This window comes from Sminthopsis crassicaudata, chromosome 3, assembly GCF_048593235.1.
Source record: "Sminthopsis crassicaudata isolate SCR6 chromosome 3, ASM4859323v1, whole genome shotgun sequence".
Classification (NCBI taxonomy): Eukaryota; Metazoa; Chordata; class Mammalia; order Dasyuromorphia; family Dasyuridae; genus Sminthopsis; species Sminthopsis crassicaudata.
In genome coordinates, this window is record NC_133619.1 from 521,559,114 (window position 1) to 522,120,115 (window position 561,002).

Consider the following 561,002-nt stretch of genomic DNA (forward strand, 5'->3'; position numbering starts at 1 on the left):
AAGTAAATAGAATAAGGAGAACAAGCAATATTTAAAAGATAATCAGTTTTGAAAGACAGTAATTGATCAACACAACAACCAACCACAATTTAAAAAGATTAATGACAAAAACATATTATCCACTGGTTGAATTGATTGGCTAACTGTTCTTCATGGTCCAAGAGAACCAAAATGACATCACTATGTTGGAGGTCAAGGTACAGTGTGTACTGTGTCTGAAAAGACCAGTGCTAGTTTGGAAGGCTCTACAACAGCTGGGCAACTTATAGTCCACGTGAAATTTGGAGTGGGGATGTCTCTAAATTTGTGCATCTCATGTTTCTTTTGAGATACTGCAATTCTGCTTTACTCATAGGACACAGTGCATTCTTTGAAGCAGACATGCCATTCTGGGTGGTCCTGTGCCAGTATCTTCAATGTTTCATATTCAATTCAAAAATTCTTCAGAGGCTTTGAGAGGTGTTATTCTATTGCTTCTTCTGACTTCCATGTGAACACTTGCCTTTCTGAGTTCTCTGTAAAACAGTCTTTCAGGCAAACATATGTTTGGCATTCAAACAATATGGCTAGCCCAGGAGGGTTGCCCTTTCTGCAACAGAATTTGAATATTTAGCAGTTCATCTTGGAAAAAGGACCTTATATGGTACCTTAACTTGCCAGGTGATCTTCAGAATCTTCTTAAGATAATTCAATTGGAAATGATTCGGTTTCCTGGTATGGCACTGGGACACTATCCAGACTTCACAGGCATACAACAATGAGCACAAGGGCTCTGTATAATCCTCAGTTTTGTAGGCAATGTCTAATGCCTCTTATTTCTCATACTTTCCTTGAGAGCCTCCCAAACACTGAACATCTGGCAGCGCATGCATCAACCTCATCATCGAGGTGTCCATCTCTGGAAAGTATATGTCAAGGTAACTGAACTTATCCACAACATTCAAATCAAATCAAATCAAATACATCAAATGCAACTTTGTCGCATCTCAGCCTCAGAGGTTTCACTGAGTGCACAATGAATTAAAAAGTGCACCAACTCTCTCTCCACTTTAGTCTTTGACTTGTAGCCTTTTCAAGTTAAATAATTTTCCATCGATGTGGTAGCTGACTTTGATTCCATTTTTATCCTCGTTGAAGATGTCCAACAACATCCTTGAAAAGCATCATGCTAAAAAAGCACAGGAGCAAGTACACAGCCCTGCTTCACTCCATTGGTGACTAGTAAAGTGCAAGAGCATTGTTTATCATCCAGAACTTATGCAAGGATGCTATCATGAAACTGACATGCAATACTGATAAATTTCTTCAGGCAACCAATTTTGTCATTTTTTTTCAAGCTTTCTCAACTGACAGTGTCATATGCCTTGGTTAGATTAAGCAACATTGTTTACAATTCTTTTCTACTCTTGGCATTTCTCCTGAAGGTATTGAGCAGTAAATATTGAGCAGCACTTTCTGAAGCCACATTGGCTCTTTGAGTTGATGGCCATCTTCCAGGTGAAGGAACAGCTCATTACAAAGAATCTCTCTGGCAATTACTAAGAGGACCACTCTCATACCTACCCCCATGATTGTCACAGGATAAATGTTTCCTTTTCAAACTAGAGAGAGACAATAAAAGCATTCTTGAATTCCTGAGGGATGACATCCTTTTGCCACATAACCTGGAAGACTTCAGTCAGGTTTGAATGAACAGTGGATGCCCCATCTTGTAAATCTCAGCTGTAAATCGGCACTAGACACTTTGTCACACAAGAGGAATCTAATGGCATTCAAATTCTCTTCTTTGGCTGGAAATTTGGCTAGCGAGGGATTGCTTTCAACCTAAGGAATATGGTCAGTGGCTTCAGAGTTGGTTGCTTGTGCTTTGTTGAGAAAACTATGGACTGAACGTGTTCAGCTCAACTCTCTTGGATCACGTCCTTATCCCTAATCAATGTGGTTCTATCAGTAATGAATAGTTGAGATGCAACATAGGTCTTTGGCCCATAAATAGCCTTCAGAGTATCATAAAAATTCTTTGGATTGTTACTATCAGCATAAAACCGAATTTTATCTGTCTTCTTACTGAGCTAAGAATCCTGCATCTCTCTAAGCTTCATTTGAACCTTCTTTTTGATAGAGTTAAATGCTGCCTTCTTAGAGATGGATGAACTATCCTGCTGGTAAACCCTGTGGCATTCTCATTTTTCATTTAAAAGCTTCTGAATTTCCCCATCATTTTTATCAAAACAACATTGATGTTTGTGAGTGTTCTGGCCCAGATGAATAAATGTGATACTGTACACCACGTCTCTGAAAGCTGCTCATTCCTTTTCTGTCCCACTATTGTCAATCATATGTTGGCTCTGCTTTCCATTCAAGTTAGTAGTGAACAGAGAAACTCGCTAATGTTAAATCTTCTAGTAGTCATCTTGCCTTGGGATCACAACTTATGTTAAATGGATATGTTTAACCTGAAAATCAGTCCAACCCTCAGCACCACATATCACCTTCATCATTCTCACATCTCTTTACTAATGTTTGCTATGAAGATATACCCACAAAGCTCTATTGTGTTTAGGTAAATAGAAGACAATGGTGGTGGTGAGAAAGTCAGGAAATGCACAACTCTTCAATAGTAATTGCTATTTCCAACTCCATTCCTCCCAAGGACTTCCTGCCATGTCTGGTAGTCTATACTTACTCTGGCATTAAAGCCACCCAAAATTATAAACTTGTCTTCTTTTGGCACACTGATGATGAGAGTGTTCAGGTCTTCATAAAATTTTTCCTTGACTTCATCATGGTTCATCACTGTAGGAGCATATCCACTGATGATGGTGGTAAAGTATTGTCTTGCAAATGGCAATTACATTGTCATGAGTCTATTATTCATTCCTTTTGGTAGTCATACAAGCATTGTTGACTAGATTAATTTTTCCCCAGAAGTATTTTATTTTTTCCAATTATATGTAAAAATAGTTTTCAACATTCACTTTTGTAAGATTTTAAGTTCCAATTTTTTTCTCTCTCCTCTTCCCTCTCCTTTCCCCAAGATAGCAAGCCATCTGATATAGGTTATACATGTGCAACCATATCAAACATATTTCCACATTAGTCATGGGGTAAAAGAAGAATCAGAACAAAAGGGAAAAACCATGAGAAAGGAAAAAAAAATAGTATGGCTCCATCTATATTAAAAAAAAAATAAAAGTGGTATGGCTCTATCCGTAGTTCTTTTTCTGGATGTAGATAACATTTTCTACCATATGTCCTTTGGAATTATTTCAAATCATTGTATTGTTGAGAAGAGCTAAGTTACTCACAATTGATTATCATACAGTATTGCTATTTCTATGTACAGTGTTTTTTTGGTTCTGTTCACTTTATTTTTAATCAACTCATTTAAGTCCTTTTTTATCTTTTTAGGATATAGAATTAGTGGTAGTTTTGCTGGATCAAAGGGTGGGCACAGTTTGGTTGTTTTTTCAGGCATAATTCCAAATTGCTCTCCAGAATGATTGGATCAATTTGAAACTCTATCAACACTATTGGTATTCCAATTTTTCCACATCCTCTCCAACATTTATCATTTTGTTTTCCTGTCACATTAACCAATCTGATAGGTGTGAAGTGGTACCTCAGACTTGTTTTAATTTGCATTTTTTAATCACAATGATTTAGATCATCTTTATATGACCATAGCTAGTTTTAATTTCTTCATTTGAAAACTGTCTTTGGCCATTTATCAAATGAGGAATGACTTGTATTCTTATAAATTTGATTCCGTTCTCTATATAATTTAGAAATGAAGCCTTTATCAGAAACATTGGCAGTTAAAAAGTTATTTCTCAGTTTTCTGCTTTCCTTATAACCTTGGTTGTATTTATTTTTAATCCAAAAATTTTTATTTTAATTTAATCAAAATTATCCATTTTGCATTTCATACTATTCATCTATCTAATTTGTTTTGTTATAATTTCTTCCCTTCTTCATATATCTGACAAGTAAACTATTCCTTGCTCTCCTAATTTGCTTAAGTATCATCACTCTTTATGTCTAAATTATGCATCCATTTCTTTTTTATTTCAATAGTATTATATTTTTCCAATTACATGTAAAGATAGTTTTCAGCATTCATGTCAATAAGATTTTGAATTCCAAATTTTTTCTCCTTTACTCCCCTTCCCTCTCCTCAAAACAGCAAGCAATTTGATGTAGATTATACATCTACAATCATTTTAAACTTATTTCCATGTTTGTCATGCTATGAAAGAAAAATCAGAATATAAAGGAAAAAAACCATAAGAAAGAAAAATCAAACAAAAAAGATGAAATAATATTCTTTGATCTGAATATAGATGTCATTTTCCATTCCATGTCTATTGAAATTGTCTTAGATCACCACATTGTTTTTTTATTATTATTAGCTTTTTATTTACAAGATACATATGCATAGGTTATTTTTTAGCATTCACAATTGCAGAACCTTTTGTTCCAACTTTTCCCCTCCTTCCCCCCACCTCTTCCCCCAGATGGCAGCTTGACTGATACATGTTAAATATATTAAAGTATAAGTTAAATACAATATGTGTATACATGTCCATAGTTATTTTGCTATACAAAAGAACCGGACTTTGAAATAGTGTACAATTAGCCTGTGAAGGAAATCCAAAATGCAGGCAGACAAAATTAGAAGGATTGGGAATTCTATGTAGTGGTTCATAGTCAACTCTCAGGGTTCTTTTGCTGGGTGTAGCTGGTTCAGTTCATTACTGCTCTATTGGAACTGATTTGGTTCATCTCATTGTTGAAGAGGGCCACATCCATCAGAATTGATCATCATATAGAATTGTTGTTGAAGTATATAATGATCTCCTGGTCCTGCTCATTTCACTCAGCATCAAGTTCATGTAAGTCTCTCCAGGCCTTTCTGAAATCATTGTGTTGGTCATTTCTTACAGAACAATAATATTCCATAATATTCATATACCACAATTTAGTCAGCCATTCTCCAATTGATGGGCATCCACTCAGTTTCCAGTTTCTGGCCACTATAAAGAGGGTTGCCACAAACATTCTTGCACATACAGGTCTCTTTCCCTTCTTTAAAATCTCTTTGGGATATAAGCTCAGTAGTAACACTGCTGGATCAAAGGGTATATGCACAATTTGGTAACTTTTTGAGAATAGTTCCAAATCGTTCTCCAGAATGGCTGGATGCATTCATAATTCTACCAACAATGTATCAGTGTCCATTTTCCCACACCCCCTCCAACATTGCGCATTATCTTTCCCTGTCATTCTAGCCAATTTCACAGGTGTGTAGTGGTATCTCAGAGTTGTCTTAATTTGCATTTCTCTGATTAATAATGACTTGGAGCATCTTTTCATATGGCTATAAAAAGTTTCAATTTCTTCGTCTGAGAATTGTCTGTTCATATCCTTTGACCATTTATCAATTGGAGAATGGCTTGATTTCTTATAAATTAGAATCAATTCCTATAAATTTTCGAAATTAGGCCTTTATCAGAACCTTTGACTGTAAAAATGTTTTCCTAGTTTATTGGTTCCCTTCTAATCTTGTCTGCATTAGTTTTATTTGTACAAAAACTTTTCAATTTGATATAATCAAAATTTTCTATTTTGTGATCAATAATTATCTCTAGTTCTTCTTTGGTCATAAATTCCTTCCTCTTCTGAGGAAGTCTGAGAGGTAAACTATCCTATGTTCCTCTAATTTATTTATAATCTCATTCTTTATGCCTAGGTCATGAACTCATTTTAGCCTTATCTTGATGTACAGTATTAAGTGTGGGTCAATGCCTAGTTTCTGCCATACTAATTTCCAATTTTCCATCAATTTTTGTCAAACAATGAGTTCTTATCTCAAAAGCTGGGGTCTTTGGGTTTATCAAACACTAGATTATTAAAGTTATTGACTATTTTGTCCTTTGACCCTAAGCTATTCCACTGATCAACTAGTCTATTTCTTAGCTAATAACAAATGGTTTTGGTAACTGCTGCTTTACCATATAATTTTAGATCTGGTACAGCTAGGCCACCTTCATTTGATTTTTTTAATTAATTTCCTTGAAATTCTTGACCTTTTGTTCTTCCATATAAACATTGTTGTTATTTTTTTCTAGGCCTTTAATATAGTTTTTTGGGAGTCTGAGTGGTATAGCGTTAAATAAATAAGATCACCACATTGTTAAGAAGAACTAAATCTATCATACTTGATCATCACAAAACCTTGCTGTTACTGTGTATATATAATGTTCTCCTGGTTCTGCTTCACTTTTGCTCAGCATCAGGTCATATAAGTCTTTTCAGGCTTTTCTGAAATCAGCCTCATTGTTTCTTATAGAATAATAAATTTTAGTATATTCATATATCATAACTTATTCACCCATCCCCCAATTAATGGACATCCACTTGATTTTTAATTCCTTGCCACCACAAAAAGAGCTGCTACAAACATTTTTACATATGTAGTCCTTTTCCCTCTTTTATGATTTCCTTGGACCCAGTAACAGTGTCAGATCAAATGCTATATATAGTTTAATAGCCCTTTGGGCATTGCTCCAAATTGCTTTCCAAAATGACTAGATCAATTCACAACTCCACCAACAATGCATTAATTAATATCCCAGTTTTCCCACATGCCCTCCAACATTTATCATTATCTTTTTCTGTCATCTTAACCAATCTAATGGGTGTGAGGTGGTACTTCAGAGATGTTTTAATTTGCATTTCTCTAATCAACAGTGATTTAGAATATTTTATATGATTATAAATGGCTTTAATTTCTTCAACTGAAAATTGTCTGTTTATATCCTTTGACCATTTGTTAATTGGGGAATGACTTATATGCTTATAAATTTAACTCAGTTCTCTATATATTTCAGAGATGACACCTTTATCAGAAACTCTGGCTATAAAAATTGTTTCCCAACTTTCTGCTTTTCTTCTAATCTTGGCTACTTTGGTTTTGTTTGTGCAAAACCCATTTAATTTAATGTAATTGAAATTATCCATTTTATATTTCTTAATATTCTCTAGTTATTTTTTTAGTCATAAATTCTTCCCTTCTCCAAAAATCTGCTCTCCTAATACACTTAATAGTATCACCCTTTATGTCTAAATCACAAACCCATTTTGACCTTATCTTTGTATAAGATATGAAATGTTGGTCTGTGCCTAGTTTCTGCCATACTATTTTCCAATTTTCCAAAAAAATTTTGTCAGTGAGTTGTTATCCTAGTAGCTGGAATCTGGGTTTATCAAATAGGAGATTACTAGAATCATTGACTACTGCATTTTATGTACTCTACCCTATTCCAGTGATCCACCACTCTGTTTCTTAGCCAATATCAAATAGTTTTGATGATTGCTACTTTATAATGCAGTTTTAGATCTCGCACAGCTAAGTCATCTTCCTTTGTACTTTTTTTCATCACTTTCCTTGATATTCTTGACACTAGATTAGTTTTGGCTGTAAAACTTCATGGTATTCCATATCATTGCAGCCATTCTAGAAAAATGCATATCCAGATCCAACTTCAGTATGCCAACTTTGTTTCACCCAGGAATGCTATTTGAATATGTTACCTGCTGAGTTCTCTCACAAGAGCTATTTGTTTTTCAGGTCTACTGGATTCTATAGCAAGTGGGCCAGGGTTGGTCAAAGAAGAAAATTTTAGTGCACCTTTTTCTGGTTCCTTCTTCATGCCAGGAGGTAAGCAGTATAGTCCTTAAAAATTCTGCTCAGATACCCAAGAGCTTTCTGAATCCCACTGCTACTTCAATCCAATGAGAAAATGACTCCTCGGCCTGAGCACCTGTGTGCAGGGTTAAGACTACAGCTCCCAATGTAGCCACACCTGTTGCTTCATTACTTCCCTGTAGCTACAGGACTTTGAAGTAAGTAAAAATGATAAGATGGTATGGATGTTTTGACTCATAAATAGTATTTAAGTGAGGCAAAGTTGTTTGAAGTTGTCAGTTTCCTTTTCTGTTCCAGAATCATCAGAATACAGTGACAAGACAAAAATCAAGACAACTGGCAATAATTTAGGATGCAATGGAAGACTTGGATGCCTAGGCAAACTCTAAGAACTCTCTGCAATGCCTGCTTCAATCATTATCATGTACCACTTCATACCTATCAGATTGGTTAAGATGACAGGAAATTATTCTCATCTGCCCATTTCACCAGGGAAAGTCTTCACATATTTGGGGTAGACACCCCCTAATTCATTGACCAGTTTGAAACCCCTCAGTTATCTTCAATTTAGTTTATCCTTTTGCAAAAATGCTTTAGTGAGCTATGGTTACTTTGCATGCTATAGCACCCTGGAGCCATATTTGAGAATTGGATAATCAGGTGGACACCAAAGGTGGGTGAATAGTCCTAAAAAGGACTTGGAAACTCTTAAACCAGAGTTACTAGTTTTCTTTAAATACCCTATACAACCCAAAAGGGGCTAGCAACTTGAAGAGCATTATCTGAACAATTTTTTCTTGAAATAAAATTGTATTTATACCTTTTGTTTTTTACATCACCCCAAATTCTCCCTGCATCCCATTCTCCAAGAGATCCATTCACTTATGACAATGATTTTTTTTTAATAAAAGAGGGGAGAAATAGTAAAATTTAAATGTTGAAAAATCTAATACTATCTACAATGTTCCACCTCTCTAGATTAACTCTTAAATAAAGGAACTTCTCATATCTTTTCTTTGTTCTTTGTAATTTTACAACATTCATCTTCAAATATCTTTTCTTTTTTCTGTTCATTCTTTTAAAAATTATTTAAACATTTATAGGTAGTTTTGAGTGCCAAATTCTATTCCTCCCATCCCTGAGATGGTAATTAATATAAGTTGTGCATGTACAATTATATAATTTTTTCATATTTTGTATAAAAAGACTCAAATAAAAGAAAAAATGAAAGAAAGTGAAAAATAGTAATTTTCAGTGTACATTCAATCAATATCAATTGTCGGAGCTGAATAGGATGTTTCTTCATTAGCCTTTTGGGACTATCTTGATCATTATATTGCTAAGAATAGATAAATCAGGCATAGATCTTTATCAGACAATATTGTTGTTACCGTGTACATTATTCTCTGGCTCTTCTATTCATTTCCATATATATATATATATATATATATATATATATATATATATATATATATATATATATATATATATATATATATATATATATATATATATACATATATATATATTTATTTATCAGTTCATATAAATCTTTCATGTAAATATTCAATGGTAGTGCAATGGATAGAGCACTGGAACCAGAGTCAGGAAGACACAAGTTCAAATCTCACCTTAGACACTTAACGAGCTGTGTGACTCTGGGCAAATCATTTAGCCTCTATTTGCATGATTTTCTCTATCTGTAAAATGAAAATATTAGCACTTCCCAGGGTTGTGGTGAAAATCAAAGGAATAATTATAAAACACTTAACACAGTACCTGGCAATAACAAGGACTATACAAAAGTTAACAATTGTTATTATTATCATTATAACCTAACTTTAAAGGCAAATTCAGTTAAGTGAGAGAAAACTAAACCTCAAGACACAAGGCAGACACTATAAAATCTTATGAGGTTTTCGTGAGGAAGAGATCACAAAATGTGTCCAGAGTGATAAAGAGTAATAATAGCATTTTAAAATCAGTTTTAAAGAGAAATTCAGTTGGAGGAATGAGGAAAAAGAGCTTGAGGACAGATAATGGACCTTAAAATGCAAGATTTTAGATTTGGGATTAGTTGTTGCCCTTCATGCTCAAAGAGTACTAAAATGGCCTCACTATGTTGGAGTCCAGGTACAGTGTGTCCAACTATGGCTGATCAGATCGATACAAGCTTGGAATACTCTACCACAGGCAGTCCACATGAATATTTGGAGTGGAGATGTTTCTAAATTTGGGCATCTTACACTTTTTTGAGCTATTGCAATTCTGCTTTGCTTACGGGGGACAGCAGTTCCCCTGATGAGGGAATGCCATGCTGGATGGTCCTTTGCCAGCATCTCTCATTCTCACATGATCAGTTCCAGAGTTTTTCAGAGACCTTGAGAGTATCCTTGTATCACTTCTGACCTCCTTGTGAGTGTTTGCTTTGTCTGAATTCTCTGTAAAATAGTCTTTTAGGCAAACATACATTTGGAATTGAAACAAGGTGGGTAGCAGAAGGTTTTGTTAATTTGAGCTTTTGATGCTGTCAGTCATGAGGACTTGAGGAAAATTAAAGCAAAATGTGTTTGCTGGGAGAAGTTCATCAGTTTTGTACATCACTTTCATGGCAGCATCTTAGCATAGGTTCTGGATAACGGATGGCGTTCCTGGGCTTTCCCATTCACCAGAGTGAAGCTAGGGTGTATGCTTGCTCCCATGCTTTTCAGCAGGATGTTTTCATCAATGTTGTCAGCTGCCTTCAAAAGGACAAAAACATCATCAAGGTCAGCTACTGTGCTGACAGGATGATGATGGACCACTGAGCTTGCCCACCAAGAGCAGAATCCCCAGACATCACAGAACCTAGGAAGAAGCTGATGGGAGCAACAGGGGCAAGAGAAAGAACACCATATGGTTACTTAATTTAACTAAGAACTATAGTTAAATAGATGCTATTTCTAAGTATTGGGGCCCTCTAAATTTTGGTATTCTGGAAAAAAAGCTTTCATCTTCCTGTCTTTATTATGTCTTTGCTTTGGAAATCCTACTAGAGCAGTACATAACATACAAATTCAGAAAGGGTTATCAGTCTCCTGAAGTCACTGACTAGTAACTGATCAAAAGAAGTCTAAGAAGTCCCTCTCGTGGGTGGGGGAGATACAGTGAGAAAAGTAGCTTTGGCAAACTAATTATTGAAAAGAGATAAAACTTGAATCTGGGAAGTGAGAGTGGGCTGGGCTAGAACTTCTTGGGAGAGCATTAGAACAGAGGAAATCAATCCCTCTTTGTAATACTTCAAAAAACAAATTAAAAGGCAGAATTCTATAGTAGTAGGTCAGGCATGGGGAATGTTTGTTCTGCCAAGGGCCATTTGAATAGTGTCATTCATGGGTCATACAAAACCATCAATGTAGAACTTAAGCAGTAGAAGATTGTTATACCTAGCCTTCAGCTCATCATTGTCTGCAGGTGCTTAGCAAATATTTTGTGGACCTTATATATGGGCCAGATGTTTCCCACTTCTGGTCTAGAGGTTCAAGCATTACAAGGAAAATGAACAAGTGAAGAGTAGCAGAGTAGGACTGATCCCAGAACCAGGAGTTTTAGTCTTCAAAGGCCAAAGGGAACTCAAAGAACACACAGCAAAAGAAATTGAAGTAACTTGTTCAATACCATAGAGAAAGGAGAGTAAGGATTCGAATCCAGATCTTCTGACTCTAAATCCAGTGTTAAATAACTTCAACTTACATTAACCTAGAACTTTAAGATGTTCATCACATCATTTTCTATAAGAGGAGTTATTAAAAGTCTCTATTTTATTTTGTTCTGTCATATTTGATCCTTCCTGACCCCATTTGGGTTGGGGTTGGGGTTTTGTTTGTTGAGGTTTTTTGGTCAAAAATGCTAGAAAAGTTTATTATTTCCTTTTCCTGCTAATTTTACAAATGAAGAAAGCAAGGTAGATAAAGTTAAATGACTTGGCCAGGATCACATAAGCTAATAAATGTCTGATGCTGGATTTGAATCCAGTAAGATGAGTATCCACTGCACCATAAGGTTGCCATTTCCACTTCCACTTCCATTTTTTTGAGGAATGAGGAAATTGAGTTTTTTCATGAGGAAACTGAGTTTCAAAATATATAATCCAGGATTATTTTTTTTTCATACACTCTTTCATATTAAGCACTTATCACCCTGCTAGTTGGCCTCCCTTTCTCAAATTTCTCCCCACTCCAGTCCATCTTCCATTCAGCTGTCAAGTTGATTTTCCTAAGGCACAGATCTGCCATTGTCATTCCTCACCCCACATCCCAGTCAAAAACATCAATGGTTCCCTATTACCTCCATGCTTTCAAAGTCCATCATAATCTGGCCTCTTTCCAATCTATTCCCCTCTATGCACTCTAGTTGCTATTTCTCCAGGATTGCCCTCCCAACTTAAAATTCACAGGTCGGGGTCCCCTGAGGGAAAAATATTCCAGGTTCAGGTTACTCTATTAGGTCTACACTCCTAAACCAATAGCTCATGAGCTTTCATCAGTTCATTGACTTTTAATAGCCAGAAAACACAATAAGCTCAAAGTAAAATAATTTACTGAGATGGAATTATAAATGTAGCTATAAAATAATTTCCCCCATAAATCTGGGCCGCACAGAAATATACATGGTATCACTGAGAAGGGTAACATACACAGAAGACCAAGTAGAAAGGCATACATGAGGAGAATGTTTATGGCCAAACAATTCACACACCATCCAATGAACTTTCTCTTCTCATGATATCCTTAACCAGTGTGTCTTCTAGGTAGATCATTCAGTTGGGCTCTCTGGGCCTGTTCAATTCCAAATGATTAGGGCTAGCTCACAAAGCTCTCCCTATTTTGTGCTTTGTCTCCTAGCTCCAACGTGTGTTTTGCTTTTCAAAGTGAGTGGGTGATAGTGAAGGGGTCACTGAACTTACAGCCAGCTAATGAATTGCCAGCTGCCCTCAAATTAAATCAAGTGTAATCCAAATAAATTTTTCATACCCTGAACAAGGTTCAAATGCTTATTTAAACTTCATTTAAGACCTGGACAGCTCTTGTTTTTGTGTCCTGTCCATTTGTAAAAATCTCTGTTCTAGAACCTGAAACAGATAAAAGTTTAAAGAAGACACAGTCCCTATTCTTCTGGTGTCTATAGCCTAGGAAAGTGGTATTTTTAAAAGTGTTATATGAGAGCTGAGGAAGTAGGTTGTCACCAATCTAGAGAAGAAGGGAAGATTTCATGGAGAAGTTGGCATATGAGATGGGTTTTAAAAGATCTATGGGAATTCAGCAGGTATATGGATAGAAAGAGAGGGCATTCTAAAAATAGGGATCAATGTGAGCAAAGTCATGAGGGCAGGAATACACTGGATAAATTTTGGGAAAAATAAGAAAATGATGCAGTTAAAGAATAGCCAGAATCAGATTCTTATAGTTTTTATCCTCCTTCTTTCCTATTGCTCTTCAATCCCCTCTTTCCAATGTCCAGTATGAGAAAACATTTGGATATACAGCCAGAAGCAGTGAATAACCTAGCTAGATTCAAGTCTCATCCCAGACATTTACTAGTTCTTGATCAAGGAGTAATGTACTATGCTTTTATGGGCTGTTGCTGAATTAAGTCCTGCTCAGAATTCTAAAAGAAATATTTACTCTAAGTTCCAGTTGCTATAGCTATTGTTCTGAGAATTTGGTAACAGTTGTATTGAATATGACATATGGGAAGAAATATGGACAACAAATTGTGGGACATTGTATGTCCCACATTGTATGACTGGGGGACAACTAATGTTTGTTTGAACTAAGAAAGAGAAAAGAAGAAAGATGAAAAGAGATATTTCAAAACTATATCCACTAAGCTGGGAATGATGTATTCTATAGTTATTTTCAGAGGTAAGGTGGCTGAAGAGGGCAACAGATTGGAAGCAAGATAATCATAGGAGCAACTCAATAGATCAACTCCATACACACATTTAAGTTTGAAATAGAAGTATCTAATCCATGGAGAAGTTACATTCATCAAGGAATATTGTGGACAATTTCTGAGACAGAAAGAGGACACTATAGTCTAGAGCTATGAATTACTCTGAACATGTGGGTTTTACTCATGTACTACTTGGCAGATTTCTGTAAATGTGTATCACTCTTTCTCAAAAATATTGAGTGCATTGGTAGAAGAGTGTCATATAGGTTTCTATGTGAAGTGTGATGGGTTTATTATTTATGCATTCGCTTTGCAGTATTATTATTACTTTTGATTTAGTATTAGATGGTTATTTTGATATTTTAAGTGTCATTGTGAGTATCTGGCTATGTAAGTTGAAATGCATCACTCAAGACTGAATAACTAGAATTGTAAGTAGGAGAAGCGGATTTTCCCTCAACAGAGTTACTTTGTGGAACCTAAAAGATTTTGAGGTTGTCTTTCTCTGGAAATTTAAATTTGCCACTGCATAAGCCCTGTGTCCCCATATAGTTTTGGGGGGGGTTTTGTTTGTTTTGCTGAGGCAATTGGGGTTAAGTGACTTGCCCAGGGTCACAAAGCTAGGAAATGTTAAGTATCTGAGGCCAGATTTGAAATCAGGTCCTCCTGACTTCAGGGCTGGTGCTCTATCCACTGAGCTACGTAGTTGCCCCTCACACATATTCTTAATGGACAAGTCACTTACGCTCCCTATATCTTTTTCCTTACTTGTAAAATGGAGGTAATTAAAACAACTATTTCAGAGTTGTTTTCAAGATCCAATTACATATAGTAGAATTGCATCATACACATATTTACTTTACCAATGCATTTGGCAAAAGAGAGAAGATCTGAAGCCAGAAAGAATAGCAATTTTCAGAGATTCTAACCATTCCACTCAAAGAACACATACACTGGAACAAATGGGAAGAGTGAATAATCATATTTATAAGAGTATTCTTATATTCTATATTCAAGAGTATTCACCCTTCTAATCACCAGTCTTCTGCTAGTTAATTCATGTTTTGTTTCTATGCTTTATTTCTCTCCTACAAGTCCTAGTTCTACTTCTTTCCTGATCAGAAGCTTAGTTGAGTTGGTGAAAAATAAAATGCACATTTAATTGTTTCCATAGCAACCATCTCAGTTCCATCTGCTCTCTGACACAGATTGTCTTCTTTTAAAAGGATCATAACCCCTTTCTGGCTATAACAATTTAAACATATTAGCCATACTTTGTGGCCAATTTAAGGGATTTTCAGGAGTAATTTCCCATATTATTATTATTGTTCAAGGCTACATGATGATCTTGAAAGATTCTTGTGCCCAATTTACTGTCTATAAGAAAAGTTTAAAAAAGCCTTATGATGTCGCAGTTGGGACAGCCTGACCAGTAGCTTGGTCATATAATGTATGATAGCACTAGCTAACACTCACTGGTCAATTAGTTGCACAAAGGCAGAACACACTTGGAAAGGTAGAAATTCATGAAACGCTGTGAGGGCTGAGAGTTGTCTACTCACTCATTAGCTACTTGGAATTTGATTTTTCACAGGCAGGGAACAGGTGTATCTTTGACTTGTATTATCTGTCTGGATAATCACTTCATCTCTTGCCATTTCTTTCTCAGAACTTCCTCTTGTGTCCTTCCCCAAACCTATAAACTTATATCTCCTAGCCACCTACTATGTTCCAGAACTTAACATTTCATTATAATTTGGTTCTAGATGATCTGAGTTGAAATTCCTACCAAAGATATGCTACTTGTGTGATCTTGGGCAAATTAACCTTTGCCCTCTGGCTTCCTCATCTGTAAAATGAAATCCTTTCCAGCTTTGAATTTATGATGAATCATGGATAGATGACCTCTGAACCTTTTTCAGCACTAAATATAATCATGTGATTGTAAGTTCTAGAATGTATTTAGCCGTGTCTGGCCTCTGGACAAGAAGGTGGATAAATCATTAAGTTAAGGCAGTGGCCAGACTCACTGGGGGAGCTGAAACATTTTTTGATCCTGGCACCCTGAGTTTGCAGGGGACCTTGAGGCATGAAGAATGAATCCCTGTCCTTTCAGGGACTTAGGTTTCTATAACATCCACTTCTCTTGGAAACCTCATTTAGGTAAAAGCAAGAAAGGAAATTTGTCCCCATGCATAAGAGGCAATTCCACTAGGGTCTATGGGAATGAAAACATGAAATAAGCTTAGGTTTTCCCACCCTCATTCCAACCCAAAAGGACTAAAGAAGAAATGTATCATTTTTTGAGAGTTTTGTTCAGACCCTTAAATTCTGCTACAAATACAGCTATCCCTTCCACATTGCAGGAGTTAGGAGTACAGTGCCCCAGACTCTGGAAAATTCATATAAAATTTTTAGCCCCTCTTTTGTACCAGAGGAGAAATCTGAATTTTTTTTTCTTTTTCCTATATGTGTTGTTTAGAATATTTTATTATAAAATTTGGTGGTTGTTATATAATAATATGCATATTTTTTGTGTATTTCTGAGTTTCTAAACTTTTTCTATGTCATCTGTGGCTTCCATAAAACTCCCCCAAAATTTCCATTTAACTTCTTATGCCAACCAATGATACATCAAAACCATGATAGAGAAAGTCACGATGTAAAAGATGTAACTAAACATGGCCAGAGCAGTTTTGTCTTGTTTGTCCAAAGACTTAAGACTTCTCCTGTGTCTGGGCTCCAGATCTCTTATTTTGGATGCCAACTTGTCAGTGTTTTTTCCTCCCAAAATAGCACCCAGAACTGAGCAACATAATCCAGATGGAGCTGAGAAATTTGAGTCCTAAACCAAAGACTCAAAACCCCAATACCTGAAGCAAATATGACAGTGTAGAATGTCTATTTGAATAAGAAGCCATCACCAAGGTCCTAGAGGATTCTCTCAAAATTGAAATATGCTCAACCTTCCATGACCTCAGATTCTGCCTGATCGATGAAGTCAAATCACAATGTCATTTGGATGTCAGGTTTTTTAGACTACTCTCTGCCTGACTAGAAATCCCCATTAAAACATCTTCAGTCAGTGTTCAGTCTTTGTTTCAAAGATTCCAGGGAAATATAGAATATTTCCAATTCATTCTACTATCCCTCATGTCAGGAATTCCTTCATTCCTTATCTCTGTCTCTTAGAATTCATAGTCTCCTTCGAAATTCATTATTTTCTATATGAAATATTTCCTAATTTTCCCAAACTTTGGGGACAATATTGATCAAGTTGCACAGGTTGAGTAGGCCTGGATACTTCATTGGAGGGATCGCTCAAATTTATAAGCTCAAAGATCCATTTAGAATCATGAAGATCTGAGTTTAAATTTTATCCCATATACTTACTAGCTGTAGGACAATCACTTAACCTCAGTTTCCTCACCTGTAAAATGAGGATAATAAAAGCATCTACTTTACAAGGATTGTTGAAAGAATCAAATGAGGTAATATAGCTCTTTGTAAATTTTAAAGTACTATACAAATTCTAATTTTAATGTCATAATTTTGTCTATATATAATATTTTGTATATGTATATATATATACATAGTCTCTTCCAATATAATACGAATTCTTTGAAGGCACAGACTATTTTTGCTTCTCTCATTGTATCCCTCATATCTGGCATATAATAGACACTTAATAAATCTCCAATGAGTTGATTAATATTATAGTATACTAGACTGAATGTTAGATCTCAGTTAACAGCACTGGTTAACTGTATGATCTTTCATGACTCATATAATCACTTGGAGTTTCAATTTAGTCATCCTTAAAATAATGATAATGGGCTCAATGATCTATATAAGATTCCTCTTAGCTCTAACATCCTATGATTCTAAATGAGAGGTTGCATTGCTACTCAGTGTTTTCTTCAGGAGCATTGGGAACTGAGTTTCTAGTTATGAAGAACAAGAGAAAAAAAAGAAGACATGAGACATAAATGGGAAATTAGTTCATTACCTCAACAGAAGTGCAATTTTATTAAGGGAATTGATACTTTTGGTAATACAGATCCAAAATCTTTTGCAATTTTTACCCAATATTCTGGGGCATTTCCTTTAATTCTCTTGCTACTATATGGATGCTAATACATTTTCTTTTCCTTTCTAGAGATCCTCCTTCTCCCCAGTTCTCTCTCAGGCTTATTATAAGTACCTTACACTTCCCTTCCTTCATTCATGTACTTTAGAAGTTAGGCTTCAAAAACCGGATCTTCACATATTAAACTATGGAATGTAATGCACCAAATTCTGAACTCTAAGCTTTACACTAATAACCATGATTTCTGAGTGAGCATATTTCATTTGAAGCTGTAGCAAACAGCAGTGAGTAGAGACCTCCAGGTTTAGGTTTCCCACTAAGAATCATTCCCCTCAGAAGAAAGCATATTCAAGGTGAATCCACAGAAATGACCCACACATCTAGAAATATGGTTTTGGAGTAGCTGTACACAGTTTAAAAAGATGCTAAAATGCATGTGTAAAAGCTCGTGGGAGCTGTCCATGGCCCTGGAACTTTGTGCATTACTGCTTTTTGCCACAGAGTGACACTAGAAGCTCACATTAGACCAAAAGAAACTACCCTATTGAATATGAAGATTATTCTTAATTCTGAAAGATAGATAGAAACACACAAGTGAATGTACATATGTGTGTGTGTGTGTGTGTGTGTGTGTAGATTCAAAGACAATAGAGAGAAAAAGAAAGCAGAAAGATATAGAGGTAGAAACAAAACAGAGAGACAGAAAGACAGAGACACACACAGAGAGAACTAGACAGAGAGAGGGGGAACACAGGGAGGAAGAGAAAGAGGGAGGGAGAAAGAGGAAAAGAGAGGGAAAGGGACAAACAGAGGCAGAGAGAGTCAGAGAGATACAGAGACAGAAAAAAACAGCGACACAGAGAGATAGAATCAAAGAGACAGAGACAGAGAGACAAATAGAGGTAGAGGCAGACAGAGAGAAAGACAGAGACAGAGAAAGGAAGAAATATAGAGATAGAAAGATAGAGAAAAAGATACAGAGAGACAGAGACAGAGAGACAGAAATAGAGACAGAGAGACAGAGGCAGAGACACACACAGAGAGACAGAGAGATCCAGAGATACTAACAGAGACAGAAAGAGCGACAAAGAGATAGAACCAGAGACAGAGACAGACACAGAGATAAGAGAGACAGACAGTGGCAGAGACAGAGAGAAAGTGAGGAGGGGTAATTGGGGAGATAATGAGCAAGGTCCCTTCTAAAGCATGGGACATTCTCCAGAACCTAGAAGAACTGAGTGATAAATCAAGCTGAAAGATAAATTCTGGGAGGAGCATTTAATATTGTCATGGAGTCATGGTTCACAGACTTCTCTACTGGGCACTTCTGTCTATAGGGAGGAAATCCTTAATAACTTTTAGAGAAGAGTCCCACCAGCCTGGTGCACCTAAGATCCTTGCAGGCTCATTTATGCCCTAAACTAAAAACTGTCCAATTCCTTTATCTCTTTAGCCATTTATCTCCAGTACCCCACACAGCTCAATATCTAAGCCTGGGATAACTACTTGTCCAAGAACTCGTACTCAATCCCTTTCAATCTCCTTCAAAACAGGAACACTAGGGACAAAAATGTAAGAAAAGGAGGGGTAATAGAAGATAAAGTAGTGGGTAGGGTGGCTTTAAAAATACCCTGTTCTTTGAAAATTGTATTTTTTCTTCTAGTTTTATATTTTTTACTTATCATTTTTGGAGAGATTCTCTGTTGTGTGTTCTAAGATGTTGACTACACTGGTTTTCTTTTTTTCTAAACATATTTCCACATTTATCATGTTGCACAAGAAAAATCAGATCAAAAAGAAAAAAAATTGAGAAAGAAAAAAAGCAAGCAAACAACAACAAAAAGGTAAAAATAAGATGTTGTGATCTACATTCAATCCCCATGGTCCTCTTTGTGGATGCAGATGGCTCTCTCCGTCACAAGTCTATTGGAATTGGCCCAAATCACCTCATGATTGAAAAGAGCCAAGTTCATCATCAGAGATGATAATCTTCTTGTTGCTGTATGTTCTTTTGTTTGTGCTCATTTTATTTAGCATCAGTTCACATAAGTTTCTCTAGGCCTTTCTGAAATCATCTGCTAACTGTTTCTTATAAAACAGTAATATTCCATTACATTCTATCTCTTCCCAGCAGTGTAGTCAACTCCCAGGGAAACAAGCAATAACAAAACAAAACAACAAAAACACTGTCTTTGTTGAGATGATAGTCCTCTCTAGATTGAGTGAGTAGGTTGGGAGATCCAGAACATCAGTGTAAAGGAAGGAAGCTAAAATAGACTGTCTCAGAATTCCTCAATTGAGTAGGGTTTTCCAACTTTCTCTTCAATTGTCTGGTTCACTACTGATTTTAATTTCAATATATTAAAACATTGGGGTGAATTTAATGAGATGAACTAATACATTTAAATGAAATACTAAATTCAAAAAATAAAATTCACAAGTATAATAAGATGGAGCGATATGTTTAGGCAACAATTTGCCTGAAAAGGCTCAGAGTAGATTAGTGGACTACAAATTGAATATAAATCCACAGAGTGTATGGTAGCCAAAAAGGGAGAAAGATTTGCCCACTGTATTTTGAGACTAGAAAGAATCTGACTGGAATGTCATTTTAGTTCTGTGAACTACATTTTAGGAGAGTGTCTAGAGGAGGGAGTCCAAGATGCTGAAGAACTTGAAGTTAATACAACATGGGGATCATTTTGAAAGAAGCGGACCTTTGATGAAGCATGCTTTTTACTTCCAGAGAAAGAACTAATATTGTCTGAATACATACCGAAACATAGTTTTCCACTTCCTTTTTTCCTTCCTTCTTCATTCCTTTCATCCCTCCTTCCCTCTTCCATCCCTCCTTCCCTTTCTCTTTACCCTCCTTCCTTCAATCCTTCCTTCCATTTCTCCCTCCCTCTCTCCTTCCTACCCTTTCTTTCTTATTGCCACTTTCCTTCCTTTCTTCTTTCCTTTTTACCTTCTCCCTCTTTTCTTCCTTCCATCTTTTCTTCTTTCTCTTTTCTTCTCCCTCTTCTCTCTCCATCTTTTCTTATTTATTTCTTTTCTTTTCCTTTCCTTCTTCCCCCTCTCTTTTCCTCCCTTTTTCCTTCCATCATTCCCTGATTTCCTCTTTCTTTTCTCTCTCCTTTCTATTTCTCTGTTTTCTCTCTCTTTCCCCTCCTTTTTATTTAAGTTTTCTTATACAAAATGATTAATATGGAAATGTTATACGTGATTGCACATGTATAATCTATATAGCATTGCTTACCATCTCAGGGAGGAAGAGAGAAAGAGATAGAATTTGGGACTCAGAATTTTTTTAAATGTTTTAAAAATATTTTAAACATGTGATTGAGGGAAATAAAATGATTCTTTTTTAAGTGAAGGAAAATGAAGCTTTGCCTGAAAACAAGATGACTTGGGGGGGCAATAACATTTGAAAAACTCAGTATTTCATGGATCATCAGGTGCACACATCACAGCATTCTAGGTCTTCAAGAACTGGCTGATAGTAAGGAAAATCTGGGTTCAAATTACTCTGGCTGATACAAACTGGCAAGTCATTTACTTGTAACATCCTCAAAGATTTTAAGTTGCAAAGCAGGTATTGATCTGCTTTGGGATTTCTCCATACTAATAAAATCACAGGTCTAATCCAAAAGCAAAACAAAAAATCAAGTTATGTGAAAGAGGGATTACGAGAGTGAAAAGAGAATTGCAAGCAATGGGCAGAAGTTACAAACAGGCACATCTGGACATGAAGTAGGCAACTTTCCTAACAATCAGAGCTATCCAAAAGTGGAAAAGGGAAATTAAACATTACATATCTGTAAGCAAAGGCTGAATGATTATTTGTTAAGTAGGTCATAAAAGGCATTTTTGCATGGAGATGTTGAACTAGATGGTTATTAGGATCCCTTCTAATTCTGAAATTCTGGGATTCCATAAAGTCTTGAAATCTAATAGTACTGGACCACATTCTCCCCTCTACAAATGTTCTACATCCCCCCCCTAGAGACCAAAGGCTTAGAGTATCCTAATTATCAGATTTTATTTTATCAGATAGGAGTCCATATGGGACAGTTCCACCTTCTGGGTTAATTCCATAGCCGCTATGATGGGGAGGGGATGGAGAAGAGATGGTATGGCCCCTGCTGATGCAGTTCCCAAGGTTGGACAGTTCCCACTAGGTGGCGATGGTACACTAAAGATGGTTCTCAGAGCCTTGACTGTCCTTGTCCCTGCTGCCCAGGGCTTTCTAGTCTCAAACTGCAACTCTGAAAACATGAGACTCACCAGGTTCCTTGTTACTTTGCACAGGGTCCTGCTGAGGTCGCCATTGGACTACTGGAAACAAGGGTCCCAACTAAAATCCTATGTACGATAAACCTTCCCTAATTCCTCTTAATTCCAGCACTTTCTTTCTGTTAATTTCTCATTTATCCTGTATAGCTTGCTTTGTATATATTTATTTGCAAGTTATCTTCCATCCTCATTAGCTTCTTGAGAACAAGGGGCATCTATTGCCTCTTCTTGTATTAGTACTTGTGCTTGGCACATAGTAGGTGCTTAATAAATATTATTACCCAGGACCCTCTGTGTAAATGCCACTGTAAACTTGCTTGCAAGATGGAGTCCCTACCTGCACCACTGGCCCGGTTCCAAATGCAAGGGATAGGGCCTGAGAGGGCTTGGTGAAAAGGAATGTCTTTTCGAGTCAAGCTGGGGTCAGCTTCAAGAACTGAAACCCTGTATGGCTCAGGGTTATGAAAGATGGCTGTCCAGGATGGAGGTGCAAAGAATACTACAAACTTCAGTTTGCCTTCAGCCCAGTGGCTGGGCTGAAAGAAGTCTGGAGACACTGGCTGCGCTTCCAGTTTCCCTGTTGAGCTCAAGGAGAGCATGGGGCAGAATGGAGGGGCTTGGAGATGGGAAATAAGAGTCAGATGGAGGAAAGAACTACTCTGAAAGGAGAGGAAGCTGCAGGAATGCAAAGCTGATGGAGCCTTGGAAGCTTAGGGCCATTCCCTTCTCTGTAGGGCTCTCAGAACAGGAGACAGAGCCTTGCTTGTTTGGGCAAAGGGGTGGACAAAGTGACCCCTTAAGGTTACAGAGAGCCTTAGGAGAGCCTAGCATTCAACGGATTTTCCAAGCCAGGCTTGTTGGGTTCTGAAAATAGAGGTGCGTGAGCCTTGGAGGCCAGAGGGCAAATTCTGCAGATAGCAGACCTCAGTCCTTTCTGGGGATGGAAATGGGGTGCAGTGTTCAGTTAGAAAGTACAGGCTTAGCTATTAATGTAGTCAGTAAATAAATAAAGGAGGGCTTAAGCTTAGTGTACAGCAATCAGTTTAGAACTACAGGATAATTAACACAGCAGGAGGCTGCAGTACTGTGGAGTCAGGTTTAAATGAGGGAGTTCACTTTCACTGAGGCAAACTTGTTCTAGCCCCTTGGGAGCCAAAAATACCACCAGGAGAGGAACCCACAAGAGAAAGGAGCAAACTGTAGGGCTGTTCACCCACCCTGGGGCCCAGGGCCTCAGCCAGGCAGGGAGGAGTGGGTCCAAACAGGAGAAGGCAGAGGTGTGAGAAGCCCACCCAGAGATGGGTAGCAGCAAGGTCTGTAAATGGGCACACAAGGACTCCCAGAAATCCTGGCACCATGTCTGTATCACCGGACCCCATATACGGTTTCATTACATGGCATCCCTTTGGAGCAGGTGCATTTGTGTACACATATCTCACATATACCCCAGCTTCCCCGGGGGCCAATTTTAGACCATTCTTTCAGGATAGGGGTCAGATAATATTTAAGCACATCTCCCATACCTATCTCTTTTAAATTTTTCTCACTTTTAGTATTCAATAGAATGGCTTGGGGGTTCAAGGCAGGAGGAGAAGTCTGTAAAATAGGAGTCAAGTCATTTCATCTCTCCCTCTGTTTTCAGTGGAAATAACAATGTCCATGGAGTTGCTCTGATGGTCAGTGTAGCATGTGTTAATCAGTTTTGAAAATAGCTTTGCATTCTACAAATGAAGAAACTTAAACTTTGGACAGATCAGTTATAGCAAACGGGAGAAATTGAGCCTGAGCAAGAGAATACTGAGTTTGAAAGTAAGTACCTCTGGCTTTGGAGTCTAGCTCCACCTTAACTGTTTTTCTCCTGTCTTACTCCAGTGTTAAGTGATTTCAAGGGGGTCATCATCCCTGTCTCTTCTCCTCTTAACCATCTTCCTCATTTTTTCCCTATCCCCAATAAAATAAACCACCGGAGAAGTGGGACAATCCCTTCCCTTCTTGGGACAATCTCTCAGGTATTGTGAAAAGAAGGTGCTACATGGTCCTTCAGGGATAGAGAATATCATTAGGTTATTTGTTGACCTAATTCCGTATTTCTTAGTCATGAAGTTACAGAGAAGTGTGTGTGTGTGTGTGTGTGTGTGTGTGTGTGTGTGTGTGTGTGTGTGTGTGTGTGAAAGAGAGGGAGGGAGGGAGAAGGAAGGGAGAGACAGACACAAAAAGAGGAAGAGAGAGAGAGAGAGGAAGAGAGACAGAGACAGAGGGAGAGAGAGACAGAGACAGAGGGACAGACACAGAGACAGAGAAAGAGAGACAAAGAGACAGAAACAGAGAGACAGACAGGAGAGGGAGAAGAAAAGAGAAAGAGACAGGTGGATACAGAAAGACAGACAGAGGAGAGAGAGAGAAAGAGAGGTTGGGGAAACTTGGGAGGAAAAAAACTCATGAAAAATCCTTAAAGGTTATGGGAACAGGAGGAAGAGGATTTCCAAACTCATCAGAAGCTCCCCCCCCCCCAGCCCCTTCCCCCCGGCCTGTCCAGAGGCGGGGACTAGGCCCTGTCGGGGAGTGTCCAGAATGGCCCTCCCTGCACTCCGGGTGGAGGGCCAGTGCGTGGCTCTGGACTGGGCCAGGCTGAGCACCGGGCGGCCCCCTGCTGACCAGGCCCGGCCGGCCTGCCTGTGCGGGGGAGGGGTACAGCTGAGGCTGTCAGCACAGGGGGTGAGGGATTGAGTGAGGCAGGCCACAAAGTGTTCTCAGGCTCGCCAGCCCGGGGCCCCTTTCTCTCCATGAGATCATATCTGGGTCAAAGAGCATGTAAAGCCGGGAGACCCCAGCGGTCACACAAAGCCCATTCAGGCCGGCCCCTATTCACTCCCCTCCGCTCCCCCCGGTCCTGCACGGCCACCTTGGACCCCAGCGCAGCGCCTAAGCCCTGGCTTTGATGTGCTCCAACAGAAAACGGCGATTAAATGTTGTTTTAAAGAGGGAGAGCTCGCTGCCCTCCCATCTGTCAAGAGAAATCTGAGGCAGGAGGGAGGGAGGCTGGGGGAGGGGCAGCGCTGGCCCGAAGGAGTGTGTGACTGTGTGTGTGTTGGGGGGTGAGGGGGGCCCAGAGTGCGTGGGCCTGTGCCTGGAGGAAGCAAGCAAAAGGGGGGGTCACTGATATAGAACTACATTTTTGAGAAAGACATGATTTTTTCCCCCAAAGTGAGAATAAAACAGACAGAAACACTAAGAAACTTCCATGGGAAAAGGCACCAACAGAGAAATGTCATATCCATTTAGAGGGGGAAAATGCTGAAAAGGAGGGGGCATAGCACAAGTAGATGGAGAGAGAGCTGTTTACCCCCTTCCTAGGCCTCAGCTATCCGTCTGTGAAATGGGTTTCTGCCCAAGTCTTCTTGAGGAAACATCTGGAAGATGATTGTTCCAGTTGGCTCCCAGATCCGTTCTGGTGGGTCAGAGTAAATTCTTTTGTATGGCACCCACAAACATTCACTCCACCCCGGGAGAACAGAACTTGGGGCTGTCTGAATTTAGATTGAGTCCTCAGTAACTAAGGGAGTCAGAAAACCAGAGTCTCCCCTGAAGAAGAAAGGGAGGCCTTTGTTTCCCCCCCAACAGAAAGTGTTTTCAGGTGATCTGGAACACTCTGGAGTCAGGGTGAGGAAGGTAAGGGTAACATGTTAAAACGCTCCTTCCCTGACCCAACCCAGGTTTTTCAAATACACTTTACCGTTGTTACTCTGACATTTGAGAAGTCCGGCAAAACAGCATCTGCATATAAAACTGTTTCTTATTTACAAAGGTCAAATCCTGTCCATGAGCCAGAACAGCAAGCAAATATAATGAAATTTCTCTGCAGAAGATGGAAATCTTCGTCCCCAACATTTGGGGCATGAAAGGATTGGTTCCTTCCAATACTGACAACCTAGGGGGAACTGCAGTCCAGGTTTTATGCAAAGAGGGGAAGGCTTAACAGGAGAGATGTCCGTCTACGTGGTCTGCAGGAGAACCATCCCTCCTGAGAGGCAGAGTTGTGTAATGTGGCTCGCAGGTAGGACCCTAATGATATGTTGGGTTATTTCAGTGCTGACTTTCTGTGACCCCCTAACAGTATAAGAGAAAAAGTTAAGTGAGAGTGGAAGAGGGAAGAGGGTACATGGGATGTTTACAAGCGTGGAAAGGGAGGGAGAGCTCAGGAATTAGCTTTGGCCTGAACCCCATCCCTCTGGAAAGACAGGAAACCTTATTCATTGATCTTTCTGGAAATCTTTCATATTGAGTAATGAGGAGGCTAGGCTTAAGGTCCTGTTGCTTGATTTGCCTGACTATGGCTCCTGTCTTTCCCAAGAGCTTCCCCCCCATCCCCCACACCCTCAAATCCTCAGTCACCCCAAAACAGCCACCTCTTCCCATGTTTATTTTTTATCTTTTGTATTCAGCTCAAAAGACTATTTAATTTTTTTTTAAGTTTATTCCCACCAAGTCTGCTACTAGGAAAAAAAGAACTCGGAACATCAAGACTATGTGAGAGTTTGGAAATAAATTAGTTCAGGTCTCTCTTCCCACCCCCTCCCTCTACATCCCAGCTAGGGAGAGAGGCCCTCCTAGTCCCTCAGCTACAAACTGCAGAAAAGGACAATTTCTTTCTTTCTTTCTTTCTTTCTTTCTTTTTTTTTTAAGGCAAAGAATTAGAAAATAAAACAAACAACAAGTAACAACCCAGCCAGAGACAACTGAATTAACTTTATTCTTTTTTCTAACTGCAGATTCAAGGTATACAACTGAACATTGCTATTTTTCTTATGAGACTTATAAATAAAAATACAAAAAATGTTCACTACAAAAAAATCTACTGTTAGTAGGATGTAAAAAATATTCTCTTTGCTATAGAAGGCACAAACTTCACTTAGTGACACATGGAGAGAGAAAAAACCTGCAGCAGTAAATTCATTTTTTTCTTTTTTCTTTTTTTTTTTTTTCTCTTGTCAGAAACACTGAAGTTACAAAGAAACGCGTCAATCTACACGGAACGAAGGCAGATGCGGAAAGCTGCAACCAGGACTGCACAACTTTGAGCAAACTGCTTCTGTACTCGGACAGAGAGGACTGGCAAGCATGACTGACTGTGGGGGGCAGGGGAGGAGGTGAAGGTGAGAGGAGGGGAAAAAAAGAAGGAAGGGGAAGGCAGAGAAAGAAAGAGAAAGAGAGGAAAAGAGGGAGGAGGAAAGAGAAAGAGGGAAATGGGAGAAAGACAGATTTGTACAAAAAAAAAGGAACCAGTAAAATTGAAGAAACAAAATTGGGCAACCTCCTAAAATTAGGCTAAGAGGAGGTGCTGAGGTAGACATTAACTAGAACATCAATTAATTAAAAACACTATTTTGTAATACAGACCAATCGGACTGGCACTTGTGCTGTCACGACATAAGACAAGCCATGAAAACGAAAATGAAAACAACAAAATGAAAACAAAACAAAATACATCCAAACCAAAAGGCTTAGTTTTGCTTGGTCCAGCAGGGCAGTGGGCCCTCAGTGCTATAATTTACATATATATTTATATTTATATATATATATATATATGGATAGGATTCCACAGTGTTTTACCATGGATTCTTAACCTTAAAAAGATCATGCATAACACTATGTGAACAAACACTATGATAGACACCAAGAGGTTGGTACCCTGTCTGCACAGTGGGATGGCCCAGGTGGCCTGGGAGGGAGGCAGTGTCATGCTAGCTGGCCTAGTAGCCATTTTCTTCCCGCCCCCTTCCCCCTCGTCCCACCTTCCAGTTTCTCTTTCTGTCCCCCTTTTCTGGCTCGCTCAAGATTTCTTCACCACCACCATTCACACCAAAGCAGAGTTTGTCCATGTGTGTTGTTGTTGTTGTTTTTCCTGAAATATCCAGAGAAGTACCTCCATTCTGCCACTGGGCACCCTGTGCCTGGAAGCTTCAGGGCAGGAGGAGGTGCATGAGGGAGGAAGGAAAGGAGGAAGAAGTAGGGAAGTAGGGAGACAAAAATGGATCAGGGAAAAGAGACCCCAACGTTCCCAACGGATCTGACACCTTTTCCCTCTGGGGCACAGTTTGGTCTTTTATTATCATTTTTTCTATTTTTTTTTGTCCCAGATCACTCACATCCTGGTTCCTTTGGGTCTTCCTACATCAGGGCTTCAGAATAGAGTTCCAATCTTCCCAAGGATGGAGCTCAACAAAGGCCACCTCTCACTCCCCAAACCGGGAACAAGCCATGGTCCTCCTCCCCTCTCCTGGGACATCCCTGCAGCTGGTTGTACCAATCAATGGATTCTAGAAAGGTACCATACACTTGTGAGGAATTGCAGTTTTTTTTCCTTTTCTTCTAAACATTGAAAAAAAAACTGTTCAGGCACAAAGATTAAACAAGCCTATGTTACATCCTTGGATTGTACTGAAATCAGGGGGTCCACAGTGCCCCCTGGTAACCCAACAACTATTTTCCCACCTTTTAATTTTTTTTAAAACACCAAATCCTTGACAACACAAAGCAGCAGGGGTTTGACTTGTTTATATCTCTCTCCATATATATAGATAGATCTATATATACATATATATAGATAGATATATTTTATATATGTCTATCCTATATGTACATAGGATATTAATGCTTCAAATGATTGAGGGAGCAAACAGGAAAGGCAGCACACGAATGTGAGGGGAATGCCACAAGTAATAGAGGAGGACCAAGAGAATCACAATCTGAGGCTAGAGACAACTTTCCGACTTTCCAGCTAGAAGTTTCACTACAAAGGTGTAAGGCAGTAGCCAGCAGGGGCTGGCTGTCAGCTGTACCAAAGCTGAGGGGATTCTGGGGGGAGGAGGACAATGGGAAGGGGATCAGGACGGACAGAGAGAAGGAGACTGGGAGAAAAGGGAGGAGACAATGAAGAAGCACAGAGGGAGAGCAGAGAAAGGAGGAGGGAGGGGAAACACTAATTGGGAGAATAGGGAAACAAAACTCTGAGACCCAACTGGAAAGAGAGACAAGTCTCTCTTCACCTCCCAGCCCCAAATCCTTCCTCCACTCCAAGAAATTCCCAGGCCCAGGTTCATATGTCCTCCTAACTGTACAAACAGGTGGAAAATTCAGAATGCTATATTCCATCCCCGCAGCTAACTGGGCCATGGAAAATTCAGATCTTCTCTCTTTTTAGTTAGGGTCCTGGGGAAAAAATAGGAAGGGGAAGGAAAAAAATAGGTTCCACCTATCCTACAAACTCCAGTTGTGAGTGACTGGATCTCCACAGGGAGGCGAGTACAGTGCCAGTCCTACACAATCCTGTTTGTGAAACCCCACAGCTCACCCTGACCTCTTTCTGGCTAACCCCTGAATCTGAGAGCCCTGGGGGCATCAGGGAGGCAGCTGGCTCTGATTTAGTACCATCCAATTCTGTAACACCAGATTACTACAATACTGCATGATTTCAAGACACAACTGCAACACACAAAAAGCACCCACATTCAGCAGCACGCGCACACACGCATTCTTTTTTTTTTTTTTTTTTTTAATTTTTCCCCATTCACATTGCAAAAGGAAAGGGCAGGGTTCTGTGAGAACTGATAAAGGAATTAACAATTATTACAAAAATATTACACTTTGTAAATATCACCTCAACCCTCTCAGCTTTTATGAATTGGAAAGGGTGACCCAGATTTAGATAGGGAGAGTCTAGAGATAATGCAGGTGGGGGAGAAGAGGAGGAAAGCTGGCTAATTCTATGAAATAGTTTGATTATTTTCCCACAAAACTGTGTGGTATCCTTATTTCTGGGACTTGTAGGGCTAGGTGGTCAGTTAGTGCTTCCCTTCCCCCCAGGGAGAGGGGAGGGGCTCAGGTTGAGGAGCCTATAGTGCATAATGAATTTTCTACTATCTGCCCCTCCCCAAAATACCACTCTTTTCACATTATAAACAAAACAACTGTCCTAGTCACATATTTCAAGTTGAACTTTTTTTTTCCTTTCCAAAGAACTAAGTCTTTAAGATAAACAGCAAAACTGCACCCTCCCTTGACCCCCATCCCCTGCCCCTGACCACTGGTCTTATCATGTGATTATTGCTCCCCCACCCTCCAAATCCTGTCCCCCTAGTTTTAAGGCCTTCAGATTTGGTGGACGAGGTTGAATGGGGTGGTAGGAGGCATAAAAGCAGGGGGATGGGAGGGTTACAGCAGCACCCCATCCCTCCAACTTCCCTTTAGTCTTCATGATCCTCCCTATCACATACAGCTTCCTTAAAAATCACTTTTTAAAACAGATAAAATGCAGCCACAACTTTCCCAGAGAAAGACAAATACACACACACACACACATACACATGCACACACAATCATTGCAAATAAAGCCTGAGATGAAACAGCAGCCCATCCCAAAGCAAACACAAATATTGCCAATGTGCTTTCAAAAGTGGGAGAGGGGAGCAGAAAGATGGGATGGGGTAGATGGGAAAAGGAACAGAAAGAATTAGACAAACATAAGAGGTAGCTTTCAGAAAAAAAAAAAATTCCTCCCCCACCAGAAACAAAACAGAACAAAATAAAACCCCCAATAACAAAATCTTAGTCTCCCACCAGACTGGCCTAGGGAAAAAAATACCAATTTTGGTAATGATAATGCACACCAAGGGCTAGGGCCACAGAGCTATAATAATCTAAATAATCCAGCCCTGGAAGCTTGAATAACTGTAAGTGTGGGAAAGGTGGGCTTTTTATAGGGGAGTTTGGGGCCTGATTTAACATATGGATTTTGCAAATGGCCCAGTTTCACTACTGGGTAGCTCTACCACACTCACTCTACCACAAAGGCCGGGCTGGCAAGTGACTATTTTAAGCCCCTGGTGGTTCCTATCTGAGAACTCCCACTCTCCCCTGCACTAAGAGGATTTTACTCTCCCATCCTGAGCACTGTATCCCTTGGCCCCTCCAAGGGCTGGGGGTGAGGTGGGGGTAGGGAGTGGGCAGGGGACAAGTAGTAGGTACTCTGGGGATGGAAGATCGCAACCTAAGTTTATAAAAACAATTACAACTTTACACAAGAAAAAGACCACCCCCTCTCTTTTAAAAAAACACCCATAACAATAAAAACATCCACACATACATGGGGGGAAAGCTCATGAGGTCACAAAAAACTGAGGTAATTCAAGTACAACGTGCTAAACGCAGAGAGAAAGAAAATGGGGGGGGGTTGTCATGAAAAGAAGCAAAATGCGACGAGACTAAAAAGCCTCCTCCTCTTCCATTCCTTGGCAGATTCAGGGATGCAGCAAGTGGGGGAAGGGGGCCGTGGGTGGTATAAAGATGAGCCCCAGGGCTTATGGACCCCAGTGATGTCCTTTCTGGAGGATTTTGAGAACTGATCCCACAGCGGGACTGGGGAGCTTTCCTCTGCCTTCCTGCAGACCCTAAGACTATGAGACCCACCCATTATCTTCCTCACACCAGGCTTGGGGGTGCAATGGGGATGTCCTCTAAATATTTCTGCTAAGAAATCAGCCCCTTTGGGGTATAGATTGTAAGCTCCTTAAAACAGGGATTGTTCTTCTTTTTTTTTTTAAATCTTTGTTCTACCTAGCACCTAGCACTGTCATGCACATAGTAGGTGCTTAATAAATATTTATTCTTGAACTGAGTTGTATGTATGTTCTCCCCAAAAATTTGACTGTGGATTGTGTGTGTGTGTAAGTGTGCATTTTCCTTTTTTCAATTTCTAGGGGCAGTCCTGCCCAAATTAGGCAAAGGAGAGTTGGATGGAGAGGCTGATGCTACTTCTTCACCCCTAGAAGGCTCAGAATATAAGGGGATTTCTAGAGACTGAGTACTGGAACCCAGGAAAGGCAGTGTGGGTGGGAAAGTAGGAGACAGGATCCTACCATGGCCTGCTAGATATAGGGAGAGAGAGAAGAAAGCAGGTAACGTGTGTGAGTGAGTGTGTGTGTGTGTGTGTGTGTGTGTGTGTGTGTGTGTGTGTGTGTGTGTATGTGTGAGAGAGAGTGATGGGGGAGATGGGCAGGACCCAGCCAGCGCTGTCATTCTACAGCAGATGACAAACTTCACTGATCCCTCTCATCTCCTGCGCCAGACTGGAAGCTCCCCACTCCTCTCTGAGGAAAGCCTGCCTGAGTTAAGTGGAGATCCATAAGCCTGCCTCCGCTTCCCTAAGCCTGGCTCCCAGTCAGAGGAAGAAGGGCATGGCGAGAAGGGCAGGGAAGAGCAGGAGAACAGGACCCAAGCAGAACAAAACAAAGCCCCTCCCCAAACAAAAAGCGTGTCTTCTGTCCGGCACGGCCCACCCAGGGCCCGTGCAGTCCGCTTCTCTTCTGTGTGTGTGAGTGTGAGTGTGTGCGGCCCCTGTGATCCCGTCTCTCCCTCGAGCTGTCCTCTTCCGCTTCCTGCCCTCCTCCTCCCGCAGCCCCTCACACGTAACACAGGTAGAGATACGTCTTCTCGATCCTCCAGTCGGGCGGGATCTCCTCGGGTTTGTGGCCCTTCATGTGCTTCTGCATGGACGAGAGGCTGGGGCAGTACTCGGTGCAGATGGTGCACTGATAAGGGGAGGCGCCATTGTGGGTTCTCAGGTGCTTGATCATGGCCGAGTAGTCCCGGGACCGCTGGTGACAGAGCTTACACTCGAAGGGCTTCTCACCTGGGAGGGACGAGAACAAGGGGGTCAGACCTCTAGGAGATCCCTGTCTCTACATTTTCCATTTCCCAGAAACCTTCACTTCCCTCCACAGACTCTAAGACCCACCGCCATCTTCCTCACGCAAGACTTGGAATGGAGATGTGCTCTAAACATTTCCCTTAAAAATTAGCCCACTGAAAGGAAGGAAAAATCAAGAAATGGACCAAAAAGAAGGCAAGGATCTAAGATTACCTGCTTCCCAGACCAAAAATCGGTGGGCTAGGGGATGATGGGAATGAGGGAGTGAGAGGATGACAGGGGTAAAGGTCATGGCTATTCAATGAGTTTAGACTCCGAGCAGATCCCCCACATTTCTTCTGGAATTATCTGAAGTCAGAGAGATTTGGATACTCAATATATCCAGGAGACATAAAGGATGGGGACCTGCCTAGACAATGTTAAGCCTTAGCCCAGATTCCCCTATTTTTTCCCTCTGCTATAGCCCCCTGGAGCTGAGCTGAGGATCAGAGGGAAACTTGCTTCAATACAGTAATTAACTGGCCAGACGTCTGGATATTGATACTCACTCTGTGCAGAGGACCCACAAATAATGAAGTAATGAACAGCCAAAGTGATCTAAATATCGATCTGCTATTTACAATAGTTACCACCAATGCATTTAATGATCTGCCAGCCCCAGCCACATCCTGAGCAAAGGGCTGTGGGAGCCTTGGGACTCCAATGGCCTTTGGGATGCTGGGAGCACCAGCAGTGAGGATTTTCTACCATCCTCCCCAAGTATCAGGAGGCTCTGTATAGTTAGAGCTGCAAAAGAGAATGAGCTGTGGACATGGCCTCCTCCTCCTTTTCTGGGTCTTTCCACAGATAGACTCCCTTAACCCAGCAGGACTGTCCAGAGGCTACTGAATCCCACACCCCCTGCTTCTGGACAAGTCAGTCAGATCTTCCCATTCCAATGACAGATAAAAGGTCTCTCCCATCCAGAAGAGGAGATGACAAAAGACTTTCTAGCTTACTATAGTGTAATGTTTCTTACCTCTGGAAGAATTAAATAAATAATACACATACATACCTACATATTTATATATATATATATATATATGTGTGTGTGTGTATGTGTGTACATACACATGCATATATATACACACATACATAATATATGATACATATTATATAATATTTTATATATGTACTTATTTATTTATATATAAAATATAAAAATTCCACCTCTCTCCAATCTTCCTGATGAAATATGAATTGTTTCTACTTGTTTTTTCCCTCCAAAGTAAAAGCTGTTGATCCTTCTGTACACAAGTCTTATTTTTATCTCAATGTGTCCTGTTCTCAACCTAACCTTTAGCTATCTTAGCCTTAGTCAAACTAATCTATCTGGACCCTTAACTTCAACCTTCAGGATAACCTCCAAACTACTATTCAGGACAGCCTTAATTCACTTTAACCATTCACTGTATAAAACCTATACTGCCCTTTCCTGCACCTCTCTCAAGAGGCCCCTCTCCTGCCAAGACCTACCCAACCCCTCCACTGTGCTCTCTGGAATGCCTCCTCCATAAGAACAAAAACCTCCTTTCATCTTGACCTTCTTTAATTAGTTGTTCCAACTTCTTGCATTTGCTGAGAACTCCCTTCCTCCTGGTACTACTGGTCAACCTTTCTAGCACTTGTACTGCCTTTAATCTATACCACCCTCCTCCACTACTGACAACTCAATGGGGAATACTCCTTGTTCCATACTTCCTGCCCTCAAATCTCCAGGCTCTTCCTCTACCATCATCACTCAGCAACTTCTTTCTTTGAGCTCTGTTCAATTTGTATTTATCACCCAAACAAGATTCTAGTAGCCATTATCTACTGATCTTTGGGATTCTTTTCTTCCTCAGGAAGTTCAATAGCAACCTCACAGTCTCTCTCTCTCTCCCCTGAAACTCCTATCCTCACACAGTAACACAGATAGATAGGGAAAGAGACAGATGAGAGATAAGAGAGAGGGAGGGGATGAGAGAGGGAGAGGGAGGGAGGGAAGGAGAGTAGAAAAGGGAGAAGGAAAAAAGGAAGAGAGAAGGAGAGAGGGAAGGAGAGAGAGAATAGATAGATGGAAGGATGGGCAGATGGGTGACAGACCAAGAGATAGTAGATAGGTAGGTAGATGGATGGATAGGCAAGACACATGAATAAACACAGACACACAGATAAATAGATAAGACAGATGGACGATAGATGAACAGATAGATAAAGACAGGATAAATAGAAGATAAACAAAGAAATGGATGGATGGATATATTTTTCCTTCTTTTACTTAATTTCTATGATACTTTTTTATCCCACCTCAGTTGCATATAAAAGTAGTCCTATCCTTACTCTTGCCATAACACGTCTTCCACTTCCATATTCACAAATTTTGAAATTCTTTTATCTGATAATAATTTTTTATCTTTCCATATTTTTTTCTTCTTATATTCTCTAACCCTGCTCTTCATCCTCTAAATGACTTTCAATTTATCCCCCTCTTAACTTATTTCCAGGGACATCATCTTATTCCCTTCCCCATCTTAATCACCTGAAGAGCCAGTTCAATTCTATTCTATCTTCTAGTCAAAAGACCTTTGGCCCTTCATCTCATCACCTATCTCACCTGACTAAGCACCCAGCCTTAGATTATACCCATCATCTACTGCTTTTTCTCCCATTCACAGGTTGCCAAATGGAGCTGGAGAAAATCAGGAGACTCTACTGACCGGTCCATTACAAATTTATGTTACACCGTCTCAGATGGGTCTTCCCTTTTACACCTCCGGAATCCATTCACTCTCCCAATTTCGGTTCTCAATGGTCAGAGGAAGTACTCAATGCAAGGGTAATTGGGAAGAGCACAAGAACACTTTATATTATCAGAACAGAATAAAATTAATCCTCCAAAGAAAAAGAGCTAGAGTACATCCACAACCTGAGGTACTTAGCTTCGGTGGCTTTCCAGATCTCTTAAACCCTCCTCAAACCCCCCCCCCATTGATCTTTTTCCTATCCTTCTCAGCTAAAAAAGCTTAAGCCATTGGCTGAGTCTCCCTTTTCTACCCTCCTACTCATCACACATCACTCTGACATGATTTCCTCCTCCACCTCTCTCTTATAGAAGAAGGTGGCCCTTCTCCTTCTACATGTACAAGTGACCCCACTGCACCCTGTCTTCTCGGGCACTCTCTATTCTTCCCTCTGTCAGTAATCCTCAATCTCCCATCTACTCACTACTTCCTTGCTTCCTACAATCACACCTATGCTTCCCTCATCATCATACAATCATGTTTCTTACAATCCCACCATCGCTGTATCTCTCTTTCATAAACTTGTAGAGAAGTTCATTTTCTCAAGGGGTCTCTAGTTCCTTCCTTTCAGATTTCTACAATCTGTCTTCATCATTCAACTGAAATTCCTCTCTCCAAAGTTACCAATAAGCTCTTAAAACTCCTAAATCTAGTGGCCCTTTCTCACTCCCATCCTTCTGGATCCCTCAGTGGCTTCTGACGCTATCCTTCTCCCTCCTCCTCCTCAAGACTCTTCTCTCCAGATTTTTATAGCACTGCCTTCTCCTGGTCCATTTTCTACCTATCCAGTTGCTCATTTTCTGTCTTCTTGACTGGATCTTTATCCTACATGGTCCTGGATCCTGTTCTTTTTCAGCTCCCACTGATTCAATGATCATCTCTTAGATCAATTTATCTAGTGCCAACCTCTCTCCTGAATCCCAATCTTGCATTTCCAACTCAAATTCAATATATCTGAACTGAACTTTCCCCTCTTCTCATCCTCTCTATTACTACTTACTATTACTTACAAGGTTTCAAGCAATTATCATCTTTTTTATTTTGTCACACACGCCTCATCCACATTAATTATCTTTTTTCCTGCATCTCTTAGATATCCCCTTTTTCTTCTGATATTGCCATCACACTGGAGCAGGACCTTCATCACCTCACCCCTGGACTTCTGTGATAGATTATCCTATCCTATCCTCCACTCAACTATCAAAATATCTTCCTCTACATAAATCTGACCATCTCCATGAACTTCATTCAATAAGGTCCAGTGGCTCCCTGACACCTTGTGGATTAAATATAAAGTCCAGGATTTGTCTTTTAAAGTCCTTTATAATCTGGCACCTTTATATTTTCCCATTCTCTGTGCACCTGACTCCCTTCCCCAATCTCTGAGACACAGGTATCTCAGACATTTTCCTTATATAGGACATTCCATCTTTCAAAATCCTACCTTCTTCAAAAAGCTTTACCCAGGCCTCCTCAATCTTAGTGAGATTATCTTCAATTTACCCTGAATATTGTTTGTATACAGCTGTCTGAGTTTTGTCTTCCCCATTAGAATGGACACTGTTTCAGTCTACAATTTCAATAACAAGACCCTCTGTCTAGTCTCAAGCTGCTGACTACCTATTTCCTACCACTCATTACCACCCAAACAGGGGCTTAAGTCCTTTGCATCTCTCCCCAGCCTTCCTATCTCCCCCTTATCTAGAGGACCCTCAGTACCTGTATGGACCCTGTAGTGGGTCTCCAGCTGGTGCTTGAGGCTAAACTTCTTTCCACAGCCGTTGCACTCATAGGGCTTTTCCCCTGTGTGGATACGCTTATGGCTCTTGAGTGTGCTCTCGTCCCGGAAACAGCTGCCACAGAATTCGCATTCATATGGGTGGTCACCTGTAGGGTACAAAGGGTTGTGGTCCAGTCATTTCAGTGGTGTTCAACTCTTGGTGACCCCATTTGGGATTTCCTTGGTAAAGACACTGGAGTGGTTGGCCATTTTCTTTTCCAGCTCATTTTAGAGAGAAACTGAGGCAAGCAGAGTGAAGTGATGGCCCAGCTGAGGGCCCAGCTAATGAGTATTTGAGGTCAAATTTGAATTTCAGGCCTTGTGCTCTATCCACTACATTCCCCACTCTATCTATCTAGATGCCTTACAGTAACAAAAACAATTCCTTGTCTTGATTCTTTTAGGGCAGGAGGAAGGAGAACAGAAGGGAGAAGTTAGTTTATAATCTTCACTGTTCTTGAATACTTCTTGAGTACTTATGGTACCAGTTATTCTCTGAGTCCCTAACTGTAGAATAGACCTTTTCCCCAGAATTGCTGGAAGGCTACATGAAGGAAAAAAACAAGATAAGTTCAAAAGGTGACCAGAAAAATGGCCTTTAGAGTAAGGTGCCAAGTTATCTATATGATAAAATATTACAATAACATTTCCATAGCACTTTAACATTTATAAAGCACTTGCCTAGAGATGGTATATTAATCCCCATTTTTACAAATGAGGAAACTGATGTTTATGAAGATTAAGTGACTTGCCCATATTGATAAAGCAGGAGTTGAGACTGTAATCCAGATCTTGTGATTCCATAAGAGTCCTTGTCCCTTTGCCCTTTGTCCCTTTAGTTAGGTAACTCAATGTATTTGTTGAGCTCATATTCTGCCTCAGACTTCCTGGCTGAATGACCACTGCCATAAGCCTTAGTTTCTTCATCAAAATAGCAATTAATAATAGTATTTCCTTTATAGAGCTGTTGTGAGGATCACGTGAGATAAAATTCAAAGCTAGCTAGCTATCTCATTTATCCACTCTCCCATGCCAACAATCAAACTTGGGTTATGAGTTCAGAATTAAGGATTCTGCAATTTCTCTCAACCTCATGATAAACCTCCTCAGACCATGAGCAAGAATTCAAATATCATAGCTTAGAACTGAAAGTTCTCCAAAATCTGGTTGCAACTTAGTTTTACAGGCTTAATACAAATCATTTTTTACACGTGGTCTACATTTCTGTCTACTAAGCTACTGCCCAAACTCAACATTCCACTCTTTGTTTCCATGTTATTAGTCCTTGCTCACCTCTACCTCTTAGAATCCTAACCTTCTTTCTAGTTATATCTAAGGTGCTGCCTCCAATAGCATCCCAGGGCTGCCCCAGTTAATATTTTCTCACTCCTCAAACTATCTGTATACAGTAAAATCCCTCAGAAAAATGGAAGATCTGGAGGGCAGGGGTTATTTTATTTTTGTTTTTGAACTCCCCTAGGGCCTTGTAAGTAACAGGTGCTCAAAAACCATTTGTCCAATTATAGCTTCCCTACCAATCCCATCAGCACCTTTCTCGTGCCCGGGGGCCCTTGGCCATATTTAGTACCCTATATGGTAAGAAGAGAAGGGGTGGGGTCCAATGAACTTGGGACTTCATCCCAGCAGTGGGACCCTCTCAAGATGAAAGGTGAGAATTCCAGCTACTTACTTATTACGGGAGTGAAGGAGCGGACAATAAAGATAGATTGATCACCTCAGACTTTGTTCATGAATATTTAAATATCGCTGATTCGTCTTGTCACTGTAATTACAATTTCTCTGGGCTGCATCTCCAACAACCACAGTTTATGGTAAAGAATGGCCCTCTGTATTTCACTTGTCCCTCTGCAGATGTGCGGGGCTGCCAACCGTGTAATGTCCTCTGCATTTCATACATTTTCTTCAGCTGCTGAAGGTTTAAGTCATCCACAATGACCTACGTTTTTTCATTATTCCCATGTCAAACTGCACTCGTGCTTGGGCATAAATTGTCCTTCTCGTTATAGACTCACATGCTTATGCCTTCACTTCCTCTTTAAAATGATATTTTACTCTCATTCTCTCTCCAATGTTCGCCCCCCCCACCTCGGGCCTCTAACCAAACCTCCCCCTCCCAAATTAAGGCTCCCCTGTCCACATAAATCCTCATCCCTCTGATGACTCCAAAGAGTTTTTAAAGCTCTGTGGGGAGCGGATGCTGAAGCTCGCTCGTTCTCGGGCTGGCTCTGGTTTGTGGGAGATGTCACGCAAACAGTGCTGAAGACTTAGGAAAGGGAGAGAGTATTCTATCCATGAGTAGTAAAGGGAGCACAGAGAGCCTTCCCTTTGTCCTCTTTAACTCTGGCCAGGTAGACATTGATGGGAAGGTCCTGGGAAGTAAATGACGCCTGAGTGAATCCTTCACATAGAGATTTGAGAACTGACTTAGGCCTAGACAGAGGGTTGGTTCTTAACCATTTTGTACATCATAGATTCCACCTCTTTGATAGTCTGGTGGAATCTATGGAGAGATCTATTCTCAATCTTTTGTTTAAATAAAATATTTTTTAAAAATTTATTTTAAATAAAAATAAAATGCTAAATTTCAGCCAGAAATTAGTGAAAGGAATGATATTAATTTTCCCCCAGACTTCTGAATTCAGTCTATGGGATCCAAGTTTTTAAGAACCCTTGATCTAAACAATGAAACCTCCACCCCCTTCAACTTCTTCTCTTGCTAGGGTTTTTGGTAACAAGAACCCTTGACTTATTTAAATTTAAAGAGAATTTAGACCAATTCAGTCTTTGGCATTAACCAGCTGGATGTGTATGTGTACGTATGTGTCTAAAGGCAATGTGTGTCCGCGTGACACTGCCTCTCTGTCTCTGCCTGTGAGGCTATGTATGCTGCTGTCTCAAATCTAACTCCAATATTCCATGATTCTGCAGCCATTATAGCTTTAATCAAGGATTTGGTATCCTCATTAAGATATAAATAAATAAATTAAATAAGGACCATGAAGAATCCCAATCAGGCCAGTAATTAAAAGTCATTGGGGGACTCTCAGCAAAGACCTGCTAACATATATTTTTTCCTCTGGAGGCAATGATAGTTTAAAAAGAACTCCGGGGGAGGTGTTAAAACTGAGTTGTGCATCTGTTTGGATTTTAGTGAATTTAATTTTGAATTAGGTCACGTATTAAATGACTTTAAATATGGAATCTCCAGTTTAGGGAAAGAAAAAGGTGGGCATAGAGAGAGAGGAAAGCACAGGCAAAAAAGGATGGGGGAAACGAGAGAGAGAGATGTGGAAGAGAATGGAGAGAGATTTCAAGGCACCAAGAGCACCTGGCCTGAAATCCTCTCTCCCTGAGAGTTAATCATGTCCGAGTCTCCATAATGTACACAAAACTGGCTGCAGAACTAAAAATCCAATTTGTGGTATGTTGATTAACTCCGTAGCCTTCTTAATGAGCTTGACATTAAGTGCAGGACAAACGAGACTAATTAGAGCCCCCTCTGGCCCGAGCAGTGCACCTGTGACCCCCTGCTCTCAGATCTCGTTACCTGATGGTCTCCCTAGCAGGGTCAGTCCCCCTTCCCGTCCTCCCTGCCCCCACCCCTTCCATTTCCCTGGCCCTTCCCTCCCACCCCCTCCTTATGCACAGCTGAGAGTTTATTATATGATGAGCCGTGTGAATCAGGGATCCATCAATGCCAAGAGCTCTGCTGGACTAACCTACCAAACACAGCTGCGGACGCTAAACACACAGCCCCAGCAGCAAATGGGCCGGGAACAACAGAATATTAATGAGGCATTGTGAGTGCGAGTGTGTCCCTAGGAATAAACACGCCATACAAATGGGGTCTTGATTGTGTACTTGTTTACCTGCGCCGTGCTTTTGGGGGGATCAGCAGACTGCTTTTTTAAAGACAGTGAGACATCCAGACTTTTTTGAGACCCTTGATCTAGGAAAGTTCCTCAGATTACACAAAATGAAAGCTCTTCCTTTCCCAAACCTTTGTCTGAGGGCCTAGGACCGAGTCTGCCCAAGTTGAAGAACGACAAATATAAAAACTGAAGCGATAACTCAGAAATCCAAAGCTTCTGCCTGGTCTAGGGAATATGGGATTACCTGTCCTTTTGCACCTAGGTTTGTGTCTGAGCATGGCAGATGGAAGCTCTCCTGCCCAACATCTGGGCCCAGAGGGGAGAGCAGGCCGCTTCTGGTCTCTGGTACCCGCCCCAGAGATGCCCTCTCCCCCCAGGGTGATTTAGGGCCGGTGCCATGAGCAGAACTTGTGTCACCTGACAGAGCTAGGTTGTCTGAGCTTGCAGTCCTGGTTCTCCACTTCGTCCTCTGCCCCTGGCTTACACAGCTGGACCCCAGCAATACCAATGCACTGATCCAGCCTTAAGGTCTGATGTCTGCAGTTGGGAGGAAGCTAAGTGTGACATCTCAAGCACACCCCAAGCTGAAGCAAGGTGATGGCAAAGGCCAAGAAACAAAAATAATGGTTTCCAGAGTCATCCAGAACTTGGCTTCTTCTCCAATAGCACCAATTTCCCACAACGTCCCACAGATGTCCTTATCCTACAAACCTTATGACCATTCACACTGGCCCGCCCATCCCATACTTTGAGAACTGGTACTTTTCTTGTGCCTCCACCCCGCTATGTGGGGGACAGGCCTTGTGACTTAATTGGTTAAAAAATTTACCAATGAGGAAACTCCCTCCACTATTCAATCCAGGGTCTCTATAGCATCACTAGGGTGCAATTTCCCTGGGTCACAATGCTTTTCTAAGTTGTCAACCTAGAAGAATGATGATATCTCAAAAGAAAATCAGAAATTCAGAAGAAGAGTTGCTTCAAGGAAAAAGTAAGTTCTGTTTTGGACACATTGGATTTAATGTGCTTATAGGACATATAGTTCAAACTCTATCCCAACCCCTTGCCTTCTGATATTTGGGTACATCAATAATCATGGGCCCTCAAACATCTTGATCTTCCAGTTCATCAACTCTCACAAACTTCATGGATACCTGGATATTTTCTTTTCCTTCCTTTTTCTACTTCAGCCTTCCATAGGAACTGACCTACCTCAGACCTCCCGCATCTGGTTCAAACCTAGTTCATATATATGACATATATCAGTCTAGTTTTCTAGACATATCACAGTATTTCTCTTCACACATTCTATCTTCCAGGCAAACTTTGTGGTTACTGTTCAGTTGTGTCTGACACTTTGCGACTCCATTCAAAAGTTTTCTTGACAAAGATACTGGAGTAGTTTGCCAGTTCCTTCTCCAGCTCATGTTACAGATGAGGAAACTGAAGCAAACAGCATTAAGTGACTTGCCCAGGGTCACACAGTTGGTAAGTTCATGAGGCCATATTTAAACTCACAAACAGGAGTCTTCCTGACCCCAGGCCTGGCACCGTATGCACTGCACCACTTAGCTTCCTGACTTCAGGCCAATTAGATTTAGGCTGGATTTAAAGCCAGAAGACACCTTTTAGAGAATCGAATAAAAAGATCATTTTTCAGATGGGGAAACTGAAGCCCAGAGAAATTAAATAACTTGTTTAAGTTTTCACAAGTACAAATAGCAGAGCTAGGATGCGAGTTCAGGCTTTTGGACGCCAATCCAGGGCCATACCTCCTCTCACACACATTTCGTACCTCTGTGGATTCACATGAGCTGTCCCCCACAACCACAGAGCATCTCTGCCTGTGTATATTCCCTTCATCTTCCCTTCAAAACTCCGTTCAGATGCCATCCCCTCCACATAACCATCCCTGATCCCCCACCCTCACTTCAGTCATTCAGGTCTTCTCAAAGTTCTTCAAACACTGCCTTACTGTGGGCAGTGATTGTGATGAGCACTGTGCCTGGGTGAAGACTGCCTTTGTTGCCCTTTTCTCAGCACCAACCGAGGTGTCTCACACTGAGGAGGCACTTCATCTATGTCTGCTGAGTTAAACTGAAAAACAGAAGGAGAAAAGCTGGGTCCCAGCAAAGGAAAAGCTCAGCCGCCACAAATGGAAAACATCTACGCTGTGCTCCTATCCTAGCCACCAGTGAGTCTCTGAGAGGTAGTCAGCACACATGCACGGCCTCCTTCCACATATGCGCCCAAAGGCACAGACCTCTCTCTGTCCCCCTCCCTCCCTTTCCCCTCTTTCTCTCTGTCTTTCTCCCTTCCCCTCTGCCCCTTCCCTCTCCCCTCTCTTTCTTTCCCCCTCCCTCCCTTTCCCCTCCCCCCTCTCTCTTCTCTCTCTGTCCCCTCCTCTCTCTGCCCCCAAACCTGAGGCCCTAGGACCCCCTCATATCCACACCCGCCCATACATAAGTATATAATTTGTTGTTCCTTCATAATGCATCCACATTATACACATTCAATAGCTTGTTCACATGCATAAGATCATATTTATTCATTAATTCATATATCTACATGTATCTCTCTCTCTCTCTCTGTCTCTCTCTCTCTCTCCCTCTCTCCCTCTCTCCCTCTCTCTCTGTCTCTCTCTCTCCTTCCCCACCCCGACTCAGAAACAGAATCAGAACCACAGAATCTCATCACTGGAAGGGACCTCAGAGATCATCTAGTCTAAGCCGTGCCTCTAAAATATACAGGAAAGATATGGGCTCATCCAACCTTTGCTTGAAGGCTTCCATTGAGGAAGAATGCACCGCCTCCTGAGGCAGCTCATTTTGCTTTTGTAGGAATGGGTTCTAATTGTTAGGAATTAGAGCTAGGGCACCTGCTCTCTTTCACATATATAGCCAAACCTATTTCTCCCTTCTTTCTCATTCTTTCTTTCCATCCCAGTCTTATCTAACCCACCAATTCATCCTGATGGTAAGTTAAAATCTATCCCATACCAACTTCTGCCCATTGATCCTAATTTGGCCCCCTTCTTTTACTTCACTTAACATGAAGATAGCTAATCTAACACTCATATATCATCTTTTTTTTTCTTCAGGTGAAACACCCCCAGTCCCTTCAAATAACATAATATCAAGATCTTTGTCATCTTGATCATCTCTTCTGTGTTATCTGTAGCTTATCAGCTGTCATTTCTAAAACACAGCCCCAAATGGAATGATACTTAAAATAGGCTCTGAGTATGGCACAGTACAGCAAGACTATTCACTTCCATATTAGTGGTCACTATGCCTCTTGTAATACATTTTAAAATTATTAGCTTTCTTGAGTACCATATCACACAGATGACTCCTACTGACTTTGCTAAAATCCTCACCTCTTTCAAATGAACTCCTATCTAGAACAGCCTCCCTCAACTTGTAGTTGATTTGTTTTTGAAACCCAGTATAATACTTTGCCTTGATCCTTATTAAATTTCATCTTATTAGATCCAGTTCAGTGTTCTAGCCTATTAAACCCTGATCTGTCATTCAGTGTTAGCTATCCCTCCCAGCTTTGTATCATGCACAAACTTGTCAAGTAGGCTCTGTTGTTTTATCCAAGTTATTGGCAAAGGGCCCAGCAAAGCTTCTTAGATTACTACACTGAAGACTTCCTTCTAAACTGATCATGAGATAAACTGTTAATTAATGACGACTTTTGGGTTCTTCCTATTATACCAATTCTAAATCTATCTATGTTTCAGCCTACATCTCTCCATTTTCCCACAATACCAGCTTGAGAGACGATATTGAAAATTTCCTTAATGATTCATGTAACCTCTACTAAATCTTCTGATCTAGTAACCCTATCAAAAAAAAAAAAAAAGAAAGGAGGTCAAACTGGCATGAGGAAACCATACTGGTTCATTGGGGACACTTGGTCTTTTTCAAGATGTTCACCAAGAATCCCTTTAACAATGACCTTCTTCCTTCTGGTTAGGATTTGAAGTCAAGCCCTCCAAGCCTTAAAGTCTCAGGGTTCTATTCCCTCTCCTTGCCCCTCACTCTTTTTTAAGGGGAAATTTGCTCTTCTCTAAATCTATGCTACCTATTTCCAATACCAATTCCAATTGGAATTGATTAAGTGACATGGGAGATTGACAGAGAACCACCCACCATGGTATGCTCTGTGAGAAAAGCAGAATTATAGTAGCTCAAAGGGATCACGGGAGGTACAAATTTAGAGACATTTCCAACCCAAATGTTCACATGGACAATTTGTGCCTAACCTGTGGGAGAGTCTTCCAAGCTCCTATTGGTCTGATTAGCCAGGCAGATACACTGTACCTTGATTATTCCAACACAATGATGTCATTTTTGGTCCTCTTTGACAAAGGAGGACCATTACCAGCTACCTGTGCTTGTTCAAAACAATTTTTTTAAGATTATTAATAGGCTCAGTCATCACATCTTCCACTTATTTGATTATTTGAGGATAATCAGTTATTCTATTCCTTCTTTGATCCTCCTCTTTCTTCCAAAATAATTGTAAAATCCTTCCTCTTGTTTTTAGCTTTCCTCATCAGCCTCAGTTCATTCTTGGCTTTAGCAATCCTGATACTATTCATCCAAGAATGTGTAAAGCTTTTGTATCTATCTTGTTACCTGTCCTGATTTCCATTTCCTCTATAAATCTGTTAAAAATCTAAGTAAGCTGACAAGACTTCCTTTGTATTCAAATTGGTCTCGGCAGACAATGCCCCCTTTTTCCTATTCATAAGAATTGTTACTCTTGTGCCTTGACAAGCAGAGATCCTTCTCTCCCTTCTAGATTGAGTTTCCATGTAGATTTTAGAAACTACCATGTTATCATCCTTAGATCACAGGATCATTCCCACTCTCCAGAGTAAAGCATACTTTTTTTTTTAACTTTGCTTTTTTTTTTTCTTGAAGGTTGTTTTTTTTTTTTTTTTTGGGGGGGGAGATCTGTTTTCTTTTGTAACATGACTTTTATAGAAATGTTTTGCACAACTTCACATATGGGGAGGAAGGGGGTAGAGTGTGGAACTTGAAATTTTAAAAACAAATGTAAAAGACACTGTTTTACATATAACCACGGAAAATAAAAATATATTTTTAAAAAAAAGGAACTTTGCTTTCCCAAATCTAAGTGCATATCACAATACACCAAGATTTCCTAGTTTTATCACAGATTTTAATATGAAGTAGTCATTTTCCCAGTAATTTCTCATAATTTCCACTATAGCAACAAGTTTTTTCTTGGTGAAAATAAGATACAGAACAAACTTTTGCTTTATATTTTAAAAGGATAGAATTTTCATCAAGAAATCATTAGTTGCTGAGAAAGAGAAGAGCGGGGAGAAAAAGAGAGAGAGCGCCTTTTCCAGAATCTTACATCACTCATAGGTTCCATCCCACCAAACCTCAGTACAACATTGAATATCCAATTCTTATTTTATTTGGATCTTCAGTTTATTGAATTACTCATACTCTGTGGCTACATGTACAGATATCTGAGATAATAATGCTGGCTCCTTTTTTAGATTTTTATCTCCTGTGAATTTCTGGGCATCTCAAAGATTAATATTTTCTTACATTATAACTATTGACATCTCAAATGATATTCTTTTTTTTTTTTTCCAAATCTGGCTTCAGATTCTTTTTTTTGTTTGTTTGTTTGTTTATTTAATTTTTATTTTATTTTATAATTATAACTTTTTTTGACAGTACATATGCCAATGATATTCTTTTTACAGTGTAATTACTGGCATATAGGTTGCTGAATATACTATAAACAATCAGTTTTCCTCCTTCCGTTGTCCTCTTTTAAAAGTTCTTAAACTCTATCTCTCACCAGGAGTCTATCATTCCTATATTTTAAGTCATGGTCCAGAAAGCAAAGTCCTCCCCTCAGAATCATCTTTATCTACAACTATTTACTTATCAAATCTGCATTTCCCCTCCCAAATCCCTTTCCTTGCTTGGTAGCAGTGATGAAAAACACCACCTATGTCCCAAAGGTCTTCAGTTTCTTGCATAAGACTTTGTAATCTTTAAAAAATGCTTTCTACTCAACTGTGAATGACTTTATTCCCAACATTTCGATGATCCAAGAAGGACTTATGATGAAAAATGCTATCCATCTCCAGAGAAAGAAATTATGGATTCTGAATGTTGATTAAGCATATTTTTTCTTTCTTTTTCTTGGAGATTTTTTGGTCTGTGTTTTTTCATAACATGACTAACACGGAAATCTGTTTGCATGACTGTACATGTACAATCTATATCAAATTGCTTGCCTTCTCAATTCAGGGTGGGGAGGGGAGGAAGGGATGGAGAGAATTTAGAAATCAAAAATTTTTTAAAACAAATGTTAAACATTTTTACATGGAATTGGAGAAAAATTAAATATTAAAATTTTTTAAAATGCTTTCTAGAGTTCTTCTGACAGGATCATTTGTACCCAATTGAATCACAAGATATGTGAAGCAGTTAGTCATCTGGCTTAATAAATCTTGAAAAGTTCTCTGTGCCATTTTGAATACACATCCAGTGAAAACTGCAGACTTCCCTTTTTATCATACATAGGAAAATAACTGATCAACACACACACATAGACAAATGTACCCAAGTCAGATAGGGTGAGGCATATATTTGTACAGCCTCAAAACCATTGACACAAATGGCACATGGCAATGTTTTATTTTGTTTTTTATTTTCTTTTTTTTTGTCTTTCTTTTTCTATTTTTTACTTATTTTGTATTTATTTTTAAATAAATAAATATACAATAAATAAATTCAAAAAAAGATTCAAGGGTCGATATAAGAGATAAACATGTTCAGATATTGCTAAATTTATTGGTCTTCAGCAGCTAAATTCAATGAGAAGATCTAGATGTTAATATTATTTTTTTATATTTGAGCATAAAAAAGGAATTGATTAACTCCTTACCAAAGTAAATGACACAGGGAAAAAGAAAAATAGGCTAATGCTGATTAAGTTTCTCAGGCTGAAAAATCTGGGTTAATCTCATCCTGCCTCTACTCCTCTAACCTTCCTATTACCCCAAACTTCACTGACTCATTCAGGAGCCTGTTGTACCCCAGCTCCCCCTCCACCCCACTTTCTCCTCTTTATTGTGCTGGTGTAACTGTTTGCAGCAGAGAAATTTCCACTCCTCAATGTTTAAATGTACACATACACATGCACACACACACTCTCTTCAAAAAAGCAAACCTTTTTCTTCCTGTCTTTTTATCCCAACAGTTAAACAGGACTAACTGAAAAGGATCCAACTTTAGGGGCTGGAAGTTGTGTAAATATATGAGTATTGAGCTAAGATTGTCTAGGAAAAACAAGGAAATGGGGCAGAGCAAGGAAGAAGCAAAAACTCCATCTCTTCATTCTGAATCTGGCCTCTTCCTTATAAAATATCTGACTTTCCTCAAGATTGTTGAGTGACTTGGCCCTGTGGCATGGGCCCAGGGATACCTGTATTGAAGAGTGAAGAGAGTCTGCCACAATCTAAGCACCAAATCCAGAAGGCACCTGTCTAATGTTCATCAACCCCTCTCCCTCTTCTCACCTGAACCTTAAGATGATGTCACTTAAATCCCAGATGCTGGCCTTCACACCTGTCCTGCCCCTCTAGAGATCTGGCTGTATCCTTACAACTTGAGGGATTAGGACACTGGTGTACTCTTGTCCCTTCTTCCTTTGTTGGTCCTTTCACCAAACCACCATGCTTTATGCTTACTCTATTAGTTTCCCTCATATGTTATCTTTCCCTCCATTAGAAAGGAAACTTCCTTGAGTTAATCTTGCTTGCTTTTATTTATATTTCCACAGCTTCACACAGAGTCTGACATATGGTCTAAGTGCTTAATAAATAGAGATTTTTTTTGCTCATTGATTCATTCATCTTTCTTGTGTGGAGTAAAATATTCTTATAATAAAGACCTACTGCTTGTAGCATTATTAGCTGGTTTGCTTCTTTTACATAAAAGAAATAGCTACAATGCACTAAGACAGTGGTGTCAAACTCATGGAAATGGGATCCTAAGGTCTGAATGCTGACTTAGAAAACCAAAAGTTCACATTCTCTATAATTTTTGTTTATTTTTGCTTTGTTTATTTTTATTTATTATTTATTTTGTTAAATAATTCTTAATTATATTTTAATTTGGTTCAGATAGTCCTCAGGAGTTTCACTGCTGAGTCTGACACTTCCAGAATGGAATACCTAGCCAAATCACATATCCTTCTATCAGTTTTAGTGTCCTCATCTGCAAAATGAGAATAATTTACCAATGGTATCTAGCTCATGGGGTCATTGTGAGGCTTAAATAAAATAATGTATGTAAAACCCTTTTCATATTTTGAAACAACATATGTTCATTACCATTATCATTTTTGCATTTTGTTGTTTCATCATTTCAATCATGCCCAACTCTTCATGATCCCTTTTAGGATTTTCTTGGCAAAGATCCTTGAGTGGTTGCATTTCCTTGCCCAGCTCATTTCACAGATGAGGAAACTGAGACAAACAAGATTAAATGACTTATCCAGAGTCACACATCTAGGATGTTTCTGAGGCCAGACTTGAACTCAGATCTTCCAGATTTAGGTTCTAACACTCTTATCCACAGAGCCACCTAACTGTGCCTTATTATTGCAGTCTTTCACAAAACTAGCATCCTGGGAAATTGAAACCCTGCTCTTTTCTCTCCACTCTTCAGAAGAAGCCTGAGTGCCACACTCTGTGGTCCTACAGCATTGAAAACAAATGGTTTGTGATGCTGCCTAGGGCATAAAATGACTCAATGAGAGGTTTCTTGACCCTCATTTTCCTTAGAAATTTTATGCACAATCATATTGCCCAGTCTTCCCATGCTGAATGACCCCTGACATGAAGGATCTTCAAAGCCTATGCCTTCAGAGCAAGGAAGGCTCCTATTCCCAAGCCCCATCCCTCCTGAACTTACCTGTATGCGAGCGAAGGTGGCGCTTAAGAGCCGTGTGGCTGGGGAAGGTGCGGTTGCACTCACTGCAGATGTAGCTGCGAACACCTGCATGGACCTCCATGTGCTGCTGGAGTGCACTCTGAGTCTGGAAGCGTTTTCCGCACAGTAGACAGAAGACGGCCATGTCAGTGCCTGTATTAGAGAGGGAAAGCAGGTCAGGAACTCTATCCATGGATCCATCCCATACTCGACCAAGCTCAAAGCAGACAAGAGAGAACCCTTGTCCTCATTTATAGAAAGATAAAGGCTCAGGAACATCAAGAGAGTCAAGGATCCTAGTTCATATCCAGTTTCAGACATTGCCTGGTTGTGTAACCCTGGATAAAAGTTTGCCTCAGTTTTATCATCTGTAAAATGAGCTGGAGAAGGAAATGGCAAACCACTCCAGTATTTTTGCTAAGGTCACAAAGAGTTTGACATGACTGTAACATGAGAACAATCACCACTCTCTCTTCAGAAGAATATAAACTTCTAGCTTTGTTTTTTTGTTTGTTTGTTTTTTGTGTGATCCTAGGACGATTTTTTTCTTTTTGAATAGTATTTTATTTTTCCAAATACATATATAGATAATTTTCAACATTCATTTTTGTATAACTTTGTGTTCTAAATTTTTCTCCCTCCCTCCCCAAGACAGCAAACAATATGAGATAGGTTAAATATGTGCAATTCTTTTAAACATATTTCCATATTTGTCATATGATACCAAAAAAATCAGACCAAAGAGGAAAAAACCCCACAAAACAAGCAAACAACAACAACAACAACAAAAACAAAAACTATGCTTTGATCCACATAATATGTTCTATATCTCTCTTTCTGGATACAGATGGCTCTCTACATCCCAAGTCTATTAGAATGGCCTTGGATCATGGTATTTTTGAAAAGAGACAAATCCATCATCCATTGATTACATAATTTTGTTGTTACTGTGTACAATGTTCTCTCTTGGTTCTGCTTACTTCACTCAGCATCAGTTCATATAAGTCTTCCAAGGCTTTTCTGAAATCAGTCTGCTTATCATTTCTTATAGAACAATAACGTTCCATTACATTCATATACCATAACATGTTCAACCATTCCCCAACTGATGGGCATCCACTCAATTCCTGGGACTATCATTTAAAAAATACGTTATTCTCTTTCAATACTGATTCCTTCTCCAAGCTCATTATTCCTTTTGTGAAATATGCTGAGAGGGATGTCTGGGACTAGGGACCATAGTTTGGAGCAAAAGCAGAATGATGCCTTATTAAGACCATGGATGTCCTTAGGAGTATCTGGTACTATGCTTAATTTTTTTGTGGCTGCAATGGCTCATCTCTTTAAGCTGGTGTCTAAGCAGTCCCAGGCCCTTTTCCTGAATCATACATAACTCATAGCTCTTACAAGTCTGGATTCATTTTCTTATGTGCATTCACTTACATTTGTCCACCTGCACAATTTCTCCTACAAAGGCTCTGGGAAACTCTATGCTTTACCACTTTCCAACCCCTATACATAATCAAACAATGAACCAAAGCCCAGTGTAGTCTAAACCAAGCCAAATTACAGAGACCATCTGAAAAGGGAGGGACCTCCTAATGCTTTCTTGGCTGCTGGACTTACTGAACCACAGGATGAAAAATCTCAGATTTAGAGTCCCCCCTCTTTCACACTTTTCTCTTTCCAAAGTTCCAGGTCTTTAATTTTGTTGGAACTTTCTTTCCCAACATGCCTTGTATTTAATGATTATATGTCTATGTACAGTGTATAAAGATTCCTATGTGCAGGTATATATACATACATATATCAAATAAGCAATCTGTATTTCTTTCCTTTATATTTATTCTCTCTATATTGATATGGGCATTTATAGTATCTCTTGTTAAAATGTAAGTTCAATGAGAAAAAGAATATTTTATTCTTCATACTTGTATTTCTAGCACCTAGTAGAATATTTAGCATAAGTTAAACATTATTAATTATTAACAATCAAGTATTAGCAAATACTTGCTTGATTGAATCTGAATTCCATTTCCTTTTGATTCCCACAAAAAGTTTTCATTCATTCATTTGGAAACATGAACTAATCACTATTATGGGCAGAATGAAATGTTAATTGCATGGGGTAGACAAGACAGTGCCTTTGTCATCACAGAATGCATGATGTAGTAAGGGGGAAATTCATGGTCTAGTCCAGGATACTTCTTACAAGACATCTACAGTGGTCCAAATGGATAGTAGTCTGTACTAGGACAGTGGTCACAGGAATAAGAAGAAGGAAAAAGCAAGAGCCTTTTACTCCATCCTACAAGTGATAGGACATGACACCTAACTGGACATGAAAGGTTTGCTCTGAGAGTCAAAGAGAATGCAAGGTCCTGTAGACTGTTACAACACATAATATCAATAATAAACACATAAAACCGAGGCTACTGGTGGCACAGATGATAGAGTATCAACTCTGGAGGACCTGAGGTCCAACCTGGTCTCAGACACTTAACTAGCTAGATATCACGTATTCTTTGTCTTAGCTTCTTCATCTGTAATATGAGGATAATAACAGCATCCACCTCCCAGGGGTCATTTTGAATATCAAATGAGATAATTGTAAAATGCTTAGAAAATGCCCGATGCATAGAAACCATAGAGAGCTTATGATGATGATGATGGCTGCATAAAGTCTGAGGTGGACAAGGATAATTAACCCAATAATCCCAGAAGGTTTGGAGGAGAAGGCAGCATTTGGGTTGGGCTTTAACAATCAGAAGGCAGTGAGATAGATCAAGAAGAAGGAGGAAGAACATTCCAGGGATAGAGAACATTGTGAACAAAGGCATGGAAATGAGAGCATATAACACAAACATGTGCAGCAGAGAGGTTCAATTTGGCTAGCATGGCAAGTGGAGGAGAATACTGATGGATCTATGATCTCATCCATGTGGCTATTTCTGCCAATACAGATTGGTAGTTTTGCCAATACAGGCTGGCATAGGTCTGCACATGCAGTGAAGCCTCCATGTTTATCTCCATGAAGCAAGAGGAAATTAGCAGAGAAGAGTAAAATAAGATTGTGGAGACCCTTGAATGTCAGGCAGAAGGCTCTGAATTCTACTTTACAGACATGAAAGACACTTGAGCAGAAAAAAATCAGGATTGAATTGATGTCTGAGGATGAATTTGAGGAAGGAAAATGTAAAGACCAGGGAGTCTTGTTACGAGACATCTATGGTGGTTCAGGTTGATAATAAAAAGGGACTATACTAGGGCAATGGTCGAAGGAACAGGGGAAAGGGGAAAGACAAGAGCATTGTTAAGGTACTCCTGATAGGATGTAACACCTAATTGGTGGATGTTTGTCTTTTGTTCTCAAAGAGACCATGATATCAGGGAGGTGACCCTATATCATGCAAGTGAATTGAATTTAAGGGAGGGAGGCTGGGCAAGGTCCCCTGCCTCACTTTCCCCTCCAGAGCCATCAGGGTCAAGTGGCCAGATATGGATCAAGATGAATGGAGATGGTCCTGGATGCAATGGGAGACCTCAGCCTTTGTAAGCTAAGGTCTTCAATAAGTATCAGTCTGACTGTGGCAAACATTCAATAATTCAGTGACAGGTGTCAGAATGCAAAAATTTGAGGAGACTGGGTGAATGGTCTATGGAAATCATGAAATCAATGAGGAAAAGATTTTGTAGGAAAGAGGGTAAATCCAGTTTTGGATATACCAAGGCAGTATTCAGATATCAAGGTGAAAATGTTCTTTGGGACACAGAGATCTGGAGCCCAGGAGAAATCTAGAGTCAGGGATATAGATCAGTTCTTTAGAGATAACAGCTGATGCTGAGGAATGGGTGAGATTACCAAACAAGGATTGAGAAAAGGGGGCTGAAGATAGTCTTTGGGAACACTCATAATAAAAGGTTAGAGAAAGGGGAAGAACCAGCAGAATGTGATAGAACTGAGCCCAATATAGTAGGAGAAATGGTGAAGAATGTGAAAAGCTACAGAGAGATCCCCAAGAATAAGAACTAAAGAAAGAGGTCACTGATTGAGTGATTAGGCTGTCAGTACTAACCTCCAAGAGAAGAGCTTCAATAGAAATGGTGGAAACTGATTGCAATCAGGAGAGAGGACAACAGATAATGAGTAAATAAAAGAAGGCAGCAAAGAAACTGGATCCAACCTCACTGACACTCTCCTATCAGCAGTCATTCGCTTCTCATGATCAGGGTTCCCCACATTCTAGGATAGACTTTCTTCTCTTGTCCAATAATTAATGGGTTACAGTCTTGCCTAGACTTAAGTTTCCATAATGACTCATAGGGCAGATAGGCAGAACAATGGACAGAGCATTAGGGCTAGAGTCAAGAAGACTCATTTATCTGACTTCAAATCTAGCTTCATATATTTGCTAGCTAAGTAACCCTGAGCAAGTCACTTAAATGCCACTTATTATATTATAGATAGATAGATAGATATAGATATAGATATTATATTAAATGCTTTTGTTGGTTTAACAAAAGAGGGAGATGAAAGCTGAGGTGCCAGTTCCCCAGACTTCCACTCCATTCATCACCATCAACAACTTTCAGGAACAAAATTTGCCAGCAATGGGACCTAGGCGTCAGAGTGGATAGAGTACTGACTCTGGAGACAGGAGGATCTGAGTTTAAATTTGGCTTCAGGTACTTGATTCTTAGTAGCTGTTTGATCCTGCACAATCATTTAACCTAAATGCCTCACAACCCCTCTTCCCCCCCAAAAAAAACTTGTCAGCAATTCTTTTCAAAGGTGTGAGATAGCATGGGAGAGAAAAGGGAAAAAGCATTTACTTACTATGTACAAAGTACTGTACTAATAAGCATTTTACAATTATTATCTCATCTGACCCTCACAAATACATAAGTATTTGTGATCAGATTTTGAACTTAGAATTATTATCTCATCTGACCCTCATAAAAACCCCTCTGAGAGTACAGCACCATTTTACAAATGCAGAAACTAAAAAAAAGAATTTAAGTGACTCACCCAGGATCACACATTTAGTATCTGTGATCAGATTTTGAACACAGCTTCTTCCTGCCTCCAGGCCTAGTGCCTTGTCCACTGAACACCAGGGGACTCAAGCTTGTAGGGAGGTAAGGCTGTAGGCAGGGTGTCACCACTACCTCCCTAAAAAAAAGGCCCCTAAATCAAAACCATTTTAAAAGAATATTGCAAAAGGTGGAGGAGCATTTTTAAAGATAACTTATGCCACAGATGACCAATTCAGAGATGAGTTTTCTGAAAAGACCAATGATTTAGGGATTTCTCTGCACCCGTCACAATAAAGGAAAATTATAGCTAGAAGGAACCCAGTGATCACCTAGTCAAGCTCTCTAGTCTTACAGAGAAGAAAACTGAAGCCTGACTTAAGAAAAACAGGAATCACTTTGTAGCAAGTCGGGCCCATGTGTAAGGCAACAAGTAACTCCAGTCCTGTTACCCTAGCCTCAGGCTTTCAACTCTTCCTTCCTGGGGCCTCTTGAGTAGGGAATGAACAGCTTGTTTTGAGAGCCCATTTTTTCCCCCATTCCATTTATCCTCACTCCAGTTGATCAATCCTATGCTAAAGCTTTGTAGGTAGTTTACAAATGCTCATTTGTTGCAGAAAAACATATGCCCTATCCCCCACATGTTCCTTAGCATTCTTTATTCTTACCCCATCTCTGCCTTTTGGCCACATCTTTTTCTTCCTGATCTCCTTCTTACTTGGTTCAGAGGGAGGATGAGATATTGTGAACACTGCTGGATTTCAGTTAGAAGACCAGAGTTTAAATTTAAATATACTATTTACTATTGAACTTGGCTGAGCTTAATGTAGGGGAGAAAATGAACTAAGATATAAGGTTCCTTACAGTTTTTTAAATTTTATTTTTAATTCATGGAATAAAACAAGCATTTCTATAACATAACAGAATAAAATGATAACTGCACATGAAATTGAAAATCTATTATGTACAATTTGCTATTCCTTTTAAATATATAATAGTTACTGTGCAAATTTCTTTTTTCTTCCTTACTTGAGATGGCTATAATATGACATAAATGTGTAGGTGTTTATGTGTGTGTATATAAGTATGCATATATCTAACATACGTGTCTGTGTATATATACATATGTATATAAATATATATGTGTGTGTTTAAATCATTCTCCATATACTTCTATTTAATCAATTCTTTCTCTAGATGCAGAGAGTGTCTTTTCTCATAAGTCCTTTGTAGTTAATTTGGGTATTTATAAAAGTCAAAATGATTTAGTCTTTCAAAGTTTTCCTTAAAACAACACTGTTGTGACTGTATACAACATTCCCTTGGTTCTGCTCATTTGGCTCTTCATTATTTCATGCAAGTCTATCCATGTTTTTCTAAGATCATCATGCTCTCCATTTCTTAAAGCACAATAACATTCCATCACAATCATGTATTACAACTTGCATTCTTACAGATTTAAATCCCATTCAATCCCACAGTGTACACACACACACACACACACACACACACACCTTTAATCTGGATAACAAGCACAAAGACCTTCCCCTACCTACCAAATGAAATCGGTTAACAGGCTTGATTAAAACAAAATTGGGAAAGAGTGAAAGAGACAACTGTTTTCTTTTTGTCCATGAGACAATAAAAAAGAGAGTAAAATCATTTTAAAATACAGACGTAGGGGATAGGGGGTGGGTAGAGAAGAAAAGCTACCAGCAGATGTAAGTTAAAAATCAAGAGAATAGACTTGAGTTATTAAACAATTTGCTGTAGTTTCTGCTTAGCTGATTGTTCCGCATCTATGATGAGTCAGGGCAGATCATATTACGCTGGGAGATTAAGCAAATAAATGCTAGCTTTTTGGAAACACATTAAAATGTGGGACTATGGAAATAAAATTATCTAGAAAATTGTATTAGCAATTCATTAGTTTCAGTAGATGTGCAGAGGGGCTAACAGAACTTAATGGTCTTGGGAAAATGTAGTTGCAAATTTTTCCCTTCTTCTCCACTACCCCTATTCCTTTGGATCCTTCGAATGATTTAACAGAAGGAAGTGAGAAATATTTAGCCCATTTTATATATGGAGAAACTGAGGTTTGAGAGCCTGGACCAGAACCAGCAGAGGGAGGTGTTGTCACAGCCAAAATTGGATCTCTGACTACTCTCAACTTTCCATACGAAAATGGTCTCTTCCCTCTAAAGAGTTAGTTCTTGGAGCTACGTGAGCAAAGCAAATCATCTCACTTCTATGGACCTATATTTTCTCTTGTATAAAAAGGTTTTGAACCAACTGATCTTGAAAAGTCCTTCTTCCTTTCTAGTTGCAAAGTCCCATAATATCTAACATTTATATAGAACCCAATAGCAGCTGATGATTCATAAGAATAGCTGTGTGAAGTCTCATGGTTTAAACTTAAAACTTCTTGAAGCCTTTTGGGACACCCTGCAAGTATTATTCCATCAATCTACCAAAATCATTTATTATTTGTTATGAGTCAGGTACAGGACTAGTTTCAAAAATGAAACAGTCCCTGCCCTCAAGGAGGGTGAGTTCCTTCAATAATCAGTGACACATACACTTGCAAAATACATACAGATATAATACAAGGTCATTTCAGGAGAGAGGCTGGGGCATCAGGAAAGAGCTGGGCTCTGAAGGCAGGGAAGAATTCTAGGAGGCAGAGAGGAGGAAGGAGGGCCTGTGAGATGCATAGAGATGGAAGCCAGCCAGAGGCTAAAGCCAGCTAGGTAGTCCCAGTGAACAGATAGTTGGATCTGAAGTCAGCAAGATCTGAGCTCAAATACCACTTCAGGCATTCACTACTTATGTGATTCTAGGTAAATCACTTCACCTGTCTGCCTCAGTTTTTTCATGTATAAAATGGGTGCTATAAATAGCTACATCCTAGAGTTGTTATGAGGATCAAATGAGATAATATCTGTAAAGCAATCTTGCAAAGATTAAACAGCTATATAAATGCTTGTATATTATGAGATTGAATCACTGAGGTAGAAGAGGATTAATTTGTAACAAGGCTGGAAATAAATGTTGGAGCTAGGCTGTAAAGGGCTTTGCATATCAAATAGTAGAGTTTGGTCCTAGGGGTAATAAGAGTGAATAGGGAAGTGACATGCATTTTGGGAATGTGACTTTGGCCTTGGTGGAGATGTTGTTTGGGTGAGATGGGTGATTGGGAAGTAAGACTAATTAGGAAGCCATTATAATATTCCAGGAGGATATAAACTAGGATAGTAGTTGTATGAGTGGAGAGAAGGGGACAGATGAGAAAAATGTTGAGAAGATAGGAACAATAACATCCTCATCCTCACAGGAAGTAGATAGTAAAGATATTATTATCTCCATTATGCAGAAGAAAACTAAGGTTTAAAAAGGTTAATTAACTTGTCCTCCTCCTCACACAGTGTAGTTTCTGAATGGGATGGGGTGCCTTGATGAGAGCCAGAGAAGGGGCAGTAGGTGAGAATGAGAAATATGTGTGGAGTCCATGCAAATGGAGCTGGCCAATGAAAATGTTTACAGGCCCCAGGATGTCCTGAGCCTGTCTGCATAGCAGTTTCAAGTGTTTAAAAGGCTGTCAAATTTGATCTATTTGACCCTAGAATGTAGAAGTAATCAATGGAAGTTTCAGAAATGCAGATTTAAGGTTGATGGAAGGGAAAACTTGCTAATAATGAGAGGCGTGTAAAAATAGAAATAAGCAACCTTTCTTTAGAAGGCACTGAGTTCCCTGTCACTAGAGATTGTGCAAGAGAAGGTGGATGACTACTTGGTAAAATACACTCCCTTCTAACTTTCCTTCAAACCTCAATTCCCTTTCTACAGAGAGCCTTTCCCTCCCCTCCTCCTCCTACACTTTTCCCTCCCCACCCAATTACCTTGATACAATTTGCAAAGTACTTTTATGTTGTTGTAGTCTCCTCTGATAAGTGCCTTGAAGGGAAGCCCTATTTCCTTTTTATCTTTGAACTCCCAACACTTAGCATAGTACCTGGAATGAACTTGCTGATTGATTGGAAAGACACTAATGGGTAGAAGGGGATAGGTTTAGAATTGGGAATACTAGAATCAAATCTCACTTCTGACCCCACTAATAACTAGTGAAATCATTTAGCCTCTCTAGAACTCAGTTTTCTCATCTATAAAATGGATATCAAACTCACAGGATTGCTGTGAAGCTTAGTGAGTTAATGCATGGAAAATCTTTCATCTCTAACACACTATGATTCTTTGACCTAAAATTTACACACACACACACACACACACACACACACACACACATTAATATAAATATGTATATATGTAACTTGCTAACAGCAGCGTCCATTTGTAGAGCTCCTGACGGTTTACCCAGTGTGTTCCTCTACAACAAGCCTGTGGGGCAGGAGGCGACCCTTCCTCTCAGAGTATCTAGGACCTTGTCTGAACCAAGATGCAGCTCCACCAGTTTGGGCTGCCAGGCAGGCAGGGTTCATTTACACAGACACATTCCTATTTAAAAGAAGTTTAATTTTAGCAAGAAGGAGAGGGAGGGGCAGCCAGGGTGTGTTTTGGGGGGAGAGGGGGTGTTTACTTCACCCAGGTGACGACTGGATCCAAAATTATGAGACACAAAAACCCTCATGTTTACACCTGTGCCATTTCCATACCAATTAGCTTTTTAATAGAAAAGAAGGGAGCAGGATCCGAGTGGTACACAGCTGGAGAAGATGCTCAGGTGCTACACCTTCTCTGAGCAAGGCTCTTATTATCTCCTGGTATAAGCATTTCCTTAATCAAAAGAGCAGAGGGATCTAAATATATTTGAGCTTTTTTTGGTAAGTGGGTTGTGATTGCTTTATGTGTATGTGTGCTACCACATGGAAAGCTGCTCTTCAGGCCCTCCCTCTGCCCTGGGTCAAGAAGAGGGACCTCTTCAAGCAGGCCTAGGCTTCTCTGCCCGACCCCCTCCTCGACCTTCCCTCTGCCATTTCTCCTGCCTGAGGCCCACTGCGACCACCACCTCCCACCCCAAGCCCAACGTCTCTGCTGCTCTCTCCTGCTGTTCTCTGTAACAGTTGTGCTAGGATGCAGCAGAGATGCATTATGGAGGGGGGGTGGGAAAAAAAAGAGAAAGAAAGGGATAAGGGAAGAGGAGGGGAGGGAGGAGGGGGGAGAAGGGAAAAGAGAAGGAGAGAGGAGAAGGGAAAAGAGGAGGGAGAGGGGAAGGGAAGAGGGAGGGGAAGGAAGGAGAGAGAAGGGAGGTAGAAGGAGAAGAGAGAGGGAAGGGGAAGGGAGGAAGGAAAGGAGGGGGAAGGGAGAGGGAGGAAGAAGGAAGGAGAGGGGAGAGGAGAGAAGGGGAAAAGGAAAGGGAAGGGAAGGGAAGGAAAGGGGAGGGAGGAGATGGAGAAGGAGAGAGAAGAGAGGGGAGATGGAGAAAGAAGAGGGGAGGGGAAAGGAAGAAAATGGAGGGGAGGAGAGGGGAGGGAAGGAGAAGGGAGAAAGTGGAGGGGAGAGGAAGGAAGCTGAGAAGAAGAGAGAAGGGAAGGGGAGAGAAAGAAAAGAGAGGGAAAGAAAGAAGAAGAGAGGGAGAGGCTATACAGGATTGACTTACAGCAAGATAACTAGAAGACTGTCTGAATCTTAAGATGATGGGGGAAGGAGGGGGGGAGAAGACAAAAATTTTTAAAAACCTCTTAACTATTTCTCCATTCTCACCAATACCTTTAACATGCATCAGAGGAATAGAGAGATTGAGTTAGGACACCACAAATGGAACTCCAAACCAATGCCGGGACCATCACCAAGTTAGCCCTGGCCTGGATAGGTCTATATCTATTCATGTCTCAAAATAAATGATGTGAGCAAATGGGACATCATTCCCACAATTTTCTTTTTACTTTTGGTCTCTCTTAGCGCACAGACAATGCAAGTTAGGAAAATATTTTTGGTAGGGTAATTAAGATCAAAATTATCTGCAGCATTCCTATTTAGGTACCTTTAACCTTGTGGCCTGGATAGTGGGCAAGCTAAAGAAATGAGTACCAAGCTCTCTTGTAATTCTGATCTCATCATTTCCAGTCTCTTAGGGTCCTCTTTTTTTTTTTTTTCTGATAATCTTGAAAGTCTTCCTAGAACATTATAGCTATATCATCTTCAATTGCAATGAAGAAAAGGAGAGTTGACTTTATTATTATTTTTGTAATAATTATTTTAATAATTATTATTAATAAAAGGTGAGTCAATTAAAATTTATCTTATAACTAAGTAGGGATACTTTAAACAATTTTTCAAGGTCTTGGGGTTTGTGGCAGCAGCTGAGCAAAGTAGAACAGATCTGGCTTCTGGAAAACCATGCATTTGTTTAGCAGGGAGCAGCAGACACAAGTGCATTTCATTACTCGGCACCTCCAGCTACAGTAAACAAATTTGTCAGCTCACTAGCTCATTAAGGTGTGCCTTGGACATGGGGGATTTATTGAGGCTCACACAATAAAAGTAACATGAATGGATTTACTAATTTTGTCAATCACTCCAACAAATAGATAGGAGAGGAAAGAAAAAAAGAGAGACAGAAAAAGAGAAGAGAGGAGGGAGAGAGAAAAAGAAACCGAGAGAGGGGAGAAAGAGTAGGGGAAGAGAGAGAAAGGGGAGGGAGAGAGACAGACAGACAGACAGCAGATAGAGAGACAAAGAGAAGGAGAGAGAGACAGAGGAAGAGATGAGGAGAAGAGAGAGACAGAGAGACAGCAGACAGAGACAAAGAGAAAGAGAGAGAGAGAGAGAGAGAGAGAGAGAGAGAGAGAGAGAGAGAGAGAGAGAGAGAGAGAGAGAGAGAGAGAAAGGAAAGAGATGAGAAAAAGAGACAGCAGAAGACAGAAGGAGACAGGAAGAGAGAGAAGGGAAGGAAGGAGAGAGACAAAGGAAGAGAATAAGAGAAAGGATAAGAGAGAAGCAGAAAGTGGGAAAGATTCACACACAGAGAGAGAGGTGGGAAGGAGAGAGAGAGAAGAGAGACAGAGACAGAGATAAACACACAGACATAAAAGGGAAAAGGGGGGGTGAGAGAGAAACAGAGACAGAGACATGGAGGGAAAGAAGAAGAGAAAGTTTACCTTGGCTTCAAGGACTGAGAAACAACAAAATAAAAGAGAAAGTACAGCCCGAAAAAACTGGGCCTGATGAGACCTGAATTTATACATCAGATTACGCACACCACCACCTTCCATGGGAATGTTGCATTTGGAGGAGACTGTATTTAGGGCGCTCGGTGCTGAGGACTGTCCTGTGGGTCAGTAAAGGCTCCAGATCAGAGTCCCAGGCTTGGGAACACGTCTGGCCTCACCTGAGTATGGAGCTGCCCTCCTGACCCCCGCTTCCTCCTCTCTAAAGGAGGGAGTGCTCCAGGTGGCTTTGCGTGGTGCTCCTGAGCTCTGAAGCTCATGCGGTAAGAAGACTTTACGGAGGCTCTGGCGGAGGACGCTCTGAGCAGCCCCAGGTGAGCACTGAGGCCCTCAGACAGCTGGATTCACCCGCCATTCATCCTCATTATCACATGGAGATAGAACTAATGAAGGAGAGGCTTTCCACTTTCATCAGCTGAAGAAGCCTCCTTCATCAAGTTACAAGGAGACCATAGCTGTCCACTCATCAAGCGCATAAAGACACCTAAAGAAAAAAGTCCCTTTCTTCAGCTTTCCTGCCCTATCCTGGGGACAAAACTCGGCACCGCGAGGGGGAGAGAGGGGGAGGGAGAGAAAGGGAGCAGGGGTGTCTATGTATATGGGGCTGGGGGTTGGGAGGCGAGGGTGTAAAGTAAATCCGGAGAGGTATGCAGCCCTCTGGTCTGTAACTTTCAAAATGACAGCAGGATTGGGGCAAAGGTCACTGGGTCCGAGGCCTTAAGCACCTCAGCCAGCTGTGTCTGTGAAGCCTGCAGCCGGCAGGATGCCTGCCTGTATAAATCAGCAATAAGCAGCCCCCGCTGGGGGTGAGGACAATGGCCTCTCCCGGGGGTGGGAGGCAGGACAATGCCGCCGGGCCAGTGCTCAGGCCTGGAACAAATGCGCCCTGGCACCGCAGGGCCCCCATTTGTGAAACTAATTGGCCCTCGATTGAAAAATTGGACTAACTTCAACAGCCCTGAGTGGCAGTGAGGAGCTGCCTTCGGCTTGGCCCAGCCCAGGGGGACTGGGGCCGGATCCCTAAGGAAGCGAGTCCCGAGGCGTCCCTGATGGGAGATGCCTCCATAGGGAGACAGGGCGGTGGGAAACGGGTGAGAGAGGAGCTCTACAAAATTCTGAGGATGTCCTGGGGGAGGGTGCTGGGGGCCATCCAGGACAAAGAAAAAGGAGGCTCCCCCTCAGGGAAGCAGACCCGGACCTGGGACAAATAAAGTCTTACAACAAGGTGGCCGTCACCGTGGGGCATCTCTCTGGTACTCAAATTCCTCCCAATGTTTTCCTTAATAACTGAGATAACATTGAAAAGCATCATTCTGGCACACAGTAGGCCTTTAATATATGCTCATTCCCTTCCTCCCTCCTCCCTTTAGACTATGCAGTAAAGTGAGAGAGATATCATAAGCAGTTGTACAAATGAATTTTCTTCCTGAATTCGGCAAACCTTGCAGATAAGAACAAAGGATTTACTAGCCTGTGTTTGCAATGTGTAACTAGCCTGAGACTGAGGGTTCCTCCACCTGCACAGCACAAAGAATGAAATCAATTCAACCCATGTTGATTACTCCTTCCTGTTCCTACTGTGGATTGTTAGCTGACCCAAAGCACTGATGATCTTGTATCTGTCTGCAAGGCAGTATCATTATGTCAATATTTGAGCTGAGATCATTCAGCAGCTCTAGAGGCCCTGGGTTCAGTACCCCTAGAGAAAGAGAGAAGAAAACTCAAGGGAGGTATGAAAAGATTTAGATATTAATTAGCCCTAGATGTCACCCGAGTCTCTGATCCCCTGACCTTTACACTGACCCAATTTTCCTAGTTTTGAAAATCTGTAGAGAGGTATTGATAAGCAAGAACTGTCATCCTTATTTCCACAATATATTTATTAAGCTATTTATCCTATGGGGTCCAACCTTGTAGAAGGGGAGGAAAAAAATCATTTCTTTTTTATGGGGGCAAAACTTTTTCTGATGTGACAGAAAGTAAAGGGAGAGATCGGAAGAGCTTACCCCCTTACAGACCCTTTTAGCTGCCGGCTTAGCATCCACTAGAACTGACCAGGACCGTGAAATGGGGATTCCAGAGCCAGTTCCATGAGTCTGTTAAGATTGAATGAAGAGCTACCAAAGACAAAGAGATTCATTCAAAAACCTGGTGATGAAGAAAACCATAAGTAGTCTCAGAATGGCAGGATTAAATCTTTCCAGGTAAATCCTTCACTTCTAGAAATGTGGAAGCTCCAAATATGTACAAGAACTCAGTTTCTTCATCTATGAAATGAAGGAATTCTGTAAAGAATTCTAATGGAGATGATCTCTAAGATCCTTTCTCAGTTGTAGCATTTTATGATTTGTTACAGGAAAACCATCTCATCCAGGATCAAGTATCCCCAAGGAGTCCACCACAGGGAAGAGTCAGTGAACACACAATTAGTACTGTTTTTAAAATTTCATTTGGTTTAAAATTTAGGACTTTTGAATACTTTGAGCTTGATGGATTATTTAATTGAGACAGAGAAAGAGAAACAGAGAGCTTGAGAGAGATAAGTGTGTGTGTGTGTGAGAGAGAGAGAGACAGAGTGAGAGAGACAGAGACAGACAGAGAGAGACAGAGACAGACAGAGAGAGAGAGACAGAGAGAGAGACAGAGACAGAGAGACAGAGACAGAGAGAGAGAGGAGAGAGAGACAGAGAGAAAGAGAGAAAGAGAGAGAGAAGGAGGAAGGTAGAAAGGGGAAGTGAGAGAGAGGAGGAGGGAGGGAGGGAGGAATGGAGGCATGGGGGGGGGAGACATGAGCCTGAAAAGGGACTGATCAAACCACTATTCAACAGAGAAAAGCTGAAAGACAGACAGACAAAGCCAAAGACAGAGAGAAGAAACTAGAGGGGTGGGAGATGGAGAGGGAAGAGACAGCGACAGAGAGACAAATCCAAAATAAAATGAAATAGTGATTGTTTCAGAGCCACTTAAATATCTGACAATGCTGGGCACTGAAAAGAAAAATCACCTTCAGATAAATAAACAAAACAAAAAAAGAGAAGGATGTATTCATTTTGCTGACATTTTAATGGTCCCTCTCCTTTTTTCCCCTAGAAGATGATTACAAATTAAGCAGCATTTAAATGCTTTTTACTGTCAACAATTAAAAGGAGAGAATATGGGACTGACAGTGTAGTGGCCATTCATTCCCACGGTAACCAGGCTATCAGAGACACCAAGAGGCTTTCCCGTACTGTACTGCACACAATGGTCCCCAAAGAAAAAAAGTGTGTAAACCATTAATTTTGCAGGACATTCAAAAGCAAATTAAAATATAAAAGGCACCCGACACAAAGATAGATATCTAAGAATGTGGGCAGGATAGGTCAAGCCTGGACAGTGGCAGTCTTAGCAGAGTCCTGCTACATGTACCTCCATTCATAAGCTGCTTCTCTCTCTTTCTTCTTAAAAAAAATTACTCTGTGAAAGGGAAGAAAAGAGAAGGATATAGGGAAGGACAGAAGTTGTTTTTCTGAGCCAAAGGAATAAGCAATTAACACAGACTGAGAGTACTGAGACAGAAGACCCCAGGATGGTGAGAGGGAGCCAGGTCAGTGGGATTCTCAGCTCTGAGTTAAGTGACAGCCATTCTCCTCTGCCTCAGACTGCTTGGCCCTACCACGTCTAGCTTGCTCAATGACAAAATGCTGAAGGCATTCTCTGGGATTACCCTGTATCAGTCCTTCATTTTACAGAAAAGGATCTGAAGTCCCGAGTGGGATGGGAGGATAGATTTCATTTGATTTTGACAAGGACCGACTCCTTCTGTAACTCCCTACCTCTTCCTCCTCTTCTGCCCTTCCCCCACATTCTCTGAGATGAATTTCCAACCTTTTCCTCTCTAAACCTAGGCTGGGCCAGGCCAGGTTGAGTTCTCTAAGTCCTAGATATATTAGTTCTTGTTTAATAAATTCAGCTGGGTTTTGGAGAACCTGTTCTGCCTTCCCTTAAGGCACTGCTAACACCTTTGAGGGCAGTGAAGGAAAATAAAAAGTATACCACCACCACCACCCCCCAGGATCAGAAGAGAGAGGATAAAAAAAAAAAAAAAAGGGCTTGGGGTAGGAAGATGGAGGGAAGGACCATGACATGTAACTTCCAATTTCCTTTCCAATTCTTCAGAAAGGGAGAAGGAAAAGCAATGGAAGCAAGTTGGCTAATAGACAGCGGGCGAGGGGCTGGATCTGAAAGCAGCCGGGTACATTTCTGTCCCGTAAAGTTTAATATGCAGGAGGGACGCCAGAGAAATAAAAGAGACACGTCCCCTTTAAAAGGAAATATAATTTACAGTGTGCAGCCAGGCGGCCCATAGTTTCAATCTCGTTTACTATAGAGAAAACTCTGCTAGCTGTTCTCTATCCCACAAATCCGATTTAATCAGACAAGCCAGCCAGCGTGGCTTGGAGTAAAAACGGATAATTAGTAAACAGAGAACTACTCCAGTGCTTCATTGGCATTCGAGTTGGGCTACTGTGTCGCATTTAAAATGCAGTCTGATGAAGTTTACAAAATCAAACCATTTGTTACTCCTATTGAAGAGGCTTCAGGCCACTTGCAATTAAATTGGAATTAGTGCTCAGAATGAGACACAGCAAATTCATACTAAAAAGGGATCTGACTTTGAGACGTTTGACTTCACTTCAACAGTTTTGTGTGTGTGTGTGTGTGTGTGTGTGTGTGTGTGTGTGTAGGGGGGCACTGTCACTGAAATATTTCTTGCTCACCCCAACTCTACCAGGGTTCAATGAGTGTGCTCCTTTTCTCTCCCCCTTCTGGGGACCCTGGAGGGCACACCCTGCTTACAGAGTGCCCTGAGACAAGGCAGGCTGGTTTCCTGGGAGGGAGGGAGGGAAGGGACAGCTGATGCTGGGGATCCAGGCCCTCAGCCTCACAATGAGGAGATACTGTACTGGGAAGACTGTATCTGCTCACAAAGGGCCATATGGTCCCCTTCTGTACCCAGGCTCGGGGACTCCACGGAGGAGGGGCTCTCTGCCAGAAGGCACACTTCCTAGGGGCACTGGCCCCACCCACCCAGAGAGCAGAGCGGGCAGGGAACGAGGCTCACAGAATGTGAGACTTGGAAGGGTCCCAACACAGGCTCCAGTCCAACTCTTTTTATTTCACAGGGGAGGAAAAGGAAGGCCAGAAAACTGTCCCTGTGGCTGGACCACAATGGGCTTCAAGGCTTCTAGCTGGAGGATCCCTCCCTTCTCCAGGGATGTCCTGGGGGAGCAGCACCCCTGCACAGATCCCTGTTCTCAGGTAAAATGGTGTGGCAAGCGTTGCTCTCAAGCCACCTGTCCCCTGCTCCCCAACCTTCCTCCTAGCCTCTGAGATTTCCTGGCATCTGGGAATTAGCATAATCCTGGCCAGTGAAGATCCCTGGGTCTCCACCAGCAAGCAGACACTGATCAGCTCCCCCATTTCTTTTAGGCCGTACTTCATTCTTTCCCAGCAGCCTGCTTTTGTACCAGATGGGAGAACTCGCTTTTCAGTGTCCCAGGAGGCTGGTGCTCTGGGGTGGGACCCTGCTCCGGTCCTCTGGAGCCCAAGGCTGGTGCCATTTGGGTTTGAACAGGAACCGTTCTTCCATGGAGGGAGGAGGCTAGGGGCTCATCTGAGCTTGTTCCCAAGCCAGACAGAGAGAAAAGGGGGGTGGGGAGAGAGAGGAGGGAGGACATTAAATTTATAGGCTTCTAAGAGCAACAGAAGCCCCCAGGAAAGGAGCATTTTATGTGTTGTGAGGCAGCCTATAATGGGTTTCAAGGCTGGGGGGGGAGGGAGAGTTAGAGATGGGGAGGAACCTTTTGTTATTCAGGGGGAAAAGGGAAAAAAAGCAGCAGGTGAGGATGTGTGAAGGATTTGCTGTGGTGTGGGAAAAGGACATGGGCCATTCATATCATTTCACCATCAGTCCCACAAGCCACAAAGCTAGCATTTCCTGTCCATCCATCTATGTTCCTCCAAACAAACATCCTTCCTTCACTGACAAATCCTTTCTCTGGAAAACAGGACAGAGGCCCTGAACCTGAAGGCTCAGCATTGGACTGATGTATACACCTGGTGTGTGTGTGTGTGTGTGTGTGTGTGTGTGTGTATACATATATATAGATTTATATCTGGTTCAGTGATGGTTCAGATATTTTACATATATGTGTGTATGTATGTATGTGGGTGTATATATATGTATATGTGTGTATAAATATATATATATGCATATATATATCTCACAGTCCTGCCCTATTAAATGCTCACTTCAATTTCACCTCATGATACTCATCAAGGAAAAACTGGGGAGAAATCCCAACTCAGGTACAAAGAGAACTATGATGATAAATGTCACTCAGTGATATGGGGCTCTTTTCTCCCTATTTTATTTTCTAGGAATGCCCGTCCTCGATACTTCTCTCAGGCTGCTCCCTAACATGATATGTCTTGTGTAGGAGTCCTGGAAGGTAAGGAAGTTGAAACAACAAGACTATTCGTACCCAGACTAACAGACTGGGAGGTAGGGTACATGGTTTCTAGCTTTAGCTCTGCTAATTATCAATCTAGGCGATTCTGGGTAAATCCGTGAACCTGACCCAGCCTCAGTCTCCCACTCTGCAAGGTGGATCTGGAGCCAGAAAAGGCTAGGTTCAAATTGTACATCTGACACTTACAGCAGTATGGTGCTGAACAAGCCATTTAATTTCTCTGTAACTCAATATTTTGTTTTTATCTAGGAGTGGGGTGGGCTTGACAGCCTCTAAAGTTCCTTCTAGCTCTGTGAGCTCATACTTCCGTGATCCTAAAGGCAAAGCACAGGATTTAGTTATCCCCAACAACCACGGTCGTTACGTGATGTAGTACTGTACACAAAGATTTGTGTACATGTTTACCTGTATCCAAACATCAGTGTCCACATGAATGCCAATTCATGTGCTCTTAGCCAAAATTATGGATTCTGATTAGATTTCTATCTTCAGAAGCTCCTAAGGGCTTAGATTATGTCTATTCTAATTCTTTTTTGTTGTTGAGTGCTGTCTGACACTGGAGTGGTTTGCCATTTCCTTCTCCAGCTTGTTTTACAGAAACAGTAAGTGACTTGTGCAGGGTCACAAAGCTAATAATAATGGTCTGAAGCTGGATTTGAACTCAGGACAACCACTCTATCCACTGCACCACCGAGCTCCACTACTCTAATTCCTTAGTATACCCAGAAGAGAACCTGGAAATGTTGAGTGCTGAATTTATTTTATAGATAAGGAATCCTGGGTATACAGAGATAAAGTGACTTTCCTGAAGGTCATAAAAATAATTATTTCCTAGCTCCTGGGCCTATCTCCTTTCCACTATACTAGAAAAGTGAAGTCCAGGAGTTATTCCCAGTTGTGGGAATAATGGTCACATCAAATGTAGATAATGATTAGACTTAATAATAATACTTGACATTCATAAATCACTTTGCAAACATTATTTCGTTTGATCCTTACAATTATCCTGTGATAAAGAGTTTTATTATTCCCATTTCATAAATGAGGAAGCTGGGGCTACAAGCAAATAAACACTTGCCATAATCCCATTGTTTCTAAATTGAAGATTTCAACCGAAATCCTTCTTAAAGGAGTGATCCTTCTACTATCCCGGGGCTGCCTCCCCATAGATCTGTCCCTGCTTTCCCTAAATATGATTTGACCCATGTGCTGGTTTCTTTCTTAGCCTTCCTCTCTCCCTTAGATCAGAGCAGAATTAATGCAAAGCATTCCCCCTGCAACCATCCTACTTCAGGACCACATCAAATGCTGGTTGAAATAATGCAATAATATCTTAACTGGTCTTCCTGCTTCCATTTTGAACATAATCCACAATCACTCAAGTGCTTGCTTTAGAAATAATGAATTTTCCATTATTGTAGGACTTCAAAGAGAAGCTAGATATTAACTTGGTAAGTTCAGCCAATCAACAAGCATTTATTAAGTACCTACTATGTGCTGCGTAGACTTTCCAACAGCAAGTGTTGGACTATAAGTGAACTCTTTTTTGAGCTGATACTTCAATAATTCTATTATTCAATGGCAAAAGTCCGTGTATAAAAATCTAATTTGATCACAATTTTCCAGAAACACACGCATTAATCTTTATGTCTACATATAGATTTTTAAAAGTGTGTGTGGGGGGGGTAGCTATGTTTCAATGAATCTATGACCTTACTGGTATGGTACTACTTCTAGTGGTACAGGTCAGAACTGATCCACATTTTTTGACTCTTTTCAGTTCTTGCTTATTTCCCATTGATAATCCAACTAGTGCACATTCAGGCTTTTTTTCTTGGTCTTGTAACAATCCATGGATCAAATGAGATATTAGCTGTAAAACATTTGGACAATGTCTGACACAAAGCAGGTACTTATTAACTATTCCTTTCTCTCCCCCACATCCCTTCCATCCCTTCCCTGACCATGTGCTTTCCCTACACAGCTGTTTGATGCTTTATTTTCTGACCATTCATTGCTGAGGTGCCGTCCCTTATTATCCACCATGGTGCTCTAATGCCTCCTTATGGCATGACAGTGACTTGAGACCTTCAAGAGCTCTATCAGCAGAATATAAACATTGCCAGGCTATTCCTAGAGTCTTCTGGCCAAGCTGGCTACAAGATGACCAGTTTTGTTGGGCAAAACAACTCTTAAATGACCACTGATTAAGAAAAATGATATTATCTGCACTGATGGAGGAAATACCCAATCAATAAATATTCAGATCCTGCAATATTACTTTAGGATGTTTCTTGCATCTATATAATAAACTGCTGTTTTCTTATACTTAATAGAGTTCTGTCTTTTGGATTATCCACATTTACCATTTGAAGATAACACTCTACTGACTGAATAAGGCTAAAGAGATCCTCTGTAAGACCAATGGATCTTAAGAGTTTGACCTAATATGTCATAGAAAAAAAAAGTAGACAAAGAAAGGCTATTGCCCAGACTATGAAATAGAATCAAATGAAGAGTCAATCAGAACATATTATATATATTACATATTGCTCAGATGTGCATGCCATATAATATACATTCAATATGTCATGTTATATGTACATAATTCTACTTATTGTGCATATATTATATGCCATTGCCTAATTTTCCTGGCAAATAGTTCCAATCAGGTTGCCTCACTACCTAGAAACCTTAAAATGGTTTTTGGTTACTGTTGGTGGGGATATAAATCTCTATTACATAGCAACAAACTCTAAAATCTTTAGATTGATATTCAAAAGCCCTTCATAATCTGGTTCTAACCAATTTTTTCCCCAATCTTATTTGACTCTATTTTCTCCACTTTCTACATTCCAGTCAAATTAAATTATTTGTCGTTTTTCCAAAGACACCCTGTTCCTTCTCACCTCTCTTGTACCTTTACTCACTGTTCCTAGTCTATCAATTCTTATTCACTCTCTAGCTCAATCTACTGAAAACCCAACTCATCTTTCAACACTATACCACTTGCAATCTTCCTTGATCCTCTCAGTAAAAATTACTTCCACCCTACCTTAAATTCTTATAGGATTTATGTCTCTAGTACACTTAGGTTATATTTCATGTTATAGTTATTTATGTACATATCAGGACATCTGGGTGGTGCTAGTCTGAAATCAGGGGAGACATTTTCCTGAGTCCAAATAGGTCTCAGATACTTGCTAGCGGGGTGACCCTGGGCAACGTACTTAACCCTGTTTGCCTCAGTTTTCTTACCAGTAAAATAAGATGGAGAAGAAAATGGCAAACAACTTCCATATTTTTTGCCAAGAAAACCCCCAATGAGGCCATGGAGAGTTGGATATGACTGAAAACAACTGAACAACAAATCTCCCCTACTAGACTGTAAGCACCCAGAGGGCAGGATTTCTTATGTAACTTTGCTCTGCCCCCAGCACCTAGCAGAGTTCCCAAGAGATAAAAGGCACTAAATAAACATGAATGAAAAAGGGAGTGACTTCAAGAGAGCTTCCCCTGATGGGTACTTTCCCCAGCTCCCCAACCCTTGCCTAACACAGCAAGCACTCCCAGGCCAGACAGAGACTGTTCTTGTGGCCTGTTCTCAGGGTGTCTGAGCCCAATTTGTTACTCCTGGGATTCGATTTCCATGACAGACCTAAAACCCCTAAAATAGAGCCACTAATGGAAATGCCAAAAAATGTGTCACTAACATACACATAAATCGCAACCTCCAATACCATCCTGCTAGCAAAATAAAGATTGATTTTCTTTTCTTTTTTTTTCTTTCTTTCTTTCTTTTTTTTTTTTAAAGCAGCAGGGCTCTTTTTGACTCCGAGTCTAAGTAAACAGAACCCATTGCTCAAAGGGGGGAAAAGATGCTCTTAGATTAGCAAAGTTTAGGCAGGAAGGAGGAGCATGATGTGCCTGAGTCTATATAGCCTTGTGGGTCACTTTCTGGGCCTCAAGTACCAGCTCACCTCCCTCACATTATCAAGTAGGTATTGTGAACATTTTGTATCTTCTCATTAAAATTTAAGCTCCTTGAGACTTAAGGCTATTTTTTTAAAAATTCCATCTTCCTATCTCCTTGGCACTTAGCTTTTTGGTTAAATATAAACCAAATAACATGAGCTCTTTCCATATACCTAGCCAAATTACAGACCCCACTTTCATGGACTTTCTGTCTTTTCTAATCAGTCCAATGTCTTCATTTTCAGTCATTTCACCAAAAAATATTCACTGAGGGCATTCAAAGTCCATCATAACCTAGCTCCCCCCCCATACCCCTACCTCTTCAGTCTTCTCAAACTTTTCTCCTTGCCAAATATTCTTAGATCCTCCTGGCTATTCTACCAAAAAGATACTCCATTTCCTTTCTCTCAAAATATTCTCTGGCTGTCTTCCAAGCATGGAATATTATTCCTTCCTCATTTCTGCCTATTAGTTTTCCCTAATTTCTTTAAAATTCCAGCAAAATCTGCAGAAAAATCTTTCCCAACCCCTCTTAATTCTAGGGCCTTCCCTCTCTTAATTATTTCCTATTTATCCTGTTTGTAACTTGTCCGTACATTTTTATTTGCTTACTGTCTCTCCCCTATGAGGTCTTCATAGGACAAACTGATTTTTGCTTCTTTTTGTATCTCCAATACTTAGCACTGTCCCTGATTCATAGTAGTTATTCATCAGTCATTTCAGTCCTGTTTGACCTTCTGTGTCTCCATTTGGGGTTTTCTTGGCAAAAACACTAGAGTGGTTTGGCATTTCCTTCTCCAACTCATTTGACAGATGAGGAAACTGAGTAAAATAGAGTTAAGTGATTCGTCCAGGGTCACACAGCTGACCCATAGGTGTTAGGGATATTATCAAGTTTAAATAAGCTATGATCTCTGTTCTCATGGAGTTTGAAGTCCAATTCAGGGAATAAGCCTAAGACAACTATCATAAATATTACATGGTAAATACATTATATGAGATCATTATCAACAGGCAGGTGAGTATCAAAGAAGAAAAAAGCATTTGATTTTCCAGTTCTTTTCTGTTAGCAAAGGGATCAGAGGACACAGGAGGCTTGGGAACGGCCTGGGCTAAAGCGTGAAGACCTCTGCAGGGAGTCTGAAAGCAGTCCAGTTTGGCTGGAGTAGAAAGTGGACTGAGAATGTAAGAATGAAACCAAATAGGGTAGCATGGCCCCAGATTGGAGAAGATTCTAAAAGCCAGGTTAAGGGCTTTAATTTAGAATACTATGTGGAATCAATGCATATATAATAATCTTCTTCCTATCTCTCCAGTCTTAAACAGTTTATTAATTCTCATGTGGGCCTTCTTTCTGGAAGAACTTTTTGTAAAAACAGAAATAGCCTGGGAATGTAAGTAATTGTTGTTAGTAACAGTAACAACAATAGGACTGCTAACATTAAAAATAATTGCTGATGTGTATATATAGAACTTCATGGTTTCCAAAGTGCCATATGCATATTATCTCACTTGATCTTTACCATTAACCCCGTGAGATAGGTGCTTTTATTTTTTTCCATTTTACAGATGAGAAAACTTAACCAAGTTATATAGTTGGTAAGTTTTCAAGGCAGCATTTGAACTTGTCTCCTTGACTCCAAGCAAAGCATTTGTTCAATTATGACAAGTTGCCTCCCCAAAATATTGATTTTTCCCAGAACTTGGTACAGAGAATTTGGATAGAACATATTAACAAGGATAGATTTGAGATCTCATTTGAATCAGGAGGCTTGGAATTCTGGGACTCAATAGGAAGAGAATTAGACTAGTTCCTCCAGATATGTCAACCCTGTCCCTGAGTGTATTAACTCTGTTTTGACATTATTTCCCATGAACAGACCTAGTAGAAAGAGGAAACAAGGTACATGTGTAACTAAGGGAGCTTATTTATTTATTTATTTATTTATTTGTTTGTTTTTACAGGTAGAATGAAAATCAACTCTCTGAGTAAAGAAAAATGTAGGAGAAATGGTGGTTTTCCTTTTGGGGAGGTATAGGAGAAAAATCATCTTATTTTTTAATATGCTCCTCTTTCAGCATTATCCCAAATTTCTTTTCCCCTCAAAACATCCATCCTTCTTTTCTGTATCCCCTCTTTCTGTCTTTCAATTGGACTCCTGTGATCCTTTGAGGGATGACTGCCATTTCCTATTCATACCAGCACAGTCCCCAAGTGCTAAAATCCTAGCTCATCTTAGACCAGATAACACCTGAGATCCATCCATGAGAGGCTGAGGCGACAGTAGAAGAGAAAACATTTAGGAAATCTAAATTGGCTGCCCTAGGTTTAGGGTGATTTATTGTCCAAATTGGCCAAAAGGAAGAGAAAGGATACATACTTGGGGATAAAAGAACTGAATCCCAGGTTGGCCACACTATTCCTGCTACTTTTTCATATTAATAGAAGAGTTTAACATTATCACAGAATCATAACTTTAGGGAAAGAAGAGTCTATTCAGAGAAATGGTGTCAAATTCAAACACAAAAGAGGTCCACTTAAATCATACATGATGATCCTTGTGGGCTGCATGTTGACTCAGAAAACCACATATTAGCATTATCTATGTTTTATTGTTTTTATTTATTTAGTTAAATATTTCCTAATTCCATTTCAATCTGGCTCAGGCTACACTTCAGGATATTGTGATCCACACTGAAGAGCGGCTTTGTGGAAACTGAAATTTTACAGATGAGGAAACTGAGGCTTATAATTTGCTCAGAATCACATAGCTGTAGTCAGGGGCAGGATTTGAATCAAGATTTTCCTGACTCCTTTAGGCCAGACATTTACATGCCTTACATCTTAATACCTCTAAATCTGTAAAGAAGTTAACATGTAATATCTTATTTAAGCTCTATAAGAACCCTGTGAACTAAGTAATAAGCCTACCAGTATATCCAATCTTCTCCCACAGGTTGTTATGAGAATTGAATGAGAAAGTAGTTTGTAGCTTGCAAAGAGCATTATTATTATCTCCATTTGACAAGGAAATTTGAGTCAATAAAAGGTTAGTTATTAAACAACTTACTCCTGATCTCACAGCTAATAATTTTTAGAGGTGGGATTTGAACCCGGGGCTTACTAGATTCCCATACTCTGTCCCCTGTGTTAAACTGCCTCTCTTATAGCTTCATAACCCTAGATAACTCACAGTATTGGAGGACTTTCTCTTGCAGAGATAGACCATCAGGTCCATCCTCCACATTTTACAAATAAGGAAACTGAGACCCACTGAAATGAGGGACTTGCCCAAGATGAAAAGTAGAACAGTAAAGATTTGAAGCCAGTTTCCTTGACCCCAAATTCTGTGGTTTTTACTCTAAACCAAAATTCTCTCTTTACATCTCTTGTCTGAATTTCTGCATGTACAAAATAGAGATACGATTTCCAGCCTGCCCTACCTACTCCCGGAAGGTGACTCTGAGGCTCCAAGGTGATCCTGGGTCAGGAAAGTGGCTTGAGAACTGTAAATTGCTGTATACAAACGAGGAAGTGGGTTAGCTGGACTCAGAGGCCGCCAGAGTCTTCCCTCACTGCGCGGCTGTCATTTATTTAATATACACTTAATTTTGCACAAAGCAACTTATTTAATGTCTGAACGAGCAGGAACACAGCTCGATTCCCTGAAGGAGCTCGGGGAGAGGAGCCAAGATGAAGACCCCAATGATACAATTTACTCGAGGTGGGGATCAGCAGTCATCCACAGCCTGCTTGGAAAGGCTGCCTCCGGAGTCGAGGACATGGCGTTCATATTAATTAACATCTTCATAGAAGGAAAATTCTCTCCAGGGAGTGTCTGTTTGATTATTCTTATTTACTCAGTGATATTCCAGCTCAGTTATTTCCCAACTCTTCTCTCCCCACCCCACTCCTGCTTTCTTCCTCATTTCAACTTTAAGCTGCAAGCCTCCCCCCCCCCCAAATGAATTCTTTCCCAATAAATAAATAAATAATGAATTTAAAAGCTAAGATGTTTTTGGCTACTGCCCAGTAGATGAGAGAGGGCAAGGTCAAGATTCTGGGGACAGACTGTTCTTAAGTGCTGGATTGAAGGCTTTAATAAACCCCACCCTGGTCAAAGAATTACAGGATTTAGAAGGGATCATCTAGTCAAAAGTTTACAACTCATTTTACAGATGAGAAAAGTGATATTCATAAATTATTAATTCAGTGCCTGACACAAAGTAGGTGCTATATAAATGTTAACTATTATTATTATTGTTACTAGTATCATTGTAATTATGTAACTAACCTAGTTAGGCTGCACTGGGCTTGGAATCAGAAAGATCCATCTTCATGAGTTCGAATGCAGCCTTTGACATTTACAAATTGTGTGGCTCTGAACAAGTCGCCTAACCCTGTTTGTCCATCTGTAAGATGAGCTGAAGAAGGAAATGGCAAACCATTCCACTATCTTTGCCAAGAAAACTCGAATGGAGTCACAGAAAACTGAACAGAAAGGAAAATGACTAAACAGTTACAACAGATTCACCTAAAGTTACCTAGATAGTAAACAGAATTTGAACTCTGACTTGAAATCCAGTAGTTTTAGGGCCACCTCCTTCCTTCGGGATCTTTAGAAATAACAAAGGTCAAACTCTGCTGAACTACTGGGCCAAACTATGATCTGAGTCAGAGGAATGGACAAGATAAAATAAGGTGGGGGCACTGGATGGTAGATTTATAGCGGAAAGAAAATGTAAGAGGTTATCTAATCCAACCCATTCATTTCACAGATGGGGAAAGTGAGGCTCAGCGCAATTAAGTGACAAGGTCATATATCATCATATGGCCAAGCTAGGATTTGAACCCCGGTCTTCCGAGTCCAGATCCAAAGCTCTTTCTGCTGTATCATGCCGCTGGGGATACCCTCACTTCTCTTCCTCTCTTCTGAGAGCGGCCAAGTAGTACAGTGGATAGAGCAGAGGGCCTGATATCAGGAAGATGCCACTTAAATCCAGCTTCAGACACTTAGTAGTTATGGCTCAGGGCAAGTCACTTATCTCAGTTTCCTCATCTGTAAAATTATATAATTATATATACATATAATATACAATGACATTATACTGTTATATTATAACAACAGCAGTATCTACCTCACAGGGTTGTAGTGAGGATTAAATGAGGTAATATCCATAAAGTGATTAACACAGTACGTGGCATATAATAGTATATATTAATGCTTATTCCCTCCTCCCCTATCCCCACACTGGTTAAAGAAATAGGGGCCATGTGAAAAACACCTGTTGGGGAGGGCTAGTATTTGTGAAGAGAGTGATGGAGATGAATAGGGCAGTGATGAATGCTAAGGGAACCCCAGCCCTCTCTCCATATAACGTGGCTTGAATTTGGTGCTGGGGGAGGGGTGAGAGTAACAAGCTCTAGGGTTCCTTCCTTCTGCTCTCAGAGTTCATCCCTTCCTTCCCCCTTCTCCTCCTCCCCTCCCTAAATGTTTGTTTTTTAAAAGCACACTCACACAAATCACCTCTTGGTGCATCCACTCTGGGGCTGTAAATAATTCAGGGATAAGGGAAGAGGTTCCATCATTATTGGATAGCAAGCCAGCAAACAGTTGAACAAACTTTCTTGTAGTGGAAAGTCTGCCTCCGCCTGAACTGATTTATTCCAAGGACCATCTGGACCCAGAGAACAATGTGCTCTCCTATCTGAATGACCGGCCGTATTAGTCATACCCTCTTAACTCGACCCCTCCGTCCCTAATCTTCACACTCTCCCTCATTCTCTTTGACTGGGGCCAAGTCTCTGGCTCCCTTTTCTCACCTCTCCCCAGGCTGGAGAAATTCAGCTGAGACAAAGGACCCTGCCTGCTTGCTTGTGGGTCCAGCAGTCAAACTCCGACAGGCTACATAAAAAGTGACCCGTGTGTCCCCTCCTGCCTCCCAGCCCCCCAAGTCCCTCTCCCTCGCTGGGGGCAGCTCTCCACACCTGCTCTCCAGTCTCCTCCACTCTACTGGCCTACCGGGCTCCAGGTTATCAGCAGCCAGAACTCAGGGCTCTCTGGCACTCTGACCAGTCCCCACTCCAGGGGGATCATTCCCTTACAAGCACCTGCTTCAGTTTCCTCCCCATTCAGTACAGCTGATGCTGTCCACCTCTGCACTGGCTTCTATTTGCCTTGAGCTTGTTCTCCAGTTCTCATGTACTGGTATCTTCTCACCACAAGTAGGATATCAGATCCCCAAAGGCAGGGAGCCAGCCATCCCTTTGCTGATCTGGATTTTTTCCTTTTTAACTGCCATTATATCTAGCACAGTACTAGGCCAGCAGGGAATGTTCCACTGTGCCTTAACATAACTCAATAAATGTTTACAGAATTGAATCAACATTTGCTGAATGAATAAATGAATGGATTCACCATAGAATCACTGACTCTTCAGGCAATAAAATGACCTAAGGAATCATCTTCTAACACTAATGATGAAGAATATGACAACTCCTGACCCAGAAGGGTCTAATATGCAGAATGAAAGTTATTTTTACACATGGGAATTCATGTCGCTTGGATAGCTGAGTTTTGTTTTCTCTTTATTTTTAATAGGTCAGAGTAAGAGGTAAAAAAAATAAATTCTTGCTAATTTAAAAAAATACAATTTAATTTTTAAAAAAGAAGTCATTTCATCCCTCAGCATCTTAACAAGATGTCATTCAAAGAGGTCTTGTCTTCCACATTTTGATAGGTTGCCAAGGAAGGTGGTCCCATCCATTTAGTTCCCTTATCTTAGAAGGATGTTTGTTTTTTATGCTCTATCTCAGAACCAAAAGCAGTTGTATAAGTTTGTAGATCAGGTGTCTCCATGCTTAACCAGGAAAAAAAAAGAAAAAAAGGAAAGTTCTCATTCAGAGAGAGAATCCTAAGTATTTTCTTTGCATTCATCGCCTTCTACCATTTGCCTCTCTGCCCGAAGTTAAGCAATTTTAATGCACCTGCCCTGAGAGCCCCCAACCATGCTGCTCTGATTTTATGTCTTGCCAGTCCTATGCCAAGGGAGAATTGATGGTAATGAGGGGTGGGTAGGGGAGAGAAACTCAGAAAGACAATTAGCAGGGGTGGGTTTATGGCAACAGGCAGCAAACTCATTCATTTCATGTTTTGCAGAATATAAAAGCACTGAAACATTTTAATTTTAAATTCTTATCATTGAATTTACTGCTTTTCTCTCGCAATGATTTGTGTTGCTTTTTAATTTTTACAGTCTCTACAGAAGCCAGATGCTACCGCCTAAGGACAAAATAATAAAAACCTACTGCAGTCATGAGTTACAGAACCAAAAAGAAACAAGCAGTTGACAGAAGTTAATATCTCAATTTAACAGTGCTGCTTTGCTAATGATCCTTTGATATGTGTTTATTTAGAAAGGTCTGATCTTGACCTTGAAGGCAAACTCAACCACAAAGTCTTTATGAGAAAAGAAAAAGACTTTATTTATAGATTGGCTTTGTGTCAATCACTGTGGCAGCTGGGCCCAAAGTGCCAAGTCACCAGGGGGGTCACTCTCAAATAAAGTGTTAATTTAGGGATCAGTGTGGGGAGACGGAAAAAGAAGGAGGAGGGTTCAGGAAATTACATTCCAAATCAGGACAGGGCCCATGGGCCAGGATCTCCAATTGCCTTTTCCATTGGAATGGGGCTTCTGGCTTGATCTCTTGGGAGCTCTCTGGACTACTGGGAGTGAGATGGGGCCTAGAAGTTCACCAAGGAGGGAGGATTCAGAGGGCTGGGTGAGCATTGGGCTGGATGCATCATTACTTTTGTGCTCATACATCCAGCTCACTGCTATCTCTTTGCCAAAAAATTTGGGAGATTTTGGGGGGAAGGATTAGAATCCCATGGAGTGATCAAGTGCTTATGTTAAGTAATCCTGAGGCCTTGGAGGGACAACAGGAAATCAAGGAGGGAGAGTTGGAATCACCAAATCTCAAGAGTTGGAAGGCATTCGGTCCCATCAAAACCTGAAAGGCCATCTCAAATTCCTCAACCACTCAGCCTACATTTGAAGGCATTCAGAAATGGGGAAGTGTCTCCTGAAGGAGCACAATCCCCATTCGGATAGTTCTAATTATAAGGAAATTCTTCTTTGTATCAAGCCAAAATTTGTCTCCCTGCAGAGAGAGCAGAATTCATCTTCTGCTAGATAGTACTCTAAAATGGTGCCCCCAACCCCACGTCTAGCCTTACACAGGTTAAACTTCCTCAGCTCCTTCAATCCTCTAGTGGAAGGGTTTCTGGTCCATTCGCCATACTGATTTCCCTCTTCTAGATAGCGCATTTAGCAGGCTCTAAGTAGGGTCCCCAGACAAGTGCTGTTCTTTCTTTCCCTAGCTCACACTTGAATCTTTCCAAAGCCAAAGAAAAATGGTGAAATTGGGGAAAGAGTGAGCTTTCCAGTCTCCTAATTCCCAGCAAATTTTCATCTAGAAGAATAAGCCAGTGGCTTTAAACTCAAAGAGAAATAATACCTATAAGCCGAATATTGACTCAAGAAAGCCACAAATTAACATTATTTATATTGTATTACATTTTAGCTTATTTTGTTTAACATTTTCCAATTACATTTTGATCTGGTTTGGGCCTCACTCACTCAGGAGATTTCTGGGCCAACAAGTAAATGTGACCCCTCTGGAGTAAGTGACAGCAGCTTTAAGAGCTGAAAAGGATTTCCGAGGCCTTCTATTCCAAGGCCTTCATTTTATGGATAAGGTTTGCTCAAAGTCACAAAGATGGTGAGAAACAAGTTAGGATTCTGGTTGCAAATAGGAGACTTAAGGCTAAGGCTCAGTTCATTCACGTGTTCATAGACAACACAGTCCAGTATTATCTCTCTAGAGAATGAATGAATACAAGGATATATGTCAAGGGCTAGGCTGTTTTAGGAAGTCAAGTTCTGGGTAAATTGGAAGTCAGAAAAACATTTTTCATTAACTGAAAATAGCATTTCTTTTGATAACAATTTAAAAAAAAGATACACTAGCACATTATTCTGACAGACTCCATGGATTTCTTCAGTTCATGGCACTTAAAAAAACATTAAAAACTCCTGTTCTAGAGCATGGATATTCTTAGGCAAATGCTGCCAGGTGTTTCTTGGCTTAAAAGGAAACAAAATCCCTAAATAGGTTAGAAAGCACAATTGGTGAAGACAACAGCTACAAATCTGATCTTCCAAGTCACTTGTGTGGATGCCCATGGTATTGTCTTCCTCCCACCTGTTATATTTAACAAATTCTATGTTAGTGGCCCATGTATGTTCAGAGAAAAACCTGAATGAAAATGACTGAGCAATAAAAGCATGTATATTATCTAGAGTTTTTCTCCCTTTGGAACTCTCTTTAAAAAAAGAAAAATGGTAGGATAATGTATAGAGCAACTAAGTCTCAGGTTCCACTAATTCCTTCTCAATTTTAATTTATATGAGCCAAGGAAATATAATTATTCAGCTTATTCGATAAACAAAAATACCTACTAGGTTTCAGGCACTGTACTTAGAACTGGAATAAAACAAAAATGAGATCGCTTTAACATCTCTGCCTGGATCATTTTTAGAACTTCTGGACATTTCATGATAGTAAACATTGTTTTCTCTTGTAGTTTTGCCTGCTATTCCAAGACCAAAGTGAATACTATGATTTGCAAAAGAGAAGGGGGGGGGAAGGGATTGTATATAATAGCATCCTAAGGTGGAAGATGAAATGGTTCTGAAGATAAAAGACGTGGGTTAAAATGCCACCTCTGATAAGTGCTTGCTTACTTAGGTGACATGCTTAACAAATCAAGTCACTTCAGTTCTTTGGACCTTATCCTAATCTATAAAACAAGGGGGTTGGACTAGATGATCCCCGGGGTCCTTTCCAGACCTTATGTTTTGCTAAGATGTTATGTTCTTCTAGGGGAGAACATGTAACTTTAAGTAAATAAAACATACACACCAAGTAATTTTTGTTTGGGGCTGGGGTTTGTATGACAACAGAGGAATCCACTTTGGTTTATCAATGTGAACCAGTATCCCAGTCTGCTTCTGCATCCTTCCCACCCCCTCCCAGAAGCATCTCTCCACATTACCCCACAGCCCCACTGGGCCCCCTACGGAGAGAGTAAAGAAAGGGGGGAGGAGAGAGTTGAGTGCCCTTAATTCTATTCTGTTCACAACTCAGCAACCCTACAAGGAAGTCCTGGGAGATGTCACTCTGTTCCCAGTGGAGATAAAACAGGAAGGGGAGCTGGTAACAAATCTAAACCACAACCCTCATCTCTACCTTTTATCAGCTATCAGGTCTAGACTCTGGCTTAGCAGAGTGTGCCCTTCCTGGACCTACCACTGCTCCCTGAGCCCCCCACCCACCCAGCTCTGTTTCCAAGGCTTCCCCCTCCATAGGGAACCCTCTCATTTGTTTCTACATCAAGATGCATAACCCCCAATCTTTGTCAACCGGGCAATGGACAAAGAATGAAAGAACCCCCAGATTTGGAAGTGGTTTAATAAATACACAGAGAAGGAAGACACAGTGTCTTACGATTTTATAATTTCTTCCCAGTATAGTTCTATGAATTAGGAAAACTACACATAATTTTCAGACTTTTTTAATGTGTTGATTGTTTTTTTCCTTTCTTATTTCCTCTTTGACCTGTTTTTTTTTTTCCAAACATTTTTTTGTTATGACGGACGCTCCATAGGAGGGAGGAGGAGGAAGGATCCTGGGAGAGATTTCTCTGATATAAAAATTAAAGATATCAATATTTACTTCTGTCCTTAAAAAAATCTTTCCCAGTATAAATCCCCCCCTGCTGCCTTTTAATCTCATTTCCTCTAGCCCCATTATAATTCATTCATTCAAAATACATTTATGAAGACCATATTTTGTGCTAAAGAATGCTTTACTTCCTTCAAGATTCCACTCAAGTCTTATATGCTATAATGAACCTTTGCTGATCCCAGCTAGTAATTCACACCCCCCAAGGTACCTTGCATTTATTCTGAACATATTTATTCAGCATAATTTGTATGTATATTCTATACAAGCAGGTTGTCTCTTTCAATAGGATATAAGATCCCTGAGAACAGAAACTGTTTCATGGGGAGGGGAGTTTTATCCCCAAATCATCCATTCAATGACTATCACATAGTAAGTACTTAATAAAGCTTGCAGATTGCTTGATTGCAATAAAAATGTCTGCATGGTAATCGTGTGTGTGTGTGTGTGTGTGTGTGTGTGTGTGTGTGTAAAAAGTATGTTCAACCTTTAGTAAATGGTTGTCAAGTTTTCTGTGAGTTGGAGGAAAATGCTTTCTTCTGTCCCATATAAGAACCTCTAAATATACACAGCTGCAAACATCTGGGTGAAATCACAACTCCCAAACAGATCAAAGTTAGGATGAATGATCTGACTACACATTCTCAATGTAATTTCTTACAAATTCCCAAAGTCTGCAAAAGCAGGCTCCCCCAGATAAGCTCTGCAAAGGCCTTGGGCCGGCAGACCTGGGATAACCCCCAAACTTCTGGCATCGGGCCTAGTCAACAAGAGGAAAGAGTGAACAGCCCAACCTCAGGACTGATCAGGCAGCAAACACCGGACTGAATTTTAATCAAGTTGTTGTTGTTGTTGCTGTTGTTGAATCCATCCCATCCCAGGCTGAATTTATGTGTCTTTTGCATAGGACAATTGCTGGTTATCAGGTAAAGTAATAAAAGATCATTCATAAAATTAGAATCACCACTTGTTTTTATAGCTCTCATTAGAGGGCATAAAAGGCAATTCTTTTCAGTATTTTGATGCTTAAAATATAAATTAAAGTTAACTGGACGCTGTTAACCTCAGAGATCCACTTAAAGTAGAGGGGTAACTCCACACCGTCCACACCAAATCAGGTTTAAACTGCTCAGCCTGGCACTTAAGGCTTTCCAACAACTGGTCCCAACTAATCTCCACATCATACTCAGTTCCCCCAGGCCTGGGAAAAACACAGGACTGACAGTCATTCCCTGAAGGTTGCTGGCTGAGCTCCACAGTCTCAGGCAAATCACAAACTTTAGGGGGGGTCTTAGTTTCCTCACAAGATACACTAGCTAAGTGACTCAGAGGTAGGAAACCTAGTTTTTTTTTTTTTTTTTTTTAGTACAAAAGCCAAAGAAGGTTAAAAGTTTCAAGCTTTCCTCTACAGAAAAAAAAAAAAATATATATATATATATATATATATATATATAGTCCTATAGTTCACCTACAAATGTGTATGTGTGTAGAGAGACAGGCAGAGACAAAAAGAGAGAGACAGAGACAGAAGGGGGGAGGGAGACACAGTTAGAGAGAAGCTTTATGGAGTGGGCATAAAAAAAACAGGAAACTAAAGAGATGTTCATAAACTGAAGAAGGGATGAATAAGTCATAGTATAAGAGGGTGGTAATGAAATATTATTATGCTTTAAAAAGTGAGGAAATATATTTTTAAATGGCAATTTTCATATGACCTGATGTAGAATAAAAATAAGAAAACACAATTTATATGGGAACATCAATAAAAATAAAAGAAACAATTCTGAGGGTTTTTAAAAATTGAAGGAAAATGAAATAAACAGAACTAAGAGAACAACTTAGATAACAACACTGCAAAGATAAACAACTCAAAGTTCTAAGAACTATGACCAATACAATAACTATCCATGTTTTCAGAAAACTTAGCATTATTCACTTCTTGACAGAAAAGTGATAGATCCAGAGAAGCCAAAGGAGACTTTTTAAAAAATAGTCATTGAATTTTTTTTACTTGACTATGCATACTTTATTACATGAAATTTGTTTTTCATTTCTTACAATGGGGTGAGAGGCAGAGAAAATTCATTTCTGATAATTAAAAAAAAAAAAAGCTTTTAAAAAGGTAGGAACTGCTAACAGTTGTAAAATATTGCATGCAGTTTCTGAGGAGGTCAAATTTATTCAATTATTTTTACTTTGTTATAAGAGATATCTTAAAGAACACAGACAATTCTACAGAATATGTAATGTTAAAAAAAAAATCAGTATTTTTTTTAAAAGAGGGAGAACAACTCAGTCTACTTTCTTCCAACCCATGTGGGCTTGGAATTAGCTCAATGGAAAGGAACTTATTTGAGGAAAACTTTAAAAGATGTCAAAGAGTAGGAGAAGGATAAAAACAACAAAACCTTTATACTAGGAGTTGTGTATTGTCTTTTTTTTTTTTAAGGCACTCCTAGTATCTCAGGACATTAAAGTGACTGTTAAGGTAAGTTAAACCTTCTCAAGATGAATTTTCCTGCTACTTTTAATTAAAAGTTCTTTAGAATTAAAAGGACACTATTCAGAAAAGGCTAGAAAAAAATTTCATTGACACTAACCCCCACTCCCCTCCCCTTTTTCCCAAGGAAAAGAAAAAGCTATTTTGTGCACGGCTCACCCGGACCACACTGTACAAAGGGAGGTGGATTGGCGGCAAGACACATGAGATGACCCTTTGACCCCAAACCGCTGACAAGTCCTCAATGGCATAAATACCAGATAATCAATCACAAGCCAGGAGGGCGAGTCCCCCTGCCCTTGCCCAGCGTTGGAGTTTATGAGAGATACACTGTAAATAGACACTGGTTTCTTAAGAGGGCCCCTCGGCATTCCAGGGGCAAGCTATAATCCTGAACCGGGGTATGGCCAGATCCTTGACCATCTAGTTTTACAGCTTTCATCACCAGCTTATAAAGGGCTTTTCCCTCCCAATTTCCCACTGCAATCTGGGCTCACTGATAGATTCTCCACTGACTTACTGATTCTTCTGAAGAGAAACTGACCCAAACCAAATAGGGAAAGCCCCAGGAATGAACAGGGAAGAAGGTTCCAAATTAAGAAGGAAAAGGAGAAAATGGAGCCAGTGGTTGCAATGGACCACCTGTGGATGGGAGTGGGAAGGCAGGGGAGGAGAGAGGAGGCTGGGACTTAATCCGAGGTTCACAACTCCCAGCCTCAATGGATCTGGGAATCCAAGGGTCCAGCTTCCGATATTTTTCCACAAGTTATTCAACTTATCAAGACAGTTTCCTCTCTCATAAGATGAAGATGATTGAATAGATGGTCAACACAGTGGTTCTGACCGCTAAGTCAGGTACTCCAGTCATGGCTCTGCTTCTGATAAGCTTTGTGATTGAGGACAAATGACTGTGTCTCTCCGGGGCTCTTTGTCTTCATCTATAAGAAAAGGGGTGATACTAGATGTAGGTCTCCATTGATCTCTTCCAATTCTGTGGAAAGGCAAGGGGCTCTTTCTAAGTCACACCAAGGCTGGTGCACCAGCTTCTGCATGAAGCCTTTCCTGCTCCCTCCAGATTCTGGTGACCTCCCTCCCAAAGTTACTTTATATTTATATTATATTAGATGCAATAAAATATACAATATATGATACAATTATATATAATATGCATGATATTGTATATTTATATTTATCCTATACATCTATTTATGTAAATTTACAATATACAATTATTGTGTCCCTCAATAGAATCTAAGTAGAGCCGGCTCATTCTTTGCATTTGCATTTCTAGCACTGGCAGACAGTAAGTCCTTTTTAAATACTTGTTAATAGGTAAGTGTATACAAATAAGGCAGAAATGCAGATATCTTTTTTTCTGAGCTGACAGAGCCATTAAAGGTCCTGATAAAAAGGGAAAAAAACAAAATATTTACCCACACCAGAGATACATTTTTGCAACAACTGAGATTATGGGTAAATTTAGAAGCTTACATTGTAAATTGTCCTAACTCTTTGTGAGCCATTTGGGATTTTCTTGGCATGGACAATGGAATGGTTTTGTGATTTCCTTCTCCTTATTTTACAGATGAGGAAACTGAGGCAAACAGAGTTAAGTGACTTGCCCAGGCTCTTACAGCTAATAAGTGTCTGATGTCAGATTGGAACCCAGGAAGATGAGTGTTTTTGACATGAGGTCCCTATCGTTCTATTCACTGCATCACCTAGCTGTTCTTAGAAATTTAGAAAACCTTAAAAAGCAAATACCCTCAAAATTACAAGAAAAAATCTTGTACACTGTATAGGATCGATGGGGTGCTCATCTGTCTCTTCATCCAGGACTCAGAAAGCTGGCTAACTCCACACTTAGAATGTCTCCAAAACCAATCCTGAATATCCAAAGAATTTTACCAAGATTCAAAACTAGAACAATAAATAGAATGGGTGAGGGAACAGGGGGGAAGGGAGAGCTTCTTGGTAACTAAATTTGATAATGCTTTTGTGTTGAGGTCAGAGGTTAAATATGGCCACACTAATCCGCTTCATCCAGTATTAAAGCACAAGGGAGATTTTTCTGTAGCTTAGCAAGAGGGCTTTTCTCCTCACTGAAGAAATAGTATTTACTCAGGAAAATTGAATGTGAACACTGGGCGCTGGAGACCCAGGCCTGAGTTCATTTGACCAGTACACCTCAGTTGCTGGCAGCTGGCTTTGGATACTTTATTGTTAAGTCTGAAGGACAGGGAATATACAGTGGCACTTAAAAAAAATTTTTTTTCAAGGACTAACCTTCCATCTCTTTTTCCCTTCATCCAAAATTGAAGTTTACATTTTTTTTAATTTCTTTTTTTAAAGAATAGTAACTGACCAGGCAGTGTTACATAGGAGCAAACAGAAGAAGCAGCTCAGGTAACTTTGTTATCCATGAACTCAAAACATTAATTGTACATACATTAACCCCAGAGCAGAGAAGAAAGCAAAGAAAGTCTCCCAAAAACTACTCCAGGAGGCGGTTGCAGACATACAAGAACCTCAGAAGCAAAGAGAGTCTCCAGAGTTATCTGCCACTATGGGGAGGGAATGCCTTTGAACTGGGAGTAAACTATCTATTCTTAACTGGAAGATAGGAAAGGGTTAAGTGGTAAGAGCTGAAATTACCTTACTACCAAGAGTATCTATACTTTTCCCCACTTTAAAAGGCAGGGGTTGGATTTTTTCCCCTCTTCCCGGGTAAGCTACTCTTTGCTCATCTCCGCCTTAGTGCCAGGTCTTCCGTTTAAGGAAAAGTTTACACCCCAATAAAAAGGGGAGCCACTGAGCAAAGCAGAGTTGCCTTTCTAGGGCTGATGGTCCAAATGTCAACAATAGCCGGTTAGCCTCTGCCTGGGGGTCAAAGTGCAAACAGGGAAACAATAGGCTTTCTCCCAGGGGCTGGGTCCAAAGAGAGGCCCCTCTAGGCTGCTGGAAATGCAAAAGGTTCTTTGGACCACAGTTAGCCGGGGTTTCTGTTTTGTTTCCATACATATCTCCAAAAATTCTGGATACCAGTGATTCTCATTTGGGGAAGCAAAAAAAAAAAAAAAAGAGGGAAATAAAGATAATAATAGCTGGCATTTATACAGACTAAATGTATTTTACATGCATTATCTCATTTAAGCCTCACAACCCCAGTGGTTAGTGCTTTTATTTTTTCATTTTACAGATTATGAGTCTCCAAGACATTAAATGATTTGCCCAGGTTCACAAGCTAATTGTAATAATAAAATCACAATAATTGATAATAATAATAATAAATCTAGTATACTATCCACTGAACTAAAGAGGAATAGGATAACATACATATATATATATATATATATATTTACCATTTGAGAAGCCGTTGCAATAGGCCAGGTGAAAAGTAATAAGGCCCATTGGTTGTGCCTTTGTGAATGGAAAGTGATAGTTAATAAAGATCTTCCAGATGGGGAAAGGACAAGATTTGGCAACTGATTAGACATCCAAGGTAAGGGAGAATAAGAACTGAGAATACTGCCAGCAATTCAAACCTGGAGGATGGCAGTATGTGCTGGAAAGATGTAGTACCATCAGCAGAAACAGGGAAGGGTGCCCAAGAGAGGTGGATTTGGGGAGCAAAGAGGGGTGTTTAAAAGCCTCTATTTTGGACAAAATGAGTTTCCTATGTCTCTGGGTCACCTACTTTGAAATGTCCTATAGACAGAGGTTGATTTAGGATTAGAGTTCAGGAAAGACTATAGCTAGATCAGATCTGGGACTTTTCCACAAAGCATTAGCAACTAAACTCAGGGGAAGCCATGAGATCACCAAGTGAGAGCATGGAGAAGGAAGAAAGCCCACAACAGAGTCTAAAAATGAATCCTCAGTTCTACTGGACAAGGACCCACGTGGCTCCCTTTGTGGGACAGATTACCAAAGGGCTGGAGAAGCTGAGGGCAAGGAGGTTGGCCAATGTCCCTGAAGGGGAGGCCTGGGAGCTTCAACCATCCATGTGATCAGACTGAGAAGAAATGGAAGAGCCATATGGCCTCATCTTCCCCAACACTCCTCAAACCACTTCAAACTCAAAAGCACTTACCACCTGCTCCCTCAGAACAATCTGAGTGTTTTTCCTCAGGGAAATGGAGCCAGTGTTAACCTGGCCCTCTGGGCCCAGTGGGCCCAGTTCTGATGCAAAGTTTCCCTTTTCAATTCCTGTAACTAAAATGAATATGGAAAAGATAATTACCTTTAAAACATACTTAATACTTGGGCACATTATCTCTATCTGCAGAAAAAGAATGCTATCTGATGGGATCTTCCCCATAAGCTTAATCAAATTGCTATCTTAAAACTCTCTGGAGTCCTGTGAAACAGTAATAGAAAATTGGCGGCAGAGGCTGGAAACATTTTATATTTGTTTGGTTGGGGGAAACGTGCATCCTATCTGACAACGGGCACTGGGAGACAAAGTCATTTCCAATCTGAAATGGATCTTCACATATGGGGGAGGGGCTGCAGGGAAAGAAGTATATTGGGTTTGACCCAAATCTATAGACTTTATGCTCCATGTAACTTCTTGTGCTGTTAAGAAAAAGAAATTCTAAAGCTTTCAAACAAAAGCAACAACCACCACCTACATCCTTTTCTTACTTCTTCCCAGATCCACTTTTACCAAGAAGTCTTTCTTGGTTCTGCAAGTCTCAACTTAATCCAGGTAAATGCTTCCACCTTTAATTAATTTTAAGTTTCAATTGTGACACTATATATCCGATCCCAAGAAAGGCCTATACTGTCCAAATTAATCCAATGTATCTTCTCTGCTATTATTTTTCCCAAATACCATCTAAAAGGTAAGTGATGGGAAGGCTGCTTTTTAAAAATCAGAGGGATGAAGCATTTGAGGGAAGTGAATGCATGTTGTAGTTCAGCATTCCTTCACCTCAAATAAAAGCCCACCTACTGAAGAGCTGCCTACTCCTGCCCAGTTGGCCCTATTTATCTTGTTGACAGATCATGTCAGAGTTAAGTGATAATGGGATGAGTCTCAGTGAACTGGCTTTATTCAGTCCCCAGATTTTTCTGTTAATAGACAGAGACTTCTTCTGACAGTATTTTTAAATGTCTTCAATAAAACATATAGAATTACACAGGAAAACAATGATGCTGAAATATAGTCATAAAATTATTTTTAAACAAATTCTTGGACCCCAGGTTTAAGAGTTCCTGTTCTTAGAAGGACCCCTAACATGGCAACCTGGAAGATAATAGCCAAGGGTGGAAGGAGGTATTTATTCACATACAAACATGTACAGTACTATACTTTTATGAAGGCAAACTCAAATGAAAGAACCATATATTCTCGTTCCCATCCATCGAGTAACCTTCTCTACAGTGAGGACCTCACTGCACTGAGCTGGGATGGTTCTTGACTCAGGATAACTGTCTCTCTGAATCTAGGTGAAGGCTGACCAGGCTGTTACCAAGAGCTCTGAGGAAGCCCATTCCATAACTTCTCTGTAAACTGTTCCTATTAGTGTCTCTGAGTCTGCAAATTCTCCTTGATATCAGAACCATTTCACTTTTTCACAATATACATTTATTTCCTGTCCGTGGACAATATCCATGAGCCGGAATGAAGGCAACAGGTCCCCATTCTCTTTTGTTCACTGGATCTGGAAATGAGTTTTCTTCTGGGGCAATTCTCTATAAGTCAAAAGGGGGGACGGGATAGTGACCCAGGAGCCACAAAACCTCTGCCTCAAAAGTCTATACAAGAGAAGTAGAGGCTTAAAGTCGGGTGATATCTAAAGTGAGAATACTCCAAGTGTCAGATTGATGGGAATTAGGAATATATCATTCCCAACCACTGGGAAATAGGATGTTTGGTTAGTTATCCTACCTGAATAATTAATAATAATAATAAATAATAATCAGCCTACCTGGGTGAGAGTTCCTATATATTTCCAACCAGGAAATAGAAGTTTTCAAACAATCACAAATATGATCAAAGAAAATATACTACTGGAGGCATAATAAGATGAATTTCATCTTTTTGTGTTGAATTTCAGGAGCATTAATTCTTATTATTTGTTTCTGGGATTGTAGGCTTTCATCTTATCTTGGCCAGAAGTAGGATACCATGTTGTAGTTGAGCATTCCTTCACCTCAAACAGAAGCTCACCTGTATAATCCTACTAAAGAGCTGCCTACGCTCCTGGCCCTATTTATCTTGTTGACAGATGTCAGAGTTAAGTGATGGGATGTCTCAATGAACTGGCTTTAACTTCCAGAAGTAGGCCAGTTCCAAACCATGCAACATCTAGGTCTTCCTTCCCACCTCTTTTAACTTCCCCTTCGTCTGCTATCTTTCTCCATAAAAATGTAAGCTCCTGGAGGGCAGAAACTGTTTGGGTTGCATGTATTTGTATGGCCAAAACTTAGTACAGCACCTGAAACAAACTTTTGCTGCTATTCAGTTGTTTCAGTTCTGCCCAACTCTCTATTACCTTACTTTCTTGGCAGAGATACTGGAATGCTTTGCCATCTCCTACTCCAATTTATTTTTACAGATGAGGAAATTGAGGCAAGTAGAGTTAAATGACTTGCTCAGGGTCACACAGTAAGTATCTGAAGCCATATCTCAACCCAAACCTCCCTGACTCCAGCCCCATTGTTCTATATATTTATTGTACCACCTAGCCACTTGGTAATAGAAAGCCCTTAATCAATGTTTTTTCATTCATTCATTCATTGACAAATAAATGAATGAATAATCCTGTCCTATAACTGTAGAAGATAATAGGAGACTGTGCTGAATCAATACTGGCTTATAGCATCTTCTGAAAGTTGCTTTTTAAAACAAATCTCTCATGTCAGCTTGTTTACTTATAATTAGTCTCTTTTCTTATAATAACTTAGAATGTGCCAAAACAGGAGAAAATACTTTCAGAATTTTTTAGCTGTTTGAGTTTTAGATAAAGGAAACTTTACTTCCTTCCACAGTCATTCTCCTAGACATCCTCTAAGTATTCCTTCTCCCATCGTTAGAGCTTAGGACCCCTCTGTGGGTCTCAACAACACAACTAAAACTCTAAGCTAGGGATATGCACTGCTCTGTATAAAATATTTAAGTTGCTTTTCTAAATATATACATTATTTAGCCTACAGTCTATAAAATATTTATATTGTTTGTCATCGTCCCCCCCACCCTGAATATGCATTATTTACAGTACAGTCAGAGAAATCTTAACCCCATGATTTTAGAATTATTCACAGCTTCCATTCCCTTAGACCATAGGGCTATATGCCCACTGCACCCACAGAGCTGCCCCTGATGAAGATGGAGAAAAATCAGGCTCTTCATTTTCTACTCAGTCTAATTAAAGCAAAGGGACAGACCTGTGGTAAAAAGCAGGCTAGCTTGAGGGTGGCTCAGGAGGACCAGGTACATGGGAAGGTAAGATGTAGCAGAGATTCAAAATGAGGGACCACCTTAAAAATCTACTCATTTTACATATGAGGAAACTGAGGTTGAGAAAGTTAAGTGATCTGTCCAACATCTTATAAATAAGAAATATCAGAGCTGAGACAGGACCCCATCTCTGTAAGAGGGAGATAACGGAGACAGAGACAGAAACAGAGAGAAAGGAAGGGCAGGCAGGGAGGGAGGGAGAAACTGAGAAAGGGAAAGGGGGCAGAAAAATAAAGAGGGAAATTGAGAGAGGGAAAAGGAGAGAAGAAAAAAGAGAAGGAGAAAGAGAGAGGGAGAGAGATTGAGATAAAGAGTAAGAGAGAGAGAGAAAAGAGAGGGGAGGAAGGGACAAGGTGTGGGTGTGAGACATACAGAGAGAAAGAGAGACAGAGATATAGAGAGACAGAGAGAGAGAGGGAAGAAGGAAAGGAGGGAGAGGGTGAGAAAAAAGGAAGGGGAGGGAGAGGGAGAGAGAGAGGGAGAAGGGAAGAAAGGAGAGACATCAAAGTTAATCTCCAAGACAGGAGGTACTAGCAGGCAGGGGAACTGGGCAAGAATGTCTGCAGAAGAGATGAGCAGAGTTTTGAAAAAAGCCCAGGAAGCTCTGAAGTGGACCTGAAGAGGAAAAGCATTCTGAGGAATGGGGGGCTGCCATGTAAAATCAGAGGGAGATAATGGAGTGTGGTGGTCCAGGAAAAAAAGAAGTCACAAGGTAAGCCTAAGAAGAACAGGACATTAGGAAGAGGTCAGGTTATAAAGAGCTTCAGATGCCAGAGCAGTTTATCCAGTCCTAGAAGTCACAAGCTGGGAGCCATTAGCAGTTATTGGAGAGGGAGTGATATGGTAAAACCTGCTCTTTAGAAAAATTACTTTGGTAGCTGAGAGGATGGAATGGAGTAGAAGGAGACCCACTAGATGTTATAAAGGTGATAAAGAAGCCCCTTTGTTTTAGGGACTGTCTCTGTGTCCTTAGCAAAGATCCTCATATATAAGTAAATGTTGGTTGATAAATTCTTGTTGAATGAATTGTTGAATTTGATTGTTGAAACTCCCCAGAAAAAGAGGTTAGACTTGGACAGAATGAGGTAAAAAGTGTAATTTTTGTGAAATACCATGACATTTAGTATCTACCACTCTCTCTGGAACTCTTCCTGTCTCTGTGAGATTCCTAAGTCATGTCCCAGCCTGGAGACTTGTGGCCCTCCATGTCTGTCTAATTAAAATCTGCCTTGCTGACCATTTCCCCTTTCTCTATCCCTGGTGGAGAAAGATTGCTCCAACCTCTGTACAATGTCAAATCACAACCTGAGGGCAGTTCTTGATTCCATAAGCTCTTTAATGGACATGTGATTACTTTGAGGGTTGTGAACTGAGTCATCTGTGTTTGTGAGAATTTACACTCCTCTTCCTCTCCTTTCCTCCCCTCTCCTCCCCCCTCTCCCTTTTTCTGTCCCCCCTCCTCTCCTTGGATCACAGATCCAATGATTCAGCCATGGAAGGGACCCCTCTAAGTATTCCAGTCTAATTTACAGATTTACAGATGAGGAAATGGAAGCTTAGAGACAGTCAAGTTTCTTGACTAAGGCTACCCAGTTACAGTGAACGGCACTGTCAGAATCTGAATCCAAGTCTTTTGGTTCTAAGTCTGTCATCCTCTCAAGTCTCATCTTAAAATGTCCTGCAACTTTTTTTCAAAAAAACAAAACAAAACAAAACAAAAACAAAAACAAAAAAAACCTTACATGACAGGGTTGGATTAGGGTCATATGGTAAGTAGATAGATGATCTCTATTCAACTTGAACATTCTGCAGCAGATCTGGCTTTGTGGCCATGATTCAGTGATTCAATTTCCTTAGCTATGAAATGAAAGGTTTAAGTAAGATGCCCTTTAACTTCCTTCCAGATGGTCACTTGAGGAAGAGAAAAAGCAAGTGCTATCAAGGATTTCCTTATCAATGTAATATCGATACCTATACACCCCCAGACACACAGATCCTTCATTCAAAGAGTGAACAGCAGACATAGGGACTAGAGATCTGATCTTTTCAGGCCTGGCTCCTCACCCCAAAGAGAATATCACCCCTAGGTCACCTTCATCAGATAGTTCTTGGAAGGCCTGGGGATGCGGCTGTAACCATGTGTCCCCCAGAAAGTCAGACACTGGAGGGATTAAATCAGCTGCTTCTCTTCTCATTGCAGAATTGGGGACAGAGGTAGGTAGGGGTGTGTGTGTGTGTGTGTGTGTGTGTGTGTGTGTAAGCGCACATTTTTCCCCTTTCCGGTACCTCTACTTACCCTGGTACTGTTTTGAATCTCTAAAATAATGTGACAAGTTAATGATGGTACAATTATCTAAATGTTTAACAGACATGTTATCTAAGTGAGTCGGATTGAGATTCCATCCCGCTGACAATAAACATCAATGGTAGAGCAGAAAGCGATAGGCAAATTATAACAAACCCTGCAATTTCAACGCTATTAAATTTGGAGGAATAACAGCCTTGAGGCCTGTAAACTCTGAATAAAATAGGCCCTTGTGTTTGTCCAACTATTAAATCAAAATGCTACCAACATCCTAGAAAAAACAAGGCGATTTATGGCTTTGCAAGTTTCAGTTACACATTGGTTTTTATTAACTCCTTTCTTGTCATCAAGGGCAGCAGGGGTGGGTGTTAATGTGGGGGAGGAGGAAGAAGATGGGGTAAAAGAATGGGGGATGGACAAGGAGCAAGGAATCCCAGCTAAGGTGATGGGGGAATTGAAAAGAAAGCATAAAATGGGAGTCAGGAAGGTAGCTGGAGATAGGGAAGATGGGGATAGAATGCAGATGGGATGGGAGTTGTCAACTGGGATTAAGAAAATAAGGAAGATGAGGCAGCAGTAAGAAACTGAAAATGAAGAGCCAAGAGAGGGATTAAGGGAATGGAGGGGAGATGGGGAAGTATTTGGAAATAAAGAAATCAAGGCAAGGACATAGTGAGTTTAGGGAACAGCAAATAACATATTTTGATTAGAATGTAAAGTATATGAAGGTAGGCTACAGCCAGATTATGAAGGGCATTCAATGACACACTGAAGAATCTGTAATTTATCTTAGAGGCAATATGGAACACCTCAAGATTTTTGAGTAAAGGAGTAGGTTAAAGCAATTAATCAACAAGCACTTATGAAAAACCTATTGTGTGTGGGCAAAAAAATAAAAAAGAAAGAGTCCCTGCCCTCAAGAAATATACATTCTATCAGGGAAAACTATGTACATGCATAAGAATATAGAAACATATGAAAAGCAAATAGAAATTAAGGGGGGACAATAGCAGATGGGTGAGGGTCTGGAAAAGACTCCTATAGGAGATAACAAAAGCTGGGCTTTGAAGAAAGCTAAGGCTCCAAGGGTTGACAAGTGGCACACTGGATGGAATACCAGACCAGTTCAAATCCAGCTTCAAACACTCACTAGTCTGGACAAGTCACGCTGTCTGCCTCAGTTTCCTCATCTGTAAAATGAACTGAGAAGGAAATGGCAAACCACTCCAGTGTCTTTGCCAAGAAAACCCTTAAAGGGGTCACGAAGAGTTGGGTACAGCTCTAAACAACTGAATAATAAGGCTCCTAAGGACTGTAGGTGAATGAATTTCATTTAAATATGTATTTTAGGATTATTAGCCTGATAACTGTATGGAAAATAAGTTAGAGAAGGGAGGGGACAGAATGAGGGAAATTAAATAAGAAGCTATGCAATAGAAGAGAGGGTGGCAGGCAGCATTCAAAGCCACTAAGAGGTCAAGGTAGCTGAGGACTGAGAAAAGAACACTTAAGAAGGCTCTGATAACCTTGGAGATTTAGAGGCAGTGGGAGAGGTAGAAGCTCAACTATGCTCTCTACCCTAAGGAAAGAGAAATGGAGGTAAGGGACAAGAAGCAACCAGTAATAGCTGACTCTTTTTAAAAGCATAACTGGGAAAGGAAGAAGAGATATAAGCCTAAAAGCTTGAGGGAATGGTTGGATCAAAGGAAGGATTTTGTGGGTTGAGAGTAATAGGAGATGAATGATTGAGGGGGGCAGACTCGATGAGATGAGAAGAGATCAAGGGTCCTCTTTCTACTACAAAACTACAAACTACAAAAAGGAGGAGAGAAAGAAAAAGTGATTATATATAAAAGTTTTAAGGAAGGAAGGAGTTCACGGTGTATGGCTTCTATTTTGTCAGAAAACTATTTTTTGAGAAATAAGAATGGTCTAAGGCAGGGGTTCTCAAACTACGGCCCGCAGGCCAGATGTGCCCGCTAAGGACATTTATGCGGCCCTGCCAGGTTATGAAAAATAGGCTGAGGGGCGGAGACAGAGTGTGAGCTTTTGTTTTTACTATAGTCCGGCCCTCCCACAGTCTGAGGGACAGTGAACTGGCCCCCTATTTAAAAAGTTTGAGGACCACTTGTCTAAGGTCTTCAGAAAAGAAGCTTTGAATAGCTGCTTCAAATCTTGTGATAAGAGTATAGACCATCATCCAGGGGGGAAAGTATTCTATGTATTCTAATTCTAATTATTCTAGGAATTCTACAGAGAAGTGAAGGCCTAAATGAGAATAATATAAATTTATAGTAAGGCAGATGGTGGAGCCAACTCAACTCCTTTGGCTCCTTCCTCTTGTTTCCTGCCTTGGTTTTCTGAAAGAAGTCCTACTCTTCTTTCTCATTCTCTGAGACTCCAGGGTGAACACTGAGAAAGCATGGGGGAAGATAGTGATGACAGGAATAAATACCTTCTTGTTCTTCTGTGAGCAAGAACCACTCTGTTCCTGCATCTACTTTTAAGAAGTTTGGATATCTATAAGAACATAAATGTCCATAGATTTCAACCCTCAGTGTTTGCTATTATTTTTGAACACCATATTCCGTTGCTTAAAAACAAGCATCTTGAAGATAGGATGACTTACTCTTCATGTAATCTCTCTTGGTCTATGTAATTTACCTATGAAATGGAAAAGGTAGGATAATGGGTTGAGCAATGGACTTCACATCAGGAAGACCTGAGATTGGATAAGGGGTTTCTTTTGACCTCATTTTTATCATCTGTCAGATGTCCCTTTCAACTCTAAATCTATGATTCTTTCTCCAGGTAGAGAAGGGAAGAGGACACCAAACACTATAAAGAAAAACAACCCAGAAACCACAAACTTTGCCTAGAAATTAGAATGAATGTGCTAGAAGAAACTTCAGAGATCTTTGTCCAAACCCTTCATTTTATACATTGGAAATTGAGAAATCCAAAAAAAGTGAAATGCCTGGCTCAATGTAAGACAGAGAATGAAGAGCTGAGCTGATGCTAGATTCACTGCTTCAGACTTAAAAGAGATCTCAGAAATCACAAACTCCAACTTCCTTATCTTACAGATGAGAAAAATGAGAGCTGGCTCAGTACTTGCTCAGATTACACAGTAGCAAAGCCAAGACTAGACTCAAATATTGTCACAATTCAAAGGGCCCTTAGAAGACTGCTTATTCTGGGTCAATCCTTTTACTGTTCCAATGGTACTATAGTCTAAAGAAGTTAATGACTAGACCAGGATCACAAAGCTAGTTAGTAACAAGTCAAGAGTAGGGTCTAGAACCCAGGTTCCCTCAATTCCAGCCCTGGGTTCTTCTCACCGAGCCTTACTGCCTAGAAACATCTAGGAATCTATTTTGAATTTCTTCTATATAAGTCTGTGACAACAAACATTATTGAGTTCCTTTAGCAGGCAAGTCAACAGTGAAGTTTAATCTGTTCTTTCTCCCCACCTCTTGAGCCACTTAAGATCCCCTCCCAAGCACCTCCAAAAGGGAATAATGGCAGGTTTGGGATCTCTGAAATTAGGCTAAAAAGTAGGGAACCTAGAAATTTAGCTTTGAAAGGGAAGGAGAGAAGGAGAGAGAGGGAGCAGGGATTTTCCAGGTGGTTCATAATGGAAAAAGGTGACTCCCCTGGCATAGCAGGTAACAGCTGAGCTGACCCTTCCCAATTCTCAACAAGCTGCCCCAACAGAGCTGCAAAACATGTGCTAGGAAAATAAAATTCTATATTAGGCTTCAAACATGCCTTTATAGTAACAGCATGAAATTAGGTCAGGAGTAAAGCTATGCTAGTGAATCGACTGTACAAATATCAGCACATGATTCTGTTTCCCAAGAGTCTATGACGTTTTTCAACATTTCTCCATCTCAAGCTTTCTCATGTTAAATTCCTTGGCACATCAAGAGAAATCCTAGACAAATCACCTCTGATATTTATAAAAAGTCAAAGGCTATTATGTTTTAAATGGCCAGGTCACTCCAACCTATACAGAATCCATTTGTCTAGGCTACTGGTCTACCCGTTGCCCCTTTCTCCCTCTCTAGCCCTTCCCACTCTCCCACTCCATTACACCCTTCGGACAGGCCCTCAAGGATCCTTTACTTTTCTTGTATGATTTTAAGACCGTTAAGTTATTTCCTTTCTCCCTGCTCCTACCCCCTCCAGGATCAGGCACCAGGCAGCCAGTGTGGGAAGATGAGCCAAAACAGTTGCTGAGTTTCCTATTGCTGTAGGACCCAGGCCAACTCAGCAGAACACCCTTTCCAATTCATCCTCCTCTGCAAGGCCTCCAAGCTGCAGGACCCATGGGCAGCCCTCGGGGTGCACTGTTCTCCAACTGATGTTCCCCTCTCCTAGCACCCCCATCCCAGGGAGAATCACAAGGGCTTCAGCTTCCCATCCCAAGTTCATTTCCAAAGACTTTTTTTTCAAGCGCCATTAACATCTCTAAAAAGTGAGAAGGGCCAACAGTGGGAGGAAGGCTATGGGAGCTGTTATTAACACTCCACTCCTTCAGAGAATAAATGCATCACTGTGTGGGTACGTGCTGAAGGTAGGAAGCGCCAGGCTGGACCGATGCACCCAGCGTGACCTCCAATCCTCAATTAGGATGGACAGAGAGGGGTGTGGGGTGGCCCTCGGCCACTGCAGGACAGAGGAACCCCAACACGGTCACCATCCTCAGACAAGGGTCCATCCAATGTAGAACCAATAAGAACCTTAATTGCATGGAATGACTCCCTCTGCAACACTGGAATTTGGAAACAAAACAACCTCTTCTCAGGTCACTGAAAAAAATCTGGTTTTGTGATAAGGTACAAAGATGGAATGGTGGGCCAGAAGAAAACCGATGTATCCCAGGCCAAGTCCTCTCATTTTACGTAAGAGGAAGGAAGCTGCGTGGGTCCTAGTAAGAAAGTTCTAATCCAAAAAGCAAAACCGGTGGATTCTAGTTCCAGATCTTTTAGTGACAAACAAGCCAATTACTCTCTCTGGGCCCAATCTGCAAAATGGAGACTTCATCCAAGAAACCCAAGTCTAAGGAGAATCCCATTGACTACAGAATTAACTTCTTTCCCCCATGAGGCACTAAAAGCTGATTGTTTTAGGCTGGGGCAGGGGGAAGGACAAGGCATGAAGCATTAACTATGTAGGACTGTAGTGTCTGTGTTTGTGGACAAAGCCCTGGGCTGCCCTAATCTATATCAGCCTTCTATCTTATTGATCTACACGTTCCTGGACTGACCATGATCATATCTGGGAGGGCTAGATCATGGGCACTCTTGGGCAAATCTCCACCTACTCTGGCCTCTACCCGCCCAGAGCCATTAGTCCTGGAGAGGACATAGTACTTGGACTTAGACCCTTCCAGGTCACCTTAGTCTGGGCTTCAGCCACAAGGCTGAGAGAAATGACATTTGTCAGGATACCAGTGTTGTTTTTTAGAACACTCATCAATCAATCGATCAATTAACAAGCATTCATTAAGTGCCTATAAAGTCAGGCATGTACTAGGAATAATGAGACAAAAGAGTAAACAGTCCCTCCCACCACCATCACCCAAAAAGGGGAAAAAACATGCAACATATAAGTTGATTTAAAATATTTACAAATTTGGAGAAGAGGCAATAGCAGCTGGGTTGGGTAAGGCTAGGTGAGAATAGGAAAAGTCCTGGTTTTAATTAAAAATACTTACAAATCAATACAAATTTGGAGAAGAGGCAATAGTAGCTGGGGTGGAGTAAGGTAAGATGAGACTAGGAAAGGCCCCAGTTTTAATTAAAATATTTACAAATTAATACAAATTTAGAGAAGAGTCAATAGCAGCTGGGTGGGGTAGGGTGAGGTGAGAATGGAAAAAGTCCCTGTTTTTGCCTTCCTTTGTATGCCTGGCACATAATAAGTGCTTAATAAATGCTGCTTGATTTAACTTGGTTTGAAAGCTGATGCAGGAACCAGTCTCCAGTCTATGGCAGCAGCAGTACAGGTGAGCTGAAGCCCTGGCAGGAAACTATCAATTTCTCAGCTCACCAGGGTTCACTCTTGATGCTTAACTGAAAAGCCCAAGCCTGATGCTCGAGGCGCAGACAAAAACCTGATTAACTCCCAGCCTGCTACCCCACCCATCTTTTCTGCCTCCTGAGCCCAGGCTGGCTCTAGAGCTTGGCAGGAGAGCAGCTTCTCTCTGGTGTCCTCAGACATTCTGGGCCCTGAGCTTTCAAACAAACATACTAACCCTGCTCTGAGAGATTTTTTCCAAGGTCATCAGTGATATTCAGAGGGCCTTATTTTTTTCTTGTTTTGTATTTCTTGATTCTGTCTCCTCCACAAGGGCCTTATTTGGCCCATACCTACAAGATCTTAGGTATGTTTGGATCCTCTACCTTATGAGAGAGCACAGTTTCCATAGGGACTCTGCCTTGAGAACCCCATGCTGTAACCACCCTAACAACTGGAAGAAAAAGAAGCAGCTGGGCATTTCACTTGTGATTTATTCCCTTTCATTCTCAGGAACTGACAGCAGGGGGTAGGGAATGCTCCCTACTCAGTAGGGGGAATGGGTCTCACTGAAAGTCAATGATGCAATCCTTCAAGGAAATATTGGGGAGTCTGAATTTCACCCTCTGACCCTTGGTCTGTAGGATCAGTATTATTACTATTCCTGTAAATCCACATGCCAAATATGTCTTTCAAATCACCCCATTCCTCCCTTTTCCCCCACAATTGACAAAATCCTCTAATGCAGGGGTTTTTAACCTAAATATTTTAAATCACCCCATTCCTCCCTCTTTCCCCACAACTGAGAACATCCTCTAATGCAGGGATTCTTAATCTAGAGTCTGTAAATACATTAAAAATATCTTGACAACTGTATTTCAGCTTAATTATTTTTCTTTGCAATCCTATATATTTTATTTTATGCAATTAAAAACCTCTTTCTCAGAAGGGGTCCATGACAGAAAAGGTTAAGAACACCTAGAGGTCCTCTTCCTCTCCTATCTAATCCCTTGCTGATCCTGGGAGGAAGCAAAGAAGCAAGGGAGGAAGGGTAAAAGCAGAAAAAAAAATGAAGTTTTTACTGAGCACCATCTATGTGCTAGGCACTGTACTAAATGGCCCCCAAAAAAACAGATATTACCTCATTTGATCCTCACAACAATCCTGGGGTGGAGGTATTACTATCATACCCATTTATAGTTGAAGAAACCAAGGCAGACAAAACTTAAGTGACCTACCTACAGTCACTAAATTTGAACTTAAGTTAAAATTTTATCTTCTTATAAGGTGATAGGCTTTGAACTTAGGAATTCTGACTCCAGGCCCAGTGCTCCACCTGGATGCTTTCAGGAAGAAGATTAGGGGTTCTCCAGGGAAAAAATATCCCATGCACAGCCTCTAAAAGTGGCCTAATTTCATATACCAATATTGTCCCTTCAACCAGGAGACCCATCACCCCAAAACCAACAGGAAGCGGCGTGTTCTATACATGTTCACAAGTCAAAAACAGCAGCCAAAGGGTCTTACAGGCCCTTCGGGAGATCCTCCAAAATGCACTAGTTCCCTACTCCCTCCCCATGGTCAGGCTGAATCCTCCCTCCCCTCCCCCTCAGCCACCAGGCTGCCCTCTAATTAACGTCCCCCAATCTGCTCTGTTGTCTGGGGGCCTGATCTCTTGCCTGGGTCCCAAATGGCACCGTACAGTGGTTCGAACAACATTATGATTTGTAAAACCTACTCCTAATTAGTTTGACTTTGAATAAAGGGGGTAATTATTTTAAAATTTATTAACTGCTGCCTGGCCAGAGAAGTTTCCAGATCAAATGACACAGAGAAGCTATTTCTGTTCAGTGATGCAGCAATTTATATTACTGATCGGTCATTAAAACCTCTGGCACACAACCAGTTATGTTTCCTGAGCCAAGATAGTGTCCATGTGTCAAATTTCAAGCTCAGAGTATAAATTAAGCCATTAATGGTATTTATCAGTTTATCAGGACTAAAAGAACTACTTACTAATTTAAGACACTCCTGATATAGAACACAAGGAGTGTGCTGGGAAAGAAGGGGGGGACGGGAAGAAGGGGATATGCAAGATTTTTTTTTCCCTTCTTCTCAGTTTTATTTTACTGAATAGTGCAAAAAAAATTCTGATGTGTAAATGAAGTACATGCTTCTGAGGGAGCTGCATAGCTGTTAATTCCTCGCCACTCTGCAACACAAACATTTGGGAAGCGGCAATGTTTCGCAATATGTATTTGTCATAATAGAAAAGGTGTAAAATGATCTCTGTTTATCTCCTCAAAGTCTTTGCTGTACCAAAACAGAAAAACCGAGTGCAGCAACAAAACTCAAACGCAGCCCAACAACAAACAGCTTCTGAGAGTGCCAGCCTGCAGCCTGGGGCCGGGCCCGGCTCACACTGACCTGGCTCACCAGAGCTGGTGAGAAGGCATGAGATGGGGGGGCACAAGGGCGAGATTCTGAACCTTTAGTCTGGCTACACAGAAACCGGGGACATTTTTCACCCTGACATGTCTCAGTCTCAACAAAGCATGTAATAAACCATAATGACCCACCGTGCTGGTCAGCATAACTAATAATGATCATAGCTAACAAACATTACATGGCACTTACTATGCGCCAGGCTAAGTATTTAAAAAAAAAATTCGATGTCATCTGTTCTTCACAACAACCCTAGAAAGTAGGTGCTGTTATATTATCTCTATTTTACAGATGAGGAAACTGAGGCAGCAAATAGTCAGATGACTTATCCAGCTACATCACACAGCTAGGAGGTCTTTCTGATTCCAGCCTCCCTGCACATCCTAGCTGCTGCTAAACTCCCTAACCTGGCAGCATTTGCCCAGAATAGGAGGAGAAATGATTTAAAATGGAGTATTAAAGATTTATTAGCTACATGCAACACATAGTAGGTGTTTTATAAAGGTTAATAGAAAAGGATTTTTCTTGGAGAGGGGGTAGATGGAAAAAATGACCTTTAGAGAGCCCTTCTTTATGACCCTCTCAGTAGCTTTGCTAGTTACTCCACAGACCACAGAGAAGCCAATGTTCCCATGGGGACCTTAGAGATCATCAAATCCAATTCCCCAGTCCAATAAACTGAGATCCAAATTAGTGACATGATCTGTCAAAAGCCATAATGCTAATAAAGTAGCAGAGCTGAGACTAGAAACCAGATGCAACTGCAATGCCAGAACTCCAGCCCAAAGGGGTCAAACTCAAGGCTCACACTAACTCACAAAACAACAAATCAACATTCTCTATGTTGCACTGAGTTTTTCTTTGTTTTGTTTGCTGCTACTTCAGTAGCTTTACAGTCATGTCTGACTCTCTGTGACCCCATTTGGGGTTTTCTTGCAAAGATACTGGAGTGGTTGGCCATTTCCTTGTTTGGCTCACCTTACAGAGGAGGAAACTGAGGCAAACAGGATAACGTGACTTGTCCAGGGTCACGCAGCTAGCAAGTATCTAAGGGGAGATTTGAACTCAGGTCTTCCTGACTCCAGGCCTGGCATTCTGTCAATTGGGCTACCTAGCTGCTCTCATTTATTTTATTAAATATTTCCAAACTTATTTGGACTGTGCCTTCAGGAGCTCTGCCAGCACTGGTTGGCTGCAAATTTGACACCTCTGTTCAGATATACCATTTATTCATTTAAACACCTCTAAACTATAAGATACTCCACTTGGTATTGGGAAATATAAAGAAAAAACCAGGTCCTTATTGCCTTCAGGGAGATTAGAGTCTACTGGGAGAGTAAATACAAATGCAGAAAAATATAAAACAAAGTAACATGAGAAGAGAGAGAGAGGAGAGATAGACACAGAGACACAGAGAAGGGAGGGAGGGAAGTAGAGAGATAAGAGAAGAGATAGGGAGAAGAAAAGAGAGGGGGAGGAAGAGAGGAGGGAAGGAGAGAGACACAGACACAGAGAGACTGACACAGAGAGAGAATGATAGAAGAGGAGAGAGAGGGAAAGAGAAAAAGGAGAGAGGAAAAAAGAGGGAGGGAAAAGGGAAAGAGAGAGAAAGAGAGAGAAGCAGAGAGGGAGGGAGAAAAAGAGAGGAAGGGAAGAAGGGAAAGAGGGAGAGAATGAGAATGATGTATGTGCTGGGAAATGTTTAACAATCAGCTCTCCAGGGGGGGAAATTATGTATTATACACTTTTAAGTTGAATCTGTATTATTAACATTTTCTCCATCACTTTCTTAAGTCTAGATAATCAACAAATTGAGTCTTGATATGTAGCATATGTTGATTTCCAAAGTGTAAATGCTCACACTGAAAATTTAACAATCTGCTCTGGAGTTGGTTCAGCTGGTTCCAGCATATGCCTGGAGAGAAGACTGACAATTATTAGGGAGGGAGGTCAAAGAAGGTTTCCTGGAAAAGAAAGAATTTGAGTTCAGTCTTGAAGAAATCTGGGATCCTGGTAGACAGAGAGTACATCCCAGGCACGGGGAATATCCTGTGGAGGGCTGCAAATGTCGAAGATAGGTGTTGAGGGAAACTAGTAATCTAGTCTGTTTGGAAAAGAGGATGGAAGAAGGCTAGAAAAGGAGGCAGGGATCAGATTATGGAGGGCCTGAAATGCTGATCCGAGAGGCTCTGTGTTTTATCTTAGAAACCCTTAACATGTGCTCACTTGTGTTAGTAAAAACCTGTGCCTCCCACAGATGATTCTGGCAGATGAGTGGATGATCAATCAATCCACAAAGAGTTAGTCAATGCCTACTATGTTCCAGGCACTGTGCTAGGTGTTAGAGACACAAATAAAAAGAACAAAAACAATCCCTACTCTCATGAAGGTCAGAGAGGGAAAAATCTGAAAGCAGGAAGACCAACGTGGGGATTATTAAAATCATTCAGACATCAAACACATGGCTTGTAGATTGTCTCTCAAATGGGTATGATCCAGATTAAATTGTAATTGGCAAATATTTTATTTAGCAAAATAAAAATGGAATAAAACAAATATTAGATTTTAAAACTAATTCACTATGCCACCCATGGAGATCATTATGTATGTATTATTTCTACTTGGGTTCTGCTTTACTAGCCTTATAAATCTTTTGTTGTTGTGCAATTAGTTCAGTCATGCCGTACTCTTCATGACCCTATTTGGGATTTTCTTGGCAAAGATATGGAGTGTTTGCTTTTTTCTTCTACAGCTCTTTTTACAGATGAGGAAACTGAGGTAAACTGGGTTAAGTGATGTGGTTCAGGGTCACATAGCTAGTCAGTGTCTGAGGCCAAACTGGAACTCAGTTCTGACTACTTAGGGCACTCTATCCACTAAGTCTCCATGTTGCTCCTATAAATCTTCTAAACTTGGGCATTAGTGGTACCTTTATCTGTCACTCTATGGCTATGTAGTCACATAATAATTTCCCTCCTCCTTTGCCTCCCCAAGTCTTAACAGCTGACGTCAACATAGTGTTTTATAATTAGAAAATGTTTTACAGACACCTCTAAGAGATAACACAAGTGTTATCCCCATTTTTACAAAAGGAAGTAGAGGGCAAAAATCTTGTGTAAGGTTATGTAGTTTATAGACGACAGAACCCGATTTGAGCTCAGGTGTGCTAATTTTAAGTCTATTACTCTTTCTAATGTATCACACATCCTCTCACGGACAGCTCACCTTCTTCAAGCTTTACTTCCTTTTGAACGAACCAGATTAAGCCTACTTGGTGGAATGGGGCTCACAATTCAGCAGGCTGGCTTCCCTAGGGGAAGGGCTTGGGATTCTCCTACTTGCATGGACAGCCTGGTGTTAATGATTCTGACCACTCAGTTTCTTTCTCCCATGCAGCCTGTTCTATAGAATGGTGCTAATGCCAGGAAAGCACTTGGGCTACAAAAGCTCTTTCCTTCCAAATGGCAGGCACCTCAGGCCTGGGGGAGGCACTGGGGAAAAAAAACCAGGCAGCGTTAGGGCAAGTGGTCATCTCCTCCCTGTTTGAGTCAAACATCTATTTTATCCACGCTGCCTCGCACATAGTATGTGCTTATAAATGCTTCCTGAATGATCGATTTTAGGCCTTGATCCATTTCATTCATTCCCAAGACTTGACCTACAATATTGTGTGAGGTCCTCAGAGGGTTTAAGGGTTTAGACAAATTCAGAGATAAGGGCAAGTAAAGAAAATTAGGGCAGCTGAAAGAAAGCTAGATATGAAGGGAGAAGACCTGAGTTCAAATTCTAGCTCTGATTTCCTGTCTTTGTGACCAAAGGCAATTCATTTAACCACTCCATGTTCTCACCTATAAAATGAGGAGATCGGATTAGATGACATCTAAGGGTTTTTTCCAGTTCCCAATCAATGCTCCCTAGAATCTCTATCTTTCTGAAATCTCTGCCATGTAAACACTGCCACGTGCTTCCACATGACCTCTGCATAGCCCTGTCAGCATCACAAAATTAGAAAGGTAAGTCAAGGGTATTCCCAAGATGCGAGGGGACCAAGGCAAAGTCAAGGCCAAAGTGGGGGAAGACAAGAGACATCATTCCCTACTCTCTGAAGTCACACTTGTTGGACTGGATGCTGGGAAGATCCACCAAGGCCGTCCCTGCAGAAGCGCAGAGATGTCAACTCACCTGTGTGTGTCTGTCTGTGTGTCTCCAGCGCATCCTCCTTGGAGAATTGGGCCCCACACTGATCACAGACGAAGGCTTTGGCACCAGCTGCAAAGAAAGGGAAAGTGAATTACAGCAGACACCACCGGGAATCCAGGGCCCATTGACAGGGTCAGCAAGGAGAAGCACAGAATGGTACTGCTGACCACTTCCTGTAGCAGGAGTAGCTTCTGAAAATGGGGTACCAGTATCTTGGATGAATTAAGGAACCCATATCTACCTTAAATTCTTATGGTGTGCCATTTTAAAAAAATTTATGAAGGCTTTTTATTTTCAAAACATATTCATGGATAATTTTCAACATTCATCCTTAAGGAACCAATATTTACCTTAAATTCATATGATGCACCATTTAAAATATTTTCATTAAGGCTTTTTATTTTCAAAATATATGCATGGATAATTTTCAACATATATAACACCTTGTATTCCAAATTTTTTCCCTTCCTTCCCCCCACTCCCTTTTCTAGATGGCAAGTAACTCAATATATGTCAAACATGTACAATTCTTCTACACATATTTCCACAAATATCATGTTGCACAAGAAATACCAGATAAAAAAGGAAAAAAATTGAGAAAGAAAATAAAATGCAAGCAAACAACAACAACAAAAATGAAAATACTATATTGTGGTCCACATTCAGTTCCCACTGTGCTCTCTCTGGATGCAAATGGCTCTCTTCATCATAAGATCATCTCATTGTTGAGAAGAGCCATGTCATGATGCACTATTTTTAATTCCCATGTCTACTTGGTTAAATGGGGCTCACAGTTCAGCAGACTGAATCTCTACGAAGAATCTCAGAATTGGAGTTATTTAGTTTTTATTTTCTCTTTTTTCTAAATTACTGGTAATTTAGTTCTGGACCTAAAGTCAGAAAAACCTGAATTGGCTGAGTGACTCTTGGAAAGTCAATTGGTCTGTGTGCCTCAGTTTCCTCATCATTAAATGGAAATTTAAAAAAGCACCTATCTCATAGAGCCATGGTGAGGATAAAATAAGATAATATTAATAAAGTGTTTTGTAAACTTTAAAGCAAAACAAACAAATAAAAAATAAATGCTAATTACTACCACTACCATCATTACTATTATTTAACTATTATTGAAGGTTAAAGCTGAAAAAAAGATTTCAAGGATCACTTAGTCCAACTCCTTCATTCTGTAAATGAGAAAACAGGGCCAGTGAAATTAAATGACTTGCTGATGAAGTCACAGAGTCAGGCAATGGCAAAACTGAGAAAAAAGCCAATTTTTCTAACTTAGTTCAGTGTAGTGACTACCATATCTTAATACCTAATAATAGTAAAATCTTTCAGCAATCTTTTTTAAAGATCTAAAATCATTGTAAATCTTTCAGTATAATGAACATAATAAGCATTTAACAATTATTTATCAAATGAATGAGTGCATGGGACCACAGGGACAAGCTGCACATGGCTCTGATGTGCTGACAGACATTTTAAGCTTATTTTAGTCCTTATTAAAGCTCTCTCTCAGGACCTATCTCTAGAAGGGACTCAGAAATCTATCTGCATCTTAACCTTTCATCCAGAATAATAAGACACTTGTCCAGATGGGTAACCAAGAAAGAACAAAGGAACAAGAAGGCCCTTCAATAGGTATATGGGGGCAAGGCTTAGAGTTGTATCCAATTCTTCATGACCCCATTTGGAGTTTTCTTGGCAAAGATAATGCAGTGATTTTGCTATTTCCTTCTTCAGCTTCTTTTACAGATGAGGAAAATGAGGCAGAGTTAAATAACTTTCCCAGAATCACACAGTTATTAAGTGACTGAGGTCAGATCTGAACTCAGAAGGTGAGTTTTCCCGACTCCAGACCTGTTGCTCTAGCCACTGCACCACCCAGCTGCCTTAGAGGAAAGGAGTGCACAAGGAGGAAACTTCCTCCTTCCCCTCCAAATATCCTCAAATTATAACTCAGAAAACCAGGAGCTACTGACAGGAGGGCATCTAACAACATTATCACATGGGCGTGGCCAATGTCCCCTGTGCTATTTGATTAATAGTCTTCAAATCTATAACAGGCCATCAGATACGTCATCTGTCCAAACATGGCTTTTCTTCAAATGTCCCCCAGATTCATTCCCTTCTTTTCTACTCCTATGGTCCCTACAGTGGTCCCTTGGTTCTTACTGTTACTCCAGCTGCCTCCCTAACCCCAGGCTCTTTTCTTTAAGATCCTAGACATTGAATGGCCTCATGTCATAGATTTCTATATGTCCTACAGTGCCTAGCATAGGGTTAAAATGTGTAATAAATATGTGCTGGCCAACTGTTCCACAAAATAAAACCAATGTATTTACATGGCCACTCCCAAACAGAGATTTTATTTCAACTTTATCAGTTGGTTGTTTTTCAGTCCTGTCCAGCTCTCCGTCACCCCATTTGGGGTTTTCTTGGCAAAAATGCTGGAGCGGTTTGCCATTTCCTTCTCCATCAAGTCCTGTAAATTCCAACTTCATAACATCTCTCCCTTTGGCCTCCTCCCTTCTCCATTGCCATTACTTTAACATATTGCCATCTATACTGCAACAACCTCCTAACAAAGTCTGTCCGCTTCCAGTCTCTGCCCACTGCTATCAATCACACGGCCAATAGACTCATAGAATCAATTATGTCACTACCCTGCTTAACGATCCCCTATCCAAACCAAACTGGTCATTCCTCTATGGACTCCCGGCATTGTCTTAGCTCTGGACTTTTGTCCAACACCACTGGCTGTGACTAGAGGCATCTTTCTCTTCCTCTTCTTTAAATCTTAATCTGTCCTTTAAAATCCAAACCAAATGTTACCTCCTTCATGAAACTGTTCTTAATCTCCTGTCAATGACAACCACATACCACAGTTCTCACAAAGTATTTTATTTTGAACCCTCTGACTTAATTAATATCCTTTCTAGGCCCAAATCCTATGATTTACCATGTGTTACCTTTTAAGGGACAATGATTTAGACCTCATTCCTCTACTAAATTGAATACCTAAGCACAGGGCTGTGCAAACAGCAAGTGATTTATCAATATTAATTGACTTGTTGTAGTTAACAGATTAAGCATTTGATATAGGTGAGGCAATAAATATCATGATAACGATAACCATAATAATAACAATAATGATCGTTAATATTTATGTAGGCATCCAGAGTGCTGGGCCTGGAATCAGGAACCCTGATCTTCCTGAGTTCAAACCCAGCTTCAGACACTTACTAGCTGTGTGACCCTGAGCAAGTCACTTAATCAACTTTGTCTCAATTTCCTCTTCCGTAAAATAAGCTGGAGAAGAAAATGGCAAACTACTCTGTCTTGGTAAAAACAAACAAACAAAAAAAACCAAACAAATGTGGTCACCAAGAGTCAGATATTAATAAAAGGACTCACCAACAAATATTTATGCAGTGGTTTAAGGTTCACAAAGAATAAAATAAGAGCCCTTGCCCCCAAAGGCATCTTACCTCTAGCAAATAAGCTACTAAAGTTAGAAAACTTAAGTGAACAAAAAAGGTCGGTGTATTCAGAGAGACTCATAGAATGAAAAATATTGCCAGCTAAGGGGGATGAGGAAAGTATCATGGAAGAGGTAGTACTCCTGAGAGTGGAGGAAAAAGGACATCAATTGGAAAAAAAGATAGAAGGCAGAAGTCATTCTTGGCAGGGAGTATAGCATGTATTAAAATACAGAGGCCTGGAGAAGAAGAAACAAGATTAAATTCCATTCAGCAGATACCATGTACCTCAATTAGCAAGGAAAAATGGCAGACATTGGGTATAAAATCCCTGTTCTCATGATGTTTACAATCTAGCAAGAGATTTAAGAATGATTGATAGATAGATAGATAGATAGATAGATAGATAGATAGATAGATAGATAGCAATGAATATAATAAAACATGATCAGTGCAAAGATTGAAGGTAAATGTAAGCCCCTTGAGGGTAGTGGCTATGTCTCAAGTCTTTTCATCTCCTGCAGTAGCAAGTGCTCAATAAATGTTTACTGAATTGAACAGAAACTAGCTTAAATTATAAGATAACCAGAATTAGGTGTAAAAGGTTTGCTAAGACATTAGTCTGGTCATTCCAGAAAACCTGGAAATCTCTTTTTTTTTTTAATGGAGAAATGTAAGTAAAAATAAGATTCTTAATAAGTAAGAAATAAGATTTTATAAATAAGAAAGATTTTGACTTTTGGGGGTAGTTGAGCCTAATTTCTACCTGGAGGCAAGGGGTTTGAACCCTATGACCTCCTAGAATTCTATATATAAAGCTACAAGTAAATTGCTATATGTAAGATAACAAGAATTATCTTTAATTATCAAAATCCATTCTGAAACTAGGGGCTCAATGCTTGGTGTGCAAAGCTCTTATATTGACAACTAGAAAAAAGCCAAGAAACTTTCCACAGAATGGGAAATGCCAAAGCAGTTCCAATTCATGTTTATATATAGACCTGAGCCAAGGCTATTTTTCATCAGTTTGCAATAGAAATCCCAAGTGACCCAATAAGTGGGGCTGCTTAAACAGGGGAAAAAAAAATCAGAGCTAGCCTCTGAGAAAAGCTGGATGAAATGATTGCTCTACTACAGAAAGAAGGTGTCCCCTGTCTCATTAGCTGTCAATGGCTTTCAACAGATTTGGAATGGAGTAGCTTTTAACAATACTCTTTTCTTCTGTTTTTCAAGTTCTCACTATGTCTTTTAGAAAGATGGCAGAGTAGGAAGGAGGGTGGTCAGATAATATCCACTACAACTCATGCCCCCAAACTGAACGATAGGAACCAATATTACAGTATGGATCAGAGAGATGTGGGCAGCAAGGATCAGGGAATGAGTTCTTGGAAAACAGCCATTATAGTAGATTTCTAATTGAAATGACAAAGGTAGAGAAAGAATGAGAAAAGCAGGAAATAAAGGTTGGGATGTGCCCTATTACTGCACCTGGCTAGATTCAGACAAGAAATCTAGATGGGTGTATGAAGGTGTTGTCTGCTTACTCAATGCTACTGGTCCCTCATTTACCAGAATTTCTTCTCCTCCCCACCCATCCCCATATCAAGACTCTGGTAGGAGCTTTGCTGTATACTCCTGCATGTGGAAATTATAGTTTCCTCTCCCCCAGTCCAGGGGTCAACCAAAATGCAAGAGAGGGGCAGTCAGAAACAAAAGGAGCCGAAGAGCTAGAGATGGAGTTCCATCTTCTCTCAGAAAGGATCTATTCGCCTTTAAATTGTCTTCTTAACGGCTGGCTCAGAGGCAGAAATATTTGGCAGCCCTGAAATTAAAAGTGATAAATTTTCTCGCCAAGCTTTGATCGATAATAGAGGTCTCATCTGTTAATCAATAAGACAGTCTCTGCCTGTTTACTGTGCATATGTTGTTCACTGCTGCCTTCAGTATGATGTCAGGTTTGCATTCAAAACAACTCAAGTGTGTATAAACCACATGGCTATTCCCAAAATGCATTACGGTGACATCATTCAGCTGCTAATACATTTATAAAACATCAATGGGGAAAGGAAGGAGGGAGGGGAGGAGGGAGGTCCTGACAGCTGAACAGAATTGTACATATGGACATGGAGGCAGCCTCCCACCTCCCCCTCCGCCCATGTAGGGCTTTCATACTCCCATCCTGGGGCCGGCAGAGATCCAAGGACATAACTCAGAGAGATATCTCTATGTCCTTCCTATCCCACCAAGGGACATCATCCAAATGTTGGGGTGGAGCAGAGGGAAACTCTCTCCAACATCATTCCCCAATTCTAATTTCAATCATAAGCCTGATTTTCTCAGGCTAAGGGACACAAGAGGTCTGTTTTTTTCTGTGGTCAAAGCAGGCAGGAAGAGGTTGAATGCTCTGGAAGAAAATGTATCAAAAATTCTAAATGACAAAAAACTCCAACCTGGGTAGTGTAGCAAATGAAGTAATATTTGTGATTTGACAAATGTCAGTGCCTGACAAAGCAGGTGCTTAATAAATGCTTATTCCCTTCACTTCCCTCTGTATGGATGGGCAAAGGGTATGGGCAATGAGTTTTGCATCATCGCCCCTTTCTAAACTATAGCTCTCTCCTTTCTCTGCCATTTCTAGAACTCAGGAGTAGTGAACTAAATGCATCTTTTTCCCCAGAATTGTTACCTTTTTCCTTCTCAGAGATCTCCTCCCTATCAGGGCACTACATGTTGTCTATATAAAATGTTACTTCCATTTGTCTTGGGAAACACTCTTGCCAGAGCTTGTCAGTTCCAATAAAATAAACTAGTGGGTCTGGGGATGTCACAATTGGACTGGCAATACCTGGCCAGCTCTATTAGATGACAGGGCAGGTCCCTACTAGATACCATCTTCATAGAGACTGGGAGAAAGGAAGTTATCACCTCATCTAGATAGAAATATCTATTCTTTGGAGAGAGCTGCACAGAACTGCTGGATATGAATCAGGGGAAGCCTCAACCTTTTCTCAAAGATCTCCCAGGAGAAACCATTACCGGGCAACTCACTGCATTTTTGGACAATTCTGGTTATTAGTTATTAAACATTCTGGCACTTCTTACCATTTCTCCATCTACATTCTGAGGACAAATGAAACAAACTAATTTCCTCTTTATTCTTCTTCCAAGTAAGAGCCCTTCAAATTTTTGATGATAGAGATAAGATGCTCATTAAATATTGCTTGATATTTCGAATGATGTTCAGATGGAAGTCTCGAGGCCTTATTGTCCTGACTGACCTTTTCTGGATGTTCTACAAATTATCAATGTCCCGCAAGGAAAGAAAAAAAATATGGAACTATTATCTAATAACCTCACCCATACCATACACAAGTCATTTTCCAACGAGGAGTCTTCCTTTGCCGATTTTGAAGGGAAAGAAAGGAAAAGACATTTATCTTTCCAAAACTGTTTAAGCATGGAACAGCCAAGATTTATGAAAGTCTTTTTCTGTCTCTAGATTCTAACCTATGGAATCTTGAGAGTTAGAAGGAGTCTTACAGGTTGTCCAGTCAAACCCTATCCAAGTCATGAATGTCATCAGTCTCCCTCTTACCTGTAGACCTCCAGTGATGGTGAAGTTGTCGTCGTCATCATCATCATCATCAAAAACAACAACTACCACCATCACAACAATAATAAGAGAAAGTTCCTGAATCTGCCAACTGGACTGCTGGACCCCTTTAATTTAATTAAATAAAAACTTCCTAATGTTGAACTAAAATCTGCCTATTGATAATTTCCATTCATTGCTCACAATATTTTTCCTTCTGGGGTAGCACAGAACATACCTAATCCCACTTATCAAAAAAAATCCAGAGTATTATCATACCTCACTATATTATATATACACATATATGCACACACACATATATAATATACACACATACCACATACACATAGACATGTGCAAGAAAGATATTTTACAGATTGAATATTACCATTTCCTTATACAAAGACCAAAGAAAAGGAAATTAGAATGTTTAGCCCCTATGAAATAAAATTAAGAAAATCATATAACTAAAAATGTGAATTTCCTCATAGTAAGCAAGGGATAAGCTTTACCTTACTTGTAAAGTATTCTTTCTGGTAAAAAAAAAAAAAAAAAAAAAAAAGATTCATCTCAGGCATCCTTTTTGTATACTTGAAATGTGATTCAAATAACTAAGATTCAATTTATTTGGAGACTTCTGTGTGGCTAAGTAGCTTCTGAGATTCCTTCTAACTTGGGTTGATGAGTCCACCCAGTTGTGCAAAGTGAAGTACACCAGCAGATACCTTTCAATAAGTCTCCCAATGTGAGCAGTGAGAAGTCAACTATAGCCACAAAGCCAACCCAAACATCTATATAGGTTTATTCAGCCAATTAGCCTGGGATAAGGAAGACAATCCCTACTACTCAGAGCACTGCCCAAATGACCCCTAGGGGGTGTTAGAGTCTCTCCTTTGTCCAGTTCAAGGCCTTCCACTGCCCTTTAAAAAAATGGCCTGGTCCTTGGCTAGAACCCAAGACAGCTTCTAAAGTATGATAAGGAAGGGGGAATTGGGAACCGGGGCTATCTCCCTCTCCCTTGAACCAAGCAGGGTTCTCTTAGTAGTTCATCTCCCCAGCCCTTCCCTGATATGGCTAACAATTACTCATCAAGCATTTAATGTTCCTTCCATGTGACCCTGTAAATTGACTCTAGTGGGGAGGTCACTGGCCCAGTTCTGGCTCCATCACTGACTGACCACAGGACCCCATGCTAATCACCACTGGTCTGCATGTCAACATCCACATTGATAAAAGGAGACAGAAGATTCCTTCTCTCTCCACTGAATAAGGGAATGCCTAGCTGAATGAAGTCATGGAAGTTTCTTTTCCATAAAACCAACTATAGAGATCTCTAGAAAGTGATTCCCATCCACCTAAAATGCTCTGATTCCAAAACCTGATCTCATGGATGTGTGGGCCTAGCACACCCTGTCCCCATTCCATCAATCCCTATACTTCTGTGGATAGAATGGATGGAGGACACAGGATGAGAAAGTTCGATAAGAGTGCTAGATTCGAAGTCCGGTTTGAATCTACGCGTGGCCCTAGGCAGCTCAGTTTCCTCATTTGAAAACTAAGAGGGTTAGATTGACCTATAGGGTCCCTTCAAACTTTAAATCTATGATCTCAAATCATTTGGTTTTTATATCCAAATAATGGGAATTACGTTACTATAGTGCCTGTCTTACAAGTATTATTATTGAGAGATTAAAATTATATATATAATATATATACACACACACGTATGTATAGATTGTATATGTACATTGCACAGTGTATGAGTGTACATGAACACAGAGAATTAAATGCTTTGGAAACTTGGAAGGCATCAGTTATGAGAATAAAATATAAGGATCTATAGAAATCCATGATGATTCAGAAAGTGAAATCCATTTTTAGCAGAGCTGGTGAGCGCAATGGCTAGCACTCCCCATTCCTTTGCTGATGCCTCCCAATACAAAAGGAGAACTGGACTCTCCCAGCTGGACCAGATGCACAAACAAGCCAATTTACCTGAGTGAGCTTCAGTGTTTTCATTTCTAAAATGAAGAATACTGGATCAGAACATTGAGATCTCAGCTAGATCGGAAGTCATAATTAGTCATTTCTACCTGTCTCCCTTATTCAGGAACAGGGAGGGGCAACAACAGGGAGGCATAGCTAGGCTGGAGGGGTGTCTGACGCCCAGTGAGGAGAGGCAGCCCCTCTGAAGCAATTCAAACAAAAGCTAAAGAAGTGTCTCAAGCCAACCTCCCCAGAAAAAAAAAAATCTGACCTCTGCTAGCATCTAATGCTGGGTGATTGTGTGTGTGTGTGTGTGTGTGTGTGTGTGTGTGTGTGTGTGTGTGTGTGTGTGTGTGTGTGTATGTTTAATTCCTTGAGATTTTAAAATAAACATCTTGAATGTTCTGATGAGATATGCATGCCTGCTTACATAAGGAAGTACAGCGTGTACCAAAACAGCAGACCCAAAAAAAGCATGAGCTCTCAGAACAATGAGTACAGACACGGGGCATTTTACAACAGGCCACGGTGTACAGTTTTATTTACAGTACCTCTTATCAGACAGAGAACAGTATGCTGCCTGCCAATTTCAAAGGCCAGCACTGCGTGTTCTTTCACTCAAGTAGATATGTGCTAGAGGAGAGGAGGAAGGAGGGAACAGAAGAGGAGGGAGAGGGAGAAGGGGTCCATTCAGAGGCTTACCTGGCTGTTCTCTCTCCCTGCTTCCCTCTTCCCTCTGTGTATATGTCTCTGTGTCTCTCGTTTATCTATCTCTCCATCTCTGGTTGGGTCGCTGTCTCTCTCTGTGTCTCTCTCGACTCTGTCTCTGAGTCTCTCTCTCCTTTGTATCTCTGTCCTGTGTGTCTCTCCATGTTTCTTTCTGTCTTTCTTCCCCTTCCCTCTCCCTCCCTCCCTCCCCCCCCCCCCCCTCTCTCTCTCTCTCTCTCTCTCTCTCTCTCTCTTTCTCTGTCTCTCTCCCCCCCCATCTCTCTCCCCCCCCATCTCTCTCTCTCCCTCTCTCTCTCTCTCTCTCTCTCTCTCTCTCTCTCTCTCTCTCTCTCTCTCTCTCTCTCTCTCTCTCTCTCTCCTCCTTCCCTCCCTCCCTTCCTCTCCCGCTCTCGCTCTCGCTCTCCCTCCCTGGCTCCCCTTCTTTTCTCCCTCCCTCCCTTTTTCTCTCTCCTTTCCTCCCTCTATCTCTCCCTTCCTTTCTTCTTCCTTCTTCCCTCCCTCTCTTTCTCCATTCCTCTGTCTGTCTCTCTTTCCTTCTTTATACACACACACACACACACACACACACACACACACACACACACAATTAAACGCTTTGGAAACTTGAAGACATCAGTTATGGGAACAGACATAAGGATCTCTCTGTAACATAAACATATTCCCAGCAGAAGGAAAAAAAGAAAAGTTAGGAGGGAGTATGAAGAAGATGTTATTAAGCCTAAAGGTGAACTGATTGATTGTGTAAATGGTACAAAGTCACTCTTCTCCAATAAGTCGCACAGGAGGAGGGAGGGATGGCTCTGAGTCTGGTTTTGGTAGCAGACACAGGTAAAGCTGAGAGGCATTTGCTGATGAGTGTTTAGGATCCTGTCCTGGAGAGGCCCAGAGTCACTGAAGTCTCAGCCCTGGACCGGGGGCAAGAGGGCTGTCAGGAGCTTGCACTGGGGCATCTAAATGCTTTGCAGGGGAGCTCAGTCCCCACCATGGCCTGGATAAGGGCTGAGGCCCTGATGTCTGGCAAGATGTCAGCTGTGTTGGAGAGGGAGGCTTGGAGGCGTCGGTGTTTATGAGAGCTGGTTCCTCGTCCCTGCCTTATAAAGGTCACGCTGAGCCGGCTCGTTGGTCCTGGCAGGGTGGGCTCAGTTTTTCCACTTGGTGGGATTCTGCAGAGTCACTGCTGCCCTCGGTCCTCCTCCTTCAGCTCCTCTCTATTTTGCTGGAGGGGGAACTAGGCGGGGGAGCCCTCTCCCCAGCTTGGGACTTCTTACCGGACAGCTCGAGATACAAGAAGGGTTGGGAAAGGTTGCCTGCTCGAGCGTGAGTGCATTAGAGACACAAACACACACACACACCCAACACAACCACTCCTCACTGTCAACACACAAGCCCTAGGTGACCAGTAAAAGCACGATCAAAGTTCTCCCCCCATGGAGGAATGATCGGTGCTCCCTGCCAGCACAGAGCTGAGACACCCTTGGCGAGGGGAAGGAGCACTTTAAGGAGGCTCCCGGGAAGGGGGGACGGGCTCAGAATCCCCAAACCTGGAAGGATATAAAATCTGATGCAGGAACCCCCACTATAACACATCAACAAATAATGGTCCAACATCTGCTTGGAAGTCTCCAAGTAGGGAAGCCGCCCTAATTGTTAGGAAGCTTCACTCCCCTCCCCCCCCAGATAGCAAACCTAAACTGAGCTCTTTACAACTTCCAGTGTGGCTGCCTTCTGGGGCCAAGCAAGACAAATTTAATCTCTCCTAGGATCTCTCCTCAAGTATTTGGGGACAACTGTCATATCCTCTTTAACCTTCTCTTCTCTGGGCTAAGCACACCGGATTTCTTCAACCTACCAAATCTAGAGAATAGCCATGTGGTTGGCCATCTGGCATTAGGACCTCCAGCTCCTTTTTTGTTGAGACCATGATTTTTATTTCTGGCTCCTCTCTTGGATCTTGTCTCCTGTGAATCTCTTGAGTATCTTCATTTTTCTTCCTTTTTTTTTGTTGTCATTCTTTCTGGTATTATAACTTGGGGTATGCACATTGGCAATCTTCCTCCACAACCTCAAACCAGATTCTTTTTTTTTTTTTTAAACAAATTCCACTTACCCACTAATCCACCCTAAAAGCTTGCTTTATTCTCTAATTGTTTCACTTTTCTTTTCTTACTTTCCTTATTTCATCTTGCCAACTACCTTCTTCTTTTCCTTCTGGACTTAATCCTTTGAGTTCTATTCTTTAATCATCTTAGTTCCAAATCATTCTTGATCCCACTTTTTTTCTACTCAAAAGTAAAATGTGAATTTAGGCCTGGAGATTTCAAATTTTTCCTTAAAATTTTCCTCAATTTCTCCTAAATTTAACTTCTGATCAATTTCACCAGTTCAAATCTTTCCAAGATACATCTTTCTTCATACTGGCTCAAGCCCTTCTCTTTCTCCTGTTATGTCTCTTACAGTAGCTAGAAGTAGAAAGGAATCATAACTATTTTATGTTCAATAAAGACATTATATACACCAACAATTAACAAAGTTACTAATTACTTTCTACATGCCAGGCACTGTCCTAGGCACTAAGAGACAATGAAAGTCTCTACTCTTAAAAAGTTCTTCAGGAGAGACAACATACAAACACGTGTGTATATGTATATACATCTGTGCGTGTGCAGCCATATGCATGAGTATGTGCATGTTTGGAATTCCCTCTTTATTTCTACCTCACACAGTCCTTACCTTCCTTTCAAGATACAACTCAGCAATGTCTAAGGCAGAGCAGGCTACCATTAATCCTCCCATAAATATCTCTGAATTCAACAAACTGACTAGGGAGAGAAAAATGACCACTCTTCGTTTGAGACACAATTAAGTCACAATTATTCACAGCTAATTTTCAGTCCCATGCTGTCAAGTCTCTGTCACCCAGGCAGTGAGTGATCAGTAAATGCAAACTCATCTTGGGGCAAATTATTTCAAACAAATGCAATTAGAAAGGTAAACTTTCTGGCCAGGAGAGAGGGAAAAGAAACATATATGATACATTCCAAAGCTAAACAAATGGTTTTTGAATTATCCATATCAATTCCCCTCTTTTCTAGTTTGAATTATTAATGCTTAACCAAAATCAGCACATCTCTCTCTCCCTCTTTCACCTCATTTATTTCATTCACATTTCAAATTAACAAATTCAACAAACATTTATTCAGTAGCTATTATATAGAAGAAGCAGTGTGGAAGGAGGATACAAGGTGATATCAAATTTCAAATGACTATAAAAATACAAATTATAGGACCATGAGGGATGCAATGATAATCCAAACATTTTTTTCCTCCTTTGGGGGAGGGAGAAATAGGCTGGGAAAATATTTCCAGGCAACACAAATCCCATTGGCCTGCATAGAAAGAGGGACTATCATGCAGGAGAATGAATGAAATGACCTCAGAAGATTAAAACAGACTCAAGCCCCTATGCATTCAAAAAGGCTTTCCAAGTAAACAACATGACACGGCAGACACAACATTGGCTTATAAACAAAGAGACCTGAGTTTGAATTTAAGCTGTCATTAATTTGCCAAGGATAATCCTCAAAAAATTATTTTATCTCCTGAGGCCTCAGTTTTATCACCTGTAAAATAAGGAACTAACCCTAGACTTGTTTTTATGATTTTTCTAGTTCAAAATGTAAAGAAAGGTTGCTTGCTACTCTTCCAATAGATGGAGAGGGATGGGGAACTTTCAAAACCACAAAAAAAAAATGTACAGATGCAACAAGCAAAGCCAAGCCAAGGCCATATTTCACTCAAGAGCTGAGAAAGCTGGAGTTTGAGCAATCCCTGGGCAATAAGGAATAATCAAAAGGTAAGAACAGACAATTTTCTGAAGAGGAAACAAATTGTAAATAATGACTTGAAAAACATTCGGTCTCAATAATGAATAATGAAAATCAAAACAATATTAAGGTGTCAACTCAGACCAATCAAACTGGCAAGAATAATCAAAAGCAAAGAAACTTATTGCTAGTAGGGTTGTAGAGAAATGGGTCTAGTCATTCACTATTGGGGGAAACTGCAAACTTGAAGGAAAAAATGTCCTTGTGTTGGGATTACTAGGTGAGAACTGAGGTTGTCTGGATGGTGACAAGGTGAGAATTCAGGTTTTCTGGACAATTACAAGGTGAGAACTCAGGTTTCCTTGATAGAGGGGGCAAGCTCATTGGCTGGGGTGGTTCTTCCCAGAAGCCCTTGCATTATCCCACGCCCATTCTCTGGGAGGATAAAAAGAGACAGCAATGGGCGCAGAGAGCAGATCGGCCTGGAGAAGGATAAGAGCTGGAGGAGATTCAGAGCCAGGATTCAAGAGAAGACTCTGAATTGCATCAGGCTTGACGGGGCTCTCTGCAGGAAGGGAAGTCACTTCTTTGGACAAGAGTTAACAGCAACTGCCTGGAGACAACGGTTCGTTACAGGAAGAAGAATCTGTCTGAGAGATTTGAGTAGACACAGCAGATCTCTTCCCAGAAAGCGATCCAGCAGCTTCTAGAGACAACAGCTCGTTACATCCTTGGAAAGCAATAACAAAAAGAAACTATATAATCAAAGGATCTTTATAGCAGCATTACCTGTAATTGCAAAAACCTGGCAGTAACCTAAATGTTCAAGAACAAGGGAATGGCTGGAATACTATAACTAAGACTGACAAGCATGAGGAATAAAAAGAGAAAAACATTTTATTAAATAACACAAAGCAAAAAAGAAAGGAAGAAAAGAAAAAAGAAAAAAGAACAAAGCAAATATGACCATTTGAAAGAAAAAATAAAGATAAATGGAGGCTTACAAAGCTAAACTAAACACAGTTACAAAATTAATTTTCTTAAATGTACATTATATAATTGAAAACATGTTGAATTATATATAGTGATGTTTAATATTACAGTGATGTTACATTACTGTTATATTCTAAACATAGTTATAATGATGCTTAAGTATTAAGTTTGTAATAAATCTTTTTTTTTAAATAGAATTTAGATCTCTCATCTCATGCAAAAGTACCATCGAAGTAGTAAACACTTTATTCCATGTGGAAAGCAAAATGCTATGGAAATTCTAGGCTCTCTAGAAGATCAAAAGTCAGAACCAAAGGAAATTAAAATGATAATGACTAAAATCTTGGTATTGAAGCATGGCAGAGTAAGAGTATTTTTCATCAATGTTGAAAAAACTTTAAGAATACAGGTTGATGCAAAAAGACTTGTTTTCTTCAAAGGACAATTTCCTTAGACTCATAAGATTTAAGTAAAGGAGATTGATAGAGATTTACACCCATAAATCTGTAAAATTACTAAATTGTGTAATATAGTCCTTAACAGACTATAATCTTGCATCCTTAACAATGGTTGGTTCTTTGGTAAGAGAGAAGATGAAAATAATGATGGTTGTGGGACAACTAATTTGCCTAAAAGTCCTGGTTCTTTGACCTCTTCTTCCTACTGAACTCCAATTCTATCAAACGATCTGGTGAATTTTATTAATTCCTCAAATTTACATTGGCCCTTTATTTCAAAGCACTTTCAATGTCAAGATAATTAGAGACACTAAACCTAAATTTTGGAGAAATTCTTTCATTTTCCAGCTGCAGACACTGATATAGAATATAGGAGACATTAAATCATGCTATTTAGACTTCTCAGAGCTACCTTATGTAAAGATCTGATAGGTGAATTTGGGCTATAGACCAAGTTAATCCATGTCAAGTTGGGATTCTAATTATAACCTTCTGTCCAGTCTCCTTGCTAGTGGTCCAAGCTTTCCCAAATCCATCACTCACATTTGCTAAAATAATCTTCCTAATACACACCTGTGACTATATCTCCTTCCCAGCACAAGAACACCACCTAGCCTTTCACTTTGGCTCAACCTCCCTTTTTAGATATAGATATGTAGATATGTGTAGATATGTTTGTATAAAATACAAACAGATACATACATATGATATATGGATGTGAATCCACATACATATAGGTATGAATATGTATGTATAAACTAATCCCTTTCATCCCAAACAAACCAGACTACCCACATCTCTTCCTGTTCTTCCCTTTGACCAGGGCTTTGTGTATGTCCATTTTGCCTGGGATGGACTCCAACTCATCTCTGCTGAAATCTTATCCTTTCTTCAAGCTTTCCCTTTCAAGTGCCATCTCTTCCATAGGGACTTTTCTGATTTCCCCAGTTACATGTGCTTTTGTTTTCTTTAATTTCTCATAACATGCTCTTGCTTGGAATCTCTCTAAGCTACTTTTATTAAATATTGTGTTATACTGTGTTACAATGTTACAAAATCCTATCTTCTATAGTCTTTTCTAATCTGTCTTGATTCTAATGCCTTCCATCTTCCACTTATTTCTTATTTATGCTGTATATACTTTGTATATACTTAATATATGTTGTTTCCTATGTTAGATTGTAAGTCCCATGAAAGCAGGAATTGTCATTTTCCTCTTTCTGTTCCCAGTGCTTAGGACAATATCCAGCATATAGTAGGTGATTAATATTTATTGATTGACCTGTATAATAATAACATCTGCTCTGGCCTCTTATTATCCCAGGTAGAATAAAAGTTCCTTGAGGGAAGCAACTAAGTCATTTTCATAATTGTATTTACTTGCACAAAGCAGGAAAGGAAAGTTTGCCGAACTGATCTATAACTTAATTGGCATGTATCTCCAATCTCCCTCTCTCCCTCCCTCTCCCTCTCTCCCTCTCTCACTCCCTCTTTCTCTCTCACTCCCTCTCCCTCTCCCACTCCCTCTCCCTCTCTCCCTCTCTCACTCCCTCTTTCTCTCTCACTCCCTCTCCCTCTTTCACTCCCTCTCCTACTCCCTCTCCCTCTCCCTCTCCCTCTCTCTCTCTCACTCCCTCTCCCTCTCCCTCTCCCTCTCTCTCAGTTGGCAGGAAAATAGCTTCAATAGCAATGCCCCTGAATAGTGACATTAGCTTCTCTTTTTCCTATTTCTTTCTTCTCAATCCCACCCTCACATTGTCCCAGTAATCTCAAAGCTTTGGAGAAAGAAAAATAGCTCCTACATATAACAACACTAGGAACCCCTCATTCCTCCATCCCAGCCCAAGCTATTCCTAATGTCTTTGGAGTTATCTTTCTCCAGTTTATCCCTAGTTTGGAAAAGATTTATGCAGAATGAGAATCCCTCTCATTTCCGACTTGCCCACCAATCACTATTCTTACATTTTGCATATTTTCAAGAGTCAGAATTAGGTCCTTGATGAATATTACCCGAATGCCCTCCTGGCTCACTTCTCCTGCTTCCTCCCCAAAGAACAATGATGTTGGGTCAAGAGAAGAAAACATTTAGAGAAGTTACAACTGCTAGCCTAAGTACCTGAAGGAATGCCATGTGAAATAAATGTTTGTTCTGCACTGTTCCCAGGGAGGAAAACCTAGAAACAACAGGTAGGAACTGCTGACAGATAGGTTATAGCTCAACATAAAGAAGGAAAAAAAACTCTTTCAATTAGAGCTGACCAAAATTAGAATAAGTGAGGTCCCATCACTAGAGACCTCTTAGGTAAGGTTAGGAAAGCTACAGAGGGAATTTCTTATCAGTTTAAGAGACTAAACAAGATGAGTCGCTTACATTAGTTGTGAGGTTCTAGGATTAACTTTTCTTCCTTTTTATTTTTCTTTTATTGACAGAAAGTAAAGACCAAATGTCACTAAGAGATCACACTTGAATCAAGGAGCAGAAAACTACTCAGAGCTCCAAACTGGTGATCAACAACACAACTGCTATATACCTCATGAGAACAGCCAGCTGATGGCATCTGCTTCCTTCTCCCTAACCCCCAAAATGGAGCATCTCTTATTCCAAAAGGAAATACTCTCACAGGCCATGGAAACATAAGAGCAAAGAAATCCCCAGCACACATCAATTCTAGTCCCCAGGGCTGGAGACTGGTCATTCTGTATGTGGCTAATGCTTGGTGGTGACCCTGTCCAGTAGCGTAATTACTAACCAGTGCCCCATATGGGGCAGCAGAAGACAAATTGTGAATACTAAGAACAGTGGACAACCAGGGCCAGAGCGCCTTAAGGCAACATGCTCATTAGTGGTTAGACAACTCTCAAAGGCAGTTCAGATTCCATGTTCCGCCATATGCTATATAGTTCAGTTGTTTCCGTCATGTTAGACTTGTATGACCCCATTTGGGATTTTCTTAGCAAAGATACCAGAATGATTTGCCATTTCCTTCTCTGGTTCAATTTTACAGAAAAGGAAACTGAGGCAAACAGGTTGACTTGCCCAGGATAGCACAGCTACAAGTATCTCAGGCTGGATTTGAATTCATGAAAATGAGTCTCCCTAGCTCCAAACCCAGTGTTCTATTTTATCACTTAGCTGCCCATTCAATCATTTATCCAATATTGAATGAAAAGATTTGGGTTCAAATCCTGGCAATGCTACTTACCAAGAATATGATTCTGGGAATATCAAGGAATCCCTCTGAGTCTTTCCCACCCTCATCATCTCTAAAATATTATAATAACATTTATGCTCTCTAGGCTGCCTGAGGAAAGGGCTTTATAATCTTAAAAGTGTTATATAAATATGAGTTATTATTATTATTACTAGATGGAATTCATTACGCTAGTCACTAGAGAAGAAGAAAAGATAAATAAGACAGCATGTGCCCTCGAGGTACTTACAACACAAGCAGGTAAAATATAGGCAGATGCATAATAGTAAGAAAAATGAGACCATGATCACTGAATAGAATGAATAGAGCATGTAAGAAACTAGGAGAAAGAGAAATAGGGTTCCTAGGAACCTATTCCCATCTATGCTGAGGACCTACTTTTAGCAGACAACATTACGAGCGAGGAAAGAAAAATATTCCATCTCCATATCAAGGAGACATGGGTTCAGAAATGTAAAGTTCAACAGAGGAAACAATGCTGCTAAAATTAAAGTTGGTAAACCCCCAAATTAACCTGAAACCAGCTAGATGACACAGTGGATTGAGAATCAGGATTAGAACCAGGAAGATTTGTCTACATGAGTCCAAATCTGGCCTTCTACACTTTTATCAGTGTTGTGACTCTCAGCACTCACTTAATCCTGCTTGCCTCAGTTTGCTCATCTCATAATACAAGCTAGAGAAGGAAATGGCAAACCACTCCACTATCTCTGCCAAGAAAATTCTAAAATGGGGTCACAATGAAAAGGACATGACTAAAACAACTCAACAACATATTTATATTAGTCCTTTCATTTTCCTTAGATTTAAAAAATACATATTTATTATAGTTTTTTTTTTTATTAACAACAGAGAGGTAAACAAAAAGAATTATGAACTGTTTTGGTAAAATAAAATGACTAATATTTACTTGTTGAGTAAACAAAGATTTATTAAACAGTTTCTATGTGCCCTACACTGTGGGAAAACAACAAAAAAGACAAAATAAAGTCAACTTCCACATAGATTTTAAGTCCTTGAGCTCATAACTCATCTAGCTATAAAACTTATGTCCTATAGCATAACCAGTCTTTAGAATGATGACTTACCTGCAGGGACAGCAGAATTATTGGTCAAAGCAAGGCACATTTTTAAAAAGGATTTGGAAAATGGATTGATGTGTTTTGAGAGAAATTTTAAGGATAAAAACTAAGAGTCCTTGACTATTAACCAGAAAGAATTGTTAACTATCATAATAACGAAGACTATTTTTCAACATGTAATCTACTACAACATAAGTAGGAAGGCAAAGCTTTGGAGTCTGCTGACCTAAGTGATCTTATTAATAATAATAATTAATATTAATCACTTTGTAGGGACACCATTTCTTCATCTTTAAAATAAAATAAAACAAAAGGTTTAAACATAATAATCTCTAGGGTTCCTATCGGTTGAAATCCTTCAACCTCAGGAGAATTATGAAAGGAGAGGATCATAGGGTCATAGATTTAGAACTAGTAGAGATCCTAGAAGTCAACTTATGGCAACTCCTGCATTTGAGATAAAGTTATTTACCCATTTACTTGGGCATCAAGGTGGCACAGTGGATAGGGGGCTAGGCCAGGAAGATCTGAGTTCAAATCTACCTTCAGATGCTGAATAGCAATATGACCTTGGGCAAGTCACTTAATCTTGTTTGCCTCAGTTTCCTCATCTGTAAAATGAACTGGAGAAGAAAATGGCACCATTCTAGTATCTTTGCCAAGAAAACCCCAGATGGGATCAGGAAGAGTTTAACTCACTTTCCCCCCCCCCAAGTGACAAGCATTTATTAAGCATGAACTGTATTCTAGGCACTGTGCTGAGTGATGAACATACAAAGAAAGACAAAAACATGATCCCTGCCCTCAAGGGGTTCCCACTTTAATGGAGGAGAGGACATTCCAATAACCAGGGACATAAGACTAGAAGGGAGGAAAACTAGCAGCTGAAGGGACCAAGGAAAGCCTTCTGTAGAAGGAACTCTTTATTTTTTTTATTTTTTCAAACTTTTTTTTTCAAATAAATGACTGAAGGAGAACAAATATTTGCCTAGTGCTACAGAGCTCATTAGTGGTGGGGACAGAATTTGAACCCAGGTCTGCTGGCTTCCAATTTAACACCTTTTGCAGATTCTCTGATCCACTCTATCATTACCATATTAACAAAGAACATCTAACATTTACATAGTGCTTTAAAATTTTCAAAGTACTTCCCACAAACTATTTCTTTGCTTCTCACAACCATGCTGGAATAAATGCTATTATTGGTTCCATTTTACAAATAAGCAAACAGAGGTTAATAATGACTTCCCCAGCTACTAAGTATCTAGGGCAGGACTCGATCTTGGAGTCCATCATTCCCTCCTACCACAGCAGCAAGCACCAAAAAAAAAGGAAGGTTCTTCCTAAGTGACCTCCCTACAACAACCTACCTCTACTCATCCACGGGAAAGGCTTCCCAGGCTGGAGCTGTGAAATATATAGCCCTCTCACCCACCAGTGAGCACTCTCAAACACTTCAAACTCATTTCAAAAGGAAGATACCAGGTATGTGTCATTTGTGTAGGATAGACAGCAGAGGGAGAAGAAAGATGAAATAGGAAGGGGCCCGATTTGCTGGACTATATCACCAATAAGAAAATCCTTAAATCTATTTGATGGACAGCTCCACCTCCCCCTTCCTTCCCCCCTTTTCTCCCTCTTCTCTCCTCCCACCCCCAGCTCAATGGCACCTCAAGGCTTCCAGTCCCCTTTGGGACTGCCAGGGTTTTCAGAAAACAAGAGCATTTCTATTTTTAGCCCCTCTCCACCTAATAATACTCCCCAACACCCATTCAGTTTAATCACTTTATTGAGGACTGAGCGCTTCTGATGTTAGGAAGTAGTAAAATGTTCTAACTGGTTAAAAATGACACTCATTGGCTTTTGCCTTTGGTGTTTCTGAAACCTTAATTGTGGCTCTGGCTGTGGGGCTTAAAGAACCTTACAGGGGTTTCCGAGCCTTGCTTTCTTACCCCCTACACCATAATTGAGGTGTTATATTACAAGTACAGCACTGACATTTTCAGACTCAAAATTCAGAAACCTTAATTTAAGACTCTTCATTTACAAAGCAGAAAAGAGAGCCCTACAGACTGAACACCCCTTCCTAGCACTCATTCCCCTGTTTCCTCCCCAACCCTCAGCTCTAAACCTTTTGTCTTTTAATTTTTTTCCAGCTCACCCCAGGCCCGCAGTCTGTCAGAGAACTGTTTCTTTGCATTACGGCTCCAGCATTATTAAAGTATATCTGACAACTAAAATGACATTCAAATTGCAGCTTGGAAACAGAAAGGTTTGTTTGCTATAATTAGAAGACCTGAGAATTTGGTGTGTATAGAAAATACACTGTTGGTTACTCTTCTCCCACATAAACCTTTCAGAATGTTGGTTCGGAATGGGCATTTGCAAACAGACCTTCCTCAGAGTGATGAGGGTAGTGGGAGGGCCAGTAGACTTCTTGGAGAGTCTAATACTCTCTTGGACTTTGAATCCTGCCCAAATACCCAAGGAAGCCAGCATTTCAGAGTACACAGGAGAAGGTATCGGCCCAAAATTCAAAATCAAGTGTTGTTTTTTAATATGAGTTTACATAAAGGCACATATGTTTAAAATATAAGAACGTCCATTCTTCAGGGTATATTTTATTATTGTTCAGTTATGTCTGACTCTATGTGACCCCTGGCAAAGATCATGGAATGGTTTACCATTTCTTCCTCCAGTTCATTTTACAGATGAAGAAACTGAGGCAGTTAAAGTCAAACAGCTAATAAGTGTCTGAGATCAGATTTGAACTCAAGTTTTCCTGCCTAGCCCTAGCACTTTCTCTGCTGTTACTACCTAGCAAATAGATATTTATTTTGAGGGATTATATGGAAGGGAAAACTGGATTGGAGGTCAGCAGAAATCTGAGTTCAAATCTCACCTCTGACATTTACTAGATGCACAGTTTAGAGTAAATCTGTTAACCTTTCTAGACCTCAATATGCTTGGGGTTGTTGACTAGCATCTGGAATTAGTGTAAACAATTGCACTAGTGTAGAAATTAGTACAGAAATTCCCTTCACCAATGCAAATCAGCATCTGCTCAGCAATTGAGAGATGCCTGAGGTTTGCATTAGTTAAATAATTTGTCCAGAGACACAAAGCCAATATGTGTCAAGAGGTCTAACTTGAACCCCAGTTTTCTCAGAGGCCAGTGCTCTCTTCTATCCATGTCTGGGCCTTTATCTGAAATGCTAATAACAGCTGCATAACTACCTAGTTGGATGCTGGGAAGGTTGCAGGATGATGTATGTAAAATGCTTTGGAAAGTTAAAAGCATGACTATCCATGTAAATATGTTAGTCTGCTGTCTATATAATAGATGGGAAGATTCAAAACCATGCTAACAAGGGAAAAGACTATTTTCATATACAACCAAGAGCAATGTTCAAGTGCTGGGAAGAATATAGAAATAACTGGTCCTCGCTCTGACCACTGCTCTCCATCAAAAAGCTTGTATTACAACATGAGAAATTTAGGTTAGTTCTCTAGAAAAAATGATCAGCAGTGAAAGATGAGTTAAGATTTGTAATAGTGATGGTGGAAAGTGATAAATTTCTCCTTCCCAAGTCAACTTTAAACATAAGATAAGATCTAATTGCAGTTAATTCAATAATTCAATTTCACAAGAATTTATTAAGTTACTACTATATGTCAGGTACTCAGCCAGATAGAAAGGTAGATAGAGTGCTTAGGCCCCAAGTTAGGAAGACCTAAATTCAAATCTAATTTTGGACACTTATTAGAGGTGTGATCCTGGGCAAGGCACTTAACCTATTTGCCTCATCTATAAAATGGGAATGATAATAGCATCTATTTCCCAAGGTTACTGAGGATCCAAAATGAAATAATTATTCTAAAGTATTTAGCACATGCATGACACATAGCACTAAATAAATATTAGCTATTATTATATAAATACAAAAATAAAACAGTCCTTGCCTGCTATCATATCCAAAGATCATAGCATCACAGATTGAGAGCTGTGAGAGTCCTCAGAGATCACACATTTTATCAACAAAAAAAACCAAGGACTAAGGACATTAAGTAAGTTACCCACAATGGCCTTACTGTTATTGAGTTGTTAAAGTTGTGGGTCACTCTTCCTGACCCCATTTGGGATTTTGCACACAAGTAGTATCAGAACTAGGATTTAAACCTCAGTCCTCAAATTCCAGAGCCAATATTTTGTTTTATCTATTTAACCATACCTGACTTCCTCTTTTAAACATAGTTTATATCAACCTAAGACATATCCTTTCCAGACTAAGAGATCTTTGACTATATTCCAAACTATACATCAATTCCTCCTATAGTACCTGTCTGCCTTTAACTATTCCCCCTTTCTCCCTCATTTATTTCTTTTATCTCACCCTCTATTTTATCTTCTTTCTTCTCTCTTCTTTTCTACTTTCATCCCTCCCTTCTTTTTTCCCTCCATTCCTCCTTCTTTCTCTTCTTTTTTCTTTCCTTCCTTCTACCTCCTATCCTACTTTCACCCAATTCTTCTCTTCCTTCCCTCCCTTCTTTCCTGTGTTCTTTTTCCTTTCTTTTCTTCCTCCTTTGTATAGGTCCTTGTAGCACCTTCATAAACTCACTCCCCATTCTTTGGAAGGCAGCAGACAAGAAATGCCTCATTAACTTCCCAAGCTAATTTCACAATTTAACCAAACACTGAATTCCTGCATCTACTCAGCCAACCCTGTGATAAACTTTTATAATTTTGGAGGAGGAAGGAATAAGGGAACAACAGAACTGGAGGGTCAGATTCGTGCGAGGAGTGCCCTGAGAAATGAAGGGAACAGAGGCTGTGGTGACTTATGAAAATAAAAACACAATACTTTAAAAAAAATTTCTACACACTCTCTTGGTGCTGGCCTTCAAGGCAGCAAGGCAGGAGGTGGGACAAATGAAGCTGTACCAGGCCTGCCATGCAACCAGACCAAAGTGCCCTGGATGACAATGTATCTTCCTGTCACTCCAGGGGCCTGATGGCCTATATCGGGAAGCACAGTTACATGCTGTCCTTCACAGGGTATGAGTCAATGCAGCTGGGCCGGGTGCCAGAGTCAGGGAGGGGGGCCTGCGGAGAACAAGTTCACTTCTGCCTAACCCTGCCAGTCCCTCCAAAGGGTACTCAGAGGTCTTGGCCAATTCACCAGGCCCAGGGCACAGGTAGAGCCGAGTGGAAAAAACAAGACCAGATCCCAACTCTACTAGGAGTCAAGGTCAAATCAGACTCACTGTCAGAGGAGTTGTTTTGTCACAGAGGCTCTCCTGGCCTGTAGGATGCTCAGAGATCAGCGGGACAATGATTCTGTGGAGTCATACCATCCATCGATTTTCTATTGGGGTCCATGCTCAAAGCAGCCAAGATAAATGGATGTGGGGAGCACAAGAAGGACAGAGGTCAAAAGGAGGTATCTTCTGTTCTTTGTGGTCCCCAGGGTGTATATTGTATGTACATATAATGCCCTAGTGACTTGCCAGCATTTCCCCTTTGGGGTTTTAGTCCCCTCAAGGGTAAAGAAACTGTTATTGAAACCCAGCACTAGCAAACAGCGCTAAAGTCACCAAGGACAATACCACCTTCTGAGTCTCCTGCCTTGCTTCCCCCAAATCAGAACTTACCCTGCCTCCCACCTCTTATTCCTACAATTTAGGGAACAAGGCCCTGCTTTTCCCAAAGTAGAATTCAAGTCCTCTTAGAGCCCCTGCCTCAGTCCCCAGGAAGAACAGAATTTCAGGCCCCAGTCCTTGAGACTTTACTGATCTGGTTTTGTGTTCACCAACATGACTTCAAGGGAAATTCAAGCACATCAAAGTTTCTGGGAATTCTCTCCTCAGCCAGAGTTACCTTGTTACTGAAAACGACTGTGGCCTTCTATAATTACTCCAACAAAATGCAGCCGCCAATGAACTCACTGTGCTCAATTAGTTTATAATAGTCAGAGGTATAACTACAAAGGTTTAATCCAACTACCCCTGAAGCCTGCTTAATCCCAACTATCTAATGAAAAGTTTAGAACTCCCTCTTCCCCCCCCTTCTTTGTAAGTAGAGTTCTAATTAGTGCAGCTAAGGGGGGGAGACGGAGGGAAGTTGGAATAGGGTATGTGCAAGGATTATGCTAGGAGAAAATCGGGTTTCTTCTTTCAGGTAAGTCTGGGACACAGAGTGGGAGACCTTCTGGCTGGACAGATGCCTCCTAGATAGGCCCTATCTCCCAAATAATCTCATGGCTTTGAGTCAACTCGTCTTTTTATCTAAAATCTGAGAGTGGGGGCTTTAGATTTTTTTTTTATGTTGTTCTAGGAGAAAGACAGGTCCTAAGGTATCATGATTTAGATTGAGATGACTGGGATTCAGATTCCTAAGAAGACCTAGGATGAGCTGACCACCTGAAATCTCCTCACCATGTTGAATGACTCAGCTTTGGATGCTCAATACCACCTCAAGAGTCTTGGACTCCTCTCTCCTCTGTCTAGAGGGGTGGAGAACTGAACATGTCCCAAAGCCTTCCTTTAGAGAGAACTCCTTCCATGCAATCTGTCTGCACTAGGTCAGATAAATTCAATAGGCATATAATAAGTGCCTATTGTATGCTAGCAATTCATGACATACTATAAAGATCTTCACAAAGAAAGGAATAGTCCCTGCTGTTATTAGCCATGAGATATCTAGCTAGAGAGAACAAACATCTCAACATCAGGATTAGGACATAAGTCATCAAAATCCTAACCAAGGGATTATTTCAACCCTTCTATATGTAAAGCATTTCCTTATCTCTTATCTTTACATATCTCTATATGTAAAGCTTTTCTCTGATCTCATATGGCATTTTATTATCTATATTACTAATTTACAATTTAATATAGCCCTAATAAAAAATAAAAGGAAAACTGAACCATTATTCAACAACTCCAACTTGCCCCTCAACACAAAAAACTCTCTTTTCAACATAAATATCACCTTGTTGATGCTGTATGGTTGCCAATCCTAGAATGGCATAACCTCTAAGGAATCAAAGTTTCAAGTGGCTGAAAGGCCAATGAAGAAAAACTCAATGAGACCCAGTTAGTTACATCATGTTTCCAACAACTGAATGACCTACTTGCCAGAAGGAATATAGGAAATATCACCAAGGCAACAAAGGATCTATCCTTTGGATCATACATAGAGTTCCAGATCCAGATCTGAAGGAACCAGATCTCACAGAGATTGATCCAAATTTTCACTTTACAGATTGCATGGAAGGAGTAGTCTCTAAAGGAAGGCTTTGGGATATGTTCAGTACTCCACGTCACTTTACACTTTTAGAGAACTTAAATGATTTGCTCAAGATCACACAAGTAGTAAGGAAGGATCCTGAAGCCAGGTCCTCTGATTCCACAATTAATGTTCTTTCCATTCTTCCATGCAAGCTATGCCATAAAATCAAAGGATAACAAGTAGAGAATCTAACTGTTCTGGTTTCTGTTTTCCTAAGAAGCATGAAAGCAGAGGTTTATGAACTTTTTGAATATCATAGATCCCCTCTCTGGCAGTCCAATGGAGCCTAAGGACCCTTTCTTAGCATCATGTTGTTTTTAATGAATAAATATGGTTACAAAGGAAAGATGAAACAAATTATATTACAAAAGTTATGAAGGATTTTTTTTTTTAATTCTCAGGCTTGAGTTAGTAACTCCTGTATTTGGAAGATAGTTTCATCACACTGGCTAGAACCAATGGTGAGACCTATCAAGGTCACAAACAAGAAATGCACCAGAAGAGAAAACAAGGATAGGTAGCAATTTGCATTAATGGAGCAGATAACCACATCACTCACCTCACACATTAAAGTAGTGAGAGACAGACTGCGGTTCATTTTCACTTTCTCCAATTAGACTACAAACTTCTTGAAGGTAAGATACATTTTGGAGGTCTTGGAATCTTGGAGCTGCATTACCTGGCAAGTCATCTAATCTCTCTCAACCTTTCATTTCTCTCAGCTTTCACATGGAGATAATAACAATCTTTCAGAGCTGTAAGGATGTTAAAGCCCTCTGTCAAACTTAAATGACTATATAACTGTTAGTTGTTATCATTATTATTATTTTTTGCACTCTCCACAGTATCTTACATACCATCAATATAATTAAATATATATTATAAATAATACAATATAATAAAAAAATAAAAAACATATTAACAAATTGATAGTTCTTCCCAATTCATGCATTTATACAATGCTCTAGGATTTGCAAAATATTGTACAACAGCCCTGAGAGGCAGGCAATATAAGTAGTATTATCTCCTATTTTACAGGTGAGCAAACCTGTGATGCCATCTAAGACATCTAAGGCAGGATTCAAGGCAAGGATTCAGTTAAGTCGAACTTAATTCTCTTGCCCTCTCCTTTTTACTGCACTACTGGAGAAAATAGTAAGGGTTCAAGGAAGCTGAACCTTCTCTGCTTTGCTGCCCACAGCACATGAGTGACTCAACCTGGGAGAGCTTTTCTCAACGATATACTTCATCAGAATGATGTGGAAGAAATGGATATATCCAGTCTATTGCCAATTGGTGAAGCTGTACTGGGCAGAGTTGGTTCCATGGTTCAGGAGGCTCCCAGTGTTCTACTGCCCACCAGCATTTTGAGGAAGCCTTTCTGGAGGTGTAGGAATGACCACATGCTCCCACCAGGACCATCTTATAAAAGCACTGGGAATCCCACATCAAGAACAAAGTTCTCCCCATTGTGCTGATTTTCTGGTCAAGGAAAGAGATCTCAGAATCATTTATCAATAGGGTCGGAGAGGAATTCTGAGATGATCCAGGCCTGTTTAGTATCAATGTAAGCTGAGGCACCATGGCGCATAGAGTGCAGGGTCTGAAGTGAGAAAGACTCATATTTCCGAGTTCAAATACAACCTACGGGGTGACCCCAAACAAGTTACTTCATCCTGTCTGCCTCGATTTCCCCCTCTGTAAAACAAACCAGAAAAGAAAATGGCAAACTCCTCCAGTGTCTTTGCCAAGAAAACCCCAAAATGGGATCATGAAGAGTTGAAAATAACTGAAAAACAGCAAAATCTGAGGCAAGTTGTTTTAACCTTTTTGATCTCAATTTCTTTCTATGTAAAATGAGGTAGTTGGACAAGACAGATCTCCCAGTCCCTTATATACTAAATCAGCTATTCTGTTCCAACCCACTCACTTTACAAAGAGATGAGGGTCCAAAGTAAAGAGATCTTGCCTAAAATAAAAGGAATTAAGTAACAGAATTATAATTCAAACCCAGATCTGCCTCCTACTGTACATTCAAGAGCTTTCCTTGAAAGTATGGTACTGAAAATTAAGGGAGAAGAAGGTGAGAACAGTCCCTCAAAGGATAGGTCCTCCAGCACCACTCCCAGTCTGTCCTATCATGCCCCAGTGCCCCAGGGGGAGAGGGAGAAGTAATGGCTACACTGGCATCCACAACCAAGCACATGCTCCTCTGGCAGAGCCAGGGGAAGCCTAATAATCCTCACACCTGCTCCTGGTGGCACAAAGCAGCAGCTAATTATTGCCCTGCACCCTCAGGGACACAGGCTTCCCTAACCCGAGGCCCCGGGGTTCGGCAACCCATCTAAACAGGGCAGAGTTTACATCCAGAACTTGGGATAGTGCATTCTAAGACTATTCTTGGCTTTCTCATCCAGACAACTATTCAGATTAAAACCACCAAACTTTAGTGCTAAAGGGCACCTCAGTCAAGATTTCTCTTTTAGAAACTGAGGCTACATCATTTAGTCACTCTCCTTACCTCCAAACAAAAGCTAATAAATTTGTCTGGACATGTGAAGGCTTTATCTGCTTATTTTAAAAGGGAAGAGAAGGAAGAACAAATTACTTGTCAGGTATTGCTCTTAGCTCATAGGCTGGGCAACATGTTTGTAAAACAAGATACAGTTTGCATCCTTTTCTGGCAATTTCCAAAACTCTTACTATCCAAGAGCAATAGCATTGATCAATATTATAAAAATCCTACAGATTAAAAAAAAACTATAACAAAAACCCAATTATTTGCCTAGATGATTAAAAAGAATCTTGATGTTCATATGTAGAGAAGTGTTGAGAGAGGGGGAAGAGAGGAAGAGAAGAGAAGTGAAGGAGGAAGAGAAGGAGAGGAGAAGAGAAGGGAAGGAGAAGGGGAAGGAGAGTAAAGAAAAAGAGAGGAGTCAGGGAGGGGAGGGAAAGGGACAGAAAGAGAGGGACAGGGACAGAGAAAGGGAAAGGAGGTAATGCAGGTAAGAGAGAATAAGAAAGAGAGGGAGGGGAAAAGAGAGAGGAAGGGAGGGAGGGACAAAATGAGAGAGACAGAGAGATAGAGAGACAGAAAGAGGGGAGGAAGGAGAGAGGAGGAGAGAAAGAGGTAGGGAAGCAGAGAGAGGGAAGAGAGAAGGAGAGAGGAAAAGGGAAAAAGGGGAAACAGAGGAAGAGAAAAGAGTGAAAGGAGGGAGGGAAAAAAGGAGAGAGAGAAAAATGAAGAAGAGAAGAGAAGAAAGGAGAGGAAAAAGAAGAAAGGAGGGAAGGAAGGAAGAGAATGAGAAAGGGAGAGAAAGAGACAGAATGAAAGAAAGAAAGAATAAGAGAGAAAGAGAGATTTTAAGGGGAAAAATATGGAAGCTCATGCCCCACAAATATGGATCAGGGGGATAAAAAAACCAAGTGGCAAAAGGGATTTATGCATTGTAGCTGCTTTACTACCTAATTAATTCAGTAATTTCAAAAACAATTTTATTTATGTTCCATTTACCACATCAAAAGTGCAAAAAAAAAAAAAAAAAAACCACTGATGCTAAAATAATACCTCAAGGCATCTATTTTTAATCAGTTTTAAAAAAAGAGAGAGAGGTTTAAAAAAAAAAAAAAAAAAAAAACACCCACCACCCAGCCCTGGTTTCTATACAATCTCTCTCGGGCAGACCACCAACCCTCGGAGAGAGAGAGAAAACAGCCAAGCCCTCTGTGAGAGCCTTCCTGGCTGCTGAAAACGGAGCTTGTCAAAAAAAACAAATCCATAATGGCCCGAGGCTCCTCTCCAATCTATTTTCTGCTCAGCTGGTTTTAAATGAAGTTATTATGAGTCATTAAAACACCCGCAAGCCAGTGGAAGTCAGCCAATTACAATTTTAAATTTAGCCTGTTCTCTGCCCCATTCTCTTGTTTTCTTCCTGGGCCCACAGAACGCTGCGGCTGTTATTTTTTTCCTTCTCTTCCTTCCTTCACCCAAAGTGGATGAGACAGTTATGAAAATGCATAGTACTGCAAAGGAACTCAGAGCCATTCATATAAAACTCAAATTATTTAAAACAACCCACCACCACCAGTGAGGAAAAAAAAAAAAAAAGTAAACTCATATTCCTCCAAAACTAGCTTATTCTCTACACCCACCGGAAACTTCCCAAGCTCCAGTTTCTGAATCTTGACTGGGGTCATAGACCTGCTTCGGAAAGGGGAACATTCTTCAATGGAGTCTTGGGAAAACACACACACAATCAGGGAGGGACACAGGGAGGAACCTTGTATTAATAAGAAATAACAAAGCTGAAATCCAAAGGTGAAGCTGGGCTTTCTCAATCAAGCCTGAATGTCATCCTAAGTCACCAGATAGGATAGGCTACTTTCATTTTTAGAAGTGAAAGGTAAATGGTCTGTGTGGAGCCATTAGAGCAAGGACAGAATTTTAAGCATTTCTCATACATTCTTCTCTCATTCAACTATGGGTTCATGTATTATCTAGCACTCAATAGGTTCTCCAGAAGACTTATTGATGACTTTGGTTTCCAGAGGCACAGGAGCAGCTTCCTTCCCAATTTCAGCACAATGTTGCTCAGCATCCTACAAGCTCCACCAGGTCCTTCTTCCTTTAGCAGAGCAATATCTGATCTCCAAAGTAACCCTGAGGGTCTTCCCCTCCCAGACTGATTTTTTTTTTTGGGGGGGGGTGACTAGGTAAAAGAGGCCTTTCTTCCTCCTTCATTCTCTGCCTCATTTCTTACCTCGCCTTAATCACTGACTGGGAATTGCCTCAGTCAAACTGTTAAAGATCTTCCCTTAAAAAGGCCAAGGTCTCCCACTTCACCCAGGGCCATCTTCAGTCATCCTGATCTATATCCAGATGGCTCTGGAGGACAAAGTGAGGCAAGTGACCTTGCCCAGCCCTCCCTCACTTAAATCTAATTCACGTGCAAGTCACAGCATCATCTCCCTGATGTCATGGGCCTCTTAGAGAATGACAGATTAAAAACAACCTGATTCTACCAAACATAACTCTTTAGGATCATCTATTCCTTAGCCTAGTATCAATATTTCCAGGGGCTTCTTGTCTCCACCACTTCCAATCTCTCCCTCTCACCACCAATCCCACCTCCCCAAAATATTCCATATTTTATGTCCTTTTCTTGCTCCATCAAGCTTGCAATTACAGTGTTAGGTTATAAGATCAATGATTATGGACCTAGGGCAAATAACTGGTAAATGCAGAGAAGCACCTACTATGTGCCAGGAATTGTTGTTCTAAGTGCTAAGATCAAAAAGAAAAGTGAAAGGCATTCTCTTCCCTTAAGGAGTTTACAATATAATAGAGGAGAGACAGTATGGAAATAATTCTGCACAAGCAAGCTATATACAAGACAATATACAGTCAAGTCAGGAGGAGGAGGCCAGGCTGATTAAAATGGGGTGTCTGTGGCTGGCACGTAATACAGGGCTGCTCTAAGTAACAAAGGTACAAGAGCATCTCTGTTCCTCATACATGCTACTACACTCTGTGTCTTCTCCACCATTACTGGGATGCAATCTTTCATCTTAAATCTGCAGACTCTCTCTTCTCCTTTAAGACACAGGTCAAATATCAACTCTTATAAGGAATCTTTCCTGCTTCTCCCAACAACTTCACTCTCAAATTACCTTGCTAGTTTATTTGTTCTCTGTATAGTATTATATATGTCCTTGATGTCTCCTCCACCAGAATGCAAGGTCTCTGCAAGTAGTGATCATTTCATTTAGTGTATTTGTAAACACAGTGCTGGGCACATAGTAGATGCTTCATAAATGCTTTTTGATTGATTAATAGGATCAAGCCCGACCCAACTATCCAGTCCCTTCTGGCAATATCTCCTCCTTCTATACTCCAAAGGGCCTTGAACATAAGTGAGACTTACAGGTAGTGTCATTTATTATCAGAAGACAGAGAGAAGAGCAATCTCCCTGGAACTATGTGGGATCCAAATTTGAGGCTAGAGAATGCCCATCTTATGGGTAAGAGCCCTCAGATGAGAAGGGATGGCCTCCTACCTCCTACTTCCATCCTCACTTTCCAGCATCTGGTCTCCTGACTCAGATATCCTACAGTGCAGAGCTCCTTGCACACAAATGACTTAGCCTTCAGATCCTGGACACAAAGATGTTTGATGTCCATTTGGGTATCAAGATCCATAAAGGATCTTGTGGAACCTGAAGATCTTCAGAAAGGTATCACCCTCTGCTGAAATGCTACATAAAAGTCCCAAACATATCCTGGGAAGCAATGAACTTGGGAGGGCACACTTCTACAGTGGCCCCTGAAATTCTGGCCACAAAGGTCCCAGGAGCCGCAAGGCCTAAGATTCAAGAGAATCTTTCAGAGAAGAAGGGCCTTGACTCATGACTATCCCCAGAGTTACCTAACCAACAAGGATACCCGATCTCTTCTTAGCCACCAGAAACTCCCTCTGTCCCTCCCTCCTGTCCATGCAGGCACTCACTCTCTTTCTCTTTCTCTTTGAGTGTGTGTGTGTGTGTGTGTGTGTGTGTGTGTGTGTGTGTACCCACACAGGTATAAGTGTATGGGTATGATTATTTATGTATATACATGTATATATACATATCATAAATATATATACATATACATATATAAATTTGGGAGCCAGAGCAAGATGCTAATAAGAGTGAAATGGCATAACACAGAGACATTGGGACACATGGAAGAGAAAGAGAGAAGGAGGAAAAGGAAAAATAAGAAAGAACAGAGAAAAGGGGAGAGGAAAGAGGTATACACAAAAGCATCAAGACTAATGCAGGGAAATTGGAATAAAGAAAGTCAGGGAGAAATAAAGGGAAACAGGAGGTAGAAAAAGACTAGGAAAAAAGAAAGAAGGAAAAAGAAAATCACATACCATCAGTAGTATGCTAACAGTGAAAGGACTTTAAAGGGGATCCCCATAAAAGATACATGGGGGGGGGGGGACACAGTGCCTGTCCTCCCATGCTTCTCTCCCATGTGTCTTTAGATACTAGCCCAGGCCATTAGAGGGTTCTTGCCACAGAAAACCTCATGGTGGATGAACCAGAGGAAGATCACAGACCTGAGGAAAGTGGTACGATTCTCCTTTTGTGAGGTCCAGGTCCAGAAATCCTTGGAAGGCAATGATATAGGATATTAAGTAAAGAGGGAAAGAGTGAAGGACTTCTAATATACCCCATAGTCTGTCTGTTCCATACTACTACCCATCACCCACTCAGCCAACCCAGTCCTTCATGAAAACAGCAATCAGCAAAGCAGCCTGAATCAAGGTCGGTAAATAAATAGAGAAATAAATAAATAAAATGTCATAGCATTCTCTCTAAGGCAGGAACAACATTCCTATCATAATCGGAACTTCATTAGCCAGTTCAACAAAATCATGTGCCATCATGGAGAAGGAACGTGAGGAAAAGGGGGGAAGAGAAAGGGAAAAAAGGAAACTACATACACTATTTTGGGATTGAAAAATCAGAGAGAGAGAGAAAAGAGAGAGAGAGAGAAAAAAGAGAGAGAGAGAGAGAGAGAGAGAGAGAGAGAGAGAAAAGAGAGAGAGAGAAAAAAAAGAGAGAGAGAGAGAGAGAGAGAGAGAGAGAGAGAGAGAGAGAGAGAGAGAGAGAGAAATTATTAACATAATTTCCACTTTCTTTTCTCCACCCTTAAAGTAATGTTCTATCTGACAGCCTCCTCTCCAAGGGGGGAAAAATGACAAACCGAATCCAAAATTCAACAGCCTGTGTTCTGTTCGGAGAGCACACAGTGTACTGTACAGCCCATAAAACTCCAAACAGCCTCCAGACACTGCTGCAATCGTCCTCCATCAAAACACTTTGTCTTGCATACAAAAATAAGATACAGCTCTGAACGGAATACCAAATCAGCCCATTACAGTACAGGGAGGCTGCTACTTAGCAACGAGGGGGCTTTAAAGCTGCGATGCTCTACAGGAAGCAAAATCTGTCGAGCCTGTTGGGCAAATGATAAACATTAGCAGTATTAAAAAACACAAAAGCCATGTAAATGGATAGGACATAATGTGGAAACAAATTTATAGAATAAACCGGGGCAGGGGGATGGGAGTTGTGGGTGCAATAAGCTGCCCAACCCTTGTTAGGGCACCATATGGAGTGACAGACATGTGCCTTTTTTTCGGGGAGAGTCATGAACCCCCTTTTTCGCACTAGGGTCGGAGGTGGCAGGGAAGGAAAGGGAAGGAAAAAAACAACAGAAACATTGTTTAAATACAATGAACTTTCCAAACTGTCTCTGTCCTGCCTGCATGATGTGAAACCTATCAGAAATAGGGTCTAGAACCCTGATCACATGTATTTAGCAGCATTAAGGTGGGCAGATGTGCAGAAAATTTATCAGCTCCCAGGCGGGTGGTGCTACAGTGGGACCCAGCAACACAGCTAGTGTCTAAGCTGCACACTGAGACTGACACCTTCAGGAACAAATATCTAGACCAAAAAAAAAAAAAAAGATAAATAAACTAAAACCAAAACCTACCCTATCCAGGCTGGGGGGAAAAGTATATTTCATCAGGTAAAGGGGAAAAATACTCTGGCTGTGAATCAGCAGCAGGGTTTAGGATCCTAGCCAAAACAGGAGCTAAAAAGCAAAACCATATTCTTCTGGTCTCAGCTTAGGCTCTTGAGGCAGAGAGAAGTGGGGGGGTGGGAGGGGGATGATCGGAGGGAGGAAAAACAACAACCACCCCCCAAAAAAGAAATGTATTTTTCATCAGCCAGTGTATAATTTATAAACAGCATTAAACAGTTTTTGTTTTCTTTTTTTTCCTCTCTCCTGTGTATGAGGCTTGGACAGCAGTCAAGCCTGCATTAATTTCTGCTTTGGGTACAGCGTGTTCTTGGATGCACATCTGCAAGCGATCATAAACTCTCTGGAATGCTGGCAGAACATCCAGACCTGCCGGCAGGCCAGTGACGACATCACTCGGGGAAAAAATTCGGGATGCTGGCCAAATTTAGAGGAGAGAGAGAGAAAACAGAGGGGGGAGGAAGTGTGCTCCAGAAAGCTGGTGGAGAGAGGGATGCATCTCTCTGCTCTCCTTTCTTTTTTTCCACATTGAACCCATCATGGACAAATAAAAAAATTAAATGGGGGGGTTGGCCCTCTGGATCACCCCTCCCCTACATCCTAATCTCCCTTTAGATCTCATGGTATTTTGAAGGGTTTTAAGTAAAAGGAGGTGAAGAGGGAAGTATCAAGTTTCTCCTTTTCTGCTTATCTCCGGGTTTTGCCCTGGTGATACAAATAGGAAAAGAAGAGAGAAAAAGTTTACATTCATTAAAAAGAGTAGGAGGATAAAGAGTGAATGAATTAGCTACAGGTTTCAGATCTTAGCTAGATAACCCTCAATCTCTTGCTCTTAGTGGATATCTGATCTACAAAGGGAGAAAGGGAAAGATAAAGTGGAGGAACCTTTAGGGTCAGAAGACAGAGCCCAAAATTGGTAGTCTCCAGACCTGAGCACGTGCAATTCTCTCTTGATTTTAATTGTTGGCCATTTTTTGGATCATTCTTCAGTTGGGGGTAGTTAGGAGATGCCGTGTCCCTCCACATCTGCCCTGACATTATTCCATGGACAGAGGGAAAGGATTACCTCCACAAAAGCTCCACTCTTAGAGCTATGAGTGAGAGACAGACAGACACAGATACAAAGAGACAAATAGAAACATGAAGATACACCTAAGACAGAAACACCATAATGGCAACACAGTAACAAGAAGAATGATTCTTGAAACCTTATCAACTCCCACTGTCTCTCCTATCCAGTCATACATGGCAGAAACATGACCACATCTATGATATATAAACTATAATGTGCCCTCTACTTTTAATGACATAATAGCCAAGTTTTGTGTCTCAAGCCAAATCCCTATGGACATCAGAAATGAAACTCTAAATCCTGGACTCTGAACATAAAATAATGTAAAAATGAGTCTCTTCCAGGGCTTTGGGTTGGATCTAATATGAGGAGCACTTTCTCACTAGGCTCAAGGTGTTCGCCTGGACAGACAGTATTTGTGTGAATTGGGGATGAGGAGATATATCTACCTGGCCACGTACAGGCTATTGGCCTTTCCCCATCAGGCTGCATCCCAATCACAAGGGCCAACAGGATCTGGTTCCTAAAGTTCTAAAATCCTTATTGTTCTATATCAAGTCATTTAGGAGCCATTCTACCTTCAATATGACATGACTTCCCTCCTTAAAAATTTGGAATAACTCTCCACTGCCTATAGAAAAAAAATCCAAACTTCCTGATTTGGCAACCAAATCTCTTCATAATTTGGTTTTGACTTAACTTTCCAACAATGTTTCTCATAAAAATCTGCTACTCTAACCTTAGAACTCTGAGACACTGGATTTCCCTGTGCCAGAAAACATCCTTTGAGGCTACCCATTTCCACATCATTTCTTATAATATCCCTTCTATATATGTAATGCCTTCTCCAATTTTTACCTGTAGAAGTCCTATTCAGATTTCAAGGGCCAACTCAAATGAAAATTCTCCATGGAGGTTTTTTCCAGTTTCCCCATGATCTTTCCTTCTTCTAGCCATAATAATACAATGAAGGAGAGTGCTATTTATGGAATCAAAGAGTGTAGGTTCAAATCTCAGCTTTCTCACTTACACTCCTAGGAAGTTTTTTGTGTTACTCTTACAGCATTTTAACTACAAAACAAGTTAGCATGTGATATTTAAGAACATGTTTTTATCTTCTCTTACTAAATTATTAACTTTTTGAAGTCTGCAGCCTTGGATTATTCATCTCAGAATACCTACAGTTCTTACTTAGTTCAATGCTCTGCAATGAAAGCATTATAAACCCAACCTACTCTTTTCCAGCAGGATGATACATAAGTCAGCCCCTTGCACAAAATCTTCTGATGCAGCCAAAAATTCTCAGAATAGGGTGAACAAGTATTTGTTGAATGAATGAATTAATAACATACTTAAAATAGAAGGAAGTCACCCAATCCACCCCCACCTGTCAAAAAGCCATGCAAATGCCATCAAGAATATGAAGGAAACATTGCAAGGCTCTTCTAAACCTGTAATGAATGCCATCAGCATAGCAAGCTGAGTTGTGGGAAATTCACTATTGATGGGGGATCATATATAGCAACAATTTCAGAATCAGCTTGAGTGTAACTAAGCTCTAGACTCCCTATAAACATCCTAGAACTAGTAATAATTTTTCTACAGTGGGGTTTGAGATAATAACAAGGAAAAGCAAGTCTCTAGAAATTCTTTACCCCATTCCCCCAACCCCCTTCACAGAAATAACTTCAGATAAATACTTATTTTGCATATATTTTTCTCCCTCTGCTCATCTAGTAATTTAAAAGTCTTATCTAGAAACCCAAGATCTCAGATTTTCTTTTTTTTTTTTTTTTTTTTTTTTTAGCAAAGGACAGCTTTAGAATAGACCTGAGATCTTTCTTGACAACTCTGTCCCTAATTTACAACCTTGAGGAAGCTGAAATCCAGGGGTGCATTTCCCCATTCATTAGGATGGGAGAGGGAGAATGTCTCTAAATATGGACATAAACATCAATTTTTAAATTTCTTAGTTGGCCTTTCACCCTTGCCCCCAACACTGGCCTTGTCTCTTTGTCCTTGACCTAGAGAAAATCTGAGAACTGAATGCTGGGTCAGATTAATCTCATTGGTTAATGAGTTAATTTATTGTTTGTTAACTTAAACTTATTGTTATCATCAGGTATAGCTCCTTGATTAGTTAATTTGCTGGAAACAAAATGCAAACTTCAATTACATTAAATGTCCACTACTATCATTTAGAAAAGGAGAGAGACAGAGGCAAAGAGGGAGAGAAAGGGAGAGAGGGAGACAGAGAGACAGAGAGAGACAGAGAGGGAGAGAAAGGGAAAGAAAGGGAGAGAGAGGGAGACAGAGAGACAGAGACAGAGAGGGAGAGACAGAGAGGGAGATAGAGAGACAGAGAGACAGAGACAGAGAAGGAGAGAAAGGGAGAGAGAGGGAGACAGAGAGAGAGACAGAGAGGGAGAGACAGAGAGGGAGATAGAGAGACAGAGAGACAGAGACAGAGAGGGAGAGAAAGGGAGAGAGAGGGAGACAGAGAGACAGAGAGAGACAGAGAGGGAGAGAAAGGGAGAGAGAGGGAGACAGAGAGACAGAGACAGAGAGGGAGAGACAGAGAGGGAGATAGAGAGAAAGAGAGACAGAGAGGGAGAGAAAGGGAGAGAGAGGGAAACAGACAAAGAGAGAGGGAGAGGGAGAGAGACAGAGACAGAGAAGGAGAGAAAGGGAGAGAGAGGGAGACAGACAGAGAGACAGAGAGGGAGAGAGACAGAGACAGAGAGGAGAGAGAAGAGAGAAAGAGGAGAGGGGGAGGGAGGGAGAGAGAGGAGAGAAGACAGACAGAGAGGCAAAGACAGAGAGGGAGAAGGAGGGAGAGAGACAGAGAGACAGAGACAGAGAACACATATCTCTAAAAGGGGCCTCCTACAGGGCAAACTTCTAATTAAACAAATTGTCAATTTCAACCCAATGAAAACTGATTTAGGAGTGTAAATTTAATATGCTAGTCACTGAAAATAAGACTTCACATTGTCAATCTCATACAAACTGATTTCATCTGAAGGGGGAAGAAAAAGGAGAAAGAGAGAGACAGAAAGGAGAAAGAGAGAAACAGACAGAAACAAAGAGACAGAGAGAGGCAGAGCCAAACAGAGACACACACGGAGACAGAGAGAGAGAGAGAGAGAGAGAGAGAGAGAGAGAGAGAGAGAGAGAGAGAGAGAGAGAGAGAGAGAGAGAGAGAGAGAGAGAGAGAGAGAGAGAGAGAGACAAAGAGACAAAGATACAGAGAGAGACAGAGATAGAGACAGAGACAGAAAGACAAATAAAGAAAGAGACAGAGAGAGATAGAGACATAGGGAGAGAGAGACAAAGAGAGAGACAGAAAGACAAAGAGAGAGACACACAGAGAGAGACAAAGAGACATAGAGACAGAGATAGAGACAGAGACAGAGAGACATAGAGAGAAAGAGAGAGAGAGAGAGGAGAGACAAGCTTAGGGGGTCTTACTCCTTTCATAAATAACACTGCCCTGGAATTCACTGTGGTCTATTTTCAAGGATCAGAGCAACCCTCTTCTTGCCTCCTCCTTCACCCCACCCTGCCAGATTAGAAAAAAAAATTAATCTTGTATGATGACAAACTTGGCTCAGCATTCACTGTACATACTGTACCCACAAGCCTGGCGTTCAGCCAGGGCTGGCGCTTTGCCAAAACTACAATAACAAACAGAGGGAGGGCTCGCCAAAAAGGAGGGGAGGGGCAGGAGGGAAGGAATGGGGGAAGGGAAGGAGAGCTAACATGCAAACAAGATGCACTAGGAGCTTGGAGGAACAGAGGTAACACTGTACCAGGGAGTGCCCAGGATGTGCCGGGGAGCAGCATTTTGGGGTGAAAAAGAGCACTCACTCCAGCCCAAGGGCAGCATCAGATTACCACTATGGGCAAACCCCCCAGCCCCAAACCAAACCCCCTCAGCCCTGAAAATTGGGGCAATACTGCTCTCTAACTCTGTTTCCACTGCTGGAAAATGGGTAGGGTCATGTTGGGCGCTCCTCCCCTGTCCATTCATTCTAACAAGGTGAAAATCAGCTCCTAAGCTGAATGAGTGCTCTGCGTGAAGCCTTTCTGCTGAAATAAATAAATTCTGTTTCAGCAGCATGAAAACATGTCCTATCACCAATAGACTTAGACCTTGATTCCATATTTTAAAAAGTTCTGGCATCAAACGTTAAGAGAAGGGAGGAGGAACAAGTAAAATTCAATTTCTGCTGCTAAAATTTGGGGCTGACCATCATTGATTATTCCTCTTCTATGACCATCAACTGTCAGGGCAGACTTGGATAGCAGCACACTTAAGACTGCTTCATAAGAGAAGGCATTCTCTTGTTAAATAAGAATTCATTTATCCCTTCACATGAGACCCAAAGCTTGCCAAACACGTTTTCTTAGGCTCGCTGGCCTTCAGACCTAAATTTTATTTCCAAAACTTTACATGTAAGAAGGAAATATTTAACAAAATAAACAAATAAATAAATGTGTGTTAGAGATAAGAGAAGGGAGAAATCAGTATAAAATTACTAAGACCCACAGTAAATTCGACATTATCTGTCATCACAAACTGGACCACAATCTTTGCAGTCACTTTTCTATGAGCACATGTCCAGGTTATTTTATGTTCCCTCTAAATTCTCCAAAGTTCAGACACTAATGATGTGCTATCAATATTAACTGGTAGATGAGTCTAGCATGAAAAGATGGGTAACAAATTCCAGCTTACCATTAGTGACCTACTCAGAATGGCCTAAACTGAGAATTATAAAAAATCTAACTTAGAATGAGAGAATTCCAGAGCTGGAAAAGCCTTATGTCCCACATCTGACATCTATGCTTTGGAGTACAAGTTCCTTCTATGACATTCTGACAAGGACTTGTCCCATCACCATTTAAATCCCTGAAGTGATGGAGAATTTATTCCCTTTTGATGTCAACTATTTTTGAAGAGGTCTAATTATTAGGAAATTTTTCCATATACAAAACTGAAATAGGACCTCTGTATTGCTCAAATATACTAATACTCCTCCTCCTTGAAGCCAAGCAGAATTAATCTTATGAATCCCTTTTTTCTTCAAGATGACCCCTCAAATGTTTGAATATTAAGACTGAATCTCTTAAAGTGGTCTTCCTAGAGCATGGTAGTTCTAACCCCCTCACCATCCTACTTGTCCTACTTTGAACAAGAGATATAATACAATGGAAAGAGCAATGGATTGGAGGCCAGAAGAAATTTAGCTCTAACCATTCATTATCTGTACAATATTGGGTAGCTAATTTATTAATCCCTTGGGTTCAAGACCTCCAATAAGGAGGTTGAATTTGATTATCTCGAAGGCCCCTGTCAGCTTCAGGTATATAATTTCATATGTAGGAGGACTATTAGAAAGACTATAAGAGTAATCAGAATTGTTCTCCTACTCTACAATTCCTCCAAGACCTTCTGAAATACTGACACGCAGAACTGAATCTTATATGACAGCTATGGTCTGACCAAAGAAGAAAATAATGGAACTACTGAAAATCTCTCATTATAAACAATGTATTTATAAGCCTAAGGCTATAACAGGGTTCTTATGTCTATTGCATCAATGTATTCAACCAAAAACTCCAGTTCCTTTTCATATGAAAAAGTGACATGTATATAACATGTTTGAATTTTGAAAAACACTTTACATAATCTCATTTGAGCCTAAAAAACAATCCTAGGAAATAAACACTTATTTATTATTACTGTCATTCTATAGATGAGGAAACTGAAGCTAAATCAATGTCAGAGGTCACTCAGTTAGCAACTAAAGCAGAGTGTTAACCACATGTCCTAACTAAAAATCCAGGACTCTTTTTTAAAAATATCATATTGATATCTGTCCTCAGACACTTATACTATTTACATGTGCATGTGTATACATGCACATATATAAGCACAGAGACATATGCATACATGCACACACTTATACTAGCTATACAGCCCTAGGTAAGTCACTTACTGCCTACCTCAGTTTCCTCATCTGCAAAAAAAAGGTTTTATAAAAATAGCCCCTTCTTCCAGTGTTGGTTTGAGGTTCAAATGAGATAAATGGAAAGCACTTCAGAAGTTTTTAAGTACTATATAAATGTTAGCTATATCGATCATCATCATCATCATCAATCATTATCATTATGACTGTTTGGTCCAAATGTTAAGCCTTTAAATTTGCCCCTCTTAAATCTCATCTTAGGAAATCTGGTCTCTTGTTCTAACTTGTCTAGATCTTTTTAAGATTACAATTCCATTGCTGAATTTATTAGCTATCTTTCACAGCTTCATATCATCTGAAAAGTTGGTAAACATGTCATTTCATAAGATATTTTCTAGAAATGCCTTCATCCAAATCTTTGATTAAAAATATTGAATAAAAAGGGAAAGGATAAAACTCTGGGGTACTTATTCCCCTAGGGATCTCCTCTGTTGACAATGATCCACTAATAAAAACTAAGACTCCCAGGATTAATCTACTTACTTGTATTAACATCTAAGCCACCCTTTTCTATCTTTTTTTCATAAAGATATCACAACAAACTATCAAATGCTTCACTGAAATCCAACTACACATATCTTTAGTAATTCTTTAATCCTCCAGTTTTATTTTTTATTTTCCTTTTAGACAGAGTTACAATTCATACAAGAATAACACAACAAATTCATTATGACTCATTGGGAACACCATTTTCCCTTTCTAAGTGTTCACAAACCACCCCTTTAATAATCCATTCTAGAATTTTTTTTCTAGGAATTGAAGTCAAGTTCACTAGCATAGAGTTTAAGTATCTATCTTCCTGCCTTCTTCAAAATCAGGGTATTTTGGTCAGAGGGTGCTCTCTGCATGTTTGCTTTAAGATATAAAATAATGGTTCACCAATTACATCTGCACATTTCCACCCCCCCACCCCCACCCCCGCCAATATCCAGAGATATTTGTGTCATCTGAACTAGGAGATCTGAACTCATTAATGATAGCTAAGAGCTCTCTTACTATTTTGTCACTTTATCCCAGCTTTCAATTTTCTCAACTCTTGCAACTCTCTCTGTTCTACCCTCTCTAGTTTGAAGATCTTTCCCATTTTCTCCTTGAAAAAGACAGAGCTAAAATATGAGATTCTATTTTTAGATTCTCAGATGCTACTTCCTTCATGAAACTTTCTTTCCCTGACCTATCCTTCCACTCTTCCTGAATATGAAAACAATTGTTCCCTCCACAAATTTCATATTGCAACTGGTTTGTCTTTTCACTTATGATATCCTCCCTTTTAAGATGGTTAACTATGTACTTTTCCATAATCTCCTCTTCTACCTCTAGACTGGAAAATCTATACTGCTCATCTATATTTGTGTGCTTAGTGTTTTCACACAGTAGGCACTTAAGGGACTCTTGCTGAATTCAATGGATTTTCTTCTGTCCTCCAGTTACTATTATTCCATTCATCCTGATTGGTTTGATGTAGATGAGCAGCCTTGGATTCAGGAGATAGGGGTTTATATATATATATATATATATATATATATATATATATATATATATATATATATATATATATATATTGACTACATAATCAGGAATGCGTCAACTCTCACCCTTTTGTGCCCAAGAAACTCTAAGGCTATAAATTCCAGACCCCTAGACCTGCTTTCAATCTGGCCATCACCTCAAGAAGCAACTATTAGGGAGATGCAACTGGAGCAATAGTTTCTATTGGTGCTCCCAGAAAAGTCCTTGCTATTGTGTCAGGAGGTTCAAAATCAGAAATATAAAATATTATCAGTAGAAACAAAAGATGCAGTTTCATCTGCTTTGCTAATGTACCCTAAGATCCACACGACATTTGCATTTGCCTCCTGAATCCTTCTATATTATAGATTATTTAGAATGTAAGTTCCTTGAGAAAAGGGGCTGCCTCCATTTTTCTATTTGCATCCTTAGCATGGAGCACAGTGCTCTGCACATAAGTAAGTGCTTAATCAATGATTTTTCCTTCCTTTATTCACTGTTATAGAAATGTCTTTAGCAATCACCCCACACTGATGAAATCAAAGATCCAAAACAACATCTTCATCTTATTGCCAACAAGTTTTTGTTTTAAGCTAATCTTAGAGGTTCATAACTCTCTTTTTTTAATCAATCCTTTGTTACTTGTATTTGCTTTAGTCTTTTGATTGGGCAGTTAGGTTGGTGGTGCTATAGAGAGAATATACACCTTGGAATCAGAAAAACTCCTCTTTCTGAGTTCAAATCTGGTCTAAAACACTGGCTGTGTGACCCGGAGCAAAATTACTCAACTCGTTTGCCTCAGTTTCCTCATCTGTAAAATAAGCTGAAGAAGGAAATGGCTAAACCGCTCCAAAAATTTTTGCCAAGAAAAGTTCAAAAGGGGTCATGATTGAAAAACAGTAACAATTTTTTGAAAATAAAATTATGTATAAAATGAGGGGTTTGGACTGGATGATTTCTAAGGTTCATTGTAGCCTTAAATCCTATGAGCCTGTGAAATCTGAACTCTTCAGAGAAACCCTAGTGTGGCTACATCAATCTTTTTTGATAATGCTTCCTTTTCATTTATTTTTTACTTCATAATCAGAATTCTTCTCTTGGGAACCTTCCTGTTACAGCTGATCTTCCTTCTAAAATCTCTCATCATAGAACCTTATCTCTTTTCTTTGACCTTTCTGCATTTTTCTAAAGCCAAGGACTCCTTTTATTATCTGTCATGAACTCTAAGAAAACATGGGTTGCTTTTTCCTAAGGTTCCTATTATTTCCACATCCAATCCTTTTTTGTTGGCCAAAATCAGATCTGGAAAGGTGGTTCCCTAAGTAACTTTTCTCAGTCTTCTGAAAGACAAAATTATTAAGAAGTCAGAAGCATAGTAGTTACTTTTTTTTTTTCTAAAGCAAAAAGTCTGAAGTTTTCTTGCAGATATTCATATAGTTGAGGAGACCCACCAAAACAGCATTCAGCTTCTATTCTCATTTGGTCATTTATGTCAAGCACACATTATTAATATTTTCCAACTAGCCAGGTACTCAGGAATAGATTCCTATCGTGACTTCTATTTCTGTTATTTTTTGACCTTTGATCAGATATTCTTCATCCTGCATCATTCTTTCAGGTTAATGAAATTTTTTAACCTACAGTGTTGTATCAGTGTGTTATAAGATCTGTATTTGGTGTTGTTTTATTTTGTTTTGTTTTTTAATAAGGGATATACGTGAGATTGAACTATTAATTATCTATCATGGTTCTTTCAGTCAACCAATGGCCATATGCTCAATGTCCAGTAATCTACTACAAATCACAAGTGTGGCAGAAGGAATGGGCAGTTATAAAGTCAGTGGGGAAATTACCCCTCCTGTCTTTTCTGGTTTTAATACCATGCCTCAGTTTCCATGAAGTGCTTATAGAATTTCATCCTTCTACCAGACTGTCTTCCTTTTCCTACTATTAAGCTGTTCCTTTTGGTCTTCATTTTTTATTTTGCTTTTATTGATGTAATAAGACTTCTTCTAACAGGGGGAGTGTTGACACTTTTTCTGCAACTCTTAGAGAGTAGCCTTGACTACAAAGATAAGAAATAATTTTGCCTATGGTCCCACAGCTGGTATGTGTCAGAGGCGGGGATCACTGATCTTCCTAGCTCCAAAACCATCTCTCTGTCTGAAAAGTACTTTGTAAATTGTAAATAGCTATAACAGTATGCAATATTATTATGGGAAAAAAGTTTGGGACAACTGGTGAAAGGCCTTGAAGTAGAAGTTAAACTGTTTTATTTAAAAATGGAAAGGCCCTATCAATTCTTTAATAGGTTACCAACACTGGAAAGGGTGTCTGGAAAATTCAATTCAATTCAATCAACATTTATTAAGCACCTATTCTCTATATACTCAGGAGACTGAAATGTGGTCTTTCAAGGACCCAAATTCAAATCCAGCCTCAGACACTTAGTAGCTGTGTGATGCTGGACAAATCACTTACTCTGCCTGCCTCAGTTTCTTGACCTATATAATGGAGATGACAAAAGTATCAACCTCCAGAGGTAGCTGTGAGGACCAAATGAGTCAATACTTATAAAGTGCTTTGCAAATCTCAAAGCTCTACAATGTTGGCTGTTATTATTACTATATAACTTAAAATATAAGCACATAGAAAAAGCTAAACTGAGGCCTAAGAGATCCCTTCCAGCTGTAAGAATCAAGGAAGATTTGAAAAAAGAAGATCATATGAACAGTCTGGACAGACTAGAGGGGGGAAAAGAGTGAGTGAGGTTGTTTCAGCAAAGGAAAAGTAATGTGCATTGGAGAGCAGGGATAAAGAGGTCTATGAGGCATTATGGAAGGGGGGGAAATGGAACGTTTTAGTAATGAAGTAGATGTGGGAGCAAAGAAGGAAAAAAAAGATTTCAGCATTGTAAACTTGGATTGGGTAAGGAGAAAACAATAGGTAAGGCAGATGAATTAAGTTTACTCTGTAAATTCTCATTCTAACCAAGAAAAATGTACATTCCTACTAGGTAATAAGTATCTATCTACTTCTCCTCTCTTTTCTTTCTGGTACAGAACAACCCTCTTTCCAAATACCTTAACAAACAATACAGCCAATATCAGGCCTGCATTGCTCACAACTGGAAGCAGACAAAATTAACTTGTAAAAGGCAACACCATAAGTAGTTTAGTACTCAACTTTTCTCTATCCATTTAATGAAAGGTCCCCATAAAACCTGAACCAAATAGCCAGATTCATTAAAGAGTAAACACCTAATTCTTTAACTGTTTTGCTAATGAAACTGCAGTGGACCCCCAGAAGATAGGGCAGGCAGGTCCAAGGCATCCCCAGCCCCACAGGGAGGAGAAATGAATTGGCGGAGGGTGCTCTTTGTCAAGCAGGAGGAGGGAGAATGTCATTAGGTGCTTGCCTGGTAACTTGGCACAGGCAGGAAAAGGCCAGGGTTCCTTCTCCCTAAAAAGGGGCCACAATCCATGCTGGCATTTCACATGTTAAGAACTAAGGTTCTAACGAGGCACGTGGGACTGAACTGCAAACCGGGACAGAGGCAGTTCTGGTCCAAGAGCCTGTAGCTGCTCAAACCAGGGCCAGACAGCAGGAGAAGCAGCCAGAGGCTGACCAACCAGGTATCACACCTACCTGAGTGAGCCAGTAAGTGCATTCTCAGTCGTAAACTATCAAGGAACCGCTTCCCACACAGCTCACACCCATACGTCTTCATTCCGCTGTGGAGCTTCCTGCAAGGGAAAAATGGACATAAATTAATGCTGGGGAAGTCCAAGCCCAAGATCCTAGTCCCATCACTGGCCATCATGAGGCATTCATAATTGGGGTCTTGGGAAGAGCAGGAAGTGAAGGTTTTGGTGGAAATATAGCCAGACAGGGTCCCCAAATTATACAAGTGACCCCAAAGTAATTCGAGATTGCACTCAGTAGTTTATATGAGGATCAACCTGTGCCTTTCCTGACCAGGGGAAATGGGAGAAAGAATGGAGCTAAATCAGGACATCAATGAAGCTGAGAGGGAAAAAAGCCATTTCAGTTGAATGGGAAAAAGGGGCACAAATACAGGACAGACAGACTTGATGCTTGATGGGCTTCAGCTCTCTTTGCAAACCAGAAATTAAAGCTGCTTATCTGTGGACACTGAAATTCTCCTTCATCTTGTGGACTGTCCAGAAGTTTCAATGGTATTATTTCCTTTTCTATACCCCTCCCCCAAGCGGCTTTCTCTTTACCTTGTGCCAGATTTTAAACTTTGACAGAAGGAGGTATGAGAACTGAAACATAATAAGTAACAATACCCTGTACATTTACAGAATACTTTTACCTTTTAGAAAATACTTTTCATCTGTAACAATGAAAAAAAAATGCTGATTTTAACTCAGGAAACCTGTGATGAAATCCCAGCCTGATCATGAGCAAATGATTGTATTTCTTCAGGCAAAAGTTTCTCATCCATTAAATAAGGGTCTAAGACACTTAACACTTCCTAGCTGTGTGACTTTTGTCTCAGCAAAAAAAGTGGGGTTAATAAGATGACCTTTGAAGTCATTTCTTGACTCTAAACCTAGGATATTAAAGATTTATCTTATTTTATCTTCACAACACTCATGCAAGGTTGATATATTCCCTGTGCTTTTAGAAGCAGACACACAAAGAAGGGGATAATAAAACCAAGTGGTACCAACTCTGCACTTAGCTACACTGGTTCTGTGTTAGAACCTGACAGCTATACAAATGGATAATATACAGGAAAAGAAATCCAAACAATTGGCAAAAGTCCTTTTTTATTGTTTGCTAGCCATTTTAACCTGTTTGTTTTCTGTTTTCTTTTTTTCCTTTAAAAAAAAAAACAATAGCTTATTTTCAAAGATAGTTTTCAACATTCACCCCTGAAAAATTTCACATTCCAAATTTTTCTTCCTTCTTTCCCCTTATCCCCTCCCCTAGACAGCAAGCAATCCAATATGTGTTAAATGTGTGCAATTCTAGACATCCTTTAAGTATAAAGTATGGTAAATGTGGATATTTATATGTATGTATATATAATATGAAGCTGTTTTTTTTTTACTAATAAATAAATATTAAATAAATTACTAAATAAAGTAAGGATATGACAAAAACAGCAGAGATCAACAAGATGTAATCTCTGACTTCACAACTATAATGGAAAAAAAAACTCTAGTCTCTTGCTTGTCCCAATCATAGGCTTCTTTATTTCTCACGATCACACTGTTCCACCAAAAGTCAGTATTATGAAAGCTGATGAGAAGCAGGCTGGGAAACAGCCATGTTGCCAACAGGGAGTTGGGAGGAAGGGCCAAGAAGTGTAGGCTTGTTCAAACTCTGGAACCACAAACTACAAGGCTCACAGAAGCCTATTTGGACCATCTGGCCCAGAACACTGATTCCCCTCCCACCAGTCCTCCTGTTCTTAGGCCTTTCTGTGCTATTGCAGGATCTCCTCCAGGCCCTATGCCACTCAGGCCTTATGTGGTAACTTCTATTGGAGTCCTAGTTCCCAAATTTATAGGATTGGAGCTAGAAATATGAATAAAGAACCCCCTCCCAGAGAATGGCGAGTCTGGAAAGATCTTGTAATCAGAAAGGGAACAAGATTTGGGGACTGTTACGCTGTGGCCCATAAAACAAGGCTGAGGTATAAGGGCAGCTGGTTCTGAGAGTATATATTTATTTTTTTATTGTTTATTTACTCCTTTATTATTTTATTTAATTATTGTTGCTTGGGGGAGGATTTGTTTTTAGAGAAGGAGAACTCCATAATCAGGAGGCAGAGTTCAGCTCAAATCAGCTTCCCTACGCCCAAATGAAATGTAACACCCAACCGGCCGTGATGTTCCCACTTCCTTCTCAGAGCCTGTAATTACAAGTCATGTCAGAGCCCTGTGGACCTCAAGGTAAATAAAAGCCTTGTAGGTGTCCAGTTTGGGGACTCTCGCTCTGCAGAGAAGATCCAGTATCTGGGGCTCAACAAGACATAGGCCAGCAATCTCATACTGTTCTGTTCACAGAACTCTTTCCCAATCATACTGTTTTCTTTTGCTCACTTGGACTCTCTACTCCTAGCCCTAGCTAAAGGCAAATGATTTCCCAATCAGAAATGCATACGTACATACACACACAATCTCTCACAGAAGCTTTGCAAAGCCATATCCTCATGTTATCTAATGTCTGGCCACTGTTGATACAGCTAAATTGAGAAATATTTGTGGGACAGAACATTTTAACTGAACGTTCTTGATGTGGATGACTTCAGAATATTTTTAAAAATTATTTATTTATATTTCAAAAAACAATAAGAAAAAAAAAACAGAAAAGGAATACAAAACAAAAGAGAAAACTGTCATGTGCCCAGATCAAGAAGGATTCAAAATGTATAACAACAAATTACCAAATAAAGAAAGTGTATATATTAGAAGAAATTATATTCATGAATGTCCACTTTTTTCTTTACTTCCTTGTAAGTTGATCTTTGGTTCTCTGCTACATATCTTATTAACTTTATTCTTTTTTTCCCCTTTTGTCCCCTCCACCACTAAGCAAGCTACAGTTAAGAAAAGATATATTTATATAAACATATGTACATATATACATATATACACACTCCATACATATGTCTTTCCTATCCCTGCTGTCTCTTTAAATTTTGCTCCACAACTTGCCTTATTACTTAACCTTTCCCCACCCAAGGATCCCTTCCTTGTTTTCTTTCTTTTTTTTTTTTAGTAAACAAACTAGAGATATAAGATAACTAGAGACTTATTCATCCTACATCAGATTTTCTACATTTTCCCCATATTTAGTTAATTTTTTCCTAAATTACACATTAGAGATGCCTCCTAAAAGGGGCCTTTTACAATTTACCCTGGGTAACCAATGAAGCAAATGTCCGTAGGCAGATAGCTCTTCTGGGGACAGGGATGAGATGAGACAGAAAGACATTGTAGGAAGAGTGGACACTGGACAGACAGCAGCAGCTCAGACCAGAAGAATGAGGGACCAATTAAGAGGTTTTTAGTGGAAAGGGTCCCTCATGGACTGGAAAGGGAGGACTGCCCATTGCTCCCTCTTCTCTCTACCCCCAAATGTCAGGCTTTAAAAACAACATTAAGATTTTTGGGGATACCCAGCATATAGCATTTACCCTTTTTAATTTCCTCCAAAGCTGCCTCTACCTGAGTCAGACAATATATATGTTGAGTTTTAAGCACTCTAAGGAGGATCTTAGTAAGTTGGAGAGCATCAAAATGGGCAGTGACCATGATGTGAAAGACTTTACGTGTCCTGCCATAAGATTTGGCTGAATTTTCAAAAAGATAAATCTTAGATAAGAAGTCTTCACCTTTTTACTGAGTTATGGATCCCTCTGGCAATCAGTTTGGAAAAGTCTATAACCTCCCTTCTCAGAATGTTTCTAAATGCATAAAACACTTTGGAAAACAATTATTTTGAAATAGTTATCTATCAGTCTCCAAGTTAAAAACCTCTGAATCTTGCAGGGGACATGATAATTGCTTTCAAGGACCATCATGTCAAACAGAAATCAGACATTTTCTGACTGACCCCTCTCCAAGAAAAGAATCAAAAAAAATGGATGAAAAATTGCAAAAAGGCAAATTCAGGAGTCGCAATAGAAGGAAATCTCAGCAATTAAGAGATAGAGGAACTGGCTGCCCTTGTGAGGTGGTGGGTTCCATCTCTCTGGCAGCCAGATGGCCATCTGCTAGGTATGGAATGAAGGGCATCTTTGCTCAGGTACATGTTAAGCTAGATGGTCTCTAGTCACAATCATCTCTGAGTTTCTGAGACGTGCAAGGGAGTCAGGATGACTGGAACAACCAGACAGAGAGCCTAGGTGATATTCCAGAATCCCAGCCTGGAAGCTTCTCCAACCCAGATTGCATCAGTTTCCTCCTTTATCCACTTGGTTTCCATTCCTTACTTAGTTTTCCCTTTTATTTACCCAAAAGAACAGTAGGAAATTTTTCTATGACACCATCAGTTTTTTCTCCACTCCTCTTTCCTTATCAAACATTAAAACTGGAAAAAGGCATTAATGAACACTTAAAGGGGGTGAACAAAGCACTGCTGGAACTGCAATCAGGAAGAACTGAATTCAATCCAGATTCATACATTTCTTAAATGTGGAACCCTAGGCAAGTCACTTAACCTCTGTGTTTCAGTTTACAAATGAGAATAATATATCATCTACCTCTCATGGTTATTGTGAGGATCAAATGAGATTAACATTTATAAAGTTTTCTGGAAACCACAAAATACTATATAAATACTAGCTGAAAATCCTACCATTAATTCTATACTACTACCACATGTCCAGGGCTACAGATTGAGCATCATATATGGTACTAGCCCACTGGAAGCTCTGAGTATTCATTGTATGTAACACATGCAACTTTGTCATCACAAAACACATGGTTATGTGCCATAAAGAGCAGAATTTCTGGCATTAAAAAAGTTCTTTTTAAAAGACACACTAAAAACATTGCTCTTTGCATCTTGTGCCTTGCATCCTCAGAAATTTGCATTGCCTACCTCAAGTTCTTCGTGAATTTTCTAGTGTCTGGAGAAATAGGTGTCTGAAACTATCAAATAACCAAGCCAAGGATTTAACACTGGGGTGAAAATTCCATCCTTAATCCTGGACATTCAGAGAAACACACAAAGACAACGAATGAGTTTCCTATCACATAGCAGAAAAACAAAGGTCCCCGTCTTCACTTAAGAAGCTTGAGCCAGGCTGGGAGGAGAACTGGATGGCAGAGGGAAAAATGTTTTTTCTGAAAATTTAGGATTAAAATCAAGACCACAGGCTTTTCCTATCCCAAAAGAGGAGTTATTCAAATGGTGGAAGCTGTAGGGCACAATCTAACAACTAACCAACATGAACTCATATGGACAGCTTGGCAGATATCTACATTAGATGTATTCATGATATCTCTTTCTCAACAGAATCTTCTTTTTCCAATTACATATAAAGATAGTTTTCAATATTCATTTTTCTCCAAATTGTAATTTTTGATTAATAGTCTTTTATTTTCAAAATACATCCAAAGATAGTTTTCAACATTCACCCTTACAAAACCCAACATTTGAGTTTCAATTTTTCCCCTCTCTCCCTTTCTTACCATCCCAAGGCAGCAAGCAATTTTCTATAAGGACTCATGAACTTTTAAAAAATCAGTCCACTCCTTAAAAATTCAGGCTGCAGAAAGCAGTAACTTAAGTAAAAGTAGAAAAATACATCAACTATCTCCTTTCTGCTCTCTCATCCACATTTCCAGTTCTCATTCTGTACTCCTACAAGTCTGGAGGTTCCCCAATCTTCTGATGTCACTCTGAGGCTATGGTACGATGCAGAGAAAGGCTAGCTGGGCAGGCTACACATGTTTCTACCCAATTTTGTAAAGCTGACACAGTAAAATATGTTCTCATGCTCTCTTTTTATCTCAAGGAAGCCACACTGATGAAGAGGGCTTTGAAGCTAACCCAGTTCTAGCATGGAACAATCATGTTTGGGGGCTTCCCCGATCTCACCCCCTCCCTTTGCACCTTATACCATCACTGTCCCTCTGATTTCTGCCTCCATCAGGTGTCCTACCACAGAAACCAGGTTTGTACTATTTAGCAGATGCAACTAAGTAGAGCCAAAGGTCAAAATGAGCATCATCTTTCTGGGAAGACCTATTATTCATCTCTTCCCATTTTGCAAATGTTGCAAAATTCATTAAATTTTGCAGTGTTAAATAAATTTAACAATTCATTAAATTTTAATTTAATGAAAATTAAACATGATATATATAACTTTTATCTGATTGCGTGCTGTCTTGGGAAGGAGTAGAGGGGTAAGAGAAAGTGGGAGAAAAAATTTGGAACTCAAAATCTTGCAGAAATGAATGTTGAAATCTATCTTTATAGGTAATTGGAAAAATAAAATATTAAGTAAATTAGAAAAAGAAAATTAAATATGATATTTTGGTGGGGTTTTTTGGTTAATTTTGAGTAAGAGCCTAAAAGCAAGTCAAAGTCCTAACTGTACTCAGAAGGTTCAACTAACTAGAATTATGACTTAGTTCTAACATGTTCTTTAGTATGTAATTATTCAACAACACCAAACAAGATGCAGGTCCTACACCTGTTCAGAATATAGAAAACTGTTCAATTTATGTCCAATCAATTTTTTTTTGAAGATATACATTGTCTATTTCTCTATATGTGTGTGTTTATCTGTGTCTTGCCATGCATCGCATAGTGCTGGTGACAGAAGGACAGGAGATACATAGACACCCAGCCCAATTCAACACCCTGTTCCTTCCATTGGGAAACGATAGCTATTCCTTAAGTGGCACTTTTTACATTTATTCTATCCTATTACAACACATTTTTCACATGGTGATAATGAATTAGGAAGACTATTTGTCATTAATTCATTTAACAAACATTTATTAAGTACTCATATAAGCCACTAATATTAAGTGCTTAGGGAAGGACAAACCTACTAAATGAAACAGTTTCTACCCTCGAGAAAGATAAAACACATAAACAATATAGTTGTTCTATATAAATGCATTATCTAAATTATACTTATCAGAAGAGATAATATATATATATATATATAACAGGCTTTAAAACTTTAAAGTGCTATGTAAATATTAATTATTTACTGTTACTAGTTATTTTTCACTATTACAATATTATTTACTATTTACTACTAAAGCACATTATTATCTCTTTGAGCTTTAAGCTTCACAAAGTACTGTTCTTATGTAAAACAGAATTGTAAATATTTTTCACATGAGGAAACTGAGTTAGAAAGATATGGTCATAGAATCCTAATCTTAAACTGAAAAAGACATCAAGGGCCATCTAATCCAACACTCCTCATCTGATGATTTAAAAGCTAATTTTCTAATTTATCTCCCTTTCACACAACAAACATTACAGTTAGGATTTGAACTGACTTAGGAACTACTTATGATAAAGGCCTCATTTCTAAACTAATTAGAGAATTGACTAAATTTAAAAGAATTCAAGCCATTCTCCAATTGACAAATAATCAAAGGATATAAACATTTTCAGATGAAGAAATTAAAACCATTTCTAGTCATGTGAAAAGGAGCTCTAAATCACTATTGATCAGAGAAATGTGAATTAAGACAACTCTAAGGTACCACTACACACCTCTCATATTGGCTAAGATAATAGGAAAAGATAACGATGAATGCTGGAGGGGATGTAGGAAAACTGGGACACTGATACATTGTTGGTGGAATTGTGAACTGATCCAGCCATTCTGGAGAGCAATTGGGAACTATGCTCAAAACTGTGAATACCCTTTGATCCAGCAATGTTTCTACTGGGCTTATATCTCAAAGAGATCTTAAAGGAGGGAAAGGAACCCACATGTGCAGAAATGTTTGTGGTAGCCCTTTTCATAGTGGCCAGAAACTAGAAACTGAGTGGATGCCCATCAGATAAAGAATGGCTGAATAAATTGTGGTATACGAATGTTATGGAATATTATTGTTCTGTAAGAAATGACCAGCAGGATGATTTCAGAGAGACCTGGAGAGACTTATATGAAGTGATGCTGAGTGAAATGAGCAGGACCAGGAGATCATTATATATTTCAACAACAATACTACATGATGATCAATTCTAATGGATGTGGCCCTCTTCAACAATGAGGTGATTCAAACCAGTTCTAATTGTTCAGTAATGAAGCTAGCTAAATATCAAAAGTTCAAGGTCCTGGTTTAAGGTCAGTACTCAATGCCCTCCATAATATAATTCATGCTTCCATATTAGATGAGGTCCCTTCTAACACTCAGATCCTAAAAGACTGCACTGTTCCCTCACTGGAGGAAAAAAAAATTGGTCTCACTGCAGCCCACCAAAAACAGAAAGCTTTCCTCATTTCCCAATATGTTCCTCTTCTGATCTAAAGGAGATACTGCCCAGTCCAGATCTCTTAGCAGGAATACCTCCCTAATCTTGGGAGATTCTCCATAGAATAAACACATTCTAAAATCTGTTTTAAATTATAGCAATATGACAAATAACCTTGTAAACTCAATCAGCCATCACTGCTTTTCTAACTTATTGTCACATATGCATAGTGTATACAGCAGCACTCAGAATTCAGGACCAAAGACTAATTTTTAGTCAAAGCAGATAAAAAGGAGGTAGGAGAGCCTGTGAGCATGAGACTAGAAGCCACAAATTCTAGTCACAGCTCTAGCTGGTTGACCTTGGGAAAGCCAGTCCCCTATAGTACCTATTATATCCGGTACTTTGCTAAACTCTATTCAGCTGCAACATGGCAGAGAGTTTCAACTCAACACCTCTCAAGTTCCTCCTAGTTCTGAAAGTTTGTGCCCAACAAATACACAATTTATAGCAAATGCCTGAGTGAGAAAGGTGTGGAACTGTTCGGCCAAGTAACACTGAGGCGCTAAAATGTCTCCTCCATCAAACCAGAGGAAGGTCTTTACAAGGCCCTTCTGAACATGACTAGTGTGGGAAAAACATTCAATAAACTCAAATTCTCAAGTACCATGGGGCAAGGGCCATCCTCACGGCTCATCCAGTTTCCCAAGCCTAAAGGGAGGTAGACAGGGAATTATTTCACAAAGGCATTATTTCACAAAGATATTCACTCTCCTGAAATTTCCTCTGGTTTAAAAAAAAAAAAAAAAAAAAAAAAAAAAAAAAAAACCAAATAAACAAAAAATATGCTATTTATCTAGACTCTAGTATCACTAGAAAGCTCAAATATCCAGATTTGGAAGGGGGTCATATTTAGCATTATATTTTTTAATAGAATGAATTTCATGACAAACAGATTATATCAGATTTACTCTTTCAAGGTCATGTCCTAGAGTCTACCCAGTGGCAAATTGGGAGCAGAGAGAAAATGCTGTTGTTGCTGGATGTTAGGATGCCCCAAAAATCTAGCCCTGGCTCTGTTCCTCACTGGCTAGTTATTGTGTTACTTTAAACATGTTCCTTCTTCCATAAAGTGAGAGGGCTATAATCGAATGATCTCTAAAGTTCTTTTTATTTTCTGATCGTGTGATTGCTATGGCTTTTATAGAAGATTCCCGAATATAACCCTCTAAAAGAACCGGTACGAATGAAAAGGAGACAACCCAGAGTCAACCTCATTCTCTATAAAAACATGAGCCTCCAGTGGGGAGATGCAGGGCATGGGATGAAGAAGGAAGGGCTACAGCCCCATGCCCTTTCCTAAGTCGGGCAACCCAATAAGGATTTAAGTTTAGTTTATCACACTTTCCCATGGTACAAGCTAGTAAACAAGTAGGAGTTGAAGAGTCTCACATTTGTCAGTCATGGAATCCTGGGGTGGACAGACCATTAATCTGACCCAGTAGGGCATGTGTTATATTTGGAGGATGGCCAGTTCAAGGTCGAAAGGGAGCACCTACTTGCTCCTTTAGACTGGAAGCTCTTGGTGGATAGAGATACTGTCTCTCTACCTTATTGACTGCCAAAAGCTCAGGATAGCATCTCCATGCACTCTTTTTCCTTTGTCCTCAAAGTGGTTACTCAAAAAATAGCTGTTGGTGATACACCTCCCTTAGAATACCAATTACCCCAAGACACAAGAGAAGGGAAAGCCTGTTCTCAGAATCGAGGGTATCACTTGGGATTGGCTGGACACCAGGAAGAGAAATGGAATCCCCAGGAATACAGAAAGGCTAGCTCATGAGTCTAAGACCTCTCTTCAAAAGGAAAATTAGTCCCCCGCCCCACTACCACCATACCCCCTTTTAATGTAGGCACTGACTAGAGATTAGACAGAGTCATTTGACAAGCTGTGAATGCTTAGCTGGTATTACCACAAATTACCCTTCTAGCAATAGAGTTCGCTGCTCCCCGACTAGTCAATATTAATAAACATTACCGAATGCTTTTACAACACAATTTATTTTTTAATACAGCGCTTTATGTATGCCATAAAGTAAATATACCAATAAAAGCCGCGGATTTCAAACAACAGATTAAAAAAGAAAAATAACCAAGAAAAGGAAGATGCCCTGTGGAAGACTTATTAACCCCTTCCATGCTTTTAAAGATAGGATAGCCAGTATCGCTGTAGCTTGCAATAGTCATTTTTTCTGGGGTGCTGATTTACAGAGGAGGGAGGTAGTTAAAGGGAAGATTATTCTATTAGGTGGTAGACTACAGGTGCAGAATTTACATATTATTTATTAGAGCTGCTTTTGATTAACTGGTTTTCTTTTGTTGTTGGAGAGAGAGGTATATAGAGAAATGGTGTCAAAAACAAATACAATATTAATAACACTAAAAACAAAAATAAAAGGAAAGGATTACAAATGACAAAGGAATCATGTATTCTGGAGAGTGAACCGAAGATGTCATGATGAATGTGGTAGAAAAGGCTACAAGCCAAGAGAGCCGGTTCCATTAAGCAGCCTTATGATCTCGGGCACATTTATCCCTCCCGGGCCCTCAGGTTTTTTACTTTGTACAAAAGAAAGGCCAGACTCTGCTCAAAACACTTATAAGAATAATTCCAGCAGGGCTGTGGAAACATTTTCCCCACAGCAACATCTATGACATAGTGAGCCCAGGTATTATTGCCATTTTACAGGTGAGGAAACTGATTCTCGGGAAGGCAAAAGACCTGCCCACAGTTTCCCAGCTGCAAGAGTCTAAAGCTGCTTTGCAAAACCAAAGGGATGCCAGCCAACAGGAACATTATGAGTTGGGTGGGGTGGCAAGGAATTAATTTGCAAGCCTCAGGCTCTTTCACTCCTATTAACTTACCTCTACCCAGAGAAAGAAAGGAACGTGCATCCCTTGGGAGGGGAGCAAGTAAAACTCTGGCTGAGCCGTGGAGTGGCTGTCCTCCCACTAACTCTTAGGCTAACAGCTAGAAGCAGAGAACAGGACCTTCAGATAAAGCAGTGTGAGAACACCTAGTCTGATCCGACCACAGGCCCAGTTCATCTGCCCACGGGCAACCGCTCAGGAGAGATCTTCACGGGAGGGGGAGGAAAGGGGGGGGGGGGAGAGGACTGACACCCCGAGGCCGTTATGCAACCAGCCCATTGTTTTAAAATGATCAAATTCTCCTAAGTCATTTATGTGAAATATCTCTATCAACAAATTTCACCAAGAACAAAAGTTTTTCATTTGTGTGCCGGGCTATAGGATGATCTTATCACAAGCAATCTTATACAGTCTCTTTCAACAAGGTCTTAGAGCGCTTATCTTCAAGGCTCCTGCTAGCCAAATATGATTGAAATGTTCTATTTATGCTCACTGGATTAAGGAGATGTTGCAAAACTGCACAAAACCCTGGCAGATGTAAGCAAGGTATTACAGCCTGGGCAGTTAAGATCTGAGGGGAAGAGATCAATACACACTTTTGTAGTTTGGTGCAGGGTTTTTATTTTTTTTTTTTTAAGAAACCTGAAAGTTCTGCTTTTATTTTTTAAAAAAGGAAGGAAAAACAATCAGTAAAGTACATTAAGATGTATGGCTTCTCATTGCTATTGTCCCTCTCTGATTAGGGACTCTGTCACTTGTATTCAATTATATCAACTGGATGATTAAAAAAAAAAAAATCCAAATATTTTCTCCAAGTCCTAGAAGGCTCTAGATGAATAGGTATCAAACTATGGGGAGATGCCAAATGAGGAACAGATTCTGCCCTCCCCATCAAAAGGACATGGATGGTTTTCTTAGAGATATATGGTATAATATCATTTCCCAAAAAAGCTAGTTACATTAAAAATCTCTTTCCTCTTTTCTGATTTCACCAAAGGTGTATGTTGGGAAGAAGAATCTCATTTTTTACTAGACTCAAACTCAGGTCTATAATCTAGCAAAGAACTCAATCTAACCTTCCATGCCTAATTCCTATTCCCTACTGCTGCTCCTGACCAGGAAAGCACTTCTTATGTTCTAGAGAAAACCTTGTGTCTTTCCATTATCCCATCTAGACCCCCCACAATTTAGCTCTGCCCAAAAACATACAGATGCTCCTTTCAACTAAAGTCAGACTTCTTGTTTTTTCAACATAACTCTATATCCCACTCTACTCATAACATAGTTAAAAAAAAAAAAAAAACTTTCTAAAGTAAGATGTTTAGGGTGCAATAATTAATTTACTTGTCTGCTTAAATAGAGGATTTAACAAAAAAAAAAAAAATCTAAAAATATGTGTTCCAATGAGGTGATTCAGGACAATTCCAATGGACTTGTGAAGGAGAGAGCCATCTCCATCAAGAAAGAAGACATGGGGAATGAATGTGGATCCCGACATAGTATTTGCACCTTTTTTGTTGCTCTTTCCTTGCTTTTTTTCTCTCTTTTTTTCCCCTTTTTGATCTAATTATTTTTGTGCATCATAATAAATGTGGAAAGATGTATAGAAGAATTGCATGTTTAACATATATTGAATTTTTTGCTGTCTGGGGAGGAGGGTGAGGGGAAGGGGGTTAACTTGGAACACAGGATTTTGCAAGGGTAAAAATTGAAAATTATCTTTGCAGGTAGTTTGAAAATAAAAAGCTATTATTAAAAAAAAGTATTGGTTTCAATTTCTGTTGTTGAAATCATTCAAGTCAACAAATGTTTTATCTTTCATTTACATAACGTTATACTAGGTACTGAACATATAATAGTAACTGAAATTAAAAAAAAAAAGTAACTTTTATTCTAGAGAATGATTTCAGGATGTTATGAGGTTTGGGGACCACCATTCTGATATACAGTCTTGGGCTAGAGAAGATCTAAAAGAACCTTCTTGAAATTTCAAGAAGAGAATTTGTAGGAAGATCATTAAGTGCCCACTTAATTATTCCCTCCTATCCAACTAAATTTCAAATACCATCTTATTCTCTCACCCTTAACTCTCTTACAAGAGTGGGCTTACTTTAAACAGAATTTTTAAAATCATTTCAAAATCCTGATTAATGGAGATTTTACAAGTATAGTGATCATGATAGTATCTCTCACTTAGATCAAACTTCCCTCTTTAAAGAGATTTCATTAAATCCTTACAATAATCCGATCAGGAAGTTATAGCAGGGATTGTCCCCATTCTGCAGACAGACAAATAATGCCCTGAAATGGTTAAAGGACTTTTCTAAAGTTGCACAAGTAATTAAATTACAAACCAAATATCATAGCTCCTAAACCAAGGCTCTTTCCCCCGGCCCACTCTGAGGAGACTTTAGCTCTAATAGAGAGGAGGCCATATGTCTATGACCCAGCACTTGGAATTCTGAGTTAAAAAAGAGATTTCTGTTGAATTCACTTTATGTCACTGACACTGACTGAGTTGGGGTGCTGGAGACCTTCTTTAAGAAGGGAGGGGCTTCAGTCTCAGAATCCTGATTTAATATGGTTGCTATCTGAGTTCCCATTGTGAACTCTTAGGAACCTCTCTGGATCTCTATGAGTAGGGATGGGGAAGGGAAAGTAGGAAGAAAAGGAGGGGAGGGAGGTGTCAAGTGATGACAGAAAAAGGCTTTTCAGTCCTACCGTCCATCTGTGCTATGTCGGAATGTTTATTTTGTAGCCGACTCCCCAGCCTGGAGGGGCCCCTGTGTTTTCAGTGGGCAGAAGCTTAGGAGGAAAAGACCAATCTCCACCCAAATGGCCCCCTGCTTCCTTTGCAAGATGATAATGTTGATAAGAAATAAAATAGTTCATACCACACCTTAGTCTACAAAAGTAATTCCTAGACATTAGGCACAGCAACTCTGTAAAGTATATATAGAAATTGAATGTCAGGGATAAAACTACCTACCTATGGTCATAAAAACTGTGCCCAAGATGAGATTTGAATCTGGGTCTCTCTTGGCTCCAAATCCAGCCCTCTCTCCACTCTGCCCCACAGCTTTCACCATCTATCCTCCTTAATTAGCCCATTTTCTATGTTGGCTAACACCCAAGAAGTTGTGCTTTATAGGAAACTTTGAAACCTCTGGTTGAAAAGGACCATAAGGGGTCACCTTATCCATTCCTTGAGTCTTCCAAACTATGTCAATTAAACAAGAATCATTCCTGCTTTTAAAGGCCAAAATGGAGGAGAACCCTCTGTTTCACTTGATAATCCAATATAATTAATCTACAGGAGGTGTTCTCAGCCTCAGGTCATAAACATATGTTTATACCTTCCATGAACAAAGCACTGTACTAATGACAAAAATCAAACAGCCCCAGTCCTCAAGCAACTTAAATTCTACTAGAAGATGATTCAGAATATTTTTTGGCAGACAATAAAATGATATATTTAGAAAATCCCAATAAAGTTGAAACAAATCATTTTAACAAAGTAGCAAGATATAAGATAAATCCACATAAATCAGCAGCATTCCTATATGTGAACTTGATTTTTTAAATATTTTATACCTATATCTCAATATAATGGTTTTTCCACCATAATTTCATGTATTTTATGGCATGCATGTACAAAAGTGAGGGGGTGTACTGGCTTGCCCACAGGGGTCCATCTCACATATAAGCATGTGTGCATGTACATACATACTCCCTATATGTATGCATACATATGAGTATTTTATTTATATAATAATTATATTTATATGTAGGGATACATCTATATGTGCATGTATACATATGGATATGAGCATTTATATGTAACCATAAGTATATATATATATATATACATATATAGATATAGATATATGTATAAATGTTTAATTGAAATCTCTCAGATTCTAGAGGGATATAGGGAGAGACAATCATATATAGTTGGATGCACACACACACATATATAATTTTAATCAAAATCTCTCAGATTCTAGAGGGATACAGACAGAGACATATATAGATGAATGCACATATACACAAACATATATATATATATATAATTTTAATCGAAATCTCTCAGATATAAATTCTAGAGGGATATAAGGAGACATATGTGCACACACACATACATATTTACTCAAAATCCCTCGGACACAGATTCTAGAGGGACACAAAGAGAGGGGGAAATCCAAATATTAGGTAGAGAAAGGGGGAGGAAAAAACTGAAATGATAGGCAGAGAAGGTGTGTCTCCTTCTGATGTCATTTCACAAACCTTTTGCAACATAACTAACATCCTTAGCCATCAGACTCCCCTGTGCCCAGGGATGCAAATCACAGAAGAAATAGCTGTACTGAGTGCCTTGATTTCTCCAAAGATGTCTCTGTGTGTGTGTGTGTGTGTGTGTGTGTGTGTGTGTGTGTGTGTGTGTGCCTCCTCCAAAACTTAAGAACAAGGAACAAGCCTCAAGGAGGAAGAGAACAGCAGGTCTTTCGTGATCCTTCTAGGTTCTAGGCCAAAAGAAAAAGGTCCTCCGCTGTTCCTAGGAACTTGTGAGAGAAGAATTCCCTAAGCAGATTCTAGGGAAGCAGTGCCATCAGAGCTGCCCAAACTTTTTTTTTCTTTTTTTTTTCTTTTAAGGGCACAGTCTTGTTCCTTTCTGCACAGGCCCCTGGTAAAGAACAAACAAACAAAAGCTGGGGCTGAGCGAGGCCCCTCTCAAGCTGCGGGTAATTAAAAAGGCCTATAAATGCCCCGCAAAAAGCACTTCAAAGAGACAGTAATTCCAGCAATGGCCAGTCAAGACGGTGTGGTGTAAAAATTATGAGTTTTCCCGACGGGGTGCAGTGTGTGAAAAGGACAGGGGCTGGTGGCAAAGGGAGGGTGAGCCCCACAGAGGGGCTTTAGCAGTCTGTGTCCATGCCCAATGCGTGTGAGTGCGTGAGGGCTGGAACGAGCCAGGGCTACGGCTTTCTGGGCACACTCACATTCATCAACGTGGACACCGAAGGAGCGTGTGGGCATGAGGATAAAAGGAAAAATTAAATAAAGGCAACAAATACGCATTCCCTCCCCCTGCTGGGCTTGACTGTTCAAGGGGAGAGCCGGACAACTCTCAGTCTCCAATGCCCCCAACTTCTCGCCTGGCACTCGGGAAGGGATGCAAAGCAATGGGAATGCTCGGCTCAATGCAAGAGTAGGTAGTTGCATTAGCTTACTGCACAATACATTGTGATATACACACTGGAGCCAGAACATCCCGCATGTCGGGTTATGTTACTGTGCATGTCAAATAAAATACTGCTAAACTTCCTTTTGGCTTAATTTACTATATCCGCTATGGGTATACTGTGCTTGTTTCATGTTTTTAAACACGGTGACATTATATGCTGAACATGAATATTTCGATCATTAATTGGCACTCTAACTCACATTCAACATATAATACAAAATGCGTACAATTCATGGTGGGGCAAACAAATGGAAAAGGAAAGAATCTGAAGTCTATACAAAAGCAGTTCCCACAGAGGCGTGCTAGAATGTTCAATTCACATTGTATATAATAGCACATTAAATGCACAATTCATTACAGTCATATCTCCATAATACCATGCAAGACAACACTCAGTATAAATAGTGATGGTCCATTTAAAAGAAACTGAGGCCTGCAAATAAAATGCTTTTTCCCCTGTGACATCAAAGTGCCACTGATTTTTAGGGACCCTAGAGCTGAGGTAACTAGGTAAGATGATCCAGTATTTATTCTAGCAGGGCATAAAGCAAGCAGCCTCTGCCCATGTGGTGAGCAGTCAATCAGTGAGGCTGGCCCTGGGTGCAGGATCTTATTTGTACCACTCCATTCTGAGAAGCCCAGACTCCACTGCTTCCTGACCCTGCACTGGTCAATCATTCATTTGGCCCATAATGAAAACCCTAGCCCAGGTTGAGGGGCAGCAATGGCAAGTCTATGCTCCCCAAACCGTAAGAGAAACAAACATGTTGGCCAGCAGCTTAATTTCTCCATAAACAGAAACCTGCTCTGCTCAGTTTACAGCCCCACTTCACTAACTCCTCCCTGACACTGCTGGCTTTAAGCCCACACATAAAAATGTCCTTTACTATTTTTATTTAATGAGCTTTCATTTTCCTCCCCCTCTTCTTAAATGAGAAAGGAAAGCCCACCTCTTAATGTGTGTGTGTTGGGGGGGGGGGAAGAGTAGCCCAAAGGAATATTTTTAAAACGAATCATAACTTCATGAGACACTCACTTGCACCAGCCCACTTTCCCAATTTGTTTCCATCCGTGAACCCTTAAGCCTACACACACACACACACATACACACACACATAAGATGTATGGATTTTGGACATTTGATTACTTTTAAGTATATATTTTTCCTCAAATAGACTGAATACGATGGTTAGGAAATTTGACAGAAAACTATTGTGAGCCATTTATTGTCTTAATACGCACCTTTGTCCAACAGGCAGTTTTGACAACAGCGATAAATTCCAAATTTATGTCAACAGAGCATATGTTGAACACCTCATTTCTGAGCTAAAGCAGCATGCTGCCCTATAAATCACCGTTCTGTTTGAAATGAAAGTAGATTACAGGCCTGTGTTATTGAGCAGTTAGAACCGTAGTCATATAAATCAGAACTTTTAACTCTAGGCGATCCGTTGTGCAATTAACTAAAGGGTACTTTGTCATTTCAAGGCTTGCGCACAGACTTGGCAGGGCACAGAGCTACTGGGGAAAAGGGGGGGATGTTGAGAGAAGGAAAAAGTTATTTGGCAACTAGAAGGGACTGTGCTACAGAATCTCCCCCTCCCCACTCTCAGCACACATGCACACGACACACATTCACATACACCCTCTCAATACCTGTTGAACCAGCACATTGGCTGAAAGCAGAGACTCTAATGAGTATTTGCCATAGAAACTAAATGCCTTTCTTGTTCATTCAACAAGTTTTTACTGGGTATTTACTATTTATTTGTCACTGTGCTGGGCAATGTAGAGGTACAAGAGAACTATAAGCTATAGTCTCTGACCTCCAAGAGGTCAAGAGATCTCCAAGATTAATAGGGCAAAAGGGAAGCTGGCAGAAGTCAAATGAGGGAAATGCACAAAAAATAAACTCAGGCAGCATAGGATGCCATGCTTAGATGCATGGAATGCTCAGTGAGGGCACAGACTAGGAAGATCAATACAAAGAACAATGAGGGATGATCAGATACAATCTTGGGGAAGAGATGAAAACAGTTATGGCTTTATTTTTGTCTTTTCATCCCCAATTGCTGCCACAATGTTTGGCACAGAGTGGACCCTCAACGATTGCCAAAATGAACTGATTTACAATCAAAGCCAGAGGCAAGAATGAATATGACACATTTAGAGATTAACAAGAAGATCTGTCCACAGCAGTCAAAGGCCCATGGAGTTAAGGTACCTCTGATGGCATGAATAAATTAGTTGAGAGGTTTAGTTGGACTTCAATCAAAAGTATTAAACCCTTACTGTGTGCAGAGCTCTGTGCTAGAGGTTAAGAGATACAGAATTTGGATGAGTGTGGAAAGACAGTAATATGCTTATTCTCTATTGGGGCATGAGGATCCTTCCAACAGCAAAAGTCAGACCACCATAATAAACTGCAAACACAGCCTTCTTACTCAAAATACCAGTAAGACTGCTCTGATGTTACTGCTTCCCAAAGCATACAGGAATAAGCCTTCTCCAGCTCTTGGCTAGCAGAGATTATGGATCCTCTGTGGGTCTCTGCAGGCTGTACTAGCAGGACCTCCAGAAGTGACTGCATCTCCCAACTTGTGTCCATCTAACTGAACAAGCCATCTCCTCCTCATCAGGACGCAGCCTGAGGCAAGGAGGCACCACCAGCAGAGTTGTGCAGCTTGACTCCTGAAGCCTGGGACAATGCCTCAAAATAGACAGAAACCAAGAGGCTCAGCTTCCCTTTCTTCCTCACCAGAATCAAGCCCTAAGGTAATCTCCAAGTCCAAAGACAAAAATAAGACCACAATTAACCAATCAATCATAACTGGGTGCTACGCAGGCACCAGGAGGTGAGCTCCAGCAGGGAGCTCTCCAGGAGCTTAGAAGCTGGATTTAGTTTGGAGAGAGCAATGTGTGATCCGAGGCTAAGTCCTTCAGTACTAACCATAAATATACTCAAAAAAGAGCGGGATCAATAGGGGTCAGGGTCAAAATAATCAGAGAAAGCAGCCCCTTATCCTGCATGGGAAATGGGCTGGGTCTTTTAGGACAATTCAAGACAACTAATATTTATTAAGCACTCTGCTAGGAGGAGTGCATAAAAATTGAAAAATTACACAGGTCTGCCCCCAAGGAGCTTAAAACCTGACCAAGGGTTTTATGCCACAAATATGGATATGCATGTTATTGAGCATAATAAAGGCAAAAGAGAGCTTCAAAGCATGAGAAGAAAATCTGAGGAAGAAGAAACCAATATTCAACTTGGGGAGGAAAGATCAGGGATGGTTTCAAAGAAGTGGAATGGAAGATGGATCTGTATTTTCATTAGCTGAAATTTAGTATTTCATTTATTTGTGAATTTAAGTAATAATATGGAAAGGGCAACAGATTTCACCAGATTGCCAATAGAGTCCAGGATACAAAAAAAGGCTATGAATATGTCGTTTAGAAGAACTACTCTGTCTACCATTATAAATCTTTACCTTATTTTTCTCTTGTCCCCAACATGTGGCTCCTTAGAAGAGCTAATCAAAGAAAGCTGGCCAATTGGTTCTGTTCATCATCTACCCAGAGATATTTCATCAAAAAGAAAATGGATTCCTCTCAGGAGGTAGGACTTTCTTACTAATAACTCTTCACTGATGTGTTTCCTAATAACTATTATTTTGCTTCCAAGTTTGATGCCAGTAAGCTAATAGGAACACTAGAGAGTGCCCCCTGCAAGAGACTATACCCACATTCTACATCCTACCATGTGACTGAGCAAATTGTTGGTCTCTGTGAAAAGGGAATCTCTTATAGATATCAGTCTAATATCTGAAAAGTGGGAGAACAGATGAAGTATCTAAGTTTCATTTTAAAAATCATTAAGGAGCTATTATAGTAAAATGATGCTTCCAATTTCCAAATAAAGCAGAAACAATCACATTGAACAAATGGCCAGAGATGGCTAATGAAGGTGTTATCAAGGAGAGGGAGGGAAGGAAATACAATAAAAATTATTACTTAGGGGAAAAAAAAGATTAAAACAAAAGAACCATACTCAGCCCTTTCCCAGTTCAGGATCTCATCCTATTTCCATTGGAATAAAAGTCTATCTGCAAAATCGGCTTTTTTTTTTCTTTTAAAAAAGCTAATAATTAGGAAGCATCCAAATCTATTTGCCACTAGATAAAGAAATGGCAAAGTGTTCTGGTGTCTTTGCCAAGGAAATCTCAAGGACAGTATTGGAATGTTATGATAGTCCCCTGAGTCGAGAATGACCAAATAACCAAAAAACACCATGGGGTCTCTGCCTCGGATGGACTGCCTTGGATGGACCACCTCTGGAACTATTTGTTCGGTCCTAGGCAGCACAATATAAGAATGAAAATGATAAACTGGGGAGCATTAAGAGGAAGGCCATCAGAATGGTGAAGGGTCTCAAGTTTACATCATAATAGGATTAATTGAAGGAAATGGTAGTGTATGGTCTGAAAAAAAACTTGGGGAGGAGAAGGGAAGAGGTTAGAAAGGAGGGAAGAAGACATGATACATGTCTTCAAGTATGTTAAATATGGAACAGAGATAAGGCAGCATTAGGACCAGTGGATAAAAGTTACAGAGAGGGAAATTTAGGTTTAGGTTTAAAAAAAAAACAAAAAACAAAAAAAAAAAAAAAACCCAAAACATTCCCAAACGTCTGTATTATCCAAAAGTGAAACTACAAAATTGGGCTGCTTTAATAGATAATAAATCCCTCTTTCTTAGAGATCTTTAGGTAAAGGCTAGATAGTGAGTTTGGTTCTTATAGTCTAATTGTCCCGACTTTCATGTTTGCAATCAAGATTCCATTTCATAGGAGAGAATGAGGATTTAGCATCAGTTTTTCCATTTTACAAAAATCAAATATGAAAACTAAGGAAGCTAAGTGACTTTGCCTAGAATCCCACAGAGTAGTAGTAGAATAATTCACTTAAATCCAATTAATAAAGGCCCTCCTACCCAAATTACCTTGTACTTAATTACTTCCTCTCTCTTTGTATGTATTCTCATTAGTCAATATGAACTTATGTATGTACTTTAAAATCAGCCCCTTGAAAGCAGGGATTGGCTCATTTGTTTGTTTGTCTTTATTACTAAGCATAGTACCTAGCATAGAGAAGGTACTTAGTAATTATTTTTTAAATGATCGACAAACACAAATATATGTGACAAATTACACATGTCCAATCATGTGTTAGTCTCTGCAGAAGATACAAAAGAGACAGAACATATAGTCCCATTTATCCAAATGTTTATAGTCTATCCACATTTACAAACAGAAAGGATCCAAGAGTTAGATAACAATATGTCTTTTGGTTTGCTTTCCAGGGGAATTTCTGTTTTTGGTCTGGTTCTGTGGTTTCATCAGTGTAAAGAGCTCCCAAGATCTACCAATTAAAGTCAACACCCACTCTGCAGAGCTTAAATCTCATATCCAGGATGTGCTAGAACCCTCCCTTGTATGGCCACCTCACTGACCTTTCCCAAAGAGCTTATCCTTGTTGTCCTGGCCCAAAAAGGAGAGATGTGGCTGGCGTAAAAGGAATAAACTGAACAGAGTGGGCAGAGATGCACCCTTCCCTTCCAGGAGACACAATCTAATTTGTATACTAATTGTCACGCTGGAAGCCTCTAGGACTCTCTCTGTAAGTGAGCTAGAAGGACTTGGAGGAGTTGCCAACCTAGAAATCCTCAGGTCTAGTCGCATAAATGTTTAATTGCCATGTAAACATCCAAATTATGTCACTTCTGCATTCCTAGCAAGTAACTGGCTGGGGGTAGGCAGAAAAGATGGAATATGTACAATGTCAGAATCCCTATCCCAGTCCCTATTCCCCTTTCCATCCCATTCTAAAAAAGAAAAGTAACATTAGCAGAGATGAACTTGAAGTAGAAAAAACAGGTAGATTTCTTAAGTGGCCAGGTGCTACAGCTTTAATCAGAATGATACATTTGATAGTTTCAGGAGTAGGGGAAGTAACTGGAAATGAGAGAATGAGCTACTTCCAACCTCAGTGCAATCCCAGGCTTCTGGCCCACATGTTCATTATTACATCCTTTCTGCTAGCATGTGGATACCATGGCTCTCTCTATATCTATAAAGAATTTTCTACTCAAGAATCTTCTGACAGGCTAGGGCTCATGGTTAGGAAGATAAGAATGAAGAAAGGGGGACAGAAAGCCAACAAGAGAGTATTTGAGTATATAAAAAGATGCCACAAAGGTCAAGGCTCATCTGGAACTAGAAGAGACCTCAGAACCATGTTACATAAGCCCTTCATTTTATATATGAGAAAACTTAAACCTAGGCAAATTAAGTGACTTGTGCAAGGTGAATGGGTAATAGTGCCAGAGGTGAGATTTTAATCTAAATCCTTTAATATCAGAGCTGATGTTTTCTGACAATACCTTAAATTTGAGGTCAATATCTACTATATGATACCATTCTACATTATTACAAGATGGCTTTTTCACAACTACTTGGGTCATCCTCCAAATATCACCTTCCTTTTGAGCAAAACAACCTTATCAGAGGTTGAATCAGTCTTAGGGTTTCTCTATCTTGTCATGATATCCACTAATCAATGTTACTTCTAAACCACTTCCACACACCTGCCAAATTGATATTCTTAAAGCATAGTTCTGATCATGTCAGTCCTGTACTCAGGAAATTTCAGTGGTTACCCTTCCTCTCCAGGAAAAAAAAATACGGCCTTTTCTGTTGGGTACTTAAGCTCTTCACAAAATGGCCCCAGGTTGCATTTTCTGTCTGATTATATATTATCCCCACTCAGCCTAAATCTTGGCCAAACTGGTGGACACTCTGCTGTCCACCACATGACATTTCATCTTCTATCTTTGTGAGTTTGTATATGTGTTGCTCCATGTTTGAAATTCAACTTCAATTTTTGAAATCCCAACTCCGTTGATGATTCAGCTCAAGTGAGATCTCTTTCAAGAGGCTTTCCTTGAAATCCTCATTTGTGAATATGTCATATATGCCAGTAGAATGTAAGCTCTTTGAAAGCAAAGAATGGTGTTGATTTTTGTCTTTGTATTCATACCACAGTACTTGATTATAGCAAGCATTTAATAAATGTTTGTTCACTAATAGATTGATTAAAGCAATTATGACCTGCATAAAGGATGAAGGGAAAAATGACAATCTTTTTTTCCCTCTTAGGTTCAGCTTTCCCTATCCATAAAATGAGGAAGTAGGGCTAAATGAATTCTAAAATTTCTTCTAATTCTAACTCTTACAATCCTACAGAGCCACAAAGATAATTAATGTCACAATTATCAACTCAAATTCCCTTCTGTCCAAATCTAGGGCTTCTTTCCAAGAAGCCACAAAGAAATGAAATCTAAAGCTTCCCCTGAGTTGTCCACTCCCCATCTTCCCTTCAGTCATGTCAGTGTACTGTATCCAGCTTCCTCTCCCAGTCTCCAAAATTCATAAACTACCATCACCTCCAGTCCTGTGAGAAGAATTGGGGGTAGCAGAGAAGACAGGAAACAAGAGAAGCAAAGAAAAGGGGAAGTATTCTTAATTAGCAGGTTTAGAAAAAGATCAGAGACCTTGGTCTTTCTAGAACAAAAGGATGGGTCAAAATGATCTCTGAAGGTTACTTCTAATTCAATTCATTTTAATCTAGATCCTCTAACATCAGAGCTGATTTTCTATGACAATTTCTTATATTTGAAGTCATTATCTGTGTCCCTCTTGTGGAAAGAAGACTATCTATACAATATACCACCATTCCACACTATCACAAGATGTCATTTTCACAATGACTTGGATCATCCTCCAAATCTTTCCCTAGAGAAAAAGAGCATCAGAAGCTGAATCAGTCTTAGGATTTCTTTAATCAATGTTATTTCTAAGCTACTAAAAACTTAAACACAAATATGCCATAGATCTTGTTCTTAAGGAATTTAGAGTCAGTAAGAATAAAAATAGCTGATACAAAATAAGAGAAATTGAGGTTAACTACGCAAAGTGCTATTAGAAATTTAAGGAGAAATCATGCACTCTCACTTGAAGGAATGAGAGTTCAAGAAAGATTTCATAGAGGAGGTGATATACAAGTTAAATCTTGATGAAAGGTATGGAGTAGGAGAGGAAAGTTCATTCCAAAAATAAAGCTCACATTATTATTAACAAGTTTGAGTCAAAACAATGAGAAAGGAGAAAGAAAGAAAAGAGAGCAGGAAGTGAATGGTGAATGGAAATAATAAAGGGCATAATGAAAAGCAGTAAGTCTTGAATGCTGAAGGCAACAATGATGCATCTATTAGCTTTAGCTGAAGTGATATCTGAGGAAGACTACACAAGTAGCAGTACAAGGAAGGGTGGTTTGGAGAGACAAGAGAATGGAAACAAGAATATCTATTAAGTTTCCTAACAATGAGCTGACCAAGGAGAGATACACTGTAGTAAAACACAATCCAACCATAGGCTCCCCCACAGTTGGAGCATCTTATTTCTCCTCCAGCTGCCATCTCTGGTTCGCAAGGCTTCATTCAGTTCTCACCTTTTATTTGAAACAGAGAAACTGCCCAACTTTTCCAAAAGGGTTTTTGGATCACAATTTATGATGGAGAGTTCTCTGGGAAAAAGCAAAGGGTCTCTAAATCTCTTCAAGTTTAATCATTTTTTCTCCCATTTCCTCTTTGAAATTTCTCATCAGAACAGTCTCCTTCCTTTAAAGAAGAACCAATGGAATATATATTATTCATTGAATATGTAGTATATATCCCTTTATAATATAATTTCTTTTTTTACATGTGTATGCCATTCCTCACCTAGACTAGACATGCTTTTAGTATAGAATCCTTGACTAATCCTTCTCTGAATAACCTCACAGCACCTGGCCCATTACCAGCAATAGAGAATAGGTATTCAATGTTTCCTGACTGGCTGATTCTGAATCAATGATCTTGTTTGTGGACTGTCAAGGACCTGTGATTCCTCCTCTTTCCTTTGGTCTTCCCTTTGGTCTTCTTTTGCTTGTTTTCCCTGAACACCAGCTCATTAGCACCTTCACTCACCCTTGAAAGGCAGATGAGGAAAGGAAAAGGAAAAATCCAATCTGTCAAAAGCTGTTATGATCAGCAGAACAGGTGGGGAAAAGAGTTTAATAAGAGAGGTTCAAATTCAATTTTTAGATCATTTATGTGTTTTAATAACTCTGAACTATTCCTGGGTCATTCCTCCTACCCATTCACATTAGCCTTGAATGATTGAGAACTGGCTACAACTCACTCTTGCTGGTATGTTGACCCTAAAATTCAGCATTCAGAAACACCCCAACTGTGTGGTCGATCCTAAGGCTAGAAAGCTGCACTCCATTTCTCCCTGTGAGCCATCAATCTGGCGTGCCCATGTTTATTAAAAATAAGTTTCCTGAACTCCATCCATCACCCCTGCAGCCAAAAGGTAAAATCAGATTCAAAGTCTAAGATGCTAGCAATTTCTTCTACTGCATTCAATTCGACGATCCAAAAGCAGAAAGTGGGGGGGGGGGGGGGAGAAGGAAGGGGAAGAGAAAAAAAACTAAGCTGACCCAGAACATGACTCTAGTGTGAAAATATACAGTTTTACTTGGCTGTAATGCAATCTGGAGTTGAGAGATCAAAAACCAAAGCTGCCGGAGGTTTGCAAATCACTTTTCTCCCCATACCTATTTTGGCAGCCAACACAAACACAGGGAGGAAAGCAGACGGTGGATACAATCAAACTGGGCTCCAAGAGTCCTAATAAATTAGATGTAAAACACTGAATTCAGATCATATTAAGCATCTCCCACAGACCCTCTTCCACTACAAAATGCTATGAAATTGCCTGGAATCAGTGTCAAGGAACCACTGACTTCACCACCATCATCACCCTTCCACCCTCCCTACTCTGTACCTTGGAATCTAGATGATCTGTTCCTCCCTGGGAGTGTCTGAGTCCTGGTATAAAGATTTAGGCCACTTAACCCATGCTCTACAGGTGAAATAAATATTTTACCAGCACTGTAGAAAGCCTCCAGGGAAGGCCACATGTGCTAACATAACTGGTATGGGATGTTGTTTGACACAATAATCCAACTCTAAAACAGGTCTGTGGTTGTAGCTGTCATTAACAGCACTGGGACAGAGATTAAAATGGAATTCTGGGGAGTGGAAGGAAAGAATTTGGCTGGACACTGGTACCGAGACAGAAACCTGATTTTAGGCATGGAAGTGGATTTTAATGGTGTTGATGCTCTAGTTCCTCACTTTGTCCAATATAAGAAGGGCATGACTCATTTGGGCTCCTCTTTTTCCTCCTCCTGCACCCTATCCCCCCAACCTCATAACACATTTTGATCACCTGTCTCTACAGAGATGTTATATTACTAAATGGCCAATGGCAGGAAGGAGGTCTAGAGAACAAAAAAAAAAAAAAATACTATCACCACATCCAGAAAAAAAAAAAGATTTTGTTTCTAGGAGATGGGAATTGTGTGGCAAAGGAAAAGTCTCACCTATACAAGTTCTTGAGTAACAATAAGGTAAAATCTGGATATAAAGTTAGAAAGATATAGGAATTACACAGATGGCAGAAGGAACAAGTCAGTTTTCTAATAGCCCTTAGCAGCTAACACAGAGTTAATAATTATTGTTCTAGGAAAAGAGAAAAAAATGTCCAAGGCTTAAATTCAGTTTTGGTTTCCTACTTAAAGACCTTATTTTAATGTCTTTAAAAATTCTTCCTTCAGTTATATCCTTAGTCTTGCAGGCTAGAAGTCTATTCTTTAAGTGACCATAGTACAAATTATCAATCAGGGATTCTTAAGCTTGCTTTTATCACAGATCCCTTTTCTAAATTGGGAAAAGCTAATAGACCCTATCTCAGAATTTTAAAAACAAAATAAAATACACATGATTACAAAGGAAACCAATTATATTGAATGCAATTATAAACAAAATTAAAAAGAAGTTTAAAGACCCCCCCCCACATTAAGAATTCTGATCTCACCAAATCTTTTACTCTAAGTTACATAGAAGTGCTGACTTTCACTAGCAGAGGGAGTTTTCTTTACCAGGGAACTCTCTGTACCAATTAAATCACAGGTCCAATCCCTATCATTATCCAAATATTCTACCCAGCACATTTAAAGACTTACTCAATATTATTTTTTAAAAAATTAAGCATCATGAATTTTCTGTTTGATTTCTAGACATGCTGAACTTGCAACAATAACTTTTCTTGAAGAATATAGCTACATAAATAAATTTAGTCTAGGGACCTGAGAATGGAAAAAAAAACAACTGGCATTTTTTAAGACCAAAAAAAACCTGAATAAAAATGGAAAAGGTAAATTCTTCCCTGCTACTTGGTCTAATCCTTTTGGATATTTGTGCCACCAGATTCAAAAGGGTCCTTTATAATGATGCTAAGAGACTGGAAAGGAATAAAGAAGATGTTGTGGCTGGTTAAATTCAGGAAGAATCCAGGTTCTTCTCTTTCACCTATATACTCAAGGGGAATGTTTAAGGTGAAGAGTTATGCTTAAAATGAAAAATCTACAATCAGAATGGTAGGTGTCAAACTGATTTAAATACTCAGAGACTCTAAGAAGGAAAGAATGAAATCAATTAAAAGAGAATTAATTTTTTTAAAAGCAAGAGATGCTCCAAAAAGGCAAGGAACTACCAACATCTAACAACCCATTGCTCTGCCATCACACCCATATCTGTTCTATCCCAAGATCATCATCTAAATTCCTATAAGAGAAAAACCTCCTAAGGTTCTGAAAGGGAATCCCCTAAAACTCTGAGGATTCAAGAGACAAAGGAAGAAGGTCTTATCCCCCAGATATCCCAATGCTGCAGAACAATTGCTGATATATACTAAGTACCTAAGATTCAGTGGGAAGTCCAGGTGAACAACTTACATCATCAACTTTCCTTTCTTTTTCCCTTACCCCTACTATCCCAGGGTACAAAATTCCTCATCAGTGGTAGGAGAGTAATAAGGAAACTGGTTAAGATTACAAGGTGCTAAAAAGGAAGTTATCACATCCTTCCACTCTGAAGGGCTACAGTATCAAATCAGAAAAAGGAAAAATTGTCCAGTTTACAGTCTAAACTCAATAGTTTTATAACCATAGTCTTTATTGAGAATAACAATTTGGAAGGAAGGAAGGAAGGAAGGAAGGAAGGAAGGAAGGAAGGAAGGAAGGAAGGAAGGAAGGAAGGAAGGAAGGAAGGAAGGACATCTCAAAGATCATGCTTCTACAGGTTTAAAGAGAGAGAGAGAGAGAGAGAGAGAGAGAGAGAGAGAGAGAGAGAGAGAGAGAGAGAGAGAGAGAGAGAGAGAGAGAGAGAGAGAGAGAGAGAGAGAGAGAAACATGGACAGAGAGAGAGAAACATGGACAGACAGGGACAGGCACTGATTTTGATTTTGGTGAGATCTGGAAGGTTACCAGCCCTATGAGTAGCTACACTATAAAAAGAAAGAGTCAGACACTAAGTATTTCCTTTCCTATAAAATATTCATTGCAGCATGGGAGAGCCAAGAAGCCCAAACCTCAAGCATTTCTAACTTTGCACTGGAGTAATAACAGAGTTTTATAGGAACCTTCTGATTTTATTTATACCAGGCTATAAATACATTGTTCCACCCTAGATTCAGGAAGAAAGGCACGTCTCACCCCTTTACAGGGTATACAGTATACAAGAAGACCCCAAGTACATTCACAGCAGTTTTGAATTTTGCTTATAAAGGAACAACTTCTGAGATAATGGTTCTTGAAGAATTGCTTAACAATGCATTGGAGTATCTCAAAATAATTGTCAGTTCTAGATAATGTTCAACAGAAGGGAAAAGTCCAACATTAGCCAGGGTACTACCTTTTATTGTATGCCCAATGTAAATTAAAAGCACTAGAACACATATACTTGAGAGCCTTTTAATTATATGACTGTCTTTCTGTAATGACTTAAGTCAATTAAACTTTTCAAAATTAAGGATGTAGGATGATTTTCTTGGTTCACTTTAAATGACAAAGCATCTTTATGATGAAGTTGAACATTAGCTAGCTAATGTTGAACATGACCCCATTCCCCAAGATTACTGATAACTCCAAATGCACATTGGAATGTTAAGCTGCATATTATACAGTAACATATCTGAATAATATTAGAAAGAATATGCAATGATTACAAAACATATCCTGGACATTTAATAATCTAAATTCCAAATACTAGCTTATTTTATTATCATGTACTTTTTTCCTCAAACCAAATTTTTAAAAATCCATTTGAGCAAGATTTTCAGTGAGTTGTGTTCCAGATAAAATTATATATTTTTACTGAGTGTACACATGTATCATTATGTATTTATACTGTCATCTACAGATATCAAAATGATGTCTCTATATAGAAAGGAAGCAGAGAACCAGAGTCACATGCAAAAACATTCCTATTTACAGATAAACATCCTTATCGAAAAAACAGTCATATGGGTCCTGCCCAAGTGCAAATAATCATTTAGGAGCCTTCAAAACCAATATCATAAACCTATTTAAAAAGAGCACAAAAACTAAATTCTCTGATTTGAGCAAAGGAGAGTCAATCAAAGATTAAACTCACCAAATAACAAGGAGACAGAATATTTTGCAGGACTGGGGTTTGGGTAACAATGAAAGAGAATGGTACCATGAACTAGTTCCCACCCATACAGCTTTCTACTCAGCTCAGTCATATCAAATAGAATTAATAGTTTTTAAATAGCCCTAAATGGTTCTCTTATTTAGGCATGGACTAACTGTTAATTTGCAGAAGTATATCCAACTGCATATTGGCATTTTTCCACAACTGATCCATTTTCAATAAAAATTCAATTAATCAAAACTTTCAATTACACAATTTCTCCCCAAGCCTTCAATATTAAGAGTAATGAACTAACAAACAATAAAACAAGCTGAACATAGAATTTTATTTTTTAAATCCCCCTACCCCCCCCCAAAAAAAAGCTTCTTAATATTTTAGGATTTAAAGCTGAAATGGCTCTCAAAGGTCCAATTAATGCAACATCTTCATTTTACAAACAAGAAAAACAAAACCCTAGATAAATTAGGTCAAACTGGAAATGTACAGCAAAGTCAGAATCTGAATCCACATCATCTTGCTCCAAATCTAGACTTTTTCTCTATTACTTCCATGTCTCCTGATTGCTCTTCATTCGGATGCCTTCCTTTGGTTAATTATTTCCTATTCAGCCTATAAATAGTGTATACAAATCTGTTTGCTTGTTACAGGGACTATCTTTGGTTTTCTTCCTACAATGCTTGGTACATAGTAGGCACTTAATAAATGCTTCCTGACTGACACTGAGTTTATTACCAAGAAGGATGCAGATATATGTCAAAATTGACATTCATTTTTGACATTTGCTGTATTAACTTAAACAAGTTACTCAATCTCAAAGCCTCAGTTTCCTATAATCTGTAAACTAAGGAGGGTGAAGTTTGCACAATCTCGGAGCTTTAATTTCCTAGTGTGCACAACAAGCAGGATGATATTTGCACAATAAGCCTCATAAAGCAGTTGGTGAAGTTGATCTAGCATTGGGCCTGAAGCCTGAAAGCCCTAAATTCAAATCCAGCTTCAGATACTTACTAGCTGTGATTCTGGACAAGCCATTTACTTTGCAAGGCTCTCTGTGCATCACTTCTTATCTGTAAATGGAGACAATAATCAAAGGAGATAACAACTGTACATGCTTAGTATGGCACCTAGTAAACACTCTATAAGGTTACCATCAGCATGATCACAGTTATTATTATTATATTATTATATTATATATATATATTATTATATTATATTATTCACAGACTTGTGAGAAGGTTCTTGTAAACCTTAAAGCACAATGCAAAACTAATATATCATTATTATTATTATGCAGCAACTGCTTCCAGGGGTACTCATTCAGCACACCCTCCAGCTCAATCTATATATCTACAGGACAATTAAGTCATAAGTGATGCTCTATATCGTTGTCTTATGGAACTGCATGATCTTGGATAATCAAAGAGATTTTCAATTAAGAACTCTAAAACAGGAAAATAGACGGGCCCCATTTTTGAAAGAAGCTTGACATATGTTAAAAACCATAATGATGTTCTGGTTAAACTTCAAGTAAGAAGGATATTCAGTGACCGATTATAGAATCTTTCCTGAACTTCCCAGGTAACTAAGGTTAGTCTCCCCATAGGTATTTAGATGCATACCTAGAATCTCCAAGAGTTAAGTGTATCTCACATCATAAAATGATTATGCCAGTTGGCTCACTGAATTGAATACCGACTCAAAAGTATCTATTTATTTAGGAGGCTTTAGAAGAAGGAACTGGGAAAGCAGTTGCAGAGTAGAGAAAATGAAATTTTGATCACCTCACTGGATAGTGTCCTTTCAGAAGCCCAATTCCTGTTGGTAAAAGCCAATGCAAGTCAAGAAGCCGTTTCTTCCTCAGACACATGTAGCACTCATACACTCCCATAAATATTTAAACAAAACCCACATGCTCCAACGTGCCCGTGTGCATATAGAGGGAAATGCTCCCACAATGACACATGCTCCCAAACACCCACCTTTAAGGCCTCCTGTCAAAATAGTGCTCAAAAATGCTACACTTCTTTAAAAAAATCATCCTAACAGAGGGTTAGGTGATTGGGGTGAGGAGGGGAAACTACTATGTGTATGTGTTTATATATATATAGTATATGTACCATACATAATATGTATATATTATATGTATATGTGTATAGTATATATTATATTGTGTCTAATATATGTACATTTGTGTATGTGTATATATTATATATGTTATGTGCATAGTGCATATTATGTGTATATACATATATATATATGTATATACACACACACACACACACACACACACACACACACACACACACAAACACAGCCCCTCAGTGTTTCAGACTGCTCCTAAGCATATCTTTGGTGAATTTATAGAGATTTTTCCACTGAAATGGGTTGAGTTCATATGTCCATTAGCTGCCCCAAACCCTTATGACTCTGTGAAATAACACTTTTCCAGGACTGAGAAACCCCCCTTAGAAAAATTACCTGACTCTTTTTTATAAGTGATCCAACAATCTGAATCTGAACAGTTCAGCACACAAAACAAAAAACTCCAGAAATAAGAAACTTTTCAGAAGAGAGGAGGAGGAAGGCAGGGAAGAAAACAACCAAACCAAAGCAACAGAATTCTGCTTTTCCCAGGCCTCCTGACTTTCCCTAAGACTATCATTAAGAGATACTTGATTTCCACACACCTTGCTCGCCCAAGGAAATCAATATGAAAATCAATTCATCTACTGATATATTTTATCAAGATACATGTGGCAATGCCACATCTCATTTACAGTGCGACTCTCATGGACGCCAAGGTCATTGGATAGAAATCAGACTACAGGAGGAAGGAGGCTAAAAAACACACATTCTGTGCTGGCTGCAAATAGAAAAGTGAATGAAATAGGAAAAGAGATAGAAAAAGGAGCCTGGGGATGCAACAATTACTGTATGTAGGAGGCTCGTTATTGGTCCTGCTTGCCACCTTGTTTAAATGTGAAATAGTTGGTAGATGTAGAATCTCAAGTATTTTTCTCCTAACTGAAGCTCAGAAGAAATGGTTTCACTAAGCTCCCAAGGCTGGCAGGATGTAAAAGCATTTCTGAGCAGCAAAGGGAAGAAGAAGGAGAAAAATAAATAAGCAAAAAAGGAAGGGACTGGGGAACAGTCAGCATGAATAGAAAGGAGGGGAAAAGACAAAGAATGAAACAGGAAAGCTGAGGAGGGAAAAGACAGAGAGAGCAAGAGAGACAGAGAAAGACAGAGACAGAGATAGAAAGAGAGACAGAGAGAGACAGAGATAGAAAGAGAGACAGAGAGAGACAGAGATAGAAAGAGAGAGAGAGAGAGAGAGAGAGAGAGAGAGAGAGAGAGAGAACGAACACACAAGCAAAGAGGATCACAGCATACGCCCTTAGCAGGAAAATTATGATATCTCTGTGGCTGCAAAGGGGCATATTTTAGTAAATTTGAAAGTGATTTGCTACACACGGCTACATCAAACTCAGAGGGCTCTCTGACGGCTCCAGTGGCTGTGCTGAGGATCAAATGTACTTGGTAATTGCAGAGTCACTGCTACCCTCTCACCTCTAAACAGAGCAGATTAAAATAGCATGAACAGCTATAATAATAGGTTTGGGATTCAGCTTTTTACAGCCAGAAAATGCTTATGGAAATAAGGATTTTGCTGACTATTTTCAAAGTGAAGAGAGGGGGAGAAAAGTAGCCACTCGAGCTGAATAGCAAACTGTATCTGGTGACTAATGAGGCCTGGTCCACATCGTGCTTCCACAGCTTTATATATAAGGTTAAAAATAAAAACTGCCAAACAAATTTCCTAACACCTGATTACACACAGCGATGAGCCCGTTCTACTCATCTCCATCACTACAAAAAACACAAAAATTAATAATTTCCCTCTGGCCTTTAGGGTTGGAACATGCCCTTTTGAGGGTCTAGAAAAGAACTGGTCACACAGAGTTCACTGCATTCATAGGCGTTTAATAAATGCATTGGAGTGAATCAATATGGCATCTGAATCCAAAAATAATTCAGTAGCATGTCTTGTTTCCTGTTAAGGCTAAAAGGAATCTTGACCTAGAAACCTCTTCTCCCTCTCCTCTCCCTCCCCTGACACAATTCCATGATACAATGAAGGTTGGAAGGCAAGGGAAAGAACTCTCTGCTGGCTAGTTTCAAAGGCAGAGAGATGAATAGGGGAAAGGAAGGGAAAGGATACCTGGCTTTGGGAATGATCAAAGGTATCAGTGATCATCATCCCCCTTAGGCTGGAAGTTCTCAATTTGGGATCCATAGAAAGGATCTATGAGCTTGGATTGGGGGGGGGGAATCACTATTTTGGCTAATCTCTAATTGAAATATGTTATTTTCTTCAGTGATGATTTTTAAAAATTATTCTGAGATTAAATCTATAGCTTCTACCTGACTGCCAATGAGGTCCATGACATAAAAGCTATCCTACGTCCTTCTACCAAGAGACCCTGAATGCCAATTATAAGGTGTATCCTTCACTCAATCACCTACCTGCTATTTGCCCAGCCCAGTGTCAGAAACTGAGGAGTGCGCAAAAAGGAAATATAAATCATGATTCCTGCTTTCAAGGAGCTTCCAAATGCAGTTGAGAAGAACACAGTAATTTAGATTTAGAGAGAAGAGATCAAAATGGCAGTATCTCATGAATATGGGGAACAAAAAGAGAACTATTATACCCTCAGTAAATAGGAGTCCCTGGTTCACTTCAGCCACTCTTCACCTTCAGTTAAGAAAATACCTAAACCTGGCAGGACAAGGAATTACTCCCATTTTTACAAGCCACCACAGAACAAGATTTCACAACCACTCTTAGGAAGGCTCTTTCTGACGGCTAATTTCTAACCTAAAATTTTTCCCACTTTCCTTTCAGTGCATTTTCCTTACTCTGTGCTTTTTTGAAAGCGAACACTAATATCTTCTCCTCCAGTCCCTGCACCCCAGCAATCTTTTCCTCCCTAGACTACATGGTCCCAATGCTTTCCCAAAGACTTCCCCCCATGCCCTACAAAGAGGTGACTGCCCCAGCTCAATCACACAAAATCTGCCCAATTCTTCACTGCAGGTGTTTTCACAGATGGAGGAGCCTTAGCCTCAAGGTCCAACTCACAGTTTCTCCAACAAAGCTAAACTCTTTGTCAATATGTAAGCCAGGAGGATAAAACAAGAGAGAGAGAAGGTTGGGGGGAGAAAGCTGTTTCTGTGCTTCCCCTCTGGATAGTCCAACATTCCACCTGGAAGTGAGACTGAGATGGTACCATTCAACAGCATTTTATCTAGCCAACCTGGAACAGATATTTGGGAATGAGAGATTAGCAACATCCAATAAACTAAATCTTGTTCTTTGTGCTCTCTCATGGAAAAAGAGATGTTTGTGGGGTGATAAAACCAAACCCAACACTTAGTAGGGAAATTAAAAAAGGCTTGAATTAGCAGTAAACAGAAGAAAAAGTGTGAATCCCACTGCCAGTCTTGGAGTCAGCCAGATCCCCCTGGCTCTTGCCAGCATGCGTTGTTTCCTACAGGGAGAATGGAATTAGGCAGAAAGAGAACTTAATCGATTGTGAGAGGAGACCTACCCCACTTTACTAGATTTTTCTAGATTCACGGCCACCCCCAGAAGGAAATGGATGTGGTGAAAACCTTTGGGGAAGGAAAAAGGTTTTATTCAGAAAAGGATGAGGAAAAAAGGCTCAAGGAGCTGGAGGTAATAGTTACATATTGCCTGGAGTGTAAAAGCATGAGACAGTTCTTAAGTTTTTCTCTATACAGAAATAGTGGTCCGTATCCATTCTGGCTGCTTGCTTTAGAAATAGAATAAAAGAAAAAGGACTTAAATTGAGGTGGGATAAATTTAGCTTAGTTTTACATGCTTAATAAATTATTAATAAGCACCTACTATGTGCAATATGCCACAGGAGAGGGTTAAGCTACATAGATAACTAAGGCAGAAGACTGAGGAGTCTAAAATCCTAAGCTCCCTCCTCCGTTCATCTTCCCTGCTCCATATTCCATGATGGCTAGGTGGCAGAATGATTAAAGTACAGGACTTGGGAGTCCTGTCTCAGGCACTTACTATCTCTGAGTCAGAGCAAGTCACTCAATCTCTCAACCTCAGTTTCCTCATTTGTAAAAATGAGTATAATAACACCCCCTACTCTCCCTGGGTTCTTAAAAGAGTTGAATAACATATGCAAAGTGCTTTACAAACTTTAAGGCACTATGCAACCACTAACATTAATCTTATTATTCATCCCTTTATTCATTTATGAAAGCATTTATTAAAGTGTCTACTATATGCAGAGCAGTGTGCTAGGCAGTCTGCATGCAAAAATATCCAAATAATAGTCCTTGCTTTCAAAGAACTCATGCTATTCTCAAGCAACAATAAACAAGCATTAATTAAGAGCCTACTACATACAAAAAAAAGGCAAAAACAAATCCTTACTTTCAAGGACCTGCTCCCCACCAGTCCACATTTCCTCTTTAAAAATCAGCTCAAAATTCGTTTCCTAAAGGAAACTTTGCCCCAAATGACCCAAACCCATTTTTTCTCAACTATGATCCTGACTGTCTGAATCATATTCACAGGTGTAGGAAGAGAATTTCCTTTTCATTCTCCTGGATCCATTGATAACTCCAAAAAGCAAATAGCTGCAGAAACCCAAGAGATGGCAAACTCCCAGATGACAACTCTGATCAGGGAACTTTTTTAGTACTTTCCCCCACTCCCTCTAGTACACTGTATGTGCTCTCTCAGTAGGCGCTCTTGACTGACGCAGGAGTGCCCAAGAGAAGCCATCCAATCTCTCCTGTAAACCTGTAAGAACTGGAAAGATTCTCATCAATCCAAGTCGCCTTAGATGTCTCCTGGGAACTGCAGCTGTGAAGACAACACTGATCTTTCCAAGGCCAAAGAGGTAAGCGACAGACTTGTGTGCAAGGGTTAATGATGCATCCATCTCCCATCATCTCCTGCCTAAATACAGTCACTAATCTATCTCAGGGCTTAAACTCCACGCTGGGGACACCTTTGCTCAGGTCTTACCCAGGATAGGGAGAAGGAAGAAAGTGAAATGCACAATGATGAGGGGGACAGCCGAGTAAATCTGGTGTCTCTGTTGAGAGCTACTGCTTTTTTAATCATTCCAAGCATTAATTAAGTACCTACTACATACCAGGTACATAACAACCCCTAGAGATACAAAGAAAGGCTTTCAAGGATCCTCTCCCCATCAGTCTGGCCTAATAAAGCCACCCAAACCCCATCTCCTTCCTGCATTGTCTAGGCAATAGTGACACTGACATATTAAAAAATAAAGGCAGCTGCTTGCTTCCATGAGTTACCCTGACCCTGCGGGGATGTGCCCAGCATAATACTTTGTTTTGACTAGTGAATTGAGCAAACATGACACAGATATCCTAGGTGTCAGAAAGAGAATAAATGGGACCCTTCTCTCTTTCCTCTCTCTGGCCCCCCACCCAAAGCATTTCTCCAAAGCAAAGTGACCTTAAAAGCAGAATACATCTGCTGGAGCATGATGAGATTATTCATATGTTTTGATTCCTAATTCAGAAATAATAAGTGGTTCATGGGTTCCAAGTTTAAAAATATATTCATCATCTGGTCTCCTTAGCAGCATGTATTCCATTGAAGTGGCAGTACATGCCACAAACCGGGCTGCAGCATGAGGCTGGTGCACATTTATTCACTTAGCCATAGGTGTCAGGAGTGCAGGGACCCATCCCACCTTCTTTTATTTTATTAAAACCCCTATTTTAAGCCCAACTAGACAAAGGATCTTTATGCCTCTGGAACAAGACACTATCAAAACATAAATCTGATTTCTCTTCTTAAAAGAAGGAGATAGAGTTAAATAGAGAGCAGTGATGGGGCAAATGAGTAAAAAAATGACTGTCAATCCTCGAAATTTGAACCCTGTGTCTACTACTGTCTGGTTAAGCAGATTATTATAGTATGTTTCTAATAAGTAAGAAAGAAACCACGCCAATTCCAAAGTCCACCTATTTTGGGAAAACTTATCTGACAAAAGGCAATGCATTGTGTTACACTGGAAAAAGGAATGACTCAGTGTTGGAGGATGCAATTTCAAATTCCACCTCTTAAGTCTCAGTGACCTCTGATTGCTTACATTCTGGGGCTCAGTTTCCTCATCTGTAAAAGTAACAGTTTGAACTAGATGGCCTCAGAGATCCTTTGCAGGTCTAGAGCTATGATTTATCCAGCTGGCCAAAATATTTCTCATGAAGACCATGCATCTGTGCATTGAGTATATACAGAATTCTGCAGATTCCGAATTTAATAAGCAGTGCCAATTAGTGCAATGTTAGATTAGCCAAGACATGATACTCAATAAATACTTATTGATTCAATGGCCCTCAAGGAACTTCCAATTCAAACTAGGCCCTAGGATCATTGAGAATTTGCACAATAGTGTATTTTTCCATGTTGTCATTCAATTCAACAAATATTTATCAAGCAGTTACTATGTACAAACCAATATTCTGAACACTAGGGAGATAAAAGCTCAACATAACTTGCTTTCAGGGAAGTTATCTAATGGAGTTCAGGGAGGATGGGGATATAGTCCAGACATCAATAACTAAGAAAATAGAAAGGTTATAGGTTAATAGGTTCAAAAGAAAGATCCAGAACAAATAGGGATAGGAAAGGGGTAGACCTAGTATTTCCTTAAGTAGGAAAAAAGCATTTATAAAGTGCCTATTGTGTGCTGGACACTAGACTAAATGCTTTTCACATTATTATCTCATCTGGTTCTCACAACCACCCTGGAAGGATTACAATTTGTAATCTAAGTGAGTTCCCTAGGAATGCCTGGGGTTATATAGAGAGGTTATGGACTTTGAAGCTATAATAGTAGAAAAACCAGCCCTGGAAAGAAAGTCTCGGCTCTGCCACTTGCTAGCTATGTAACTTTTGGGCAAATTATCTGATTTCTCTGAACCTTGGTTTCCTTAATTATAAAATGAGCATGATAATACTTGCACAGACTACTTCTTGGGGCTGCTGTAAGGAACTCCCTTTGCAAGCTGTAATGCACTATACACATGTGAGCTACTAATTATCGAACAGTGGGTATAGACATGGGCAGGATAGCAAAAGGATCTGGGTTTAAATGCTCAGTGCTACCTAAGCACTCTGCAAGTCACTTAATTTATGAGTCTAAGTTCCCTCATGACTAAAATGAGGAGAAAGAAGAAAAATTGTACCAATTGATCTCTGAGAGATCCCTTTCTAGCTCAAAATACTATGATTCTAAGAGAAAACTCTAAGAGAGATAACAATAAGAGGAAAGTTTTCCTTAGAAAAGTCAGAAATTAGTTTTAGAAGAAGGAAAACTTCATTATAAAAGGTTGAGAGTGTAAGCGGCTCCCTTGTTTTTGGTGACAACCCTCTGAGTAAGATTGGGGAAGGAACTCTCACTGAAATACTGCAAGAAAGACACAAAACTAGTGAGTCTCATCTTCAAGTGGCTCCAAAATCCCCTGTGGTCCCCAAGTCAAGAAAAGAAAAGCTCAATTCCAATGGACTCGTGATGGAGAGAGCCATCTACACCCAGTTCAGAGGGAGGAATGATTGTGGATCACAGCATAGTATTTTCACTTTTGTTGTTGTTTGCTTGCATTTTCTTTTCTCTCTCATTTTTTTCCCCTTCTTGATCAGATTTTTCTTGTGCAGCATGATAATTATGGAAATATGTATAGTAGAATTGCACATGTTTGACATATTACTGAAGGGAGGGAGGGAAAAGAGGGTGAAAAAATTTTGGAATACAAGATTTTGCAAGGGGGAATGTTGAAAACGATGCATATATTTTGAAAATAAAAAGCTTTTTAAAAGAAAAGAAAAAGGCCCGAAATGTCCATTTAAGAGCCTTGGCCTGGAGTCCTTAAGATCTGAATTCCTATCTTGCCTCAGGCATTTACTAGCTTTGTGATCCAGAGCAGGAGACTAAACCTGTCTGCCTCAGTTGCCTCAACAGGGGATAAAGTAGAGATAATAATAGCACTTAATAGGCAAATGATTAATGTTTATCTCCTTCCTTCCTTCCTAGCTAAGTACAACGTCTCATTTCCTATTCCTTTCTACTCTATTTCTAACTTTACTCATCAGGTTCATGTGCCCTCCAGAGAGGCCCTTGTCTTTCTTGGAAATCTCTGGAGAAGTCTCTGCAGCCTTTCTTCTGAGAAATAAAGTAGGTCCTCTGAAGAAAGGGGCTTTCATGTCCAAATGAGACATGGTGACAAAAGGTAATCACACTTTGAAGAAACAACTGATACCTAGGGCCTCCCACATTTGTTACTCAGTTGTGTTTAATTCTTCATGACTTCAGGGAGTTTGTCCAGGAGGCTTTCTTGGCAAAGATAGTAGAATAATTTCCCATTTCTTTCTATACTCCCACCAATGGGAACTGAGGCAAATAGGGATTAAGGGATTTGAATTTACATCTTCCAGATTCTTCCTTATCATCTAGCTGCCCCTCCCCACCCCGGGCACATTGTATGCATTTAATAAACACCTATTTACTTGACTTTGTGTCCTAATATATGCAATTATTATTAGGTGGAAAAAGGAAATAGATTGGTTCTATATCATTCCAGAGGCCAGAACTAGTCCCAGTGAAAAGTCATAATGAGGCAGGTTTTGATTCGATAAGTAGAAGATCTTGTTGACAAAGAAGTGGTGGTGAAGGTGGTACAGCAGAAGGAGGAGAAAGAAAAAAAGGAGTAAAAGGAGGAGTAGAATAATAGATGAAGGGGGAGAAGAAGAAAGAAAAGGAGAAAGAGAAAGTAGTAGAAGGAAGAGCAGGACTGAGTTCCTACCAGTTCTCAATAGAGGTAGTATATGTAAACCACTCTGTAAATTTAAAAGCATTATATAAAGATTAGCTGGTATTATTAATTTTTTGGAGGTAGTAAGGATTAAGTGACTTGTCTAGAGCCACACAGCTATCATTATTGTTATTGATGATGATGATGATGATGATAAAGAAAGAGGAGGAGGAAGATGGTGATGATGATAGAGTAGAAGGGTTTATGATATTTGTCAGGAGGTCAAACAAGATGAGGTTCTTTGCACATCTAAGACTTTATCATTTATATTCCTATTCCTATAGTTTTGATAGTAGGTATTTTTTTTAAAATGTGACCAGAGATACCTCATCTTGCCGCTCCCTTCTCCTACCTCATGTATTCTTTCATCCTACCAACTCACTGTGCGAATGAACCTCTAGGGTTAACTCCATTAGTGGGATGTGCTCCTCCCTTAAAGCTTCCTCTGGTCATTTTGGGCTCTGTACATCATGGGAGTACGTTCCTCATCAGCACAGAGATTTTCTTCCTAACCCATCAATAATGATTATTTTCTTTGATTGTTTGATTTATATTCCCAGGTCGATTACAAAATATAAACTAATATGAAGAGCTATAGTTCTTCCTTCTAGGATTTTGCTCAAGTGAACCAGGAATGGAGAAAAAAGCTGAGTGGAGATTCTGGAAAGTCTGGGAGTTAAGGGAACTGCTTCTAAGTCTCGTTCTGCCCTTAATTCATGATATGACTTTGGGCAAGTCACTTCATTTATGAAGATGTGAAGCAGACTCCTAAAAGACTCTCTAAGCTCTCTAAGATCCTATGAAATATTTAAAAATTGTTAAAATATATTTTTTAAAATTTCTTTCCTCTCCAACCAAAAAAAAAATATAAACCCTAAACTTATTCTATAAAGTAATCAAATATGCAGTCGATTCAACAAACTTAATTTCAAGCCCACACCTGGGGTCCTGTGATAATGTCAGTCGTGTCTTTACAGTGCAAGGATTAAATTTTCATAGAGTCATGATTTCATCAGTCACTAAACTACAAAGGATTAATTAGCAGCCAGGGAAGAACTCATGGCTTGAGAATCCAGACTTAAGGAAAATATCTATCTCTGCTCTCCAGATGCCAGCACACATATGAATAAAGTACTTTGATAAAAACACTTCTTTTTATTATTCAGGGAACTCCAAAAATACTGTTTTCTGCCACTGGAATTAAGACATGACTGGTATTGGTGTGTTCTAAAATGCTATCGGGAATCTAAGAATACAATTGAATTAGCGCATCAGTATTAAAATAAAATTGGAAGGAAAAAAGGGAAGTAGATAAGAGAAGAGCAGCCTCCTACAGAGCCTGCTCCTCCACTCTTCCCTCATCAATCCCTCCCTCCTGGAGGTTCCAAGAGTATAAGGTTAAAGAACATGAAATTCTACAACCTTCCCCTACATACACAGGCATATTCTTGCTGGAAAATGAGTGCAGAGCTCTAAGGGAGAAAATTTACTGTACTAGTTGGAGAGTGCTCCAGATATAGCTGAGTGCTCATTAAGATGGGGTGCAGGCGATCTACAGGACTGAGGACTGTTAACAAGGAGGAGTGGAAGAACACAGCTGGCTTGCAGAAAGTCTGAAAAGGCCGAAATGAATTAAGCCAGTTTCCTCTCCCTGCCACCTATAAATTTTAAAGACAGAACCTGTTATAGATATAAGAACTAAAGATTTCAAAATGATTAAAGGTGGCAAGGTGGGTGGGTGGGTCAGATGATTAATAATAGCAGTGGTGATAAATGAGGAAGAGGAGGAAGAGAAGAAGGAGCAAACATTTATATGGTGGTTTTTTTATGCACTAGGCATTGTGCTAAAAAGAGCTTTATAATAATTTTCATTTGATTCTCATAATGACCCTGGCAGGTAGGGGCTTTTACTATCCATATTTTACAGATAAAGAAACTAGGGGAAGCTAGGTGGGGCAGTGGCAAGAACACCAGCCCTGAAGTCAGGAGGACCTGAGTTCAAATCTGACCTCAGACACTTAACACGTCCTAGCTGTGTAACCCTGGGCAAGTCACTTAACCCTAATTGCCAAGAAGGAAAGAAAGAAAGAAACTGGGACTGAGATTTTATTTCCCTAGGTCACATAAGTAGTGTTTGAGACCAAATTTGAACTTAGATCCAACAGACACCCACTGTGCCATCTAGCTTTCTCATTATAAGTACATATTATTATTTTTAATAAAGTATTACTTATTATTATAATAATAAAAAGTACACCTTTTCTACGGTGGTAGAAAAGGGGGCAGAGGATGCAAAGTATCATAGATTTTTTCCCCTCTATCGAAAACATTAAAGGCAGGCATTCTAAATGAAAGATCTTTAATCAATGACAAACAAAATCAATATACTTTTGGAACTGAATCCCACAAACACTGACCTGCTCATGATAACCAAATCCAGAAAAGGAAAGGAAACCGGAGCTAACTGTAGCTAACTGGAGCTTAGTTCTACTTAGATGGGCAAAGGACTCAGTGTCATCATGCACCCAAAGCTAATAAATCCTTTCATGAGATACCTGGCCAGTCAGTCCTTTCAGTACATGGCACACAAACAAAAGGAGAACCATAAAGATAATGGAAGCTTATTCTACATCAGCAACTGCTGTGAGAGGTGGAACAGAATGTATTTGAAAAATGGAATCTACTCCTCCTAGATTTATTTATCTATCTTTCTATCTATCTATTTATTAACGACCATCGGCACTAGGATACCCCTTCTTCCTTGCCTTTCTTCCCTGTGCCCCATAGACTACCCAGAACCCATTCAGGCTGCGTTACTGATCACATATTTGGATGATGAAAGTCACCAATTTTTTTTTATTCCTTTTTGTAATGAGACAGAGGCCCATGAGATCTATTATGTTCCACCACTACATCTTAAACCTCTTAAGACTTCATCATCTGACTTGCTTCTGTACTATTCAGAAACCTTGATACTCTTCTCACTGATGCAACCCAGAGACCCTCTGGAATTTTCCATCCACTCCACTGCCATACCCTTAGGACTCTGTACTGACCTTACAACTGAATTTACATTTATCTGACATCTCCCCAAATTACAGAGTAAACTCCTTGAAAGCAAGGACTGTCTCCACTGTTCTATTTGTATCTCCCAAGGCTTATTTATTAGCATATTATTTGGCATACAGAAGGCACTCAATAAATGTTTCATTTAATGAAAAAGGGAAAAGATAGAGTATGTAGGAAAATAGGGATCAGAAGTGAAAGAGGTTTCCAAAACTATTCCAAAGCCTCACATGTATGTAGCAAATATTTTCCTCCAAAACAAAGTTGAAAGGTGCTAGACTTGGCAAGCATCAAACATCCAAAAAATACAATTGATCATATTTTAATAGACAGGAAATGACTAATCAGATCAGAATCATCTGTCTGTATGTAGTCAGACCATTGACTAAATTTAATAAAAGTCAAAATAAACATCAAATTAGAAGAAAGATAATGAGAAAAAAGGCAAAAATATCAACATTGGTTAATACCATTTCCTTTAAAATTTTATTCAATACAATACATAGAGCAAAAGAGCTGAGAAACCAACTTAGTCATCAAATATTTGATCTCTTTGTCAAGTGAAGATGGAAGTCAAGGGAAATTCCATTCTAGAATGCAATCCTCATTTGTATAATACTACAAAATTAAAGTAATCCTAGAATTACAGATCTAGAGGACCCCAGGGGCCATCTAATCCAATCTACTCAATGACAGAATATTATGAATAGTAAGTACTGTGTCATAAAACACCAAAAATCAGTGGAAGCAAAAACCAGGACAAATTCCCAGAAAACTTGGCTTGAGAACCATCTGAGCCATATCATATTAAGATGATGAAGTTAGCAGGGGAACAACAATTATAAAGAAAATGGAACAGATCTGTCGATTTCCAGAATGCTTTACATTCACAATCAATGAGAATGGAACCACCATACTTAAACCATCATAACACCATTCTACTGATTTGCTGTATGAGGAAAGAACTTGTACCTCAGAAGATGAAATTGGGGGAAATTGGACCATAAATGGAAGCAGAAGAGGTAATGTAGAAGGACCTTGAGTTTGCTCAGAATTGAAAAATTGATTGAAATCCTATGTTTGGTTAGAGGAGGAGGGAGAAAGTGTAGTATTCAGTAGCAGCTTATAATTTAGTCCTAAGGTGCTACCTTTAAAATGTAAAAATAAACAAACAAACAAAAAAAGCTTTAGAAAGATTTAAAACACACTGAGGAGACCCTTTGTTAAGGATCTATGGGACAAGGTGGACCGGAATCCACAAGAAAAAGATGGTGGGGACAAATGGAGGGGTTGCAATTTGCATCAATGAAAGAACTATCCAGAATGATGAAATCTATCTATGGAAGTATTTGGTCTTTCCAACAATATTGGGATGTGAGTACTATGATTTATAGCCTTAAGAGAGTTTCTAGTTAGCACGCTAAGAGCTTAAGTAACTTGCTGAAGGTTAAAGTAGCCAGAACAAGAACTCAGGTTCCCCTGACTCTGAGGTCAATTCTCCCACTTACTCTCATGGGTATCATTAGCTGGAAGAAGAATCTGAGTTTACAAGGTTAAATGAGAAATGTACTAAGTGTCAGGGACAAAATACTAACTGATTTTAAAATTAGTACTAATTTTTAGAAGAGATTGAGAGGCTAGGGGAAAGTGTTATAGAGTCACCTTTCCAGGGCAAAGTAGAGTTTGGAGAAAGGTAGTCTAACTGAAGAAAAAAGGCAACAGAAAGCAGGAAAGTGCTGAAAATGAGAGAAGGTCAACTTCCTCCAATGTTCCTCTCTTCCTCCAAAGTCTTCAGACTTTTCAGAAAGGATGTACTCAGTAGAAACACTAGATGGAGATTTGGGACAGCAGCAAGAAAGTCTAAGTTGAACCCACAGGTATCATGTCTTAGAGTACATCTAAACAAATCCATTTTATTCATTAGATACCTTCAGGTGCAGACACAGATAGCTTCGTAATCCCTTCCTCCATGTTCCCCTACACACACACACACACACACACACACACACACACACACACACACACATCTCCTCCACCTGCCTAGTCACCAGTTATGGATAACCATTTCTTTCTGTTTACAATCTCCCCATCCCACTTTGACAAGAGTCACGGCAATGCTTGGAAGGCAGGAAAAGTGGAGGGATACAACACTTTGGCCATAAGAAAAGAACTTTGGGGGAGCATGTATAAAGACATAAGTCTCTAAAATGTTGAGTTTGTGAGCTGGAGTTCTTCTAGGCCAGGATTCCTAAAATGTTGCATATATGAACTGGGTGTTCCATCAAAGATATCTCCAGCCAGACATCTCCACCTAAATGACATTTCCCTTTAGGCATCTCAAACTCAAAATGTTCAAAATAAAATTCATTTTCTTCCCCAATCCTTCTCATTTTCCTAATTTGTCAAGGGCAATTACCAAACTTCTAGTTACTCAGGCCTGAAAACAATCCTCCTCAGTTCTTAGAAAGTTCCTTAAGTTTTCTCCTCCTCCAATCAGTTACTAAGTTCTGCAAGGTCTACCTCCACAATCTCTTTCACATTCAAGCATTCTTTAGTTCACCGGATAATCCAATCTCTACTCTTTCTCTCTTCCAATTCATCCTCCACACATCTACAAAACCGGTATTTCTCAACTACAGGTCTTCCCACACTGTGGCCCTGATCAAGAAGCTTCAATGACTTTCCATTAGCTCTAGAATACTAGGTTTAGCTCTACAGAGTGTATGAGCTTTGTCTTCCAGTCCCCAGTATACAACAGTTCAAACTCAATAAGTGATCAATGAAGTGAACTGAACTGAACTGAAGGATGAGTTTTTCACTGGTATTGTAAAGCAGGTGGGGATAGGGTAGGCTGGTGGGAAATGGATTAACCAAAGTCAAGGGACCACTCAGATAGAGATCTACCTAAAAATGAGATGCAGCCTGGCCCAACAAAGGCTTCCAAATAGCCATCTTCTGTCCAAATGGGCAATGTTTATATCTCAGAATATATAGGAAAACCAGGAAAAAAACCCTGAAAAAATAGCTATAGAGCTTTAGTCAGTGATTATTAAGGCATCATCAACTCTGTTTGTCAATTTAAAAAAAATTTGGAGGAGAGGGGAAACAATTCTTATTGTCAATATTGGGTAGCACCTGAATCCAGAACTTCCTGCTTCTGAAGCTATCTAATATCACACTGCTTCACAGGACTTCCAATTAAATAAATATTTATTAAACAAATAAAAAATAAAACCATAGGATTGAAGACAGAGTTGGGAGAGCCTCATAGACCATCTGATGTAACCCCGCGCTTCTATAGATAAGAAAACTGAGATCCAAGAATTCTATGTGACTTGAACAAGATATATAAAGTAGCATACTTTATTGAACTTCCTAGCTCCCACCTTCCCATAAATCCTAGGGAGAAAAAAAAAGATGGTGGACAATGTACAGGAAAAGAGAATACCACTACACACACATAGCCACCATATTATTTCTTCTTTTAAAAATGTTTTGATAACTTTTGTATTTTCATCATCTGCATCTCCCCATGTAGTCCTCTCCTCTCCCTCTCCAGAGAGCCATCTCATATAACAAAGGAAAAAAAAATTCAGCAAATCTATCAACTAACTCCAATTATTTATTTTCTTTTAGAAGACATCTTATTTTCCTTTTTAAAAAATATTTTATGGATGCCTTTTGTTTTTACATCACTTATATTTCCCAAAGTATCCTACCCTTGAACCTCTCCCAAAGAACTACCCATCCAGCTAAGAACATGAATGGAGCAACAACAGAAAGTTCAGCAAAACTAACCAACCCATCCAATCCCATTGTCTACATGTGATGATTTGGATTTCTTGCAGGAGGGAAGGGGGAGAAAGGGGACCAATAGTAGCTGCTCCTTCTAATGATTAAATGGGAGCTGAGGTCGTCTGAAACCAACATGTGCACACAGGTGAGAGGGAGCCAGCAGGCAGCCACCACCTTTCTGCAGAACAAGTGGGCATCCTCTGCCTCTCTCACTCTTTCCCTCCTCCCCCACCTTCTCCGGGAAGATAAATTAGCAGGCTGTCAGCAGTGGACAGCCAAAGCAGTTGTGTTTCTGTAAAGGGGCAGTGGAAGTGTCTTTGATTAATGAAACCTTAATACGCGGCTGTTAGACAACCACTCTTCAGCAGATCGGAAGGAAGACAGATCCCTCCAGACAGCTTTTAAAGGAGGAAGAAAATCCTAATCACACCAAACAACCAGGAGAGCTGCCTAAGGATCTCCTGAAAAGGAGATCACTGCTCCCTCTATAATATAGAGGCATGCAGTGTGTGTCCATTTGTCTCTCCCTCTTTGTCTCTCTCTGTCTCCCTCTGTCTCTCTGTCTTTGTCTGTCTGACTCTCTTTGTCTTTCTCCTTCTCCATCTCCCCCCTGTTTGTCTGTCTGTCTCTCTCTTTTTCTCCCTCTCCAACTTCCCCCCTGTCTCTCTCTCTCTTTCTCCTTCTCCTTCTCTCCCCCTGTCTCTCTCTGTTTCTGTCTCTCTGTCTCTGTCTCTCTATCTCTCTCTCTGTCTCTCTTTCTCCCTCTCCATCTTCCCCCTCTGTCTGTCTGTCTGTCTGTCTCTCTCTCCCTTTCCATTTCCCCCCCCCCGTCTCTCTGTGTCTCTGTCTCTCTCCCTCTCCATCTCCCCCCTTTGTCTCTCTCTCTCTCTCTCTGTCTCTCTTTCTCCCTCTCTCTCTCCCCCACCCCGGTCTCTCTCTCTCCCTCCCTCCCCCTTCTTGCAAAGTTGCCCATGAGGACTTCTTGGTGGGAAGAACAAATAGAAAGAATGTTCCTCCCTAGAAGAATAATTCACTAAAAGCAACACCTGCCAACAAGTTGAGTCCTCTTGAAGACCTAACAATAGACATCAAAGACAAAGTTTGGAAGTTGAGATAACAAGAGGGGAAGGAGTATAAAAGGTAGATGGAGAGGGAGGGAGCCTAGAAACAACACCAACAAAAAATCCAGCTCACCTTTCACCTCTGAAGAAGCTAAAAACCTTTCCCATACACAATTTAAGCTACAACTCAAGGCACCCAATTCTTTGTTCTGGTCACATTAAGTTAATAAAATAAATGCCTCATTTCCCTGGAAGGTTCTCAGAAAAAGGCAGAACAGACTTTAGATGTTTTCTCCAATACCAGGTGAGAATCCCAAAAATAAAATGCTCTGCAGGTTTTCCAATTCTCCCCAAAAGAAAAAAAGATTCATGACACTGAGATTTTATGTCCATGCCCATAAAATCCATCAGCATAGGATGATCTGCCTGATACAATCAGCTGGAGGCTGAAAAATTCCAGGGGATCCATTAACTTAACATTCCTAACTTCTGTCCCATGCCCTGAAATGTAACATATGTGCTACTCCTTGTAAGAACTTTGACCAGGGTTGAAACGAACTTTTTCACAAATAAACACTATAGCCAAAAACCTCCCAGTCCCCCAGGTTCTTAGTAGTCAATGTGGACATCAGAAAGCCCCCTTCCCTGGATGGGGGGCTGCAGTGGGGAACTGAGTTTGGAGTTAGAAATGGTAAATTTAGTACCAGCTTGGCCATCCACTAACAAGGTGAGTATAAACTCTCAGCCCTGAATATGTGGCTCAGGGGAAGATGGAGGACTAGGGATGTGTTTGGGAGCAAGTTATTGTTTTCCTTAGGACCTCCATTTCTTCTGACCCCCAAGTATTGTCCAGTGCTAAAAGCTCTATACAAACTGAGGTCCAGAGAAATCAAATAACTTACTCATGAATGTGCAAAAGGGCTCAGTATCAGAGCAGGATTTAATTCTTTGATCCTAATCTAAATTAAGCGGGATAATGTAACACTAGTATTACCTACCATAGGGTTACTATGTAAAGTACTTTATAACTATAAAGTACTATATAAACACCAGGCATTATTCTCCCCCTACCTCTTTCCTCTGTCTGCTGTCTCAGCTTCCTTCAGTCTCATAAACTTGGGAATTAACCAAAGGTTCTACCTTTGGTGAGGGCAAACAGGTGGTACAGTAAATAAGAGTCCCTTCCCAAGTTCAAATCTGGCCTTAGACACTTACTAGTTGGGTGACCCAGGGCAAGTCAATTAAACAAGTCACTTGTTTGCCTCAGTTTCCCCATCTGTAAAATGAGCTGGAGAAGAAGAGACTAGTGTCTTTGCCAAGAAAATCCCAAATGAGGTCATGAAGAGTGGGGCAGGACTGAAAAACACTAACCCCCCCCTTTGGTCCTTTTCTCTTTTCTTGCTACTTTCATTCCCTCTGAAAGTTCATCTATTCCCATGAGTTCAATTATCACCTCGATCGGCCATGTGATGGCAATGACAACTCCAACTTTTATCCAATCTTGTATTTCCAAATGCTTACTGGAAATATCTAACCAGATGGCCTATCAGTGTGTCAAACTCAACACAGCAAAAACCAAGCTCAACCTCTTCTGCCCCCAGTTTAGCCTTATGCCCAGAGCTACTTTTGTTTCTTTGAGTGATCCAGGCTCAAAACCTTAGAATCACTTTATAAATGGGGCTCTCAGTCAAGTGCCCAGTCATACACATTCTAACGCCCCAGTCCATCTCACACATTGCCCCCCTTTCCTTTCCAATCACTCTAGTTTCAGGTCATCTCCCCCCATATTCAGGTTTACAGCCTCTGCACCGAGTCCCACCTCCAGTCTGTCTCTTCTCAAATCCACCTTTTGTACCAATGGCCACGGTCACCTTTCCAATGCACTCTTCTCACCATACTGCTCTTCTGTTCAGAATCCACAGTGAGAGAGCTATCATCATCTCCCTCCTGGACCGTTACATTGGTTGGTTTCCTTGCTGCAATCCATCCTCCACTCTGCTGTCAAATTGATTTTTTGTCTATCCGTGTATCACACCACCCCCATTCGATACACTAGTGACTCCCTATTGCCAAAATCAAAAATAAACACCTCTGTTGGGGTTTAAAGCCCTCCATAACCCGATCACTTTTTACCTTTCCACTCTCCTCCCCTTCGTGGGCTCTGGGACTCAGTGATGGGGTCTTTGTTCAACTCCTCATACAAGATACTCCTCTTTTCTCTGGCCTACTTTAAGTCTCAGTTAAAGCCCCCTGTTCCAAGCCCTCCTTAATCTCTGTGCCTTCCTTCTAAGGCTATCCCCAATTTTTCCTTTTCCTGTTGTCTGCCCAAACCTCCTGAACACAGTCTGTTTTTGGATTGTGCTTGTCTCCCCCATACTTAGCACAGTGGATGGCTTTTTCATAGGCACTTAATAATGAACAGTAGGAATTTGGTCAGCCATTGAAGACCCCTCACAATCTTGTTTTGATCTTCCTTTCCAACCTTATCTTGCTGGAAAGGTGGTAGGGACATGACTGGCGGGGCATAGTGACAGGACCCCTAGATTTGGAGTCAGAGGACTTAGTTATTAATATCCTTTGTTCTCAAAGAGACCAGAATGACATCACTATGTCAGAGTCAAGTTGCAATGTGTCGGACTATGGCTAATCAAATCAGTACGAGATCAGAATATTCTACCACAAGACGGACACAAAACACCCCATGTGCACATTTGGAACGGATTCTCTGAATTTGTGCATCTCCAGTTTCCTTTGAGCTACTTCAATTCAGTTTGACTCATAGAGCACACCATGCTGGATAGTCCTGTGCCAGAGTCTCCCATGTCATGCAATCAATTCTAAAGCTTGTAAAAGAGACTTTCAGTGTCCTCCTATCACTTTTTCTTGCCCTGCGTGAGTTCTCCATAAAATAGTCTTTTTGGCAAGGCTACGTTTGGCATTCAAACAATACAGCCAGCCCAACACAGATGCAGAGTGGAGTCCAACTCAAATAGAAGGTGGAACTTGGAAAACCACAAATTCACATTATCTATGTTGGACTGTATTTGTGCTTATTTTGTCAAGCATTTCCCAATTCCATCTTATTTGGTGCTCCACCTGGGAGCTGTAGGCAGAGTGTTTGCTGAAGTTGCAGGCTGGTGCTGGAATTCGGGGCCCAGACCTTAACCTTGTGGAAGTGAAGAAGTCAGACTGGGGAGGAGATATCAGGGTACCAGGACCAGCAGGGCAGGAAGGCTGAAGCTGCTAAGGCAAGGCCTCCTATAGGGAACAAGGCTACCCACCCTCTCCTCCATCTCATGGCCAAGTCCAAGAACACAGCTCCTCCTACAAGCAGTGGAATAATACCAAAAGATATCCAAATATCTTGATGTGGAAAAACATCCTGTTTCATGTTTCCACATTTCTCATTTAAAAACCTCTTTCTCAAACTCTCTGAATGCCATTTTAAGAAAGGCAACCACAAAAGCCCTGGTGAACCTCCAAGTCCACAGAGCTCCCTCTTCATCTGCTTTTCCTCTGCAGAAGTAAAATCTGGCAAATGGGAACAACAGAGGAATCCTTTCTTCATAAAAACACGATTGCAAGACTCAAAGGAATTGGGGGATGGGATGGACCCAGAGGAGAGGGGGGCAACAGCTCCCCACAGTAGTCAATGAAAACACTGGAGATAAATAAATTAGGTTCTTTGGCATTTGTGTGGGCGGGGGGGGGGGGGGACTAGACTCCAAATTAAATCCTCTAGGAAATCCCTGTGATACAAATAAGGGCATAGCAATGGAGAAGAGAGAGAGGAGGATTGAAAGGGTTGAAATGCTGTCAAAACAGAGGTGTCAAAATAGCTTGTGTAAAATAACCCCCCCGGGGATTTTCAATACTTCATGGTACACGGTGGTCTCTGTATCTCATTCATAATGTTTGACTTGGCTCTGGTTCCAAACCACAAAAACATCTGTACAAAAGGAAGCAACTGATTTCAGTGAAATCATTCTGGAAACTTTTAACATATTTAGAGAGTAATTTCATGAAAGAACAATACAGTTAATGTTACTCACTGGAAGAACACTGTGCTTAGCGGAGCTGGCCAGTTCCTTTCACTTCCATACCAACAGGGAAGGAGAAGAGGAGGAGGGGGTGGGGATGTGGGGGTGTGGGGAAGAGAAAAACAATTTCAGGAGCACAGGCAATTATATAGGTTGGCTTTAATTTTGAAACTGGTGCTTAAATACCAATGGTATTGCCTTTAGCTCTCTGGAAACTACAGTGTAATTAGGTTCACTCAACTTAACTTAAAACATGTCCAGTCATTAAAATTTTTCATGATCTAGCCAAGTTATTACACATACACACACTCACACACACACATATCCACAAACCCAGACCTCCAGCCAAAAAGAACATAGCGTCCCCCCAAAACAGCAAAAACATATAATCACTTTTCAGAACAGTATCCCTGTTTCATGACCTTCCTTAAAGATAATGTTCTCACGATTAATTAATTTATGAATAGTTTTTCCCCCCAACACGCACAACAGGTTCCATGCAAATTCTTGAGCTTTTAAATTATACTGTTAATGAAGGCAAATAAAGGCAGTTAAAAGGCAATTTGCTCAATTGGTGTTAATATTTAAGCACAGCATGTGTAAAAACAAGATCACAGAATTCAGTTTTTTACCAAGAAAACTTTAACCCAACTTCATTTCTAAGAGATCAGACCCGTTACCAAGAATTTTTTTTTTGCAAATATATATATATATGTACCCTTCAGCATCAGGTAATGAGGCTTTTTATTAAGTAAATATTTCACATTAACTTCATCAGTTTCTATCACTTAGAAATTCTAATCTATAAAATCAAATCAGCTTAATCATGTTTAGATTAGATTCCCGCATCCTGAAGGCAAACTAAATTGTTTACATCTTCCCTCTCTTCTCAATCCACTCATGCTCCAGGTTTAACAGACCTGGGGTATAAAAAGGTTCCCATCATCATTCTATTCTTGTGTTCTCTCTCCCCTGGATGCCTGAACCTGCTTCCCTGAGATTGTATTAGTAAAGCCTACATATCCCCATTCTAGCACCTCAGCAAATCCTTTTAAACCAGCCTTGCATTAAAGCACTAATACTGAACCAGGCTACCCTAACCTGTGACTTGCTCTTCCTCGGATGCTCCACAGAGAGCAAGCCTGTAAAAAAAGCATCCTTTTCTCTCAGCTCATGCCCTCCTGTTGTTCCCAGGTCTGGGACAATTTGGGCTAGCCACAAGGTTAATTTTACCCTCATCAATTTTGTCCAGGGTGAGCAAAGCAAAGCTGGTGCTAATTCTGCCTCTAACTCTAAGGCTGGTTTTTCCTCATCCTCTTGAACCATTTTCTTTCTTTCTCCAATTTCTATATTCTTTGAAACAGAACTTCCAGATATCCTTACCTGAGTTTATTGTGAAATGGTTCTAATCTCTTTCCAACTGGAAAGGCTCTCCAGAAATCACCTTGTTCATCTCCAACTCCTGAGAGCTCACAAATTCTTATGGATGTCTAGATATGGAGACATCTAAGTCAGTGCAACTGAAAGAGCTCGCTGGATTTGCAAACGGGAAATCCTATGTTCAAATCCTGACTCTAACACTTATCTCAAATGAGATAATAATATGTGTCAAGTTCTTCGCAAACTTTCAAGTTCTGTATAATTGGTATTTATTATTATTTCAATTTCCTAATCCAAATATTTATTAATTAAACTCAATTTACATATTTTTCCTAAACATCTCACACTGAATACTGGGAACCATACATCCCTAAGGGCCTGGTCAGCACATAAGTACATGCCCTACCACAATGCTGACTCTGTCTTCCTAAGCCATAACCACCGAGAATCCATTTGGGGAGGTTACTTTCAGACACCCCCTCCCTTCCCATCACACACACTTCCCTGTCACCCCATACCCAAACCATTTATATTCGATTAAGGGGAATGGCCAGCAGAAAGGATGTTTACATTAGGCTCATTTCCAGGCCATAACCCATCCTGAGGGAACACATTCCTGATCAGAGCAATGGCAAAAGGTATGCAAAACATCTGGACCTGCCAAGAGTAAGTGGGGGAAGGGGAAGAAGGGAAAGGCTGTCTTTTCTCTCTCTGCTCCCCCCCACCTCAACCCTCCCACTCCCCACTCCATCAAACTCTAAGACTGTTCCAAGCAGGGAAGAAAGAAGTAGATCTGCCTCGGAAGAGTCTGAGGAACACGGCAGTCATTGAATGTAAGTTTGCAGGGCAAACTCAACCAGAAGCCCAAGCTACAGAACTCCAAAATATACAGGGATATTTTCTTTCAACCTGTTATCTTACATGGAATCAGATTCCCGAGTCCAGCAAGGAAGATCAGGCCAATTTGGAGGCTGGTAATCCCCAAGCTCCTAGCATCAGGGCCAACCTTTGTTGGGCACCTCTTTTTGACACGAGCTGAAACAGACTCATTTCATCCTAAGCATCGCATGCTCATGGGGAAAACCCCATTTCTGTATTTTTCATTCAGCTAATAAATGCCTCAAGCATTCAGGCTTTTCCCAACTCTAGTCCCTGCCTTTGAAATGTAAGCAAACTGAACTGAAACCCACACGTGAGAAAATCACGAAAGGCCCAAGGTCTGGTCCAGTTTCTTCCTTTAATTAATTAGAGGACTTTTAATTGGTTTAACGAAATGTTAATAAATAAATTAATCTGAACAGATGCAGGAATTTTGGTTCATCACTTAATGACAAAGGAGGCTCTATTTCCTGATCTCTGAGACTACTTGTAACTGTACTAATGGCATTCCACTGACTATTTTAAGCCAGCATCGGGAGAATGGGTAGGCTATTCTCCTAGTGTGATTTTTTGCCATACTGGGCAAAGGGGCCATCATTCTCTCAAAATTTCCTACCCCCCAAATCAACTACTGTCTCTTGACAGCTAAACACAAGAAGGGTTCAGAACAGAACTCAAAGTCTTCAAGAAAGGTCATACATACAAACCAAAGTATTTAGAGCAGCACTTTTTGTAGCAGCAAAACAGATGTTCATCAAATGGACAATGACTAAACAAACCGTGGGACATGAAGATGACAGCAAAAGAGAGTAAAATTTAAATGACCTGATGCAAAGGGATGTAAGCAGAACAAGGAGAGCAATATACCTCATGATTTACAACCATGTAAATGGAAAGAACAATAACATTAAAACAATTAAAACCTAGAATACACAGAATGCTAAAGTATTGTGTTAACATGTAAGTAGGGAAAACAAAATGTTATTTTAAAAAATAAAAATTAGTAAATGTGATGCTGTTTTAAGAAGATGACAACGACGACAATGGCACAGGAAAATGTACCTCATACTATACCCTAATTTTTGTAGGGAACTATGGGCATAGAATATTTCATACATCAGACTTTTTTGGCATTTTGATTCTTTTTTTGTTCTTTTTAAATTCTTTATGATAAAGTATAGCTTTCCAGGAAGAGAAGGAAGGATACACTGAGAAATATAGGTATTATAAAACAGAAACAACAAAAGTATCGCCCAAAAATTATTTTAATTCAAAATGTCTTTGTTATATGGGATGGTTCCTTGAGAAGAGGATGGAGAAAGCACGCAGGGGGTGAGATAATGACAATGTGAAAACAAAAATATGGCAATAAAAACTTATGTTTTTAAAATTCAAAGACTAAACAGAACTTTAAAGGAAGAATAAAGACTAAGATGTATAACAACAATACTGTTGAAATCCATAAGCCAGCCTAAGGAAAGAAATTGACATCTTAGAAGTAAAGCCTTTGCTAAAAATCAGATCTTATAAATGTTTATCTGTCAAGAACAGATTCCATATAAATGGAAAATAAATGATCTCCCAAAGTCCAATCAAAGACTAAAGTCCAAACTCTAGCTTTTCATTTCTAACTTCCTCAAGGCCTTATAAATTGAATCCCCATACTATGCTACAACTTCAACAACTACTAAATAGCACTCTTCACTTTTTATTTTCTACTAAGCATCCAACATTGAGCAAACTCAGTAACTGAGACTTTGGTGGTCAAAATTCAAGCCCCTCCTCATTCCCCACCCTCTTTCACTTTGGGCTTATTTGAAAATTAAAGAAGTCTAAGATGTTCAATATGATGACAGCTCTTGCTCCTGAGCTCTGAGACCCAGAAACAGCTTTCCAATGGTTGGAAATATTTTGTACACTCGGCTGCTCTCCCTGTTCGCCTTTGTCAGGGCCTGGGGTCTCAGAGCTAAAGCTGGCACCAAAAGACCATCTGTGGCTGCCGACTTACATAGAGAAGTTTAAATAGCTCAATGAATGAACCTAAGAATTAATGAATGATAAAACCGTATGGTCCCCATCAGCCTCTCTCCCTCACATACTGCATTCAAACCCTTCCAGCCATCTTGCCTTCTACAATGAGCTTTCTAAACTACAAATAAAATAAAATAACTAAAATAAAGGGGGGAGAATTTTTGTACAGCGAGGATACTTCTCTCTGAGACAGACAGATTTTTTAAAAAGGTAAACTAGACCTAAAGTTTTCTCCAAAATTTGATGTCTCAGGTTAATTTAAAAAGATGTTTCTTTGCACAGGAGAAAAATAAAATTTGTGTGCTACATACCCCCGTTCAAAAGACATATTTCCTGAATTTTCTTTTAAAACAAACAAAGCAAAAAACGCTGTTCCCTGGGAATCATTTATTTTCTTTTATGTTTTAGGAAATCAGAAGGCTCCTCAAAATGTCATAAGTATAAATTTTAAGCTACCTAGAAAGGAAATGTTCTCTCCTGTATGAGTACAGGTATTGACATATACATACACTCAACACATCCTACCAGTGTTAGTGTCAGAATAAAGTCTGGGCTACCTACTCAAACATCCATTAAAAGGAAAGAAAGCCTTTTAAAATCTCTCTCCATCTACTCCACACAGCTGTTTTTTATGGGGGGGGGGAATGATTAAGGGGCTTTCTGGAAAAGAGGGGAAGATGTTCTTTCCAATAGGACTTTAGAACAGAAACCACAAAATAATAATGTTGAATAAAGATCATTTTTTCTTTGAAGAAGAGAAGGGATGTGGAGGGAACTTTCTTCCCTATTAAAATATTTTGATTCTGACTCACCAAAAATGAAATCTGTACCCAGCTGAGAAAGACCCTTTGCATTTACCTGTTCACCAGATTTCTGAGATCAAGGGCAATTCAATTACTCCTTCTCTAGCATTAGCAGCAAAAACAGATTGGGTCCATGTTACCAGACAGAAGACTGAAGGGAGACTAAAGAGCAGTTTCTTTTGGAGAAGACTTATAAATAACATTATGGGAAAGACTTCAACCTGCTCCAAGGCAGAGAAGCAGAGCAGAGCAGATAATGGTCCTTTTTGAGACAAGTATAAGAGCTTTGCTTTCTTTGTTATTTTTCAGTCATCACCACATTTGGGGTTTTCTTGGGGGGAAAAGTGTTTAAAAATCCTTTACCTATTTTCTCATTTTACCTTCACAACAAACATGGGAAGTAGGTATGTCCCATTTTACAGATGAGTAAACTGAGGCAGAGAGAGGTTAAATATTTTATCCAGGGTCAAACAAGCTAGTGAATGACTGGGCCAAGGATTTGTACTCAGGTCTTTCCTGATCAATAGTAAACTAGAAGAAAAGACTCCTTTGCCAGCTCGTTCTCTCCTCCAAGAAATGAATAGGAAACTTAACGACAATAATTTACTTTTCTCCTTTTTCTCTCCATTGTACCCTCTCTAACAGTAAAAGATAAGAGAATTGGAAGGAGATTGAAGTCTGCATGAGACAGAACCAGGGGAAAGGGAAAAGAAGGAAAGGACAAGTTTAGGGGGTACAACATCAGCCAGGAGAATCAACACTTAAAACCTTTCATGAGGAGCTGACTGGGTAGACCTCTATTATAAATAAAAGTCTGCATCTTGGTAATTACATAAATAGTCACTTGGGGTAAAAGATTTAAGTTTCTTTTTTAAAAAATACAAACTTATTTCCTCCACCCCCACCCCTTTATCACAGGTCCAGGTATATGGGACTGAGATAAAACTATACAAGTCTCTCAATCTCTCAGTTTCCTCATCTGTAAAATAAAGGGACAGAGTCAGAGACTCCCCTAGGTCCCTTCTGGGTATGAATTCTACTGAAGCAATCAGATGAAGCCTTTTAAAAATCTTAGTGTAAGAAAGATGGAAGAAGGAGGACAGGATCACTAAATAGATCCATGCATCAAAAAGGGAAAAGGACCTACATGGGCAAGAGTGCTTAAACTGGCAAGGCCTGGAAACTGGAGACTGGCTGAACAAGTTATGTGCATGTGGGTTACAGAATATTGTTGTTTTATGAGAAATGACCAGAGAGGCTTGGAGAGACTGACACGAACTGATGCTGAGTGAAATGAGCAGGACCAGGAGATCATTTTACCGGGCAACAACAAGATTATCTGATGATCTATTCTGATGGACGTGACTCTCTTCAACAATGAGATGAATCAGACCAGTTCCAATGATCTTGTGATGGAAAGAGCTGTTTACACTGAGAGAGAGGACTGTGGGAGCTGACTGTGGACCACAACTTAGAATTCTCACTCTTTTTCTTCTTGTTCGCTTACATTTTGTTTTCTTTCTCATTTTTTTCCTTTTTGATCTGATTTTTCATGTGCAGCATGATTGTTGTGGAGATATGTGTAGAAGAACTGCACATGTTTAACATGTACTGGATTATTTGCCATGGAGAGGAGACGGTGAGGGGAAGGGAGGAAGAGAAAATACTTGAAACACGAAGTTTGGTGCTGGAAGTTCTAGGCCTTTTAATTTTGTCCACAAAGACCTACCAAGCAAGGAGAAGGCTTTAAGAACACTGGGGAGATTCTGGTGGAGGGATGGTAGAGGAACTGGCTGGACAAAGTGAGGACGAAAGTGGAGAAATGGGCAATCAGGGAGTGGATCTTCCTTCTGCTGAGAGATCTGAAGCCTTCCAGGCCAGACTGCATCCTTCCAGTCTTTCTCTTTCCTAGAAGCAAAGGGGTGGCTGACAGTGGGGGAGGGGAAAGGCTGGCTTTCCTTCTCTCCAACAATCCTCTGCTGTTAAAGGTTAATGCTGACTTGGGGGTGGGGGGTAGGAGGAGTGAGGGGGTAGAAAAACATTATGCAATATTAGAATGCTACTTTTATTTTAAAAGCTATCATGTGTAAAGCATTAGTGTTTTTGAAATTGCATTCTTGAGTTAATTAAATGGACAATCTTTTATACATAAAAGTGAAAGAAAGCAATTAAACGCTAAATGAAGAAAAACTGCTTTCTCCTGGTGATGTGGGCTACCCCAATCCTTCCGTATTAACTCCTAGCAAAGACAAGGATCTCCACAAGCAGTACTGTCCAAATGTCTCTTTTACTGCACCCTCGGTGATGGTTTGAACAGTATTTGTCTGCCTGTTAAGTTTACCTATGAGACTGCTAACATAGCGGAAGGGAATGGGGGGGTGTAGGAAAAAACGGGGGTGGCCTTCATTTGGGCTAAGTTTATAAACAAATAAGAGACGTCATCAGGGAGAGGCTTCAGAATAAAAAATGTCAGATGACTGCCCCCCCCAAAAAAAATTTCACTTATCCAAGGGCCATAACCAAAAAAATAAAAATTAAAAAAAATTCAGAGCTACAAACAGTGAGGAGAGCCTTAATTCACATCCTTTGTGCAAGAATCAGGGAAACGTTTGGACTGCAACGAGAGAAATAGGATGGGTGTAGGCAAGGACATATCCAGGAAAGCACAGAAAGACCCACTGCCCAAAACTTGAGAGAGAGAAGGGAAAAAGAGAGACAGACAGGGACTGAGAGAGAAAGAAAAGGGGGAAAAACACATCAGAAATAAGCTAGACTATCAAAAATTCCTTATCTAACATAGAATGCTAATAACTCCTCTGGTGCAGCTCGGAACCCAGAAAATGTGCTTTTTGCACAGTTTAGGTGCATAATAAATGCTGATTTTATTGAACTGAATTGCAAAGGGAGGATGGAAGGTATGATCTCCCTTCCAAAAACTTCTCCTCCTCCCCACTAGGAAAAACAAAGCCCAACTATCTCACACCTATGCAAATACAAGTCTGATCCCATTTCTCAAAGGAGAAAAAGTTGATGCAGTCACCTTTTTCCCTAGTGTCAACAAGAAGAAAGACCCCCATCCATCTTAACTTAGAAAGCTTATTTTCTTCTGGATTCCAATGTCCATCTAATGATCTCCGAATCTAAAGTACTTCTCTCTAAAAACACAAAAACATAGGACTATTGTTTAAAAGGAGAATGGACGGGAGATACTGAGGTGACTTCCCACGGAGGTCCCAGGATAAATCAGTAGAATGGGCTGGGGTCTCCAGCTTTCAGTATAAGCACCAACTCCCAAAGCTGTTTTCCTGGAACCCATGTTCCTAGTTTCACAGGTTCTTCAATGAATCACGACAGTGATTCCCAGAGAGAATTCAGAGAACACATTATAAGCTACAGCAAAATGGTGTGTGAAAAGAATGCTCCATTTGGAGTCAGAAGACCTGACTAAGGATTTGAATGGAAAAGAGTTGGTTAAAGTAACTTTCCTTGGGATCTGGTGACCAAATACAGCAAAATCTCCATGGAGAGCCTTCCTTCCTACCTATATATGACATGGATAAGTCACTTCACTACTCAGCCTCAATCTGTTTGGAAAATGAGGGGATTGGATAAAATGCTTTTTAAGATCTCCTTCATGACTGCGATCGTCAAAATGGACACAATCTTCCCTTTGCACTCACTCCCAAAAGCCCTGATTCCATGAGCAGTCTTCAGAAACCTCAAAGTACAGGCTGCTGATGGCATTCCTAGGCTCATGGTCCCCCTCCTGGGCTGGCAAGCTATGTCTATAGGCTTGCACAGACTGAAAATTTATTTTTGAAGCAATTTTAACTCACTCTCTGGGTTACATACACATGCACACACACGTTTCTCTCTTTCTGTCTCATTCTCTCTATCTCTTTCTCTCTGTATTTCTGTCTGTCTGTGTGTATCTCTCTTTGTGTATTTCTGTATCTGTATCTTTCTCTTTGTATATCTCTCTGTATCTCTGTGTGTATGTCTCTCTCTGTATCTGTTTCTCTGTCTCTATCTCTCACCCTCTCTGTCTCTCTTTTTTCTCTGTCTCTCTTTCTCCATATCTCTCTCTTTGTGTATCTCTCTTTCTTTGTCTCTGTCTCTCATTTTCTGTGTGTGTCTCTATCTGTTTCTCTGTCTCTCTCTCTCTGTCTCTCTCTCTCTCTCCTTCTCTCTCTCTCTCTCTCTCCTTCTCTCTCTCTCTCTTCTTCTTCTTCTTCTTCTTCTTCTTCTTCTTCTTCTTCTTCTTCTTCTTCTTCTTCTTCTTCTTCTTCTTCTTCTTCTTCTTCTTCTTCTTCTTCTTCTTCTTCTTCTTCTTCTTCTTCTTCTTCTGTCTCTCTTTTTTTTTCTCTCTCTCCATATCTCTCTCTTTGTGTATCTCTTTCTCTGTCTCTGTATCTCTGTCTCTGGTTTTCTCTGTCTCTCTCTCTGTGTATCTTTTTTCTGTATGTATCTCTCTGTATCTTTCTCTTTGTATCTCTCTGTGTGTCTCTCTCTATCTCTGTTTCTCTGTCTCTGTTTCTCTGTCTCTCTTTTTCTGTCTCTTCATTTCTCTGTATGTATCTCTCTCTGTCTTTCTCTTTGTATCTCTCTCTGTATCTCTGTCTTTGTATGTATCTCTCTGTGTGTATCTCTCTTTCTTTGTCTCTGTGTCTCTGTCTCTCATTTTCTGTGTCTCTCTCTATCTGTTTCTCTGTCTCTCTCTCTCTGTCTCTCTCTCTCCTTCTGTCTCTCTTTCTCTCTCTCTTTCTGTCTCTCTCCTTCTTTCTCTCTCTCTCTCTCTTCTTCTTCTGTCTCTCTTTTTCTCTCTCTCTCTCCGTATCTCTCTCTTTGTGTATCTCTCTTTCTCTGTCTCTCTCTATCTGTATCTTTTTTCTGTATGTATCTCTCTGTATCTTTCTCTTTGTATCTCTCTGTGTGTCTCTCTCTATCTCTGTTTCTCTGTCTCTATCTTTCTCTGTCTCTCTTTTTCTGTCTCTTCATTTCTCTGTATGTATCTCTCTCTGTCTTTCTCTTTGTATCTCTCTCTGTATCTCTGTCTTTGTATGTATCTCTCTGTGTGTATCTCTCTGTCTCTGCCTCTCTCTTAATCTAGGTAGTCATGAGTTACACAAGAAAATGGTCTCATAGCCCCACAGCACTCCTAAATGTGGCCAAATGAGAATAAAGTGTAGTTAGGAAATATATGATGAACAAATAAAACTACAATAATGCACAGACACTAGCATATCTTAAAACCCAGCCCACACACAGCCAGTTCTTCCTCACATATGGATTACTGGCCTATGTTTCCATTTGAGTTTGACACTCTAGTTTGACACCTTAGCCCACAGGTCTAACAGACTGAAAGATAGTTCAGTAAATGGAAAGGTGGTCAGAGAAACCCTATCCTGAGGAAATCACGGGGTCAGATTGAAAACAAGTAAAACAGAGAGATTCCGATGCCTCATAAAGCCGGTGATCTCCGGCCTCCTCTCCGGCCAAACCTTTCAGACAACGGCTCAGAAAGGTCTCCAATCTGCCTCACAGGCCTTCCCACGCTGGAGCTGCAGGTAAGCACCGAGCTAGGAAGCCAGACCCAGCCGAGTCCAGATAACCTGTAAGATTACTTCCACCCCCAACAAACTCCTCTCTGACTCCCACCTATATAGGGCCAGGTAAGCTGCTGGATTTCACCCCTCCCTGCTACCCACAACCACCCCCACACCCTGAGAAGACTCCCGCTGGGCCTCCTGCTCATAAAAGGAATTCAGGAGGGGTTAAGCGTTGCCTCTATCTCCAGCCCACATCTCCTAAACCATCTGATAAGCTCGAGAGAAAACATCCTGTTTTCCGAAGTTGGGGGGGGTCGGCAAATGACAACTGGGACCACAAGGAGTTAATCCCCTGAGAGGTCTGGGGCCCCCCTCTGGAGAAAGCAGAGAGAATTTAAAAAGGTAACAATGGGTGCTGCATCTGATCACCAAAGGCGACCACCCCCAAACCTTGCCTTGGTTCTAGTAAGAACACAAAAGAAAAGAAATGGGAAAAAAAAAGTGCATTTAAAGCAAAATGTTCAGCAGACTTGCTGCTGCAGTCCACTTCCCTCTGTGCCCATTACAGAGATAAATAACCAAAGCATCTTTAAGTAAGCTGGGGGTTTTCAAGGGGAGGACATGCCTTCTGAACTCTAAGCACTGATTTAATTACCTCTCTACACAACCCACGTCCTTCTCCCAACATGTACTCATCAGTGGCAGAGGGATGGATGAAATGACCTTTCCATCTGCCCCCATTTCAACCTCAGAGATCATAGTGCCATGGTACCAAGTTGGAGTAATTATGGGTGCAATGAGCTTCAGTTTTCCTGAGCTATGGTTTTCAGGGGCACTGATGCAGCAAAGTTCATTTTCAAATGAGATCTTTTAATGTTCTCAGCAGTAAAGAGGAACAAGAATTAAGAGAGTGTGGGGCAGAGGAGGCCACCCATGGAGATTTTACTGGATTTGACAGCTAGGACCCAAAGGGATCAATATTCACCAACTCTCTCCTACAAGTCCTAGGTCAGGAATAGCAGGAAAGACTATCAATGATACAGAGAGCCCAAAGACATGAGAAAGTGAAATGAGGGGGACCCCAAACCCCAGATTATCCTTTTCCTTCTTTTTATTTATTCTTTTTTTGGGGGAGGTGCTTTTACTTTCAACTTGCCTTTGGAATTCTCCAGGCCAGTCAACAGAAATGCCAGCTGACTGTCCATCTGTAGCCAGTCACTTAATAAGTTTCTATTAAGCAGATGTTATATTAAAGACTGAAAATAAAAAAGAGAAGCCAAAAACAAACAAGCAAATCTAGTCCTTGCCCTCAAGGAGCTTACAATCCAATGCAAGAAATGAGGTGCAATGATATAAACTGGATGTCATCCATTGAGAGAAAGCTAGAATTAAGGGGAGTCAGGAAAGGCTTCCTGTACAAGATGGGATTTTAGTTGAGACTTTAAAGGAAGCCAGGAAGCAGAGATGAACAAAGTGAATTCCAGGCATGGAGGGCAGGCCATGAAAATGCCTGGAGAGAAGAGATGGAGTTTTTTGTTCCTGAAAAATCCAAGAAGCCAGTGTGAATGGATGGAGGAATATTGTTGGGAAGAAGAAATGAGAAGACTGGGAAGCTAGGAGGGGCCAGATTAGGAAGGGCTTTGAATGCCAAACAGCATTTTGTACCTGAGTCTGGAGTCGAGAGGGAACCACTGGAGTTTACTGAAGAAGGCCTGGCCTTTAGGGAGATCCCTTTGACAGCTAAGTGGGAGAGAACTGTGAAGGAGACTGAAGAGCTGCTATTGCAATATTTCAGGTATGAGGTGATAAGGGCACTTGTAACATGTCAGAGGCACAACCCAAGGAACCTGGCAACGACTAAATGGGAGGGAGGGGAGAAGGCTGAGACTGAGTGGAGTTAAGGATTATACCTAAATTGTAAGCATGAGATAATGGGGGTATCCACTAAGTATCCAAGGCAGGTAGGAATTGAACTGTCATTCCATAAATTTAGGCTCTAACAATTCCTGAAAACCCCTGAAAATCACTCTTAAAAACTTCTCTTTTAGAGATCTGTTTTATTTTTAAGTGAGATACTCCTCTCAGAAGTCTAATTTCAGATCTGCTGAAGGCTGGTCTTTAAAATCTGCAAACAAAGACAAATCAACCATGGCTGGTTCCGTCAGCACCAAAGACCACACAACAGAGCTGCAATGAGACCACCAAACCAGCAAAGGGAGGACCCAGCTGCCTCAGGCAGGAAAGGGTTTAATATCCTGCTAACATAAATCCCTGCTTGTGCAGAGCGGAGCCTTCCAATCCTTCCCCCTTCACCCCAACATCACCCCCATCATACCTTTCACTGAACAAACCAGGACAAATCCACAAACATGTTCTGAGCAACTGTATATCAGGCAGGAAAAAGGCATGGGCCTAGGTAAGGAGCCCCACAAATCATTTAGAATCTAGCACATATTCTAAAAAGAAATCTGGCATCTATCTAACACTATTGATTAGAGAAATGTGAATTAAAACAACTCAGACTGGCTAAGATAACAGGAAAAAATAATGACATGTTAGAGGGGATATGGGAAAACTGGGACATGATACATTGTTGGTGGAATTGTGAACAGATTCCAGCAATTTGGAACTATGCTCAAAGGGCTATCAAACTGTGTATACCCTTTGACCCAGCAGTGTTTCTGGGGGGCCTGTATTTCAAAGAAATCTTAAAGGAGGGAAAGGGACCCATATGTGCAAGAGTGTTTGTGGCAGCTCAAGGAATTGGAAAGCGAGTGGATGCCCATCAGTTGGGGAATGGCTAATAAGTTATGATATATGAATGTTATGGAATATTATTGTTCTGTAAGAAATGATGAGAAGGTTGATTTCAGAAAAACCTGGAAAGACTTAAATGAACTGATGCTGAGTGAAATGAGCAGAACCAGGAGATCATTGTGCACAGTAACAATAAGATTGTATGATTATCAACTATGATAGACTTAGTTCTTTTCAGAATTATAATGATCCATGCCTATTTCAATAGGCTTGGCTTGGAAAATGCCACTTGCATCCAGAGAAAGAATTATGAAGACTGAATGAGGATGAAAATAATAATTTAAAAAATAATACACTTTTTTGCTTGCTTTTTCTTTCTCATGATTTTGTTCCTTTTGGTCTGGTTTTTCTTTTACAAAATGATTAATGGAAATACCCTTAAAATGACTGTACATGTATAACCTATATTAGATTGCTTGTTGTCTTGGGGAGGGGAAAGGTAAGGGAAGGAGGAAGAAAAAAAAATCTAGAATATAAAATCTTATAAAAATGAATGCGGAAAATTAAATAAATAAAATTTAAAGAAAAGAAATCTGGCATTTATAGGAAATTCAGTATTTCTATATAGAATTCAGCATAGGAAATTGAGCATTGAGATAGCTTTCTTGTTCCTCTTCAGGCTCCTGACACTCCCTATTATCAATAGAGACATCTTTAGTAAGCTAGGTAAGCATGAGCAAAGGGTTAGAGCAGCTTTCCTTGTTTTTTTTTTTAAATCCACCTAGAGACATGGCTTTACCAGCAATTTGGGGTATCCTGACACAAGAGGATTTCTCCCTTGAGGCACAACCCCAACATCACAAGCTCTCAAGGGGCCAGATCAGAGGGATTTATGGGGGGGTGCCATCCCAAAGAATCTCAACAGGTCCCAAGACCATTTGACCACTCCAAGTTTTACTCCCATAAATACTGGATCTCCAGCCGTGGGAAGGCAGGATGTCTTGCTATTTATTGATTGTCCTCGACACAATCAGCTCACAATTACCCCAAACTAGTACTAGGTCAACAATTTCATAAAGTTGGGCAGTCAATTGCCATCTTTCACAAACATATTGGTCAGAAAAGTCAGTACTTGGTTTTGAAAATTGTTCCATAATGAAAAAACGCTCCCTAAGAACTAGAGATTGTAGGGATCTTTGTTTGAATTGCCTCCTTTTCATTCATTCCCAGGATTCAAAGCAAAGAGCAAGCAGAAAGATTAAAATATAAGGAGATCAAATTTTCAACATCCCTCATTTCTCTGTATCCTTAAATCAGGAGTGTTTTTGTTGGAAAATGGAGTAAAATAAATCTTTTCTTTAATTCAATTCAACAAGTAATTGTTAAGCGACTATTATGTGTAAGGCCTTGAGTGGAGTATATAAAATCAAAAAAAAAAAAAAAAAAAAAGAGCTTTTGCTCTCAAAGAGTTTACACTCTAATATGGAGAAAAAATAGCCATACACATAAGCAAAAAAAAAATACATTTTTTGTAAGGTAAGAACAAAATAATGTCAGGGTGTTTCTTTTGCTCAATTCAGAATAGATCTAGGCAAATCAGGAAGGTAACAAGACAACTGTCAATATTTGCTTCTCTGGCTTCCTGTTCTCCTTTTACCCCCTTTCTCCCCCAGAAAAAAAATATAATGCATATTGTATTATAGAGGTGGGAGGAAATATTTTGGTTTGAATGGCCAGAGCATTCCCCTTCTCAGATAACTGCTAAGCCTCTAGTTCAGCATTAACTATGGATCTAGTAGCTACAACTCCTTTGAATATGGGCAGATATCTCCTAAGAATGGAAAGATCACTGGATATGAGAAAGAACTAAAGGTGATCTGGGTCTGAATCCAAATTCTGATGTTTACTAACTGTGTAACTTGGGCTATTCAACCAACCTCTCAGCCCATTTCCTCATCTGTAAAAATGAGCCTAACAACATTTACACTACTTCCCTCACAAGTCTGCCGAGAGGAATGTGTTTTGTAAGTCTCAAAGCACTAAATAAATGCTCACTTGTGGGGTTTTTATTACCAATCATTTCCTCAATGCTATCACTATTTGGTGTGAGGGTCACACTTTTTGCTCTGGACAGAACCTCCTTCCTAATTCCTCAGAAAACAGAAACAGACCCGTTTGCCACATGGGCAAAGGGGATTAAAAAAAAGGGGGGGGTTCAGAGAATTCATTGTCTTTTAAGAGATCATCTCCATTAGCCCGAGGGCAGCTCCTAGAAGAGTAAAAGCAGTTCAAACTTGCTAGGAACTTCTGTTAAAAGATCCGCTTATGGTTCTTTAACCACTTTGGCCAACACTGAAAACAAAACAAAAAGCATAACCCAATTAAAAGCCACTGGATGAAAATGGGTACATGACACAGATCTTACAATTTTTCCTAGAAGCACTGGGTGGAAGGGAAATACATATAATGTATCACATCACAAGACACGGATACAAACATGCGGCCATATTCACAGTTAAAATGGGCGGACGCCCATTAGGAGGTCACTCATTTGTGAGTGGGTCCGGTCAGAACCACTCTGCTCTAACAGCGGATTGGCCATCCCTGCTCTTCATCATGATCCCTCCTCACTTCTGATGCTGAATTTACCTGTCTCACTTTTCCCCACACTGCAAACCTGTGGGTGGAAATTTTTTACTGACTAGCACTGTCACTATGTGGCCTTAAGAACCACTGACTCACCAGCATCCTGGTCACAAGACAGCAGTATCTTCCACTAGATAAAATAAAACCCCCAGTTGTGGCCTGAGCTTTACTGCTGCTTGCTTGCAGACACGATTCTTCTTAACCTTTTACTTTTGGGGTTGGGTTTTTTAATTGTAAAATTGGGTCAAAAAGGAATGGACAGAGGTGAAAAGAGCAGACAATAAGACGTCCAAACTAAAACAAACGAGATCCGAGAGAAGACCAAGAAGACAAAATGGCGCTCCCTTTCTCACTGTGTCCCACTGACTGCCCTTCATCTAAATAAGCACAGAAGATGCGGATATAATAGGTGGGAGGGTGTGACACGGCCCCTTCTCCCCAGGGAGAAGTGTCAGGGCTCTGAGACACTGGTGTCCAGAAGTGTGGTTCCATACTTGGAAAAACTAAAATCAATAACTGCTGCAGCGCCTCTCTCTCTTCCTCTGTAAGATTATGGCTCCGTTTTAGGAGGACACGAGCTTCTGAAAAGCAGCCTTAACAAACAGAACATTGCTCAACTGTTCTAGAGGCAGGTGTCATAAACAAGCAGCCACATGGCAAACATATTGATTTCCCGGCCCTTATCTCGCAGCAACCGGTGCTCAGTTACCAGGCTCCTTTAATATGTAATTTACTGCAGGAGAAGAGAACAGGGCTGAGGAGGTCTGAGATATTTACTGGAGAATTCAACGGGGGCACCAACTTCTTACAGGTGGCTGGGGGAGAGAAATGCCTGGCTTCTGGATGCTAAGTCTGCAAACTGCGGGGAAGGAGCCGCCTTAGCCCCTCTGCTGGAGGGGACCGGGGCTTTCAGACGGGGATTATCCAACTCATTCCTGGGGACACGGAGAGACTTGCCAAGATGACCCTGTAGGGGCAAGTGAGAAGCCAAGGTGGGATGTGAACCCCCCCCCCCCACCTCTCACACTCAGAAGCTTCAAACTGGACAGCATTCCCACTCCTCCGCTAACGTCTACAACTATATAAACTTGTCATAGCAATGTGAATCTCTCTAGATCGCCTTAATTTAAATGAAGGTGTGTAATTTCTGCCAAAATAACCTCCGGAAACTATCTTCATCTTTTTCTTAAATTAATTGGCCACTCGCCTTCACTCAACTCCATAAACTCTTGTTTCGGATATAAAAATAAAGGAAAGAAGGAGGTCAGCATTTCAAAGATTACCTCTTTTTACAGAGAATGTCAAGGGTGGGGAGAGAAATAGAAGTCAGAATTATATATATATCTATGTATGTATTTATGGACATGTGCGTATGGACATGTATTGCACACGCATGTATTGTATGTCGGGAGTGCATCTCTATAGACATATAGATAGATAGATACAGATATAGTCTGACTCCTCTCCTTTATCTACCAAACCCTGACATTCCTTTACAAATTCTGCAAAAACAGGCAACCTTTGAAAAACATGTGTATATATGTATATATGGAACTCACTTAAAAAAACACAACAATAAAGCATTCAATGTAGAGTTACATTAAGTAGAAAAGAAACTATGTATGTACAAGCATCAAAGATTATAAATTTAAAATCAAAAACTAGAAATGCCAAAGTAAAGCTTTCACAAATCAATATTAATCCATTCATATCACATGCACTAATATATATATAATATGTACACACACATACATATGTGTATATATGTATACATATTGTGTGTGCATCTCTGTGTGTATGTATACATGTGTGTATGCTTACATGCAAATGTGTGTATAGAGGTGAAGTGCACACATACAATAAAATGCTACCTATGAAGTCCACAGGAACTTATGCACCAGGCTACTGTCTTAGTACTGCTAAAAAAAAAAAAAAAAAAAAAAAAAAAAAAGGTGGGGGAGGTTAGCATTTGTAGAATTTATCAATCTGAGATTTTAATCTCCCAGAAATCAAGGTTTTCATTTTGTTATTTCCTTAGGAGTTTCTGATCCAGATCTTTAAGAAAAAATGATAGAGAAAAGTAGAGGAAAGAAAGAAGAGCAGTATCTACACTTTGCATGTGTAAGACACTTAAACAAATAAAAGTGCTTAACTTTCCTCCCTTAATTTCCAAGCTGAGAGAATATGAGTATGAAAGACTACATATACCATTAGATTACCAATGTATTGGTTACACAAAATTATTTTCTCTTTTTAAATCTTTGTTATAAAAACTAACTTGCCAAGTAGAGTGGGGAGGGATACATTTAGAAATGCCTTTTGTCCTTATATCACATTCATCAGTTAAATTTTTTTTTTCCTGAATTAAAATTCTATCCAATCACACTACAATTTAGATTATATCTGTGACTGGTAGAAAAGAGTTTCTAAAACTTGACCACAGAAGCACTAATCTACAAACATAACCAGCTTTACTTATAATGCTCAGAAATCTCGTGAACCTAGATTTAATCTCTTTTTTCATTAAAACCTCCCCACGGGTCAAATTTAGAGGCTTTTTAAGTATTTAAATGAAAAAGTAAATATATCAAATAATGCTACATTTTTCTCAGATTTCTCTCTGTGAAAAGCGGTCAACTATAGAAAGTCACTGGGCAAAAATTAGGGAAGCTATTACAGAAATTGGAGGAATTCAATGAAACAATTGGGGATTTTAAAAAGGGGTTAATAAAAAGCCTGCCAAATCATCTAGCCATCTCCAACTACAGGATGCTGAATTGGCATCTGAAGTTCTTAAAGCCGTAAAGTCGGAGATTTTCTTAAAACCTAATTTTCTAATTCTATCTTTTGGGTTTAACAACCAGTGACTGCGGTGAAAACTGAAAACACCACTTTGGTTTCTTTACCAAGGAGCCATCATTCCAAATCTGCTGCCCTGCTGGTCATCTCGTCTGTACTGTATTCATCCAGCACCAAAAAGGAAATGCACAGTAATGTATTTGGTCAGGTTAGGAAAATGAAGTCCACAAATATCCAGGACAGAGTTACAAGACTGCTTGTTCACCTCCCTCCTGATCTGAAACCCTTCCCCTACAGCCCAGAGTTCATTTGAGTTCAGCATCTAAAGCGGACTCTTATAAAGGATTTGTAGGGTACCAGAAATGTGGCTAAGCAGTTTAATGAAAAAAATTTACATGTATAACTGCATAACACTTTTAGGAGACAACATAGAGAGAAGGAGAGCTGTCATTCCTCTGCTCAGCACTGCTGGGAACATGGTAGCATTTTAGGACAAGTAAACATACTTCAGGCTGTGTTGCCCAACTCTGAGATCTCTGGAAAGGTCAATAACTTTAAAAAGCCCAAAATGATTTTTTTAAAAATCCCTTGTACTTATTAAGTGGGTGCCTATCTTAAAAGTGAGCATTTTAAAATCTTCTGATGAATAAGAAATAATAATCTAGCTCTGCAAATTTTAATAAAATAGTAAAAACCAGGTATCTGAAACCTGGCAACAGACTTCAGAAGCTCAGCTGCAGATAAAGAATGGCTACAGAAAAGAGACAATCTTAGACTCAGGATATTTTTAAGTTTTAATATTTAAGTGTCCCTGAGTTGTTCAAACCACTAAGAATTTACATTTTCACGGGACAAACTTTTTTAGAAGTTCTTTTTTATTTTTTTTATACAGTGACTTAAGTAGATCTTTTGGAATTTACAAGATAAATACTGGTAATTTGATTCTTATCTTCTCTAAATCCAATTCTAAGCCAATTCTGTGTAAAGGACACTAATTATAGCCTACAGGGAGAGAAAGAGTAACCTATCAGGGAGAATATACTTGAAATGTTTAAAAGGCTATGGGACACTGAAAAGTTAAATAGATTTCAAATCTATTGGAGTAAGAATAATAATTAGTTAAATGGGAATTATTTTCCAAATCCTTTCTACTTACTATAGGCATTTGACAATAGTATCTATCTACACAGTGACCAAATATGCTCAGGCCAAGGGTATATTGAATTTATTCTCTCTTGGTTTGAGAGACTGGTCCTATTTAGGTACATGAGACTAAGAAAAGAAAGGAAAAGCAGAAGCAGATAGATACTCCAGCAAAGAGCAGAGTTCTGCATTGTTAATAGGTCCTTCTTTCCTCAATCCTAACCAGAAGAGAAGATAGGAGACTTTTTACAAGGAACTTTCCAAATCAAACCCTGAAGTTAGGGAGTTACCAGAGGGTATGTATATATATTTTTTCTACTCTCATCTCTCAGGGATTTTCACCACTCCCACCCCAAAAGCTTCTCCCCATTTTTTTCTTCAGGACAATTTTAAGAAAAGATTCATCCAAAAATATTCAAATAGATTGAAATATATCAAGTAGTCCCTCCATCTTTACAAATTCTCCATGTCTGATCATTCTTTGAAACTCCTGACCACATCCTCTCAATATGTTTACCACTGGGCCTACTCAATAAGCAGGGGCCCCTCCATGCTTTCTCAATAATCTGAGGACATCAAAGGGTCATTGAGACTCCCCATCTACTTTCCCCATTCTCATCAGGAGAGCAGCTCATTTCATTTTTGATTCATTTTTTTCTTCCATGATCTCTGTAACTCCATCTGTCCTTTGCGATTCCTTGCTGGCAATGTGTTATTCCCTATTCTCGTTCCTCATGAGCTTCTCTATCATGATACTCTGGGTGACCCTCACTTTCAAACCTTCAGACTGTTGTATCCTAAGACTTTGCCATGGAATACATCACTAGAATACTGGTATTAAAAAGACTGGCCTACAGGCCCAAGAATTAATTATAGTTCACATGCTGCAATGTCTAAGAGATTAAAGGACTTGAAAGCATTCCACTCTTGCTCTAGGGACCTAGTGGACCATGGGCCAATCCCCTGGAAAGCAAGAATCATAGGATCTTTGAATTTGAAACTCTTTTGTCCTCATTCTCCACGAGATGACCATCTACTCAAAACACTTCTCAGGAAGATTGTTTTTTTTCATTTTTTAATATTATTTTATTTTTCCAAATACATGCAAAGATAGTGTTCAACATTCAACTTTGCAAAACCTTGTGTTCGAACTTTTTCTTCCTCTCTCTCCCTCTCCCCTCCCCAAGACAGCAAACAGTCAGATATAGGTTAAATATATGAAATTCTTCTAAACATATTTCCGTATTTGTTATGTTGCACAAGAAAAATCAGATCAAAAGAAAAAAAAAATAAGCAAACAAATAACAATCAAAAAAAGGTACAAATCCTATGCTTTAATCCACATTCAGTCTCCACAGTTCTCTCTCCCCATGTGGCTAGCACTTTCCATCACAAGTCTGTTGGATTTGTCTTGGATCACCCGATTGTTGAAAAGAGCAACATCTGTCCCATTTGATCATCACATAACCTTGTTGTTATGTGCAATGATCTCCTAGTTCTGCTCACTTCATTCAGCATCAGTTCCTACAAGCCCTTCTAGGCTTTTCTGAAATCATCCTGCTCATCATTTCTTATAGAACAATAATATTTAAGGAAGGCTTAGAGAAAGCAACTTACTATGTTTCCCTGGCAACCATATACAGACTTCCCAAACTGGCAGTTTCTCTTAGAGGTTATCTGTTCCTCTCATCTCCAAGGAGGGATGCTTTGAACCCAGCAATAAAATAGAGACTTGCCTCCTCTCTTCATTAAAACCTACAAAGATGAAGTTCCTATAACCTTACTCACTTAGCCCTGAATATTTCCTGAATGTAGGTAAACTTTAGCTTATTTCTTCCTCCACCTCCAGGCAATGTGGAGAGGTGTTCACCAGCCCACGTACAAAATGCCCAATAAAAAACTGACCACTCCTGAGACTTCTCTGTCCCAGACTGAATAGCCAAAATTGCTTTGGGTTTTACTTTAAAAACTAAAAGGTTTGCCAATACAAACAACCCATGAAACAGGAAAAGACAAAGGCATGGGACTATAAAGGTCATAACATTGTCAGGAAGTACCACAAGGATTTCAGAGCAAGGGTGGGGTATTAGGACAACTTCCAAATATTCTTTTCTAGCTCTATGGGTATGATTAGTATTCCTCAACCCCATCACTCTGCAAGTAACAAGTATGGCCTTCACTAGCTAAGGTAATATTTAGGGAATTTTATGACACAAGGAGTAGAGTTACCCTCACCATTCTTGAGTCACACCTGTAATAGGTACTAGAGGTTCAATTCTGAGCAAATCACTTAACTTCTCAGTGTTCTTGTCAATTCTTTAAGACTACTGTTGGAGAAAAAATACCAACCTGTCATTGGTCAAAGAAGTTCCCTAGATCAGCAGTCCTTAAAATGTATTTTGAAGATTTTTGGAGATCCTAAAGACACTTTCAGGTGGTCTTTGAAGTCAAAATTATTTTAATAATAACATTAGGATATTATTTACCTTTTAAAATATCCTTTATCTGTGTGAGGTCAGACTTTCTTTGTATCATTGAATAAAAACAATATATTGAAATAGACTGAATGTAGAAATAGATGTAAGAATATACTTATGTTATATTAAACTAGACATTAAAGATTTGTAAAATTTTATTTTATTTTGGAAAATATAATTTTTATAAAATTAGGTTAATTATTGTGTGATATTTATTATTGGTATTTTTAACAAATTAACAAATATTTAAATTTTTTACCTGTTAATTTTTTTCTTTTCTTTTTTTTCTTTTTTTGGAGAGACAATTTGGGGTTAAGTGCCTTACTCAGGATCACACAGCTAGTGTCAAGTGTCTGAGACAGGATTTGAATTTACTCCAGGGCCTGTCTTCTTGTCCATTATATCACCTCGCTGCCCTGCTATTAATTTCTAACATGTTAAATATCAATAGCTAAAATGCGCATTAAAAAAATCTCTTTGGGGCCTTCCATAATTTTTAAGAGTATCCTAAAATCAAAAAGTTTAAGAACCAAAATTTTATACTAATAAAATCACATATCCAGTTCCTATCCCTTTATTTTCCTCAGTATCTCTTCAGCCCATAATCCAAGACTTAAGACAAACAGGATCCCAAGACCAAACACCATGTGCGTCACTAGTTTTAAATGTACTTTCTTCCTTTATCAAAAAACCCAAAACTATTTCAAAAAGGAAAACAAAATCAGGTCTTTCTGGATAAGATTACCAAGGACAGGGGCTCAAAAATGGGTCAAAACTAAGAGAATTATTGATTTATACTCTTTAATGTTTGCGCGCACGTGCACACACACACACACACACACACACACACATACAGTTTCTTGAATATTCAATGTAGTTTCATCCAGAAGAGATCTCAATCCCTAATAAGGTCTCACCTCATTCAGACACAGAAAAAATGGTCCCTCCCAATGAATGTGGCCTTCCTTCAGACTGTCGCATCCAGTCTCTCTACTGTCACAGAGCCATCCCCCACCAAAGTGCAGATTAGGACACAGATTTAAGGCTAGGACATCACAATCCGTCCCGATATTTTATGAGGAAAGAGAAAGCCAGAGAAATGACTGGTTCTAGATCACACAAAGGAACAGTGGCTCAAGTAAGGGAAAAAAATTATCTAAAATCAATTTTGGAGTATTACCTTAGAGAAAATCAGACTGTAAGGAAATTAGAACATTTGCTAAAAGAGAAAATCATTGGTCCAGTCCTTTGTCAGGCTGGAGCTGCCTTTGGCAACTGGGAATTTAATCATTGGGCCATGAGAAAAGGCTGATGAGTAAGTATAAGAGGAGACCTTTTTCTTGAGTTATTTCTCAACTAACTATTTAGTAAGAAGGAGAGATAAGGGAGGGACTGTCCAAGTGTTGCTTTGGAATCCAATTAACATTAAAAACAATGAGAGAGTTCTAAGGAAGTTAGGTAGAGTAGAATTCCATAAGGATATAAATAAGAACCACACAGAGCAAGGAAACAAGGATGGGTTAGTTAGGAAGGAGAAGGACAGAGGACACATTCCAACCAATGTGAACCTAAATCCAGATTATTTCTTAGCTATCTCAAGAATATTCTCCTTATCCCTTCTGAGGTCTTTCGCCTTCTGGTTCTGTTAATGCTTATAAGTAATTTTCTGTGAAAATAACCAAGGAAGGGAGAAAGGGTGGAACCAAACCAATCCTATCTTCTTCTTGTGGGCAGCTCTGGTGGTCAAGAATGAATATGAGCCAAATTAGGAGACCAAAATCAGTCTGGAATTGGCAGCGGACAGTGGTCGATTCGATTCTGCTATTCTGTGTCTTCCTCCCCAACCTCTTCTAGGTGCTTGAGTTGCACGTTTGAAAAATACATTAAACAGGTCTAAGAATTTGTCTCGCAGAATATTAGGAGGCACCGACATGCTGACCCACACACTCTCGATCATAAATTAGCCCTAAGGAGAAGATGGGAGGTGTCTAAACACGCACACACACATGCACATGCACAAAACCTTTCCAAGGCTCCCTTGCACTCTGCCCCCCATTCTCCCTGGAGCAGGGCTTCCATTGACAATAAGCCCCTTCAGTCCACTGTGGTGCCCCCACCTTTTGTAGCAGGCCTGGGGAAGGCCTGAATGCACAAACACAGTACCCTTTCACCGTGGCCTCTCGGGGCTCCTGTTTCACTGGGGCCATGAAAGAGAGTACTGTAAATAAAAGAGGCCTGTTTGACCTGCCCATTGTGGCCCCCCAGACCTCTGCATCCACTCTACTGTAACAGAGCCGCTCCCCCAACAAAGCCCTCACTGAGGCCCTCCTCAGCATCCCAGGGCAGCATCCACGGAGACAGATCCAGAAGGAGGAAGAAGGAGGGGAAAAGATGGTGGCCCTGGACTGGGTTAGGGGGACAGCTCACAGTGAAAGGGGGGAGGTTCTATAGGAGGCCCACACGTTAACTTTCAAGTGGTCTCTTGTTTATATATTCCTAAGCAAGATCATTGCCAACGGTCTTTTTTGTTGTTTCCTTCATCTTGTGATGAACAGCTCACACATAAAGATGGAAAGTCCAGTGGGACAAGGATTTTCTCTATCCATTCCCCCCTCCCTCCCTCTCTCTCTTTCCTTTTTCTTCTCTTTTTCTATAATCTCTTCCTTTCCTTTCTCTCTCTCTCTCTCTCTCTCTCTCTCTCTCTCTCTCTCTCTCTCTCTCTCTCTCTCTCTCTCTCACACACACACACACACACACACACAACACCATACACTACACTTAGATATACTATATAGAATCTCCCAAAAGCCTTAGTGCAATTTTAAGCTTTAACATCTTGTAACTACATCAAGACTTTGGGGTCTCTCTCTCTCTCTCTCTCTGTATATATATATGTATGTATATTTAGATTTGGATAAGTACATACGTATTTATTTGTCCATTTAGCTAGCCATCTTATTAGATATCTATGTGTTCATCCAACAAGCCATCCATTAATCCATCCATCCATCTGTCCATTTATCATCTATGTATCATCTAAGTATATTTTACATATATAATATTTAGTGCTTCATAAATTATAAATGCACATCCATATGTATGTGTCCCCCAATTTACAAAGCACTTTAACCTGTATCATGTCATTTGATCTTCTCAGCGATCCATTTTACAAAAAGAGAAAAGGAAGCTGAGATAATGTACCTAAGAGAACAGTTATCGGCACAGCTGGGATGTTGACCAAAAGTCTTCCAATTCCAAGACCAATGTTCTTCCCACTGCACGGAGGGGCTGCCTCTCTACATTAACTCCCTCTAGGTTTGGGTTCACTAATCCCACATTTCCCAAACTGCATGTCATAAAAGACTTGTGTTTGGTTCAATGTAAAAAAAAAAAAAAAAGTTTCATAACCTAATCCTAGCCAAATCAGGAATACAGCATAGAGGTAGAGTTAAAATGCAAACAAGTCTAATGCTAAGAGACCCACGACACAGATATGAGAGGGAATCTTGAGCACCGGGCTTTCTTCACTCTGCTCTGGGCCCGAGTGGGATGTTTGCACTGCACAATATAGGCCCATCTCCCTCACACTACAAATCAGTCTCATACCACACACGTGTCTCTTCCCTGATTACCCCCAACCAGGTCCCACCCTCCCATCCAGCATTCACCCCATCATCACCTTCCTTCATATTGTCCTAATCTTTCTTCTTACTTACTGTCCTGTCCCACATTATCCATACTTCTTCGGATTCAGAATAAAGTGAACACACACATATCAGTTTTCTCCTAATCCCCTGAAACCAGAATTTATGAACTCTATCAACATACTCCTAGACCAAAAATAATTTATGGTCACATTATAATCTACTTTTTGCTATTTGCTACCAATCTTAAAGACTACTAAACCCACTCAACTCAGGTCAGGGAGTTACTTCAAATAAGAAAACCAGGCCAGAGACCTTATCAGAATTCCCAGGAGACTTTCATTTCCTTCCCCCCAAAAAAAGAAATAACAAAGGTTTCTGGTTCCCTAACAATCTCTTCTCAGAAGGTTGAACCTGTGAAATTGGTGAGAAGGGAGGTAAATATCTGATTAGTTTAATATAAACATTTCATCTGGTTCTTTTTAAGGAAAGGAGGGAGAAATAGGAGAGCGTGTGCAATCACATTCAGAGACAAAACCACCAGCCCATACCAGCATTTATGGAAAACGTCTGATACATGCTTATTCACTCCCAACATACCGGGACCCACCAGCTAACTGGCCTTGGGTCTCAGCGTTGTATGACCAAGGCAAAGGTAACATTAAAAGCAGAGCAATTGTATAAACTGCCTCACTGTACACTCCTAGCACTCAACATTCTCCCCACATTCAGAGATGCTGAGCACACACACACACACAACTGGGAGAACCAAAATAAAAAAAAAAAATTTTAAAAGGAAACAAATTCAACTTTCAGTGACACTGAAGAGGTATTGTTTTAGAAAGTTGCAAGAATCAAAGTGGAGAATTGTGTCCTGAAAAGACCAGGAGGGGAAAAGCCTAAGTAAATCCTACTCAAGAGGATTCTGAACTCTTTGGTCAGAATTACCAACATACCATCTATGATACTAAGGGTCATTTGAGCAAGCAAACATCCCAGAGAAGTCCAAAAGTCCAGGAAAGTATTTCTGTCTTGATTCTCCCTTCCTGACCAAGGCCTCAGTAATGGAACAAGTGGATTTAACCCCCATCATTATCTCCTAGGTCCCAAAGGACAGGACCAAAGGTCAGCAGATTAAGAGCTGAGAAGTATCTTCAAAGACCATTTACTACCACTTTCTCATCTTACAGATGGGGAAACTTGGGACCAGAGAAGTTAAGTGATTTGCCTGAATTCATACAGGGTATGTGTAGGAGTTTGGGGGTAACAGAGCCAAGATTTGAAGCCCAAATATTGATCTATTCATGTCTATGTATCTGTCCACTCATCTATCTATCCCTCTACCTATCTGTCCATTTATATATCCATTGGTTTAGCTATCTGTCCATCTGTCTATCCAACAATCTATCTTTCCATCTATCATCTGTCCCTCTATCTCTGTCCATCCATCCATCTGTCTGAATATGTCTGACCATATATCTTTCCGTCTATACATCTATCTGTCCATCTATCTATCCATCTGTCTAGCAATCTCTATCTACCCATCCAACAATCCACCTATCCATCCATCTGTCCATCTACCTGTCCATCTATCTTTCTGTCCATCCATCCATCTATCCATCTGTATAGCTATCTCTGTCTATCCATCCAACAATCCACCCATCCATCCTCCTTTCTGTCCATCCACTTGTCCATCTTTCTATCTGTCCAACCATCCATCTATCCATCTGTCTAGCTATCTCTATCCATCCATCCATCTACCTGTCCATCTATCTTTCTGTCCATCCATCCATCTATCCATCTGTCTAGCTATCTCTGTCTATCCATCCAACAATCCACCCATCCATCCTCCTTTCTGTCCATCCACTTGTCCATCTTTCTATCTGTCCAACCATCCATCTATCCATCTGTCTAGCTATCTCTATCCATCCATCCTTCTATCTGTCCATCCATCTATCTGTCCAACCATCCATCTATCCATCTGTCTAGCTATCTCTATCCATCCATCCTTCTGTCTGCCCATCCATCTATCTATCTGTTCCTCCATCTATTCATCTGTCTAGCTGTCTCTATCTACCTATCCAACAATCCACCCATCCATCTGACAGAGCTAAGATCTGAGCCAAGTCCATACCCAGCTCTGCACTGAGATATGATGTGGACCTCCCCAAGTAGCTCGAATAAGTTTCTAGTCCCACCCCCTTCACCCAAGTCTATCTCAGCCAGGTCAAGGTGAGAGTAAGAAACACTCAGGACTTTAAAGTGAGCTTGGGGTGGTGAGAAGGCAGTGTTAGACAAAGGAACAGGAAAAAACAGCAGAAAACAAAGCGAGAAACCAGTTTTTCAGGCACAGGAGACCAAGGTCTCAGTCCCTCTGCCTACCAAGTAATATTAAGTACTAATTATGTGAACTTGTGCTAGTTATAATCTCTCTGGGTATTTTCATCTATAAAATGAGAATAATGCTCTCCAACAAGAGGTAGGTAGGTCAGAGAGACCCGAGTTCAAATATGGCCTCATACACTTACTAGCTGTGTGACCCTAGCCAAATCACTTAATCTGTCTGCCTCAGTTTCCTCAACTGTAAAATGGGGATAAGAATAGCACTTACTTCCCTGGGGCTGTTGGAAGGATCAAACAAGATAATATTTGCAAAGTAGTGAGCACAATTCTCGACACATAGTAAATTCTTAATAAATGTTCATTTCCTTCCTTTGCTAAAGGCAACAAAGCCAGATGTCCTGAGAGCCCCTTATACTTCTAAGATCTAGAGTTCTAAGATTCTGCAAATAATCTCTGACAGAGCAGATAAGGAGGAAGGGGAAGGAAAGTTGTTCCAGTGTCTTGGGTATTTCTAGTACCTGGGCTTTGTCAGGCCACTGAGAATACACATCCACCATCCAGCTCCATAGAGAGCCCTTGTAGCAGCAATAAGAGACTGAGAAACAAAAATCACTGACCTTAAAGTCAGAAGATTTAGGTCTAAGTCATAGTTCTAATACCACCTGTATATATCTGGGGATAAATCACTTACTCTCTGCCAACTTCAGTTTCCTTATCTAAAAAATGGGGACTTTAATGCTTACTCCTCCTCCTCCGCTTCTTCATTTTGAAAATCCTTAAATGGTCAATGGACAATTTATATGTGATTTATGATTAGTAGAAGAAGGAGCAGGCATTGTAGACACAGGTAACAGTCCTGCTGTAATCTAATTCAAACTGGAATTAAGGAAAGGGAACTTAACCTCACTCTCTCCAGACTGTTCTCAAAGTTACAAATGAGTTGTTAGTCTGCATCAGTGGAGGTAATTTCCACTTCAGGAGTGCCTTATACTGATGAATTTAAGGATCCAAACAAAAAAAAAAATTAATACAAGCAAAGCTACAAGGAGCCACCAGGAGATGGAAGAGCCAATATGGATTAAAAGCATATTAAAACTGGAATAATTTTTTAAATTATATTCATGTTATTAAAACTATATAACTATATTTTTTAAAAATAGGACTTAGAATCAGAAAGATATAAATTTAGAGTATCTGCTTCTTCTAAGGCATCTCTGTCCTGTGTCACAGGGTCTTGCTTCCCCACAGCTCCAAGGAACAACCAAATTTTTTTTCACCTTTCAACCTCCAGATACAAAAACTATTTTGTTCCAGCTAACAGAAAAAGCATCAACTTCTCTAAAAGAATTTTCTAGGTAGATCTGAGTGCAACCAGATGGCCTCTGTCCTTTCAGCTGTAAAATGGGAAAATCACAGTAAATCTCTAAAATCTCTTGCATTTCTAAATATATTTTTCTACTTTGGCCAAAGTTGAAGATGATACTTCTAGGCAGACAGATTCTCTACCTGGCCGTTGTAGCCTCACCTAACTTTTTCCTACCCAAAAGCTCAACATAGTTTTCGGTTTTAAATCTGAGAGCCACATGCTTACACAGCAGTAACTCCTTTTTTCTACCTATGCAATCTTAGATAAATCACTTCCCCCTCCCTGGGCCTCAGTCCTTTCATCTATAAAATGGGAAGATAAAAGTAAACCTCTAAAATCCCTTGCAGTTCTAAATATATTTTGCTATTTTGGACAAAGTTGTAGAAGGTGATTCTAGGCAGACATTGAGGAAGAATTCAGACTTTTTTGTTGTTTCTCTGGTTTGGATGCAAAGACCATCATAAAGGGGGTCCAAACAAAAAAAAAAGGAGGGGGGATAGGAGGGAGGAAAAAAGAGAGGGAGAAGAGGGAGGGAGAGGGGAAGAGAGGGAGAGAAGAAGGAGAGAGGGAGGGAGGGAGGGAGGGAGAAGAAAAACATAGCAACTACCATAAAAAATTTGATACTGGTCATGGAATAGAAAAATGAACATTTTCCTGTTCTGAAGATCTGCCTAACATAACATCTCTCAAACCAAGAGAGAGTTCCCTACAAAGAGACTAAAGAATCTAAAATTCATGATACCCCAGATTTATCTTTTATTTTTCTTATTTGCTTTTTTCCCTTTTTTTCTCAATCACATTTTAAAAAAATTTTAACAATTGTGTTTTAAAATTTTGAGTTCCAAATTTTCTCTCTCTTGCTCCCTCCTCACCTTGAGATGAGGAATTTGACATAGATTATATATGTGAAATCATGCAAAAAATTTCCATTTTAGCCATGTTGCAAAAAAAAAACCACAGACCAAAAAAAGGAAAAAAAAGTTGTAAAAGTATAATTCAACCAGCATTGAGAATCCTTTCAGTTCTTTCTGTAGAGGTGGACAGAATTTATCATCCTAAGTCTTCTGGAATTGTCTTAAATAATTACCTTGATACAATTGGTCATTTTACAATAGTGCTGTTAATATGTACAATGTTCTCCTGGTTCTGCTCACTTCACTTTGCCTCAGTTCATTCTAGTCTTCCCACATTTTTCTACAACTATCATGCTCATCATTTCTCATAGCATAATAGTATTTCATCACAATCACATACTACAACTTTTTCAGGACATCTCAATTTTTAATTCTTTGCCACCAAAAACAGCTGCTATACATCTTTTTTGTACATAGCAATTTCTCTTCTTTTTATCTCTTTGGGGTTCAGACCTGGATCAAACAGTATTCAGTTTGATAGCCCTTTGGGCACAGGTTCAAATTGCTCTCCAGAATGGTTGGATCCATTCACAATCCCACCATTAGTGCATTAGTACCGGACCTGTCTTCTTACATAAGGTTCTCTCTACAACTATCTCCATTAGTGTTTCTTTGGATTTTCTTCTCTCAGAAATACTCTGACACACTGTTCTCTACCAAGAGAAGAGGGAAACCACGACACCCCATCACCTCTCAATGGAGTGGACAACAGACTGAGCCCATGACAGCTGAGGTGAGAAACGAGAAAGTTGTGATTCTGAAGTCACAAGAGGTGGATTGCAATCTCAGCTTTGCCACTTGTCCTTAGGCCCTTTCCTCATCTGTAAAATAAAGGGATTGGCTCCAATGGCATCTGAAGACCCTCCCTCTACATAGACATTTTGTCCTTGTACCTTCTTGGTCCAGTAAGAGACTCATATGTGAGCCCAGGAAGACAAACTGAAGCTGATGCAGAAAATAAGCGCCAGAAATGTGACTGAGACTTACTGAGACCCAGAAGTTAAAGAGGGGCTCTCTCTGGTAGGTTGATACTGAGCCCACTCCCAATAAAACACTGCAGGTACCATCTGTTTGACCTTCTCCCTACATACAGACTGCTGCCCACCATCCACTTTGGTTACTTCCCTGACTAATCAATCACGCCACAACAAAGAAGCTATTTAGAACACTGAGACCCAGTAAATGAGAGAACAAATCTATTTAACACATATTTATTAAGTACCTACTATATGTACAGCATCTTTTAGGTACTAGATAGAGGAGAAGGGAAGAATGCATGACATCTAAGGAAATCAGCATTGTTCTAGGAATGAGAACATAGATCCTCAGCAATTGATGGTTACCTTTGAGCAAAGCATTCCATTTCTGAGGCTGTTTTTTTTTTCATCTATAAAGGAATGGATGTGGGCCAATGATCTCTAAAGACCTTTTCCAGATCAAAGATTCTCTGAGTCTAGATAAAACACAATTGCTGCTCTCATGTACATCACATTCTATTACATTCAATTGGATCCTCCCCAGCTTCACAAAAAAAATTGCCCCACACAATCCTGACAAACAAGTCTGTCTGAAGCCCAGTCTGGGGGAAGGCGGATGTTCAGTCAGTCCAGCATTTTATGATATCTTGAAACATGGCCAACACCATGTTAGACACAGTGAGCCAAAAAAGGGAAGCATAAAACAAGATCCTTTTTTTTTTTTTTTCTGAGGCAATAGGGATTACGTGACTTGCCTAGGGTCACACAGCTAGGAAGAGGATCCCTAATTCTTAAAGCACTTATGATATCACTGGATAAGCATGGGGATCACACAAGATTGCATAATCACATAAAATAAGCATGGGTAAAGTTAAACAAGACAGCATAAGTAACATGCAGCATTGTGTAGTTCAAAATCTAAGTTCTGGAGCTCTTAAGAGAACAGAATTTTGAGAACTTGGAATAGCCAGTAGATAGCAGAATGTAAGAAATGAGAGAAGGTAGGCCCTAAAGGGAAAGACATACTGATTAAGAGAAAATATAAACAAAAGGCACTTTTTTTTTTCAAATTTTTACTAAGCCAAATGAACTTATTTTTCTCAGGGGAACCTAGCCCTAAATTTATTTCCAAAGGGATGAAATCATCCTGTGGAAGGGAGAAAATATAGACATGTGAGCTGAAGGACACATGGCCACAAAAAGTCATAAGTAGCACAGCTAAATCCAAATCCAGCATTCTTCACACAGCTTCTTGCTGTATTGCAGTATTCACCACAGGGCTTAGATTGCAAGATCCTTGTCTTTATATTTTGTGTATCCCCAGAGTTTAGCCCAGTGCTAAATGTTGATTAAACTGGGCAAATAGTTCTAGAAAAAACCTGACTTTTGAAATATATTGTGAGTTAGGGCTGATGAGGGTGACTCTGGAATAGAGGGAGGACTATGGAAAGACAAGAAGCTTTCTACTACCTCCTTGATGACATCTGAGGGACATGGGGAACCAGTCACATAGGGATTATTCTGCCAATCTGGACAAGTCCATATGGCCCAAGTCTCATTAGCTCTTGTGTCCACAGTATTCCTTACCATCCTAAATCTCAATTAATTAAAACCCAACCAGTCAGATCCTTAGAATAACCCCATTCTCCATTCAAATTCACATTGCTCACAGAACTTTTTTTTTTGGGGGGTGCACTCCTTTGCATTCAATTACATTCTATTTTCTGTCAGTTATTCATGTGCATATATTATCTCCCATGACTGATCCTGAGTTCCTTCAGAGCAGCAATTAGATCTTCCTCCATTATTTTATTCTCTAACCCTTAACACTGTCCCAATAAAGTTCTGCCACTCAAATTGGAGAAAGAAGAAAAGAACAAAACAAGCTAAGGTAAAAAATTTGTCTAAACACATATGCTCATCTTTCAGGTGTGTGTTGAGGTTGCCACCTATTCAGTCCAATTTCCTGTACTTTATATAATTGTAGGACTGTCCAGTCATAACTGATCTTCCAAATTATGATAACCTGAGATACTTCAAAAGGCCTCAAAACTCGGGTTCTCTATGTGCTCCTCAATAATAATCACTTCCATTTACATAGTACTTTATAAAGACTGAAAAGAGACACATATACATTTATATACAAATATATATTTTGTATATATTTATATACAAAGAGATTTATATATAAATTTGTATATAAAATGTGTGTTTAAACCTCACAATAGCCTCTAGAAGGTAGATGCTTGCTATGTGGATCTCCATTTTGCAGATGAGGAAACTGAGGCTCACAGAGGATTAGGAGACCTCTGCTGCTGTTGATCAGCTGCTTCCTTTGTGTCTGATTCCTTGTGACCCCATCTGGGGATACTACACTGGTTTGTCATTTCCTTCTCCAGCTCATTTTACAGATGAGGAACTGAAGCAAACAGAACTAAGTGACTTGCTACTAAGTATCTAAGGCCAGTTTTGATCTCAGGAAGGTGAATCTATGTTACTCCAGACCTAATGCCTTTATCCACTGTAGTATCTTGCTATCCCTTCAGATTTTTCCTAGGTCATAAAAGCTAGTAAATGTTGCAGGTAACATTTGAACTCAAGTCTTCCTAAGTCCAAGTCTAGGACTCCCTCTATCCTGTTATCCTTTCTCCTTGCTAAGATAGGAAGGCAAACTATATTTGAGAAAGATTTTCAACCAGGACTAAAATAAAACAAGGAGGTGAAGGGGAAGAATTGTTATGGTGTCTAATCTTCAATTAACCAGGAAAAAAGCATGCTAGTTCATATTCCAAACATCCTGGTTAACTGAAGTTTGCAACCATGAACACAGAAAACAACATTTACAGAAAATCCTTCGAAGGAAAGCCTCCACCCAAGAATCCCACAGAAGCCATGATCGGCAGCCGCCAAGAAAAGTATATTTGAGTCAGTTTGGGGTACCCAAAGCTGCTCACGTGAGACTCTTTCCCCCACTGACTTGCCTCTCCCTGAGGGTCTCTCAAATCACCCACTATTCCCCAAATGCTAGCTACCTGGGAAATCACCCTTCTCAACAACAGATCTCTAAATTAGTCCAAAAGGCCCTCTTCCTCAGCTGCTCTCACCCCTCTAAATAATGCATTTCCCATCCCTAATTAATGCAAGAAAAGGGGATGATATACATTTCTCTGTTGCTTTAAGTTACAGCTGGTTAGACACTTTGAGGGAAGAGCAGCCTCTAGCTAAAGGGTCAGATAAGCTAAAATCAATATAAGCCACTGTGCAGAATCCTTTAAATTACCAGCCTCCCTACCCCGACCATCCAAGAGTCTGGCTACTAGAGGAAGAATCCAGGAATGCTCCCAGGCCTTGGGGATGCTAGTCTGGAGCCAGGTAACTGAAGGTAGCAGCTTATAGCCTGCCTTCTTCTGCCTCTCCAAGGGGGGGTACCTGTGCTAGGAAGACCTTGGAAGGGGCCCAGACAACCTGTGGCTATACGAACTATTGAGGAGAAAAGGAGAGGCTGGAGGTCTGAGCCCGGACTTTACTCTGGAGAATCAGCCCTGTCCTAGGAACCTTTTTAGGGGAGACTATGAGTAGGTGGAGAACGGAGATTTCTGCTGAGATATCAGAAACATCAAGTTAGCCTGTTCTCAAGGCTAAGTGAGGAAGCTCCTAAAATCAGTTGCTCATCACTGATCTTTAGGATCAAATGAGGTTAGAAAGACAACTACTAGAATCGCCTTCAGTTAGCCAATCAATCAGGTTATCTCTCAGGTCTAGATTTTGTAGTTTTCTCTTCTTTAAATAAAAAGGAGATGCTGAGCAAGATTCGTTCTCCTTAAAAAAAAGAAAAAAGAAAAAAAAAAAAAATACAGCCCGTAGGCCAGGCCAGCCTGATGTCTGCACTGTGGGCGGCCTGTGCGAGCTTCCTTTATCCAACCACAAAAAGACATCAGTGGAACGAGTGAGGGGCCGGGAGCAGCGATTCCAAACCGTGTTTACAGGCAAGTAACCAGGGCTAAGCCGAGCTGGTTCCTCCGTTGAGGTTAGCAGTTAACAAGGGGCCAGGAGCCACTCTGGCAAACAGACAATGCCCCTCGTTACACAAGCCGGGGGCCTTATCTCTCCTGTGCGATTGTCGGTTTGCATGTATTGCGTAGCTGTACAACCACAGCCAATACCCAAGGGCAGATAGCTGTCTCGGGGTTTGCTATCTAGGAGGCAGGAGGGGAGACCAGGACGGTTAGGGCTGCACTCAGACCACTTGGGTTGCTATTAAAAGAGTAATAGAAACGGGTAGCAGCCCCGCTCTCCTGCTTCAATGTCAGCTCCTTTGATCCCGACTGCTGAAACCCACCAGCCCATCTCCCCGGGCCCTTTGGGGCAGATTGACAAAGGCCACGAGGGATATTCATTATATCCCTACTCTGTGGGTTTGTGATTCGGGCAAGTTATCACCTAATCTCTGAAAGAAGGGAGATAGACATAAGATATTTAAACTCAAAATTTTATCATCCAGAGAGAGGGGGAGGCTCTCTAAAGAAATGATTTTCTTCTGGAAATCATATTCTTCCCAGGATAGCTCGTTAAAGGCACTATAATGAAGCCAGAAGATTTAGGTTTGAATCACAATTCTGATAAGTATTAGCTGGGTGAATCTGAAGCCAAATTACTTAATCTCTGTGAATGTCAGTTTGCTGATCTAAAAAATGGGGACATGAATACTTACTATACCATACTTTACAGAGGTGCTGTAAAGAAATCACTGTGGAAATTTTAAGTGCTAAATACACGTGAAACAGGAACAGAAGTAGCACGTATAGTGTGTCTGTATATATGCATATACACACATATACATATGTACAAACACACATATCTATATGATTAATATGAGTACTAGAAAGCTTAAATACACATTCTGTCTTTATTCCATTCAATCTGTAACTATAGGCAAAACATCTGAAATCTTGTTTTAGACAACTCTTTAATGCTAAGTTACAAATGAGTTGCAGCAGTTTTTATCAGTAGAGGTTGTTTCTATCAGAAGTTCCCTATATTGAGGAACTCGTGGGTACAGATTGAGGGCAGGGGGAGAACTGATTCTAAAGAAAATATAGGGAGCCATAGGGCTAGGTAAATATAAGAAAAAGAGCTCATTTGGATTAAAGAAAAATTAAAATCAAAGTATATTAATTAAGTATATTAAAAAAAGAATATTGATCTTAGAGTCAGACAGAATGGATATACGCTAGAATGTCTACTACTTACTATGTATATGACCTTGGCCAAATGAGAAAACTTCTCCCGGCCTCAATTTCTTCATCTGTAAAATAGGGATAATAATGCTTGCATTTCTTATCTTTAAGAGTTGTTCTAAAGAGCAAGTATAAGAATGATACAATACTCTAAACACTACACATATATAAGCTGACTAGTAACAGTAGCCTTACTAATACAGCTCTCCTTTCTCCCCTGACATTCCAATGAGCTAAATGAATATGCTGAGACTATTATTATTACATCTACTCCCAAAATTTAGAAATTCTTCCAAGTTGATTCAACCACCTGTCTAATAAAGAAGGAAAAGATCCACAGGATACTCAAGACCCTTCGAAATGTAGTCCTGTAGTGATGGTCTAGGATACTGAGAGCATGAGTAGAAGGGGGGAAAAAAGGCAGAGGCATTTAAGAAGGAAACCCAAAGTAAACATCTCATCATTTACCCCTTAGTTGCTCATTTGGACTTCTCCATTGTCTCTAGAAACTCATCTTCCTGAAAGGTCAAATCAACTCTGAAATTCATACCTCTTCAATGGCCCCAGGCCCTTGGATCCCTCCCTCTCTCTGACGGTTGGAGAAAGTGAAAGGTGGGCAGCAGAGAGCTCTTCCTAGAGCTTTTCTTTAAGGAGGGGACCAGGGCAGATACCTTATTTTCCACCTGTCTATAGGAGGGCTCTCCCTGCTCCCTCCCCTTTTCAGCTTCCTTTTATAAACTGTCTTCCTTTATTAGATTATGAGCTTCTTTTAAAAATATTTTAACAATAACTTTTTATTTTCAAAATACATGCAAAAGTAGTTTTCAACATTCACTCTTGTAAAACCTTGTGTTCCAATTTTTTTCACCCTCCCTTCCCTTCCCCCCAGCTCAGACAGCAAGTAATCCAATATAAGTTAATAAACATGTGCAATTCCTCTCTACACATTTCCGACTGGAGCTTCTCATGGGCAGAATTATTGTATCCCCAGAGTTTAAGATGGTGTTTGCCACACTCCAGAATGACACAACGGCTGTATGAATTGGGAGAGGCAGCATCCCTGCAATCTTCTATCACCATTCCCCAACACATATAAATAACACGTGATAGACATAAACAAAAACTACACTGAAAATCCATGATATATCTGTCAGTGTGGGAGTGGTCGCCAAAGTATACAATCAATAAAGAATTTGATTTTGACTTAAAAATAAACCAAAGGCGAAAAGACAGTTATACTGAACTGTCAAAGCACATTTCACCTCATGTTTAAATTTGATTTTTTCCCCTAATAGTTACTGCTCACAGATTTAGTTTAGGAGTGTTCAAATTAGCACAACCTGTGCTTAAATACTGTATAAAACACATAGTAAGCATTTTGCTTTCTTTTATGTCATCAATGGTTTCAATGGGGATGATTCATCCTTCCTCTTTAACACTCAGTTCTAATATGGTTTACTATAAATAATGCAGAGAGAGTGAGAGAAACACACACACACACACACACACACACACACACACACACACTGCAGTGCCAGGCCCCTACAAATACAGGTGCTCATGAAACATACTCACTCCACTATACTTTTTGGCCAAACCTTAGAAGCCATCATACGATGAATATGTGAATCTTGTAGAGATGCATGATGGCTGACCAATCTGGTGAAAAATAAAACTCTATTCTATTCTCCACAATCCAAATAATCAAGAAAGAGCAAGATTATGGGGTTTGGGAAGTCTGAATTCTGAGTGAAAATATGTTTTAAGATAATTCCACATATTTATACTTGCTGTCTTGAGAAGTGAAGATGGGAGGGAGGGAGGGAAAAACTTTAGAAAGCAAAGGTTTACAAAAAACAAATATTGTCAACTACCTTTAAATGTATTTGGAAAACTAAAATACTATCAAAAATTTTCACTATATTATATATAAATATATGTATGAAATATATATATATATATGTATATGTACATATATGAATATGGGGTTTGGGCCCAAAGCCTCTGAAAAACTGGACACACACATATAGTACTAGTAACAGACTCTTCACCTATCAGAAAATCAAATTAATGCTAGCCATCCACAGGGACACACAGAATGGAATCCAAACTCAGTCAGTGCAGAAACACAGCACTGAGGAACACAAGATGTAGGTTTGGACTGCCATAGGCCCCCTTCCCTATTTCTAATTTAAACCTCCTGGCCTCCCAAATGAATTCTAGTAGATCCCCTTGGTCATCTGTCTTACTATGGTAGCTCTCTTCTTTAAGACCACAGGTAAAGGCAATGTAGTGCAAAAGAAAGGCTACTACAGAAGACCTTATTAAATTCTGGTTCCACAATGACTTTAGTAAAATCACAACTTCTCTGATCCTCAGTCTACTCAACAATAATAAGACAGCTGACTTTTGATCCTACAGCAGGAGTCCTATTGAACCTGGGATCTATGAACTCATTTTTAATAATATCTTAATAAATGTTTGGTGTTCAGTCGTTTTCAGTCATGTCCGACTCTTCATGATCCTATTTGAGATTTTCTTGAAAAGATGCTGGAGTGGTTTCCCATTTCCTTCTCTAGCTCATTTTACAATAAGGCAAAAAGGTTCAAGTGACTTACTCAGAATCACACAGCAAGTCTAAAGCCAGGAAGATGAGTTTTCCTGATTCTAATTCTGGTACTTAAATTTTTTATTCTTAATTGAAATGTTTTTTAAAATGCATATATGTAATCTATATCATATTACTTGCTGTCTTGAGAAGTGGGGATGTAAGGGAGGGAAAAAATTTAGAAAGCAAAGGCTTACAAAAACAAATGTTGCCAATTATTTTTATATGTATTTGGAAAAATAAAATGCTATCGAAAATTTTATATATTTTACATATTATTTATATATTTTAATATATTATATAAATATATATGCAATATACACATATATGTTATATATATAAATATATTTGAAATATATATCTATTATTCTGAGAAAGCTTCACCAGATTGCCCCAGGGGTCCAAGTCACAAAAAAAAGTTAAGAACCTCTGTTCTGCAGAGATGAGAATCTCTTCTGCCTTTTCCTTCTTTTCTGACACAGGTCTCAATCACCTCTCTCTATGGCTGATGACATTCTTGTTCCACTTTTGTTTTCCCTTCACTGGAGCGCTGGACAGATCTCACAAACCTCTTTGGGGGATGATTTCCAGAGCCATTTGATTAACCACATGTGAATCATGAGAACATGAAACCAAAGCCATCATCACCCAGCTTGTTCATCCACCTTTATTCACCAGATTCTTATGACTTCTGACTGTTTCCAAGAATCAAAACCTCTCTCTAGAACATGAAGATTTCCCTGTACTGAGGATAATCAAAAAGATGTGCAAAGGGCTCTGAGGGAAGTTTCAGAAGAAAAATTTGTCTAGAGAAGTAGAATAAAGGGTAGTTTTCCAAGACAATATTAATTTAGATGTATTTCTTTTTTATTATTTATATTCTTATTTTAACTTCTTTTTATTGTTTACCACAAATCCAAATTACACTATTCATGCTTTAATCTCATCTGTTTCATAAATCCTTTGGATTTAGAGCTGAATGGAAATTTAGAGATAGACCATCTAAGCCAGTTCTTTCACTTTACAGACAAAAGAAACTGAGGACTAAAAAGGAGATGTGAGTTGCAGAGAGTTAAACATGTTGGCTGCTATCATATTGTTTCCAGTACCCTCACTGACCAAGCCCTCTATGACTACCCCAAGAACAAAGGGTTACTGTGGTGGTTTCTTTTCTTTTCTTTTCTTTTAGGCCTAGTTATAGCATTTTTAATAATAGTTTTTTTTTATTTTTTTTCAAATACATGCCAAGATAATTTTCAATATTCACCTTTGCAAAACTTTGTGTTCCAAATTTTTCTCTCTTCCTCTCCCCTTCCTTAGACAGACAGCAAGCAATCCAATATAGTAAGTTAAACATATGCAACTTTTCTAAATATATTTCCATATTCGTCATGCTACACAAGAAAAATCAGATCAAAAGAGAGAAAAGAAAATATGAGAAAGAAAGAAAAAATAAGTAAACATCAACGAAGGTGCAAATACTCTGCTTTGATCCATATTTAGTCTCCCCAGTCCTCTCTGGATGCAGATGGCTCTTTCCATCATAAATCTATTGAAACTGGTCAGAATCAACTCATTATTGAAAACAGCCAAGTCCAGCACAGTTAATCATCACATAATCTTGTTTCTGTGTACAATGTTCTCTTGGTTCTACTCCATTTAGTTAGCATCAGTTCATGGAAATCTTTCCAAGATTTTCTGAAATAATACTGATGATCATTTCTTATAGAACAATAATACTCCATAACATTCATATACCATGACTTATTGACCTATTCTCCAGTTGATGAGCATCCACTCAATTTCCAGCTCCTAGCCATTGCAGAAAGGGCTTCCTGGTCATACTATTTTAAACTATATTTTTATATGTAGTTTTAGAAAAGAAAGCCACTCTTCATTTCCCCCTTCCAATAAAGTGTCTCTAAATTGCTTCCAAATAAGGGGCAATGAGACCCTTTCTCTCCTCATCTCCCCACCCTCCCCCCTTTCTTAGGCTCTCTGGGGTTATCTCTAGCATCTCTGGAAACTCGGACTTTGTGCTGTTTTTCCTTTACTCCCCAGGAAGATTATCCCAAGTAGATGCCCAGAGCTCTAAATAGCACCCTACCTAATGTGCAAACACTACAAGGACACTAAAACAAAGCTATCAGCCGGGTCTCTAACTTTTAACAGCCAGCCCCAACTCCTTTGTTTGATTCTCAGACAGCTTACTGGCCAGGTGATGAGTTGGAGTTTTTCTGCTCACCCAGCCCTTCCTAGAATGAGGATCTCTGCTCCAAACCTCCAAAGAAAAAAGGGACCGCTTATTCAAAGGTCCATGTTCTCAGGAAACCAGAAGTTAGTCACTTGGAGACATCTTGGAGGGGAAGAGGAAGGGAGAAAGGGCTGGAGGGTGGGGGTGGGGAAGGACCACTCTGCTCTCTCAGATGAAATGCCTTTGGAGCTTTTGCATGTCTCTCTGAGGTTGGAAGCAGAGGAAGCTGATAAACTGTGATAAAACGCAACTGCTGTTTTTACAAGATACCTGTTTTCTCCCATCAGGTGCTTCACACATCTCTCGCCAATCTGAAAGAGGGTCCATCAGTCTCCCCACCTGGCCCCCTCCTCCCTAGCACATTACTCCTCACCCTCACCCACAGTTTATCTTTACATATTGGAGAAACCAGCATTTATCAAGTCATCTCCTCCTCCTGGATTGTTAAACAGACCGCAGGGGTTATCAGAGGAGCTGATATAAGAAGATAAACAGCAACCTCTTATGCAAATAGGAGTAAGAATGTAGGGCTGGCCACAAGTCAGAAACTGAATTTAGGAGAGCATGAATTTTAACACGTTTTCTAAACCCAAACCTGAAAACCTGTGGACCTTGGAGAGGCTTCTGTGGGCTGGTTTTTGTTTTTTCTTTTTCGATAGGGAGAGGAGCATGTAGTTTTTATCTCACCTGTGGATATCTATCACCATCCCTAAATTCTTCTTTTCTCTACCCTCCCCCACCCCCACACATAGCCACCACATTTCCCCAGCACTTTAAGTCTCTAAATGTCCTTTGTCCACTGTTCGGGACTTGTTTTGAGAAAGAGGGAGATTAGGGCTGTTCTCCTCCAAGGGGGTGGAGTGGGGTGGGGGGCCTCTGGGGGAAGGCCCAGAGTTCTGGGCTCTCAGGCACAATTCCAGGATCAGGAATTTAGCACCCTCCTGGACTCCAAAGATGCAAGGAAAGCACCCAGAGTTTGGGTGGCACTTTCTTGAACTCTTATTATTATCTTAAGTGCAGACAGCCTGTGAAGGACGAGGGGTAACTCATCCTAAATGACAAATGAAAGCTACCGTGTGGGACTGAGCTGTCTCTAACACCAGGCCATGGGTGAGGAGGGGGAAAATTGTAAGCAGAATGACAGAATCCAGGGCTGCCCAGAATGAAAGACTGAATGGAATAGGCTAATTTACACAGGAAGTAAGCACTTACCAGGCCCTTCATCCCAACACACAAAACCCTCTGCCATATCTGGAAGCAATTACATCCAGTTAACATGATCTGCTTGCCACTAAAATTAACTGCAAACAGAAATATTTTTCACTTTTGCAATAGGAGATGCCAAGGTTTGCCCTATCCACTGCCCCTTACCCCCTAGATCTGGCTGCTGGAGAATATTTAGCAGCTACTCAGTTTTTAAATAAATAAATAAATAAATAAAGACCTCTTGAACCTGTCAAGACAGAAAAAAGAAAAATAGGAGATAATTAGGGGGAGGGTAGGAGGGGCAAAGGTGGCAATGGAAAATGCTATGCTGAGAAATTAAGGAAAGAGTCTATGCTTGCTAGAGTTAAATCAGTCTTTATCACCCACAAAATCATCCTGATTTTCTAAAGGAAAATATTCTTACAACTATTCCCTTTAACATCACCTCTAGAATCACCAAAAAATCCTCAGACACCATCTTCTCCCTTCCTGTAATTCTAGGGTTGGGGGGAGGGTGAGAGAGAAATAAACCAACACACAGATATTAGTTTATCTTAATTCAGGGAGGCATTTGGAGGCCATTATGTAACTTTTTCGTCAGACATCCACTATCCCAATTTCAGGAGACCTTCAAACCCCTAGTGTCCTCTAAAGTAGAAAGAGCCCCTTTTACGGTAAGAACTTACTTGCTGGTTTGCTTGTAATAAGACAAAGCAATGACTAACAAGAGGTGATAAGTACCTTCATGAAGTGCCCTAGTACTTAGAAATCAACCATTCTCATTTTCTGTGAAATCACAATCAAGAGAGCCTGAGAAGAAATTTGAACAGCTGACCCTCTTCTCCCCCTTATCATTCTTGATCCTTTTCCTCTTCACAGGTATATTTTATTTTTTATTTTCCATCAATGAGCTTCAACACAACAGACCTATGTCCCCTACTTTCACCCAAGAAACAATTGAGTTTCTCTTTAAATTCCTCCTGGACAGGTCATCTCCCAACACCCTCCTCAGTTTCCAGGTGACTCAGGGAGCTCCGTCAAGAGTGGGCTGCAGTTCACAGTTTTGTCACCAGGGGCCTACAAAACAGCAGCCTTTACTGCAACTGTCAGAACTCAGAAACATCTCCCCTCCCCTCCAAAAAAAGCAAAAGTTGTCTCCAAAAAAAATGAGGTCAAACATTACTTGCTGTTCTCTGCAAAATCAGGTCAAGAAAAAGCTCATCTCCCCGAGGGAGAAGTTAGTAACAAATAAGGAAAGAAAGAGAAAATGGAAAGAAAAAAGATTTTGCTTAGAAAAAGTCAATTTTAAAAATAGGGAGGAAAAATAATCACTATTTCATCTTGATTCAGTAGCCTAAATATGGAAATGGTTAAGTCCTCCTTACTTTGAATAAATCAAAAATTCAAGGCTTCAGCATACCACAGTGATTCCCTTTTTACATATGACAAGAAACAGAGTGGACCTGAAATCCCAAGCATCCTGAGCAGGGTCTCCCCCCGGCCCGCACAGGTTACCCCATCAGGGTCAGGGCCGTGGACCTTTAGCGGCAACATTCATTTCCTGAACAGGACAAGTCCTCTTGACTATAAAACTAATAGGAACTTCCTCGCATGGCAAAGTCAGGCGGACAGGGCTACTTGTCACTGGCCACGCAGGAGGAGAATGCTGGTTCCCATTAGTGGGTTATGATGCCAGGTGCTACTAATAAGGTCCATCAGCCAGAAACAAGAGCCTGCTAAGTTGTCCTTCTAGCTCTGGAAGTAATCACAACTCTGGGCTTGGCTGGGGGAGGGAATTTATCTGGAAGGAGGGGGCCAGAGGGAAGAGTGGTCTGAGCCACAGAGATGCTACACTAGCATCTAAATGGCCAAATTAAAATGTTTTCATATATACAGATTTAAAACAACACTGCATGCCCCCCCCCTACTGAAAGAGGCTCCCCAAATTAACATTAATAATGTTTCTCTAAAACACTCAAGGCCTGATAGATCACATAGAGGAGCTCTAATGATCGGCTGCATCTGTTTCTCACTATGACAATGGAGATCTGTGCCAGTGGATCTAATGCCATTCCTAACACAGCATTCAGTTCATCCATTTGGAGATAAATGCAGAGGAAGGTGGCAAAAAGGTTTCCTACCCCCAAAACCCTCTAAAGCTTCAAACTTCGAATGACTCTACCACTAAAAGCTGCAACTACATTAAGGATATCGGTGGGAAAAGGTCACTCAAGTGCAAAGCACATTTTGTTTAGCATAATGCTGCTATTTTGAATGAGAGATATAGGTATATTTATTGTTTGAGAGTGTTTGAACAAAACTATCATGTCCAATCCAGTCCAGGAGTTCTTTTTGAACAAAACATCCACTGATTAAAAACTCCAACAACTCCCCTTGATCTCTTTCAAGGTCCCAGAAAGTGCTTTTTTGTGTCTCACTTGATCCCTCTGAGTGTAATCCAAAGCAGAATCTGTTCAAATTGAGAAAACAAGTCCTCTACGTCTTCCCAGGGATTCTTCACTAAGGGGATGTTTGGATAGATTTCAGGTGCTTTTATGAACTTGGAGAGAAAAAAATATATCTTTATTTTCACAACCTTGGTTTTTCTTTGTAATCCTACATATTTTATTTTATACATTTAAAAATATTATTCTGAGAAGGGGTGCATGAGTGCGAATTAGCTGGGGAGTTAGCAGTGAATCTGCTGTGGCTGCTGAGCATTTCCCAGAACTGCCAAGTTCCAGCCCCAGTCCAAAAACAAGTTTCTGTGGTTTGAAAGTAAAACAAAACAAAACAAAACAAAAGAGGTACCCACTCACCTCCTCTCTATCACCCCTGAGAAAAGATACACATGGGCAAAACTGACATCAATCTTTTAGGCTAAATTTGTTCACCAGGAGTTCAAGGGTTTTAAGGAGAAACAATCAGAGGGGAATTTCTAGGTACGATGCCTTGAAATTTATCACTTGAAAATTTTAATGTTTAAAATATATAGCAATCTCTTCCTTAATTTCTCTCTCCTGCTTTTCTTCTCTTTATCTGTCTGTCTGTCTGTCTTTCACACACACAGTAGAACTACATCCTCAGACATACTGACCTTTCTCCTATAGGACCACCCAAACTCTGCCTGAAACTCACCTGAAACCTTGGATTTCTTCAACCAGGCCTTTTCCCCAATTCTCTAAAATCAAGTATCACTTACCTTCCCACAGTGGATAAGGATTATTTTCAGACTTTTCATGATAGGGAAATTGCGACTTGGTAATATTAAGATTTGCCTCTAGACCATTAGGTTGACTCCTCAATCCCTAAAGTCACACTCCTTGACAGGAAAGAATCAGCCAGCATCGAGCCCTCCTCCATCAGGACCTAATAGTCACTCATGCTAATTGCCTCTTCCTCTGTGATTCAGTCTGCGTTGTAACAGACACTCGTCAAGCTTTCTTGGGATTTAGGAACTAGGAGGATGAGGGAAAGATCAGCCTGCTCAGAATTCTCCAAAGCACAGCCACAGCATATGACACCCATGTCTGCCTCAGTTTACCCATCTATTGTGCAGGTGCAGACACATTCACAGAACAACAGTCAGTTGATAGTCTGACAATCTGAAGGGGGATAAGAGAGCGGTGTCAGTGGAGAGATAGGTCCTGGATAATTTTAAACCAGAACTGGAACAATGCTCCCAGGTCAATGGGACAAAGCATTCGCTGGATGACGCTAAATAAGAGATCAGAAAGATGGCAGGGTTTGCTCTGTGGGTACTGACCTTAAAATTGCAGCTCAGAAGGCAGTGGCTTGAAGATACAATTAACCTCCCCTCTGATTTAGGAGAACAACCTCCGGACAGGAATGAATGAATGATCCTCCACACCCTGATTTGTCCTAAGATCCCGGCTTTAGAGTCCATAGGGAATGGACCTCAGAGGCCCATCCAGGGCCAGACCCAGAGAGATTTAATTGTGATTTGTCCCGGGACACCGGAAATGAGGAAAAGTTAGAATCTGAACTGAGATCCTCTGCCTCCAAAGACACAACATTTGGCTGTCTTCCCTTCTACCACACCAATTTCCCTTTGTGTTACCCAGTATTTTGGTGAACAGAGGCTTTTACCACACAAATTCTCCATCTATCTACAGAATTGTCTCAGTTTATAAAATTCCAATATAAAAAAATCCAAATGTATTATGTTTAGAAGAATTGCACATGTTTGACCTATATTGGATTACTTGCTATCTAGGGGAGATGATGAGGAAAGAAGAAAAAAATTTGGAATACAAGGTTTTACACAGATAAATGTTGAATATTATCTTTACATGTATTTTGGAAAATAAAAAAACTATTATAAAAATCAAAATTTATAAAAGATCATATAAAGGGAAGTTATTTGCATCTTTAAAAAGATTCTCTATCTTAAGGATTTGCCACAGAATACATTTATTAATTTATCCTAGAACATTTTAAATGGGATACAGTGTATGAAAAAAAGTCAATTTATGGAGGAAAAAAAGTGTGTAAAATGAAGGACACCTGGATTCATTTACAAGGCATTTAAGACTTGCACCTTTAATTTTCATTGGTCTTGTTTTAAAGGTCGTTAATAAAACAACCACACACACACACCCAAAAAAAAAATGAAAGTGATTGGAAATGTTTTCCTCCAATCTTCACAAGAAGTCAAGAAGCTGTGAATGGAATTTGATTTAACAGTTTGTGATAATCACTATTTTAAAGATTCATAAATAGTTTTCCTAGAACAAGCAAGAGAAAAAGTGTTGCTGAACGATAGCTTTTTTTTTTCCTTCTTCAGCAATTAGCAGCTACATCCAATAGCTGCAGCAAATTAAAACGGGGCTTCTCACTGAGCCAAAATACAACTTTCATAAAGTAAGAAAAATAAGTCATCTATCTATAAGTGTTTTCCAAAATCTCCAAAACTGGGTAAAAATGAAGTCCGACAAATGAAAAGTTAAAATCAAACTATCTAATAACCTCCTGGGTGGACAGCAGTTTGGCTTCAGGATACTCCTCCTCTTGAGTTCAAATTCGACCTTAGACTTTGAGTAACTGTATGATCCTGGGCAGTTACCTCAGTTTCCCCATGTGTAAAATAAGCTGGAGAAGGGTATGAATGGTAAACTATTCTAGTATCTCTGCCAAGAAAACCCCAAATGGGGTCACAAAGAATGAGACATGACTAAAAAAATGATTGAAAACCCCCTGTATTAATTAAATTTTGTAAATCTAATTAAAAGGATCAAAACTAATCACCAAAAAAAGAGGGGAGGAAGGGACAAATAACATTCTAATTCAATACAAAATACAAAGAAAATAATGAAAAAGTCTTTCTCAAGGCCATTACATCCTATGGGGACAATACAACATATAAGCAGATAAATAATGTGATAATTTTGGGAATCAAAGAACAGTAGATTTCTCATAGGAGATGGCCAATGAGTGAGCCATGAAGGATTCGGGGGGGATTTCAAATAGACAAGGGCAACATGAATTTGTGAATGAGCTATATATAAAAGAACTTTGATTCATTTGGTTGTCGGTAGCCTCATCCCACAGAAAAATCCCTCAGAAAAGCTTATATAACATGGCCCACAACACTATGGTTTTCTTTTGAACCCAGGGTCTTTCCATCTCATCTGCTCTAGGAGCCACTCATGGGCCCAAACCTAACACTGATAGGTGGCCTGGGGTTCCATCACCAGGAGTTCACTGTATTAATGCTGGATTTAATACAAATACTTAATTGGCTTTAGTTTAGAACAATCCACCAATCTTCATCTTTCCCCCAGGAGCAAGATTTACAGGCGTGATCCAACCTGCCCAGCTCCAAATCTTTTCTAAGAAAGTCAGGGATCTAATGTTTGCAGAAGGAACAAGATAAGAAATGAGCCTGAGATCACCCCCAGATATCCAAGAGAAGGGCAATGTAGTGTAAGGGAAAGAGCACTGATCTAAGAGTCAAAAAATAGGGCTGGTGCTTTTCAAGTAATGAAGCCCTTTGCTCAGAGCAACCTGGGAGCATTCAGGATTAAAAGTGAGGTTCAGAAAAGTGGCAATCATATTGATTTAGATCTAGGAAGGCCCGTAGCAGTGGTCATTTTTTTCAACTTTTTCATTTACAGAGAAAGAAACAAGTCCAAAGGGTTTGGTGCAATGATGGTTAAGATGGAATCAGTGAAGGAGAGAGTGAGATAAGTCTGTTGAGCACTGTCCATATGTCACAGAAATGCCAAAAAGCAAAGTTAGGATTTAAATATTGCTCCTCTGACTTCATATTTCCTCCACTATATCAGTGGGGATCTATGACTAGCTATCTGTGTGATTCTGGGCAAATAATTTCTCTTTTCTGGACCTCAGTTTCCTGATTTACAAAATTAAAGGGATGAACTAAAGCAGTGATGAAAGAAAGATTTTTCTTTCTTCTGAAAGAGAAGCAGAGTCATTAAAAGATATCTAAAAATCCCTGCTGGCTGCATATTAACTTAGAAAACCACGAATTGACATTATCTGTGTTTTGTTGTATTTTGATTTATTTTGTTAAATATTTCCCCATTACATTTTAATCTGGTTCTGGCTACATGCCACTGAGCTGCAGTCTGATAAATCTGGATTAAAGGATATTTAACAGCCTTTAAAAAAAATAATTCTTCCATCTATCTACTTGATGGGGACAATTCAAGGCACGAAATCTTATTGTCCAAGACAGACTTGTGAACATTTTATCTATTGAAGAGATAGATAAGATTTCTCATTTTGAAACAATCTTTCTGCAGGAGATGAAGGGAGGGATAGTGTATGACGTAGCCTGATAAAATGACTGATGTTATGCCTTAGAAGACATAGAGGCCCCTACCTAAATCTCCTGCTAAAGGTGTTCTCCCTACTGCATCTTAAGAAATAAGATCCAATATTCAGAAGTTGGCAAAGTTCATACAAACTACCTGTTGCACCCACACACCATTCTCATATACCACCCCAGCTCCAGAACAAGTTGCAGAAAAACTTGTCAGTTCAATTGCCTAAGACTAATCTCTCCCTCTCTTTCACTAATTCCACCCCAACCAACACCCAGGCAAAGCTTAATTGCAGGTGACTTTCCCACACCGACACTGTATTGGCTTTCTCAAGCCCCTGTAGCCTGTTATTACAACCAGTTATTTTGAGCAAACACAGTCAATTCTTCAACCTCCTGACATCAAATTCTCCAATTTCTTAGTTTGTTTGACAACTGTTGTTGGTTTGGGGGAAAGGAGGAGGCATTTTTCTCATCATTTAGGTTTCCTAGGGCAGAGTATTAAAGCTGGAGCTTGAGGGATGAGCTACTGTATTTAACGTGCATTGGACTACCTGCCATCTAGGGGAGGGGTGGAAGGGAGAAGGAGGGGAAAATTTGGAACAAGGGACAGTGTTGAAAAAATTACCCATGCATATGTTTTGTAAATAAAAAGCTATAATAAAAAAAGAAAAAAAAACAAAATAAAAGATTTATTAAATTAAATGCATTCAGTCACTATTTTGGAACAGCTTGGGCCACGTGGCCCAAAGTTCCCCTGAAATGAAACAGGCCCCCCTCTCTTAGTTTAGACACCGTTTCCCCAAGCTCCTGAGAAGCTAGGGGTGCACTGAGAAGATGGCGGCCTAGCCACCACTCATCTAGACTAGAGTCTTTTCTAGTCTAGACATCTCATCTAGACTAGAGATTTGTAACCACAATAAGCACCCAATACATCCATGGATAGATTTCAGGCGAGTCTATGGATTTGGATGGGGAAAAAAAAATCACATCTTTGTTTCAATCTAAGTGGCTTCCTTAGTAATCCAATGCATTTTAGAGGTTTAAAAATATTTATTCTGAGAAAAGGTTTATAAGCTTCACCAGACAGCCCAAGGGATCCATGACACACAAAAAGAAGCCCTGACCTAGACTACTTTAATGGCCTCATGACTATTTTTCCTGCCTCCACTCTGTCTCCTCCCCAATCCAAACTTCCTTTAGCTGCCAAAATAATCTCCCCTGTGTGCTATTATGATCCATCATTACAACCCTGCTTAGAAATCTTCAGGGGATCAACACTTTCAAAATACATGATCTTCTCCCCCTCTTCCCAAAACATCCCTCCTCCTCACCTCATGAGATACCACCATTCTTCTGGTCTGCTTCCCTCCATTCCCTTCACATAGCCAATCTCTTGCCAAATACTAGCCTCCATGTATTTCTTGCATCCATTCTCTCTCTCCACTCCCACAGCCACTACCCAATTTCAAACTGTTACCACTGCCCTCCTAGACTTTGCCATAGCTCCCTCACTAGCCTCCTGGTCCTTCTTCTTTTCTCTCTCCAATCGATTCCCCATACAATTGTGGAGAGAGATTTTTAAAGCACAGATCTCCACCATGCTACCATCCTGAGCAAGAGATTTCAGTTGGTTCCCTATTACTAACCACTGGGATCCGACACAAACTCTGGCGTGACAGTCAAAGCCCTTTGATTTACCTGTATCATTTTATTGCATATTACTCACTTTCCAGCACCCTTTGGTTTAGCCATTCTTCTTCCTATTCCTCCATATGACCCATCTCCATCATTCTGTACAGGCTCTCCCCCAGGCAAAGCTTATACTCCACTTTGTTTACAGAGTCCTGAATCCTTCCTCCTTTCCTGACCATCCTCCCCAAAATATCCTTTATTTACTCTTGTATATCCTTATATGTCTCAGTGGACAAAATGTAAGGTACTTGAGGGCAGAATCTACTTCATTTCTCTTTCTGTATCTCCATTGCTTAGAAAATAATAGTCACTTTAAAATGTTTGTTGATTTGCTGAATCCCACTGCCTACCAAAATAAAAAAAAAACTTCCATCCTAACATTCTAGAGTCCCGACCATCTTTCCAGTCACCTCATGCTATACCCCTCCTTTACAAGTTCCATGTTCAAATTAACCTTATAATCCTGGGCTCTACCGTGTTCTAATTAAATTTGTAATCCTGGGCTTCCCTTGGACTATGCCCCTCAGAATGAGGTCCGAACTCCCTACCGCCTCCCAGCTCTGGCACCTAGTTGAATAGACCTTCCACACTGCCAGGAACTCCACAAGTGTTCATTGATGTGATTCTATAACGAAATGCAGGGGAAGGGTGAGGCAGCTGACTGGATGAGGCCTTGATCTCTGCTCCATCCCTCTCTAGAAAATTCTGTTCTATCTTGCAGTCCAATGGTAGCATGAGAGTCTGAAACACAAATGGCAGAGTTATCAAGCAGGATGAGGAAGGAACTAGAACCAAGGCCATAAGGAAACTGGCTGAAGGAAGTAAGGACATTCAGCCTGGAGAATACAGGACACAAGTGCCATCCTCAGCTCATGAGGGATTATTTAAAAAAGGATTAAACTTGTTCCCCTTAGCTTTATTACTAGATGCAATGAGAAGTGGGAGGTAATCAGTTTGGGCTCCACGTCCAGAAAATGAGAATTGTTCCACCTTGTGCCTGAGCATTGAGTACATTGATGACTACCTCTAGGAAATAGCATGCAGAGGATTTCTGCATTATATGAGAAATCAGGCAATAGGAGCTCTTAGATAACTGTTTAATTGGGTATTGCCCACCTTCTAATCCTGGATCTTACATTTTTATTGTCTTTTTCTTCAAACCCTTCAAGAAGCCTGAATGAATTCCCCCTCCCCAATACATTCCCCTACCTTCAAGAGTGAGCTGTCGCCTCCTCCAAAACCTTTCTTTAGCCAGCATAACTAAAAACGATCTCTCCCTTCTCAAATTCCTTATAACCTAGATCCCTCTCCATTAAACTTAGCATATTCTCACCCAGTACAATTCAAATAAACCTTCCCCATAGCACCCCACCCATCCCTTTAGACTGTAAGCTTTATGAATATAAGGAATTCATCTTATCAATTTTTGTATCCTCACTGCCTAGCAGGTGTCTTGCACTTAATACCTCAACAAACATTTACTGAATTGAATGCCATGTCTTTCCATGGGGAGCACTTATCATCAGAAAGGAAGTGGGAGAAAAACTCAAGCTGAGGGCAGAATTTGGTATTACTGCACCTGTGTTTGTCACAAATTTACTTCTTACCACCTATGTGACATGGACAAGAAACTTAATATCCCTGGATCTCAGTTTCCCCATCTATAAAATAAAGGAGGTGGACCAAATGACCTTTTTTTTAACTTAAGTGTAATATCATGGTCAACTCAAATACGACTGTGGCTCCCATGTAGTGATCCATTCTCTATTCCAAATAAGAGAGAACCCTTAGCATGCAGCACCAGCAAGAAGAGCTCCCAAAGACTCCACTCTCTTATACAAACACCAAACACATAGCAACATACAATGGGGCAATGCACATAAGCCACACGACTAAGTCTCCAGCAAATTTTAGTCTACCCAATGAAGAAATCAATGACATAAGTCAAGATGAAAAGACAAAGAAGGCTGGCTTCCAATGGGGAGACATACATAGGTTGATTTTTACTTGATATAAGGAAAAACTTTCTAACAAAGATGGGATGACTGAAGGGGATAGGGAATAAGCTCTCCCTATCTGGGATCCCTTCTTCTTTGTCATCAGACAAAATCCAAATGCCCATCTGTTGGCTATCTTGGAGGAGATTCCCATGAGATATTAATTGATCTAGATGATCGATGAAGTTCCTTCTAAAACTGAGATTCTGCGACTGACTGTTTACACTCATTTCTGGTGATACAAAAAACAGCATCAGAGCAGCAAAAACCAAGGACATTCTATTGGGTATTATGGGAGCACTCCATAGTGTGCAAGCTGGTTTGCAGTTAAGGGAGAACAGCCTCCTAGAGTCAGTATACCTTTAACTACTCTGTTCACAATACAGGACCTTTCCTTTTCTGTAAACTAAAGACTAGAAAGCTGAGAAAATATTTCTGCCATGCCTTCATTTTCCATAACGTTTAACATTAAATATCAATATACAATAAAAGATGACAAAATTATTTGGTAAGGGTCATTTTTAGAACATAGTGGGGAAAGTGATAAATGTGCCAAAAAAACACACTTTTGTATTGGTTGTCATTTGTACCTCCGGAAAGAGCTACTACTTTTAACCTGAGCTCAGCTGCATGTTCCATATCTTACTTGGTGGGGCTCAGGCTTACCCATTGGGCAATATCAGAACAGATTCCGGCTGGGCTGAGATTAGATCAGGTGTGGTACACAGTCCTAGGGTGAGAAGGGTGGAGATGATTCCAATCCACCCCCACACCGGACACACAAAGCCGCAATGACATTCATTGCTAAAAACCTGTATGAGCAGAACAGGTTTTATAAGCAATTTTTCATGTCTGTGGTAGAGGCTGGGATAGAGAGGGGTGGAGGGGGTGGGTGACAAGAAGTGGGGACACCACCACCAAAACCCCAGAAAATGAAAAAAGAATGGGGGCAGGAGTTTGGAGAAAACTTCACATGGCAAGTTTAAAACAAAAGAAAATTAAACTTCTCAACTTTATAAAATTAGATTAGCATCACAAAAATAAAATTTTACATGCATATTTCAATTAAAGCAAGATAAAAATAATACTATTCATCCCATCTGTAATTATTCATCACCTATTGGTGATAAGTTCAAAAGCCCTTTGAAGATATGCTCTCCTTTCAAGGACAAGAGCCCATTATGAATAAAAATAAACTGAGGTCCCAACAGAGACTGTCAGGCCCAGTTTATCAAATCCATCCATCAGAACATGGGTTCTTCCCCACTTAACTCAAAAAGGTTCAAAGGAAAAAGTCCACAAGCTAAACTAGAACTAAGGACAGAGTTCAGAACCTGAGGCTATACCAGCCACCACCACCAAAAAAAAGGTTGTGGCTAAGATAAAAAACTCTTTGCAACATTCTAACCTATATTGCTCTTACCTCTGCAGGTACTACTGGTTGAGAACCAGAGAATGTGAGACTGAATAATACACACATACCGAACCTAAAAGACAGCTAAGGCAACACAGAAAGTTGGCCCTGAAATTCGGAAGGGCCTCATCTTCGTGAGTACAAACTGGCTGTGAGACCCTGGGCAAAATAGGTCAACCCTGTTTGCCTCAGTTTCCCCATCTGTAAAATGAGTTAGGGAAGGAAATGGTAAACCCTGTCTAAAAAAAACTCCAAAATAAGGTAAATAATCAGAGACCCAAACACAAAAGAAAAAGAGCAAATCTGGGAAGAAATCTGTCCAGAGAGAGACACCCAGAACTACTTCTCCACTGTCTAACTCTAGGTTAGGACCAGAACTACTTCTCTACCATCTAACTTAGTTTAGAGTTAGAGTTCAGGACCAGAATTACTTTTCCACTAACTCTAGGTCAGGACCAGAACTATTTTTCCACTAACTCTAGGTCAGGACCAGAACTACTTCTCCACTGTCTAACTCTAGGTCAGTACCAGAACTACTTTTCCACTGTCTAACTCTAGGTCAGGACCAGAACTACTTCTCCACTGTCTAACTCTAGGTCAGGACCAGAACTACTTTTCCACTGTCTAATTCTAGGTCAGGACCAGAACTACTTCTCCACTGTCTAACTCTAGGTCAGTACCAGAACTACTTTTCCACTGTCTAATTCTAGGTCAGGACCAGAACTACTTCTCCACTGTCTAACTCTAGGTCAGTACCAGAACTACTTTTCCACTGTCTAACTCTAGGTTAGGACCAGAACTACTTCTCTACCATCTAACTTAGTTTAGAGTTAAAGTTCAGGACCAGAACTACTTTTCCACTAACTCTAGGTCAGGACCAGAACTACTTTTCCACTAACTCTAGGTCAGGACCAGAACTACTTCTCCACTGTCTAACTCTAGGTCAGTACCAGAACTACTTTTCCACTGTCTAATTCTAGGTCAGGACCAGAACTACTTTTCCACCATCTAACTATAAGTCAGGACCAGAACTACTTCTCCACTGTCTTACTCTAGTATTTAAATCAGAACCAGAACTACTTCTCCACTGTCTAACTCTAAGTCAGAACCAGTACTACTCCACCATCTAACTCTAGGTCAGTACCAGAACTACTTCTCCACTGTCTAACTCTAGGCATTTAGGTGCTGGTGTTAGAGTCAGGAATACCACAGTTCAAATATGCTTCTGATATTAGCTGATCTACCTCAGGCAAATTTATCACTGGGTCTTCTCATTCCCAGGTTTCTCATCGGTAAGATGGGGCACACCTCCCTCACCTGCTTGCTGTGTGAGCAAATTAGCCAACAGGTATAAAGTTCTTGGTAAACTTTAAAGCCCCCCACATATGTTTTTGTTGTTGCACAATTAATTTCAGTCATATCTGACTCTGAGACCCTGTGTGATATACTGAAATATATAGTATCAGAGATACTGAAGGGATTTATTTCTTTTTCCAACTCATTTGTACAGATGAGGAAACTGAGGCAGAGTTAAATGTCTGAGGACAGATTAGAACTGCATCCAGGCCCAGCCCTCCCTGTGTGCTAGCTGTGTTTGTCTACTATTCCTCGGGCATGTAGCCCCCTCACTCTAGACTCAGAAGATGAACTGATCCTTCGGAGGCCCAGAAGAAAGAGTGTGATCCTACCTGTGCTGCTCCACGGCGTCATTGTCTGGAAGTTCAGCCCCACAGACGCTGCACTGCTCCCCCACGGCCCGGTTCTCAGTCTTCATGCCCACGGCCAGCTCACCCAGTTTACTAAAGAGCTCCCTCTGGATGAAACCCTGTGGTAATAGCCCACCATAGGTGCTAAAGTCCATGGAGACAGCCAGGGCTGCTGGCTGCATGTGCAGGGTCGAGGTCATAGAAGATGGCATGCTCAGTACCGAGTCCGCCTTGTGATTGGGAAGAACAGAATAGATGCCCAGGTGCTTGTCAGCCGAGGCGACGGAGTGCTCGGGCCGGCCAGGTGGGGCCTGGCTGCCTTCGGTAGGGAGCACCGGCTGCTCCGAGGTCTCCTCCCGTCCATAATGCAACTCCCGAGCGCTAGTGATGACACTGCTCCTGGTGGGCGTCCCAGGCCCATCCTTGCCCCTCTCCTCAGCCTTGTCCCCGCCACCTGCCGAGGTGCTGGATTCGGCGGCTCCCGGGCTGTCCTGACCAGGCACCTCATCCACCTGCATCATCTCAGTCTTCACCTCGGTCACTCCAGGGTGCCGCCCAACGCTGGCCAAGCTGGACTCGTCGGGCACTCCAGGAGGCTGCAGGGCTCCCTGAAGCAGGGACTGCCCAATGCTCATCAAGCTATCCACAGCGGCCTTGGTGGGACTCATGGCTGCCAGGCCGAAGGAGGTGGACCCAGACGGGTTCTGCTCTGCCACGGCTCCAGGGAGGTGCTGCCCGGCCACGCCGGCATACCCACCATCCTCGATGGAATGCTTTGAGATGAAGATGTTCTTGAGGTACCTTGCCTTTCGGTCCTCCTCTTCCTCAGCACCGCCGTCCACCATGGCGGTCTCCGTGTCATTGTCATCCGAGGCCTGAATGGTTTCCAGGATCTTCAGACACTGCTCTTCCAGGTACTCGATCTCCAGGATCTCTGCTGCGTACAGCAGGTCATCCAGGTCCTCGGCCTTGGCCTGCAGGGTGGCCGTATAGGCGTATTCCAGGATCTGCTGGAAGGTCTTTGGCGACAGGAAGTCCAAGGTGTAATGCTGGCTGTTTCGGTGAAAAAGGATCTCAAACATCTTGCTGGTGCAAGCCAGGACTGTCCGGTGAGCATGGAACTCCTGACTGTCCACCATTATGACCACATCACACAAGGTCCCTGCCAAGCGCATCTGGTTGGCTTTGCACAGCAGCCCCGTGGGGTGGCTGGGGTTCTGCAACTGGATCATGCCCATCTTTGTCAGATCCATGGCACTGTCCGGGGCTTAGGCATGAGGCTGCTTTCCTTCTGGTCTCTTGTAGGGTCAGCTAGGGAGAAAGAAAAACGAAATCAAGGAGGAAACACAGAGGTTATTCTATAGTCCCTAGAAGAGAGGAAATTCTGAAACAAAGTTTCCTGAGTAAGAAAATCTTAACACATAGTAGTTGCTTAATAAATTTTGATTGACCAAAGTCTGGAAGCAGAAGGGTTTTAGATGTGCGATTTGGGGAGGATTTTTCTTTTTTGTTTTTTTTTTCCTTTCTGGAAGCCTGATTTTAAAAGATCAGAGTTGGTGGGAAAGAAAAGAAGGTTTTTTTGCCTTTATTCCTTTTCCACACCCATAACAGGTTTACTCCATCAGATATGCTACCAACAGCTATATAATGAGAAATCAAAATCAAATTATATTCTGTGGTTTGGGGGAGAGTGGGGGGTCTTTTAAAATGCTTTAGCTTAGAGGAATGGCATTATCTTCCACAGTCACCTCCAGAGATATTACTCACACATGAATCCTGAAAAATAACAAGCATTTTAGTCCCTCCTTTAATTCAGCACACAAAATTACACAGGAGCTAAGATTTTCCTCTCCAGCTCTTGTTGGGGCAGCCCTCCAAGTTCCAGAACAGACCAAAGTCTCACCCTCCCATTCTTCAGTGTGGCAGCCCCAGAGGCAAAGTCCAGGAGAGCTAAGGGCAGGACCCTGCAAGAGGCCAACCCATGAATGGCTATTGCTCTCCTCCCTACATCCCTATCATGATCAGTCAGCTAATGTCCAGCTCTGCCCCCAAAAGACATCCTTTAATTTTAATTCCTGCCTTTCTCCCTCACTTCTGGGCTAATCCCCATCAGCTTTGAAGCAGCTAGATATCACAGCAGTATAGGACCATCTTAAGGTCAGGAAGATCTGAATTTGAATCCAGCTTTACACAGTAGCCATGTGACCCTGAGTACTTAATCACTTACTCTCCCCTGGTCTCATCTTCCTTATCCTTAAAGTGGAGCTAATAATAGCACCTACCTTCCAGGATTGTTTCGAGGATCAAATGAGATAATAATTGCAAAGTGTTTAACACAGTGCCTGGCACAGAGTAAGTGCAATTATTATTATTCATTCTCTGACAGGAACATTTGAGGAAGCCAGAACAGGGAGGTATGGTTTATTTAGTATAAGATACTAGAAATACACTCTGTGGCTGCAATACACACAGTAGACAGATGCCTACAGAATAACAACTACTCACATTTTTGTATCTCTTTATATTGCTTTACATACAACATCAGTAGGCAAGGCAAGTACAGCTATCCCCATTTTTCAGATAAGGAAATTTGGACTCAAAGAAGTTAGGAGACTTGAATTTAACTCAATTCACTACAAACATTTATTATGCCCATCCTACATACATGGCACAGGGATTAAATATATATATATATATATATATATATATATATATATATATATATATATATATATATATATATATATATATATATATATATATATATATATATATATATTTGTCCAAAGTCGCACAGTATTAGACAGAGCATTGTGTGTATGTAATACCATAGATCTGTGATAGGAGAGTTTGAAAAGCAGTGTATGGTTAGGTCACATAGACAGAATGTGATCAGCATGAGATATCAGTTGCAAGGCCAAGGGGGAGTTTCTAAAGTACATATGCTGTATCCTGTGATCTAGGATGTCTAACCTAGGATAAAAATTTGTTCCATGGGACAGGATTTAGAAATGTGGGCACCAGTATGATGGGGAAATAATAATCCCTGACTAGAAGTACTGTAAATATATCTACCCCTGAAGCAAAACTAAAAAAAGGAAAGGATCAGATATAAGGACCACTCAGGGTCATTAGCAGACCTCCTTGGTTTCCCAGATTGACTTCAGTGGCGGTGGGAATAGTGAAAAGCCCCCTCTCTCTTACTCCCTCACACCCAGCTGTTGGCAATAACTGACTGAACTGGAGAGAAGCTAGGAGGAAGGACACTCCCCTCACACACATACTCAGAAAAATCTCCTAAGGCCCCAAGGAAATTGAGCCCGAGGAGGGGGTTGGGAGGTGGGGAGTGGTAAATCTGTCCAGTAAGACTGAAGGGGTTAATAAGTCAGCTATTCCTTTTTAAGGTACCTCTGTGGCCCTTAACCAGGTGGAAGGGGTGGAGGAAGCTTAAAGTATAATGGAAAGCTCCTACTTGAAAAATATGAGGTTTTCAAATAATTAGGAGTTTGATCGGGGAGAGTCACTTGGCTCAGTTTCCCAATCTTTCTCTTCCTATCAGATCCATTATCTAAAGGAGGGAAAACGCAACAACGTCCGATTCCTGTTCTCCCACCTACATTTTTGCACCCAAAATGGTCTTTGAACTGAATCCTGGGGACTGGAGAAAGATAGTGTTAAGCACTCGACTGAGAGAAAGAGCAGCAGAAACATTCTCATACGACTCTTTCCCCCCCCCCCCAAGTTCCAACTTAAGAAAGAACCCCATGGAGGACTCAGAAATGACTTTAGGAAAACTTGAGGAATCAACTTTTCTCGGGGAGTTGGAAACCATAAGGAAGGAGAATGTAGGATTGAGGAAAAGACCCAAGGGAGGGAAATCGAGTCCCAGACGACTGGACACAGAATCTCCAGCCATCTGAGGGAAAGGGGAGGGAGACGGACGGAAGATGAAAAGAAAAACACAAAAGCCATCCTCCTCCTGAAAAGCCAACAAGGGGTCTGCAGCCATCATCTCCCCGCCCCCCTGCAGAGAAATGGGTGGGTGGGAGCAGGGCAAGGGATGATCAGAGGTGACTAGAAACGCCAGTATCTAGCCAAATGAGTCTGTAACAAACATACCCAGCCGGAGAGCCGGCGTGTCGGCTAAGTGTGAGAGTGCGTGTCTTTATGTGAGTGTGCTCATTAAAGTGCCTGCGTTTGTGTGTGAATACGAGTGTCTGAGCGTGAGAGAATAGACGGGTGCCTGCCTGCCTGCCTGCCAGTCGGTGTGCGAGTGTGAGAGTGTCTTGTGTGAGTGAGCGTGCCTGTGCGTGAGTGTGAGACCAGGCATCCCAAATGCATCAGGTGCAGCGCCGCCGGCACAACCCGCCCTGCGGCCGGCTGAGAGCGCACGGAGTGCTCGGGCTCCGCGGCCAGTCCCGGCGGGAGGACAGGAGAAAAGAATCCGGCTCCCGGGAGAAAGGGACATGCATGCACACAGAGACCTGGTCACTCTATGCGACCCCTTTCCTTTACTCCCCCCCAAAAAAAAATCAAGTCACCGCAAGAAAAATAAATCCTCACGTTTTTGTTTTCTTTCCCAAAAGAAACAAAACCGAAACACGTCCTAATTCGCACTCCCCTCCCAACAGACCCAGTCCCGGCCCCCAGATCCTAGCTGCCCAGCCGGCCAGTAAATAAATACACGAATAAATAACCACAATCCTATTTCGCTCCCGCGCACCAGTCGGCATACATATGAGCCCTGACCGGCTCCCGGCTCGCCGCCTTCCCCTGACCATACAAAGCCTCCCCCATCGCTAGCCACCCCTTAGCCCAACCGACCGCCCAGCCCCGTCTCTTACACCCAGACCCTGTCCTGCAAGGGAGGGGTCGGCAGGGGGGAGGCAGCTGCGCCCGAGCTGACAGCCGGGGCTCTCCCCTTATTCCCCCTCGGCAGCAGCGGCGGCGGCGGCTGCAACAACAGCAGCACCAGCAGCTTCAGCAGGGGAGAAAGGCAAAGAAAATAAGGCGAAGCCAATGGGCCAGAGTGGCCGCAGCGAGCGCGCCCCCCCCGGACCTCTCCAGCCCCCCGTGCGCCCAGGCGCGCAGCGCCGGCTAGACCGTGCGCCCCTCCCCGGCCCCCCACTCACCGCTGCCGAGCCGTGCGCTCTGGGGTGGGTGTGCGTGCCTGTGGGGGTGTGTGTGTGTCTGTGTCTGGGAGGGGTGTTGTGGTGGAACTGTTGCTCTCGGTATTACGGCGGCGGCGGCGGCATAGCCCGGCAGTTCGCAGTACCCGCTCTCATCGCCCTTAACTCCTCTCTGCTGCGAGGTTAGCAAATCACCACCGGCTGCGGCGCCTCCGCCGCGTCCCACGTCAACGCCGAGCCCCCTCCCCTGCGAGGCCCCGGCGCCTCTCCATCTTTAGTGCTGGCGGCCGAGCGCGGCTCCCTGCCCACAGCTGCCCCCCTTCCTCCCTCCCTCACCCCCCCTCCTCTCCCCGGGCTCAGCCCTCCCACCCCCTGTGCTGGCCGAGCCGGGCGCTCCTCCACCGTCCCCTCCCTTGCCTGCTGCTTTTCCCGGCTCCGGGCTTCGCCTGACATCTAGCTGTTGCTGGGGCGGCAGCGCGAGCGGCTCGGTTGCCGAGGGAAGAGGGGACCTGGAGGACGGATTGGGGAACGCGGGGATTTTTGGAAAGAGGAAAAGAAGAAGGAAGCCAGAGCAACAGCGTCCAGCTTTGTACACCCCCTTTCAGTTTTTGCTTTTTATTTTATCGTGTCTCCACTTCCCGCCACCCACCCTTCTAGGCTCGAAGTTTTCTCCCAGTTTGTGTACGTGTCCCAATTAAGAGTATGCCTGACCCTTTCCCCCTCAATTCAGGGCATCAAGCATAATTTCCCCCAATCTTGCATCCCTAGTTTCTGCTTCTAACCTGTTTGTAGTGTATTCTTCCCCACCTACCCCCTCGGACTCCTGCTCTCCCCGCGATCCTCTGGGCTGCAAAGCTGTCGTCCAGAGCAGATTTTTCTGACATGGGTGGGTTGTGGGAAGGGAGCAGGTGGAAATCTCCGAGTAGGGGAGAGTGGGGGGGAGGCGAGATTCACAAAACGCCTGCCCCATTTTTCCGACCCCGATCCAGGGAGGAAAAGGAGGAGGAGTTCGGTGCCAGAGGGAAACTTCTTGCTTTGTAGCAGTATCCCGGAGGGTCTCTAGCTGGGGGGGAGATGGTTTCTAGGCTTCCCCCCACCCTCACCAACCTACTGTCAGAGCAGCGCAAAGTGCTTGAGATGATACTGACAAGGGACCCAGAAAAGTCGGCCGCATTTTCCCCAGATGGCGCCTTGTTCCTTAGGGGACAAGTGGAGACCAGAACCCGGTTTTGGGCAGACAATGGAAGTAAATCTGATCCCTTCGCGGATGGCCCCGGGACACCCCTCAATCCCTGGCTTCTCTTTCCTAGTACCCCAAGGGTAATCTGGAGAGAGATTTGCAGAGGGCCAACTAGAAGGAGCAGCTCCTGGGGTCTCCTCCTGAGGCGACTGACAGTAAACATGGAGGAGCAAGTGGTGGAAATTGGCGCCCCTAAATATGCTGGAGGGAGGGAAGGGAGGTGCATTGCTATCCCGAGGAACCTAAGCATAGCAGACCTAGGTTAAAGGAGGGCTAGAGGCATTCTGGCCCAAAGCTGTACCCGACTTGGACGAGGTTTCGAGCGATGAGCGCCTCCCCACGATCTGTTCTGTTCTGGACACGCGTGAGAATGGAGCAGGGTCGTAGATTTTTTTTTTTACCCAGGATGCATACATACCCAAAGGAATATATATATATATATATTCGAGATCATCGAACCCTGTATGTCTACATTAGGAATCTTCCCCCCATACTTTAGGGAGACTAAATGGAACTGAGAAAGAAAGCAAAGGGGGAAAAAAAATCCGGAGCCTGAACGCACTTCACTCCTTCAACCTCCGGGTTCTTTTCAACTCTGAAGTTTGCTGATATCTGGACCCTCGTGGGCTTATTTAAGGTCAGGAACTCTGATTTGACCTCACGAGGGGGTTTCAGCTTACGTGTAAATATCGTAAGAATCATTACTAACACCTTTTAATAGAGCATTAAGGTTTACCAGGCACTTCCACCACAGTCCGAAATTAGAAAATCCGGATAAAACACATACTATCCTCTTTCTCCTTTTGCAAGGACGTCAAAGAAGTGAGGATTTCTAAATAAGAATTGCGAGATGATCAGATGGAAGAGATGGATCAGTTACAGGGATTTGAAGATTGAACTGCATTAGATTGTTGATTGAATTGAATTGACTATCATTCTTTATACTGCATTATAATAACGTAATATCAAATTATACCGTTGATAATAGTAGTGTATTGATGTTAAAAGTGGTTCATAATTTAGTGTACTGCCAATGAATAAAAACGCGTCTCTCGTTCTAACAAAAGTTGGTGGGTTGGGGGAGAGTAAAAGGAGGAAGGATTTAACTGGAGAGCTAATAACACCGTAGTGAGAGAGAAGGCAGAGAAAGAAGAGGGAGAAATGCACCTTCACTAACCAAGTGGATTTCATTGACTACAACCACAGAAAAATAAGACACCTTCCCCACCCTCCAATCCCTAAAAAAAACCAAACTTGTTGAATTCACTGACACTGCCTAGCTGCAATTGGAAATAAGTATCTAGATGTCCCTATTCACTCAACCACCTTTTAAGAGCAGAGCAGCCAGAAAAACACATAATTAACCCCAGATCCTAATCTCCCATTAATCCTCAAATCAGCAAAGGAGAGAATCACTAGAAACAATAGAGAAGTGAGAACAATCTCACCCCCATTTCTTTTCCAATCCCCTACCTCCTCCCCAAATTCACTTTATGAGGAAAATCTCCCTTGCTTCATAAACTCTGCCCTTTAAAAAGCCTAAACCTTGTTAGTAAGTGTTAAAGAGAGATTAATGCCTGAATTTAAGAGGTAGAGAAGGTAACAAAAAGAGAGAGGCAGGAGAGCCTGTGGGCTAGGTGCCAGCTTTGGGCTGGAAGGCAGCATTTCTACTTAGCACTGAAGGCTGGCTGCACAGCAGTTTGATAAGGTTTATTGGGCCCAGATAAAGCGGCAATTCCTCCACCAGAGTCTCTACCATTTACTGCTAGGGCTGTGTCCTTGGGTCCCAGGAATGCTGATGAGAGTCTCCAGTTCAGAGATTCTGTGTAGCAGCAACTGGATGGGAAATCATCTTCTTTATTTTATGATGTTGTATTTGTGATTGCCCTTTCCTTCAATATGACTAAGCCTGAATCACCTCTTTAGGTCCTTAAAAGCAGAAGCAATGGGGTAGGTACAGCACAAAAAAAGCATTAGATTTCAAGCCAAAAATTAATATCCCATCTCTTTAAGGAACTAGTGGCATGATTCTTGAGCAAGTCAAAATGTAATGGAAAGAATACTGGGGTTGGAGCAAAAAAGGACCTGTGTTCTAATCCTGCTTCTGTTACTGTTTAGACACGTTAACTTAAATTACTCAATTTCTTCATCTGTAAAATAAAAACTATATTGGACAATATGACCTAAAAAGCCATAGGACCACAGATTTTGAGTTAGAAAAAACCTTAGAGGGCTTCTAATTCTATTTCATCATTTTTCAGATGAGGAAACAGACCTAAAGAGGTGTGACGTCCAAAATCAGATAAATAATCATCAAAGATAGGATTGGAACCCAGCTCCTTTTGTGCCAAAATCAGATAAATAACCATCAAAGATAGGATTGGAACCCAGCTCCTTTTGTGCCAAATTCAGTGTTCTTTTCTCTCCCATCCAGAAATCACTGATTTCACCTCACCTCTCCTTTTTGGCCCTCCATTCCCTTATTTGTGAAAATTAAGGTGTTGGATTCAATAATCTCAAAAGGTATCTTTCAGCTCTAACTCCTGTGTTCCTAGGATAAATTCCCAACTACCAGGCATAAATTAGGTAAGGTCATCCTTAGAAACAGAATAAATTACCTTATTTTCCCTTCGTTTTTACTTGAAATACACATTTAAAGAGCTGTGGCTGAGTTTTCCAGTCTTAGGACTGTTGAACAGAGGGATGTAAGAAACAGCCAGGAAAAGTAGATAAACTGCTTGAATCGGAGTTCTCCTGAGTTCAAATCTAGCCTTAGACACTCACTAGCTGTGTGATCTTGGGCAAGTGATTTAACTCTGTCTCAGTTTCCTCATCTATAAAATGAACTGGAGAAGGAAATGGTAGTATCTTTACAAATAAAAGTCCAAATAAGAACAACCTCAACAGAGAATATTACATTTTAGCGAGAATATTACAAACAACAACAAAAATGTGAGAGGTAATTATAAGAACTAAATTATAGATATAGGGCTTTTTGGTTTGTTTTCTTCTTCAGACCCAAGAGATAAATAGTGCTATTATTTTTTTTTTACTGATAAGGAAACTAATGCGTATTTTTTCTTTCTCATTTTTTTTCATTTTTGATCTGATTTTTCTTGTGCAGCATGATAAATGTGGAAATATGTATAGGAGGATTGCACATGTTTAACATATATTGGATTACTTGCTCTCTAGGAGAGGAGGTAAGGGGAAGGGAGGGAGAAAAATTTGGAACACAAGGTTTTGTAAGGATCAATATTGAAAACTATCTTTGCATATATTTTGAAAATAAAAATATATTATTTTTAAAAAGATAAACTGAGAAAAGTATGTTAATAAAAGAAGCTATGTTTATAAGGGCCAGGTTCAATGTACTATGTTGCTTCTGAAATAAAGAGAATTCAGAAATGGTAAGAAGAAGGACTGAAGGTAAAAGCATTAAAGATAAGTTTTTGCTCTGGTCCCCCCCCTTTAGTTCAGAGGGCAACACACATATAGCCAAAAAAAGGACAAAATCTTATTGGAGATGGCCCACATAGAAACTTACCTGGATCATTGAAGACTCAGACTAGACTCTAGGGGGCATAGTGGATAGAATGTTTCATTTGGAGTCAGAAAGATTTTTGAGTTTGATTCCTTGTCTTATTAGGTTACACTGGATAAGGCTTTTGACTTTTAAAATGAGGTCTCAAATAAAATAAAATAAAATGAAGTTTCAATTGCCTCTCATATTCCTTCTAGCTCCAAATCTATGAACCTATGATCTTTGATAATTCAGACAAAAGAAGGGAATTTTACATTAAAATAAGATTCCAATTTAACCATCATGCTTGGGAAATGAGCTATGATGATGAATTACATTTTTTTTGTAAATTAAGAGTTAAATACTATAATCCTTTCTGTTTCAAGCCTTCTGGTTGAATAATTTGCTTTAAAAAGAAAGTCAATTTTTTTTCTTAGTAATTAGAATATTTTTTTTCCTTTTAAATTTCAATAACATGTAAAACCAAATTTTAACATTTCTTTTATAAAATTTTTGTTTTCCAAATTTTCTCTTCCCTCTTTTCATTCCCTTCTCCCTAAGAAGGTAAGCAATTCTCTATGGATTATATTTAAAAAGCACATCTTTTAAAATATAAACTACATTTTATTTTCAGAAACCTAATGATTGGAAAACATGCAACCAAGTCCAAAATTTGCTGGGAATCCCAGCAAAAGAAAAGAAAAGGCCATAAATTCAAGGGATGGTTGGCAAATAGCTGAAACTCTTTAGTACTGGAAAAGGTTTTAGGATCTACCAGTTAACTTAGTGACTGGAATTTGAGCATAGTAAACCCATTTTTCTCAATAATGCTCTCTGAGGGCAGGGACTTCATCTTATTCTGCTTTACAGCCTTCTTACCATCTAGCAATAGTCTTTGCATATAGTAAGTATTCAATAAACTTTGTAAACTGACTTCTGTAGGATCTTGCAGAGTCCCTTTGGTTATATTGTGAATAACAATTATAACTATTTAGTCCTTTTAAAGGATGAAAGTATAGGGGAGAAAAAAAAAGTTGAGTTGTGTGTTGTTGTTGTTTTGTTGTTTTTTACAGGTTTCCAGATAATCACAATTTTGCTATCTTTGTATAAGTGAAGTAGAAAAAAATTTTTTTTTGCTTGAATAATACAGATAATTATCCTCACTATATTTTCAGTATTTTCCCTGGGAAGACCCAGCACCAGTGAATGTTACAAACTTGGGTTTCTTCTATTTGATGTTGGACACCCCAAGTATCAGCCACTCTGAGTGAGGGAGTCAGAGGGAACATAAAGAAATATTACAATCTTTTCTCAGCCTCTGAGAACCTGGGTCACTGTGACCCCCTAGATCCCCTTGATTGAAGAAGAGACGGTTTTTCCTTTTCCTTCCTTCTCTGGCATATTGCAAATGGTGTTGGGACCTAATGTTGTCAACTCAAATAGCAAATCTGAGTTGTTATTAGTGCAAAGATGCCCTGAGGGGGTAGGCAGTGTGGATGAAATCTGCAGAGAGTGTTATAGGGAAGTGTGTTTATAATTATAATGGGATTTAATGTACACTGGGACCAGATGATAGCAGCCATTTAAAAAGAGAAGCCTAATGAGAGAGGTCCCTTAATGACAGGCAGCAGGGCTCAGGTTATTAGAGAAGCTTCGTGGTGTTGTTCTGGATGGCACAAACCACGTGCCAGGTTTCATGGGGTTCAGAGCTCAGCATCAGGGTGAGACACTATAGCCTTATCTGTCAGCAAGTGGGCAGCTATTTTTTGCCCTTATGGGGGGGATTTAAATGTGGATAAGAACATTTCAAATCTAGTTCTTCCTTCTGGTCCTTTCTCTCCCTCAGGCCTCCCCATATTGCCGGGTGATGTGGGTGTTTGGGGAAATCTGCTTTGTTCTTCAGAAGAGGAAGAAAAAAAAAAGATAGCGAGGTTCAATTTCAAAACTAAAATTTTGTAGCTACCGAGGGGTGCGTTCTCAGTGTAGTGTGCATGAAATGAAGCTGCATGACTCCCATTACTGGTAATGGGAGTCCCACAGCTAAATCCCCGGGCACCATGCTGAAAATTAACCCCCAAGTCCTCGTTGGAAACCGGGGCTTTTAAAAAGCACTTCAGTACACTTGGAGGAAGGAAAAAAAAAGAGCCCAATACTTACTTGAGCTGTTTAACTTTAAATAGTCGTCTGTTTAACTTTGAAGTTGTTTAACTTTCCAGAGTTGAGTTCATGGAGGCTATTTTACTAGGGGAATCTCAGAGCTAGGAACAAAGTTAGGGGGTGCCTGCTGTCTGAAGGACCCTAGAGGTGCCAGTCTTCTCCAAGAGGACTGAAGGTGAATCTCTCTGCTGGATATTTAAAGAGTCCTATTCATGTTTTCCTGGCTTAGTCAGTCACTTTGAGGAGATCACTATGATGCTGGACCATCTAAACTATGTAGGGGTCCAAGTTGCCTTATTTCAAAGGGGTTATCTGACAGATTCTCAGAATCCTGTGGAGCATCTTTCCCTTGCTGAACCAGGAACAAAACAAGAGATAAGTAATTTGAGTTTGAGTCTTAACTCTAATCCTGACCAGCTCTGTGATATTGGCTGAGTCAGTTAACTTCTCTGAGCCTCAGTTTACCCATTTGTAGAATTATAATATTTGTATCTATTTTTCTCAGGGTTTTGGATTTTTTTGTTGTTAACTTTTGTTTTTGTTTGTATTTTTGATGTTTTTGCAACATGACTAATGTGGAAATATGTTTTGTGTAACTTCATATATGTAATGGGCATCTTGTTTATTGTCTTCTTAATGGGGAAGGGAAGGGAGTAGAAAAAAGGAGAGAATTTCAAACTGAGAACTGAGTGACTTGCCCAGGATCATACATCCAAGTGCTATCAGAGGCAGCATGTGAACACAGGCCTTTGTGATACCAAGGACCGCTCCTGATATAGCATGCTATGCTTACTGCTTGGCACTCAATAATTCAAGAATAACCACTTAAGAAGTGCCAACTCTTTGAAGATTATGAGAAATTTTACTTCTCTAGATAAAGACATTTGAGCCTTATTTTTAACATCATACTAAATACTTGACTGAACTCTGCCCACCAAGGTCTCTCTTGGGTACCAGTACTGGAACTTTAGGTAACATCTGGCACAATAGATACAGCACTAGACTTAGAACCAGGAAATCCATCTTCAGCCTCAGACACTTACTAGCTGGGTGATCCTGAACAAATCATTTAACCTTGTTTTCCTTGCCTGTAAAAAAAAAAACAGAAGGAAATAGCAAACTACTCCAGTATCTTTGCCAAGAAAACTCCAAATGGAGACACAAAGAGTCAGCCATGGCTGAAGCAACTCAATAACAATAACTGGTACTTTAATATGAAGATTTCCTGCCACTCTGCTTTCAGCCTATCACCCTACTCCTCACCATATTTTCTAATCGACTGAAGAGGAAATACTGCAAGACCAACAGAATATAAATAATTAGGTAGTCCCATGCTTGGGAAAAGCAAGAGTATTTGTTTGCATGCTGAAAAGTTGGATGAACATAATCTCCATAAAATTTTATAGTGAGATAAATCCTGAAAGCACTAGTCCTTTGTGGAATTGGTGCTACTACAGAACTTTAAACCCAAGTTGCCTGGTTCTCTCCCTTAGAAGAACAGAAGCCTATTACAGTAGGCTGATCTTCTACGTCAGATCTCAGAGCTGTGGTATATATTTTTAAATAGTTTTTATTTACCAGATATATGCATGGGTAATTTTACAACATTGACAATTGCCAAACCTTTTGTTCTAATTTTCCCCCTTTTTCCCCACTCCCAGATGGCAGGTTGACCAATACATGTTAAATTTGTTAGAGTATAAATTAAACACAATATATGTATACATGTCCAAACAGTTGTTTTGCTGAACAAAAAGAAACAGACTTTGAAATAGTGCACATTTAGCCTGTGAAGGAAATCAAAAATGCAGAAGGACAAAATTAGAGGGATTAGGAATTCTATGTAATGGTTCATAGTTATCTCCTAGAGTTCTTTTGCTGGGTGTAGCTCATTACTGCTCTATTGGAACTGATTTGGTTCATCTCACTGTTGAAAATGGCCACATCCATCAGAATTGATCATCAATATAGTATTGTTGTTGAAGTATAAAACGATCTCCTGGTCCTGCTCATTTCACTCAGCATCAGTTCATGTAAGTCTCTCCAGGCCTTTCTGAAATCATCCTGTTGGTCATTTCTTACAGAACAATAATGTTCCATAATATTCATATAAGCTGTGGTATATTTTTTCTGAGATCAGGCTACCCCTTTTGCCAGGTCAAACAGTGCTTGGAAGAAAAAAGAAAAGTTTATTTCTCTTTCCCTTTATTTCCATGATTATAAGATTTCTTTAGATACCTAGTTAAGCAACATGTTCATGGAGGACAGATAGTTATTTCTTTGGGATCTTAGTAATGTGGCTCATGGAAAATTGTGTCTTTCCTTCCACATTTTCCTTCACCCTCTTGGATCTGAATCAGGTCACTATGAAAAGGCATATCAGTCCACTCCCACTACTAAAATACCTGCCTAGAAACCTTTAGTGAGATCTTTAATGGGTGATCCAGAACAAAGTTAAGGGAAAAGTGACTCAGGCAGAAACGAAATAATAATAGGCAAAGTGGTCTAGTGAATAGAGAGTCAGAAAGACATGGATTCAACTCCCTAATTTGATGTATATTATCTGTTTAACCCTGAGTAATTCACTTAACCTCTCAATGCCCCAGATTAGTAATCTAATGCAATATATCCTCAAGTGGTCAAGGAATAATATTAATGGACATACAATCAACTAATTATACAATGGGAAGATAAGTTGCATTTAACTGTCCCCTCAGTAACCAACTGTGGGTTTGTCTCCAAACCAACAATACTACCCCTTCACTATATATAGACACAAAACAGACTAAGTTCACACATCTATCACTCAAGTTCAGGCCCTTATCACCTAGAGTCTCCTAATTTTTCCACTTGCTTCAAGACTCTCCTCTCTCCAATTCAATCTCTACTAAACTACCATAATGATATTCCTAAAGAAACAGTCTGATAATATAATTATTCTGTTCAATAAACTCCAATAATTCCATATAGGTTCCAAAGTCAATCAGTATTTCTCTTATATTTCTATTTTTGTATCATTTTTAGAGTACATAATTATTAACACAATACTTCATCATGTACTTATAAATAAGTAAATATATATACATATACATACACAGATGTATGTTTGAGTGTGTGTATATGTTAGGGAGGTATATTCCTAATTTTTTTTAATTAATAGAGGTGCATTCTCAACAAAGTTTTGAAATCACTACTCCAAATAACTCAGATACTAAGTCACAAAGCAAGTACAAACCTTCATTACTAGAAGTAGTTCCTCACCAGAAGTTCCCTACATCAATAAAATCACATCTCATTAAAAGAAAAGGGAAATAAAAAGAATGCCCTATTTTTAAAACCAATATCAAAGCATTTATTTGTGCAAAAGTTGGCCATGTAATTTCTTCGTGGGAGGCCATTGCTACCTTACTTTGTCTCCATTCTTCTATGCCTCATTTATTTACTTCAGAGAGAAGGGCACTTGGTGAGAAGAGCTTAGAGGGGTTGATGTTAATTTTCACCTTAGAGCATGACGTGTTTATTAGAGAACGTGCACACTAAATGCAGCCAGCCTGGTTTCCTCATGTTAAGTAGCAGTCATGCCCAACTGGCTCTCCATGTACCATTACTCCAAGTGATTGAACCAATTTCTCCCTCTGCCATGAGTTTGAGTTGTAAATCTCTCAACCAGACAGGGAGGCAATGATGTGCTGCCTCTTGTGATTATTATTAAACTTTAAGATTAAACACATAAACCCAGAAAGAGGGGAGAAGTTGGGGGAAGAGTCAGATATATAAGGCAGACTCCTCTTGACCTCCCTTCTTAACATTCTGCATCCTTGCTCCAGGAGGAAGGAAACACATTCATATTTAATTACAATTTGTAAAGCATTTCCATTCTACTTTCGACTTATCTGTTGTGATATGGATTCACTGTTGATTTTTTGGATGCTACATAGAATGAGGGAAACCCCCAAAAGGAGTCATGTTGTTCGCTGGGTGATTACTCAACAATAGAGCATTACATCTGAAAAAGACCTTCTCAGTCAACTAATCTCCCCTGGTCATTTTACAAACAAGGGTACTAAAGCTTCGATAGGTTAGGTAGCTAGCTGTGTGACTCACCCATGTAGCAAAACCAGGATAAGATTCCAGTTCTGCTCATTTCTACTCCTCTGAGAACTGTTGATCAATGATCTCAAATAAAAAGTCGGCAATTAAACGGGACATAAGAATCCCTGAAGGATGTATGTTGACTTAGAAAACCACATGTTGACATTCTATTGTATTTTTAATTTCCTTTTAAAATATTAATATTATTTCTTTTTAAATATTCCCCAATTACATTTTAATCTATTATAGACTACTCTATAAATACAAGTTACAGAAAAGATGCAGACAGGTATTGTTAGAGAATGTCTTTAAATGAAAGTTCCAAGAAATAACAAATCCTATCTATATTTCATTTTACTCAACTGTTGAGGAAGAGCTAGGTTGGAACAATAGCCATAGAAAAACAACTTATTGTCATTTGTAGTTTCTAGTGAGATTCATTCTTTTGAACTAGTATAAAGTGTGTGTGTGTGTGTGTGTGTGTGTGTGTGTGTATGCAGTTTTAAATTTTAGGTGGAGTTTTTAATAAATCACAATTCTTGCTGGAAATAAAACTGCATAGAAAATGTGATCCAGAAAATACAACTATAAAAAAAAAATCCCTACACCAGAAATCAGCAGAACTGGATGTTCTAGATGTCCTTCCTTTTCCTTTTAAACTGTTTTATTGATACTCTTAAAAAAAACACTGTTATTTCCTAATGATTCTCCCATTCCAATAGAATCTTCCCTGTTAACAAAGAAGTACAGTCAAGCAAAACATATTGTCCATGTTTGAAAATGAAGGCCTTATTCCAATAGTCTACCACCTCTCTGTCAAAAGATCCTTTGAAGTCATCATTGGTTACTAAGTTGTTTAAATTACTGTGATCACCATTTGTTTTGTTTTTGTGGTTCATAATTTGTTCTACAATAGCTCATATAATTCTCTGAGACTCCCTCTATACTGTCTCTACCACCATTACTCAGCATCCTATCTCTCCTTGAGGTTCACATTATCAAAATTTATCTTCCAATTCAGGTCATGATGACTGTTATCTATCAATCCAAGGCTATTCTCCTTATATCTTCAATGAGTTCAGTCTTTGTTTCTACCCTAATTTCAATTCTCCTATCAGGAGTCTTCTATATACACAATGATGCTCCTTCAAATATCTTAACTTCCCCCTTCTCAATCTACTTAGTTCCTATGACCTTTACTCCATCTCATCTACACATGAAAATAGTTTTAGTCTTGATTATACCCATCACCCACAAATATTCTGTTTTTATGTTAAAAAAAACTCTAAAATTAATTTATCTGATTATAATAGTTTATCATTCCATCTTTCTCTGAGCTTTATAACCACTAACCTTATTCTTGATCCTCACTGTGACCTCCATTTCTTCCATCATTCTACCTGCACTCATTTTCTTTCCCTATTTCAATTCCATGGTGAACACAATCAACCATACACTATCCTCTAGTCTCCATCCTTGCCTTTTGCCTCAATCATGCCTTACTAAAACCACACCCCTAGATTATTCCCACCATTCACAGATTTTATAGTTACTTCCTTGTTACTAAATGAAGCTGGAAGATATGACACTGGACTCCACTACAAATTTATTTTTATTTGGGCTCTCACTACAGCAAGGCATTCATTCTTATAAGGGTAGAGTCAAATCAAATCACTTCTACCTCACCCAAAATAAGTAATTAAAATCTAATTTTCTAATGTGTATAAATGCATTTAGATTGAATCAAAGCAATCAGAGGCATTCCAATTAAAAGACTTTAATGAGCCATTGTAAATTAAAGGAGTAAAGGTAAGCTTAGGTACCAAATGTTTTTATCTTCCATCTAAATAAAATAAAATAAAGAGAAGATGTGGGCATCTTGTAGACAACTGAGGAAGAGCCAGAAGTAATGGGATAGATAGAAGAAAAGAGAGAGGGAGGAGAATAATAGTAGGGGCAATAGTGTGGAGAAGATGTTAGGGATGAGATCCAAAGAACTTCACTGTTCCCTTCACTTCCTCTCCTCTGACACCATTTTAAACTCTCTATATTCTTAGTTTCTAACACCATCATTCAAATGAAATTGTTTGGTACAAAGTTTCTTAATTTCCAAATTTAATGACCTTTTTTCAATTCTCATCCTTCTTGACCTCCTTGTAGCATTTCACAGTGCCAGTCACCCTCTCTTCCTGGATACTTTTTGTATGGGTTTTTGTGACTTCTCCTGCCTGTGTCACCACATTATCTCAGTCTCTTTTGCTGATTACCTTATTATGCCCCCTACCTTTAGTGTATTCCCCAAAACTCTGTCCCAACCCCTCTCCTCTTTTCATTCAGTATCATCTCATTTGGCAATCTCACCAGATCTCATTGATTCAATTATTATCTTTTTGTAGATAATCCCCAGAGCTCTCTCTCTATCTCTGTGAGAAATACACTGGACACTGAAAATCAAATTTTGAGGAAAATTTATTAAAGAAAAATCTTAAGGATTTGTCTTAAACGTATCTGGCCAGAAGAGGGAAGAGGAATTCAGCACAGAAACACGAGAACCTTTATACTTGCTATTTTGGCATAGCCCCACCCTTCAGAAAATGGATTGGTCCATTTCTTCTGGGTTACAATCTTTCTGATACATCCATTACATGTTTCCCCTAAATATGAGCAAACATGTTCCCCTTCCCTCATCATCTATCCTATGTTCAAAAATGGTGAAAACTCCTCACACAGAGTGTGTTGTTTAACATTCAATTAGCCTATTAAGCAGGAGCAATAATGATTTGGTTAAGTCAGCTCTCTAACCCCAATTAGTTTGGTTTAGATTGGCTATTGGCTATTATCTTAAGTTTGTGGTTTTCTCAAAACCACAAGACTCTTTCTGATTGGCTGAATCCACCTGTCTCTTCCCTCCACCATTACTTGTTTGCTTCAAGGCTTCTATTGATCATTTAATTGTTTTGGACAATCTTAACCTTCCTTAACCCCTCACATTCTGAAAACCTCTTGGTCAGTGGCACCCCCCCACCTACCTAGAAATTTGCAATAATTTGTGAAAACTCAAATTTCAAAAAAATGTGTATACTTATATACATTCACTCACACATATATTCAGAGAGCTTTAATATTTATCCTGTGTAGATATCCCTTAAGATTTCAAAACCAACAAGTCCAAAACAGAACTCATTTTTCTTCCAAACTTCCCTATGTCTCCACTCCATGTGTTTTCATTTTCTGTACCCCATGCCTGTAATACTCTTTCTCTTTTTTTTGTCTTCTGGCTTCCTGCAATACACAAATTCCACTTGCTTTAATAAGACTTCCCAATACCCCCTTACTACTGCTTTCTCTCAAGAACTTTAGAATTGATAGCATGACATGGGAGACACAGACACAGGACCGCCCAGCATGGGCATTCTTTCATCAGAGAAAGTACTGTGCTCTATGAGCAAAGCAGAATTGAATTAATCCAAAATAAAAACAATATGTGCAAAATTAGAGAAGAACCCCAAATATTCATAGGGACTATTTGTGTGTGACCAATGGGTGAGCACAACAAGCTCATTTTGGTCTGAGCAGACACAATCAGACATATTATATCTCAGCTCTAACACAGTGATGTCATTTTGGTCCTCTTTGAGTACAAAGGACAACAATCACCTTCCATTTATAATATGTATGTGTATAAATGTAAAAGTACCTTTTTTGATGTCTTTATTGTAATTCATCTTCTTCACTCCTTCCTATTAAAAAACAAAAGAAATAAAGATAAGTTAACAAAAGTTCTTACAACAAACCAACATATTGAAGCAAAATGATTCCATTTGATTTTTTATGATTTCTTGAATTGTTCTCTCCAGGATCATGGTTTTCAGGGAGTCCAGTGATTCTTAAATTAATTCTTTTTGACCTGCTTTCCCAATTTTATTCTTTTAATAACAGGTAACATATTTTTCTTCTACTTTTTTTTAGTCTTAAGTTTGTTCTAGTATATCTTTCTGTCTTACAGAGTCATTGATTTCTATTTAGTCTATTCCAGTTTTTAAGTAGTTCATTTCTTAAGTAAGGTTTACACCTTTTCTTCTAAGCTACTTGATCTTTATATAATTCCTTTTTCCAGAGCTTTTACTTCATCATTTATACTTTCATTTATTCTAGATACTCATGGAATTCTTATGGAAAATTATTTTTTCCTTAAACTTCCATTTATAGTTGTTGTGGACTGAGTTGCTCCTTCAGTAATTTTTAAAATAAGTTAGTTTTCTCTTTAACATTAATTTGTGAATTAGGGTTTTGTGCTAGAATCAAGCCTTGCCTCATGATTCACTTTGGTGTCAGTTGTTTGGCCCAACTTGCTGTCTTTTTGAATCCCCTGAATTCTTATGTTCACTTTTATGTCCTGGAATTAGCCTCCGACCTAGATCTTTGAGGTTTAGATTTCTGGTATCTCAGAAAAAAAGTATTCTGGAGAAAATAGGTTTAGGAAAATGAGGATTATATTTTATCTTTATCTAAGTCCTTAATAAATGTTCTGTTATCTATTTTATATCTCTAACAATCTTGACTCAATATTTTATTTCTATTATCTATCATTTCCTATTTAGCTATTTTGTATTTATCTTATCTAAGTCTTTAATAAATGTTCTGTTATCTATTTTATGTCTCTAACAATCTTGTCTCAATATTTTATTTCTATTATCATCTCTTACTTAGCTATTTAGTATCTCTCTTATCTAAGTCCTTAATAAGTGTTCTATTATCTGTTTACATCTCTAACAATCTTGTTTCAATATTTTATTTTTATTATCTATTATCTCTTATTTAGCTATTTAGTATCTATTTTACCTATGTCCTTAATAAATGTTCTATTATCTATTTTATGTCTCTAACAATCTTGTCTCAATATTTTATTTCTATTATTTATCATCTCGTATTTAGCTATTAAGTGTCAAACTCATCTTTCTAATCTACCATAAGTATATCTTAGCTACATATCATTTAGCTAGTTTATTTATCACCTGTTATTTATCAATCTTATCTGTTATCTCTTTCTCTTTTCTCTACCATCTTACTTTTTTTTTTCCTTAAGGAGGAGGGGGAAGCTTTATCCTTGTTGATTAATCTCTAATTGGCATGGCTAGCAGTTCTGATTGTGCGTAGGCATCTTGTTTTGCATTTCCTTACAGGCTTAGGTTTTCTCTCCACAAACTTTGCTGCCAAATTTCAGAAGGGAGAAAATAACATCAATCTCAGCATCATTTGTATTTATTAATGATAACAGCTTGCATTTTTATAACATTTTCACTTACAATATCTCATTTGAGACATTTCAAAAAAAGAAAAAAAAGATAAAGTAATAAAGTTCTATCATCCCAGAAAGTTGGATTTGGAGTCAATCAATAAACATTGATTAAATGCTTTCTATATAACAAGCACTATGCTACGTGCTGAGGATACCATGAAAGACAAATGATAATTCCCTGCTCTCAAGGAGCTTACAGCTTAATGGGGAATTCAACATGAAAATAACTGTGTAGAAACTTTAGAGAGGGTGTTCAGAAAAGACTTCCTAAAGAAGATGGGATTTTAGCTGAGATTGAAAAGATCCAGAGAAGCCAGAAATTGAGGATAGGGAAGGGAAGCATTCATAGCATGGGAAAATGACCCCAGAAATGTGAATATGTTTGCTATCAAGATAAGGAGTTTCTTATTTAAAGATAGCATGGAAGACTAGGTCAGAGAACTTGCAGGGGGAGAGAAGGAGAGTTGTGAAGTATAAGAAAACAGAGAGATTAGAAAAGAAGGGCTTTGAACACCCAACAGCAGGTTTTATATTTGATCTTGGAGACCAGAGGGAACCACAGAAGTTTATTGACTATGGGGAGATTGAATAGGAGTTTATTGAGTAAGTGTGACATAATGAGACTTGCATTTTAGGAAAATCACTTAGACAAATGGAAAATGGGCGGGGGGAGATATATGAGACAAGGGGACCAAACAAAAAGCTGTTCCAATAGTCAGGTGGTGGTGATAGTGTCAGAGAAGAAAAGGAGACATATAGAGAAGATGCTATGAAGATGTGATGTGATGTAATCAACAGGGATTGGCAACAGTTTCAAATGAGGGTTAGAGAATAAGGTTTCTATGTATTAAGAAGACCCGAGTTCAAATCCTGCTTCTGATATTTGCTAGTTATGACATTTAAGTTCTTTAAGCATCAGTTTTCTTTTGTGCACAACAGTGATAATCTCTAGAGTGCCTTCCTCATAGTATTATAGTCAGATTCTATACCATATCATAAGGTCTATGTCTATAATAATAATTATCATTATTGTTATTATTATCATTTTATAGCTAAGAAAACAAACTGAGAGAAATCAAATTACTTATCTTCCAATTATTAAGTGGCACAATCTTGTAAATAAATTAAGTTATGACTCAATTTTGATTCTCAAATACATTGTTATTTTGCTATCTACTAGGTTCCTCGCTCTCTCTCTCTCTCTCTCTCTCTTTTTTGCTATTATATACTCATGTTTGAGTGCTGTATACAATGAAACTGAAAGATATGATACAAAATACTTATGTTCTAAAAAACAAGATTGGCAAGATTGGTCATGGGTTTTGTAACTGATTGGTTTTTTTGTCTTTTTATCCCCAGAACTTTCCACAAAGGAAGAACTTAAAAATATTTTAATTGAATTTCACAATATAAGAAACATGAACAATCATGTGTTTTTATAGGCCTAGGAAAAGGGAGGGAAACTTGGAGAAATATCAGGGGAATGTAGGCTGATGACAGATGACTCAATCCTGTTGATCCAACTCCCACCACTACTATCATGGAGTTTCCTGAAGTAAGACACTGAACAAGATCAATTAAACAGTTGGATGTGTCACCATTTCAATTTGGGGGACCCTGTTGAATTCCTATTCCTCTCTCATGAACCTGACTTTCAAGTGATGTCTTTTACTTATTAGCATTAATAACAACACATATTAATGTCATCACATAAGCTATCTATGAGGAGCCTGAAGTTCAGAGTTTAAGTCTTTGCCTTGTCCAAACTCAGCTAGGTAGGGAAGGAGTAGAATTGCAGTTGTAATCATTGTACCATTTTAAATTGAAAACTTTTTGAGTTTCATACACATTAATTGAGTGATCTCTGTGTGTATGACATATTCTTAAGACACAAAAAGTGGAATTCTTAAAAGTAAATGATATATCTGTGATTTCTTTGGAGGTTTTTGGAAGTCAATGGAAATGGTCTTAATCTTAATTTAGATTCTGTGTTGCGGAGAAGATGGAGGAGGCAGTCAGTATTTCTCTGGAAATATTTGGCCGGAAAACTATCATCCAGTTGGAGGTGATGACTTGTCTTGAAATCTGTCTTCTTCACTAACCAGTATGACCATAAGTCACAAATTTTGGACTACATCAGTTTTCAAAAACCAGATTTTTTGCAGCAGCAATGGAACATGACCAAGGGAGTTAAGTATCACCCCTCCATTATTCCCTATTCTTAATCAAATTTGACAGGAATAAGGGAGAGGGCAATAGAGTTGTGGGAAAGATGATGGCCTATAACCAGTCAGCAATCATTTTCCCATGTGAATACTGAAGATATTCAGTTAATTTCTCTCATTCCCCTTCTATTTTCTTGGAGCACAGTGAGCTGACCAAAGAAGTTTGTGAGTTGATAGGGTTTTTCAGATTTATTTCTTAAGAATTACTAGACATACATACTGATTTAAATTCTTTCCCTAAATACTGCTCAGGTACTGTTTTTTTTGCCAGGGCAGGGAGTGATGGAGGGAATAGGATTGATGGTGTATGAGAGGGAGAAGGAATCTGACATTTGTATTCTAGTTGAAGCTATGCCCACAAAAAACAAGCTCTGGCATATTCCACCAAGCTGCTGAGGCTTTGAAGATAGGCCAAACAGAAAGTCTGCATGTCTGTTGTCCAAGGACCAGCCTCACTCAGATTTTTTAAATGTATTTTTACACACATTTCTAATCTGTTCCTCCCATCACAAACATGCACAATCCAGAAAAACAAATTTCCACATTGACCATACCCCAAAATGTATGTCTCTTTTTGAATATTAAGGTCATTTTCTTTCTCTGGCGTGAGATGTATAGCATGTTTCATCATCATTTCTCTGGTCTTGTGGTTTGTCTTTGCACTAAACAGAGCTCTCACATCTTTCAAAGTTGTTTTTCTCTATAATTTTGTCATGTAAATTAATCTCCTAGTTCTGATCTCTTCTTTCTGCATCAATTCATGGAGGTTCTCCAGTTTCTTCTAAAACTTTAATATTTCATTTTATTCACATATCATAATTTGCTTAGCCATTTTCTGAAAGCCCCTATTTTCTAATTATAGGCTTCTAAAAAAAATAACAATGCTCATTACCCATTTGGCTTTAGGGTGGTTTAGTCTCAGTCACTTTTAAAATTAATTAAAATTTTTGTTTAAATTTATTTATTCATTATAATATTTTATTATATCATTTAATTGTTATCTATTATCTTATAAAATAAAATTATTTCTTTTTTTATTTTATTTATTTTATTTCTTTAAATTTAATTTAAAAATAATTAAAATTTTATATTGCCTGAATTTCTTCTTGTAAGGAAATTCAGGATCCTGTGAAGTAGGTTATTATTAGTCCCATTTTGTAATGAGCAAACTGAGACTCAGAGAAATTATTTGTCTAGGAAAATCAAACAGCTATGGAGCATCTGAAACAGTATTTGAAGACAAGTCTCTCTGACTCTATGTCCAGCATTCTCTGCAGTTTGCCACTACACTGTCTAGGTGATATTTCAATCCTGGCCTTTGCTTTTTGAAAGAAGCAGATAGTTCAATAACTATATTCGATTGCAGTGAATTTTGTTTTTAATTTTTTAAAATCTGCTACTTCTAATAAAAAATAAAATAATAAATAATAAATTCAAAATGAGAAATTTTGTAAGGATGTAGGAAGGACTAGTGGATACCTTGCAAAATTCACAGCAGACATTGCTCGCTTTTGTGTTTCTTGGAGGTGCTCACAAGTAGGACATAGACACTTTGAAGTGTTCTCCTTACAGGGGAAGGGCATAACTCTTTGCATGTATATGCATATGTAATTACATATGCTGAGGGGAAAAATTTCTTCATCATAACTTTGACTTCTTATCAAAGAGGCTGAACCCTTATAGGTAGCTGTTATCCACACAACCTATGGGACTAAATCTATGCAGACTAAAGTCTCCAGCTTGGGCCCAAAATGGTCAATTGTAAAATTTACCAATAATATGCTTGCTGTATTTCAGGTAGAAGGGGAAACAAACTACTACCTCCATTTTCTTGGATCCATGGGATGGTAGAAAGAGAACTGGCACCTAAGGACAGATTTCAAAGAAGGGCCCAATTTTCCCCTAAAACAATTATAAGTACAGAAGGGATGACTGAGAAATCTATTTCTGACTATAGGTCTAGAAATTCTCCTTTGAGATTAGTCCCCTCCCCACAAATGTCCTAAGTATGAAAAAAGGAATCTAATTAAAGGTTAAAGTCCTTTCTTCCTTTACTATTTTTTTAAAAATAAAAGCAGCCTTTGTCTCAAGTCATTGGGACCTAAAGAAAAAGCCTAAATAAAAAATGGCTCTGGAGTGGAAAGATGATTATATTTGTTTTAGGACTTGTCATATAGGGAAGTAGGTTGCTCATATCGCTATAGTACCTTCTTTCTACAAATACATTAATAATCCAAAAGTCTGTTGAGAGAACTCTTTTTATAGTTAATATTTTATTTTTCTCCAATTACATGGTTTTAAAAATAATAATAGCTTTTTATCTTTCAAAATTCATGTAAAGATAGTTTTCAATATTCACCCTTACAAAACTTTGTGTTCCAAATTTTCCTCCCTCCCCCATCCCTCCCCCCAACCTAAACAGCAAGTAATCCATATAGGTTACACATGTGCAATTATTCTAAAAATATTTCCACATTTATCATGCTACACAAGAAAAATCAGATCAAAAAGGGGGAAATGAGGAAGGAAATAAAACAAAACAGAAAACAACAACAACAAAGGTGAAAATACTATGTTGTGACCCACAATTAGTCCCCCATTGTCCACTCTCTAGATGCAGATGGCTCTCTCCATCACAAGTCTGCTGGAATTGCTTGAGTCATCTCACTGTTGAAAAAAGCCACTTCCATCACAGTTGATTACCATATAATCTCGTTGTTGCTGAATACAGTGTTCTCCTGGTTTTACTCACTTCACTTAGCATCAGTTCATGTAAGTCTGTCCAGATCTGTTGATTTCTTATAGAACAATAATATTTCATTGCATTCATATATCATAATTTATTCAGCCATTCTCAATTGATGGACATTGATTCACTTCCTAGTTTCTGGCCACTCACTACAAAAAGAGCTGCTAAAAACATTTTTGCACATGTGGGTCCCTTTCCCCTTTTTATGATCTCTTTGGGACACAGGCCCAAGAGACACTGCTGGATCAAACAGTGTGCACAATTTCAGAGTGCTTTGGGCATAATTTCAAATTGTTCTTCAGAATGGTTGGATCAGTTGAGAGGACTTAACACTGAAATAGATTATGATTCTCTAGTCTTTGAAAGTTACTATAGGGGCAGCTAGTTGGCAAAGTGTATAGAACACCAGCCCTGAAGTCAGGAGGACCTGAGTTCAAATGTGACCTAAGATATTTAATACTTCCTATCTGTATGACCCTGGACAAGTCATTTAACCCTAATTGCCTCAGGAAAAAAAAAAAGTTGCTATGGCCAAAACATTTCTTAAATGTGGCCAAATTCTCATTGAGTATCTCAGAAATGTGCTTAGTCTGATCCTGATCACACTTAAAGCCTTTCTAGACCTACCAGAATTTGTGCATCACAATACACAAACTGGAAATTACAGAGATTTCCACAATCCAGTGTCACCTCCCAGACTAGATGAACCCTATTCTTTGTCTCTGCCTAAGAAAGGAAGTCCAGATCCTGCTCTTGAGTCTTCTGTATTCTTGATTATGGAGAATTTTCCATATCTAACTGAGTTCAGTTAAAGTACCCTGCTCTCTGGGCATCTTCATGCCATATCTCTATACTTTCCCTTTCTTCCTATATATCTGGGGAAAGTTATCACATTAGCACTACTACTTCTGGAAAGGAGAAGTCACTAATTGCCTAATGGGTCTACTCACTATTTCTATGATTCTATGATCAAAACACTCCACTCTGGCCATCGGTCCCCTATATAGGTGTGATTTTATTCTGGTAGACTATAAGTTTTTTAGGATAGAGACTATTTCCATTTTTGCTTTATATTTCCAGTATAATATCTTTAGTTTATAAAGTAAGTACATAATAAGTGCTCATTAAGCCTCTTTTAACTGAGGTATCATAAATATTTAAAACAGCAACATTTATGTAGGATTTTAATGTTTAAAAGGCCTTTCCCAAAACAATCCTAGGACAAAAGTAATGTAATTATTATTATTATCATAACTCTAAAGGTAAAGAAACAGAGGTACTAAGAGATTAAGTAATTGCCTAGCTAGTAGGAGTCAATACTAGCTCTCCTGAGTCCAAATTCAGTATTTTTTTCTAGTATGCCATGTGTTACTACATACTTTTCACCAAGAATGTTCCACAAAAAGAGAAGACAAAATTATTGCAATTTATTTTATTTTATCTACTGTCCCTCCCCCCAAGGAAAGCTAACTGAGTGTTATAGAAAAAGAAAGATTCTTGGAGATGAATTAAAGGACTTGCTGAAGTTTTTTTCAAGATCATTGTCCTTTCCCCTCCCTGGATGGAATGGGGATTAGGTTTGAGCCCCCACTCTTTGCCAATCAGTTCAGTGGGATACTTTAATATTTCACAGCATAAGTTTTTTTTGCCAATTTGTATTCAAGAAAGTAAAAGGAAGAAAGGCTGATAATCTTGGTGGTGGGAAGAAAAAGCAACAACTGGGATAGGTCTGCATGTATATTTTCTGGGGAATGGAAAGGCTAGATGAAAAGATAGCTGGGGCATTTAGTAGCTTATGAATAGGATGGAGAATATCCCCAAAATGAATTTTGGCAAACTTACATGGAGTAATGCATTTGGAGTCAGGAAGAATTGGATCCAAATTATGTCTATGTAGCAATAACAATATGTTATTCAGTCTTTGTATATGTGTATATATATATATATATATATATATATATATATATATATATATATATATATATATACTATATGACATTATAACTACATATATACATTCTTACAAACACTTCTATAATTATAACTATATAGACTATAACTATGTATATATAATAACTGTATACACATATATCAAACTATACACACACACAGTTGCCTTGATAACATAACTGTATCCATAATTATGTGATCACATGCAAATCCTTTAACTTTCTGAGTTTCAATTCTCTACTCTGAAAAATGGGGATAATCAATGCTTGTAATGCCTACTTCAAAAAACTTATTTGGAGGCTTAAATGAATGGATGAAAACAAGGTTCTTTACATACTATAATAATAATAATAAATAATAATAATAATAATAATAATAGCTGTAAGGTTTACAAAAGGCTTTACAAACATTATCTCAGGTGATCCTCACAAAAATACTGGGAGGTATTATTATCCCTGTTTTAAAGCTGAGGAAAGTGAGTCAGACAGAGATTCAGTGGCCTCCTGGAGATCACACTAGCTAGCAAGTGTTGGAGGCCACATCTAAACTCAAATTTCCCTTTCTGTGGGCCCAGTGCTCCATCCATCACACCATTTATCTGCCTATAAAGCACTACACAAATACCACCAATTATTGTTATTATTGTGGCTCGCAAAAATCTTTCTTTACAACAACTCTGTGAGAAAGTGAAAGAGTCTGAGAGCCACCAGCCCTAGCTGCTACTCACAAATGACACCCCTGTTGGGGGCTCTGTTGAGATACAGGCTAACCCAGGCTAATAAAGTAGGGCTGGGAGGCTGCATCTAAGAGTTTATAGTGAGACAGAGCTTGGGCTTCTGACAGCCCAGCTGGCCTGGGCCTCCCCAGGTTACCTCGATAAATTTTCACACAAAAGGAGAAATTTACTTCCGGTCGACTCAGTTTGGATAGTGCAAACTTTATAGCACAGCTAAGTGTGAACCCAGCCTTTGAACTGTCTTGTTTATATTTTCCTGGAACAATGTAGGTCTGGGCTGGTGGTCATGAAATAAAATCAGTCTCCCAAACAGCCCTGTGACCTCCCCACCAGCAAAAAGACCTATTTTTAGACTTTGCCCTTTGGCATTAAGCCTCATCTGCTAGCAGTCATAAAGGATTTAGGGGATGTGTAACTAGCTAATGGTGTCCAACCCTACCCCAGCCCCTTTTTTCCTCCCAACCTCTTAATTTAATTTCCTTCCTTCTCATTATCAGCCCTCTTCTTCACTTTCTCTCTTTCCTTCACTTAGAATTTTTCTTTATTTTAAAAATCTAATTCTAGTACTATGGAGAAAACTTAACTGGACTTCAAATAGAAGTTCCTGGTGCCCATGAGAAAGTTTGGAATGGTAGCTCCAACAGTCAAATCGTCCATTTAGTTCTTCAACGTGTCTTCAGGTCTGGGTAAGGAAAAGATGAAGTTCACTAACCCCAGAAAAACCTGACAATCCAGTAATGGTATCATGGAAACACTTTTACTCCTAAGGACCTAATATTTCACTCAATGAAAAAAGAACTGGATTTACAGTCAGAAAAAATTGTGTTCCAATCACAACTTTGAAAGCGCAAGATTCAGAGTCAGAAAAGCCCAAATTTGCATACTGCCTTCCACATTTGCAGCTGTGTGACCCTGAACTAGTGATTTAACCTGTGTGTTATTGTTGTTGTGTGTGTGTGTGTGTGTGTGTGTGTGTGTGTGTGTTTTTTTCCAGTTCCCTCATCTGTAAAATCATGGGGCTGGATCAGATGAGCTTCCTTCTTGGAACCATCCGGGGCTCTCTTACCCAGAGCCAGTACTTCTCACTCCCTGACCATCTGGCTCCCATGCTTCAGTGAGTGTACCCTCCTTTTCCAGCTTCTCTTTATGAATTGTCTATCCTTCTAATTCCCCTCATACATCAACCCCTTGGAATGTAAGTTCTTACATGTATTTTTATCCCCAGCATTTAATACAGTGACTGGCACATAGTAAGTGCTTAATACATTATCTACTTATTTATTTACCTATCTACATATTTATCTACTTTTATCTCTATCATTGATATCTATCATCTATCTATATATCCTATCATGGGTAGATCTCCCCTTTCCCTCCCCCCTTCTCTCTTCCCTCCCCCTCTCTGTATCTCTATGTCTGTCTCTCTTTCTTCTTCCCTCTCTGTCTCTATCTCTATCTCTCTCTGTCTCTGTCTGCTATCTATGTGGCTGTCTATTTTGTCTGTCTGTCTATATATATCTCCACCTTTCTGCTACATTTCTCTCCTTCCTTCTCTGTCTCTCTGTCTCTGTATATCTGTCTCTCTGTGTGTGTGCATCTGCCTACCTATGTGGCTGGCTGTTTGTCTGTTTATACATCTCTGTCTTTCTGTCTACATTTCTCTGTGTGTGTGTGTCTTTGTCTCTCTCTGTGTCTCTGTGTCTCTGTGTCTCTGTCTTCTACCTATGTGGCTGTTTTTTCTGTCTATATATATCTCTGTCTGTCTTTCTGCTATATTTCTCTCTATCATGTGTCTCTGTCTCCTACTTATGTGGCTGTCTGTTTTGTCTTCCATCTGTCTATACATATCTCTGTCTTTCTGTCTACATTTCTATCTCTCTCTCATCAGTCTGTATTCCAGCTTTAAATCTATAAAGCAATAAATAAACAATGAAGAGTATTATCAATCCAATCTTATACACAAGGAAACAGAGATCAAAAAGTCAAGTGACTTAATGGTTACACAGGGAGTTCATTACAGACTCCTGACTGCTTTTCAGTTAAGTGAAGGAATTTTGAGTTCCCTGACCTTCATCTTATTGCTTCTGGGATAGACATTCCTGTCCAGGCTCTGGGTTACTCGTACTAGCATGGGATCCACCTCTCTGTGATTTGCATTTTAGGATTAGTACTGGTGCTGCAGTTGGTAGTGGATTCTGTTGGGACAACTTGTTTCTAATATTTTTCTTTATCTCTTCCTTTCTCTTTCTTGTTCTGGTGAACTTATTGGGATTCTCTTTTTTGAGTGGTTATTTCAGAGTCCCTTTGTGGGAAGAGAAGAGGAAATAGGGAATCACCTTCTCACTCAGGCCTTGTTCTCCAGAAGGAGGGACTGGAGGGAGGGTCTGAGCAATTGGTTGGTGTGAAGCAGATGGGCAATTTGTGAGTTCAAACTCTAGGTCGTTTAAGCTCCTTACCTCTCCTGGCCCTGTTACTTCACAAACTGCTCTCAGCCCTCCCCTGGGCAAGCCAAGACAAAGAACTTTCTCTGAGTATTCTCTGAGTCAGGTCACTCTTTGCAGAAACAACTGCTCTGTGTCTTGCATCAATTCTGGGAGCTCTTACTCACCAGAATACAATGATGACTGGAGTCTTTGTGGCCAGCAAAGCATATTAGCAACTAGGAAGGCCCATGAGGAGCAGGAGAGCTAAAAACAGGCAGGGTAGAGTGGGAGAAGTGAAAACTTCATCCAAATTAGAAAAGAATAACCACTCAGAGCTGGTCATTCTGGGAGAATGGCTAAAAAGATTAAAGGTATCCTTTAGTTTCCCTCTCAATCAATTCCAGTAGCTTCCTATTGCCCTTAGGATAAAATATAATCTGTTTAGCTTTTAAAACCCTTCACAACCTTTCACCAAGCTGTCTTTCCAAGCTTAATTCCAATTCCAAGCTTAATTTCCAAGGTTAATTGTTGCCTTCCATTGTCTGTCATCCAGCCAAAGTTGCTTTCTTTCTCTATTCTTACATATGACACTCCATGTCTCATCTTTTTTCTTCCTCTGGCCATTCCCCACTCCTTTAATGAATTCCCTCATTACCTCTTCCTATAGAATCTCTTTTTTCCTTTAAGATGCAGCTTAAGCATCATCTTCTCCATGAAGCCTTTGCTGACCTTTCCAGATGCTAGTGTTCTCTCTCTCTCTCTCTCTCTCTCTCTCTCTCTCTCTCTCTCTCTCTCTCTCTCTCTCTCTCTCTCTCTCTCTCTCTCTCTCTCTCTCTCTCTCACACATACACACACACACACACACACACACCACTTCTATTTAACTACTTGGTATATTTTTCTATATAATCTCATTATATTTCTGGTGTATATGTGTTGTGTATACTTATTATCTCCCTCATTAGTATATAAGCTTGTTGAGATCTTTTAAGGCTTGTTTCATCCTTGTATTTAGATCTCTAGCATCCAGCATTTATATCCCAAACCTAGCACTGAATAGATGCTTAGTGTAGGTTGATGGACCAACCATGTCATGTGTATTGTCAAGTCTCCTTCAGCTTCAACACGATCATGATTACTCACATATTAGGCCTTTTATAAATGTTTGTTGAATGACTTGCCTAGCCAGGGCTGAAGCCAAGCTTGGGAACATCTAGGAAGTATCCAAGAAAAATATTTCTAATGATATTTCTAATTTATAATATTTATGAAAATACTTGAGTCATTCTAAACTGACTATGTAAGACTGGGGCGAGAAAAGCAAAGGGTTTGGGAGAACTCTTATGCATGTTGACATTAGGATCATGGGATCATTGATCTAGAGACAGAACAAAGGCCATCTAGTCCAACCATATCATTTACAGAGGGGGAAACTGAGGCTCTGATGGGGTTAAGGCTTGCCCAAGGTGGAACAGCAAAGCAAACATCAGAAACAGGGATTTCAGCCCAAATCTTCGAACCACAGAGTTAAAGCTCCTATCCTGGCTGGAAAAAGCTTTTCAGATCAACTAGTTTAACCTCCTTATTTGAAAAATATAAAAACCCTGAAGTCTATAGGTGTTAAATGCCTTGCTAAGATCACACAGAAGTTTGTGAGTGGCAAACCAGGGACTAGAATCTAAATCCTCTGAGTTCCAGCCAGGGCACTTATCTTTACTATTGAAAATTAATGAAACGATACAAATATCTATATAGAATTGGCCTTTTTTTCATTTCTCAGTCCATAATTCTGAGTCCATAAATTCCTTCTAGCTGAGATTTTGACTTGTCTTGGTGTGGTTCTTCTGGATATAAATGAAGAGCTGAATTCTCTGTCCATTTTCTTTTATTCATCTGAACTTTCAGCTATGGCCACCAGTTATGGCCTGAGTTATGGACTCATTTGCCCAAGCAAAGGGACTCTCTGAGACTTTGTTCCTTTCCTGGGAAAACAACACTGAGTCAGGATGAACAGTTCTTGGGAACAACCATTGGCATCCCCCATGGAAGGGAGGAAATGATATCCACCTCTGTGTTGGGGTTCAATAATTAGCAAGGCCTTTGTGTTGAGGACACAATATATGTGAATACAGAGGTAGCCATCTATCATTGTGGTTAGTGAGGGTAAAGGGGCTGTTGCCTCTTCTGGGAAGGATGCTAGTATTTTTTGAAAGTCAAGTTTATGACCAAAATAAAAAATAATAAAGTTTCTTTCTTAAGGCCTTGATCCCATCTGGTGACCAGACCCTTCCCACCTTCTCTTGCATCCCCTCAGCTATTGACCATGTTAGCCTAGAACAAAGGCTTCAGCATCCACTGGAAGGGCTTGAAGGAGACCTATCTCAGCCTCCAATAGCATTGCCATTTCTTCCAACCCCTACTGACCTCTAGTGGCCTCAAGGTGGAATTGACCTCTCTTAGGCTCTCCCTTGGGACCATATAGGAAGCATCCTTTTATTAAAATAATATATGACTAACCTAGTGAGTGTATCTAAACTTGTGTGTGGATGAGTGTATGTATAAATGGCATGCTTATTCATGAGTGCATACTAGAAGTGTGTGTGTATGTGTGAGTTTATGAGTTGTAGATTGGATGTAGTTGAGTGTGTGTAATGTGTGCTTAAGGATGTGCATTTGAAAAGAAAAAATATTCATCTTGTACACTGCAATATGGACTCACCAAATGTTTCTTAAAATGGCATTTCTTGTTGTTCATGGAAAAAACCAATTCTACCAACTTAAAAAAAAAGGATGTTTGAAGTATGGAATTCATTGTGCATGTTGTGCATAAATTATATTCTTAGAGTAGATTGAGGGACAGTCCTGCTCATTCTCCTTCCAGAGTTTCAGAGAAGGAAGTTCAATCAATCAACAAAGATTTATTAACTTCATGTCATTTGCTGGTATCCTGTCTCTTGGATTGCAGTGTCACGGAAGTCATTCTGATGTCTCACCTCAGTCTTCTCTGAAACAGAAAAATGACCTCTATTCCCATGAGAAAATCCATCAGTTTCTCCCATCAGTCTTCACTGGGAGAAAAGAAGGGAATAAGAATGTGTATAGCCTACATAACCAAGCACTGTGCTAAGCACTTTTTATAAATAGTATCTCATTTGATTCTTGGAACAATATTAGCTCATTTCATTCTCTATCCTGAGAGATAATTGCTATTATTATCTCCATTTTACAATCCAGGATACTTAGGGAGGTACGGGTTAAGTGACTTGCCCAGAGTCTCACAGCTAGTAAGTATCTGAATTCAGGACTTTTTAACTCTAGATTCAGCACTCTATCCACTGTACCATGCAATTGCCTCCATAAGCCATGGGGATTGCAGTCACAATCTGAGAAGGAGGTGTTGGGAGTATTTGGGGTAGCACTTTCTATGGCCAGGCAGGTTTTCCATTCTTCAGCACAGGTCAGACCAATTTTTGATTAAAGAGTTGGAAAGGAAGAGTCAGAGCCAGTACAGATAAATTAATTTCCAGCAGTTACATATGATTAAAATCATCCACTTCTCCTCATCTCCTGTCTATGTGTAATGTCTATGTGTAATGTTCCTGAAAATGATTTCATTGGCGTGTGTTTCGGTTCCGTTTTTCTTCCTTAGAACTGTCTTTTTCTATAAGTTCACTGTTAATTGGTATGCCTACCCCCAGACAACCTTTCTGTCAACCTGGGCAGTGAGCACAGACCTGTGACTACCACCTCACATTGCGCTTGTCTGGCAGTCCCCTTCCTAAGCAGGAGGTGGATATAGGCGCAGGGTAGGAACTAAACAGAGCTATCAGTCAGCAAATACACATGGCTCCCCAGCAAACTGAGAGGACCTTGCTGGAGCCTCCACACCAACTTGACTCTATTTTTGGTGGAGAGTGAGTGAGGGCCTTAGGACAGGTACTTTCAAACCTTATAATGTGGTTTTTAGGGGTTTTAAGGGAACATCTAGTCTAACTCTCTTATTTTACAGGTAAGGAAGCTGAAACCCAGTGGGGTGACATTACTTGCCCAAGATAACATTAGAGTAATAGGTGTGTGTGTGTGTGTGTGTGTGTGTGTGTGTGTGTGTGTGTGTGTGTGTGTGTGTAGATCCCATTCAGCTTGCTTGGCTGATAAACTTTATGTGGAGAGATGCCATCCAAACTACCCTGCTCCTGTTAAATTAATAAATAGCATAGCTGAACTTTAAACCTAGAATTTCCATCTCTAAGTCTATGACTCAGACTATATTCCTCCCTCTTCCCAACCATCCTTCTCTACTATATACTGATATGGGTACATTGGCACACAATCAGAATTCTACCAACGCATCTCCTTCTGTGTAAAAGTCCTCTTCCATCACTGTCTTTAACAAACTTCACTTTGAAAGCCATGTTCTACTATTATCTTCCACAAAGGGTACCCCCAAACATTCCACTGGAGTGGGCCACCAGAGGTCTCTGCCAGAAAAGGCAGAGAAAGAAGGAAATGGGGTCAGCAATGTCAAATCAGGGATAGAGAGTGACTAGGGGTCCTTGAGAAAAAGAGCCCAAGCTTGGTGCCCTGAAATTCAAGACATCTTCTCTTGTAACAGAAGCAATAGCATCTTTAGACCAGGATGGCTGATTTAGTGGGAGTCCTATCTGCAAGTGGACCTGGTTCACTGTAGCACCTGGTATTCCAGGGCAGCTGGCCCCTGATATCCTATCCTGTTGCCTCTCCTTTTATCTAGACTGGTGATCTGAAAACAGCAGGATCTGATTTGCATGTTCTGCACTGAATTCAGATAGCATTTCTTTTTTTATTAATTTTATAATTATAACATTTTTGACAGTACATATGCATAGGTAATTTTTTACAACATTATCCCTTGTACTCCCTTCTGTTCCGAATTTTCCCCTCCTTCCTTCCACCCCCTCCCCTACATGGCAGGCATCCCCATACATATTAAATATGTTATAGTATATCCTAGGTATAATATATATGTGCAGAACTGAATTTTGTTGTTGTTGTTGTTGCAAATAAAGAATTGGATTCAGAAGGTAAAAATAACCTGGGGAGAAAAACAAAAAATGCAAACAGTTTATACTCATTTCCCAGTGTTTCTTCTCTGGGTGTAGCTGATTCTGTCCATCATTGATCAATTGGAATTGGATTAGCTCTTCCCTATGTTGAAGATATCCACTTCCATCAGAATACATCCTCATACAGTATTGTTGTTGAAGTGTACAGTGATCTCCTAGTTCTGCTCGTTTCACTTAGCATCAGTTCATGTAAGTCTCTCCAGGCTTCTCTGAAATCATCCTGCTGGTCATTTCTCACAGAACAATAATATTCCATAACATTCATATGCCACAATTTACCCAACCATCTCCAATTGATGGGCCAGATAGCATTTCTTTAATGTCAAAAGTCAGTCCCTATTGGTTTCCTTCTCTTACCCTTATAAGAGTGTTGAAGATGGGGCTATCCATCAAGACCTTATCTTCATTCTTACCTTCCCATTCCCTCCACTAGTAGTAGTGGAGACAAGACCTTCTTGGGACACAAGAAGGTAGTACAGCCTATGCTTTGTGACCACAATCTCCACTTCATGTGATGGAAGGAAATTCTTAGGGTTTCCTCAATCTCCTCAATCCTCAAACTCCTTTCCCTTTCTAACTATAATAATCAGAATCTAAGAACTCAAGAACTTGTGGATTTGGGGGGCTAGAGAAGCCAGGGAAGGACCACTTTTGGAGATAACCAATGGGATAAAGTGAAAATAAGATAAGATAATGGGGGGTTGGGGGTTTCTACTGACTAAGCAGCCCCTGAGAAGCCCCTAAGAAAGTATAATGAACTAAATAAAAGGAAAATTGGATTAGTTTCAGTTATGTCTCCAATGTTTCATGTGACCTTATATAAATCATATGATTATTTTGGTCCTTAATATTTTCCTTTGTAAAATAAAATAATTGGATGAAATGATCCCTAAGGTCCTTTATAAATCTAACAGATTAAGCCTAAGAAATATTCTGTGTTCCCCTCCATGCACCTGGTACTTATTAGTCAACAAATATTTATTCAGCCCTTATTATGTGCCAACCATTGTGCAAGGCATTAGAAGTAAAAAGTCAAAAGTGAAAGTAGCCTTTTCCCCCTCAAAGGAACTTATAACCAACTAGATATATCCACCAACAATCATTTTATTTTGAATTCTATTCTAACAAAGTATAAAAGAGATTCTTTAAAAAAATTTTTTGTGAACCACAAATTTGAGTAGACTCTATGTGATATTACAGCCAAACTGAAAAAACGACAATAGATAAGCTAAACTAGTCCTATCTACCCAAATGCTTAGCTATAGTTCAATCATCTCCTTACTCATCCCTCCTCAGCTGTTATTTCTCCTTTATTCCCTGATTGGAGACCAAGGAATAAGGGAGAACAGAGGTGACACTAAAAACCCAACACTTTGTCTTAACATTTCCATGGATGTGGGAATAAATTTCTAATTCTTAGGGAAAATACATGAAAGTAAAAAGAGGAAGAGAAAACAGGGGAAGAAAAGATGGAGGCTGTGATATCATGGGAAGTTGGCCAAGAGGCTATTCAGGGTGGGAAGGGAGAAATCATGCCCTCAGCAGAGAAACATTGTGGACCCTAGGACAATCATCAGTACGCCTTCCCTCCCAGGTGGCTATCATTGACTTTATGCCAAAGAAGGGGAGGAGGGCCCAGGGAAAAGAGAAAGCAAAAAGAGCCCCAAAACAGAGAGAAGATGAGTGAGAGACCCAGCTGATGCAAATATTGACATAACCATTACCAGGGCGAATAAAACTCCCATTTGTGTTATGCAAGCGCTATATTCTTTGAATACTTCTGTCTTGAGGAATTCTTTATTTCGCCATAGAAGAAAAATGTTTTCATATTCTCTCCCGCCGCTCAGACCCAGAACCCAGCGAGGCCCTGTGCCCTTGAGAGCCATAATATTATTTGTTAACATTTTTATGATGCCAAATGGTCTGTGTGAGAATGGGCGCCATTCTTTAGCTGGGAAACCATATGGCACGGCGAGTAATAAATAAGGTATTGTGATAGTTAATGAACCTAATTGCCAGCAAAGGCTTTAATACAAAGCCTGTGCTGCTGAGAATTTAGCACTACATTAGAGATGCAGCAGAGCTCCCCTGACTTCTGAGGCTTAATTTAAGTTCTATATTGCAAACTCCAGAAAATAATTCCAAACCCTCCTGCTGGAAAAGCAACCTGCTGGTAGACTGTGATTATACCGAATTACTAAAATCGCAATCAATTTTATACACACAGTTAACCCTTAGTAGGAAAGACTCCCGGAGAGGTGAAGGGATTGGATCTGGTTGAAACTCAACTTGTAGCTCTGGGAAGGACAAAGTATTTGGGCCTGGAAAGAGGGACAGCAAGCAGACCATCATCTAGGTAGGTACAAGGGGAAGATGGGCCACAGACCACAGGATTACAAATTTAGAGCTGGAAATAAATTTCAAGGTGAGCAAATGTAACGTTGTTAGTTTACAGATGAGAAAATTGAGGTTAAATAACTAGAGAAACTGGGTCTCACAGTGGATAGAGCCCTAGGCCTAGAGTCAGGAAGGCCTAAGTAAAAATCTGGCCTCAGATGCTTATTAATTATGAGACTCTGGACAAGTCACAACCTCTGTTTGTCTCATTTTCCTCACCTGTAATAGGATAATTATAGCACCTCTCTTCCAGAGGATCAAATGAAATAGCATTTACAAAGTGCTTAGAATAATACCTGGCACATAGTAGGTACTATCTGCTTATTTCTTTCCTTTCTTGTTCAAGGTCACATAGGTAGTGAGTGGTGAGTTGGAATTTGAGCCAAAGGTCCCTCACTAAATTGAGTGCTCTCTCCCTGGTTGTGTGAAGAGCAGGAGCTTGCTTTGACTTTCTCAGTTTAGACCTGCAGACAGAATGGTGGGCCTTGGCTCAAACCCCATCTCAAACAGCATTCCACCATCCCAACAAGAGCAAAAGCTGAACAGTTGTCACTTTTATTCCATAAGTCAAGGTTATTAACTAGAGAAGATCAAATCGTGGCAGCCAAATAACCTTGCACAGTGTAAAATGTAAATGCCGAACAGCTGGTGTCAAACTTTCAGTGGTGTTGGATTGAAAAGGGTCCCTGTGTGGGAGAGATGCTTTGTGGGGAGGAGGGGCAGGTGGGAAGGGCATTGGGACTGTTAGGAATTTAAAAAAAAAAAAAACTCTTAGAGGACAGGATCTAGAAGGCTCCTTGCCTTCTAAAAAGCCTCAAAGCCCAGGAGAATCAATTAACCAATCAATATTTATTAAGCACCTACTATGTGCTAGGCATTGGGGATATAAAAAGAGGCAAAAATGCATTCTCTGGCCTCAAGGAGTTTATAATCTAAAGGGGGAAACAAGATGCAAACGAATAAATACAAAGTAAGCTATGGACAGGATAAATAGGAAATAACTGGGAAGGTTTCCAATAAAAGATAGAATTTTTGTTGGGACTTAAAGGAAGACATATGTGGACATCAATAGACAAAAACCGAGGAAAGAGAGTATTCCAGGCCTGAGGAGAAGTCCTTGCAGATGGTTCCCCAGATCTTTTAGTTGTAGTAGGAAAGTGTGTGTGTGTGTGTGTAAATGCCCATCATATTTGTGACAGAGACTGGGTCTCTATATGTTAGGAAGAAGAATGAGAGAAAGAGAGAGAATGATAGAGAAAAATAGCATAATGAAACAGAGGATGAGAGAAGGGAGAAGAGAGAGGGAGAGATGCCATTGAATGCCAGGGAAGGGAAAGGAAGAAATAAAGGGAATATTCCCTTTAAGGTTGTATTTAGCATAGAGGAAACTTAAAAGTTGAAAGACCTAGAATCCTGACTTTGCTTCTTGCAACTTTGGATAAGTCATTCACTACCTTAGGTGCTCAGTTTTCCTCGTCTATATAAATAGGGAGAAAAGCCTGGATATTATCTAAAGTCCTTTCCAGTTCTGACATTCTGTGTCTGTCCTGGGAGATGGAATCCCATTCCTGGAGACTCTGCTCTATTCCAAAGACACCCACCCTGCTTCCCAGAATGATGTTCCCAAGAAAGAATAGATATATGATCTCTGGTTTCTCCTATGGCAGTATTCAGAGCTCCTCTTTCCAAGGAAAAAATCATTTTTTGCTTTGTGATCTTCTCCAATACTCTTAAGTTTTCTGAATCTCAATTTCCTTATCTGTAAAACAAGAATAATAGTACTTGCACTACCTAGCTCATTGTGCTGTTGCTTTAGAAATTGTAAAGTGATGTATATATGTAAACATGGACATTTGCTTTATCATTATTAATTAGGCATATCTTATATGCTCAACTTGAGTTGGACACTGTGAATGTTATAGGGCAAGTATAAGACATAGTGTGTGTCCTGGAGAAGCTTATCATATCTGACACATTCTAGGCAAATTGATCATACTCAATTGAATTCAACAAGAGTTTATTAAATAATATGGGCCAGCCATGGTTCCAGAAGCTGGGGATACAAGATAAAAAAGAAATTGTTTTTATCCCTAAGGAGATTATATTCTAAAGATATGAACAAAGTTATAAAGCAAATTCTCAGTCTATTGTTTTAAGGATTTTCCTCAACTTCTAGGCCCTCTTCATCCTGGAACAAGTGTCTACGGTGTCCTTTGTTTCTCCATTGTTGAGCTCTTTTGGGGCCTCCATTTTGAGAATGGATCCATGCTGATGAGGAGTTATTCCCTTTCTGGCTGTGGTTCTGTCTCTGTAGACTTCATCCTCATAGATGGGATGACATCCTCTCCACTCACCATCCTCCTGCTCTTCAGTTCATTTCCCTTTTAGAAAGTAAGTTCTCTGAGGATGGCAAATGCTTTTCTTTTTGCTTTTGTCTTCTCATCCTCACATGTAGCAAGTGTTTAATATGTGCTGTTGTTCAAGTATTTCAGCTGTGTCTGACTCTTCAGGTTCCCATTTTGGAATTTTCTTAGCAAAAACACTGGAATGCTTTATCATTCCCTTTTTCAACTCTTTTGACAGATGAGGAAATTGATTGAGAATGGATTAAATAACTTTTTTAGAATCACACTAGTATAGCTGGTAAGTGTCTGAGGCCAGATTTGAACTCAGGAAGATTAGTCTTCGTGATTCTACATTCTATCTACTTCAACACCTACCTTCTTGATTAATATATATCTGTTTCCTGTTGACTGCCTGCATTTAGAAGCCTGTATCTTCTTGCAATAAATAATATGATTATTCTCTTTTACATCTGTGCACTAAAGGGAAACTCCAAGGACATGGACTTGACAGTGTTTTCTATGTTAATTAGAATTATAATACTTATTAAGTATCTTAAGATCTTGAACTAGAAAGGATATTGGAGCATTTTTTAGAAAACTAATTACCTCAGTTGATACATGAGAAAACTGAGATCCTTGGAAAGTTGAAGTACAAGGAAATCTACCCAAGAATCAAATCCAGATCTTCTGATTCTTGAATCCAGTGTTCTTTCCATGAAACTTCACTTAAGATTAATAACATTACATTTATTTTAAAATGTTTTGCTCTTTAATTCACTTTTTTCACTAATTCACACTTATTTTCTCTGCAGTTGATTTCAGTGCATGATGTTTTATTGTACTTGGATGAGCATATAAGTTAGATTTCAGATTTTAGTTTAGAATGGGAAACTTTTCACAAGTCCCTTTTTCCTCTGATGACTCTTGTGAGTTTTATCTACTCACATATAGTGAGGATTACAGTAAAATTGCAATATTACTTTCTCCTTTAGGACTTCCTTCTCTACAGCTTAGACAAGTACCTTGTCACACACCCCAAAGAATTGTCCTGGAGAAACTTCCATCCTGGAGTTCTGCTTTCCTAACTGGTGCCTTCCTTTCCTGGATCTCTATTTTAGGACAGCCCCAGTCACCATACTTCACATCCCCTACTTTCTTTCTACCCATTATACAATCTTTCCAACCAGCTACCTTATGGCTACTATTATAAAATTTCTGTAGGATCTCCAGTTCCAGAACTAACGTCCATTATCAAATCAACGGAGGTTGTCCCTGGATGGGCTATGTCAATCTATTTCCCTCTGGCACTACTTATCATTACTGTAACCTTATGGCCAAAGTGCCGTTCTGAGGGCAAATGTATAGTGTCATAGTTTTTGCCTTTATATGTTTTATGATAGTTCTTGGAATGTGAGGGATTTTCTAAAATAATTTTTTAAATTTTTATCTTATTTTAAAATAATAATAGATTTTCATTTTTCAAAATATATGCAAAGATAGTTTTTAAAAGTCACTCTTTTTTGAGTTTTTTGTTATTAGTCTTAATAAATCCGTCTTCTTACACTGAGTACTTTGCTTGCACTTCTCATGCATTTTCACGATAAACTTTGTTTTATATTTGTGTATATATCATTTTTTTCTTTTTTATGTTAAACATGGTAGAAATATATGTTAAATCACGTATGCATATGTATTTATACAATGATTGTGCTGCACAAAAAAAATCAAATCCATCACATCCATCAGAATTGATCATCATATGATCTTGTTGTTGCCATGTATAGTGATCTCCTGGTTCTGCTCATTTCACTTACCATCAGTTCATGTAGATCTCTCCAGGCCTCTTTGAGGCCTGCTGATCATTTCTTACAGAACAATAACATTCCATAACATTCATATGTCATAATTTATCTAGAATTGATGAGCGTCCACTCAGTTTCCAGTTTCTGGCCACTGCAAAAAGGGCTGCCACAAACATTTTTGCACATGTGGGTTCCTTTCCCTTCTTTAAAATCTCTTTGGGATATAATTCCAGCAGAAACACTGCTGGATCAAAGGGTATGCACAGTTTGATAACTTTTTGAGCATAGTTCCAAATTGTTCTCCAGAATGATTGGATTCTTTCACGGTTCCACCAACAATTCATCATTCACTCTTGTAAAACCTTGTGTTCCAAATTTTTCTCCCTTCCCACATTCTCCTAGACAGTAAATAATCCAATATAGGTTAAATGTAAAATTCTTCTAAATATGTTTTCACATTTATCATGCTGTACAAAAAAAAAAAACAGATTGAAAGGGGGGAAATGAAAAAGAAAAAAAGCAACTAAGCAAAAAACAATAACAACAAAAATGAAAACACTATGTTGTGATCCATCATAAAATCTTGTTGTTGCCATGTAAAATGATCTCCTAGTTCTACTCACTTCACTTAGCATCAGTTCATGTAAGTTTGTCCATGTTTGCTGATCTTTTCTTACAGAACGATAATATTCCATTACATTCATAGGCCATAATTTATTCAGCCCTTTCCCAACAGTGGGCATTCACTGTTACTTGTCACTACAAAAAAAAAGATTGCTACAGACATTTTTGCACATGTGGGTTCTTTTCCCTTTTTATGTTCTCTTTTGGATACAGACTTAGTAAAGATATGCTGGATCAAAAAATACATACACAGTTTTATAGCTCTTTGGGCATAGTTCCAAATTGCTCTCCAAAATTAGCTCCACTAATAATGTACCAATGTTGGAATGTGATTTTTAATAAACTCTTTTTTATTCATTCATTTTTAGATTTGTGCTCTAATAAATAGCCATAGCAATAGTTTTGGAGGCATAATACACTAATGCAATAGTATGTAGATGTAATATACCAATAATATATAATAGTAATCAGGCAGCTGAGTAGTGCAATGGATTGAGTTCTGGACCTAGAATAAGGGAGATTACTACTTGTATAACCCTAGGCAAGTCACATAATCTTTCTGCCCTAGTTTCCCCAACTGTAAATTGGGAATAAAAATGCCTCCCAAGGCTGTTGGGAGAGTCAAATGAGGTAATATGTATTATATGCTTTCCAAACTTTGAAGAACTACATAAATGCTAGCTATTGTGCTTAGATAAAAAGTATTTTGCCAGTGTTCTTAAATCTCTTTTCTAGCTAAGCATTTTGATTGCCGAGATTATCTTCTACTTCATTTTTTTTTTCAAATTTCTTCTCCAATTCCCCCACCCCCAGACCACCTGTACCTTCTTATAACAGAGTTCTTTACCTAAAGGAAGCTGTTCACTAAATGTTGTTGACTATGTGAAATTTTTATGTCTGTTTCCAACTTGGTCTTCAGCATTTGGGGGAGGAAAAGGGAGCAGAAGCAGAAGGTCCTATCATATCAATTTTGTAGACTGGAAAACTGATTCCTAGAAAAAAGAAAAGTATACCAGAATTAGAAAGGTAACCTAGTTCTCCTGGTATAATCTAGAATCTCTGCCCCTCCATGTTATCTCTCCCTAGACATGGGAAGAGAATAGGTTAAATGGATTCTCATAGGTGTCACTAATTAGGGCCTACCTTCCTGCATTCCTTCTCTCCTTTTTTACGATCAGGATCTGAAAGGTTCTGCTTTATTAAAAAAAAAATAAAACATTTTAAAGGGAGACATTTCAGCTTCCTTTCTGTAATTACCCTAAAGGTGGAAAAGCAGAGATTTTTGACAAACCCTAGAAGGAATCCTTTGACACTCATAGTGAAGATAGCCAAAATTAGACAAGATGATTGTACTAAAACAGTATTCTCATCAGCTTCATTTTTGTTTTCTTGAAATCATTTCCAAATATTGGAACACTACAATAAATAAAGAAGTGGAGATAAAGATGACCCAAAGAAAAATGAAAAGGAACACAGTGAGAATGAGTGGGCTGAAGCACGTTAAAAACTAAGAATTACCCTGGGGATGTGGTATGATTGGAAGTCATTGGATAAATATATGCTTGAATTTAAAAAAGGAGGGAGACTGATTCCATAGGAAGAACAAAAGGAAAACTAATGGGCAATATTATCCTCACAATGACACAGTATTACTAACCCTGACCCATTGGGTAAATTCCCTGTGAAAGGTTTATGGGAAGACATGGATAGGGCAGGATCTGAAATTTATAATACACACATGAGTGAGATCACAGATCCATTGGAGCTGTGGGATTCCTTCTCTATCTTCAACTCCTTCCTCAGACAGCCAGTGGTCTTCAGTTGACTTCCTTTTCCTTGCAAAACAAAAACTTGATTTCTGGAAAGAATCTAATAACAATCCTTTATGTCTTACCATGAAATTTAAATCAATTATTTCTCCTAAGGGAATTTTTAAGCTTTTTATACTGTTATACAATGAAAGGCTTGTTCCTCTTTTCCCCCAACTCCATAATCCCTCCTCTAAATTTTTAGCTTTATAGGCTAGAGGGATTTTCTGAGAAATAAGCAGCCTCTCCATACCCACAAAGTCATTTCCTAAATAAATGTTTAGCATACTGGCTCTATGAGAAAATAAATGCAGTATACATTTTAAAGTTTAATTTCCTCCTATTATTTTCTTAAGACTAGACAATCAACAAAACAACAAATCAAGCACTGATTTGTGACATTTATTGATTTCTGAGGAGTAAATGGTCAAGCTGAAAATTTAACAATTGATTCTTGGTAACCTGTATGAGGAGGTCCCAAGCACCTCTGTTAGTCACCATCTTGTGTGCCAAAATATAAGATTTGCCCGTTTTAGGGTATTAATAGAACTTTGCTTCCATAGAGAATTCAGAACTGGGGGACATTTTTAATGGACCAGAATAGATTCAGTCAAGACTAATGCATTACCATTGGATGTGCCACACACACAAATATGGCATTAGGAGCTAAGAACTAGTTTGAGGCTTTGAGAGTATAAGCTTTAAGTTCCTCAAAGGCTGGGAGCCCATCTAATCTTAAATGAATATTGAAATTGCTAGGAGCCAGTACCCTGAAGCTCCTTAGGAAATGCCTGTTGAGAACCTGTGAAACAGTAATTTCCAGAGATATCTGTCTGTGAAGAGGAAAGGAATCCACATCGGAAGCTAGTAGGGCAAGGTGATTATATCACAGACCTGATACAAGCCATGTCCCTTTGGACAAATTCCCTCAACCTCTCTGAGGCTGCTTCCTAATTCATAACATAGGGATCGGAATACTTGCTAGAGGCATCTGGTGACACTTTCAATAAAAAGCTAGACTGAAATTAGGAAGAATTGCACTCAAATCTGATTTCAGACATTTGCTTATTGTATAACCCTGTCAAGTCCCTTAATCCCTGTCTGCCTCAGTTTCCTCACCTGTAAAATAGTGATAATAATATCTCCCTTTTCAGCTTGATTATGCTCATATGAGCTGGGTTAGAGGTTGAGGTGGAATTTTGTGAGCATCAAATGAGTTAATATTTGCAAAATACTTAGCATACTGCCTGGCACACAGTGGGTATTTAATAAATGTTTGTTTTATTATTACTTCTTTTTGTAAAACTCACTATATAACACTATATAAATGTAAATTACTGGGATTTGTAAGTGCTACTCTTTGTAGTCCCGAGGTATAGAGTTGAGGTAACTTGGCAATAGTAGGATGGGGTTGTGACCATACTCTCCCTTAGCACATATATATATATATATATTCTGTTAACAAAGTTGCCCATCATGCTAAACTTTTGCTACTTTGAGTCATAGAATCATGCATTTTTGTTAAAGCCAGCCTCCTTATTTTTACAGATGAAGAGACTGAAAATTTGAGACTTTAGTGTTTTTGAGTTCTTTTTCATATCTATTTTATTTCGTTTTAATATTATTTATTTATTATATTTTTCTCAAAGTATTTTATTTTTCAAAATACACATAAAAGTAATTTTCAATATTCATTTTTGTAAGATTTTGTGTTTCAAAATTTTTTCCCTCACCTCCCCAAGATAGCAAGAAATCTGATATAAGTTATATAGGTGCAATTCTTTTAAACATCTCTCCATATTTGAGAGCACAGGTGTGACTACTGAGTGGTAGAGTGTGAGATATAAGTTCCTTAAAGACTGGGAACACATATAATCTTAAATGAATGTTGAAACTGTTGTGTAAGGAAAATCAGATCAAAAGGGAGAAAACCATGAGAAAGGAAAAGCAAGCAAATTAAGCAAAAGTGAAAATACTATGCTTAATTCACTTTCAGTTTTTGTAGCTCTCTTTCTGGATGCAGATGGGATTTTTTTATCCCAAGTCTATTGGAAATGTCATTAATCACCTCTTTGCTAAGAAGAGCCAAGTTCATCACAGTTGATCATCAAATAATCTTGCTGTTACTTTGTACAATATTCTCTTGGTTCTGCTCACTTCACTCAGCATCATTCCATTTAAATCCAGGTTTTTTTGCAATTAGCCTGCTCAGCATTCCTTATAGAATAATAATATTCCATTACATTCATATACCACAACTTATTCAGCCATTCCTCAATTGATAAGCATCCACTCAGTTTCCAATTCTTTGCCACTACAAAAAGAGCTGCACATATTTTTTGCACACATAGATCTTTTCCCTTCTTTTATGAACTATTTGGGATACAGATCTAGTACTGACATGGTTGAATCAAAGTACATACATGGAGAAATATTTTATATCGCATATACAAAGTATACTTTGTTCCAAATTCCTCTCCAGAATGGTTGAATTAGTTCTCAAGTTTAGCAACAATGCATCAGTATCCAAGTTTTCCTATTTCCCATCCAACATTCATCATTATTTTTTCCTATCATCTTAGTCAATCTGAGAGATATGAAGTGATACCTCAGATTGAGACTATAGAGCTTTAAGTCATCAGTCTAGTTCTATTGCAAGTGATATACAGGAAAGAATATTAGACTTGCAGATTGGTTAAGATGATAGGAACAAATAATGATGAATGTTGGAGGTGATGTGGGAAAACTGGGACACTGATGCATTGTTGGTGGAGTTATGAATGGATCCAACCATTCTGGAGAGCAATGTGGAACTATGCTCAAAAAGTTATCAAACTGTCCATACCCTTTGATCTACTGGGCTTATATACCAAAGAGATCTTAAAAGAGGAAAAGGGACCCGTATGTGCAAATATGTTTGTGGCAGCTCTTTTCTTAGTGGCTAGAAACTGGAAATTGAAGGGATGCCCAACAATTGGAGAATAGCTGAATAAATTGTGGTATATGAATGTTATGGAATATTATTGTTCTATAAGAAATTACCAGCAAGATGAATACAGAGAGGCTTGGAGAGACTTACATCAACTGTTGCTGAGTGAAATGAGCAGAACCAGGAGATCATTATACACTTCAACAACAATACTACATGATGATCAGTTCTGATGGACGTGGTTCTCTTCAACAATGAGAGGATCCAAATCAGTTCCAATTGATCTGTAATGAACAGAACCAGCTATACCCAGAGAAAGAACACTGGAAAATGAGTATGGACCACAACATAACATTTCCACTTTTTCTGTATTTGTTTGCTTGCATTTTTGTTTTTTTCTTCTCAGGTTATTTTTACCTTCTTTCTAAATGCAATCCTTCTTGTGCAACAGATAACTGTATAAATATGTATACATATGTTGTATTTAACATATACTTTTAATATTTAACATGTATGGAACTACCTGCCATTTAGGGAAGGAGGTAGAGGGAAGGAGGGGAAAAGTTGAAACAAGTTTTTGCAAGGGTCAATGTTGAATAATTACCCATGCCTATGTTTTGTATATAAAAAATTATAATAAAAAAAGTTTAAAAAAGAATATTGGACTTGGAGCAAAAATAATACATTCATGTAATATTTTAAGGTTTGCAAAACAATTAGTTTTGTCCAGTTCCTTTATTCTATAAGTGTGGAAACTTGTGAAGATTGAGATAGCACCCTGGATACCTTATAATCAGCCAGAGTCAGGATAAGCAAAAGTCCTTGGTCTTTATTCTTGGTCTTAGGGGTAGAAGTGAAATTAGATGGAGGCAAGATCTGCAAGACTTCTCTCTTTCTCCACCACCCAAGGTGACTCTGTCTTGTCTTCTTCTACCCCCTAATCCTTCCCACAATTCTCTGTATACACCAAAAGATTGAACTAGCACAAAATAGTGGGAAGGGCCATTTTCCAAGGATATGCTAATAGAGTATTGTCCAATCAGTAATTAGCCTTAAGTGCTTGGTTGTCCGACCTTAGTGCATCAACTCAGTGTTTCAGCCCTTTACAGAAACTGAGGCCAAGAAAAATTTAAGTGAATTGCTTAAGGTCATAATTATACATTTTAATTATAATAATAATAGCTAACATTTATATAATACTATGTGCTAACACTGTACTAAGCACTTTACAATTATGATCTTATTTGATCCTCACAACAACCATAGGAAGTGGGATCTATTTTTATGCACATTTTACAGAAAAGGAAACTGAGGCAGAGTTTTTTTAACATGACTTGCACAAGATTACTCCCTATCTAGAATTAGATTGAAACAAAAGACTTCTTGACTCCAGGCTGTATGCTGTGTCTACTAAGTCTCTCACAGATTTGCCACCTGCCTATTTGAGTAAATGGCATCAATATACGATGGCCAGCCATAACCTTCAGGGGACTTCTATCCTGCAACAGACTCACAGGGAAAGATGTTGAATTTATTTCCTAAAAATGTGTATCTGTCTTGGATGGGTTAGCTGTAGACCTGCCTTGAGATGACTATTGGAATCATATTACCTTCAAAACCATCAATTTCCAGATTAGAAAAAGATCTTAGAGATCATTGGGTGAAACCCTCTCAGTTTACAGGTAAAGAAACTGAGTCTCAAGGAGATTAAATTGCTTTGCTGTTTCATGTAACAGTAGTTGTGAGTATTGCTGTGGAGATCACAGTTAGATGGCTGCTACTCAATCCTTTCTGTTCTCTATTCTCTGCTCTTATAATAAAAATAATAGTAGCTAGCTAATAATAATAATAATATCTATTTAATAGATAATTAAATATCTACAATGTGCTCAGGACTATACTAAAGATTTTATAAATATTTAAGTAATATTGAAGTAATATTGAAATAATATTTATCCTCACAATATTTAATATTTAATCCTCACAATAACCCTGAGAGATAAATATTAATTATTAGTCTCAATTTTCAGTTGAGGGAAAACAAAGATTAAGTGACTTACCCAACATCACATATCTAGTATCTATCTAAGGCTAGATTTGAACTCTTGAATCCAGCATTCTATCTATAGTACTACCTACCATAGGATAGATAGGGGGTAAATCTTCCCTAGGATTTTTCTATCCTTTTCTTAGGGGGTGATTTAGAGTGTAGTCATTTCTCCTGGTCATTGTCCTCAACTCCTTACTTCCTATTCTTTTGGAGATTTACTCAATCACATCTATTTAAGGCAATTAATTTGATTTTTAGTTTTTCTCTAACTGGTCTATAGCTTTTTTATATTTGAGGTAAATGTCTTGATAAGAAACATTTAGGTTAAAAAAAATTGAACAGATTATACTACAATATCTCTTACTAAAAACACAGGGAGAAATTAGGGAAAGAGCAGACCTTTTGGTTTGTTTACTGTAATCTTTGAAAATATGGGCACAGCTCATAGCCTCAGGCAGTTTTTTGCTAAGAAATCCCAGAACATCATTTAGTTTTTAATCCTTGTCATAAGCACAAATAGAAAATCAGGAACAGATTTAAAAGAGAAAAAATGCCACCTAGATTCCAGGTTTTTTGGTTCCCAAATAAATGTTCTTTTCTTCACATCTTTCTGCTTCATCTTGCATTTCCAGGATTGGGGGGGGAGGAAGGGGGCAAGAGAAAGGAATCCATTGTACCACCATGCTACTTCCAAGAGACCATAAAACTCTTAGAATATAAACTTCTGTATCCCTATCCAAGTTAAATGGTAAAAAGGAGAAATAAATTAGAAAGAACAATGTATTTTGAAAATTAAAGATAAGTATTATCTATATGGTTTTCTGGTTCTGTGACATTAGATAAATCACTTCTCTCAGTTTCCTAATCTACAAAATGAAGGTATTGGATAAGATGATATCTTCCAAGTCTAACATTCCACAATTCTATTCATTGGGGTCAACTCAGGAGGGCTGAGAGAATAGGGCAAATTGTACATGTTACCTTAGAGGAACAGAACAGAAACAGTGTTAACCGATCTTATTGAGCATCTACTTGGTAGAGGCTAGGTAGAAGAGGGAAAAACGAAAATACAAAAGAAATATGGCAGGCCCCACTCTTTTACATTGATTAGATGGCTGGATGAGGTGACCTCTAAGAGATCTCTGATTTTAAGATTCTTGAGGTAATAGTCATTTACATAAAAATCAATTATGAAGGTGTATCAAGAAATCGATATTAATATAATATAAACTTACTAGAGTAAGTATGTAGGACACAAACAGTAAAGAAGAAATCAAATGGCAATATTAGTATATAGTAGGAAAAAAAAAACCTGGCTAAAAGTTATAAGATCAATTCAATAAATACTTATTAAGTGTCTACTATATGCCACACACTAGATCTAACTATATAACTATTAACGATATAACTATTTTTATTAACTATATACTATATAACTATATTATTAGTTATTATATATTAACTATATATTGTAACTATTTCTCTTTTCTGAGCCTCAGTTTTTAAATTTGTAAACTTGAGGATTGAATTAGATTATATCTAAACATCCCCCCAGAATTCTATTGAAGCATCTCGCTATGTTTTATAAATTTTTAATGCTTGTATATAATGCATTATATATAATATATGTAAAACAGTAACATTAGCTACTTGTCATTTAGACTCCAACTCCTGTCATGACCCAGGTATAATTTTGGGGTTTCTCTGACCAAATCTTTCTGGTTTGTTTCATTATCCTGAAAAAAACTGAAATATATCAATATTTGACTCATTGATTTATCCCAAAGTGGGACTTTAGCTAGGAGAAGCAACATGGAGTGGAAAAACCATTATCTTTCAAGGTTCAAAAACCTGATTTTGAATTCTGACTTTACCATAAATTTCATATGTGAACTTACACAAATTATTTAATCCTTCTTTATTTCATTTTTCAGATAGATTAGTCTATATTACATTGGAGATTCCTTAAAACTAAATTTATAATACTATGACTCCCCTCAAAAGTATTCAGGTTAATTAGCATTAACTATAAGACAGGTTTTATTTAACTAAACAAAATTCAGCAGAGGTTCATAACTAAGTTCATAGAATCAAGAAAACAACCTTCCCCCTCCCCACACCTAACCCTTACCCCTTCTTACAAGGACATATATGGTCTTTCTGCCATCATGCACATCCACATGGCTCAAGGTTGTTAAGAAGTCAATCAATCATTCTATCCTGGTGAGTCTCACCTTCCCATCAGAAAAGAATTAAGGGATAGTCCAGAGTTGACCTTCTTTGTCAATCTTGAAAAATTTACACAATTCACATTAGTAGAGAAGGTCCAAGTAGAAGAGGTCCAAGTGCCATGGCAAAGTGCCTCGTTATATCATGATTCTTTTTGAACTAGATGAAAAAGGAGATTCTTTGCTTAATTGCTACTTAGCCTTAAGCACTGAATGGGTACAGCTTTAGTTTCATTCCAGGTCATCTCTAGTTGTCCTGGTCTATATCTGGCTTCTGGACTAAATGGTCCTGGAGGGGAAAGTGAAGCAGGTGTCTTGCCCAGCCTCCCTTACTGAAATCCAGTTCACTTACATATCATAGCATCACCTCTCTGATGTTATCTTCAAGAACCAGAACGACAACTCCTTAAAGTACATAGTTCCCTGTCTCTCTAACTCTTTTTTTCCTCCTCCTCCTCTTCCTTCTTCCTTCTTCTTCTTCTTCTTCTTTCTTCTTCTTCTTTCTTCTTCTTCTTCTTCTTCTTCTTCTTCTTCTTCTTCTTCTTCTTCTTCTTCTTCTTCTTCTTCTTCTTCTTCTTCTTCTTCTTCTTCTTCTTCTTCTTCTTCTTCTTCTTCTTCTTCTTCTCTCTTCTTCTTCTCCTCTTCCTCCTCTTCCTCCTCCTCCTCTTCCTCCTCCTCTTCCTCCTCTTCCTCCTCCTCCTCCTCTTCCTCCTCTTCCTCCTCTTCCTCTCTTCCTCCTCCTTCTTCTTCTTCTCCTCCTCCTCCTCTTTCTCCTCCTCCTCCTCCTCCTCCTTCTCCTCCTCCCTCCTCCTCTTTCTCCTCCTCCCTTCTTCTTCTCCTCTTCCTCCTCTTCCTCCTCCTTCTTCTTCTTCTCCTCCTCCTCCTCTTTCTCCTCCTCCTCCTCCTCCTCCTCTTCCTCCTCCTCCTCCTCCTCCTCCTCCTCCTCTTCCTCCTCCTCCTCCTCCTCCTCCTCCTCCTCCTCTTCCTCCTCCTCCTCCTCCTCCTCCTCCTCCTCCTCCTCCTCCTCCTCCTCCTCCTCCCTCCTCCTCCTCCTCCTCCTTCTCCTCCTCCTCCTCCTCCTCCTCCTCCTCCTTCTCCTCCTCCCTCCTTCCTCCTTCTCCTCCTCCTCCTCCTCCTCCTCCTCCTCCTCCTCCTCCTCTTCCTCCTCCTCCTCCTCCTCCTCCTCCTCCTCCTCCTCCTCCTCCTCCCTCCTCCTCCTCCTCCTCCTTCTCCTCCTCCTCCTCCTCCTCCTCCTCCTTCTCCTCCTCCCTCCTTCCTCCTTCTCCTCTTCCTCCTCTTCCTCCTCCTCCTCCCTCCTCCTCCTTCTCCTCCTCCTTCTTCTTTGTCTCTTTCTGTTTCTCTCTGTATGTGTGTCTCTGTAGCCCCTTCCTTCCTCCATGGAAAGTGAAATAGGAAGCCTAAATTTTCCTTCTGGCTCTCATTCTACAAATCTTTCTGAGGTTTACCAGGGAAGGTGTCTTGGGAAAGGGCGCAAATCAAGTAATATATATTTATCAAGTACCTTACCATATGCCTAAATTTGTACTGTAAGAGCATATATATATATATATATATGCCCATGTATGTATGTATATGGAACAAATACATTGTCCATATGTGTATATTTTATATGGGTCATATATAAATATATATAAATAATCCCTGCCCTTGAAGATATGAACATCTAACTGGGAAGAGAAAATCCAAATAAAATATCTAGAGGACAAAACAAGTCATTAAAACACTTAAGTACTAATATTTTTCAGATTCTCACTGTTCTCTAGGCATTATTCTGTCCATTTAAGAGAAGGAAATAGAAGGAATTTACACCATTGGGGGAGAGGGATGGAGTCAGATGGAGTTGGGGGATGAAAGGTGTTTTTGGAAAGCTTCTTTTCCAAAGCTCTCAGATCAGCTTGAACTTGGAATCGAAGCGGCCATGCTGCCTCTCCAGGCAGAAGGTGGTGGTGCCCAGTGGGGACTCAAAGCAGTGTCAGATTAGACAAGCGCCGTGATCAAGAGTCACAGAGTGTAGATTTAATACTGTACATAAATACACTTTACAATCATTGGGAAGGCTTTCTGCTCAGAGGAGACCATTGGAATATTTTATAGTGATGCAGATCAAGTGAAAAGACAGAGAATAAATAAAGAGGAAGATAATTATTTGATGGAGTTCTTTTAGGATATACCACAGCAGGGAATACTTACGAAGAATACATATTACTGGAGAGATACAGCCATTCAAGCATCAAACTAACCTATAAATTGTCAGAAGCGAAAATTGGAGGAAAGGAATTGAAGAGATTTGGGCGCCCATCATCCCATTAGCGCTGGGTTCCACGCTCCACCTTGCTTGGAGCTCTGTGAGCCCAGCACAGCACAGCCCCACAGAAGGGAGACGCCGCCTAATAAATGTCTCCGGAAAATTACGACTGTACCACTACAGTAAAAAGATGGCGCCATTTATCTCACCACCATCTGCACAGGCTCATTTGTTGCTCCCGAGGCAGCCTGCCCGCACCCAGTAAGTTTGCATCTCCCCACACTTAAGAGTGTTTTTCTTTGCAAGGATGTTCCTGATATCTGTCTTACTGTGGCTTCTTCCTGCTCCCAAGCATGGGAACAAGAGGAGAGGTCTGTGACTTTATCCTTCACATTCTGGGGGGCTCCTCATTAAGCACAAAGACCTGGTTCCCAGGAATGGGAGCCTCTTGGACAAAAATGGACTCTTTCTGGATCAGGGCAGTCAATGAGTAAGGGGGAGGCAAAGACAGGAATCAAAAAGGAAAAATAGAGACACACAGAGGTGGAGTAGAGATAAAGAAGGACTGAGATAAGGAAAAAGGAACCTATACAGACATCCAAAGATATATGAAAGGTGAGACTGAGATAAGAAAGCAACAGATGGAATGAGTTTTCTTGAAGAAGCTGAAGTCTCTTGGAAAACACCTGCCAATCAGATAGTGGACATCTTGTGCTGGAGTCCTTATATCATAGACCCAAAGTCTCAACAATGGAAACTTAGATCAATATAACTAACCAACACACCAACTCAAAGTCCTTTTTGTTTTTTTCCAATGTCCCAAAATCCCATTGCCCTGATCTACTTGAAAGGAATTCTATAGGGAGGCAGTGTTAATTAATTCTTCTGAACCTAGTCTCTTGTTTAACCTATGGATGAGGGCGCAGAAATGCGGGCAGCCTCTGGTATTGATTCTGCTCTCTGTTTCTCCTTTTTGTCTGACCATTCCTTCTTAATCTCTTTTGCTGGTCATCATCTTTATCTTGCTGCCTAATTGTGGATGTACTTCTTCTTTCTCTGTAATCTCTTTTAGTAACTTCATCAGTACACTTCAATGATCATCTCCCCACTGATGATTCTCAAACACAAATTACTTAACCTTTTTAGACTTCAGGTTCTTCATCTATAAAGAAAGGGGATTGGATTAAATATTGTCCAAAGTCTTTTTTTGTTCTCAATCTATTTTCTTATATATCTAGTCCTAGCCTCTACCTTGAGTTTTAGTCTTTCATCACCAACTCCCTATTGAACATTTCAAAATGGATATCCTACAGGCATCTCAAACTCAATTTGTCCTTAGGAAAAGAATAATATCTGATGTTAAACAAATGTAGCAATTTCCCATGTGGAAAACACTAGCCAAGTCAGAAAGTTCTCCACAGTTAAAGCTTGACCAAAAGAAGAGGAGAAAGAGAATTAAGGTAATCTCAAATGTATACCCTCATGATTACCACATTGAGTCCATTTTTAAGAATACTTCTTCCTAAGAAATTTATAAGCTACAATTTGTTTGGACACCCATTCCTTTCTTTATAAGTTCTTTTGCTCTCTTCGCCTTGTTCATCTGTGCCTACATATGAATTACTCTGATAATGAACACTGTTGTCTCAGATGATATTATTTCTTGTTCCTGGTCCCTCAATGAATGAGATATCAGTAAATTCTGCCCATACCAGACTGACTGAAGTCATAATAAGGGCCCCGCCACTATGCATGACTATAGTATAGTATAGTAACTGTGCTAGATGCTTGGTACAAAGATGGAAAATGCCCTCAAAGAACTTACAGTCATGTAGAAAGAACAAGGCATATACACGAGTAATATACTGCTAGTGTAGCACTGTCTCTGGGCTCATTCATTCAATGTTCATTCTTACTTGCAGGTTAGGTAACCACAAGGGCAGCTAACTATGACTATGCTCAGGGTTTTAAGTGAAACTTAAAGACTTGCTGAGGATTTTCCAGTTCTGCTACTTAAGGATCCTCTACCAGTATGCTTCCTGGATTTAGAAGCCAAACAATTAGCTTTTAGAAAGGATATTTACTAAGCAGGTATAGCAAGTATTGTGGTTATAATAGCAAAGAGCACATTCTCTCTCTCTCTCTCTCTCTCTCTCTCTCTCTCTCTCTCTCTCTCTCTCTCTCTCTCTCTCTCTCTCTCTCTCTCTTTTCCCTTCCTTCTCTCTCTTCCTCCCTCTCTCCCCTATCCAGGTGATAGAACTCCCTCATATGTGCCAGGCTTGTGCTATGTTTCACATGTTCATCTATTTCCTCTTTCTGTCTAGGTGGTCTGTTGTATTTACTGATAATTCTATTTGACAATGTGCATAATGGGAATGATGTGGCTGAGTTGGATATTACCATAAGCATTTTAAAACTTTCTCCCTCCCTCCTTTCTTCTCTCTCTCTCTCTCTCTCTCTCTCTCTCTCTCTCTCTCTCTCTCTCTCTCTCCTCTCTCCCCCATATATAAAAAGTACCTGGAAAGAGTGAACTCAAATTTATAGTAAAATGGCAGAGGTAACTACAACTCTACAACTCCTTTTCTATCTGCATGGAATCTCCATAAGTTTTTCCAGAAATACGTCTCAACCATGCCCTAAAGTATGTACCCTTATAAAGTCCTGACCTGTCTTTCCTCTATATGTCTGCCTTGTCCTAAGTGTGCATCTTCCCAATGCAGAGGCTGCTGCCATTCACCGAAGCTACCAATACTCAATATTAATACTCAATGAGAATTTCAGATCTTCTAACCTTTCAAAGTTTACAAGCTGGTAACTCAGTCAATTCCATCTCTGGTTGCCTTTTCTTCTGAGATCGTTAGTTTTAGTCATGTCTCTCCCTGTTTCCAACTGGAGGCATTGTCTTCTACCAGTCCATTCATTCTGGGATACATGGGGAAGGGAAAGGGGAGAAAGGGAAGTTTTTTTCTTCTCCCTAAGAATATTTTTCTCTCAGGGGCTTAGAATCCTCAGCTTGAAAATTTGGATTTCTCTATCATTCACAACTGACTAGCTCTGACTCTGAACTAGTTTTACACACAAACACAGACATACATTCACACACATACACACACACACACACACACATATATATATAATATATATAAACACATATATGCAGCTATATCCTAAGATGATCTTTGATCTCAAAATATTTTCTCTCTTTATCCAATAACCCAAAGACCCTGTGATTCTTTCAAATTAATTAAAACTTATTCCCAACTAGTTTGATTGATTGATTCAAATGAGATGACTGAACCTTCTATGATAAATTGGGGTAAGGATGGACAACTACCCCTACATCAGAATGCAATTAAATGCACAAAAGAAACTAAAGAATACCCTAAGGGTTAATATAGGGATGGATCACTCCTTGTTGGGTAAAACAAGGAAGGCTTCATGAAGAAGATTAGATTTGTGCTAGTTCCTCTAATGCAACTTCTCTTGAGGTAATAGTGTGTTTATCCACAGGATGAAGCTAGACTTGTATGCTGTCAGTTATTCCATATTATGACTTCCTCCACAGTGGTAAAAAATAAATGGGAATTATGGGGGAGTTTTGTGGTAGCCATAGACAATACATAAGGACCAGCAGATGGCACAGAAAAATACTTAATCCAAATTTTACAGTAAGGTACTGAAAATACTCCATATGACAAAAATCAGACTTCTTTCCTCATACAAACGGAGGACCAAAAAGTTTTACACATATTTTTCCAGTTCTCAGGAGCTCCATATCCTAATCCTTGTGATATAGAAGGAATAATTGAACTTCTTTGTTTTATAGATTAGGACTCAGGGGCCCAAAGATAAGGAATGACTTGGCCATGGTCATCCTGTAGGATAATGATGTAGCTGGACTTGGAGTCCCATTCTGACTCTGTTAGTTGCCCATTGTTAGCTTAATTTTTCAAGAAGGGCTTGGAAACTCCTATAGAATGAAGTCCATGGAAAATTTGTTGTAGAGCTGTAATGTCCCATTTTGTCCCACTCCCTTGTTTGATTGAGTCCCAAGAAGGTTATATAACTTATGGTCATTTACTTCCCTAAGATAGCCACAAGCAACTTATTTAAAAGAAGCAATACATGGAAAGATTGCTACACTGAGAATGGAGAAACTGGGGTTTTAGCCAAGGCTAGTTATGTGACTGTGGACTAGGCCCTTCATTTCTTTGGGTCTCATTTCTTTGCCATCTTTAGAATGAGGGGCGTTGATTTAGATATCACTAAGGTCCCTTCCAACTTCAACATGCTAGGATGCTGCAGAAATAGAAGCAGAGCCAGTCTGGCGAGCTGAGCTGGTCTCCATGGCTATTCTAGGAATATTTTAGAATAAAATTCTGTGGGGGAGGTATGGTGGTGGAGTGAAAAAAACACTGGATTTGGAGTGGGAGGACTTGGGGTATGCTAGTTATTTACTGTATGAACATGGTCCAGTTTTTCTTCTTTTCTTTGAGCCTCAGTTTTCTCATCTGTAAATGAAAGAGTTGACTAGATCAATTCTAAGGATACTTCTAGTTCTACATCCAATGAATACAACAATTTTGTACTTTGTAAGGTAGTTTTAATTTATAGCTTTAATTTATGTCTTTCCAATAAATCCTAACAGAATCATTTTGAAAAAACCAATTCCTTCCCTCAAAAAAAAAAAGGCTAATCTTTATTTTAAGCATATTAGGGCTTAATATAGGAAAAGGCTACCTACAAGTATACCTCACTGCCATGTTAGTATACAGGGTCTTGTAGCTGCAGCGATTAAATAAAGTTTTGGGGTGCTATCCTGTAAAGGTCAAATATGAAGGAAATCTCAGATATCACCGGGCTAGATGATGACTTCCAGACCCAATCATATTCCTTTGACTCCATTTACTCACATCTATAACTGGGGGTCATATTCTGCTTGTATCTATAGCCTAAAACTCTGTAAGCCTTGGGACCTGGAGAAATGCTTGTCTCAGAACAACTTCATTAATTTCTCTCCTCCTGGGCTCGTCAAACAAGGAGGGAAGGCATCCCGGTGAAGAGTGATGATGGGAAATACTTAGCACTGCCTGGAGCTTACAATGGCCCCTTCTCAGACATGCTCAGAGACCTAATAAAAATTGCCCATGGCCAGTTGAGAGATGGGACTCCCTCAATGACGAGGTTTCATTTAACTACTTGTTTAAAAAGAGTCCTTCTTTGTTTCATTATAGGCTCAAACCTGCCACCTGTCCCCTCCTGACTGCTTGTTTTTACCTTGGGGTAGCTGGATAGTCCCTGGTGTCTCCCATAGTTTGAATGTAGCCCATGAGGAGGGGAAGTGTGCCAGACAAAAAAAGAAAATATCGGCAGGGTAAATCAGCCCTCTGTCCTCAAGTACTGGGTAACCAAGGTGTTCAGGCTGTCTATGAAAGCCAGGCCTTCTTTCTTACTTCCTTACCCCTTTCCTTTATGTTTGGAATACAGGATCCATGAGACCCAGTTCTCTAGGGCAATTAAATGTCCTGCTTATGATTATTCAAAGTCCCTCTGAGCCCCAGGATCTTAACATTATTGCTACTCTTAATTTGGTGGAACAAAGCCTCGAGTAAGAGGAGAAATGTCCTGTCTTTGCCATGTACAGTAATCTTAACCTTCTGAGTCTCAATTTCCTCAGCTTCAAATTACAAGGAAGACTAACAACAGCATTCTCTACCTCACATGATTGTTATGAGGGTTGGGTATGATCATACAAAGTGTTCTGTAAAGCACAATGAAAATAGGAGTTATTATGGAAATTATTTGGTTTGGAACTATGATTTTATTTGTCTAAAGAACTCCCTGACTAAGAAACGCCTTCTGCAAAATATTTCCATATTAGCCATGTTGTAAATCAAATGAACAAACAAACCTCAAAGACCAAAAACAAATAAAAAACCCCAAACCCAAAACAAACAAACAAACTCAAAGAATAATAAAGTTAAAAATGTATGCTTCAATCTGCATTCATTTGCCATCACTTCTTTCTCTGGAGATATATAGCATGTTTATCATAACTCCTTTAGAAATGTTTGGGATCATGGGATCATTCAAAGTTGATCATTGTTACTGAGTACAATGTTCTCCTGTTCTGCTCACTTCACTTTGCATTACTTCATAAGTCTTTCCAGATTTTTTTTGAATGTATCCTGCACATCAAATCTTACACTACAATAGTATTTCGATCACAATAACATACTATAACTTATTCAGTCATTTCCCAACTGATGGACATCTCAATTTCCAATTCTTGCCGCTACAAAAAAGAGCTGACATAATATTTTGTATATATTGTTTCTTTTCCTTTTCCTGTGATTTCTTTGGGAGACAGATCTAGTAATGGTATTGGTAAATTAAATTATATGCAGTTTTATAGCCATTTGGGTTAAAATAAATGGGGACATAGTTTCAAGTTGTTTGTCAGAGTGATTGGATCTATTAACAAAACTTTTGGTAATGCTTTAGTGTCCTTGTTTTTCTATATTTCCTCTAATATTTGTCATTTTTTTTCTTTTCTGATATTAGTAAATCTGATAGGCATGAGAAAGTATCTCAGAGTTGTTGTTCTAATTTGTAATTCTCTAATAAATAATGATTCAGAGAATTTTTCACATAGCTATAAATAACTTTTGATTACTTCCAAAAACTGCCTGTTCATATCCTTTGACCTTTATCAATCAAATCTATCTCTTCATTGGTCATAAATTCTTCCCTTATCCATAAGTCTGACTTGTAAAATAATCCAGGCTTCCCTAACTTGCTAAGCCTATATGTCTAAATCATGAACCCATTTTGATCTTATCTAGGCATAAAGCAATGGTTCTTAATCTTTGTGTGTGTGTGTGTGTGTGTGTGTGTGTGTGTGAGATGGACTCATTTGTCAGTCTGGTGAAGCCTCTGGACCTCTTTTCAGAATAATGCTTTAAAATTTATAAGACAAACACTATAGGATTGCAATGGAAATGAAAGATTAATGAAAATAAAGATGTAATTTTTTTCTGTCCAAATTCATAGACCCCTTAGAACCTATCCATGGACTCCTAGAATCCCTGTCCTAAAAAGATGAGGAGAGGAAAAAATTTTAATTAAATATCTATATTCTTAGGTTGTTTTTAGTGCATCCTAGCTCTATTATTTATGACCAGTGAAATCTGGGAGAAGATATTTCATCTTCCTTTGTTTCAGTTCATCAACTGTAAAATATAAAATGAGCAATTTGAAAGTTTTCTTCAAATTTCTAAATCTGTGATTCTGTGATCCAGTTTTGAAGACAGGAAAATGGATTAGAAAAAATTTTTTGAGGTCCTGTTTTGAGGATTCTATGGTCCTCATTGGATCTGCAATGCTGTTGTACTCTAAAGTTGGAGAAGATATGAATGCTAGATTAGTTTTCATAATTATACTATTTTCTTTAGGAAAGTTAAGCAAAACCCTCCCACCCTCTTTACTCAAATCTGGAGCAATACTTTTCTTTATCTCCTTTTCCAGTGTGTGTGCCCAGCTTTTCGGCTCAGAGAGCTCTGCCAATAAGGGATGTCAGGGACTTCAGAGAGTGTTAGGGAAGGGAGAAAATGTCATGGAACTCTATTGGACCAGGAGAAATGATGAAAAGGACTGTTTCAGAGAAACCCAAGGAGACTTGCATGAATTAATACAGAGGTAAATAATCAGAATTAAATAAACAGTTTATATAGTAGTAACAACAATAGTGTTAAACCCTAACTTTGACTTTAGAACTCTGATTATCGGGGTAGCTAGATGGCCAGTAGATAGAATGCTGGCCCTGAAGTCAGGAGGACTTAATACTTCCTAGCTGTGGGACATTGGGCAAGTCACTTAACCCCAATTGCCTCAGTAATTGTAAAATTGTAAAAAAAAAACAAAAAACAAAAAAACAAAAAACCTACTACTGCAGAAGACTAGTGATAAAGTATCTTAACCATAAAGGGATGATAGACTTAAGACATAAAATGATTAAATGTGGCACATGTATGAATTCTTTTTTGGTTTGATTATGCTTATTTGTTATGGGATTGTGTTTTTTTTTTCCCTGTGGGGGAATTTGGGGAAAGGAGAAGGAAACTTTCAGTGTTATTCAGGAAAAAAAAAAAAGAAGAAGAAGATCCCTGAAACTTTGTTTTAAAATACCCAAGTAAGAAGGGGAGATTTATTTCAAAATTGTTGAACTAAAAAGTGATGGAACATTAGAAAAGGAAGGGACAAGAGAGATATAATCCGACCCCCTAATTAGACAAACGAAGAAGCTGAAACCTGGAGATGTGAAGTACTTGTCTAAAGTCTCACAGCTCTGTAGTGGAAGAATGAGACTGTCTCCCAAATTCTCCACAATGGGTTACTTCTTGTTGCCAGTTGTAAATGATGTCATCAATCTATCTATATCCTGGGGGCAAAGCCTGCCCGTGAGCTAAAAGGCTTTCTCTGGGGCAAAGCCTGCTCTTGAGCTAAAAGGCTTTCTCAAGGGCAAAGCCCCTGAGAAGATAGGTGTAAGGGATGACCTGGAATGCACTTGACTTCAACACAAGGAAAAAGTGGGGCTGAGCTTTAGTCCCAGCCCTGGATTCACCAGTCTCCTGGGAATTATTTTAATGAGATGTTTTATGAGGAAGGTTTCTACCAGCACAGGGGTGAAGTTGGGAGGGAGGAAAGGAGAGTATTGTGAGGATAAACAGCAAAAGGGTAGGGAGAGGTTCAGTTAGTAGGGAGCTCCTCTGCCTGCGAGGATTTAAATTGCTGGTGTATTTGCTAACAAAGACAGTTCATTTGCCATCAGGAGTCAGTGGGGGGACCCACTGAGAAAGCTCTTTGAATGGGTTGTGTCAAGTTTCATTTCTTTATCTTTTTTCTCCCTTTGGGGATTCTATAACGAGGCAGCCCCTGGGCCCTGAAACAGGCATTTATGTCATTCCTGTGGTTGATGTGCTTGAGGTATGTACCTCCTGGTTAGTTGGACCCTGGAGGCTGGGAAGCCCAGCTGCTCCCACATACGCCTCCATGTTCTTGCCTCTACGTTCTTGCCATCGGCAGCTGACTTTGACCTTTGTGGCTCCCAAAATAGAAATCAGGGATAGAAAATGCTATCATAAACCTTCCTCTCAGGCACACACTGACATGCTGGCTCCTTAGGGTTTCACATCGGTAGGGATGCCTATCTGGCTGGGCCAGTGAAGTGTGGTCTATCCAGAGGGCAGGGAGATGCTTTCAATGATTCTTGGAGCCTGTGAGTTATCAAGGATGAAAATAGTGTGTTTTAGGATTATAAAACCAAGAAGGAAGGTCAGAGATTATATAGCTCAAGACTCTCATTTTTTAGGAAACTAAGACCCAGAGTGGTTGTGACTCCCAAGATCACACAGATAATAAGAAGCAAAAGTTGTAATTCCATCCTTGGATCCCCTATTCCCAAGTATAGTTCCATTTCTATTAGTTCCATTTCTATTATAGTGATATCTTTCCCTACACCATTCTGCATGTAAAGATGTTCTCCCACCTTTGTGCTTTGGAGCACAATTCCTTCCTAGATTTCTCTTCTCTCTGCTAGTCCTTAGTAAGAGTCCAGCTGCATGGTCCCTGTCCAACATGACACTGGAGCAGGTGAGCAAGATTAGGGTCTTCCCCTGGACATTATTTTCTTCCTGAAGTAGAATAGAAGGAAAAATTTTCATCTCACCTTATGTGTGTTGGTATAAATCTTGAGTATGATGGGGAAGGAACAGCATTTATCAATGTGGATATTTGAGAGAGTAAATGTGTAATGAGCTAGAAGCTAGTTATTAGGAAACACAAACTTTGACTTCTCTCTTGACCACCACCCCCTTGAAATAGGAAGTGGGAATTAGGTGACCACAGAGATGAAGGACAGGAATGTCAAATAAAATAATGGGGCTTGGAACAAGAAATTGAATGGGATTATAGTAGTCAAGACATTTCCTGTAGGACTCAAGCCTAGAGGACCTGAAGAAGAGAGGGTGTAATCTAAAAGCTTTCTGGGTATAGGATCTTGTGGAAGTGACATATGTCATCTTTCTGTTATTACATGATACTAGAATATTTTAAATCCATAACTTGTGAGGTGGAGTTCAGAGAAGTATGATTTCATTGGTGTGGGGATGACTGAGTAAAGCAAACTCCCTCATTTCATGAAGCAACTAGATAGCACAATCGATAAAGTGCTGAATCTGGAATCAGGAAAATCTGATTTCAAAATCAGTTTCAGACATTTACTAGCTGTGTGACTTTGAGCAAGTCACTTAATCTCCATTTGCATTAATCCACTAGAAAAGGATATGGCAAATCACCCCAGTATCCTTGTCAAGAAAACCCCATGCACAGGTCCACTAGATCATGAAGAATCAGACATTATTGAACAGTAAAAAAAAATAATAATAATAAGGTTGTATACAAATCTCTTCTCCTATTCTAATAGATGACAAGTTCATTGTGTGTGTTTATGGGAACAATTTAAAACTTTCCTAACAACTAGAAATGTCCAGAAGTGGTAATGGGTTGTTTTGTTTGGTTCCTCAGTTCGACAATATTTAACCACTTCTTGGTGATGCTGTCAAGGAAATCAATGTATCAAGAAATTTGATCCAAAAACAGCTATTATGTGTCTGTTATATTCAAGGCACTCTGCTAGATGGTTGATACATCAAAATAAAATGAGGCTTAGAAACTAGATAAAAAATGATATTGAGGTGAAGATGGCTAACCAGAAGAATCAGGGATTTTTGAACACAATTAGTATGACCAGATCTAATTCTGAGTCTCTATTAGCCAGGTACAATAGAAGAGCTCTGATCTGGAGGGTCAGGAGCAGAATACAAAATCATCTCTATTACTTAGTTCTAACTGATCTTCGGCAAGTTATCTCTTAAGGATTGTGTTTTTCTTTTTTATTTTGATTTGGTGTTTTGGGGAAGAGAAGGAAACTATTGATGATGTTATTTAGGAAAAAAATGAAGAAAGGAAAGGAGGATCAGTGAAACGTTTTTTAAATGCATGGACAAAAACAGAAAGATATTCAGAAGGAAACAAATAAACATGCAGAATGGGTCTGTCTTAGTTTCCTCATCTGTAAAATGAGGGGAGCTGGTAGAAGAGGTGAGTGACAGGAAAAAATAACTATCTGAATAAAAATGTTCATTACAGAATAATTCGCAAAAGCAAAATCTAGGAGCAAATATGTGTTGAAATGTGTTTTGAGAATCGGCTTTAAAACAGAGGTCTATGAAAGAAAGAAATGATGAATTCAAAGAATTCAGAAAAACATGGAGAAATATATGAAATAGTGCAGATTGAAATAAAAAAGAACAATGTACATAGTGACTACAATCAAGTAAATAAAGTCAACATTAAAAGACTGGAATACTTAAGTTAAATACAACAAAGGAAAACAGTATTAAAATTAAAGCACGTATACTTTCTGTTAATTGGTAAACTATAAAAGTGGAAAGTGACATTTACTATTAGTTATAATTATTCTGGAGGCATCTAGGTGGCTCAATGAATAGTTTTGGGCCTGAAGTCTAAAAGACTTGAAGTCAAATGTGGACTCAAGATACTTGCTAGCTGTGTAACTCTGAGTCAATTAATTTCTGTTTGCCTTAATCCACCAGAGAAGGAAATAACATTCCAGTGTCTTTGCCAAGAAAACTCCATGGATAATGTTGGTATGCTGTGGTCCACGGGGTTATGATCAGTTGGACACAACAGAATGACTGAATAGCACCAGAAACAATTATTCTATTAAGAATTTCTCTATTCTACTCTATTAAGAAAACTTCTATTAAAGGTTTTTCTTAACCACACATTTGTTCTGAGCATGGTGACACATCCTCCAGGGACTGATGCTTGAAAGCTGAAGATGATGGATCTCTTGAATCGTGGAGTTCTGAGATGCAGTAAGGCTAAAGAAGATCAGGTGTCTGCACTAAGTCTAGCACTAATGAGTCTCATGAATAGAAGGCAACTGGGATGTCTAAGGAGGGATATGCCAACCAAGGTCAGAAAAATGGAACAGACTAAAGCTTCTGTACCAATCGGCATGGACTCAAGCCCTTGAATGAGTGCCACACTTACAGCCTGGATAAGATAGGGGAGATGTAGTTTCAAAACAAAAATAAAAGCAAAACAAAACTTACACATTTGGAGAACATATCTCATGGAAGAGAAAAGAGATTGTTTGGAGGTTTTGGAGGAGAAATTTCATTTGTGCCAAAATCAAAATTTTATGTGTGTGTGTGTTTACTTTATATATAATATTATAATTATATATTATTATGAATTAATTATATATATATTTATATTATATAAAGAGAGAGATGTATACACACATGTATGTCCACAATGCATGTATTAATGTATACATGGATATATCCAGGCATGTATCCATTTACATATAGCTAAGTCCTGAATAGCATGAATAATGAATCCTGTTAAGTGGTTACATTATTCAAATTATTCAAATTCTCACTCCATTTTGTTGGAACCAGTGACTAGATTTTACATAATTATAACTTTGAATAGTGTGAATTTGAATACATAGGACTACTTCATAAGATTTATTATTTACAGTAAATGGGACCTAGCTTGTTGAATATATATGTTGTGTGCATATATATGGGTAAATGCATACACACATGTATATATACAATATGAAGCATGAATTTACAAGCATGTGAATGTATACATATGACACATATATAGAAACATATATGTACATGTGTGTATAGGTTGGACTATGGAAAATGTAAAGAATATTGGATTTAGATTCAGAGAACCTGGGATAATATCTAGGCTTTGCCACTTACAGCCTATGTATTTTGGGGCATCTTTGGGTGATTTACTTAGTCTTTCTGAGTCTCAGTTTTCTCATTTGTAAAGGGAGAGATTTAGGTTAGATGCCATGCAAGGTTCTTTGTAGTTTTATGCTCCTAGGTGATTCTACAGTCACTTTGACCTCTAGATCCTAATGGCTTCCATGAGCTGGGGCAAAAAATAATAATTATCTATGTATATAATATATAACTATAAATAATATTATAAATAAAAATAAATAAGTATTTATATATTAAATATATACTATAGAAATACTACAATAAACAAATAAATATATATTAAGCATGCTTATAGTTATATATAAAAGTATATAGTCTATATAAATATATAGATATGAATATAAAATAAATATAAATTTTATATAATAAAGCCTACTCTGAGATAACTGTTCCCCAAAAAGGTGTCCATTGCCCTTTGAACTGGTCTCTCACCATTTGGGCAGTGTTTGAGGTTGTTTTCTTTCATCTTCTCAACAGTGTCATCCTTGTGTAGGACCCATGCCAGAGACTCCCTTTTTGAGCATCCGTGTGTGGGTAGCTTCCTGCATTTGAAGCACCCACGACTATCCTCTGACTCAGAAAAAGTAGAAAGAGCACAGATGCATGAACCAGGCTGTGGAAAAGTAGAGTTAACAGACCTGAGCTTGTGAGGTGGGAGGGAGGTACAGGTTATAGAATTGCTGTGAGAGGTAGGACAGAATTCAGAGCCTCCTGAGTCCAAGACCCTCATTTTATAGAAGAGGAAAGTTAAGATTCACAAGGTAAAGAACTTGCCCAAAGTCACACAGTAAGTTGGCCAGGACTAGACCCCCCAAAATCTCCTGATTCCTAGTTCAGTACTTTTTCTAGCTTGTCCATCCACAGACTCTTCAAGCCTGACTTTCAACATCTGATCAAAGGTCATGGAATTATAGAATTCTTTAGGCTGGAAGAGATCTCACAAGGTCATTTACTTCAGCTCCCTGATTCCAGGGAACAACACTTTGCAATGATCCCCATGTGGAAAATTTCTTCTGCTACTACCACTACTACTTCCTATTCTATGGCTGTTGCAGACATGAAGTTCTTAAAATGTGCTCCTCAAAGATTTCTAGATGGTAAATAACCTCAAAACCTGAGTGTGTAGGGTTAGAGACAAAAACCTGTGATTTTGATGGTACAGGGAACTCTCTAGTGTGAGGAAATTCTCTCTACCAATTCTAGTTTCCCCCTTCTCAGAAATTTATAGTTTTAGAGAATTGCCTGTAACACTTAGAAATTAGAGGATTTGTCCAAGGTCACACAGTATGTGGCTGAGATGGGACACCAACCTAGGTCTCCCTAGCTTCAAGGTTGGTTCGCTTTGCTTTATGATGTGCTACTTTCAGATGAGTGTATGCAATGTATAACTACTTAATTAATCAACAAGCATGTATTAAATATCATTTATTAAGGTGTTAGGAACTATTCTAGGGGCTAGGAATAGAAATACAAAAATGTAAAGCACATAAAATTTTACGTACATTTGTTATATGCATATATAAATGTATATATATGTATATATATAAAACATATGTGGTATATAAACACACATTCTTCTTTTTTTTCTCCTCCCCCTATTCTTCTTCCTTTTCCTTCTACTACTACTGCTGCTATTACTATTACTACTACTACTACTACTACTACTACTACTACTACTACTACTACCACTACCACCACCACTACTACTACCTATATTCCCCTAAAACAGGGGAATAATGGTCAAAAGAAAAAAGTTTGGGATCTAGGATCTAGGAGTAGGGAGTGGATCTATTGGGTAATTAATTATCTGTTCCAATAGCAGGGGTAGTATTGAGCATGGAAATTTTTATTTTTGTGTGTGTGAGTAAATTTTGATTTGGAAATCAGCCACTGAAGCTAAGTCTGGTGCATAAGACAGCGTGATAAATATGAAGAAGCTGGGGAATGTGATTTTTGTTCCAAACCTTTGAAAGAATGAGACATCTGAAAAACTGACTTAGAAAGATATTCCCAAAGTGGAGTCCCAGAAGTGGTTTGAGCCATGGCCACATCATGGGAAGAACTTTAGATAGAGAGTTCAGCTCATCCTTTTGTTGGTTTATTCATTCATTCATTGGACAAATATTTATTAAGCACCAACTATGACAGTCATTCAATAACTACTTTTAAAATATCTATTATGTGTCAGGTTTGATGCTAAATGCTGGGATACAAATAAAGATTAAAGGTGGCCCCAGCTCTCAAGGAATTTAAAGTCATACTTTAATAGTATGAATAGTGAAAAAAAATGCAAACAATTATATATACATAAGGTAGGTTTAGTGTAAATTGGAGACAATAAATGGAGGAAAGGTATGAATATTAAGAGAAGTTAGGAAAGCTTTTCCTAGAAGATGGAATTTTAGCTGGGACTTGAAGGAAGCAAGGAGGCAGAGATGAGAAGAGTTCCAGTCATTCTTCTTGACATTGGAGATAGAGAATGAAATTGTTGCTCTCTTCAAAGTGTTTCTGCTGGGGAAAATGATGTATAGAATGAAATAGTTATATGAAATATATCCCAACTTGATTCAGAATCATTTTGGGGAGAGTGCACTTCTAATAGGGGATTCCTGAAAGGTGAGGTACTTGAGTTGAACCTGAAGAAACAAAGGAATTTTTAGAGGAGGAGCTTGAGGAGGATGTGAATGGTAGACAAAGACATATGAAAAGTCCAGAGATGAATGGGAGATCTTATTCATTTTCTTTCTTGGCCTGGTTTTCTTAATGCACTTGAAGACTGGGCTTTTCTTGGGGCTGAGATGCTTAGTTGATGAGAACAAAGGTGTGTCTAAGCCAGGATAGCATCGTCTGGCTTTGTAGCGAGGATGGCCAATACCCCTTCCTTAGAGTCTGCCTTGTATCCCAGTCAGAGGAAAGTTTTTGAGACACAGGATGCTGTCACCTGATTGTACCAGGGACAAGGAGAGAAGCAATTTACATCAGGCAAACAAATATCTCAGACTTAGGTGCTAGATAGGAATAAAATACAAAATGTATATGTGCATAGCAATCTCCATGGGCAGCGAGGTGGTGCAGTGGATAGAACACCAGCTCTGGGGTTGGGAGGATTTCAAATCTGGCCTTAGACACTTACTAGCTGTGTAACCCCCAAGCAAATTTCCTCATATGTAAAATGAGCTGGAGAAGCAAATGACAAACTATTTCAGAATCTTTGCCAAGAAAATCCCCAATGGGGCTACAAATAGTTGGACATTATTGAAAGTACTGAACAACAATAAATAAGAATCTCCACACACACACACACATATATATATATATATATATATATATATATATGCATATGTATGCACATGCACTTCTTAAATACTTTAAATGAGCCATAATTTTACCAATGTAGGTACTCCTCCCACTGGTGCAGCTGACAGCTCCTGTGCATCATAGTAGATTGTTTTTGTGAGTTGCTATGGCCAAAAAAGAATCATCATCAGGTGATGAGCCAACCCAAAATTAGCTGGGATGCTTTTCACATGACAGAACTAATCTGTCTCTGAGTCTGTTCTCAGCACCTTTCTGGTTTGATAGGAACCTGCTAGAATTTGGGGTCTAGTAGCAAAGCTTTGGAGAAGAGCTGAGCTAAGAGAGGGGTTTAGTGGAGGCTATCACTGTGCTTTTTTTGGACCAGATCTATGGTTTCAGTGATTCCTCTGTTGAGGAAATTTTTATAGTCAAGGCAGAGAGACAGCTCAGCTTTGGACAGTTCCCTGGGATTACTTATGAGTTAAATGATTTGTCCAGGGTCACACAACCAGTATGGGTTAGAGACAAAACTAGAACCCAGATTTCCCTGACTTTGAGGTCAACTCTATTCACTACATTAGTGCCTTTTGCATTCTACATACAGCTACATATGTATGTGTATATTTGTATACACACATATACATATATACACATATGCATTATTTCTTTTATGATACATTATCATAATCAATATATACATATATGATAGATGAACTTGTAATTATTTTCATGTAGAAAACTCTAGGGTAGAAAATCCCTTCATTTATTTATAGGACAATTCCTCTAACTTAAGATTATTGAAAAACTTCTTGAAATTTTGAGAAATTAAGTAATTTTCCTAGAGTCAAACCTCTAGGAAGTGACTTATAATAATAGTTGTTAACATTTACTAACTATTATATGCTAGGCACTGTGCTGAGTGCTTTACAAATATTATCTCATTCAAATAACACAATAACCATGGGAAGAGAATAATAATATTGTCTGTATTTTTCATTTGAGGAAACTGAGGCATCTAGAGGTTAAGTAAATGCCTGAGGTTACAATTGAACAAAGATGTTCCTGAAGTCAGGTCCAATGCTCTATCTACTGCATCACCTGGCTATTTCAGGTCCTTTTTTTACTACAACAGGATGTCTTGTTTATATGAATGCGTGTATGTATGTTCACTTCTATGTTTGCAGATTAAATCAGAACTTTACAATTGGACAGATCTTGGAAGATTTTTAGTCTTTATATGGTACAGTACCTAGGAAACAAGTAACCACAAAGCATGACATAAATGAAATTTGGTATTCATACAATCCAATCCAAGTTCAATTCTATAAACATTTATTAAGGCACTGTACTAGAAAGATGAATGGGACACATGCTTGTTCTTTAAGGAATTTACAGTTATTATCTTGTCCAATCCTGCAACCTGAAGAAAGTGAGATCCAGAGAGGTAAAGTAAATGCCTCAGTCAATATTATCCAGCTTCTCGGTGGTAGAGCTGGGACAAGTCAGAATGTGACATAATGAAAAAAGCTGGATCTGAAACCAGGAGAAAACAGGATTTTGAACTTCCCGTATTTATCAGATGTAGAACCATAGGTAAGTCACTTAATCTCTCTAGACCTCAGTTTCTTTGTAAAATGGGAGCAATTGTAATAGTTGTTTACAAGATAGGGACAATGATACCTTGTGAAGTTACTGTAAAGCTGAAATAATATTGTATATATGAAGCACTTTATTAACTTTAAGCTGCTATTTAAAGGTCAGCTTCTATTATTAAAACTTAGGCGATCTAGTTCTATATCTATAGTCATATACTTATTCATATGTGCACATCTATATATCAGTCTGTACATATTGGTATATATGCATCTATCTACCCACATAGAGTCATCATATTTATAGCTGTCCACCTACATACACATATATGCAACTATGTATGCAGTTATCCCTACCTACCCACACATGTATATATTCTCAGTCTCTATCTTTATCTCTATACACCTACACATTTTTATTTTTCATTTTGAAAAATCCTGTATATGCATATATAATAACTACATCTTACCTGTATAGATATTATCAGATATGTGCTTCTATGTCAATCTAGCTACATCTTTCTAGCTAACTGTAAACATATATCTATATACATATATTTTATAAAGTATGTTCTATATATGCCTGTATACTTATTTACATTTTTTTCGATGAAAAAAATAATTTTTAATTTTTTCTTTCCTTTCTCTATTCCACCCTCTCCTTCCCATGAAGAAAAAGAAAAAAAAAACTTTTTCAACAAACATAATCAAGCAAAACAAATTTTCAAATTGACCATGATCGAAAATTATGTCTCCTTCTACAACTTGAGTCCATTATCTCTCTGTCAGGAAGAAGAAAGAATACTTTATCATTGGTATCCTGGAATTGTAGTTGGTTATTAAATTGAAAAGAACATTTAAAATTTTCAAAGTTGTCTATCTTTACAGAAATATTGTTATTATTTAAATTGTTCTCTTTACTTAATTTTCCATCAGTTCATACAAAGCTTGATAATTTCTCTGGAACTGCCCTGTTCATAATTTCACAATTGTATTCTATTACATCTATATCCCATGATTTGTTTAGTTATTCCCCTCTTTGGAAGTCACCCTTTTTGCTTCCATAAAAAGAGCTGCTATAATTTTTCTTAAATAAATGAATCCCTTTTTTTCTTTGTCTTTTTCAGACATAAGACTTATAAGTGGTATTGCTGTGGTAAATAGTATACACAGTCTAATAACTTTTTTTGTCTATATATTCCCATATATAAATGAAAGGTCTCACCCATTTATCCACTTTTTCTGTATGACTCTTGATATTGTCTGCAAGTTTCTTCCATGGCTCCACTGTGTTTCTGTGTCGACACATCCCTCTCTGGTTGGCAGCTCTGAAAATGTAGTGTATAGGGACCAATACTGAACTGAACTTCAACTTTGTCTCTGGTGCCTTGTAGGCAAGTTCCCAAAGCTGAAAATGAGTCTGTTAATGTAATTGACTATTTAGGGACTGCTCTCTGGGAAAGTTACCTGATACCTGGATGGGCACTGACAAACCATTTTGCCTTTCAAATGCTCAGCATGTAACTCTCAGGGCTGCTGGGACATAGGGCAGAAGAGTCTTCTTCGTTGACATTCCTTGTCCCTTAAAGTCCCTGGCTTCCTATCTGCCAGAGTTTGTTCTCTAGCCACCTGAGTGAAGGTCAAGGAGGCTAGAGGGAGGTCAAGTCAAGGGGGTTGGGAGAGATGCTGTGAAGCACTTTGTACTCTGAGGCAGAGTTACATTAATGAAATCACTCTGAGCTCCTGTGGCCCAAGCACAGTACTGTACAGATGAAAGTCTTATTTATGTGGAAGATATATCTGCAGAGGGAGCAGTAAACTGCAGAGCAAAGTATGAAGGTTTGCAGCAAATGCTGTAAAGTTTTATATTCCTGAAAACTAGGGATAAAAGATATAACCATTTAAAGCAAAGTGGATAAAAGGGGCTTCCACACGATTGTAAAACAGCCTTATAATAGTTAATTGCTACTTTCTTATTACAGCAGAGACAGATTCAAACAAAAATATCTGTTAAAGTACCCATTGCTGGAAAGCAGGAGAGAAAAGATGAAGGAGAGGACAGGAGGGAGAGGTTTCACTGAAGAGATAGCTCAGGATGAAGTTTCTAAATGTTTCTAGTGATGAAGGGGCTGCTTTCATTCCTATAGTCAGTGCCTCTGGGGAGCAGGATTCTAAACTGGCCCCCAGGGAGCTTCAGAAACCAGTCCCTGTTCCCAAGAGCATCTCTGCCTCCAAACTAACTAGCTGTGTGCCTTTATGAAGGAATGAGATGTTTGGGTAGCTTTGGAAGTAGATGTTTTTTTTTAAACACCAATGGGAGATTGCATTTTTTAAAAATGAAATATTCATGTTTTGGGTTGCAACTTAGTCTGCAACTGAGTAAGGGTGAGTGAGGGAAGGATGAATCTTACTGAGCTGAAGCTCAAAGCAACAAACATTTATGAAATACCTACTATGATAAAGGCCTGGTGAAAGATGGAAGGAAAAAAAAACTGGAGTGAGAAAAGGAGACAATTAGTGATTATGTGAAAATGTGTGGGTGAAGTACCAAGTCCCAACTAGGTAGTGCTGAACAATCATGATTGGATGAAAATTCAGTAAAGATTGTGTGTGTGTGTGTGTGTGTGTGTGTGTGTGTGTGTGTGTGAAAGAGACAGAGAGACAGAGAGAGAGGGAGGGAGCGAGAGAGAAAAAGAAGAGAGAGGAGAGACAAAGAAACAGACAGAACGGAGGAAGGAAGGAGGGAGAAAGAGACAGAGAGGGAGATACAGAGATACACAGAAAGAGATAAAGAAAGAAAGGAAGAAAAGGAAGGAGGGAGGGAGGGATAGACAGAGACAGACAGATACAGAGAGGGACATGGAGAGAGAAAGAGACAGAGGCAGACAGAAAGAGGGGGAAGGAGGGAGGGATGGAGGGAGAAAGAGAGAGACACAGAGAGAAACAAAGACAGAGACAGAGACAGAGAGAGACAGAGAGACAGAGAGAGACAGAGAGAGAGACAGAGACACAGACACAGAGACAGAGATAGGCACACAGAGAGAGACAGAGATAGACACAGAGAGAGACAGAGACAGAAACAGACAGAGAGAGACAGAAGCAGACAGAGAGAGGGGGAAGGAGGGAGGGATGGAGGGAGAAAGAGAGAGACACAGAGAGAGAGACAGAGACAGAGAGAGAGACAGAGAGATAGAGAGACAGAGAGAGACAGAGATAGACAGAGAGTCAGAGGTGGCAAGAAAACCTAGTCCACATACAGCCATATTTTTCTTTCTTTCTTTCTTTTTTTCCCCTGAGGCTGGGGTTAAGTGACTTGCCCAGGGTCACACAGCTAGGAAGTGTTAAGTGTCTGAGATTAGATTTGAACTCAGGTCCTCCTGAATTCAAGGCTGGTGCTCTATCCACTGCGCCACCTAGCTGCCCTTACAGCCATATTTTTCTACCAATTCAACATTTCCTTTGCCACAATATTCCAACCTTATGCTACCTGGTTTTGAATAATCTAAAACAATATTAATATGGCTGGCATACAATGTAGATTTCTCTCCTTTGACTCAATCTTTTTTAACTTTGACTTTGTCTAAGATCAAGGATTAATGTCTCTACTTTTTGTGGCAAACTGCATATACATTAATTGGGAAATGACTGAATAAATTGTGGTTTGCAGGTATTCCACTGAATATTATTGCACCATAAGAAATGATGAATATGAGAAATTCATAGAGCCATGGTAAGATGTGTGAACTGATATATTCCAATTTAAGAAGAGCAATAATTAGAATAATATAAATGAAAACAATTTTAGAAAACAGGAAAACTCATGACTGGATAATGAAAAACACTTTCCTCTTCTCCGTTAAGAGGTAGAGAGAGGGAATAACATTTATTAAGCACCTACTATGTCAGGCACATAAATGCTATTATATCCAAGTCTCACAACAGCCCTGTGAAGTAGGTTCTATTATGATCTTCATTTTATAGTTGAGGAAAATGAGGGGAAAAAAAAGCTTAAGTGACTTACCCAATGTCCTATAATTAGTAAGTGTCCAAGGCTAGATTTGAATTCAGGGTTTCTGATTTCAGGCAGTAGCTTAATCCAATGTGTTACCTACCTGCTTCCATCAATGTGAAATGTTAAATTGTTATGAGTTACATTTGTTTTATGGATCAATTTTGTGTAACTGTTTTCTCTTTTCCTTTTTGTAGGAAAGAATTGAAGTTAAAAATAAAATTAAACAAAATTAAAATTATTTAACGACTCTGAGGCCACCAGTCTTCTACCTTCATCTAACTCTACAATAGGATCCTTCTGGTCTTTAGTAGACTGTATCTCTCAATCTGAGTTTGCCTTCCCCACATAGAGTCCTATCCACATCCCCTTCATCTCTACTTCTAAGCCCCAGGGAATTTTATGGGAGCTAGGGAATGCATTTTTTCCCTGTTAGAACTTCAATTGCTTTTTTGTTGTTTTCCTTTCTTTCAGGAAGAACAATTGGATTTCTTTTTCACAAAGAGCATTGTTGAAAAAAAAATGGTGCTTAAGGAAATAGTTTGCTCTTCAGGACTTCCAGGACATCAACTTCCAGCTCTGTCTCACTAACTTTAAAATCCATTAAAGGAGCATAGTGGCTCATCCACTCTTCCAACCATAATATTCCAACTCAACTGTTAGACCATTGAGGAGATTTAGTTAAGACATAAAGAACTGTAGGATCTCAAAGTTAGAAAAGATTCCTCTCTCCCAAAAAGGACCATTTCATCCAACTGATACTAGCTAGAAATTAAATTTGTTTACAGCTTTCCAGACAAGTGGTCATTAAGTTTCCACTTAAGATCTCTAGTAATAAAGAACTTACTTACTCAGGCAACATATTCTACTTTGAGGCAGTTCTAATCATTAAGATTTTCTTTACATTAAAGCCCAAATCTGACTCCTTTTTCAGACTCAAGGCTCACTAGATTCTGGCTCCAACTTACCTTTCCAGTCTCATCTTGTATTATTCCCTTTTATTATCTCTATATTCCAGCCCACCTGGACCACTGTACTGTTCTGGGAACTTGACATTCTATCTCTCACCTCAGAATGTCACACAAGTTGCCTCACTGGATTCCTTTTGTCTATTGTTCTCCACTACTTTTCTCCAACTTTCAGAATACACCTTTTCTTTCAAGGCTTGGCTCAGGCACCATTCTTTCATGAAGACTTTCCTGGCTATAAATGTTCTTTCCTTTTCCTGATTTTCTTAAATCTCTTTATCTGATATCTTCCTTTTCTCCTCCATTCCCTACCTTGTATTATACTTATCTGTTTACATAAAATAATAAGATAACAAACTGAGAGCTGGAAAAGGATCACAGAGGCCATCTTGTCTAAGCTTTTTATTTTATATATGAACACCTGAGGTTATCTGCACAAAGTCATGTAGCAGAACTTTGATGCTGTCACATTGAGTTCCTCCCAACTTCAACCACCCAGTAATGTTGATGAATAAACTTGTATTAAGCATATACTATGTGTCAGGCATTGTATTAAGTGCCAAGGATACCAAGAAGGGGGATAATAGTCCCTGCTCACAAGGAGCTCATCTTCTAATAGTCAGACAACATTTAAATAACTATGAGCCAATTAGTTATATAGATGGTAAAAACTGAAAATCATCAACAGAATTAAAAGAAGTGGAGAAAGGTTTCTTGTAGAAGGTGGGATTTTTAGCGGGGTGAAGGGGAAATTAGATGTCAGGGATGAGGAGGGAAAGAATTGCAGATATGGGGATCAGCCATTAAAAATGCCAAGCCACCTTGTTCAATGAACAAAAAAGGAGTCTAGTGTCCCTGGATGGCAGATTATGTGGAAGAGAGTGGGTGGTAAGATATAAGAGTGACAAAGTAAAAGGAGGCCAGATAATGAAGGGTTTGAACACCAAATGGGATTTTAGGACTTTTTTCTTTCTTTCATTTTGTCTATTTCCAAGAACTTTTGATGTGCCTGGTACAAAGTAGATTGGTTGAATTGGTCCTTGCATTCTGTGCATTGAAGACTTGGAGTCACTGGTGTTTAAAAGCTTAAAAAAAAAGTAGTTCCACCCTTCCTACACACACACACACACACACACACACACACACACACACACACACACACACACACTTTTATCTCTTTTCTTAAAGAATTTGAAGAGAGCTCTTCATCCTCCCCACCCACCCCCTACTCTGGAGGAGGGCAAGGAACGAGGAGCTGACCCCAGAGACACCTCCCTACCTCAGGACCCAAGACAGATTCTCAGTGAAACTTCTCCAAACCGGCCCTTCGCCTGTGGAATGCAGTTTCCTGCTCCCCAATCAGCCAATCCTTCTTCCTCGCCATGGGGGGAGGGGAGGGGGATAGAGAAGGGGCCCCCTGAATAATGAAACAAACGTAACTCTCTCAAGGACATGCGGTGTTTGACCTGTGACCCGACAGGAAATCCTTCTGACCTCAGAGGCAAAACCCCGGGGACTCAGGAGAGGAAAATCATTACCCCCACAATGGACACAGGGGCCAGTGCTGGGGCCTCTCACTCCCAGGGGGGCCTCCCCTCCAGGGCCCACTCAGTCTGTCACTCTTCTACAGAGAAAAGTTGAGTCCTTCCAGTTCTGGACTGGGACATCTTGGGGACCCAGGCTTCTGGGGATATGCTGTTCTGGCTTTGGGGCTGATATCAGAGAAGGGAAAAAGCCAGTGCCCCCATCCTGTGTTCATTTTCTTAGCACATCCCTGCTAAAGTACAATGGGTACTTCTGAGCTAATCACTAAATAAATCCCAGGAGCAGAGGTGCTAGAGCTGGAATAATAATAATAGTAATAATAGCTTTAATAAAATAAGGCAGCTAAGTGGATAGAGTGCTGGGCCTGGAGTTAGGAAAATCTGGTCTTAGACACTAACTAGTGTGACCCTGGAGAAGACATTTAATACTATTTGCCTCAGTTTCCTCATCTGTAAGATGGGCTGGAGAAAGAAATGGCAAACCATTCCACTAAATAAAAATCAGATAGGACTGAAAAACAGCATTTTGTGTTCACAACAATTGTGGGAGATGACTGCTATTGTTTATAATCGTTTTGCAGGTGAGGAAACTGAGAAGTTAAGTGATTTCTTCACACAGCTAGTAAATGTCTGGGATCAGATTTGAACTCAGGAAGCTGAGTCCTCCTGATTCCAAGCCTAGTGTTCCACCCACAGGAATAGCCCTTTAGTCAACAGTCAATAGTCCCTTAACTATAAAACAAGAAATACTGTTGTTTTGGTCCAACCAAGTAGTGGCTGTGGAATAAATGCCTTGATAATGCTCCATGTTGTCTCACTTAAAATACCTATCATCCAAGCTCCTTAAAGACCATTTTTAATAGAGGAATAGTATTGCTTTAAAACCATGTAATAGTTTTGGGTATTATTCCCAAAGTCTCTGAGCAGATTCTGAGTTGGAAGGGAAGGTCCTGTTCATCAAGGACAGAAACAAGTAGCAGTTGGGTAGATCTCTCCTGATTAAAGGAAATAGAGCCAAGAATCCTTGGGTGAAGAGAAGAGAAAAAATAACTGATCGTTATCAACTTTGCAAAATATTTTACATAGATTATTTGAGCCTCATAACAACTCTCAGATGTACATGCTATACCTATCATTATCCCCATTTTATACATAAGGAAATTGAGGCTCAAAAGGTTGTGACTCCACTCGCATTTAGCAGAGACAGGATTTAAATATAGATTTCTTCTAATCCCAGATTCTACACTCTCTTCAGTATACTATATACATCGGACAGTTATGCAGAGAGATATATAAAGTGCAGTTCAAGTCAACAAGCATTTATTGAGCAACTACTATATGCCAAGCATTGTGCTAAGCTCCTAGGGGTACAAAGAAAGGCAAAAGAAAGTCCCTGTTCACAAAGAGGTCACAATTTAATGAGAGAGATTGCATAGCAATTGCTGTGTACCAAAAATCCCCACAGGATAGAGATAATCAACAGAGGAAAGGAACTAGAATTAAGATTAATTAATTATTAAATTAATTAAACCCTACCTTCTCTTAGAAGGAAGAATTTTAGTTGAGATCTGAAGAAATGCAGGGAGGCCAGGAGACAGAGATAAAGGAGGAGAGAATTCCAAGCGTGGAGGACATGCCCCACCTCAGAAGATGAGTGTCTTGTGTTAGAAAGAGCCAGGAAGCCAGTGTTACTCCTGGGCAGGACTAAGGCGTTTGAAGACTAGAAAGGTAGGAAGGAACCAAGTTATGAAAGGCTTTAAAGGGCAAATAGAGTATTTTCTATTTGATCTTGGAGGTAGCAGAGAACTACTAGGGTTTATTGGATAGATGGAGAAATGTGGTCAGCCTGTGCTTTAGGAAGATCAATTTGACATCTGTAGGGAGGATAGACTGGAGTGAGGGGAGACACAATTAAGTGCCACTTGAATGATGGAGAAAAGATTCCTTGGAGAAATTAATCCTTGGGCTGATGGGGTTATCCAGAGGTCATCCTGTCCATCTTCCTGCCTCTAAACTGTGTTGTCTGGTCTTCAGCTCAGAAGGATCTTAGAGACCATTGGAGATGACGGAGACCTTTTGAGATCATCTAATTCAACCCTTTTGTTTTACAGGGAGAGAAATAGGACCAGAGAGTTCGAAGTCACTAGGTAGCAAACAGCACATGTGAGAACCAGGTCCTCTGACTTTTAAATCAAATGTTCTTTGTACCACCCTAGAATGTTTCTGGAGCATGAGTGAGAGAGAAATGTCATTTCTAAAAAGATCTCCAGAAAAAGTGGTTTCCCAGCATCCCTAAGTAACCTGCCCCATACGACACACTTTTCAATCCCCAGAAGTTGCTCCTGGCATTTTCCTGTTCAAGAAGGAGAGGGATTTATCTGAATTAGCCAACAGATGCTGCCACCCACCAGTTCCACATTGTGTTCTGTGTTCCTGGGATTCAGTGCCCATCTCTACCCTCCACAGTTAAAATGTAGCTAAATACCAATGCCAGAGGAGGTGCAGTTAAATTGGCATCATAATATAAAGTATTGCTTATGTTAAATTGGTAAGAACTGCAGGTTCACTCTCACTCATGGGGCTGGGCTCAGATCTAGAATATTGAGACTTGTCCAGAATATTCCAACCCAGGTTTTAGGATGTATGGGAAAATAGAAACTTAGAAATTATATTTTAAGGTAGGAATTGTTAATCTGGTGTCTATAACATTACACAAATTGTTTTGATAACTGTATTTTGATATAATAGTTTTCTTTTGTAATCCTATATGTTTTATTTTATGCATTTAAAACACTATTCTTAGAAGGAGCTCATAGTTTCACCAGACTGCCAAAGAGATCCAGGATATACACAAAAAACGTTTAAGAACTTTATGTTCTAAAGTGATTTTCCCTATTCTGTCCCACCCTACTGGGCCAAAGAATGGGCCGATACCTCTCATCTGCTCCTAATTCCTTATCCCAGGTTCTTGTTTTCTCACTTTTTAAACATTTTTTTTATTTTTTTTTACTTTTTTTAAATTAATTTTTATAATTATAACATTTTCTTTGACAGTACATATGTATAGGTAGTTTTTTTTTACAACATTATTCTTTGTACTCCTTCTGTTCTGAGTTTTTCCCCTCCTTCCCTCCACCCCCTCCCCTAGATGGCAGGCATTCCCATACATATTAAATATCTTATAGTATATCCTAGGTACAACATATATGTGCAGAACCGAATTTTGTTGTTGTTGTTGCAAAGGAAGGATTGTATTCGGAAGGTAAAAATAATCTGGGAAGAGAAACAAAACAAAACAAAACAAAACAAAACAAAAAAACCAAGGCTCTCAGTTTACACCCAGTGTCCCTTTTCTGGGTGTAGCTGATTCTGTCCATCATTGGTCAATTGTGTTTTCTCACTCTTAACTGGAGGTTCTAGGGAGACCTGAGTAGGGAGCCCTTGCCCTTTTCATCTCTGGATTGTCTCTAGAATCAATAACAGGTGTGAGTGTGGGGAGGGAGGGGTAGAAGGAATGATGCAACCAGTGGAGTGATATGAACATTTTTGGAAAAGTTAGGTAGCCTCCTGCACAGTAGATGTGGAGGAATAATGAGCTAGTATGAATATGGGATGGAAGGTTCAAGCCTTCTAGAAAGGAATGAAATTTAGGAAGTAAACTGCTAAATGTGGAATGAGCAGGTGAGGGATTCAAGTCAACAATTAAATACAACTTATTTTAGAGCATTTATTCAGGGCTTGTTAAAAGTCAAGTACTCCACCAGTCACTGTACTAGCAAAAAAAAAAAAAAAGACAAAAATGAAACAGATCCTGTCCTCATGGAGTTTACATTGGGAGGGGGGAAGAAACAATTATATAGATGGGTAAATTTCAAATAAATAGCAGGTAATCACAAAATAATTTTAAGGGGATGAGAAATGTTAGTAACTGGGGGGAAATCAGAAAAGTCACATGAGTTTAATTTTGTAGAGATAAGGAGGGAGAACATTAAAGATATGAGGGATTTTGTCTTTGCAAAGTCATAGGAATTTTAGAGGTAGGAGGGACTTTAGGGTTATCTAGATCAGTTCCCTGCTTTTGCTGGTGAGGAAAAAGGGCAAGGACTGGTCCAAAATCCCACAGATAACAAGGGGAGGATCCATACTCCAAATCCAGCTATGTCAGGATGCTTCTTCGAAGGCTTGCTTTGAGCAAGGGAGGCAGAAGAACAGATCTCAGAGCTCAGGGCTCAGTCTCAACAAGAGAGCTGATTCAAGTTTTCTGCTTGTGTTAACTCAGGTTTTTCATCTAGCTGGAAGCAATGGGACTAATCCTTCTCCATACACACAGACACTTCTTTAGGAACTGTCCATCATGGTAGCCGTGGGAAAGCCAGGTTCTTATGGGAACTGGTTTTATTGGAAGAGCATAAACCCTCCCCATGGAAGATGCAATTTAGTTAGGTCTCTCCCCGAAAACTCCTGGGTTCTGCTGCCACCTAGTGGACATGACAGAGAAGCACAGACTTCAGGCTTCTGAAAGGAAGAGCCTCCTAGCAAGCATCCCAGAAAGCCAGAGCAGAACCCATTCTGCCCCACAATCGACTCTCCACCAAGAGCATCTCTCCGAGTGATTTCAAGCCACTTGGAAGTAAATAACATCCCACACTAATGCAAACGCACACAAAATTAAAGGTTGAATTAATTTACTTTTCTGGTGTTACCTGGACATTTCAAAATTTGCTGCTAATGAACTCATTTTGATTGCATAGAAAATAGTCTCACAAAAAAGGGTGTAAAGAATAGAAGGAGTCCAAACTGGGCACCTACAAGTTGTCAGGTGCTGTACTTGATGCCCTTGTGCACCTTAACAAGAGCCTCAAAGCTCTGAGTCTGTGAAAAGACAGTATCTGCTCCTAAGTTACCTAGAAGGGGGTCAGTGGGTTTGTGAATATATGTATATGGATGTAAGAATTTCTTAGTCCTTTCTGGGCTATTCCCCTTCTTCACAAATAAGGCAGGTAGTGATAGCAAAAGTTTATATATTCTCTCCTCTGAATCAGCCCAGTCTTTTGGTTTCTATCATAGCTTCTGGAGGGTATTTAATGATTATGAGAAGCCTAATTTTGAGGTAGCTAAAGGACACAAAGGATAGATAGAGTATTGGACCTCAAGTCAGAAAAACCTGAGTTCAAATGCAGCCTCAGATACGTCCTAACTCTAGGTAAAACTTGATCTCACTTTCCTAATCTTTAAAATGAGGATAATAATAGCACATACCTCCAAAGATTGCTGTGAGAATCAAATGAAATATTAGTAAAGTGCTTAGCACACTGCTTGGTGCATAATAAGTGCTATACTTATGTTAGTTATTACTACTTCACAAAGCTTCTTGTTCCTCACCTTTTTGTTGTGGAAGGTGAAGTGGAGGGGAGGGAAACAAAGAGTTTTGTTCGTGAATCATCAGATCAAAAGTAACTGACTCTGAAAATGGGCGTGCTTGTTATTTTTATTTTTATTCAATTCAATTTATTTTATTTTATTTTTAACCTTTTTCTGGTTATACACATACTTATTTTTTAGAACACATTTCCTTTTGAATCATGTTGGGATCGAAAAATTAGAACAAAAGGGGAAAACCACAAGAGAAAAAAAAAAAAACAGAAGAAAAAAGGGAAAAAGTGAACATAGCATGTGTTAATTTATATTCAATTTTCACAGCTCTCTTTCTGGATGCAGATGGCGTTTTCCATCCAAAATTTATTGGAATTGCCTTGGATCACTGAACTGCTGAGAAGAACCGAGTCTTTCATAGCTGATCAATGTACAATCTTGCTGTTACTATGTATGATGTATTCCTGATTCTACTTGTTTTGATCAGCATCAGTTCTTGTAAATCTTTCCAGGCCTTTCTATAATCAGCTTGTTCATCGTTTTAATAGAAGAATAATATTCCATTCCTTTCATATTCCATAATTTATTCAGCCATTCCCCAATTAGTGGACATCTACTCATTTTCCATTTCTTTGCCACTATGAAAAGAGCTGCCACAAACAGTTTTGCACATGTGGATTCTTTTCCTTTCCTTTATGATTTTCTTGGAATACACTGCTGAATCAAAGGATATGCACATATTTATAGCCATTTAGAGTCCATTGCTGTCCAGAATAGCTGGATCATATCACAACTCCACCAACAATGCATTAGTGTATGGGAGTGCTTTTTAAAGTTTAATCTGAATTATAAAATTTTCTCCCTCAATTTCTTAAGTCTAGATGATTAATAAAACAATAAAACAAACCATGTTTTTAATCTTCCCTAATTTACTTCTGAGTGTAAATGTTTATATTAAAAATTTAACTATCTGCTTGTGAGCCAGTAGGAGCTGGCTTCAGTACACCTCTGAATGTAGATCATTTTTTGCTTACCCAGGGGATGTGGAAAGACATCCAAACCCTTTGAGAGTATACTGCTATCCCATTTCAATGTCCTCTTTTTTTTTTACTTCCTTTAGAGTCATTTTACCTCATAATTTTATAAATCTTAGGATTTTATGTAAAAGTGGCTAAATATGTTGTTGCTATTGTTGCTGTTGCTGCTGCTGCCCTTGCTGTTGTTACTGTTGTTGCCCGGGCTGCTGTTGCTGCTTCCATTGCTACTGTTATTGTTGTTGTTGCTGCTGTTATTGTTAAAGGCACAATCTCAAAGTGCCCTAGTTGCCCCAGGGAATTGTCTAAGATTATTAGCAGCAGATGAGGTTCCAATTTGTATCAGTGGAGGGAGTTTCTGAACTGGAAGTTCCTTACACTGATGAAATCACGGATTCAGATGAAAACATCATAATCAGTTCCATCATTACAATTATTCTGAAGTGTTTGATTCTTTTCACAAAACTACCCCTCTTGGGGACGGTGTCCTAATGTGATAGGGATATCTCTTGAAAGAACTTTAGAGAAAAAAATTTTACAGTCTCTCATATTCTTCCCCTAATGCAATCTGTATCATTTTCAGGAAGTCTTTCATATTATCTAATATAGCTCTTATTTATTACTAGTGAAATTCATTTCCAAGGCAGATGATACATATTCTCCTCCCTGGGAGGACTAGGGACTTGAGCAATTTTAGAGGGAATCTAGTCTTAGTGCATCCTTCCAAGTGGGATCATAATAGCTGGAAATGGTACTTTAAGGTTTGCAGAGTGCTTTGTAAACATAAACTCAGTTGTTCCTCTTCCACAGTTTTGTGAAGTAAGTGATAACTCCACTTTACAGATTAGGAAACTAGACTCAAAAAGTTAAGTAAATTGACTATGGCCTCAAAGCTAGGAAGTGGTAGAGAAAGGATCAAAATTCAGGTTTCTCCAGACTCTAATTTCAGTGCCCTCTATACACATTTCTATCCTGACTCTGTAATCATGAAATTCAGTCCTGGCCAATCTTAGGTCCGGCCATGAGACTCTCAATTAGAGTTTGAAGTTAGTAAAAATACCAACACCTAACTCCTTAAGCACTCATCCAGCAGCTAGTTATTAAATATATGCTGTTTAATGTGTTTTCTTTAAGACAATTTTCTCCCTGATTGGTCAGGATAAAGAAGGAGGGGGTTGGGACTTGGGGAAGTGAATTCAATGGGTTTGTGGCAGGTCAGGAAATTTTTAGCAGAATTTAGCCTGGCAAGCCATCATGCTTCATCTATTTCTCTACCCCAACCCCCATCCATTCCCATCCAATTGGGAGAAAAGTAAGCCATTTCCACCGCCCCCACTCGATGCCCCCCAATACATACTCAGCACTCTCCCCAGCACTCTGGAGGAGAGAAATAAAGTGATTAGCATGGGGCATTGTCCCGGGATAATGGGCCCCAGCTGTGGCATGAAAGGAGAAACAAAGCGCCTGGTGCTCTGCTCCCATTATCCCCTTGTTAAATCTCTGTTATTAGATTAGATTCAAAATGTATTGATTCTGTTGTTGGGTGGAAGGAAAAGGGAGAATTCAGCTTGTGAAAGCTGGCCCATACTTCCCCAGGAATTCTTCATTCTGTCTGCCTCCATCCCCAGTTCTTAGACTTCCAAATCCTTGGAAAATGAGAAAATAACCAGTCAAGACTTTGAGAACAGCCACTCTCTCCATAAGGGTAGGTTGCCTCTGGGTCTCAAAGTTTCAGTTAGTATCCTTTGCTGGTGAGGACTATTTGGTTCTTCTGGCATCCAAATTCTAAGCAAAATGACAGGTCAAGGAGGCTCCAGAATGGTATCTAGCCTTCCCAGTTTGGAGATATGAAAATTTCAGAAATGAATCAGTAGAAGCCCAAAGGGATTCAGCAATTGTTATTATTAGAACGATCAACAGAGATCTTTTAGTTTTAGGTGATAATGAAAGGTTTGGAAAGCTTAACCAAGTGGAAAGATTAATGAGGCCATGTAAGTGAAAGCTTCGGAGAAGAGTAAGGTCTTTAAAAGGAGGTTGGGAAGAAGTGACTAAAATAATTCAAATGTCAGAGAAAGGCTTTTAGAGATCATCACAAATCCCCTCATTTTGAAAATTGGAAAATGGAAATGCAAGGAGGTGAAGCAATTTTCTGAAAGATGAGGAAACTGAGACCTGGAGAGATTAAGTGGCTTGCCAAAGATTATAATCACTAAACAGCACAGCCAAGGTTCTAGATTCAAATCTAATGTTATTTCTGCTGCTGACCCTCAGATTGCCTATATATCACTTCTAGTTCTTTTCTACTTTAGTAATAATTTGAGAGAGGGAATGATTGAAATGGCAGCAGGACAGAAGTGTCAGGCTCTAGGGAAGAAAAGCTGGTCTCCAAGAAGGAGGATTCCTTTTCTCTCTTTTCTCAGCCCCCAACCAGGCCAAACATCCCCTTGAAAGAAAAGGCAAGACAAATATGGAAAGGCCGGATTAGGCAAGCAGGAGGTATCTCCTTTCCTCTAGACCTCAGTTTCCCCTCCTGGGATACTCAGAAACTCGATCAATGAGTTGATTGGTTATGGCTGGTGGAGCAGGAGATGTTACATGCAAGGGCTCATTCGAAAAGGTGGATAATTGGCCACCATAGTGCTCAGCTCTGTTGCCCCATTGATTGCTAGTGAGGGTTTAAGGGTAGAGGGGAAGATGGGGAATCAATGAGTTGATTGAGTGTCTTACTAACTCTCTGTCTGGACACCTTGTCGATAGCTACCTACTTACTGGCTAGTGATGCGTTAACAGAATGAGACTGTACATATGCTCATCCTGTTAGCCGGAGACATAAATGGGTATGTGTGAAGCCTGCCCAGTGAAATATTGACCAGAGCAAGGCTTATCACCTTGGGGGCAACATTTAGTTCCACTTGATGCTTGTAACAAGGTTCCGGAGCTTCTAGTTCATGAGCCATAGAGGCACATTTAGGAAGGACTGTGACACTTGAACCCTGTTTCAATCCAAGGCATCTGGTCATCTAATGTTTAGTGAATATTTAATAATTCTATGTGCATAGGATGTGATATAGAGGCAGGGGAGTTAGCCAGCTAGCCTTTCTCCCCATTCTTCATGCCATGAATTTCCCTATCATACTTTTAACTTTCTAGTTCTGGGGAATTCTGCCGTCTTGGGTTCTTACCCTCTTGCTCTGGCGATTGATTACCAAGGGGAATGGTTGGTTTGGATTAGAAGAGATGACAATGGAAAGTGCATTGGACTTCACAATCATAAAATTGAAGTTCAAATCTAGGACCCATCATGAATTGTGTGACTTTAGGCAAGTCATTTAGCTTTTGCTCTTCTCTGTAAAGCAGGTTCAATATTAACTTGCATTGTCAACCTCATAGGAGCACTCAAAAAGCCTCTAGAATTTTGTATAACTGCAAGTTGTTGTTTTCCTGAATCTAATGTAGTTGAAGATATTATTAAAACTTAGGAATGGCATGAAGTGATAGTAGAAGACATGCACTGATGTGCCTTGTGGAAAGGGAAATATTTATTAGCATAAGTTGTCTACCTGCCACTGAGCTAAGAACTTTACAAATATTATTTCATCTTCTCTTCACAGCAATTTTGAAAAGTAAGTGCAATTTTTATTTGCATTTTGCAGTTGAGGAAACTGAGGCTGATGGAGGTTAAAGGACAGGGTCATACAGCTAGAGTCTGAAACTAGTTTTTGAACTGAGATCTTCCTGACTCCAGACCCAGTGCTACATCCATTGCGTCACAACTACTCTGTGGGTCCTTCATTCTGTAATCTTCCCAGTGTCTAGAACAACTCTTCCAACGCACTCACTATCTCCAACCACCATTACAGATGCCATGTCTTAGTGAAAAGAAACCCAAAAGAAGAATGAGATAGAATTTCAAGGTTTTCCATTGAGGTAAACTCAACAAGGGAAAGAGATGGGTATCATTTCACAAATGTCAGGCTTTGCTGGCTGATTGCAGTTAGTAACAATGGGTTAAAATATAAGTTTTTCCAAACTTAAGGTATCATATCTTGGAAATAGTTTTTAAAAAATTTGATCAAAGACCAAGTAAATCCAGGCTCAATTCTATGTAGCATACCTAGCAGCTGGGAATGGAAAGCTTTCTGCTTAACTTCCTATACAATCTCTTCTAAGTTCCCAAAAAGCAGCCCCGTGGTGCTATCCATGGTGCTGATGTCCTATCTCATTCCTAATTTTAGATGCTTTTCTGAGGACCACACTGGCCTCGAGACTTGGTGAGAGTATCTTACAGATTGAAATAGGACAAGATGGAAGATCATTGATAGCAATCCATAACTCCACAATGAGAATAAAAATTCTGATTTTTCCCCCATCCCAGAATCTTGCCAGGAAACTCTATTTAATACAATTTATAAAGTAGAACTCAGTACCTCTTCCTCCAGCAGTGAAAGTTCATGGATGTGTTACTTTACCAACTACCTTACTCCCTGTCACACAAAACTACTATATGGTCAACTTCCAATTCCCTGAGGCCAACGGAGAGACCTAGATGATTGAATACCACAGATAATCCTCAAACCTCATTTCCTCTACTAGCTCTAAAGCCACTCAGCTTTTCACTAGAGCAGCTGAAAAAGAGTCAAATGGACAGGTTTGCACTTTTATTTCCTTTTATTTCCCCTCTCCCATCTGATGAAGGTTTTTATGTTCAGTGAAGTGGCCACAAGGTGAGAAAGAAGAGAGAACAGGAGCCTGGATAATCCATATACTGTATCACATTAGTACTTAGATAATAGAGAATTGGTGGTATCTTGAGGCAGGTACTGGGTCTTATTTGATCTTTGTATTTCCAGTGCTTAATACAATGCCTTCCTCACAGAATAGAAAGAATGAAATATTAAGAGGAAGGGACCATCTAATCCAAATTCCTTGTTTTATAGATGTGGAAATTGAAACTCAGAGAAGTTAAAGGATTTACTCTTATACTGAAGGTCAAATCATGGCTCACATGTATATAGGAAATAATGTACAGTAGTTTCTCAGTAAAACATAGATAGCTTAGGTGTTCTACTGTTAGCCAATAATGGAATTAGTTATAATGACATTCTAATAGAATAATCTTGTGTTGAAGGAGGTCATAACCCAGAGATCCCCAAAAGTCAGAGCCTGCCCTAACTGATTTCAAGATAATAATTGCCATGGTCCATTTTCTTATTAGGTGATGAAAAAATTTATGTTACATTGTTGTCTAAGTCATACAAAGAAATCTCTTCCTGAATAACTGAGAAAGCTGGGAATGGCAATGTATATATGTTGAGCATATCCTGGAGTCTGGTAGACTCAGGAATAACCTTTCTTCTCTTCCCTCCCCCCACTTTCCATCCCAGGTCTATGCATACTGCCAGATGGACCACAGAGTTCCCAATGTAATGCTATAGGCCAGTACTGCCAGCAAGTAGATTCTAAATAGCAGCACATCCAGCACAGAGCCCACCCGTAGCCAGTCCCGGGCAATATCTCGGCACTCATCTTGTTTCTCCAGGAAGTGCCGGATGGTTGCCAATTCCTGAAGTAGTCCATGTACTACCAAGGAGTTCTCCTGGGATGGTGGGGAAGGGTTCCCCCCCTCTGGTGTAGTCTTTTTCAAGTCCTGAAGCCCTCCCAGCCTGCTGCAGTGGTTTATTGTTGCTGAGAAAGTAATAGATAATTGGGGTTAGAGGAAGAACAAGGCAAAAGGCATAAGTAATATACCAAATCCTTACATTTGCATGGGATTTTGAATTTTTCAAAATGCTTTCACATACATTTCACCTGATCCTCACAATAATCCTTTAAGTGGCCTGACAGTAATTATTAGTCCTATAAGGAAATTTAACCTCAAAAAGTTTAGATTTGCCCAAATTCACATGGCTAATTAGTGAGATAGTTATAATTAGGATCCAGATTTCCTAATTCCTTGTCCATGCTTACTCAACTTCACCACCTGGGACTGAAGAGTCAACAGAAAGGCGATTATCATCAGGGGAACAGAAAGACTAGGTGTGAAAGCAACAGGACTAATTTACAGTTATATGATGAGGGAGAATTCAAGCTGGACAAAATCTTGCTTCATTGACATAAATTTTCCACCCAGAAAAGGGTCAGAAATTAGAAAACCAGAGTTTCTGTTTCACTCTGGTGACTCACTGTATGATCTTGGACAAGGCATAGATAGACAGAAAGAGAGAGAGATACAGAGACAGAGACAGAGAGAGACAGAAAGAGACAGAGAGACAGAGAGAGACACACCGAGAGAAAGAGACAGAGAGAGCTGAGTTTCAGCTTCTTCATCATTTAAATGGGAACACAACTGCTCCCCTTATCTCTTGGAGTTGTTGGAACTCAAAGGAAGAAGATTGTTGAAGGGTAAGATAGTTTTGAAATAGATAACTTCTAATCATAATTGCAGATGGCCGCAACAGATCAGGATATGGCTTAGTTGTCAATGACCATCCCTAGTTCTGATGGATATTTGTGCAAATTCCTTTGGCCTAGTAGAATGGTCTGACAGAGTGGCCATACCCAACCTAATGAGACCTTGGGTCTTTTTGTGCCTAACCGCCTAACTCTATAACCTAAATATATGGGGTTCTCTAACAAGAGACAAAGTACCCAAACATATGCCTTCAGACTGCAGTCTGTCTCCTCATTAATCTGAGAGCATGGTGGGTCAAAAATACAATGCTGTAGCCTTGCTCTGGGTTCCTCAATATGTTAGGACCCTCCTGAGGCCATTTTATCCTGTTTGCTGACTGGATAGCACTGGCTCTTACTAAGACAAAAAAAAATGTGTCCTTTCTCATATAAATCAGAATAAGGATATGATGGGAGACAATTTGAGCTTTATACAATTTCTAATGCCTTACCTGAACATGTGTCATTCTCAGTGGGATGGGAGGGAATTGTAGGTCTTTGGAGGGTTGAGGGATTATGATATGACTGATCTTGGAGGCAAAGAAGAACTGCAGCTCGATCAAGCACCAGGTGCCGAAGCCAGGCAGGCACTGGAGACTGGAGTTCTTGCCTGTGCACCAACCGTACAATGAGGATGGTCTCAGTCAGACTGATCACCAGCAGGGCCATGCACACCACAAAATAGACACCTGGGCAATCCCCAGGAAGTTTGGGGGGGGGAAGAGAAGAAATACATGAGGTCATGGGCAGTCATCTCTGCTACACTGCCCTTTCCCACAAATAACAGGAAATGGGATCATACCAATGAGTGGGGTGCCAATAGCCGTTGCTGGAAGTGTATCAGATACGATAATGAGGAAGACAGAGTAGCCCAGGAGAAGAGTAATCTTAAAAGAGACTCTTTCACCACTGTCTGGGGGCAGGTAGAAACCTACGATGTCCATGACCATGAGGAAAATGCTAGGCAAGAGCAGGCTGACGGTGTAGAAAAGTGGCCGTCGACGGATGACCACCTGGGAGCAGAGAAAAGTGTTTAAGGGAATCTGAGCATAGAAGAGGGCCTGGATTCCCATTAGTCTAGTCTTGCACACTCAGAAATACAACCTATTCTTTATCCTCTAGAACTACCTAACAGATTTCACAGAAAGAAAAGTGGGTATATTACATAGTCTGTGAGCATAGGCCAGCTGCTATTCATAATTCTTCATTAGAATTCAAGAATGAGTATGGGAAAAAAGCAGAGAATCAACCAGAAAGGATTGTTAAATTGTTTTTGGAAGCCTATCCAATAATAAAAAAGTGCTTTGATCAAACTATTACTCAATCTGCCTTCTCATCTACTGGGACATTCCTGACTACTTCAAAAATTTTTAAAGCTGCTTAGAGAGTTTTATAGAGCTCTTGTGGAGTGGCCATACCTTTCCTGAAACCTAAACTAGCTTTTATCCCTTTGGTGTCTTCCTGAAGCATTGAAGTTGTGAAGAGGAGCCTCTTCCCTCCCCCCGACCAGGAGTCCCTTGGGGTATGTTGTGTCAGGGTTTTGCCCACCCAACCATAGACCTGCTCACATAGAACTTCATCTCTGCATAGCTTTCACTGCTTTCAACACTAAACTCTCGAAACTGAGTCAGCACATATAGAAGCTCCCACTCTCCCTGGTTCATGAAGACACTTTTATCAAGCTTCACCTTTTCTGGTAACCGCCACAGGGAAATGTTGATGTCCCGGACTATAGAGCAGAAATACAAAAGGGGTGGAGGTTGACTGGACAAAGAATAATGATGGTGGGGAGGTCTTTGTTCCACCTCCCCACCAACTTCTCAAGACATAATCTATAATACTTTCCATTACAACCAATAATATGCAACAGTTCAGCCACAATCTGAAATTGCTTAGGTTTAAGCTCTACTAATCAAAAGATTTTTATTAAGTGCTTACTACATGTCACTGTGTTTTCTTTATGCCCTTAAATACTGAACAAAGTCTTATTACCTGAATCCCTTATTTGGGGAGAAAGTAGACTTTAGCTAAATATAAACCTCCAAAGCTGAAGACTGTCTCTCTCTTATCTCTGTCTCCTAGATTCTTTGGCTTCCTTCGAATCTCAGTTAAAGTCCTGTTTTGGAAGAGTCCTTCCTTGTCCTCTTTAAAGCTAAAGCCTTGCTTTGATTGAATATCTCCAATTTATCCTGTTTCTGTCATTTGTTCAGTTGTTTCCACATTGCTTTTGAAGACTATTTTACATTTCTTCCTATCTCCAGATTTTAACACAGTGTTTAGAGCACAATAGGAGCTTAACAAATGTTAGCTGGCTAACTGACTTTGAGCAAAATATGCTATATATTCTTTTATTTATCCAAGAAAAATAATTTAAATGCAGTGGATACAGTGAGAAATAGATAATACCCAAAATTAAATTGATTATATTTAATAGATTGGAAATAATTTTCTTTTTTCAACATATTATTTTTCATTAAATATTTTCCAATAACATGTAAAATTAACTTTCACTTTATTAAATATTTAGTTCCAAATTATCTTTCTTCCTCCCATCCCTATGACTATATAAGAAGACAGTGCTATATATTCCTAATTCAAGGAACAAACTAACCTTATCGTCAGGTGTCAGACACCAATCAATGAGAGTTTATGTTAGAAATATTCCCCACCACCAGTTTCCTTTTTCAATACTTTTATGGAAAGGAAAATAACAAAGCCAATCTTCCTCATTTCTAGAAAGACTCCTAATATTAGAGTCTCACCAGGAAATGACCAGGCTATTGCTCTAGATAGCCTATTTTCCTCCCTTGGGAATAAAAAGCATACTTTTTTTACAAGACAGGATTAGAAATGTGAATGATGTTTAGTCTATTATGAATGGGAATGGGGAAGGGTAATATTATTCAGAGTATATAAAAGAGGACAAACAGATCTCTGTGTCTCTTCTCTGTGATTTCTGTTTGACCAGACCACTTTGGCCTTTGCATCCCCTCAATCTTACCCTCTGTACTCACTTGTGTGAAGCCAACTAGTGAAAGTCAGTGAGCAGTTTTGCACATCGAAGGGAAAGTTGTAAATGTCCAGGCTGCATGCGGTCACCACTTGGATGGGCTTGTAGTTTTGGACCTCACCCTGGTGCCGAACGTACACATATGGGATGTTGGGGGACTTTCCTACATCCACGCTGTCCAGAAGAGAAGAGTTAATATCTGAAGTGGAGAGAATACTTCAAAGACAGAATAGGAATATCTATTCTGATGATTTTCTGAAAGTATGGGAAAGAAAAGGATCTAGAAAGTCGAGGGCTAGTCAGAGAAACCTTGGCTAGCCTGTTTTCCTAATTCTAGCCTACACTCTTGGTGTTCTTTCTGTTGTTTCCAGGGCAATTAAAGGCATCCTTAAATATTCTGTCCTTATTTGTTACAAGCCAGCCTGGGCAGGCAGAATGCCTCATTGCCCAAAGTGACCTTCCAGTCCTTGAAGTACTTTTTAGATGAGGCTGTCCTTTTAGGCGAATCCTCAGCTATTCATTCCCAGTGACTCCCTAAAGCTTCCATTTCCCTCTCCTGTATGAAATGGGGAAAAAAATAACTTTATTAGAGAGTTACAGAAATCAGGGATCAAAAAATTAAAAAGAGCTTAGAAAGCCCCACCTTTATCACCAGGAAATGATCAGTATTGCCCTCTATTGCCCATTTCCCCCCCCCCCCCTTGGGAATAAAAAGGAAGAATGAGAAGCTTGGGTTTCTTGAATGTCCAGGGAGAAAAACCGGAAAAAATATTCAGGGATATTGCAGCTTCATTCACTGAGGAATGGGGAAAGAAGCAGGATAATATGGAATAATTGCCTTCCTTTCTTTTTTTCCTGGAAGAAAGTCTTCCAATGAAAAGCAAAACAAAAATACAACAAAATATTTTGTTTTCTGCATTTTCTATCTTCTTCAGAGTTGTTTTTTTCCCCAAGAAGTCTAGGTGGCCTTTCCCAAAACATTAAGATTACCATGTTGAGAATTCAAAATGGAGCTTGTCAGATGGCTGGCTGTATTTGTCTTACCTGAAGTACTGGAATATTTTGAAAGGCACAGGAATGACCCAACACTTGGTACAATATTTCGGTCCTCACCTTTACCTTACAGGTACCTGAAATTCTACTTTTAGAGAATCCCTTCTTTGGGTTAAAATTTCCCAAACTCCCATTCTCTTGAAATATAATACTTTTAGAAAAGGAAACATTTCACTGTTACACATAAAGGAAAATAGTTTACTTTTCTCTCTGCCAAGAAAATCCCTAGGCTTAGACTAAATTGGGTATAAGTATCTGGAGTAGGTGGGTTGGGATGGGAAGAATGAGTTGAAAGATGGAATAATTGCTACAAAAAGGATGGATAGGACTATGGAAGACTAATACTAATTATATAACAAATTGGTCAAAGTCTGGGATGGAATGTCAAATTGTCATCAGATCTAAAATCAAAGTTAGTAGAAATTAATATCCTGTTCTGTACCCAATCTCTATACACAAGCCCTTAGAGGTAAGACTCACAATTCATTTATAAGGATGTCTGGGACCCATATATAGTCAGTGGGGATGGACAGCTGGGTGATGTTGTCAAAATCTTCAGGATTCCATTTGAGAAACTCGTCAATCCAGTACTGATGGAAGAGGGAAAAAGTTGGTGAGAGACAATCACTGTTAGCCCCTGCTATTCCAATAAAGATCTGCTTACTACACTGTTAGGGGATGCTACTGCCCTTGCTACCTTCCCATTGATCTGGCAGAATGATTAGCAACAAGGAGGTGGAGTATTCCTCCTTAGAAATATCTACACATCCTTAACGTGGCAGAAAAAATGCTGGTTTTCACATGAATTATTAAAAAAATAAATGAACCACTGCCAGTATTCCTTACCCTACCTTTAACTTCATCCATAACACAGCCTTAACTGGCAGTATTCTAATGTTTCTAGCAAATAACTCGGTCTGTCATCTAGGATAGATAAATATCTCTATGGACATAAATGTGAGTCATTGGTGGTGGCTATAAACATAGCCTTGGTTTCCCAGAGAGAGAGAAGCTCAAGACTAAAAACTTTATAGTCATACTCTTCTTGGGGGACATTTCTCCTGCGCCAAATCACAGTCTTCCTTATAGTTCATGTCTTTTCTATATTTTTTTACACTTAGAGGGCTCCTGGAGGGAAAAAATGACTAAGGCAATTAATACCTTATCCATGTGTATATGTGTGTGTATGTATGTGTATGTGTGTGCATATATATGTGCATGTGTGTGCTTCTTTCTAAAGCCCAGAAGATTCCTATGTCAAAATTGAGTACAGGGGCAGAGAGGAAGGGGAAAATGAGTTGAAAGAAGTCACTTCTAAAACTCTGAAAGACACATTCAAAAAACTTGTTCAGTGATGAGAATCAAGTATGTAACTACACATTCCAACCCATATATAAACAATAAACTTGAGAAGTAGGAAATTTTAGCTATTAAGTACAACAGAAAATTGGTAATATCAGAGTGGAGAATCTCAGTCAAATTAGATGGTCTCTAATGCCTCTCCTAACTAAAATCTTGTAAATCACTGGATTTAGAATGGTAATGAAACTTAGAGAACTTCTGATCCAATCTTCACATTTATCAGATGAGAAGAGTCAGACTCTGAAAAGATTTCACATGCCCAGGGACATACAACTCTTAAGGAGCAGATCTCCTTTGCACTGAATCATGTTGCTTCTGCACAATACTCAGGAGTGACTGGGAATGAGTCTTCTTGGCCATTTTGGTTGCCATTTTGTCCTTAGTTAAACAAAAATGATATCTCTGGCTAAAAAGTATGACTTTCCAGAATCCACAAAGAAACTGATAAATGTCAACAAATTCCATCAATATAGACTCAGATTCAATGATATTCATATACCCAATTTAGTCAACGTGTTATGTGTAGAGAGTGATTTGAACTAAAAAAAAGAGCCAGGGATTGAGGAATTTGTGGATGAAATTATCTTGTTCCAATGAACATCTGGTTTAAAGCACCCCTCTCCCTGTATTTCTTTCTTCCTAAACAGCTAAGACTTTTGAGGAAGTTTGAGGAAAGGAACATCACTGAGAAACAGAGTCCCCCTTCTCAGGCAAAGAGGGAGGTTGAGTGAGGGGCTGGTTTGCTCACCTGCCTGTACCAGATGTAAGTAGTCAACACTTGGTTCTTTTCATCCTGTGGGATAAAGGGAAGACATGAAACAGGCAAAGATTAACAGAGTGCCCTCTACCTCAGATAGGACTGAAATACCACCAGTCTATAGGTGTTTCCTCCATGTACAAACCCAGAAAAAGAGCTATTTTCTACTAGAGAGATCCAAGCTTAGAGTGTCCAACTGCTAGGAAAGGTGGAAGGTTACAGGTCTCAGGGGAGTGTACACCTTGCCCCCTGTCAACTACATTCTGTCTGGGGACAGCTCAGAAGAGGTCTGTCCTTCACTAGAGTGACTAGAGAGAGGTGATTTCTGTGTGTCTTTTAGGAGTAGGGCAGAACTTAAGGAAGCTGTTCTCCTGCCTCTCCCCTGCCAAAACACCGTCCCTACACACATGCAGACACATGCACACATTGTGTGCACTCACATAGATGCACATCATCTGTCTTTGCACACTACTATAGCTTTGCTATCTGTCATTGTACAACACTGAACCTCAACTCCATCTTACCGTAACTTTCATTGTGTAGCATTATAACTTATTCATTTACACTGACCCTCTACTGGCCAACACTGTACCCCTTCCTTTGAAAACCATCCATTGACTCAGAGGTATGAACATTGACTCAGAGACTCAATTTTGTTTTCTACTCCCCACCATCTCCTGGCCCTGGTGCTTCTGACATATCTTCATGCTTCTCTTCTCATCATATAAGGGTGAACCCCTAAACTCAGGATTATGCTTAGGGGAGTGGGTAGAGTTAGATAATTACCACATTGAGGATGGCATAGATCATGACATCAATGGACACAGTGGTTGGCTTCCTCCAGTCTCGAACAGGTCGGACACTCTTCTTGTAGTGCGTCAGGAGGTAGTCAGACAGTTGCAGCAGAGCTGGCTTGGTATTATTGGGTGCTTTGGTGCCTTGCTTCTTCCTGGCTAGAAAGATGTTCAGGACACAGTAACACGATACACTTCTACCCTTTCCCCCATAAGTGCTTTAACATGGTACATACCCACTGCCAGTCCTATTTACTACAGCTTTAATAAATTTCCAACCCTCCTCTTATAAAATCCTATTCACTAGAACTATTCCTTTGAATTAAAGTATCCTATCTCTAGAAGGCTCTGGGTAAAGTGCAAATAAATTGAATGAGAGGGATAAATCATTAATCTGTTATCAGAGCAGTAAGAGAAAGATAATAGAAGTCAGATAAATTTTGAAAGAGGATGAATCAGGGAATAAAAAGTTTTACATCACAGGATCTTGGTCAAGATGGGTAAATTGGAAATAGCTCTACATAGGTGACTTTGGAGACTTAAGGGACAGCATGAATGCAATAGTAAGGACTGACAGGGAATGTTGCAGTGGGAGAAAAAAACCAATAAAACAATAAAAAAACAAAAGTTTTACCAGGGGGTTATTGAAAGAATTTGGCACTATGTACTTCCTACTGTCCAGTCCCTACTCATGGCTTCGATCTCATATCTATCTCCTTTAGTAACTGCTTGTAGAGTATGTTACTGCAGCCTCAGTTTGTCTTGGTTTTAAAGTTTCCTAAGACCAAGAACATGGATTGTTCTAAAGGACCAAAAGAGCTGATTGTAAATCTAAATTCTTATGTCTTAGTATGATTTACACAGAATTCCCTGTGCCACCCAATTTTTTCTCAATGCCTCAATTTCTCTTCTGGGCAATAGGGAGGGGCCTTCTTATGGGATTTTAACAAGGATGAATGAAAGATTTTTTTATGTGCTTCTACATCTAACAACTGTTACCAGTGTCCAGACTCCAAGGGAACGTTATAGAGAAGGCAGGACTTTCTAAACCTTCAACAGGTTCTCTTATATGCAAAACTCCCTAAACATTAAATCCAATAGCTTATAATAGTGGATAGTGATTTAACTACCATATGAAATAATTCTCCAGGTAACTAATAATATGAGAAATGCAGCTTCAAGTCTCACCTCAGTGATTTTTCTCCACCCCTACCCCCCACCATGCCCACAGAAATCTCTTATGGATTTTTCATTTGCAGCATAAATAAGTGTGGTGTCTAGCTTATCAAAACAATTCTCAGGCTTTTACCTCACACCTAGCAAAGCTGGAAAAGATGACAAAGAGTGGGAATATTGCATGTTGGAGGTGTTGTTATAGAGTCAAGTACACTAATGAACTATTGCTGCACAAGTGAATTTGTCCAATCATTCTGGAAATTAATCTGGAATTATTCAGTAAAAAAGTGACTTATGCTAATAGCCTTTGCTCCTACTGTTAGGCATAAACCTTAAGGAAGTCAGTGGTTTAAAAGTAAGGGTCTCTGAAGTATTTATAGTGGCACTCTTTATAATAGCAAAGAATTAGAAATAAAGTATATGATCATCGATCGAGGAATTCGCTAAATAACTTATGATAATGTAATCAATATAATGGAATATTACCACACTGTAGGAAATGATGAATACAGAATAGTATGGGATAATATATAAACTGTGGCAAAACAAAATAAACAGAATCAGGAAGATAATAACTACCATAATGTACATAGAAATAATGAAAGAGTGGAAACTGGATGCTAGGAAATTGTAATGATCAAATGTGGCTCCAAGGTAGAGCTGAGAAGGAGTCCCTCCTTTTCTTTGGAGAGGTAGAGGACCATGGATGTGGAATACTACGTACATACAATGTCATATTTGGCTGATGTGTTTTGCTTAAGTCTTTCTTTCTTTTCTAAATTTCTTGTTATAAGGAATGGCTCTCCAGGAGGGGAAGATTATTGGGAACTATAATTGACATAAAAATGGGATATAAATAATTCCTTAAAATTTTAAAAGAAATAATACCTTATGGAGTACCCAATGTGGAGGGACACAGGGGCATACCTCTGTGATATATCAAGTTTTACCAAACTGAAATTTCCCCCTTACTATTATTAGTTAGTGTAGTGCTTTACAAAGCAACTTATGAAGTCTGGTGATAGTAGGGTGAGGAAAAATGGGACCCCCAGAGTTCATTCTTTTCCTTCATCTGCCTCTGTTGGATTTTCAGTTTGACTCAGAATGAAGTAGAAAGGGAAAGAGAATTGAAACTAAGGCCTCCATCTTCTTAAATAAAAATTAGGCAGAGTCCACCAATCTTACTAGGCAAATGTCAGAAAGAGAGAACTGCTTTCTCATCAAATAATGATAAAATTATAACTAATTTACATAAACGCTTTCCAGTTTACAAGGCAAAACGAATAATCAGATTAATAACCACAATTATCACTTACCACATGTTTCTCATCCCTACCCCCACCCTAGTGTTTCTGCAAAGGACTAACAGAGGGGAAGAAAATAATATGTATAACTTTTTGACATCTGTCAGGTACTCAGCTGGCACATAACTAGTCGAATCCTAAGACTGAGTTGAAGGAAAACGTAGGATGGGGAATATATTAGGAGAACAATAATTGTAAATAGGAAAGACAAGGACATTGGTCTAATTTAAAACGCCCCTCCCCAGCTTCAACTTTCCAAACTTTTTAGTGTAGAGAATGGAAAGCCCCCGGAGAGATTATGTGTGTTAGCCAGTAAGACTCTCTCCCTCCAAATGAAATTGTCACTCTAGCCAACACAACCCGCCTCTTTTTCCTGGACAGCGACTAGGGCATCTACCTGCCATCCTTCTTTTCCGCTTCGGTATTATAGACTCTTCACCCCACCCCATCTTTACAATGCACTAGTCTTTTAGCCTAGAGGACTTATCCCAGTCCCTGTTCCCGCTACAGCCTCCAAAGTAAGAGAGCAGCGGAGTGAGTGCCGGGAGCATCGCGCAGTTTCCCTCCTAGAGCCGACTCCGCGCCAGCCCACAGAACTTTCCCACAGTCCCCTTACCTTCGCTTGGCCCCAGGACAATCAGGAGCAGCAGGGCGAGGAGCACCTGCCGGAGGGACAATGGCATGGCTGCGGTTCTGCTGGGCCGTCTTTTCTCTTTGTGTCCCTTCAGAGCGAGCCCTCTCCCCCCAGCCCGCCCCTAGACCGTGCCCCAAGCCCGCCCCTTGGCTGTCCTCGGTGGGTGCCCACTTCCCACCCGGCTACCCACCAGACCCCACCGCCCTGTACTCTCCTTCTCTCCTCTCTTCTCAGGAACTCTAGGGCAGGTTCTGCAAGTTGCAGCAACCCTGCGCTTCCCAGCCATCAGGGTTGAGAAGCCACTCGGTTAATCGTGCATCAGGTTTCAGGGCTGGAAAGGGAGGGAAAGAGAAAGGGAGGGGACGAGAGGGGAAGGAACGGAAAGGAAGAGGGGAGGGGAGCCCACCCTGGCTGATGTCATGCAACGGAAGCTTCAGAACTCAGTCCCCAGACAGCTGGCCTGTGGGCTCAGCCTCTGCCTCTCTTTCCCCGGAGTAGAGTGGGGCGGGAGGAGGTGGGGGAGGCGGATTAAAAGCGGGGCTAGAAGTAGGGAAGGTAGGAAGGGGAGGAAGCTGCAGTTATCTTCAGGGAAGAGGCCCGTTCTAGGGACCCTTGGCTCCAAGTTGATGCCTTTTCCATTATATTTCTCTGCGTGTAATCTGTAAGTAAAGGGTGGCACGGTCCCCCAGGAAATCCTTGGACCAAGGGATGGGGAGATGTAATCCTGGACTCTGCTTTGGTCTACTATCTTCCTGCTAATTCCCTTGGGTCTTCCAGATGCTGAAAGGGACAGTGGAAAGAGAAAAGCTCCGCTCCTGTTTTTATATCGCCTTAATTAGGGAAAAGAAAACCTTCCTTTCTTCTAAGTTAAAAACAAAAACAAGCAAATGAAAAATGAAAAACCAACTATGACTGTTAATTACAGAAACAAAATGGTTATTTGTTTTCATTTCATATGTAGCTCTTCCCAATAAGTGTATCCCTGAAGAACTAGATATAAATAATAATAATAATAAGTAGCATATATATAGCATTTTAAAGTTTGCACAACATTTCCCATATATTTTCTCATTTACTCTTGTGTAAATTCCTTGAGAGTTGGGAATTAAAAATTCAAACAATATGTTCAATGCACTGAATGACTCTACATGCTTCTACCTCACTCTCATTTGCCATATGTATAAATTTAATTACACTATAATACATGAGTGCAAGGTTCTCCTATATTACCCATAGACAATGTCTATAGAATTCAATTCTATTCTGCAAACATGAATTAAAATATCTAAAATATGCAGAGCCACAATAGACCTTTAGAACAGGATAGCATAGAGGAAATGATCTGGTCTAAACAGGATCTAAGTTCTTTAAAAAAAAAAAAACATATTTCCATATTTGTCATATTGTGCAAGAAAACCAGATCAAATGGGAAAAAAAATAGGAGAAAGAAAAAAACCCAACCAAACAAAAACAGAAAGATGAAAATAATATGTTTCAATCCACATTGAATCTTCATAGTTCTCCTTCTGGATGCAGATAGTATTTTCCATATCAAGTCTATGGGAACTGTCTTGAATCACCCCATTGTTCAGAAGAGCCAAGTCAATCACAGTCACTCCTCACATATATCTTGTTACTGTGTACAATGTCCCCTTGCTTCTGCTCACTTCATTCAGTATCAGTTCATGTAAATTTTTTCAGGATTTTCTGGATAACAATAACATTGCATTACATTCATATACCATTCCTCAACTAAAGGACATCCATTCAATTTCAAGTTCTTTGCCACTACAAAAAAAGGCTATTATGAACATTTTTGCACATATAGATCCTTTTTTCCTCTTTTATGATCTCTTTGGGACATAGAGTCAGTAGTGACTAGATTAAAGAGTATTCATAGTTGTGTAGCCTTTGGGACATAGTTCCAAATTGCTCTTTAGAATGGTTGGATCATTTCACAACTTCACCAACAATGCATTAGTGTCTCAGTTTTCCCATAGTTCCTGCAACATTTATCATTATCTTTTCCTGTCATGTTAGCCAATCCAAGAGGCATGTAGTACCTCAGAGTTGTCTTAATTTGCATTTCTCTTATCAATGGTGATTTAGAATATTTTTTACATGACTGGAAATGGCTTTAATTTCTTCATCTGAAAACTGTTCATATCCTTTGACCATTTTTCAATTGGCTAATAACTTGTATTCTTATGAATTTGAGTTGGTTCTCTATGCATTTTAGAAATTAGGCCTTTATCTAAAACTCTGGTTGTAAAATTTTCCCTCAGTTTTTTGCTTCTCTTCTAATCTTGGCTACATTGGTTTTGTTCATGTGAACACTTTTTAAATTTAATGTAATCCTGAACTGATGCTAATCAGAACCAGGAGATCATTATACACTTCATCAACAATAATATATGAGGATCAATTCTAATGGAAGTCACTATCCTCAGCAATGAGAGGATCCAATTCAATTCCAATTGATCAGTGATGAACAGAACCGGCTACACCCAGCAAAAGAACACTGGGAAATGAGTGTGGACTACTCGCATTTTTGTTTTTCTTCCCAAATTATTTTTACCTTTCTAAATCCTATTTTTTGTGCAACAAGAAAACTGTATAAATACATACACATTTATTATATTTAAGATATACTTTAACATGTTTAATATGTATGAGACTGCCTGACATTTAGGGGAGGGGAGGCAGGAAGGAAGGGAAAAGTTGGAACAGAAGTGATTGCAAGGGTCAGTGTCGAAAAATTACCCATGCATATGTTCTATCAATAAAAAGCTATAATAATAAAGCAAATTTAATGCAATCATAATTATCCATTTTGCATTTCATAATGTTCTCTAGTTCTTCCTTTGCCATAAATTCAAGGTCTGAGTTCTTGCATCAAATTAAATTGAAATTCACCTCATCTCCATTTCTGTACACTTTCCATTTGATTGTGTCCTTTGAAATGTTTCAAAAACTATGTATAGCTTTGTGTGTATATATACAAACACATATATGTATCATATATAGACATATCTGTATATGAAATTTATATACATACTTTTGCAATCTACATATAACATAAACTTTTAATGTTGGACTTTGCCAGGAATTGGCCTTTAACCATTAAGATACACATGCTTACCCACATAAAACTTGCTGATGCTAGATTCCATGGATAGATGGCCTCTCAGGTCTGATCTTCAGTGACTATTGCTACTTCTTAATTATATGCAAATCACTTCCCCTGTCTGGACAATAGAGTTCCTTCAACTTTAACATCTTCACCTCTACTAAGCAGCCCTTTTCCACAAATCTTCAGGATCATATTCATTTAGGTTATATATTATGCTCTCTTTCTAATCTCCATTTCACACAATGAAGAAGTTATATATTTTATACAATCTCATACAATGAAGAAATTCCACAGGGCCCAGAAGCTAGTTAAAAAACAAACAAACAAAAAACAAAACAAACAAACAAACAAAAAACAAAACAAACAAACAAACAAAAAACTAGATGCATCTGACCCTGGAGACCTTAGCAGGAGAAGGGGAAAGGGTAGAGGAAACATAGGAGAAAAACTATGGGGGGAAATGAGAGGAAGAGAAGACAACTGGGCAAGAGACACAGCAGGCAAGCTGTGGCTGAGATTGGAAGTTTTCACACCCCTAGGGTCCAAGGTCCTTCCCTTTTTTGTGATGCTGAGAATTCTAGAATCCCATGGCATTTCCCAATTGGGTTAGGAGGAGGTAAGTAGATTGCTGCCTTGCTGCCCGTACATTAGAGAATTAGGCTGTTTGGGTAACTAGATTAGAAGGAGCCAGGCAGGGTTCCTATTCCCTGTTCCCAGATTCATTGCTTGTGTGACTCTCAGATGGTATAGCAATCAAGTTTTCCCCAAAGAAATTTCTTATTAATGGGATTGATGGCACAACAGATAGGGAGAAATTGGAGCCCTGGGCGGTTGTGTGGTGTAAATTGCCTCAGATGAAACCATGGAGTCACTTTCACCCCTTTTAAACAAGATAAGAATTAGTGAGGGGGGCCCCTGATGAACTCCCCTTGGCTGATGGGGAAAGGGGGAAGGAAGAGTCCTGGCTAATTTGATTCCTAGCTTCTGCCAGCAGACGCTGAGTCTCCTCCTGGGGAGCAGAGGCAGACACTTAGATGGCTGAGATTGAGTTTAGATAATGAAAAGTGGAGAGACAATAGCACCTCTGGCCTAGCCTGGGGACCTGGCTCCAGAGCTCTCCTGTCACTGTATCATCAGACTCCGAGGCCCCTTGGGTAGGACTGAGAAAATTTGTATGTAGCTTTTAAACTTTCCAAACTGTTTTCATACCTGTGATCTCATTTTAGTGTCCCTGTTTTACTGAAGAGGAAATTGTTGGAGAGTTTCAGTACTTTGGACACAACCAAGGATTCTCTTGATTCTTGAATCCTTGCCCTAGGTACCTCTTATTTACTCTATCCTATCCCCGCTCCCTACTCCCCAGATGCCAAGATCTGGCATAAATATATTTCTATAGTTTGAGGAAGGGTCATAGACTTGAATATTCCAAGGTTGAGGACCCAGCTCAAACACCATCTGAAAACCAGTCGATCTTCCAGATACTAGTGTCCTCCCTTTCAAACTCCATGACATTTAATCACCTTGGATTTATATTTTTTCTTTATATGTATTTGTGCATTTTTGGTCTTTCCAATTAGAATGCAAGATCTTTATAAGCAGGGTTTGTTTCATTGGCACTTAAATGCTCAATAGATGTGTTGAACATATTTTTGAACTTGGTCAATGTGAGAATTTGTCTTGCTTGACTATATGTTTGTTATGTGTTTCATTTTTCTTTTAAATATTTTTTTCTAATAAGAGAGGTGATTGGAGAAGAAAATAAAATTTTATTAATTAATAAAATAAATGTTTGATGATTGGTTGATTGACAGAATTAATTTCATTTTTCTTCTCTTCTCCCAGCAGGCTTGATGACTTTCCAATATGCTGTAATGGCAAGAGAAATCTTTGGTCTCTTTTGAATAAGATGTTCTGGCTTCCTAGGTGTGTCCTATCCTAATAGGATGAAGCTTTCCTTCATTTGATTCCTATCATATTTCATTCTCTAATCCCAGGTTTCTATTTCTCACTCCTGGGATGAAAGCACTCTCTCTAGAAAACTTATTGGCAGCCTCATTTTGCTTGTGAGCAGCCATTAACCTAGCTGGTCAGCCTAGAACAGGGATTGAGGATGGGAAACTTTGAGCATTTTGACAAGGCAGCCAAAAAAGCTGACACCATCTTGGTGGCCAGAGGGAGAGAGATAATGGGCTTGCTGTAACCCGAGTCTGGTCTGACTACATGTGAAATAATGGTGTTTAGTTCTTGCTACCATATTTTAGAAAGGACATTCACAACCTAATCAGCCAAAAGAAGGCAGCCAAAATGTAGAAAGGACTTGAAATCATGTTGTACAAAGATCATGTGACCTTGGATAAGTCACATTTTACTTTCTTCATCTATAAAATGAGGGAGTTGGACTAAATGACTTCTAATGTTCCTCCTATGATCCTATGATCAATGGAAAAAATTATGGCTATTAATCCTGGAGAAGAAAAGGCAAGAGTGGGTATCTGACTTCAAGTGTTTGAAGAACCATCACGTGGAAGAAAGATTAAATCTGTTTTGCTTGATCTAAGAGAAGAGAACAAGAATCAGTGGAGTAGGAGATACATAAAAACAAATTCCAGTTTAATAAAAGTAATTCTAGTGCCTAATGCTGCCCCTCTTCCATCTCTCAAAGTCAACATAGGCTCTTCAGACAGCACTAGATTTAAAGCATACTGTGGGTCCCTGTTTAGTAAAATGATGCAGTGAGAAAAATGTAGCAAACCATTTCCTCCATAAATCTGAATCAATCTTTCCTATAAAAATACAGGCCAGAGAGAAGTATGGACATACATAGGGAACATATGCACTGAAGAGACACATATAAAGAACATGTGTGGCCAGGGTACATGTGTAGAGAAGGAGAAATTATGTTGCCAGGGCACCAATGTGAAGGCACAAATCATTCTTCTAATGCTGCAGAACCACTGTCTCTTCATGATATCATCACAGTTCTCCTTTGAGGATTCTTCATCACTGGTCTCTTGATCACTGTTGGCTGCTGCTCTACTAGACACTACCTGGCTAGATATAGCTTAATCAGACATATAGCAACCATTGCCTCCAGTTTATGACTTGAGTGAAATCTTTGATTATTTCTCAAACAAAGAGTGTCACCATTCTCCTTCAACTTCAGCCCCGTAGAAAGCCAACCCTTACAAGAGGCAGACACTTTCATCTGGGATCAGCAAAAAGTCTTCTGTTCTAGTTCTCTTATCTTGTTGCCTTCAAATCCATGACAAGAAGCCTCTCATCTCTGCAGCTGAAGATCTTCATCCCAGACAACAAACTCTTTGAAATAAAAAGAGTCCTCTTTTGGCCTCTATTCTTTCCCCTTTAAAATGAAGGAGTTGAATTAGATGATCTCTTAGGCCCCTTCCTGCTCTAGATTGTTCTATAAACCTAAGAAGAGTCCATTATATTCATTGTCTATACTTCCTTACTTCTCTTTCAGCATTCAGTTCCTAGCCACCTGGCTTCTGGCCTCTTCAGTCTATTGAAATTGCTTTTGGGATACCAAGGATGTCTCAATTGCTAATTTCCAAGGTCTTTTTCTTAGTCTTCATCCTTCTCAATGTCTCAGTAGCATTTGACACTGTTGTTTATCATCTTTTCCTGGACATTATTTTTCCCCTGGGTTTTCATGACATTGCTTTTTCCTGATTCTCAGGTTTGACTTCTCTTAAGTCTTCTTTGCTGTATCATCACCTATTTTCTACCTTTTTATCAATTAATAATCAATCAATCAACATATCAACTATGTGTCAAGTTTTTTGCTAAGTTCTGGGCATAGAAGAACAAAGAATTGTTATGCCACAGTTCTCTTTTATTGTCCTGACTCAGTCTCTCTAATTATTCTGACCCAGTCCTGATTCAGTTTCTCTACTTCAGCTCAAAGCTCAGTCCAGCAAAATCTCCCCTCCCTTTTTATAAGAATATTTAATAAGGATAAAAGATCTTATGTTTTAGAATGCCAGAATGTCTCTCCCCATCCCAACCTATCAGAATATCAGATAGCGTCTTATCAAGATGCTTCTCCCCATGTCCGGGTGCCTCCCCCTATTATATCATCCTATCTCTGGAGGCTTACCCCACCCTGTCAGAATCCCATTCCTCCTCTCTTGTTTGGTTCAGAACTCTGCTAAATAAAGAAATTTGGGAATTGGTTAAAATTTGCTTGTGATTTTAAACTTTTAAAAACTGGCACTTGGGTAGTTTAAATTCAGGCATGGCTTGGATTGAGCTATCCTAGATAAGGCCTCTGGAGAACAAAAGAAGTTTATACTAATTGCTTTGAACTCTGGCTGGAGAAAACATCTAGGATTTTAGGATGATTTTAAATTTGTGGGAAATAATTTTACTGTTGCCTATGAAGGCTAGATTTAGTTATCTTTAAATGTAAGCTCTTAAGAACTTGTTGGAGTGAAGTTCTATTCACTTGCCTGAAAGGGGTCACTGGTCTTAGTTAAAGACAGGTCAGACCTTTCTAAAGGCTTCAATACTGGCCAAAGTTGGAGCTTAGGAAAAGTCCATTGGGAAGGGCAAATCCTCTCATCCAGCCACACCCCACTAAAGGTTGTGTGGGGTAGAGATCTTTTGTCTTCAAAAGTGAAGATTAAATTCACCCCCACTACTCTCTGCTACTCCAGCTACAGACTGCATAGTTAGCCTGGGAGGAAGTTTAGCTCACCTTCCCTCCCCCCTGCCTCTTGGGAGGTAGAGTGGGGGAAAGGTGGGCCACATGGAATTTCCCCCCACACTAAGTGTGTTCCAGATTTCAAGAGATAAACCCACTTTTAAGGTAATTGATCTATAATTTGGTAGGGCTATTTCTAGACTCTTTCAGAATCTTTTCTGTAAAATTGGGTATTCTGCATAAGTTTAATTGATTGTATCCTGAGGTTATGTCCATCATTTAAAGGGCTTCTTAAAGTTATAGTTTTTCCTTGTCCTTTTGAAAATGTTTCCACTAGAAAGGCAAATTAAGACATCTCTGAGATAACACTACACACACCTGTCAGATTGGTTAGAATGACAAGGAAAGATAATGTGCAATGTTGGAGGGAATGTGGGAAAATAGGGACACTGATACATTGTTGGTGGAATTGTGAATATATCCGGACATTCTGGAGAGTGATTTGGAACTATGCTCAAAAAGTTATCAAACAGTGCATACCCTTTGATCCAGCAGTATTACTATTGGGCTTATATCCCAAAGAGATCTTAAAGAAGGGAAAGGGACCTACCTGTATGTGCAAGAATGCTTGTAGCAGCCCCTTTTGTAGTGGCCAGAAACTGGAAACTGAGTGGATGCTCAGCAATTAGAGAATGGCTGAATAAATTGTAGTATATGAATATTATGGAATATTATTGTTCTGTAAGAAATGACCAACAAGATGATTTCAGAAAGGCCTGGAGAGACTTACATGAACTTGATGCTGAGTAAAATGAGCAGGATCAGGAGATCATTATATACTGCAACAATAGTATATGATGATCAGTTCTGATGGATGTGGCCCTCTTCAACAATAAGATGAACCAAATCAGTTCCAATAGAGCAGTAATGAATTGAACCAGTTACACTCAGCGAAAGAGCTCTGGGAGATGATTATGAACCACTACATAGAATTCCCAATCCCTCTATTTTTGTCTGCCTGCATTTTGGATTTCCCTCACAGGTTAATTGTGCACTATTTCAAAGTCCGATTCTTTTTGTACAGCAAAATAAGCAAAATAACTGTATGGATATATATATATATACACACACACACACACACACACACACACACACACACATATATATATATATATATATATATATATATATATATATATATATATATATATATAGAGAGAGAGAGAGAGAGAGAGAGAGAGAGAGAGAGAGAGAGTATTTAACTTATACTTTAACATATTTAACATGTATTGGTCAACCCACCATCTGGGGGAGGGGGGGAGGGGAAGGAGGGGAAAAGTTGGAAAAAAAGGTTTTGCAAATGTCAATGCTGAAAAATTACCCATGCATATATCTTGTAAATAAAAGGCTATAATAAAAAAAGAAAAGAAAAGAAAAGAAAATGTTTCTGTTAAATATGAAAGATAACTTGTGAACTTACTTAAACCAATTTATTACTGTTATCAATATGAAGTTATGGCATTTCTAAAAGTTTAATATTTTTAAGAACCTCTTGGATTCTTTTATGTGACATTAGAATGTTCTGTATAGGATATTCATTTGAAAAGCCTCTGAAAATAATATTTTTTGTCCTTTTGAAAATGTTTCTGTTATGGACAATGTGTAATTTGGAATATTTGTTTTTGTATTGGGAATTTTTTAAAGCAAACTGATTTGTATGTATAATGTTCACTTATGGGAACATCTACTTAGATATGAAAGAAGTAAACTTACTGAGACGAATTCTTACTGTATGTCATACCCTGTTCTTTCCAACTTGGTTATATGTAATCATTATATCCTGAATACTTAGCAAATGAGTATTTACCCTGTTCATCTATCAGTTACTGAATATTTGTGTCTGTGGATATTCAGGTTTTTAAAGGTTTCTAAATAATGAGAGAGCAAAAGCCTAACTGCTGTTTTATCTATTGGTAAGCTGCTGGCCAATTCATACTGGCCTCTTCACATTTTGTATCTGTTCTAACCTTTATTTGTTAAATTTGTGTTTTTTGTTCTAGATTTTGGTCAAATTACAGGTATTGACTTGCTTCTGGGATCTAGATCAGCTTTGAGTGTCAGCACACCAGGCTACACCACTTGTATCTTCTGCATGGACTGAGAGTCTCCTGCCAGTGCCCAGCCTGAAGCAGTTTTGAATGAAGCTTTGTCCCTTACCCCTGATGGATTGATATAGGGAATTTAGGAACTCTGATTGGGTCATCTATTATTGTGTGTTTAAAATTCCAGATGGATTTGTTAAAACTGTTTAACTATTGCTGCATGTTTCAGGGATTTTTAGGAATCTTACTGTACTAGTCCATAATAAATAGGAATTTTGATTCGCTCTTGGGATTTATATGTGGAATGGCCATTTGATAATTTCTTTTCCGTATAAAAAAAGAGAGAAAGGAAACTGGTTGAAACTGGTCAGGAAATTGGGAAAAATTGATGTATTTTTCTTAGGCACTTCTGCCCTGCCTCCTATTTCATTAGTTAAGATTGAATTGGAAATTATTCAAACAGTCCTTTTCGTTTTTACTCCTTACGTAAAATTTACTGGACTATGATTTGCTAGTTATGTTTTAACTTTGAAATCCCTTATTCTGCTGGAATTACCCTAGCAGACTCAGTTTTTAGAATTATTCTTTAGAAACAACCAGAAATCAGACAAAATCTTGTTTCTACCTATATTTCCAGACTTATTTGACAGTATTCTGTCAAAGTCAGGGCTAACTCACTCGGAAGGGCTCAGAATAAGTCCTAGTCAGGATAAGCAAAAGTCTTTGCCCCAAGTTGTGGGCTCCAAAATGTTATGTCCTGTTGATCTCTCAATTATAATCCTTCTCTGAGAGGAAGTTTCTTTTCTGTATAATCTTTTCCTCTGTGAGCAGGTTTCTTGGGAGGCTTCTGGAGCCTTCCCCTCCAAAAGTGTGGGATTGCTGGACTTGTGAATCTATGGGATGTCTTCTCTTTGACTCAATCCAGACTGACTTCCTTCCCAACTGTCCTCTTCTTTTATCCTCCCAGAGAATGGGCTTGTTGGTATTCCAAAGGAATAAACTCCTTTAAAGGTGTAAACTCCTTTCAGAAGACTAAATGCGTAAACTCCTTTTAAAGATGTGAACTAAAGGTGTGAACTCTGAGCTAGAGAATTGTTTAGACAACCTGAGTTAGCACCTTGTAATCCTAACAGTATTCCCCCTACATTTAAGCCAGACTTGTTTACTCGATGTTTTCTACATAAAATATGCTATATCTTACTTCTGTTACTTTGCATAGGTGATCCTGCATACCTGGAATACACTTGCTCTTCCCTTACATCTTTTGAAGTGTCTTGCTTTATTCAAGTACCATCTCCTATATGCAGTGTCCTTCTTGATTTTCATAGTTCTAATGCTTTGATCAAATAATGATTTGATTTTATATACTATATATATATAAACTAATTTTTATACATATATATATGTATGTGTGTGTATAATATAAATACACACATATTTGCTACATTGACTCTCTAGCCATCTACCTATCTCATCTATTTCCATCTCTTTCTCACCTGTCCATCTCTATTTCTTTATTCATCTATTTTAACATCTCATCTATCTATCTGTCTATATCTATCCCTCTATCCATCCATCTATCCATCTATCTATATATCTATCTACCTATTGTTTTCTCTCAGTAAGATTTTTTTTTAATGGCAAGAACTGTTTCACTGTTGTTTTTGTATTCCAGGTGCCTAGAATAGTACATAGTACATAATAGTAGATACCTAATAGGTGCTTAAAAATTTGTAGTATATGGAGTGCTGGATCTGGAGTCAGGAAGACTCATCTAGCCATAGGGCCCTGAACAAGTCACTTAATCCAATTTGCCTCAATTTCCTCATCTGTAAAATGAGCTGGAGAAGGAAACAGCAAACCACCTCAATATCTTTGTCAAGAAAACCCCAAATAGGGTCACAAAGAGACTGAAATGACAATAACAAAAAGCTGAAAACATTCTTTCCCTCCTTAAATTTTCCCAAAGCATTTTGTTTGGATCTTTCCTTTGCTTATGTTGTTGCCTCATACCTTATATGTGAATATATTATCTCCCCTTTTATAAACTGTAATTTCCTTGAGGTCAAGACCTATGCTGTTATTCATTTTTGTATTCCTAGAGTCTAGCTGTGTACATAGTAGGTACACAATAATACTTGTTGGACTGAGTTAAAATTAAATATGGGTATTCCCTGTAACTCTGCATCTGGATACCTATTCTTGTATTTGTTTTTGTAAATTCTTACCCATATTCCACTGTAAATCCTTCATATACGATCTATCTATCAATACTCTGGAGGCCTTCCTCAGAAATGTCATTGGTAGTATTTAATATTTCACATATGCCTTTTTGTGGTAGCAAAGGATTAGAAACAAAACAGATGCCCATTAGTTAGAGAATAAACTATGGTCTATGAATGTAATGACATTCCATGTAGCAAGGAAAATTAAGTATGAGGAATTCAATAGGGAAGAGATGCATGAAGCAATACTTGGTGATGTTTTTGTTTTTGTTTTGTTTTTTTTAAGCCTGTATCTGAAATTACATATAAACACGAAACCCATATAGTGAAGAAACTCTTTCCATTGATGGAAATGATAACTGTTCTATTGCTCATACATATCAGCCTGGAAGGAACCTCAGAGGATGTTTAGTTCAATCCCCTCATTGCATATATTAGGAAACTCAGAATTATGGATGATGATGACTTGGGCAAGGTCATTTAGATATTAAATATCCCAGGTTAAGACATGAATTCAGGTCTTTTGACTCTAGAGACAGTGTTCTTTCTGCTGTACCAAAAACTTCCAGAGACATTGAGGAGTGAAGTGATTTGTTAAAGCTCACACAGACACCATGTCAGAAGGGAAGACTTGACCTGTCCTATCTCCAAAACCAAAACAAAACTTCCTGATTCTGAGATTGATTTTCTATCTAATACAGCACAATGCCTCTTATATCCAGATGGTCAGAAGAAAAAGTGAGGTAGTGACCTTGCATAGCCTCCCTCAATTAAATCGAACACACATGCATGTCACAGCATCACTTCCCTGATATCATGGTCCTTTTTGAGTAGTAAGGACAGTCAATCAACTAAACATATCATTTGTTAATATTATGAGAAGGGGAAGGGGAAATTTATATGAGGCAAGAAAATATCACAAACAACTCAAAATAGTTCAATAAAAACTACTTTTTAAAAAAGAATTTAAAATATATTTCCTTCCATTTAAAATATAATGATTATTTATGTATCATTGCAAAACTCAGGCTCTTTATATTCCTCACTCTCATTACATGATTGGTCATATAGACATTGATGATTTTTTATAATACTTGTACATGAATCCTTCTGAATCATATTTATTATTAGGTATGGCTGAAATAAACCCTTCCTCTCTCCCTTTTACATTTTTTGTTATTATTGAGCAATTATTTATCAATGGGAAGCATTCATTTTAATAAATACCTCATATTTTTGCATTTAATTTTTATTTAAAAACAGATCGAATAAGCTGTATAAATTTCTTTTTAGATTTTTTCAAAGTTATGGAATAAAATAAGGATTTTCACAATAAAGTATAATAAAAAAGATGATTGCACATGAAACTTCAAATATATTATGTGTAATTTGTTTTTTAAATATATAATAATATTATCATGAAAATTTCTTTTTTTTCTTTCCTTTTCCCTTCTCCCTAAAGACAGCTACCATTAGACATAAATATGAATGTGGAAATACTTTTTGTAAATGAAAAACTATGTAAAAATGTGAGAAATTTTTAATAAATCTGCTCCTGGCACTTTGGCTAAATAGGGGCTGGGCTCCCATATTATATTATTATCTCTTATATAGATTTTCTAAAATGAATCACTAGTTGGGCACACAGGTGGAATAAAAAGGAATACAAGTATCTGGGACTGGTCCTGTCCCTGAGATGGGTCTGCACCCCTCAGCAGGATGTATAAACAAAGTCCGTAAAGTGAAGTCCCATTTTCTTTTCAGTAGAATTCTTATGATTTCCCTACTTCTAGCTCTAAATATAGAAAGTTTGCCTTACTGCACAATGACACAATGGAATTTAGCTGACTATATGGCAAGCAGTTTAGTAATTGCATTTCTGGGAACATTTGGCCTCTCTGGACTCTCATAATACAGAGAGATGAGATGCTTTGGGACTCAGAGGTCTGAAGTCCAACTTGGGGATGGGAAGAGATGTCAATCTTGCTATCACCAGAAGGAGGCAGTGGGGCTTCATGGTGGGGGCACTTGCTTGGATGGTCCCAAGGGATGCCAAGGCTATTCTATAGTTTCTGCCTCCTGAGCGCACATCTGTATCCCATTCTGGGTTTATCTCTTCAACAAATGAAGGGGAGGATAATGATGGATTTCTAGTCAAAATATCATGTGGCCATATCTACTAGTCCCTTAGTGAGTATCATCTTATACATCTGTAATGTTAATAATTGAAGTCTGTGGGAAGACAATAGCACTCATATTGATGTGTCCATTATTGCGACATGGCGTCTTTAGGAGTCTAAACATCAACTTCCTGAGCTTCTCTATCACTACCATTGAAACTTTTTCACATTGAATTTCACATTCACATTGAAACTTTGTCCCATTACTTCTAGAATATCATAGAGACTAAACTATTGTATTATTTTCCCAAATCAACAGCAACTATTTGGATAACAATCATTAAACTCCCCTTATATAGGACAAAAAGAAACCATTAGAACAGGAATTCTTAGCCTTTTTTGTATTGTGGATTCTTTTGGAAGACTAGTAAAGACTATAGAAGACTAACCCTTTCTCAGAATAATATTTTAAATGTACAAAATAAAGTTCTAGGATTACAAAGGAAACCAATTATTTTGAAATACAGTTGGCAAAGTATAAAAAAAGTTCACAGAACCTGCTTTAACTCAATGAAAAATGCTATCTACATTTAGCTGATGGAGTATGAATGTAGATTAAAGCATACTATTTTCACTTTATTTTTTTCATGGGTTTTTTTGCTTTTACAAATTGTAATTTTTTGCAAACTGTTTCTTCTATCACAACATTACTAATATGAAAATAGATTTTACATGATTGCACATATATAACTTATATCAAATTGCTTACTGCCTTAGGAAGGGGGGAGACCATTTGAAATCAAGATTTTATTTTTTTAATGTTAAAAATTTTAATTTTATTTAAAAATTAATGGCAAATATTTATATGTAATTGGAAAAATAAAATACTGTCAATGGGAAAAACGATCATATCTATCCCTTTGCCTTTATGGAAGCAATGCCCGGGATACAGGAATCTAATATGTATATATAGCTTTCTAGAGGAGATTCTATAAGCAACTGTCCTCAAGGAGACTTTTCAGTACTTAGAGCCAGAACTTCAGAGGTCAAAAAGAACCTTATAAACCATATAGTCCAGACCTGTCATTTTTATAGAACAGAAAATATTTAAAAAATTAAAGAGATTCACTAACTTTCTTAAGACCATAAACCTTGTTAAAAAGGCAATATTATGTAGTGAAAAGACTGCGGGACTTGGAACCAAACCTAAGTTTATGTCACTTGGGACATATTATTTAGCTTTTCTGAGTCATAGTTTCCTCTTCTGTAAAATGGGGTAACATTTGTACTGTTTACTTTGTAGGGTTGTTGTGAGCAAAGCACTTTGCAAACCTCAAAGCCCTCTGTGAATGTTGCTATTGTAATAATAAAGTTAGGAATGAAATTCAGGACCGCTGACTCCAGTTTTAGAATACATCATATCCCTTACCCTTATTGGGAAGAATGGCAAAATCTGTGGGGATCTTGTCTACTTTCTGTAGTAGTCATGTCTAGGTTATATCTCAGATTACTTTCAGCTCTAAATAATTATTTAAATATTAATAAAATTTTAATTTATATTATATATTACATAAAATATAAAATATTAATTAATTTGGATCTGCAAATTAAAAAAATTAAGTCAAATAATCCATCAACAGGAATTTATTAAGCAACTACTATTTGTCAAATAGAGTGTCTAGATGGTATAGTGGATAGAGTTAAAAAGACTCATCTTTCTGAGTTCAAATCTTATCTGAGACACTGGGCAAGTCACTTAATCCTGTTTGAGTTTTCTGTCTATAAAATAAGCTAAGGAAGAAAATGGCAAAACTATTACAGTTTCTCTGCCAAGAAGACCACCAAAAAGAGTAACAAAGAGTTGGACAAAATCAAAAAATGACTTAATATCAAAAATTGAGGGTTTGTTACATGTGTATATTAAATTAAGCTGAGTTAGGAGGCTAAACTGTTGCCAATGATCAGGATTAGTAACATTTTAACTTTGGCATGCCAAAGTTTTGACTCATTTTCTAATATGCTGAGGTGGGAGAAAGGGGAGCAAAGTATATGACCACACTGACTGATACTTGTAAGTGGGTTGGGTATATATTTGATTGTGTTGTTTGTCTTGAGTCAACATGAAATTGTCAAAAAGTACTCTGGATTGGACAAAACTGTAAATTCCTTGAAGTTAGGGAATCATATCTTAGCTAAAGTTTTTGTATCATATATTGGATTGCTTGCCATGTAGGGGAAAGAGTGGAGGAAGGAGGGGAAAACTTGGAACACAAGGCTACGCAAGAGTCAATGTTGAAAAATTATCTGTACATATATTTTGAAAATAAAAAGCTCTAATAAAAAATAAAGAAAAAAAAGAAAGCAAAAAAATAATAAAGTTTTTGTATCACTCTCAGTGGCTACAAGTTAGAAAGCAATTTGAAGTACCAACTCCAACACTTAATAGTTTGGAACTCTAGCTAAGTCACATAGCTTCTGAATCAAAACGGGGATAACATGACTTGCATATTTTCTTCTGCAAGGCTGTTGTGAGAAAGGCTCTTTTTAAAGTACTATGTGAGTATGATTTATTGTTATTATTAATAACTGAGGGAGTAGGAAATAGCCAGCAGTAACTCTCAGGGAGCGGGGCTGGGTGTTAAGGTGAGCATGATTGATGAAAATGGAACCAAAGTGTCCTTTGGCCCCAAGGCTGTAGGGCTGTAGCCCCTTATATTGAAAGTTTCTCTCTTCCCTGGCTTTCAAGGTCTGGTCCCAGCCTACTTGTTCCTCTTCACTTGTGTTTTTACTACATCCACTCAAGTGTTATATTAAGACCTCATTGGGGTGTGGAGATGATCCTGGGTTCTTGAATGCTAGGTCAAGAGAGGGCAAGTTCTGGTAGGTTCTTTCAAGAACCTTCAAGAAGGTTCTGAGTCTGAATTTGACCTTTGTCTTCTTCCCTTTTACTGACTATTGTCCCCAACATTGTCATGTTCCTGATAGGAATCTTTGTTCATGCTGCTCCACTAGCCTGGAATGCCCTTTTTTCCACTCTCAACTGATATAAATCCTATCCATCCTTCCAGGCCTTCCCTGACCATCCCAGTGTATACTGGAATTCCTTTTCCGAATTCCTATCATATGGTATTATAATTCAAGTTAATAGGTTAGCACTTAGTCCTGCTCCATTTCAGAAGTATCCATTTTGCTCCCTTCTTAATTTGCAAACTATGTGAGGTTATGGCCCATATCTAGATGTCTTCTGCATCACCAACAGTAACTAGCATAAGACTGGGAAGAGAGTAAACATGTGTGATTTATTATATGGGCTTCTTCCACCCTCATTACCCAGGCAGGGAGAGGGAAGCCAAGAAGCTGTATTAGGGGAAAGCTCTAATTGGATCCAAGAATCCCTTTAGTAGTTCAATCATTTTTCAGTTGTGTTCAGGTCTTTGTGACCCTCTTCCTGCCACCTCCAAAGCCAATGAAACTTCCTGATTGTGAGATTGGCTTTCTATCTACTATAATATAATACCTTTCAGATCATAGTAAACAGAACCAAAAGAACAATACACACGATGATTTTGTTGTTTAGTTGTTTCAGTCATGCATGACTCTTACTCACCCCATTTGGGGCTTTCTTAGCAGAGATACTGGAGTGGTTTGCCATTTCCTTCTCCAGCTCATTTTACAGTTGAAGAAACTTGGGTAAACCAAATTAAGTGATTTGCCCAGAGTCATACAGCTAATAAGTATCTGAGGTCAGATTTGAACTCAGGAGGATGAGTCTTCTTGACTCCAGACCTGGCACACTATTCAACTATTCACTGTGCTACTTAGCTGCCCTAAGTATCCCTTCTTTGAAATAGAAACTCATCTTTTTTAATACCAATGTTTTTCCAGAGCTATTATATAGATGCAAGTCATGGAATAGACTACAAAAATGAAGAATTTGAAGCTCACCCAAATGGTAATGTAGAGATGGATGGCAGATGTAAGTAGGTATAACTTATCAATGAGTCACAATACAGAGAGAGAATTATGCGAAAGAAGTGCTATAAGCAATATTATCAAAGAATTAAGATGGGCTGGGTCTCTTGTCCTTATAAAGATCTTGAAAGAGAACTGGGAGGAAGGGAAGAGACCCTTGAGATGAAACCCTTGCTGTAATCACTCACTGTATTTTATTGAAGGTTGAGTTCTTCTCCATGAATGAGGTTTAGCCTCCTGGAAAAAGAATGCTAGATGAAGTGCTCCATATGTCTTTTCCAAAATGACCCCTCCTGCTTTCCTATAGTTCTGTTTCAAGCGGCTCTAATTAGTCCCAAATGAAGAATCTGCCAAGAGCTATACAACACTTAGCAGATTTGCTAATGTAGTCACATTTGTATATTCACTGCCAGAGTCAATAGTAGTCTAGGGAAATATCCTCCCCTTTCTTCCCTGAAGAGATGGCAAGGCCAAGAATTCTTAAGCTCTTCTAAATAATAATAACAGTAACAACACCAATAATAATAACCGAACTATAGGGCCTTAAGGTTTGCAATTTACAAATATGTTCTTATTTGATCCTCACAATTATCCTGGGATATAGATGCCATTTTAGAAATGAGTAGATTGAGGCATAGAGAAATCTAAGTGGCTTGTCTAGCTGTTCAGTTGCTCAGACAACTAAATGTTTAGTACTTTCTTGAATTCAGATCTTCCTGATTTCAGGCATGGTACTCTTATCTTTTTTAAAAAAAAAAAAATTCTATTTATTTTTAGCTGCAAATTCTCTCCCCTGCCTCTACTTATTGAGAGTCTGACATACTGTACCTTTACCTCACCAAACAGATATCATTTTGGTCCTCTTTGAGAACAAAGAACAACAACCCACTTACAGACATAGATATTCTTACCTAGTCACTATCCTGATGGAGTTCAAGATCAGATGCTACTGGCTAAGTAAACAACAAGATGAATAAGAAGGAAGGAATGAAAAACCAGGGGTTCATTGAAGAAGGTGAAATGGGCAAGTTGACTGGAAGAACAATGAGGAGATTTAAGTCCACTGCTAAGTACGGGATGGAATTTTGTGGACTTCATCCTCTGGAACATTGTTAATATAAAGAAAATTCTTCACAGAACCTGAGATGAGATCAGGCACACTCTTGAAACTTTGTTTTAATGGGGCTGACAAATATGAATAAAGGAATAAACCACTGTATAGTCCATGTGAGCCAGTCAGCAGGGCAGACACTGATACTTGGAGACTCTCAGATTGCTTCTCCCTAAACTGGGTGGAGTGAGGGCAGCAGCCTTAGTTAGAACTTGGGCCATTGCTCAGAGTCTTGAGGGAAAGAGGAGAAGCTAGAGTTAATGATAACTGCATGGTGTAGAATTCAGGGTGCCTGAGTTCTATCCCAGCTCATCTACTTATCCCTTTCCTCTGTGAAATGGCTTGGATTTTTGCAGCTCCCCAGATGGATTGTGTCTGTTGAGTACTTTTGGCTTTAGGAAGAGGGGAGGTATTGGGTGAAAAAAAAGAGATGTGATTATTGTTGGAGGCAAGTCACAATGCTGGCAGTCGCAGTGAGGAGGGAGGAGTTCATCAAACCCTTATTTGAAGAGAAAAGGCAGAATATATTTCTAGACATGATGATGAAAAGATTGGGAGAGGATAGAGAGGTCAGAGCAGTTGCCGTGGGGAATGGAATGATGAGGAGAACTGGTTATCCAGAGTCAGCAGCAGCCAGAGAATAGGCTATGCTTAACAGAAGTACTCAGGAGGGTGCAGAGATGAAGCTGCCATCTTTATCCTTTCCTCCCTCCTCCCTTGTATGGGGTATTGAGCCATCTCTGTCATCTGTCCACAGCCTATAATTCAGTCTCCCAGCTGCAGTGACTGTTTGACTCTTCAATTGTTGTGGGTAGAGATTATCTATATTATGGAGGGGGAGAGAGTGATTGTCAGGTGCCTGGTGGGGCTCAGGCAGCTTTGGCAATAGAAACAGGATCCAACATGGTAGGCTGTCTTCACCCTTCCCCCATCTCCTTAACCCCAAAGTCATTTAACTCCATTTATTAAATCACCACCTTCAGCATCACTGTTTATTTTCTCCTTTCCTGAGAGCTGAGGTCCAAAGAAATCCAGATTCTTGAGTTCTGATAACACCAACAACAATAACTTTCATATCCATAATAATATTGTTAATAATAAGAGCTAGTCTTTATATAGTGTTTTGAGGTTTACAAATCCTATCTCATTTTGTCTTCACAATGCACTAATTTTATTGTCTCTTTGCCCCCATCACTTGTGGGAAAATGGAGTGATAACACTGTGACTACAAATTTGTTAATTTATTTTTTGTACAAATATTTTAATGAATACTTAGTTCTTGCAATACAATGTGTAGAAACTCCAGGGTTGACACAAAAGTAAATGGCAGGTTCCTTCCCTTGAGGAGCTTACCATCCAGCAGGAGAGAAAATGCATATACATCAAATAAAATAGAATGAAAATAAAAATTTTTAAAAATACATCAGAGTGGTCAGTCAGTCAATAAATATTGATTAAATGCCCACTGTTTACTAGACACTGTAGTAAACAGTGAGGACACAAAGAAAAGCCCTTAAGGAGCTCACAATCTAATGAAGATGAAAACAAAAGGCTCTGAGAATTTAGAAGGAGGCTTGGCAGACCTGAGTGTTACTTATGCAGCATGATAATCTGTAGGGAAATTGATTACCTCCACACTAACTGTATGACAATTAGTTTATCCAATCCAAACAAAGAATGCTATGAGGTAAGCAGTGATAGAACTTGTCATTTCACTAGGAGAGGGGGAAACTACTTTTAGCCTATATAGGTTGTCCCCCTGCAATTTATGGTCTTAGAAAGCACCTGACTTCCAGTGCCAAAGTGGTAGAGTGAGGAAGGAACCCTCTGAAGCCCAACCAAGCAATTAGACAATCACCTCAGAACCAGATTAGGAACAGGGAGGCAACTAACCAACCAGCTTGGCAGAAAAGGTCTGTATCAGTAGAGTAGGAAGAGAGTGAGGGCCAAAAGCAGCATCAGCCAGCCAATCTCACAGCAGGAAGTCTGCAGCAGGGCTCTAATCCTGCAGCAATCCGCCAGAAAGGGCACCCTCCTGCAAACCAGCAGCCCCCCTGTAGTTGAGCAATCTGTGAAGCCCAGAAAGTTGCCATCCCCGTGGTCCCACCCCTAGATCCCACTGATGAAATTCCTCTCCTGAAATGGCCAACAGTGAGACTCCACCCCAGGGCCTACCAGCAAAGACACCCTGTTTCCATAGTAACTCAGAAGCAGGACCTCCCTTTCCCCTCTTTTCCCCTTTGCAAAGCAGCAATAAGATCCCTCCACCAAGAATAGCTACCAGAAAGACTATGTTACCATAGTAACCCAACAACAGGACCCCACTTCTAGAGCAGGCCAACAGATAGACCCCACACCCAGAAGAGGCAAACAGGGAGACCCCACCCAACAAACGAGAAGGGAAGCCTACCCTTCAGAGAATGCAATCAGCTAAGCCCTGAAACCCAGTAAAAGTCAGTGGTAAGACCCAGAGCTCTAGCATAAAGAACTTTGAACCATGAAAGACTGGAGCCCAACTCTCACATAAAAATGCTAACTCACGATAAAAGGCAGAAAAATGAGCAACCCCCCCAAACAAAACAAAACAAAACAAACTTAATAGTAGAAAGTTACTATGGTGATAGAGAGGATCAAGGTATAAAGTTATAAGAGGACAATATCAAAATGGCTACATGTGAAATCTCAAAGAAAAATTTAATTGAGTCTCAGACTCAAAAAGAATTCTTAGAAGAATTTAAAAAGGTTTTTAAAAGAAAATTACATAAGTAGATGGAAAAAATGAGAATAATACAAGGGAATTATGAAAAAAGAATCAATAACATGGGAAAAGATATATTAAAACTTACCGAGAAAAACAATTCCCTTAAAAAATAGAAAAGAAAACACAAAAGCTCACAGAAGAAAATAATTCCTTAAAAATTAGAATTGAACAAATGGGAACTAATGACTCTATGAGACATTAAGATATGATAAAAACAAAATGAAAAAAGGTAAAAAAAGAAAAAGGAGAAAAGAAGAAGGAGAAGAAGGAAGAGGAGGAAGAAGAGGAGGAGGAGGAGGAGGAAGAGGAGGAGGAAGAGAAGTGAAAGTTCTCATTGGGAAAACAACTGACCTAGAAAAATAGACCCAGAAGAGATGATATAAAAATTATTGAACTACCTGAAAGATATGATCAAGAAAAAAAAAAAGGCTGGGCAACATCTTTCAAGAAATTATCAAAGAAAGAAATGACTAGCAGGAGGAATACAGAGAGGCTTGGAGAGACTTACATCAACTGATGCTGAGTGAAATGAACAGAACCAGAAGATCACTATACACTTCAACAACAATACTGTATGAGGATGTATTCTGATGGAAGTGGAAATCTTCAACATAAAGAAGATCCAACTCACTTCCAGTTGATCAATGATGGACAGAAACAACTACACCCAGAGAAGGAACACTGGGAAGTGAATGTAAATTGTTAGCACTACTGTCTATCTACCCAGGTTACTTATACCTTCGGAAGCTAATAATTAATGTGCAACAAGAAAAAGGTGTTTACACACATTTATTGTATCTAGGTTATATTGTAACACATGTAAAATGTATGGGATTACCTGTCATCGGGGGGAGGGAGTGGAGGGAGGGGGGGATAATTTGGAAAAATGAATTAAAAAAAAAAAAGAAATTATCAAAGAAAACTTCCCTGATATAGTATAACTAGAGGGCAAAATGGAAATTTAAAAAAAAAATCACCAATCACCACATGGAAGAGATCTCAATATAAAAACTCTCAGAAAAATCATAGCCAAATTCCAAGCTCACAGATCAAGGAGAAAGTATTACAAGCATCCAAAAAGAAACAAATCAAAAATTGTGGAGCTATAATCAGAATTACACAGAATTTGGTAGCTTCTGATGAGGGTGATAGCCCCTTTAATATTCCTTGTCTGATCTACAACTTCCTTTGGGATTGACCTTTGATTTACAAGATCTGGACAAAAACCACCCTTTTGTATTCCTAAGGGAAAGATCAGTATCTGAGCCAGTTTGGGTTGTACCCAGCCCCCACTGGATCTGAGCTGGCTTGGTTTTCAGCCCCCATTCTAATGATCTGCTCAGATAGCCCAACCCCCACCTGGCCTTCAAGGAATCAACCTGGGCTCCACCCATATGCCCCTTCAAGCAGATAAAACAGCCAAGGTAGAATCATCCCTTGGCAGAGAGTTTAAACATGCCAGGCAACCTTGCTTTGCAGACTCTCTGTCCCGCTGTATGTGGTGTATTTCTTCCTCTATCTAATGCCTTTTTACTAACCAGACTTTAACCTTACTTCCAAACCCTGCAATAAACCTCTTTTTATCAATCTAGGTTTTCAGGCCTGTAAATTCATTTACAGGGGACTCTTGTGCCGCCACTAGACCTCATTTAACTTTATATCCTTACGCCAAATCCAAATGGGTTGCAGGGGAGCTCCATGTGACTCCTTGAACCCCAATCCTGCCACTAGACCTCAATCAATCTTAATTTTAATGAGGTATAAACCTCATCATTAGGTATTTATCTCATCAGCTTCCACATTAAAGAACTGGAGAGCTTGGAATATGATGTACTGGAAAGCCAAGGATTTCAACTAAGAGTCACCTATTCAGCAAAATTGAACATAGTCTTTCAGAAGAAAAATGGATATTTAAGGAAATAGAATATTTTCAAGCATTTCTAACTAAAAGAACAAAGTGGAATAAAAAAATTGACTTCTAAACACAACACTCAAAGAAAACATAAAAATATAGAAAAAAAACAAGAAAGAGAAAAACATAAGAAATTCAATTTATATTTCTATATGGCAAGATAATATTTACAATTCTTAGCACAATTAGAAGGAATATATGTAGATAGAGGATGTGGATATAAGATGGCTTCAATATGATGATATGTTAACCCAGAAAAGAAAATAAAAGGGTGAGAAAGAAAATTACACTGGAAAAAAAGAAGGGGGAGATTGAATGGGGTAAATTATCTCACATAAAAGAGGCATGGAAAAGCTATTTTAATGGAAGGGAAGATGGGGTGGGTAGATAAAGATTGAGCCTTACTCTCATCAAAATAGGCTTAAAATGGGAATAACATACACATTCAGTTGGTTATAGAAATCTATCTTATCCAATAAGAAAGTAAAAAAGATGGGGAAAATAGAAAAATGATAAAAGGGAGGTGATGATCAGAAGTAAAACATTTGTGAGGAGGGAAAGAGTGAAGGGTAAGATAGACAAGGGAATAAATAAGCAAACAAAGCATGGAGGGAGATACAGAATTAGCAATCAAAACTATAAATGTGAATGAGATGAACTTAGCTATAAGACATAAACAGGTAGCAGAATGAATTAAAAACCAGAATCCTACAATATTTTGTTTCCAAGAAACATATCTGAAGCACAGAAATACATGTAGAATAAAGGAAAGAGGCTGGAGCTGCTGCGGGTAAACTCTGTTAAAACAAACAAACAAAACAAAAACCACAACTGTCTCCTTTTGATCTGTAAAATTAAATCTCTGAAATTCTGTCCCTTTTGATTTCTGGCCTCCCAGACTCCAGAGAGTCTGTGAGAGAGAGAGCATATCCTCTTGGCTGGCCTTTTCTTTCTTTCTTTTTTTTTTAATTTTATAATTATAAAAATTTTTGACAGTATATATGCATGAGTAATTTTTTTCTTTATAACATTATCCCTTGTATTCATTTTTCCAAATTATCCTCTCCCTCCCTCTACTCCCTCCCCTAGATGACAGGCAATCCCATACATTTTACATGTGTTACAGTATAACCTAGATACAATATATGTGTATAAATCCAATTTTCTTGTTGCATGTTAAGTATTAGATTCCGAAGGTACATGTAACCTGGGTAGATAGACAGTAGTGCTAACAATTTACATTCACTTCCCAGTGTTCCTTCTCTGAGTGTAGTTGTTTCTGTCCATCATTGATCAACTGAAAGTGAGTTGGATCTTTATGTTGAAGATTTCCACTTCCATCAGAATACAGAATACAGTATTGTTGTTGAAGTGGATAGTGATCTTCTGGTTCTATTCATTTCACTCATTGGCTGGCCTTTTCTAAGGCAAATCACTCTCCCATCTCTTCTATGCCTCTATAGGCAAGGAAGCCTTAAAAGTGATTTCCATTCAATTGGAGATCTGGGCCTGATATTGATAAACTTCTAGGCCTGGGGACATTGGCTTTCTTTTCAAACTGAAACCTGAGCCTCAGATTTCTGTAAAGGATATTTCTAAACTCCTGATCCTTGGAATAAACACATTCTTTTTAGATCATAATGAAATAAAATTATATTCCAAAGTAGACAATGGAAAGAGAGATTAAAAATTTATAGAAAATTAAATAATCCTAAAAAAAACCAAGTGGCTCAAAGAACAAATCATAGAAACAATCAACATTTTCATTTTAAAAATGACAACAGTGACAAAACGTAGTAAAATTTATGGAATGCAGCCAAAGAGGTATTTAGAAGAAAATCTATATCTCTAATTGTTTACATCAATAAAATAGAGAAAATGAATGGGGCAGGAAATTAAAAAAAAAAAAACTAGGAAAAAAAAAAACAATTAAAAATCCCTAATTAAATTCCAAATTGGAAATCCTGAAAATCAAAAAAGAGATTAATAAAATTGAATGTAAGAAAATTATTGAACTAGTAAATAAAACTAGAAGATGGTTTTATGAGAACAAACAATAGCATAGATAAACTATTAGTCAATTTGGTTAAAAAAAAAAAAACAAAACCAAATATTTAGTAGCAAAAATGAAAGGGATGAGTTTGCCAACAGTGAAGATGCTAAGACAATTGTTAAAAATATTTTGCTCAATAATATGCCAACAAATTTAATGATTTAAATTAAATGGATGAATATCTATAAAATGCTAATTATTCAGATTAATAAAAGAAGAAACAAAATATTTACATAGCCTAATCTTAGAAAAAAAAATTGCACAGTCTATCAATGAATTTCCTAAGAAAAAAGCCTCAGGATCAGATGGACTCACAAGCTAATTCTACCAAACATTTAAAGAAAAATTTATTCTCAAAAACTATATAAACTATTTAGAACAATAGGTGAAGGAGTCCTACCAAATATGGTACTGATATGTAAACCAGGAAGAACAGAGAAACAAAGAAAGAGAAAAAATTATAGAATAATTTCATTAATGAATAAGAATGAAAAATTTTGAATGAAATACTAGCAAAGTGATTATAGCAATATATATCATGAGGATCACATACTATGACCAGGTGGTACTTGTACCAGATTGCAGGGCTGGTTCCATATTAGGAAAATTATCAGCATCATTTATCATATCAATAACAAAACTAATAGAAATCATATGATTATCTCAATAGATGCAGACAAAGCCTTTGAATCCATTCCTATTAAAAATCCTAGAGAACATAGGAATACTTGGAGCTTACCTTAAAATGATAAGTAATATTTATCCAAAACCATCAGCAAGTATTATCTATAATGGGGATAGGTTATATACCTTCCCAATATAATCATAGATGAATCAAGGATGTCCATTATTACTTCTGTTATTTAATATTGTACTAGAAATGCGCGCTTTAGCAATTAGAGAAGAAAAATAGACACGTTGAAAACAAAATTGTCATTCTTTGCCAGATGATATGATATACTTAGAAAACTTAGAGAACTGACTAAAAATGTTTTTGGAATTATTAGTGTAATGCTGGAGAAACTGAGGCAAGATAGAAATTAGAGAGTATTTAATAATTTATTTAAAAGGGAGAGATTTACTGGGACCAAATGGATCCATGATTTGGTCCCAGGACTGAATGAGGCTTTTGTCTCCAAGAATCCAGCAAACAATGAGAGTTCTCAATGACATATATACATATGGCTCAGACTCAGGAGGAATACTGAGGCAGGCGTGGAATCAGGGTGCTGAGAGCAGGAACAGGACTCTGACAGGGTGGGGTGAGCATCAAGAGACGGGATGACATAATAGGGGGAGGCACCCCAGACATAGGGAGAGGCATCTTGATAAGATGACATTTGACATTCTGATAGCTTGGGATGGGAAGAGGCATTCTGATATTCTAAAACATAAAATCTTTTATCCTTATCAAATATTCTGATAAAGGGGAAGGGGGGGTTTTGTAGGACTAAGCTTTGAGCTAATTATTATAAACTGAAGCAGAGAAACTGAGTCAGGATTGGGTCAAGATAATTAATGAAACTGAGTCAGGACAAAGAGAACTGTGGCATAACATTAGCAACTTTAGCAAAGTTGCAGGATCAAAATAAATCCACATTTGGGGATACCATTGCTAGATCTATATCTGAAAGACAGCGAATAAAAGGGGAAAGGAGTTATTTGTACAAAAATATTTATAGCAGTGATGGGGTTAGGGGAGCAACTTCTAGTTCAGAATAAGAGGTGCAAGGTACATGTTTCAAATTCATAACAGTATTCTCTTTGCCAAAAGGTACTTTTATACACAAGAAAAAATCATGGACAAAACCCAAAAATGATTGTTACACTCTTTGGAAAGAAGACTTATGTAGTTTAGAGAAAGAAAAGGAGATAAAGGCAGGATCCAAGGAGTGACTAGGATGTATATTGAGATATTGAGACTGTCTTAAAGATAGTCTGGATTCAAAGGTTGTTTAAAGATGCTAATTAGTCTCAGAGGGAGGCTGATACAGAGTTCTCTCTTTACCTCATTCTAAACAAACAGGACAGTCTGGTACTCAATAATGGTTGATAACAGCATGCTGCCCCGCCCCCTTCCCCAACATTTCCTGCTGAGGGAAGATAATAAGCTGGTTTCAGAGTCCACATCACTAGCTCTTTTTTGTGATGGTTAAGATTTAGAGATCAAATAGATGTCCATCATTTGAGAAATGGCTAAATAAGCTGTCATATATGATTTTAATAGAGTATTAAATACTCTAAGAAATGACGAACAGAATGATTTCAGAAAAATCTGGAATGATTTACATGAACTGATACATAGTGAAATGAACAGAGCCAGGAGAACATTGTACATAGTAACAGCAATATTGTTTGTTGAAGAATTATGAATGGCTTAGCTATTCTCAGCCATATAATGATCCAAGACAAACCCAAAGGACTAATGAGGAAGCATATTATTTGCCTGGAGAGAAAGATCTGATATTAAGTGCAGATTGAAGCATGCTGTTTTTCACTTTTCTTTCATTTTTTCTTTTATTCTAGTCTTCTTGTACTAAATATATGGAAATGTTTTACATAATTGTACATATATAATCTATATCTGATCACTTTACCCTCTCTGGGAAGGAGGAGGGAGGGATAGAATTTGAAACTTAACATTTTAAATTAAAAAATGTTTTAAAAATTGGGGGAGGGGAGCCACCTCCTGAACAATTGTGAGTCTCTCAGCCAGAATTAAAGAAAGGATTTGAATCCAGGGCTTTCAGGTTTTAAGGAAGGGGATCTATTTATTATACTGTGTATCATATCACACTGTCTGAAATATATAATATAGGCATATATATATATATGCCTCTTTTATAAGCTGGTAAACTGAGGCTAAGCGGGATAAAGTGGCTTGCCTGAGGACACACAGCCAGTTGAGGCATCCAAACCCCTACTAATTCTGGTGCCTTTCCTTTTAAATTTTATCCTATTTATCTCATAAAAGATTTGTATATATTTGTTTGTTTATTATCTCCCCCATTATATTGAAAGCTCCACTAGGGCAGGAATATCTTTTGCTCCTTTCTGTATTCCTTGTTTAGCACTTGTACCTGGTATATGGTAGGTATCTTAATGAATGTTTGTCTATTGATTGACAAACCTTGGTCTTTGGATTTCAAATTTTCACTTCCTACTATAGCAGAGCTAATTAAGGTACCAACCTGTTGAAATGCAAATATTCATTGAGTAGTCAACAAACATTTATTAAGTGATTACAACCCTTAGGAATTGTATTAGATGCCAAAGATGCAATTCAATTATACAACATTCTACTGTGGGTGGGGGTAAGGAGTGGGATAGATTAATATCTTTTCAAGTATTTCCATAAGAGTATAGATTAGTTCATCTATCTAGCTTTGAATGACCTAGAATGGAAAATAAAAGGAAGAGTCCTGTGTGGGAAGTGCTACAACATGAACTTCTGTGGTTCTAGGAAGGATAGACTCAACTGAGTCACAGATTGAGGCATTGACCACCAGGTAAGAAGGATTGTTTCAAAGGAAGGAAATAAAGGGAGAAATATCAATTTGTGGTAGACAGATGGTACAATGGATAAAGTGTGGGATTTGGAGTCAGGAAGTCTAAGTTCAAATTCTGTCTTCGTGTGACCCTCAATTTCCTCAACTGTAAATGATATTAGAACTTCACTTACCTCCTAGGGCTGTTGTGAGGATCAGTGAGATAATATTGTTCAGTTATTTAGCACAGTGCCTGGTACATAGCAGGTGCTTAATAAATGCCTGTTCCCTCCTTTAGTTATGTCACTTATAGATTTTATATATATATATATATATATATATATATATATATATATATATATACACACACACACACACACATATATATATATATATATATATATATATATATATATATATACACACACACACACACACACATATATATATATATATACACACATATATATATGATATGTAGGACTTATAGGACAGGTGCCTGCATGGTCTTGCATCTGCTAGCATCTACCGTAGATAGAGGAGGAGACTTGTGTTAAAAATACAGAGACTTAGGTAGGTGAAGTTAAAAAATGAGAAAACAGAGGATTTATTTTAATTTTTTATGTTTATTTTAAATTATATTCATTATCTTTTGTTTTTATATCATCTTCATTTCTGCATATGCCTCTATGCCCTTCTTACCCAGGAAGCCATCCTTTGTTGAAAAAAAAATTAAAGAAAGAATGGAGAGACAGTTTAGCAAAATCAATCAACACCTCAAATGAATTTGACAAGTATGCAATATTTCACATCCATTGTCCCCCACCTATTCACAGAGATGAAGGAAGGACATATTCTCACCTCTTTTGAGTGGAAAGGGGTATGCAACAAATTTGGACATTACAGTTACACAGTACAATCTGCTTTCCCAATTTTTTAAAAATCATAAATAAGGTGTGGATAGAGTGCTGGATTTGGAGACAGGTCAAAGTTCAAATCCTGCCTCAAACATTAGCTTATGGCCCTGAGCAAATCATTTAATCTCTCATATCTTTAAAATGAGGATAATAATAGCACCAACATTACGGAATTGTTGAGAGTATGAAAAGAGCTTTGAAAACTTCAATATTCTATATACAGGTTTTGATGTTATTTTCTCAGAGCTCTGACCCTAAACCCAAGCTCAGATATATAGGGGAGACCCAAGAGTTGACCAACCTTTTTTACATGCTGTGAAATCAAGTTAACAAGTATTTATTAGCATCTATTATATGCCTGGCACTATGCTAAGTAATGGGGATACAAAGAAAGATAAAACAGTCTCTGCCCTCATGGAGCTTACAATCTAATGGGGAGACAACATGTGCAAAGAAGATAATTGTTGTAATTCCTGTCAGACACTCCCACTCTTTGTGACCCCATTTAACAGAGATACTGGAATGGTTTGGCATTTCCTTCTCCAGCTCATTTCCCCCATTTGGAGTTTTCTTGGCTGAGATTCTAGAGTGATTTCCCATTTCCTTCTCTAACTCATTTTACAACCAGACATGGTTAAATGACTTGTTCATAGTCACATAGCCAGTAAGTGTCTGAGGCCAGGTTTGAGCTCAGAAAGATGAGTCTTCCTGAATTTCAGCCCAGTAATCTATCTACTGTCCCACCTAGCTGCCCTTCAGACTATATATAATATACATACATATGTATTATACATCAGAGAGAGAAAGAGATAAGAGAGAGACTGAGACAGAGCTAGAAAGAGACAGGAGAGAGAGAGAGAGAGAGAGAGAGAGAGAGAGAGAGAGAGAGAGAGAGAGAGAGAGAGAGAGAGAGAGAGAGAGAGAGAGAGAGAGAGAGAGAAGATTAATTAGACATGATCTCAGAGGGAAGACAGTAAGGGGGACTGAGAAATACTTCTTGTAGATGGTGCCATTTCAGCTGCAGTTTAGAGCCTGGTGCTGGGCTGGGTGAGAATGCACAGGGGGTTCACTTTCATTGAGATGAGGAGGCTTGCAGAAAGCCCAGCCTCCCACCTACCTGCCTGGCAGTCTCTTCTAGCCCTAGGGAAAGCATCACTGCAATTCCTTCTTTATGATTTCTGCCAAATGAAGCATAACCTTAACTACAACACCCTCTTGATAGGTTGCAGGGAGGGCAGGGTGAGGGCCTGCATGGAGGGCTGCTTCAGTTCCATAATGTAATCACTGGCGTGGGTCATTTCAATTATGGACACCTGAGTGCAGAGTGAGAGCTGCTGCTCATAAACGCCCCCATGCTGTGTTGGTTGGCTAATTATGAACCCATAAGTGTCTTGGTAGGTAAATAACTCAGTGCTGAGAGATGCCAGCAGAGAGATGGAGAGGAAAGAGATAAGCAGCAGAGCAGATCCAACAATGTATCATCCGAGGTAGGATGCCTAGGCTGCAGGTTAGGTTGCTGGGTCCACTCTCAGACAGCTGAGGGTCATGGAATCTCGGACAGAGGGCAAAACATCCACAGACCAGCTGCTATTGTGGCAAAGGAATACTGAACCTCCACATGTGGGACAGTTTGCTACTGATTCCAGAGATATAATGTAAGATTCTGATCTTTAATCCATATCCAAAAGAAATCCGACCTAAAGAGACCAATCTTTGAACATGGAAGAATGTGAATACTTGAAAACTTCAGTCTCAGACATTGGTTCCATCCTTTCTTTTCAACCAAGTGTTCAATTGGGGAGGGGAGGGAGAAAAGCAACAGAAACTTTGCTAGTAGATTTAAAAAAAAACTATCAGGGTCATTTCTGGGACATTTCTACCTTGAATCTTTTCAAAACAATCCATTTGGTTTGCTATAGCTTCCTGACTCAACCAGACTTAGGATCTGACTGAGGGATTCTGTTCCAAAGAAGAATTCTGCTCCAAAGATTTATATACACCAAGGGTTCTTAGCTTTTTTGATGTAATTATCCCCTTTAACAGTCTGGTGAACACTAGAAAACCTTTCTCAGAATGATCTTTTAAATACATAAAATAAAATTCATAGGATTACAAAGGAAATCTAATGTACTGAAATATAATTATCAAAATAGTTAGAAAAAAAACAAACAAGTTTGTGAATGCCAGATTAAAATGCCTGAATACAGATTAGTCTAACTTCTCCATGCTACATCTGAATGTTCATAATGCATGTCAACCATCAATCAGTCAACAGGCATTTGTGATTGCTCCTACTATGTGCCAGGCATAGTACTAGTAGCTGGAGATACCAGTAAAAAGTGAGGCCATCCCTGTCCTCAAGAAACTTTTACTGGAGTTTATGGATTGTGTAGAGGGGGAAGGAAGTACTCCAAAATGTCTACTGATTAATATACAAAATAAATATGCGTTGATATGGGAGGGGGAAGATTTACAGCTGGCCAAAACAGGAAAGTTCTTTAAAGGAAATGGTATTTGATCTGAGCCCTGAAGAGTAAAGAGCCAAGACTGTGAAAATTGTGAAACTCAGTGGCTAAAAGGATGGTGGAACAGTTGACAGAAATTGGAGAGTTAGGAGGAGAGATACATAGGGTCCATTCAGACGGACATGTCCAGCCTGCAGTTAGAGATGCAAGAGCTATCACTTAAGTGGGAGATGAGCCTGGGACATCTGGTTTTGAGAGTTATCTCTCAAATATTGTTGGGTATACTTATCAGATTTTCAAATGGCACAAAGCTGGCAGCAATAGCTTACATTCTGGATTGTTACAGGGTCAGGATTCAAAAAGATCTTTATAAGTAAGATTGTTGGGTTAAATCTAATTAGATGAAATTTAATACTTATAAGTAGGAAATCTTACACTCTGATTCAAAATATTCACATCACAAATATAATATGGGTATGATGAGGCTAGAAAAAGGTTTGTATAAAAAAGAGCCTTGGGTCTGCACTCTAATAGAATATGAAAACAAGAGCAGGACATATCAATCAAAATTTAACTTGGTCTTTGCTTGCACTGAGAGGCCTAGAGTCACTAGGAAGGTGACAGTGCTACTATTGTACAATGCTTTTATCAGATAACATCTATAATATTGTGTTGTACTCTGGGTACCACATTTTAGGAAGCACACTGATAAGTTGGACAGCATCCAGAAAATGGGAAGGGAAGGGAAGGGAAAGAGTCTCAAGATCATGTCATATCACAATGAATTGAACAAATTGGGGGTGTTTAACCTGGGGGAGAGAAGACTTGGGGGACACGATAGTTGTCTTCAAGTTTTTGAAGGACTTTTGTGAGGAAGAGGGATTGGACTTATACTTAGCCTCAGAGGACAGAACTGCAATGGGTAAAAGCTACAAAGAAGAAAATTTAAGCTTGATGTCAGGAGGATCCTTTTAGCATAAAAGTTTAGTTGAACTGCCTCCATAGTTCCTCATGCCTCTGGAATTATTTTAACAAAAGCTAAATGACCTCTTGCCAGAGATGCTGAAGAGGGGTATTTTTTATAGGTGTGGGTTAGGTGAATGTTAAAGTCCTTCCTATCTGTGAAATTCAGGAGGAAAGGAAAGTAACAGAAATTTCCTAGCTCAGACACTGTGAGGGAAGTCACGTTGCAGTTCTAATGCCATTTTCTCCATCTGTGAAACAGGTATAGGAATAGGAATTGAGCCAAGGATGTTAACTTATTCACCTAGATGGGCGTATAGGCTACGTCACCATGTAATCATACCTAAGTTTCAAGGGTCACAAACTCTGAGATATATGACCCCACAGTTGTCATTGGAACATTAATCATCTGGAGACAGTCAGGCCCCATTTGGGCTGGATAGTTCTGACTGAGATGACCTAAGAGGTGATAATGTTTCAGGTTGCATGAGTCAGCTCACATCCTACTCATAGTTCCAAAGAGTGACCTAACAGAGGTCCAGCACTGCAGCATGACCTATTGTGGGCATGTACCAAGACCTGGCCAATCCAGACAGGGAAATTGGATAATATCTAATTGGGGCTGAATAGGAAAACAACTGAGTCATACAGCTCCAAGGCACATGGACAGTTTAGAGCAGTAAAACAAAAACAAACCAAATGCCAAAGATTATCCTGAGCTAGCCAGCTCTTCTTAGACCATGACAGATATTAGAATATTTTTTAATTCATAGATTATGGGGAGCAAGTTGTTCAATAATCAGGAGATAGATTTCTTTCTCTCCTTTTTTTTTTTTTTCTAAAAGTACATGACTACTCATTTAGATTGAGATTCATGGATCATTAGAGCTGGAAGTAATTTTGGAGATTATCTAGTCCAATGTCTTCTTTTCATAAATGGGGAAATTGAGTCCTAGAAAGATCAAGTAGCACATCCAAGATTATACACTGAACTAGCAACAGAGCTGATATGGAAGCCTGTCCTAGTCTCTCTTAAGGGTAGTAGGGCCTTCTCTCTGTTGATTATCTCCATTTATCCTGTATCTATTGCTTGTATGTTGTCTGCCCAATTAGAATGTGATCTCTTGAAAGCAGACCCTACTTTTCCTTTGTTTCCTTAGAGTTCAGTGCAGTGTCTGGCATAGACTAGTTATGTAATAAATTCTTATTGATTTGACTTGAATCCTCCTCTTCCTATCCCTAGTGCACCAATCTTTCTCCTATTGTTTTTGCTACTACCTTGGTGCATGGATGCTGGGGACTTTGATTAAAACTGTCATGGGGCTTCCCTGATCATGCACAAATGGCCTCCCTTGGAGGATCCCTGCATCTGCCACCATGTGAGTTAGGTAACCCTCTTTGGAGTAGTTTTCACCCATAAGAAAAAGTCATCTGAAGAGAACAGGAATGCAAGTGCCTGAGAAGATAATATAAGACAGCATATGTGGGCAATCCAACAAACATTTATGGAGTGCCCATTATGCACCGGGCACTATGCAAAGTGCAGATAAGGAAACTGAAAGAGAATATCAGATACTTGTCCAAGGTCATTGAGCTAATTAGGGGAAGGAGGGAGGGGGAGACTAGAATACTGATCTACTATCTCCTAATCCAATGTAATCTTTGCATTGAAGAGCTGTGTGTGTGTATGTGTGTGTGTGTGTGTATTTGTGTATGTCTGTGTGTATATGTATGTATGTGTTTTGTGTGGTTGTGTGTGTATATGTGGGTGTGTATATTTGTGTATGTCTGTGTGTATATGTGTGTGTGTGTTTTGTGTGGTTGTGTGTGTGTAATGGAGCAGTGGGAAAAGACAAAGGTTCTTTCTGGCCCTCAGAGGGTTGAGAACAGCATGAATCGTCCCTACCTCTCATTGTTGGAGAAAAGAAAGAAAGCTGGGCTAAGTTCAGAGAATGCTTGAGCATGGAAAAGCAGAGGAAGATCAGCAATGGGAGAAAGCAGGAAAAGGGAAGGTTAACAGGTGGAGAGGGGAAGGCTCCGTGGACACTTTCTTTTCTGAAACTTCTTATGTTCCTCATTTCATTAACAGCGGCAGCAGAATTTCATGGACAATTGGCGTTGAGCACTAACAGGGAGGTAATGAGAGAAAGAGGCTTCAGGTAAAGGCTGTTTGTATTTAATTTTTTTTTTTTTCTGGGGGAAGGAGGGTGGTGTTTTTAAAAAGCAATTTCAGAGCTGGCCAAAGTTACCACCTATTTTAACTATTCCATGACCTCAGTGGGACAAAGTCAGAGTTGAGGGAGCAAGGTAGATTTTCTCTCCTCTATCCCCTATTTGCCAGTATCGTCCCAAAGGCTGGTGGGGAGGGCTACAGATTTCACAGTCTCTCAGACTTGGGATTGTTTGGGAGGAGCACAAGGAGATTGCTGGAAAATGTGTCCTTGGCAAGCCCAGAGAGAATCAGTCACTCCACAATATGTACTATCTGCCGCTGCATGAAAACCCCTGTGAAGTCCGAGGCAAGGAAGAGGTGACCCTAGAAAGAGAAGGCAGAGTTCACGCCCTCAGGGATCTCACAGTCTACTTGGAAGTAGAACATGATCATGCAGGAAAACCAGCCACTTTTTGAAGAGGGTGAGAATATTAATATCAATGAAAGCAATGTAAAACTATATCTCAGTAAGAAAGAGAAGGATAGAACTGAATGCTCACAGGGAGGGGAGAAATTGAGATTTACAAGAGAAATTCTCTTCTGAGCAGTGAAGGGTGTGAAGGTCCTTAAATAAAATAGGAAAAGAAGCTAGAGGATGCTTTTGAATTTGGATTTGGATCTGATGCAATAGACAACAAGATTTCCATGCATAGGAACAGCCTGATTAACATGGTATTTCAAGAAAATAACCCTAACAGTTGCATATATTGGAAGAATGAGAGACTGGAGGAAGGGAGGAACCAAATCTCACCTACTCTAAAACAAAACTGCTTAAATTATGAGTGATGTGGAGGTTGCAAAATTGTGATTTATTGTCAATAAATCATTGGTTTGTATACCTTTTTATATACCTATATACCCAAGGTCACATAAAAATTTCTGGGGTAAAAAGTTTGAGAAGCCCTGCTCTAGAGGAAGAGTGGGGATGAATAAGAGGCTAAGGGGTAAGGGAAAGAAGAATGGAAACTTGGGAGCAGGGAACCCCCATCCTTTGATCCAGAACCAATGTGCTTTCTGCTATTCTGTATTATTTCTCTTGCTCTTAAAAACATTATTTGTTGTAGATGGAAATACAGAAGAGAGCAGCCTGTGGTCTTGTGAACCATTCCTTTTCCCTTTCTGCATCACACACACACACACACACACACACACACACACACACACACACACACACACACACGCTGTGTACACTATAAATATGGCCTGACTAGTTTTGCAGAGAGCTCCACACTGCCCAGAGGGAGCACAGGGTGACTGTGTACCCTCCCAGAACCAGGAGGTAACCCCGGAACAGAAGCCTGTCAAATCGGTACAGCATCCTAAGCCAGGAAGCCTCCTGCTGGGCAGCCTGGTCCAGAGCCTGAATACAGGAGCTGATGGACTGGAGCTGGGCCAGAGCCTCCTCCAGAAACCCCGCCTGTGTCTGATGATCTTGACTGAAGGGAACATCTGGAATGATGGGAGAAAACACCCAAGTAAGTCAGGATTGCCAAGATTCAGTTTCTGCTCCCAAAGCTAAGACCCACCTAAGAAGGTGATATGAAGAAATCTGTAGGGGAAGATCTTCCATCCTTGATAGAGCGGGGTGGGGCTGTGGGGCAGAGTGAAGACCAAATTGTAATGTGCCCTGTTAATTAGCATTCAGTTTAGATAATGTCCTTGGAGTTATTTTTGATTCTTCCCTCTCCTTTACTTCTCACATCCAACAATCTTCTGAGTCCTTTTGTTTCTATTTCCACTTTATTTCTTTTGTCTCTCCACTCCTATTGCTATTATCATAATTCTGATCTTCATGAGCTTTTGCCAGACTATTATTACAGCTTCTTACCTATCTCCCTGCCTCTAATTTCTCTCCATTCTGATCTGGTCTCTAATCTTGCCAAAGTGATTTTCTTAATGCTTACTTCTCCCCTGTGTCACTCCTCTAACCAAAAACCCTCCATGGCACCTAATTGCCTGAGTGATAAAATGCAATTCTTCCACCTGGGATTGAAAATTTAACTTCAGTCTGCTTTTCCAGACATATTGGACTCCTGTCCATACATTTCAAGCTATGTCCTGAAATTGTTCTGCCTTCTGCCTGCTTTCATTCACCTGCCCTATCCCTATTCTGTAAACATTCCTTACAGATCTCCAACTCCTTCAGGGACTAGTTCAAGTGCTACCTTCTATACCAACCCTTTCCTGGTCACATCCTCCTCAAATGTCTAGTAGCCCAATGTCTGGATCTCCCCTTGTCCTTATCACTTTCTGCTTTCTACTATATTTAGCTGTGAATGTGGAGAGGCCATCCTTCCCACAATAGTTGAAGGCAAGGGCACTTTTTATGTTTGTATTCCTAATAACCAGCAAAGTGCCTTCCACATAGTAGGTGTTTGGTATCTCTTTGTTGAATCGACTTAAATGGGGAAAATGCCAAATCCACAATTGTATATCTGAGGGCATCTAGGTCAGATCAATGAGAGTAGATTTCATGGGCCTAGGGGCTGATCCAATTTGTACATTTAGGGCCCTGAAATACTGGATGAAAGACAATGAGGATAGGAAGATTGCCTTGCTTTCTCACATCAAGTGAATATCAAAAGACTTTGGAGTCAAAAGCTAAGGTACTTTAGGTAAGGATATATCTCTTACTCACTTAAAGTTGGGGTTTTTAACCTTTTAGGTGTCACATACACCTTTAGTAGTCTAATAAGGTTTTGTAGACACTTTCCCAGAATAATATTTTTTAAATATATTAATTAAGATTCAAATGAAACTACTTATATTGAAATAGTTATTACAGTATTTAAAAACAAGTTCACAGGCCCTGGGTTAAGAATTCCAGGTCTAAAGGATAAGACACAAACCACCGAAGCCTGTTTTCTAATTCAAATGAGATTAATTAGGAGGGGATCAGGTGGATGGAGCAGATCTCTAGATTCTGAGATGAGTTGATTGAGCTGGAGCCATGAGAGTGTTTCATAGATCTAAAATCCTTAGTATAGATCCATGATGTCCCTTAGGTGTTCTATCAATGTGAATTGATGCTGATAAAAATGAAGCATGGAGAGAAGGTAGGAAACTCCAGCTTCTCACCTACCTGTTGGGGAATCAGCCACCCTCAAAGAGGTTCTGGTCCCAAGGGCACTGTCCTGTGGTCTGGTCCCGGAGGTCTTTTGGAAACAAAAGAGGGGGTGGTCCTGTTCACTGCTTCTCTCTGTGTGGAGGAACTTAACTAGAAGGATAGACTTAGATAAGCTGAGAACCAGGAAGGCCATACAAATTGTGAAGAAGACACCTGGAAAAGAGAATAGGGCAAAGGGTTAGCAAATGCAGTCTCACTTCCTTCTCCAAATTAAAAAAAACAGATGAGGAGCAGAAAAGTTACCTCTATGTGTCGCTAACACCACTCACCAATCAAAGGTGTGCTTCTTGCACTTCTGGGAACCTCATCAGACATGTTGACCTTGAACACTGTGTAGCCCACCAGAATGCTGGTCTTGAAAGTGATCCTTGAGCGGCAGTTTGGGGGTAAGTAGAAGCTGCCTAAATCCACAACCATGAGGAAGATGCTGGGAATCAACAGATTTACCACATGGGCCAATGGTCGTCTGCGGATCACCAGCTGGGAAGGGAAAAGCAATCAAGGAGCATGTCTCCCTTCTGGGCTCCTCAAGCTTATACCACCCTGGGTCCCCACCTCTTTTTAAGAGTTTGTAAGTTGAGGCAGCTAGGTGGCAAAGTGGATAGAGTACCAGCCCTGAATTCAGGAGGACCCGAGTTCTAATGTGGTCTCAGACACTTAACACTTCCTAGCTGTGTGACTCTGGGCAAGTCACTTAACCCCAGCCTCAGGGGGGAAAAGATAAAATAAAATAAAATACTGGAATGTTTCTGTAACTAATGAATATTGAATTTGAAGTTAAAGAATGATTCAAAATAATAATATTTTTTAAAAAAGTTTGTAAGTTTCTGTCCTTCTCTTTTAGAAATGTGTGTGACATTACTCTACCAATAGGGGAAAAGCTTCAGATTTTGGCCTTGTTTAGCTCCATGGAACTGAGATGAATTACCAGAACTATTGGCTGGTGAGGCTGATCAATGAGGTGATGTCTCTGTCTAAAACCCATTGAGCCCTTCCCTCTCCTTGGGATGACCTAGTCAGTCTTTCTCTGCTATGGTATTCTTCCAGCTCAGTTCTAACTTCCACCTCACCAAATTCAATTTTTTTTTTTCTCCTTCTGAGCTTACTTCTCAAAGAAGACACTATGATTTTTGAAGGGTTCTACATTGACAAGAGAAACAAGTCAGGCCAAGAATCATGACATTTTCCAACATTTCCTTCTATTATCTTTATGGGCAGACATTTATGATTCTTTTGGCTGAAAGAAACCTTGAAAGGTCACCTGATCAATTCCTCTGAGTTCTTAAAAAGCCTCCCTTAAATCATCTCAGACAGATGAAAATCTCTCCTTTTTTTGGAAAAATGCCCTCAATTCCTTCACCAGAAAATGAGATTCAATGATAGTTAATAATAATAACAACAACCATCACAATCCTGTTTGCCAGGAAGTTCTTTGTCATTCAACTCCAATTCCATACATTTTTATTAAATATCTATTTTATGCTCATCATCATCATGCTAATGGGAATATAATCCTAAACTGGGTAGGTACTATTATTACTTGCCCCCATTTTATAGATGATATTAATTAAAGTCAAGAAGTTAAGTGACTAATCTGTGGTCACACAGCCATTGATAGGATTTAAAACCAGGTTTTCCTGGTCCCAACCCAGTGCTCTAATTATTGTGCCCTGTTGCCTCTCAACTCAGCCCCTGAGAATGTTTATATCTTAGCTAGGAAGAGAAGGTAATTCATGAAAAATTCATCAACAATTTTCAGATCTAATATCCATAAAATAATTATATTACAGCATAATAACAATGAGCATTTATATAATACTTTAAGGTTAGAAAAGCATTTTACAAATATTATCCAATTTGATCCTCAAAATTTTGAAAGGTAGTACTATCATCCTTATTATAAAGATAAAGAACCTGAAGTAGGTAGTTAATGGCATAATGATAATAATAATAATAATAATAATAATAGCTAATATTTATGTAATGCTTTCTATGTACCAAGCACTGTGCTAAGCCCTTTACATATATTATCTCATTTGGTTTTCACAATTTTTTGGCAGGTAGGTGTTATTATTATCCCCATTTTTCAAATGAGAAAACTGAGGCAGGGGGCAGCTAGGTGGTGCAGTGAATAGAACACCAGCCTTGAATTCAGGAGGACCCGAGTTCAAATTTGGTCTCAGACACTTAACACTTCCTAGCTGTGTGACCCTGGGCAAGTCACTTAACCCCAGCCTCAGAAAAAAAAAAAAAAAAAAAGAAAGAAAACTGAGGCAAACAGGTTAAGTAACTTGCCCAGGATCACACAGATAACAAGTATCTGAAGCTGGATTTGATTCCAGATCTCCATGATTCCAGATATACAGTTCTATTTGCTGTGTTGTCTATATGTCTTGACAGTACAGTTGTCAAGAGATGAGAGGTGGTTTCTTTATTGAGAATTCCTTATAGGGAAGAACTGACAGCTCTAGTCCAAACCCATCCCCCCAACCATAATCTTTAATGTTAAAACTTGAAACTTTTCCATTTTTTCCCAATAGGGAACCAAAAGGTTCAAGAGTATAAAAGAGTTTTCCAATAAAGTCCCATACCCATGCTTTGGGAAGATATTAGTACAATGGTAGCTTTAGCCATAGGTTCTAAATCTATGAGCTTATTAGTGTAATGAAATTTGTCTCCATTGGAGAGAAGGTCATGGGAACAAATGAGGTTAAAACTGTGAAGCACTTGGAGAAAAGTCTTTGGGTCAGTCCTAGTTGTTGGAATTATTATAATTGTTCATTCAGGGTTTTACATGATACATGTTCAGTGGACCCACAGTCTAATTATCGTAAAAGCAGAAGACTGAGGGGTAAAATAGAACCAGAACAAATGGGTGGCAGGTATGGTTTCAAGTGGTCACAACTCCAGAGGTGATGAATTTTTGTCAAAATGGGAATCATGGATGGGGTTTGACCGCAAAGGGAATAGTGTTGGAAGGATACCGGACATGTAATTCATTGCTGCTATGCAGACTGCCCCAGAATCAATTCTGGCAGGAGAGAAAAAAGCCTTTGCAAAGTGGATAAATGAAGAACAAATCTAGTTTTTGCTATAAACTTTAAGTGGGAACCAATTAATTGTGTATCTATCAACATGAAAGATTATTAGATGAAAACTGCCATCCTTGGAGATAATGTTTGAGATTGGCTTGGAATGGAGTGGGATGAATAGATGGGATGGAAACACTCTCCCTCTATGGAGGCAAGAGGACTAGCCTAGACATCTGGAATAAGTCCAGAAAATCTGTGATTGAGCCTGCTTTCAGCTTCCATGAAAGGGGAATATAGAGTGATGTCACAAGAAAGCTGACTTCAGAGATAAGATCCTCTGAGAGCTACTTCACCTTAGGACAAACACAGAGGCAGCATCTAACATGACCCTGGGATGGGGGAGGAGTGGTACCAAATTTGGCTCAGTGAGAAGCTACTGTTTCTGGATCCATCACACCCGGAGCCCATCATTTCTAATGGACTAAAGGAGCCGGTGCCTTTAAATTCCACAGGAAAGGAAGAGAAAGCACTTTAGTTTCAGTCCGTGTTCTCCATTAGACACCCTTCAGGTGTTAGCAATATTATGCCACAATTTCATTATCCATTAAAGCCAGGTAATAATAAGTACACAAAGGTATTTGGAGCCTATTGATGTTAATGAAAGAGATCAATCTAATTCAGAACGTGTGTGCCGAGAGCTCCTTGGAGATGGAATAGGCCCCAAGGTTAGCCTCTAATTGCCTCCTTGATGGTAGACCCCACCAGTACTTAATTTTGCATGACCGTCTTTATGACATAGTTGGAATTTTGACGCCCAGATTCACTCTCCATAAGGAAGCCCATTTTCCTCTCTTCCCATCCCCCTCCCCGACATTCCAATTTTGGAGAGTGCTGGGAAAGTTACTGCCACTCAGATAAGTTCCTTTTTGTCCTTCCTTGGATCTGGCCTGCAGTTTGAGTAAGATCCCACTGAAGGTGCCTTTTTCTTAATATCTTGAGAACTGTCTCCTTTTGTATTTTCTCAGAGAGGGAAAATTGACCCCACTGGTCAGAGTTTAAGTTTTTGTCCATATTATTAAATCCTTGCCAAACATGTTATTGGTATTCCACAAATATAACTAAGACTCCACACCTACTTAAAGTGACTTTGGAGAAGGTTTCTAAAATTATGATTAGTCTTTTATCACTTGTTGATAAGGCTAATGGTACACCAGGCCTTACAGAAAAGAAGAAGCTCTTCTGTTGGATTTATACATCAGATCTGTAGCATGACTCAGATGCCTCTGGAAGGAAAAAAAGGAGAGTGATACTCTTCCCCCTGTAATACTCTTTCTTCTGCTTTCCAGGAATACCAAGTTCTTGCCTGAAAAGCTATAAGGCTGAGAGGAATTGTACTTTGGACCCATTTCTTCTTTTTCTTAAAAACAAAACAAAATAAACAAAAAATACCCCTGCCATACAGGAATCAAATGTCTTTCCTGTTGTTTCTGGGAATCAGTACATCCAATAATGTATTGGAGGCTATTTCCTCTCCTGTGGCTATTGGAACAGGTCCCAGGATCCTTAGAGACATTCTTGTTGAAAGAAATATCTGTTCTCTGGGCCCCCTGCCGAAAGTAGCCCTGACTTCAAAGTGTCATCTGCCCCCTCTAATAAACAATACGTGTTATGGAGCCAGCAGATATGATTGCACCATTAGCTGGGATCTATCTGGATTTCTAGCTCCTTTGATTCAGTGCAAACAGCAGCAGAGTGCAGAAGAATCAAAGGGGCAGCCCATTTACAATAGATTTTTGCTCCCTTATCTTCATCCTCATATCCCTTTCTCTGTGACAATAGTTGGGGTGTAAGAGGGTGATTAGATTAAAAGGGAACACTGATCCATTATTTCAGATGGCCTTTCAACAAGGCGTTCCATTTGCTTCCCTTCAATGAATGCTCTCTCCTCCTTGCAGGACAGCAGTACTAGAGAGCTGAAGGTCCTAGTTCTGCTCTGGAGAGTGAAGAGAAACCAGGGCTCTATCTCACAGACAGTGGGATGTTGAAGTCTCCACACTGTGGGATGGATCTAAATACCTTAGTTAGCTTTCATAAAGGTCTATTGAGTCTAAGAATTAATACAAGATTCAATGTCTAAAGGGAATAAAGCAAGTAAAGGGGGCATGTGAGATCAAATGAGACCAGTATCTAATCATGAATCAAGCTCAATATTAATGGCCCGTGTAGGCCCTCCCATTAGACTGCCCTTCCAACTCCCACACATCCTAAAAACCAGAAATATTCCATGAAAATGACCATATTCTTTTTCACAGCATCCTAGAAGTTTTCTCCTTTACTTGGTCCCATTTTGGTCTCTGGAGCAAAGAAGCTTCAAGGAGGAAAAAGTTTAGAAAAGTATATGGGTTGTGCCTTGGCAATACATACAAAGAGGAAATATGACAGTGGGGCAACTGGGGGAAGAATCTATAGTCAGGACTCCTGAGACCCAGACTCCTGCAAACTCTTGGTGCCTCAGTTTTCTCATCTGAAAAATGGAGGTAATGCTCTTAAGATGCTCCATCTAAGTACTGAGAGGATGAATTGAGAATTGGGTGAAAATGTTGGGCAGAAGTACAAATGACTACTGCTTTGGTGGAGGCTCTGCGTCTGTGTATTTCTCAGTGTGCCGGCCTCGGCTCTGCCTTTGTTTGCCTCCTTCATGCAGTGTAGGTAATGGGGTGTGCATCAGCCTCTGGAGCGCTTGATAGGTGACTGTTCCACCTGGCACGTGTTAGTCCTGTGCATTTCCCTTTAATGCTCTCCATTATTTGGGCTGCATTAATAATGTTTGCAGGCTGATATCTTTAAAATTAATGAGGTGTTTACTCTTATCCAAGAAACTCATCAAAATAAAGGCAAGGAAACGCTTCCTTTTTTCCTTCTTCTAGCAAAAGAGGTGGACAGGTAGTCCCCAGTGCAGTCTTTGCTAAGAAGAGAGGAAATTGAGGCAAACTTGCCGCTGGAAGGCCGATTGCCAGGGTCACAGCTGGCCTCGTGTTAGGTCGTAAGTTTGTATGTGTGGTAAATAGCTGTTGGCCGAATGGCAGTGTATGTGTGGGGAGGGAAGGGAGAAGGCACACTCAGGTAAGAGAGAGTCGCTGGGCTTAACTGGGGCTTGGACATCTGTGGGCGTTCTTCAATAACTCTCAGGAGAGATCTTGTTCCGAGTCACTGTGGAGATTTCCTACATAAGACCTGCATCTTCACCAGAACCAGGAGCTTTGGCAGGTGCTCTTAGGTTAAGTTTAAAGTTTGCGTTCTAAGCCTGTTTCTTGCTGGGTATATCTTATGGGCACAGTGAATAGATCTCATAGGCAACATGCTTACAGCTTCTATTTTTTGGGTCAGTTCTATTGCCTCTCTTGGCATGAAGAATCCATCCTCCCCTCTTTAACAAGCTGTTTTTGATACCGAGTTCTGCTGAATGCTAATAGGCAGGGGCAGGCCTTTTCCACGTGGCCATGTATTTTGTAAAGACACCCAGATGTGGGAACATTATGGACTTTAAGCTAGCTAACAGGGTAAACTGTAATCATTTCATGGGATGTGCAAGCAGGCTACCTTTTTTATCACAGTACTGTTTAAAGGTTTCAATTCTCCCCTAATAAGGGTTTCCTTTGCTGGCTAAATTTCCATACAGTCATGAGTACCCTTAGTGGTCTGAGAACTACAGTTTCTCATCTTAATATTTCACTGATATTTTATAGGGCCATAGGTCATAGATCTGGGGATGGGAGAGACCCTAGAGATTATTTAGTCTAAAATCCTCATTTTACAAATGAAAAAACTGAGATGGGTGAAATGAGCTGCTTATGGTTACACAGGTATAAAGTGGAGAGTCAGGATTATAACTAAGGATCTTTTCAATGCACACTCACTCTATCTCTTGAGATTCTCTGTCAACTGGTTCTTTAAAGTAGCAATGCCAATCATATGAAATTTGTAACTTATATGGAATGAAATAATTATTGACTGTTATTTTTTCATAAATTTTTTTCCATAAAGGGCTGTATTATATATTAGTACTACTTTCAGGGAGATCCTATTTTCTCCAGTCATTCCAATGAGGATTTTGAATATTGTACTAGGCAGGTAATTATTCTATGGTATCTTTGCTCTTGCAAAGCAGTATTGGAAAGCTTTAAGAATCAAGGCCATAGTGAGTTGATTGATTCATTCATTTCCTTAGCCCAGATCTTCTCTTCTCATTCTTATGCTGTCTAAAAAGTGTGCTTTCTCCATTCCTTTGTTTATTTATAAGCTGCCTGTGTCTGAGATGCTGAGTGCATCATGACAGGACTGTGGCTGGAACCTGAGGCTCCAGGATAAAATGGAGCCTCCAAAACTTTGCATGCCCACAAGTGCCCAATTTCTCCTTCTGGGGGCAACTTTGGGATTCCTTTCCCCAAGAGAGAACATCACAGAGAGAAAATGAGCACCCAGAGGAAGGCAGTAAAGCACCTACATGAAACTGAATCTGTGCAAAGTCTCCGGCTTCACTGTACAGGACGTGGTAGGCTGAAGGCACAGAGAGGAGTTCCCATTCGCCATCATTCACGAACATCTTTTTGTCTTTCTTAATGTCTTCTGTGCTCCTCAGGAAGGCAAGATCTACATCTGCCACTGGAAACAACAGAAACCACAGGTCTGCACAGGGCAGGAGAGCCTTCTCCCACCTGCCTGCTTCTCTATCACAGTCCTAACTTTCCCTGCCATCACAATTCACATTGTCATTTGGACTAGGCTCCATTTTACATCCCCCACACTGGGGAATACTGGATGAATACAGCAGGGAGACTGGGGGCTCTTGTCTTTGGGTTAATGGGGAAGGCACTGTGGCTTCCCTGCCACCTACCTCTAGAGATAAGGACTGTCATCATTACTCCAAAATCAGAGGCAGGAGAGAGTACCCTAGGGACCAGGTGGATGCTTCCAGGATTGGATCGGAGCAGAGCTGGGGCCCCAGAACCATAGATCTAGAGAGGGAAAGCACTTCCAAGGTCTGCTAGTCCAATGTCATCATGTTTTAGATGAGGAAGCCTCAGGCAGGTTGGATGACTTGCCACAGAGGCAGAATTTGAAGCTGCCCAAGCAATCTTCTTATTACATAGGCCTGACCTGCCGCTCTCCCCCTCTACAGCTTTCAGTAGCTCCTCATTATTTAGGGATAAAGTAAAAACTCCTCACCCAGGGCTCCGAGGCTTTCTTTTTCAGGTGCCAACCAGCCTTTCCAGCCTACTTTTACACTACTCTGTGGCACACAGTCCAGCCAAACAGGACTCAGACTCCACATGTTTTCTCCCCATTCTGGGCAGACAAATTATTTCCTGAGTTTAGAATGCCCTTTGTCCTTATCTCTACCTGTCCTTATCTGTCCCTCCTCTCCCTCCAAGGCTCTTCTCTTCTTTCCACTAGGAAATTCTTTGCACTCTTCTAAAACTTTGCTATGGTTTTTGCTCCAAATCTCCCCTAGCCCCTTATTGTTTTCTATCTTATATTACACTTATTTAATATATGTTATATCCTCTCCACACACATCACTGTCCAATGTTATTTTCATTAAGACTGTATTGTTTTCATCATTCTTTCCTGGGCACCCAGCACAGTGCCTTGAAAAGATCGGGCACTTAATAAGCAAGTTGAGTTAAGCTGAATTGAATTCAATTGAATAAGCCACTTGATGATAAGGATAAAGTCAAGCAATGACAGATGTCAGCTGTGTTCACTTTGGCATATGTTCTCTCCATAAGAACATTTTCCAGGTAGCTGACCCCCATCTCTCTGAGTTTACCTGTGTGCAGGATGCTACTGAAGGTGAGACTGCAGTTCTGTGTATCAAATGGGAAAGCGTATGTCTCCAAACTGCATGCGGAGACCACCTGGATGGGCTTATTGTTCTTAATGGTCCCAGATGAGTTCACATAAACATAGGGAAGATCAGGTGATTTTTCAATGTCCACGCTACATAAAACACAAGAGAACTTGCTGTTGAATATATGACCTGGGTTGGTTACACAATTCTGATTACACTAAAGGAGGGGTGCTCAGTACAGACCTTGACATATATGACTGACCTCTATAAAGCAGAAAGAGATGGACATTTCCCCTGGGATGATTCAATACTGGCAGTGGTCTCAGTAATGACACCCTCATGAGTTTTCTCTGTAACTCTATTGCAGTGCTATTTCAGTCTCTGAGGGCAATAATCCTATTCATATAGTAACTCAAGCATCCATAATTAAATGGTCATCTATGAAGTCAACTCACTATAAGGTCCATTTTGATTCTAAAATTCTTTTCTTTCTCTAATATATATATACATAATAACATAGTTTTGGCTCAAATGCAAAAACAATAATAAGTTAACTTAGACAAAATAAGTGTCCATTGATCTGAGTACTCTAACCAGTCTATATCCCATGGAAATAGAACTGACTCCACATACAATTCATTGATGATGATATCTGGGGCCCAGATGGCATTCAGTGGAAGGGAGATTTCTCCTATTCCATCAAACATACTGGAGTTCCAAGCTAAAAACTCATCATTCCAAATCTGTAAGAAATCAGAAAAGAAATCTGTCATATTTAGCATTGCTAAAGAGCAGAGAAGAAGCTTAGATTGATAACTCCTGGGGGTTACCAATTGATAAAGTTAATAGATTTCTCCCCTTCCTCTCTAACTCACCACCAATCATAAAGAAAATGGCCAGCCCTAATCTGGAAATGGTGCATTTCAGAGGGTATTAGATAAGGTGAGTTTGGCATTTAAGACCTGGCTAATCATATATCAGACAAATAAGTACTTATTAAGTGTCTACTAGGTGTCAAGCACTATATCTAAGAAAGAGATACATAATAATTGAATAATTCTTTATATTTTATGAAGGTAATTATGGTTTTTTTTTCAGTTCTAGATCAGGAATCTAGCATTAAGAGAAGGAAACATGTTCAGTTACCTCTTGGTACCATACACTAGTCTTTAGTTTTTGATTCTGTGCATCCTGCAGAGTCAAAAAGAAAGAAAGAAACATTTGAATATTCCATTAAATCTCAGAATGTCAATAAATCAGAGACCTAGTTCAATGGTATGTCATTTCAGTAGGAAAGAAATCAAATCTCACCACGCAATTCTGATTTTTTAAGCATCACCTCTACTCTTCTTGGCTCTCTTAAGTTCCCATTTATTATGCACACCTGTCTCTATGAGCTTTACTATATTATCTGTGACAAAATGGCACTTTGACTGCACTTGACATCCTGAACGAATCACTAGTTTCTTTTCCACTCTAATTAGTTACTCAGCCATTAATCAGAATGAAGAATAATATATATTCTTAGCCAATCCTGGGCTAAAAATATAAGACTGAGCTTTTATTTGTAATCAAGATATTATTCATAATCTTTCAAAGTATGTTGTTTCAGCTGCTACAGGCAGTTACTCACATTAAGTCATACTACATATGGATTTTCCTGTTCCGAAAAGAAACTGAATGGACTGGACATAAATAAGGTATATTGTGGATGACATGACAGATACAATTCCCTGAGGCCTGCAATGAGTCAGTGATCATCTTTAAAAACGACTATTTCTCAATATGTGAAGAGAATCCTAAAACTGCTAGGCTACTGGGGGTTGGGACAAGAGGAGGATTGAGGAGGAGAGGGGAAAACAATCTTGAAAGAGTTTATAGGGAATAGATGGGTGGAAGATAACTATTTGTAGTAAAGGAATCTTCATGAACTCACATCTTCCTTTTGCCTCTCAATAATAAACTATTAATGAAAGCTATCCCCTTTGGAGAGAAGAAAATAGGGAAAGAAAAACAAAATCTAAGATGAAGAAATATGAAATGTAGGGTCCTCTTTTGTACATATTCTAACCTGCTGTTTTCATGTCCCACTGTTATTTTGTGGTCTGATTTTGACTCAAAGCCCAGGAACCATTGAACTAGGCAAGAGCCCAGTCTTCCTTTGTGTTTTGTATGGTGTTTAGGACATGCCAGTTCTCAATAAATAACAAATCATAGTTCTTATGTTGGTGTTATGAAAGCACTGGCAAGCAGCCTTTACTAGTTTGCTTTTTTTTCTTTTTCCTGGATTGAAAACATAAGATCAGTTATACAGTTGTTATCCTCCTCCCAACCCCCCAACTTCACTAAGTGTAGCTGTCATTTCAAGTTAATATTAAACCTGGAAAACTGAAGTCCCCTCTGTCATTAAGAAGTGGAAAAAACTGATGCTAAAACATTTCAGGGGAAGAGACAGGGTTTTAAGCAAATGTGAGGGTGCCCTGTTTTGGTACCTCCACAAAGATCAGTCTGAATGGACCATGCTTGCAATCTTTCACGGCCCCTAAATGGATGCTGTGAGACAGGTTTTGGAGACCTATCCCCTAACATTATACAATAGGAAAGGATTGAATTCATCAGCAATTCCTAGTGGAATAGTTTGTAGCCACTATGAAGTGTGACTCTTGGTCAAAATGGGCCAAACTCATGTCCTGACAGTCGGGGTCAGCTCTTTATAATAATATTATAAATTATATTATAAATAATATGATCATTCCCATCAGCTTGAAGATCAGGGAATATCCTTGCACATTTCCCCAAGAAAGTACATTTTGCAATGAAGAACTCTCCAGCTAGAGAGAATAAAGTCTAATGCCATAATCTCTGTTAGGAGATTTAGCAGTTAACTTCAGGACTTTTTGAGAATTTCAGCCTCAAGGTACTTTAATCCTTGCTCTGTCTCTTGACAGCATCTTATTCATAAGAAACTAACTCTTCATGTCAATTAAATGTACATGTTGACCTTTTCCTCATTCCTTTTTAATTGAAGCTGAGAAAGTTCCTTCATCAAATCAAAGAGTCATGAAGATGGGGAGATGGGTCCTTTCATTGTGTTCTCATTCTCACCATTATTTTATCCATTAGATCCTTGATTGTCTGCGGGGATGGTTCCGCACTTCATTTCTCTCTTCTTGCCCACTTCTCTGCTCAATTGCTTTTACTTTCGAGGATTTTTCCCTAATGTCTGCCTAACGGGGGTGGGTAGTCTTCATCTCTCTAAACCCGTAGAACACAATGTCAAAAAAGGGAGTTGGAGGCTAAACAAAAATCTTTTAGTCAAAGGAAACAAGTTTCTCAATGCCAGCTGGTGAACATAATTGGTTCTCTGGTGGCATTATTCACAGATCTTCCCCTGCGTATCTTTTTTTTTTTTTTATTTTCAGATACCTTCCATCTTGCTTGTTAAAAGCAAAGGATATTTCAGAGAATTGGAATTCATTAGTCTTCCTAACAGAGGGAGCCTATTTAGATCTAAATTGGTGGTTAGCAAATATACAGATAATTCCTCCACATTCTTATTTATCTTTCCCAGTTCCGGAGACTATAGAAACAGATGCCTCAACGTCTGGCTGGGAGGCTCTAGTCAATGGACTGGAATACAAAGGTATCTGGGATTCGGAATTGACAAAACTCAATAGAAACAAATTGGAACTCTTCACTGTTGAGTAGATTATCTCTATAATCAGATTTCCCTAAGGTACTCATAATACCCAGATATTCTCAAACAAGACTGTAGTCTTTTATATAAATAAAACAGGAGGCATAGCATCCCGGCAGAAGTGAGGTACAGGGAGGAAAGCTGGGCTATGAGCTCTTCATTCCTAACAAAAGTTATCAGCAGTTCAGCTGCATCTAGCAAGAGCTCTATTTCGTTGGGAGTGGCCTTAAATGAGTAAAATCTGCACAGCATCAAGTCTTTTGAAGCTTTCAAGCACTGATTTCCTGAACTAACTGCCTTGGTTTTAGTCTTCCAATGGGCAATGCAGATTTTTCGTTTTCAGATAAGTGATTAGATGAAAAGCACTTCATAAATCTTAAAATTGTATGTAAATGTGAGCTACTGCAATTTCAGGAATAATCAGACTAGCCAAGACAGACATAAAGACAATAACTAGAACTGATACAACAATTCTTCATTCAAGCAGTCAATAAATATTTATTAAGTACCTACAATGTGTTATCATCTCACCTACTGGAATTTATAAAGGCAAAATATACATTTTAATTGAAAGATAATCGCATGACTATGATATGATCTTTTTTCTCAAGAAGAGATGACATATTCATGAAGAACCATAATAGGACAATATACAAAAAAAAAAAAAAAGCTATAAAAGTTTCAGCAAAGTTCTCTAGTAGTTCAGGTGAGGGAGAGATCATTTTAATTTGGGTAAGGAAGCAGGGATTGGTGGTGACTTTAAAGAAGGTAGCATTTAAAGACTGGGTCTTGAAAGATAGGTAGAAATTTGAAAGATTGAAATAAAGGAAAGAAGGACATTCCAGGCAAAGGAAATAACATTTCATTACACATTTATTGAGTGCCAACTACGTGCAAGGAGCCATATTTGATATCCTCTTGGGACAAAAATACAAAAAAGAAGCTTATTATATTCACTCTTCTGAGCTGATTTAACAGGTACACTAACAAATAAGTAAAATCAAGGACTTCTTTAAGGAGGGATAGGGGACTAATAACTAGGTCATAGGGAATACTTTTTAGGAAAAAATGATTCTAGAGCTGGGCCTTGAAGAAAGATATATATTCCAAGGATGATGAGGAAAGGCATTTGTCACAAAAGAAAGCCATGAGTCAGGAGATAGGATGCTTTGCTTAGGAAACCACTAATAAGACCAGGATTGCGGAAATATAATTTTTAGGAAAGGGAATAAAATGAAATAAAACTGGAAAGGTAGGTTGGATTCTGACTGTGCAGGACTTGAGTTTTAGGCTGAAGCGTTTTTTATTGCATCCTCGAGGCTGTGGGGAAACAATGGAGGTGTTTGAGCAAGAAAGACTATAACCCAGCCAGACCCCTATCACTGCATGGTTCTTTTGACAGCTCTATAAAGGATGAATAGGAAAGAGGGAAAATCAGAAGCAGACATATCAACTAATTATTACAGTAGTCCAAATAAGAAGCTATAAAAACACAGGAGCCAAAAGGAATCTTAGGCTTAATGTAGTCCAACTCTTGTTTTATAGATAAGGGAAGAGGTTTGGAAGGGTTAAGTGACTTGCCCAACATTGGTAATAAGAGGAAGGGAGAGAATAAGCATTTATTAAATATGTACTATATGCCAAGCTCTGCTAAATACTTTACAAATATTATCTCATTTGATCCTCACAAAGATATAAAGGTTTTAATTGCTAAACGGGGACAGAAAAGAACATTTGTGAAAAGCAAATTGAAAAATCATCTGGAGAAGATAGCCAGACTTTCATTAAATGTTGGGGAGAGGCACAAGCTATTTGAGAAACTGAGAGAAAACTGTTTCTCAGTCTCTCTCCCAATCAGCCCAATTCCCAGCAAAACAGCTGCAGCTCCTACCTCTCAGTTTCAACCAGCTCTTGTCAGGGCTAGCTTCTGTTTTCTGTAAACAGTTCCTCCTACCAACAATTATGCCTTCTGACCCCAATTCCATTTAGGTTCAACTTTCTTTCTAGCTCCCATTATTATCTAGTCATTTATGATCTTCCATATCTTGCCCTTCTTCTCCTTCTTCTGTTTTTCATGTCTCAAATCAGGTCCTCATTATAAGATATAGATAGATAGATAGATAGATAGATAGATAGATAGATAGATAGATAGATAGATAGATATAGATATAGATATATATAAAAATAAGATATCAAACTAAAAAAATTCATCTTTTTTTCAGGTGTGGCCCCACCAGTCTTTATACAATCTTTTCATAGTCGCCCAAAAGTTAATTTATTTTTGGTTTATCAATTATCAGACTCAAAACTCTGCAAAAAGTCATATGCTATTGGACTACAATACCCGCAGCCATCATTAACTCAATCAGTGCAGTGCCTTCAAATAGATCCTTTTGGTACATTTTTCAAAAAGGGCATTTCTCTCTTAGGTTCTCAGAAAAGTCTCTACTCAGGAATTTATCAGAAAGTCTGTTTCTTTTCAAAATGATTTTGTAATTTTTCCTTACACAAATATTCTTTTTCTGTCCTTTTTGTTAGCTATAACCTCAACTGAAATTAAGAAGTTTGAAAGACAGGATGATTTAATCAGGAAAAATCATGAATTTCATTTTTACATATGATGAGTTTGAGATACTGATGAAGAAAAGACCACTGCACAGTTTATAATGCAAGGCATAGAGCTTGAAAGCATGGAGTATGCTTTTTAATTATGGGGGTATGCTTGAGCTGGAACAGACTTTAAAAAATCAATTGTTAAATTTTTAGCATGAGGATTTATTTATACTTTGGAGATTGGCAAACACTGAAAATGCAGGATTTGTTAGGGTCCAAAGTGAAACAGGAGCAATTCTATCTTATCTTAAATCATATGAGACTAGAGGGAAAAAAAGAAGAGAAAAGTAAGTCTTACTGCCTTAGCTAAGGCTAAACTATGTAGTTACACAGTTCATATGATGTTTCCTTGGCCAAGTTGTATTGATGATCCAATCTGGCCAAGCCTGTTAAATAATGCAGTGATAACTCTGACAAAATTTCCAAGAAGCAGTGTCTCTTATACATTGAGGAAATGTCCCTGGGAGACCGGGGCTCCAAATTTACACATAGGAAGCTGTCTCAAAGGAATTTCAATTTAGAGCTTGGTTAACGCTGGGCCTTTCTTAGGGGGCTATTAGCTAGAATTAAATTAAACATCTTCCAGGATCTTCAGTTCACCTATTTTGTGCATGAAAAAGAGGCTGGAAAAACCTTTCCCCTACCTTTCCTATTATTACAAAGGACAACATTATCCTTTCAGTTCCTCAGGCTCACAACCAATCAGTCATCCTGGATTCCTCACTATCTCTCATCCGTCATCCCCCATATCAAATCTATTGCTAAGGTCCATTGATTTCACCTTTGTATTATTTCTTGAATATGGCCCCTTCTCTCTGACACTGCCACTTCTCCAGTGCAGGTCCTCATCACCTTACACTTGGCTAATTGCAACAGCCTGTTGTTAAACCTGCCTGCTTCAAGTCTCTCCCAGCTCCAATCCATTCTCCATTCATCTATTAAAGTGATTTACTTTGTGATTGTTTTTCTTTTTTGGAAATGCTATTTTATTTTTTCCAATTATATGTAACAATAGCTTTCAACATTCATTTTTTAAATTAGATTTTAAGTTTCAAATTTTTTTCTCTTTTTCTTCCTCCTATCCCCCTCCACAAGCTGTCAAACAAACAATCAGATATAGGTTAAACATGGACAATCATATAAATATATTTCCACATCAGTCATTTATGATAGAGGAAAAATAGCAAAAAGTAAAAGTCACTCAACAAAAGTAAAAATAGTATACATCAACCTACATTCAGACTCAATTCTTTTTTCTAGATGTGGATAGCATTTTCCATCATGAATTAAAGTGATTTTCTTAAAATGCAGATCTTACCCTCTAATTCAATAAACTCTAATGGCTCTCTATCATTTCCAGTATCATTCAATCAATTAATAAACATTTGTAAAGTTACTGTGCCAGGCACAGTGCTAAGCATTAAAGATACAAAAAGCAAACAAACAAACAAACAAACAAACAAAACCTAGTCCCTGTCCTCAAGGAATTTACAATCTAGTGGAGGAGGCTATAAACAAAACAAATATATACAAAGCAAGTTATGTTCAGGATAAATAGGAAATAACTACCAGAGGGAGGGCATTTTCATTAAGAGGGGTTAGAGGAAGCTTCCAGTAAAAGATGGGATTTTAGTTGGGACTTAACTGTATACAGAGAGATCAGTAGTAGAACCAGAGGAGGGAAAGCAAGAGGGACAGATTCAGAACCTGGAACTGAGAGATGGAGTCTTGTTTTTACAATAGCCAGGAAGCCAGTGTCACTTTATTGAAGAGTATCTGTTGGGAAGTAAAGTATAAGAACACTGGAGAGATAGGAGGGGACTTGACAATAAAGGACTTTGAACACCAAACTGAGAATTTAGTAACTGATCCTAGAGTCAAGGGAACCATTGTAGTTTATTGAGGTGAGGTGAGGGATTCTTTAGCCACTTCAGTGGTTGAGTGGAGGATGAATTGGAATAGGAAGAAACTTGAGACAAGCAGAGTCACCACCAGGCTATTACAGTAATCAAGGTGTGAAGTGATGGGGGTCTGTATCAGAATGGGCCAGTGTCAGAAGAGAGAAAGGGGCATATTTAAGAAATATAAAAGGGCATATTTAAGAAATATTGCAAAAATGAAATTAACAGGTCTTGGCAACAGATATGATATGGAAGGGTGAGAGATAGTGAGGGACCTGGGATGATTTCTTTATTACAATCCTGAGGGACTAGGAAGATGGTTTTGCCTTCTATAGTAATAAAGAAGGTGATGGGGGAGGGTTTAGGAGATAGATAATGTTTTCTTTTTGACATGTTGAATTTAAGAAATCTACTGAATATCCAGTTCCATATGTCTGAAATGGACTTGGAGATGTGAGATAGAGGCCAGCAGAGAGGTAGGGACAGGATAAGATTAAATATAAAAAACTGTCATTCAATGCCCTTCATAAGTTAGTCCCCAACTCTTCAGTCTATTTATACTTTACTCTCCAATATATACTCTTCAATTCAATGACATTGGTCTCATGGATGTTCCAAGAAAAGACATACCATTTCCTGGCTCCAAGGCATTGTCCCTGGCTATGTATCATGCCTGGAATGAGTTCCCTCTTCTGCTCACCTACTGACCTCTCTGGCTTCCTTTAAATCCCATATAAAATCCCTTTTACTGGAACCATTTTCCCAATCCTTCCTAATTCTAGTCTCTCCTCTGATAATGATTTCTGATTTATCCTTCATATAGCTTGCTTTGTATATTTTTGCTCTTTTTTTGCATGTAAGGTCTTTGATAGCAGAGAGAATCTTTTGTCTCTTTTTGTATCCCCAGTATTTAGCACAGCGCCTGGCACATAGGAGGTACTCAATAAATGTTTATTGATTGTTTGAAAAGTACAACTGACAGGAGAGTTCTGCTTTTTTCCTTTTTTTTTATAACAACATGAAAGATGTCATTTAATTAGGCTAGGGCTTCATTAAACATGACAGGAAATCTACATTAAAATTAGCCTAAATAACAAGTACAACAATAACAACAACAACAAAAAAAAAAACCTTTTTTATAACTGATATCATTTAAATGTAAGTTTTGATTTCATTTTCTTTTTGTAAAGCTTTTTATTTTCAAAACACATGCATAATTTTCAACCTTCACCCTTGCAAAACCTTGTGTCCCCCCAATTTTTTCTCCCTCACTTCCCCTTCCCCACTTCCCTAGATAGCAAGTCATCCAATATATAATAAACATGTACAATTTTTCTATACATATTATCATGCCATACAAGAAAAATCAGATCAAAAAGGAAAAAAAAATGAGAAAGAAAACAAAATTGCGCTTATTTTCTTACCAGTTTCAATGTCCAGTGCTCATAGAATAAATCAAGGTAAAGTTAGATTCAAAGCATAGAACTTAAAAGCTAATATATATCATTTAAAAATATACAATCTCTCATTTTAAAATAGTGGATTTGGCAAAATCTACTTTTAAACTAATCTGAGGCTTGAGTTATGTGAACTGTTTCCCTCTATTATCTTGTAATTAGGAAATCTGTGACTAAAAGCACTAACAAAAAACCACAACTCAGCACGAATTAGCTCCACCCAGCCTCAGGCAACATCTTAGAAACAGATTTTAAGTATTGAAACACTTTATTCATTTTACATACATGGCAGTATTTCATTATTCCTAATTTCAGATGATGACAAGTGAATATGTTAATTGCATTATCAATAGACTTAAGCTTTGGCTAAATACTTAAAATTTAAATCTGGGGCTAGGAATGGGCAAGATAAGCAAAACTCACACACAGAGTAGAGGGTCATGATAAGGTTTTTTGTTGTTGTTGTTGTTGTTTTTAATATTACCTTTTGAAAATGTGCATATTTTAATCTAGAAAGTGCTGTTGCCCATGACAGGCACATATTTTATTTTGTGATCATTCGTGTCATGAGTAAAAGAGAAGGTAGATGACTATGGTTGTGATACAATTATTCTTTTTATAGGTAATTCTGTTTTCATATTTTTATGAGGGAAGGAGAGCATGTATAATTTTCAAACTCTGCTCAAGGTTCACAAAAGCTTAGTCCTAGCTTAGAGAATCTTCTTTGTAAAACATCTTGAATTTGTACTGGCTAATTTCTCTAAGGTTTGTCTGTCCCTCGGTATCAGGCTTTGCCTAGTGGGAATTTTGATCCAGACTTTCCTCTAGCATGTACCTAGTAAACCTTCCTTCTATTTCACCTGGAACCTCCTTTATATGGCGCCCACTATGTTTGGGTATGATTAGAACACAAGTTTTATAAAGAGCTACCAGATATAAAGTCAAGAGAGATGATTCTTACCACATCCAACACAGCATGAACCAATAAATCCAGGTAAACGGTTGTGACCTGAGTCCAGTTTTGAACTGGTCTCACTCCTTTGGGATAGTTCTGTAGCAACTTTTGGGTCAAGTGATGAAGAGTTGAATTGCTGAGATGATGAGTATCTGTGGATAGGATACCTGAAAGAAAGCCTTGGCCATCAGTAAGAGGTGAGAATGAGAGAGAATACGAAATACCACATGCAGATCTACTCTTTAATAAGAAGAGAGAATAGGAGGCATTGAAGAATGTAGGGCACCAAGAAGAAACTTTCTGAGGGGTTTTAGTGGTTTCAACATTTAGTAGCACTTGATAGAGTTGACATTTTTCCTCTACCATTTTCAGTCTAACACTTATCTCTGGGTGGTTATTGTGAAATTATAAATTCACTGGTATTTCTCAGCTATTTAGAGTCTCAAGGTTCCCTACCCAGGGCAAAATCTTATGACAAGAACAAATGAATCTATACATCATGTCAAAGGATGTGAATTTTACTATTTTGCCAATGTTTCTACTTCTTTGCAGGAGTCCCAGGATTAATAGTTATTGGAAATAAAATTCCTTCTCATCCTTCAAGAATCTATGTGAAAATTGGCTTTATATTGATTGTTAGTGGTCAAATGGAAACAACATCATCTTGGACCTTCAAAATCTCCTTTTGGCAAAATTGAACTTTTATTTAATTCTTTCTTTTAAATGCTACATTTATTCTTATTAGATTTTTATTTCATATTCTACTGATCTCATTGAACAAATAAAAAAAAAACTAGCATGAAGAATGTTGTTATTATCAGGAAGACAAGCCAATTGAAAAGTGAGAACAAGAAGATATAGCTGTTGTCAATATCCATAAGGAGGGCATTAACCTTCCTCTGAGGCCATTGGTAGGCAATTTATAAAACCAGAGCTCTTCCAGGACTCTAGGCTGCTATTGCCTGTTCTATAATGTATCGACAGGAGGGTAAGTAAGGCAGTCCAGGGAGCCTTCACTGTGGCAGAGGAGCGCACTTCCTAGGAATCAGGGGTTTTGTTCTTGTTCAATCATTTCAGTTGTGTTTGATTCTCTGGGACCTCATTTGGGGTTTCCTTGGCAAAGAAACTGGATTGATTTGCAGGAGCCTGAGAAGGAAAATTAACACTATAAATTCTACCAATCCCATAACCCTATAGGATTTGATAATACTTAAAATTAAAGGGGTGCTGCTTAACTAGTGATACAGCAAAAGGACTCCATAAGTGTGATTGCTGATAATTCCATCTGTTCATATTTAACTATGATAGCATCACTTGTGATTTTTGTACCAGTGTGTCAAGAGGATTAGGAGCAAACAATGGTTTTTGTAGGCTATTATAGGTTGGCAATCATCACCCTGACCTAGATTGGAATTCTTCTGATGGAGGAGGACAGCTTTTGCTGGAGAACTGTGGAAGTGAAATCTGAAAGCTTCAGGCATTCCTATCAGAAGAATGTGGGGACTCTGACAGGGAAGATGGGCTTTGATAATCTATTTTTCAATGAATTCCCAACTGTGAATTATTTTGATCTAGGAAGAGGCAAAGACTGAGTGATGTGTTACAAAAAGACAATTTCTTAAAGTACTCTTTAGCAGGACATCCTATTGTTTGGGAATTTGAAGCATAAAACAAAATGAATACCTATAAAGACAAAAAGAAAGTTTTTATATCAGACTAAGTGGAGCTACTGGGGTAGTCCTATATAGCCAGAGGACAATCAGAGACCTAAGTCCACAAAAAGGATTTGGTACTATTATACTGGTCAGCAGGCTTCCAATGTTTTCCTCTAATAATCCAGAGTGACAGGGCCAGTGAGTTCAGGACAAGAACCACAGAAGGCAGGGGAGAGCCAGGCCTAGACAAGAAGCCAGTTTGAGACATCTTCCAAAACTCCAAGAGAAGAGCAACAAGAGGGTACTGTACATTGAAATATTGACATGCATGATACAGACCTTTAGTAGCTTGTGGCAACTTATAATTGGGATGGTGGTTAACCAGCAACCAATGGTTTGGGGCCAGTGAATAGGGGAATAATAATTCTAAGCTAAAGCTAAAACAGGCTCACCAATCCCTTCCAACCTCCCCAGCCAGAAAGGAGAAGGGACCTTATGAGAGCTGAATTTGGAGACTTAGGTTTGAACTTTCGCTCTGCTACTTCATAGTTATGTGATCTTGTTACAATAGTCACAGTAACTGATAGGTGTATATGTGTGTGCATGAAGATACATGTACATAGATTATTTCTAGCATCTGTAAATCCTATGATACTGTGATCCTGCAATACTATTAGCAGAATCAGAGAGGTAACAGTTGCTAACAAGTTCCTGATAACTCATGAGTTTTCCTGAGCTAATAAAAGTAGAAATAGTCCAGACCTTGGTTGGTGTTTTCTAAATTAGTCCTTGTACTGTGACCATAAAGTGGAGTGTGTTGACAGGAGGAAAAGCCAGGTGAGACTACATTGTGACTAAGTACTGTTGGCTCTAGGGAGTCTGGTTCTACTCCTGAGTGGGTGGTTTTCTTTTCACACCTGTTTTTGTGTTGTCCGGTGGTGTATATTCCTGTGCAAAATTGTGAATTGGATCAGGCTTAAAACTGATTTGAGTCTAAAGCATAGAATATACTAACTGGTGAATAATGATGATTCTCTTTGCCCTTTTAAGCTCTTTCTTGTTTTCAGTGTTTCTGTGACAGTTGCCACAGAATCCTGGCAACCAGAAACTTTGGGAATCTAAAAAAAAATTATGGAAAATAATTCAACAAACATTAAGTGCCTATTATATACAAAGCACTGTATTGGATTCCGGTGTAAATTAAAATATATATATAAGACATGGTCTCTGTATTTATAGAATTTATAGTCTCATAGAGAAGATAAGATATATATAAAATTCATATAAAAGTTCATTAGAGAGATCCAAAAAAAGTGCAAAGTGAGGTCTGAGAGGAATAAAAGTTGTTACCAATTAGAAGTCATCAAGAAAGATTTCACAAAGTAAGTGGTACTTGAGTTAGACTTTAAAGGATGAGTAGGGAAACTGGGTGGTGCAGTGGTTGGAGCATCAGACCTAGAGTCAGAAAGACTCATATTCATGAGTTGAAATCTGATCTCAAACACTGTGTGACCCTGGACAAATCACGTAACCCTATTTGCCTCAGTTTCTCATCTGTAAAATTGCTGGTGAAAGAAATAGCAAACCACTCTAGTATCTTTGCCAAGAAAACCCCAGATGGGATTACAAAGTGCTGGACGTGACTGACAAATAACACACAAAGGAAATTCAATAGATAAAGAAAAGAATATTCCAAGTATAAAGAATAGGAAGAGTAAAAGCATACAGGTTAGAGGTTGTTTTAGGGATCAAAACATAATGATTTGGCAGAATGCATAGCCAGGTAACATATGCCATGAAGTAAGATTTTAAAAGTGGGTAGTACTAGACTGAGCCTTTCAAAATTTATAATTTCTTCCTTGTCCAGTTGTACAGAGACTTCATGTCAAACATGGCTTTTAATCAGTTTTGCAGAAAATAAAGAATTTTAAGAGGCAAAAGTGAAAAGGGAGTGATTTTAGGCATTTTACACATCTGTGCAAAGTCATAGAAATGGGTGAAAAAACAAGACTATTTACAGGAGAGTAGAATGTGGGAAAGGGGAAAGGGTACAAGGCTGGAATGTTATCAGACTAGATTGTGAAAAGCACAGAGGAGTTTCTTTTTGATTCTAGAGGCAATAATGAGCCACTGGAGTTTATGGAGTAAAGGAATGACTTGGGTTCGATCTACCCTCTCAGAATCTTGCTCTGTAGAAGATGGACTGGGGGTGATGAAAGCCTTGAGACAGGGAAATCAATTAGCAGAGTATGCAATAATGCAGAGATGATAAGGATCTAAATTATAATGATGGAATAGAGTATAGAAAAGCTGATGGATTTGAGTGATGGTAAGGATGTAGAAATTAACACCACGTAGCAATTGATTGGACACATGGGGGAAATTGTGAGTGATCCCATAGAACAAAAACAATGTCTAGTACATAATAGACAATTAATAAATATTTGTTGATTGATTGTGGAAATCAATGAACACAGTGGAATAAGGTTGAATTAATGTGATTTTTTTGTTTCATACTTTTCTACTCAAAAAAATCTCTCTTCTTCTGGCTCATTAAATAAAAATGCACTTGTCAGAAACTGTAATCTTTGTTTTGAGAAAATTCTCTCTGTTTCAGGGGAAAAATTGTTTCTTATTCACTAGGAATCTTGATTCATGGAAGGGCTAGAAGGGCAATGACTGAGGATGGGGGATGGGAAGCAAGAGAAATGAACATCAACAATTGTAAGTGACAAATTTGTGAATGCTTTCTCTGAATTGCAGAAAGATATTTTGTTCACAAGCTTTGCTAGCCCTTGGGGAACTTGAAGCTTCGCTAAGTCATTGGACTGAAGCAAATTGCACACCTCCTGCCAAAGTGCGTGAGTGAAATCTAATCTGGAGTGTCCTGGGCATGCATTCGCCTGGGCTCTCAGTGGTTTTGATGGTTATTTTGATGAGCTGTTGAAGGTATGAGGGATCCAGCAGGAAACTGTAAATGAGATATCTTCTCCCCGTGCGACAATCCTGTTTATACCCATTTCTTTATGAATGATGTCGTGTCACTTGCCGCCACAGGCAGCAATTTCTATGATTTATCAATGTCACTGTGACCAAAATGCTAACACAATTGTGCTGGAGGAACAGTTCTAAGCTCATTGTGGGCAGTAGAATATTCACCTTCATTACCATCAGAGCTGGGAGTCTAATGAGCATTTTACTTTCTAACTATACTCCCAAGAAGATGCTAAACAGCAGCATCAGCTATTCAGCTGTGCAGGCAGAGATGGAAGGAATGAGAATCTGAGAGAGGGAAGGAGGAGGAAGAGACTGAATTTGAGGATTATTTCTAGGGGCTTTTTGAATAGTTATTATCAAAATTTGTAGTGTAGCTAGTCAGGGAAAATATTCATGTGTAAGACTGTCTGATAGGATTTTTTTAGATGACAATAGGTCAGGGTGAGGAATCAGGATTTCCAATGAGGCTGCTCTGATAGCCTTCCTGTTGACTTGGCTTGCTTTAGTAAGGAGATCTGAATTCAAGTTCCAGCTAGGGAAACACTAAAGGATATTTGTATTAGTGTGAGACAAATAGTAAAAGACCAAAAGGAAACATTTCCTGGGGAATGAATGAGCCAGCCCATCTCCTCCAACACCATTATTTTTCTTAGGACATTTCCAGGTATTCTGAGCCTGAGGTGAGCAATATATGTGTCTCCTAAAAACTGTCAAAAATATCTGCATGAATTTCCAGAGATAAGGATAGAAAATAAAAGTGCTTTTAGAAAGAGGAAAAAAAGGAAATGGTAGGAAAAAAAAAACTAGCAACAAAAAAGAAATAAACACATAGAAGAAAGGTAATGAACAATTGGATTGCTTTTGTGTTCTAAAAGAATCTATTTTTTTGAAAAGTAGAAATAATAAATTACATTTCTACTATGAATGAGAATTTGCCTGAGGAGTAGGATCAATTGCAAGAAAGAGATTAAGAATTTAAGTGACCATTAATTAACAGTAAATTATGCCTCCATGAAAGCTAATGTGACATTCACACATGTACTAAATGACTCAGAGATCAGAGATATTTCAACAGACGCTGATAGAAACATTCAAGAACAAGGCTGAGAAAGATTCCTGGCCCCATTGTCTCCTTGAATATTAATTTTTTAACTTGGAATATTTCACTTGTCTTCTGAGAAGAATCTCCTGGAAGCAAAATCTGTGAAGGAAAGAGTTTGAAGTTCTTCTAAGTATAATGGACACCAGAGATAAAAGAGAAAGAAAATGAAATGATGTCTTAAGTTTTGTTTTGATGAATAGAGTTCCATAAGTCTCAGCTAACTCCCTTGTAATACTTTGCTCTTGCCCCTAGTTATAGTGTCTCTTGCACCTATTTAGTTCTGTTACTTCTATGAAGAAGCCTTTCTTCATTTGAATGTGGCTTCTTGTAATGAATCTAGGCCTGAGGATTGCAAGGACATAGACCCCAAGTATCTAACTGAAGTTTCCGCAGGCTAGCAAAGAGCTTGTTGGAAGCAACAATTCCTTTGTTAGGATAGAAAGTAGAAAGTATTATTTGGCAGAAAGTTTTGGATTAAAGATCTACCCCTTGTATTTTCACTAGATAGTAAATATTCCCTGATAATTTGTTCAATCCTTTTGCATTTACAAATCATCATTATGTTAATCCAGCAAAATCCCAAAGGAATTCTATTACTACAACAAAAGTTCTGTCTGATTTTTGCTAGAATCATTGTGAAACATTTTCTATACTGAATTGTGTGACTTAAAATTATTTATCAAATAAATCACAAGAAAATCATGGAAGTAGGAAAAGATTGTGGTTTAAGTTTCCTTTTTATTATTATTGCAGAATACAAAGCTTCAACTTTCTATCAACATCTGTAAATCTATGATTTGGGGTTCAAGGTTGTTGTTTGCTTTAAGTCCTCTTTTTTTGGCATTTAAATTTAAAATCTGCCTCTACTTCTTTCTTTTATTCTTTAAATGTTCTACCAGTTTAACTTCAGCCTTCCTGGATTCCTTATACTATCTTTGGGGAGCAGTAAATCTTTATTTTTTTTCTTCCATCCACTCCACACTATTTCCACCAGAATTTTTGAATTTAAAAATGCCTGTAAGTACTCTATCAGGACCTCAAGGATTCCTATCAACTGGGAAAAACAACAAAAATGAACATAGATACTTCTGACAAGAGAATCTCCTAAATGCCACTAAAATGTTTCAACTCAGTAGAATTAAAATTGCTAATGTTAAATTAGAAGCAACATGTAGAAAAGGTACTATATGTATCATGATGGGTAATTTTTTTTTAAGCTGAAGAAATCTTAGTTGATTTTGTAGGTTCTCAGTGACCTACTTTAAGAGTAATGCCCCTCCTTAGAACTATGTTCTATAAAACTTGAGATAAAACCTCTAATAACAAAAAGGATATTCAAGTGTCTGAGGACATGGTATACCCGCTGGAAAACATCACAGAGTTTCTAAAGAAAAGACAATTAAAAAGGGTAAGTATGTTTGTTTGGTTTTGTTTTTACCCAAATGTGGAAATGAATTTAAAAATAGAATATACCCAAAAGCTATGAGAATAACTGCAAATAGGACTTGATTTTTAGAAAAGCAGTCACTAATTAAATCATTAAAACAATACACTTTAAATTCTTTTTCTCATCTATAATGGGTATAAAAGCATATATCTATGGGTATCTAATTAAAACTGCAAAGTCCTAAATGAATGATTGGTCTCTATATATCGTCTCAGTACTGGCATTTTACAGATGGCTAATGAAACGAGCAATCAGGAGAGCGTGTACAGCATAGTGTATAAAGACAACTCATGGTTTCTAAAGCACTGACACACATTAACCATTAAAGCCACTTACCTGAGACTGCCACCAAGACAAGTGACAACAGAGCTGCCATCACCCCCTGCCTAAGCATTCAACGGATGGTCCTCAAGAAGCAAACGGAAACATTGTTTATCAGATAGCTGAAGGATGACAGGAGCCTTTCTTTCTTAAGAAGGCTTCTCTGAGCTCTGCTCTGGTCTGCTCTTTTTTGATATACTGCCTGCTTTTTGTCCAGGCTATTTTGTAATCACTAAATGTGACCAAAGGCCAACACCACTATCACTTGAATATTTTGGAACTAATGCCAGCGCCACATCCGTACCTTTCCTTCATGGTTTCTCCTATGGGATCTGATCATAGGCAAGATTTTAATTTCTCTGACATAGGATAGCTAAGTGAATAATGGAATCTAAAGGGAGCCCCTAAGGAAAGGAAATTCTATTCTAATATGATTTCCTGTAGTGCTTTTACCTTAGGCTATGAGCTTGCTGACATACAGAAGGCTAATCCCATTAATAATTAAGATCCAAATAGCTACTCCAAATCAGACTTAGGCGGTAACATCTTCAGCATTTGACAATAGTTACTGGGCTCTTGAATTACTCAGGCTAATGGAAATCTTATTGTTTAATGAAGAACAAATGCTAACAATGCACTGAGAAAAAAAATACTGTCTGCTTTTTGTCTTTCCTGCATCCTTTTCAATGACTTTTGACAAATGGGGGTACTTCTTAAATTTTCATTTGCCACATTTCAGAAGATAAGATTTTAAAAAGCTAACCGAATGAGGACCAAGAAAGGGTTGAAATGAATTTTCACTATTACTCATTTAATGAATGAACAGAGGTTTTCATAATAGTATTCATAATCTTTGGATTGTTGCAGAAGACCAGAATTTAAGGCTGACATGACAAAATAAGGAAAACTAAGGGTAAATCTGAGGGTTACTCTCTGTCCTTGTTTCTTTTTCTAAGCTAGTTCTATGAATGTCTGCTTAATTATCATGCAAATGTAGAATATTTGCTAATTCTTGATTCATGAATCCCAGTCCATGTCATCCCCATTCCTCCCATGCTGGGCACCAAAACAAAGCTATTACTGCTTGGGTATCCATCACTACTCAGGGGATTAGGGATTTCTGGCACAAAAATCCCCAAGTTGATTCCTGTAGTTCTTTTCCCCAATACTTTTTCTACCACGTATCTTCCCCCCATAACATGCCCAGTTATTTTGAGTGCAATAAGAGGGAAGTTTACTAGAATGAGGGAAGACTTGGAAGACTAGGCTCTGCATTACAAGCAAGTTACAGGTATAGGGACATCAGATTTTTATAGGCATTTCCAGGTGTTCCACATTTCAAAGCAGAGTACTCAGTCTTACTTCATATGATCAATTAAGCAATCTAGTCCCTTTCAGCTTGGATTCCAAATCTATCATATTCAGAGGATCATAGATCAAGTGAGGTTCAGTAAGAATAAGTGTCTTGCCCAAAATCACTTGTGCAAGTAGTGAGGAGCAGAGTGAACATTCAAACTGAGTTCTTATTTATTTATTTATTTATTTTTCCCCTGAGGCTGGGATTAAGTGACTTGCCCAGGGTCACACAGCTAGGAAGTGTTAAGTGTCTGAGACCAAATTCAAACTCAGGTCCTCCTGAATTCAGAGCTGGTGCTCTATCCACTGCGCCACCTAGCTGCCCCTCAAACTGAGTTCTTAGACTCTAAATATAGTGCTCTTTTAACTGTGTAACATTCTTACACAAATCTACAGACTAGCTCCTAAATTCTAACTATAGTTTCCTTAGACTCTACTTAATTTTCTTGCACTAACCACACCCTTTCTTGGTTAGTTAGCTCCTTTGAGCTGCAATTCCTTTTAAAGCTTTCTCAAATTAAAAGTTTTTAAATGGCCTTCAGTGAAAAGCAATTAAATTCTAATCTGGTTTTACCTGGCTACTCCCTACAACACTATCAACTGTCTCATCTCTTTGCCTCAGTATGGTTTCAAAATTCTTATTTTTTCTAAAATTTGAGGTTCCAAAAAACTTTGCTTTTTGACATCAATGGGTTTTCATTTTCTCAGCCTGGATCTCCATATAGTCCAGTGAGGGAACCATCAATTTAGACATTCATTCCCTGTTGTCTTTTCTTCCAAATATTGACATATCTACAATCTAATAATACTTATATTGACTTCCAGTAAAGTCTTATTCCAATATCTTATCAATCAATCAACAAGTATTTATTAAGTGCCTGCTTTATTCCAAGAATTGTGATAAATATTAGGGATTTAAAGAAAAGCCAAAACATAACAGCATCCCTATCCATAAGAAGGTTACACACTAATGGGAAAAACAGAATGTCAATAAGAAAATATACAAGACACATGTAGTCCTGGCATGGTGCTGACCCCTCAACTCTCTGTAAATCCCCTCTCTTCCTACAATGGGATTGATTTACTAATTCTATTTACATTAACTTCAAATATGTCAGAATGGTGCTCCAGAGAAATAAATATGTCAGAACTAAGGGTGTCCTTCTGTAAGGGAGTTACATGCTTACCTCTTGCCATAGGTCCTGAGCCCTCACAAGTGTGCTCCCATTTAAACAAAATCAGTCACAATAATGCTATTGATTCTTAGACATGAAATGTTTACTAAATGAAATGGCAAAATCAATAATAATAATAATACCATTTATTTAATGGAAGTAAAGACTAAATATAGTAAATATATATATATGTATATATATGCATATATATATATATATATTCACCCATTCCTCCACCAATGCATACCGTGTCCATTGGGAATAATGGGCAGACAATTACCAGAACTCAAGAGGGAAACCCATAAGTAGGGAAACCCATACACCTGGGATACTCACAACTCACAACTTTGATGTCCTTGTTCTATTTAGAGAATAGTCTGCATCATGCATCTCCTGCTGGATAAAACTACCAGTCTGCTTTCTAGATTTAAGATTTCCCACGTCTCTGCTATTCTCAGGGCAGAATTAAGCTCTTTGCACACAGCCATTCTTGGGAGTGTCCTGAGAAAGCATTACCAACATAATGTATTAATATAACTTCAAACAGCCACAAAGCCTGACTGCCTTTCTTAAGTATAGAAGGCAATAAAGATCAACAAAGGCACCTCAAGAAGTTTCAGTCTTTTCTGGATGTACTAGAGGTCAATTAGCACTGAGTGTCCTACCTAGTGACCAGAATCATCTCTTCTCCAATCGGATTCTTGTATCTTCAGAATCTGTCTCTGGGTAGCAGCTACTTTCAGGGGCAGATATGTGGCACAGGGAATAGTGTGTAGGCCCTGGAGTCAGGAAGACCTGAGTTCAAATCCAGTCTCAGATAATTACTAGCTGTGTGACCTTAAGCAAGTCACCTAACTCCTGTTTGCCTCAGTTTCCTCAATTGTAAAATAAGGATAATAATAACACCTATTTCCCAGGATTATTGTAGGGCTCAAATAAGAAAAATGTGAAGTGATAAGAACATTGCTTGGCACATAGTAAATACTACATAAATTTTAGATATCGTGATCATCATCATTATCTGACATAAATAAGTCTTTCTCTAGAGACAGTCAGCTATTAGCAAAGCAGTACCTCTCTCTCAAACAACAAGGCAAAACAACTTCAGGTCCAGCAGCTCAGATCCTATCAGTTTTTGTATTCTGTATCTTCTGAATCCTATTCCTGATTTCAGCTTCTTTTCTTGCTTCTATCTTGATCTGGTCATCACCTATATTATTATTTGGCCCCAAATGATGCAAATCAGTACCTTATAAACAGTAATCCATCTATAATATGATGATGAAAGTAACAACTTCATCAATGCTTATGTAATCTTCTCATAGTCTCCAAACATGATCCCAACTAGATCTTTCAAAATGCTGAAAACCTATGTGAATAAGCTGATTATCATGTGCATCACAGCTATCTTAACTCATTGTTCTGCTTTCAAACAAATACATTTATCTGAGGGAGCAGTGTCCTCTTAGGTCTTTAGACCAGTCTGCACCTCTCCTTATACATTTTATATGTGTCTTTCTTCTCAAGCTGATTTTATAAGTGTACCTTAGACATATCTGATTTTTCTGCTCCTTTCAACAACCAAATTGCCCATATACAAAGCAGTAGTGACTTATATAAATATGTACATACATAGTAGAAGGAAGATAACCTTATTGTGTGTAGTGACCCAGGGTTTTTGAAGTTTATGTCAGCGAAGTGCAAACTCTTGAGGTTTCTATGGAGTTCTAAGTCTAGGCTGACCCTTTGGCTTGTGTCATGGACCACACTGGCAATCTAATAAATCCTATGAGTAAGTCCCTTTTCAGAATATTTTTTTCAAATGCATAAAATATACACACATGGCATTCCAAAAGAAACCAATTCTATTAAAATAAAGATATAAAAGATGTAATTTTCTCCATCCAAATTCACAAACTCTTGGAATCTCTCTATGAGCACAAGGCTACAAACTGTTGCAGGAAAAAACTATGAGGATAGCTTCTGTAATAGGCTACCTCTGGAGTTTGAGCACTGTAATAAAAAAAGGAGAGGTTCATTACCAGATTGGCTTCCACAGAAGCTCTCAAAAGCTAATTACCAAAAAAGAAGAGTTTGTCACCTTGCTCCATGGATCTCCACCACTGAAGGCCAAATCCTTGAAGACTGGACTAAGAACTATATATTCTCACTTCAGCTAGATGGGGGTGGGGGTGAGGAGTCCAATACTTACTTAAGTGCTTTGAATCACGCCAGGTTTACTTTTTGCTACATTTGTGAGATAGGACATCAGACCAGGTTTGATCAGCATTAGAGACATTTCATCTGACAACTACTGGACCTAGAATAGTTTACAAAGCAAACATTGACACAATTATACTAACCCAGTGCCTTTCAGTGCAGTTTCTGGATAAATATCTGCTATTGGTTTGTCAAAAAAAAAAATTTTAGTTGGCCATATCTTCATATCTAGCTGGTTTTCATTAAATGCTACCTCTGTGTTCTGAAAATACCAAATGATTTATCTTCAAACATTTCCAGTTGGTGAATAAATAGCAAAGGCACAAAGAGTTGACACATTTTGGTTTGGGTTACATAGGATAAATCAAGAAGAAAAGAATAGGAAAAATTCTTAGCTTCTTGTCCTCAATCCCATTAAAACAGCCATTCACAGTGGAAAGAGCACTGCTTCAGGAGTCAGAGCACCTGGATTTCCGTACTCCTTCTGATGCTCACTGCCTGCGACCTTCAGCAGACCACTTCACTTCCTTGGGCCTCAGTTGCCTCTTGTGTAAAATGAGGAGGTTGGACCAGTGGTCTCTCCAACTTAAAAACTTTGGTCCTTGATCCTATCATTAAAATAAATGTGGTCCTTTTCTCACTTTTAGCCACAATTTTGGGTGACAGGAGACACTCATAAAGATCATGTGGAAGACAGATCTAATGAAGAGGCAGACCAGACAAAGACTGCATCCCCAGAAGGTGGATACAGAGCCCTTCGAGAACACCCCCAATCCTTGTCTCATCAGCTGTTCAAGTTCCTGACAATACTTGGGGCTGTACCCCCAAAACTGTGGCTCATCGTAGCTTACCTTTGGCACTCAGCCAGTAGAAACAATTTATTCATTTATTCAAAGCAAAAACATTTACTGAAATAGCAAAGTATGAACAATATATAAGTATGAACAAAATATGAACAATAGCAACAAAACCTTCCCTAAGTAAACCCGGAGTTCACTGTTCCACAAACACGCATACCCTCAGTGGAGTGGGCATGCTTGCAGAACATATTAATAAGAGATGAGAAGAGGTCCTTTGTGTTGCCATGGCCATCCCTGCCCGCACAGTTCCCAGGATACTCTCTTTGGGCCTTTCTCCCTTGATCATGTAGCGCTGGGCCCACTGGGTCTACTGAGCTTCCTCCTGTTCTTGGCCAGCTGGGCCTCCTCCTGCCCACTGGCCAGTTGGGCCTCTTCCTGCCCGCTAGCTGCTGGGCCTCCTGCTTGCCTGCAGGCCAACTACAGACTGCCAGGAAGAATCTCTCCAGGTTTGATGGCTCATTCTTTTCTGGCCACAACATCTGCTGAAAGAACCGTCCCACTGCCATGAGAACTGCCCATGGTGGGAGAAGCAGGAAGGAGAGGTTTCATGTCCCCAGGAGGCAATGAGCAATTCCTTCTCAAGAGCTAGGCTTTTCCTCCATAGCTTCTCTCAATTGCCAGAGATCATATCACTCAAACTTCTCTCTTGCCTCAACTTCCTTTTTTAAAAAAAATGTTAAAGTACATGTTAAATACAATATATCTATACATATCCATACAGTTATTTTGCTGCACAAGAAGAATCAGACTTTGAAATAATGTAAAATTAACCTGAGAAGGAAATCAAAAATGCTTAGGGGACAAAAACAGAGGGAGTGGAAATGCTATGTTGCTGTTCACACTCATTTCCCAGAATTCTTTCGCTGGGTCTAGCTGGTTCTATTCATAATTGAACAAATGCCTCAACTTACTCTTTAAAAGCAACTAAGGATATTATTGCTTTTTCAGTCAATGGATGGTTAGTGCCCATCAATTTTATGAAGAGCCTTTTCATATCTCTTAAAGAGGTAGTAAAGTGTCAATACTTTTTATACAAAGACCTTAACACCTTGTCTATTTCTATATCTATATCTAACACCTATATCTATTTCTATATTTTGTGATTTTTATTAGATAGAGTAGAGGGAATCAATTTGACAGAGATTCTCTAATCACCTCACTGCACACTATTTTAATTCAGAATCTCCAGAAAAGCTGGGATGCATAGAATTCATAATATGAAGTGGCTTTTTTGGGAAAAGGTTTAACCTTGATAAGGAGGAGGCCTTCCTTTAAATCTATGTGAATGTTTAAGTCACAGTAAAGCTGCGAGTAGATAGGTCTGAATTACATCAATGGGTTCTAATAAGGATAAGTTTCAAGCAGCACATGCATATTGAATACATCTTTTATGGATAAATGATCACACAAAAGCTTTCTTTTATGTAAAGATTTAATTGAGATTAAGATTGTTATTTTCTTTTTCCCATGCATTGTAATATAATCCATGACTTTAAGTCATTCTATTTGGAACCTGTTTTCTCTGACTTTTCTGTACATTCTTTCAAATACCCATCTGTTGACCTACATGAACTGATGCTAAGTGAAATGAGCAGAACCAGGAGATCATTATACACGGCAATAGCAAGCCTATACAATGATCAATTCTGATGGATGTGGCTCTCTTCAACATTGAGATGATTGAAACCAGTTCCAATGGTCTTGTGCTGAAGAGAGCCATCTACACCCAGAGAGAATAGTGGGAACAAAGCATGGAATACACATAGCATTCTCATTCTCTCTGTTGTTATTTGCTTGCATTTTTTTTCTTTCTCAGTTTTTTTCTTCCTTCTTAATCTGATTTTATTGTGCAGCAAGATAACTGTATAAATAGGTATACATGTATTGGATCTAATGTGTATTTTAACATGTTTAACCTTCCAGCTAGGGGAAGAGGTGGAGGGAAGGAAAGGAAAGGAAATTTGGAACAAACGGTTATGCAAGGGTCAATGTTGGAAAAAATTACCCATGCATATGCTTTGTAAATAAAAAGCTTTAATTAAAAAAAATACCCATCTGTTGTTTATACTCTGTTATTCAGGTACATTACAACATTCATCATCTAATGTAACAATAGGCCTATGATCCTGCTATTATATTGTTCCTTATTGGCAAATACTGCTAAAGGATGTGAGTAATTTTGTAGAAGAGACTAGTTTCAAGGAAATTTATATTCAAGAATCTTCTGATCTCTTTTGTCATTTCCCTCTGCCTATCATCATATGGCTCAAGACATTTCGTTTCATAACCTTTCTGGTCTTTTTAGACTTGGTTTTGTTAATATATGTTAATATTTTCATTTTTTATTGAGAACTGTCCCTTTGAATTTTATCCTTTAAAACATCCCTTTTGTCTCATTTCCAAAATATACAGAGAATTGGTCCTAATTTATAAGAAATCAAACCATTCTCCAATTGATAAATGGTCAAAGGATATGAACAGACAATTCTCAGATGATGAAATTGAAACTATATCCACTCATATGAAAGAATGTTCCAAATCACTACTGATCAGAGAAATGCAAATTAAGACAACTCTGAGATACCACTACATACCTGTCAGATTGGCTAAGATGACAGGAACAAATACTGATGAATGTTGGAGGGGATGTGGAAAAACTGGGACACTAATACATTGTTGGTGGAGTTGTGAAAGAATCCAGCCATTCTGGAGAGCAATCTGGAACTATGCCCCAAAAGTTGTCAAACTGTGCATACCCTTTGATCCAGCCGTACTACTACTGGGCAAGGAAATCCCAAGGAAATACTAAAGAGTGGAAAAGGACCTGTATGTGCCAAAATGTTTGTAGCAGCTCTTTTCGTAGTGGCTAGAAAATGAAAGATGAATGGATGTCCATCAATTGGAGAATGGTTGGGTAAATTATGGTATATGAAGGCTATGGAATATTATTGTTCTGTAAGAAATGACCAGCAGGAGGAATACAGAAAAGTTTGGAGAGACTTGCATGAACTGATGCTGAGTGAAATGAACAGAACCAGAAGATCGCTGTACACTTCAACAACAATACTGTATGAAGATGTATTCTGATGGAAGTGGATATCTTCAACATAAAGAAGATCCAACTCACTTCCAGCTGATCAGTGATGGACAGAAACAACTACACCCAGACAGGAAACACTGGGAAATGAATGTAAATTGTTAGCACTACTGTCTATCTACCCAGGTTACTTATACCTTCAGAATCCAATAATTAATGTGCAACAAGAAAACTGGATTCACACACATATATTGTATCTAGATTATACTGTAACACATGTAAAATGTATGAGATTGCCTGTCATCTGGGGGAGGGAGTAGAGGGAGGGAGGGGAAAATCTGGAGAAATGAATACAAGGGATAATGTTATAAGAAATTTACTCATGCATATATACTGTCAAAAAAGTATAATTATAAAATTAATAAAAATAAAATAAAATAAAATAAAACATCCCTTTCACTCTAGAAGAACAAATTGTCTTTTCCCTTCCTTTCCTATTTATTTGTTTCCTTACTTCTGAGTTCAAAAAACATTTTTCTTCTTGAACATTTAGGATGGAAGCTAAAACAAGTGAAGTCCATAAGAATCTTTCCGATATACCAGTAGATTGCATTTTCAAGGAATTTGAATATGAAGGCCTTTAAATAGTACCATTTGGTCAAGAAATTTGAATTTATCATCCCTTGCCTAGAAGCATAGGTCAATCTTAAACTGGAACATTTTTATTGTCTTCCCAAGTTGGCCCCATGCTCTCCACTTGTTTTTTTTTTAATGAATCCTTTGCTCTGTTTCCTCTGCATTACACGTGAGATAAAATACCTTCTCCATGGGCCAATGTCTTTGGCTAGAGCAGGGGGAAAGGGTTTATTATGCAAACATAATAAACATAATAAGCAAGTGTTTATTATGCAAACAGCAACTGAGTTATGTGTCCTTTAAGACTACTAAATAGTTTTTAATTACTGCTATATCAGTAAATCCCATAAATATGCAAATGCAATTAGTTTACAAAATAGGCCTTAAATATCTTCATTCCTTTCCAACAAAGTTCTTTGAAGTTAATCGCTAGCAGTCTTTGTTCCCTCTCCAGCTAAAATTGACAGGAATTATGACAGATGTACAAATTCAGGGAAACCAGATTTTTCCAGCACATCTGGTCAGGCAGTACAAAATGGAAGGAGAGGGATAAATGGCAGCCCCTCCATCTCCAACCTTTACCTGGGACAGTGGGTTCTAAATTTTCTTTTCTTACTGGCACTGGCACTGGGTATTTACTTCAATTTCAAAGTCATACTATATTTGCTTTTTCTTTTGGCTTAAAACTAAATTTTCAGTAGTATGTTGTGCATATTCTGCTTCCCATAAAATTGTAGAAATTATAGAATTTTGAGCTAGAAAAGCCCTTAAAAGTCACCTAATCCAGCCCTCTCATTCTGTTGAAGAAAAGCTCTAAAAGGTAGAGTGGTTTGTCCAGAATCATAGAATTAACTAATTGTACAAAGGAAGTATTAGTCAGGTCTAAAATTGAAGTCCTTGGATTCCAAAGCCACTTTTCACTAAACTATCCTGTCTCAGCTCTGACCCTTTCATGGTCTATTAGCATGGTTTTCAGTATCAGCCTCTTCTTTCCATCTGTCACCAACTATGCAATTTTAGAATTAACCAGCATGAGTATAAAAGAATATTGAGTTAGAGCATTTTTGTAAAATTTATGGTCTCATGCGGATATATATAGATAGATAGATAGATAGATAGATAGATAGATAGATAGATAGATAGATATAGTGTATATATATATATACTATGTAAATAAACACATAGCTTTTTATCCTCTGGTTTACATAATCTAAATTTGAAAACACCAAAAGAAGGGAAAGAACTACCTTTCAAGAGCTATCAAACCAGAAACTTTCTATAACTAATTTGCTACTTCATTATTCACAAGTACATTCCGTCTTCTACATCCTTTATGAGCCAGGAGAATGAGGTGTGGCCTGCTAGCCTGAGGAAGTATTCCTGATAGTAAGAATTGATAACAGAGCTAAATTATGTCATCTAAGGACAGTCAGTTGATTTTTTTAATGCCTTAGTTTGCTTGACTGGAAATTGGGATACAGTCAAGGGTTTGCTGTTAAAGTTTAACCACCAAATTTGGGGGGGATAGAGATAAATGCTACACTTTTAAATTTAATTGCATTATTTGCATTTTGTACTTCCTTTCTTAAATCTAGACAATCAATAAAACAATAAGTCAAGTCCTGATTTGTAGTGTTTGCTGATTTCTCAGGTGTAAATGGTCATGCGGAAAATTTAACAATCTGTTTTCCTGTGCCAGTTTGAGCTGGCTCCACCACTCTTGGGGTGTTCAAGACCAACCTCATAGCACTGTCAGAGTGTCTGAAAAATCTTGGTGTAATTTTGAGCTTTAGTAGAGTAGTAGTAAAGAAGTATAGAGTAGAGTAAAATTGAACTAACCTTTTGGAAAAAATCCTGTGCTTTCACAAATTAGTGATGTAAAATGTTGAGGGGAAAAAGTAGACAGGGGAGAAACTAATATAAATGTTGTTACAAAGCTCTTTGAATGGCCTGAACAACCATCAACAACTACCTTGGTCTGCTTTCACCTGGGTACTTCCCTCTCCCCCTTTGCCCTGTAGAATCCCTACATACCTTCAAAAGGCAGCTCCAGCACCATCTTCTACAGGTCAGCTGCTAGTGCCTTTTCTCTCAAACCACCTTGTATTTAACTATTTTGTTTTTGTTTTGTATCTTTATTTGGCCCATGTTGTCTCCCTCAACAGACTCTGAGGTCTCTTTAAGATTTATTTTATTATTAGAGGTGCTGGTTTTATATTTGTGAACTTCATTTGGGACCAGGTACACAGTAGGAGCTTAATATGTGCTTGTTCATTGACCAGTGAAATTCATATTGTCAGTGCTCTGGGACAAAACTCAGAATATAGTTGGAGTGAGGCAAGACTTTCCTTTGAGCTCCATGAGTCTGAAAGCAAAGGAAACTGAAAATGCAAACCTCAAAGATAACTGAATTTGCTAATGGTTTTCTAACTCAGTCCACATAGTCAGAGCGCCACCTTGTGGCACTAATGTCTTTTGCTTTACCGAGTCTGATCACCCAGGAAAAAGGCACCCTGAGTTTATGTTATATTGCTTACACAAAGTCAACACATTCAATGCTTTCTTCTTAAAGCAGGCCCAAGAATAAACTTTTCCAAGGAGAAAACATTAAGGACTTCACACAGAAGGGAGATGGCAAGAATATGCCGAGACAAAACTAAACAAAAAATGGGTCAGAACATTATGTATTGTAGGGTTTGGAAGGCTTCCTTGGCTAATGACGGATGCCCCGTACAGTGTTAAATGATAACTGAGGGCACCTGGTGGTTTAAGGTTTGAATCCTTCCAGGGATATGCGATATTTGGATCTCAAACTGTGTGAGACTTGTAAGTCCTTGTCCTTCAGTTCAAGGCTCCAGTTCTGTGGCCTTGGGCTGCCTTCTGCCTCAGGAATATAGTAGTTTTGTCTCACTTTTTTCCATACAAGTATATAAAGGCTTGCTAGGTTTTCTGAAAGGTTGAAGATCTTTGCTCTAGTCTAGACAAGAGTGGTTACATAGCGTTGTTCAGTTGTATCTGATTTTTCATGACCCATTTGGGGTTTTCATAGCAAAAATACTGGAGAAGTCTGCCACTTTCCTCTTCTAGATGAGGAAACTGAGGGTTAAGTGACTTGTCCAGGATCACATGGCTAGCAAGTACCTGAGGCCAGATTTGAACTCAAGATCAGTCTGCCTCGCTCCAGCCTTGGCCTGACACTCTACCCACTGTGCCCCCTAGCTGCCCACAGTTAGAAAGTATTGTAGTTTCAGGGTAGTAAAAAATGAAATATTAAAGAGGTCACCTCCAGATAGAATTGAGTTTCTGAAAGTTCCTAGGGATTCTTATCACTCCGGTTTTCAATTAATTATCAAGATACTTAATGATCAAGTCTCTCAGAGACTAATAATAAATAACCATAATTAACTTTCTTGATATTGAAGTTACTTCTATAAATGGAAACTTTCCCTTGACACATATGGGAAGATTAGGTTACCTTAAGCTATACACAGATATATAATACTTGATTTGATGACAATGTTAAACATTCAACAAATCAAAAAGTCAAGAAAATTGGATTGCATTGATTGAAGCTCTACTGATGCCTCAACTAACATTCTCCTGGGACCTGCCATCAGAGCACAAGCTCAGGCAGGGCTGACCAGCTGCAAAAGATTCAATGTATGGGCCAGATGATTAATTGTATTTCTATTGAGGACAAGCCCAGCTAAGTGAGGCAAAGAGATTTACCAAGCTGGCCATAAGTGATAAATTTTTTGGCCACAGCAATCCTTAAAGACTATCTACAAAGTTGTAGGGCAATTGCAATCTGTGTCAGTGAACAGAGTAGCCAGACCAACAAATAAGATTTTTGAAGTATGAGTTATAAATGCTGCTGGGTGTTCAAGCTATTTTAAACCTCTCCTTTGACCATTTATGCTATCTTTCCCTATTCCTCACTCCCAGTAAAGGATCTTGTCTGCTACTTTCTGGGAAAATAGAAGTACCCTTCATGAGTTCCTTCTTTCCCTCAGCTCCACCTCAAGCACTTCCATTCTCTCCTCCTTTGTTCTAGGTGGAGTGTGTGTGTGTGTGTGTGTTTGATGAGGAGGGCATTCTGCTTGTCAAGGTTAATACCTGTACTTGTGATATTGATTTTATTCCTTTTCTTCTGCAGAACTTGCCCCTTTGACCAATTAATCAAAAAGCAAACATTTATTAAGTATTTGCTATGTGCCAGACACATTCGAATGGCAGCTAAATGGTTCAGTAGATAGAATATTGGGCCCAGAATCAGGAAGCCCTGAGTTCATACCTGCCCTCAGCCATTTACAAGCTATGTGATCCTGACCAAGTCACTGAGCCTCTGTTTACCTTACTCTACTGGAAAAGGAAATAGTAAACCATTTTTTATAATATCTTTGCCAAGAAAATTTCATAGATTTGAAGGTCATGTAGAATTGGACATAACTGAACATCAGCAGGTACTGTGCTAGGTACTAAGAATGACCAGGTACTCTTTCTTTTATTTCTTATCTACTAGCTCCTTCCCTGTTGTCTCCAAATATCCCCAAATCTTCATTTTAAAAAAATCCTTCATTGACTGCCATATTCTCAGTCTAACTATCCTATGCAGATCTTTTACTTTTTGCAGTAAAACTCTCAGAAGATAATAGAATTGGGTTCTCTCTTGAACCCAATTAGTGTTGGATATATAGATTTAGGAATCATCTGCATAAAGGTAATAATTGAATACTGAGATGAGATCACTGAAAGAGTATAAGAAAAAGAGGACCCAGGCCAGAGCTTTGGGAGAAGTCTACATTTAGTGAGTAGAAGGAATGTGATGATTTGACAGAGAAAACCGAGAAGGAATAATCCAATAGGGAAACCAAGAGAGAGTGTGCCATGAAAGCCAAAGGTGAGAGAATACTCAGAGCAGAGGGAAGTACACAGTGTCAACAGCACAGAGAGGGAAGAAAGATGAAGAATAAGAAAAGATTGGAGTTTTTAACAACAAACTCTTGCCCACCTCCCCTGTTTTTCCATTGAGAAAGAAAGAAAAAAAAAACCCTATTACAAAAATGTATAATCAAGTAAAACAAATTCCTGCACAGGGCCTTTGGATTTAGTATTTAAGAGAATGTTGGTAATATTGAAAGAACAATTTCAGTAAAGTATTGGTATCAGAAGTAAAGAATTTAGAAGTGAAAGGGAAATAAAGAAATGGAGGAGGAAACAGAAACAACCCCTTCTGAGAGTTTTACTTCGAAAAGTAAAAGATCTGTCTCCATGTGAAAATTCCACACACATCTCAAATTCAACCTGTGGAAAAATAGAACTAATTGTACTTTTTCCAAAGCATTCCAGCATCTACATTTCTTCATTTATGTTGATGGTGCTATTATCCTTTCAGTGCCACAAGCTCACAATCTTGGACTCATCTTGAACTCTTCCCTCTCCATCTCAACCTCCATATCTAAATCAGCTGCCAATTCTTCTCCATCCTACCTCCATTAACATCTCTGCCATCCACCTTTTGCTCTCTCCTCATTCAGCCTCTATATTCATTTCAAACCTCATTACAAGTTCATTCCATCTCAATGTCCCTCTAATAGGCATCTAAAACTTAGCATATCCAAAAGAGAACTCATCTTTTCATCTTTTTCCTTCCGCCCCCCCCAAAAAAATCAAACATTTGCTCTTCCTTACTTTTCCTGTCTCTGTCAATATAGCACCACTGCATTTCTTTAAAGTGCATTTCAGGTGCTGATTCCTACAGAGTATCTCTTTCCTATTGCTTCTACTTGTTAATACTCTTTTCTGCACTCCCTCCCCCCCCAAAAAAAAAAGATTTTGTATTTCCCTGCTAATATGTATATGTTGTTTCTAATCTCTCTGAAGGCAGGAACTTTTTTGGTCTGCATATATCACTTATCACAACTCTTGATATATTGTAGATATTTAATGAATTTTTGTTGAGTGGCTCACAATAGAGCCTCAATAAATGAATTAAGTTCAATCATTTATTGTTCTAATTCTCAAACTAATGGTCTGAGGATCCCCTCACACTCTTAATTATTGAGACTCCTCCCCCATGAGTTTTTATGTGGGTTTTATCTCTTGATATTTATTACATTAAAAATTAAAATGTCAGGACTTTGCAGACTCCTTGAAAGTATCTAGGAGATTCCCCAGGGTCCCAGAATACACTTCAAGAACTGCTGGTTTAAATTATTGCAATAATTTCTTGATTTGGTCTAAATCTCTTCCCTTTCCAATCAATCTTCTGCACAGCTGTCAAATTTAAATTCCTAAAACACATAACCAACCATATCATCTCTCTATTCAAAAATCTCCCCTGATTCACTCTTGCTTCTAAGATAAAATTTCAGTTTATCATTTTAAAGCCATACACAATCTGGCCCTCATATCTTTCCAAGCTTAATTTTCATATTACTCCTTTTCACCATCTCTACTCCAATCAAGCCAGTTGACTAGCCATTCTTGGGGCAGGCTATGTTATCTCCTTCCTTTCTGCCTTTGTGCAAGTGATTCTCTGACAACACTAGCATATGCTTTTTCTTCAATTTGACTTTATAGAATTCCTGTTTTCTTCAAAGTACAATTCACATGATACCTCCTACATGGCCTGTTCTAAGTACCAGCAAAATAAGAAGTAAGGAAGGATGTCAGATCTGGAATCAGAGAACCTGGGATTAAACATGAACTTCCTCACTTATCACCTGAGACTTAGTTTCCTTATCTATTAAAAAAAAAAAAACACTTCAGTGAGATAAACTCTAATATCTCTTTCAGCCCTAAATCGATGATCCTAATGGGCAGAAGAACTATCATATACATGGACTTAGGAATTTTTTAATTTAAAATACTCCCATGCAATTCTATAAAAAATAACTTCTGTATACTGTAAGTTAAATTTTCAATAATAATCCTTGAAATACAGATATAAATTAATATTGCTTATTATAGCAATTAGAACATGAATCCAAGAAGTTTTTAAAACATAGTTTCTTATACTCATTTTGAATCTTTTTAATCTGGGTATCATAAATAAAGAGAAGAAAAGAAGAAAACCCATGCACAAGATTTACATGCTCCAGAGAGATTAGATAATATATAGCTAGGTAAAATAGTGGATAGAGCACCAGGTCTGAAGTCATGAAGACCTGAGTTCAAATCCAGCCTTAGATATTATGTGACCCAGGCCAAGTCACTTTACCCTACTTGCCTCAGTTTCCCCATCTGCAAAATGAGCTGGAGAAAGAAATGACAACCACTGAGTATCTCTGCCAAGAAAACCCCAAGTGGCATCATGAAGAGTTGGTCAGGACTGAACAACAACAATTATTTACAGTATGCTGGAGAAGGGAGTGAGGAGCTGTGATTTTCTAAATAGGAATGCAAATTGGGGTACCGGTATGTTAATTCAGCATGACTTCCCAGATTTCCCTTTTTTGTAGAAAAAAAAAATCTCATCTGTGATATATATTAAAGATACTTCTCCCTTTGGGGAGTTCCAAGGTTGTAAGTGATGGAGAGTGAGATTTTATCTAGGATCTCTTCTTCCAGATCTATATTTTTAGATCTTTGAATGAGGTAGTTGCCTTGGGGCAGCATGACATACAGGATTTGAATGTTTCTCCATTTACTCCATGTCTTCTAACAAGGGAAATGATGAGGAGGAGTCCAAGGTGCCATGATCCATTTAGATGCAGATGTACTGTAATTAAGAAAACAGGGGAGACCTTAGCTGCTTTCAGTAATGAAAACAAAAAGAAATTAAAACTATATGAATATATAGGATAATGTTCAGTTACTTAGTCATGCTTAACTCTTTGGGATTCCGTGGGCCATATCAAGCCAATATTTTCCATGAAATTTTCTTTACAAATTTGCTAGAGTGATTTACAGATTTGCAGATTTCCTAGAGAGTTCTGACTAATACCAGGATGATAGTATTGGGATTGTTCTCTCAGAGTGAGGCTCAGTCTCTTTGGAAGTGGGTATGGCTCTTTCCTCAAAATTCTACAAATGAAAGCTAACTCCGATTCTTTAGTAGAGGAGTAATAAACTTCCAAAAATAAATATCCTAACAAGGCAAGGAAAGTCTGATTATTAATATTGATATGTAATATATATGAGTATAATATGTATGGTTATATATGTGAATATCCTGTGTATATATACATATATATAATATGAATGAGTATTCATATATATATTCTGTAGCAGGCAATATCAATTCATTAACATTCTCCACAGAAAAACAGCATGTGTAGTTATGAAATTTTATGAAACAAATTTATCCTTATATACATCATAAGGAAGGGCCATAGAAATGAAAAACAAGACATGAAATGGATCACAGTAGCCCCTTTAATACACACACACACAACATACATACACACACAAGAGTATTCCTGTATATATTCTGTAGCAAGCAATAAAAATTCATTAACATTCTTCACAGAAAAGACAGCACTTGTAGTTAAGAAGTTCTAAGAAGCAAACTTATCCTTATACACATCATAAGAAATGGCCATAGAATCAAAAACAAAACATTATGAAATGAATCATCATAGTAGTCAAGTTTAGGAGTCCCTTTAACACACACATATGTACATATGTGTATGTATATATATATACACATATGCGTGTATGTATGTATTCTTGTATATATTCTATGGCAAGCAATACCAATTCATTAACATTTTCCACAGAAATGACAGCACTTGTAGTTATGAAATTCTAAGAAGTAAACTTCTCCTTACAAACGTCATAAGGAAGGGTCATAGGAACCCAAACTAGATTATTATGAAATGAATCACAGTAGTCATAGTTTAGGGGTCCCTTTAACACACATATACAGTCTTATAAAGATGAATTAGAACACAAGTAAGTACCTAAGCTAGGCTTGCTCCATCAAACATATAAAATCTTCAACTCTAATAGCTTCAGATCTCAGCTGTTAGCATTTTAAGTAAATCCATAGTCCAAATATATTTACTAACTTCTATTATCTACAGATATTTGTGTTTGATTAGGTATTAGAGGACAGATAAAATCTTTCCCTTGGGTTTATTTGAGATCTTTAGAACTAGTACTTTGTGACAAACTTTATCTTGTCACCCTTTTCCTTTCTCTTGGCCTCTCTGCCTTTTTCTGGCACCTTCAATAATTGGTAACTTCCACCTTTATGTGTATGTATATATATATATGTTTGCTGAGGCAATTGGGTTAAGTGACTTGCCTAGGGTCACACAGATAGAAGCATCAAGTTTCTGAGATCATATTTGAACTTGCGTCCTCCTGACTTCAGGGCTGGTGCTGTAACCATTGCATTATCTAGCTGCCCCCCCCCCCCCCACTTCATGTTATATTTTATTGGGCCTTGTTAGTTAATCTTTGGCATTTCCAAATTCCAGTTAGACATCTCTGAGTAGAACTTCATCCTTCTTTATAAAATGTGTAGTCTTTTTCTGAATTATTGATCCGCCCCAGGATGAAAACAATAATAACCAAGAATTCAAGTATCTACCTATAATAATTATAACTAGGAATGAGGAGAGGCTGTTATAATCTAGCAGTGCCAAGTTCAGAGAGCCCCTCTTCCTGGGCTATTATTGACCTTCTTGGAACTTCTCACACCTAAGGCACAACATTACCTGTTTGTATATTTAATTGCCCTTTCCCCAGGCCCTAAATATCTCAAGTTAGATCTAATGCCTTGCTTTGTTCGAATTGAAAGATGCCTAAGAAAGGACTATTACTTTCAGTATCACTGACATATCTAATTCTTTTGAGGAAGCCTGTAAATCCCAAAATGGATCCTTCTGGAACACAGCCTAAAATTAAGAGCCACTTTTCAGAAAGGAAATAAGATTAGGTACTCAACAATATGTCACTATGACTTAAAAACTAATCATCAATGGACATACATAGCATATAAATCAAGTTGTTAAACATTTTAAAGCCACTACCTGGACGATGACAGAAAAATTATGCAGTATAGAATTGGTGCCTGGAAAACAATCTTCTGAAAATTATCTGAGGTAACACAAAAACCAAAAGAATGAGATGCAATCTTAGGCTCTAATGTAAAAAATATGTTCAGAATAAGAGGAAGATAGTCCTGTTATGTTATACCCTAATCAAACCACCTTTGAAATATTTATTGAGATTCTGAGAACCAGATTTTAGGAATCATAATGACAAATTTTAGAGGGAGAGAAGGTGTGCTACAGGGGAGTATGGCAACTTCTTCAAGACGACGAAATTGGAATCCATGCCAGAAGGGTTAAAGAAAATTAGAATGGTTAGCCTAAAGGAGAGAGTGTGGAGCTTGATAACTTGCTAACTGTCTTCAAGCATCCGAAAATCCGTCATGAGGAAAAGGAATTCCTATTGTTTTCCTTGGCTTTAGAGAATGAAGCTTGAAGTTAAGAGAAGCTACAGAAGAACAGATCTGATTCAATGTAAAGAAAAACTTAACAATTCAAGTTCACCAAGACTGACATATCTCAAGAGATTTTGAGCTCTTTCTCACTAGAGGTTCCTTAAGTGAAACCTGGTTAATTATGTTAGGAATCTTGCAGAGAGGTCTCCTATTCCAGGATAGGATGGACCAGTGAAGTCCCTTTGGATTTTGACATTCAGGACAATAATTAAAGAGTTGACCTAGAAGATCTCTAAAATCCTTTACATCTCTAACATTTTACAACTCTGACAATTATTTGTCTACATATCTGCTGGTGTACTTGTGATATTCTTCTTTATAAAATGGTTAAACCCTTTGAGGACAGGAACTTAAAAAAATCTGATTTCCCTACCACCTAGAATAATACTTTGCACATAGAAAGAAGGTGGGTACTTCATCTGTAAAATGAGATTTATAATACTGTCTACTACTTATTTCACAAGGTTGTGATACAAAGATGAGGTAGATAATGCACATAAAGTACTTTATATACCTTAAAGAACTATGTTAATACTAGATATCATGATGAATTGTTCAATTGAATTGATGTACTCTGTGGTTTTAAGTAATATGTTTCTTTCAGATTACCCTAGCAAATTTATAACTTTTGTCGTCATAATGCTGTCTCCTTTCTAGTTTCTCATGCTTTCTTAATATTTCAGTACTACTTACATTTCTACCTTAATGAAGATTTATCTAAAGATCTCCTATATTTCCTTACATTAATTCCTCCCCCTTAGAATCCTGCTTTCTTGTCCATATATATCCTACAAAGCTTACATTTATTCCATTAGCACAATGCCTGGCACATAGTAGGTGCTTAATAAATGCTTTGTGATTGACTGTAATGGAAACTGTTGGAGGGTGAAGGACCTGGGAAAATACAAATTTAATATGAAATTTCATTTTACTAGATTGAAATATAATCTTAACACTTATTTAAAATAATTTATTTTAGATAAATGTATATAATTTGTAAATTTATATTTTAAATATAAATATGATTAAGTGATTCAAATCACCCCACTCTAATTAAAGTAAATAATAAGGTGCCCTTAGAACAAGTCTTAATACTCTTATCTGAATCATAGGTTTTAAACTAAATGTAAAAAGGTTTTGGAATTTGATTGAAATTGCAAAGAAATAGTGTTCTGGTTGGCTGAAGAAACTTGTTCATGTTTTAGTGGTGTTCTGTAGATAGTTTAATTAAACAAGGTAGTTTAGAACTAGAATTATTAGATATATTGGAATGAAAGCTTTACAGTAACGCCCTCCAAGAACCACTTTGGGGAGGATGGGGGAAGGAGAGGTCTCTCCTTTTCTCCTCATCCTAGCTTCCTTATCTTCCTCCCCTTCCACCCCATGGACTGGAAAAACAATGAGTCTCAGAGTTGTGAATTTCAAAGAATCCACAGGATTTTGTGAATCTCATTCATCCTAGCAGTGAGCCCAGACTAGCGGGGAGTGGCCACATTAGGAACCAAGGATAAACTGGATGTAGATTCATGGCCCCATAAGGAGCCAGACAAGAAGCCATACTTCAAAGAAACTTCATGAATACCCTATGAAAGGGAAAAAAGGATTCCAGAACTAGACAGTTTTTTCATATATGCTTTCTAAATTTAAGCTTGTTGTCACTTGAATACTGTGAATGGTAAGGCAGTATATTATAGATTTGGGGGGTTATTTTTGTATCAACTGTTTGTTGTTCAGTTCTTTTCAGTCGTCTCTCATGCTTCATGACCCCATTTAGGGTTTTCTTGACAAAAACAGATGTTTTGCCATTTCCTTCTGTAGCTCGTTTATAGATGAAGAAACTAAAAGAGTATATAGAGTGGTGGGTCTGGAGTGAGGAAGACACGAGTTCAAATCTGGCCTTAGACATTAGCTTTATGATTCTGGACCATTCACTTAATCCTGCTGACTCAGTTTCCTTTTCTGTAAAATGAACTAAAGAAGTATCTTTGCCAAAACAACAACAACAACAAATTTATAGGTCAGGAAGAATCAGGCAGGACTGAAATGACTGTGTAACAACAAAAAGTTAATTAAGACTATACAACCAAATTGATTCTCAACAAATGATAGGGGGGGGGGCGGAGCACACCAGTGGGGGTTTATTAGCTATAATCAAGTCAACAACAATCATTGATTTTAAAAATAATTCTCCATCCCTTCAGAGTCCCCAAAGGGTTCTGAGGGGTATAGTAAGCATGCTCTGGGAACCTGATTTATCAGTGTAAGGAGTTAGGGTAAGTGCCTCAGAACATTGCTAGATACATTTATAATCAGAAAGAAACTGGATAATCACTCGTCAGGTATATTGGCATGGAGATTCCTTTTCAGGTATGAATTGGACTTGGATGGATACTGAGGTCTCTTCCAGCTATAAAATTCTGATTCTGTTCTAATAATGGATGTGTACATATACAAGCAAGACTTTTCTTTTGGGTGTAACTTTAAACATCTAATCAATTGCAGTATGACAGTAGTGGATAGAATGATGGACTGAAGACAGGAAGAAAAATCAAAGTTTGGATTTTTCTTCTAACAGTTGTTATGTCACCACTTACTAATTTTGAGCCTTAGTTTCCTCAACTGAAAAATGAGGGAGTTGGACTACATTTCTAAAATACCTTTTTGTTCTAAATCTATAATTTTAGACATATTACTGCACTGTCTCTGGTAGCTATTCCCTCTTTCCCACTCTCGTTGCTACTACCTTAGTTCAGGTAATTGTTTACCCACCCAGCCTATTATAATAGCCTCTTAACCAGTTTTCCTATTCCCAATCTTCACATTATTGACAAACTTATCTTCCAGATATATAAATCTTATACATCACTCCTCAGTGCCTGGCACTCAAGGTCTTCCACAGTCTAACCATTCAGTCTTATTTCATACTATTCTCTTTCCCCATGTAATTAGATTCTGGCCCAAACGGACTATTACCCATTCCCTGATTTTGCCTTGTCTTCTTCTGCCTCTATATATTTCCCTTGCTATTATTTATGCCTGGAACAACCCCACTTCTCCATTTTTTTTCTTCAGTCCTCTTTCTCAAATACCTGACACAAGGGTTACCTCCTTCAAGCATCATTCTCTTGTGTCTCCAGATTCAAGTGATCCTTCTAACCTTGATCTCATGTCACTCAAACTTTAGTCCTTAATCATGTAAATATTTGCATTACTCATTTATGTATATGGCAAAGTCTGGAAAACTTGAGTTCAAATCCAGATTCAGATATTAACTGTGTGAATTTAAATAAGTCACCTATCCTCTGCCTCAATCTCCCCAACTGTATCATGGGAATAATAGCACCTAGTATCTAGGGTGATTGTTGAGGATCAAATAATAGAGCATTTGTAAAAACTTCCACACAGTGTCTGGAAAATAGGTCCTTTAATGCATGTTTCCATCCTTCCTTTTTTCCTTCCTTCCTGCTTCCTTCTTCCTTTCTTCTTTTCCTTCTTCCTTTTTCTTCCTTCCACTTCATCTGTACTTCCTTTTTTTCCTCTCTTTTTTCCTTCCCTCCCTCCTTCCTTCCTTCTTTTCTTCCTTCCTTTCTTCCTACATGTTTTACCTACTCTATTAAAAACCTCTTGAGAACAGGAACCATGTTTGTTTTTTTCATCTTTGTGTCCTCAGTATGTAAAATAGTGCCTTGCAAATAGTAGATGCCTAATAAAATATTGTCTGTTTTAATTTGAGTGATTGTATTTTCTGTCCCAGGTCAGGTCCTACTAATGTCTGTGGATATCACTCCTTTGTAGTTTCTTCCTTTAAGGAAGTGGCTTCATCATCAGTCATAAGATGAGTAAAGAGATGGGAGAGGTGAACCCATGAGTGGACTAATTTAACCTTTGTCAATACTGAACAGATCTGTATTTGCTAGGACTCCCCTATCTTCTGGATAGGCTACCAGCCAAAACTGGAGCTGTGCCTATGATCTGTGGATAAAGCAACTATCCCAAAGAGATAAGTATGATTGGTTGAATATCTAGGCTCACTTTTTCCTTATTTTAAAAATAGAAATCTTAACAAAACCATAAAATGTACCATACTTTATAAAACCCTCACTTTTTAAAAGTATACATTTATTTTTCATTTAATACTACTTTTAGTTAAAATTTTGAGTTCCAAATTCTTTACTTAGATCCTCTTCCCCCTCCCTGAGACAGTAAGTAATCAGATATAGCAATTATGTAAAACATTAGTTATTTTATATAAGAAAACTCAAATAAAAGAAAAAAATGAAAGAAAGTGAAAATGGAATGCTTCAGTTTGTATTCAATCAATATCAGTTCTTTCTCTGGAGGGTAATAACATGCTTCATCATCACTCCTTTGGGATTGTGTTGGATCATTATATTGCAGAAAATAACTATATTATTCATAGTTCCTATGCATCAATTGAAATCTTCAGCTATTTAAAAGGTGATAAGAAATGTGATGTAGAGAAAAGATTACAGAGAAAATCCTGGATTCAAATCCTAACTGCTAGTTTCTATCTTGTTGTTCAATCCTGTTTGATTCATCATGATCCTATGGACCATAGTATACCAATAACATCCATGGGGTTTTCTTGACAAAAATACTGAAGTGGTTGGCCATTTCCTTCTTTTGTGGATTAAGGCAAACATAGATTAAATGACTTGCCACACAGGTATTAAGTATGTGAGGCCAGATTTGAATTTAGGTCTTTCTGATTCCAGGCCCAGCTCTTCATCCACTAAGCCACCCAGCTTGCTTCCACTTTCAACCTAGGGAAATCATTTAAATTTTCTGGTCCTTAAGTTTCCTCATATGTAAATGGAAGAGGATGAGATGGGAAATTTCCAAAGCCCCTGCTAAACTTTAAAAGTCTATGAACCATATAGATCAAGATTTAAAGAGATATAAATATATATTCATTTTTTTTAGCTAGAAGTAACTTATAAAAATTCTGATCATATATTACCAACAAAGTCCAGCAGCAAGAGATAAAAAGAGAAATGCCATTTAAAATAACTATAGATAATATAAAATATTTGGGAATCTACCTGCTAAGGCAAAGTCAGGAATTATATGAACACAATTACAAAACACTTTCCACATAAATAAAGTCATATGTAATCAACTGGAAAATTATCAAGTGTTCATAGGTAGGCCCAGCGAATATAATAAACAGGACAATACTACCTAAGTTAATCTACTTATTCAGTGCCATACCAATCGAACTCCCAAGAAATTATTTTACAGCTCTAGAAAAAATAATAATAAAGTTCGTCTGGAAGAACAAAAGGTCAAAAATGTCAAGGGAATTAATGAAACAAAAAATGCAAATGAAGGTGGCCTAACTGTACCAGACCTAAAACTATATTATAAAGCAGTGGTCATTAAAACCATTTGTTACTGACTAAGAAATAGAGTTGTCAATCAGTGGAATAGGTTAGGCTCACAGGACAAAATAATCAATAACTTTAGCAATCTAGTGTTTAACAAACCCAGAGACCCCCGTTTTGGGATAAGAACTCACTATTTAACAAAAATTGCTGGGAAAATTGGAAATTAGTATTGAAGTCTGTGGGAAGACAATAACACTCACATTGGTGTGTCCATTATTGCAGCATAGAGTCTCTAGTCTTTAGGAGTCTAAACATCAACTTCCTGAGCTTCTCTGTCACTCCCATTGAAACTTTTTCACTGGGGGTGGAAATTGTTCCATTACTTCTAGAATACCATAGAGCCTAAACTATGGTATTATTTTTCCAAATCAACAACAACTATTTGGATAACAATCATTAACTCCCCTTATATGGTACAAAAAGGAACCATTAGAACAGGAATTCTTAGCCTTTGTTGTATTGTGGATTCTTTATGGAAGACTGGTAAAGATTACCTTCCTCAGAATAGATTCCTTCTCAGAATAATATGTTAAATGTACAAAATAAAGTTCTAGGATTACAAAGGAAACCAATTATGTTGAAATACAGTTGGCAAAGTATAAAAAAAGTTCACAGAACCTGCTTTAACTCATGAAAAATGCTATCTACATTTAGCTGATGGAGTCTGAATGTAGATTAAAGCATATTATTTTCACTTTATTTTTTTCATGGGTTTTTTTGCTTTTGCAAATTGCAATTTTTTTGCAAACTGTTTCTTCTTTCACAATCATTACTAATATGAAAATAGGTTTTACATGATTGCACATATATAACTTATATCAAATTGCTTACTGCCTTAGGAAGGGGGGAGACCATTTGAAATCAAGATTTTATTTTTTTTAATGTTAAAAATTTAAATTTTATTTAAAAATTAATGGTAAATATTTATATGTAATTGGAAAAATAAAATACTGTCAAAATGACAGGAAAACGATAATATCTATCCCTTTGCCTTTATGGAAGCAATGCCCAGCTCATTCCAGGATACAGGAATCTAATGTGTATACATAGCTTTCTAGAGGAGATTCTACAAGCAACTGTCCTCAAGCAGACTTTTCAGTACTTAGAGCCAGAACTTCAGAGGTCAAAAAGGATCTTATAAACCATATAGTCCAGACCTGTCATTTTTACAGAGCAGCAAAATACTAGAAATGTGGCATTAATCCACATCTAACACTGTATATCAAGATAAGGTCGAAATAGGTTCATGATTTAGACAACAAAGAGTGATATTATAAACAAACAAATTAGAAGAATAAAAAATAGTTTACCTCTCAGGTTTGTTGAGAAGAAAGGAATCTGTGGCCAAAGAAGAACTGGAATACATTATTGAACACTAGATAATTTTAATTATATTAAGTTTAAAAGTTTTTGTACAAAGAAAACCAATGCAGATAAGATTAGAAGGGAAGCAGTAAACAGGGAAAAACGTTTTTACATTTAAGAGTTCTGATAAAGGCCTTATTTCTAAAATATAGAGAATTTATAAGAATAATATTTTATATTTATAAAATGTATAAGAATTCAAGCCATTCTCCAATTGATAGTCAGAAGATATAATCAGATCATTTTCAAACGAAGAAATTTAAATCATTTCTAGTCATATGAAAACATGCTCTAAATCACTACTGATCAGAGAAATTCAAATTAAATCAACTCCAGGATATCACTATATACCTCTCAGATTGGCTAAAATGACAGGAAAAGTTAATGACAAATGTTGGAGGGGATGTGGAAAAACTGGGGTACTAATAATTGTTAGTGGAGTTGTGAACTGATCTAACCATTCTGGAGAGCAATTTGGAACTATGCCCAAAGGGCTAACTAAATGAGCACATACTCTTTGATCTAGCAATGTCTCTACTGAGCTTATATCCCAAAGAAATCATAAGGGAGGAAAATGGACTCACATGTGCAAAAATATTTATAGTGGCCCTTTTTGTAATGGCAAGTCACTGGAAACTGAGTGGATGCTCATCAGTTGGAGAATGGCTGAATAAGTTATGATATATGAATGTTATGTGTTAGGTTCTTACTAAGTGCTAAATCAGTACTTAACAATTCTCTGGTTCTGCCCTTTAAGAGGAGTTTTACCTCTTTGAACTTCTGGGGAGGAGCTTAATGAAACGATCAGCAGGATGATTTCAGAAAGACCTGGAAAGATTCACATGAACTGATGCTAAGTGAAATGAGCAGAACCATTGTACACGGCAACAAAATTATACAATGATCAAGTCTGATGGATATGGCTCTTTTCAACAATGAGACAATTCAGGCTAGTTCAAACGGACTTGTGATGAAAAGAGCCATCTACACCGAGAGAGAGGACTGTGAGACTTGAGTGTACATCACAACATAGCATTTTCATTTTTCTTGTTATTGTTTGCTTGTATTTTGTTTTCTTTCTCATTTTTTTCCTTTTTTTTTCTTCTATAGCACTATCATTGTATAAATATGTATGCATACATTAGATTTAACATATAGATTTGGATTTAAATATGTTTAACATATATTGGATTACTTGTCATCTAGGAGAGGAGTTGGAGGGAATGGGAAGGGGAAATTTTGGAACACAAGATTTTGCAAGGGAGTCAATGTTGAAAAATTATCCATGCATATATTTTTGAAAATAAAAAGTTTTAATTAAAAAAATCTAAGACAAAAAAGAGAAAATTCTGATCTAGTTCAACTTCTCTGTTGGACAATTAATTCCCTAAAGTCTAGCGAGAAATGAAATAAGTTGCTTAAGGTTATACATCTAATATCAATACAGGATTATCATGGAGATCATTGACAGCTTCATTCATGATACTTGGAAAGAAGACATTTTATTTCTAAGATATCCAGAACTTCCAGTTTTCAACTATTTTAGGTCTTTTTGATCTAGAATAAGTTCAGCCCATCTTTATGATTCCTGACATCTTACCAAGCTTTTTTTGTTTTTGTCTCTGTATTTGCCTAATAGTATTCTAAGAAATCTATTTCTAATAATAATCCTTAGAAATGACAGGAAATCTCACATCAGATCTTTGCTAGCCATAGGACTCTTGACAAGAAGACTAAGATCATACATAAATATGGGCTATTACTACTGAAGGCAAGTTATAAATACCATTTTAGCTGACATTTGCAAAGTGTTTTGATATATTCCCCTGTGTCCATTCAATCTTGTTAGATAGATATTGTAAGTATGATCACTATTTCATACAATTGCAACTGAGACTAAGGGATTAAATAATTTACCTCTGACCACACTTAGTAAATTTGAATCTACCTTCAAATTCAGGTTGGCTGACTTCAGCTTGTCTTAAAGTGTTTTGTTTATGTTAGAACTGGGCTTATTATCCTATTTATGTTTCCAGACATACAGATTGAAGCCAGTTTGAGCGAGATGAGGAAGAAAATGTTCATGAAAAATATTTAATTTTTACTTTTTCCTTTAAGCATTTTTGTGTTTTTGAAATTACAATTATATAATATTGTAAATATTATATATATATATATAATTATTATATTTCAGTTTCTCTACAAAATATTCATATCTGGTGAGAAATTAATGTATGCTTGGTAATATAAAAAAGCAAACAATAAAACAAAAATGAGTAAATATCCTGATTTTCAAAAAAGGAAAGTGGGTGGAGTCCTAAAACTACTGGCTAGTGAAGTTAACTTAGATTTCTGGCAAAGTTATAGAACCTCTGTCAAAGAAATGTTTTATGAAAATTTAGAAAGTGAATCCATTACCATCTAAGAGGTAATCAAGAATAGGTCATGACAGACTAATCTTATTGCCTTTTTAAAACTAGGTTAGTAAATTATAAATGAAAGGAACACTGTAGATCTGTGCAATAGGAATTTGCCTAGTTTATCCCTCACAAGCTCATCATTGGCTAATGCAATATTCCGATGGATTTCAGAGGTATAGTTATGATTATGTTTCAGTCTATTAAACAAGTGGTAAAGAAATAGAATTTTAACTGGCTGCTGAACCTAGATTTTGTGTGCATTTCAAAAAGCTTTTTTTTTTTTTTTCTTTTTCTCCTTTTTCCTCTAACTATGATAGAGGAAAGATACTCTGTGACACTTGAATGAAAAGGTCTCAGGCTTTAATCTCTCCATTTGGGCACATATATAACAATGAACATAAACTTCTGTCCTTTCTCTCTTTGAATCTGTTCATTCTGAATCTTAGGTGAAGGGTTATTGGACTACGCAGTAACCATGAGAATTTTGAAAAGTCAGAAAAATGAACTATTAGAAGTCTGGGAAGCAGATCCATGCTGACAGCCAACCTTAGGAAGGAGTGAAAACCTAAGGGACGTATTTGATTAGCAACAGATTGAAGGCAACCAAGAGGTAATAAGTGAGTCTCCTATCACTTATGATGCATTTGAAAGTGAATTTAGTTTTTAAAAAAATACTTAGGAGCATCTACTTTAAAATTGAGCCCATTCTCTCCAGGAACTGAGGTTGTTTAAGGAAGACTATACTCTCAGATCTTAGGGGAAATGGTTCATTATTTTTGCTTTTGCTATATATTCTTAGCAAATATTCCTTTATAAAAGCTAATTCATAGTAATTGGTTAATTTATAGAGGAACTAATAGCTAATACTTAACATTGGGAAGAACACACTAAAATATGGGCTTAAACTGATGGATTAAAGGAAAAAACTCTTCAGCTCCTCAGGGGTTTCCTTTTTAGATCCTTGAAAGAGAAATGGATGATATTGCTAGATGTGAACTGGTTTAGACAGTACAGTTAGGTGAATTCATAACTGATTAAATGACTGGACTCAAAAGGTACTGAAAAATATCTGGAGGCTTTAGTGGATTACATGCTTGATATGAATGAATATGGTCATATAGTCTTCATGATGATGAAGGAGCAAGCATTTTTTTACAAAAGATATTTTGTAATGGACCATATCTTTATCATCATATAATTGATTGAAAAATGAAGATGATACTAAGATGCTAATGGGCTTATTATTGATACTGAAAGACAATTTGATTTGGTAGAGTAAAATGTCATCTCTCTTCCAATATTTCCCATGCATACATTAAAGTCATGTCAGTCTTCCTTAAAGTATGTAACAGTGATGATAAACTTTGTTCAATGATCCATTGGTCATACATATCAAACAAGTCATAAAACAAGGATATAGCACAGGGGTTGTCAAACTACAGCTCGCAGGCCAGATTCGGCTGCTGAGGACGTTTATGGGCCTGCCAGGTTATGGCAAATGGGCCGAGGGGCGGAGACAGTGTGAGCTTTTGTTTTTACTATAATCCGGCCCTCCCACAGTCTGAGGGACAGGGAACTGGCCCTGTTTTTAAAAAGTTTGAGGACCACTGATATAGAATTTGCCAAAGTCATTTGTCACTATGATGGAATAGAGCTCCAATACAGTGTCCAACTTAGAAAGTCAGATTTAATAGATATTTTTATGAGTAACATTGGTGGTTGCCATAAACCCTGAAACACTGCATAAAACCTCTTGAAAGGACTCTGCAATCACTCAAAAGAATTTGGCCCAACCATCCACATAGTCAAGAACAAGTGGATGAAAAATTATCATTGCCCAGATTATTACATGTAATCAGATGGACACCATGTAGTGCATAGCCATTAATATTTATAAATATCCAAATGGATAGTGAGTTGTTTCCAGACTGAGTAGGATAGGACAGTGAACAGGAATAACTTCAGAAAATTGCAAAATTCCTTCTACTAGAAATAAGTCTGAAGAAGATAGACTATTCACACAAGGGAGATTAAAAGATAAAAGGTAGATAACTAGAATATTACACTAGGATTCCTACAATGAACTGGAAAGGGAAAAGAAAGCAATGAAGATCCCCAATATGTTGGGTGCATATCTATGGCAAAATTACAGAGGATAAAGATCAAAGCTGCACAGTATGGAATGACATGGATAAGCTGTGATATACTTCAATGGAAAGAACATCCGAAAGGATGAGAGCACACATCTATTTGAATATTTAAAAAATGGAAATCCAGAATTCTATAGCTTAAGATTTTCATAAATTATGAATAATTAATATATTAGTAATGATTTGAAGAGATTTCCTATTGTTACTGTTATTTTTTTATTGTTAGTATGTGGTTTGGTTTGGTTTCAAACACCAAAGAGAGAAGGCTAAGGGGTATGCAAGGGATTGTTACTGAGTACCAAGTACAAACACTAAAATAAACACATTAGTTCACTGCAAGTTATCTCAGACTTTTATAAACACTGCACTTACAATGTCACATCAGTGAAAATGTGACAATAGTAATAGAAGTTAGAAATCCTTCAACTTGCAAAGGGAGACATTTTGAAACTTTCTCTTGAAGTATCAGAATTTAACTTACACCGTTGCATAACCATTTTACTTTTCGAGTAATTTAGAAATTTTATTAATTTCACTTTTTCTTCTTCACTTCTCTTTCCTTTTTGCTACATTTTCCTTCTCTGATTTCTCCTATCCCCCTTCTTTATTTCCCCCCTCTTCCATTCTTTTTTCCAACAAATCTCAGATAATCATTACAATGTAATCCCAACTACATTCTGAATTTGATTCAGACCACAAGAAATCAAAAAAATTCACCAGCTTATAAAATAGAACTTGCTATTAGGACAAGTTAGCCAGAAGGGGAAAATAAAATATTCTTATTCTTCCTCTGAGTATTCCGGAACCCTTATTATGCCTTTAACTTGCCTTACCCTGGGTTTTGTTTATTGCTCATCATTCACAATATTTCCCCCTCCCAATTATCTTACAATGATTAAAATCCAATAATGCAATCATTCCGCAGCCATCCTGTCTGGGCTTTCAAACAGAGTAACAAGAAAATGATTCCCTTTGGCGACAGCAGAATGTCCCCCGACATCTACTTTGGATACTTGATCTCTGGGAGGACTGCCGACTAATGGCCGAGATTTGACGTGGACTTGCTCATTAAATTCAGCGTTGGACAGGATGTCTCTTGTAGATTACAGCAGTCAAGATTTGTGATCCCCCAAAGGAAGTTTTACCCAGGGGGAACGAGAGGAGCAAGTTCCTTAATCATTAGTTATTAATCACTTGAGCCCATTATTTTCTATTCAGTTACAATTTTGTTTTTTGGAGGTGTGAGTATCGGATAATGTGGAAAATTTTCCCGAGGCAGGACGTTTCATAACTGAAATAGAGACAGTGATACAACAATAGATAAGTGAATTTTGGTGAAATTTGCTGTAAATGTTCTTTCCACCAAAATCCCTCCAGGACATTTGATCTTATGAAACTTTTGTACATTTCGTTCTACTATAGAAAAACCAACCAATCAGCTGCTCGAGGAAAGAAAAGATGGAAGACAGAGGCAGACCCACAGACACCGGCACCAAAGAAGAGTCAGACAAGACTGAACTACCGTGAACGTGACCAGTGCATAGGAAGCATGAATTTTTACAAAATGAAGATAGAACCAGGTAAAGAACCACAACAAGTAAACAATAAAACCGAATGTGGCTAAAAAAGGCCCCAACTTGGTCCGGAGGTGAGAAACCCTTCTCCTTCCTGGGGCGGCGATCATAAATGTGGTCATAGTATAATACTTGGTAGTAAGAGAAGGCCGCGGCTTGGGTTAGTTTGGCCAGTTACTTTTTGCGCTGCTTTTGGATTTCTTTGTTAGAAGAGATGACCTTCCCGGAGGAAATGAGGGGCAGGATGCATGGGAAAATAAAGACACAAGATAACAATTTTACAAAAGAAGCTGGGCCCAAATCTACATATGTGCATATGAATAGGGACTTTAAAGTTGAGCAAAATGTGCCCTGGAAACTGTCGTTTACAAGTATTAGCGGTGAAGAGGCTCGGCCGAGGAACTGGGAATCTTAGGTTGCGGCCTTGGCTCGGCCATTGGGATACTTTTCTCCTGCTTGGAACGCGGTCGGGTTACAGAACTCCGGGGCTCCCGGCTGGAGCCTTGCATTTGGAATCTAAATTCAACCCTTTTTCGGCACAGGTGACCCTGAGCGAGTCATTTTACTTCAACTACCTCTTGTTAAAATGAGAGTCGGACTAGATCGTCTCTAAGCTTCCTCCCAGCTCTAGAGGCTTCTAGTCTACGCTTCTACTACTTTCTAAAGAAGCCCAACTCCCCACTGTGCTAATCCTCCAAACACAAAGGCAGCGATTGGGAGGAACCACACTTGTGGAGCTGGTGCCGAGCCGGAGCTTTACTTCTGGGGTTTTCATCGCGCTGAGCCCCCAAGTAGTGAAAATACCACAATTTTTATTTGACTCTTGAAATTAAATGGAAACCTTACAAATGCTCGCCGTGCTCTCTGAGCAGCGGCGTTTGGAGCGCTGCCCCGGGACGCAGCGAGCCTCGCTTAGGCGGGACTCGCTCAGCCTAGCCTAGTCCGTCCGGTGTACCTCAGTTTCCCCTTTCAGACTAGGGGGCTCCTTCGGGGTTACATGAAGCAGCGGGCACTTTAAGCCCTTTCTTCAAAGGACCCGTGTTCAAGGTGGCCTCTGTTTCAACTGACATGAGGGCGAAATTTAGGTTTCGGGGTAGTGTGAGAAAGTAGGGGGGCCGCGGGGGCGAGATTTGGAGGACAAGGCCAACAATGCTTCCAAAAACTCCTTGCCCAGCAGACAACGGACCCCGAACCCCAACCGCCGCGGCCGAGGCGGAGGAGAGGGCGACCGTTATGAGGCTGAAGCAAAGTCACGTGAGAGGGCGTGAGGAATTGCGGGAGGGGGGAGTGAGTAAAGGGAAAAGCGGCTCTCTCTGGGACGCGCGCGCTCCCGCTCGTCTGGCGACCCCGAGTAGGTGTGCACGCGGAGCGGCCTCGTTCCCCACCTCTTCCACTCATGCGCACGCGCGCACGGTTCCGGTGTCGCCGAAGGGGTGGGCCCGCCAGAAGCGCGCGCGCGTCCAGGTTAGGGGAGGGCGAGCGAAGGGGGCGGGGCTGGAACGGAACCCAGGAGGAGGGGGTTTGTGAGGCGGAGGCGGAGGCGGGGGGGCGGTGGTGGCGGGGAGGGTCTCCTCCTCGGGGCTGAGTCCGGCGGTGGCGGTGGCGTTGGCGGCAGCGGTGGGATATCTGCGGACCCCACGGAGGGGGAGAAAGAGCGAGCAAGCGAGCGAGCTAGAGGGCAGGGGGGAGGGGCGGGTGGTCCCGGCCATGACGGCGGAGCTGCAGCAGGAGGACGCGGCGAGCGCGGCGGAGAGCCACGGCTCGGTGAGCCCGTCGGGACCGGGGCAAGCGGGCGGCGGGGCGGGGCTGGCGCGCGTCGGGCCCCCCAGGCAGTGTCAGAGGCGGGAGGGGAGAGGGCGAGGACTGGGAGGAGGGCCCGCCAGATGGAGGCCGGGCGGCCGGCCAGGCGTTTGTGCCGCAGCCGGCGCCGGGCGAGCGGGCGAAGCTGCCGGCAGTGGAGGCCGAGTGCAGCCCGCGGCCGAAGGAAGTGGGGAGACGGGGGCTGAGGGGTGGGCGGCCGCGGGTGCTGGAGGAGCACCTCGAGTGAGTGCTCTGTGCGTGCAAGGAGGATGCTGGCGGGCTCCGAAAAGTTTGGGGAGAAAGAACCTCTTCAACTGAGGCACTTGAATGCTCAAGCCCGAGTCCCCATTCTCCTTGGGGATAACTCTTCTAGAGAAACTGGCTTCTTAACCAGCGTTCATCTCCCTCAAATACGGGGTTTGTGGGGCGAGGAGAGAGGAGCGCTAATCCACTCAAAACGCTTTAGTTCGGGAACTTACTACTGCACCGCACTGGGGATACAAAGGCTTGACACACTCCCAGCTCTCTGGTAGTTTAATGTCTGACGGTGGGATTGGGGGTTGGGGAACGGGGGCAGGAGGACACGGGCAGAAATAGCTACCCGGAGAGAGAGAGAGACTGTGATAAGTGCAGAAGCATGCAGGGAGATATTTAAAATGGTAGCTGGTCTTGTTGCTAACAGTTTCCAATAAAAGAATAAATAAGATAGTAAGCGGCGTGGTGTCCAAGGAATCTGGTGTCCATTAACACTGGTACCCAAGGTTTGGGAGAAAGTGAGAATGTGCTAGAAAACAGTTAGGAAGCAGGATGCTCAAAGATTTCCCTGAGGAAACTAATGCTTGGCGTTAGGTGCTGTTATTTTGAAAAGCCAGAAATTGCCTTTAACCTTTTTTTAAAAATCACTGATATTGAAGTACATTATACCCAATTGTTGTACTTTTTTTTTTTTTCCAGGATGGTAAGGATGAGGAGACACCGTTATGTGATTTCTGGAATTGTTGAAAGTATACTAGGTGTCCAAAGTCATATTTTGGAATTGGAAGAGCTTGCTTGACTAACTAAACCACAAAACCATCAAACTAATCATATGTACCTACACAAAAAGACAAAAAAGAAATGTTTTGCTTATTTTTGTTTATAGCGTATAACATAGGAGTTGTACTGGTTTCCTTTTGAAGTCTATTTAAAATTTCTCTTAAAAGAAAAAATAAACTCCCCAAAAGGAAATAGGAGACTATCATCTAGTTAATGTACATGTTGTTTGCAAAAGAGCGCTGGAATTTGAACCAAAATTTTCCCTTTTGATTCAAAAATAAGTTTATGGCTTAGAAATAGAAGAGTTTTTAGTTTTAAGACATTGTAGGTGATCGAGAGAAGTGAAACATTTAAAAGATAGTGAACTTTCTTCAGATCAGTTATATCTTTGCTAGTTAATGGCAATTTCATTTACCTCTATCACAGATTAACTGTTGTTGTTGTTGTTGTTGTTTTTTTCCCCCAGCCAGTCACTGTTTTTAACTTGTGTGTCCAGATCTGTTTTCAGATGTAACTAATGTTTAGGTCTTCAACAGATAGTATTGGTTAAGTCAAGACTATTTTTGGAGGACTTGGAATCACAGTTACAGTCAAGAGTAGTTTGATCCCTGGTATGTTGTAGAGTGATGACATTTGCTATATTGTACTGATGATTTGCTCTGTTCAGACAAATGAAGAGTGAAATACTAGTTCATATTTGGTTTACTTCTGTTCTTGCTAGTTTGAAGCTTTTCAAATTAGCCACTCAGTTTGAATGAATGTGATATTAAAAATGTTTTGCTGTTTTTTCCCTCATTGTGATAGATGTATTGTTAGTAACATCTTTTTCTTGGTTGTTATAATAGACTTATATTTCCATAGAAATTTAGAGTAGCAAGGTGGTACATTGGATAGAACACAGGGCCTGAAGTCAGGAAGACTTACTGTAGTAAATTCAAATCTGGCCTCAGGCACCAGCTGTGTGACCCTGGACAAGTCATTTAACCCTTTTTGTCTCAGTTGCCTCATCTGTAAAATGAGCTGGAGAAGGAAATCAGAAACCACCAAAAAACTCTAAATGTGTTCATGAAGTCAGACGTGACTAGACAACACTTCTGTAGAACTGTGATCCTGTCACTGTTAAAATCTTCTAGTCTTGTACATTGAAATCTTTCTCCTTTTTAACTGTTTACATTTTTCTACAAGTTTTCAATAAGCGGTGTATCCCATGTGATAAATCCCTTCATCTAGATTTCATGATATCTTCCTATACCAATAATTTATATCTCAGTTTGTCTTCCTTTTCTGATCATGTATTTTTCCAATAAGATCATTTATGTACCTTTCTTTCATTAGTAAGTTACTTCGTTCTTTACATCTGTTTATCCTTTGCCTTTTGGGTGCCCTGCAACTTTAATTTTTTTGTAGACCATGAACAGTTTTCTGAGACTTAATGCCTTTACCCTTTAAAGATGATGCTGACTTAAAAGTACTACACCATCTCCTTTGTGGATCACAAAATCCTCACATAACCATTCAGTATTTTTCTAAGAAAAAACTGTAGTACTCCTGGAATAAGTTACCAAAATGATAATCTTAGGAGGAGTTTTGATCATAGTTTTATAAAATTTTCCTTTTAAGTTTGATGTTTCAGCTTTTATAATTTCATTAAATTTCAATTTACAATATAATAAAATGTTACAACAATAATCATATGAAAATAATTTAGGATCTCAAGAAACCTGTCACCTGTTAACCTTATTCTTATTCAATAACAGCCTAATATTTTCTTTAGTTTTAAGAAAGCTTGCTTATTTTTCTGTAATTTTAAAAATTGGATTTCATAGGAATTTGTTTTCCCTTGTTTTGCTGACTTTTTGCCCAGGATTTGTTGATCATTTATATTTTTGGTATATTAATGAGCCAATTCTTGGTTTGCTTCTGCAACTCTTAATGTTGCTTCATCGGCTGCAAAGGGTGTTAGGCTAAACAAAGAGTATTTATAAAACAAACTGACAAATGGCATCTTACCAGAAGAGAGCTCACCATGTGTTCTATTTACTTATAAGGATTTTTTTTTAATCAAAGAAAAGCAAGTGTCAGATTATAGCAAGTATGTTTTTTACTAGTACAGTCACAAGAGATAATAGTGAGTACAGTAGCCTTTATTTTGGTCAACAGTCCCTTTACTCCTCTTTTACTGATTTCCCTAAGGAGCTCCTCATCTATTCTAAACTTTCTACTTTTGTCAGATTACTTTCCTTTTAATGATTTCTTTCCTTTTAATTATTAAAAAATTAAGGCTATCCAGCAGGGACTGCCTCTTCCATCTTAGCTCTTCTTCAGTATTTCTATACTTAGTTTATTCCATTTTTCTTTTCAGTCTCAAAGAAGAAAATGGCTTTTAAATTAAAAAAAAAACAAACTACTGATTTTGTTTGAATACAACTGTCTTATAACCATTATCCCTGTCATTCTATATTTAATGTATATTTCTTGAAAAAAGTTTATTGATTAATGAAAAGTAAGGATATGTTCATTAACTTGGATTATATGGTATTAACTTTACTATATTCGACCAAAGTTTTGTTGCCTCTTAATGCTTATTTTTGAAAGGAATCTACTATATAGATCCTTTCCCTTCTTCTCCTCATAAGAAACCTATTTTCTACAAATCCATGCCCACTCCTGAATTTTCAGTCTCATTTTCCTCTGTTGCCTTCAAACAAACACAGAACCCTAAATCGTAACACTGCCCTAAAACTGTAACAAAGACCTCTCCATGTCTGCTGCCCTTTTCCATTTATGTTTTCTTCTTATTTCCCTACTGTCTGGCTTTTTTGTCCATCACTTTACTTAGATAACAAGCTTCTTGAAGAAAAGGGCTAAATTTGATGTGGCTATCTTTTTCTTAAGAACATCTAACATAGTATCTTGCATATGACAAGTTCTTCCTCAGTACATGTTTGTTAAATGTTGTTAAAAAAAAATTTAATTTTTTTCCAAAGCCATTCTCACTTCAATATAAGTCAACAGTGTGACCTAGCAACTTAAAAAAAAAAAAAGCCAGTTTGATCTTATTCCATATTAAAATAAGCCTAATGGCCAAGATTAGTGACTGCATTTTGTAATGCTGTCTATAGATTGGGTCACTCTATTTAGTATTAGTAAGGGGCACATTTCAGAAGACTTTGGTGATAGGAATAGAGTGCCTGGTTCTGCCTCTTACTGTCTCCCAATGTGGCCTTCTGCACGTCCTTTCATCTCCCTCCATTTCCCATATCTCATCTGTACAATGAAAAAGTTTGATAGGACTTCCAGCTCTAGACCTGTAACTTCATAAGCGTTAAAGAATGGGAGTTTGGCAAAGAGCTACAAAATCCAAAATGAGAACTGAAAGCAAAGGAGTTACATTTAGAGAAAAAAAGGCATGTAAAAAGGAAGGGTGAAGACATGACAGGATTCCTCAGGTCTTTGAAGAGTTGTCATGTGTATGTGACATTAGATAAGTGCTATTTCTATAACACTTTTAAGATTTGTAAGGTATGCACATTCTTTCATTTGATTTCACAACAGCCCTATGAAGGAGATACTGTTCTTTTCCCCATTGTGTAGTTAAGGATACTGAGGAAGTAGAGAGGGTGCAAAAATGTGTGTTTACATTTATTAATAGAAAGCAATTAAAAAGTAAGAGCACTGGCAACTAGGGCATCAACTCTGTCAATCCTGGCAGTCTCTCAGAAACTTTTCATTACCTATAAAATGTGTTTGACCAAATGATTTACTTGAGCCTTTGATCCTATAATCTCCACCTTGAATCCCAAAGCAAAATTTAATCTTTTTTTTTTTTTTTTGCTTTCCCATTTCAAATTAAATGGGAAATAATTGATTGAAAATATCTTGGCATCAAGGGTTTTTTTTTTTTTTAATAAAAGTTTCATATCCAAGATATATGAGGAATTGGTTAAAGCTTAAAAGAATAAGAGCCATTTCCCAAGAGATAAATCACTATCAGTCAGTAAACAAAGAAGTGATAGACTTAAGGTATAGAATGAGAAACATATTTTAAAGTCATTGTAGATGTTTATTTTGATTGACTATACATACTTGTTAAAAGGTGTTTTTTCCCCAGTGGGAAAAGAGGGGGGGATGATGAAAAGGGGCATGGAAGAAAATTTTGTTAAAGCATAGAAGAAAATAGACAAGTAGGACAGCTTTGAAAGTTACTTGTTGAATTTATAAACAAAAGTAAAAGATAATACTTGCAGTTTCATGCATAGTTCCTTTTCTGTATTCTTGAATATAAAAATATTCAATTTGTTCAGAGTTAAAAAATTTTCAGTTCATAAAGTAATTGCTATGTGTTCAAATTGTTAGATGGAAAAAGTATATAAAGTGTGTGTGAAAGAGACAAATTCCCTTTCTTCTAGGAATTCATAGTCTTACTTCATCCCCAGATTAATATGCTCTCTTCAAAATACCTTTATTACATTTATCTATATACATTTTTATCTCCTTCATCCACCCCCATAGTAGAATATAAACTCAAGTCAGGGAGTATTTAATTTGTGTCTTTATATTCCTGACCCCTAATGCAGTGCCTTTATTTAGTAGACGCCAATAAATGTTGATTCCTTTCTTTATGCCACATTAATGTATTTTCTTTGGGCCCTAATATTCCATTTTTTGGACTCTATTGTTTTTAAAAATAGAAATATGTAACAGTAATGTTTCAGGCCATTTAAAAAGAGACTTTTTAGATGTTGGGATATGGTTAAAATAGGCTTGTTTATCAATTCTTTATTAATTTAAAATTGAGAAACATTGCTGGAGCATAGGCAAATGATGTCAGCTGCAAACTGGTAAGCAGAGCATCTCTACATTGAAATATTTGAATAGAACTTTAAAAGCCTCATCATGTACAGGAAGATCTACTTTCCATATAGGAAAAGGTGATGGTTTTAAGGTGTGACTTTTCACCAGCTATTTAACTGATTCTAGTAGTTTTCCTCATCCATTGTAAATTAAATACTCTGAGTCTGCACCAATTTGTGTTTGTATATATCTTGTCTAAAAAGGTTCATTCTTGACTATTTTTGGTTTCTTGCAAAGTGACAATTAGTATTCTTTATCCTGGAAAACTTGGGCCCATAAAGCCTAAGAGCTTGCATAAAACTATAGTGCTTCATGGAAGTCAAAAAGCCTAAGTTTCTTTAGTGATTGTGTGTGTCTTTTTTCTCTGCCTCTAGGGCTAGAAAAGTAGAGTTCTTTGTTTTGAAAACTGTATACTTGGCAAAAGGAAGTGCAAACCTTTTGGCTCTCATCCTTTGCTGTAATTAAGATTTATTCTGTTCAGCTGCATTGATGTGATAGTGATGTATATAGGTTGTAACTAGTGTTACATCCTAACAGGTCTTGGCCTGTCCATATGCAGTGGTAGGATTAAGTCTCAAGCGAAGTATGTAAATTTCCACTGAGAAAACAAGCTCAGAAGTTCTGAAGAAGTTGTAGTATGAATCCCACTTGGCTCAATAAGCTATTATATTTTATAGAATATCGGAACTGAAAAGGACTTTAGAGGTCTTCTAATCCAAGTCTCATTTTGTATGTGGAGAAACTGATTCTCAGAGAGGTTAAGATACACATACACAGCCATAGTCACATGGCTAGTTAGTGGTTGAAGCTGAACACTAAGACTCCCACTCAGTCCACTGGCCCTTGCCATTGTTTCACACTCTTGTCTATATGTAATTGTTAAAATTTTGGGGTATTTGATTTAGCTTGTGGTATAATTAAATGGGTGAAATAATAAACCATGATAACATGGTTATAGAGGAGGAGTGTGCATATTAATATAGTTTGAAGTCAATGAAATTAAATTTTCAAATAGCCATTGTCATTTCATTTGATTTAGCATTTATTGAACAGCTGTTAATATCCAGCATATTGTTGTGCCGTTATAGCTTAAATCTGTGATTTGGATTCTTGTCATAGTTTCATTTAGAAACTAGACAGAATTTGGAACTAGATTTAGAACTAGAAGGGATTCCTAAAGATTATCAATGTCAGTCCCCTCATTTTAAAGGTGAGGAGACTAAAAACTATAAAGGTAGCATGATATAGAAGAAAGACATAGGATATGCAGTCAGTTAACTTGGGTTCAAATCCTGCCTCTGCCACCGACTTTGACTTTTAGCAAGTCATCTGAAGTCTCAGCTTCTTCAGTCAAACAACAACATGGTTGAAGTAGTTAATTTCTTAGTTCCTTTCCAACTCCAAATCCCTTTCCACTATACCAGGACATTCAAGAAGTTTACAATGTAGAGACAAAATTCAGTGTTCTTAAAATAGATGTGATTTATTCCTTCTACTTACTTTTCATATATCTTTTAGTGTTTTTAACTCTCCCTTTGTAGTTTGATGTTAGTCAAAAATGACATTTATTAATGACATTGATATAGGACTATAAAGATTGGAAAGTGCTTTATAAATATCTTACTTTATCCTCACATCAAGCCTGGGAGATAAATACATTTGACAGATTAAAAAAACAAAAAACTGAGACAAACAGGTTAAGTGACTTTTCCAAAATCATAAGTCATAACAGCTAGTAAATGTTTGAGACTAGTTTTGAATTCCAGTCTTCCTTGTCTTGAGGCCTAGTGCTCTATCCTTTGATAACCTTGTTGCCATGGCAGTTTATTGACCAAAAAGGAGAAGAAGTCAAATTAGGTGGAGTGAGAGAACAGAATGAACAAAAAGTACCAAGGCAGTTGGAAATGGACATATAGGAAAGTAAAACTTTGGGGGAAATTAGATAAATGGGAACAATTATATTCTTAGTTTCTTTATTTGTATAATTTCAAGTTGCTTTCCAGATTGGTTCTATTGATTCACAGCTAAACCAGCAATATACCAGTGTGTATACCATCTTCCCACAGCATTGATTGTGCCAGTCTTTTGTCATTTTAGCTAATTTCCTGGTATGAAGTAAAGCTCAGAGTTATTTTGATTTGCATTTTTAAATTTTTTTTTTTTTTTTTTTTTTAGTGTTTTGGAGCCTTTCATCCAGTTATTGTTTGAAATTCTTTTCTTGAGAACTGTTTGTTTTTATCTGTTGAATATATATGTGTGTGTGTGTGTGTGTGTATATATATATATATATATATATATATATATATATATATATATATATATATATATGAGAAAGATTTTTGGTCTTTGTGTATGTATTAATTATTTTAGAGACTAAACATCAGAAAAATTTGATGTCCACCCCTCTCTGTCTTTCTCCTCCCCTTTCTTCCCCCTCATGACTTCTTCCTATCCTAGATACAATACTTTTGTTTGTGTAGAAGTTTTTCAATTCCATGGAATTAAAATTATCTTTTTTATCTTTTGTAATTACTCCTGTTTCTTGTTTGGTTAAGAATATACCTCCTATTTGTGGCTGTGAAAGATATATGATTCTCTTCTGATATTTTTCTGATCTTTATTAAGGTATGTCCATTTAGAACACAGTGTGGCAAAATCTAAGTTGCCTCCCCCCTCCCCAGTAGAGAATTAAAAAAACAACAAAATCCCTGTTACAAATGTATAATTAGTATGATAGACTTGGCTCTTCTCAGTTTGGTGAATCAAAGCAACTCCAATTGAATTGGGATGGAAATGCCAGGTTTGTTCAGAGAGAAAACTATGGAGACTGCATGTGGATCAAAGTGTAGTCTCACCTTTTTTTAAATTTGTTTTTTTCTTGTCTTTTTTTCCTTTTGGTCTGATTTTTTTGTATAACATGACAAATGTGGAAATATATTTTAAAAGATTGCATATATTTTAACATAGATTGCTGTTTGGGGAAGGGGGAGGTGAGGGACAGAGAAAAATTTAGAACACAGTTTTACAAAAATTAATATTAAACTATCTTTACGTGTCTTTGAAAAAAGAAAATATCACCAATAAGTAATTTCCCCCCCCCCAAAAAAAAAAGAATACTTGGACATAGTTCATCATTGTTCATGCCCCTTTCTTTACTTCCTAGAGTTCCCCTTCCTGCTTTATCCTCTTTCCCTTTCTCATCATTCATTATGAAAACAGTGAGGATGGAATCTCCATCAGCTGAATGCTGTTCCACATTGATCAAGTGTTAAAAACCATTTAAATGATTGTGTGTGCATCTGTGAGTGTATATACCCACAAATACATAGACACATCTGTTTCATTCTGCACTCTTGAATCCTTGACTTCTATTAGGACATGGATAGCATGGTTCATCATTAGTTGGTCATTTTGATTATAGTGTCTTAAGTCTTTCAAACCTGTTCTCTTTAAGGTATTATAGTCATTGTATATAAATTATCCTGTTTCTATTCTCTCTGTCTGCTGCATTTCATATAAGTCTTCCCTGGTTTCTCCAAAATCATCCCTTTCCTCATTTCTTACAACACATTTTCCATCACATATTCCATTACATTTATAATACTGTAACGTGTCCGGCCATTGATGGGCATCCCCCCCAGGTTCTAGTTTTTGAAATGGCAAAAATTACTATTTAAAAATATTTTTCCAATTGCATATGAAAATTTTTAACATTAATTTAAAAAAAAATTTTTGAATCTAAATTCTCTTATCCTTCCCCTCCCTCCTCATTGAGATGGCAAGCAATTTGATGGTTGTGACGTATGTGTAGTCATGCAAAACATTTCCTTACTAATTAGTCATGTTGTGAAAGCAAACGCAGACCAAAAAACTGTGGGAAAAAAATAGTATGTTTCTATCCACATTCAGATTCCATTAGTTCTTTTTTTGAAGGTAGGTAGCATTTTTCATCATGAGTCCTTTGGAATTGTTTTAGACTTTGTATTGCTAAGAATGACTGTCATTCACAGGTGATCATTGTACAAAATTGCTCTTACTGTGTACAATGTTGTCCTCACTTTTCTTTGCATCAATTCATGTAACTCTTTCCAGGCTTTTCTGAAAAGCATTCTGCTTGTCATTTTTTTATATCACAATCATATACCATAGCTTGTTCACCATTTTCCAATTGATGGGCATTCCCTTAATTTCCAATTTTTTGCCATCACAAAAAGAACTGCTTTAAATATTTTTATATGTGTAAATCCTTTTCCTTTTTAAAAATTCTTTGGGATACAGATAGTAGTGATATTTCTGGGTCAAAGGGTAGAGACAATTTTAAAGCCCTTTAGACATAGTTCCAAATTGCCCTCCAGAAGATTAGTTTACAACCCCACCATCAGTGCATTAATATCCTAATTTTCCCACATTCTCTCCAATGTTATTTTCCTTTTTTTTTGGTCAGCCTATTTGATAGGTGTTCTCACTTCCTCTTTCTCTGCTACTTCTTTGTATTCATGTGCAAAGTGTTTTTTTATATAATTCTGTACTTATATGTATTTATTATCTCCTTTGACCAGTTCAGATGAGAGTGAGACTCAAGTGACAGCCCTTTCTCTTCCTACCTATTCTGTTTGTATAGATTTTTAACCTTTCCCTATTGCTACTCCTCCCAACCCATGCATTCCTTTTTTCCTTTCATTTGCCTTTAAAGACTATCAAGATAATTTGACTCCCTCTGTAACCCCTGACGATAAAGTACAGTGGAAACAGATATCATCTCATATTAGAATGTCAGCATTTTATCTTTGTTTAGTCCTTTATAATTTTTCTATTTATGTTTACCTTTATATGTTTCTCTAAACTCCTTTGAACATTAAACTTTCAGTAAAGCTCAGATCTTTTCATCAGAAATATATATACATTTTCTCCTCCCCTTATCCCTACCCTACATGACTTCTCTTCCTATCCTAGGTACATTACTTTTGTTTGTGCAGAGGTTTTTCAATTAAATGTAATTCAAATTATCTTTTTTATCTTTTGTAATTACTTCTGTCTCTTGTTTGGTTAAGAATATACCTCCTACTTGTGGCTGTGAAAGGTATATGAGTCTTCTTTCTTGATATTTTTCTGATCTTTACTATTAAGGTATGTCCGTTTAGAATACATTGTGGAATATGATAAAAGCTGTTTTTATAAGCTTAATTTCTGCCAGATTGGTTTCTATTTTCCTCAGAAGTTTTTAACAAATAGTTATTGACTTTTAATTGGCCCATTATAATTATCAGGGAGTTTGTTACTTGGTTAAGATTTTGTACCTCTTGTACCAAGCTGTTAATTTCCTTTCAGATTCTTCCATAATTCTCATTTATTTTCCAATATTTTTCTTTTAGTGCATTCATTTGGTTTTTACAATCATTTTAAAATTTTCCTGTATCTCTTTCAGGAGTTCTGATTAGACTTATTATTAGACTTCATTTCTTTGAGGTTTTTCTTTTAGATATTTTGGGGTAATTTTCTTCTTGATTTGTGTCATGAATACCCCTATCACCATGATAATTCTTTGTTTTTTTAAGTTTGTCTTTTCTTATTCTTCCAGTCTCTGACTTTGAATTTTAAGGTCAGGTTCTGTGCTCTTCTGGAGGGAAAAACTGAGCTGGTCCTCTTGCTGCTTTTTAGAGGTTTTATGTGTTGTGCTATTCCAGGCTCTCAGGGATCAGCCCAGATTAGAGGTCTTCAAGTTTTCAATGTTCTAAAGTGACCTAATCCAGGACAAAGTCTGACTGCTGTCCTCTTGGTCAGAGCTCTGAAAGTTAGACGAGAGTTTGATTCTGAGCAACAGTAGACTGCTGCTGGACTTTGTCTCTTATAGCCAGTTAAAAAGCTCTACTGTTAGTGACACAACTGTAGGCTTCCCTTTGGTCTAGATGCTTGGTTGTTATCCTTCCTTCTCTAAGAGGACCAAAATGACATCATTCTGTTAGAATCAAGTTACAGTGTGTCCAAGTAATCAGACTAACATGAGCTCAGAATGCTCTGCCACAGGTCAGACACAAATAGACCCTATGAACATTTGGGATGTACTCTCTAACTTTGTGCATCTCAAGTTTCTTCTGAGCTAATTCACTTCTGCTTTGTTCATAGAGCACAGCACAGTGAACACAACACTACTAGAGTAGGCCATGCTAGGCAATACTGTGCCATGTCTCCCATATCATATAATCAATTCTAAAGATCTTAAGACACACCTTGAAAGTGTCATTTTATTGCTTTTTTTCTGACCACCTTGTAAGTGCTTGCCCTGTATGAGTTCTACATGAAATAACCTTTTTGGCAAGTGTGCATTTGTCTTTCAAACAGTATGGTCAGCTCTGTGGAGCTGTGCTCTCTAGTAGAGTTGGAATGTATGGCAGTTTAATTCAAGAAAGGACCTCAGGATCTGGTATCTTATCTTGCCAGGTGATCTTGAGAATCTCCCTAGGACAATTCAAATGGAAGTGATTCAGTTTCCTGGCATGGCGCTAATACACTGTCCAGGTTGCACAGGCATACAACAATGGGGTCAGCACAGTAACTCTTTAGATCTGAAGTTTGGTAGCCAGTCCAATACCTCTCTCCTCGCTCCCAAATACTGAGCTAATTCTGGCAATGTATGTATCAGTCTCATTAACAATGTGTATACAGCCTTGGAAAGTATACTGAAAAGATATGTGAAATTATCCACAGCATTCAAAACTTCACCATTTATTGTAACTTGTTTTCCTAGTTTGTCTTGTTTTTCTATCCTGATTATTCCTTCAGATTGGGCTAGAAGCTGAAACTCATATCATGCTTCATATTTGAGGTCTTGAGCCAAACTGCCACTGCTTACTTTTGAGTTTTTTACTTGCTTAGCTCTTCACAGCTGGTTCAGGTCATTTCTTCAGTCTGACTTGATTCTGTGTTTGGGAACTGGATAGTAGGCCACAAAGTTGTCATTTCCCACACCCTTTATTAAATTGCATCATTTTATACTCAGGCATAGTCCTTAAGTGCTAGAATGCTTAGATCCCATCCCCTGAACTCATAGACTTCTCTCTCTCCCTCTGAACTATTTGGACAAATGATTCACTGTGATTTTTTTTTCTTCTTTGAATTCTGATTCTGATTTGGTTAAGGGTATTTTCTAGATCTTTTTAGAGCAGTTTTGGCTAAAGGGCTTACTTGGAAGCTTCTTTCTGCTTTTCTACCAGCTTTCAAAGAAAACTTTTAATAAGAATCAGATGTACAAATATTTGCATAATTTCGAGTTGGATTTTGTTGTTGATTATAGAAATCCTTTTTCTTTTATTTCAGCAAGTTAGGGCTTTAGAGTTTTTTAGTTGATAGTTTTCTTTTCATAAAAATATTGTTGACATATTTTGGCTTTGTGTCATTTAAATTTTCAAAATGCATACAGATTCACTTCAGTTAAGTTGAGAAATTCAGATTTAGTTTTTTGCAAACTTTCCTCTATGAGAATAATATAGTATAAATGATATTAGGACAAATTAATAAGTTAATGAATATATCATTATCACTGGTTTGTGTTTTTCAACTTTTACCTATGCTGAATCTGGGGACTCTGGTCTAGATACTTAGGTTGTGACTCCTTTTTACTACATGATTCATGTAACTTCTTATATGTGTCAGCAGTAGTTTCATTTCATTGACTTGATCAAAAAGGTGGTTGTCTGCACTGAGGATTGTAAAGTTGGTGTTGTCATTGTTTAGTGTTAGGATTCTTGTAGATGTTATGGCCAGAACTTGAACAAGGTAATGTCAACAGAACATTACAGTTTAGAATAATTGGTTCATATGTTGATTAGACAGTAGATATTGGAATTTCATCTGCACAAGTGGCAGTAAGGACAAATTTTGTGAAATTAGTCTTACTAAAATTTTTATTCTACTGATGTGGTAGAAGTTGTCTTATCTACCAGACTTCTCATTTCAGAGTAAGCAGTACAAATAGTTTATTCTATCACTAGGCTAGTTTGGAAATCCCTTGATAGTTATCCTAAAGATCCTGCAAATTTTTAACCTTGTTAAAAGATATTTTATGATTTCTCTTTCTTCAAAGAACCTAATTCTTATGGCTCTTTCCCCTTGTCCTCTCAGCTGAGAATCTTGAATCACATTTCACTGAAAAAATTAGGGCCTTTCTCCTCCCTTCTAGAAAGATTCCAGGTGTTCCTTCACCTGGGTGGACATACATAGATACATATATGCATGCATGCATACATACATACACACATGCATGCATGTATGTGTATATATATGTATATGTATATAAAGTCATAAAATTGGGATGGCATACCCCTAGGGTCTTTTTTATTTTAAGAGAATTAGATTTGGGGGCAGTTACATTGCTCAATGGATAGTGTGTGAACCCTGGAGTCAGGAGGACTTGAGTTCAAATCTAGCCTCAGACACTTAACATTTTCTAGCTGTGTGATCCTGGGCTAGTCACTTAACCCCAATTGCTATGAAAAAAAAAATCATTTTTGGCTGTCCTTGCTGTTGGAGGTGTTCTACCCCAGTCCCCTGGATCTCTTCTTCTTTTGCCTGGGCAGGAGAAAGAGAGGGCATAGTATCTATAATTATTAAACATGAATTTAGTTTTTAAAAATGGGAGCCATTTATGAAGACCACCATCTTCTTTTCATCTCACATAAGTTATATGCTTTGTCACTCATTAATCTCTATCCCTTCCTAAGACAAACCACTATATATATATATATATATATATATATATATATATATATATATATATATATATATATATATATATATATATATATATGTAATCCTTTTCCATCTTGCCTTTTATAGCTGATGAACCCTCTATCATTGTAACTCATTAATCTTCAACTTCTCCCCGTCTGCTTTCCATTGATCTTCCTTAAAAAAAAACAAAAACAAAAAAAAGCAGGTTTGACCTGTTCAGTAAACTACAGGGGTTTTCTTTAACTCCTAAGATCAAGTATAATATCTTCTAATTAGCTTTTAAAGTACTTTATAACCTGACCTTTTCCCAACATTGATACTGTTATCATTGCTATTCCTCACATGGAATGCCTCATCTCCCTAATCTTTGTTTTTTCACTGACTGTTTCTATGCTTATTATGCTGACCCTCATCACCAACTCCTGGCATCCCTGGCTTCCTTTGAGTCTCAGTTAAAACCCAATTTTCTGCAAGAATCTTCTCCTTTTACCTTTTTCTTTCTGAGATTACCCTGTATATAATTTGCATGTGGTCTCCCCTATAGGAATATAACATGTTTTAAACAGTGGGACTTTTTTTGGCCTTTTTTTTTTTTTTTTTTTTTTTTTTGTATCCCCAGCACTTAACATAGTGTCCTTGTACATAGTAGATTTTTAAAAAATAAATCATTGTTTACTGAATGACTGAAAAGGATTCTAAACAGGTCTTGTTCTTTACTAGGAGTTATTAAATTGTTTGTTGACTGGCAATTTGCTGATGAGAGGGAGAGAATCACTTTTTTTTTTTTTTTAAATTAGGCTATTTTGGAATTCACAAATATAGTTTTATCTTTATCTTTTTTTTTTTTTTAAACTCATAAGTAGTTAGTGTTGTTGTTTAAGCCATTACTGGTTGTGCCTGTAACTGACAGCATATTTGGAAGCTTACAAATGAAAAATGACACACAACCAAATGGCATGCTCAGCCTAGTTTAAAATAGCCCATCTTCATACCCATGCACATTCCCTGAACTCCTTATATGTCTTCATGTTGGTGCTTATTGGATCAAGAAGTACCTGGGTACTTTTAAGCTTCATGAGAGCTAGGGTTCTTCTGTCTCTTAATAGTGCTCTTGACCTTTACAAGTTACTTTGTCTCTGTAGGCCTCAGTTTCCTCACCTCTGAACTGGAACTGAATGAGTTGATTTTTACATTCTCTTTCCACTCTCATCCTTTTATGACTTTGAATATAACTCATTTTCAATTGATTATAACTCCCATGTTTGCATGTATTTCTTATCTGTTAGTGCTCAAAATCTTACTTTTGAATAAACTTAGGAAAATCTGTCTTGTCTCTGGGTTTCTGTAGTAGGTCTGATTGAACAGTGAATGCCTTATTGATTTCTACTTTCTCTTAGGAAAATTTACTTCACAAATTGGTTCACTCAAATGATATTATTGCTATTCTTGAAGTTTATTCAGATTTGTCCCATTCTGATGTTGCCTTTTTTGTTTTTTTCTCCAAATGTAGAGCTGCCAAATGCTATTAAATCAACTGAGAGAAATCACTGGAATTCAAGATCCATCTTTTCTTCATGAAGCTTTGAAGGTTAGTTTAAAGAGTCTTTTGAGCAATTACATTTAGAGAAGTCATTGTCCACATTTTCATTTCTTCAGTAAATCTATGTAGAGATTAAAACTTGACAAGGGAGGGAAGATTAGTAATTTACTTTCGTATTAACACTTTCACACAATATATTAGAAAAGATTCTGTGTCAGGAAATCATTGAAGAAACCACTCCCACCCAGCCTCAGTATCCCTTTGGGTAACCAGTGTATGGCTGCTTAACTCCCTTTTTCAAAACAGCTAGTACTTGCCCAATGTCATTCCTCTCATATCTTTGTCTATTTACTTCCTGCCCTATTTTTAAAAATTTCCAATTACTGTTGTAGTGACTCTATATTGGAATTAGAGTTTCAAGTAATTTTAGCTAGCTATTTAGTCTATTATAAGCAAATTTATCTATTTGTATTAGGTTCTTTGGCTTACTTTTTTCTCTTCTGTCAAGCCTAAGGGAAATTCTTGACTCTGATGCTTTCCTACAGATATTCCCATTTCTTTTCTAGGCTAGTAATGGTGATATAACCCAAGCAGTAAGCCTTCTCACTGACGAAAGAGTTAAAGAGCCAAGCCAAGACACCATTGCTGCAGAACCATCAGAAGGAGAAGGGAGTGCTGCCAACAAAGTAGTACCAACAAGTAGGTAGATCTTGAGTGTTTTAGTGGAAATTAAGGGGTTTGTGGGTTGATTCCTATGGTCAATAATACTGTGTAAAAACTTATTTTGAAGGTTTTATATAAAACCAACTTTTACTAGTATTAGGGGTTATTCAACCATTAGTATTTCTATTAAGCCAATATAAGTAATAGTGTGATGTTCATCTCCTAAGGGAACAAAATACTGTTTTCTAATTGTTGAAAGGCTAATTGAACTGCTGAGGAATCTTTTATAAATGGCAAATATTCCAAAAGAGGCATAATTTTTATAAAACTCAAAACAGTTCTAAATAGGAGTTTAATTGAAAAGTAGTTCAGATATTATAAACATTTTGAACTTAATTATATGTTAACTAATTGGAATGAGTGAATTCCTGTTTTATTTCCATTAAATATCATCAGGTACTAGATAGCCTGACATTCTAGGGCTTCTGCTATTACATCATGATGTAATAAATGCTTTATAATTCATTCATTCTGCTATTTGCCTTCATGAAAGCTATATTATAGCCAGGCTGTACCCTAATTATACCATAATCATTTCTTCCTTGTTGTTTCACTTACGCCATTTATCCCTGCCTGGAGTGCCTCATCCCCGCCCCCGTCCAATATAATTCATGTTCATTTAATTCATTTATTCTTTCAACAGATGTTTGTGTGCAAATCCACTCTGCTAAATTTTGGGAGAGATACAAGGATAGCTAAAACATAGTTCCTGTTCTCTTGAGCTTAAAACAATAACCTGTCCTATTAAGTCTTACTGGTGGTAACATTAGATATAGAACTGTGCAATACTATGTAACTATTAAAATAATACTGCAAAAGAGAATAATAGCTCATGACAGGTAACAGAGTACTCTGTAAGGTCAAAGGAAGGAAAAGTCTTTTCCAATTTGTGGGTTTAGGGAAGGCTTCCTAGAAAAAATAACATTGGGGTTGGATACTAAAAGATGGATGGGAATTCTAAAAGTGGAAGTAGTAGAGAAAACATAAAAAGCACAGGGGTCAGCATGAATGATAACATAGGAACTGGAATACTCTGTGTTTAGGATCATAGAGCTAGAGCTAAAAGGGACCTTAGAGGTCATCTAATCCCTTTCCTTCACTTTACAGATGAGGAAACTGAAGCTTAGCAAGGTTAAGTGATTTGCCCATCATCATGCAGGTAGTAAGTGACATAGCTGGGGTTTGAACAAAGATCTTCTGACTCCAAATCCAGCATTATTTTTACTGCACCAGAGACAGTGAATAGATCTGTTTGATTTAAAAGTGGTCCATGGAAAAGAATAATATGAGGTAAAATTAGAAATATAGTTGGATGCTAGGTTGTAGATGAGGACTTTGGTAAGTAGTAAGGAACCAGTGAAGGATTTCTAGCAGAGGAATAACATGATTCAGTTCTTGATAGTAAAGAAAATTGGCATAAAAAGTAAATTTCTGGGGAAGATGGTTGAGGGGAGAGGCTAGAGGAAAGAATATTATTCAGGCCATATTAATCCAGGAGACTATTGAGATGGTAGCAGTGGCAATAGAAAGATATAAGTCTAAGATATCAGAATTAGAATTGGTAAAATCTAGTAAGTGAATAGATGTGGGAAATGAGGGAGAGAAAAGTGTTGAAGATGAGGTTTGCAGTTTGGGTGTCTGCGTAAATTGTAGAGTTATTGACAGATAGGAGAAAGTTCTGGGAAGCAATCCTATGCAGAAGCCGCCTGGCCACTAATGCCAGCACTGCAGCCACTGACATTGACACCTAGAAAAGAAAGGTTTTGTCATCAGAATCCTTGCTTTCTTCTATTGAATCATTCAACATGAAAAACTGATAGAATTTGATCAATGGAAATGAATTGAAGAAAGAGGCATTAATGTCTGCTTGGCTGCTATCTGCTGAAGATCACGGGATCTTCCCATGTGATGTGAAGCTGAAACTTTTTCTTTATAATCTTCAGTAGAACAGGAACTTCTGAAGTCTGTTTCTGTTGGCTTTCTGACTTTTATTTGTATTCCTAGTGTTTAGTGCAATGGTCCTCAAACTTTTTAAATAGGGGGCCAGTTCATTGTCCCTCTAGACTGTGAGGGGCTGAACTATAGTAAAAACAAAAACTCACACTGTCTCCACCCCTCAGCCCATTTGCTATAACCCAGCAGGCGCATAAACTTCCTCTGCAGCACCCATCTGGCCCGCAGGCGGTAGTTTGAGAACCCCTGGTTTAGTGTATATAATAGTAAGTACTTAAGAAATGCTTCATTCAGGTCAAAACAATGACTCTGTTTTGTAGGCAGATGAAATGTATTATATACAAACTGAGCTTGAGGTATCATATATAGCTAGATTGAGATATTCAGTAATCCATTTGAAAGTTGGATCCTTTGCTTGAAAGAGAAATTGAACCTGTAGTTTTGGTCTTTGTAACTCTAATGTCAGTTTAATGAAACAAATGATCATCTGCTGTTTACCACCAGCAAACTGTATGAGGAGAAAGGAAAACAAATAGAGCTTGGCCTCTGCTCACAAAAACACAATTTTGTGAAGAAAGATTTTCTCAAATGTCATGCAGAGATAAGACTATTAGGTAGGAATTGATGTTGCTCTGGCATTCTTTTTTTCTAGGATAGGGAGTTTCTCATTTACCTTGAGAATTTTTTGTGGTTAATTCAAAGTTTGCAACAGTTGTTTTTATTCAGTAAAATGGAAATGGTGATGGGTGTCCTGGAGAAGATTAGAGGAGAAAGAACCCCTGACTTTAGTATAACTGTTTCCAAGAATTTAAAGAAATTGTATTTTTTTCCTTACTTTGATCTAGAGGGCAGAACAGGGATCTAAACTAGAGGGCAGAACAAGGATCCAATATATAGGTGTTTCAGGGAGTCAGATTTAAACTTGATTTATAGAAAAATGTCCTGAAAAATTATCACCCCAAAGTGGAATGGACTGTTTTGGAAAGTAATGAGTTGCCCCTTGTTGGAGGTTTTCAAGCAGAGGCTAAATAGCTACTTGTTGGTTATTTTGTAGAAGAAAGAGACTTAAATGTGTGGAGATGAAGATGAAATCTGAAGTTGCTTCTATGTCTGAGATTTTATGGCTCTATGAAAAAGTTTTGCAGAGAGGGTAGCATTTAAACCTAGGTCATTAAGTGCCAATAAGATCTGGTAGAGATGTTTTATATTGTCTTCTTGCCATGGATTTTTTCCCCCAAATTAGATTGATACTTTGAGAAGTAATTTGTTATACTTCTTTTCATCTCTCCCCCTCACCACTCTTTGTCACCCTCTCCCATTCTGCCAGATCTGTTAATAGAATTGTAAACTTATTTGTTGAATGAATGAATGATATACTGAGAAAAGCACATTTGATTTGATTATCTGATCCAGGTAAGAGTTTCAGATCATGGACTTCACTTGCCATATGGTAAATAGCTTAAGTTTTCTGTAATTTAGCTACTATCAGTCAATAATTACATTTATGAACAAAACCTTCTAGGCTAGACTTATTATTAATGATTTTTCATAGTCATTAACACATATTGACTGCTAAGTGTAGGACACTGTTATGTGCTAGGTATAGATGATATGAGAACACTGGCATTTGCTCTAGATTTGCTTACAATCTTAGTAGGCAGATTGACATGTCCATAAAAATATGGAATAGACTAATGACCCTATATGAATGATGTAGTGTTATAAGAGTGTAGAAGAGGGAGTGATAATTTTCTGGAGGAAATTGCCCTTCAGCTGAGTCTTGAAGAAAAAGTAGGTTTTAGATAAATGGAAAAGTAGGGCTGGGCGAGAACAAAATTTTCCAAGCTATGGGCCTATAAGACTTAAAAGGGGGTTGTAGTAAAAAGATGTGAAACAGTGGTCAGAATTACTGTCTGTTTTTATGTAAACTTTCCTCATAAATACTTAAATTTTTTTCAGTGACAGCAAAGTTCTTATCAAAGTCAACAAAAGCAAGGCTAGGCCAGCAAATTTAAAATTTGCTTCATCTAATAAGGTGTAGTCGAAGAGGAGCATATCTTTGCAAAGATCCTATTGGGAGAGAGGCTTGAACTTTCCTGTGGAAAGATGGGATGGATTCTTATGGCCTTCAGTCAAGTACTGATCCTTATATTTCCCTTTTGAAAAAGCAAGTTCTCTACTAGGTTTAGGTTTTACTAGAGCTTTTCAGCATATTTGAATGTAGAGGCTTAACTCTGGGGGGGGGGGTGCCTACCTCCATGTTTTTGTTTTTTTTGTTTGTTTGCCTTTGAGATGGAGTTGGATTTGGAGTCAAAGGATTCAAATCATAACTTGTCTATTACTACCTTGCCTAGTAGTTTGGAGAAGTCACTTACCTTTCTGGGTTTCACTGTCTTTATCTATAATATAAAGGAGTTAGACTAGGTGTTCTAAAATCCTTCCCATTTCTTTTAAGTTTGTGATGCTATAACAAAAAGATACTGTGGTTATTTTATTTATTTATTTATTGTTATAGGTACTACAATAAATTTTAAATTTTATTTGAATAAAATATGGTCCAAGAAAATTATTTGTGTAGATTGCTTGATGAAAGGGTAAAAATTTTGGAAACCACTGGCAAGAGTGAAGAAAGCAGCAGATGCTAAATGGAGGAGTAATGATAATTGACATTTATGTAACACTTCAAAAAAAAAATACTTCCTTATGTATACACATATGGGCAGCTAGGTGATGCAGCGGATGGAGTTCTAGGGTAGAAGTCAGGAAGATTAATTTTTCTGGGTTCAAATCTGGTCTCAGACACTTACTAGCTAGCTGTATGAACTTGGGCAAGTCACTTCATCCTGTTTACTTCAATTTCTAAATCTATAAATTGAGCTGGAGAAGGAAATGGTAAACCACCCCAGGATCTTTGCCAAGAAAACCCTAAATGGAGTCATAGAGTCAGACATGACTGAAAGGATTCAACAGCAACAAAAAATACATATATCTAAATATGTGTGTAGCATGAATATAATAATACACAAAAAATTCCTTTGTTCCTTTCAGTGATCCCCTGAGGTGTGGGAAGTGTAGCTGTTATTAAATTAACTCCATTTTGCAGATAAGAAAACCATAACAGGTTGTGAGGTAGTACAGTGGTAAATCCTCTTTAATTTCTGCAAATCCAGTGTTTTGATTTCTAAAAGAAGTTGAACCAGATTAATTGTTCTAGGTTTTAAGCATAAAAGCCACTTATTTGTAATTCTCTCCCCCCAAATTTGGGAACTCTGTCCACTATATATAGTTTAATATAATCAAATTTATGCATTTTACATCTCACAATTCTATCTCTTCTTTGTAAATTCTGACTCTGTTCATAAGTCTAATGAGTATTAAGTTTCATGTTCTTCCAATTTACTTTTCTCTCTCTTTAGATCTTAGTTATATATTCATTTTGACCTTATCTTGATAAAATGATCTATACTTAATTTCAGGTAGACTGCTTTCTAGTTTTCCCAGCATTTTTAACTAAATATGAATTCTTATTCCAAAAGCTTAAATATTTTCAAATACATCATTATTATAAGTATTTACTATTCTGTATTGTATGTCTGCTTTTTTCCACTGATCTAGCTTTCTGTTTCTTAGCTAATACCAGATAGTTTTGATAACTATTGCTTTATAATATAGCTTTAATATCTTATACTGCTAAATCTTTCTTTTGCATTTTTCTATTAGGAGTAAATGTTGTATTTTGTCTGAAGCTTTTTCTTCATCCATTGATATATGACTTTTGTTATTTTTGTAATATTAATATAATTAATTATATTAATAGTTTTCCTTCCGTTAAACCATCCTGAATTGTTAGTATAAATTGCACTTGGTCACAATGTGCAATGCTTATGTTGTTATAGCTTCCTATTTAGAAAGTATTTGACATTTTATTTGTTATGCTCATTCCTCCTCCTCAGTTACCTCTGATTGTCTTAACTCTAGTAAAATATTCATTTAGTATTTTCATCAGATATCAGCAAAAAGGTCTTCAATTTATGCTGTTTGTTTTTCAAGTTTTTGGGTTATAGAGAAGAGGAGAAGGAAGCAAGAAGAAAGGCAAGTTGGGGATTTTTAAAATTTTGGTTTAGAGGAAAACATTTCTCACATCCTAGCTGTTCATAAATCTCTTTGGCTCTTTTGTGGTTTTTTTTTTGGCTATAAACATTAAAATATTATTGGTATAAAGCTTAATGTTTAAAAAAAAAGTTTAATTTTAAAAGAGCTTGTAAATTGCTCCTTGCTAGTTAAGATCAAACGGAATGACTAAAATTGAAATGAGGCAGTACTTTTTTAGGTTTAGTAAGTAAAACTAACTATTGATATAAGAAATCCTTTTTGTGATTTAATAGACTTAGATACAGGGTATAAATATATATAGATAGATCCTAGATCTAACTGGATATTATCTAGTAGTTAAAAGATTAGTATGAGCCAAGAATACCTAAATTGTGTAGATATTTGCATTATTTATACTTTAGTATTTTGTTGTTATTTAAAGATAAGTATTTACACAGAGCTAGTTTAGTGAGTTTATTAGCCTGATTTTAGGGATGGAAACAATGGAAAAATTCAGTTTTTTTTATCTATAAGATAAAAAGATTATACTAGAAATCTAGTCTTTTCCTAGTCTAGGTCTATGATCCTCTGACTCAGGCTAATTTGCATGTGAGTAGTAACCTTTTAAATGGAAGGGTTTTCTCTTAGACTATCATTGAATTTATTTCTAAAAATTGTGTAAGTATAATTTAAAATTTTTTTCAATAGTGTTTTATTTTTCTGAATACATGCAAAGACAGTTTTCAACATTCACCTTTGTGACTATTTGTGACACTTTGTGACTAAGACTATTGGAATTGTCTTAAATTACCTTGAATCATGTCATTGTTGAGAAGAGCTAAGTCCATCACAGTTGATCATTGCATAATCTTGTTACTGTGTACTGTGTTCTCTTAGTTTTTCTCACCTCACTCAGCATCAGTTCATATAAGTCTTTCCAGGCTTTTCTGAATCAGCCTGCTCATCATTTTTTATAGACTAGTAGTACTTCATTATGTTCATATACTATAACTTAATTAGCCATTGCCCACTTGATGGATATCCACTCAGTTTCCAGTTGCTTGCCAGTACAAAAAGGACTGTTATAAATATTTTTGCACATATGAGTCCTTTTCCCTCTTTTATGATCTTTTTGGGATACAAACTCAGTAGTGAGACTGCTGGATCAAAGGATATGAACAGTTAGCTCTTTGAGCATAGTTCCAAAGAGCTCTGCATAATGGTTGGATCATTTCACAGCTTCTAGTGCCCCAGTTTTAACATTCATCATTGTCTTTTCCTGTCATCTTAGCCAATCTGAGAGGTGTGAGGTAGTATCTCAGAGTTGTCTTAATTTGCATTTCTCTGATCAATAGTGATTTAGAGCATTTTTTTCATGTGACTAGAAATGGCTTTAATTTTTTCATCTGAAAATTGTTCATATCCTTTGACTATCAGTTGGAAAATGGCTTGTGTTGTGTTATAAATTTGAGTTAGTTCTCTATTTTAGAAATGAGGCCTTTATCAGAAACACTGGCTATAAACGCCCAGTTTTCTGTTTTCCTTCTAATCTTGGCTGCACTGGTCTTGTTTGTGCAAAATCTTTTTAATTTAATGTAATCAAAATTATCCATTTTGCATTTAGTAATGTCCTCTAGTTCTTCTTTGGTTATACATTTCTCCCTTCTCCACAGATCTGAGAGATAGACTATTCCTTATTTTCTTAATTTGTTTATAGTATCATCTTTTATGTTTAAATCATGAACCCATTTCAATATGTAAGTATGAGTTTTTAAAATTCAGTTATTTTAAACATTCCAGTTATTATACCAGTGACTTATTACTCCTTAATTTATCCATTTTTAAAAAAAGGATGGTCAGGAATATACATGTCAATACAGTGAACATTTCTCAACTGCCTGTTATTTATCAGGCACTGTGTTAAGCACTGGGAATATAAATAAGAAAAAAAGTGGATATGTTCATTGTTAGATGAACAGAACCAAAAGGATTTTCATATAACTGCTTCAGTAGACTTTCTGACCTATCTCTCTGGATTGTTTGTGCTTAAGATCTTTTCCCATTAAGTTTTCTATCTTCATAAAATATTACTTTTATCTTGGACTTTGATAGGGCAGCAAGCTCTCTTGAGAAAATTACCTGAAAGTGATGAAAAGATTAGTTTCCTTAAATTATTGAAAGTTATCATAGACTTCTTTATCTACTGTAATGAAATTTTCTGACTTAGGGAGGTTGAGAAGGAACAGCTGGACTGTTGAAAAAGTGCCAAAGAATACATTCTGAGCCTCTGGATTCAAGGTGTCAGAGCAAACCAGGACCAATGAAAGAGGTTTGAGATCTCCAGAGGAAGGAGTTACTGTCTGAAGATAGTCCTTAGCTTTAAGTCAGGGGGATTCAGGCTGAAGTAAATCCTCAAAAAAAAGGAACACCATGCTATTAATATTAGTCCAAAGTCTCCAGTAGGAGACCACATGCTGCATTTTCTGACTTGCTTCTTGAAGCTTTACATCACCAAAGTATTAAAAAATTAAAGGAATGAGTGTAGGCAATAAAGAAAGAAAACTGTCACTCTTTGTATTTGAAAATATATATTTAGAGAATCCTAGATAGTTATCCAAAAACCTACTTGAAAAAATGAACAGCTTTGTAAAGTTGGAGGATATAAAATAGAGTCCCACAAAGAAATCAGCATTTCTATATATTATTAATAAAACCCAGCTGCAAGAAATTAAAAAAAAAAAAAAAGAATAAGAAATTCCATTTAAAATAATTGTAGACCAGATAAAATATTTTGGTATTTACCTGCCCAGACAAACCTAGGAACTATATGAACACAGTTACAAAATGTCTTACACAAAGTCATATCTAAACAATTGAAAAAATATCAATTGCTCATGGATAGGCCTAGCTAATATAAAATTCTACCTAAATTAGTCTGCTTGTTCAAAGCCATACCAATCAAACTGCCAAAAACTTATTTTGTAGAGCTTGAAAAAATAAAATTCATTTGGGAGAACAAAAGGTCAAGAATATCAAGGGAATTAATGGAAAAAAAAAAAATACTAGGAGTGACAGACTAGCATTACCAGACCTAAAACTCTTAAAAAGCAGCAATCATCAAAACCATATGGTATTGCCTAAGAAATAGAGTGGTGGATCAGTGAAATAGGTTACATATATATGAGATGATAATAACTATTATATTTTAGTATTTGATAAACTCCCAAACTCCAGCTTCTGGGATAAGCACTCCCTATTTCACAAAAATTGCTGAGAAAACTAGAAAATAATATGTCTCACACCCCATACTGAAATAAAGTCAAAATAGTTTGGGTTCATGATTTAAGTGTAAAGGGTAATGCTATAAGCAAATAGATAAAGGGATAGTCTACTTATCAGATCTTTGGAGAAGAGAGGAATTTATGGCCAAAGGAGAACAAGAGAATATTATGAAATGCAAAATGGACAACTTTGATTACATTAAATGAAAAAAGTTTTTGCACAAAGAAAACCAGTGCTTCCAGGATTAGAAGGAATTATCCATCTTGAATTTCATAATGTTCTTAGTTTTTCTTTGACCATAAATTTCTTCTTTCTACACAGATCTGAGAAGTAGGACTATCCCTTTCTTTTTGCTGGGAATTATGTTCTCTTGGACATTCTAGAATAGGTCTATTTTCAGGGCAATTCTGGTTTTTCTTTAATAGATTTGCTTCTCTATTTCCATATGACTTGTACAGAATCTTAGATGTTGCTGCTAAAATCTTTTGTTTAACAGATTTCAATACAATGTAGAATATCCTTTTAAATTTTACTTCTTTAATAACTAGATCATGTGATATAAACTTATGGATCATTTTTTATTCACAACAGTTATTAAAAAAAAACCCCAACATCAAATTAGGAACCCATAGTTTGCTTGAAATGTCAGAAATTTTCAGTTTTTAAATACCCCTTCCTATTTCTATCTTTATATAAACCCTGTATCTGAGATAGACATACCAACAAATAGGCTGAAGAATTTTTCTTCTTTTAATCTGTGAGGATCTGACTTGCAAGGATTTAAAAATTCTGATTAAGGATTTAATATTTACCAAATATGACTTATACGCTAGGGTTGAGTAGTTTTTTTAAATTAGCATCAAAGACATTATCATTAACTTCCTGTGATATGTTAGAAAGTTATGTTTAAGAAATTCAAATAATTGAGGAATCAAAATGTAAATATTTTAAGGTACCACAGAAGGCAGAAATCTGAAAATTTTTAAAATTACATATGTAATTATCTGATCTTGTTGCTTCCTCAAATTTTCTATTAAGTTAATTTTCTACTTTAATTATTTAGAACTCTAATTAATTCCAATTCTCCCCTTAGGAGATTTAATCTTTACAGGAACATATAGGTAACAGCATTCTTTGTAAATAGATGACCTCTATTACACAAATGAATTCACTTAAAAGATGGGATGTGTAAATATGCTAATCAGTTCCAAATTGTATTCAAAGAAATGAGTATATCACAAATGAGCAGTCTATATGTAAATTGCTTGTACTTCAGGACATGCTCTACACATGGATGTTAATCCCAAATCAAATAATAAACCTAAGTAAAAATGGATTCCTCTTTGAGTTAGCACAAGGTAGTTCATAAGTTAGTCTCCTCTAAGATAACTCATTGCACTGAAAAACTCTTTAGAACAAATCAGAACATGATTCTCATCTTTCTAATTAATATATTTATAATTTGGTCCTACAGACTTCTGTTTCATTGTCCAGTTGTTCCCATAACATTCCGAGATAATTTAGGAACCTTATCTTATACATGAAGCAAAGCCACTAATTTCCCTGTAACAGTATGTTGAATTATTGCTAATTAGCCATGATTCTATGATTCCCTAAGGGATGAAAGCATCTTATTTTTTTCTTACTTTCCTAGTTAGGGAAAGAGGCTTAAACTGTACAACTCTAGTCTTAATCCTGGCTGCAAATTTAAAAATCCATTAAGATGATTTTAGCAATCAAAAACAAACTTTACCAGCTCACAAAAGCCTGAACTATTCAAATAACAATCAAGTTTTAATGTTATTCATAGAAATAATACAAAAGATTTTTCCAAATTAAATTTCACTTATATTCAGTTTGTTCCTTTGATTAATCAGCTTCTCTTTCTTGTAGGCAAGAAACAAAACAGAAAAGTTAACCCAGAATAATTTCCCTTTCTTTTTTCATTCTCTCATATATATCTCTGGCAATTTTCCTAATTTCATTATGCCTTTCTCATGTCACTTAGGGCAGAAAATATAGATATACTAATAAATTCCTACAGGTATTGATTAATAAAAGCAGAGTTTTAATAATTTCTTCATCACATGGTTTGAATGGTTTTAACCCCAAATCTGCCTTATACTTCTGCATAATCTATTATAAAAATGGGTAGGAGTTTCATTTTCTTCCTGACAAATTGTCCAAAGTCTATTCCAACTAATATCCATATACAAGTCAAGGAATCTATTACAATTTTTTTTTTTCCTGAGGCTGGGGTTAAGTGACTTGTCCACGGTCATACAGCTAGGAAGTGTTAAGTGTCTGAGACCAGGTTTGAACTCAGGTCCTCCTGAATTCAGGGCTGGTGCTCTATCCACTGTGCCACCTTACCTGCCCCTCTATTACAATTTTTAACAAAATTTCTAAATTACTTAAATTGGCAAAGGTTAAAAGTTTCTCGTTTCAAAACCTATCAGTTTGAAAAAATTATCTCAATTGATTTGTGTTCAATTTAAATTTGCAAAACTGCCAAATATCTAATTAGATAGTCTAATTAAAATTATACTTTTTTGATGTTTTCTGATTTACACAAACTTTCTCTCTCTCTCTCTCTCTCTCTCTCTCTCTCTCTCTCTCTCTCTCTCTCTCTCTCTCTCAAAACTGAAAAGAGTTAATAGGCAGGTAGTTCTTAAGTGCCACATCTATTTAAATTGTAAGCTGTAATCTATTTTTTTTTCTTCATTGATGCCATCTTTCAAATCAGCTTCTTTTTAATCATTGAAATGACTTAACTATAAAATTTTTCACTGAGTAGATAAAGAGCAATAAGAGACCTAAGTATTAATTTCCCTTTAACTTTCACAATTATGGTCTTAAATAAATTCCAAATAATGATAACCCAAAAACTCTTAACAAGAGTCTTTTGCCATTTATTAAAAAATAAAATAAAATAAAAAATAAAAAACAGACTAAAACATTTAAGCCACAATTTGGAAATTGACACTCCCTGGCTAGTTTATGATGCCATAAAACCCTGTAAAGCTAGGGAAAGAACCCCACCTTTCTATCTGGTCTGTTTGCCTTCTAACTTGGCATAGCATGACTATATAGACACAATTGTAAACACATAGGCACAGAGAAACAGAAAAACACAGAGCTGTTAGATAGTGGCTACAATGTTTACTTACTGGTATCAGTGTGAGGCTTCAGTAACAATCTTACAAATTTTACTTCTCCTTTGTTAAATGAAGTATCTCCTCTGCTCAAAGAATTCTTGAATTTAACTAAATGGCTCTGACAGCTTTTAGATCTAAAAAGAAGCAAAAACACAGGTGTGTTACTATCCTCAGTTTAGCCACTGAGTGTCTCCAGAGACCTGATGTCTGTGGGGAGAATGGGGAGGGAGAATTTGCTCAAATCAATTTGTTCCTCTGTATTTTGGATATTTTCCTAACATCCTGCCTGGCTAGGAGAATCATATTTTATTAGGACCCTTACTTCTCCCAAACAAGAAAAACCCAATAGCAATCACATTGAGTCCCTGGCTAGAAATATTAATTTCTCAATTCCCCCTAAATTTTAAAGAACACCACTGGAAGTAATTAGTGTCCACTGTTGCAGTAGAAATGTAGGACTTTCTCAATTTTTCAGGCTTGGGAAATGTCAATGTGGTACAGTCTTTTGACTATCCCTTGACTTTTGGGGATCTTCCTTGAAGGCAAAGACTTCTTTAAGGGATTACTCGCAATCCTATTTGGAACCCTTCTTTGAGGAATCAGTTCCCTTTAGAAAATTCCATTGCTGATTTGAAAAATACACCCAGGTTATTTGCCAATTATTTCCAAATATATAAGTTGTAACTTTTTTTCATTTTAGTAGTAAACACATTAAATATAATATTAGTAATTGTATACATTTAATATAATATATAATAAATATCTAAACCTTCCCTAATACCTTACTCCCCAAGAGAGCAAATAGTAGGGTGTGAATCTGGTAATAAGACAGGTTTAATGACACTTCCAGTTAACAAAAAGAGTCCTAGACCAAGATGCAACTCCTTTTATTATCATAAATCAAGGAACAGAACATAGTAGGTAAGGAAATAATACAATTGATTATAGGGTTGGCAGCATCATGGGGTGAAAACACGTTTGGGTACATAGTAGCTAAGGCATGAGAGACAATATGGTTGATTAGAAACCTTCCTGTTCCCTCCAATAACTAAGAGAAATGTTCGTTGTTTGAGTTACCTGCAAGATTAGAGATAGTGGACCAGACTTATTTTGATAGCCAATCAGCTATGTTTGAACAAGGATACATTAGTAGTATAAAGGTACTAGTTACTAAACTAGACTCCCTGATGTCCACCCACAACCACCAAGGATACTTGACAGAAGCATAGAACAGTGATTAGCAGGAGTACTGGATTTTTAAATTTAACTCATCATAGACAAGCTGACTTTCTGAACTAAGATCAGAGACAAAGAACTATGACTTAGGCAGTAATTGATTTTTGTAATCAATTAAATTGTAAGTAGGATCAATCTTATAAAAAAGAATTAATCTGATCATTTTATATTATAATTAATGGTTAAATGAGACAGGTCCTTTTGGAATGGCATGAGGGAAATAAGAGTTTATTTGTATTTAGGGGATTAGGGAAGAGATGATACTGGAAATGGGCACTGGTTATGGGAAAAAGGCAGCAATATTCTTGATCATTCTAGGATGATGGAAATAGCCAAAGGTATAGAGATAGGAAAAGGCAGGATGAGAATTGAAGTATTTTATTTTGGGTAGAGTTTGGAATGAATGAAGGGAATGATGTAAGATTGTAAAGTTGTTTTGGAACTAGCTTGTAGAGATTTGCATTATGCTAGGCTAAGGAGTTTGAATTTTTTAAGTAACTCTTTGGATACCCCTGAATGATTAAAAGAAGGCAAAAAACACTGGCAGTAGGGAGATCTGTTGGGAAATCATTGTAACAGTTTACTTGAAAAGTTATGAGGACTTGAATTGGATAGTGGCATATTAAGGGAGAAAATGGAATAATTATGAGATGTTATAAAGGTAAAAACAGTACAATTTGGAAAGTAACTAGAAGTGGGGAATGTTGGGGAGGGAATAATAACCCTGTTAACTCATGTTGCAACCCTGGACAATTAGAAGAATCATAATGCCATCAATACAAATAGAACTCTGAAGAGTGGCAGGTTTCATAAATTGGAAGAAATGAAATCTTTTTGGACATGTGAATTTGAGATACTGATGGGACATCCAGCAGTTCACAATGTAGGAATGGATCAGTTCAGGAGAGAAATCAACAAAGTGAAAAACACAAAAGTTTCTTCCTTCAAGTAGTTTGTGTAATATAGGCAATAAGTAAATTCAAGATTTTGAAGGAGCCAATGCATTAGCCACAAATATAGTACAATTTATGCTATACTGCATTGACTGAAGTAAGAGAGGTAACAGGTTTTAAATTTGAATGATCAACATAAGGAGAAAATTAAGAGGAAGGGCAGTTTTTGTAGGGGAAGCTGCTGAATTCAGTTTTGGGCATGGCACCATAGGCTCCTTAGCCTGCCATATAAGAACTTTCATAATCTGACTCCAAAGCAGCTTCTTACATATTTAGAGCTGGAAGGGACATTAGAAGCCACAGTTCCATTATTTTACAGATGAGGAAATGGGCATAGAAAGGGTATATGACTTGTCTAAGCATCTAGATTAATGTTTTGATGTAGAATTTGAACCCAGTCCTTCCTGACTTCCAAGTTCAGTGCTCTATTCACTATATATCCCATGTTTGAATTGTAAAGCTATCTAATATGCTATTCAAAATTTGGCACTGTAGCTTAGGGGAAGATAAAACCATGGGAGTGAATCAGATTCCCCAGGAAGAGAAAACTATTCAAGAATAGAGTCTTGCTTGAAATAGCCACATTTAGCTATTAGGTGGAAAAAAAAAAAGGAGCTGTTGAAAATTGCTGAAGGAAGTACTCATAGGGGAGAGAAAAGAACAAGAAGATGATCACTAAATCCATAAGATGAAAGATTTTAAAGAAGGACTATGTAGTTTACAGTATCATACTATAGATATATGAAGAATATAAAGAAAAAGACCTTTGAGGGTTTTTTTAAGTTCCTTTTTTTGTGTGCGAGCAATTTCATTAAAGTGAAAATGGAAATTTTATTGCAAGGGTGAAAAGTGAGCGAATGGTGTGAGATAATGACTAATAGCATAAGAGGGAATAATAGGATCAGGAGATTTTTAAATTTTAGAATAGAGAAGATCTTGATCATGGTTATAAATAAAAATTAAGGAACTTAGGGAGATATAAGAAAATGGTGGAATGAGAGGCTGTCTAGGGCAGGCTCAACTCTTCATCTCCTTTCTTATTATACCAAAAAGTTGGTTGTTCAGGGTAGCAGAGAGTCCAAGTGAGGGGAGTTGGCAAAAGTAGTGGATAAGCTCAGAAATACTAACTTGTCAGAATCTTCCTATAGTAAAGACCTAATTAATCATCTAGTCCATGAAGGTTACAGATTTTTGTCTACCCCTAATATAGTATAAGGTTGATCACTAGGAGAAAAGAGAGAATAGACAGCTAGGGTTGAGGGAATAGCACAACATCTCTGACTGGATTTTTCATTTCCCTCTGTCTAAGGTAAATGAAAGAGATTAATAGAAAGAAGCCCAAATAGAGAAAGAATATCCTAGAAAAACCACCAGAGAAGCTTATAAAAGCTGATAAGAGTTAGAGAAATCTAGAACCAGTACATTAAACATTCTTCATAGTGAAGGAAACGAATCAAAAATATCTTGGAAGTTGAAAAGTAGACTCTGGGACACTAGGAAATGACCATGGGAAACTTCTCGCCAAGATGGCTACATGACTGGAGCAAAATGCTAAATTCTACACCACACAAAATAATGATTAAGAAATTAAGTGAGAAACATAGAAACCTATCTTCTTCTACCCCAGAACTGCCAGGGAGTTAGTCAGAAACCTCCAGTCAATCCCCAACTCCACTGCTAAAGCTCCAGTCTTTTTCTGTCATGACACAGAGGCTTCCTGGAAGTTCATTCCACCTTTGGATGTACCACACTGAAAGAACCCTCTGCTTCTGGGCTCCCTTCCTCTGATCCACTGATACCTATCAACAGTTTAAGGGAAATGCCCAGGTCAGCCATGTTTTCATTTTCTCCAGGCTCCTCCTGTTTCACACGCTTTCTTCACTTTGTCATTTTTTTCCCTTTTCATCTCTTTTTTATGTGTTATGCTCACAAGTTCCCTTTTGTGTCTAATATTCCCTCATTAGAATATAAGCTTCTTAAGGGCAGGGACTTTCTGCTTATATTGGTATTCCAAGTGCTTGGCACTTTATAAATCTTCTTGACTTAATTTGACCTTTATAGACTATAGGAAAAGAGGGCCCTACGGAGCAACTCAAGAGAGATATAATACACATTTAGCCTACAAGTCTCTTGTGTCCTCAGACAATAAGAATAAATAGAGTCCTAAGTCCTAAAATGGTCCAGAAAACCCCAAGATGGGGACTTTGGAAATGCATGGGAGTTTTTAGTAGTAGCTTCTAGGGCTAGTGATCCTAACTGTGGTCCTTGGGTGTTTGAACTATTTCTTTCTGTATACAATTATGCCTTCCACATGGAGACTTTCCTCATCATACTTTCAATATTATCACAGATTAGTATAAGAAATTAATTAGAAATTTTTGGGAGTTTTGCAGAAATCTCATGACATGCAAAGTCTAGCAGATAACATAGAAAAAGTTTATACACTCAGAAATTAATAAAATATGTCTAAAATATTGTATAACACCAACATTTTAATTTTTAATATTGTAAACACCTCATTAAAAAAAGCAAAAGTTCAGATTTTTTCTTTGATTCAAAAAGGCCAAAAATTTTAAATACATATTTTCCAGATTGCAATGGTGATATGCCCCATGATATGGAAGGCATAATTGTACTTAGCAGTATTTAATTTTCTTGATTCAACTTACTTTACTTAACTGTGGATTTAGGCTATCACATCTCTAGGACTCTTTCTGGGTTTCAGAAAGTGATTGTTGAATTCTTACTGTCCTCACTTTGACGTCTGGTTAATAGATATGGACAATTTTCATTTATGATTATTTATTTCTTAAAATATTATTTATTATTTCTTGGAATATATATCCGGCCTTTTTTATTTTTAATCAAGTTGTTTTTTGAAGGTCCTTGATTGATTGATTTTGTGTGTGTGTGTGTGTGTGTGTGTGTGTGTGTGTGTGTGTGTGTGTGTGTGTGTTAGTTACCCTTTTAACTTTTTGTCATTGGGAACATGTATCCCCAGTTCATTCTGAGCTTTAGCAATCCTGATAATACTGTAATTATGAGACTATGCCATACTTTTATAGAAGTCATAATCTGTCTTTAATTTTGTCATCTCTGCATATTATGTGCATCCTTGTCAATTTCTTTAGAAAGCTCAGAATTTTTAAGATCATTAGTGAACTTGTAGTCCAACTTTTTATATTACAGGTAAGGAAAGCAAGGTCCAGAGTTGTTCAAGATTATACGGGTAATAAGTGTCAGAGGTGAGAATTGAACACAGGTCCTCTTACTTTAGAGCCAGTGATAGTTCCTCTCCACATCATGTTTCCTTACCATTTCATTTTTGTCTTAGAATCTCCTTCACTTCCTAATCAAAAGAATTTTTTTTTTTTTTTTGTGACTGCAAAATTTCATTTTTTGAGTGCTTCTAAATTTTCCTGTTTTTATATTTCCTGTAGACTTTTAGGCTACATTTTTGGGAAGGCTATTTATATACTGGAGTTCTAGAGAAGGGTTGATGGAAATAATAAAGGATTTTGAGCTTATATAATGTAAGTATTGAAATAGGGATATTTTAACCTGCAGAGCTAAGTATTTGAAGGGCTACCCTTGAAGAAGATGGATTAAACTATTCTACCTGAAGTCCAAGGACAGAATCTAGAGGTAGAAAATAGAAATTGTAGAGAGGTAATTGAAGTTTTGCTATAAAGGAAAAATTTCCAACAATTATCTTACAAAAATAGAATGGATTGCCTGGGAAAGGAAAGTTGTGGATTCCTCCCCCTCACTAAATGTTTTTAGGAGAAAGCTGAATGAACCCAGTACAAATTGGACTCAATGATCTTTGAGGTTTCTTCCACCTGGGTTTCTTTGATTCAAAGTGCAGTTCATGAGAGATAAGAAGTCATTATGGTTTAAAAATGGGAACACTGAAGTTATGAATTATGTGTAAGGTAGCAGTTCATGAGAGATAAGAAGTCATTATGGTTTAAAAATGGGAACACTGAAGTTATGAATTATGTGTAAGGTAGGCTTTATTTTACAATGTTGTTTTTTTCTTTTTATAATTTTTTAACTTTTGTTAGAAATTTTTGCACATCCAAGAATGTTTGTGGCAGCCCTCTTTGTGGTGGCCAGAAACTGGAAACTACGTGGATGCCCATCAGTTGGAAATTGGCTGAATAAATTGTGGCATATGAATATTATGGAATATTATCTGTAAGAAATGACCAACAAGATGATTTCAGAAAGGCCTGAAGAGACTTACATGAACTGATGCTGAGTGAAATGATCAGGACCAGGAGATTGTTGTATACTTCAACAACAATACTATATGATGATCAGTTCTGATGGATGTGGCCATTTTCAACAATGAGATGAACTAAATCAGTTCCAATAGAGAGTAATGAACTGAACCGGCTACACCCAGCAAAAGAACTCTAGGAGATGATTATGAACCACTACATAGAATTCCCAATCCCTCTAATTTTGTCCGCCTGCATTTTGGTTCCCAGGCTAATTGTACACTATTTCAAAGTCCAATTCTTTTTGTACAGCAAAACAACAGTTTGGACATGTATACATATATTGTATTTAATTTATACTCTAACATATTTAACATGTATTGGTCAACCTGTCATTTGGGAGGAGCAGGAGGAGGGGAAAAATTAGAACAAAAGGTTTGGCAATTGTCAATGTTGTAAAATTACCCATGCATATATCTGGTAAATAAAAATTATTAAAATAAATAAAAGAAAGAAAGAAATTTATGCACATCCACATCTTTCTCAGTAGAGCATTCTTCTTATAGTAAGGCAGCTTCATGCATATTTAATATACTATTCTATTATGTCTATTATAAACAATACTGAATCTTCTACTTAGGAACTTTGTTCCTAAATGCAAGTTTTGGAAATTCAAATCATAATCTAGGAGGATACCTATTTCCACAAATCAGTGAAATTTACAACATTACTGTAAAATGAAATAGCCCTTTTATTTTAAACTAGGCATAACAGTGTTTTTAAGGAATGTAAATATTCTAATTCTAGCCCCATTTACACTCTTAAAAATTGATAAGTAGGTTGTATCTATCAACATCTGCTATATGAGATTAAAATATTTTAGAATTTTGTAAAAATAATTTTGACCTCATAGACTCTCTAAAACGACCCCTCCTCACCCCCAAGTCACTGGACTGGACCACATTTGAGAATAGCTGTTCTAGCATTTTATGAGAAAGTTGTTAGTAAGAGTTCTCAAACACTTCCTGAAGGGAAATCACTTAGTTTAGTGATAGAATCTTTTCATTTAACTATTTATCTGCCAGATAACCTTTTCTTTTTCTTTTTCCTAGGAGGAAAGGAAAAGCATATCGAACCTCTAAGTAGTTTTTTGCCCTTAACTGCCAGAAATAGCGTTCAAAGGGAAGTTAGTAAACTTGGAAAACATTGCACTCTTAATGGACCTATAAATCCACTGAGCCAGACAGAGGAAATTTAATTTAAAATAAGGGGAAATTTTTTAATTTACTCTTTGAAAAGACAATATGAAGCAGGATGTTTGTTCATCTATAGTCCCAAAATTTGTTGATTCTTGGAACTGTTTAAAGTTACATCCTACTAGTAAATTAAATTATTAATTTACCTCACTGGTCTACCTGATGTGTTAATAACTTAGTACAGCTTACTTACTATGTATTTGGGATTCTGCATTTGGTATGTGTGAATCTTTAATTTTTCTTCTAGTTCAAGTGAACATGCTGAATTTTACGCAAATGTGTTAAAAAAAAAAGTTTTTGTTTTGTTTTACAGAAGTAATTGATCCAACACATGATAATAAAGATGATCTTCAGGCAGCCATTGCTTTGAGTCTACTAGAGTCACCAAAAATCCAAGCTGATGGAAGGGATCACAACAGGTCATTTGAGTTATTTATATTTTTAAATCCCAAGCGAGTATGAATTATCAAAGATAACAATAAAATGATGTATTTAAAGCCCCTCATAAACCTCAGAATGTTTTGTAAATATCATCTTTTTCCAGATACTATAAGAGCAATTTGAGTTTTACCCAGGAATGTGGTCTGAAGAATATCTTTTGTGATAGTAATCCCTTCTGATAACCCCAGATTCTTTCATCTAATAATCAGCAAATAATTTTTTGTTTAAGATCAAGACTATGATGGACTATGTTAGAATTGGTATTCTCAATTTCTTGAGTCTGTGAATCTTTTGTTGTTGTTTATTTAATTATGTATGTATGAGTAGCAGCAATTCCTTGAGTTTTTTTTAATGAATTCATTTCATATGTAACCAGTGATTATGTAGTTCTTTTAAACTTAGATTGTTTATACAAGGTCACTGAAATTTATCACATGGTTCACAAATGAAATAAGGTATATAAAGTATAATACACTGTTTAAATGTCAGCTACTATTTTGCCAAGTTCAATTCTTGATTTTACGGGTATATATATATATTGAAAAAACACAGGACTCATGAAGCAACTACTGTTGAAAATAAACGTTCAAAGAGGAAGCGCTGTGAAGTTTGGGGAGAAAATCCCAACCCCAATGACTGGAGGAGAGTGGATGGTTGGCCAGTTGGACTTAAAAATGTTGGCAATACCTGTTGGTTTAGTGCTGTTATACAGGTAAAGTACTGTCCAGTTTTTTAGATAATCTTGTGCACATAATCTTTATCACCAAAATTAAATGTGAAGAATATTATATATATACCTATATATACATATTTAAAATTAAATTAATAATCTAAAATGAGGGGCAGCTAGGTGGTGCAGTGGATAGAGCACCAGCCTTGGATTCAGGAGGACCCAAGTTCAAATCTGGTCTCAGACACTTAACATTTCCTAGCTGTGTGACCCTGGGCAAGTCACTTAACCCCAGCTCAGGGGGGAAAAAATATATATATATAATAATAATCTAAAATGATTAGCAAGTCTGTTTCATGTGCCACTGGGTTTTGTTTCTTTTGGGAGCCCAGATATCTTAAGGACTAAATCAAATGAAGATAAAAATTTCTACGAAGATAATAGAAGTTAAATTTATTCATAGGCACTTTATAGTTATAGCTCCAGGATCAGAAATAACGATAGAATTCTTTTTTCATTTCTTAAACTGTATTTAGAAATTAAACTATATTCAACTAAATTTTTTTGGTATAACTTTTGACACTACTTGAGTGACCTTCAGCAAATGACAACCTCTCTGGTTTTCTTTCATTAAAATGGGAATGGATTAGATGGCTTTAGAGGCCTCCTTTCCAACTCTGAATATTCACTTTCAGATAGCACTTTGTAGATCAGGTCACAGTTGGTAAGTTATTATCAGTTTGAAATTTTAACAGATTAACTTAATGATTGATGATTTATTTACTGTGTGAAATCTTAGTTTCCTTTTGGATTTGTTTTCTAAGTGTCACTTGAGAGGGGCCCATTCAGGATGAGCTTAAGTTCTGTGAGGTAAAAGTTAGGATCACTAACATTCTATTGTACTTAGTGTATCTACAGAGATAAAGATACTCCATTTAGTTCTGATTTAGAAGCTGTTTCTGCCTACCTTCAAGTTGCTAGCAGTCTTGGGGAAGAATGAATCATTTGAGTGCTAAGTGTGCTCTCCTTCCCCCAACTATCATGTAAACTCCTTAAGAGCAGGGATTGTATTTGGTTTTGTATCCTCAGAACTGAGCACAGTACTGAGGTCTTTAAAAGATCCAGTAGCCCTGATCTTTTAAAGGAGCATTCTGATTAACTAATGAACAGAAGATACAGAATTTTTAATAAAAAGTACAAGGTTTTAATAAATATCATTGAATTAGATAGATTAATAAGACATTCATTTATATATTATGGGTTCTTATGGAATTCTAATGAACAGAATGTTCTCTTTTAAAAGTACATGGAATGTAAATACATATGTACGTGAGGGATGTTATTTTTTTATATATTTTGAGGTGACAATTATAAGACATACTTTTTTTTCCTAGTCTCTCTTTCAGCTCTCTGAATTTCGAAGACTTGTTCTTGGCTACAGTCTTCCACAAAATATACTTGAAAATTGCCGAAGCCACACAGTAAGTTGTTACTGTGATTTTCATAATTAATGACTGAGTTCCTTTCAGCTTAGAGGCTTGACTTTTGGGTTCTCTAAGTATTCTGTTTCTGAACTTCTTTGATTTGTCTTAGCAGTTGTTTTCCCCTCTCTGAGTGGCAAGTTTTCTTCTCTTGGAATAGATTTTTAAAAATTACATAGGATTTTAAATTTATGTGAAGAATTACAAGAAGGGAAGATTTGAAGAATGCTTAGTTATGAGAGTCATCTTGTCACCCCTAGTTTCTATATCTGTTTGCCTTTGGGACTCAGTGAATAGACGATTTTTAAAACATTTGTTCTATTTTGGGATATCCTTCAGTGAGATTTCAGTAGCTATTCAACCCAAATTCTCCAGAGGCCTGAACATTCTTGAAATAGAGAGAATAATCTATTCTTATCTGAGGATTGAGCCTTTAGCCAGGGTTCTAATGCCTCTTTAGATTTCCCCTGGTTATGTATTTCTGTAACAGCAAGTAGGATGACAGCTGCCATGAATGATGACTTAGTTGGTCCTTAGCCAAGATTATCAGTCCCACTTAGACTGAGTTTAGCAGTAGTCACAGAGGCCTTGATAGTTTCTGTTCTATAGTTTAGGGCCTGACTCTTTCCTGAATAGGATTGAATATTGTTTACAGAGTGATTCCTAACAATTTTTCATTTGAGACACTTAATTTCCTACATCAGATGTTAACTACCTTGTATGTTGTGTTTCCTACAGGAAAAAAGAAATATTGTATTTTATGCAGGAGCTTCAGTATCTGTTTTGCTCTAATGATGGGATCAAATCGTAAATTTTGTAGACCCTTCAGCAGCCCTGGATCTCTTAAAGGGAGCATTCCGTTCAGCTGATGAACAGCAGGTACAAAAAGAAGTAAAACTTTTTTTTTGCCTCAAAAACATCCTGAAAAAAAATTCTTTTCAATTAATCTTTGCTGATATTCCACTGACTTTGCTTTATTTCAACAATCAGCATCTGCTTAAGTTTTGAAAAATGGTAGGTGGTACACTAAATAAAGCACCAGCCCTGAAGTTAGGAGGATCTAAGTTCAAATCTGGTCTCAGACACTTAATACTACCTAGCTGTGTGACCCTGGCAAGTCACTTAACTCCAGTTGACTCAGCAAAAAAAAAGAAAAAGAAAAATGGGTGTCAATATAAGTGCTTATGTGAATTATGGACAGCCTTAAAGCATAAGCAGTCAAAAAGGAAGAAGAGGTTTTGGAGAATAGAAGAGAGGAGGAAGGGAAAAAATAGATAGAAAAAATGCAAGTGCCATTGTCAATCAGTCAAAAAGTATTTATTATGTGTTTCATATTCTACTAAGCATTGCTTATAAGACAAAGAATAAAAACACTTCTTATTCCTAAATGAGCTTACATTCCTAATAAATATAATTAATAAATACATATACATATATTTATATGTTTACAATTCACAAGAGGTAGTTAAAACTCATAGTACTGTGAAAAGGAGGGTGCTAACATTGGAATGGGATCAGGAAATGTTTTATGCAAAAGATTGTGTCTAAGCAGAATCTTAAAGAAACAAAAGGTTTCAGGAAGGCAAAGGTGAAGACGGAACATATTGTAAGCTGGTGAAACAAGCATGAAGATAGGAAATTTGAGTATTGTGAATGAGGAACAGAGAAGAGGCCAATTGAGCTAGATTGCAGTGTTCAGAATGAAACACAATGGACTAGCTGAGTGTAATCTCCAACTATAGTACTCTCAAGAAGATTTTGGTTGCTACCACCTACGTAAGTGTGTAGAGAAACAAGAATTTTCTCCTGGATCCATGGTCCCTTTTTATTTAATTTCAACTCAACAGAAATAACTGTTGGGTATCTATTATATGCTAGGCACTGTTCTCTCCCCTGCATTATACTTTCTTTGACCCTCAGTCACTTAGCTGGGTATGTTAAAAGTGTGTGTGGGGAATTTGAGGAAACAAACTAAAACCAATTAGGTATGTTATAGGTACACAGATAGTGGAGACTTTTATGCTCATTTATGCACCCTTTATTCCACCGTTGTTGTCTAAGTCCCCAGAGCAGCTTCATTTCTCCTGTTTACCATGAAAATAAGCTTCTTTCTGTTTGGACCTAGTGCTGTCCTTCAGTCCCAGGCCAAAAACTGCTTTGCTTACATCACAAACCCTGATTCTCAGTTCAGCAGCTTTTCTGGCATTTCTTTAAGAGGATCATGTTATCTGTGTGCATGTCACTTCTGTTCAGGAATCTTCAGTAGCTTCCCTGGGGTCTCTAAGATAGATTCCAGCACTTCTGCTTTTCACAGTTTGGGCCTTGAAGAAGCATCTGCTCCTGGACCTGTAGCTGGAAGGGCCACCAGAGGCAATCTATCCCCAAGGAATGAACTCAGTCAGGAGGATACAGGCACTAAGATTCAGAATCCAGGTTCCTTGTGAACCATTAATCTTTAGACTGTGCTAGGCTCTCTTCAATTTGCTCTTTCCTAGAGAATTCTGGGAAAATAGTGCAAAAAGATCAGAAAATTCCTTAACTCTCCATATTTTCCCCACAAACAAGATAAAACTGAGCCACAGGATGAACATATAGCAATTAAAACCAAGAGTTGGGACAAAACAGTGTTCTTACTGGGACAGTTGAAGATTTGAAGAAAGATACCAAGGAGTATAGGGAGTTGAGCATTTGAATTTAGAAAGATTGAAGGAACCTTTTCTGAGAAGGAATACCAGTCTTAGCTGTGCTGTAGAGAAGTGGTCCTGGGTGAAAAGGAACCAGCACACACCTGGTAGGTGCAGAAACAATGGGACAGGAACGCTGCAGGGGGTAGGCATGTAAGTTCTTAGTTTCTGGTTCCATGTCAGAGGGAAAACTGAAGGGACCTGAGGCCAGAGATAGCATTCTCTTCCCCTTTCCCTAGGACTAGAGGTAATTACAATGACAAACTCTTATTATTATTATTTTTTTTTAAATGAGCAGACTAATGAGAAAGGACCCAACCATAGAAAGTTAATGTAGGATTAGGAAAGACTGCAGTTCATATTCAGAGGGATTTACTGAAGTAAAAAAAAAAAAAAAAACCCTCTTCTACCTCAAAGATTAACATCAAATGTTTTACCTGCCCAAAAAGAATTTGTAGAAAAGCGCAAAAAAGGTTTTAAAAATCAAAATGAATGGGGCAGCTAGGTGGTGCAGTGGTTAGAGCACCAGCCTTGAATTCAGAAGGACCTGAGTTCAAATCCCACTTCAGACACTTAAGAGGTCCTAGCTGTGTGGCCCTGGGCAAGTCACTTAACCCCAATTGCCTCAGAGCAAAAAAAAAAAAAAAAAAAAAAAAGAGAGAGAGAGAGATTGAGGAAAAACTAAAAAATAAAATAAGAACAATCTAAGAAAATCAAGAAGATTATGAAAAGCCAACTAGAAAAAGAGATCCAGAGTCTTACGGAATAAAAATCACTCTTTGAAAATTAAAATTGGGCAAGGGGAAGCCAGCAAAGTCATAATAGACTAAGAAATAATAAAGTAAAATGTAACTAATGAAAAAATAGAAGAGAATGTGTGATATAAGAAAAACAACAGATGTGGAAAACAGCTCAAGAAGAGAAAACAGAACAATTGGACTGCCAGAATGCTATGAGCACAAAAGAATGTTGATGCAATAATATAAGAAATAATTAAAGAAAATTGTTCTGAAGTATTAGCACAAGAGGGGAAAATAGAAATAGAAAAAAAAAATCTGCTGATCATCACCTGAAAGAGCCACCTACAAGGGAGATGTACAGAAATATTATTCCTAAATTTCAACATTGCCAGATCAAAGAGGAAATGTTACAAACAACAACAAAAAACAATTCAGTTCCGCCACAATTATAATAACTTAAGATATGTCAGCATCCACAATAAAAGAACATAGTCCTTGGGATACTATCTATTGAAGATAAAAAAGAACTAGGGTTGCAGCTGAAAATAAGTACAGCAAAATTAATTATAAATCTGAAGGAAAAATATTCTAAATTTTCAGGATTTTGTTGCAAAAAATTGCCTGAACTTAATAGAAAATTTGACATAAGAGCCAAGACTAATAAATATCAAAGACTAGTTTCAAAGGACAAACTTTTATGTTTGGAATTTTAAAATGTTTTATTTAAAACTATAATATAAGAAAAAACAAAATAGAAAAAGAAAATAAAAAAAAAAAGAAAACATTGTCATTTGTCCATCAGAACATCAGGGAGAATACAAAATATGTAACAAAATTTCCATTTCAATAAAACATATGTAATAATAGAAGAGATTATATTCATGAATGCCCATCTTTGCCTCCTTGTAGGTTATTCTTTTGTTTGCTATATGCTACTGCTTACTATTATTTTTTCATTTTTCATTCCTCCCTCCCCTAAGTAGGCCACAGTTAAGCATGGATATATTTATACATATAAATATATGTTTTCAACTATTTACATTTTATATATGTGTAATATTCTCATTAACAATTGGGTAGTTTAAAAGAAAAAATAGAGTAGAGGTGAGTATGATGTGATTCTTTAAAAAAAAAAAAGTAATACCATATAGGAAAAGATAAAAACTGATTGTTTTATATGAATGAGGTACAAGACCAAGACATGACATAGTAATTGGATGGAGGGGGGCTGATCGTTCTGAAATCCTACTTACATTAAGAATGTGTTAAAGAGGGAATAATATATATATATGTATAAAAGGGTATAAAACTTCAAAGTTTATAAAGAAATAAAAAGGAGACGAAATAAGATAAGCTGGAGTATAGAAGGGTGTATAGATTAATGGGAATGTGATAAAAAGGGAGGAAGAGGATAAAGGAGGGATCCTTGGGGTTGAGGTTAAGTAATAGCAAGGCAAGTTAGCAAGTAGAAGTAAAACAGATAAAAAACAAGATGCACATAAACATAGCAAAAATGATCAGAAATAGAATTTATCTAGAACTAAGTAGGGGTAGTAATCACTTATTTCAGACAAAGTTAAAAAATTAAAATAGATTCAATCAAAAGAGAAAAAAATAGAAAAACTACATTATATGTCAATCATTAATATTGTTTTAAACTATACAGAACAACTAGATACTATAAGGTTAGAATATTGCTGTGATACAGGAAATGAATTGGTGGATTTAGAAAAATATGGAAAGACTTGGACCTATGAAGGATCATGACCTTCAGAGAAAGACAAGTATAGTACAACTTTACATAGGTGTAATGTATGTGAACGTATATGTATGATTATAGATGTCTATGCATATATGTGTGTTTATATATATATATATATGTATATGTATATTCAGATAGATATCTATTCATGTACAGGTATATAGTGTGTGTGTGTGTGTGTGTGTGTGTGTGTGTGTGTGCTTGATTATAGTTTGCTTAGGGGAGATAGGGGACTGAAACGAGGAAAAAAAAATATAAAGTAAAAGTGTACAATAGAACCAAAGAAAACCTGCAAGGAAGCAAAAATGGATTGTTTTGAATATAGTTCTTTTTTTGTTTCATTTTGTATTTATTTTAAATAGATACCTTTTTCAAAAATTTGCTTGCTCTTGAACTCAGTTTCCTCCCTCACTTTTTCCTAAGCTGTACCCTCTGACCTGGATTACTCTTAACAGTGTGACTTTTTTCAAGATTCATTTTCATTCTCAGGGAACCCTTTCTTGAAATCCTAATTCGGGCTGTTTTGTTTATCAAATAATCTTGTATTTGCTTGTCTTTTTACTTGTTGCACTCACCCTCCCCAAAATAGAATATAAGCTGCTTAAGGATAGGGATTGCTTTCTTTTATCTCCATATCCTCAGTATCTAGCATAGTGCCCTGTATAAAATAGATGTTTGATTTGTTGACTCTAATTAGCTACTTCCCTCTCATTGTTTTTTCAGAGCCACTCTTTGCTTTTTACTCACCTGTATATTTAAAAGCCTCAAGATTCTTTCTAAGTTTGTTCCCATGGCCTAACCACCAGGAATAAGTATTTTTCATCCTATGATTTCAGTGTCCTCTTTAGAAAGTTAGCATTTGCATACTAATGCTTTCCTCAATGATAACCTTTAGCATCTCTATAACAATTAAGTTTTGAATTTGTTGGTCTTTGTTACCTTCAGATACCTTTTTTTTTTTTTTTTTTTTTTTTTTTTTTTTTTTTGAGGGGTATAGCTCCTTTGGTTTCCCTTATATTTGGCAAGGAGGGGATGAGTATCACCCATAAGTGTCTTCTGAGATTACTTTCTGTCTTCAGTGTCTTAGGTTGCCACGCCATTCCTTTTCCCTAATCTTCTTCTACTGATTTCCAGTATCCCACCACTCCTGCCTTTACCTCCCATACTTTAACCTTTTCCTTTCTTTGTATCCCCAGATGTTAGCAGAGTGCTTAGCACATAGTGTGCATTTAATAAATATTTGATCCGTGAAATTGAATCCATTTATAATTAATTTTTCTAAAGATGCTTTCATGTTCTAGTGTTCTTAGTAAAGAATATTCTTCCTACTTGCTGGGTAAAAGAAAAAAAAAAAAAACTTATTCCACTTGAACATATTAATGTATCTGATGTCCATGCTATTTTTGCCTCTTACAGCAAGATGTGAGTGAATTCACCCACAAGCTCCTAGATTGGCTGGAGGATGCATTCCAGCTTGCTGTTAATGTCAAGTAAGTATTAAGAATTTGACTTTTTGATCCCCCTTTTTTCTCCCACCCCTAATTTTCCCCTAGAGAATTTCAAAATTTTATGAATTAGGAATATCTTAAAAATTTATTCTGGCTGCTTGCTTGAAGAAATAAATTCTCACCAAATCTTATAGATCTTGCTACCCATAGATTTATTGAGAGTCACAATTAGATTTTTGCCTTTCCTCTTCTCTCAAAGTTGATAGCTCTATCCCAGCCTATAATTCTTTTTCTTGATGGTCCCTGGCTGCTACTTTAAAACAGATACCACTTGTGATGCACACAAATTAACCTGTGGTGTGGACATAATAACATTAATTATAATTGAAGACATTGCCTCAGTTTCTGAGAAAGTGGCAGCACTTTCTATTAATATGTGACCATTTTGAAATTACTCCTGTTGTGTGGGGATGGATGAGGGTGGTGGCAACATTAGCCATTTCAGTTTTGACAGAAATGAAATGTGTGACAAGTAACAGATGTTCCTTGTCTTATCCAGCTATTAGGAATTTGATTCCTAAAAGGCTTTGATTCCTTAGGTGAAAATATCTGTGAGTTATAAAAGTATCCTTACAAATAGCCTTTTATCCAAAGCCAGCAACAATTTAAGCTAGGCAAATTAGGAAGGAGTCTGGTTTTCATGTGTATCCTGTATGCCACTGGAGTAGAAGGCGCTTGGGGAAAACAATATATTTGTTTGCAAGGCTTCTCAAAAGTGATTTTAAAATTTTGTTTTATAACATATATTGCTCTCTTGGGGTTGGTAGAAATTAAATAACTTCCACCTTTAATGGGAGGGCTTGATGTTATGGACCATATGATGCAGAATTCTCTACCTTTTTGAAAGCAGCAGTCCCAGGAACAAATCCGAAAACCCAATGGTGCAGCTTTTCTATGGCACTTTCCTGACTGAAGGGGTTCATGAAGGTAAATGCTGTGTTCTGATTGGTTGTCACTTCTGGATCTCTGATTTGTGATCTGGAATATATTATTGCAGGTTCTAGGTGGAATTATCTGGTTAAGAACATCTTTCCTTGTATTATAGTTTTTGTTCTTTTTTATTTCTTTAATATGAATCCTCAGAGGTTTTAATTTTATATGAAGCCACACTTTTCCTGGGAAGGACAGATTTATAAGGAGCTTCTGCTTTGGGAAAATACAAATGTCCTCCACTGGGGGGCTTATTTAAGCTGCATGCTTGCTACAAAACCATAAGTGACTTCTACTTCCTGATTCACCAGAAATTGTTCCAATTCTAGGAAGATACTGTAAAATAGTGTTTTGGGGACCAGAAGGCAGATGGTGGAGGTAGGGTGGGTTTTTTTTTTTTCATGCCAAATTTTCTTCTAGGTAAGACCTTTTGCAACAATGAAACCTTTGGCCAGTATCCCCTTCAGGTAAATGGTTATCGGAACTTAGATGAATGTTTGGAAGGAGCCATGGTGGAGGGGGAGATTGAGATGCTTCCTCCTGATCATTCAGTGAAGTATGGACAAGAGGTTAGTTTGATATTTTTATTTGCTTTTCAAAGGACAAAAGTTCCAGTTAAATAAGGCTAAGATCCTTTGCCAGGGGATTCTTCCTATCATTTTATAAAACCTATCATTTTGCTTGACATTTTACAGGGTGTGAGCAAAAGTCTGTATTTGAGTCTGCATATTTTTAGCAGAGAAATTGTTACCATAATTGAGAGATTCTTTATTCATTTAAAAATCATATAATACATCTATCTCACGCTTTCAGTGTGACCCAGTTTTTCTTTCGAACCTGATCTATACCTAAATAGGGGGAACCTATTGCCTTCATATTTTCGGAAGGCAAAAAAGTACAGTGCTTATTAACTCTTAATATGTAATTTAGAATATTTTTCCTGTAACTTTTTTTTTCAGTATTGAATTCTCTTGCCTATGCTTTGTATATTTTTTTAGATGATGAGGAATGACAGATAAGTAGAGGGTGGTGGTGAGAAGCATGAGGTAAAAAAATACAAGATCTCAAATCAAACTTCCAGTGCCAGTACTGAAAGACACTCTTCATTTATTTAGCCACAATATTGAAGAGTCCAACTTAGTTACTATAAGAAAAATAAGGAAGCTTTCTTGATATGATATTGAGAAACCTATAACAAAATCTTAAGGAAACATTTGTAGAACAAGATTAAAAATAGAATGTCATACCTTGCTAGATTTTCAGAAAAATGTCTCTTAATTTCTGATGAAGACCTGTCTTTCTAAAAATACTCTTTGTGGCTTATATCATCTGTGCAATCTTTTATGTCCTTAGAAGCAATTGAATGTATTGTTCTTAATTTGGAGATCTGTTATTTAAGAATGTAGATACCCTTAAATGACTGAAAAAATTACTTTGTATGCTAGTCTTTTGGTAATTATAGAACTCTCATACTGCCTAAATTCAGTGTTTTGTTTAAGGACAAGGTAGCTGAAGGGGGAATAATAGTATGATCTTGCTCAGTTGTTAATAGATATCTTTATCCAAGTGAAATTGTGACTTGATACATAGTGCATTAAGTAGGACATGACCTTTTATAATTGTCATTCTTGTCCTATGAACACAGGGCATTTACCAAATATTTTTAAATAATTTTGGAAAAAACCTTCCACCACCACTATCAAACAGCAAAAAATAATTAAATTTATGCCTGTTTTCACATTGCATTCCCAACATTTCTCTCTTTATCTTATTGAGAGATGGTGACTTCCATTTATATTAGTGTCTGATATCTCTTAAATTCTTGCTATTTTACAGACTAATCTTTGCTATTTGGTATAAGTCCATTATCTTGGGAAGAATCCATGCCAGTTCATATATCCCTTAGTTATCTTGGAACAGATGAAAACAGGCATAAATTCTTTCTATTGTAAATATTTAACTAACTTCTTTATTAAGTCACCTCTGTTATGAGACCATTTCTTTGGATATTTGAGGAGGAGGAGGAAGGAGGTCCTTTCTCATATGTGTGTTTAGCAGGAGTTCTTTAGTTTTAAAGAAGTAGTTTTGGGAGATACTATTATTGATGTTAAATATAAACATTGCTCTTTTCTGAACTCAATTTTTCTTTTTCTTTTCCTTTTAATTTCTGTTTCTGATAGCGATGGTTTACAAAGCTACCTCCGGTGCTGACATTTGAACTCTCCAGATTTGAGTTCAATCAATCCCTAGGTCAACCAGAGAAAATTCATAATAAGCTGGAGTTTCCTCAGATTATTTATATGGATAGGTGAGGCTTTTCATTCATTTGTCATTTACTTTGTGGCAGATTACCTTTTTTTGAATTCCAGCTATAAAATGAGCATATTTTAAGTGAAGGGTTCTTAATGCATTTGGGAGGGGAAAAAGCAGTTAAGGGAGAGGAAAACATCAATTAAATGTGGAAGCCAGGTGGTATATGTATATACTTGAAATAATACTTTTGTCTTTTTATTTCTTAAAAGGAATTGCTACTTAGTGGAATTTTAAAACATTAATTTAAAGTGTATTTTAGGGATTATTATTTCCCTAAATTATACATTATAATTTTTATAGGTACATGTATAGCAGCAAAGAGCTTATTCGAACTAAAAGAGAACACATTCGGAAGTTGAAAGAGGAAGTTAAAGTTCTGCAGCAAAAATTGGAAAGGTAAGTTATCTGCACCTTAAAATTCAGGAATATATATATTCTAAATGATAAAAAGTGTAATAACTATCACAAATTATTAGGTTATGTTATCAGGCTTAGCTTAGATAATTTTTTTTGTATTGCTACACAGCATCAGAAATAACTCTTGGCTGTATTGACTTCTTCTCCCTCTTCCCCCACCCTCAGAGGAAAAAAAAATTTTAATGTACATGTTGTATGTATTAACTCTGGTGTTTTTACAAAATGGTCAAGAAAAATTAGAAATGAACATGATATTTCAAATCTAAAACATAGAATTTAAAATGAATGTCTGAGAAGATAAATGATTGCCTTAAAGTTATACAAAAGTGTTAGTGGCAAAACTGGAACTAGAACCCGAATCTCCTAGTTTCTTTACTGCTACTTTTACAAGAAAGGCAGAAGATAAAGATAGCTGATCACCCACGCCATTCTCATCCATCATCATCTCTTAATAGGGATGAACCTGAAATTTACTGACTAACAATCAGAATTTGTTATTGAAATGAAAGTAGGTATAAATGTAAAGAGTAGATAAGACTGAAAAAATCCTTCAAATTAAGACAATCATTTTTACATGTGGTTTTGCATGAAGTTCATTTATCATTGACACTACCAGCTAATTGCATTATTTCTTCAGTCCAGCTTCATTTTTTTCTGGCAACTCTAATGAAGTGTTTATTTCCTTTTTGAGGTATTTAGTTCCTTCCCATTAGCCTAGAACCATACTGTGATATATTATAATATGGGACAACTGACAATTTCTTAGAGAATTAGAACCCACTTGAAATACTCTGAATTTCTAGTCTTATTCATGAGATATTAAAAAATGTGAGGGTCATCATGGTCTTGTCTTTCAGAATAGCTTTCCATCTGGATGCTGCAGAAATTTTCCTAGGTTTCTCTCTGTGTTCTCCTGAAACTCATTCTGCTTTGGTGTGAGCCTTTCTATTGGGTCTCCACAGCAATGATCCTGGATTTGTCTCAGGAAACACAGCAGCAACTTTGGCTCTCAGAGTGCATGTTTGTGTTGTTTCCTAGGTATGTGAAGTATGGCTCTGGCCCAGCTCGATTCCCCCTCCCCGACATGTTGCAGTATGTCCTTGAGTTTGCCAGCACCAAGCCTGCCGAGGAAGTGCCTCCCTCGGGGCATGCCTCATCTCTCCACTGCCCCATTTCTGACCTGACAGCCAAAAAGAGGTGATTGGACTTCTCGTAGTAGGGTGGGGTGTTATGTCACTGAATATTCAAGCTGAGTCCTGGGCAATTGTGCAGAGCTCTGGGTTTGGTTCCAAAGATGCTACGCATTCTCAGTTCTGGTCCTCCCATAGTCTAGCCATGTAGCCATGACCCTGAGCCATGTGCTGCCTGCTGACATCCACCCATGTAGGATGAGAGCCTAATGAGATGATGCCCGTGAGTACTATATGATTATCTGGAAAAGATGGAGGGAGGTGACTGCTCCCATGGAGTGACTGGCTGATCTTGTGCCTCTTATATCATCCAAGTCTATTTATGAAGTGTTGGGGAAATGATTAACCCAGACTTTCTCAAAAGGACTGTTGTGAAGACCTAGAGATAATGAATGAGGAGGGCTTTTAATAAATTAATATGTTCTTTGGAGTGCAGACTGGAGAGAAAAAGCATTTATCTAGCACTTACTATGTGCCAAGCACTTTACAAATATTATCTTATTTGGTCCTCAACCAATGATATTTTTATTCCCATCTTACAGTTGAGGAAACTGAGCAGGCAGAGGATTAGTGACTCACTATGAGTCACACAACTAGTAAATGTTGAAGGCTAGATTTGAACTCAGGACTTTATTATTCCATGTCTACTGTGCTATCTAGATGTTTCTTTCCTCTATATAGTATGGGAGTTGGCCAACTTTTTCTGAAAGGGCCAGATAGTAATATTTTAAACTTTGCAGACCAAGAGACAAAATCAAGGCTTTTATGTAGCTACAAGAGAGAAGGCTAATTTCCACAAATTTTTTATTGATGAAATTAAAAATATAATAAAAATGATTGAGTACAGTTTTTAAAAAGACAGATCTACTAATGAGAAGAGTGCAGGGTGATGGTGGTAGAAAAAAACATTTCAATTGGGGTTCAATGTTAGTATTCCTGAGCATCAAAATCGTTGTAGATGTTCATCTGTTAATGCTTATCTGTGATGAAATATTATTTTATCTTTTAAAATGTCTTTTCACACAGAGATACTGCCATATACTGATATCAGTACAGGAGAATATAAATTTAATTGAGTTTGTTCATGACTTAGAAGACTTTTTTAGATAGTCTTGGTGCTTGCCTTTTAATGTGTAATTACACTTGAAGGTTATGTGGAAATTCCTTAATTGCTAGTTCAGTGGATGTCCAAATGTGGGGAATTTCTTTTGCATTTATATCAAGGTCTGAAAAATATTGCTGGAACTGTAGTTCAATCTTGGAAAATTTATCTGTTGCAAATTTGTGTGAGAATAGAGATCTTATTTTAACTTTTGCCAAGATGGAAAGTGTTGAGCTGCTTGAGATTACTTTTGATTCAGACATTTATTAGTTGTTGCTGCCAAATTGATTTTGTTTTGATACGGGTTTTATATATAAACTCTGTTTTGCCTCATAATTTTAGGTTGGATTTGTTTAAAAAAAAATTGTCAGATCTTCAGCAAAAGCTAACTTCCAAAGCCATTCAATGATAATAGTGTGGAAGGCAGTTCTTCTCTATCAGAAAAATTTTGGTCTCAGCACTGAGTTCAAACAGTTGTAATAAATCTTTTTTGTCTTCTTGTTTTGACATAATGGGTACACACTAATAATTAAAAAAGACAGATGTGTGTATGTATGTGTGTATACACCCCCTCATACTCTACTCCCCACATATTGGCATTTAGTCCTGTGGAATTAGTCCTTGCTATTTGTAGTATGCTCAGCTACAGTGTAAAAGAATGATAGTACCCAAGGTAGTCTGTGTCATAATTTTTTAGCTCTACCATTGTAGTACAAAAGCAACCATAGACAATGTATAGACAAATGAGATATATAAGACAAACAACTTATGTTGCCATAAAACTTTATGGAGCCTGAAATTTGAATGTAATATAATTTTCACATCTTATGTGGTACTATTCTGTTGATTTTTTTTCAACCATTCAAAAAAATGTAAAAACTATTCTAAACTTGTGGCTGTACAAAAACAGGTGACAGGCTGAAGTTCACCGATGGCCTGATTTAGTAAATCTTTAGTATATTCTCCTGGGGGAAAGAAGGCTGAATGGGTTTTTCCCTCATTTTTGATGTTATTTTAGACTCATTTTTGTTTTTGTTAGTAGTATTATTTTTTCCCTATTACACATAAAAGCTATTTTTAACTTTTGTTTTTTTTAAAGTTTTGAGTTCCAAATTCTATTCTTCCTTTCCTTCTCTCCCCCCTTTTAGGAAGGCAAGCATTCTGATGTAGGTTGTAATGTTTAATCATGTAAAAATATTTCCTATTATTCAATCTGTGTAAGAAAACTTGAATTAAAAAAGAAAGTGAAAAATAGTATACTTTAGTCTGAATTCAGATGCTCCCAGCTTTCTTTGAGATGACTAGCATTTTTCATCATGAGTCCTTTGGGATTGTCTTGGTTTATTGTATTGCTAAGAGTAGCTAAGTCATTTACAGGAGATCATCATACAATATTTGTTCCACTATTCCTCAACTGATTGCCATTCCCTACATTTCCAATTTTTAGACTTGATAATCTCCGACAGTAATGAGAAGGGTTTGGTATTTGAGTTTGTTTTGTTTTGTTTTGTGTGTATATCTCTAAATTTAAACTAAATTGGTTTCAGAGAGTAGTGAATAACTATCAAATTGTTAAGGAAAATGTGATTTCTGCTTCTGATCCTGTATTGGGCAAATACTTTAGTTTTCAAGCCTGTATCTGATCTGGTCTGAAAGAAGAATCTGCTTTAAAAAGCTGGTTATTGCAACTCTGAAATACTACTACAGACCTCTCAGATTGGCTAAGATGACAGGAAAAGATAATGATAAATGTTGGAGAAAATAATACATTGTTAGTGGAGTTGTGAACTGATCCAATCATTCTGGAGAGCAATTTGGAACTGTGCCAAAAGGGCTGTAAAACTGCATATCCTTTGATCCAGCAATGTCTGTACTGGACTTGTTTCCCAAAGAGATCAAAAAAGAGGGAAAGGGATCCACATGTGCAAAAATGTTTGTAGCAACCCTTTTTGTAGAAGCAAGGAGCTAGAAACTGAGTAAATGCCAATCAGTTGGGCTGATAATAAGTTATAATACATCAATTTTATGGAATATTATTGTTCTATAAGAAACATCAGCAAGATGATTTCAGAGAGGCCTGGAAGGACATGAACTGATGCTAAGTGAAGTGAGTAGAGCCAAGAGAATGTTGTACAAAGCAACAAGAAGATTATTTAATGACTAATTCTGATGGATCTGGCTCTTTTCAACAATGAGATGATTCAGGCCAATTCCAATAGACTTGTGATGGAGAAAGCCATCTGCACTGGGAGAGAGGACTATTGGGACTGAATATGGGTCACAACAAAATAATTTTTGCCTGCTTTTTTTCCCCTCAGTTTTCTTTTTTTCTTTTTGATCACATTTTTCTTGTGCAGCATGATGAAATGGTGGAAATATGTTTAGAAGAATTGCACATATTTAACCCATATCAGATTACTTGCTATCTAGGGAAGGGGAATAGGGGAAAGGGAGGGAGAAAAATTGGAACACAAGGTTTTTGCAAGGGTAAATGTTGAAAGCTATCTTTGCATGTATTTGGGGGGGAAAAGGCTATTATTAAAAAGAATTATTATTATTAGAAGTTTTCCAATTGGTTTTCTTAATATTCCATGAAGTAGTCTTAATAGAAAAATGAAAACTATGTTACTTTGTGAATAACTTATTTTAGTTCAGAATTACTACTTGAAAAGAAGTATTGGTCATCTGATCCTTTTTTTTTTTCCCCTTTAGTATTAGAGCAGAAGAATACTCTGGCAAAGTTGAAGTTTCTCTGTCCTCCTTGGAAAAAGAAAATTTACTACAAAATGATCTGATAAATAAGCCATTTACATCTTCCCGACCTTCAGTGAAAATGCCTGAGCACCCAGCTCCAAGAACAATTACTGAGGAGGAAATGAATTTTGTTAAGACTTGTCTTCAGAGGTGGAGAAGTGAGATTGAACAAGATATACAAGGTTGACTGTTTTGTAGCATATTGAGCAGTTACTTTTTATTGATTTAAAAGTTAGATGGAAGAAGAAAATTTGGGGTCATATATTTTAAGACATACTTCCTAATTATGTCATTGTCTTTATTGCATAAATGTTGTTGTCTTGACTATCTAAACCTCTCTTATTCTTTGATTTCTTTCTAGATGTAGTATGTTTTAAATAAGAATTTTAAAAATTTAATCAACTTATATTAGCTAAAATGTTCTTTGTAGTGCCTTTTTTATTTAAGATTTTTTCATTTTATTCTTCCCCAGTGAACTTTCTCAAATTGTTTTTTAAAAAAGTCTTTCTGAATCAAATGCTTTCATTTGATACTCTGTCACCTTAAGAGTTCAGGGATATTACCAGTCAGGAGGTAATATAGGCAGAACCTAAGTCAGACAACAAAAATTTATTAAGTTCCTACTTTTTGCCAGGCACAGTTCTAAGCTTTGGGGATGCAAAAAAAGGGATAAAAGACAGTTCCTGATTCCAGGGAGCTTATGATCTAATAGGGGAAACAACTTTTTTTTTTTTTTTTTAATTTTATATATATATATATATATATATATATAATATTATCCCTTGTATACATTTTTCCAAATTATCCCTCCCCTCCCTCTATTCCCTCCCTCCGATGACAGGCAATCCCATACATTTTACATGTGTTACAATATAACCTAGATACAATACATGTGTGTGAATATCATTTTCTTGTTGCACAATAAGCATTAGATTCCGAAGGTACATGTAACCTGGGCAGACAGATATTAGTGCTAACAATTTACATTCACTTCCCAGTGTTTCTTCTCTGGGTGTAGCTACCTCTGTCCATCATTGATCAACTGGAAGTGAGTTGGCTTTTCTTTATGTTGAAGATTTTAGGGGAAACAACTTACAGATAGCTGTGGACAAAAAGAGAAAGATAAAACATAAATTGGAGATAATCAAGAAAACATTGCATGAAGGAGATTTGGAAAAGCTTCTTATAGAAGGTCAGGTTTTAGCTAAGACTTAAATGAAGCCAGAAAAATAAGGATGAGGAGAAAATTGCAGGTACACAGAACAGCCTATAAAAATGCCTAGAATCTGGAGATGGAGTTCTAGTGTTACTTTTAGCAAGATGGCCAGTATCTCTGAAACTCAAAGGTTTATAAAGGGGAGTAAGAAGTAAGAAAATTGAAAAGGTATGAAGGGGTCAGATTTTAAAGGGGTTTACAAACCAAATAGAGAATTTTATACTTGATCCCACTGGTTTAAAAAAAAAATTCACTGAAATTTAATGAATAGGAAGGGTAACATGGCCATACTTTTACTTTAGGAAGATCAATTTGACAAACCAAGTGGAGAATGGACTAGAGTGTGAAGAGACTGGAATCAGATTAGTCAGCGGGCTATTCAAGTAGTCTAGGCTTGAAATAAAGAGGTCTTGCCCCAAAGTGATGGTAGTGTTAGAGGAGAGAAGGGGGCAGATAGAAGAAATGTATGACAGTAGAAATTAATTATAGGACTTGATAAAGATGGGATGGAGTTGAGAAAGACTGAGTAGTGAAGGATGGCACTTAGGTAGTGAACCTTGGTTACAGGGAGGATGGTAGAATACTCAATAGTAACAGGGAGGTGAGGAAGAAGGGAAGATTTTCAGGGTGAGGAAGAAAGATTAGTTTTTTAATATACTGAGTTGAAGATGTTTACAAGATACTCATTTCAGGATATCCAAAAAGCAATTGAAAGATGTAAAACTGGTCAGTAAAGAGAAGTTAAGGCTGGAGAAATAGATGTCAGAATCAACTAAATGAACATGATAAAACTATGGAAACTGATAAGATCAGTACGTGAAATAGTATACAGGGAAAGAGAAGTACAGAGTACTAGCACAGAGACTAGGATATCACTCATGGTTAGTAAAGGTGACCTGGATGAAGATCCAGTGAAGGAAACTGAGAAGGTCATAGAGGTTGAAGAGAACCAGTATAGAGCAATTTTTAGAAGAGTTTGAAGGAAAAAGAGGCTGATCAACAGTGTTAAAGGCTATAGAAAAGTAAAAAAATATGAGGATTGAAAAAAGGTCATTGGATTTGTCAAGAGATCATTGGTAACTTTGGAAAGAACAATTTGGGTCGAAAGAATCCATATTATGGATACCTAAACACTTCTTCATAGGGGAAAAAAAAGATGTGGCTGATATGAGATGGAATGAACTTTATTTAGCTTTTCAGTGTTATATCTTTTTTTTTTTTTAACAGACCTAAAGAACTGTATTGCAACTACTACTCAAACCATTGAGCAAATGTACTCTGATCCCCTTCTTCACCAGGTAGGATAAGACTAAATGGAAAAATAAAACTATGTGAGAATTTGATGGATTTTTTCAGCTACAAAAAAAGATTTATTAATGTATTTTTTACTTGAAATTGCATTTTTCAAAACTGATATACCAGTTCAGTCATAGGGTATTATCTTAAAACACATAAAGAACTGTTGGAAACCATTATATACTTTGATTTTTCTCACAAAATGATACCTCAAACAAAATTAAGAGACTCAAAAAAAAAAAAAAAACCCACAAAAAACAAAGAGAGGTCAACCTAACTAAATTTCATTATCACTTCCTTATTCTTCTACCTTTAAGGTATCAGTTTACTCTGTGGACATGAAAGGTTAAAAAAAACCCAAAACAACCTTCCTTTTCCCTACTCCTATCTTTTCTTTGATCAGAGGAATAATTCTACTACTAAGGTACTTAGTTGTGTTTGCAGAGTTTGTGTGGCTTTAGAAGTAAGTACCATATATCCAGGGAAATCCATCTTGACTATTCTCACTGTTCTCACTGATAATTTTTCACACTATATTGATGACTCCATAAATATTTGACAATTCACTGAATCACCAGAATGAAACTTAATTTGGTTCTCTGTTCTCTAATTCTCTGTTAATCTGTTTAAATATTTGGCCTTAGCATGATTGTACTTATCTCAATACATGAAAAGATGAGTAATTTTAGTGTGTGTATTCTCCCTCCACTGACTGGATCTTAATAGCTTAATAAATTGGTGTGAACAAAAATATTCATTTTTTTATAGCCAATCCTCTGTGCCTTTCTAAGCCCAATTATGCTGATGTTCAAACAATAAATCTACACTAAACTTTTAGTAGGACTTTGAGAGCTCATCCTAAACTGACAATCTTCCAGTAATTCCAGGGTTAGTGGATAACTTCATTGAAAGAATATTACAGTGGTTATACAAATTATGAGGATTCTATGCTATTAAAATGTTAGCGTTTTCCCTCTACTTGCAGAAGAACTGCAGAGCTTAGATAATTGGCTCAGAATGAAATCCAGTGATCTGAAAAGGGAGGGATAGGATCAAGACAACATTTGAATTTGCTAAATGTTTCTTCTCTCTCTTCTCAGAATGAGCAAATAGGTGTCATGCTTTGTTCTGAGGATGAAGGCCACAGCTCACAATAATTGACAACAGTAGACAGATCAAGATAAATGTTGCTTCTATGTTAAAATATTAAGGAACATGCCTAGCAATTAGGAATATCCTTTTAGATTTTAGTAATCCTATTGGAAGACTGAAAAGTCTCTGCTTAAAATTACCCAAGAGTAATTTTCAGGTGCTTTTTTGCTTTTCAGGTGCCTTATCGTTTACATGCAGTTCTGGTTCATGAAGGACAGGCAAATGCTGGACATTACTGGGCTTATATCTATAATCGACCCCGAAATATTTGGCTCAAGTACAATGACATCTCTGTGACTGAATCTTCGTGGGAAGAACTTGAGCGGGATTCCTATGGAGGCCTGAGAAATGTTAGTGCTTATTGCCTGATGTACATTAATGACAAGCTGCCCCACTTCACTGCAGGTAACACCAGTCAGCAGAGTGCAGCAAGTTATGCTGCCTTGGGGAGGGGAAAGGCTTGGTCTGTGGCATTCTTTATCTTTGCATCTGATGAAACTACTGTGATGAACATTTCACTTCTGAGATTACAAGAGACATTTCTATAACATCTTTGAGTTTTGTTTTCCTCCTGCATGTGCTAGATACCTATCATATACTGTGTATATGTGAGGAGCATTTTGCTTAAGTAGTATATTGGCCTCACTAAGTTATATATATAAAAAAGATATGAAGGGTGGAGAGTTTGGACACTGAGAAATCAATTGTAATCACGATTACAGTATGAAGACCTGTTGGTAAGAATTATTTTATAACTGACTTTTCATAGCTGTTAGTATATTAAGTAAAGTCAGTAAGCATTTATTAAGTGCCTATTTTATGCCAAGTACTGTGTTTAACATTAAAAAGTGAAAAAGAAACCCTGACTGCAAGGAGCTCAATCTAATGGGGTTGACTATATGTAAATAGCTATGTGCAAACAAGTGCTATACAAGATCCTTTGGAGATCATCAACAGACAAAAGCACTAATATAAAGGAGTGCTAGGAAGGACTTCTCCTAGAAAAGGGGAATTGAGCTGAGCCATGAAGAGGGAAGAGATTTAGAGGCATAGGAGACAGTATCTCAGAGTGGGAGATGGGGCATCTTGTGAGAGGAATTGTGAGGAGTCCAGTGTTATTGTATTGAAAGTAAAAGGAATAAGAGGAATAGAAAGGGAGGAAGGGGCCAAGTTTTGAAGGTCTTTAAAAGCCAAATAGAGAATTTTGCATTTGATCCTAGAAGTAAAAGAGAATCACTGGAGTTTATTGAATAGGGAGGGTAACATGGTCAGACTTTCACTTTAGGAAAATCACTTTGAATAAAGGATGGGGATGTGATAAGAATCATAAGAGAAAAATAGATCTCAGAATCAACTTAATAGACGCAATAGTTGAGACTATGGGAGCTGTTAAAGATCACCAAATGAGATAGTGTGCAGAAAGAGGAGAAGCTATCTCAGAACAGTCTTGAGTATCACCTGTGATTGACAAATGTGGCCTGTAAGAAGATCCAGCAGAGGAGATTGAGGTTTATAATTACATATGTGATTCATTTTGACGTTATAGAAGCAAATACATTTAGCAAAAGCTCTTTCTGCTTGTTGCACAAACTAATCAGTAACAGCTTGAGGGAGTTGTTTCCATGTAGACTTTTTCCACATTGTGTGCAGCATCATATGGAAAGAGTACATCTATAATCAGAGTCTAGTTTAATACTACTTCTGATGTTTGCTTCCTGAGTGACCTTGGCAAGTTACTTAATTTCTGTGGGCTTCAGTTTCTTCCTTGACTTAAAGTCCTATGTTTTTGATGTCATTATTTACCATGTTTGGATTTTGGGGGATTGTTTAGTCTCTAGCCATTATATTAATTTACTCATCTCAAATTGGAAAAAATATAAATAACTTCTTAGGCTTTAATTTATTTTAATTATGAATAGTTATTACATAATTTTCGATTATTGCAATATAAATATTTTAACCTGCATAAGCACTGGTTAAAGTAGTGAAACATTTCAGTCTGATCATAAACTCTGGCCAGACACTGTGGGATGGCTTAAGAGTTTATTGATTCCTAGTCTTTGTAATATTCTCACTCTTTTGCAAGTTCATTGCATCTATTCCAAGCCAGGACTTCCTCTGTGATTACTTTTGCTTGTTGCTATTAGTAACAAATTAGCATAAATTTTGAGAATTGACACCATTTGATTGATGCAGTTTCTGTTGGGGTTCTTTATAAATTTTGTATTTAAAAGGGAAAAAAAATACTTCTCTTAACAAATTTGCTATGTCCTGAACTTAAGACTTAATGTTTTCCTGATGAACTTCTCTTGTTGGTAAGCTTGTCTCACACTGACTTCATTTTGGTCTCCTTCAGAAGCGGCAGCAACTGAACCAGACCAGATGTTGAAAGAGGTAGAAGCCTTGTCTGTAGAACTCAAGCATTATATCCAAGAAGATAACTGGAGATTTGAGCAGGAAGTTGAGGAATGGGAGGAACAACAGTCCTGCAAGATTCCTCAGATTGAATCCTCTACCACCTCTGAGTCACAGGATTTCTCAGATACTTCACAAGGTGCTGAAGAAATTTGTTCATACCAGTTATATATTTTAACACCTAATGGTCCAATGCAGTAAGCTGGATCTCTACCCTCAGTAAATTGAGTGGTATTACAAGCATTTTGATGCCATTTTGCATTTTATTACTCGTTTCACAATATGATAGTTTGGAGATGATGAAACTCACACAACCTAAATGCTCCAAATAACTTTCTTTTCCTCGTTGAACATTAACTTCATTGAATATAAATTTCCAGTGCTAGAGTATAGTCTCTGAAAAAGAAATGGTGGCAAAAGACTTAACTACCCAGGTTTTCTGTAGTTACACTTCTCTGTTAACTTCAATTGTAGTAAAAACTAGTTAGGTTTAGTAGCTGTGGATTAAGAATACTGTTTTCAAAAGGTGATCTCTTCCTGGTGAATTATCTATAGGAAGATCTTGTGATGTATTGAGAAATAGGACTGCACTATTGAATATCTGCCCATGGGGACAATGAAATAAATATTTCCTCATCACTATTCCCAGAGGGATATCTTTTTAGATGTAGGAAGAATTGGGAAGTGGATTTTTAAACTAGGTTCTGGTCCTACTTGATTTTATCAGATGGTTTCTTCACTTTATTTGTTTTCTGGTGCTTACATCTTTTTTTTGACAAATTTCTTATCAGAACCATCCCTGACCCCTTCCCATGGTGTTCGGTGTTTGTCATCTGAGCATGCTGTAATTGCAAAGGACCAGACAGCCCAGGCTATTGCCAACACAGCATATGCCTATGAGAAAAGTGGTGTGGAAGCAGCTCTCTCAGAGGTAAATGGGTGTCAGAAATGCATCCCTGCTGCACTGCTGTATTGTTCAGCATACTCCTTAATTTTATAAGTTAAAACATTTGTTTTGTCATACATCTATAAATCCATCTTTGTCATCTTTAACCACTCCCTCCTCTCCCATCTGCCCTTCTGTTTTTTTCTCTCATTCTTTTTCTCCCTTTTCTGCTGCCACAGCTTAAGGAAGCTGAGCCCAAGAAGGCCAACCCCCAGGAAACAAACCCTGCAGATCAGTCAGAGCAGCTCCAAGAGGCTAATGGGACTGAGTCGGCTGGCCAGCCTAATTCTCAGGTCTCTGAAGTCGAGATTCCCAGTGTGGGAAAGATTCTGGTTAGATCTGATGCAGATGGATATGATGAGGAGGTACACGAGATGAGTGCAGGACTTAGCTGTTGTCTCTCCTTAGTCTTACTACATTTCTGTTCTTGTGTGGCTGAGTGTGTTGGTTTTTTTTTAAACATTTTAGAAAGAATGTAATTTACCTTTCCTCAGTATAGCAAGTATAGACAGGACTAAAATGGTTTTGCCTTTGTAATAATCATCACAAATTATAACATTCAGTTATGACTAAAATAGCTGATGACCATCTTCCTTCTTTACTTACGTGTCTTCTTACATACAGATTTGGGCACATTCAAGTCCCCTGCATAATCTCAATAGTTTAGAGAGAATTTGCTCACATTGTCTTGGACAGAAATCCTCTCAAGTGAAGGATCTTTGTTATTGGTGATGGCGATTATTCCACTATCATTCTTACAGAGTCAAAAGTTTGATTTTTTTTTTCCCCCCATATGCCCAGTATCCAAAACAAAGGGAGATAACGTATGTAAATTGTAGGTTTTCTGAAGTCAATGATATTCATCTTTGATCTCCTTTTTAAACCAAAACTACAATCAGATACACAATTCTAGCTCTCAGATTTCCATTATCTTGTGAATGGAGGTTTTTGTGTTGTGTTTATTTCCTAATCTTTGCAAGGCTTTGGTTTTATTTTACAGGGACATCTTTTGTGTAGCCTCCTATTAGTCTCCAGGTTGTTGTAAATGATCTGTTTATCTTATTGGACTTTGTAATCTTGGCGTATTCACGTTGTATACCCAGACTTAGTGCCAAATTTGGAATGGTTGCCTCAGATTCTTCTCCTCTGTGAAGCTATAATTTTGTCTGATTCTCTAACAATGCTTTATTGGGGATATTTTTAGTATTGTATATCTTCACTTGTCCTAATTTAGAGGGAGTATATAGGAATGGCTAGTGTGACTTTGGCAAAGGCTTGACATTGTGTAAAGGGGATGGGGGCATCGCATGACAGATGTACACATAGCAGTTATGTGTGAAACTTGTAGTAGACTCCTATTAAACTGCTCTACTTCGATTCAGGGCTTTTCACCTTTCTTTTATAAGCATTCTTTTGAACTTTTCTTCTGCCCTCTTTCTTTCTTTGTTTTGTGCCTTCTCGTGCCAGGTGATGCTGAGCCCCGCCATGCAGGGGGTCATCCTGGCCATAGCTAAAGCCCGTCAGGCCTTTGATCGAGATGGGTCTGAAGCAGGGCTTATTAAGGTATCTCTGCTTTTTAATTCTAACCCTTAACATACAACTGTTATGGTGCTTATATAGCAATATAAAGCAGGAAAATTCTAATTACAAACATTCTACCTTCTCTGTCCAACTAATGATCAGGCTGACAAATAATGATCTTTTCTTTATTTTCATTAATGTAGTTTCATTGAAGCTACTGATTGATCAGTGCCAATGCCAATACTGTGTTCAATCTAAGGGAAATCTGTTTGATCTATAAAATAGATTTTTTTCTCATACCTTAGCATTTAAGTAATTTGAGAGATGTAGAGTAGATGAGAGTGTGAGTACCACAATAAATAAAAGTGTTGGACTTGGGGTCAAGATCTGGATTCAAATGTTATCTTGATTCATGTTAATTCTGTAACTGGAAAAATCACAAGTGACTTAACCACTTTTTGCTTCAGGCAACTCTCTAAGATAATATGTTAGAGTTAGTTATGGTCCATTCCAAAATACATGAACTCAAAAGACCTCCTACATTAATGCACGTTAAAAGTCTTTGGTATGTTCATGCTTAGGTTGGTAATGGACACAATTTTTTTATTAGGTATTTTTTCTTAATAATAATAGCTTTAAATACATGCAAAGATAGTTTTCAGCTTTCACTCTTGTACAACCTTGTATTTCAAATTTATCCCCCTTGCTTCCCCTAGGCAGCAAGTAATCGAATATAATTTAAACACTATGGGCATAATTTCTTAACGGATGTGGGTGAAATTGAAACAAATAACCTTTTTTTTTTTTTTTAATCTGAGGAACCTTAGTGCTTGCCCCAAAGCATTTTAAATCCAACATTTGCAGTTCAGAAGTCTTTATGAAAAAGATTAATACATTTTGATGCTACTTGAGAATTACATTTGCTTTTCTTTATTACTCCCTACCAAATAACTCATACATTTCATACCAAACATTGTCACATTTATGATCATCCCTGATTTACTCATAAGAAACCCTGGATTCATTGGATTCATATGTCTATGCTCAGATCTGTGGTGGACATTCCACTAAAAGCCTGTCCTGTTTTGACAGGCATTCCATGAAGAGTACTCCAGACTATATCAGCTGGCCAAAGAAACCCCTACTCCTCATAATGACCCTCGGCTCCAACATGTCCTTGTATACTTTTTCCAAAATGAGGCTCCAAAACGAGTGGTGGAGCGGACTCTTCTGGAACAGTTTGCAGATAAAAACCTCAGCTACGATGAAAGGTGAGAAAATTGCATAGGAGAAAGACTTCCTTGAGTTGACTTAATGTTTTTCCTTGGAGTGGTTGAGTAATTTGTACTTTCTCATTTTTCTGTGTTTTCTGTCAAAACAGATCAATTAGTATCATGAAGGTGGCTCAAGCCAAACTAAAGGAGATTGGCCCAGATGACATGAATATGGAAGAATACAAGGTAAAATCTTCCCAGAGTATTTTTAAACCAGACCATTAAATCCTTTAATGGTAACTAAGGCAGACCCGATCTGAACTTAGAAAGGGTTCCATGCTCCCTTTAAGTGATCTATTTTTTTCTCCATGTGCTTTTCCTAGATGAAACCTTAAGTTTTTACTTAAGAGTGGGAAATAGCAATTCTGGTCCAATCTCTGCTAGTTACTGCTGTGTGCCTTTGGACAAGTCAATCATTTTCTCTGCATCTTTGTTCCCTTATTCATAAAGTTAGATGATTAGACTAGATTTTTTATTTTTTCTAAAAAAAACTTTCCTTTTGTTAATCTATACTTTCTTTTAGCCTAAATTTGTATTTGTAGTTTAGATTTCTGGCAAGGGCCTTCTGATGAGTTGTAAAGTGTTAAGCATTAATAAATAGACTCTACTGTTACTTAAAATAAATTTTTGGTAGAGAAATAATTGTTTCACTATAGCTCTTAATTCTGTACCATAGAGGTAATTCCATCCAACTAAAAAATAAACTTTGCCTGAGATTTACTTGATTTGGCCATTTATTAGAACCATCCAGTCACATGTTAATGTCTTCCTTTGATTAAACTAAAACTGAGCATTTTATGGATGGCTAGGAGTTCTCATAGCCTGACATCTTCCCTACAGGTGAATAGATTTATGCTAAAATTTAAAAATCCACTCCTATATCTAAGCTTACATATGCTTGGATCAGTTATTAGAAATGAAGCAAATATAATTTGAAGCTCTGACACAGATTATCTGTCTAATATTAGATAAACCACTTAATTTTTCTGAGGCCTAATTTATTCATTTATCAAATTGAGGAACTGTAGAGCTGGACTAGATGATCTCTAGGGCCATTTTCATTGCTAAAATTCCCATTACTAAGGTGAATTGAATCACTTTTCAGGGTGCCAAGAGACTTTATACTATCTATTGTTTCTTGTGGCCTGTTCAGTGGTCATCATTGAGAGGAACAGGAAATTAAAAAAAAAAAAAAAATTGATGTTAAACTAAACTTTCTTTTGAATCTGACTATTGCCTAAAGGGTTTTTTTTTTCAGTTTGGTTTTGTTTTTTGCTCTTACCATATTGGAAGTTACAGAAATGATCTCCTGATGATTTAAAATGTTATGTTACTAATATATATTTCCTTTACAGAAATGGCATGAAGATTACAGTTTGTTTCGCAAAGTATCTGTATATCTTTTGACGGGCTTGGAGCTCTATCAGAATGGAAAGTATGTTTACTTTTTAGTTAGCATTCTGGCATGAAATAGGCACTTAATAAATAATTGCTGATTGATTAATGATAGTGATACTTTTCAATCTTCTCCCATGAATGCCATACATAGCAGCTCTGCATCTCTTCTTTATTTCAGGTGACACTGGCACCGTTGGTCTCTTAATTCTGTATTTCAGAAGCAACTTAACATGTCACAAATGCTCTCTCTTCTCAACCCTCACCTAATAGTAGATAAGGCTAAGTGCACTTTACCTCACCCACTTATCAGTCTGACTGAAACTTTCCAAGCTTTCTTTAAAATAACTGAGAGTAAATCATAAAATGCTATATCTAGATAAGACCTTAAAGTTAAAGCTACTTAGTGATAGAACCAAAACTAGGAACCAGCTTTCTTGACTTCTAGTCCAATGATATTTTCTTTTTCTCCATATTGCTTCCTTCCTACTACACTCCTTCTCTCTCCCCTTCCAAAAAAAACCCAAACCAACTAAAAACTGGTCATTATATCTGAACTTTTGTAAAGTTTAAGGTTTAGATATGGCGACATTAAGCATTTCAATCATTAGTTCTCCATCATCTTCTAGGTGCCATGAAGCTCTTTCCTACTTGGTGTATGCATACCAGAGTAATGCAGCCCTGCTAATGAAGGGGCCTAGCAGAGGAGTGGAGGAATCAGTGATCGCTTTGTATCGAAGAAAATGCCTTCTGGTTTGTATTATTGTTGATTGTGAGGCTTGTAAGGCTTTGAGATTATTATTTTTTAAATTTACACACTTCTGTTCCCTGCAGCCAAAAAAAAAAAAGTATTATGAAATAACAATTGTCTTCTTTATAATTTTAGACTTTCTCAGGATATTCTATAGAAGAAGCAATTTATTTTTAGGTGTTTGGACTTGTTTTTTTAATCTCCCCTTGATACCTAAGACGAGAGCATATTCAATTCATTTTTCTTGACCTCTTTTCAGCCTTTGACACTGTTCTTCATTATCTTCTCCTTGATATTCTTTTCTCTCTGGGGTTTCATGACACTGATTTCTATCTATCCTGCTGCTCCCTTTTCTAATTTCTTTGACTGTTATCTTTAACCATGCACGGTCCCTCAGTACAGTTCTGCACCCTCTTCTCTCCCTCCTTTTCCCTCCCCTTCCATGGTTTCATTTATCATCTTTATGTACTCTTAGATTCATTTGTTCAGCCCTAACTTCTTTACCAACCTCCTCACAACTTCCTGTCTCTAATTAGTTGTCTTTTAGACATCTTAAATTCAGCATATCCCAAACTGAACTCATCTTTCCCAAAAATTCCTCCCCTTTCTATCAAAGATGCACCATTCTCTCATTCACCCAACTTCATAACCTTATTACTACCTCCCTGTATGCAATTATTTGTCAAGTTCAGTAGTTTCTATTTTCATAGCATTTCTTATACTACTAATACTCAGGTGCAGTACCTTGTCACCTCATGCTTAGACTATTAGTAGCTTGCATAATGGCGGGTCTACTTACCTCAAGCTTTCCCCCATCCTAATTCATCTACCATTGAGATGTCAAATTGATCTTCTTAAAGTGTAAGCTTGATCATGTTACTTTATCTGTTCAACCAACTCCAGTGATTGCTTTTTACTTCCAACATCAAATATAAAATTATCTTTTTAGTTTCTCAAGCCCTTCATAACTGGGTTTCTTCCTACCTTTCTGGTCTTCTTATACCTTCCTTTTTTCCATGTTCTCTGTGATCCAGTGACACTGGCCTTCTTGCTTTTCTTCTTACAAGACACTTCTGACTTTAAGAGATTTTTGCTTGCTATCCCCATACCTGTAACTTATCTCTACCTCTTGTATTCCTTCAAGTCACAGCTAATTCCCACCTTGTACAAGAAGCCTTTCCTGATCCCTTTTAACCTTAGTGCCTTTCCTCTGAGTAGTTCTCTAATTTATCCTTTCTATATTATGTGTTCACAGTTATCCATATGTTGTCTCTGCTGTTATATTGTGAGCTTCTTATGAGCAGAGACTGTTTTGTTTTTTTACCTTCTTTGTATTCCTACTACTTTGAATAATGCTTGGTACATAAGTGATTAATAAATCTTGTTGACATGTTGACTGTTTATTGAAATGACCAAAGATCATTGAAGTGAACAAAAGAATTGCTCCTGGGATACTTCCTATTTTTAAATGTCTCCCAGTGAAGATAATGAACATCTTACTGTATAGAATAAGAGCCCTCAAAGTGTGATTGTAGGGGTTCCCAAGACCCTTTTGAGGGTCAAATTTGTTTTCATAATAATCATACATTTCTAATATGGAAAATATTGATAGATACAATTTATTTAAAGTTCTTCAAGTATCCTCGTTAATTTGTAAAAGTGTAATAGGGTCCCCTTTGAAGAGGTAGGAGACAGGCTTGTAAGTTTTGCATATTATATATATTTTCAGACTTTTTGATCTATGGAGCAGTTTTGCTGATTTTTTTTCCTTTTTTTAAATACTATTATATAGGATGGCTTTTGTTGAAAGGGTGAAAGATTAGTAGTATATGGTAATGTAAAAAAAAAAAATAGTAAAATTTAAGAAAAAGAAAAGTTATATGTAAAGAGGTCTTGAGACCAGAAAATTTGAGAATCTTTGTACTTGAGTGAATTTTAGAGACTGATTGAAAGCATAAATTAGTCTTGCTGTTTTGCCTATGTCAGCTGGCATAAAAGATGCATCTCCAATCCAGGCTTTTTATGAGTTCAACACCTATAGAGCTATATGTACCTTTTTCTCAAAAGGTGCCTGTCATTAAGAGAAATCTAAAAATAGTTGCTTGCTTTCAAATCAGTTGTATTTTCTAGTACCTTGTCAGATTTTTCCTTAACTTGGAGTTCAGCCTTTTTTCTGCTCTTGCCTTGTTAATAAATAAAAGAGGAGGTATTAAAGGGTGAAATCCCTCTATCTACTGAGCTTTCTGGTTTTACTTGAATCTTTGAATCAAGTATAACTATTATTTGAACACTTTGGAGTTGAAATGGAGGTATTTATTGAACTAGTAGATCTGAGTTTTAAAGTGTTAGTCATTTTTTTCTGGGCTTTCCAGACTAAGAGGGTATCTTTTCTTTATATATGCTACATTTGGTGATCTGAGTTCTTAAAGAGGCAGTTAAGACTTATCTTCATTGATGTTTAACTTCTTATTTTCTCTTTTTTAACTGTAGAAACTAAACAGTATGGCAGCTTCTCTGTTTGAAACCAATGAGGAGCTCAATGTGACTGAAGGCATTAATGTCATGAATGAGTTGATTATTCCCTGCATTCATCTCATCATAAATAATGATATCTCAAAGGATGACTTGGCTGCTATTGAAATCATGAGGAACCACTGGTGCTCTTACCTTGGACAGGATATTGCTGGTAGGTTATTTTTTTTAGCTCTTCACCTAATTTCTGGAAACAATTGTAGCTTCCAAAGATCAGTGAGATGACCTTAGTTCACCCTTGGAAAGAACATCAAATTTATTTTCAAGTATCTTAACTGCCAGGGTCTAAACTTTCTTGAAATTTAACAGTCTATGAATTAAATACCCCACATATCAACAATAAAGAATACTAAAATATAATACATGAGCTTGACCCCTGAATTTACAGGTGCCTGTATTCAAACATATTATCCTGAAGTTAAGAACTTAAATTAGTTTCTGCTCTCATGAGTTCAGGAAGAAAAAATTAGTAAAGGGATTCAACCCTTTCCCTAAATCTTATCTTGCAGTTCTAGAGAGAGGGCAAAAATCTTAGCAAAGCTAGAGGAACACTGGTATATGGAAGGAACGGTTTCACCCAGTTTGATGCTATTTTAATAAATGTAAAAGGTATTAAATTGACCTCATTAACTATATGGAAATATCTTTTTATGAATTATAATGCTTTAGGAACTATTTTTTTTTTCCGTGCATTCAGATTTTATTCAAATCATACATGATAACTTTACTTAGGTCCCTGTGTGTGAATGGATATACAGTGATACATTCTAATCATTTGAAAGAAGACAGAAAACTGTGTGGAATCTTGATGCTATGAAACTGCAAAATGAAGAATGAGGGATCTGGTCTATAAGACTAGTTATAAAATTTGATTGTTTTTCTGGTGGGCTCAGGGAGGGCGGGGAAGCAATGAGTTCTGGTTCTTTTGTGGTTGGAAAACAAGTTTTTTTTCCTGAGGTTGGCCAAAGGTAGTTATTTAATTTCAGAGAGCCAGCTGTTTCTTTCCAAAAAAACCAAAAAGCATTTAGAACTTTGACTCTATGCTTATGTTATTAGGTACTTCACCAGCTCTTCAGAGATCTCATGGTAGAGTCACCAGTCTGTTGTCTATCAGTTACTCCTTTTTTTTGGATATTGACTTAACCTTCAATTCTTCCTTTACAGAAAACCTCCAGCTGAGGCTTGGGGAATTTCTCCCCAGGCTTTTAGATCCCTCTGCAGAAATCATAGTCTTGAAAGAGCCTCCAACCATCCGCCCCAACTCCCCCTATGATCTCTGTAGCAGGTTTGCTGCAGTCATGGAGTCAATCCAGGGGGCTTCAGCTGTGACAGTGAAGTAAGCCTCCTACTGCTCATGGCCCAACATGGTCTCTGGTCACCCAGCTGCTGCACAGAATCGTGTTGTCACAGTTTTCACCTCAGGGAGGGAAATAGTTGGACAAGTGAGATTTGGATCCAAACCCAACTGTACTGTGTGTGTAGAGGATTAAAAGCAATATTGCACTTTTTAGGTACAAAGTTTTAAGAGCTATTTTACAGCAAGGGGCAGGAACCACTACTTAGGTCACAAATTCTTTCAGGGGACTTTATGTGCCTCTTGTACCTACAAAAATGCTTGGGCTTGTCTAAGCCACTTGCCACTTTTTTAATGTCCTCCAGGCATAAATATTTTTGACAGCAGAGTAGAAGAGTGATTCAGAGCCTAACTCAGATGAGCAGCTACCAGTTATTTTATCAAATACGCACAGTAGACACCTTTAAAATTCTTAATTGAAAGAGAGAAAAATAAACACATGCCAATATTATCACAGGAAATGTCAGGATTGGATTGCTGAAGAGCTGTTGACCTCTAGGTGTAGGGTAGCAATGGAGCTACTGTGTATGTCACTGAGACTACCAGAAAGTCATAAAGGGAGGGTTCCTCCTTACTTTTTTCCCTTTATTTTATTTTATTTTTTAAATTTTCTGAAATAAATCAGAAAACCTCACACTTGGCTCTGATTGAGTGAAAGAAACAAAAGCATTGACAACTTGTCAATTTAAAGCTTGACTACCCACAGTAGTATTTTGATGATAGTTTACCATTTAGAGATTTTCTAGCATCTGGAAGTATTTTACTGATATCAATAGTAGGTGTCCAGGGTGGATGCAAGCACAAATGAACATTTTTATCTTTTTTTTCTAAAAGAGGGGATTGTGGAAGAAAAAAATTCCTAGTTGACCATTTTTTAAAGTCCCCTGTTTGGGTATTGTGTTTTAACCAAATTGTAAGGATAAATGGCTAAGAGGTGGGAGGGAAGACACTTGATACAACTATGCAGATTTTATAAATGTGCAATAAAAGCATTTGTTTTACTTTTAGTGTGTAATGTTTCTTTTGCTTTTTTGAATTCAGCAGTTCTCAAAATTTGGGTCTCACGATCCTAAAATTATTGAGAATTCCCACCCCTAAAATGTTTTTGTTTATGTGGGTTACATCTACCTATATATATTAGAAATTAAAACATCTTAGTATGAAAATAATTTTAACCTTTGAGGACCTCTGGAAAGGGTCTCAGGGATACTAAAGATCCCTGGACCATAGTGGGTTAAGGACCATACTTAAGTGTGAAGGAGCAGGTCAGTTCTCTGAAAACCCTTACATTTGTGAATCATAACAGACTTGAAGGAATTGCAAATTAGCCTTTATTGACATAGATGTTGCTTGTGAATTGGGAATAAAATAAATCAGAGGCCAGAAGGAAAAGGAGAAGAGAGGTCAGACAATGCAACTGCCTCTCAGTCTCCTTTTATCATTATCTTCCTTTCACATGAAGGGATCTATTCTGCTGGTCAGAATTAGGTCCCCAGCAGTCACTTGAAGGTGGCTCCTGTAATAAATATTTCAAGAATCTGTACCATAGATATGATCTGAGTTGTCATCCTCCAAGGACTAAGTAAACATTTATGCTTAACTATATTTCATTGTGCTTTCTTATTTTCTGATTTTCTATAATGTGTCCATTTATGACAGCCATCAAAGCTGAGTTTTCTAGCAGTGTTTTCCTGCTGGTACCCTAGTAGACCATTCCCTACATGACATAGTATTATTATAAAGCTCATTGTCAAGCAAATTTTTCATAGTAATTGAACACTTATCTTACTTTGCCTTTTTTTTTTTTTTTTGTACCACTTTTTTTCATATTGAATCCACTATGTCATCATTTGTTTTCAACTTAGAAAAGAACAAGGAATTATCTAATGGATCTTTTCCATAAAACAGTGATTTCTTGGCCCTACTGTTAGAAGAACTAGAGATGGTCATCTCTTGCAATGTTCTTGGTGCATCCATAGTGAATGTGGAATTTAGTCATTCTTTTGGTATCTCATATTTATACACATCTTGCCACCAGAGGGTGTTCTCTTAGTCTCTTTTTCTTAGGTTTTCTGGTAAGGCTGAGACTAGAATCGATTACTGATTCCAGTTGTAGACCCTCTATGTTAACACACAGTTCCCTATTTGAGGAGGATTTCTTCCAGCCATTTCTTAGCTTAGTAAACAGTGTATGAGAATTGACTTTACTCACCAGAGGTTCTTTTTAAGACATAACTGAAATGTTTCCTTATTTCCTTCAGCTCCTTTCTCTTTTGAAAAGTTATCTTTAAACCCAGGGGTGCAAAAATTGAGTGATTGACCTCCTTGTGTCATAAATGTCATGAGTTGTATGTACTATCACTACCTGGCCTGATAACCTTTTGCCACTACTTAAAGAGACTATTAATAGGTGTGGCCTTTTTTTTTTAAAGGAAAGACAAAAAATCATCCCCACATACCCCCAAAATAAGATTCTTGGGTTGTATTTTTTTATTCTCTTGACTCCACACAGTTCTTACTTCTTTTGGCCTTTCTCACTCTCCTGACTTCAAAAGCATGTACTCACACCACATTTAGGAAATTAGCCAGGAATACCTTGGTTACTAGGCCTAGTTACTAAACTTTCCAACTGTAGGTGGCAGAATAATCCCTGAAAGAAAAAAACATTTGAGAGCTCAAATCTCTCTTTATACTTTGATAGGTGACCTTGTTTATATTCCATTCTTACAAGGACCCTGCTGTTGTAGGGTCCTTGTATAAATCCTACAAGTCTGCTCTTGTGTCTTCATATATTAACCTGATAAAAGTCTTGGGTCAAGTAAGATTAATCTTTCCCTTCATTTCTTCTTTTGGAAAGACTGACTCTGAACTGTATTTAATAAGGATTGATGTATTCTGATAGTTTGAGAAGTCCAGAGGAACATGACTTAGTATGTGAAAACTAGTTTTGTAGTAATCTTTTGCCATATATGCTCAGGATAAGCTTCCTAATCTCTTTGAGCCTACCTACTTTGTAGTAGTATTGTAAGGTTATCAATTTGTAAACTGTAAACCCACTATATAAATTGGTGTAAATGTAGCCTGTTAAGAAGGGGATCAAAAACTATCAGTTTTTCCAGTGTTGAGCTTTTTGGACTCTCAGTATGGTTCAAAACTCTGTGCAACTTTGGACCCATTCCTTCATGCCTGTGGATCTCAGTTTCTTCACCTGCAAATTTAGGTGATTAAATCTCTAAATTCTTTGGTTTTATGATTCTGGCTGAGGTAAGTCATTAGCCTTCAGGCTGAAGGGTCATTAGCATGACATGTAAGATTATTAATTTTTTTTAAATCCTGGATTTTTCAAGATGAGATTTGATAGGTAGAGAGAGAAAAAGCAGTCAGTAACTCAGTGAGTATTCATTTAACTCCTACCATGTCATACTTGGGATACAAGTACAAATAATTAAGCTCTCTAATTGTAAGTGGCTAACATTCTGGTGGTAGAACAAATACATGTAAAAATATATACAGGTATAAAGTTAAATACGAATATATACAGAGTATTTGAATGTAAAGTCATTTGGGAAGGAGATCCATATTAGCTGTGGGGCTCAGGAAAGGCTTTGTGCAGAACATGGTATTTGAGCTGCATTTTGAAGGATTTTGGTAGAGGTTGTGAGGGAGTGTATTCTAGACATGTGAGGGTAGCCCCTACAAAAGGGTGAAGATGTTTGTATAGGAGGAACAGCAGGTCCATTTTAGCTGGATTGCAATGTGCAGGAGGAAGAATAAGTGTCCAATAAGTTGGAGCTGTATTGTATAAAGCTTTAAAAGCTAAGTAGAGAAGTTTCTATGTGCAATAGGAAACCATCAGATTTTTTCCTGTGGTTAGAATTATTTGGCAGCTAATGAGAGGAAAGACAAATCGGGGACACCATTTAAGAGGCAAGATGTGATGAGGTCCTTAACTAAGATCAAACTTAGGTGATCAGAGAAAAGAGGTTAGCTTGTAAGAGATATTGTAAGACAGAAATGGCAGGATTTGGTTATGTGGGGTAATTGGATATGCAGGATAAAAGGAGAGTGGGGAGTGGAGGAAAATGCTGAGGTAAGGGTAGAAGTGCCTTAAATATGGATATGTAGCAATTTAAAGAGGGGAGACTTTAGGGAGGAAGATAGTGCTCCTCTGGGACTTTACTAAGTCTGTTCTCTAAGTCCCACGTCATGCTATCTTGACCAGATATGGAGAGAAAATTTTCATCCTCAGTTATTATCTGAGTATCCAGGGTGTAGAGTTCTTAGTGAGGTGCTTTAGGATTTTATCAAACATCTTTAAATACATAACGATTAATTGCTACAGACTTTTTTTAGTAGAGAAAGTCATCTACATACTTTCCTCATTATAAACTCCCTAAATGATAGCTTAAACTTTTCCAGCAATAAACTTAAGCTGTAACACCTATTTTTGCTTGATTGTGTGATGTCCTTTTTTAAAGTGAATTAGTTGTATAAAAAATAAAATAAAGTGAATTAGTTGTGAGACTTCTGTGATACATTTTCAAATAAAATCCATTAGATAGTGAGCTCCTTGAGGGCAGGGAGTATCTTTTCCCTCTTTGTGTATCCCAGCACTTTGCACTTTGCCTGGCACATAGTAAGCATTCAAAATAAATGCTTTTGGACTTAACTGATTAAAATTTACAGTCTATGTCAGTGAGGGGCCCAGAATCAAAAGAGGTTCAGTGAGGATAGCAATTTGATCAATACAATATAGCAAAGCAAATTCTCTGTAAACAGGAAGAGTACATCTGAAAGGAAACTGAGTCACATCTAGCATGCTTATGCTGCAAAGTGTTTGACTTATTGTCCCATAGTGCATTGGGGTGAGGTCTTTAGGTGGGATGACCTCTATGCCTATACATATAGAGGATTGTTTTAGACATCTGAAATGGGAACATTTTTTAAACAAACTCTCCACATGATAAGCATTTATTAAGCACTTGCTACACACCAGGCATTGTTCTAGGTACTGGAATATAAGTACAATGAATTAAAATAATCCTGATTCTCAACTAATTTGGGTGTCACTGTCAGGATGTCTTACTTTTTAGATTACAGATTAAATCCAAGACATCAATGAAGATAAATAGTAAGCTTGGTGTTGAAGAAGTATGGTATTGGGAGTTTTACTCCCAGATCTACATCTAACTAGCTTTGTGACCTAAAACAACTTCCTCCAACTCTCTGAAACCCTGATGATGGGGTTGGATTAGATTATCTCTGAAGTCCCTTATATCCCTAATATCTCATGACCTTTTGTAGTTTTGATAACTACAGCTATCTCTGTAGCACAGATCTAGTGCTAATCCATTCATGTTCAGTTGATTCAGGTGAATTAGTGCACAGGATGGAGTCTACAGTCTTGAAATATAGTGCTCTTCTTTTAAATGAGATAAACATGAATTGTTTTTGCTACTCCTTCTGTACACAAAGTCAGTGACACAATTTTAGAAGCACACGGATTGTGAATTGAAAGTAGGAATGTTTTGAAATAGAAGTGGATGGGGGCAGCTAGGGGGTGCAGTGGATGGAGCACCAGCCTTGAGGTCAGGAGGATCTGAGTTCAAATCTGACCTCAGACATTTAGTACTTCCTAGTTGTGTGACCCTGTGCAAGTCACCTAACCCCAATTGCCTCAGCCAAAGAAAGAAAAAAAAAAAGAAAGAAATAGAAGTGGATAGAGATAGACTGAAGAGCTTGTTGATTTGAAAAAAATGAATCTAGCCCTAAATTGCATCCAAACCATAAGTTGTATCCTTTCCTCTCAGCTCTTTTTTTTTTTTTTTTTTTTTTTTTTTTACATTTCTAACTCTTTCCACCTTCCAATTTATATCATACTTGCCACTTAACTATTTTAGAGGGAAGCCATAGAGATTGGGGTGCAGTTGGAAGAATAGGATATATCCTTAATCACTTGGACCTTGTGCTACCACTGGTCCTTTGTTACTTCTCTTGAGAAGACTGCAACTATAGGGTTAATTTGTCTTATGTCAGGCTCCAAGTCTGGAGCAAACTTTATCCCCATCACCAAAGTCACTTTAGAATGGTCTTCCAGCTAATTCATCTACTTCCTTCATCTGCAGAATGTTCAAGTGGCATGTTGCTAGAGACAAGATGGCAACTAGGGAGGGTCCTAATATTGACTATTTTGCAGGCAGTTCTGATGGCCCTATTACATAGAACTCACTTATTCCAGTTGAAGTTTTGGTGCCGCTTGGGCTATTCTGAGGTGGTACCCAAGGATTCTCAGGCCGTGTGTTAGCTTCAGGATGTAAGTTTAATATTCATCAGAAAGATTGGATGAGTAGCTTAGTCATTTCCATTTAGGCTTTAGTAGAGTTATTAAGAATTCATATGGAATGGGAACAGAGACAGGTATTCATGCTTGAACAATGGATCATCTCTTGGCTTGCCTTAGGTCAGGCAAGTTTTGAAGTAAATCCCAGAAGACTGGCTCTAAAATAATAAGAGACAAAGTTCTCACATTTATGAAGTCTTTGAAGCCAAAAAGAATGGGCAAGGCACTTTTTCAGAATTTTCATATAAGAGAGACAAATAGTGGAGGAAGTATCTAGTAGGAACATAAGTAAAATGGCATTCCTTCTTCCCAAATGCTATCTTTTGAGGTCTTTTAAATGTTAGCTCATTCTACAGAAAAAGGAAATCAATAGAAATTGCCTGATACTTGATAGAAAATCAGAAACTGAACTGTTTGGAGACCCCCCAGATTTCCCAGATGTTATATTAACACTTCTAAGACCATCCCAGGAGTTTACCCATCAAAGGCAGCCAGTCTCTTTCCCTAAGACCTAGTCCTTGTCCAAGATGTGGTATTCCCCTCAGCTGTGGCTCGCCCTTCTTTTAAGTAGCTACCACTATCCTATGTATATATAAATCTGCTGGGGATATTGAACATGCAGTTAGGGATATTTTATTACTCCTGACTCTTGTTTACCACAGCAGGAGTGAGATTTGAACACAATTTGTACTCTTGATTTTAAATCCTAGTATATCTCACCGCACAGCTTAAGATCAGACAACAAATTTAGCCATGGCAGTCATGCACCAAATAACCTCTGACTACAATTTTATATGCAGCTTCTATACTGAACTTCCTTTCTCAACATACTTCCTTATTCAAGACATCCAAATATCTTAACAGTTTAACTTCACCATAACAAGTCAGTATCATTTTTTTCTGGGCATTATTTTTTATGGGTGGTATGGGCATTTTTTCTTCTTATGAATTCTACTAAAGGCCAATAGCATCATCTTTCACTGGAAGAATCATAGTTAAGCACATTCCCCTTGTCCCAAGACTGATCCCAATCATATACTCAAAAATGGTAAATCACAGAATGTAGAATCAATCCCAAAATACTTCAGAATGTTCCCACTAGATAGCATGAGCGCCTTTTAAAATTTTGCTGAAACAGCAGAATGTACAGCAGGATACTGTATAGGTTGCTTTTGGAACAATCAAAAGTTAGTATCCTTTTTCAACTTGCAATGGATGTAAAAACCAGAAGGTTATTAGAGCTTTCCTGGGGACATCTTGCAGCTATCCAAGTTAATGTCTGTCCAATGTAGCGTTCTAGTTGAACTTCAAGACTGCAATTGCTCCTCAACAGTGGAGGCCTAGTGAGTGGAAAATATAACTTTCAGATTGTCTTTTTTAATCCCTTTCTCTACAGACTTCATTCCTGAAAACTGTAGGACAGTGCAGCCCATTCAGTTTTGTGATTTCTTTGGGAGTTAATAATGGTAGTCCAAGGGTTGTCCATACTAAAAATTCTGTAAGAGCTCACTAAGTAGCAAATAATTGCCCAATTGTGTCCATGACAAGAAATGTAAGAATATTTGAAGCATTACAATTTTGTTTCTGCAACTGTTTGAAACTGACATGATTGTGCACCTATAGATTTTGGTGTTCATGTAGCAGTTACTTCCAAATGCAACATTTCCAAACCCAAGCAATGGTTCATCATTCTAGGGCAAACAAATTCCCAGTGGATGCACGCCCCACTTGCAATTTATGTACTGTATGAGAGTAGCTCCCTCATTCCCCTGTTACCCTATAATTGTATCTCATCAGTTGATTAATTACATGATCAAGATAATACTAATGTTTGCATTTGCTCAGTGCCACTGCCAAACTATTTGAAAGCTATGATCATTGGGCATGCATAATAGAAGCTATTTTACAACCATCATAGACCATCACAAATGTTCTGCAAAATAAACCTTATATCACCTCTCATTGAAGTATAAAGGCTATTTTCTTTTTTAAATGTACGCTCTGATTATGCTATGATTCAGTCTGATGGCTTTTCAAATGAACTGGCTTGCAATATCAGTTCATTGTCCAGTAGAGTTTCTATAAAAGTGTAGCTGGTACCAAAACCATTTGGTATTGGCTAAGAAATAGACTAGTTGATCAGTGGAATAGGTTAGGTTCAAAGGACAAAATAATAACTTTAATAATTTAGTCTTTGACAAACCCAAAGACCCCAGCTTTTGGGATAAGTACTCAATGTTTGACAAAAATTGCTGGGAAAATTGGAAATTAGTATGGCAGAAATTAGGCATTGACCCACACTTAACACCGTACACCAAGATAAGGTCAAAATGGGTTCATGACTTAGGCATAAATAATGAGATTATAAGTAAATTAGAAGAACATAGGATAGTTTACCTCTCAGACTTGTGGAAGAGGAGGGAATTTATAACCAAAGAAGAACTAGAGATCATTATTGATCACAAAATAGAAAACTTTGATTATATCAAATTGAAAAGTTTTTGTACAAACAAAACTAATGCAGACAAGATTAGAAGGGAAGAATAAACTGGGAAAACATCTTTACAGTCAAAGGCTCTGATAAAGGCCTTATTTCCAAAATATATAGAGAATTGACTCTAATTTATAAGAAATCAAGCCATTCTCCAATTAATAAATGGTCAAAGGATATGAACAGACAATTCTTAGATGAAGAAACTGAAACTATTTCTAGCCATATGAAAACAGGTTCCAAGTCATTATTAATCAGAGAAATGCAAATTAAGACAATTCTGAGATACCCCACACCCCTGTCAGATTCACTAGAATGTTAGGGAAAGATAATGCAGAATGTTGGAGGGGATGTAGGAAAACAGGGACACTGATACATTGTTGGTGGAATTGTGAATATATCCAGCATTCTGGAGAGCAATTTGAACTATGCTCAAAAAAGTTATCAAACTGTATGCCCTTTGATCCAGTAGTATTACTATTGGGCTTATATCCCAAAGAGATCTTAAAGAAGGGAAAGGAACCTGCATGTGCAAGAATGCTTGTGGCAGCCCTCTTTGTAGTGGCCAGAAACTGGAAAGTGAGTGGATGCCCATCAGTTGGAGAATGGCTGAATAAGTTGTGGTATATTAATATTATGGAATATTATTGTTCTGAAGAAATGACCAGCAGGATGATTTCAGAAAGGCCTAGAGAGACCTACATGAACTGATGCTGAGTGAAATGAACAGGACCAGGAGATCGTTGTATACTTCAACAACAATACTATATGATGATCAATTCTGATGGACGTGGCCCTCTTTCAACAGTGAGATGAACCAAATCAGTTCCAATAGAGCAGTAATGAACTGAACCAGCTACATCCAGCGAAAGAACTCCGGGAGATGACTATGAATCACTACATAGAATTCCCAATCCTATTTTTATCCGCCTGCATTTTTGATTTCCTTCACAGGCTAATTGTACACTATTTCAAAGTCCGATTCTTTTTGTACAGCAAAATAACTGTTTGGACATGTATACATATTTTGTATTTAATTTATACTTTAACATATTAAACATGTATGGTCAACCTGCCATCTGAGGGAGAGAATGAGGGGAAGGAGGGGAAAAATTGGAACAAAAGGTTTTGCAATTGTCAATGCTGAAAAATTACCCATGCATATATCTGGTAAATAAAAAGCTATAATAAAAGAAAGAAAGAAAGTGTAGCTGGTCTGCAAGTTGTAAAAAGAAGAAAGTCAAATCTGAATAAATACTTTCCTTTCAAAAGTAAGTTTACATGTAAACTAATAAATTAAAAATTAAGCAATATGCAATTAAGCCTTAATTACATGTATCATTTAACATAGTGCTTTTTTACCTATAGAAAAAAAACATTTTCTTTTGTAACTAGCTATTCATCTTTGTTAACTGGTTAGGTAACTAAAAGTTTAAAATAATGTGTTTGCAAAATTCTTCCGTTTTCTTCTACGTATTTGTGAGTAAACATTTTCACTTTATTGTTTTAAATCAAATTACATACATAAGCTACATGCAGAATCAGATTTAAGATTGTATCCATGATTAAATCAAATACTGCAAACCTTTGTTCAAGTTAAGTATCTTACAAATTATAGTTTATTTCATTAGAAAAGTTCTTTACATTCAACAAAATTTGTAAAATAAATTTAATATGAAATATTGTAACCAATTGTATGCATTTGATGTTTTGATATATTACTTAAATTTTTACAGAGTATTCCCCACAAAATATTAAATTATTTCATAATTCATTTCATCTTTCTTAGAGTTTTCATAAATGTAAATATGAAATTTCATGCTTTCTTATGATAATCATGAGTAAAAGTTAATTTGGAATTTTTTGAATATGTTATCATTGTAGTTATTGTTAATAAATGCAAAAAATTATGAGCAGCATATTAAGTTGTCATGGAAGCAGAAAAGGAAAATGATGAATTCTAGAAGGAATGTAGAAAAATATGTGCATTAATGGGCTATTGGTGGGATTATAAATTGATTCAACTATTCTGGAGAACAATTTTGAACTATGCCCAAACATCTATAAAATATGGATGGGTCAAAGAGACCACAGATATCAAAGAAAAAAGGAGAAAGACTCATAAGTGCAAACATATTCATAGCAACTCTTTTTGTGGGGGTAAAAAATTGGAAATTGAGGAATTGCCCATCATTTGGAGAATGGCTGAACAAGTTGTGATATGTAATTATGATAGAATACTATTATGCTGTTAGAAATGATTAAGGGATTAATTTCAGAAAAAATATGGGAAGATAATTTATATGAGCTGATGTAAAGTCAAGTGACTTGGAACCAGGAGAAAATTGTTCAAAGTAACAGCAATATTGTATGATGATTAGCTATGAAAGTCTTAGCTACTCTGATCTATGCAATGATTCATGATTCATAATTTCAAAATTCACATCTAATTCTGATTTAGGATAATGGATTCCCAATATATAGTTAGAAGGGATTCTAGTAGTCACAAGATCATAACATTAGAGGTAGAAGAGTCATCCAGTCCAAGTACCTCATCTTCAGTACCTACACAGTAAATTCATGCCCAAGCAGGGACTCCAGGATCCAGGACAGACATTTTTCCTACCATATCAGTTGCAGGTGCTTCTTTAAGTCTTTGATTCTATGTTTTTATAATGTACTCCCTTTGTTCTTATGATTAATACCATTTTCTTATAGCACCTAAAATGGCACTTGATGTTGAATTGAAATATATCTTGTTTTTTAATCTCTTTTCTTTTATGACATTACTACAGACGTATCCTCCAATTTTCACACATACCAAAATATAGTAATCCCTTTGCCACAAAAGAAGAAACTTTAATCACAAAATATTTTGCTCCAAATTCTCAACAGCAAAGACAGAGTTGATTTTAAAGGCCCAAAGAGCTGTTCCCTTATTACTTCTCTACATCTTTTCAATTGCAGGTGAATTTGAAACAGCATCAATTGCATCTGAGCTCCTAAATCTCTTTACTCTAAAGTCATGCAGTACCCTGGAGTAGAGTAGCTCATCCTTTTTTCAGGAAAGGCACAATTTTGGAAATGCTTGCTCTCTTTTCTCTCCCTTGTGTTCCCTGTGATGCATAACATAAGGAAAACAGAATGTTTGCTTAACAAGTTTTTGGTATTCACTTCTCTTTATTGAGATTAAGCTATGATCTTATGTTTGTAACAGAACACATATCAGCTGCTCAGAGTGGGCTAAGGGTGGTGATGCTACAAACATGAGATTAGGATGAGGCCTGAAAGGCCCACAGCAGGACCAGGTGAACTCCTGGATAACAAAGACCCTGTTTAGGACCCAACATTAATCACTGGATTTTTCCAAAGGTCATTTTCTTTTGCTGCTGCTTATAAGTGCTTATTTTCCCTTAGTTTGCAGCTGTAAGTAATCCATCCTGCTGTATTTCTCTAATCCCAGAAATCTCTTAAGAGATGGTTGCCAGGTAGAGGTTAATTTCAGATCCTGAGTTCCCAGAGTTCCCAGTGAGGCTGGATGCAGCTGCCTTTTCTGTTTCCACGGAGGATGTAGAGAAATTAGTAGTAGGGGCATGTCCTGTCAGAGCCCAATAGTTAGGACACTATAATTCCCCAACCCCTGCAGAGCATTGACTTTTTTTTTTTTTTAATGAAGGGTCTCATCAAAGATATAAGGGGTTGTTTATTCAGTGAAAGACATATTCTGTAATAGAATGTTGTAGCCCACAGGTTTAGAGATGTTACTTAGGAACAGATGATCTCTTCCATGAGACATCTCTCCTATGTCCACATTGCATCTGCCTACCTAGTACAGCCCTTATTGGGAAAGCACTCACAATCTTGGCTGGTTTCATAAGCCCAGCTGTAGAATCAAAAAGTAACATACATAAGATTTTTCTTCTTAAATATCGAAGCAGTGAAGTCATGCATTTGTCTCCAAGTTGTATGTGTTTCAGGTCAAGAGAAAAGAATCACAGATTTAAAGCTAAGAAGGTATATTAAAATTCTTCTAACCCAAAATTTTCATTTTACAAGGGAGAAACTGAGACCCAAAAAATTGAAAGATTTATCCAAAATCACACAGGTAATAAAAAAAAAAAAGGCAGAACTGGGATTTGACTCAGGTCTTTGCTTCCCCAGTATTATGCTGCTTCATGTCCAACTTTAGGGAGATGGGAAGTTTTTCACTGGGGCAATATGTCACTTCCAGATACCTGAAGAGCTAATTAATCCTTAGTAAATGGGAAAAGCACATGAACGTTATCATATTACATATATTATTTACATATTTATATAATGCTCACTATCATATAATTACATATTGTATTATATATTACATTTATGTTGTTTAGAAATACTTATTGTATTACTGTGTAGTATATTATGTGACATTTATTATTGTTACATTTTTAATAAAAAATATATCTGTCTAATAGAAGAACATTTATCTTTTTCCCATTTATATACCTTATGTTCTGGTCCCTTTTAACACCAGCACCAGCCCCAGCCCCATCAGCACCATCACCACTACCAGAAGCAAGGTAAAACCAGCTAAGATTAATGAAGAGGTAGGGATAAGAAAACATTTTAATTCTCCTTGTGCTCCCTAATTAACATCCAGCCCTAGATTACCAGGTCTCTGTGTCTTGGAGCTGGGTGGAAGAACCTCTCTGGCATCTCAGCTGGACCTCCTGTTGGAAGAGCTACCAAAGAGCCATTAGAAGGCAAAAATGGTTCATCATTTGCCAGCCAGGTCGAGCAGATCAAGAGCAATCCACTAACTGCTAGAAAAACTCCAGCAAACCAGCCCAGGAAGAGGGCTTCTCCAAACTCCCACCGGGGCACAATCTCAGGAACGTGTTCATCCCAGAAATCCTGGACGGTGCTATAGGCTACCCAAGAAACAGGGAAAAGGGTTGAAGCTGCGGCCACCTCCACCAGCACCCCTGCGAGGAATCGTAGCCATTTCTTCAATCCCCAGCTGACCCCCTGGAGCTGGAAGCAATCAGAACCGAGGCTAGAGAAGAGAAATCCCAAAAAGCCCAGCCCGTTGGAGGCCAACATGAGGATCCTGGATGCTCGGAACTCCTGGGGCAGAGCCAAGAAAGACTCAAAAGTCTTGCATACTACGGGCCCTTCCTCCTGGATCACACAGACCCCCCAAAGCCCCATGCTCCAGCTCTCCATTTCGTTTAGTTCCAAGCTGAGATTCTTCCACAGAGGAACAGCTGTGGTAACACAAGAGCAGATCCATCCAAGAAGAGAGAGAAGCAGTGCCCCTAGTTGTATTTTTCCATTAAAATTCCAGGCCATGGTCACTCACTCCAGGGAGGGAGGGAAGGAAAGAGGAGAGGGTACTGATATTTGGGATTTCTCTGTGGCTGGCCAGCAGGGCAGGGCTCCCTTGGGGGCAGATCAGGGCAGAAAGAAGCTGGGCTCGTTAGCACTTGTTGAACAGCCTGGTTTTAGCTTTCCAGGAGGCAGGTGGCATCAGCCTGGCAGCTTTGGGACTAATAGGCGGGCCCAGGGTTATGGAGCACAGGTTGGGAGGGAGGAGGGATTTCACCAAAAAAAAAATGGCAAAGGAGAGATGTCACTGGATATATATATTAAAATTTTAAAGGTTAAATCTCCTTCCTCCCAACTCAAAGCATTACAAAATCCAGTAGATATCAGCAACTAAGTTCTCCCCAACTAAACTCTCATCAGTTGCTGGGGCAGCATCTTCTATTTTTGAGACAAGTATAGGTAAAAATTTGGAATTTTATGCTGAAAAAAAGTTGATTTGATCTGGCTGATTTTATTGATACTGCATATGTGTATCTGTTTGTCTGTCAGTCTATCTTTTTCTAATGCTTCCTCTATGTCACCTACAAAGAGAATCCTCTGGTATCAAAGTCAAGCAAAATAAATCAACACATTGGCCATTAAAAATAAATGCTTCTACCCTTTAATCCATCAGTGTCACTACTAAGTCTATATTCCAAAGAGATAATAAAAAAGGGAAAAGAACCCACATGTGCAAAATGGTTTGCAGCAGCTCTTTTTGTAGTGACAAGGAATTAGAAACTGACTGTCTATCAGTTGGGGAAGGGCTGAATAAGTTATGGTATATGAAGATAATGGAATTGTAATGTTCTATCAGAAATGATGAGCAGGCTGATTTCAGAAAACCTGAAGACTTACATGAAATGAGCAAAATCAGGAGAACATTGTACACAGTAACAAGATTATATGATGATCAGTTGTGATGTAGTGACTCAAGGCAATTCCCATAAAATTGGAAAATGCCAATTGCATCCAGAGAGAGAACTATGGAGGATGAATGTAGATCAAAGCATAATATTTTCACATTTTTTTTGTTTTTCTTTTGTGAGTTTTGCCCCTTTTTGGTCTTATTTTTCTTGCACAACATGAAAAATATGGAAATATGTTTAAAAGGACTGCACACATTTAATCTATATCAGATTGTTTGCTGTCTTGGAGATGGGAAAGGTAAGGGAGGGAAGGTGAAAGATTTAGAACACAAAGTTTTGCAAAAATAAATGTTCAAAACTATATATTTTGAAAAAATTTGTATTTGGAAAAATAAAATATTAAAAAAGAAAATAAAAGAAAATGAATTCTGAACCTATAACCCATCACCACTCTGATTTGAGCGGGGATGCATACTTCATCCTTAGTCCTCTGAGGTAACAGTTGATCACTGAATTGACCAATGTTTTAAAGTATTTCACTATTTTCCCGTGAACTCTTTGAGAGAAGGAACTTTTTTTATACCATTTTAAAAATTAATTTTATAATTATAACTTTTTTCTGACAATACATATGCATAGGTAATTTTTTTACAACATTATCCCTTGCATTCACATCTATTCCGAAATTTTCCCTCCTTCCCTCCATCCCCCCCCTTAGATGGCAGGCAGTTTCATACATGTTAAATGTGTTGTATATCCTAGATACAATATATGTGTGCAGAACCGAATTTCTTGTTGCACAGGAAGAATTGGATTCAGAAGGTAAAAATAACCTGGGAAGAAAAACAAAAGTGCAAACAGTTTACACTCATTTCCCAGTGAAGGAACTTTTTTTTCTTTTTTTTTTTTTTTTTGGCTTTCTTTATATACAAAGTTTCTGACACATAGTAGGTGTTTAATAAATGCTAGTCAACTGTTTGACATGATTATAGATAGCATGTAAACTGTTCTACTGGTTTATATGCTGATCTATATTCAGGGTTTTTCCCATATAAACTCTGTTATATACTTGAAGATGAAATCAAATCTTAAGAAGAGAAAAAGAAGATTAAAGTGTCAGTCATATTAATGGCACTAATACCATCAGGAATTATATATAAGATGAATTTTATGAGTTCCTATTATGTGCCAGACATTGTGCTAAGGGATGGGGACACAAAGAAACTCAGAAGACAGTCTGACCCATTTATTTACAAAGGAGGAAACTGAGATACAGAAAGGATATATGATGACTACAAATAGTAAATATCAGAGTCAGGATTAAAAAAAAATTCAGGTTAACTCATTCCAAATCTTGTGCTTTACATTATATGAGATAGCATAATAGGAAGGATCTTGGAATACAAATTAGGAGGTTAAAGTTCTACTCTAAGCCCTATCTGTCCCTAAAGTCTCTTCTACATCTAAGTGTTTATGAAAACTTTCTATTTTTAAAAGCATCTTAGAATTCTGAAGAGTTACAAAAAGGATGCTAAAAGATTTTTTAAGTGAAAATTGTTTTCATAAAATCCTGGAAGAGAAATATAGAAACTGTGACATGGTCAGATAGTACAGAGTTGTATGTTAGAACTCTGAAGAATTGTGAATAGAGGTTACTCAAATCAATAAATATTTTTGTTAAGCACCAATGATGTGCAACATCACTCTTGGCCATATGAAGACAAAAATGAAACAGTTCATCACTTCAACAAACTAACATTTGGTTTATAGCAGCTCTCTTTATATATGGTAACAAAGAATTAGAAATCGAGGGGATGCCCAATAATTGAGGAATGGCTGAACAAATTGTGGTATATGAATGTAACCTATATCAGATTGTTTGTCTTCAGAGAGGGAGAAAAAATGGAAATAAAAATCTTATAAAAGTAAATGTTGAACACTATCTTTACCTGTAATTGGAAGAAATAAAATATTATTAAGTGGGGGGGGGGTATACAAAGTAACATTTGAAGCGTCTGTGGGCCCAGTGTATAAAACATTGGACCTTGAGTCAGGCAGCAGCAGCAGTAATAGTAGTAGTTGTTTATTTAGTGGTGGTTGTGGTAGTAGTAGTAGTAGTAGCAGCAGCAGCAACAGCAGCAGCAGCAGTAGCAGCAGTAGTAGCAGTAGTAATAATGATGGTGCTAGTATTCTGAGGGTATTTAACATATACAAAATTAAGTACATATAAAGTAATTTCACTAATAAAACCAGAAGATCAGGAAAGCTCCCTGTGTAAGATCAGGTATGTGACCTTTGTTTCAAAGAAAACTAGGGATTCTTTGAAGTGGAAATGAGGAGGAAATATATTCAAGTCAGAGGGAACCAACCACTTGTCACTTAGCACAGAGATAGAAGATGGAATGCTGTACATAGGAAATAGTGGGCTGGTTTGAATATAGTGGATAGACAGGAATGGAAGTAATAGGGCCACTGGGAATATGTGAATACTCTACACATATTATATGAGGAATATGAAATAAGGATTTGAAGGTAGATGAGAGCCAGATTATGGGGGGCTTTAAATGCTAGGTTAAGGAGTTAGTATTCTAGACTAACATTACTCAGGATAGAAGTATAATAACCACTCATAGATCCAATCCCATTATTGATTAGGATAAAATATTTTACCTGCTCCATTTCAAATCTCTGCAAACTTGTTTCTCTTTATGCAGGATTGGGATACCCCCTTCCCCATCCTAGTGACTCACCATTAATTTTGAACTTGGTATGGATACCAGATCAATTTTAACCTTATTATAGCTCAAAACTCTGGAGCTCAAGCAATCCACCAGCCTCAGCCTCCTTGCCAGCAAAAATTACCAAGCCTGTGCCAATATTTCTTACAACACAAAATCATTCTATCAGAAAAATAGAATCGCATTTCATTTATACACCATAAATTGTCCAATCATCTATTTCATAAGTACCCTCTTACTTTTCAGATCTTTCCCACTATGAAAAAAAGCTACCAAGGATGTTTTTGTACATATGGTCTCTTCCTTCATCCTTTGCTCTCTTTAGGGTATAGACCTATTAATTGGTCAAAAGGTATGGATAGTTATATAGTAAGAGAAATGACATATATTCAATTGATAAATGCTTAAAGGATATGAACAGATAATTTTCAAATGAAGAAATTAAAGCTATTTCTAGTCATGAAAAATGCTCTAAATTGCAATTGACTAGAGAAATGCAAATTAAGACAACTCTGAGGTACCACTTCACACCTTTCAGATTAGTTAAGATGAAAAGATAATGATGAATATTGAAAGGATATGGGAAAACTGGGACACTAATGCATTGTTGATGGAGTTGTGAAATACTTCAACCATTCTGCAGAACTATTTAGAACTATCCTCAAAGAAATATAAAACTGTGTATACCCTTTAAGCCAGCACTACTGGGTATGTATATCCCAAAGAGATCATAAAAGAGGAAAAAGGACTCATGTGCAAAAATTTTTTGTAGCAACTCTTTGTATAAATGACAAGGAACTAGAAATTCAGTGGATTCCCATCAATTGGGGAATGGCTGAATAAGTTATGGCATATGAAAATAAGGGAATTTTATTGTTCTATTAAAAATGAACAGGCTGATTTCAGTAAAGTCTAGAAAATCTTACAAGAACTGATGCTGAGTGAAGTGAGCAGAACCAGGAGAACATTGTATATAAGATTATGTGATGGTCAACTATGATGAACTTGGCTCTTCTCAGCAATGTGGTTATTTAGGACATCCAATAGACTTGTGATGGAAAGTGCCATCCGTTTCTAGAGAGAGAATATGGAGACTGAATGTACATTGAAACGTAGTATTTTCATATTTTTTGGTTTGCTTTTTACTTTCTCATGGTTTTTCTTCCTTTGGGTCTGATTTTTCTTGTACACAAGAAAAATATGGAAATATATCTAAAATGATTGTACATGTTTAACCTAAAATAAAAAGTATGGATAGTTTGGTAATTATTTAGGAAATCCCTATTTTCTTTCAGTGATTACCGAGTTCTAAAAATTAATTATTTTTCAGTAAGAGATTCTGGCTCCCTCTTCTGACCATTCAGAGATGCTGCATAGTAAGCATCAGAGCTTATTTAAGATCATATAGCAAACCTTAGATTATACAAATATAGTATTAATATAATAATAGTAATAATAATAACACTTTCAGAACTGTAATGGATAATCTAGTCTACCTACCTTTATGGGTGAAGAAAATGATTTCCAGAGAGATGATAAAACTTAAAATCCCATGGATAGAGACAGTCAATATTCAAATTTTGTTCTTTCATTCCATTCTTTCCCCTTCTATGTCATGATCTTGATATGACGGTGATATGATGGACAAGTAATTTCAGGGTAAAATTAAAATACACTAGTGGGGGTTGCCAGCAAGAGTTACAAGCCTGTGCCAAAACATTTGGTCCCTTTGATATTTCTTACAACAGAAAGGTGTCTGGGGCTGGTCCTGGCTTTACAAGAGCATTCACCCATAAAGACTATTGTGATTTCTTAAGGAAGCTTACTTAATCAGTTCTAATAAATGGGTCCATCAATCAACCAACCATTGCAGATTGTCAGACTGGAAAGGTACCTCTGAGGCTATTTATATATAGCCTGAATATAATCTAAACTTGTATTGGTCTAGGTAACTATTATATACAATTTTGGTCATTTTTAGTTGTGTCTGGGTCTTCATGATCCTATTTGGGGTTTTCTTGGCAAAGACACTGGAGTGGTTTGTTATTTCCTTTTCCAGCTCATTTTACAAATAAAGAAACCGAGACAGACAGAGTTAAGTGTTGCCTAGGGTCACACAATGAGTAAGTACATGAGGATAGTTTGAACTCAGGTCTTCCTGACTTCAGGCCCAGCACTCCAATAATAATGCCCGCCTCTATACCATACCCAACAAGTGGCCATCCAGCTTTTGCTTAAAGATCTCCAATGAGGGACAATAAATTATCTCCATTGTACTTTTGGATTACTCTGATAGATTTTCCTTTCACTAAGACTAAATTTGTCTCTCAGAATTCTGCCTGTTGCTCCTATTGCTGCCCTCTGGGATCAAACCAAATAAGTATTTCCTCTTCCATTTGCCTATTTCTTCTCTCTGCCAGGCCAATCATCCTCATTCCTTTTACCTGATACTCATTGACATGAACTCAAGGCCTCTTCCAAATGTTTCCCAGCAGACTATACCTTTATAGTTGTCATCGACTGAAGACAACACAAGATCCCACTATGCTTATTGTTTGTGGACATTTAAAATAATTATATTTGGTAAAAGCAAAATGCTCCCAAAGACTCTCTTCCAACAAATGGTCTTGTATGCCTATAGCAATATTATACAAGATGCTTTGAAAGATGTAGAAACAAAATGACTTCATTTGACAACCCTCTGATTGTTAATATCAAGAAAGATATAAAAGGAAGAGATGCATTCTCTCCAAGTTCATATATAAAAGGAGCTGGAGAAACAAATGGCGAAGGCCCCAGGGTATTTGTCAAGAAAATCCTCAATGGAGTCACAAAGAGTTAGACGTGACTGAACATCAACAACAAAACAATAACTACCCACCCCCAAGTGTCTGCCATAATTAGGGAGGATGTACTCTACTTGTGATGTTATATGATGCTGAGTCACAAAACACTGACGTCTGTAAATGTGACAACAAGCATCATCCAGGGTTAATGGAGGGCGTGAATAAACATGTTGCAAATGGGGAATGATCAGTGTCATAGATTCAGTCTAAGAAGCGCGTGGTTAAGAACGATAAGCTAGACGCTTGACTGGAGTGAAGGATAACCGATAGACAATCTGCCATTGGTATTCTCTCAATGTCAAGAGAATTTAAGAAAGGTTTCCAGCATCCTGGGCAGCCTCCTTATGTTGAATTTATATATATAGTGAATATAGTAAAAAAGACCGTCATCTCAGAGGAAAGCACAGGAGGTGGGAGTAGGGACAGAAAGGCCCCTTTGCAGGATTTTAGCTGGATTTAAAGGAAGCCAGAGGGTCCAGGTGAGAGCATTCGAGGCACGAGTCAGTTAAAAAAAAGGGAATGGGACAAGGGGTAACCAGCTAGGCGAATGTCCAGTGTAGAATTCACCGGGAAGCTAGGGGGCGCC

At 38.4% G+C, this 561,002-nt stretch overlaps 5 protein-coding genes and 1 long non-coding RNA gene across 7 annotated transcripts; 2 read left to right on the forward strand and 4 right to left on the reverse strand.

Moving 5' to 3' along the window:
- The first annotated feature begins 13,451 nt into the window (after positions 1-13,451).
- On the forward strand, positions 13,452-27,306 carry LOC141563316 (uncharacterized). Its single transcript, XR_012488391.1, has 5 exons — positions 13,452-13,614; positions 23,674-23,840; positions 25,894-26,085; positions 26,715-26,807; positions 27,024-27,306. It is a non-coding gene; the product is annotated as an uncharacterized LOC141563316 (long non-coding RNA).
- ZBTB16 (zinc finger and BTB domain containing 16) lies at positions 26,763-271,293 on the reverse strand. Its single transcript, XM_074304216.1, has 7 exons — positions 270,998-271,293; positions 265,848-267,176; positions 156,218-156,315; positions 108,682-108,768; positions 50,222-50,392; positions 37,278-37,445; positions 26,763-32,718 (listed from the first exon to the last, which is right to left on the reverse strand). Exons 2-7 carry the CDS (start codon positions 267,116-267,118, stop codon positions 32,489-32,491), a joined length of 2,025 nt encoding a protein of 674 aa, XP_074160317.1. The 5' UTR covers positions 267,119-267,176; positions 270,998-271,293; the 3' UTR covers positions 26,763-32,488.
- Positions 271,294-356,310: 85,017 nt separating this feature from the next.
- HTR3A (5-hydroxytryptamine receptor 3A) lies at positions 356,311-368,279 on the reverse strand. Of its 2 annotated transcripts, none has more exons than XM_074304218.1 (9): positions 368,175-368,279; positions 365,071-365,237; positions 364,276-364,320; positions 362,646-362,755; positions 361,117-361,286; positions 359,791-359,831; positions 358,905-359,115; positions 358,555-358,791; positions 356,311-357,337 (listed from the first exon to the last, which is right to left on the reverse strand). In XM_074304218.1, the coding sequence occupies exons 1-9, from the start codon at positions 368,239-368,241 to the stop codon at positions 357,039-357,041; spliced, it is 1,347 nt and encodes a 448-aa protein (XP_074160319.1). In that variant the 5' UTR covers positions 368,242-368,279; the 3' UTR covers positions 356,311-357,038. The 2 variants fall into 2 exon arrangements, with proteins under 2 accessions (XP_074160319.1, XP_074160318.1); XM_074304217.1 differs by having other exon boundaries at positions 359,671-359,831.
- A 37,217-nt stretch (positions 368,280-405,496) lies between these two features.
- On the reverse strand, positions 405,497-434,517 carry HTR3B (5-hydroxytryptamine receptor 3B). Its single transcript, XM_074302259.1, has 9 exons — positions 434,460-434,517; positions 426,929-427,089; positions 417,446-417,490; positions 416,933-417,042; positions 416,279-416,448; positions 414,953-415,110; positions 407,686-407,896; positions 407,372-407,569; positions 405,497-405,738 (listed from the first exon to the last, which is right to left on the reverse strand). Exons 1-9 carry the CDS (start codon positions 434,515-434,517, stop codon positions 405,497-405,499), a joined length of 1,353 nt encoding a protein of 450 aa, XP_074158360.1.
- Positions 434,518-468,588: 34,071 nt separating this feature from the next.
- USP28 (ubiquitin specific peptidase 28) lies at positions 468,589-540,783 on the forward strand. The gene is given in 27 exon segments (XM_074304219.1): positions 468,589-468,868; positions 485,031-485,108; positions 485,627-485,759; positions 506,253-506,358; positions 506,933-507,092; positions 508,445-508,531; positions 509,270-509,287; positions 509,289-509,312; positions 509,314-509,343; positions 509,345-509,410; positions 515,134-515,207; positions 516,073-516,152; positions 516,576-516,724; positions 518,336-518,463; positions 518,769-518,864; positions 519,924-520,082; positions 523,890-524,113; positions 526,375-526,445; positions 527,772-528,000; positions 529,952-530,149; positions 530,802-530,941; positions 533,570-533,748; positions 533,859-533,937; positions 535,107-535,186; positions 535,776-535,899; positions 538,388-538,583; positions 539,594-540,783. Coding segments are annotated over 27 exon segments (3,141 nt in total). The 5' UTR covers positions 468,589-468,811; the 3' UTR covers positions 539,770-540,783.
- A 12,475-nt stretch (positions 540,784-553,258) lies between these two features.
- CLDN25 (claudin 25) lies at positions 553,259-553,948 on the reverse strand. The gene has a single exon (XM_074297481.1). It carries the CDS (start codon positions 553,946-553,948, stop codon positions 553,259-553,261), a length of 690 nt encoding a protein of 229 aa, XP_074153582.1.
- Between the last annotated feature and the right edge of the window lie 7,054 nt (positions 553,949-561,002).

Bases quoted from the DNA above. Each gene is read 5' to 3' on its own strand.
- CLDN25 (XM_074297481.1), bottom strand. From the start codon at position 553,948: ATGGCCTGGAATTTTAATGGAAAAATACAACTAGGGGCACTGCTTCTC.
- HTR3A (XM_074304217.1), bottom strand. From the start codon at position 368,241: ATGCCATTGTCCCTCCGGCAGGTGCTCCTCGCCCTGCTGCTCCTGATT. The intron at 365,238-368,174 runs GTAAGGGGACTG...ACATCTTTCTAG, and splicing joins TGTCCTGGGGCCAAGCGAAG to CCAGGAAGAAGCAAGGCACC. The intron at 362,756-364,275 runs GTGAGCAAACCA...CTCTTCCATCAG, and splicing joins CTTACATCTGGTACAGGCAG to TACTGGATTGACGAGTTTCT.
- HTR3B (XM_074302259.1), bottom strand. From the start codon at position 434,517: ATGCTTAGGCAGGGGGTGATGGCAGCTCTGTTGTCACTTGTCTTGGTG. The intron at 416,449-416,932 runs GTATGTGGAGTC...TGTTTTATGTAG, and splicing joins GATATCATCATCAATGAATT to CGTGGACATTGAAAAATCAC. The intron at 407,570-407,685 runs GTGAGTGGTGTT...TCTCTTTTCCAG, and splicing joins AAGAAGCACACCTTTGATTG to GTGTCTTCTTCACAATTTGT.
- ZBTB16 (XM_074304216.1), bottom strand. From the start codon at position 267,118: ATGGATCTGACAAAGATGGGCATGATCCAGTTGCAGAACCCCAGCCAC. The intron at 50,393-108,681 runs GTGAGTTGACAT...TCTCTAATACAG, and splicing joins ACACAGACAGACACACACAG to GCACTGACATGGCCGTCTTC. The intron at 37,446-50,221 runs GTAAGTTCAGGA...TGTACCCTACAG, and splicing joins CCACCTTCGCTCGCATACAG to GTGACCACCCATATGAATGC.